The following is a 576716-nucleotide window of genomic DNA, read 5'->3' on the forward strand; positions in this document are numbered from 1 at the left end:
AGCCGCCCGGGGCAGACATAAACTGCTGATAAATAAATGGTTGAATCATTTATGGAGGGGCTCTCTGCCGCTTCCCTCGCACAATATGTCGTATGACATGTGCCTGTCTCTCTTCTGTTCAGCCCGTGGAGATTTTAAATGCTAAATGTATGTGCATATTTTCCTCATCGCCGGTCGTATTAGAATTGCAAGCCCCGATCCCTGACGGAACATGAAAGGATCGCTGGTGCATAATGCCGGCAGAAATTATAAAATCCCACGATGGCCTGCTGCTATCAGGACGGCGGTAATGAGTGCGCTTAAGCGCTTTGTGCATCGCTGGCTTCCTTCTTTTCTCCTTCCTAATTTCCCGTTTTTGGGGTCTCTCTCTGTCTGTTCGGTCATCGCTAATGACTGCGTCTCTGTTATTGGGAGAGACAGACTTGTTAGAGGACAATAAGACAGACGAATACATTTTGTCACTTGCCAGAATAAGAGCGAGAGGGTGAAAGCCCATGGTTTACACTCCGACCAGTAACAGACATGAGACAGCAAGAGAGGAGAAGCCGTGCGGATACATGACGTTTTTGTTTGATTTCTTTAGCAAATGACCGCTCAAACACACGACGAGACTGAGGAACAGGAGGACTGTTTCTCCTTCAGTTCTGTCACCGGATGCTGGATCCTGTCAGAAGTTGTAACTGTATATTTCCCATAGTGCCGCTGTCCGTATTGATCTCAGGCAATCAGTGCAGAATGGATTGATCCGGAAACTCTAGAGCTCTTTGTGATGGACCCTTGGGGGTCTAATTCAGCCCTGTGTGTACCAAAGGGATCAGAGCCTCTGAACCGCTGTCAAACCTAATATAAACCAACCCAAGATATTCATTTGACCCCAGCAGAGGACTAAGATAGATAGATAGACAAAGAGATAAAGACAGACGAAGAAATACACAGACATAGATAGACAGACAGACAGACAGACAGAGACTGTAGATAGATAGATAGATAGATAGATAGATAGATAGATAGATAGATAGATAGATAGATAGATAGATAGATAGATAGATAGATAGATAGATAACAAGTCTTCAGAAATCATACTAATAGGCTGATTTTATTGTAAAGTATTAATTTCTTTAAAAAAAAAAAAATCTTACTGAAGAAACAGTTTTGAATGGTAGTGTACATGGATTTCTACAGTATGAGAGCTAATACCTCTAACATGCACGTTCAGTGGTTCTCCCTTTTCACCATCAGAGGGCGTCATGATATTACACTTTGATTATTCTTATAATAGTCTCCATAAGATCAACATTCTCAGTCTCAGAACAAAGGCATTACAGTTCGAACTATGTACAATGATATAAACTGCATGTGCTACTGTAAACTTCACTACTTAATACTAGTATACTACATAGGCTACTATTTCGTGCAAGCGACAATTTCTGCTCTTCATGTGTCATTTTATGAGTATTCTCAGACTCGTGAGATTCTGGCAGAGAACGCTGCTTGTCTTCACTCTCCCGTCACTGATCTGTGTGTATCACTCACTATCACCTGTCTTTAGCTGAAATTCATCACCATGATAATCTGTGAGGTTATCAGATATAACTGCTAGTGCATCGGACACTCACACAACGCACAACCCATTCATCAGTCCCAACATCAAGCGTGCGCACCACTGTTATGACAAATAGTCCACGTTTACGTAGATATATTACTCTGGAATATCTACAAGACGCTCCTCTGCATAAATAACATAAAGTTCTGTCCTTATTGTGACGCATTATAGCTGTGCAGACCTGGATGTACAATATAATGCCGTTTTGGGCCTCAGCCAGCAGAATCGGTTTTCCACAAGAGTCTTGTTTCTGCTGATACCATCCGGCTGGCTTTCCAGGTCTTCTGGGAATCTTGAGAGACTTTTCGTATAAACAGACCTAGAATCAGCTGTTGAGTGGGTGTATGGAGAAACGGAAAGCATGCGCCAGAGGATTTTCACTACGTGACCCCGAGACTAACCCTGACACTGGTATCGTCTGGGATTTCCCTGGCTCAAATGATTTTCCCTGGGCTCGGAGAGGGAAAACGCTCACTCAGCATTAAAGTCTCATTCCGGACAACTTACTCTCAGTGGCAGTGATGTATGGGAAATCTTGTTTGCATTGTGAAGTGAACATTTATTGCACAGCTAGAGTATGTGGAAACTGAACGCTATGAGAAATTGCTGTTGGCAAAGGATCCACCTTGACCTGGATTCTCTCCGGTGTCGATTTCACCTATTATGAGTTCTGCAGTGACTTCTGGGTTAGGATCTATCCATCTCCCTTTTGTCACAAAATCAGTCCATATTTCCTACACGAAACACCGTCGTGTCAGACACACTTGTCCAAATTCCTTGTGAGAGATTGCATTCAGCGTATTGTTTGCAAATTAATACCCACGATGTACTCTGATTTAGAGCGTACAAATATTAGACTTTACTATTGCATATAATGCGATTTCAAGCTGGGCAGAAAAATATCAGTAAACTGTTTATGTGTGCAATACATCCATTTGTGCAGCCACAAATCTATTCTTTACACCAATCCATCAAACTGTGCAGCATAAAGCAATCTTTCACTTGCTAGGTTTTTTGCTATGCGGTTTCTTTGGTGTTAGGTAGTTGCTAGGAGTGAGTAAAAGAAAAAAGTGATGGCAAATCTGACTTTTCAGTAGCCATTACTCCAGTTTTCAGAGTCCCATGATCCTTCAAAAATCTTTATTATATGTTGGTTTGCTGGATAAGAAACATTTCTTATTATTCTCAATGTTAAAAACAGATATGCTGATTCATATTTAATTTTATAACCCGGTGCCATGTGAGCAGTCCAAACCACTGCTTAACCTAGGGTTAAAGGAGGCCACAGTCCACAGTTAAAAAGACATTTATGCGGGGTTACATCCAATTTTAAAACTGTTTAATGTAGAATATAAACCAGAGGTTGAGAGGGTGACGTCCACAACTGAAAACCATGGAAGCTGTTCTCATGTAATTGAGGAGATCTTTGGGTGGCACCCCTCGATTTTTTTTATGTCATAATGGAGTTTCTCACGGGTTTACCGCCCAACCCCTCAAGTTATCGGTCTCTAGAGCGGCTGGCTGTGTGCTTTTCTCTTTGGAATAGTCTAATCATAGAGACATCAGGGAATCATTGATAGCTTTTTTCTGTTTGAGGGTAGCTAGGCGTGGGGACGATTAAAGCTGGCATGGTATGAAGGGGTGTGTGAGAACGAGAAAGAGTGTTTCCACGTATCCCTGCACCGTTCCGTCTTCTGCAATCGGATTCCGAGCAGCTGCTGCAGTCAGGATCTCATGATCTATGTGGATTACCACAGGCAGCTCCTGTCTCAAACCCACAGAGATGACTTCTGACCCTGCCGCAAACATTCAGATTATCTTCAGAGGGTTCAGAACAATGATGCTTAATCTGGATATGTCAACATGGGTGTTTCTTTGCTCAATACTTTAATCTGCACATGAAGAGCTGTCGGCCCACAGAGACAAACTGATATTTTCACACAGAAATAATGTTCAGAGCAAACATTTTCCTTTGAGGGTGTCTATATTGATCTTCATACCTAGTTCTGGCATTGATCTTCATACCTAGTTCTGGCATGAAACTCTTGATGGCGCTGGCTGATAGGTCCTTAACTCATTTGTTAGCGATCGCATCGTCATCTACATAGCACAGGTTATTGGTTGCTGTTACATCAGTGGCCAATGCAACACACTGCACTTCTTTATCAGGGTTTTCAAGGAAAATGCTTAATGTACAACTTCATCTGCTTGCCTGTATATAGAATTCATCATCAATAAGTTGTATTCTGAATTTGGTCTTTTATTATTACTGGCTTATTACATTAGCACTTAGTGCAAACCTGGTAAAAAAAAAAAAAAAAAAAAAGATCTCCAGTGATCAGTGAAGGAAAGACTCAGGTGTGCCGTGCCATAAACTTTAAACATGGCAGAGAAGAGAATGATTGCAGCTGTGAATTGTATTCTGTATTAGTTTTTCCACAACAGCTACATCGCCTTGTCTTAGCGTTAAAGTAGTGCATACTTACATATATGAATAACCATTTGAAGCATATTGTATGTTTTATACACAGTGAAAATATAATAAAATATATTTATTATATAATTGCTAATAATATAATATAATAACAAATTTAACAACCCAGCTGTCAAGGGGTTGTGTGGTGCAAGACAAGTGCACAAAGATGAAGTAAAACAGGCTTTAATAATCCACAAGGAAAGTTCCAACACAGCTTGGCAGTCTAACACAACTTGCACACTGACGAGATCCGACAAAGAAACTTAAACAGAAGTGAACTTACGTAGTGGAGATAACCACACACACACACACACACACACACACACACACACACACATACCTGAACATAATGATGAAATCAAATGAATAACCATGACAACTAAGGCAGGAACGGTGCAAAACACAAACAGAGTCCATGCGGTGTGACATAACTCCCCCTCCCGGAAGCCGCATCCTTGCGCCGTAGAGAGAAGGCGAGGAGGATGAGTAGAGGGCTGGTGAAAGGTTTTCAAAATAGGTAGAGGATACAGGAGGTGGCTCTAGAGGTGGAAGGCTGACTGGGAAGAGGCGGATGGTGGAAACCCAGGCCATAGCCAGAACTGCGCTCCATGGTGGCATGAGTCCTGACGTCACCATGGGGACGGCCAGAGGCGATGACGATGGAGTTGGAGCCCACCGCGTAGCCGAAGGGCCGAGGCGATGAAGCGACATTGATGACCCAGGCGGCCGCGACGGAGCCACAGAGACGACATCCTGAGATGAAAGTATGGATCCTGAGGCCAGGGGGCGAGATGGAGTGACCGAGAGTGGAGGGGGAGCCTGAGGGCGGGCTGAGCGGGCCATAGTCGAAAGGATGGAGGGCCGAAGAGCAGTGGAAGGTCTGACCCAGGTGGAGTTGACTGACCGAGGAAACCCGGCGAGGCCGAATGGCCAATGGTCGATGCTGAAATCGAGGGCGGGAGGAGCGTAGGCGCAGGAGCCAGGGCGACCGGCCGAGGAGGAGAGAAGTCCACTGAGGCAGTAGGCAAAGGCACTGGGTTGGGAGCGGGGCTGGTGACATCATCCATGGTTAATGCATATCCATATCCTTTTAGGACTTCAGTCATGGGTTGTGTGGTGCAAGATAAACGCACGATGAAGTTAAACAAGCTTTAATAATCCACAAGGCAAGTTCCAACACAGCTTGGCAATCCAACACATCGTACACACTGAGGAGACCCCACAAAGAAACTCAAACAGAACTGAACTTTAGTAGTGAAGAGTAGTAATCAATTTAAAAGAAATAAACTAAAGAAGTTACTGTCAGAAAAAATGCCTGAAATAATAGCTTAAAATATTGAAATAGTACCTTCATAATGATTTATTATAATCTCTATTAGTTGTTAAGTTAGTTATTTTTATTTATTTATTTGCACAGTTTTATGTCGAAATAAATTAGCATGTAAAAATAAGAGCTTCTGATTGGCAGATTCTATTTTTAAGTATCACTGAGCTGCAGTCTTTATCTCAAATGAGAAATTCATCATTCCCAAATTGTAACTGAACGCCACACTGGGTGGGATCGTTACTGTTCTGTTGTTTCCAATGTGAAAGGTCTCATTTTTCCCCCCATTCTTGCATTGCTGAGTCTGCAGGGGCCTTTTGTTTGGAGCTCCAGTGAGCTTTAATGCCACTGAGTAATTCTCTGCCATTTCAGATAATGGGGTTTTAGTTGCTGCAGTCCTTTCCACAGTGTGTCAGTGGCATGGGGCTGCCCACACAAGAATGCCTTTCACTTAGATAGGCTGCAACAGGCCACAGAAGAATACAAGATGCTGGATAAACATGCAACATATTGTAGTTAGAATTGCACTTACTGTATGCAAACCAGTTCACATTTAAACAATTATACAATCCACAAAATGTGTGCTGCATTCATTTACAGTCCGTTCTGAGACTCGCACTTTAACACTTCACACTGAACCATAATGAGATCAACACTCATCCGACAAAAGCTTCTGAGTGGAATTTAGTAAGTAATGTCCTCATTAGTATTCTCAAGCAGTGTGTGAGAGTGCTCCCTTTTTTTGCGTCGGGCTTGTGTAGGTTTTGTGTAGAACAACCCGGCAGAAAACAAGATGAATGCACAGACCGTTCTGACCAATGAGCGACGAGGATAGCATGATGTCATAGCAGAAAACATTCCTCCTGATACAATAAGGGAGAGTATTATCTCTGAGAATGAAGCATTATGTGAGGAGGAAGATGATCCTCAAGATATGAAATTATCTAAATGTGGGATACTTATGGGGCAATGTGAAAACACTTCACTGAAAATACTGAAAATAGTTTCTTGAAGATCATTCAATTAATTGTCTGGACTCACACTACCTATTACTGTCGCGTTGAAAAATAATCGTTAGATCCACACACAAAAGCTCCCTCTCAACAGCCTTCCTGCAGTGATGTGAGTACTGACCTGGAAGTAGAACCTCTCTTTGGTTGCCACTGGGAAAAGGTCATGTTTGTTTAGCTTGCCACCTTCTGGCATGTGAGACTGGCTGCAGTGCCACAATAGCAGGGCGGTGGAGAGGAGAACCTGCCTGAAAACAAAAGAAGACTTCTGACATTAACCTGTCAACATTAACAGGCTTATTCTGTTCAGTAGTCGCCAATTCAGGGTGAACATACCGAGTCATTCTGATGAGTAGTTTATTGAAATTACTTTCCTTATTTATCTATGAGTAGGCTACTAGTGTGTTTATTGGCATGGAGTCTAACATTATTTATTGTTATTAATAAAGAGTCGTCAGCAAGCCACCACTAGTCAATTAGGAAGACATTAAATATGTATTGATCGTCAAATGTTTAATTTTATTAACAAAATTGTCATACCCTAGTAAGTTTACAGATAAAAAGTGGATGTGCAAACAAATCAAAACAAGTTACCATACTGTATTAAATAGTGGGCGGGACAAAGTGTAAATCTGCCGACAACAGTGTTAGCATACAAATGGGGCAGAAAAACTTTAGGTTAATGTTATGTCAAATAAAACAGCACAATGTAAGGTTAGTGGGAGAACTTTTAACGTTATGTACAATTATTATTAGGCCTAGTACTTGCAGACAGTGATACAAAAATATAGACCAAGTCTATATCTGTTGTGTGCCGGAGAAAGCATGCGGAAGCAAGGATCTATTAGCAGGGTTTTAATGAAGAAACACGTAGTACAAATAATAAAGAACACGAAGGACAAAGAAACAAAACCACAAGAAGGACCGAACTAGAAGCACCCATACATGTACAACAACTGACAAAGTAACAAGTGAAACACAAGGGCTATAAATACACAGGGACCAACAAGCTAAACAAGATAACAAGGGGGTGTGGCTAATTAGAAACACCTGGGGATACTAATAAACTAGAAAAACTACAAAGGACTACAAGACATGACACAGAACAGGAAATAACTAAAGTCCACACAAGACGAGGGAAACACAAGACAGGAATCATTACAATATCCAGTCTAGTCTAAGTCCAAAAAACAATACTGAAATTCATTATTAGTAACTTACTTTTTGCGCCATCACTCAATCTTGTTGTTCTCATCTCATTTTTGGTCAGTAGTTACCCATTAATAATTGAGTTGTTAACTGGAAAACAAAGTATAGCTGTCCAATTCGCAAATTAATATTTTCAACAGGGTCATCGAAAAGAATCTGTTCAAAAAGTGATTTGATCAAATCGCGTTTTGGAGCGATTTTGTATTCTTCAGTTCAAAATAACGAGGAACAATGTTAAATGTAGTGGATTAAAAAGTAAGATATAAAGGGGGAAAAAGTACTTAAATGCTGCTCACAACTGTATCATTTACATTTTGCATAAATGTATTAATTAGGACTGAGCATATGAAGAAAAATACATACTAGATAAACTGTAAAAACACAAAAAAGCAAAACTGACAAAAATTTCGCTAACAAAATCATACTGAGAATTTATTTTTGGCTATGTGGATCTCACTGTTTGTAGAGCTTAGAATTCTCAGCTATTTGGATTTATGTAGGCCTATTTATTCAATTAAAGTTCATGTCTTTGCTGTCTGCATTCGCACAAGTACAGTTGCATTGTAGATGAAGGGTTAAATCCACATGAATAATGATAGGCTACTATAATGCAAACATGTTAAAGGTGCTTAAAGCACAGTGAGTTCCCTTTTGATAACAGTTCACTCAACATTGCTTCATTTAGCTGATGCTATGGGGAAATCCCTTTCTCTGAAAATACTGAAGCCTGACTGAATTGCTCTGCAACTGCACAGACCAATGGCATCTCAGCGCATCCAAATGGACCGGCCCATTTGCCTATATAAGCCGCCGCTGAGTGCCATTTTATCAGAATCTTTCTCCTTCAGCGTGAAGATCATTTCTTTGCTGACTTCAGAAGAAGAGCAACGAAAACAAAGACAAGCTTACCTGTTTGCCATTTGAAGAAGCCCAGCAGCGGATTTGGCAGCACTTGCAGCGATCTCGACACCTCTCCTCTGTGGCTATCCAGCGAGTTATCAAGCAAGTTAACTCGCACTTCAAAGATCAAGTTCCTGCAACATTTTTTACAAATTGTCACGGCATAAATGTGGTAATTCCTTCTCTCTCAAGAGTAGGAGAGAGAAGTTCCTCTCCACACACAAAGACCAGTGCCCATCACCAGGTGCGAGCGGCCTAGTCTTGTTTGGCGGGTCCGAAGAAGATGACTAGGATGAAACTCGTGTGCTTTCGAGTTTCGAGGAGGCCACACCAAAAGGCTGCCGGTGACGAAGCAAAGACTGTCCCATTGGATAGTGAATGCAATTGCGCTGGCCTACACATCGTTAGGCCTACGATGTCCTATTGAAGTGAAGACCCACTGCACCAGGGGAATGGCCTCTTCCTGGGCCTGGTCGAGTGGGGTGTGTATTAATGACATCTGTGCAGCGGCCGGCTGGTCGTCACCCTCAATGTTTGCCATGTTCTATAACGTGCTCTGACTTCATGCACGGATCCTGTCTGTTTGAGGGCTAGACTATGGTGTGCTGGACACCACCAAGTCTGTTTATGACCATCACACCCCCCTGATCGGTGGTGCTTATCTATGTCAGTTTTGGCTTCTGTTGGCCCGAACCAAGATTTCCGGGCTGCTTCCCTTGAGGTTAAATGACGCAATGTTGAGTGAACCATTATCGAAAGGGAGCGTTTTTGTTACTCAAGACATTGCATAAGCTTGCTGTGTTATTATCCTTGCACTGTTAGCAGTCCCTTGCCCGATTACTCAGTCGAAAGATTATGATAAAATGGCACTCAGTAGCAGCTTATATAGGCAAATAGCCTGTCCATTTGGGCGTGCTGGGACGCCATTGGTCAGTACAGTTGAACATGCACAACTCAATCAGGCTTCAGTATTTTCGGAGAAAGGGATTTCTAGGGCTGCACCGATTATGCCGATGAGCGTGACAACTTCTCTTGTTTTTTCAGTCTTCATCTCTCCTTGTATTTAATTTTAACACAGTTTGTATTGATTAGGCAAGCTAAGGAACTCGAGTATATTTGTATATCCCCATATTTCACACACTAAATTGTCTTGGAAATGTCCAAGTATCGTACCACAAACTCAAAATGATCGGATTTGGAAGGAAATTACAGAATACAGCTACAGTATTTATCTAGACCAAAACGTTTTTGACACGACCTGCAAATTACTTTATTGCTAAACTATTGACCTCAGCTTGGAAACAACTGCGCCGTGGCAGGAGCGTACCTTTTTTTTTCTTTTTTTTCTAGCAGAACATTCAGAGATGACATGTCATGTTTATGATATACAACTTTGTATACAATATACAAAAGGAACTTTAACTTGTGCTCATAAGAGAGTCATTCTCCACGATGATTGGCCGAGAAGACGTAACGTGAGATGAGATGGAAGACATACGTAACACCACGTTCACGTTCCCCTCACAATCATGATGGTAGATGTAGGATCCACAGCTAGATCAGTGAGTATAGAAGCCCTATGATTACAACGACCATCATTTGAAGTGTCACAAAAGTTCAGAAATTATCGTACATTATGGGATTTGTTTCATTATTGATCGTACATCGTACAGAGGTCAAAATTATCGTACAAATACGATAAATATCGTACGTCTGGCAACACTGAGCGTGATCTCCGATCTTTTTGTGCGCGTGTGTGTGTACTTTGCATGAACGGTATATTAATGAATGGTGCATTCTTATTGATATTGAATGATAAGCATATCTGGATTGGATGATTGGCCCATACCACCGCATTGGCAATAAATCGGCCTAGGGATTTCCCCACAGCGTCAGCTAAATAACGCAATGTCTCTGACTTGTCTATTTCAGGAAGACAACCAAAGTTAGAAACCGAAATGTTTCTCTCCTTTCACATCCACATCAAGCACAGCACCTGAACACAGATGAAAAGTGTGTTCTGATGGGACCATTTGACAAACGCTCAACAGAAACATTTCAGAAACACCATGAAATGAGATGCACCTGCTGAACATGCTGAAGCTGACAGTCATGCCCTGCATTATATCTCTGGCCCAGTGGTGACTTTGATTTCCAGTCATACATGTCCCCTTTTTATCTTTGTCTGAGAAACTGGCTGGAAACTCCAAGTGAAAAGCCTGGAGCATCAGATTTAATGCTGATCAGAATCATGACTGCAATATATGATGTTTAAGAGCTTTTAAATAAGAGAGGATGGCATGATAATCAGACAGAGGCGGCAGATATGGGGGATGTGTACGATAAAACCAGGAAATGAGTCATAGTCGACTGAGAGTATGATGACTGGGAGAGAAATAAAAAGTTAGGAAAGGGATGGGGGAAAAAAGAGGAATAATTTCAAAAAAAATGTAAGATATGAAGCAGCACAACTGTTTTCAACACTGATAATAATAAGAAATGTTTCTTGAGCAGCAAATCATCATATTAGAATGATTTTTTAGGATCATGTGACACTGAACACTGGAGTAATGATGCTGAAAATTCTGCTTTGCCATTACAGGAATAAATAATATGTTAAAATATATTCAGACAGAAAGCATTTATTTAAATTGTAATAATATTTCACAATTACTGATTTTACTGTATTTTTTATCAAATACTGTAAAACCATGAGGGCATGAGAGACTTCTTTCAAAAACAAAAAGTCTTACCAACCCGAAACCTTTGAACGGTATTTACTGTATATCATGTAAACATATATAAATAGTCATAGGAACATATTATATATTTTTCTGAAGGTACTGTGCAGTCTTGACACACACTGTTGATTGACTGACATCAATAACATTAAACTTCACTGGTTCATGTGTATCTTTGTGACTTAGCATCATGACACAGATACCAATGGTGTTACTATGTTACTGACACATTGCCATATTTGAGATTTGAGAGTGAATAACCATTTCGATTTTCCTCTTCTCATCATACAAAGTGATCAAATGTCTTCAGAAGATCACTGGAATTGTATGGATCACTTTTACATTACCGTTATATCCTTTTTTGGAGCTAGAAACTTTTGGATACCATTGACCCTCATTGAATGGACAAATTCTACTATATCTTCTATTCTTTGAAAGAACTCAAAACAGATTTGTTTTTTACATTTCCATGTCTGTTGTTACTGTAAGTGTCTTTAATTTTGGGAGGAAGCAGTTGTCTGAAGAGGATTATGTTAGTGTTGGTCACTGTGAGTGCGTTAAGTTATTACCGATGTTACATTTATGGAGCGTTAAAATGATTCCTGCTCTCAGCTACGAGTGTGAGAAAGTATGCAGATATCATGGAGAAGATGAGCTCACTTCAGCGTGACATGTTAGGTCAGAAACAAGAGATTTGACCTCAAACATAGAGCAAGCGGCCTCCACCTGTTGAGCATCTATAATCTTACACCCAAAAAACGTACAACCACTGCAGCATTCTGCACCTTGTGTAACAGGAGATTGGATGGATGTGTTATGGTTATGTGTATTTCTTCAGCAACTATTAATCTCCCTCCTTCATGCTTCACATTCACCTTTCATAGAAGAACTATTGTCCACGTCTAGCAGGTCAGTTTACTGTCAGGTTGAATGTTCAATTACACGCAGCATGTCACTGCCTCTAGCAGCAGGGTTACCTGTTCATTATGAGCTCTCACTTACATTCTTACTGTATGAATTCAAAGAAAGTAGGTCAAGAATATTCACTGCCACATTGATGGATGTCATGTCTCTGTGGTCAAATGAATCAAAATATATGTAAGAAAAGCAAAGAACGTGAATAATTGGATAATTGTGACAATTTGCTGCACATTCTTATCGGGTAATTTATTAAAATTCCTGTTAGACAAAACAATTGTTCAATGTCATATTTTACGTTTCCCCTTCATAGTAATATGAGTGCACCATCTTTGTATATCTAAAGATTTTAGGTGTGTTCGCAGCAGCTCTGCGCAGGCCGGTTTGTGTATGACATTCAAGTACCTCGTACCTAATGTACATCTCAACATCCAATCAAAATCTAATGCATAGAACCAAGACCTGTCCTACATTTTTGCTTTTTGATAATCCGTTACACACGGATGTACATCACAATTTGGAAAGATTTGTCACTACTTCCATATCATTGCAAATTTAAAGGTTGATTCCTGTAATAACAACTTAACCCATAAAGTGTGACAACATGACCCACTATAAAAGTATTATATGCCTGTTAAAGGTAGGGTAGGCAATTTTCAGAGAGGCTAGCAATAGCGAGCTAGCTTTAAAAGCATAAGATCCCACCCTCCTTTCAGAGTGTCTCTAAAGCTGCGCCTCCTTCACAACACATGAATGCGTACAGCAGGGAGCAAACAAAAGCATTAAGAGAGACACCAGTAAACTACTTCATGTCTCAAAGCACATAACATTACAATAATAATGAACATAAACAACTTATAGAGCACTGACCTGTGCCATCTGACTGCTGCAGATTCATTTCACCATTGATAGTGTTGCCATTGAAACGCATAAATTCGTGTCATGAACTGTTCCGAGTATAACGTCTCTGGTATCCATCTCTTCCAAATTATGGTAGTTATGGCGTGAACGCATCATAAGCTCGATGTTTTGGTTCAGGAGAAATTGTAAAAGGTGGCTGCGGTTGCGGTTGCGGGGTGCGGAGGTATGGAAATACATAAGTTGACAGGCAGGTAGGACATTGTTTAATTCGGACCGAATTCAATAATTAGACTAACATTTTATTGTCTTACACCTTCCACAGACGATTTAGACATATAAATACATTTAGACCCCTTAACTTAGTGATTGCTATGAGGATGTGAAGAAACTTTCAACCTGCATCACAAAAAAAGTTTCTGGAACAAATCACCTACCCCGCTTTTAAATGAACTGCATCTTTTTTTCTTTTTCTTTTTTTTTTCTGGGCAATAATGATTAAACTGCAATAAACTCAAAGTGATACTTAAAGGGGAAACTCATTATTTCCACAATACTGTAAAAAATTATTATAATAATTCCTGCACATGCATTAGATTAAAATGTTTGGCCACTGCATCTTGCAAATATATTTTTTTGAAGGTGATCATGGTTTGGCTTGTCTGGGTGGTCTCTCCAAGCTTGTCTGCAATGTTCACTTTCACTCCTAAGGGAGTCTGAGATGAGACTAGACAGCCCAACTTCTCTCTGCCTTTTTTTTCTATAAATGTGCTGGTCAGTTTGCTCTGGCTCTCCATACTGTGGCTGGGGTGCAGATGCAGCAATCTACAAGTGGAGAAAACGGGAGTTTTTCCTGTGGAAAAGGATGACTGTCAAAGGGTCTTTCATTCAGTGCTGTACACCAGGCCCTGGCCCACAAACTATGAGGCCACTATCCTTTATTCTGTGGGCCAGACACACTCCAAATGTCACGGCTTTACTGATAAGTTGCTCTGACTGACTGTGATTGACTCTATCACAGTCAGTCAGAGACTCTGTCTTTCACTGTGCATCTGTGACTTTCAGTGCATTTAACTCTAAATGCAACATATATACGGTAACACCCCTAGTGATGAAGTACACTTTAGCATATTTTTAAAAAGAGTACTTATTATGATAAGTGTACTTAAGTGTGTAAAGAAACAAGTTTAAGTACACATAAGGGTAACACTTTACACTGTAAAGTGTTACCAATATATTTTTAAGATCTGAAGTACACAAGTGCACATTCAATAGAATCAATACAAATCCCTTCTTTTTCACAAGGGACTGACAATGCAGATGTAAACTAGCTAGTACTCTATAAGTAGCATTTCTGCAGACACATAAGTGCATGAAAATGGACCATAAATTGAGTTTTAGAAGTTTTTTTCATGTTGTATCTCTGTTCTAAGCAGCCACTCACCTCCGCAGAGAAAGATAAAGGCTGTTATTCTAAGCAGTCTGTGGACACAATACGAGGGTGAAGACCTTTTCACAGAAACGGCACCCCTACGGTGTGTCATAAGACTGGACACATCACGTTCTCCACTGTATCCGCTCTGCTAGAGTGCTCCTTCTGCCCTAATGAGCAGACAAACATGAAAGGCAATCATTAGAACAATTCCTCCTGCACACATTTAGCAAAAGACTAAACCATCCTCTATATGTCTCACTCTCTCTCTCCTCGAGAGAAGTCAGTTGATGCGGCCGTCCTCTGGCCGATAGTGTCTGCTGGATACCTAGAGGAAAATTACCGGTGAGGTCAGAGTGGTTCAGATGGCCCAGCGCCATGGCTGAGTATAAGGGCGAGTTTTTGTTGGGCCAGTGAATTAAACTCCCCACGGATACGTGTGTGTGTGTGTGTGTGTGTGTGTGTGTGTGTGTGTGTAAGCTTGACTCTGTGGAAGAACTTTTGCAGCAGCAAAATAGAAAACTGTTGCATACATTAAAATTACATTTTGGTCATGCTGATCATTAGTTTTTCATGTTTGCAAGGCAAGAACCACTACTGATTGTTGTTGGTCATATTATGGTTTGTGATCTAACAAATCCATAAGTAATTAACTTAAAGGGGCTACATGTAGAATTTACAAACATTATCTATAGCGACACCAGTGGCTATCATGTGAATTCCAGCCAGCAACTTATTGCTCAAGCACACGTAACATGATTCAATATCCCTTTATACTCATGGCAAAGTTCTTTCTTTTTTTTTCTTTTTTTTTTTGCTTAGAAGTAATAAAAGTTGGAAATACCTTTGCAGTGATATACTGTTAACAAACATCCAGACACTGTCCATGCTACTGAGAGAGACGTTTAGAAGATACTGTATGTGCTGCACACTTTCCTCTCAATAACAAAATAAACACTCAACAAAAAAAGACAGTGGTGAGAAAACATCAGTTAAGAAAGCATATGATCATAGCGGTTTGGATATATTTGCACCAGCTCTGCAATTCACCAGCATCATGTTGAAGGATGAGGTGCAATTAAAATTACACTGACCTTCACATAAAAGTCAGTCTACAGGCTTTCAGACAAGCTACTGTATGAAATTGGGGAAGGTCTCGTTTTTAAGTTTTGTTACAAGCTGTTCAAACATTGGCAATAAAAAAGTGATTAATACATGAAAATTAATACATACAGCCCTTTATAAAAGCATAATTTGAGCAGCTTATCCATACTAAAGACATTAATGATACATCAAGGAGATGAGTTTTCAATCAGATTTGACTGACTGACCATAGGTGAAACTTGGGCCAGTAAGGAACCACCTACCAAGAGTCCATCATTTTTTTATAAATTTTTTTCCCAAACATCCAGCTGTGCCATTGCAACCATTTACACCCAATTTTTAATTCAATCAGATACTCTAGACGGCCGCCCTCTTCGTTGGGAGTCGAGAATATTCTGGAGCTCCTCATTAGCGACATCCAGAGGTGGAGTTACCTCGTCAACACCTGATTCTGGGGAAGAAGAGAGCAGTGGGTCAGAGTAGGGTTTGAGGACTGATGTGTGAAAGGATTGTGAAATATGGTACTGAGAGGGCCTGTAAGTGGCCTTGTTGATTTGCCCCTGCACCTTGAATGGGCCTATGTAGCGGGGACTCATCTTATGGCAGGGCAGGCAAAGACAGATGTCCTTGGTCGAGAGCCAGACCATCTGTCCTGGATAATATTGAGGAATCGCAGATCGTCGTGAGTCGGCCTGGATCTTGTGTCTTCGCACTGCTTGCTGGAGATGCACATGTGCTGAATCCCAGACCCTCTCACTCTATTCGAACCAGTGGTAAACAGCTGGAACTTCCGATGGTCCTCCGGACCAGGGTGGTAACCGAGCATGCACTGCAGTGGTGTTAATCCAGTGGTGGTTTGACGAAGGGAGTTCTGGGCATACTCAGCCCAGGGAAAGAAACTGCTCCAGCTGTTATGGTGTTGGTGGCAGTAGGAACGCAGGGATCTCCCTATCTACTGGATTGTACGCTCAGTCTGGCCATTGGTTTGAGGGTGGTACCCTGACAAAAAGCTTACCGAAACTTCCAACAATCTGAAGAAGGATCGCCAGACTTGAGATATGAACTGCGGTCCTCTATCCAATACTATGTCCTCGAGGAGTCCAAAGTGACGGAACACGTGGCGAAATAATAGTTCAGCGGCTTCTAGAGCCGTGGGTAAACCTTTCAAGTTAATGAGTTTACATGGTATGATCTACGGCCACGAAGACACAGGTGTTGGATTCTGTCATGAAGTTGATCCCTATGTGGGACCAGGGACGCTGAGGTATCGGTAGAGGCACCAATTTCCCTTCTGGGAGCCTTCATGGGGTGTTGGTGATGGCACAGACTGAGCAGCTCTTCACGTATCGGGAGACATCCTGGTTCATTGTGGGCCAATAGTAGCGATTGCGAAGGAGCGAGAGGGTTCGCTGGCTGCCTGGGTGTCCAGAGCCGGAGAGGTGTGTGCTGAGTCCATGAGGGACAGGCACAAGGCATATGGTACATAGATCTGTCCCTCAGGACCTCCCGGTGCAGCTGGTTTAGAGCGTGTGGCTTTTGGTGATGCGATCATCGATGGACCATTGAATGGGACTCACGATCATGGCTGGAGGGAGAACTGGCTCAAGAGGAGATGAATCTGGTTCCAGTTGACACAGACAGGAGAAAGAGCATCGGCTTTGAGGTTCTTATGGCTAGGATGATAGGTAACAATGAAATACAGAGGGTGAGTTGGACAGTCCATACAGCATCACAAGATATTCGTAGTGGCCTGAAGGTGTTACAAAGGCAGTCTTCCATTTGTCACCCTCACGTATGTGAATGAGATTGTATGCGCTCCGCAGGTCCAGTTTTATGAAGATGCGAGCTCCACAGAGTTGCTCCAAGGCGGCTGGGAACAGAGGAAGAGGATAGCTGTACTTCACCGTTTGAGTGTTGAGGGCTCGATAGTCGATGCATGGCTGCAAGCCTCTGTCCTTTTTTGCCACAAAGAAGAAGCTGGAAGTGGCAGGGGATGTAGATGGTTGGATGAATTTTTGACAAAGTGCTTCCTCGATGTAGTCCTCCATGGCCTTCTCCTCCAGGATGAACAGGTGATATACTCGACCCTTGGGTGGTGTAGCCCCAGGCTGCAGGTCAATAGCACAGTCCCGTGGCTGGTGAGGTGGTAATTGGATTGCCAGTTTTTTACTGGAGACATCCTGGAACACCTGGTAATCAGAAGGGATTTCGGCCTTGCACTCGGTCTCAGGACTTTCGATGGACGTGGAATTCAAAGAGAGACGATGCTGAAAGGCTCTGATTGGTGGACTGATGGTCAATTGAGAACTCGTGAAATGCAATCATGGCATGATTCACCCCATAGAAGAATCTCTTCTGAATTCCAGTTGACTCGAGGTGTATGTTGTGACATCCACGGGCATCCCAGGATGATATCCACGATGTAACCTTCCAGCACCACGAACGAGATCTGTTCATGATGGAGACTTCCAATACGGAGCATCACAGTGGGGGAGTAATGACGGATGCGACCACGGCCCAGCGTTTTTTCGAGGATAGTGTTCACCTTTAATTCCTGGAAGCTGAGCTTTCTCCTGACGTTGAGGTTTGGAGTAGTTGGTGAGAGATGAAGTTCCCTGCGGAACCCAAGTCGATGAGGGCTTGCGCTGAAACGGAGAGTTTAGGGGTTATTATTAGCACTGACATGAGTGAGAGGTGCAATCATGGGCGGAAGTTGAATACTACTTATCAATGGTACAGTTGGCAATCAGTTCTCCTCTGACACTCCGCGTGAGTCAGGTGGTATGAGGCGACAGGTGGTGAGGTGAACGGAGGAATCGGAGTGGGTTGGTCCAAACAGGCGCTGAGAGATGCGAACGGCTCGTTGAATGAAATTTCCCAGCCCAATGACATCATCGTAGATGACGCACTTCAGTATTCAATCCTTGATGGAACGATGTGATCAGTGCAGTCTCTTCCAGCCGCTGGAGGCTGCCAGGGTATGAAATATGAATGCATAATTGCTGACAGAAGTGTAGCCCTGGTGTAATCAAAAGAGTTGATCGTGCACTGAAATTGCAGATGCAGTTTGTCTGAAGACTTCCTTGAAGTGACTGATGAAAGCTGCTAACGTGGTGGTAGCTGGTCAACTGGTATTTCAAATTGACTGTGCCCACTGCAAAGCTCGACCAGAGAGTAATGTGATCATGTAGGCTTTCTAGGCGCGATCTGTGGTGAACAGCTGAGGTTCCATCTCAAAATAGAGTGAGCACTGTAGAAGAAACCCGCTGCAATCCTCCGCCTCACCTGTATGTTGCTGGATGGGCCATGGGACCGGCAGAGGCAGACAGTGAAGGAGAGGATATTGTGGGAAACAGTGACTGACGAACAGTCTGTACGAGTTTGGCGAACGAATCGGGATCCCTGCTAGCTTCAGAGGTACACTGCATGGTGGTCTGATCTTCTGTCTTAATACAGAAGGAGACAACATAGGTAAGTAGCGGAACAAAGATGTTTTATTTGCAGGAACCGGAAGCGTAAGCAGGAGAGTGACAAGAGTGAGTATAACTGCAGTCAGATAGTTTGTAGGTAACTTAGCTGTATGATAACAGGACTCTTAATGTGTTCACAGATGGCTGAACTGGACTCAGACAAGCTGAAGGAGTGTGGCCGAAGACAGTTGACTGGTACTGGAGACTGGAATTGGACGATAGCGAACGCAGGTAAGTATAACAGGTAAGGAGTCAGGTAAGTGTATATAGTTCAGATCAGATCAGACAATGGGAGTGAGGATGGTGACTGCAGATATAGTGCAAGTTAGGATTGGATGCAGGTGCATCGGGTGATGGTGGGCAGAGCTGGGTGATCTGGTGTTGACGGTGTGGCTGTATGTGTAGCTGATCCTGTGACAGTATATATAAATATGTAAATGTATTTTTTTTTTATGAAAATCTGCTTGTATATGCAACCCACTATATGCTATATATGAAATAAGTATATTTTGAAGGAAATCAGCAAATAGCATACAATAGTTTTTGGGACTCACACAATGTAAAAAAAAATTTTTTTGAATGCACATTATGGTTTTCACTAGGTGCATGTCCTCAGAATGTCTTCTATACTTATTTTTCTCCCTCTGTCAGACTAAAACTATATCCATCCATCATAAAATAACATTGTCCTGCCACTATGTATCAGTAACATATGCATATATAACCAATCTGAGAAATATTACCTTACTTCTATAGTGTGATCATCAGTGTTCCATTTACTGTATGTATTTGATAAACTTTCTGTTCATTACATTGTTTTTATGACAACCAAGGCATGTTTCTTCATGTCGGAAAATGCATGCAGCGTAGCATATAGAAAACACACATTATATATGGCCATTGACTATTTGTAAGAAAAAGAATGCAACCTTAGTATTTCACAGCAATCTCAGACTCAAGACACAGATTGTTTACTGCCTGCAGTGGCCATTATTCTACAGGACATGAACAGCGTCAAGAAATCATAGTGTGCTGAGGAAACTTTTGAAACACAAGGAGCAGTTTCAGAACCAAGTGTATTTTTTTTCTCTCTTTTTTATTATGTGAGACAGTGAGATATGGCAAAACAAAATGGCTGTAAAGTGTGCTGTCTGCATTTGGGAGGTCTTACTGTATAGGAAAATATATTCTGTTTCTGACTGTGTTATATTGCATGCAGCAGCCTGGCATCATGGGAATATAATTGATTGTCATCCACATGCTGTAGTGGCTGAGCTAAGTATCTATAAAGTGCCTATTTTCTACAGGATATTAATTAATTTCTAGATATCTGTAATATCTATTTGTCTAAATCTATAGTGTAAAAATTTTTTAAACATTAATGTTTCCGTTATCTCTACATGTGCCCTAATTATACATTAAGCTGAATGTCAATCAAAAATGAATCCGGTTAAAAACCCAACTTGTATGGACTTTAAATAAACATGCACTAATATGCTTTGATTTCATGAGGAATCAAATTTTCCCTGAGTTCATGTTATAAAACTATCGTGTTTTTCAGAACTCAAAACGTCCTAGGTGAAAATTAACAATTTAAGGAAGCATGAAAAATTACAGCAGGGTCAGACTGAGATCAATCAATGCCCAATCATCACCACCACCCACAGAGCATAATCCAGCAGAATACATAAACATATTCTGCACATAAGCATATTACACACTTTTGAAGGCTATATCTTTATCTAATTGAAATGCTGGATTTTCATTGTACCTTGATGTAGGCTATCTGAAATACTGTAAACGTTTTTACATCGAAATGACAGCACAAATAAATTAAAAGTTGCTCAGTAGATGCTTTCTTTACAGGAGTTTTCTCACCACTATAATTTTTGTTGTTTATTTTTATTGAGGGGAAGTGTGCAGCATGTATTTATATTCATCTGAACATCACTCTTAGCAGTGTGGACGGCGTCTGCATTTCCACTAACAGTATATCGCTGCAAGTATTTCCAAATTCTTCTTACTTGCGAAGAGCGAAAAAGAACTGCCATGTCAGGGCATTGAATCATAGTCTTGTACGTGTGCACGAGTTAGACATGTGCCGGTATTCGGTAATGCGATAAATCGCGGTAATGAATATGCACGATATTGTTATCGCGGGCACTTCAAAATACCGTGAAAAATAATAAATCAGAATTTATATTTATAGAACGCGCATTAGCTTATTTTCCATCAACCGCTTAACAAACACTGCTTATATGCTGCGTGAAACACGTGCGCACTCTGATGTAAACAATCCCCACATGTATTAGCGCTGTGTGCATGCGGCGCCGTGCGCACTCTAGTCTAATGTAAACAATCCTCACATGGAGAAGAAGCATGGCGGAAGGAGGAACGCTGCCGACGATTTATCCCCCTTCTAAAAGCAGGGCTGCCAACTCCACGCATTCAGCGTGAGACTCACGCAATCGACACTTTTCACACGCTCTCGCGCCACACATCCATTTTCTCACGCAGAGAAAAATCACGGAGCAAAGAGGACACTGACACCGACAGACTAGACAGAGCAGGTTACTTTTGATATGAAAACAATTCTCAGCTCTCAGGTTCTGTCCATTTTATTACGAAATTCAGACAATAAATACCGTTTTGGCGCTTGTAAATGTGACGTGTAATATCGCTGTAGCCTCAGTTCAAGCAAACCGATCATCTGTTATTTTTTATTTAAAGATACAGTACAACTTACCGAAAGGTATTTATGCCGAGTCATACATAATATCGATCAGTGTTTTTCAACCACGGAAAGAGGTCAATAAAAACTGCAGGTGAACAATTATGTCACAGAACGTTACATTTACCTCAGGAAAGCCATTTAATTACCAGACCAGCACGTTAGTTGACAAGAAAAAATAGCTAACTTATAGAGAGAAGTATTTTGCTAAATATGTGCACTATATTACATTTGTATTATATTTTTACTTGTGTCATAATTGTTATTATAATGAAAACCAAATTATATTTTAATTTAATTTGTTAATTTTTAACCTTTAATAATACCAGCTGACAGGGCTCTCTGTATGTTTACAGCATTATGCGAGATATATTTTTCCTTGAGAAAAATTAACATGTAGGCTATCTACTGTAGGCAGCCTACCTAATATTTATCCAAAGAGTCAATATTGAAATCAAATCCCAAGAATTAAATTGAAATCGTGAAAATGGTGTAAAATTCTGTTTAGTTACCAAATGTTTTGACAATCACAATTACACCTATTGTGATGCAATTTGTTTGTTTTTTCTACATCCCCCCAATCCATCCGTTTCTCTTGAGCAATTAAAATACCGTGATAATACCGTATACCGTGATAAAAGCTCAATCAATTAAAGGACAAGTTCGGTATTTTACACTTAAAGCCCTGTTTACAGATCGTATCTGATGAAATAGAACGGTTAAGATTAAAATTTGGACACATGCTCCTGTCCCGAGAATTTTAGGTTTATTTCGCTTTTGTGGACCTATTGCCAAACGCGTCACACCCGTGATTCTTCCGTTGAGAGCTTGAATAATAGACACTCCAGCCCAGTTGGTGGCGATAATGCACCTTTGCCAATTGCAAGCAAACCACGGGCATTTCATTGAATACACAGAAGAAGCAGAAGAAGAAGCGGCGGAGTAATACCGTAAAGGTGCTGCGGTCTCACAGCACGTCCTATTAAGTCAATGGAGTTGGACAAAAACTACGATAAAACCTGTTGGAATGCATCTTTTTCAGCGATTTTTGAGGGAACATATCAGTGAACACCCCTGACCACTCGGTGAGTTTCACGTCTTTGTAAACGAAAGTTTAATGTGTTTTTAGGACGGAATCTTCCAGTGCATATAGACAACCATTGTGGGGGTGGGGGGGGAAGCGAAATAAACCTAAAATTCTCGGGACAGGAGCATGTGTCCAAATTTTTATCTTAACCGTTCTATTTCATCAGATACGATCTGTAAACAGGGCTTTAAGTGTAAAATACCGAACTCGTCCTTTAATCGCAGCATGAAAATTTGATACCGGCACATGCCTAGCACGAGTGCAAGCATGAGCAATAAGTTGTTGGCTGCAGTTCACTTAAATGCCACCGGTGTCGCTAATAACAAGCGTTTCTGAATTCTACATATTACATATGGAACTTTGTTAAAGGAGAACTCGGTAACTCTAGCGAACTCTAGTCACTTCTTCGCTGATTTTCCCTTTTGTTGTCGCATGTTTTCCCCACGAGCTCCCCCTACAGCTGTGGGGGGGGCGTATATTTCACAACACAGTTGTAAAAAACTCATTTGCGGCGGCCTCCTCCCCCTCTCTACCGCTGCTCATGTGCGTTTGTTTTGATCGGAGCAAGCCAACTGTATCGCGTGGAGCTATGTCTACCGAGGTGGGTAATCTGGTGATACATCATACATGCGTGTGTGTTTATGTCAAATTGCCACAAAGCAATTTGTGTTTCGCGCTCGTTCTCGTTCTAGTTCTCGCTTCTCACAAGACTTCCAATTTCTAACTTGCCGGGACGGTAGTGTTGCAAGTTGCAAGGTTGGTTTTCCGCCTGGGAACGCTGGGGGGAGTGGGGAAGGTCACCAATATCACCAGAACAGGTTGTTTAACCATCCAAATGATTTCTAGACAGTTTTATTAAGTTAAAAAAGTTACCAAGTTCTCCTTTAATGCACAAAAGGTAAAAAGTTATATATATATATATATATATATATATATATTAATTTTTAAATGTTTTAAATGTCATTAAAATGTTCTTCACACCAAGGAAAAAATGGTTCTTTTAAAAATTGTTTACTGAAAGGTTCTTTGGGGAACTAAAAATGGTTCTCTAATATGGCATCACTGAAAAAAACTTTTGGAATCTTTATTTTTAAGTGTGTATGTAGCCTATTTGACTCCGACAGTAATCTTAGAATGATAAATACAAATAATAAACATTGGCGCTAGATATGTATCTGATCATCAGAAAAGTGTCATTATGGAAGTTGCAATAGTCTTTGATAGCCTGTCATATAGCATATAGCCCTGAAATGGCTTCTGGAACTAGATAAAAATGTAGGATGAGATTTGATTTTGTCCATGGGGAATTGATTGAATGGTTTTGGTTTGCTATTGGTTGATTTCATGTGAGTGACAGGTTGTCCTGCCCTCATGCCAGTAAACGGGTCATAAGAGAATAGATTGTGTTGCAAGTGGGAGGGGGAGATTGGCTACTTTGGTTAAAGATTGTAAAAGAAAAACATGAACTTTTAAATAATAATTATTCTGATAATGTGCACGGATAAATCCTAATAAATCCTGAAATATTACATAAAAAAATAAGAATATCCCATTTTGAATTAATAGTGTCTGCAAGCTTTACACCACCTTTAATTTGAATAAAAATGTAGGGCAGAAATTACTTTTAGTGGGTTTACTTTTTTACAGTGTAGATGTTTCGACCCTCCTCTCATCAGGGACCAGCGGCTCTTGCGCACAGGTGCGAGCTGCGATTGGCTGTTTGGAAGCGCGTGTGAATCACACCGGCGTTCGAGCCGCTCCAGACATTCACGCAAAGCGCACTGAGCGGAGAACATCTGCATTAAGAATGGCACACTTATCCTCAATTATACGCCACTAATGCGCAGGAAGAAAATAAAATCTCTCCAAAATGCTGTTGGATCTGGAAAGACACTGGCAGGATACAGATCATGGATTCGGGATCGCGTTTGATTCGAAGGAACTTCACTGATGCTGTATGAGTAGATTTTAAGTGCACAAGAGCGTGCAGTGTTTCAGCGGAGAGCGCGCATTTGGAGAGGCGCAGAGGCTGTTCGCTGCAGATTTTGGCTAAGAGTCTGCAGGAGACATGGCTTGCCTGCGCCCTGTGCCATCAGTGAGGAATTATACCGCATTAATCTGCTCTGTGCTCTTCTTTCTGTTTTTCATACTCGGATGCCACCAGGTGAGCAAACACGCGCCTGTTTCTTCAAAGTGATTGCGTTTAATTGCAATGCAAATGATGCATGTTCACTGTTTATCATCCATGTAGAGAACTTCCTGTGCATCTGCAACCCTTCATGCTGGTTCTCGTGTAAAGCATAAACATCTGCTGGAAACACTGCGTTTACCTTACAACACAGGTGAGAGCAAACCTGTCCGATGTGATTGACAGCTGTCGGTCCCATAATTATTATTGTTTAATTTCATGGGGCGTGTGAGCAATTTATTAATATTACATCATTAATTTAGACTTTTATGAGACTTTCGTTTAAAATTAAAAGAAAGAAACATGGTTTTGAAGGAAAATGACTAGATGGGATGTCGTCGCCAGGGGGCGCTAGATATCCTAATTGATCTGAAACAAATGCACTCTATAATAAAAGTAATAAACTGGTGTGTTGAGATGATAAGGTTTTAAAAAAAATGTATATAATACAAGAATAATGTACTGTATAGGCGATGCCAGGTCTGAATGTTCTTGTGGTGACATTTGGCGTAGACAGAACCTGACCCACATGCACATACATTTAATTAGTTTTGTAATTAAGGATATACTAAAAACAATAGCACAATAGCAGTTTTTATATAATAAGCCTCTTGAATTGAAAATAAAAGCATGTTTATTTCATATATAAATAAATAAAAATTCCAAACAAGGGTGTCCCCAGATGTCCCCGAAAGTGAGTTTTGTGTGTCGATTCTGTGGACAATTTAGTGCGTGCACACACACACACACACAGAAAGTGGGGGTGTGTGGCATAAAGATTGGCATGCACTGGGACTTAGTGAACAATGAACAAAGACAGACACTTGAAGAAGCTCTCCATCAATCAGCCAAGCTTTACAAACAGTCTCTGTGTGCACTTACTGCCTTTATCCTGTGAAGAGTCTCTGCACTGTTTGGCATGAGCTTAGAGACTGGAGTAGCCAGATATAATAGTGTGTGTGTGTGTGTGTGTGTGTGTGTGCGTGTGTGTGTGTGTGCGCAAGTTTGTGTGAGAGAAAGAGAATGAGAGACGATGAGTGCGTGTGTCTCCATATCACAGCGGAGCGTTAGGAGTGTGTGTCATCAGTGTGTGTCTCTATGGTCAGAGATCATAAATCTGTCTGCTCATGTCTGTAAAAGCATTTATAACTCGAGCCACCAGACCACCGCGAGGATGAGAGGAGCGTGAGTGTGTGTAGAGGTCAGAATCACACAACATTAAAACACGACTTCTGACCTTCGCCCCATGAGCAGCATCTTGACGTGTTCTTCCTATAAATCACATTTGCTTGCATTTGTATAGATACAATCATTTTACAATAATCTTTTTTTTTTTTCTGATGTGAATCATTAAATGATAAATGGCTTTTAAATGTTCTTAGTCCTTTCTAAGAGCTGTATTTGGACTATAGAAACTGCAGCCAGACATGGCAAACCAAAATTTTATGTCTTAAAATTAGACTTAAAAATGGTGTTTGTTTTATTTTTGTATTTTTCTTTATTAAATAGTTTTGTCCTTCCCAACTTAAGCAGCATTGACTCGTTTGCACAAAGGATTTACAAGAAAATACTTCAGTCTTTGTTCAATTCAATGCGTTACTTGCCGTTTCTTTGGAACAGTTTGTGAAATTGACTTGCAGTTTGTGAACATTGTTTCTACTACACCATTTTTTTCAGTGTAATATGTGAATTTGCAGCATTATTGAAAGTTTTAAAAAAGATGAGACACTACATGGATGTCATTCTTCTAGTTTTCTTTTGTTCAGAAAAGAAAAAGAAATACCATCACCCACTTAGCACTTCAAAGTCATTATGCACTGGGGAAAAAAATGGAGTAGAAAAAATGTTCACTCAGAAATTGCTAGTAAATTGGACAATTATTTTCAAAGAAATGGCAAGTAACACATTGAATTAATCGTACAATGTATAGTGTGGGTTGTAGGCCTACTCTTTCAAAATAAACATAATGCATAATAAAACTAGTGATGCAGTATTTGCATTTAACATCACATATAAATATGCTTCTATTCAGCATCAAAACAAAAATTACAACAGAGTGTCTGTTTGCTGAACAATGAAAGACAAAAAGTGTTCAGGAAACTAGTGGTGTATAAATGACACTTTTGCAGATATTTCAGATTAATCTTTTTCATGCCTGAACATAAATAATGCATTGAACTCTAGCATGTAATAACCTAACTTCCTTCCTATGTAGAATATGAGATTGTGGCCCCATATGCGGTGGACCATCAAGGACGTTACATTTCCCATGCCGTCGCCCACCAGCACCGAAGGAAACGCTCCACAGATGGTCAAGGTCACGACCCCACTGTTCACTTTAGGTTCCATGGATTAGGGCAGGACTTCCACCTGGACCTGCAGCCGTCACATGACCTTATGGCACCCAGCTTCACTGTACAAACCCTGGGCAGGAGCGGCACCAAGAGCCTGCAGACTTTTCCACAAGACGACCTCTGCTTCTACCAGGGGGTGCTGAGGTCAAAGGTCAACTCATATGTGGCTCTGTCTACATGCGCGGGGATGGTGAGTGGGTTATCCTGTTTCAGAGCTGATTGATTATATAATGGTGGAGTCATTTTCAGATAGCAAATCAAGTCTTAAGAATTTATCTTTGCATAAAAAAAAACGATATTAGGGTTTCTCTATTCTATTCCCTCTGAAATGTGGAAAATGAATACTAACCCCAACTGATTTATGATATGCCGTTCAAATAGTTGATAATGATGGTGATGAAAATAGACCAGAAAGAATTTATTTTCTCCTTGGAGAGAATAAGACCCAAAACCTCAAACATTTTTGGCATGAACAGTAGAGCGATGACTGTGTCATCATCAATGCATTGAATCATGTTGGCCTTTGAGTGCAAAACTGCTGTATTCATCAGACTAGTCTACCCATCATCCCATCTGCTTGTTTTCTCCGTGGATTAATGTTTGGTGTGCAGAGAAACCTCAAAGTGCTTTTGTTATTTTGGCTCCCAGGCCGCACGAGATTCGGCTCCCAGTAGATGCCGGAAGAGCAAAGTGACTGTGCCGCGGTTCTCATGACTTTACCCTGACTGGACTGACATAGAGTGCCCTGTCCCATCAATAGAGCCCATCTTAAATCACAGTATTCAAATCCCCTAAAACCAGTGACTCAATAACACATAAATTTGGGTCAGGGGAGGTTTTACTAGAGAACAGAGTCTCCTTTTATTAGTCATTTTGAGGATCTATACTCGTCCTCAGTGGAAACAAACACATATTGTTGTCACATAAGCATTAATACATGGGGATGTTTTATTTGTACATAGTTTGTTTTGCCAAGGAGGTCCACAGCAACACTGAACAATTACAATGAGCTCTTCAAGAATCCACAAATACTCAGTTTTCCATTCAGTTGCATTGATGTTTTAACAAAACACACAATACGTCCGTATCTGAATGTCGTTAAATTATTCATTTTGAATTAAATTTGAGAAATTGGATCAGTTGTAGTAACGTTTTTCGGCAACAAGCCACCTCTTGATATTTCAGCCAAACAAATTTTACATATTGCTACTCCTGCATAATATTTGGTCACGGTGAAGTGCATCCACACAGCTGACGTGTTTATCTGTTATCAACGTGCAACTATAATGGCCAAAACTTGGCCGAAACAAATATTTTCAGTTGCCCAAATTTCGGTGTATCACTGCGTTACAGTACATGAACACACATTGTTGTGTTCATATTCCTATCAAACCACACCAGAGTTTGTTTGAAAGCAAACCAAGACCCGTCTTTTCAGTGGGTCTCGGTCCGCTTGTTTGGTGTGTGACAGGGTTCGGATGGCAGCGTTCACACTTATTCAAATTAACCATACTAACAGAGCAATCGGACCAGGGATCGTTTTAATTGAAACAAAAGAACAAATTGAAACATGGCAAGTGTTCGAACACACCATAAATCTATATTCATTTACTACAAACCTTGCATCAATCATTTTCATTGATTTTCACTAAGCGCTGGCTGTCTGGATGGGTTAAAGCCAAGGATGTCTATCAATTTGCTATCTAGTTGCTATATTTGCTCAAGTTGATCTTTTCACGAATTGCCTGAGCCATTGCTGCCAGCATTATGGTGTGGGACTAATAAAAAAAAAAAACCTTGATCCCATGGTTCGCACTGGCCCAAGTCACAACATTATGTCAAATAGAGATTCATAGCATTAACAGTACTACATCACGACTGGTGTGAATGATTTAAATCTAAGTACAACAATTATTGCAAAAAAAAGTTTTAACAAGCGGTGAATGATGAAACTACTTGCTCTGAGTATGATCTGTATCTGATTTTTCACTCTGAGATAATCTCTGTTAGTTCATTTCCTTATGACTTTTAACCTCTGTGTGATCGTCAGCCTTTAAATGGAGGCAGATCAAATCTTACTGTCATTGAAAATGAACTAGGTCTACTGTTGAAATATGTTTTGGCAGTGTAATGGTGTAGACTATCACACTGTCCCCAGCTGGATGTGATTAGCAGTGGTGCAGAGTCATTAGTTAACTCTGCCTCTCCTTACTTGTCCTCTAAAGCCCATGTATAAATTCCCTTTGAGTAGCTGAGACCAGGTTGGCAGATCACCACAAGAGGTTGAAAGGGCTTTGATGACAGTCTGAGTTTGTCATAAAATGTCCTAACTGTAAGTTTAAAGGCTTGAGGACTAGGCGAATAGGCCTCAATGATTTCAAGCTGACGGCTTTATACAAAAGGGTACAATAGTTGACTTTAATGGTGGCACATGGGATGCCAATTAGGAGGGTCATTGGAAATGGCAGTCTGGGTTGAGACGAGTGCCGTGCCTTGGAAACTCCACACTGAAAGTCTTTCTGAAGTGTCGCCAGTCTACAATAACAGGCTAATTGTGAGTGATGTCAGCCATAAACTGAAGCCATAAATCTACATTTGGACACCCAACCCCAACGCTGTACTGTGGATAACACAGAATTTAAATTGATTAACATTATTACTTACTTGAGAGAAATAAAAAAAAATTATTAAAGTCTACATCAAAACAAAATTTACTGTAGGCCTACATGTTCCTGGTCTTGTTAAAGGAACCCACACATTATGTCATAATTTACCCATCCTCATGTTGTTCAAAACTCTTTCTGCTTTCTTGTGGAGAACTCAAAACTTTCAAGCACAAAAAACAGACATGAAAGTTGTGTAAAAGTAATCCATCCAACTCAATCTGGGTATGGAATTTCCACTTTTCCAGTCAGTTTCTAATGAGAAAAATCCCTCCTTACTGTATATTCATTTTATGTTACATTATGTAATTTAAGTCTTCCCCCGATGGAATTTTCCAACATTTATGAGACAACACTTCCCTGCCATTGACGGAAATTTCCGGCTTTCCGTGTTTTCAGTGTTATACGGTAGGGGGCGCTATGACACATCTTGTGAAAGAGTACTGAATCTCCTGATCAAAAGACATGTGAAGAAGAAGCAGAAACATGCGATATAGGTAATATGTATAATAATGTAAAATATGTAAAATAATGTAATCAACATTAAATAGCATATAAATCAAAACTGCTTATAACGTTACTGAATGAAATGTCGACCCAGGACGAGGTATAGGATTGTGCAAGCTTTGGGGGTGTTGATGGACTCTATCTACTCCATCTATGTTTTGATCATCGTTCTGAATCTGATCCAGACCTAGTCTTTGACAAAAAACTTGATTTTCTCAGCTTTTTTCTCAAACTGTTCCTTTTTTTTTACTCACCCACATTCAAATGTTAAAAAAGAATGCATAAAGCTCTGTTCTTTCTTTTGATATATTGCATGTTCAGATATTTATACAACAAAATATTCTGCGGCCATGAAACTTTTATGAAAATGATAAAAAATTGCAACCTTTTTCAAAAATGCTGGTGGGGAAAGAGTTAAATATGTTGTGAATGCATTTTAATGTTTAAGGCTTTAAAGAGGACATACTTAAAGATATGAAATCTAAGGGTTGTGTCACAGGCACATTAACGGTACGTTTACACAACAACGATGTACTAAAAATGGAAAAGATATTCCTTTGCATTATTTGCTAACAGACGACAGCATTTTCAAAACAATACCGGTCCCACAGGGATCCGCGAAAACTATTAAAACCGCTGTATTATTCATGCCTGGCCAGTAGTTGGCCACTGCTAGAAAAACGACACACCTATAGACTAAACGCATAATGCACATGACCTCACAAGCCGCGTTTCCATTACCCTTCAAATTGCGCAAATTGAAATTGCGAATTGAAATTATGCCCAATGGAAAAAACTCCTGTTTATCGCAAAAAAGTTTTTACGCTCGCATGAGGTGGTTTTTCAGGCAATTCGAAAAAGAAATATTTCGCAAAACTGCAATGGAAACAGTTCAATGCGCATTTACAGGTCACCTGACGTAGATGACGCGGTATGTTTGGACAGAATACGAGACAGAGTTATTTATTAAATTCATATAAGACAAAAGAATTACAGGAATAATGGATTCTAAACCTCAAATAAATGCCACAATCAAGACCTCGAAGCAGATATGAGGCAGAAACTCCCTGAAACACCTCATGTGCCGCTCACAAGTATAATAAGGGTCGTTCCTTACCATCAATGCTTGGAAAACACCTTCGATTAATAATAATGGCTAGTGCAGTGGCTGGGATATACATAAACCTACCCACATCCGTCGCCATGGTTTTTGGAATGATTTTACTTATCGCGAGAGGAAAAAATAAAGTTTTAGTTGCATTACATCGGTTAATGGAAACGCCGTCATTTCGCAATAGTTTTTTGCTGAAATTTAGAAAAAATTCCAAAAGTTTTGCACAAATCTGTAATGGAAATGCGCCTACAGTTTTTACAAATTCGCGTTTTTGTAGTTTGTGCTTTCAGGCCCCCAAAACGCATACAAAGTTTGCCATTTTAAGTTGAAAGCGGTATCGTGTAAACGGCCCCTAAGACACTGACAGTCCGACACTGGTCTAAACTGAGAGTTTGTAGCATGTCACAGCTGCTTTTGTTGGTATGGTTCCTTTTATATTGAACTGATTTTGTGCACTCTTAATTACAAACAAGAACAAACATTCAATCCCAAAGAAATTGTTTGATTTCTGATCCCAAGCTGTTTCGAAGCAGGACCTGATGCATAGGTTCATTCTCTTTCACCTAATTTCCCAAAATGCTTATGATTTAGCATTCATCATTTGGCTAAATCAAACCATGCAACCCCCAGCAACTCTTCAGATCTCTTGTCCAAAATATATACATTTTTATCCCTCATAAAACAATCCCAAGTTTCACTCTCCAGGCTTTCAATGTAGCTTTGATGGACTGACAGAATTAAAGACTAACATATTTATTTATAATGAACAGAAATGGAGCGTAGCATAATTTGCCCTGTACAGAGCAGAAAGAGGCGCCATGGATGACTAATTGTTGGCGGGAGGTTGTTGGCAATGTGCAAGGATACATGCTATCCTGCTGGATATGGTGTTTCTGAGGAGCTCAAGTTGATTCTGCTAGATATATATAGTCAGCATTCATGCAATGAAATGTCAAGGAAGGGGTTAAGACTCTGAATCTGCCTCTTCACAACAAGAACAGCAACAGTTAGTCACTGAGATGATGTAAGAGAATTTAAAAAACGAATCATCGACACCCTTCCCAAATAGTTTCAGCTGGCATATAAACTCTTATAGCAGCTCTGAAGAGGTCCGGTTTCAGCTTCTAAAATCAGCAAGGCAAGTACAAGCCTCTCTCTCATGGAAATAGGAACAGCGTCAGGTGCATCGCTCATTTCCGCTCAGCTCCTTTGATTAGAGTTCCTGTAGGGTCGTGCCTGGATCTGCCCATTTCCCTGAGTGCGGGAGTGCAGCTGTTATTTTTCTCCCAGGTAGCGTCTCAGCCCGTCTTCTGGAGCTTTATGACTGCTATTTGCACCTTGTAGCTCTCAGTGTGTAATTTCATGAGAGGTATTTAAGGAGGCAGCGCAGACATTTGTTTTTAGTTAAGCTTGTCTTGGACCAGGGAGACTGAGGCTCAGATTTGTGGCAGATGATTCTTACGTGTTACTTATGCAGGAATGTCAGCAGCACCACTCCCGATTGACAGCATGGATTTCCACTGTTTACTTATGCTAAACTGTGTGCTTGAGCGCAGAAATGGAAAGGTACAGATTTCCCTGGATATATCAACAAATTTATGGTTTCCTTCATGACTCCCCTATTTCCTCTTTGGCAGTTGCTTTAGACCAAATTTGATATAAATTTAACAGAAATTTGATTTGTTTATCCATTACATCACCCAGCATTTCTCGAACAACATAATTCAAGCTCTTACGACATCAGCGATTTTCATTTTTGCAGTGCAAATCTTCGTTGACACATCTTCCAGCTTTCAGAATGGCAGAATTAATTTATTCTCCCAGGAGAGAATGGCAGAAAGAACAGCTCCCAGGGGAATTGTATTGCTTATGAGTTGCTCATTTATAGATGTTTCTCTTAAAATTCCTTAGCAAAAAATAAATAAAAATAGAAATGAATATATCTCATTTGCGATTTTCTCTTCTCTGGATTAAAATTCAATTTCAAAGAAATGTCACTTGCCAGATTTGTTTGCTTTGTCAGATGGCAGACCTCTCTAGGTGATGGTGAAGAATATGTAAATATATGTTGCCTTTATTTAATCTGATCACTAAAACTCTGAATACAGGTTAGCAGTTTCTCTGTCATAGTGGCTCTGGAAACAATTTCCAGTGAGTCTTTAAAACAAAGGTCATCAGCAAATTAAAGTTCTGCGATAGTCTGAGGTAAAAACTGGAAGTGATGTCACAGAGGATGAACATTAAGTGTAGTGCGTAATATTTGAAAGACACCATGTGCATTTAATCACATGGAAAAACACGACACAGGTCACAGCAAGGTCGCTCTCTGTCTGTCTGAATTATATCAATGAGATCCCGAACTGTCTTCCTCAACTAACCAGAAGCCATAATTGCAATCCTGCGGGATTCTATTGACTAAACTTTGGATGAATAGGAATGACCGACTGGAAGACATGCAGTGGAAGACAAGCGTGTAGACACCATGAAAGCGCAATCGCCATAAATCGAGTCAACTTTGGGAATTAGTCTTGACAACTGCTAAAACTCTCAACATGAGAACAGCAGGCCGGAGTCATGCGGAGTGACCAGTCATGCCTGAACTTCATCCTACATCTAGCCTGAAAGCTTTGGCACTGGCAGAGGTTGCTTCTGTTGACTAAACCCTGTGATCTGGTGACAGAAGACGAGCGTATCTCATGAGGATTGCTGCCTTGACACCAAAACAACTGGGTAATTTTGCTCTTTGAAGTCCTCAGCGTCCAATAAAGGATCAAATGCTTGACTGTAGGACCTTTGGTCCTGGGGTGAGATTAAGTCCCAGGTGTTGTTCTCCTAATGGAGTCTTGAATCACTGCTCTGGAAGCGCCTGGATTAATCTGTTTACAGCTGCTAATGATATCAGCTATCCTAACAAACTAAAATCTGATCCACAGCCAGTGGTTATTGACTTGTGACTTTCTTCCCACACTGAAATCTAGCAGCGTTTCTTCTGATTGGTTATTTTTAGACACATTCTGTTGACTATAATTAACGTTGCACCTACATGTCTACTAACTCTCATTAGAGTGTTAGTAGAGTATTAGTAAACTGGTAGGGTTAGGGTTAGAATAAGTTGACATATACTTGTAAAGTTACTTATAGTCAGTAGAATGTCTGTTGGAGGATCATCACAATAAAGAGTTAGCAGATAGTAAGCAGTCAGTCAACTAATAATCTGATGAGAGTTAGTTGACATGTAGTTGCAAAGTTACTTATATTCAACAGAATGGTCAAAAGGGACCATCAAAATAAAGTGTTACAGGATATTTTTTACAATCATCCACACTGTAAAAAGTTTTAACCTGCAACTGTTCTCTTAAAGAGCCAGTTGTGTCTTTCATTTTAATACTTTGTTGTAAATGGACAGTATGTGTGATGTGGTAATTAAAATGTCTAATTATCATTGCACGTCATGGCCAGTTCCAGAATCACTCAAGTGTTGTTTGAAAAGGCGCGTGTTAAAATCTATCAGCAGTTACCTCCCATACAGGCGTTAATTACGTGATGAGATGTGTATCCTCTACACACACTGTGATCTTGGATCGGGGTTGTTTAGTCTGGCGAGACCTGTATGGCTTTGCTCGTTGATTACTTAAGCGTGGAGTGAGGTAGCGTTCCTTGAGCCAGCGAGACCAGATCTCTGCTCAACTGTGTAGGCTAACAAAAGTGGGGGAAAAATAGCATCAAAACAGCAGTTACCAGCATAAACCAGTCTTTTCAGCAGGGTAGATCAATTTGAACCTTTGTAAACAGGACATGCACTCTTCAAAGTTACATTCCCACATTGATGACGATTGTGATGTTTCAAGATCGATACATATGCAGAATTTCTTATCAATGCATCGAGAAAACGAGTGAATTTTTACACCCCTACTTCTGCTCAATTCACATAAATGGCTCTCTCAGTTATGGGCCATCATAATTTACCTCACAAACCCATTAGAAACCTCAGTCCTTTAATGTACTTGTGTCCTCCAGACTTGTGCCTTCATGCACAAATCCTGAAATCCGCTTCGTCTTCTCTTTCCAGAGTTCAACATGTTTTACAGCCTATTGTCTGTACGATTGCCTTGCAATGAGCTTAAGTGTTTTTGGCAATGACGAATGATAATCAGATGCACATTGGGTTCAAACAGGTTCTCAGAAGGGCTTTTCTGTTTGTTTGGAGAGGAGCTTATCCTCTGAGCCCAATTGAAGGTAATTATCAGACCGCGCTAAAGCGCCTGCACAAATGAGTTCTCGCTCTGACCTGACGTGACATTTGGATGAGGGTTTGAAGAGTCCTTGGGATCTCCAGATTGCGAGGGACGTGAAGCTTGTTAGTGTTAATGACAGCACAGCTTTCCAAAGAAGTGTAATTTGGGCGTCTGTGTCATAAACGAGTCGGCTTGACATGCACGTTCTGCACCTCATATGTGATCGGTACTTATTCTTGAACAGTTTGGAAATCAGACTCAAAATAAATCTTCAATACATATGGTTTTTGCTTTTGAGAACATTAGCAAAGGGTCTGTTTTATGTTCATAATGACAGTGCTTGCAAAATTTCCTCATTCATTTTCTTCATGGTTAATTCATCCTTAATGTGTAAACTGCATTCAGATTTGTAGATTATTTATTTTAAATATATATATTTTAGATAGTATTTAATAAAACATTTTATTTTATAGTGCAGTGGTAAAATTACAATACAAATATTTACATATTAATATCTACATTTTCAAATGTTAAACCATCAAGCTTTTATTTTGGCGGTTTTAGAGTGAAGATTACTGTGTTTGTTTTACACATGTGCAACTCATGATATAATGTTTCAGCGTCTCAGCTGCTCGTTTCACAGTAAATGAACCAAGATGCTGAAACACTGTATCTCTGAAACCTGCAGTGCACATATATGTATTCGATTTAATTGCAGCCTTCGTGATTTGACATTAAGCCATATAACAATATTGACTTAATTTGAATATATTGTGCCACTCTAGATTTAATTTCTCTGGATTAGCTGGCATTCCTGACTTCCTTTTGCTGCCTTGCAAGCACTGTTGTTTCCTTCAGTAAATGGACATCTAGTGTTAAGCACCTATTGTGCTTTTTACATTTTCTACTTTCTTTAGTGTGTAATGTTGCTGTTTGAGCATGAAACAAGTCTGCAAAGTTAAAAAGCACAAAGTCACTCCAAAGGGAGTTATTCTCTATATCAGTGTCATTGTTTCTGAACTCCCTGAAACGCCTCCATTGTAGTCTTGAGTTTTCTTTACGGAACGTACAAGTCACAATATTCCTGTAATGCGGAGTCAACAGAGTTGGGATCCATGTGCAGCAAAAAAAACTAAACAAAATGGTCAGGTCTGGTTGAGTTGCGTAAGCAATGTGTTGTCGCGATGATCAAGAGACGCTGTTTTTTTTTTTTTTTTTTTTTGCATAAGTCGTGCTTGCAAAGGTGGTTCGGATTGATTAGCTTGTTCTTCTTGACTGAACCAATATGGAAAAACTGACTCCATAGTTATCGTAGTTACAGTAGTGTTTACAGCTCTGGCGGGCCAGAACATAGTCAAAGGATAAGTTCAGAAATTATTTGATGAAAAATGCAACTAGAATTGCCTGTGAGTGTGACAGACTGTTACTGTGTCTTTTGTAACTGGTAGTGAGCTGTTACTCTGTGTTAAATCCTGTAGTAGGAGAGTCATGAACAAAAGTCCGGGTTTTATACTGGATAAATTAATAAAGCAGTAGTGACACGTAACCTGGCAAGTATCTTAATTTACCAACTTGCAACACAGACCGCCTTGCTAAAACACACATATGTGGGAGATGCGGAACTCAAAAAATAAAAGAGGACTTGAATAAGTCATGCTCTTAATGAACTATGTTTTATTTCCTCTTTCCATATTGTGAATAATAAATGTGTATCATTTTAATTTGCTTGTTACATAATGGAGCCTAACTTATTGTAATAATTATTTGATGTAGCCTACCTTTACACTCAGAATTATTCATTGGCATCCTCACATACTAAACTGGATTATTTTATTTTTTTTATTGTTTGCGTGCTGGAGGTATGCTATTTCGTCGTGTGCAGAGTGATGTTAACATTTAAGCTAGCTGGTGAGAAAAATGGCACTATCAAAGAGCCTAAAAAGGAAGGTAGACAGCGAAAATAGGGCATAGCCTACAAAGAAGAATGGAAAGACAACTGTGTGTTCATCCTATAGTTTTGTGAATGCAAAGCTGGTGTGTCTTATCTGCAACGAAGCTATCCACAGACTCTTTTGAATGTCTTTCAGAACTTTTCAAATTAAAAGCTCTCAATTCATCTCAAAATAAAACATTGCTGCAAAAACGTTAACGTACTTTTATTTTGAAGGCAAAATGTGAGTATGACGGCATAATGTTTTGAAGACAAAGTGATTGTGAGTAACTGTTGCTGTCATGACAGATCTATTTCAGAACCAACCGCTAAAAAAATAATCTGGCTGTGGGCATGGGCCAGGCATTACCGCCTGTTCCCAACTCCTGCTCTTAGCGGTAGAGCAATCGCAACAGAGTGGGGCCAGCTGACCAATCAGAGCAGACTGCTCTTTTTAGAAGGCAGGTTTTAAAGAAACCAAAACTAAAACAGTGTTCAGATAGAGGTTGAAAACAGGTGCTGCAACAATGTAAATAAAAGTAAATTTTTATTACATTATGTAAACGTATTCTAGTAGACCCTAAACAAAATTATGAACTTGTAAATGAGCATACAGTAATAGAACCCCTTTAATGTTGTGGATATGAAGACTGCGAGACATTGACCAGTGTGTTTTCCCTCTAGTCAGGTTTGATTAGAACTCAGGATATGGATTACTTCCTGAAGCCACTGCATCCACATCAGGCACTTCTGGAGAACTTCTCAGCACCATCTGACCACCATCCCCACATCCTCTACAAGAGATTCATGCCACCACAGACAAGCAAAGGCAGAACCAGGAGGTCTTCTGAGCTAAAGGCGGTCAGCAGAAAAGATTCAGCAGTCCCATATCTGTGGAGAACCAGCAGACAAGATGAGAGAACCACACACACACAGACGGATCCAGAGGAGACCCAGCGTACCCCACACAGTCATGACAACTTCAACTACACTACACGGCAGAGACAGCACTTCTGTGGACGACGGAAGAAATGTATGTAAGGACATTCTCTCTCCAACCGCACCTTCAAACAGAGTTGCTTTCCATTACATGGTTCAGGTCTAGTAGCTGGACTGTCAAAGACGATCATTAGGAGAGGAGGGGGTGTATTTTAGACAACAGTCGTATGTAAAAAGGTCACAGCTGTTCAAGGGTCAGCTTGAACATGTTTTCATGACATCATCTTGTATTGTGTTTGGTCTGGGATGAATTATCTTCACCTACTCTAAACAAACACCACATCCTCACACTGCATTTGAACCCTGAGTAATATTTTACAAACCGAGTAACCAAATCTTATGTGGGATGTGAGGTAACAGCTAATACATTTTGACACACATGGCGTGCATTAATGTCTCGTATGGGCCTGAGCTTTCCAGAGATTCAGCTTTTTTCCTGAACTAGTAATGCATTTTCTTTGGGGAACCAGCATTGACTCTGTGACCTAGTGTTGATATTGTCTTGGTCCTGTGTTTCAGATATGCCTAAACCTCCTGAGGAAGATATCTATATTTTCCCGGATGAATATAAGTTAATGCCCAGAGGGAAGCGAGCCATTACGTTTAAACCTCATCCACGCCAGAGGCTGAATGTGGAGACGCTGGTGGTGGTCGACCGCAACATGATGGACAATCATGGCCATGAGAATATAACCACATATGTCCTTACTGTTCTTAACATGGTAAGATGCATAATGAATCCGGGCATCTATCTGTCCATCTGTCAATTTATCCATCCATGCATGCATCCATCTATCCATCTGTTTTCTATCCATGCATCTATCCATCCATCCATTAATTACATGCATCCATTCATCCATTCATCCATTCATCCATTCATCCATTCATCCATTCATCCATTCATCCATTCATCCATACATCCATCCATCCATGCATCCATCCATCCATCCATTAATCCATCCATCTGTCCATCCATCCATCCATCCATACATCCACCCATTTATTGCACGCATGCATGCATCCATCCATCATCCAAGTATCCATCAATCCATCCCTCCATTCATCCATCCCTCCATGCATCCGTCCCTCCATGCATACATCCCATGCATACATCCATCCCTCCTTCTATGCATCCATTTATGCATACATGTATCCACCCACTCACCCATCCATCCATACATCCATTAATCCATCTATCCATTACATTGATCCATGCATCAATGCATCCATCCATCCAGTTCCCAGTTTTCTGTGTTCATGTATGTTTTGATTGCATGGAAAATTATGTCTAGTTGAGGTCAAAGCATCTGGTTGACCAAACGGACTAGTTAATGATTGCTAAAAGTCAAAGTGAGTCTCTTTGGGGTGAGCACACTGAAAAAAACTTGAGCACACATGAAAACATTATTGTTGAGTAATCAAAATAGGATCATGTTACATGCTGTGAACATCAAACTCAGGCTTTTTGAAGGTGTGTTAAAAGTGTTTTACAAAGGATCAGTGAAATACTGACACATGAAACCAAACTGGACGCCTCTTGTGTTGGTGTCAACGAAAAGAAAGACAAAACAGCAGAACTGAAAGGCCTTGTATTGGGAACTAAGTGCTTGTATTTATGTTCCCTGAGCACTTTAAACCATCTCAGGGACTTTGTCTTCAGTTCTGTTTCAAAGGCCAGTGAAATGTGGGATTAGGGATTCCCATAAGTACATGTGGTATGCCTCCAGAGACATGACACTTTGAAGAACGCTTCTCATTTTTCCAAACAGAAGCTTCTTACTGCTCTATTCAAGAAAGTCAAACTGAGTTTAGATGCCTCCACGTCTATGCACAATCCTGTAGCCTAATGCTGATTTTTCTACATTGTTTCTCATCTCCAAAAAGGTCTCAACGCTTTTCAAAGATGGCACGATTGGAGGTGACATCAATGTTGTAATTGTTGGACTAATACTGCTGGATGAAGACCAGGTGAGTTTAAGGTGCTATTAATTTTATTGCAATGGAGATTTTTGAAAACAGAGTAAAAGATCTTGGCTCTATGGCATTGATAATGTGTGTTCAAAATGAATATCTTACACCAACACCAAGTGCATATTTGTAAAATGAATGAGAGTTAAAGCCCTCTGGAGGCGATTGACGTCATGGACCATGAGAGGTTTAGATAACACAGAGCTTTGAAGCCGAATGAAACATTGCTTCAAAAGGTGGATTTTATTGTCCTTGAGAGGCTTGTCTCTTTCACTCTTTTTGAGACGCTCCATCTGAACAGGTCTCGTTTTTATGATGACAGTTTAATTGGATACACAGCATTCCGTTGGATTCCAGCCAGACGAGGGACATGTCTGTGGGAAAGCGGGCCAGCATACGGCTGAAGGGCTCTGTTACTGATACACCTGTGCTAATGTTAATGAAGTTCACGTTAGCCACCAGTCGAGGAATGCAGAAAATTACCCTCATCCCCCTTTTGATTGGAGTAATTAGCAACAGTCACTCAGGATCAGTGATGAGGGGCTAATTACCCACAGTATAGACTCATTTACTGAGGTGGGGTCAGCAGAGGCAGCCGGTAATTGTTCTGCCCAGAGCTTGATAAGCAGTTTGAGTTAGGCTACATATACACTAATCTGGGTACATTTGAAAACACATATTTTTCTCTTTATTTTGGCCTTCTGTCCACATTGAGACATTGCTTTTTGAAAACAGATATTTTTGTAGATGTTTTCCCAAGTGGCTAAATTTGAAAATGCTGTTTTCGCGATGTATAGTAGGCCTAGACTGCTAATTTTGTAATTTTACAAATTACAAATTTACAGAAAATGACACATTCATACAGCACGACTTTAAATATAAGAATATATATGTATAAGAATAATAAATATAAGACTATAAATACACTTTCACTCACCTAGCCTATCACTTGATTCAAAATCCACCCTTTTATCCTTGTCCGTGTTAAAAGAGCATGTTCGGCCGTTTAGTGAAGTTGATTGCTGTAGCCCATTTCTTAGCTTAGCCTATAGGCGTGGGATCTTCCTTAATTTTTTTATTTGTAGCTGTTGCAATCAAAAATTCACTATTTTCTACTCTCCATACATAGTTGGTACATCAGCAGTAGAAGTACAATCACGTAATTTACGTCCTTTTGATGATTGGTTGAGGCTAGCCTCCTCTGTCATGTTATTTTTCACAACACTCCTAATCGCTGAAAGTGAAATACTCGATGGTGATTGGCTAATTATTTTTACCAATGGAGGCACAATTCTCCGGCTATGGATTTGCCTCCCCGTCTCTATCCGCTCAGACTCGCGTTTCGCAGATTCGGCTTTGGGTAGGCTTTGGGTAGGCTAGCCTTGCCTTGCCTCCCCTGACAAGCTGCCACTGCTTTCACAGTATTGCTAAAGATAAGTGTTACTTATTTTACTCGCAATGTCCTGTGACAAAAGACGAGGGCAATTGTGTTTTAGACCATAAACGTAGAATAGCGATTGAGTGCGACCTAGTAAGTGGTGAGTTATTTTGCTAATAAAATGATCATGCCAGAAGAATAGCATGAAAACTTTATTATGTCTAGTCTATCTGTATCATCTTGTGTGCTTTTATGATATTGCCTATTACGCATGCGCGGCAAGATGATTTTAGCGTTTCAGTGTGGACGAGAAATTTTTGGAAAATACTTGAAAACGTGTGGATGGAGACCATTTTTAAATGCATCTGGATTAATTTAGATGTAGTCTTAATCTCCCAACACTAGTCACAGCTAGAGTTAAGTATGTTACTAATAATATCTTCAACAGTGTAATTAGATTACTGAACTAATTACTCTCTCTAAAATGTATTGCATTACTATCCTCGAACAGTTAACAATCCAAGGATAGCCATGAAACTGCTCTTTTAATTCTTTCAAATAAATAATATAAAATTGCATGAATTATATTTATCCCTATTTAAAGGAAGAAGGTTACCTTAAAAACATACATTTTATCAGTAGACGTTATATTTTGATGTTAAATCCACTATTGATTTATATAGAATTATTCTAGTCAGTATTTAATGCAATTACATCTACTCTTAACTCTTTACTTCCTCAGGATGGACTAGTGATTAACCATCATGCTGACCACACTCTGAACAGTTTCTGCCAGTGGCAGTCAGGTTTAGCCGGGCGAGGAGGTCGCCGTCATGATCATGCCATCCTGCTAACCGGTCTGGATATCTGCTCCTGGAAGAATGAACCATGTGACACTCTGGGTAAGGACGACATCTGCTGATTTGACATGCTTGAAGGACGTCTTTGACAGCCATGTCTTTTGTTTTTAAGACCCCATGTTAAAAGAAGTTCAAGTTTTAAACGCGTCTTGAGATACATGTTCTAAGTGTTCACCTTTGTAAAATTTGTCAGTTCCTTCTTAAAGGATTAGTTCACTTCAAAATAATTTTTTTAATCATTTGCACCCTCAAGTTGTTTCAAACCTGTATACATTTATTTTTTTCTGCTGAACACAAAAGAAGATATTTTGAAGAATGTTGATAACCAAACAGTTGATGGACCCCATTGACTTCCATAGTATTTTTTTTCCTACTATGGAAGTCAATGGGGTTACCCACATTCTTCAAAATATCTTCCTTTGTGTACAGCAGAAGAAAGAAATTTACAAAGGTTTGAAACAACTTGAGGGTGAGTAAATGATGACAACATTTTCATTTTGAAGTCAACCATTCCTTTAACGTATTGTAAACAGATATAATAGAACAAAACATAATATGTTAAAACATAGCGTTCCTGTAGTTCAAATGGTAGTGCATGGTACTAGCAACACCAGGGTCATGGGTTCGATTCCCAGGGAACGCAGGGTGATATGTATATCTTGAATGCACTGTAAGTTGTGCCAAATGCTTAAATATAAATGTAAAATGTTAGTCTGAAAGTCAGTGTAAATGCAACTCAAAGAGACTTGCACTGTTTATGATGCCATTAGGCTACTAATAATCAAACTGCATTAATGTTGAGAAATAAAGAAACGCTGCTCACTGCTCATGTCTGACAAACTTTAGTAGCTTTAAAGCCCTCTGCAGTTACACGTTGAAAGCACTCTTTGTTTTATTGCTTGTAATGTTTCTTAAGATTAGCTGAAAAATAGTTGACTACACATCATTGTTTTAATTTCTTTACATTTTTTTGTAGTTTTAACAGTACTACTGTATTATAATGTTTTTTAATTTTTAATTTTTTTATATCTTGGACATTGAGAACCACAATGTGTAAAATGCTAAATGCATTAAAAAAAAAAAACATATTGAATTAGCATCTAAATATTGTTATAATATTGAACTGGGAGGTCAATGGTAACTCCCAGCCCTAACCAATACTAGTCTTGTATGTAACTGGCCTATTATTGGACACTTTTGCCTTTGAATTAATAATGGCTGATAGTGAATATCGCATTTATACATTAGGCATAAGTTACTGAAAGCCTTCACTTATGCTTTATTTACACCACTATGTGACAGTACAAAACAAAAACAAAAACTTTTATGCTGATGTCAGGTTTTATTGTAAACCTGTACAAAAGAGTAAGAAAACATAGGTGTGGTGTGACATTTAAGATTAATGACCTAAAAATATACTGTTTGTCTGGTGATGACTGCGCTTAGTCATCACTTAAGCTACTGCTAAATTGCCAAATTATTAGAGGTACAGTAACAACCTTTTTCTCTAATAACCTGTTTCCTATGAGAGCTCGAGCTGTGTTCTCCACCCTGTGCCACATAAAAGAATCTCTCCCTGCTAACCCCTAACCCCATTAGCAAAGCTAGCCATGCCCCTCAAATGCAAGGCCGCAGTTCAAAGGGTGCTGAGAACACAACATTTGTGGAGTGTCAATGATTAACACTTGAGCGCAGACTGCAGCTCGCACAGCTCACGCTTGGAGGTGAAGGGGTCAGGGGGTCATGGGAGATTTCACGTCCCTCACAGGTCATGGACTGGATGATTAAAGAGCTACGCCGAACCTTTGATACAACCGTACACTCTTTACCGTACCGCTAGTCTGAGAAAACCACTGAATACAACATGAATTACCCTCATGCATCATTTCTGCATATGACAGTTTCTTGAGAGTAAGAAATATTGAAAGATATAACATTACATATGATAAATAAAAAATTTTTTGGACCTTTTAGAAATAAATCAATTGTAATGGGCCCTGAAAGACATTTTTAGTAAAGTATGTGATTTTTTATTTTTTTTATTTTTAAATACGATTTTCAATAAGGCTGGAAGACAAATAAATCACAACATAATCTGGTACAACACATTTGTGCAATACATGCAAGTATTTTATCACTTGGTGCGTATGTGTCAAAAAACAGCACATATTTTAAGCGATTAAATCTAAGGAAAATAAATCAGACTCCTTTGGTCCTTTTGGGGTTTGACTTTGTTCCAACGTACACTGGGCTTCATCTCCATAGGTTTTGTATTAAAGAGTAAGAAAGTCCGAATTTGTCATAAAATACAGTTCTCTTAGATCTCAGACCAGTATTGCAACACATATAGAATTGTTCAAAGCATTTTGTGAGGTTGCCTTTCTATTATTTTTTATGCCTTCTACAGTTAATATACTACTCCTAGTTGTAGAAGGCATAGCATATAATGTGTTTCAGATTCATACTGGTTGAAGTAACTCATATATCTGTTCAGATTTCCTGCGACTGACTCAAAACAACTGGATTTGATCTTTATCTTGAACTGGCAGTTGTGAAACAAATACTCTCGAAATCTTGATCTGATTACATCAGTCCACCACTTTTTTTTATCTCACACTCTTATGTTTATTGCCGTCTCACTTAATTCGATTATGGACACTACTGTTCAAAAGTTTGCAGTTAGCAATCTTATGAAAATCACATTAAAGATATTCATAAAGTTTAAAAAGATTTCTATTTCAGATAAGTGCTGTTCTATTCAAATTAATATTCATCAAAGAACGTTGATATAATAATAATAAGCAAATCAGCATATTAGAGTGATTTCTGAAGGATCATGTGTCCAAGACTGGAGTAATTATGCTGAAAATTCAGTTTTGCTATCACAGGAATAAATTACATTTTAAAATATATTCACATAGAAACCAGTTATTTTAAATTGTAATAATATTTCACAATATTACTGTTTTACTGTATTTTTGTCAAATAAATGCAGCCTTGGTGAGCATAAGAGACTTAAGAAACATTAAACAATCTTACCGACCCCAAACTTTTGAACTGCGGTACACAGTTCGACGATATGAGATGATCAGGTATATATTTATTTTTGCAGGCTCTTTGGCCCCTTATACAAGTTGTTGGCTTGACTTATATAGCCATCATCATTCATTCATTCATTCATAAATTCATTCATCCTTCCATTCATTGTTTCAATTTCAGGTTTTGCTCCAATCAGTGGAATGTGCAGTAAGTACCGCAGCTGCACGATCAATGAAGACACGGGACTAGGTCTGGCCTTCACAATTGCCCATGAATCTGGCCACAAGTAAGAGTCAAATTTATAATGAACCTCTATTAGATTCCCTCATATCCAGTTGCCTGTATTGGATCAATGAAAGCCTTGTTTTCCACAGCTTTGGAATGGTCCACGATGGCGAAGGCAATGTGTGTAAGAAGTCGGTTGGAAACATTATGTCTCCCACCTTGGCTGGACATAATGGTTTATTCTCATGGTCATCCTGTAGTCGACAATATCTAAACAGATTTCTAAGGTGAGTAAAGACTTGTTTTGACATCTAGGAACTGTTTCCCAAATAACACTTTCGAAAAGGCAGTATCATGAACTTTTCAATGCATCAATACAATTACAGTGTTGTGGAAACTGTAATAAACTTTCAGTCACGTGGAGAGACTATGCCAAAATCAAATGCTTTACCCATTGGCAGCACAAAGTGGCATTAGAAAAACAGTCCAAAGATTAACAACATGCCCTTTACTGAGCATCTCCTGTCCATTAGTCATCCATGCAGAATCACCCAGCGTGAGCCCAGTGAGAGTCTAGACACCAACCTCATCTTTTAAAAGTAGTATTTGTAGTGCTGTTTTGGTTGTGATATGTAAAACCAAGCAGCTCCAACAGGTTTTAAATGTCACTTTCTGTCTGAGAGCCACGTCTGTGCTTGTGAAAGTGGATCAGCTTGACCTTTTGCCCTTAAATTAACCAAGGTGTCAAATGAACCGGCCTCGTGCTCGGTTATCATGATGAGCTCATCTGGGCGAAGCTCCTTGGCAGCGAGCTGGAATCAGTAGTTCTAGGCCTCAGCAGGAGAGAGTAGGGGTTTCCTTGCCAGGCATTGTGATTGTAGGTAAACCGCTTGTAACAGCTGGTCTGATGTTGTATGCACCAGTACACTTGTTGCTTCATTATGTTGTATGCACCAATATGCCCGCTTCATTATTAACACTCCCTGTGATATATTATTCCCGCGTCGGCTCGACCATGTTTAGGGCGGTGCTGAAGGCGCCAGCGAAGTTTTGGCACTCTGCCAGCTAGATGCATGAGTGTTTCAACCAGGTCCGGTACCCGAACTGGGTGAGGCGGGGCTTAAGTGCTTTTCTGTCACCTCTGCATATCCTTCGCGATCGATTTTGCACGTTTGCAGATGGAGCGTGTTCAGACCATAACGTTCTGACCGCGTTTGTGCAGGACAAAGCTCTGGGGACATCAAGTTACAGGGACTGATGGAAGCTGTACAAAGTACATAGGCTACACCGTAGCATAATTTCAATGAATTTTAATGGACAGTGAAACAAAGGCAGAACACCGTACAATTTAATAGGTATCATTATTTGACAGAACACCGGCACAGTAACTTCATATTGACGTGCAGCTAAACAAAGGCAGAGTACCGTAACTCAATTTGAGCGTTCCAAAACAAAGCCAAAGAGCGGTAACTGGTGTTACGGTGTTCTACCTTGGTTTCTTATGGGCTTTTGGAAGTTACTGTTAAGACAACCCATTATTTTCTCGAAAAAACTACGGAATTGACTCAAGATACTTATCCACATGATAAAGGAGGTCTTGAATGTGCCAAAAATCTCAATAACTCATTTTCGACCAAAAGCGAAGTTACGGTCTTTTGCCTTTGCACGGCAGAGTTGCAGTTGGATTCCTGTCAGTCTTGAGATTTAGTAAATGTAAAAAAAAAAAACTTTCCATAAAGTATGCTTTCTGTAGCTCAAACCATAGAACTATTGGTGCTAGCAATGTCAACATCGTGGGTTAGATTCCTAGGGAATGTATGAACTGATCAAATGTATACCTTGAATGCAAAGCGTCTGACAAATGCATAAATGTAAATGTAAAGTGCTCAAGTTCAGTAGAGCATTCTCGGATGTCATTGCATGTTCTGAGTTCATGGAACTCGCAAACTCAGTAAAGGCCGCTAGCTTGTGCGGGAGCTGCAGTTGGACAAGGTCCATTTTCAGCTGAACTTTTGGAGAGACCTCCATTAGATTGCAAAGGCAAAAAATAAGCACTCTGCCATAGAGTGCTGCAGGGATGACGCATTTTTATAGGCCAAACCATGTAAACGAGTTTTAGCACTTACAGTTCCATTATCCTGAAGTCAATGTTTTTTTTTTGTTGTTGTTTTTTTTTATGGGCTTTTGGTCAAATGCCTAAAAAAGGTCTGTGGTTAAAAGAAGCTCAAGATATTTTCAAATTCCAAAACAAAATCAAATTTGTTTTGGAAATTAGCGACAAAGCAAACCTCAAAGACTACATCCTTAAGAATCATACACTTAATAGTGTGTGTCAATGGGGGGAAAAAATCCTATTGGGTTTTTGTCAGGGGAACCAGAGTGATGCTAACTTCCGGGTTGGCCTACAAAAATACAACATCACTGCAGCACTCTATTTCCCCAATAACATACGCTGACTGATACTCTGACTCTCTTGACGACACATTACCTGGCAGGAAACTGATCATATGATCTCCACTGACTTCACTCGCATTGGTAGTTGCCCTTTATTTCCATAATATTAAAACTTTTCTCAACTTTCTCAAATTGGACATGCCTACATCTGGTCAAAAATGGTCACTGTCTGCAGACCTCATAGAGCAGTCGTGGCCTAATGGATAGAGAGTCAGACTAAAAACCCAAAGATCACAGGTTTGATTCTCAATACTGGCAGGAAATGACTGAGGTGTCCTTTCCCCAATTGCTCCCTGGGCACCGCAGCAAAAATGGGGTTGCTCCAGGTGTGCGTGTCCACGCTTTGCAGTGTGTGTGTGTTCACTACTCACTGCTCCTAATGTGTGTGCACTAATTTGGTTGGGTTAAAGGACAAGGACAAATTCTGAGTATGGGTTACCATACTTGGCCTTTACGTCGTGTTAGTTAGTCAGTTCAGTTCTCCATTAAAAATGAATGGGACCATGATGCTTTATTGCTGACTCCCCAAAGTTTGTGGTTTGAGTTTCTCCATCTCATTTAGTTCCTCATTTAGCATCCTGAAGCCGTAAGTGTTGCAACTTGACGTAATGAACCAACCAATCAATCCAATCAGACTGCATGGTTAATCAAATTCATATGTACCAAAACCTGTAGTGTGACAGTGGCATTAGTGTCACCAGAGTCTGCCTGTGAGCCCACAGCTTTTCCACGGCATCTGAAGGCGACAAACTGCAGAATGATCCTCCCTTATTTCTCTTTCCACACCCAAGACACCCCAGTGTGCTGCCGACAAATACGGCAATGCTCTCTCCGTCAGCTGTCCTCCCATCTGTTTCTCATTCCTCATGAGCAGCCTCACCTACGTCACCATGTGCCTATCGACACACAGCCTACAGATCACAAGACCTTCAAGTAGCTAAAGCCTGATCTGCTTTCAGACCCTCTCTCATTCCTCTTCACAGCCTTCCGCTTTTATCACTCCCCTCACTAATAAAACAGAGCTTGAAAGGGAGTCTGGCCGGGTCTGGTTCGAGCAGGTCTGTCTTATAGCTGCCGGTCGCCTTAATCTGGGGGGAAACTTAAAGAGGTGACACTGGGAAAACTGAGTGGTGATGAGGAACTGAATCAGATTCATCTGACTCTGACATTCCTGCCTCTGTGGGCCAGATGCTGCTTCATTGATCCTTCTCCAGATAATTGGAAGCAGGAGCGGAAAAGGACAGGGTTTCCCTTCACAGTATCCACTGAAACACAGAGGGATTCTGGGATAGCTGGATGTTCTTCAACTTTATATTGCACTGTTCTGTAACAACAGCATCTGTATGTACAGATACAAACTGTTCAGTTGACTACTCATCTTTACTAGTCAACTAGTCATTCAGAAAAGTAAAAACTTCCCCCAATTCATGCATCCCTAAACTCAAGTATTGTATGGGAGCAGCAGTGTGCCAACTTTCTGTCCAATCAGTGCTGCTTTAAAGCAATCAGTATTGTAAAAAGCGCTATATTAATAAAGGTGACTTGACTTGACTTGACTTTGACTTTCATTATTTTGGTTGATCACCTCTATTAGTATGTTTTTACAGGATGTGCTTGTTATATAGTATAGAACTAATAGACTAGTTGATGTGACCCCCATTACAAATATACATCCCACACACTCTCACATACTGACACACTCTCGTCATTGTGCGGGCGAGTGGCCCGGAGCGTCTGCTAAACTACTCAGAGCTCATTCAGGGTTTCACTGTATGTCTGATTGTGTAAAACACACGGTATTAAACAATGTAAAATACTTTCTCATGATCCTTGATATCGTTTACAAGCGGAGCCTCTCTGTCGGCCTGTACAATAACGGCAGCGTTGAATAACATACGTCATGATAAAGTCTAAATGTAGAAATCTCTAAATGTAGCCAGGGGAACTACTGTTGTTATGTTGTCATGGTGTCCATCTCTACTGTACAAGAGTCAAGCTGTTTTACAGTTGTGTTTCTGTCTCAGTACCGCCCAGGCCACCTGTCTATCTGATGAGCCCAACGCCATACAGGAGTACAAATACCCCGAGAAACTTCCTGGAGAGCTGTACGATGCCGACACGCAGTGCAAGTGGCAGTTTGGAGAGAAAGCCAAACTGTGCACTCTGGACTTCAAGAAGGCAAGGCCATTAATATCAATATTTCATATTGTTTTATCAATGAAATCACTTCTGAAAAAAGTAATGTCAGAAATTTCATATTCATGAGTTGAGTGCACATGAATGGCACCACATGACACATTCTTGCTAAATTTTGTGTAAATACCATTGTGTAAATATTGTAAAATAAGCTATTTAATCTTGACAGGAAACACTGCTTATTTAGCCTGTTAATGATGCGAATATTTATGCTACGAAACTACTACACGTGAATGATAAAATATGTATGAAATTGCCCGGCATATGCATTTTACTTTGACCAAAATCAGAGGAACAGCCGTTATTACCTCCGATTTGGACGTTTCTATGAGCACTTGAGTTTCCATGCTGATACATGCTTAACTAGGTTAGTGCTGGTTTAGTGTTGGTCTGCTTAGACATACTGTTCTCCAACAAAACTTTCTGCTCAAGCAAGCTTGCTCTTGTGAAGCTAGTTGGTCAAGGAATTCTTGTTGATTAAGCTAGTTAAGAACACTGGTTGTAACTAGTGCACCAACTTCCAAACATACACTACTGTTCAAAAGTTATTTGATCAAAAATAATAATAATATTAATATAAATATTATTACAATTTCAAATAACTGTGTTCAATGTGAATATTTTCTAAAATGTAATTTATTCCTGTGATGCAAAGCTGAATTTTCAGCATCATTACTCCAGTCTTCATCATTCTAGTATGCTGGTTTGCTGCTTACGAAACATTTCTGATTATGATCAATTTTGAAAATAGTTGTGCTGATTAACATTTTTGTGGGAACCAAGATTTTTCAGGATTCTTTGATGAATAGAACGTTTGAAAGAAGAAGATATTTATTATTATTTATAATGTTGAAAACATTATAAGTCCCTTTAGTGCCACTTTTGATCAATTTAATACATCCTTGCTGAATAAAAATATTAATTTATTTCAAAAGAAAAAAATCTTACTGACCACAAATTTTTTATCTGGTAGGCCTAGCCCTAGTGAAAAAATAACTATGGAAACATTTATTTAAAAAACATTTATTTTATATTAGGTATACTATACATATGTACATTTGCATTCATATAGCTTTAGACGTACTGATATACATTTAAATGTATTAATTATTACTCATTTATTATTAAACGTATTTGTAGTATACGTAGCATAAAATTGGTATTTATTTTTCACTAGGGTTAAGTCTTGTTTTCCGAAATCTGTATCAAAATGAAGTGAGTTTGAGCTCAAAACAACAATTTTAGTATATCTATTTTTCACTAGGGTACGTATGCAGCTTCAAATGTCTTCTCAACGGGAACATTAGACTGATATATTTGATCCAGCCTGAGCTGCGTTACGGTTAAAGTTATTTCAAACTGATAAGAATCCATTTGTGTGGTTCTTATCATGGAGTTATGGTCATCATTTGGAAAGAGGAAGCTGATCCAGGTTCACAAGGAGAGCAGGGATCAAGCGTGACAGTGTGATTGAGAGGAATGCCTCACCTGAGACAGAAACTAGTGCTCGCGGTCACTTCACTGAGGCCTGGAGAGATCTGTCACGCTGCACCACAGCACACATGTGCCACATTTTCTATATAATCATGGTTTTTTTTTAGGATATGGCCCTGACAACACACATGCATGGCTGTTCAGCAAGCTCCACTGTTCATAATTTAGAATGTACAATGGCTAAAAAGTCTACAAAAATATATATTTGTTTGTTACATTGTTGGTTTCAACATCACATTGAATTTGAAAAAGATCTGACATGATTTGTCTTGGATTCATATCTCTAACCTGCCATTTTTTATAGACTTTTTATAGTCATTGTATGCAGGGTTTGAAATTAACACCCGCCAACCGGCCAAATAGGGGTGAAAATCCACAGTGGCGGGTAACCCATATCAACACGCTAGCCAATTTGGCGGGTTATGGCATCATTATCAAAGCCCTTCCCTTAAAAAGATCCTCAAACATTACCAAAACAAAGAATAAAGAGGGTCGCGCACTGAGAAAAACGCCGCGCAGTGCCACGTCTTTAAAATTTGAACACCTTGTTCTCTTACGAGAGGTCTCTCGTACTGCGTAAGATATCTTACGCTAGGGGAAAATCCTTTTTCCGCGAGATATTGAAGCCAAAAATTATCCTTAATTTTGTAATAATGCAAAACGCGTTGCAGCAGCAATGCAGACATAGGCGAGACAGCTCGCGCGCCTATTGGCTGCTCTGCGGCAACTGCAGCAGCCTATCGAGCGAGGCCTGGCGTGACGTCAGACCCAATCAGGGCACTTCGCGCCCGCTGCGTCACGTCCCGCCGAAATGGGCGTGGTCTAGGCCTATAAATATCGCTCGCAGGCAGCTATTATCTGATTTTTCATCCTTCAAGCGAAGCACACGCATCGCTGGAGCTGGATTAGGAGCCGCGCCGTCGAGAGAGAGCACCTTCAGCGGGACGAGTCACTGAAGTCGCTGGCCGCGCCGCCTTCCTGCCTTCCTGCTGCGCTTTCCGGCGCTTATATCCTTCTCTTTATTACACTGTATTTCTGTGTGTGTGTGTCGCCGCTGCGACACACATTTCTAAAAGAGCTAGCGTCTTTTTAAAGATGCCTTCCTGCGGCTCGTGCAGAGCCACACTCAGCGACGGGGACCGCCACGTGATCTGCGTTTCCTGCCTGGGTGAGGAACATGCAGCTCTCGCGCTCGCTGACGGCGGATGCCCTCACTGCGAGCTGATGGCAATGGCGACTCTGAGGACTCGCCTAGCCGTCTTCACCGAGACTGCTCCCCCGCCCGCCGCGGCGTCGCGCCGTAAAAAGCGCCGTGCCCAGCGGGCCCCGGAACCCTCCCTCAGCCGCCAAAGCTCGCCGGTTCGCCCGCTTGCTTCCCCGGCTTCTTCTGTTTCGCTTCCTGACGGACAGCGGCCGCCGTCTGCCGCCGCTTCCGTTGATATCGCGGATGAGGAAGCCCTGCTGGGAGAGGATGATTCCTGCTCTATCCTGGCGTCAGGCAGTGAGGATTGGGCGGGCTCTGAGGACCCCGCGCCCCCTGCCCGCACTTCGTCAGGCAAGAGAGCTTCCATAGAGACGGAACTCATGCGAGTACTCGCACAGGCCGCGGCGAGCCTCGGCCTCGAGTGGTCTTCGCCTGAGCAGCCCGCTCACAACCGGCTGGATGGATTTTTCCTGCCTGGGGAGCGCGCTTCACCTGTGTCCAGACCGGCGCCCTTTCTTCCTGAGTTACACGAAGAAGTCGCCAAGTCCTGGAGCGCCCCCTATTCTGCTAGAGTGCGTCCTGCTGTTTCTTTGGCATTCTCCGCCGTTGACGATGCCAAGAACAAAGGATACCTCTCGCTGCCGCCGGTTGAAGAGGCGATAGCGGCCCACTTATGCCCGCCCTCCGCTGGACGGCGCGCTAAGCCGGCCCTACCCTCTAAAGCTTGCCGCACGACGTCGAGCTTGCTCCACCGCGCTTTCTCCGCCGCCGGGCAAGCTGCGTCAGCGTTGCATACCATGGCAACGCTCCAGATCTTCCAGGCCGATCTCCTCCGTAAGCTGGATGAGGAAGGACCTGACGCGATCTGCGTGCCGGACTTAAGGAGTGCCACGGACCTCGCCCTTCGTGCTACTAAGTCCGCAGCGCAAGCCATTGGACGGACTATGGCTTCTCTCACCGTGTCTGAGAGACATCTATGGCTGACGCTCTCGGAAATGGCCGAGTCTGAGCGCACCGCGTTCCTCGACGCCCCGCTTTCCGCCGCAGGCCACTTCGGATCCTCCGTCAAAGATTTCGCGGAGAGATTCGCAGAGGTACAGAAAGCGTCTCAGGCTATGAAGCACTTCCTCCCGAAGCGCTCCAGCTCTGCAGCAGGCCGTGCGAAACCGTCTGCTCAGAGCTCACAGCCACAGCCACCGTCCACTGCCTCCACTTCACAGCGCCGCCAGGCCAGAAGCGCGAGACCGCGCTCCCGCTCATCCGGTCGCCGCCCCGCAGGACGCGGCCCGCGACCTAAGGTTACGGTGAAGCCCGAGGCCCCGAAGTCGTCCTAGCACAGCTAGGAAAACGACGGTGTTCCAGTCCCGCTGCGGCCGGACTCACACCAAAGCTATTCGCTCGTCCAGTTCCAGAAAATGTGACTGTTCCAGTGTTTTCTGCAGCCAACAAGTCGGTTCTGTCACCCGCTTGCCTGCACACAAATGCCGTTTTCACGTCTACCCAGATAAATCCCCAAAAGAGCGTATTTTCTGGTGTCCCGGCCACGGCCGATGGTGTTTCGTGTGTAGTAAGAATGCCCACTGCCCAGTGCCCATCCCTACACATAAGCACAGCCTGTCACACAGGGCTCGCGCACATAAAACCGACTCAGGTCGGTTGCGCTTCAAACATGGTGAATGTGCCCACTACCCAGTGCCCACTAACACCACGTTACGCATGTCTCACGGTTTCTGTAAAAACGAAACCAACGTGCACTCGCTTCACGCAAGCGAACGATGTTTTCGGTGTGATAAATGTGCCCGCTGTCCCGCGCCCACATCCACACATAGACATGACAGTTCCCACGGGAACCGCCCAGCCCTCCCCCTCGCGGTTAACCACCGTAGAGGAGTCGAGCGCGGGCAATCTGCCCGCTGTCATCAGCGCGCCCCATGCCTCAAATGTCACGAGCGACACGCTTGTGTTACAGCACACAGAAGCTTCTCCATCGCTGAGCGAGCGGAGCGCGCTTCGTATTCGACCCCTAGCTATCCATGCAGACGCATGGGCAAAGCTGCCCGGGATTTCGAAGTGGGTGCTGAACATTATAAAAAGAGGCTATTCGCTGCAGTTTCGCCGACGCCCTCGCCGCTATGTGGCGCGCGTCGAGACCACGGTAAAAACAGAAGTAGCACATCTACTTCGAGCCGAAGTGACGAAACTATTGAGAAAAGGGGCCATAGAACCCCTCTCTCAAGATCAGAGCGAAGGAGGGCTATACAGCAGATACTTCCTGGTACCGAAAAAAGACGGGGGTCTCAGACCCATACTAGATCTAAGGCAACTGAACAAAGTGCTTGTGAAGCGACAGTTCAGGATGCTCACGACCAGGCAAATCCTTGTGCAGATTCGCCAAGGAGATTGGTTTGTGTCAATAGATCTGAAAGACGCGTATTTTCAAATACAGATAGCGTCACGTCACAGGCGATTTTTGAGATTCGCCTTCGAGGGCCAGGCATATCAGTACACAGTCCTGCCGTTCGGCTTGTCCCTAGCACCCCGTACATTTACGAAGTGCATGGACGCGGCGCTCGCACCCCTCAGAATGAGAGGCATGCGAGTGCTGAATTATTTGGACGATTGGCTGATTCTAGCGCAATCTCGCGCAGTGCTCATAGAACACACGACCATTTTACTCGATCACCTCGAGGATTTGGGTCTGAGTGTCAATTGGGCGAAGAGCTCCCTGTCACCCAGTCAGAAAATATCTTTCCTGGGCACAGAACTGGACTCACTATCCATGATAGCGCGACTATCACAACGGCGCGCGGTAGACATTCGACGCACAGCGAACTCTTTTCGCTGCGGCGCGTCTGTCCCGCTCAAAAGATTTCAGAAGATGCTAGGTCTCATGGCCTCAGCATCGTCAGTACTCCAGCTGGGTCTGCTCCGCATGCGCCCGCTGCAGTTTTGGCTGAAAGCGCGAGTCCCACGCAAAGCGTGGGCACCCGGTTTGCTTCGCCTCAGGGTCAATCAGAAATGCGTTACAGCGCTGAAACCCTGGAAAGCGAACGACTGGTACCAATCAGGTGTAAGCCTGGGGACTTCCTCGAGGGTGAAAGTGGTGTCCACGGACGCGTCCACCTCGGGATGGGGAGCGCTGCTCGAGGGCAGACCGTTCTTCGGCCAGTGGTCAGAACGGGAGAAGCTCCTGCACATAAACTGCCTCGAAATGCTGGCAGTAGACAACGCGCTGACGCGTTTTTGTCCCCAAATAAAAGGTCACCACGTCTTGGTCCGCTCGGACAACATGTCTGTGGTATCCTACATAAATCGCCAGGGCGGCATCAGATCCGAGAAACTGTACAGGCTGGCAGAACGCCTCCTGGTATGGGCTCAGTGCAACCTGCGCTCGCTCAGAGCAGCGCACGTGCCAGGGATCATGAATATAGGACCAGACAGACTGTCCAGGAACAACGTTCCGGCAGGCGAATGGTCCCTACACCCACAGACAGTCCAACTGCTGTGGAAGAAATTCGGCAGAGCGGAAGTGGACCTGTTTGCGTCTCAAGAAAACGCTCACTGTCAAGAATTTTTCTCCAAGAGCAGGAGCGCGCTGGCCCATGTGTGGCCCCGCCGCCCGCTCTATGCTTTTCCCCCCGTCTCTCTCCTGCCTCAGGTGATAGAACGGATCAGGGAAGAAGGATGCTCAGTACTGCTGGTAGCACCGTTCTGGAAAAACCAACCTTGGTTCCCAGCCGTGATGCAGTTAGCAAGTACTGCCCCGTGGCCAGTACCAGTGAGGAGAGATCTCCTCTCACAGGCCCGCGGCTCGATCTGGCATCCTCACCCGGATCTATGGTCCCTTCATGTCTGGGCCATCAACGGGTACATGTTGGACTCCCTAAAGGAGTATTAAACACGATCACGCAGGCTAGAGCTCCGTCTACAAGACGACTCTATTCTTCGAAATGGTCAGTGTTTTCGGGCTGGTGCACAGCCCGTGGTGTGTCACCCACAAATTGTGATGTGACGGAGGTGCTTTCCTTCCTACAAGAGCTGTTGGATGGGGGCAGGGCCCCCTCCACGCTCAAAGTTTATGTGGCGGCTATAGCAGCGTTCTCAGAAACAACGCTTGGTCAGTCAATAGGAAGGAACGATTTAGTCATCCGCTTCCTTAAAGGAGCTAGGAGACTGAATCCTCCCAGACCTCCCTCAGTCCCCGTATGGGACCTTTCTACGGTTCTGGAAGCCATGAAAGGTGCGCCATTTGAGCCTTTACAGTCGATCGATTTGAAACACCTGTTTTTCAAAACGGTGTTTTTGCTGGCTCTCGCTTCGGTGAAGCGCATAGGGGATCTGCACGCGCTCTCTGTGAGCGCGGCGTGCATGGAGTTTGGGCCCAATGACTCAAAAGTTATACTCAAACCTAAGCACGGTTATGTTCCAAAATCCCTCAACACACCGTTTAGGGCGCAGATTATCTCTCTGTCAGCCCTACCGGTCCCTGATGAGGAAAGAGACGCGAGCCTCCTTTGCCCAGTCAGGGCATTACGAGCTTATGTGTCTCGCTCGTCTGTTTTCAGACAGACGGAACAGCTCTTTGTTTCGTTTAGCGGACGTTCTAAGGGACTAGCCGCGTCGAAACAGAGCCTATCCAGATGGATAGTTGATGCTATAGCGCTGGCATACGCCTCCAAGGGCATGCAGTGCCCTTTGGGTGTCAGAGCGCATTCCACAAGAGGCATGGCCTCTTCGTGGGCTTGGTCGAGTGGGATTGCCTTGCAAGATATTTGTATGGCGGCAGGCTGGGCCTCCCCGTCTACATTTATAAGGTTCTATAACCTAGAGGTTCCCGCCCTGCAGGCCAGGCTGCTGTCGGTCTAGACTACCAGTATTATCTGACCTGATGCGTTCAGCTCAGAATGCTGCGTTTACTGAGCACAGCTCAATTTTCGACAGTTTAAAGCTGGGCAAACTGTGTAAGACCCACATTTTTTTCCATCAGTTCAGGCCGTACCCCGCCCTGTCTGTATGATGAAATTTGCGTCCCTTCGACGCTACTTTATGTGGAAAGTGAGGCTGCACCCCTCCTTCTCCCGGACTCTCTGTGAGTTCACTGAGTGATTGTGCACTATATGTACCCCGGGCTTTCGCCCTTGGGTCTTTGGTGTCAGATCTCAGCACGCACGGCGTTTTACACTGGGTCCCCTAGCGTAAGATATCTTACGCAGTACGAGAGACCTCTCGTAAGAGAACGTACTCGGTTACTAACGTAACCTCGGTTCTCTCTAGAAGAGGGACCGAGTACTGCGTATCTTGCCGTGCATGCACACGCTCTGGTTGCTTCGATGATGAAAAACCAGATAATAGCTGCCTGCGAGCGATATTTATAGGCCTAGACCACGCCCATTTCGGCGGGACGTGACGCAGCGGGCGCGAAGTGCCCTGATTGGGTCTGACGTCACGCCAGGCCTCGCTCGATAGGCTGCTGCAGTTGCCGCAGAGCAGCCAATAGGCGCGCGAGCTGTCTCGCCTATGTCTGCATTGCTGCTGCAACGCGTTTTGCATTATTACAAAATTAAGGATAATTTTTGGCTTCAATATCTCGCGGAAAAAGGATTTTCCCCTAGCGTAAGATATCTTACGCAGTACTCGGTCCCTCTTCTAGAGAGAACCGAGGTTACGTTAGTAACCGAGTACGTTTTCTACAATATATATATGGTATCATACCATACCATACGCATAGCGGCGGCACCACTCGGCGTCTATCGAGATGTCTGAGGCACAGTGCTTCCAGTCTGGTTCCAGTCTTCCCTAGGAGACAATTAAGAGGCCACTTTTTCCAACCTGTTCTAATAAATGCCACATGTACAAGACTTTTGGGGAAAAGATACCTAGCGTCTTTATTGCTACGTGCAGGTAAAATCAAGACAGTTATAAGAGAATCACAGAGAATTTTGTTTTTATTTCTATTATGAATGGTACCCTTAAACAGTGATTGACTGTCGTAAAGCTGAAAACAATACAATGATTCAGAATCAGATTTAAATCTAAGCTGTGACATTGATACTCTGGTATAGTAGAAGTTTTGAATGGTCGATAACTTCAAAATTTAGCAGCCAAATTTGCTGGTGAGTGAAAAAGTTAATTTCAAACCCTGACTATGTGAATAAATAAGTATGTCAGATGTTTGGATACAAATGTGATGCTTAAAATGGAATGCATCTTTTTCTTCTTCTTTTTTTTAATAACACATTTACAACACAAGACATAACAACATACAAACTTTGCAATGCACACTCATACATACATGACATACACCCAAAAAGAAAGCAGGATTAAAGGTGCTGTATGACATTTTTTGACTGTACTAAAGCTTAAAAATACCATAATATGTTTGCAGATATTTAGGAAACATTTTAAGTTCACACATTTTCACCGAAAAACAATGTTACAGCCAGTTATTTTACTTTAAAATGTGCGTTCTGTGTTGGAATGTCTGTTTTTGTTTTGGTCAGTGCAATACCGCACGTTGACAATTTACCCAACAGTATTTCAACACCCCGGGTTGCCAGTTTTGCAGAAAACACAGAGTATTGCAGTCATGGAAGCCAGCAAACGAACTGGGTCAGAGATCAAAGAGTCTACTCGACCTAAAAAGCTTCAGCATCCATCTAAAAATCTCAAAAGAACAGGAGCATATTAAAACGTGGATAAATCACTCATCAGCTTACAGTGTAAGGCTCGTCACCTGCCTATGTCAATTGCGCTCAGTCCTGTTGTGAGTCCTCAATCTGGCAACCCGCATGACTCTTAAATATTTTGAATTGGGATTGCAGTAACCATTTCAACCGCTAGCTGTCAATACTACATTCTGCACCTTTAAAATGGACTAGACTGGAAAAAGTACTGGTGTAAAGTTTTCCCTAACCCTAACAAAAGACAATAGCCCCTTTCACACAGCAATCCCGGTAAATTACTGTAAAATTATGACTTTTGCGGTAAAAAAACACAACTTTTTACCAGTAAGATACCATTCCCACACCAGTACCAAAATACCGTACCAGTACCATAAACTCAGTGATGCTAGTCATCAGAAATTACCTAAGAAGTACTGAGCCGTTTTGTTCATCCACCTGGATAAGAAGAAGCGCTTTACTTTCACTATCTGTCCAATTTGACTATTACTTCTGAGAGACAGGCATAAGAGGATGATCTCACAGAATGTGGTTTTGGTCTTTAAAACACAAGGCGCATAATAGTAACTATGGTATTACAGTTACTATAGTACACAACCACTGCAGACCCGCAACGCTGATAAATGGAAAAGAAGGTGAACACGAGATGCAACACTTAGTTTAGATGTCTGTCTAACACATGTTTACAGCAGAAACAGGTCCAACAGAGCTTTATGATTGTCCCAAAGCAGACTTCTTCCATCAGCACGTTCTGACCTTCTACAGTACGTACTCGTACCAGTAATCCAGTTCTTTGTTCACACACAGCATCATACCAGTAATTTACTGGTAACAACTTATACTAGGAAATAGCCAAATCTGATTTACCTATATTTTTGAAAAGGTCTTGTTCACACATAATCTCTTAACAGTAATTTCCTGGTAATTTACCAGTAAAGACTGGATGTGTGAAAGGGCTTAAAGCAGACTTGTGTGCTTTCTGTGAACATTTGACCTGTGATCACATTTGACCTGCATTCTTTAGTCCAGGGATTCTGATGCCCGGGTAGCTCAGACGTTTCAAAACATCACTGCATGTTCAAAACTGAGAGGAGAGCACTTTCTCTATTTTTCTATTGCTGAAATCTGTAAATCTGTTGTAACGCCAGGAATTCAGGTCGTCTGAACTCAATAGAGATTTGTTAAAATAATTTTTCCACTGTAGTCTAGTCTATACATCTAAAATTGGACCTCCCCGTAGAGAAATCGGATAGAGTGCAGCTCCGGCAGACTTCGCTCCAGGCCTGCACGGTCTCGTGAAGCAAAGGCAGAGCTAAATATACTTTGGAGGGACGCCAGTGGGAAGCTCTGTTTGCTGGGCTCCTATTGTCCTGATCTCACCTAACAAAGTTTTTTTTGTGTGTGTTTTGTTTTACCTACTGTGGGAGTCAATGACTACCATCAACTGTCTGGTTACCAACATTCTTCAAAATATCTTTTTTTTTTTTTTTTTTTTTCAGAAGAAAAACTCATACAAGTTTCTTATTTTGTGTTTATAAACAGAATGTAAATATAGCCATACCAACAAAAAAAGATGTATTGTTGGATAGTAAAGTGAACCAACAACCCAGAATCTGAAGCTTCAAATGGAAATGGAACATGAATTTACATTGGACTATAAAAACAAAGCACAAAGAGGGGCATGCTCATTTCATGTCACTGAACGGGATAGAAATTGTTCTGTAGATGATCTTCAAGCAAAGCTGTTCTGTCATCCTGAGCTCTCATTGCTTTCACCATGAATTAGCATCTTCATATTCTCTGGCAGTCAGAGCTGTGATAGGACTGAGATGTTCAAGCTCAGCAGGAACAACAGGGACGGATTTGAGGAGGTCTCGCTTTAACACACAGCTGCAGAACTTGTGCTGGGATTTCTGTGATCACTCTGGCAAACTGCCTTCTATTCCTCCCATCTGTGCTCCCATTGTCAAAATATGATTCAATAATCCAGATGTGAATAATATACGGACATATAAAACGTGCAGCCATTTCTTGCTCTTCTTGCTCTTGTTTCATAGATAGAAAGTGAATGAGAGGAAGACGTAGATATCTGGGACAGTAAAAAAATATTTAGGCCCTGTTTGCACCTGGTATAAGGTGTGTTTTGGTCAATCGGATCACAAGACGAGGGAAACACATTCCCATTTAAACCTGGTGTTTTAATGCGTCTCTTTTGTCCACTTTCAACCACTTCTGTCCTGATTTTTTCGAGGGGAGGGTCTATGGTTGGATAAATGTATGTGTTATTTAGATCTGATCTAATGGACAAAAATAAAGTCACGCAATTTACATATGAATGCACCCGGAGACGACGGAAAAACATACGGAGAGCAGCAGCTTTTGTTTCTTCTCTGACAGCTGCAAGATCACGCCGAACGCTGTGAGTGTGTGTTAGAAATCAGAATGGTGAGAAAACATTGTGCTTGGTAAGTTTTCTTCTTCAAACCAAACTTGGGTCTTAATGACAAATTTTAAATCATGTCAGCTCTTCCCATAATGTTTATGCATCAGGTCAGTAGGTGGAGAGTAGACGGTCTTTTGTGTCTGTTTGAACACATTCGACCACATGAGCTTCTACTCTACGAAAGCAATCCGGTCGAATGCGTTTTATACCTCTGGAAGTGGTCGAAAGTGGACAAACTCAAAACGTTTTAGACCTCGTTTACACCTGTATATAGTATCGTCCACTTGTGATCCGATCGACCAAAATGCATCTTAATATAAGGTGTAAACAGGGCCTTAGGGTGTCTGATGATTTCATAAATTATTCTTCAGTGAGGGACATTTTTGATTACTTGAAATATTGTTCATACAATACTGCATTTATTTTTAAACATTTATGACATTTGCTTGAATAAATGTCTGATAATGTCTGGTAAAAAACAGTTGTTTCTGAATCATCATTTTCCAATACTCCCCAGTTTAATAAACATACTCTCATATCATGGTGTAAAATAAAAACATTTCTGTTTGCAGAGTTCTGTTCAACATCTGGCAGAAATGTGATCGCCTGTCACTTCTCATTTCTATGATAATAACCAAGAGTAAACTCAATTGTTCTCTAAATGTTTGGTGTGTTGGTAATAACAGCAGGATTGAGAACAGCAATATTTGTTTTAAAAACATTACAAAATTGTAATGAAAATTGAAATGTATTAAATATTATTATGTTAAAAGTTAAAGGGAAGTAAAAATGTTGTAAGTCAACTTATTCTACTAACCCTTACCAGTCTACTAATACTCTAATGATAGTTAGTCGACAAAAAGTTGCAAAGTCAAAAGTGGGCTATCGAAATAAAGTGTAACCTAAAAAAAGTTCAGTTAGTTGCAGAATCACCAACATACAGAGTTTGGCATATGATGCTGAAGCTAAAACAAACCAGACAGGTCATTATTATATCCAGAGACCATAAACAGTGTGTCATTATTCTGTACAACTGCCTTTTGGACTCATACAGCTTGTGAAGAACATCTATCCATTGCGTAATGTGTTATAATACTTAATTTGTTCAGTATAAATATCGCTCAGACTTCTGTCAAAATGACAGGTTCTTTAATGCATTCATATCAACACGTTTGTCTGATGTGTGTCATACAGGACATCTGCAAAGCCCTGTGGTGCCATCGGGTCGGAAGAAAATGTGAGACCAAGTTCATGCCAGCCGCCGAGGGCTCTTCTTGCGGTCCAGAGATGGTGAGTCACAACCACAGATGTGTTCAGAAGCGTCTCACCTTAAAAAGAAGTCAAGTTATACCCGTCCCTTTCAGCTCAAGTGGCACAAAGGAAAAAGCCAAATGGTCTGTTTCTTGTCATTGAAAGAGTTTAATCATTTACATCCTCTCATGGTTATTCAGCCTGTGACATTAACCCGGCGGGGAGAAAGCATTCTGGGGGGTTTTTGTTGTTCTTTCAGATGGGTTTTTAACAGATGTCTAGTGTCTTAAATGAGTGTTTCCAGGGAGGCCGAGCAGAGAGAGGCTGGTGTAAATGCCAGCGGATATAATGAGTGAACAATTCGTGTTGAGAGTCACGAAAACAGAATAGTGACAGTGATGTTCACAAGACAAGCAGAGAACTCAGCGTACTAGAAAAGGTTCAGTTCGACAGTGGAAACCCTTGCGAAAAAGAAGTGCACTTCATTGTATTGAATGTGCACTCGTACTTGAACGGACGAAAAGTCGGACAAAACGAAAGTTCCGATAGTCTTTTCTTCCCTATTGTGATGTATATCCAAGTGAAATGGCTTCTGGAAGAAGAAAAGAAACTTAGGACGGGACTTGATTTTGTCCAGTTTGCAGTCAGTTGTGGAGGATATTTAGTCCCACCCTCTGCGAAGACATACTGTACGTCATGAAGAGAACAGATGTCGTTTCGAGGGCGAAAGGAGTTTAATGTTTTTGATTTAACCGGTAGTTCACACACAAATTAAAATGTTGTCATCATTTACTCACCATCATATTGTTACAAACCTGTATGAGTTTCTTTATTCTGTTGAACACAACAGAAGATATTTGAAAGAATGTTGGTAACCAGACAGTTGACAGTAGACATTGACTTCCATAGTATATATATTTTTTTTTTCTATTATGGAAGTCAATGGCTACCGTCAACTGTTTGATTACCAACATTCTTTAAAATAACTTCTTCTTTTTTCAACAGAGGTTTTTTTTTGTTTTTTTTGGTGTGTGAGGGTAAATCATTTATAAGCACTGCAACATTCTGTAATAAAATGTAAGTGCACTTAAAGAGAGTACACTTTCATGACTACGTTTACTTAAAAGGTTACTTTAAAGTGTATTCTAAATTCTTGTTATAATAATTTTATTCATGCTTTAAAGAAGTACACTTATTTTGATGTGTTGATTAACATACTAAAACAGTACTTGATTATAATTTGACAGCAATAAATATTACGTTAATATATTTTAAATGTACTAAATTATAACCATCATTATAAGTGTGTCATTAGTATAGTATAGCATAGTATATCTTTATTACAAATATGTTCACATACATTACAGACAAGTTTCAATAGAAATAACATTAAAGTATATTTTAGTTTACCATAAATGCTTGTCAGTACACTTTAACCATATTTCAAAGACAATAGAAGTAATTATGAAATTACTGTACATCCAAAGTTTAAGTCAGAAAGCACTCTAAAGCTCATCTAATTGCATTTTATATACATTTTTAACTATTATACATGTTCGACTGATTTCAGTTACATGCAATTAAGTGCCCGAAAACATTACATGTAGTTCCCACTTAAGTATATTCTTTGAAGGTGTATTATTTCCGTAGTAAGTACTCTTTTATAAAAGTATGCTAATGTGCACTTCTTTTTTTACATGAAACATGAGCTCAAATGAATGAATCTATGCAGTTGCAGGCAGTTTGACACCGCATCAGCATAGGTGTTTTTTATTCCTTAGGGTCTGTCCGTCATCTCAGGTCATCTTAACTCATCAAAACGCTATAATCGGATTTCAAGCTAAAGACGTGTGTGGTGTGGATCAGGTTTTACAATGGAACTTTTGTAGCCTGACTACGTCAGACTTCGTACTTCCGCTCAATTTCATTTCGCTTCTGTACTCAGTCTGAGACAGCGTCATAGCTTTCCGTTTTCCTCCGGCCTGAAAACAGCCGGGCCAATCAACGAACAGAGGGCGGGCTGAGAGCCGTGACGTAGACGCTGATTGTACCGTGGATGCATAGATTTACTTCACATAATCTGCAGAAGTCGTTCACAGCCATGTTCACTCCGGTGTTTCGCTCGATGGTTTTTGTTTTCGCATCATATGTGTGTTTACAGTGGAAGTTAGATGCGGCTGAGCATGCGCATAACACACGCCATAACCAAACATTATGTGATTGGCTTACGGGTAACCAATGATTTTAAACTTCAGACAAGCGCCCCCCCGCGAGAGAGAAAACACTTCTCTATTATGCCATTCCAGACTCTGTCTACGAAGCAAAGCGAAGTAGCAGAGTTTGGTATTACCAGGCTAGAACTTTTGCTGTTCAGGCTACAAAAAAGTATCAGATACACCAACCACACAAATAGACAGCCAGACAGATCACTGCTGTGTTCATCAGTGTTAGCTGTTACAGTACTCGTCATTGCTCTCCTCCCTTTCTCTTCGTCCCTTAGGATGCCTTTCCACTGATTCAGGCCCTTCACAGCAGATTGGGTTTAATGAGCTCATTCTGGCCGGGGCTGACCTCCTGGGCCGTTTCTTTAGTAACTCACGTTACTGAAGTATGTTTGGGGCATTAGGGTAATTGCAGACCCATCCTGAGGTGCAGGAACAAGAGCACTTCTCTTACAAACACACTCTCCTGTTCCAGCGCGTGTCATCTCTGGCTGATACGGAGGCGAGTGCTGGTGGTCTGAGATGTCTTTCACATGTGTTCTTCGAGGCACTTGGAGGTGTTCGGTTTGTGATATATTAAATACGACAGTTTAATCTGAGAGAGAACCAGTGACGGTACGCAGCACTAATGATGACAGTCTCCTCTAGGAATCTTGACAATCCGCTTTCAGGAAATATCAGCCCCATCCCATGAGTTTCAGTTACACGGAGGGTGTGAAGAGCACTGGACTGGGACTATCATTCATTCAGTCCTTAACCTCTCATACAGAGTTGAATTAGATGGAATGGTGTCTGATGGGAATTAAAAATGAATCTGTGAAGTTGGGCCATTCAAACAATAATTAGTTTTTCTGATAAAAATTTGATTTTACAATGCAATAAAACAAATCCAGGTTTACTGTTCTTGTTTGCAAGCATGCACAGTTTGTCCAAAAATATTGTGATTATTTATCAGTATTGCAACCAATGAATGAATGCATGAAATAAATTATTAAATGAAAAACAAAATAAGAAATATTACTTTTGTAATATTTCACTGTAAAATAAAAAATATGTATAATTAATTTCTTAATTCTCTTTTGTTGATAATCGCTACTCATTATAAGTATGTGAAGATGGTTGATGCATGTTGCATTACCAAATATATAGTAAAGCAGCCAAGAGACATGTGACACCAATAGGACACTACAATGTAGTTGTAGTCAATTATCAGTCATTAATGATTTCAATTTTAGACCATTCCTCACAATACTGTTAAATATACCGTATGTGTCATATTAACCATTTTTATGATAGTTTTACTGTGCATGTTTTGTCATTTTGAAGGTTTATATTTATTATATGGAAAAGAGCAGAAATTATATTTTTTAATAAATACCCTTTTGTGTTCATACTGTCAGAATCATATTTAGTTTTAGTGTCTTCTGTTTAATTTCAAGTCATGGTTTTCTTTGTCTCTGTCTTGTGTATAAGCTGTGATTGTTGCTGTCAGTCCCATATGGATTAATAGACTCACCGGTCCAAGTCGATTCCCTAACCTTTCCGGCCCCAATGGTTCCTTCCAACCTCCAATATCCTTCGTCGCAGCTGGTCCCGTCTAGCTCAAAGTCTTCTTCGCCGCTCAGCTCCAGGTCTCCTTAGTCGCGGATAGGTGCGCCCAGTCTCCCTCTTCCGCCTCCTCTGCTTAATCCTTCCAGTCCCTCGGCCCCGCCTCTGCTTGCTCCATTCGGTTCCTCGGCTCTTCCTCTGTTGGCTCCGCTCTGCTGCTCTGATCAGCCTTGGGTTTTCCAGTCTTGGCAAGTGTATTCCCTGGCTCCACCTTGGGCAGCCGAGCCCGTAACTCCACCTCAGCCTGTTGACCAGTTGGCTCCACCTTTGCTCATTGCCCCTTTGGCTCCACCTGGGACCGCAGTCCTCACAGCTTCACCGGGCTCCCTCGTCCCTCTGACTCTGCCTTGGTCAGTCGTCGCTCTGTCTACTCCACGGACTTCCGGTCCTTTGGCTGTGCCTCATCCCTCCTGCTCCACCTCAGTCCTCAGTCGCTCCGCCTCAGTCATCTGGCACCCTAGCTCCACCTCAGCTGCTCGTCCCCGTGGATCCACCTTGGTCTCCAGTCTCTGCAGCTTTTTGTCTGTGCCTGGGTCTCCACCTCCACTGGCTCCACCTCTGTCAGTTGTCTCCCTGGTTCTTCCTGGCCTCTACACCAAGGCTCCACCGTGGCTCCTCCCTCAATCAGCTCCACCATGGGACTTCAGCCTGCTAGAACTGTTTTGGGTCACTCCCTAGCTCCTTTCACCATCATCTCCTCCCTGGCTCCTCCCTCATCCTTGGTTGTCCTGTCTGCAGCTCTGCACCCACCTCCAGAGCCCCCACCCTACCTCCTTGGATATTGTTTCTTGTTATTGCATGAGGACACACCTTCCGGGAGGGGGGTGTAATGTCAGGATTATGTGTAGTTTCATTGTCTTCTGTATAAGTTTTAGTCATGGTTTTGTTTGTTTCTGTCTTTTACGATATGTGTGTAAGCTGTTGCATTGCTGTTTGGATTTTCTCTTGTTTGGACTACCATTTTTATTTATTGAGTTAAATTAAGTATCTTGAAGAAGCAAGCAATCTATTTCCTCACCTACTTCATCTTCCTCTGCAACTCTACGTGACACACATGTTTGGAACAGCATAAGTGTGAGAAATGATGACGGAATCTTTCTTTTTGGGTGAACTATCCCTCTAAATGTAAAGACCATTATCGCACAGACTGATGTGTGTGTTTATGTGTGTTGTTTGCAGTGGTGCCGTCGTGGTCAGTGTGTAAAGCAAGGCGATGAAGGTCCCAAGCCAGTGAACGGTCAGTGGTCATCCTGGTCTGGGTGGTCCAGCTGCTCGAGAACCTGTGAGAGTGGAGTGACCTACAGAGAGAGACACTGCAGCAGCCCCAGGTACATTCAGACCTGCAGATGTGTGAAGGATCAGCCAATAAATGTGGAGTGAGAGGGTCTCCACTAAAGGCTTGTTCATAACAATTTTGGCATGAAAAACATGCACAACAGGATTTTAAACTAAACAAAACAATGCACAATTCTTTATTTTACAGTAGCTTTGTTTCCTTCCACCTATTTTTATGCACATATTGGCATAACGTATAAAAATCTGCTTGATGGAAACCCCAAGATAGGCATAAATTCTAAAAATATGCATTAAATTGTATGCACTTTTTTGAGTTTGAGTTTTTTTAGTTATCTGATAAGAAAACATATGCATAAATTACAATGAAAACACAATTATCTAATAAATTCCTAGATTTGCATCAAGAAAAAATATGTGACTGCGCGAATGGGACAGCATAACTGAACTAACCAGTGGACCGATCTTTTTGCACAGCATCTGAAATGCTGTTTTGGTTGTTCTGAAATGCTTGATCAAAATCTTTTATCAAAGTGGTTCGGTATAATTACCTTTTTTTAAAGCTGTCTCACACGACTGCGTTCCCAAAGATTGTTCATCTGCTCGCTCTAAGACGCAAGCAATGTATTATATACTAAAATTATTGTACACAGTGGCGTCTCCTACTTTTATTTGTGATATTTAGCTCCAGTTTATCAGGAAGTGACAATTTGTTCCTTTCGACTCACTGGATGGAAACGCTGCTTTATTCGCAAATGTTTTATGCAATATTCCAATTTTAAAATAAGTTAAATTCACAACTTTGGATGGAAACATAGCTAGTGAGTCAGATGTATCTTATTGCAATGAATCAAATTTCAACACTTCTATTAAAAATTCTAAGGTCAGTAAGATTTTTGAAAATAAATTAATGTGTTTATTCAACGAGGATGCATTAAATTTATCCAAAGTGACAGTAAAGGCATTTACAGTATGATGTTACAAAACATAAATGCTGTTCTTCTGAATATTCTATTCATCAAAGAATTGTGAAAAAAATGTGACACTGAAGACTGGAAGAATGATGCTGAAACTTCAGTTTTGCCACCACAGGAATAAATAACATTTTAAAATATATTCAAATGGAAAACAACTATTTTAAATTGTAATAATATTTCACAATATATGCTGTATTTTTTATCAAATAAATACAGCCTCGGTGAGTATAAAAACTTATTTCGAAAACATTTTAAAATCTTACAGATTTGAGATTTCTGAACAGTCTAAGGCTGATTTAAAAAATGTAATTGATTAGATGTAGCAAATTTAATTTATGTATCCAGTATTTATTTATTTATTTATTTATTTATTTAAGTGTTGTAGCAAGAGTTTTGCAACAACAAAAAAATTATGTTTTCAGACTTGGTTTGAAACAAGGAACTCTGTAATTCTCATGGCAACCGCAGAACTCTTCAGAATTACCAGCTTTAATTTCTCTCATCTTTCACCTGAGCCTTAGATTTCATGAAACTCAGAAACTCAGAGTTTCAACAGAATCGGAGACAGTGGGATACATTGGATCCATCTCTTGTGAAATAAGTTCTACATGATTTTTCATTTCCCACAAGCAGGAACATGATAAGCACTGCTGCATGGAAAATTGCTTGCACTGATAATTGTTCATCTTGTTTGTGATATGTTGCTTTATGCACTGCTGCACTTTATATACAAAAACTTTCCTCCGCAGAAATGTAATTTTAAGCGTCAAGAAAACTGATTCCTTGTCAATGTAGAATGACATCTTAATTTTATTGGCAATGCATCGCATTACTACAACAAACATTACAGCCACTTGGCAACCATGAGTGATGAAGTTGCTGTCAGCTCTAACAACCCATCATGTAAATCATGATGTGTCTCATCCTAGTTCTGTCTCATGATCAGTTTTCTTCCCTGTCTTTTCTTCTCTCTCAGGCCAATGTATGGCGGCAGGTTTTGCGAGGGCTCGTCTCGCTCTTATAAACTGTGTAACACTGCTGACTGTCCTCAGAACGCCATCGACTTCAGAGCTGCTCAGTGTGCCGAGTTCAATAGCAAGCCCTTCCGCGGATGGTACTACAAGTGGAAACCCTACACACGTGTGGACGGTTGGTCTAAACATGTATTTTTATTTTTGGTTGAGGGGATACTAGTACAAAATAAATATTTTAAAATGTATTTGAAATACATTTATTTTATGCTAAGTATACTACAAATACATTTACAGATTTATGTACTTAATATAAATACTCTGCAATTGTACATTTAGTATGTAATATTGGTATAATTAAAGTCTGCCAAATTGGAACAACTAATTTTGTACGTAATGCACTTGAAGTATCCAGAAGTAGTGCTGAGGTCCAACTAAAGATATTGATTGTGTTAAAGAGAAACTATTGCAAATATACTTTAGGTACACTTTAAATATCTTGCACTTAAAGAAGGATATTATACAGAGATCATACTGTAACAAGGTTAGATGTTGTGGGAAGAAGGAGGCGGGAACTGACAAACATTCAACAAACTTTAATACCAAAAATAAAACAAATACAAAACGAAAGTAAAAGACAGCAGCCCCTCACGGACGGCTGCGGTCACATCAAATAAAACATAAACATCAAATAAAATAGTCCAGGCCTGGCCTCTCTCGTTCTTCACTGTCATCGCTCCTTCCTTTAATGCTTCCGCTCCTCCGTGAGAGATACGAGACCGCGTCGCTCATTAGTAATCACGCCACCGGCCTCGCGCCGCTCTCTCACGGCCTTCTGCCTCGTCCTGCTCGCCACACATACTATCCTTATTAGTAGTGACATTAAAACACAATTCAGGCTTAATATTAAGAAATGTGCACTGTGCAATAAGGAAGTACTCCAAATAAAGTTTAATTATAATATTTATCAAAAGTCTCATGTTAATATGTTAATGGATTTGTAGTATACTTAGTATGAAATAAATGCATTTGAAATACATTTTGGTATAGGTTTTATTCACTAGGCGATGTATAAAAGAAATGAGCCGGTGCATTTGACACAATTCTGGATAAAAACATTATTTATGAAGTTAGACTGAAGTGAAGTATGTTCAGATTTTCTTATGATATTCTTTCACATTTTATTTCTGTTACTCCTCCAACATGTAACTAGATGTCTTCCTTCCACCACACAATAAATTATACACATTTACGCACCAAAAAGACCAGTGATGTCTCTGGAGTGAAAGATGTTTTCACCCCCCAAAGTCATGACGTTCTACATGGTCCTTTAGAAATTCTTACAGTCATGCATCTTCTTGCAAGAATGACTGGAATCTCTATTCTAATCTTTAGCACAAAGTATCTTGAGATGGAGAAAGTTGGCCCAGATTCTACCACCGATCAGATGTATTTCAAGCCATTTCATAGTTTTTCCATGTGCTTTGGGTCATTGTTGTTCTGAAAAGATCTTCACACTTATTGCAGATTGTTGGGTGAATGAGCAAGTTCTCATTAAGGGCCTTTATGTATTTGGCTCCATCCATGTTTTCCTTAATGGCAACAAGCTTTTCAGTTCCTCCTGAAAAGCAACCCCAATGCATGATGCTGCCGTCTAATTCCATTCTTGATGATTTTTTTTCCGCTTAGAAAATTTAGCTGGTTTTAGATAGAGAGTTAGGATTAATGTTAGAGTTTAGACTGGGAATGGGGCTTCTTATTGACCAGGTATTTCCCTCTGATTTTAAAGTAAGTTAATGGTGGGGGATTGGGTTAGTATGACAGCATTCATAGCATTCAGATTCAGAGCTTTGTCAGTCTTTCTATGATCATCTCCAGATGTTTTCCAACTTAATCTCAAAGTTCCTTGGGCTTCATTAGTTGTGAGACTCACCCGAGTCAGTGATATTTGGTGTGCTATCCGACAACTGAACACAGATGGATTTGAAACCAACTCAGTTGTAGCTGTTTAATGTACTTTGTCTGATTTTAGAGTTCAATTTCTAGTGCGATTGAATAGTTAGTCTTTTCAAACCAAGCAGGTTGAAATATTATAAATTAAGATAGATATTCTATGGGGGGGTTACTTTGAATCCACTGCCCACAGATTATAGTTTCATTGGTGGCTTTCATTGTTTGGATCACTGCATGGTTCATGACTTATGTCACAGTAAATGTTGGTGAGAGCAGAATTTTCTGAAAGGGAAGCTGATGGTGTAAATGCACATGAGATTTGCTGAGATCTCAGAGCCCCGGAATTTTTTTTCAATTACCTACTGTATGTCTTATATTCCTGTGTGTGTGTGTGTGTGTGTGTGTGTGTGTGTGTGTGTGTGTGCGTGCGTGTGCGTGCATGCTCGTGTGTGTGTGGTTGTGGACTGGTAAACCCTACATTATGGGGAGAAAATGTTTTTTAGCTTATAAATCATTCTAAGTGATGTGTTTTTTTTTTTTTAAATGTAAAATGCAGAAAGCTTACTGTGATGGGTAGGTTTAGGGGTAGGGTTAGTGTAAGGGGATAGAATATACAGTTTGTAAAGTATAAAAACCATTATTTCTATGAAACTTCTCTGTTAAGATATAAAAACAAGTGTGTTTGTGTGTGTGTGTGTGTGTGTGTGTGTGTGTGTGTGTGTGTGTGTGTGTGTGTGTGTGTGTGTGTGTGTGTGTGTGTGTGTGTGTGTGTGTGTGTGTGTGTGTGTGTGTGTGTGTGTGTGTGTGTGTGTGTGTGTGTTGTTCCAGATCAAGACGTGTGTAAGCTGTACTGCTTCGCTGAAGGTTACGACTTCTTCTTCGCCCTCTCCAGTAAAGTCAGGGATGGGACGCTCTGCACACAGGACAGCGCCGATGTCTGCATTGACGGCATTTGTGAGGTAATGTACAATATTCACAATTTTGAATTTCTGACACTGTATAACCTGAGGTCTTTAGTAATTGTCTTTGTTGATATTATAACTATAGATACTGTCTGGCCTTAATCTAGTTACTTGCAAATAACTGAGTAATGTACTGTAATAGTTGAGTAACTCTCAGCTGTGTTGAATGGAAAACATTCTTCACTCAGGCTTGTTCTATTCTCTATCCAGTGGTTTTTTCTGAGTTGTAACACATGGCTACTATAATAAAAGCATCCCTCAGTTGTGCTTTAGCTGGGGGGTTTTCTCTGGTAATGGACTACTGACACAGTTGTGCATTACCATCAGAGCCAGAGTTTTTTAAAAGGGATCATCTGTAGTGAATTCTCACAGTGCTTAGTTTTATGTTTTCTTCTGCTGTGGAAATCCCTGTTGAGGCAGATCGACCAAATGCATTTCATTCCACTTTAGTTCAGAGAACTGAAGAAAAAAAAAGGTCTTTCTGGAGAGTCTCTGCTCATGAACACACATCAGTTTCATATTTCGTGTTTGGATGTTTGCAGCGAGAGAGCCAGCTACAATTCTGTTCCATTACATTTGACTTCAGCGTCTGCATTTCACTGACAACATTTCAGATCCGTTGTTATATTAAAAGAGCAATTGTGGTAGTTTGAAATAGCGACACATTGCAGTGGACCAGAACAATTGTAGTTCAGCGGATTTAGTTTAAACAAGCAATTATGATGAATAATCTGAGTCATTTGTCATTTCATGTTTTAGATTATACATGAGTCGATGACATAAGTAGTTTGCACTGAATACATTACAGAAAGAATATTTTTACACATGAACATACAAAAGAACTATTGAGCTGAGAGCATTTAATCTCTGTGTATTTCATACATGATGAGCTCATCACCCTTTTGTGATTCTTTATATTATCTTTGCAGTTTGAAGCATCTTGTACTTCTTTCTTAATACAACATGTTTACATTTGAGCATGTGTCTGATAAACCTGTATTTACCTGATGGTCGCATGCACAGGTGCGGGTTTATTCTCACCCACTGTGTAATTATTATAAGTTCAATTTGATTTGGACATGACAGAAAGGGCTGATATCTGAATTGGTGAGTTGTTTTTTTTATAATTAATCCACACTTTTCCACCAGTTTGACCCATTCAAGGGTGTGTTTCCCGATCAACAAACTTGCTGATAAACTACCATAGTACAATGCATCCTCTGGAGAAACTAACCAACTAGTCCGAAGCCGTAGTAACATGATCGCACCTATGTCATTCAACAATAAAGGACTGTCGATAATGACATCATGCGACAGATGGAGGAAACGTAGGCCAGTAAGAGATGTGCATGTAAACCTCACTCCCCTGGGCTCAAGAGGCGTGCTAGCAACTGACTCTAGCGACTGTGGTCTTCAGCGTCCTTGTTAGCACGCCCGAGAACCCGGTTCGAAATCCCACTCGGGGCGGGTCAAGTAGGGTCAAGTTACATTTGGTGCCATGACTTGGATGGGGGAGAGGTGTAGGGGAATGAGTGTAACGGACGTAACCAGTAAGAGCTGTGTGTGTAAACCTCACTCACCTGGCCTCAAGAGGCGTGCTAGCAGCTACGGTCTTTAGCGTCCTTATTAGCGAACGCGCCTATCACTTTGGAGACATAATACCTGTTGTTGTCGAGTCACCAACTGTCGAGTCCCCAGTGTTCGAGTCCGAGTCCAAGTCCGAGTCACCAAAGAAGAGTCCGAGTCGAGTCACCATTACCTGAGTTTGAGTCCGAGTCGAGTCACCATTAATGGTAATTACCTGAGTTCGAGTCCGAGTCGAGTCTTGAACCCCCAGTATTCGAGTCCAAGTCGAGTCATCAAGGTTGAGTCTGTGTTATATTTCAAGACTGCCTACATTTCTCCACTCTGGCACCTTTAAAGAGCAGATATAATTATAAAAGAGGGTCTACATTAAACAAAAATGACACCACTGTCACGATTGCAAAGGGAGTTTGTTTACAGATTTTTTTTTGCCACAAAGCATATTTTTTGCATTGATTACATATACACTTTGCAACACAGTAATACAGCAGCGACCTAATATATTGGTATATTTCAATATCAATCCATCCAGCTTAATATTACTACAATGTGCTACGTTGACAAGTAGTTAATGCTTGTTGGGTAACATTAATGGTATATTACATTACTACAATTACATCCTCGTTCAACGCACAAAAAAGATTAACGTTAGGAAGGTTGAGGTAGGTAAGTAACGTTATAAAGTAAACAAATAAACGTTACATGTTACTAAACGTTTGAAGTTGTCCCAGTCTTTTCCTTAATTGCACGATTACACACACAACATTTAGTGCTGCTCTTTCCAGCATTGGATGTAAAATCCGTGTAGGCGAACTTCACGATCCGGGGCGCATCTCTCTGCATTTTCTAAATGTGAACATGTAGAAGGGAGCCCACGAATCATGCACTAGTGAAAGTAAGAGCGCAGCGTTAAGTGAGTGACGTCAGTGAGTGTCTTGTCAAGCAAGGAGAGCAAGCGGTAGTGGTGTCCGACTGAGAAGCGTATGTGTGGCTGAGAGGTAAAAAAGAGATCCCGGCCGGTCTTGGAACCCGAAACAGGAAAAGTGTAACATCTTGTATCAAATTTTTATAACCTATCTAGTCAGAAACTTCATCCAACGTCATTCATTTGATGAATGCTCAAGTCCGATTTAATATATCCTCGAGTCCAAGTACGAGTCATCAGTTCGCGAGTCCAAGTTAAGTCACGAGTCCAGAGAATAGAGTCTCGAGTCGGACTCGAGTCCGAGTCCAGGACTCAAGTACTCCATCACTGCCTTATGTAACCTACTGTTACCTAATAACTTCTTCAAATTAATCTATTCGAGATCTCTGAGATGCTTCTGTAATGAGCATGCCACCTGATGACTTCTTCACTGTTATTCTTCCATGTCATTTTGCTTTATTTGATGTTTGATTCATTGCGGGTTCCCTCTTACTTCATTGCCTACTCCTTACTTCCCTTATGCTTTTATGCAAATACACACTCCTCAAAAACACTGTTGATTGGTGATGCTAAAATATATAGAGAGAAACATATATATTCAAATTTAATTAACAAAATGGAATCCACTGCATGTTAGCTTGCTTATTGTGTCCAAAAGCGTGATATTTAAGTCTACAGGTCATAATAATAAGAAACTATGCTTCTAACCACAGATTGAGAGCTATAGTTCCAACCATGTAAATGTTCTATGCTTTTTGCAAATGTTCGCTGGAACTATGGTTCCCTTTCAAGGGAACTCGAGCTGCGTCAAAACTCTATGGGAATGCCTCTGCATGATTGCGTCATGAAGCATGTATGAAACCAGTCCAATGGCATCACGGAACGTGACGTCATCGACCAGGAAACTATAAGGCACACCTGAACCAAACAGCGTCAGCTTCTGTGTCTTCAGCAAACGCTCTATGTGAGTCTATGTCCCTGGTGTTTTTTGCCTGTCTTAGAATTTGCTTGGCAGGAGTTTTCACCCATAAATATATATTTAAACAACTTTATAATGGTGATCGAACAACATTTCAATTGTGTGTTCATCCCTACCCAATCTACATCACGGGTGGGGATACATTGTGTGTTGTTCATTTGGGAGCGCAGCTCGCTCAGTCAGCCCTCGAGGGGGATGAATATGAGCATTGTTGTGAGACAGCTGAGAACGCTGTGCTCCCGCCGATCGCTCTTTGAGGAGGGCGACTCGGCTCGCGTTCCTGGCAGCTCGCATCCCACTTCTGCCGAGGTAGAGTGTCGGCTCGAGTCGCGAGGTTCGCAAATGGATCTGGCAGAGGGGTTAGAGACGGGCTTCGCCCTTTCTCTGCCTTCACCTGCCAGGTCCAGTTTCTCATCTCGGGGTTCAGAAGCACGCTTTGCGGTTACATCCACCCTGATTGAGGCACCGGAACTGCAATTATCCAGTTCTGAGGAGCTAAATGTTGAAGCCACTTCATGTGAAGCAAACAGCCTTTTGAATCGTGTCCCTCCCTGCCCTCACTACATTACGAGCGGGTATACACGCGGTTAAAGTGTTTGTTTGGCCGTGGTGCATGTACGTCAGTGTGGGCTGACAGTTTCATACATCAAATTTTCCCTATGTGTAGAAAAATGCATGCACTATAAAGGAAGTTTTAGCTCCACCCCTGTTGAGTCTTAACAAACTTGGATCTGGGTCATTTTTATGGGTCAACATAAAACATCTACGGCTCGGATCTTGGGTCCGCAATATGTTTATAATGCGGAGGAAACTGATTTTAGATCTGTGCTGTAGAAAAGCTCAATAAAAAAATCAGGATGCTTACTCTGATTTGTCACGTTAGATCTAAAGGAAACATATTTCCACATATCCATCCTTCCACAACACAGGAAGTTCCTGAGGTTCGCTTTCGGGGGCGAAGCGTAGCAATATTGTGTTCTTCCTTACGTCGGCCAGCTACTGAAAAGCAGTTTCAAAAACGATTAGGTCTGATAGTTATATGTTATGTTATACCTTGCGGCCTGCTGTGCATGAGACCGTGGCAGTGGTGGCTCAGGACCCAAGGGGTTCTCCCCGAGGGGAAACCTGCTCTGCATGATCAAGGTCACGTGGCGATGCCTTTGAACTCAGAACAAATTCCCCCGATTGTTCTGCTCCCAGGAGTTCTGGAAAGGGTTTGCCAGGATGGGGTCAGTGTACTGTTAGTAGCCCCATGCTGGCCGGCCCAAGTATTGTTTGTGGACCTAGTGTCTCTCCTCAACGGCTCTCCTCTTGAGATTCCGATCAGGAGGGACCTACTCTCTCAGGTGAGTGGGTCGATCCTTCACCCCCGCCCAGAACTGTGGAAACTGTGGGCTTGGCCTCTGAAGGGGCCCAGCTCATAAGTTCTGGTCTCTCAACTGAGGTTGTTGAGACCATTTTCCACTCCAGAGCTCCATCCACAAGGAAACTGTATGCCTTGAAGTGGAGACTTTTCACTTCCTGGTGTGGAGAGCACCAGTTGGACCCAGTTAACTGCCCAGTCGGTGCAGTGCTGGAGGTCCTGCAGGAGCGCTTCTCCGCAGGGTTGTCCTCCTTCACACTGAAGGTGTACGTGGTGGCACTAGCTGCTTACCACACCCCTTTGAGTGGAGTATCTTTGGGTAGACACCCACTAATCATTTGTTTTCTTTGTGGCACTTTGAGGCTGAGGCCAGCAGTCTGCACGAGGGTGCCGACATGGGACTTGGCTGTTGTACTAGAAGGCCTCTCCCTAGCTTCATTTGAGCCCATTGAGGTCGTTTCTGATAATATCTCTCTAAAGACTGTCTTTCTCCTCGCTATTTCATCTCTCAAGAGAATTGGAGACATTCAAACACTTTCGGTATCTCCCTCGTGCATGGAATTTGCTCCTGGTATGGGAAAGGGTTTTCTTCACCCTAAGACCAGGTTACGTTCATAAGGTTCCTACTAAATCTGTAAGACCTAGAGTACTGCAGGCCTTCTGTCTTCCTCCAGACGTTAGACCTAGATAAACTTTATATGCTCTCCCCATTTAGGGCCTTAGATGCTTACGTCCACAGAACTGTGGACAAAGTCTAAACACTGTTTGCTTGCTTTGGGGTACCCATAAAGGGCTGCCCGGTATCGAAGCAGAGTATGAGCAAGTGGGTGGTCGAGGACATCTCACTTGCTTATGAGTCGTCCAGTCAGCCTTCACCTTTGGCTGTACGGGCCCACTGCTAGGAGTATGGCTGCACCAATCCAGGTGCGCAGGTGCTTTCGCCTAGATGTGCGCATTGATTTCACACAGACCGACACTTGCTCTTATGGCGGCGCGGGTATTAGAGCTAATATATTAGTATTAGCATCTCGTTCCCTCTTCAGGGAACTAGGGTTACATACGTAACCGAGACGTTTTGGGAAACACAGATTCATGAGTTCACATTTAGATATAACTAAATAGAGTAAAGGTTATGTGTGCTGTCTGAGAGGAGGGAGTTTGGCCCGAACCTAGAGTATTCCTTTCATCCCAGGTTGGGATAGGAATAGTTAGAAGTGAGGAGATGGGGTGGTGGAGGGATGCTGGAAAACTGTCATGGAACAGATGTAACCTCTTATCTCGTTAATTTAGTTGATTAACTGAATGTGCTCCTCCTGTGTTAATTATCTGAATGTGCTCCTCCCGAAATGTGTTAATAAAACATCATATTGTTGAACTATGTTGGCAACAACAGAACTTTCCACTATAACTGGCTAACAATGCTTTTGGGAAATGCACCCCAGGCTGATTTTTGGACTATTTGTGGAAATGATCATACAGTGTAAACAGCCAATCACATTGTCATGGAGGCACTTCCTCCTCTCCCGTGACTTTTCACCTCGTTACACTAAAATGTTGTAATTTAAGTGCTGTATTTCATTTTCTGTGCTTGCTGAGAGTTCATGATTTGTGTTTTATAGAGAGTGGGCTGTGACAGGGTGCTGGGATCCAATGCCGTGCCGGATTTGTGTGGCATCTGTAAGGGCAACAACTCCACCTGCAAGATTTACAAAGGACAATACACCAAACAACATTATATGAGCCGTACGTGTCTTTATTCTCTGAACGTATGTACAATCTATGTCTGTATGAACAGCATTCTAACTAGGGCTGGGAAAAATAACGTACATTTATGTGATTAATAATTGCTGTGTAATGCAAATAAAGAGGTCCGATTATGTTTTTTTACATTTTCAACTTTCTGTAGTGCGTAATGTTGCTGTTTGAGCATGAAAAAGGTCTGCAAAGTTACAAAGCACAAAGTCCACTCCAGCGGGAGTTATTCTCAATATCAGTGTCACTATTTTTGAACTCCCTGAAACGCCTCCATTAGTCTTGTGTTTTTTTTCCGGGAACGAACACATCACAACATTCCTCATTTAAATAATTCCTCCTGGTTGAGTTAGTTAGTAGTGTGTGAAACTCTCTGTTATGGTAAGGGGCGTGACATTTGTTGACCAATCACAACACACTGGTCGAGTCGACCAATCAGAGCAAATTGCGCTTTTTCGGAAGGAGGGGCTTCACAGAGACAGAAACTAAACTGAGTGTTACTGAAAGACTGGGAAGAGAGGTGTTGTGAAAAAATAAAATAAAACCAACAAAATAAAATATGTGAAAAATAAGGTGATTTTAAACATTCAAGCATGATAAGCGTCCGATCATTTACCGTTTAGGCCTGGATATTAGTTATACTGTAATGTTGAATGGTTATAATTACTTACTTTATCCCTATTAACCGAACAAAACAAAAAAACTATATATTTCCACAAACATATTTAAAATATAAAATATTTATTTATGTTTAAACATTTATATTTAAATAGTTTCTTGTTATTTTCACAATAATTTAGATATTCGTTGTGAAATAATAGCATGTATGTCATTCAAAATATAACAATAAGTAAAACATTAATTACATTTAAAAATACTGTTATAATCTAATATAATTTTATGATTTCTGCAATGTCTCTTGTGTAGAGTACTCCCGTGTGGTGACCATACCGGCTGGAGCGCGCAGTATCCGTGTGACGGAGCTCAACTCCTCCAGCTCTTATCTGGCCCTGAGGAACCTGCAGAGGAAGTATTACCTGAATGGACGCTGGACAGTGGACTGGCCCGGACAACACTCCATTGCTGGGGCTGTGTTTGACTACAAGAGACCCTACAATCGTCCAGAGAGCCTCACCTCCACCGGACCCACTAATGAGACGCTAGTGGTTGAGGTAGTAGTACTTTTTTATCTTCCATTATTTAAAAACTGGCCAATTACATTCTTTACATTGACAACACATGTTTCTTTATATTCAGTTTTATTTTTTCTCAGTAATAAGTCTGCTTCATTGGCACTCACTGTATCCAATAAGAGCGCTGGTTTGGTGTATCATACTGCTGCTTGCCAAAGTCTGTGTTAAAGTGTAAAGCATGTATCTCATCTGCACTGAATTATCTAACATAGATTTATGTTTAGTCTTGATGTATCACATGACATTGTTAGAATTGCTAAATTCTAATTTAAAGGGGTACTTCACCAAAATGGGCTTTCAGCACTTTTTATGGGTGCTACCTGACTAGAGAAAACAGAGAAAAAAGGCTGTTGTCTTTCTTTTTGCCAAATAGGTAGGAAAACTTCAACACCCATAATGATTTTATAAATCTTTTATTGTGGCCCAGCCTTAACAGAGTCAAATACCGCCTTGCTTTAGTAGGAATGACTTCTTAGCAAACTTATAGTCATGATGGTGTCAACTTGTATTGCTCCTGGGTGCAAGAATTCAAGAATACATTTTTGCGGGAGTTACTTTTGGTTTCCTTGAGGGATCCAGTGCGTTGCTAAAGTGAGCAAGATAAACCTACCCTTGGTACAACTGTTCTGTTAATAACTCTCTGTTGATCTGACTGTCCATGGATGGGGATACAAATATGCGGAAATGCAATCTGTAGTTTTCACAAAAGACCAGGAGCTGTCAAAAGATTTGCTGACAAATAAAGAGGAATCAGTAGCAGGAATAGGTCCAGGTAACACAGAGAAGGAGTAAACATTGTTCATTTACGTACATATACTACCGACATTGTAACAGCGGGTTTAAAGTCGGCGAAGTTACACTTTAAACGTTTGTTTTTTTCCTCAAAATTCCCATAAAATCAACATGAACTACCAACATAAAATATATTCCTATATATTTTTTATTTTTGTGGACTTTTAAATGTAATTGACTCCTAAATCATTCAGATGTCTTTGTTACTATACAAAATGGAATTATGGTTAAAAATGACCTGCATTTAACACATTTCTGTGAACTGTTCTGATAGCAGGAGACATTGTTCGGCGACACAGCATGTGGGAGGCGTTTTGTCGTAAAACAAAGGAGTCAGTGTACTCATTGTCCTCAAGAAATTAAAAAAGAATGCTTGTGTGATTTCCTATTGTGTTCATTAGGTCTTGTATGTTTCTCCTTGCACAGGTTCTCTTGCAGGGCTGGAACCCAGGCATTCAGTGGGAGTACACACTGACCAAAGACCATACAGAGAGACGGAGCCAGCCAAAACACAACTACACGTGGGCCATCATTCGCACGCAGTGCTCTGCCACCTGTGCAGGAGGTACTGCATCAGCCTGAACAGAACATGATCCTAGTAGATACTAATGGCCAGATGTTTAGGCCAGACCTTATACTACAGTCACATGTTAATCTGTGAAACACTTAAACCACATCAATCTTTTAGAGCTTCTGTGAGTCTGTAATTCTAGTCCAGCTCAAGCTTATGATGATGCCTTGGTTATTGCAATAAACCAAACATCCTTCATATGTGCTGATTAAATTTACACGTTCATTATAAAATGAATATACACAGAAAACAAATCTGATTTGAATCTTTATATTTATTGAAACATGAGGAATTACATTTACATTTATGCATTTTGCAGATACATTTAACTTGCATTGCATTCAAGGTAGTGCATTTTGTAGGTTCATGCATTCCATGAAAATCAAACCCATGACCTGGGCGTTGCAAACGTCTGCTCTACTATTTTAAATCATTATTCACTGAAAATCTAGACATCTGTCCTAGCTCTACTTGGCACATTCATAAGAGTTTATGACAGAAGCATGAATCCATTGATTCAGTTCACGAAAGCAATGATATTTTTTCATGAAACAGATCATGAATGAATAACATCCAGCCTGTAAAAAGTACACTTTATTGTGTTTAAAGGACAACTCCAGTGAAAAATGAACCTTGGGGTAATTAACACATGGTTACCGAGTCGATCGTTCCCTGGGGTGCGTTTTCATGAAAATCAAATGTAAAGTGTTTTATCTCTAAAAACAGATTAGCTCATAACACTAGTATATGGGGCAGAGAGTAAGTAAAAATAAATCGCTAGTTAATACCACTAACAAGGCTCAAAATAGCCTCACACTAACACGGTAGCATAATGAGGGTCCCTACATACAAAACGAAGCATTGAGAACTTTGTAAGTGTACAGACAGTTTAATAAGAAGATACTTTATAAAGCCAGTACATTACGCATTTACAGGCAGGATCCATCTTGGAAAACAGTATCGACTAGTCGAGCCACGAACGCCCTGCTACATTAGATTTCACAAACGTAATTCCAGAGCTCTGCGTAATTCCTATCGACCAGCTCACTTAGCGCGGCGTTCGTGGCTCGATTAATCGAGTCTGTTTTCCAAGATGCCCGCTGCCTGTAAACGCGTAATGTACTGTCTTTATAAAGTATCTTCTTATTAAACTGTCTGTACACTTACAAAGTTCTCAATGCTTCGGTTTGCATGTAGGGACCCTCATTATGTGTTAGTGTGAGGCTATTTTGAGCCTTGTTAGTGGTTTTAACTTGCGATTTGTTTTTACTTACACTCTGCCCCATATACTAGTGTTATGAGCTAATCTGTTTTTATAAATAAAACTCTTTACATTCGATTATCATGAAAACGCACCCCAGGGAACGATCGACTCGGTAACCATGTGTTAATTACCCCAAGGTTCATTTTTCACTGGAGTTGTCCTTTAATGTGCACTTGTAGTGTACTTCAAATCATAAAAGTATTTTTTTAAATCTGTGCTTGCAGATAAAATTATAATAATCTTAATATAATCATAATATAATGAAATAAAATGGCACTTACAGGTACTTAAAGGGACTTTCATGTTTCCTAACACACTGAAGTACACTTTTAAAAAGTGTGCTTTATAATAATGTCAAATTAAGAGATTGTTATGGAATACAGACTCGGAAACAGAGTATGTTCTTTAAAAATATATATTTTTCATTATAAAGGTATGTGTCACAGTTGGTGGTTGTAATGATTGCACGAAGACGAGGAATAAAACAAAATCAGTCTTTAATAAATCCAAACTGGAACACTCAGGAGATCACACGGAGTAATAGAAAACAACCACATTACTAAAGACAGCACGGAACAATGAACAGACAGAACTCAGGGTTTAAATACACAGTTATAATTAACAGGACAAGGAAAAGGTTTGGGTTTAATTAACAACCAAGCAAACTAACTAGGAACACAGAGCACAGGCAAATATGGAAAACCAAATGTCAATGATAATAAAACAGAACATAACCATTACAGTGTGATACAGTATACTTATTTTTAAGGGATTCTGCAAAACCTGTAGCACTTTTTCATTAAATACATATGTGAACGCATTCATAATCAGTCCAGATGATCTTGGTGAAATCTTCTGTTTCCTTTATTGAACACTTGCTCAGTTTTCCTCAAGCATACCTGATGGCCTGTGGCAGGTGTAACTTTATAGTTCCCATTATTAGTGCTGACACGGGCCGTACCCTCCTGCTCTTCCACACCACACCAGACCTGACATTAGCCTCTGGGATGGTGTGTAGAGAGCCTGAGGTGAGGGCAGCTGAAGGGTCAATAAATGCTTTAGGACGTCCTTTGACCCAGAGGTCAAACTCCCTCCGGACGACTTCTGGAAAGCTGTGTCTTCAGCTCAAATACCTTCAAATTTCCTTGAGTTCATGAATGATGTCAGAGGACAAGGTTTTATGACCATTATGTTCATATCAGCTGTGGATTCATGTTTTGGTATATATATATATATATATATATATATATATATATATATATATATTAGGGGTGTAACGGTTCACAAAATTCACGGTTCGGTTCGATACGATACACTTGTGTCACGGTTCGGTACGGTTCGGTTCGGTACGTTTTCCATAGGCTACAGCAAAAATAAATAAATGCCAGAGAAATTTCCTTGAATTACATTTTTTATTATTATTATTTTATTTAATGAAACTAACATCATAAAGTATGATTTTTTAAAAAAAAAAATTTTTTTTTTTTTTTTACTGAGCAATAATGGAGCTATACTTGACTCTTCTTATGAGCATATAAGACAAAACAGCTCCTTGGACAAAATGAAATGTAATATTGTAGTAGTAGGCTATTATAAACAAAGATTTATTTTAGTTCAGATTAACATTTGAGGGCAGCAATTGTATTCATAATGTCAAAATAAAACAGACGTAATGTTACTTGAAAGCATTATAGCCCACTATTCCTGACAAACTTCCACACTTGCAGTTAGTGTTACTACAACAAATCCATTCCACGGTGAATGTTGCTGATCTGTGGACACCGGCCAGTTCATTCATGGCACAATGTTTCTTCCTGGTTTCCACGTCAGCGCTGTTTGATCCGTTAATAACAGAGAAATGTGCATATTTCTCACTAGATCTCGCAGCGATGTTATTACTTCAGTGGCGAATTCAAAAAGCATTTGAAATTCAAATACTTTCTTTACTGGTCTGGATCTCTTAGCGATGTGTGGTGTTGCTTGATCAGGCTCGCGCATAGGGCTCGCGAGTCCCGCTTCACAGGTCAAAACTGATAAACGGTCCACACAAACACAATGAGAGTAGCTCAGTTTCGTTCCTTACATTGCATTTGCCAGTTGATGTTGTGGTCGCGCCAGCCTCTATGAGAGCGCTGGCTTGCCACCCGCGACGCGCCTTCATTTGAAATAACGAAATTTTGGTCGGCAGAAAAAATTGTCCAACGAACCGTTCGGTACGTAATGCGTACCGAAAACCGAACCGAAAGCCTCGTACCGAACGGTTCGATACGAATACGCGTATCGTTACACCCCTAAAATATATATATATATATATATATATATATATATATATATATATATATATATATATACACACTCACCTAAAGGATTATTAGGAACACCATACTAATACTGTGTTTGACCCCCTTTCGCCTTCAGAACTGCCTTAATTCTACGTGGCATTGATTCAACAAGGTGCTGAAAGCATTCTTTAGAAATGTTGGCCCATATTGATAGGATAGCATCTTGCAGTTGATGGAGATTTGTGGGATGCACATCCAGGGCACGAAGCTCCCGTTCCACCACATCCCAAAGATGCTCTATTGGGTTGAGATCTGGTGACTGTGGAGGCCATTTTAGTACAGTGAACTCATTGTCATGTTCAAGAAACCAATTTGAAATGATTCGAGCTTTGTGACATGGTGCATTATCCTGCTGGAAGTAGCCATCAGAGGATGGGTACATGGTGGTCATAAAGGGATGGACATGGTCAGAAACAATGCTCAGGTAGGCCGTGGCATTTAAACGATGCCCAATTGGCACTAAGGGGCCTAAAGTGTGCCAAGAAAACATCCCCCACACCATTACACCACCACCACCAGCCTGCACAGTGGTAACAAGGCATGATGGATCCATGTTCTCATTCTGTTTACGCCAAATTCTGACTCTACCATCTGAATGTCTCAACAGAAATCGAGACTCATCAGACCCGGCAACATTTTTCCAGTCTTCAACTGTCCAATTTTGGTGAGCTCGTGCAAATTGTAGCCTCTTTTTCCTATTTGTAGTGGAGATGAGTGGTACCCGGTGGGGTCTTCTGCTGTTGTAGCCCATCCGCCTCAAGGTTGTGCGTGTTGTGGCTTCACAAATGCTTTGCTGCATACCTCGGTTGTAACGAGTGGTTATTTCAGTCAAAGTTGCTCTTCTAACAGCTTGAATCAGTCGGCCCATTCTCCTCGGACCTCTAGCATCAACAAGGCATTTTCGCCCACAGGACTGACGCATACTGGATGTTTTTCCCTTTTCACACCATTCTTTGTAAACCCTAGAAATGGTTGTGCGTGAAAATCCCAGTAACTGAGCAGATTGTGAAATACTCAGACCGGCCCGTCTGGCACCAACAACCATGCCACGCTCAAAATTGCTTAAATCACCTTTCTTTCCCATTCTGACATTCAGTTTGGAGTTCAGGAGATTGTCTTGACCAGGACCACACCCCTAAATGCATTGAAGCAACTGCCATGTGATTGGTTGATTAGATAATTGCATTAATGAGAAATTGAATAGGTGTTCCTAATAATCCTTTAGGTGAGTGTATATGTGTGTGTATGTATACAGCGGGGGAAATAAGTATTGAACACGTCATCATTTTTCTCTGTAAATATATTTCCAAAGGTGCTATTGACATGAAATTTTCACCAGATGTTGGTAACAACCCAAGTAAGCCATACATACAAAGAAACAAACAAAAATAAGTTCAGAAATTAAGTTATGTGTAATAATGTGAAATGACACAGGGAAAAAGAATTGAACACATGAAGAAAGGGAGACGCAAAAAGGCACGGAAAGCCAAGACAACTGCTGAAAACTTACAGTAATTAACAAGCAATCCAGCCCCCTGTCAGTGGAAATTAATAACAGCTGGTTCAGTCCCAAATGATGGCCTACAAAAAGGTCTCATTGCCAAGGTGTCACACAAGACACATCTCATGATGGGTAAAAGCAAAGAGCTGTCTCAAGACCTTCGCAACCTAATTGTTGCAAAACATAATGATGGCATTGGTTATAGGTACCAGTCTAAGCTTCTGAATGGTCCAGTGAGCACTTTTGGGGCCATAATACGGAAGTGGAAAGACAATAATTTCACCATAAATTTGCCTCGACCAGTGCTCCTCGCAAGATTTCTGATAGAGGAGTGAAAAGAATAATCATAATCATGTGTTCAATACTTTTTCCCTGTGTCATTTCACATTATTACACATAACTTAATTTCTGAACTTATTTTTGTTTGTTTCTTTGTATGTATGACTTACTTGGGTTGTTACCAACATCTGGTGAAAATTTCATGTCAATAGCACCTTTGGAAATATATTTACTGAGAAAAATGATACTTATTTCCCCCGCTGTATGTATGTATAAGTCTTGTCTGTTGTATATGTTAGCACAGATTACATTTACGTGATGAATTGACATGTGTTGTTTGTGTTCACTCCTCAGGTCAGATGGTCACTAAATCAGCCTGCTACAAGGATCTGAGAGTTCAGGTGAACACGTCTTACTGTAGCTCTCGAACTCGGCCATCCACCGGTGTGGTGTCCTGTAACACACAGCCCTGCCCCGCAAGGTAACTTCACCACTGATCTCCTCTCGTCTTTTTACACACTGAGGGCTGTGATTTGAAGATGCTTCTAGAGAAAGGAACCAGTGTTATTTTAGTATTATTTAAATACTATTATATTTTGAGTTGGGTTTTGATTTTAATTTTAGTTCAAGTTGTTGTACACTTTTATTATAAGTTGGCTCAACAACAACAACAAAAAATAACGCAATTGTTTGCATAATTTTTTTTTTGAGTTATGACAACTTCAAATTAAATTGATCAACCAACAAACTATATATAAACTATTTGCTTGTGTTATCCCAGCTAAGAGGGAACGTTCTGGCAAGGTTCTTTCAAAGTTGTGTACAAACGTTCTTATTTTTAATAAAGTAACATTAATAGAACATTCATTCAAAGTTATATGGTATTTAATAATGTTTTCAAATTGTTAATATGAAAACATTTATACATTGTTCATCAAACATTTTTTCCTGAAACATTTAAGTTGGACATTTGTCTACTAATTTTTACTAATGTTACTAATAGTTTAAGAATTTTCAAAGAACATAATGTTTGAAGAATGAATGAGAAACTTGAATGTTCCCTTAACATTCACTTAACCAAGAAAAAAACATTTCTACAAATAAAATTCTCTGAACATTCAGAAATAACATTTTCATAACATCGTTAGCACGTTAGAACATATTTTTGTTAGATGGAATTTTGCTCAACAAATGCCTTTCACACCACAAACCAATCATTCAAAGTTAAAATTGCATATGTTTATTATGCTTTCTGGAAAGTTATTTTTATTCTTATGATAATTACCACATGGCTATGACTGGTTTCATGTATTTGAAACAAGACACAAATGTTGTCTGGTCATTGCAGCAGATCACAGAACAGCCTTGTGTGTGTGTGTGTGTGTGTGTGTGTGTGTGTGTGTGTGTGTGTGTGTGTGTGTGTGTGTGTGTGTGTGTGTGTGTGTGTGTGTGTGTGTGTGTGTGTGTGTGTGTGTGTGTGTGTGTGTGTGTGTGTGTGTGTGTGTGTGTGTGTGTGTGTGTGTGTGTGTGTGTGTGTGTGTGTGTGTGTGTGTGTGTGTGTGTGTGTGTTTCTCGTGTCCCTCTTCAGATGTTTTAGAAGTGTCTCCATGGCAGCGTCATGCAGAGCAAGTTTTTGTTTCGCATGCTGAGTTCGCAGGGCAGAGCGATCCACTGTGTCTCACAAATAATTCCCAATAATGTCCGAAGGCTTAGAAAGGTAGACAAACAGAATGACACTCACACCAGGTCTGCCAAAACTGCCTCCAGTTCAGAGAGCTGGTTACAGCAAAGGCATCTTTACAGTTTAGCTTTAGCGCAGTGAGTTTCTTCTGAGAGACACCTAACGACTGAGAGCTGCTCTTAAAGTATTAAAGTGTCTGAAACTCCTGTAAAACCTGTTTAATACTGAGCTGGGGTTTTTTCCCCAAGTCTAGCAGTGTTTTCTTTGGCAGTGAGATCCAGGTCTTACTCCCCCGTCTCTTATTATTGCTCATCTTCTCAGTTTCTCTCCCATTCTCCCGTATCTTCAGTGTAAGAAGCAGATCACGTACTATAATCCTGCTAAGTGCTGTTTAAACTGATGGAACACTGGTTTGCTTCTCCCGTTTATCCCATCTTATGTCCTGTGCATCTGTAAATAAAATAAAACAAAATAATAATAATACATTTTATTTATACAGCATTTAATACTTAAAAACAAGGATTTAGATTTACATTAAGGAAAAAATATATATAATTTATGTATATTATTAAAAAATAAGTTAATAAGATCTGTACATGTCTCTTATGCTCAGCAAGGCTGCATTTATTTTATCAAAAATACAGTAAAAACAGTAATATTGTGAATTATTGTTAAGGGATAGTTCACCTAAAAAAATAAATTCTGTCCCAAACCTTTATAAATGTGTTTCTTCAGTTGAACACAAAAGACGATATTTATCTCTTTAAGAACATAATTATCCTGCACTTTTGACAGTTGACAGTAGCCATTGAGTACCATAGTATTCAGAACTCAATGGCTACTGTCAACTGTCTGGTTCCCAACATTCTTCAAAATATCTTCTTATGCGTTTAGCAGAAGAAAGAAACTCATAGAGGTTTGGAACAACTTGAGGGTGAGTAAATGATGACACAATTTTCATGTTTGGGTGAACTATCCCTTTAAATTAACAGTTTTCAATGTGAATATATTTTAAAGTCCCCCTGCAGTCAGTAATTGTATCCCCTAAACAATTCTTCATGCCTTAAAATAGCTTGAATATAACTCTACAACCTTGCCTCATTTAGTATGTAGTTCTATGAATATGCAAATTAGCCCCGCCTCCAATCACTCACACCAGCTCAGAGATCCACTCGTTGATGATCATATGTTGTCGAAACACCAGCGAATTCAAACTGTGTTTTTGAAACTGTCTTTGGTTCACCGCAGTTTTAAGGAAAATATACTCAGCAATGGTGTTGACTTATGAATTTGCACATGGTTTGTCTTAAAGCATATTAAAAACAGAGACAGACATATAAACAACATTAAAAGCTTTTCACAACAGGGGGACTTCGAATGTAATTTATTCTTGTAATGCAAAGCTACATTTTCAGCATTGATGCACCGATTGCAATTTTCTTGGCCGATTCCCATTTCCGATTTTTTTGTAAGTGTGACCTGCCAATACCGATTTTTGCCATTCTGATAAAAAAACAAGTAAAAAGTCAGGAATAAAATAAGAACAAATAAACAAATTGCAAAAAAAAGAGCAAAAATGAATGCAGTAGAATAAAGAGAGAGATGAAATAAGCATGGCTTTTCAGGTGGGTCCAATACTCAGGTAAGAAATACTACAGAAATTACAGTAATCAAATGTGAAATAACACTTGATAATCTTCTTTGAATTTTTTTTTTATACAGATTAATGCATACAATTAAAGTTACAAATGTTATTTAGTCAAAAGCAGAGAGTAATTTTCTTGTTATTTGATTAACATGACAGACTGCAGCAGGAATATTAGACTGCTGTCACTTTAAGAGTTTATGTACGGATCCAATATACTGTCACACAACATGCGTTATGCGCCAAGACAGGCATTTTGACATCATTCTGTGTATTTGACCATTTAAGCACAGAAAGCCACGATTTACAAACTGTTTGAGAGGTGACTTTATGTGCACGCTTTTTTGGTGTGAGCGCGAAACCTGCAGGAATTATTAAATTCCACAAAATTATGTGCAAGACGAGTGAGTGAGAGAAAGCGGGTGTGTGTCAATTCGCTGTCGTAGAGAAGAGAGAGTGAGAACAAGCAGCTGGTATCGGTGTGGCGATATTACAGAAAAGGTGTATTGGAACCGTTTCAGATATTTCAGTATCGATTCATATCAAAATATCAATATTTTTGTCAACACTAGTGTCTAATTAGGTTTGTTGTTCAGAACTTTTTCGTGGTGGTTCCCCCACGGTTTACTTTGGCCTTGCAAGTATTACAAATTGCGAACTTTGTGTCTTCACTCACAGTGAAGAACTTCCAAGCCAACGATATGTTTGCATGCGACTGTGAGTGTGAGCGTGGCTGTTGCCTGCGCCACTGGCTTGGAATCGAACATGAGACTGACCGACCGGTCACCGGTCTGCATGCAGAAAATCACACCTATAATTAATTCAAAGACACAGAATTATTATGGATTGAATAGACAGATACTAAATCAGAAGTTAACATGTAAAGTTATCTTGAGATGCCTTTGAAGGAGCTTGTCTGATTTCCATTGGTAAAGGTTCCAGCTTTTGCAGTAATAAAGAGGGAAAACATTAGACATAAAGCTGCACTTTAACACAGTCACCTAGAGCAGACCCTGCATCCCATGAACCTACGAGTCTCTCCAGCTCTAGACTTGAGTTTAGTGATTGAAACAAACAGGTTTTCCCCAGTTCCGTGTGAGAACACACTTCATCCATCATTTGCATGAACTCAAAGTTGATTTGATGCCTGACAAAGAAAGGCATTGCCTTGTAAACATTGTTCAGATGAATTGGTCCACTGATGGGTGTCTGGCAGCTTGGGCTGGGTGTGGTAGGACGTTTGAGCCACAGGGTGAAGGGTCACATTGAACAACTGGCATGTCTGGGTTCCTGTCCAGGGTGTACCATACATTACTCAGATGTTGGCATCACCGTTCATCTATTCCTGGGACAGTGACAACGCTGACCTCATAACCCTGACCCCAATCAGGACCAAATCTAGACAATCATAGTCTAACACAAGAAGGTCATTGGATATGACAATTCATGACAGGCAGATCCAAGAAACAGCTCTGAAACAAGACTGTGATGCTGATCACCAGAGACACATGAGAGACTGTGTTGCATTCTGTAGGTTTGTTTATGTTTGTTGTTGTTGCTTCTATGGCTTTTCGTGATGTTTGATATTCAGATGTCAGAACTGTTATTATTTATTCCACATGATTGTGCAACAACTTGTTCTGACAGAATAATTTGAGCTGACACAATGCAAATTAGAAATATCCATCTCTGTCTCGACATGTACAGTAATATGGCTAATGCAATGATTTATGATGGAGGATATTGAATATGCAGTGAGCTCATAGGTCTTCAGGAGACGCTGGAGAAACACTCTCATGCTGAGGGTGACGTTCATGCTTAACCTACTGCTGAAAAACGAGGGGTTTCGAAGGATGAGAGCGCTTTCTGCAGGATTACTGTGAGGGTTTTGGTCTCCTGGGAATGATGAGAACCAGACTGGACCAGCTTTAAGCCAGTGGAAGAGTGACACATTAAAGCTCAGAGGAAACGGGCTAATGCAGGACGTGTAATCACATGTCATCCTGCGTGTTTTGAGCCCATTACATGAATAGGTGTTTTTCATCAAATAGTCAGCGAACCTTCGGAAAATGTTGATAATCAAACATTTATTTTTTACATTTTTATGAGGTTTGCCATTTTTAAAACCTTGTTATGAACCTTTTGAGCATAAAAATACTAGGGCTACACCCAAAAAACTAATATTTTGACTCAACAATAAATTAACATTTAGTTTGCATCAATCTTTTTGATGACTTAAATGAGTCACTGGGTTACAAAAGTTGTGTTTCAAAAAGGTATCCTAAATTTAATTGTACTATGCAGTCGAGGAAGGTCAAGACCTCTGAGTTTGGATCGTCTTAGATATTAAATGTGTTTAGACTAGCGACCTGTCTTGCTACGTTACACACACACAGATTGCAGATCTATATGCACTTGTCTACGACAGCTGGAGAACGGATCTGTACTGCCCATGTTTTCAGTAACTCGTTGGTGATGATGGACGCACTGCTCTACTGTCAGCAAAAGTATCGAACAACATATCAGCAAGTGTTGATGGCTTTAGAGACAGACCTCGCTCTCAGACAGCTTCTCCAATTTATGAAATCATTGACAAAGGATGAAAAGTGCAAGCTCCAGTTGGCAACCACCCTAGAATCTTCATAGCAATGCTCTAAAAACCTTAGAAACTGGCAACACCCATAAAACCCTATAGCAGGGGTAATCAACTGCCAGCCTGTCGCCATTCATTTATTATTATTTTCACTCTAAGTATTTAGAGTGACTTTATGTTTGCATCATTTAAATGCAATGGACACTCCTGATGAGGCAGAGTCCTGCACCTGGGCGAACCGTTAATATTGAATCAATTGACATGGGTTGACTGCTGAGACAATAGCTAAGACTATTTCGACTCAATTCGGTACACACGGATAGGCAGCTGCTTACAACGGTCCTGTGCATATTTGTGTTCATGCTCTGAAGATGTCAAAGCTTTCTATTTACAACATTTTGCAGCATTGAGCAATATATATAGTCACGCTGAATTTAAGTAATTGAAAGCTTCAGTGATTACTGATTTTTTTATAGGGATCGCTCTTTGCTTAGTGTCTGTATATAATCTATTCACAATTCGAATAAAAGTTTTATTTTTTGCACTGCTAAGAGGACCAACAGTCACCTAGACTGCAGAGTTTCAGGAGAGAGAGATCTACATTTTAATGCGGGTGTAGTTCGGGTCGCATACAGAAATACATTTGTTTTAATGTCGGATAATGGGTCGGATGTTCTGTTAAGTACTGCGGGTGAGGGTTTACCACACAGGGCCCATGCAGGACTCTGCTTTGCAGTGTTTAAGTGGCCCATGGTCCCCTTAGCAACATGAAAAACAAAACTTTTATTTAAATTGTGAAGAGAAATATTCAATAGCATAGCCGGAGGGACTAGGGAGCCAAGTGGAGCCGTAAGGACGATAGTCCCAGGTGGAGCCAAAGGGAGGGAGGAGCCAAGGTGAAGCTGGCATGCCTTGGATTGCTTGCTGAGTCTGGTGTAAAGTTCGTAAGGCATGCCAAATGTAAGTCTCTCGTGTGTTCCTTGTGTGTGCAGGATGGTCGGTAAAGTACATTTCTGTAAGGTCGGTTCTTCTGTCACATTTATGCTGGTTGTGCACAATGTTGGAGAAATACTCAAATAGTCTTTATTAGACGATCAAAAATCACTCAGAATACAGGAATACATTGGAGATAACACAAACCAGACTAACACGTTAACAAGAACTGACAAACAGGAACAAACAAAGGCAACTAGATGAACACAGGTGAACAGAATCTAATAATCAATGATTATGAGAGTGAATGAGTAACCAAGTGAACTAATTATGATCACAGGCAAACTGGAACAGAGCAAACAGAGTGAAAACAAAACCAAAACAGAACATAACAGTATATATGTTACATCAAGTTGTAATTTGTGACCCTTTGCATTTTATGACCTCTGAACTTGAGTACCCTGCCCTGGCAGTGCATAATCAAGCATATTTCACATTTCTTCAGTGGTGGTTCATCAGAGAGCTACGGAAGGCCTAAGAGGCCATGCATTTTTTTTCTTTTTTTTCTCGTGATATCAGCTTATTTTCTTGTGATCTTGACACAAGTGTTTATTTTCTCGTGATCTCAACATAACAAAATAGTTTTCTATATAATAAACAAAATAATTTTTATATAATAATAAAAAAAATATTTTTCATTTTGTTTTGTAAAACTTTGAATATGTTCATAAATTTTTATTTTCGACATGATTTGATGACATAAATTGCTGCTTTATTTATTCTCTTTTTGTATTTTACTTTTCATTAAATCGTTATTAATCTATAGACAAAGTACAGTGCTCCTAAGTGTCACCATTTTGTTCAGTTTTATTCAGTTCAAGGACTTTTAATTTGTATTTCTTCAGTTCATGCCTTCCTTTGTTTGATTTCCCACCACTCTTTATTTGCTATGGTCACGTCATTATTAGTTCATTTGTTCCAGCTGTGTTCTATTAATTACCTTGTTTAGTTTGCTATATAGTTGTACCCCGTGTTCAGTTTTTGTCTAGTCGTGTTCACATTTAGTGGTGTTTGTTGGCTTCTGTTGCTGAGTATATGTCCTATTAAACTTTGTTGAGAACTTTAGTAATCTGCCAACAGGGTCAGGTGTTTGTGTCTATACTCAAGATCATGATAAAACAGCTATTTATTATGTCGAGATCACAAGAAAAAAGCTTTTGTTATGTCAAGATCACAAGAAAACGAGAAAGAAAAAAATATATAATGCTTGGTGTTTCCATAGAAAGCAGTGTTGGGTGTTTGTAAGATAGCGCTTAAGCCAATTAAGTCGACTGGTCTATCTGTGGATGCATCTGATAAAACCGGTTGCCCTGCACAGAGGTGTTCTTCTAGTCAGAGCTCTAGTGTCCTCTTATGTCAGTCTTCCCAGAAAGTGCTGACTCGGTCCTGTAAATCAATCCGTCCAAACATTGAGTCTTCCTGGGCGTTTTGCCCTGAGTGAGAGAACATGAAGTGAAGACATCCAAAACCAGTATGACTGTCTAATACATTTGAATTGAAACCTGCAATTGTCACCATAAAGAGCCATTTCTACCTGATTTAACAAATTAAAATGAATTTTGTTGGTACATATTAATGATTTTAGGTGTATCAGTGATGTTAAATAATTTTTACTTGAATAAAACTAGTTAATTTAGATGTTATTTTTAGGTTACTATTTCAGTGTATAGTGACTGGTGTGAAGCTAAAAACATTTGCGCTCACATACTCTCACAGAGTAGGTTCTGGGGGTTGGGAGACACTTGGCTGTCCAAGAACACAGCACTGCCAATATTTGCTGTCTATTCCATCATGATGTCACTCTAACAGGTGTTTCAGGCAAGATTGAGCAGTACTGTTAAAATTATGTTTTACTGGGGGTCTTCTCTGTGTGTCAGTGTTTTTCTACCTCATTAACTGGCCTCTGTAAACACCATTTATTGCCTCACGTTTATCTGATGTCCTGTTTGTTTGGCTTGAACTCTTTGAGTTTACGAGAGGCCAAGGTTAAAAACCTTGCAGACTCAGCACATAATCGCTCTGTTGACATGAAGGACGCTCATACAGACTACACATTAAACACAACCTGGGGCTAGAACTGAGGCTGTCAATTTAGCCAGAGATGTAGATTACTATGCATTTAATTTATGGTGTAAAGAGCAAAACACGAGGAACAGGTAAAATGTTCAAAACAGGGAAAACTATAAACCTGGAACAGAACTGGAACACACCAAGAAACTGCCTAAACGGGATGACACTAGACCCTGAACAAACGAAACACATGGACTTAAATACAGACAGGGATAAAAGGGCAAACAAGCATGACAAAATACACCTGGGATACAATCAATGAAGCTAATAAACAGAGAAAACTACAAACTGACTACAAGCTAAACAGGAACAAAACAGAAACATGAAACAGTCTCGAGCAGGGGTTGTGACAACTTGTAAGTGTAAAACTTGATGTAAACTCGTTTAGTATTGTTTTCTATTGTTAAACTTCTTTTTTTTTTCTTTTTTTTACAAACTTTTTTTTTTTAAACAAAAAATATGGCAAATTGAGTCCCAATAATATTTAAATAGTATGCATACAAGTATGCTACTAGAACTTTGATTTTAGTATACATAACACATAAAGTATACCATATTTGAACTGCACTTAAAGGGGTGGTATAATGCCCTTTTCACAAGATGTAAAATAAGTCTTTGATGTCCCCAGAGTCTGTATGTGACGTTTTACCTCAAAATACCCCACAGATATTTTTATATAGAATGTTCAAATTGTCACTTCTTGAGGGTGAGCAAAAATGCGCTGTTTTTGTGTCTGTCCCTTTAAATGCAAATGAGCTGCTGCTCCCGGCACAGGGGATCCTTTTACCTCACACAGACATGCACTGAAAATTTCACAAACTTTTAGCCTTTTATGTTCAAAACGGATTCAGACAATGTGTTGTTTATGCTCAAATAGCAACATTATACACTAACTAAAGTTAGGAACCACCCCTTTAAGTTTAATGAACTTTTGTATCTAATAAATGACATTCCCTGATTTAAAGGGATAGTACTGTCATCATCAAACCTGTATGAATTTCTTAATTTTTTCCATACTATGGGGCCCATCAACTGTTTGGCTACCCATATTCTTCAAAATCTTCCTTTGTGTTCAACAGAGGAGAAAAAAAAAAAATCATACAGGTTTGGAACAACTTGAGGGTGAATTAATGATGACAGAATTTTCATTGTTGGGTGAACTATCCCTTTAAGCGTCCCAAAATCGATATGGTCACGTTCTTATAATCAACCAAAAATGTGAGAATATTGTGATATAAATGTTTGTCTCACTGACTTCAGATACTTACACTGCTATTACATAAGTAGTCAGTTGTATGTCATCACCTTTATGTAGACAGCATGCACAGACACACTTATGAAGTATTTTAGGGTGCTACATTATTTGATCTTATGTCCTCAGTGCCAGAAGTGTCATGGAGAAGCCATTACATCATGGAAATAGGTGGAGGTTCACATTTAGAGCCTGACATCACTCGAGGTAGAAGGTTAATGTCGTCTTCTTCCACACAGAGCATCTGTTCTTCTGTGATGTTTTGAAATAACGTTGTTCATTTTTAACATTTGTATTTACATGCAATAAAACTGATAGATATATAATGCAATAGTATAATATAATGTCCCTGTTTGGTCATATTTATGGGACAAATAACTAAAGTCTCCTTTGCCAGACGACTTCCCCCAAAGAGTGCCAACTGTACCGTGTGCATTACGGCTCAAATCGCACATGGTGAAAGCTGAACCCTGGTGAAATCATAGCTGTGTGAATGTTTAATCCAGCTCATAATTAATAAATTCACACAAGCAGGTTTATGGCAACAGAGGCACAAGACCACATATTCCCTATGATTTATTATTAAGTTCCTTTAATTACTACAACTGTCCGGCCAAGGCATTGCCAAATTTACCTTTTAAAGTAGGTCAAATGTCTGATTCCACCATATAAATATCATATGTATTTTAAAGAGCAGAAACTGAGGATGTCATACCGTGTTGAACATCTCCAGTGCTCTTTTAAGATGAAAGCAGATCGGGTCACTGCAGCAATTACATTCATCAGAGCTGTTGCAGCATTCCAGTCAGATGATGTGCTCTGCTATGAGAAATAACGTTTAGGACGGGGGATTTGAGGTTGTTTGGGGAATTCGGGGACAACTGATGAGCTGATGTTTTGACTGGTTGGTTTTGCTGAAAGTCAACAAACCATCCGCTCTTGATAATCAAGGTGTCTCAGTGTTACAACTCGCCTAACCAGAGCTGAGGCTCGTGGGAAAGGACACCGTAGCCACATTCTATGGGTACGTTCAGAATAGCAGACTACCACTCTATATTTCTCTATGCACAGAATACTGAATCCCACAACGCAATGCTCTCAACCATTTATTTTCAATGTGACGAATGAACCACAGTTTTTATCATCTCCTTTTTGGCCAGTTCTGTTATTGTGAATTAAACCTAAACTATAATTAACTATAATATAACTAGGGATACAATCTATAATTTGGGATGTGCTGGAGTAGACTTTATAGAGTGCTTGATTCTTGCATTATCACCTCTTGATGGAAATAAATGTTGTGATGTTATTTTCATCAAGAGGTGCATTCATTTTTGGTCTAGATCTTGTATTGGCAATGCAAGAGTCCAGCACTCTGTGAAGTCTCCTCCAGCACATCCCAAAGACTTTCAATCTGTAAGTTCTGGACTCAGAGGTGCCAATTCATATGTGAAAATGATTATTCATGCTCCCTCACAACCATTCTTTCACAATCTGAGCCTAATGAATCTTGACATTGTCATCCTGGAATATGGCCATGATGTGTCTTCCTACATGGTTGTTTAAGAAATGAAAGCTACACACTCCATCAATTGGGGTTAGAAGAACTGTTGAAAGCCTCTAAGTGCCATCTGAAAATTTCTTCTAGAATGGTCATTTTTATCAAGCTTGTATATTTAAGTTCAGTCATTTCACTTAATAATTAATTAATATTAATTAATAGGCAATTTTCATTGCCATTTAAGTGAAATTATTGAACTTAAATATACGAGCTTGATAAAAATGATCATTCTAGAAGAACATTTCAGATGGCACTTAGAGGCTTTTGCATCTGAACTATATATATATATATATATATATATATATATATATATATATATATATATATACATATATATATATATATATATATATATATATATATATATATATATATATATATATATATATATACATAAGAGACATAAAATGCAAGACATAAACATGTATTGCATAGCAAATATGACCCAGAATACTGTTTAAATGCTTATCATAATGTGTTTGATTTGGCATGTTATTTTTTTTAAATAGTAAACCATTTACAATATTCGGTATAACTGATCAGCATGTAGTATGCAGTACATTAGTACTTCATTGCCTTTGCCTCAGTGGCCTCTGCCTCTGGGAAAGCTTGGGTTGAACTCAACACATGTGATAAATATTAGTGATTCTTTGTATCGACAAAGAACTCTTTCTAGATGTAAAGAACTTATAAAAATATCTTGTGCGTGCTGTTGTGTACCACCAGCTGGAGTGTGGAGGACTGGGGTGTGTGCAGTCGCAGCTGTGGATCTGGAGAGCAGATCAGACAGGTGCGCTGTCTTCAGAAAACAGGCCCTGATCAGGTGGACACAGTGACTGATGACCAATGTGCACAACCACCGCCGTCTCGCAGACAGACCTGCAACACACACACCTGCCCACCGGTCTGGAGCACTGGACCCTGGTCTCAGGTTAGTGATCACTCACACTACTCTGTGGCAATCAACAATGCATCATATGTCTACATAGGCAACAACCTTCCTATGTAAAGTTACAAATGCTCTACATAACAAAAAATTGCTAAGCTAATGGTAAATATTGTGTAAAATATTGAAGAATTTTTTCAAATAAAAGCTATTATTTTCAGGGTCAGTTTGACCCGAAGACATTTTTGAGTTGTCAGAAATACTGGTTACCCTAGGATTTGTTCTTGTAGTTGTGTGACTATTTCTCATTTAGGGTCATGAGCATGCTTGCAAAGTTTCGATGCTCTGTGATGTGGAATGTGTGTACGGAGTATACAAATACGGTGTATTTATTACAGTCTCGTATTATCGTTTACGATAATCTCGATCTGCGTCACACATCATATTTGGATTTTACTATACACGCAACCCCTGACAGAACACAAGACCCAAAAGACAAGATTTATCTGTGAATATTAACATGGACATCCCCGCTGTCCACCTCCTCCTGCTGGAACAGAGGGATCACTCCCTCGAGGATTGAGGAGGACTGGATATGTTGAGTAGATGCTGGTGCAGTGTGACTCACCTTTTCCCATCAGCCTCGCTGACAAGGAAAACGTTAGACCCGTTTGCAATGGAGCCAGAGCCCACCGCTGAATTGAAGCTGAGCCCACCACGAAGATCGAGCCAGCTGTTTTCGTCCCAGAACCCGAGCCCAACACGAAGTCTGTACAGGTGTGCAAGCCGGCAACAACGTGCATCACGGAGGGAATTTTAGTGCAGTTTGAAGGGAATGAATTAGAGCCCCGCCCACACTCCCAAGACTTAGGTGCGTACACAATGCTGGGTCTCAACGGAACTGTTATTTTGTGAGCTAGATGAGGTAATCTCTGGTCTTCAGTCACAACTGTTCCCATCCAGTTCCAAGTCATCTCACTCATCGCTGGATATGGCCAGTTCCAAGTTGTCACTGGTTGAGCCCAGCTCCAAGTAATCGTTGGTTGGGCCCAGCTCCAAGTTGTCTTCTTTGTCCAACACCAAGTATTCATCGTCCGGGGCTTCTCGGTCATCAGCTCCACCTTGGCCTGTGGATCCCTCATCTCCACCTCTAGCCTCTGGGCCCCAGACTCCACCTCGGCCCTCTAGCCTGTCGGCTTCGCCTTGGTTTCGACGCTCCCCCGGCTACATCGTCTACTGCCTTCTCTCAGGCACCATCGGGCTCCCTCATCCCTCTGGCTCCACCTTGGTCTGTCACTCTGGCTCTGACTCAGACTTCCAAGTCAGCAGTTGCACCTCGACCCTCCACCTCTCTGGCTCCGGCGGGCTCCTCCTTCCCTCCAGTTCCACCATTGTCATCACTCCCACTCCCACCAAGCCCACGCCTCCACATCGGTCATGCCCACCTGCAGCTCCACCGTGGCCCTGTGTCGTCCTGGGTCTTCGGCTCTGCCTGGGTCTCCACCTTCACAGTCTCCACCTCAGTCAGTCATCTCCCTGGTTCCACCCAGCCTGTCTATCATGGCTCGACTATGGCTCCTCCCTCCATCACCAGCCAGCAGAACATAAAAAAAAAAAAACCTTTAATTCTACAGTTAAATCTTCACTGAGGAACATTGTCTTACATTATGGGTGAATCTTTTTCCCAGTGTTCTCGTAAATGTGGCAAGGGAATGATGAAGAGAGCAGTGGCGTGTGTGAGCAGTGACTCCATGGACCTTTATCCTGTCATGGCTCTGGGTCATCCTCCTGCTCCTCCTGTCTCTGCTCTTGTTTGTTCTGTCTTCGCCCTGGCTCCTCCCACCACCGTCTCCTCTCTGGCCGTCGTCTCTTTGGTGTCTTCCTCTGCCTGCTACTCATCCTCCTACAGAGCCCCCTCTCTCCCTCTTAGGCTGGATGGTTACAGCGCAAGGATGCGCTTTCTTGGGGACTCTTCTTGGTTTTTATTAGTCTCTTAGTAAAGTCTTATATTATCATTTATTCTTTGGATTTTTCTATACACACAACCCCTGACACTCTGAAGGTATAAACATTTATGCATTTTGCAGATGCTTTTATTAGAAGAAATGTTTTTTTTAAGATCATACATGTGAATTTTGCTAAGAATCGGACTCTTAGCCCCATGCTTCAAGAAGTTGTTGTTTTTCCCTCATTTTTTTTTATTTATTTTTTTACAAATGAATAAATTAACACCTTTTCAGAGTTTTAAATGAAAGACTTCAGTTCCTATCAGTAGCCTAATAAAAAACATAAAAGTGGGTTACCTCATAAGGGTCAACATGGCTTGCTGTGAATAGTGTATTTTGACAATTGCATCCGTAACTGAACACTTTAACTTTGTGCAAAGCTGCATCACCAGCCAGCAGAACATAAAAAAAAAAAAACCTTTAATTCTACAGTTAAATCTTCACTGAGGAACATTGTCTTACATTATGGGTGAATCTTTTTCCCAGTGTTCTCGTAAATGTGGCAAGGGAATGATGAAGAGAGCAGTGGCGTGTGTGAGCAGTGACTCCAGTTCTTACACCCGCGTGCTGCCGGACGCTTCATGTGCCGCTCTGCCTAAACCCAGCAGCCAAGAGACCTGCATGATCAAACGCTGCCACAAACAACGCAAGGCCCAGTGGTTCGTCTCCACCTGGCAAACGGTACAACCCTCAGCAGGAGACTTGCACTGCATTGTGATAGAGTGGGGTGATGTGGAGTAGTGATTAATCCTATATTTAAAGTAACCAAATGGTTTTGAGTTCAAACCCCAGGGGTGATGCATGAACTTTTACCATTATGAGGCAGACATTTAAAGGAATAGTTAACTCAGAGTGACATTTTCATTATTTACTCACCCTCATGTCTGGTTTTCTGATATATTAATTAATTATGACATAATACAATTTTGGAGTGAACTGTTCCTTTAACCCTGCTCTGCTCCAGATATATTGTCCTTGTAATATGAGTACTTTAAGTCCCTTTGGGTAAAAGCATCTGATAACCCTTGTGTAAAAAAATTAACTTTATAAAAAAAAAAGAAAGGTACTTATACGAAACAATATACTTTAAAGGATTATACTTAAGTGTTAACTGAATGTAATGTTTTCGGACACTTAAATGAATATTTATTGCAATCAAATTAATGTTTATTGTTGAAAATGTATATTCAATTTATATTTATTAAAGGGTAAAACTATTTTGTAACAAATTTTGTATTTATGTAACAAAACTATTTGTCTTTGTTACACATCACATGTACTTAGTAATTTGACTAACCTTAAACCAAACCCTAACCCTATAATCAGTACACGGTAAAAAAAAAAGAAGAAGATTTTAGTAAACAAAAATGTATTTACTGTTTTTATCAAATTGATTTGTCCAATGTATATGAAATGACAAAAAATCTCAAAAACTCAAAAAGCCTGTGAAAAAAAATTAACTAAATATTGATTTGAGATGTTACATGTACATGTTAATTGATATTACTCAGTACATAAATGTATAATCACACTGTAACTAAGGCACCTTCTCTGCTACAGTGTAATTATACATTTAAGTACTGAGTAATATTAATTAACTGCATGTACTTACTATCGGGTTAGGGTAGGATTAGGGTTTGGTTTAGGTTTAGTTGCATGTAATTATGCCTAATTTATAGTTATTACTATAGTAAATAAATGCAACGTGTTACAAGGACACATTAAAATAAAGTGTTACCAAAAGATTATTTAAACATGATTTAAAATGTACTTTAAAGTAAAACTGTACTTAAGTGTGTTGAGAAAATTTTTTTCATAAAAGTATGCACTCTTTAAGTTCATTTGGCCTTATATTTTTCATTAATATTATATTATATATTTTTTATATATATACAGTATATATTTGTAAGATTTGAAAGTACACTACAAGTGCACATGCAGTACAATTAAGCACATGTGTTTGGGTTGAATTAGGTCTGTGATATTCTCTCTTTCTCTCTGCAGTGTTCGGTGTCATGTGGAAAGGGGCTTCAGCTGCGTGTTGTGAAGTGCGCAGAGAAGGATGTGGCAGGAAAATATAGAGAACTGTCACCCAAAAAGTGTCAGAATGTCCCCAAACCCTCCACGGAGCTCCAGAGAACCTGCGTCCTGCCAGACTGTCCCGTCCTCTCTCCTCACAGCAGACCAGACTGGTACTCCTCACCGTGGTCCCAGGCAGGTCTTCCACCACACATCATGAGCTCAGCAGGAAGAGTTGGATGCTTGATTTTGATCTTGTCTTGCCGTGTTTTGTGTTTGTCTGCAGTGTACGGTGTCGTGTGGTGGAGGGGTTCAGGTGCGCTCAGTGCAGTGTCTTGTTCATGGGCGTCCCTCCTCTGGGTGTGTCTTGCAGATGAAGCCAGTGATGTCCCAGGCCTGTAACACTGCATTCTGCCCCCAGCCAGAGAAGAAAGGTCTGTCTATGATATTATTTGAGTTATGCAATAAAATTATTTTGAGGAAAAAGTTTATTATTATGCATAATATTATTATGCATGTCAGTAAATTATAATAATAATTGATTAATATCAGGATATTTTTTGTAGTTAATGTGATTAAAATGTTTAATTTACTGATTATATATGAAGACTTCAGATGCAAAAGCCTCTAAGTGCCATCTGAAATTTTCTTCTAAAATTTGTATTTTTATCAAGCTTGCATATTTAATTTCAGTAATTTCACTTTAATGACAATTAATAGGTCATTTTCTTTGCCATTAAAGTGAAATAACTGAACATAAAAATTATCATTCTAGAAGGAAACTTCAAATGGCACTTAGAGGCTTTTGCATCTGAACTCTTCATATGTATATATATATGTACTATTTAAGTACTCAAATTTCTAAAACTAGAATTAAAATAAATTAAATCTAAAAAAACGATTACGAACATACATAAAATTACTAAACTTAAAAATAAAAATAAACAAATAAAAGCTGATTTACAATATTAGTTTATAGTATGTATATAAATGACACATTTGCACATATTTGTTGTCTTATTTGTTGACAAATTAATTATATTAATTAAGGAATATAATAGTGTCCAAAACCCTTTATTCTGGGTTTGTGTACATTTTGACCATTTTATTTCCTATTTGGAAAGAAAGAACGTGAAAGAAAAAGACAACTTGTAGTAACTAACTCTATAGTACTGTAAGTATACAGTATGTAGTTAATAAATATTACTCAGTTACATTGTAGCCTACTTAATCAAATTAGTACTGTCACCATAAAATAAAGGGTTACACTTTATTTTACGGTGTCATTGTTACAGTGTAATTATATATTTAAGTACTGAGTAATATTAATTAAGTGCATGTACTTATTATAGAGTTAGGGTAGGATTAGGGTTTGGTTGAGGGTTAGTTGCATGTAATTATGCATAATTAACTGTTAATACTATTGTAAGTACATGTTACATGTGTAACAAGGACACTGTAAAATAAAGTGTTACCAAATAAAGTGTAACCCAACTTTTTTTCTGTCGCTTTGTTTAGTTTACCCAAAAATGAAAGTCAAGCACCCTCATGTCGTTATAAGACTTTCGCCACTTTTCATCTTCGAAGCACTAATGAAGATCTTTTTGGTGAAATCTGAGAGCTTTCTGTCCCTCCATTGACAGCTACGCAACTACCACTTTGACGCTTTAAAAAAACTAATCCATATGAATTGAGCAGTTTAGTCCAAATCTTCTGAAGAGACACGATCACTTTATATGCTGAACAGATTTAATTTAGGCTTTTATTCACATATAAACATTCATCAATGCACAGATTAAATATGATAAACTAAGGCTCAAGCATGTTCGCTTGACGTTCAAGAACCAATGAGGTTCATTCTCACGTGTTACGCATCACGTTTGAGCTTCCGCAAGAATGTTTATGGTCACTTATTAATGTTTATATGTGAATAAAAGCCTAAATTAAATATTTTCATATAAAGTGAACGAGTCTCTTCACAAAATTTGGATTTAACTGCTCTGGACTAAAGTCTTAAGGGTTTGAAACAACATGAGGGTGGGTAATTGATGACAATTTTTGGGTGAACTCACCCTTTAACAAAGTTTGGCTCGATATCTCCTTTTTACACATGTGGGCGGCCCCTTTCATCCGATTGGTCGTAACGTCTTTTCCTTTCTCGTTATTCCTTTTCAAATAGAAAATGAAATACTCAAAATGTACAGAAACCTTGCTGGAATTGGCTATTCTGTTTTTTTATTTTTTTTATTAGGCTGAATAAGACATTTATCTTGCTACATTGTAACATCAATGTCTCCCTGTGCAGATGTGATCTGTAAAGATCATTTCAACTGGTGTTATCTGGTGCCTCAGCACGGCGTTTGCAACCACAAGTTCTATGGGAAGCAATGCTGCAAGTCCTGCTCACACACAAAACCGTGAGAACTTCTGCTCTAGATGTTTGACCGTGACCTTCTGAGCCCTCGCAGGAGCAGAGTGATGCCCGCTCTAGTGCTGTGTTGAACATGTACTGAACAAAGACATTATTAAGGACTCAAAGTGGCTTGTTTGTCTGGGACTTCAGTGGAGAATGACACGGCCTGCTGATGACGGCGAGACTGCAAGCGTGTCTGCAGGAAATGACATCATCGACAAAGCCCTATGGAGGGGATACCGTGTCAGTGAGGGTGTGAGGACCCCTTTCATTGTGTTTCTCACAACTTCAAATGATCAGGAACAAAAAATATCAGAATGCTTTGCGTCCAGATATAGACTAGACTGATTCCATGTGGTAAAATACATTCATAATCTCATGTGAAACACATAAACTGGCTTAATGCGTTTTATGGTGGCAGCAGAAAGAATATGGCGTCATGTAGTAGAGCTACATTCATTTTTGGTGCTATATGTTGATATTAATGGCAGCCGAGCAGCTGATACATAACAGAGGTTATAAATTAACATGAAAATGAATTAGTGCTTTTGTATGATTGATATTAATTTTCTTATTTATTAACAGTACTGAAATATACCAGAATGATATTCTGCTGTAATATTGTCGTATATTGCTTTTATTTTCCTGTTTAACTTTGGGTATAGTTGCACAATTGGTATTTTTGTATGTTTTATCGTGCTTTCACAGTACTGTTTCGTATTTGGGGTTTATTATTTTCGAGGAAAACAAAATGCAAATTAAACTAATGGGCATGAATTTAATGAACTGTAAGAAGTGTTGCATTTAAAGAAGTCAGCTCTCCTCGTGGGATGTTTTTAGCAACCACACGACTGCCAAGAACTCTAAATCTGTCCTTGGTCTGATGAAGAGAAATGCACATGAAAGGCTCCGGCATTTCACATATGGGTTTTTGCATCGCACAAATTACTTCCATCATTTACAATATTTGCATTTGTTGTACAACAGCAGTAGATGAATGTAATCGCTCATCCACAATGAATGTTATTCTGAAGAGTGGACGGAGGATTTGTTATAAATGGCAGTCCTTATTAAACGTGGCACGTGTCATATTGCCATCACATTAGAGGCTGTGTTGTCTTTCTCTCTTGGCCGTAGGAAGCAGATATGTAGATCGCTCGTGATCCGGCTTTGCTAGCGCTGAGTCAGAGCTTTTTCTTGTTCTTCATATGCACTATTGTTTCCAGATGGAGTCAGACGAGGCCACTGGAGCGCATTCAGGAACTAATATGACTTGTGAGCTTTTCACCGACTTTTAACGCACAGCTCTGTGAAGACTTTAGCAGAAAACACATACATCACTTCATGTTATTAATGTCTCAAGACATTCGGTAAGACTTAAACCATGTTTTAGTCTTTTGAAAGTTTAGATGAATGTTCAGAATATGGAGCTGCTGAGGCAAGAACAACTGCTGCTATCACTCAAGAGCAGGGTTAGTGATCGGCACAAACCATTAACACTACCTATCGGACCTATAAAACCACACCGTTTGTGCTACAGACATGAGGTGTGCTGTTACTTTTTAAAGCATTCTGAATTATTAAAGTGTTGATGATGGAAAATGATCTCAGTTTACTTAAAGTGTTGTTAAATAAGTACAATTTAACCACAAGGAACAACTTTCATGATTCCTGTTCTGTGTAGCAGGAGAGCATGCTCATTTCCAGAAATCAAGCACTCAAAACCCCCTATCTCAGTGGTTAGGGGGTCTTAATTCTTGACAGGATCACAAAAAAAAAAAATAATAATAAAAAAATCAGTTCTTAAAACTTGTGGCATCTTTAAATGAAATTATTGTATGTTTGATTATAATTGTTTTCCATTTAATAATAATAATAATACATTTTATTTATATTGCGCTTTTCTTGTACCCAAAGCGCTACGAGTATAGTACAAAAATGCATTAAAAATACATTAAAAAAAATGCAACAAGAGGTATAATACAATATGCATCCAGTGTCAGCAATTAAGACACAAACACCATCTTAAAAAGATGGGTTTTTAACTGTTTCTTAAAACTTGTTAATGTTGGGGCATTCCTAACAGTTAAAGAAAGTGCATTCCACAACCTGGGGGCTGCCACAGAGAAAGCTCTTACAGAAACTGGGAGTGTCATACCACATAGCAACATGTTAAACACACTATAGCAACAGCATAGCAACACCCTATCATTGTGGTGGCAGGTTCTGTATGCGCAATCATGTTCACAGTTTCTTCTGTGAATTTAAAATGTAGTTATTGTTTATTATTATCACAAAGAAGAAAAGAACACATCAAAACAAATTTCAATGGAGTATGGGGTCACCCGGTGGGTATTTTTGGTACAGTACTTATCTGACTGTCATCAATTTGTAGCAGTAAATGAGTAAAAGAGGTATATCGATCACAATGGAGTACCACAAGGCTCAGAACAAGGCTGTTGCCTTTCCTCCTGTACTTGCTACCCTTGGGAGATATCATTAGGAAACATTGTGTTAGTTTCCCCTGTTATGCTGATGATACTCAGCTCAAGATTTCTTTGCGGTCTGATGAAACATACCAATTCACAAAACTAACGGAATGCATTTATTGATGTAAAAATTTGATGACTAGTAATTTACTACTTCTAAATTCTGACAAACAAGGTTTTAATTATTGGAACAAAAACGTCTGCATGTAATAACCTAGTATACTGTCCTTAACTTTTGATGGCTGCTCTTTCAAGTGTTCGTCGTCAGTGAGGAGGGTGTGATCTTTGATAGCAGTCTTTCATTTGAAATAATTTCTAACAATTGGAAAGTCACATTTTTCCATCTTACAAATATATCTAAATTATGACATGTGCTTTCATTGACATATGCGGAACAGTTTGCTAATGCGTTCATGACCGCAAGGCTTATTTAAAAGCTCTACTGGGTGGTTGCCCTGCACACTTAATAAACAAACTCCAGCTGGTCCAAAACACAGCAGCTAGAGTTCTTACTAGAACCAGGAAGTATGACCATATTAGCCCGAATCTGTCAACACTGCATTGGCTCCCTGTTAATCATTTTACATGCATACATTTTAAAATCTTAATAATTACTTATAAAGCCCTGAATGGTTTAGCTCCTCAGCACTTATAGCATTATAGTCCTTCACGCCCACCGTGATTTAAAAAATCTGGCCGGTTGATAATACCTACAATTTCAAAATCGACTGTGGGCATTAGATCCTCTTCCTATTTAGCCCACAAACTCTGGAACAGTCTTCCTAGTGTTGTATGGGAGGCAGACACACTCTGTCAGTTTAATCTAGATTTACAACCCATCTCCTTCACCTGGCATACACAACACACTTTTACATTTCAATAATTTCAAATCCCTTAAAGGATTGTTATGCTGCATAAATTAGGTCAATAGGAACCAGGAACACTTCCCATTACATTTGATGTACTTGTTACATCGTAAGAGGAATGACATCAACGCTAACATTAGTCTGTCTGTGTCATTCTTATCCTGAGGTTACCGCAGTCAGACGGATCCGGTCCGTATCCAGACCAGATGGTGAATGTGCACCCAGAGACAACCACAGCAGCCCTGAATGTCAGCGGAGACCATGACAACTAGATGACCCTTAGAGACAAATCGTCTGTGAAGACCTTGTCAACTAGAAATCATGAGAAGTCCTCTGACCCTATGGCTAGCTTCAACTTCTCCTCCCTCCATATGCCCGCGTGATGTAACACAATCCTCAACCATAAGGAACTGGATGAAATATTCGGAATGATATCAATACACAATCTGACTTGTGATGCAGCCTGGAATTAAACCACACCATGCTCGTTCGTGTGGCCAGAGGAGAAGTGGCCCACCGACTATAGCCTGATTTCTCCCAAGGTTTTTGTCTCCTTTTTTTTTTTGTCATACGATGGAGTTTGGGTTACTTGCCACTATAACCTTTTGGCTTTCTTAGTTGTGGACACTTAATATTCAGCAATATTATTGACTTAAACACACTGTTGCATAACTGTTGCGAAAACGATGTTTTCTCCAGAGCTGCTTTAGGCCTATAGATTAATTTTATTCCATAATTTACTTTACACAGTTATTGAACTGAACTAAATCAACACTGAACTGATTCCAGCTGAATAATTCTTTTTTACAATTGTCTTTTTATAGCTGCTTTACAGAAGAATTGAATTCTATCAGTGTATCATTGTTTCTGCAAAGCTGCTTTGAAACTATCTGTATTGACTTGTGAAAGTAAAACCAACAGGAGGTGGGGGCAAGTCACTTGCTGCATCCCAATTCACCTACTTATACTATACCCTAAAAGTATGTACTGTTTTTGTGAAGAAAAAGTACATAGTTTGAGTGTGTAGCAGAAAAGTAGGCAAGCTTTGGAACATACTTTGTCATAATTGTGTCTTTAACAAACTGCTTTGTTGCTTAGTTATGTGTATCCTGTCACTATTTAAACTGCCCTTTCAATCATCTGTCACAGTTAAAATCCCCCACATTCAATTGAATTTAATTTCCTACTGTTTCAGAGAGAAATGTAGTCGCACGTTGATCTGCCAGTCGAGGGTCTTTCATGCGGAAACTCTCTTCATGTGTTTGCAATTTGCATAATGATGCATTTAAAAGTTAATGACCAAACACATCTTTACAAAAGTTCACAATGCTGTTGTGGATGTGGATAACATTTAAAAAATATATATTTTCATCAGGTTAGATACGAATTATTAATCACTCATCCCCTTATTTAACGATTGGACTCGCACATCCGCTATGTTTGTAGTTTTTTCGAATTAATCGAATCCTCGTCCAACGCGCAATGGATTGTGGGTAATATTAGCTGTTAGAGTGTGCTCGGATCTGCACTTCAGATTCTAACCAGAAAAAGTAGACCATCCGGGTATCTTTGGAATACTTAATTCAACATACTATGATTTGGGACACACTAATTCTAATTTCGAATACTATTTAGGACGGATAGTATGCTAATTGGGACGCACCAATGAGTGAGACATTGAGTCATTCATTTAAATGATTCATTCAAACGTCAGATTTAGTCAGGAAGGAATCAAGCAACAGTCTTTATGGATCAGTCATTGAATCATTGACTCACCCAATTCGTTAAAAAACGCAGTGTTGATCAGAAATGCAACGGTTCTGCTGTGACTCTGTTTAGAACTATTTTCGGTGGTGGAATAGAGCAAAAACAGTCGATATTGACAACATTGTGTCTAAAATATATTAGCCTATTTTTTTATTTATTAATTTATCTATTAATTATGTTCCATGGGATAAAGTATAAAATAGTGATGATCTTCAAAGGAGGACAATTGAGCTCAAGGCTGCACCGGTAGGCAGATATGGCTAATTTGAACCGCACTGTCCGACCTAAAATGCATACCATATATGCTCTTACTCGAGAGAAATTAGAGCACAGATAACAGTTCATCCATGAGAATCAGATCCAGAAGTAGAAATGAACATGGTTACATGACAATCTCACAAACAACACAGCAGTTCAGCGAGAGTGACATAGTAGGAAGTGAATGAGAAACAGAGAGCTGATTTATGGCTGGTCAGCTGTGGCAGTGTGATGTACTCATTTGGTTCTGCATGTGTTCTTCGTCTTGGTGAAGATGATCTCACCAACCTTTTTGAATCCCTCATCAGACACGGACAATGTCAAATTAGTTCAATCCTGTGGATGTGTTTCCACCATGCATACGTTAGCATGGAACTAAACAACAACATATGGATTGGCAAGAACATTCGGTCCCACTTTATATTAAGTGGCCTTAATACCTGTGAACTTACATGGTAACTAGATGTGTACATAGTATGTAACTACAGTGTAAGTACACATTGGTACATAGTATCTACAGCTGTAATATTTGTGTAACTACACATATGTAACAACCCACGGAATGGTATGTGTAAGTACAAATGTGTAACAGGATATTGGTAACAACACTTTTTTCACTTCAGTAAGTACACATTTGTAACAGGAATTATGTAATTACATTTTGTAACAATATGTATTTACACAAGTTCCCTATGTGTATGCCATGTATTTACCACTGGCAGGACTAATGTTAAATTACAACTACAGTTTTACCTTGTGATACTAGTGTACTTACATGGTAACTCCTCGAGAACTGTCCATTCCGTGGGTTGTTACATACTGTTTGTGTAGTTACACAAATATTACAGCTGTAGATATTATGTACCAATGTGTAATTACACATGTAGTTACATACAATGTACACACTAGTTACCATGTACTGTAAGTTCACAGGTATTAGGGCCACTTAATATAAAGTGGGACCGAACATTCCTTTTAGACAAACATAGTGGCTATCCCTAACCGTTATCCTCAGGCGGCACTAACCAGTTCTGATATTTGGTTTTGCCATACAGGTGAAATATCATATCAAAAGTGTATCAGTATCCTTTGTCTGTCTAGGAACAACATTTGTATCAATTAGATTGTAAGGTTAAGGTTCACGTTGAAGCTTGAATAAAGTTCTTATCAACCTGTCATTTCCCTGTGATTTTATGGTTAGTTAGTGGTTAGGGTCAGGGTTAGTTCACCCAGCCTCTCTGCTTCCCACCGTCCACCACCATTCAGACACATACTAACACACAAATTGGCATCTTGGCAACCAAAACTGATAGGATATTAAATAGTTAACCCTAATAAAACTCTCGTCATTTACTTACTGGTTGGGAACCGTGAACAGCTTCTTATTAAAGCAACACTAAGGAAAAAATGTTACCTAAAAATAATGTTTCCAAATCATATCAGTGGTTCATCAAGTCGTAACAGGGTGAAAGGCACTTCTGGATTCGCTTTGCGGCCCTATATCTGCTATAACCACACTATACAAGTTTGCCAAACCGGGTTGCGTTTCTGTACAGGGTTTGACTACAAATTTGACTTACTTTACGTCAAGCGTTACAATAGTCATTATTTCGTTTTTCTTCGTTTCTGATGTCGCAATACATCATACTTTCATGAAATCATGCAACATATACTCTACCTTGTCTGTGGACATCGTTCATTCCAAAGCCGGTGCTGGATAAACAGTGAGTGTGCGTGGGACAGCTGCGGGCGGCGAACAGCGGTAATGGACAATTCCGCTTCCAACCTGTAGGGCGACCGAAGAGGAAAAGTTCCTTAGTGTTGCTTTAAAGGAGCCGTATGTAAGATTGTGGCCAAAATTGGTACTGCAATCACTTTCAAATGACTGTAGAGCGGTGTATTCCCCCCCCCCCCCCCCCCCCCCCCCCCCCCGACTCGAGGTTGCCAGATAGGCTGCAGGATCCAGCAGGAACGTAGGCTGCTACGTAGCTGTGGTAACTAGAGCAGAGCTGGCAACCCCGATGCCGAAACACTACTGACTTCGTGATTGGTAGATAGGTGGAGGGTGGCGCTTCAGGCCAAAACACAAGATGACAACATCAACATCAACATCAGTTGAGGGCTGCAACTTCACTTTTTAAATGACAATATCCTGTTCTCAGTGATATAAGTATTTGAAATGAACATGATTTCTTAATGTCTAGTGACATATCAGGGCCATTTTATGATTAATTGAAATACATTTCTTACATACAGTTCCTTTAAGAAAATAACACATCCATGAATTCCCTGAATACACTATACTACTCAGTACTCAATGTGTTATTGAGCCGTTGCTCTCTATCAACTAACTAGCATTATACTATTTAAAAAAAAAGTAAGGTTATACTTTACAATAAGATCTCATTTGTTAACATTAGTTTATGTAATAACTAACATGAACTAACAATGAGGAATGTATTTTACAGCGTTTATTAACCTTTGTAAATGTTAGTTAATAAAAACGTTCATGTTCATGTTAGTTCACAGTGCATTAATAATAACAGATACACTGTTTGATCTTAAAAATGTTTTGTAAATGCTGAGATTAACATTAACTAAGATTAATAAATGCTGTAGAAGTATTATTCATTGATAGGTCATGTTAACTAATGAAACCTAATGGTATAATGTTACCCTTTTTATATAAAGGCAATTTCTAAAGCCCATTTTTTTATGCAATTTTGGTTGGTGAAAAAGATTTACTTTAAAGCTACACTGTGTAGGATTTTCTCCCATCTAGCGGTGAAATTACCTACTGAATATTACTTTCTAACCCTTCCCATTCCGAGGGCGTTTTAACTCCTACGGTGGCCGTATTATTTCAAATCCAGTGGCGTAACTTTGTTTTAAAAAGTGGGTGGGACAGGTGGGGTGGGGGTTGCTAATAAAATGCTAAATCAGATATATGTACAATAACATTACTGTCACGATTCATGTCTGTGTTCCCCTGTCTCATTCTGTGTTTAGCAGTTCCCCGTTATGTTGATTAGTTTTCCCAGGTGTTTTTCATTAGCCACGCCCCCTTGTTATCTTGTTTAGCTGGTCTGTCTGTGTATTTAAGCCCTGTGTCTTGTTTCAGTCTTTGTGAGTTCTTAATGTTGTATGTTCCTGTTCCTGAGTCTCTGTCTGAGTTTATTATCTTTTGAGTTTGTTTAATAAAACCTGCTGCAATTGGATCCTGCTTCTGCATCTGCTTCAGCCGTTAGCGTAACAGAAGAACTCACCATTTATGGATCCAGCAGTACGCATCCTGCAAGATGTATTGGGATCGGCTCACGGCGATAGTGAGGGAAAGCCACGATTTGTTAGAGCTTACTGAGAAAATTTGTGAGCTAGCTACAAACTGTGATCTGAGTGATGAAACTTTAAAAACAGGTTATATAATCGGAGCCGGATGCGTCGATCCTCGACCACTCCCCGATTTCTCGGGGCTGGACTGGAGAGAAGCAGTTGCCATCTGCTGGGAGAGTTTTACTCCCAAGTATGCCCTACATTCACCCAGCCCAGCCAAACCTGCTCACACTGTCAGCCCAGGCAAACCCACATTACCACTCCCTGCTGAGCCCAGAGCACGAAAACTTATTTCAGACAGTGCTGATCTGGCGTCTAAAGTGTTTGACCCCGCTTGGATATCCGTCCGGGGAGCTCGCAGGTCTGCTCCACGTTCCACCAAAACCACCGAACCAGTCATTTGCCCAGACGAGAGCCTGCACTTCACGCCAGTCCAACCGAGCCTGCACTTCACGTCAGTCCTGCCGAGCCAGAGCTTCACGTCAGTCCTGCCGAGCCAGAGCTTCACGTCAGTCCTGTCGAGCTTCACGTCAGTCCTGCCGAGCCAGAGCTTCACGTCAGTCCTGCCGAGCCAGAGCGTCACGTCAGTCCTGCCGAGCCAGAGCGTCACGTCAGTCCTGCCGAGCCAGAGCGTCACGTCAGTCCTGCCGAGCCAGAGCGTCTGAATTTACTTGTGCAGAGTCACACACACAGTTAATTAAATATTCATTAATTGTTTGGATAGTGACAGTATGAACAACAACAGTGACACTGTGTTGAGTGCAGTGCTTGGAGGGAGTGTAATAAAGTAAACTGCAACAGAATAGTCTGGAAGGAAGGATTACAATCGATTTTTATTGAGAAACAGAATTATTTCAAGTGTGTTGGGGTAACACACTTATTTAAAAAATGCCAGTGCCAGCTGGTATAAATGAGGATACTGATGCTTCTGTTGAGCCCAGACAGGGGAGGATTCCCTCTTTCTTGCTGTCTCCATTACCAGGAAAAAGGAAGAGTCACAAAAAGCAAACAAATCCAAAAGGACAATCCAAATAAAAAAATCCAGAGCAATCCAAATAATCTTATCCAGTTAACATAACAAGACTATAATATAGCTAAGCCTACTATAATTAATAATAACAATATACTATAACTATTCTAACCTGATAATGTAATAATATACAGCCCTAACACATATATGACACAATAACAACAATGACAATGATAGTTATTTAACTCTCTGACTCTTTAACACTACTACATCTGCTTTTTACTAGTGCTGACAACACACACAAGGTGGCGCGAGTTTCGAACCGCCTTTTATCCAGAAGTGACACTCAGACCGAACCGATGACGTATCCACACAAACCGAGGCCTCGTTTGTCATCAGTCACGTGATTTTCACGTTAACAACACAAGCCTCGAATCACGGCTTCATCTGGCACGCCCATTTTTTCTCGACACAAGCTCCGACGCCTCGGTTCAAATGTCACATCACTAGCAGTAGGTCCCGCGATGAGACCATGGAGGCCGCACCGCCATGGTCTCCTGAACTACCGGCTCCGCCCTGGCCGCCCCGAAGGGTCGTCTCCTCCCTGGCCGCCCGAAGGGTCGTCTCCTCCCTGGCCGCCTCAAGGGTCCTCTCCTCCCTGGCCGCCTGAAGGGTCGTCTCCTCCCTGGCCGCCTGAAGGGTCCTCTCCTCCCTGGCCGCCTGAAGGGTCGCCTGCGCAGCCTGCGCAGCCCTGGTCCCCTGCGCTGCCTGATCCGCCCTGGTCGCCTGAGCTGCCTGCTCCACCCTGGTCGCCTGCGCTGCCTGCTCCGCCCTGGTCGCCTGCGCTGCCTGCTCCGCCCTGGTCGCCTGCACTGCCCGCTCCGCCCTGGTTGCCTGCACAGCCTGATCTGCCCTGGCCTCCTGTCCTGCCGCAGTCTCCAGGCCCTCTGCCGCTCCACGGGCCTGGCCCTCCATCCCGCCCCCGGGTCCGCCTCCTTTCCACCACCCTCCTGAACTATTGTTTTGTTTTGAGGGGCGTCAGAAGCCGCCCATAGAGGGGGGGCTATGTCACGATTCATGTCTGTGTTCCCCTGTCTCATTCTATGTTTAGCAGTTCCCCGTTATGTTGATTAGTTTTCACAGGTGTTTTTCATTAGCCACGCCCCCTTGTTATCTTGTTTAGCTGGTCTGTCTGTGTATTTAAGCCCTGTACCTTAAGCCTTTCAGTCTTTGTGAGTTCTTAATGTTGTATGTTCCTGTTCCTGAGTCTCTGTCTGAGTTTATTATCTTTTGAGTTTGTTTAATAAAACCTTCTGCAATTGGATCCTGCTTCTGCATCTGCTTCAGCCGTTAGCGTAACAATTACGATGTCCAGCCATCGATTTAAATAGTAGGCTACATGGGATTTAATTTGTCGTTTAATGAGATGTATCCTATGTTGTTAGTGCTGAGAATTTTCGTGTCAATAATTACATAGATCTGCCTCTTTTACTAACGTATACCTTAATGGTCCAGTGGTAGAACTTTTGCAAACCGTGTCAGAGGTTTTGGGTTCTAATCCACGCTCGTATAGTTTTTTTTTTTTTTCTCTTATATATATATTTTTTCCTCATCAAAACCAATTATGTTCATCAGTGGTTGTATATCAAGCAGGGACACGTTTGTGTGCATTATGTTTTGTGATTTCACCAGAACTAATAGAGAGTATCCGCAACGGACTGAAGCGTGCGTCCGAGTGAAGACAGTGCAGCGTGTGCGCGTGCCACAAGAGAAAACACTGTATCCGCACTACTGATCGCAGCGGCAACGAGCACTTTGATCACTTGATTTAAAAAACACATTTCAGCGCTAGATCGTCTCTTATTTAAAAAACGAACTAAATGAATGCTCTGCCAGTTAACTGGAGATGTTTTATTTATTTGTAGAATTGGTACATTCGTGCCGCGAGATGTTTTAAAAAGTGGTGGGAACAATATCGACCCTGGCAAAAAGTGGTGGGGACATGTCCCACCCGTCCCACCTGCAAATTACGCCTATGTTCAAATCTGCCGGCAGTCATGACTCGCTCGTATGTATTCAAAATTGCAAATTATACACTTACGAGAATACTTAATTAGTTGGTTGAAATGATTACACATTAATGAGAATGTATAATTTTGAAAGAACAAAGTGTTTTTTCCTAAAAATCTACTCAAAATATTACACAGTGTAGCTTTAACAACTAAAACTAATTGGCACATCTTCTTCCTTCATCTGTGATGGAAAGACTATCCCTATTGATCAACCTTATTATGTTATGCATGTTCTATTTTTTATTTTACACTTTTAATTAACATTAACACCTTTCCATTTCGGTTTTGATTGTGGTGTGATTCTCTATCACAACACAGTGAATTTAATTTTGTCCTAATGTTGAGTTTGCATGTTTTATGGAGAAATTCAATTGACATAATAGTTTTTGTACTGTACAAATTGTAATTCTAACCCTACCCTGCACAGAAAACTTTCTGCATTACATTTTCAAAAAACATCACTTAGTATGACTTCAAATATTGCCATTTTTGTGGGGACATTTTGTCCCATAACTTACCTAAATCCCAGACACACACTTAGCTTACTTACACACAGAGACACTCGTTACATATGGAAAGATTTATTCAGGTAATGCACGCTCAGAGAGCTGAAAGGCCTGCCATTGGAGGTTAACATGTGCACATGCTCTGTGAAGATGATATTAATATTAATCAAACACATACTAACAACAAAGAGAGGAAACCACTCACAGCTGTTCATTTATTTCTTTGATTCAGGCTGTACATGAATAATTACATGAAAGAAAAAAAACTATAATGAAGACTACTTTTTAAAATAAAGTATTGTGTCCAATATCTCCTTTTTTTTTTTGAGAATCATGGCACATCATTGGTATTGTATTTGTATTTACTACTGAAATGTTGGTAAGGTTAGAATACTAACTGAGTCATGGCTTGCATTAGTTTAAACATGTAAAAACATGCAGGTAACAATTTTATACACAGAATTATGACAGAATTCTGGGTGCCAGTACAGACCAATGATATTTTTGTAAGACCTTGAGAACTGCTTGTTTGTTTCACTGATAGCACAAGACGTCTGCTGCCCTCATGTGACTGTCAGAGGAAAGCACAGTATACGTACTACTGGTCAGGTCAATCTCTAAAAAATTGCAATATACTGTATATATTGCAATTTTTTAGAGATTGACCTGACCAGTAGTACGTATGCTGCGTTTTCCTATGATGCGGTCTGTGTAGATAGATAGATAGATAGATAGATAGATAGATAGATAGATAGATAGATAGATAGATAGATAGATAGATAGATAGATAGATAGATAGATAGATAGATAGATAGATAGATAGATAGATAGATAGATAGATAGATAGATAGATAGATAGATAGATAGATAGACAGACAGATTTCCAATATAAATGCATTTAAAGCATTTTAATTCTTTGAAGAAAACCTCAAAATGATCCATTACTGGTCTTACAAGTTCCTTTGTTTGTCAGGGGATTCTTAAAGACATGATAGCTTTTGTTAAAAAAAAAAAAAATTATACTTGGCGGTATATTATGTACTAGATTTGTACAGTCTAGTGTTAAACTGAAGGGAAGGGGAAGACAGTAATTGCAATAGGATATAATTAATACATAAGACATTAAGGAATAATTTATATAAAGTTTTATTTACTCTCCACTGGGGGGGGAAAAATCAATAGGTCAGCTTATCTCCAGATGGCTCATTTTACCCACTTATCGTGGCCAAATTACCCCTACCCTGGGGCAAGTTGAGCCAAAAATTACAAAAATATAAATTAAAGCCTCCTCAGAGACCGGTGCCATTTTTCCCCGAGCTGAATGAGGAGTCTAGCATGGTGCTTCCCTCATTCAACCCAAGCCCATGCCTTGGGAACTCACCTCCCGTGGTCGACGGGGCAGATGAATGTGGGTATACCTAATCACATCCCGTTGCAAAGTCCATCGTGGCCCACCATTGCGTGGATAGAAATCCAATCTGTCCCTGCCCTCAAAGCCTTGTTGCACTACAGCCCATGGCGGAGAAAGAGTACATGGCGGTAGGACTCGCTGTGTCGGCCCTGCACACTCTCACCGTCGTGCAGGTGTTCCAGACCGAACTGCTGAATTCCCTGAACTAGGAGGGCCTGGACTTGGAGTCCTTGTGTAAGCTGCATCTGGTGGCAGACTTCGTCCTTCTCGCCGCTAAGAAGGTCGCACAAGGAGTTGGGCAGAGCATGGGCAGTCTAGTGGTGCTATACATCTTCATCTTTGGTTCAACTTGACTGACATACGTGACGCTGACAAGTCGCTGCAGCCTGACGCCCCCGTAAGCCCTGAAGGCCTTTTTGGAGATGGTCCCGGCTCAGCTTCTCCTACCTGAGCGACCACCCCCCTTCCCCGCTCCCCTTTCTTCCGCACATAAATACAATATAAATATATAAATTCCACAACATAAATACCCCAATAATACACTGAAATCTGGCCAATCTGGCCCCAAAATTAGCGGATGTGGTGAGACCAGATATGATGAATGAAGAACCGGAGTCAGAATTATAATAAATTAAAGAAAAGATTTAGTGAAGATAGTTTGCAGTTTCATCAGCAGAAGTCAGCTTCAAGACTCACACAGGAGTTCGTAGGCCTCCCCCCTTTACAGTTACAAAGATCACAGCAATTATACCCTACACCAAGGTCTAAGCAAATTTTCACACATGGATAGATAGGAGAGGATGTCGCCATTAGTCAAGATAGTTGTCTCTGTTGTCTCGGAGGTCAGAGAAAGGCATCTTCGGGTCTGCATGCCGAAGTGTCCCATAGCTCCTATAAAAGACCTGCACAGAACATCCAACGCACACACAAAGGCACTAGGGAATCCCAGTTTCTCCAAGGTTGAAGAGGGCCTGAGCTAACTATCTTCAGGACAAACAACCAAAACATACTGATAATACATTCCCTCCTCAGGAAGAAGTACAGATACTATTCACTTTAGTTTCTAGAGAAATACACATCGGAGAGGTACAATTTTGTAAATCAGGTGAAGTCACGTATAGTTGGACCCCTGTAACCTTAACTCGTCAGCTAGAACAGATATATAGACAACACATGTTGAGGGTCACATCAGAATGTACCTAAAAGCAGCTGGTTAACACTCACAGCAAACATATGATTAAAAGTATATTTTAATCACTCAAAGAATATAGAAGATTTATGTAGAAATGCTTATCCTTGATTATTAATCACTCATTACATATACAATGAAGCAGCAGTGGATTCCAATCCACCCCCTTCACAAGTAAGTGTCTAGCATCAACCATGAACTCTTATTAGTATTTTTAATGTTAAAAGGTATGCTAACGAATATACAAAAAAAGAAATAACAGGTAAATCGTCATTTGTTCATTCAGCCCATGCTCATTTAACAGCCACCAATCAGTGTGTATGTTTTGCCTAGAGTGCGTAAAGCCATTTAAGTACTATTTCAATTATCCCCGTTGTGTAAATTATAAAATGCGCTGAAATATGAAGAAACATAGGCCAATGGGGTTTATAAGTAAGTAGACCAGGGACACTAATCCAACAAATGAAAACTCTGCTAACCCTTCGACTTCTGATGATGCAGTTCATCTGGATGCCACATCTAGCCCAGTTGATCTCCCTCAGCTGTCTCCCAGTCTATCGTCTATTCCTACAACCAGCACAGCCGAAATCCACTGTTCAAGTGAGTGCTGCAGGGATCTTACCAGATCTAAGCAATCTATGAATCCTGCTGTACTGTGTCAAACTACAAAGACACAGGGAACCGGCTCCTCACAAAAAACAAAACAAAAAAAAGTCAGTTCAACCACAATGGTTCAAAGATTTCCCCTGGCTAACCTTATGTGAAACGCGGGGGAAACTTTACTGCATGCAGTGTCGCTTTTGCGCAATCAATGGACTGGCACTAAATAATACAATTTAACCTGCATTTGCCGTGCAAGGTTTCCATAACTGGAAACATGCTTTAATGTTATTCAGGCAACATACAAAAAAGCAAAAATCAAAGAGAATGTCTGGCTCAGTTTCAGGGTTTTGTCTCACAGCAACCTAGTGTGGCAGTACAAACTCCCGGTTAAAAGCAAAGCAGAAAGATGCTATGAAACAACTAACCTCTCCCAGCTTTCTGATGGGCCAAGACATGGCTATAGATGGTCAGAAAACTGATAACCTTTACAAGTTAATGTTGCTAAGGTCTGATGACTGCTCAGATATTAAACGCTGGCTCAGTGAGAAGAATACAGTACATGTCCCATGACAATCAATGAGATGATGAATATAATTTTACTCTATGTACTACGAACGGTTTTGTCTCCCATTCGTGAAGGCTTTAATGCAATACTCGCAGATGAAACTAAAGACATTTCCAACAAACTTGTGACTTTGCTTTGCTGGGTGGACGACATACAAAATTCAAGAGGATTTCATAGGACTTTTTGATTTGCCAAAAACCGATGCTCACACAATTTTCAGTGCAATAAATGACATTTTGATCCGCTGCAATATAATGTGTGATTTGTGCAGAAGACAGGAATACGACAGCGCAGCGAACATGTCCGGTCACTTGGCAGGCGTCGTTGCATGTTTTAAAGAGCACAATCCCACGGCTGTCAATGTACACTGTTTAGCACATTGCTTGAACTTATGCCTTCAAGATGCTGGGAAAAAATGTAAGCTGATACGAGATGCATTGGATACTGTGCAAGAAGTGACTCAAAAACGAAACCATGCATTCGAAGCATTAAAAATTAAATGAGACCCAACACTTAAAACCTAAGAACCCTCTGTCCAACGCGATGGACTGTATGCACTGCTGCAGTGAAATCAATCATCGACAACTATTCTGTTCTGGTAACCCTAATGACAGAAATCACAGAAGAATCCCATGATGAATGCGGTAGGAAAGCTGCGGGCGTTTTGGTCAACTTACAAAGATTTACCACATATTTCGGTCTGTGTCTTGGTTACATGATTTTCTCTCCAACCGAACAGTTATCCAAGACATTACAAACAACTGACATGACACTACAAGATGCTTAAACTGCAGTTGCGATCACACAAAGTTTTATTCAATGGCAAAGGTCTCATGATGCATTTCAAGCTTTTTACGTCAGTAACAGAGGCCTCCAAGGATTTGACAGATGCTCCAAGGTTGCAAAGGCAACAGAAACTTAATGAAAGACTTAATGAATTGCGAACTTGGTCGTCATTTTGACCAGAAAGACTTTAAGGTAGTGGTGGACCTGGAGAAACTCATTTTCACAGTTGCCTCTGGAGAAGAGGTGAATCTCCAGCCTTCTATAATGTCTTTGTATGCGGCAGATTCTGACTTTGAGAATTTATGTGCACAGTTGAGCATCTTGCCAGACATTATCAAGGTGTCCAGCATTCAAGATTAGAATTTCAGTAAGGGTCATCAGTGAGGCTGCATGCTGTCGCTGGTTCAAAAACATTACTATCAGAAGTGCACAAACTACTGAAACTGTTTTTCACAGTTCCTGTCACAACAGCATCAGTCTGAAAGATGATTCTCAACACTAAGACATATTAAAACATATCTACGCTCGACTATGACATAGAGGAGGCTTACTGCCTCCTCTCCTCAAACTGATGGTTGCAATCCACTGTCATTATCAAGCTCGGAAGCGTCAGGGTATATTAATATAACTTAGATTGTATTCGTCTGAAAGAAGAAAGTCAAATACACCTAGGATGGCTTAAGAATGAGTAAATCATGGGATAATTTTCATTTTGAAGTGAACTACTCCTTTAATGACTTACACACATACAGAGTTCTTGGCAAAAGTGGACATGATTGCCGTTGCAGAAGAATTCATCCAGCGTAACGAGCGACGCATACTATTTTTCGGGAAGTTTGAGGAGTGCTAAGAAAGTGAGTCTTAATATGTTTTGTTACATTTCACAAGTATTGCTTTTGTTGTTTTGCTGCTATGCATGTATAATGCAATGTGCACTGGGTTCAAATTAGGCCCACCCTTTCTTCTGATACGTTCCGCGAACCATGTCGGCTACGTTTTATACGTTGCCCAATGTGTCAGCTATCGGCGTAATATCGAGAGGCTGATCTTGAAAGGGAACGTCTCGGGTTACTCAAGAAACCATGGTTCCCTGAGAGGAGAGAACGAGACATTGTGTAGGCTGCAGTGTAAAAACCTTCCAATTGTTTGTTGTATGCTATCCACAGCTCATGTTGTCTTGAGATTTGATTGTCCACTGAAATTTCTTGGAAAGATATTTTTGCAGTGTTTCATCAACAGAATAATCCAAAAATACGTTAAATAACAGTACAACCCACTAAAAAGATTAACTGTATGTCTATCCCTTACCACATCGCTTTCTTTTGTGTTAAAATTCCGTGAATAAGGTCTGTTGCAGGACCGTGCACTTTGGCAAAAAAAAAGATAAAAAATTATAAGGAAGCAATATTTAGCTTACCCAATCTTTCCTAAGGCCAAAGACATTTAAAATCTTAAATTAAATGTATCCATCAAATTTCTTTTTACATGAGAGATTTCATTGGGAAAACAATTCATATGGATTTTATGAGAAATAAATTGAAACGGTAGAACATGTTTTTATCCGAAGCGAATTTGTACATGAATTTTGGCTTCATTTCAGAGTTGGATACAATTCTAAAGATATTGCTACACCCTTTGAATGTGATCTCAATTAAAGTTGTAGGCTAATGTAAAAAAAAAGTTGAGTAAATGATAAGAACATAGAATTTGTGATAGTAAACAATCTGATTGTTTTAGGTAAACACTTTATCCACAGATGTAAATACTTATAGATAAAACCCCATTTCAAGGGAGGGAAGAATGATTTGAAGCTCTCCAAAATCTCTTCAATGTATGGCAGAGAGAAATGCCATGAAACTTCTTTCTGCTGGACTTGTTTATGTTAGAATAAGACTCTCATCCCCTCTGTTTTTTTTATTTATTTATTTATTTTATTCTTTCTTTTAAATGCTGTATCAACACGGAAACATGAGCATGATTATTGAAGTATGCCATAAATGTTAGTAGCTACTTGAGTTCTGTTCAAGAAAACAGAATTTAAAATATAATGCTATTTAACAATGTTGCCCCCTGCTGGTGGTTTGTAAATGTGCAGCAGCGCCCTCTGCTGGTACAGCGGGATAAATCGTGATTAAATCCTCCATGCGGCTCTGCTTGCACTGGCAGTGAAGGGAAGATGGCGGCTGGACCCGGAGCGGCCAGTACTGGTCACAGCGGTGGCCGCGGCTCGTCTGGCGCGTTAGAGTCATCGCTGGACCGGCGATTTCAAGGAGTCAGCAATACGATGGAGTCCATCCAGGGATTGTCCTCGTGGTGCATCGAGAATAAGAAACACCACAGCCTCGTCGTGCGCTGCTGGATGAAGTGGCTGAAGAGATGTGAGTTGCTAATGTTGCTAATGAACTCACACAAGCACAACACTATCGGGATCTGAATGCAAACCTTGTTCCGATGACATTGCAATTTGTGTTTCGATGCACAGCGTTTGAGAAATGTCAGGTTGATGTGAACGCGCTGGTGTGTCTCGCGTGCACGCTGAGATGAATGTTGATTTTACATTAAAGCTCAGTGCATGGTCGCTCTGCAGGCCTGGACATTTGAAACAGAAAGTTGGACACACTTCAGCAGGTTTTAAGAGACTTTAGAAGCATTGTGCATGAACATATGTGGTGCAAACTCAATAGAGTAAGAGATGCGTGAGCCCCACACAGATAAACAAGCGCTGGTCAGTGTGCAGTTCAGATAGGCAATCAAGATGGCAGTTTGTTTTGGGTTTGAAATAGTAAAGGGAGTGTGAATATCTAGTGACTGGTCGTATCAACTTCCCTTGTATGGAACTTCAAAGCTGACAAAATAATGAATAAGTAAATAGACGACGAAATGTAAAATAAATAAATATACAAAGAAAAAAGCAAGAAAACAAATAGTATTTAAACCTTTATTTATGTATAGTATAACATGTATATCATTAGTATACAGACAAATAACTGTTGATATTAATAAATGAAGACAAATACATACACAAATAAATGTAAATAATGTGGAAAAAAGTAAATTATATATAAATAAGGAAGTAAAGGTAGTAATACTCATTTATTTTTTATGTTGATTTTACATTTCTTTGTATATTTATTTAGCCTATGTATTTATTTTAAAAAAATTTGCATGTCTTCCTTTATTTATTTTCATTTTGTCCGCTTAGGTTTTCCATACCCTTGCGATTCTTCCTATTGTTGCATGCTTGTCATTGACTCATCTGAAGGTTGCAACCTTTTTCAAATAACAAGATGTCATATTTGATTTGAATCGCCAGCTAGGCCTATAGTTCACTGTCCTGCAGTCAGTGTTTGCACAGAACTTCAGTTTAAATAATCCTGAAGTTATATTTTATAAGTTGACCCAGAGCACTCCAAAATGTTATGCTTTCGAAGTCAGATTATGATTTTGTGATTCCAAACGCTTTATAACAAGGTTGCATGCATTATTTGCACATTTAACATGCACTAGCCTACATTACACTACATTCTGTATCGTGACTTTATGAATATCTTTTTTCACACATTTGTTCTTCTTGGTTAATGTTAACTTAAATAAACATACCTTTATCCATTGTTGTTAGATCATGTTAGTTTGTTCTTAATGGAGTTATACCACTTTATTTCATTATAATAATGAATTGGTATATGTAGAAATTAGAGGTTGACCGATAGTGTGTTTGTTTTTTATATTTTTTTATTGTTTTCTTTACGATAATGATAGCTAGGATAGCCCACTCTTGGCCGATACGTTTTTAAGATAGATACTGAATGAAAACAAACATAACATAAAATGGTGCTGAACTTTATTTGCAAAAATGTAATAACAGTACTGAACTATGAAAATGTACTGTAGGCCTTTAAAAAAAAAAATATATATATATATATATATATATATATATATGAATCTACTAATTATATCTTGGTCATTCATGTTAGTTCATAGTGTATTAACTAACGTTAAGAGACACAACTTTAAAATGTAAAAATGTATTAGTAAACAATACTTTTGTTAACCTTAGTTAATGTTACAAATGGAATCTTATTGTAAAGTGTAACCATTTCAAATAAATCCAAACAGTCATGCTTAAAGATGGCCATATTTAAATATTTACACAAAGGCCATTGAAATTAGACACATGTAGCCTATGTTGTATGTATAGGCCTACTCTCACACTTTATTTGCTTCTATTTCAGAACACATGATTAGGCTATCCAATCAAAATAACAAAATATGTATTACTGTGACGATAAAAAAATGACTGAAAGCGAAAACATTTCTGAAATTTATTTTCTGTTGACTGCATGACGATACAGTTTGCTTTCTCATGACACTAGCTTTAAATGTGCAACTTCGCTGCATAACGAATGCATAAAAGCAACCAGCTGGACATAAACTAATGCAAATAGATGGTAACAATCGTGACAGTAAACATTTGGGTCTGTCTTTTTTGTATTTTTGTCACATTTGTTTATTTTTACCGCTTGAGGTACTACTAATGTTAGCAAACTTACTGCTGTTCTTCGATATTGCAGCATCTAGTCAACAAATGTATTACTTTGTAATGATAATAAAAAACACGTACGGTAGTGTACTTTATAACATAGGCTACCATTTTGTTGTCTAATGTCCACATCTGAAGCGTCCCGCTCTATGCAGTGCACAGCCTCATGTCAAAACAAACACTGTGATCGTTTTTTATTTGGCCTCTAGAGGCTGCTCTCGTACTGTATAATTCCAGCAGACCCGTCTCCGCGCTCTCGTACTGTATAATTCCAGCAGACCCGTCTCCGCGCTCTCGTACTGTATAATTCCAGCAGACCCGTCTCCGCGCTCTCGTGCTGTATAATTCCAGCGCTCTCGTACTGTATAATTCCAGCAGAACCGTCTCCGCGCTCTCGTACTGTATAATTCCAGCAGACCCGTCTCCGCGCTCTCGCACTGTATAATTCCAGCGCTCTCGTACTGTATAATTCCAGCAGAACCGTCTCCGCGCTCTCGTACTGTATAATTCCAGCAGAACCGTCTCCGCGCTCTCGTACTGTATAATTCCAGCGCTCTCGTACTGTATAATTCCAGCAGACCCGTCTCCGCGCTCTCGTACTGTATAATTCCAGCAGACCCGTCTCCGCGCTCTCGTACTGTATAATTCCAGCAGACCCGTCTCCGCGCTCTCGTACTGTATAATTCCAGCAGACCCGTCTCCGCGCTCTCCTACTGTATAATTCCAGCAGACCCGTCTCCGCCCTCTCCTACTGTATAATTCCAGCAGACCCGTCTCCGCGCTCTCCTACTGTATAATTCCAGCAGACCCGTCTCCGCGCTCTCGTACTGTATAATTCCAGCGCTCTCGTACTGTATAATTCCAGCAGACCCGTCTCCGCGCTCTCGTACTGTATAATTCCAGCAGACCCGTCTCCGCGCTCTCGTACTGTATAATTCCAGCAGACCCGTCTCCGCGCTCTCCTACTGTATAATTCCAGCAGACCCGTCTCCGCGCTCTCCTACTGTATAATTCCAGCAGACCCGTCTCCGCGCTCTCGTACTGTATAATTCCAGCAGACCCGTCTCCGCGCTCTCCTACTGTATAATTCCAGCAGACCCGTCTCCGCGCTCTCGTACTGTATAATTCCAGCAGACCCGTCTCCGCGCTCTCCTACTGTATAATTCCAGCAGACCTGTCTCCGCGCTCTCGTACTGTATAATTCCAGCAGACCCGTCTCCGCGCTCTCGTACTGTATAATTCCAGCAGACCCGTCTCCGCGCTCTCCTACTGTATAATTCCAGCAGACCCGTCTCCGCGCTCTCCTACTGTATAATTCCAGCAGACCCGTCTCCGCGCTCTCCTACTGTATAATTCCAGCAGACCCGTCTCCGCGCTCTCGTACTGTATAATTCCAGCAGACCCGTCTCCGCGCTCTCCTACTGTATAATTCCAGCAGACCCGTCTCCGCGCTCTCGTACTGTATAATTCCAGCAGACCCGTCTCCGCGCTCTCCTACTGTATAATTCCAGCAGACCCGTCTCCGCGCTCTCCTACTGTATAATTCCAGCAGACCCGTCTCCGCGCTCTCGTACTGTATAATTCCAGCAGACCCGTCTCCGCGCTCTCCTACTGTATAATTCCAGCAGACCCGTCTCCGCGCTCTCGTACTGTATAATTCCAGCAGAACCGTCTCCGCGCTCTCGTACTGTATAATTCCAGCAGAACCGTCTCAGCGCTCTCGTACTGTATAATTCCAGCAGACCCGTCTCCGCGCTCTCGTACTGTATAATTCCAGCAGACCCGTCTCCGCGCTCTCGTACTGTATAATTCCAGCAGAACCGTCTCCGCGCTCTCGTACTGTATAATTCCAGCAGAACCGTCTCCGCGCTCTCGTACTGTATAATTCCAGCAGAACCGTCTCAGCGCTCTCGTACTGTATAATTCCAGCAGACCCGTCTCCGCGCTCTCGTACTGTATAATTCCAGCAGAACCGTCTCAGCGCTCTCGTACTGTATAATTCCAGCAGACCCGTCTCCGCGCTCTCGTACTGTATAATTCCAGCAGACCCGTCTCCGCGCTCTCGTACTGTATAATTCCAGCAGAACCGTCTCAGCGCTCTCGTACTGTATAATTCCAGCAGAACCGTCTCAGCGCTCTCGTACTGTATAATTCCAGCAGACCCGTCTCCGCGCTCTCGTACTGTATAATTCCAGCAGAACCGTCTCAGCGCTCTCGTACTGTATAATTCCAGCAGACCCGTCTCCGCGCTCTCGTACTGTATAATTCCAGCAGAACCGTCTCCGCGCTCTCGTACTGTATAATTCCAGCAGACCCGTCTCAGCGCTCTCGTACTGTATAATTCCAGCAGAACCGTCTCCGCGCTCTCGTACTGTATAATTCCAGCAGACCCGTCTCCGCGCTCTCGTACTGTATAATTCCAGCAGAACCGTCTCAGCGCTCTTGTACTGTATAATTCCACCAGAACCGTCTCAGCGCTCTCGTACTGTATAATTCCACCAGAACCGTCTCAGCGCTCTCGTACTGTATAATTCCAGCAGACCCGTCTCAGCGCTCTCGTACTGTATAATTCCAGCAGAACCATCTCAGCGCTCTCGTACTGTGTAATGAGAGTGCATCCTCCTCAGCACTGGAAAAACTATCGGTATGGATTTTTGCAGATTACCGAGTGTTCCAGCAATTGGTTATTGGTGCCGATTAATCAGGTGACCTCTAGTAGAAATTCACATAACCCAGTTGTTCTGAAAGTGTGGGGCACGGGAGATCAGCTAAAAAAAAGCCGTAGCAAGCGTTCAACTGCGTGAATGGCGGTTGGCGCCCTGCCTTTATAAAGCGGCACTAAACTGGTCATTGCAAAATAGCAAAACAATACATTTATAGTTTGTAAAATACACAGTGGTGTCTATGGAATCAGCAATAACAATCAATTCAAATATGTTTTATTCATATCAGATTCACAGTGTAAGTAACTATAAAGTTTACTCTATTCGGCTCAACATCGTGATGTCTGTCAGCCATCGCGATGGACGATGACATCGTCTATCGGCCCAACCCTAATGAATATCCTTGTTGAACATTCCAATCAACCAATCGGATTAGATGGATAGGTTTACAGTTAATGCCAAGTTTAAGCTTACAACAAAGGTTACACATTCATATTCACCTATAATTTCCCTCTGATTTCAGGGATAAGTTATGGATAGGTATAGGTTTAGTAGTAGGGATAGTGTTAGGACTGTTTTTGGACAGGAATATTGTTCCAGGATCAACAAAAAAGATGTTAATCCAGGAACATATCTGTCTTGGCAAAATTACGATAACCGTCTTTATATATATATTATATATAGTTATCGTTCTTGGTCTGAATGGACCTTTTTGCTGTAATGAACTAGTGCTGGGTGGTATACCGTTTCATACCGAATACCGGTGTTTATTTTTGTTATGATATGAATTTTTTATATACCGCAATACCGGTGTATGTCCCTTTAACAACGATCGAGGCGTGACACTGTTTGAGAGGGTCTCTTTTCACTGTTGCACTGTGGTGATGCACAGCTGTATGTGTTACTAAGTGTGACGGTGAAGATGGATAGGGTAAACTATAATTGATAGCTGTCAAATTATTGTACAGTGTTTCCCATTATGGGATGGAAATTAGCACCCGCCACCAGCCAAATGCGGGTGATGATTTTGTGTTGTGGCGGGTAAACTTGCTTCACCTACCGGCCACCGTGGCGGGTAAATAAAAATAGCATACTGTTTCACATGGACGGCAGACACTTTTAGAGGAGGCACACCTTCAAAAAAATGTGGCGTTACATCGAAGGTCAAAAAACGTTTTTTTAAAGAACGACGGAGAAAAGCAGACAGTGGGGAGTCCCGAGATTGGTTAGTTTACGACGAGACAAGGTGGGCCTTAAATTGAAAACGTTAAATTAAAACCGTTATTCAATCACTGTTTAACCTAATAAAAATGACTGATAAAATAACAGATTAAAATATAGAATAAAATATAGATTTTAATAGCTTGATGCTCTTTAAATATTTTGTTGCATTGTAAAAAGTGTCGGTGCATAGGACGGACCTATCCGCGATCGCTCTCCATGGTTCTGACCAAAGAAGAGCGCTTTGGAATCTCCATTATGCATCATAACGTTGTCTCTTAGTGCGCTACGAAGACTCTTGAGGTATAACTTAACTAAAGGTACCTATACTACCACTAAAGGTATACCATTGCTAGGTGTCTTCAGGGCTATCATCCACTCGCGAGGCAGAGGCGCTGGCGCCCTCCCAGCAACGGCGCTGTTCGCCGAAAAAGATATGATACATCATGAGATGCGCAAATCTGGAGACATGACATGTAAGACATGATTTTGACCACTTCATTGAGTTTTGTTTTGTAGAAAGGCTCTTTTTAAAAGATTTTCGTTTTGTATAAATTGTATCTTAATTTTGATCAATGTTTTATCAACGAATTGCCGGTATTTAATAAATAAGAAGAAAATATATAGCAGACAATGTAATAAGGTGCCGGCATGATCACTTGCATTGCATGTGAACTGGAGGGCGCTGAAACTCAGCTTGTGCCTCACAGATTTGAGAAATATAGGCTATATATTACAGAAAGCTTGAAATGTCTACTTTTAAACGAAAATATTCAAAACCAAAAGAAATAGGCTTTCTGATTGTGAAATCCATATGAAATGTGCATTTCTCTCTGGCGTTCATGGCGAATCCGCAAAACACCAGTTTATAATTAAATGTCTCCTTGCTATTTTAGACACATTCATTTTCATTACTTTTACCGGTTCTTTGTGGCAAGCTTTATGCGTGCGGTCGTGCGCTTGAGTGCGGCTATATTACGTAAACGCGCATTATCCTGTAGGCTATAGCCTATTTAAGCATAATTAAAATAATATACAGGGGCGATTTATCCACGAATGGCTTAAATGAACAATAACTAGTCGACTAGATTTTTTTTTAAGTCGGAGGCAGCCCTATTCCACTTATTTTCGAACCAGGATCAGGCCATTCTGGGTTGAGCGAGCGACCTTGCGGAATGAGCGAGCGGAGCGGAATATTCAGAAATGCGCTCTCCACTCACGAGCTCTGATCGGAACAAACCCGTCTGCTGAATTTGCGCAGAAACATCAAGATAGACATAACCAGCTTTTACATTTTTTTTAAACTAAACATTTAGACTATTTTAGCACAAATTATGATCTTATTGACGATTTTTTATAGTTCTTGACAAAATTAGAATATATTAAACTTTTTTTTTTTTGTTTTTTTTTTGAAGACAAGTTTTGGGTGGGCCTGTTGAAAAGTGAAGTGGGTGGGCCTACTAACGCACCCATAATGCCTTGCCTGGTGTGTGTATAAGAACGAAAGAGAAAATGTCAGTATTTAATTGAGACTTGAGATTAAATAAACTGCTTAAGTATTGTAGATCTTGTAGTATTAAATTTCACATGCAGTTACACATTGTAGGTTAAAAACAAGAAAGTGGCTGGTAAAAACATTGAGTGGCTGGTAGATTTTTAAATCCACCAGCCACAGTGGCCTGTGGACAAAAAAGTTAATTTCCATCCCTGTTCCCATACATTGGTTCACAATATCAACACAGCCTTTTGGAAAATCTATTTGTGGTTGGCATTGTCATCATTGAATGAATGATGACAACCAGCACGTGTCAAAGTCAAAACGCGACGGGGTTATTTTTATATGAACGTACCTGAAGTGAACTGACTGTCTTTAGAAAAGTGTCGATGTTATTTCGATTGAATCTTTCCTGATAAAGCAGCGTTTATGAGCTCTGCTTTGTGTACAGCCGTTACCGGGGAAACCGCTGTTTCTGCATATAAAAAATAATAATACCGTCATATACCGTGAAACCGGTATAATTTTGAGAGATACTGTGATATGAATTTTTGGTCATAGTGCCCAGCACTAAAAGGACCTTTCATGTGCATCTGATTGACAGATAAACTGCACACTTATGTTGTTAATGGTGTGGTTATTTCAGGAAAAAAAATGGCTTCATTCAGTTTAACATTAAGTTAAAGAGGGCAAACTTCATAATTTAACTGAACTGTGTGCATGCATTTTAGACTCTTACTTAGTATTGCTTTGTCCATGCCATAAATGAACATTTTTGAATGAGCAGCGTTTTCTATTTGCTGCATCACTGTTCCAGGATGCTATTAATATGCTGTTACATTACTGACGTTTTTGGCGAAACTTCATGGGCAAAAAAGGTCCACTGTCAAATAGTGATGCATGAAAGTCCCTTTCAAACCTAGCTTCTTCTTTTTTTTGGATCACATGCGAATTTGCGAGACCAACTTGAACATGGGCGAAATCTGCATGGGGAACTTTGAGTAAAAGGACATTGAGTCTTTTAAGTGAAATGCTATGCAAGGACATGATTAAATTATGCAGATGTACTGTATTTCCATTAGTTCCACTGATGATGGATATATAAAGCTGAGCTGACTTCTGAATAAATATGTTGTTAATAGAATTGTGACAAGTGAACATTGTAACAATCCTATGATTCATGTAATCTTCAGTCAAAATGGCATAACTTTCAAGAATATTAGGGATGCACAATATATTATCGGAATGTCATCGGCATTAGCCCAATAAAGGCTTAAAATACTCCATTGGCATCAGCTCGATATAAAATATTATGCTGATATCCCTTGCTGATAAGATGATGTGTTGAGTTGATTATGCTCCTGCGATAACTCACGTGTGCAAGGAGTGCTAGCGATAAGATCACGTCAGCAGTGTGGTCATTCTTGAACTTTTGCATGTATGGTGATTAATTCACTATTTTGGATTTGCGCCTTTGCTTAAACTTGTGAATGCGAGGACAGAAGGATGTGTCTGGTTTGCTATACCCATCAACAGTCATATGAAACGCATAAACGTGTATTTGACGCACAAACAATGCATTTCGATGTTTTGTTTAAGTGTTAAAATACACATATATTCGAACTACCTGGCGTTCCATATAATTACTCTGTAGCACTTAGTCTTCAACCCTGCTCCCGGACACCCACTGTCCCGCAGAGTTTAGTTCAAACCCTAATCAAACACACCTAAACCAGCTAAACCAGCTGATCAAGCTCTTCAGTATCTCTTGAAAAGAGAGGGCTCTGTCTACATCCCGCATTACTACAAACCTGCAAGTTACGCCTAGTACAAGTTATGCCTCCTGGGAAAAAACAAGTGTAAATATCAATAACTAAAACAATATTTTGAAGTAAATTTTGTTATGTATGAAACCATCAATTAAACCGATGTCAGCATGGTTGTGTGACATGCTCTCATTCTCAAAAAACTGGACTACATTTGACTAAATTTGGCTTAATGTGTTTTGTGAATTATGATAAAACAAAACATTACATTTATGTTTGTTTTAAATAAATGTTTGTTGACTTCTGTATGTTCATGTCAACAAATGAAAGTTTATTGTAAACTGTTACCAAATTAACAAACTAATGGTTTTTCTGAGGTAAATGTAACAACAGGCTTACGTGACATTTATTATAGCGTAAACCTGGCTAAAGGTAGGAGTCACTTCTCCACTTTCTGAACTTTTGCCTGAAGGTTGTGTGAACTCTCCTCTGCCGTTTGGTGGATTAATTTCTATCTATAAGAAGAATTTTCAATGTTCAACTGTTTCGAATTGAAGCTATAAACCCTGTTGCAGTTGCTTTATTGAATCAGCCCCCTGAAACCAAACAAAGAGGACCAGGACTTTTCTGATCTTTTAAGTGAAATGTCTACAAAATATGAATGCTTTGTACTTTTTGGTTATTATAATATCGTGCCATTTGCTGTGGTAATGTAAAAATATTTTTTTTAACTCGTTTGATTTAAAACAATGGTTAAGGTTGAACGGCCTACCCATAAACTGGGCCACATGTTTTAACTCATAATCTACAAATTGATGATACAAAAGTTTGAGACACATTTTTCTGACCACATACCTATAATTTTTAAGACTTCTACTTCCATCCACCCTGTACTTGTATGTGACTCCATTTGCTGGTCAAGGAGTCTTAAGTGCTGTGACCAATGTTGAATTTTCTGCGGCGTTTAAAACAATTTGTGATTATTTGATGTTGGAAATGTCTTTGCATCTTTGTGCATCTCGCGTTGAACTCAAGTAATTGACAGTTTCACTGATTATAATGACAGCAATCTTTGCTCACTTTCTGTTCCTAGTATTTTCATGCTGCTAACTTCACATTGCAAAGTTTCTGGATTGACAACCGTATTCAAATATGCAAATGACTTCGATTGGACGGAACAAAACAATATGATATTGTATGTCAAATGATCTGTGCATTAAGTCTTGGAGTGTAAATGTAAAATAATAGACCTGCCACTTTTTCTATGTAATGTTACTTTTTGTTATTACTAACTTTCAATTTACGGATTTTTCTAAGTTACACTTTTTTTATGATCTGTCCTAACAGTGAATTTAAAGGTAATATTACAAACTGTTTCTTGCATTTATTTTGGATTTATTGTCAGAAATGGGCTTGCAGGGCTCTAGAGTGCGACCAAATTTTGTAAGGGTGCGACTAACATTTTTCCTAGGTCGCACCGGTGCACCTAACGTCCTCGCATCCGCTGCCTCTCCACGAACTAATCGTTTGTTCTCCTTTGACGGAACTCACACTCATGGGAAGTTGGGAACTCACACTCTTCTCTCACGCTTAATGAGTGATGACGGAGGACAGAATTAAACATTCAAACGTAGCCTAAGCCTGGTTACACTTAAGGTCTGTGATATTAGTCTGATTTTATTTTAGATTTCGGCTTCCAAAGATTATAAAAAATAATATATTGAGGTAAAACCATTAAAAACTATAGCCGCATTCTATCTAGTGCAACTTCTTCCCTTCGCAGCATTACACTGTCATTTCTCCCTAAAACTCAAACCTAACGACAGAATCAGCACGATCGGTGATTGTTGTAAAATGCAGTCTAGTTACTGTTGCTAACTTGCGGGACGCGTTAAATAATTAAAAGAGCTATTAAAAGCACAAAAATCTGCATAAGAGATGCATGTTCGCAAGGCGGCGCGCGCTCCGAAACCGAGACCAAGACAAGCAAATTATAGCCTACTTTGGGTTTAATGTGCGTGTCTAAACGATCAAATGTACACAAAAGTATGTCAAAATGACCGGCTTGGAGATTCACTAAAAACAGTTTATGTCTTAAATGGACGTAGTTATCGAAATAGTTGGGAGAATATGGTGCATCAGACGTAGCAGATCTGCACTCGGTCTTAAAGGGGCCGCAGTCTAGTAAACATGCGGACGATTACGCCATTGCTGCGAATCAAACAACAAGAGAAAAATTACTACAAAGCTCTTGAAAGAATAACTTCAGCTTTATTAAGCATTAATTTATTTATGAAAAATTACGCAGTGTTATTTTTCATTTGATTACTTTATTAGATTTATTTTTAGGCCATATCTGAAGAGTAATATTAGTAGACCTTACTGAAATTAAAGCACTGTGTAGGCCTATATAATGTGTATCTTTGTTTAATTGTTTATCTTTTTTTTATCTATTGTTTATCTTTGTTTAATATATATATATATATATATATATATATATATATATATATATATAATATATATATATATATATATATATAGCCTATATATATATATATATATATATATATATATATATATATATATATAAAACAAAAAGAACCGATAAGAATACAGTTAAAGTACCGGATCGATAAGCAGTATCGGTAAGAGTAGGAATACCGTTAAAACCCTTTACTCCCCGGTCAATGCTCCGACAACAGCCCAGATTCTCCCCAGTCCCTGGTAAGATGCCAAGCCCTGGTCCTTCGTCGGAGATGGCATCCGACTCAGAGACGGAGGTAGAGCCTACCGCGTCTGAGCTAGAGACTCAAAATAGTTTGTTTGGCAGCTCAGTGAAACACTTTAAACTTTTTTTATTTAAAAAAAAAGATTTTTATTTTTATATAGGCTACAGTAAAATTGTGCTTCAAATAAAAAAAGTATTTACCTACACCTTATTCTTGTTTAAAATCATTTACATAATATGAATGTATATAGAGCGTGATAAAAATGTGACCTTGAATTTGTGGCGTTAAAGGTGACGCAAGCTGAGGAAAAATTTGGGTGCACCCAAATTTTGTGCTGGTGCACCTAAATAAAAAAGTTAGGCGCACCAGTGCAACCAAGGCAAAAAGTTAGTCTGGAGCCCTGGCTTGCAGTTCACATGCTGTCACAACTTTGTACTGTGTGTTGATGACCGTGTTTGTCCGCCACAACCAAAGACCCAGGAAAAACCCTGCTTTAAGTGAAAAGTAATATTTATATAATTATTTATAAGTAAGGAATAATTGACGACAGGCCGTTGAATTATTAGAAAAATAATGCACACCCGAGGTGGTAATGCGGTCACGACGCGAAGCGGAGTGGCCGTTACACCTCGGGTGTGCATTATTTTTCTAATAATTCAACGGCCTGAAGTCAATTATTCCGCTTATACTACAGTTACCACACCTCGAAACATTGTTCAGATTATGTATTTCAAGACGTTTGTAAAGTTTTTGTCATTAAAACGCTCTTGTATGTAGGACTAATTTCTTACGCATCTAATCCCATGCCTCCGTTGCTAATTCCAAAACGTCATTTCAGAGTTAATAGCCTAACGGAGGTTTGAGCCGCTGATAGCAGACTAATGCTGGGGACACACGACTAGCTGACACATTCTCTGACTGTTTTCATCGACTGCAGCAGATTTTAAACACCGACTTTGAACACAGACTGAACGCGCTGAACACGCTTTTGGGCATGATCAGTCATAAGTATCAAATTACATTCATAACCGGCCTTAAAGTGTGTTCCCGGCTTTATGCAGTTATTAATGCAGTTATTAGAGATGTTGCAATAATGAGACAGAAAAGCATGTGCGTCAATATTATTATTTATTAATTAATTCAATTCGTTTTAATTAATTCGTTAATTCTTTTTTTTTTTTCTATTATTGACAGATGACAATAGACTAGCCAAATAAATGAAACCCAAAGCCCTTTTAACAAGTAGGCCTATCAATAATTATTTATTTGTTAAATTATCTGCAATAAAAATCCGTGCTGCAGGACTATCCATTTATTTAGCCTATATTCAGGTTAATTTTCTATTGATTATAGATAGGACTTTATAGTTTATTTATTCAAATTAAACTGCATGTTTCTATTGATTGTGAAGCTAGACATTGAAAATTGCAGATCAAGCGCATGGGGCGAAATGCTTTTTCTTGTTATGAATTGTATCCTATTTTCCGTTATTACAGTTGACTACGCGAAGTGATATGGAACTGTAATGCGGTCAAGACCTGCCTGGAACTACTTTAGCCGTGCGTTTCCCTGAAAATAATGCACACCTTAGAACGTTCGTCAACCAATCAGATTCAAGCATTCAACGGCCCTGTAGTATAATATAATATAATTTTATTTCAGTGCAATACAGTACGGTCTGATTAAACCCACAAACCTTCATTTTGGATGAAGGGAGACCTTTGACTATTTTTGTGTGCTTCAGAAAAGTACTTAGAAATTATCTGGAAGTAAAGAATATAAATAGCCTGACTCTCTCCACACCAGACAAGGAGACATGACACTCATTTGCTGGCATTTATTTAAGTGCTTAAATTTCTCATATTTGGATGGAAAGATGTGATGGAAATTTAAACTGCACAGTTCTTTTCTCACAGTTAAATAATAAACCTGATAATCAAATATATAAGCACAAAAATAGAGTCCAACAAGTAGGCGTAGACAAAATCTGTATAAATGATACTTTTTTTTTAGCAAGTAAAAGGTATTTTAGTATCATTGTAAGAACATCCCCCTTCAGGTTGTGGTTTACGTGTCTTTTTGATGTGAAATCTTTACTGATTTTTATAAAGTAAATCTAAGAATAACTTTTATATTGTTAGTAATATTGAACACTGAAGCAAAAAAATAATAATTTGTTGATTATCCATACATCATTTTTTGAAAAAAACAATGTTGAAATGTGACCATCAAATATAATCCATCAGCCTTCTGTGGAACATTTATTTATTCATCTCTCAATCATCATTGTAAGCAATTAAATGACATCTTACTAAGACATATTATTGGGAGATATAGAGTGACAGCTGATATTTATATGGGATGAGTCACGATTTTCGAATATTCGATTAGTTAATTTAATTATAGAATATCGAATGGGTAGTGTGATTATTGTCTAAAGAGAGAAAATCCCCATGTTTTTGGTGGTGATGCGTCCATGTTACCAGAGAGGGACAATGCCAATAACGCACCTAAAAGCTATCAATAAACAGAAGAAGAACATATTTTCTCACACCAGGGCGTGTGAGCGGAGTGGTAATATTTCCTCTAGAGCGGAGAGCGTCTTTCTGAAGATTCCGCTTCGCTCGCTCAACCCAGAATGCCCTTTGTGACACACTAGTTCAAAAATACATGAAATAAGGGGCTGCCCTCGACTAAAGTTTTTTTCTGGTCAACTAGTAGTTGTTCATTTAAGCCATTAGTCAACTTATCACATATTTATATTAATTTAATTACTTAAATATATTTTGGAGAGAATACTAAATAATGAGCGGTTATTTTATATATATATATATATATATATATATATATATATAAGGACACGTTTTAATTGTTTATTAAAAAACGAAATGTTTTCTGTGTCAGTTCCGGCTGCAAAGATGAAGTTGACGATGCTGCTGACTCACCATCTTCGCAGTAGTGAACGCGCCTATAGAGAGAAATGCACATTTCATACGGATTACATAAGCAGAGACTTGTCTGTTTCTTTTCGTTTTGAGTTGTTTTGTTGAAAAGTAGAAATTTCAAGCTTTTTATGTATAAATATTTCTCATGTCTGTGAAAAGTCTAGCTACAGTCTGACGCAGCGCGCAATGTTGGGGTTTTTTTTATTCAAGAAGGAATGGCGGAAGGCAGTGACTGTGCTCGGGATATTTTTCAGCCTTTTAAGAGGACCGAATCTCAGGTGTGGTCATATTTTGGCTTTTACAAAAGTCGTGAGTGAAACTTAATCTAGGATGGTCATTACAATAGGGGGGAAACATTCAGATCTGCCGAGTCGTCTTGTGTGACCATCACCCACTGTTTATAGCGAACGCAAGGCAAGTTAACTTTGACCTCAATACCAAAACTACATCTGGGAAATAATTGGGCACAAAATGTAGTTTTGAGCTGAAATATTTGATCCCACTCACTTGAAATAAATGTGAAGCTTCCGCGAAGAAAAGTTCGCAGCAAGTGGCTTTGAGCCAAAGACGAACGAACAAGTTCAAACACTATTAAGAGTGACATTTAAGGGATAATAATGTATATCATTGTAGGGCTGTCGCGGTGAAGGATTTTCCCTTGCGGTAATTTTGAGTGGCTCAATAGCGCGATATGCGGTTTTACCGCATTTATTAATTTATTTTGATTTATTTGTTGCTATATAAATAAGTGTTACGATGTGGTCAGCATGCACAAAAACGAGTACATTTTCAGTAACCAGTAAACCGAAACTAAACAGCGTCTCTGCGCATTGAAAGCCTGTCACTCAGCGCGCAGTTGTTACGGCAACGGACTGTCTTTGAGTCATTAAACCATTCATTCAACAACACGTTCAAAAACGCTGATTGATTCATTAAAAGATAGTAATGAAACAAGGTTAATTATTTTAAATTTTGAGCTCCACTTTTCAAGGCTCAGCTGACCAGCAATGCCGTCGCATGGGTAACGCTGAAGCTTCACTTAATAGAGACAAATGGCATTGATTCAATGCGTGACTCAATGAGTTTTGTTTCCCGCGACCGCGAGTTCCTCGCTCTGTGGATGCTGACCAGCGCTGTCGCTGATGCCATTCATGGTAAATACCCTTTATTTTAAACGTTAAAAGGATGACAGGACAAATATTTAACTTTCCTTGGACACGGCAACCTTTTCACAAATATGACTTGACCTCAAAGACAGACGCAGGTAATCGCACGCGCTCAGTCGATCTCTCTCATTCACTGTCTGTTTAGGCTTAAGTGCAAATTAGAGATGCACCGATTACAATTTTCTGGGCCGATTCCGATTTTTCATTAAATTTGACCTGCCGATACCGATTTTAGCCGATTCCGATTTCATTTTTTCTAACCACTTTACAGCACACACAAATATTTCTTTTATATCTTTTCTGTAATAGAACATTTTACAATTTGCATAGTACATATTTTTTTGAACAGATAAATGCTATAAAATAGAACTATATAAATTACTCCAGGACAGGTGTGGGTAATTCAAACACATCTAAAGTGTAGTGTTATGCAAGAACCATTTCCTTTCCTTTTCACATTCAATATCCAATAATTTTTTTATACATGTATTTAGCAAACTAAACGTCTGTATGAAAACAGGGAATGGCGATAAAATAATATATAAATAAATTAAATAAATATAGCCTTGCAGTATAAAGATATTTCTCAAAGCACACACACACAGGCCTATTGCAATCACTTGTACAAACTGAATAATAAAACAAGTTTAAATGGGTACATTTTCTATAAATATTAGTCTTCGTTTTCTTTTCTGACATAGCCTACTCCAATTCTTGTTAAAACACGCAAATTCTGTGCATTTTGGGCACTTTTTTGTGAAACCCTATTTAGGCTATTTTGTCCATCAAAAGTGTGCTTTCCCTTTAATTGAGCGCGAGCAGTGCAGCAAATAGACTCGGCGCCGAAACACGCGCTTCACTGCTCGCGACGCTCCTGCTTGACGCTCACGCGCTGCCCCTGCTCCCGTTGTGAATGCACTCATTGATTAACATGCACGCCGAAAAAAAATACGAATCGAAACTGTTTTCAGTGTGAGCATCAGTTCTTTTTGAACACTTTCATCTCGTTTTAACAAAACCGTGATAATATTGATTATCGTGATGATTTTGGTCACTATAATCGTGATATGAAATTTTCATACCGTCCCATCCCTACCTTTGAATATGCTTTCATCACGGCCGGAGGATCTCAGACAAATCTCAGGGAGAATCCCACCATCAAAAAGAATAAAACGTTTTTTATAGAAGAGGAGCATGGCAAAAATGACATGATACATTACATCATTTCCCTACAATTTGATTGGTTCTTCATATGCAAACCCTTCTGTTACTAGTGGCGCTTTTCCACTGCATGGTACGGTATGGCTCGGTTCAGTATGGCTCGATTCGGCGCGGAACGGTTCGGCTCGCTTCGCTTTTCCACTGCATGGTACGGCTCGGCTGGTTTAGTACGGCTCGATTCGGCGTGGAACGGTTCGGCTCGCTTCACTTTTCCACTGCGTGGTATAGGGCTGTCAACGAATATTCTAAATTCGAATATATATTCGAATAGTTTTAAAAAACAGAAATTCGAACGTGAAAATAAATATTTGAATGTGAATTTAGAATATGGTAAAACACGTCCGCGGAAGCAGAGGCGCGGCTGTCTGCTTTGCGAGTGGGCGCGCGCGCTGCCTGAGGGACAGGTCACACGAGTCGCACTGTCTAGCACAGCGTCACTGCTGAAAGTTGACAGTGCACTAAAAGACAATGGAATAAATTGCAGTCAGTTTTTCCTTTTTTTAATACAAGCACCAATAATGTAAGTAGCCTTTTTCTTTTTTAATAGCACTTTATTTTTGATGAACCTCAGGGTAAAAGTTCTTTGTTGTCACATTTCTCTGAATTGTGTGCCTCATTTTATTTAACGTTAAACAGAAAAGTTCCATGTTTACCACAGCACAGCTCGCTCGGAGCTTTCAATGTCGGTTCTATACTGTAAAACTTCAATTAATGTTAATAAATTTGTTTCAATCACTGAATGAAGCCTGCTATATTTGGGACAAGAGTCGCGACCTTAAATTGCTTGCACAAAACTCTTGATCAGCACTCAACATGTGCTTATTGTTGTTCATTTAAACCGTTATGCGCAGAGAGAGCGTGAGCGCGAGGGCGCGCGAGAGAGAGAGTGCCTGCGAGTGGGCGAGAGTGAGGTCTGCGGTCTTGGCCATTAGTTTATTTACTTGGTTTTGTGTTGGTAATACATTGTCAAATATCTCTACTGCCATGACATCATCATATTAAATGCGAATTTTTCATTCCGTGTTTTCCCATCCGCTCCTCAGCAACCAACGAGAGGAACGTCTGCACCTCGTCCACTGACCACGATTCAGCCATTTCTTTTTTTTAAGTTTATACTTTTTTATTATTTTTTTTATTTTTTTTTAAGCAAATACTTTTAAAACAGGCGCTACAGCGTTGGCTGTTGTCTTCTGGCTATTTAAATCTAGCGGGTTTAGTGTCTCGTGTTGTAAATACAATGACGCTGGTAGTGATGATTCTGTCTGACCAATCAGTGATCTGCAGTGTTTTCACGTCACATTTTAGTATCGGTACGGTACGCTTGGAACCTCAACAGAGGTGGTACCATTTAAAGCGAGCCGAACCGTACCGTACCATGCAGTGGAAATGCGTCATAAGTGAGCCGTACTGAACCGAGCCGTACCGTACCATGCAGTGGAAAAGCGCCAAAGCGTGCCGTACCGAACCGAGCCGTACCATACCATGCAGTGGAAAAGCGCCATAAGTAGCTTGAAGCAACTTGGATCTCAAATCATAAAAAAAAAAAAAAAACTTTGGAAACGGTTAGAGGTTCAGTTGATTACTCGATATGTGATGAGACTATTCTAGACTGTTATATGTTTGATATTGTCTAGCCAGCATCTCAGAATTGTCCACTGGTTTCGACACAATCTTCAGAGTACATTTTGTTCAAGTGTTAGAATGTTAGGCCTAAAGGAGAAGAAAGGTTAATGTTTAATAAATCCAGCACACTATCATTAACCGTTAATATGACAAGATTGTTAAATTACATTTAAATTAGAATGGATAAGTGTCTGAGACCCATAAAAAATAAAAAATAAATTGTTTTCCAGGGGTTAAGTTTTACATGTGGAAATAGCAGCATAATTCACACATCATCACATCACACACCTGCAGTGTTTCTGTGAAGGAAAAACTGTATACAGTCAAACCAAAATTTATTCAGACACCTTCAACATGTCTCACATTTTCAGTTTATTCGCTATAGTTTAGAAAATAGTAATAAAATATGACAAGAACTCAAATCAATTGAAATTTCACTGGTTTTGGCCATCCTTCTGTTAGACTGTCTCACAAATGAATTAGGTTGAATATCTGTCAGCTGTTAAATTTAAATACACAATTAGATAATACCAATTTAGGTCATCCAATTACCAAGCAATGCTTAATTTTGTTCAGTCTGTGGTGTAAAAAGGTTGCACTGCTCAATTTAAATAGTCAATAGTAAAATCTGTGGCGTTCAGCGTGGTGTTGTGCCAAACACATTTTTACGCATGTGAAGTGATAAGTGAAGGATCCAGTGATTTCATCTCCCACATTATTGTGATGTCTGTAACTTAACTTATTTTCATATACATTTTTCTCAGCCAATATTGACATGCTTTATTGCACTGAATTAATCGGCTTAACATGTAATTCAATTACATTTGTAATAGTGGTGCAATCAATATCTTCGGTTCGGCACACACTTGATCCGCGGATTGATTTATGAAAACATTTTTTAAAAGTTGTGCGCATATTCAGTCCACACACAGCGTGGTCATTGAACGTGGAGGAGCTTGAAAGCCCGTGTCATTTAAATCCCCTGTATGGGAGCATTTTGGCTTCCCTGTCAAATATAATGATGAAGGAAAGAGGTTAGTGGATAAAACTGTGACGGTGTGTAGGCACTCTGGCACAAGAAAGCCATATTACAGTGGAAACTAGGAATCTGTAGCCCCGCCTTAGCTCTGAACACGCGTCTATTTCGCTTCAAACACTCGCTTTATCATTATACGCGCGCGGCGCGTCCTATTCGCTTTGGACGCGCGAATGGATTCAAACTGTTCAAGCATCGAACTAGACGCGATAGACGCGAATTTGACGCTCTATTCGCGTTTGGTGTGAACGCAGAAAAATGAACAGGCAGCGATGTCAAGATTGCAATGCTGGAATGTGTGTGTGTGTGTATCAGAGAAAGAGAGAGAGGTACTTGTTCTCCATTTGAGTGAGATGTTTTTATGTGGCTAATTGAGCAAAGTGCTTCCATATATTTCATTATTAGTAGTATTAGTTCAAGAATAAAATAAAAATATCGGTATCGGCAAATAGCCAAAGCTGCGGCATCGGTTATCATATCGGAAGTGAAAACGTGGTATCGGGACATCCCTAGTGCTTTAAATAGGCTACATGCTTTAAGTGCTTGAGCCACGTTACGATATCCTGTCAAGCACCCACTGTTGATTTTATATATTTTAATTTAATGATTTAAAAGTGTTAATAAACAAAAAGACAAAACTTATTGTCTTTTTTTTTCTTTTCTTTTTTGCTGATCCGAAAAATGATCCGATCCGTGACTCTGATCCGAGAAACGATCCGAACCGTGAGTTTTTTGATCCGTTGCACCCCTAATTTGTAATAGAAATTTGATTGACAGTAGTAGTAAAAACATCTTTAAAGGCCCATTCACAATTAATGATATGTACATTAGCATCCACATCAACGCACAATATCGTTATGTTTAATATAAGTGTGATCAGCAGTTTTGTCGTCTGCTGCGTTAAATGCTCGAACTCTATCAGCAGGATTGAGTCTGATTGGCTTTTGGTTTTATCGTTCATTAACAGGAAATAATCATTTTGAAATTGATTCCAACAATATTGTTCACTCTGTCATTATCGTTATAGTTATGATGTGTGGACTTTGCTATTCTTCTGAATTTAATTATTATAATTTTTTTACTATTTCTTTATCATTATCATAGTAATCGTTCTTGGTAGTTACATTAAATAAGACTGATATACCTTCCAGTACATTTGTGATGCTGCACATATGTTAATTTGAGAGTAATGTATTGTGGGATACCGTACTCATGTATTCCTGTTACCCTGGTTTTATTTTTGTCCTTGATTCAGTTTTTTTGAAACCGGTTATTTTCTGTCCACAATTATTTGAGTCATATCTGTTTATTAGAGTGAAATCCACTTGTGTCTTTAAAGTGCGTTGATATTAGCACTGGCCAGGTGGTATAGTTTGACACAGTGTTGTTATAGTGTCTATCTCTCTTCTGTAGATTTCCAGGCAGAAACCCTCCATAACTTTCAGACATAGACTAGGTCCATTTAGGATAATGTGCCTAAAGCCCAAAGTATACCTTACTTTTTAGTCCATGTACAAATGTTTCATGCTGCTAAGTACACTGCAAAGTTTCTGGATTAACAACAGTATTTCAATGCACGATTGAATCTGAAACTGCAATGATTGACAGTGATAACCAATGGATGAGACAAAACATAAAAAATTTTTAGAAAACTTTATTCAACAGTTTTTGCTCTTGTACCGAAATCGGTACAGAGAACTGCAAAACATTACTGGAATTTATGTCAAAATTGCACATTAGTCACTCAGAAATAAATTACCGTTACCGTTAGGTCTATTTCACAAAAGAAAGAGGACACACTTACTACTTCAGTCGCGTCTGTTTTTGTTTATCTGGTAGTTACAGGACATATTTACATCACATTTAGAAAGAATGATAATTTCTACAAATATATGCCACCAAAAATACGACCTGAGGAGCTTTAGCAGCACTCTCTCGATTAGGGTTGGGCATCGAGAACCGGTTCCAACTGAGAACCGTTTAAAAAATAACGATGCCATTGGAATCGTTTAGAAAATTTGTTTTCGATTCCGATCATCGGTTCCAAACGCGCAAGTTTTGGTTTCCATAGTGGCCACTGGATTTCCGGAAGTGCTTGCCGCGCCCGCTTGTTCTGTTGCAGGCATGGAGCACGGTAAGCGGCGCTCAAAAGTGTGGCTTTATTTCACCTTAAAAAAGCCTGGGTCGGCAGAGTGCAACACATGTGACAAACTTATTTCTTGCACGGGCGGATGCACTACAAATATGACTAAACACCTAACGTTACGCCTGCATGGTGTACAAAATTTACAAGGAGTGTAGCGTGTTCGACATATGTCCACTGTCTCTGAGCGCTGGTCCACTGTCTCGTCCTCCTCAGGCAACCCTGCGCGACCAACGTTAGTAACGTTGCCAGGATCGAGTGCAAAATAATTAATCTGTAATGTTTTTTATTTTGAATAGAAATCATCACTCATAAAGCGTCATTCACGTCTTCTCCGGTTTATTTGTGTTCACATACATGCAATAAACAGCATCCGCCAGGGCTCTTAATCCAATGGTGCGCATATTTGGAGAAATAATGATTTATCATCACATGTTTGTAAAATGATTCGCGTCAGTTTATGATATCAGCGCTCTCTCATTCGCTGTACAGCTGTCAATCATCTCACGTGGACCAACGTGATATGAGGTATTTTTTTTTAAATGAATAGAGAATGTTTATAGTATACGTGCTAAGCAAGGTAGCTATTAGCTGCATATAAAATGCTAAATATAACATATTTCAACATCTTTTTTTTTTACTTAAAACCATTTTAAACCGCGACCGGAATATGATACAAATCAATGGTGTTTTAAAGTGAGCTTTTATACATTGAGTTAGTTATGTCCAGAGAGTCCAGACCAGGGTGCAAGTTCTGCATAAATCTGTTTTTTGGTCTGGTGCAGAGGCATTCCTAATTTTCTCCCACGTGGGCTGCAGCTCCCAAAACTAAAACTAAATCAAAATAAAATGTTCCTCTGTGAAATGAGCCTGTGACAGGTTTTGACTCCACCCCTCAAAGAATCGGAATCGAGAATCGAAAAGAACCGAAATCGAAATGAAGAATCGGAATCGGAATCAGAATCGTTCAAATCAAAACGATGCCCAACCCTACTCTCGACTCCCATACAGAAATTTTCAGTCAGAGAAACAGAGGAAGCTCCCGAAAAAAAAGTTGCTTTATTTTATGATAGTCCGGTATAAAGAGACGAGACGTAGGCTACTGACAGATAAAATAAAAACATGACTGTGTGATCGCCTTAATTACTGGTCGGATTTCTTCAAGCGTTCACTATGTTTTTTACTATGCGTATCTTCAAGCGTTTACTATGTTTACTATGGTAATGGTTAGCGCGCATAGTCTTTTGCATCACAAACAGAAGGCATTCAAACATGAACACGAGTTAAATTATTTTAAAAGTCTTTAATGCTGACAGAATCATCCGGCGCTGCCGTCTCCTCTATGCTCCCGACTCGGGTGAACTCCGCCTCTGTTCGTAACCTCTCCTCTAGCTCGAGCTGGCCCGCTTTGGCCCAAGGTATTCGACGGCCAGAAATCCTGGCCGTTGGCCCCGAGTAGGCCCGTGTACAAGCCCCGGTCCAGCCCCAGAAGTGACAGTGGAAACGCGACTGGCCCTGGCACGCACTAGCACGGCCCGGCCCGGCCCTGGCACGACAGTGGAAACGCGGCTATTGATGTCAGCAGTCTTCCTTATAGAGTGCCCTCTGGAGGACAAACTATGCAGTGCCAACACTCGTAACATGGTTGCAGGGTGTTTCGTCCGGTTTTATTTTATTTTTTAAATATTCATTTATCGGCCGTTATAAAAGCCGATACCGATAGTTTGAAAAATACCTAATATCGGGCGATAATATCGGCCCGCCGATATATCGGTCGGGCTCTAATAAAAACTACTAGCCTAATTAATGTAAATTTAAAACATTATTAAAGACAAGTAAGCAGTCAATAAGAAAATAAAGTGTTTTGGGTTTTTTCAGATAGGTCTAAGTTATTCAGTCAAGAGCAGTGAGTGATTTTATTTGTCCTTTGTTTGATTAACATTAAAACACAGCAGCATATTTATTAGGCTGCTGGCCCTTTAAGACCAAATGCACGGATCCCATAAGAATTTACTGTCTACGTTCACTTGAGATAATAATAATAATAATAATTTGTTACATTTATATAGCGCTTTTTCTGAGACCTCAAAGCGCTTTACATAGAAGTGGGGAATCTCCTCAACCACCACCGAGATAACCGACTATGTTTACTGGGAGACTCACCAAGGCGACGTTTTTACATAATTTTGTGTGAATTAGTCCATTTAAGTGCAAGACATGATAGAAAATTAAAGACAGTATCCGCTCGCTGTCTGAGACATTAGCAAACACTGAGACGCCCTTTTCGGGGCTTGCGCTTCGGATGTTTGCGTTCTTGACCTGTAATAATGCAGGGAACCACTCATTATGTAAATCATGTAACAGTTCATGTTTTACTTGCATATACTATTTAGTTTTAATCCAGATGACATATTTGCTGAGTGAACGATCAGCAACCAAGAGCATACAACAGAAGTGCGCTCTCTCTCTCTCTTTACCGTCAGTTACCGTTAAAGCTGCAGTCCGTAACTTTTTTTGGCTAAACATTACCCAAAATAAATTGAGCAAGTAACTTCAAAACTATCTGCTTGCCGTAGCTCGATTCAAAACGGTAAGCTTGTAATAATGTTTTTAATTCCAGTGGTACTGGTGGATTTCCGCGGGAAATTCGAGCATGTCTTTGCGTCATTACGTCACATCTGTACACATAAAGAAGGTATCGCCGCATCCCTATTGGAATACTTTGTTTAGTTGCCTGGGTTGTAGCACATCAGTTTACTGCTGTTCATTCATTCAAAACTAATCTTCCCTTCAAGTGAAGTAAAAAAATATGGCCCAGAACTATAGTGATACCTCAACCAGTGAGCACAAGCTCCTCAGACAGTGGGCCTATTTTACAGGAGGACATTTTAGGAATCAGATTACACACAGCATGAGTTATAAAATAGAATGTCTTTGACTGAAGGCTTCATTAATGTCAGATGACTTCACCCTTCACAACTAACTGTTTGTCCTTTATCATAAAGTGTAAGACTTTTCTAATGAGTGTTAAGCTCAGTTTTCCACAAATAGCATGGGCTTCTGCAGTGCCAGACTCTCAGGACAGAGCTAGAACACTGACTCTTTGTAAAGTTTATCTGCATTTTGTTTCTTCCCATAATGGTTGATAAATAAAAAAATAAAAAAATGCTACTTTGAGTATTAAGGCCCCGATATACTCACAGCAAAGTTCTTTTTCGTTCTTCGATTGGGGGTAAAAAGAAGTTTGAACTCCAGTCAAGTCACATCGTATTTATGTATAAGAGTCAAAATCTGCTACGGGGTAATTAAATGTAACAAATCATGTCTTTTATTGGAAAATCAAACATTTTATCATACTTTGATAATTTTCCTAATCTCTTAGTAGTGTGGGTTTTCTACTTCTCGTAAATGCTATGGTGCAATTGCGCACGTTATTTGATCTAGGCCTAATGCACAGATCCACTGGACACATTCGATTTATTTCCCTACTGTTTATATTCAGTATATCCAGTTCCTACTGGGTATTTTGACAATTATGTGTATTTGACTGTTTAGGCGCGAAACCGAAGCCATAGCCACAGGTTTTGTGACATAATGTTCTGGCATTTGGCACTATCCATGATTACTTCTATCTTCACTACTGTCCTTTAGCCCAGACACATGAAGAATACAGGATAATTTTGTCACATGCAGCAAGTAACCAGTACTTGCCAGATATTTTGGCAGCTCCTTTAATGTTGCTGTAAGTCTCTTGGCATCCTCTCTGATAATTTTTTTTAAATGTTTTTTGTTACATTAATTCTTGACTGGTGCCTTGTTCTGTGTATTGTCATTGTGATGCCTCATTGTCTCGTTGTTGGCCTTCATGGTTTTACTTGGCAGTTTTAGAAATACTTTTGTACCCTTCTCCTGATTAGTACCTCTTCAAAATAAGATTACGCATCCTTGATCACATCTTATAGCTGAAGCCATGGCCAACAAAGATCTTACAAAGAACATCCTATAGAAACAGCTGACTTTTATTCAGGGTAAATCAGCATAATTTATTTTAAATGGTGACCAGAGGAATATAATTACTTTTCAGTAGGGGTTTGAATGCGATTAGATATTTCCAAACAGATTACCATGACTTGTTATAAAAGGGTGTGCACATTTATGCAACCAGGTAATTCTTTTTTTCTTTTTTTTCTTAAAAGTCTGTTACATAAATTTTGTTGGTTTCAGTATACATTAGGGATGTCAACGATTAATCGACGATCGATTAATTGTCGATAATACATTTAATCGATACAACTTATCGATCATCGATTAAGCAGGTCTTCATGCGCGTGCGCGCTGCTCAACCGCGAAACATGTAAAGCGAGCGCGCCGGAGTTACGTTTGGGACCATTTTACACCTTCATCATGACTATGTTTGCGTGTGCATTCGCAGCCTTTTGTTTTGTGCAAATGTAAGTTGTAATACTGTTTATTTTCTGTAGGCCTATCTATATCTGATTTATCTCATATTGGATGCATTTGGTTAAGAATGAACTCTGTAGTGAAGCGTCAGCGCGCGCAGCTCAAACGGCAGTGCACGACTAATAATGACTATTGGGACTGTAATATTACATAACATTATAAAGAGAACAATATTGTAATAAAACATTGTGAATTATTTGGGTTTAGTTGCCGTGTCGCGTTGCTCCAGGAAGACCGCGTCCACAACATAGTTCTGAATGAATGGCACGTAACTTAGTTCAAGTTCGATTGTGCATGAATTTGCGTAATTTTGTGCAGATATAATTTGTAATATTATGTTTATTTTGAATATATCTGATTAATCTCATATAGGATGCGTTTCTTTTAGATAAATAACGTGCTAGCAAAGTGCTCCAGTTTAACGGTAGCAGATTCATTCAGCGCGAGCAGTTGTTCCAGGAAGAGCACGTCCACAACAGTCACATTCTAAGCACATATGAGGCGGCGTTGGTGACACGTTGTATTAGTAGTTATATTTGATTATTAAATAATTAATTTAATTATCAAATAATTAATTTAATTATCAATCACTTCGAAACATTTTACAATCCTACTCTCCCTTTATTTATATTTAAAACCATTCTCATTGATTTGGTGAGGAACATAGCGTTTTGAGCAGCATTTGCAGACCCTGTCATGCTGTCATAGCCACTGCAGTAGACGCATATCGCAGTATTAAGGCTAACGATTAATCGATTAATTGATCGTTAATTTAAACGACGATCGATCATGGGAATTTGTGAAAATTGACATCCCTAGTATACATGATTTTCTTTATTTTAACATCTCAGAAAGTTGTAAAAGTGGTGTAGACATTTTATTCCCACTGTATTTATATTGTTGTTGTGAAAATTGAATTTTGTGTTGGATTAACTGCTAGTTTTTATTTTCATGAACAATTAGGGCTGCACGATATATCGTTTTAGCATTTAACAGGATGTGCGATGTCAATTATAGGGATCGTAGTTGTTCCGTGATCCGTACTGGCCAGCTGCCAGTATTATGCCTGCTATATTTAATTTATACAGTGAAGACAGTTTTATTTTATTTTTGATTATTCAATGTCTGTACCTGAATACAGTTAAATTTACCTGAAAAACAAAGCAGGAATAATTATTGCGCTTAATTCTTTTTGACATCAAGCAAGTCACACGTAAGGATCAGTCGCATGCCCAGTCCTTTCTCTGCTATATGCGTCAACCTAAAACTTAGACTATTCAAAGCTTTTGGAAATATCACATTAAAATCATTCAGATATTGCAAGCCTTTGCGATATGCAGCCTTAAACAACAACATACAAAGTGTGACAATGATAATCTCAGGTACTGATTATGCAAAAAATGCTGATAATGCTAAATTAATTTAATTTGTGTTTGAATATCATGTTAAGTGACCTGAATCATAATGAAAGCGACAATGGATTATTCACCTCAGATCTTGAAAATAAATTAAAGGAAACGAGAGCTTTCAAACTGTGAACAAACAAGTGTATTCTATGACAGCAATTGTATTTTGTCATAGAATTGGCTGTAATTTTTGATTGTTTTTGTCACATCTCATCGTTGTTGCGTCAGGTGTGGACATACAAATTGTCATTGGTATCGTATCACATTGTGTCTGGTTAGGAGGCGATGTTGGCCTAGGTAGATTGTAGATGCACTTTAGTTCAAAATGAAATGCTCAAAATTATTACATCAAAAGATTTCAGCTAGGCCCTCAGGCCATTTCCAGTGTGAGTCTTTTATCTTTTGTTAATAACTTTTTGTTTTAGTCATCGTAGAATTATTCTGTAAATTTAATAAATATATCGTGTCTGATTAATTTAGTCAATTTTTCTCAGACTTAAAATGACATCTAATTTTACTCAATGAAAATGTTTTGTTAAAGTGAAAAAAGCCACCTTTATATATTAAATGTATCAATTTAATAACGTAAAAAAGTACTTGTTAAAAATAAACTGGTCTCTTAAAATTATGACAATACCCTGTTATACGCCCAGCTAATACAGTATTGTGACATTCTGTATTCTTCAGTTATTCACTGTCTAGTGTTATGGAAAGAGCATCACAACATGACTTTCTTACATTCTGAATAGCATGTAACTTAGGTCAGGTTAACGTGTAATTTTTGCGCAGATGTTATGTTTATGTTGTGTATTGGTGATTAATCTCATATGTATATGCTTTTGGTTGAACAAAGCATGTTATTTTACTGTGGTTTACTGGTTCATTCACTGCTCAGTTTCTGTTCATGTAGCTGAAGTGGTTCAGTTCTGACTAACTATTTTAGATTGACTATGATTATATGAAACAATCATTATTTCTAAAGTTTCTTCTTCATAAAGCATTTAGTTCAGGGGTGCCCAACCCTGCTCATGCCGATCGACTGTCCTGCACAGTTCATCTCCAACCCTAATCAAACACACCTGCCTTTAATTTTCAAGCATCCTAAAGACGTTAATTGGTTGCTTCAGGTGTGTTTGATTAGGGTTGGAGATAAACTGTGCAGGGATGCGTTTCCCGAAAGCATCGTTAGCCAACTATGGTCGCAAGTTCAGTCGTTATCAGCATAGTTCAACGAGTCGGTGTCTCCCGAAACCATCGTTCCAACAAACATTCGCAAACAGCATCGCAAAGTTGTGTGGTTGGAACGACAGCTCTCCACCTGTGGTTAGAAGCATAGTTTCTAGATTGCATGACATGTGGACTTAATAAATCCTAATATTGAGCAAAATAAGCAAGCTGACATTCAGTACAACCTGTCTTTAGAATACATACAAATGTAATTTACGTCTTTGAGTTTGTCAAGAGATTTAAATCACCGTCTTTGAAGACTGCGCATGTGCGAACGTGCTCTACTAAGTACACTACGAGCCAATGAACAAATCTGGAAATAAAACAAATTAACTGAGAAAAATGAGAAATAGTCCTCAGATGTCATGTCTGTAATTTATAGCAAAATATCTAGCATTAATTCGATCTCAAACAGATTCATTAAAATAAGTTATTACTTCACTACGTGCGTGACGTCATAAACCAACGTTGTTGAACGACCACTTTGCGACAATATGGTTTCGGGAAACAGTCGTTACTGGCTAGTTGATTTCTTCAACGATGCATGGTACTATGGTAATGATGCATCGAGTTACGTCGTTGTACGGGAAACGCACCCCAGGACAGTCGATCGGCAGGAGCAGGGTTGGGCACCCCTGATTTAGTTCATTTATAATATCATGCAGTGTTGTTTTTTTTAAAGCATATTTTTGTCAATTGTGGATTGTGTAACTTATCCAGTTACCAAAACCCATATGTCTAATTTGATGGTGCATAAAATGCGAGACTACTTCAACATCGCCTGTCATCTTCATTACTGAATGGATTCTCTTCACTTGTGAAACTATGAAACTTATTGTTTAACAGTCACGAAGACTCACGATATGCAACTCCATATAAAACAGATGAATTGCTAAATTGTGAATCTATTTGGATCCAGGCATACGACATAGTTACTTAGAGTAGCAGTGTTCTTTGAGAGAGCAGCTCGGGCGCAGTGTGACACTCTGATGCACTTGTCTTATTCAGGGCAGTTTCACTTCAGCTGCTCTCTTTCAGTTCCATATACAGAAACAGGATAAATGTGGCTGTAGTGATCCCTTTGTTAAAATTTTGGTGGCACTTTGTAAAAAGCATACAGTAACAAAGTACTTGCAAATAATTTGCAAACTATTAGTTTATAGTTAAGTCTCATCAGAAAATTGACTAAACTGCTCAATTCATATGGATTCGTTTTACGATCTAAAGTGTTTACACTTCAGTGGCTGTTGGGTAGCTGTCAACGGAGGGACAGAAAGCTCAGATTTCATTAAAAAAGATTTTCATTTTACTAGAAACGAAAGTCTTACTGGTTTGGAACGTCATAAAGGTTGAGTAATTAATTAAAGAGTTTTCAATTTCAGGCTATAACATTTTAACAACATCATAACAATTTCTTTAACAAAGCATAAAACATTATCTAACTCTTTACATATGAGCTAATTAAACAATAATAATTTTGTTAATTACAGCGACAATGAATGAAGAACTCACTATTTGTTATAGCCTATAAATATATTAACAGTGTAGAGTAAACTATTAATTTACTATAAACTAATAATTTGCAAATGATTTATGAGTATTTCATTACTGATAAAGTGTTACCAATTTTTGTTTTGTTCATTTCTTACGTATGCTCCTCCTTTCTCTTTCTATTATGTTAGTGTTGCAGACTAATAACAAATCTTTTCCCCATTTTCCTTTTGTTCTTTATGCAGCGGATGCCAGTCACAGGCTAAATCTCTTCTACGTGGCTAATGATGTCATTCAGAACTGCAAAAGGAAGAACGCTATCATTTACCGAACCTCCTTCGCTGACGTGCTGCCAGACGCTGCCCTGCTGGTCAAGTTAGTAAATCGTGTGTGTGTGTGTTTGAGTGTGATTTGTACTAGGGATGTCCCGATACCACTTTTTGCAGAACGAGTCCGATACCGATACTGTAATTTTTGGTACTCGCCGATACCGTAACCGATACCTGAATTTTCACTGCATTTGTAATTTTTAAATGTATTAGTAGATAAACCAAAAGATTATAAATCATATTAGTTGGCTTAATTTGTTCATCAAATATATATATTTCTTTCAGTTATTTTCATGCTTAATTAAGCCTGCTAAAATGCATTGTATGAGCTTCTGTAAGCCTACTGTCACTGTTCATTCTATTGCTCTATCATATTTTATCTTTCATTTAATAGCACAGCACATATTTAGAGCTGCTTCAGCAGGGCTCAGTGCTGAGGACTGGGTCAGCGGTTCAAATGTTTGTCAAAACCAGTGAAATATCAATTATTTAATCCAATTTTGATACTACAACAAAAACTAGCAGCCTAATTAATGTGAATTTAAAACAAGTAAGCAGTCAGTAACAAAATAAAAACAAACAATCGAATTACAAATAGGACAAATATATACAATATAGAACAAAAAAGGCTACTAATGAAATAAACAGTGTTTTTAGAGTTTTTCGGGTATCTAACAGTACAGAAATTTGAATAAAGTAATCAAATGTGAAAAAAGCATATTCATTACTGTATGAATTATATATAGATGGATATTTTCTAAAGTTGAAAAGGGTAGCCTATTTAGTCAAGAGCAGTGAGTATTTATTTCTCCTTTGTTTGATTAGCATTAAAACACAGAAGCAGGTTTATCAAACTGCTGCCCCTTTAAGACCGAACGCACAGACCGCACTTGAACATGCTACGTTCATTTGAGATATAACCGACTTTGTTTACTATAGGATACTCACCAAGACGGGCGTTATTACATTGTGTGTGAATTCGTCCGTACAAGCGCAAGACGTGAAAGACAATTTAATTCAGTATTCGCGCTGAGACGCTGGTTTGTGGGGCGCGCGCTTCGGATGTTTGCGTTCATGAAACTTCTTAACCTGCACACGTCCTGTAATAACGTAGGGAACCACTCGTTATACTTCAGTCAGGTAACAGTTCATGTTTTACTTTACTTAGGCTACATATACGATTTAGTTTTGTGCTGAGTGAACGATCAGCAATCAAGAGCATTCAACAGAAGTGCGCTCGCTCTCTCGCTCTCTCTCTGTCTCTCTCTCTCTCGTCAGTTAACGTTAATAATAAGCTAAAGCTACATGCCTCGTTTAATTTCGTTGCCATTGACATCCGACTGAACAAACTTTCCACTGATGTCTCGTCTGTTTAAACTAAGGCATGTGCTCGACCAGCTCGCGCGTCTATGCCTCAGTTCACCTCGACAAAGCACTCGCGGCGGCCAGTTTCGTTTCGCAAAATGGACGTGGTATCGGTGCGTGGTATCGGCGAATTTTTATGAGTACGAGTATTTGAGGACAGTATCGGCCCGATCCCCGATGCCAGTATCGGTATCGGGCCATCCCTAATTTGTACAGAAGCACGTTCTCTGATGACTCTCTGTGTGCTTGTAGGGATGCTAAAGTGTGTAAGTCAGTGGACAGGATCTTCACTATTTGGCAAGAGAGGAACGTTTATCCTGAGGAGCTGATCACTGAGCTGAAAGCCAGTCTGCAGAAGAAAGAGAAAGAAAAGGAAAAGGAAAAAGAGAAAGAAAAGGAAAAAGAGAAAGAGAAAGTGAAAGAGCAACCCCCTCCTCCTGGTAAGTTTTTGGCAGTTACTTGCGCTAATGTAAAGGTAGACAGCATCAAGTTACACATACTGTAACGCGAGTGTTGTACATTTCTTTGTTATTTGGATAACCGTTTTCCTGTTGGTTATATGGCCGCTCTGTGTTGTATGGGAATGTCCTGCGCACGTGATGACGTTCAGAACAGCGCGCGTTCACAGCAGTGCAGTGTCTGACAGGATTATTCTCTCCAATAAATGCATCATAGAAAAAAAAAAACTTCTCACAAAAAAAGCCCATTTAAATTTTGTTTTATCATATAAATGTATTTACTAACATTAACGAACAATGAATGAGCAATATATTTGTTAGTATTTATAAATCTTTTTTTAGTTGTTAGTTAAAAAATAAAACTATTTAAGCTCTGGTCCATTAATATTAACAAATACTTCTATAAATTTAACAAAGGTTATTTGCAAAAGTCAATTTTAAAAAGATTAAAAAAATCAAATAAATTGTTCAGTTAATATATTCATTGCTGCCATTAAAAGAAACAAATGAACACCATGACTCCTTTAAGTGTTTGTCTGTGTCAATTTTCCCCAACCAACCATGTTCCCCAACCCCCCAAAAGCTGTAAACCTAGGGGAAACACTGTGTGTGTATATATTAGGGGTGTAACGATACACAAAACTGACGGTTCGGTACGTCCCACGGTTTTGACGTCTCGGTTCGGTTCGGTTCGGTTCATTTAGGTGGAGTGGGGGGTTTAGAAAGCTAAAATTGTTTTTGTTTTTAAACAGATAATTTAATTAACAAATTGTGTCCTTGTCTTTAAATTAATTCAATTACAAGTAAACGTTTTGCAAGGATAAAACTAATTATCTGCTAATGCTGTAAACTATATAGGAGCCCTTACTTGCACATTACTATAACATTAAAGCTTAACAACAGAGCCAAGACTTTTAGCCTAAATTCAGTTGCTATTTATTTTTAGATATAATAATAATCAACACTCAAGTAACAAATTGTATGAAAACATGTAAACTGCACATAAGGCAGTTTTTACATTAACATATGTTTTTACTCTATTTTATTATTGAAATATAATAATTTACACAGTTGCTGTCATTTTCATGACAGATATTTTAAACATACATAAAATAATCAAGATGTCATTAACAGGTTAAGTAAAATATAATATATAGGCTAATATAGTGCATTTATTTAGTGAAAGAGTTCATTTCCTTAGCAAACCAACAAGCTGTGGACACTGAATGACTTGCCTGAGGTAAATAAAGCTATGTGAAAAAAGAAGCGTTTTATTGACATATTTCCGCTGTTGAAACACTGACTGAGCGATTACACGAGTTATGATGCCTTTCAGTAAGTATACTGTATCTTTCAACATACCTTCAGGTGTCCATTCATGTTTATTCTGTAACTGAGGAAGAGAATCGCGTTTACTCGCGCTCCGCGCTGCCGCTTGAAATGAGGAGCCTAGTAGCCTACGGTGATCTGTCACGCCACATCAAAGAGCGCCAAAACGACATTTAATGTTTGAATTTCGTCATCAAATAGACAGAATTTGAAAGATTACACCTTGCTTATTATCGAATGTAACAAAACACTGAGCTTATTGCGATTAAATGTGGTTAATGGGGGTTAGGCAACGCTGTATTCGTTGTGTACACATAAGACATGAGGTCCAATGAGCCGGGACAGCAGGGGGCGGGGCAGCAGGGGGCGGGGCGGGCGTGTTCGGTACGCCATGAGAGTATCGCGATTCGTATCGTGGGTGGTGTATCGCGGTTTTTCGGTTCGGTTCGAATATCGTTACACCCCTAGTATATATATATATATATACTTAATATTTTTATTTGTGTGGCCTTTAGAGTGAGTTGGAAAGTCAACATATTGCTGGAGACCAAAACTGTCCAGACAAGAAATTAAATCTCTTCTAAATGGGTTACTGGCATTGTCCACATGAATGTTAAAGTAACCCAGTAGAATAATATTAGATGATAGTGTACACAGAGAGGTTAAGAATGCTCAAAATGAATCTAAAAAGGTACTGCAGTATTTCTGTGGCCAATAAATAACAGCTAATACTGTAGGTGTTGGAAAGCTGAGAAGTAAAGCAGCCGATTCAAAAGAAGCATACGCTGGTACAGTCAGCGGAGAAGCTTTATAGATCGAGTTGTGAAGTATCGCGTGAACTCCCTCTCGTCTGGAGATACGAGGTTGCGAAACATAACCAAACCCAGGAGGACATGCATGATTTAACTCTAAAAATGATCAAATAAAATATTTACAATTATAAAATGGGTATTTAACAGGAAATAAAAGTTAAAAACACCGGAGAGCAGCGGCAGCCAGGCATGCCAGCGTTCACCCAACCGGTGTGAGGTACTACTTTTGAATTTGAACTTACTACATGACCGTTAAAAAAGGTATGTTCTATATAGTATGAATAGGGGGTAGTATGAATGGAGTCCAGATGTTCTTGTTGTCGTCCATGCGCCATGTCATTATCATGTGACCTACCAGCATCAGTTGCGTTGCTTCACTTCCATTCATAAATTCTCTCCTGTGGCCTCATGGGATAGTAAAGTGTCCATCGAATGCGCACTTCAGAATCTCGCTAGTTAGTAGGTCATCCGGGAACATTTCGCCTACTGTGTTTCGAATACTATGTATTCAGACATACTACTCTGTTGGCGTACTGTTTTTCGCCTACTATACTTTAGGGAAGTATATGTATATATTCTTCTAAGATCAGCTAACTTCTAAGATCAGCTAACTGCATTATGTTAATGACGCAATTTCACCTGCTTCAATAATTTATTAGCATTAAATAATTTAACGCATTAAGGAATATTAATAAATCGCATGCGTTAACACTAACGTTGACAGCCTTCTATATAAAATGTTTTTGAAATTTCTGTCTTGTATTAAGTTGAATTTTCTTGTATAGTTCTGTAAATGGTATATCTTGTATTGTTTACCTTGTGTTTGCCATTATTAAAGACTTTTTGCTTGCTTGACTTTAAAGTCAATAAACAATCAAATAATAAAACATTATTTATAAAATAAATAAATAAATTTAATAATTGGTCTGTGTTTGTCATTGTACCGAATCCATAAATTACTAAAATTACCTTCAGTATTTGACATTTAATTTTTTTTTTCATTAATTTAACAAATGTACTTACTGCCATATTCTCCGACACTGATTGTAATATGTTTGTGGAGAAAACTTTGTGGCTGAATATAAATGAAGAGTGCATACACTAACAAATGGCTATCCAATGCTTCACAATGAAAAGTATTAAAAAACTTTTTATATTTTTTTAAATAACTTGACCATGTGTTTTCCCCCCCTTTCTGCAGCCCCAGTCAACCCCAAAAGTGCTCTGAAATCTAAAATTGTTGCAGAGTTTGTAGTAAGTCATGATCTGTCTTTTAGGTTTAGTAGAACTTTTTCCTGCCTCTTTATTTCTGTTTAATTATTAGAACTAATAATTAATGTATATTTCTCTTTGTCAGCCGCATGATTTTGTAGAGCGGTTAATGTCATACAAGCAATCTCTGGATGAGAGTGATTTGAGAGAGAAGCAGTTAACTGCTCTCAGAGTGGAAGTCTGCAGCACTGAGGCCCTCAAGAGGTTAAAAGGTAATGAAATACTTCCCAAAAACTGCACTATATAACTGGAAAAATAGGCTTTTCAAATTCTCTCTCTCCTTACATCCACAGATAAAGCAGGAGGGAATAAATTCTCAAAGGACTTAGAGGAGGGAGGTACAAAGCTGCAGGAATTTGTGACATTCTTGGAGGGCCAGATGAAGGCAGGACCCCCGCTGCTGGAGGCTCTGGGAAACGCAGACATTTTTTATGAGATGCAGTACAAAGAGGTCAAAATTGTTGCCAATGTGAGTCAACAACTCTGTATTAGATTTGTTTACATTCTTGTGAACACGCTTGCTTTGGCAAACACCACTTATTACTAGGGTTGGGAATCGTAATAATTTTTCCGGTTCCAATTCTATTCGAATTATTAAACAAGTATAGTTAGTGGTGCACGATATATCAGCCGCCGATGTCATTTTTTTACACATCGGTATCGTTCTGATGTCAAAATAGGGTCGATGTGAACAGGCCGATAATCATTCCTGTGTATTTGAAGTGTGAAGTTGAAGATGAAGTTGACAATGCTGACTCGCGATCTTCGCAGTAGTGAATGCGACTGAGAGAAATGCACATTTCATACGGATGACATAAGCAGAGAACAGTCTGTTTTCTTTCGTTTTGAATTGTTCTGTTTAAAAGTACACATTTCAAGCTTTCTATATATGTCTCAGGTCTGTGAGGCAAGTACGCTACCTTATACGCTGAGTTTCGGTTCATTTATGAGACGAGCTCCAGTTCACGCGCCGGCGCCTCCATGTCGTGATTAAATATTTTCTACTATATGTACTTCTTATTTATTAAATCCAGGCAATTGGTTGATGAAACATTGATTAAAATTAAGATACAATTAATACAAAACGAAATTAAATTTAAAGGCAGGCTTTGTGATTTCTGTTTGAGGTCTCTGTGAAAGTTTTAAAGCAGTCTTTTAGTGCCGCTTTCAGAGCGCTCACGTCCATAACGAAGAACGGTCCCATCCGTAAAGGTTTTTTTATGTGTGAAATACATTTCTAAATAAATGCGACTTATAGTCCAGTGCGACTTGTATGGTTTTTTCCTCTTCATGACGCATTTTTTGACTGATCGTTTTTTGACTCGTAGATATTCTAATATATTCGAATACATAGCTTGATATTTGATACTAGGGGTGTGACGAGATCTCGTGTTACGAGATCTCGCGAGATTAAAACACGACGAGATTTCTCGTCGAGGTGAAACTTTGTCTCGTGAGTTGTTGTGATGTCAGTGATGGAGCGTGAGGGTGAAATTAGTATTGAAGATGCCCCTGCCACTTTTAAATCATTTGTGTGCCGGGCCAATCACACACACACTCCGCGCACACACACACACTGTCCCTCGCTCACTCACTCACGCACGCACACACACGCGCGCTCACTCGCGCACGCACACTCTCGCTCGCACTCAACCCGTTGTGGAGGACCGTTAAAATTAAACATGCTAGTCTTTCTGTCGTGATGTCCTGAAGCATCGCAGACGCGTATGTTATCGCCCACTATGACACACTATACGAAATGAAACGATTGAATCTTGCGTCCCGACGCCCGTTGTCCGAATCTCCACGAAACGGGTCGTGCCAAAATCGTGCTAAAATAGTGTAATCTGAACCAGGCAGGTACTAAACATTTGACCTATCACGCAAAGAACCTATTAAAGCACTAAGACATGGGAACAGTATAGCTAACATTCACATATCACAAGTCATATCGACATCGCAATATTAAACAATGTAATCGCACATCGCAGCTTTTCCTCATATCGTGCAGCCCTGCCCAAAGGTCTCAACTGCTGCCAGAAATCATCGACATGCTTATATTCTTGTAAAAGACCATGACCATAATCTTAGGCTGTTCTGTGTAGTTAATTTATCTCTTATTCATGCTTGAAGAAAAAATTTGTTTCTGTTTGAACTTGTAGTTTTGAGAGAGCAGTACTTTGATTATGGATACACACTTACTGTTTGCATTTAAAGTGTTATTTCAGTTATTTATATTTATTTTATTTATACTGTTTTATTTTTTATGTTCGATTTGTGGAAAGGAGTTAGATTTCTCATGTGAAATCGTACAGGGGAGAAGCCAGACGGTAGAGTTTATAGAAAAACATTTTGCAGTGTTTGCATGTCCTTTACTTTATAGAATTAATTAAAATAGAAGTAAAATAACATTCATTACAAGTTGATTTCAAAATGCACCTAAATTGTTTTGCATTTTGTGATTTTCAGTTGAATAAAAGACTATTTTCCATTCATATATTTCATCATTGAGGATTTTTTTTAAATTGTGTAAAAATCTCGTCTTGTCTCGTTCTCGTGAACCCAATCTCGTGTCTCGTCTCGTGGAGTAAGCGTCTCGTCACACCCCTATTTGATACCCATTTGAATTTGATTTTTCTCAAAAGTGACAGCCCTAGTATCAGGCAGAAAGTAGTTATATGGTCGTAATAGGAATTGCAAAGAACAGCAGTCGTCTTGCCAAACAGTCCAGTTTGGCTCAATCCATATATTTGGCGACATAGTAGAAATTAAGCTAACGTCCTTCGGGCTGTGCACGTACACTTCCAGGCCGGGTCAGTAGCCTATACAGTATCGATCGGCTGCAGCTTGCTTTTACTCTAAAGTCTTAATGTATTGTCACCCTAGTAAAAAAACAGCCTATGTGGAGGTGGAAAAATATCTTCCTTGAGTAATAAGAAGAGTTTCGTTTCACCATTGAATGGATGAAAAGCATGCTAACAATTAAAATATCCACTGTAGCTGCAGCCCAACTTTATTCTAGCACGTACACGTAGCAAGTCAGCGTGTGTTGACGTGAACCATGGACATAATTGAAAGTTTATGCACTGGGATTTTGTTGGGATTCACTTAATATATCAGAGATTGCTGAGGGGTGTTTATAAATATCTGGGAAATATCTGGATGTTTCTTAAGGACAGAGGTTAGGTACAGAGCAGCCTACACAATCGTTGAACTAGGCTGGAGGCGTAAATTCAACAGCACAGTTTTCAGCACTTGTCAGTCTCACCATTTAACCCAATGAGCATGTTACACAAAACTCTCAGACATTGACATTGCCTATTCATTGCCTTTTCATCCTTATTCATAGTGTGAATTCAGGACACACTTGTATCCTTTCTAAAAATGTATTTTTATATAAATATTATTTTTTTCTTCTGAAAATCTGATGACATATTTTGCACACAGGTAAAAGTGCCCAATATCAGTAATAAAAATTTTTTTTTTTAAAAAGTGTTTTGGAAAATAGCTCTTGATTTGATTATCATAAAAATGTGTTTTCTATACAGAGATATCAACATCGGTAAATACCGGTATCGGCCATAACAGCAATATTAATATCGGTTATCGGTATCGGCCACAATTTTCACATAGGTGCATCACTAAGTATGGTAATAGTAGTAAGGAAAAAATACACAATACTCAACAATCCTTTTTGTATTTATTTCTTATACTTGTCAAATGAGTTTAACAGACTTGTAATGTGAACAAATTCAACATATTATTCAGCAATTTGTGCAAAAATAGTCATTTTTTCTGAAGGAAAAATCAACATTTCTGAATTCACTAGGAGAATTTGACAGGAGGCCTTATTGTATCTCCAGCAGTGGAGAACCCACAGAAATATTGATACTTTGTGGTTGAAAGGACTCTGAAAGTGAAGCTGTTTCATACCTATATTGACAACTGCTCTCTGGGTCAGCTACAGCGCAAACAGATTTTAATATTCTGGTGTGATTGTTTTCAAAGGAATTTATTTATTTAGGAATAAGATCACGTTGGTGTTTGAATCGAGATCGATATTTTTTAAAGATGAATCGTGCAGCTCTACTGTCTTATACTCTCTCTTTGCATTGATATCTGACACAAAGCGTATATGAGTAGCGCCAGGGCTTTTCAGTGCACAAATCGCACCAGAACCGTTTTCGGAAACCGAAACGTAGTAATTTCGCACGGTTCCGGTATTTCTCAAAAACACTACCGGTTCTAGATAAGAACCGATTCTTGGTTCCCAACCCTACTTATTACCCAAATATATTTGAGAAGAATTGAATGTACTCTCTGAGGTTAGACTTCTGTTCATCAACCAAGGGTGCACGGTTAGTGCCTGATGCCAGTGACAAAATGCCAAATATTGGCCTATTGATGTACCAACAATCACTTTATATCATGTATCCTCATATTATGCTTCTCTCAAACCCCTCACCACTTCTTATAGGCTTATAAAGCTTTTGCCAATCGCGTGTGTAGCCTGAAGCGGAAGCTGGATGCTCTGAAGGCCACACTGCCCAGTCTGGATGACTCTCCCATCCCGTCCCCCTCTGAGGATGCCCCGTCCCCCACTGGCTCAGAGTCGCCCTTCCATGGCTTGAGTTCCAGGAAGAATATGGGCACTGGGGATGGAAATGGGGGGAGAGGATTGGAGCAACAGAAGGACAACAGAGATATTGAGGACATGGACATGTCTGAGGAAGAGGAAACAACCGCACATTCTGGAATTGTTGGTGAGAGAAAGCAGAGATGAGGGGAACACAGTAATGTTAGTATGCTATGTAACATCACAAATGTACTGTTTAACTGACATAGTTGTCCTTTGTCCTCTAGTTGATGAGAGGAAAGAAAAGTCAAGTCTTCCATCTGTGTCCAAGATGGCAAATGCCTCGACAACAAAAGGCTCCCAGATCACTACTTCTAAACCATCCCAGATATTAGCAACTCCCACAAAGACAGTGTCTGGGTCATCAACCAATCAAACACCTCCTGCAAACACCTCACCCTTGACCACCACACCTGTAGCAGCCCCTATCGTTAGCCCCTCCCCCCTGCCGGTGAACTTGGCAAATGTGGATCTGGGCAAGATCAGCTCCATTCTGAGCTCTCTCTCTAATGCAATGAAAACCACTGGTGAGTTTTCCTTTTGCAGGACAGGCTCAAGAAGTAAAAATTAATAAAACTGAAAGAGTTTGAGAACTTTGTTCATTATAGCTCATTTCATGACAGTGTTTTCCTCTTTCTCAACACCCAGGTGTCAGTCCTGTGTCCCGTCCTTCCCCTGGCACACCTACCACACCATCCAGCCATGCCTCCTCCTCCAAAGCCCCTCCTTTAACCCCTGGCAGCATTCCCTCATCCAATCCTCTGGCCAACATCCTGTCCAAAGTAGATTTCTCCCCTGAGAGCATCCTGAATGTACTCACCAAAACACAGACTCACAGCCCCAACCTGCAGGGTAGGACACATTACACCTTTGATTTCTAATCTTTTTGTCAGTGGAAGACAGTTTGGGAAACCTGTTTGAACCAGTAACTATTTTGATATTTATTAAATCTCTATCTTGCAGGTTTGTCATCTCTCCTTTCATCAGCTCGTTCGGGCACTCTCACGACTCCAGACCCTGGTCCATCTTCATCTGCCTCTACATCCTCTTCAGCTGTCACCAAAGCTGCAGCGACCTCCACCACAACCACCCCAACAACACCGAAGACCCTAAAGCCCACAGGCAACAGTTTCAAGCAAGAGTCCGAGCAAGAGAAAGGGAAAGAGTGGGAGAAGGTGAAGGAAAGGGAAAAAGAAAAAGAAAAAGAAAGGGAACGAGAAAGAAAGGAGAAAGAGGCAGAAAGTGAAAGCGAGGCTGTGGCAGTGCCCAGCTTGGAGTCTAAGATCAACAGTTTCCTTCAAGGGAATCCTGGTTTCAGCGCTCTCGGACTTGGCCTGGACGACGTGGGCAGCAATAGCCCTCTTCTAGTTGTTGGGGAAAACCTGGATGGCACCCCTGTCCGAGATGAAAGCGGTAGCACACCCACTCAAGACGAAATCATGGACTCACCCCATGTCCTCAATGACTCCCAGAGTGCAGGTATGTCTGGAGGGCATAACCTTTCACCTACAGCCTATCATAGTGACCCCTGGGATGCAGTGATCACTCCACGAGAGGCTCTGGGAGAAAATGAGCGGAAAGACCGGGATTACCGCACCCCACCACCCTCGAGGCTTGCTGCCTTTAGCCCGAGTACGACTAAATCGGTCAAGGCTATGACCAAAACCAATGAAGAAGGGCTGAAGAGAAAAGGAGTGGGGCTGAACGTTCCATCAGCGGCCATGCTGCAGGACCAGAGAATAAAATCAAAGATGGACGGAGAGATAAAGAAAAGTGCAGCCTCTCGCAAGTCAAGTGGAGGATCTGAAGATGGGATGAAAGACAAGGAGAGGAAAGCTTCGGCCGACAATGGAGACCACTACCATCGCATTGAGACTCTTGTTTCTTCATCCTCCAATGAGGGAGTTGCAATCGAAACCCTCGATTACGGCAACCGCATTCAGACGGTGGAAAGCATCCGCTTGGTTGGAAGAGGCCCAAGAAGGGGAAGCAATGCTAGTTCTAGAGTTGGTGGGGCCTGGTATGAAGAGGAGGAGTTTATGGAATCCCCACCCCCACATCGCCCTCGTAGTCACGGCCATGAGAATTCTGAAGAATTGGGATTGGTCCCTTCTCTTCCTCCTCCTCTCCCTGCTCATCCTCCGCCGCCTTTGCAGTACCCACCTCCACCCTACTCAAATGAGGACCATACACGGCCCTCTCATGGCATTCCTCAGCACCATCATCCCCCTCCTTTTTTTCCCTCTTCTATTCCCCGTGTCCCACCACCACTTCCACCCATGCCTCAAACCCCACCCCCTCCTAGAGACCACCTTTCCCCAACCTCCTCTGTTATGGTTGGTGGTGTCCTTGTATCCATAGATCGAGTCCTACCCTACCCACCTGTCAATCTCCGTCCCGATGGAACGGGACTTGGAGGTAGCGGTGGTAGTGCCCCTCCAAGAGGCGGCAAACCCCAACTCCCTTCCTTGTTAGGTGAACCCCCACGGCCAGGCACTGTGAAAGAGCAGTTTGCTATGCGCCACGCCCCACCTCTTCATCGCCCTGGCACCCCTGGAGTTCCCCCACCCCTCCTGGGCAGAATTCGAGAGGGCCCTAGTCCCACACCACCATCACCCTCTACCCCAACCACACCTCCATCCCCAGTAGGTGAACCTCGTACTCACATGTCCATCCCCAACCGCCTACCCTTCAACTCCCCAAATAAGAGACCCCGCCGCCCATCCTCCCCTCTGTCCCTCCTCCACTTACCAAATCAGCATCATGCGCTCCGTTCTCCACAGTTTCCCAGAGGTTCCCTGCCCCCCTCCCTTAACCGTGAGCCCCTCCTGCCTGGGACAAAACGTCCCGCTGGCAGTTTCAGCAGTGGGCCTTTCAACCAACCCAAAAGACCATTCTTGCCCCCTCGATATTAGCATCTTAGAATGAGTACTAAAGGCTCTGCACAACCTGAAATAGGCACTGTAGCAAGCTAGCATCACCTGTGAATCGCAGTGTGAGACTTATACTGCATGTAAATACACATGCACTGACACGACCCTGCCCCAGAGCAGCCATGTTACAGCACTACTCTTCATAGAGGAAGAGAAGTTTTCAGATGAGGAGAATGTGGAGATCCAGAAACATCCATATGAAGGAATGCAAAAGGTGGTTATCCTGTTCAGTTTGTGTAATGTAAGAGAGTGCTTGTGGAGAGTGTATGAGTGTGTATTATGGATGACTAGTGGATACGCTGACTATCTCTTTCCTTCAGTTAACTTCCTTCACTTTCCCACCCTATAACACTTGTTTTTCTATTGTTTCTCATGTAAAATACTTGTTTCTGCTGTTTACAGGTTACAGAGAACTGTTTTCTGTCTGTTAACCTCTGTTACTCTCTCACTTCGAGCATAGAGCCAGTGGATTTCAACTTTGCTTTATTTCTGAGTGATTAAATTATTGTCATAGACATAATGCTGGGCAACCATGATTGCTTGTAGTGGTCTTTAAGCTTCATAATGCTAAAATACAGCCACTTTATCAACCTTCACCAAGATGTGAAGATTTTGGCTCACACTACATACAGTATAAGCTAACCAAGTGTTCAAGGCATAACTACTCTGTAGTTTTTGAGTGTTTTTCAAGAGTTCCCTTGCAATTTTTTTTTTTTTGCTTTTTTTTTGCTTTTTTCCCCCCTTCAGTTTCAATAGATCTTACATGTATTCTGCTAAATAAAAGCATTGTGATGAGAAATATTATTGAAAGGAAGGAGACTTTTCTTTACAGGTGGTCTCATACTTTGTTCAAGAACAAATGTACATGGATTATTTTCTGCCTTTTTATTTTTTACTTAACAGCAATTCTGTTCTCCTGTAAGTCTTATAATGTAATGTAATGTCCAACATGTTTTCAGAAATGTGCAGAGATAAAATACACAGCTCTGAACATTAGGTTCAAATGAAAGTTGACGAAATAACTAGTTTGGTTTAATTATCTCCAATTTCCCATTGTATCTGAAATGTCAGTTCTTTGTCTCTAGAATTTAAAGATTATGACACTTAGTTTAACCCTTTATTATGTACACATGACTGAAATCTGTTTGTCTGTGTTCATTACGAACCACACTTCCATGCATTGCATTTTCAAAATGTCTCACATGTTCGTAAAACTAAAGCAAAATAGAACATCGTTTCACAACAATGTTGATACACTGCTTTTCAACAAAATGATGTTTGACAACTTAAATGTGAATGTAACCTGTACATTGTTGGAGTTTTCATCCATTGTGTTAGAAAAAAAGTTGTAATCTTCTTTTTTCTTTTTTTAAGTGCTGAAAAGTTGATTATTTGAGGGGCATGTTTTAGTGTCGTCTTTTGGCCAACATTTGAATTCAGTGTAGAGTGTTTTCTACGAGGAGCATTTCAGAGAACCCACAGACTTATTTAAAAATATTTGTAATAGCAGCTTTGTTGCACATCGGCATGCTATGTACAAACAGAATGAAATTTATTAAGAATCTGCCAGATGCTTTAATGTAATGAGTCTTCAGTTGTGGGTGAAATGCGAGTCATTCCTTCAGTTGAAGCCACATCTATAAATTTTGTACCAGCTGCACCACAGGTTTACTGCTCAATTCTGTCAAAGACTAAAATGTGGATCCTTTCAGTCATGTCAAATGTACAGATAGCTGTCTGTACTAGTTAATTCAACTGATATGCAGTACTGTTACCAGAAAACAACAGCAAAACCTGCATCATTGTTCTGCAACTATCTAAACGCCCAACGTCATCATGACTCCTCGTGATTTAAATCAAATTTTGTTTGCAATACTATTTGTTATATTGGAAACTGCAGACTTGAATTTTGTCGCCTTGCAGTAATGACACTGATGACTGATGGTAAGCAGTGTTAAGACACTGAACAAACAGCAAATTTAAACAACCATTAACATCCCAAGTTCTACTTTTTATTATTTTTTTATATTTTTTTTTTGCATTTATATTCATGACACATACTTACAGAGATTTGGGACAACAGAATAGACTACTAATATCTTCACACCATTTGAACCATGAATTGTGGTGGTTATTGTGGATTCTTATTTAAAGGGAATGTGTCAGACACAAAAACAACATCTGCACACATATATCCAACTAAACATCTTTGATCTTGATGTGAAGTGTCAATTAGAGCACACCCCCATTTCTCACATTGACAATCCTAATGGTCACTGATCTTGTGCAACCAAACATTGTCACCATATGATGAAAGAAAATCAGTGATTACTTGATGGCATTCTTCATATCTGAAACATTGTGCACTTGTAAACTTGTTGAATTTGGTTTAGTTTTGTAAACTTGCCAATCATTTTGCAATAAGGGATGACACATTTTCCCTTTCATGTTACTCTTCTCAGTGACCAATAGATCATGCAAATAAACACTCACAGTACCTTGAAGTTTATACTGTGTTTGCTCTGAACTTCAGTACTCGAAAGCTAATGGTGAGGGAGTGTGGTTAAATTTACTGCAATCAGACCAGGCAGAATCAGATTTACACATTGCTTACTTGAAACTAAGATGGAGCTGTGTCTGAAACGCATTCATAATGTTCTTTATATAGGCAGATTCGTTAAAATTTGCAGTAATCTGCTTTTCTTTTTTCTTTTTTACTTGACTGTAAAGCTGTAGTAACAAGTCTGATTGCTTATCTATAGGTAATGCTTATATAAACGCTGTGGAACAATGTCCTTACATAGGCTCCCTAAGAAGACAGCTGCACTCACTAGTAAAGTGCACCAGTTTGTTGACATTGTAAGACATTTATAAATGGTTGCTTAAATCTTATGATTTTGGATTTAGTCTCTAGGATCCTGTAGAAATAACGGTGTTTTGAGTGCATGTGGATTTTTTTTACCCCGTATAATGTAAGATCAGGCTATAGGAGGCAGAAGTGATGGAGCATTAACTTGAGCTTGTTTCTCTAAATATATTGTCTTGCTTTGGTTCGATATAATTTTAGTGTTCAGTTCATAAACCTTCACTGTTGTCTCTTCAGTCCTCCGTAAAATCCGTTTATTTGAATGTGTTGTGTTTATATGCAGGAGAATCCGGAGCGTTTAGCTGTCAGTGATTGTGTTTACTTGCGCACTGAGTGGACGCTCATGACGCACCTCTGGCTTCGCTTCTCATTGGTTGTTTCTCACACAGAGCCCGCCCTCATTCGATTGTTCTCGGCGAATCGGGTGTCTTGCTCTGTGACGATGTAGTAGTTCCTGTAAAATGGCGGCCCGCTGAGAGAGGGCAACATTTGATGTTTATAGGGGAAATGATGGAGCCGTAGCTTTGAGTTTTGAGTGTAAAATGCTTGTGGCCGTGTTCTCGAGGTGGCCCGTCTGTCAGGCGGCAGTGAGAGCAGCGGTTCGGAGCAGCAGATACTACGGGAAGGTGTGCAGGATTCTGTGTGATGTGACTGATGAGGATCTGACAGACATGTCATATAGTGACACATTGTTCTTAGTAGACCTATTTAAAGTGGAACTAGAATAACGCGTGTGTGTGTGTTTTTGTATAAAGTAATAATGAAAGGTTTGGATTCAGACACGTTTTAAATGTGCTACATTTTATTTATGCACTTTTAAATATATTAATTTATTAAAATTAACGTTCAGTTAAAACTACTAATATGAAAAGGTATGTATAAATGAAGATTACTGTAACCTAACATAGATAGCAGTGGGGACCAAAAGTATGAGACCACACTAAAATTGCTTTATTTAATAAATATGTTAGGGGGAAAAAACTACTTAATATAAATGTTATGATGAAAAATAAAATATTCAGCTTTTTCTTAAATAAAGGTAACATTGGTCATGTGAATTTTTGTACAGATTATCAGAATTCTTCAGTTGGTGCTCTTTAGATCATCTCAAATCATGCTGAAGAATATCATCAGGTTTAGGTCATGTTGTTCCTGTCATTAAAGCAAAAGATACACCAAATACTGAGAGATTCTCACATTCATTAAGTATTTTTAATTAAACTTTTCATTTAAATTCTAATGCTCATAGGTAATTTGTAATGGAAAAAATACACATTTTCATCAGTGGTCACTGGTCTCAGAATTTTGGGCCTCATTGTTATAAATGTTATGTAATGACTTTATATATATATGGTTAGACTGATATAATTACGGTATGTCCTTGATTCCAAGTAATTCACTCCGACGACCTTGAAGTTTTACTGTAATGCAGATTTTTCCGTTTTTTTTATTTTTTATATTGGTTTTGTTCTTTAATTTCATCTTCAAATGCCACTCTCTCATGTTTACTTCTGATATTAAACCTTCCCCATAGTGTAATTTACTGATAGTCTCTGTTATTTTTGCACAGTGACTGATGTGTCATCTCTGTATAGCGGACTCACACACTCTTCTCTGTTTCAGCTTCAGCCGTCTGCCAGTCAGGCCGAGCGCTTGCGGATATTTGAGTCTCTGCGTGATCGGCATGTCCAGGTGACTGGAGATGCATCAGGACAAAATCTGACCATCCGATTGGCCGATGGCAGAACACTGAACGGTTCTGCTGGTGTGACCGCACCGTTACAGATCGCCCAGAATGAACGGTAAATATATGCCACAGACTGTGTCATGTCGTCTAAATGTTTACCATGATTGAGATGCAAGTTACTAAACACTGCTGATATATATCTGTGAAGCACTGTCTTCTTCATATCCAGTGACCTTCACTAATTATTGATCTGGACAAAATATTTAAAACCTGGAAAACTTTGAATGTGTAATGTCATTGCTATTTTCATGTCCATATGAGCAATATCTCACTAATAGCCGTGCGATATCACTCTGGCCGTGTGCTTATGGCCGAATCACAGCACATACACATACAACGGTTCGACGGCACAAGTATGTAAATAAGAAACAACAACAGAGTGTCTTTAAAATCCCTCTTTTGTGCGGAACTACTACCATCTGCCACGGATTCAAATCTCAAGCTGATAGTTTAGGCTAACAGTTGAGCCCAAGCCTACATTACTAATTACTTTAGAACTAGCAACGAAGGAACGTTGAGTCTTCATCCATCTGATATTGGAAATATGACCTAGTATCTCTACCCTTCCTGAAGCCAGCTTGGACAGCTCCTGATCAATGATCTGCTGTAGCCGCTGTTGGAAAACCTTCAATAGGATCTGACTGGCATGAGTAATCCGTGCTATTGTGCCATAATTGGAACAATCTTGGGCATCCCCGTTTTTTGGTAATGGGATAAACACAGGTCTTGTCCAGGCCATTTAGGCCACACCTCTTGGCACAGAGCTTTGATGACACGGATTGGCACTGGTTTTAAAAGTTCTGCAGGTATCCCATTGATTCCTGGGGCTTTCTCATTTGGCAGTTCTCAAAGCCCATGCAGTTTCTTCTTCCAAAATGTTGGGTTACCCGTCTATCTGGCCATTTTCATGTTCTTCTTGGTTTTCAGTCTGACTGGCGTACAGCTCTTCTGTATATTCTCTCCACCTGCTCTTGATCTCCCTTTGGCCACTCAGTTCATTTCCATCCCTAACCATTCCTTTTCTGGCAGAAAAACTAGATTGCATCATCTTCATTGCAGCAAACATGGATGAGGTGTAACCCTTCCTATTTGCCTCTTCCAGATGTTGACATTGTTCGTCCAACTGTCTTTCCTTGTTCTTCCTAGCTTTGCATTGGAGCTCTGCACTCAGCTTTTTAACCTTGTCCTTATTGCCCCTATATTTTGCCACTCTTCGCTGATCTACTATATTAATGGTGTTGACGGATAGCCGCCTACTTGTTGTCTTAGGCTTTTGGTATGAAGCATGTTTCTCAGCAATTTAGATGATAGTATCTCGGATCTCTCGCCATTGCTCATCTGGAACTTTCCCTTCTAGACTGTGTAGGTCTAACCGGTTTCTTTACTTCCACAGAATACATTGTTGGTATGTTATCAATGTTGAAAGTGAATGTTATTTTAAAAATGTACAAAAACAATGTTTTTTAGTGCTCTGTTTAGGGGATAGAATGTAAAGTCTGTACAGCATAAAACTAGTCTATGGAGACTCCTCATAAAATGCAGAAATCCTGTGTGGGTGTGTGTGTGTGTGTGTGTGTGTGTGTGTGTGGACAGTTTTAAAGGTGCAGTGGTGAGCAGAGTAAATGGGGATTTATGGGATCTACGTCGCCCTCTTGTGGAGGACTGTGAACTGCAGCTTCTGGGTTTTGACTCAGTGGAGGGGAAACAGGTATTCAAGCTTTTGTGTATTCAAGACGTTTGTCTTAAATGGTGAAACTAAAAAAAAAAAACTGTCAGAAACATGTTTGTGTAATACAATTTACCTTAAAATCAAAAGAATAAAATATATTTTAATTCTCGTACTACCTTTAATTGATGCTGATTTTGAATTGTATAATTGTTATTTTTTTATATATATTTTATTTATTTATTTTATAGAAACTGAAATGGGGGAACAAATGAACAAATGGAAAAAAAATATTTATTAAGGATCAAAAACAATTTTTTTAATTTTTTTTTATTATGTATTTAAATGTATTTTTATGTTAAATATGATTTATTCTTTGTATTAATAATAATATATTAATTTGAATCACTTTAAGTCACAAAATTAGCAATATTTTTGTATAATATTTATTGAGGGTCAAAATCAAAGAAATATGATTTCTTTGTATTATGTATTTTAATAATGTAATTTAAAAATGAGTTTTCTCTGCTGTAGGTGGTGTGGCGCACAGGAGCGTGTGTGTTAGGGAGTGTGATGGAGAATCACTTCAGTGCTCTTGTGTGTCGAGAGGGAGTGTCTGACACGGGCCTGTACTGCGATTATCAGCTACAAAACAAGTAAGCACTGTTCTCTTTCCAGCTCCTGATATAAGGGGGTTTTTTTAAGCATTGAATTAAACTAAAAGTTAAAATGTAACTAAGTTGAGGTGCTGGTTGTGTTTGTCGTAGCTCGCTCTCTCTGCTGGAGGTGGAGCAGAGGTGTAAGCAGACGGCAGCTGGGAAGATGCCCATCATCAAGCTTGAGATCACTGTACAGGAACTGAAAGAGCTCTTCCAGGTCAGCATCACCTCTTGAGCTTTACACTGTTCTTGTGCCTATGGATGGATGTTTTCCTTAAGTTTACTCTTACTCGTTTAGATGTGAAAATGTTTTGACAAACTCACTGGGTCTCATTCTTTAATAATTTGTGTGTAAAACGGGCCTTCCTAAAAAATCTCCTGTGGATTTTATCACATCAGATTTGTAAATAACAATTTGCTTTTGTGTTGTTATTACTAAACAAAAAATCTAAATGACTACATAAAAACAAAATAAATAGTGCTGTTGTAATGTTTCACTGTAAAATAAAATGAGTATTTGAGGAAGATGTATTTTTTTATTACAACTGTAAAAGTTCAAAACTAATATTTATGGCTCTTAATTGCTTATTTTTATGGAAAAACACAGTAAGCCCTCAACTCTTCAGTGAAATGACACTTAATGAAATGAAGAAGACTAAACTACATAGTTTACGGACGTGGTCTTCAAACAGATGCTGAAGCTGTACATGGAGGATTTCTAGAAGTGAACAGTTTAAAAAACAGAAATTGTCATTTAAATTTGTGGTCAATTTGATAAATCCTAGGTTAATAAAAATGTACATTTCAATCAAAATGAGTAATTCACAGTGATTCATCAGGTGACGTGTGTGTGTGTGTGTGTGTGTGTGTACTTGTGAGGGCAGATCAGATCAATAATATTGTGAAATATGACAACTGACTGGTGAGTTGACTGTTTTACTAGTCCTCACTAGTCATATCTATGGAATGTCTACATAAAACATGAAAACCCGATGTGTTTGTGTAGGATGATGCTGTCAGACTGCAGCTGGCTGAAGAGCAGATAATGGGGGAAACAGTCAGCGTCTACAGGTCTGAAGTCACTCTCACTGTCCTGCGGGAGCAGATTGTGTGTGTGTGGCGTCTGATGTCTTTGTGTCTCTTTGTCAGGTGTGGAGACAGTGTGGGTGTGTGTTCAGGTGTTCTTCTGCCACACACAGGCTTCCTGAAGGCCTTCAAGATGCTCCAGGTAACTCAGTTTATCCTGACAGTCCTCCTCTGTTAGTGTGTTTGACTGAATGTGTTTGTTGTGATGTTGCTACTTGAGTGGCTGTTGTCATAGTGTTTACATTGTTGTTGTATGGTTAACTTCCTGTTTATTGCATTAATATCTGTGGCACTTCCTGTTTCACAGTCTCCCTTCCCTTTTCCCAGGCTGTCGTTCTCTCTTTAGGGTCATGGCATGGCACTTAGTTCAGTTTCATTAATGGAACATTTTGTTTTTCTTCCACATTTTTGGGTTTGTTTAAATGAGACTTTAGCCCAGTCTTGATGTTGATGCATTCATACATTAATGTGATTTAAAATTTACATCATGCTTTTGATAAACAATGGCACTCTTAATTTAGTTTGTAAACTAGAATGAAGAATCTTCATGCAGCTTCTTTTTATATAATGACATTGTGCTGTGACTTCGACTCTCACGCTCCAAAATGGACAAAAAAAAACCCCATAAATGTATAAAAAATACACAAAAATACAAAATATAAAAGTTCAAAAGTTTGAGTTTTTGTTTTGTTTTGGAAAGTCTCTTCGGCTCGATGGGGATGCATTTATTAGATAAAAAAAATGCAGTAAACACTGAAATATTGTAAAATATTATTTTACATTTAAAATAATTGTTTTCTATTGTAATATACTTTTAAAAGTAATTTATTCCTGTGATGTCGAGCTGAATTTTTTGCATTATTATTCCAGTCTTCAGTGTCACATGATCCTTCAGACATTTGATCTATTATGCTGATTTCCTGCTCAAGAAACATTTCTGATTATTATCAATGTTAAGAACAGTTGTGCTGCTTCATATTTTTATGGAAAATTATAGATTTTTCAGGATTCTTTGATGAATACAAAGTTCAAAAGAACAGCATTTGAAATTGAAATCTTTTGAAACATTATAAATGTATATACTGTCTCTTTATATCAGTTTATTGCATTCTTGCTGAATGCAAATAAAGTCTGACCCAAAAATGTTTTAATAGTAGTGTAAGTAGTGTTATGAAGACATGTAATAGTCTCTTCATCTACTGAAGCTCAGATTGTGTCCACATCACATTTAAAAATATGCCTTTAGACTCTTCATTTTATTACTCATACTTCTTGCCCTCTCAGGTGTCACCTGTAACTTTGTCCGGTTCAACGGAGGCTTCAGGTATCCTCAGGATGATTGGAGTTGCTTTTCCAGGAGAAAGAGAACGAGAGGAATGGGAGAGAGAACAGGAGGAGGCCAGAAAGAGAGACCACAGGAGAATCGGGAAGGTGAGTGTTGTTAGCAAGGCGCCTAACAATGAAACATGGCATATGTGATGACTGCTACAGTAGTAACTCTGAATGATTCCTTATTCTGGTCTGTAGAGGCTCACAACAGCTTCATTAGGATGATTATATGGAATCAAAATAGTCTTGATTTATAAACAGTAGGGCTGGGTTGGAAATATTTATTTCTCAGTTTTAATCAATTCTCATTTTGATGAACTGATAGCGATTCTTAAATTCCAAGAATTGATCTTTTATGCCGGGTTCAGACTACATGATATCAGCCAGATTTTGGCACAATCTGTTTGACAGGGTGTCGTGGTGATTCGTGAACAAAAATCATTCATTTTATCTTTTATATAGTGTGTCTTAGTGGACGACAACACCCCAAAGTCTTACAAATTTAAAAGCTTCCAAATCTTTTCATTTTTAAGAAATTCAAACAATAAATGGGTCAGTTACATGGCATGCATATTTTTGTGTCCAACTGCATTATTTCCTTTTAAAATAATTTGATAAATTCGTGACATATATCACTTTAATCAATAAAACCTATTTAGTTTGAATTCATTTTAGTACATTTAAATAATACATATTATTTTATGTTTTGTTATCTTAAACCTCCAAATGTCTGGTGGTGCAACTGTCCGAACAAATTAACAGAAACTATATAAAATGCTACTACTTAATAATAATAAAAAAATAATTAAATACTGTGGCTTCATTTTAGGTTTGAAACCTTTCATATAAACAAATATTATAAATATCAGTAGATTTTAAGCTGTTGACATAGTTGAAAAACTTTTGTACAGCAATTTATGTTAGTGTGGCACAACCGCAAACACGGCTATTTTATTATGAACTGACAAGATAAATACTGTAAACATGATAATGTATCATCCAGAGGATCCCATCTTATCCTTCTGGCAGTGTTAAAGTGTTTGTAGATTAAGTAAATTAAGTATGGGTAGGTTTGTACACTTTTCATGTCAGGTGGTACAACTACAGTGCATGCAACTATTTGGTTGTACCACCTGACATAAAAACAGTCCAAAAAAAAAATGTTTTAACACTTTAAACAGAACAGAATTTAACACTTTGAAATGTTATTTAACAACTGAAACTTTTTTTTTTAAACGCATTATTAATGACTCAAAAATATGCATTACATCAATCTTGAAAAGATTTTCTTTGAAAAGAAAAAACTGAAGCTTTATTTCTCAATGACTCAAATACCATTTTGTGGCTCTTGTTATAGATCCCTGTAGCATTTCAGTTCATGCAGCATGTGAACCGATCATCTCTTCATCTTTACTGCTAGTTATAGCATGAAATAAACATTAATGAACTTCATAAGTATGTTGTTTCAACTGCGGAAAGATGTTTATACACCATTTTTCAAGTTAAAGTCCACCGACGTTAATACTGTCTGGTTTGTTTTTCGGACAAAATGGTTATGATTGGTCAGATCTCCTGTCAGTCAGCTAGAAAAAATAACACTAGAGAGGAGCAATTTGTTTAATATATGCACTATATTACATATTCATTATATTTTTTCTTTGCCTGTTATTTAATATATGTTTGAATAAATCTGTCATGAAAAAAAGTTTTTGACCGCTGCTGCTTAAATTTTAGTCTAAATAAAAAAATTGGAGTAGAAACATAACTGTCATTGAAAACTTATTATAACAATATTGTTATAAAAAACTGCCTTATGTGCAATTTAAATGTTTGCCTACAAATCAGTTAATTTTTACTTTTAATGTGAAGGTAATGTTTTAAGTACCAACTGACAGGGTTCCCTATATAGTTTACAGCATTAATTTACAGATTTATTTATTTTTTCTTTAGAAAAATGAACACATTCTGTACCCTATGTCCAAATTAATTGATATCGAATTGTGAAATTTGTGTCTCAGCCCAGCCCTAAGAAACAAGTGTGTTTTTTTTTTTTTTTTTTGCTGTGTATGTATTATTTGGTGAATCTGTATTTGTGAATGATTGAAATTCCAAGTCATGACTGCTAGTAGAGCATTTCTACAATGTCGTACCATTCAAGCCTTTGCTTCTGCATGAAGCTTTGTTCGTGTCGCTAGGTGTCAGAATAAGCCCGAGACGAGTGGAATATCAGCCAGAGCAATGTAAACTCGAACAATGTTTTGTTTATTTGTAAGTTTTCCAGCTGGCTCTGATGTTCTGTTTTTGACGTGTCACAGGCACAGGAGTTGTTCTTCTTTCATGATGTCAGTCCTGGCAGCTGTTTCTTCATGCCTAAAGGAGCTCATATATACAATACGCTCACTGACTTTATAAAGGTACAAACTCTTTGGCTTTTGAAGAAAGTTTATTTGTTCATCTCTCAATCATTATTGTATTGCATTGCATTATATGTTTTGAAACTACAGAGCTTTAATCATAAAACTAAGTATTGAAATATCATCTTACTAAGACATTATTGGGAGATAAAGAGTGACAACTGATATTTATATGATTGTAAGTATTTGCTATACTGTTCTAAAGATCTCGTTGATTTACATTACAAGCTATCAGAATTTCATCTTACTTTTTGGCCATATAAATATCAGCATCTGCAACGAATTTCATAATTTTATGAACTGAGCAAAGATGAGGTGTTTGTTTTTCCTCCTCGAGTATGAGCTCCATGTCCTCACTATATCATACAAGCCTGATGTATCAAATATGATACTCAACAAAAAACATATACAAACTTTTTTCTTTTATATTTTGTCTAAAGGTTCAATAAACTGTTCCAATAATAAAAATTCAGATTATTATTTCATATGTCAGGCTTACAGGATTAAAAATCCTTTGATTTCAAGGCTTCTGCATACATATTATTACAAAGATTTGAGATTTTTTTTCAATTTGATATTTACTTGAACCCTTCACCTTCATGTATCACCTCCTTCGCAGAGTCCTTCAAGGCCACAAAAAAAATGTGGACACTGCTTCTCATGGCATATGTAATGCTAATGTAACTAGTTCCTCTTCCTGTCAGAGTGAGTACAGGAGGCGGGGCTTCAGTGAGGTCGTGACTCCAACCCTGTACAGCACGTCTCTGTGGGAGCGATCAGGTCACTGGGAGCATTACAGTGAGAACATGTTCACAGTGACCTGTGAGCCGCACACCTTCGCTCTCAAACCCATGAACTGCCCCGCTCACTGGTGAGTCCGCCACCGTTGAAATCTGAGTCTTCAGTTTTTGGCGACTAAACTATTCACGCCGTTGACAAATTTCATAATTCTTTTTAAAAAAACATCCAAGCGATACATTTCTTTGAAAACGTGCATGTTTTTGATCATGGTATGAATAGTTTTACTCATCTAATATATTCATACACTACCGGTCAAAAGGTTGTTTTTGTTTTTAAGAAATGAACATTTTAAGTCAGCAAGGATACATTAAATTGATCAAAAATGACAGTAAAGACATTTATAATGTTACAAAAGATTACTTTTTCAAATTAATTCTGTTCTTAGAATGATTTCTGAAGGATCATTTGACACTGAAGACTGGAGTAAGGATGCTGAAAATCACTTTGCATCACAGAAATAAATTACATTTAAAAATAGACAGTTATTTTAAATTGAAATATTTCACTAATATATCACTTTTTTTTATCAAATAAAGACAGCTTTGGTGAGCAGAAGAGACTTCTTTCATAAACCAATAAAAAAAAATCTTACCAACCCCCAGACTTTTGAACGATAGTGTATGTTAGAAAGTATGTCATTTTAATTTACATGAATTTTTTCAAATCATAAGAAAGATTCTGCATTATTTCATCTCTCTTTGAATTGAATGAAGAATCCTCCACCCGTTGAGTCCAGTAACTGTGTCCTCCGTGCAGTTTGATGTACGAGCAGAGGGTGCGTTCTTGGCGTGAGCTTCCCATCCGCTGGGCAGATTTTGGAGCGTTGCACCGTAATGAACACTCAGGGGCGCTGGGGGGTTTGACCAGAGTCCGACGCTTCTGCCAGGACGACGCGCACATCTTCTGCACCCCAGAACAGGTACAGTTTCAATGTATGTTATTTATTGTTGCAAAATCATCAATTATATAAAAAAAGTGGGTCCCAGACAAGGGGTGTAGCAACTATTATAAGAGGATGTGTGTCTCTCCAAGTTTGTCCCGAATGTTTTGAGAGATAATCATTATACACTATATTGGCAAAAGTATTGGGACACCCCTCCAAATCATTGAATTCAGGTGTTCCAATCACTTCAATGCACCTAGGCATGCAGACTGCTTCTACAAACATTTGTGAAAGAATGGGTCGCTCTCAGGAGCTCAGTGAATTCAAGTGTGGTACTGTAGTAGGTTGCCACCTGTGCAATAAGTCCACTCCTGAAATTTCCTTACTACTAAATATTCCACAGTCAACTGTTAGTGGTATTATAACAAAGTGGAAGCGATTGAGAACAACAGCAACTCCTCCACGAAGTGCTAGAGCGGGATCAGCGCATGCTGAGGCGCACAGTGCACAGAAGTCACCAACTTTCTGCAGAGTCAACAACTACAGACCTCCAAACTTCGTGTGGCCTTCTGATTAGCTGAAGAACAGTGCCTAGAGAGCTTCATGGAATGGGTTTTCATGGCCGAGCAGCTTCATCCAAACCGTACGTCACCAAGTGCAATGCAAAGCGTTGGATGCAGTGGTGTAGAGCTAATCCGATGGACGAGTATGGGTTTGGCGGTTGCCAGGAGAACGGTACTTTCCTGACTGCATTGTGCAAGTGTAAAGTTTGGTGGAGTGGGGATTATGGTGTGGGGTTGTTTTTCAGGGGTTGGGCTTAGTTCCAGTGAAAGGAACTCTTAATGCTTCAGCATACCATGACATTTTGGACAATTTCATGCTCCCAGCTTTGTGGGAACAGTTAGGAAATGGCCCCTTCATGTTCTAACTGCGCACCAGTGAACAAAGCAAGATCCATAAAGACATGGATGAGCGAGTTTGGTGTGAAGGAACTTGACTGGCCCGCACAGAGTCCTGACCTCAACCCGATAGAACAGCTTTGGGATGAATTAGAGCGGAGACTGCGACCCAAGCCTTCTCATCCAATATCAGTGCCTGACCTCACAAATGCGCTTCTAGAAGAATGGTAAAAAATTCCCGTTAACACACTCCTAAACCTTGTGGAAAGCCTTCCCAGAAGAGTTGAAGCTGTTATAGCTGCAAAGAGTGGGCCAACTCCATATTAAGAATGGGATGTCATTAAAGTTCATGTGCATGTGTAAAACTTTTGGCAATATAGTACTTTTTTAGGAGTTCTTCTTTTATAATTTTTACATGTATATAAATTGTAGCTGCCTGCCTGTAGAGGACTTTTAGACCAAGCAGAAGCATCTGTCAAGCAGATTCAGCCGTGGACTGCTCAAAAGAGGTGGCAGTACACTACACAGAGGCTCAATGTCTTACCAGTTTTTGCAAATTAGTTTCAAATTAGTCATTTCGAACGAACACGGTGTGATTATGATTCAGGCGCATCACAAGTCAGAACTTAGATTGTGGATCGATAGCATTCAAAAATTCATCCAGTTCCTTTTGCTTGAAGATTGCATTAGAGTAGATAGCCAGTAGAGAGACAAAGCTGGTCATAGGTCAACGGAAAGTAGTTGTTCTTGTTGTTTTTCTGAAAGAGGTTTCTTCATCTGAACAATCGGTATGTTGTCAAACAACAGTACAATCCATTGAATGCACTATCTGCGTTTTCACTCCTGCCAAAAATGAAATATGGTGCTACCCTGATTAAAGTCTATAATTGGCTTCCTTACGGTTGAAGTTTTTATAGTTAGCTAAACTTAATTACCACATGGTGCTTTTTAAGGAGTTTTAAGATAATGAATGCTTCAAATCACAGATCGCCAGTGACCCCATATAAATGGTCTTCTAAACAAAAGCTGTGTGTCTTAATCCATTAACAAAACCTTATTTTTTTACCCTATTTATTTGACTTTCCTTGTTTTCCATCTGTATTTCTGAAAGTAGAGCATTTCATTTTCTCTCTCTTGAGGAAGCCCAACAGTTATGTTATGTAGCACTTTATTCGTCATATAATAGTGTTTTTGTGTCTGTATGTTTGTGCAGCTCTTGCTTTGGTCTTCTGTGTAAGGAATGTGTTTCACTCGTTTGTATTTGGACTGACGTATGATTTATCTTTTATAATGTCAGTGTTTATACTGTCTCTCATACACACCCTTCACTTGTTTATTCGTTGCTGTGTCTCTCTTCTCTTTTCAGCTGGAGGAGGAGATCACGGCATGTTTGGACTTTGTGAGGAGCGTATATCGCGTCTTCGGTTTCTCCTTTCACTGTCTCCTCTCCACACGACCCACTCCCTGTCTGGGAGAGCCCGCCCTCTGGGACTGTGCTGAACAGGTACGCCTGTCAATCACTCCCTCACCTGTTGAGCGCCACCCACCACAGTGTTATTTTAGTATTATTCATATACTATTATAGTACTTCTTAAAGGGATACTACACTTTTTTTGGAAATATGCTCATTTTACAACTCCCCCAGAGTTAAACAGTTGAGTTTTACCGTTTTAGAATCCATTCAGCCGAACTCCGGGTCTGACGGTACCACTTTTAGCATAGCTTAGCATAGATCATTGATTTCGACGAGTCCAGTAGCATTTCTTTCAAAATGACCAAAGAGTTTCAATATTTTTCCTATTTAAAACTTGACTCTTCTGTAGTTAAACCGTGTACTAAGATCACCGGAAAATGAAAAGTTGCGATTTTCTAGGCTGATATGGCTAGGAACTATACTCTCATTCCTGCGTAATAATCAAGAAACTTTGCTGCCGTACCATGAGTCCAGCAGGCGTAATGATATGACGCAGCGCCTGAAAATAGGTCTAATAGGTTTAGACAAACTTAGTCCTGGTCACGTTGGAAGTTACCGAGCTGGGGACTATTTTCAGGCGCTGCGTCATATCATTACGCCTGCTGGACTCATGGTATGGCAGCAAAGTTTCTTGATTACTACGCAGGAATGAGAGTATAGTTCCTAGCCATATCAGCCTAGAAAATCGCAACTTTTCATTTTCCGGTGATCTTAGTACACGGTTTAACTACAGAAGAGTCAAGTTTTAAATAGGAAAAATATTGAAACTCTTTGGTCATTTTGAAAGAAATGCTACTGCACTCGTCAGAATCAATGATCTATGCTAAGCTATGCTAAAAGTGGTACCGTCAGACCCGGAGTTCGGCTGAATGGATTTGAAAACGGTAAAACTCAACTGTTTAACTCTGGGGGAGTTGTAAAATGAGCATATTTCCAAAAAAAAGTGGAGTATCCATTTAATATTTTGAATGAGCTTATTTTTATATTTTCCCCTTTAATTTTAAGTTTTAATTATTTAGTGATGTGCTTTTTGTCTTTTTTTTTTTTAGGTTTCTATTTAGTATTAAATTATTTGTTTTAGTAATTTTAGTACTTCAACTTTGTTGCTAAGGCAACATTCCTAATTTAAAATAATCTAATATTTATATTTTATTTCAATATTATATTTACTTTTAATTCAAGTTTTAGTAATTTGTGCATTTTTCATTTTTATTAGTATTTTATATATATTTCTATTTAGTGTTAGTTTATTTAACAACTACTAAAACGACTTTACTACAATCAACTTTACTAAAACGTAAAATGAAATTTTATTTCAGTTTTCGTAATTTTAGTACTTCAACTTTTTTTATTTCTGTTAGTTACTAAGGCATATTTTTAATTTAAAATAATCTACGATTTATATTGCTAAGGCATCATTTTTAATAAAGAACATCTAATTTATATTGATAAGGCATCATTTTTAATGTGAAATAATCTAATCTAATATTTCATTTTATTTCAACTTTCAACTTCATTAAGTTTTAGTAATTATTTGAGCTTTTATCAACGTTATTTTACTTTTATTTTAACATTGTTTACTTTTAATTAAGGTTTTTAGTAATTTTGTCATGTGCTTTTGTCATTTTTAGTAATTTTAATAAATTATTCATTAATTTATTTTTATTTCAGTTTTAGTAATAATAGTACTTCAGCTTAATCAAGGTAACATTTCTTATTTAAAATCTAATATTTATATCTCATTTTATTTCAATTTGATTTTCACTTTTTATTTTAAGTAAATATTCCTGTTTTGCATTCATTTATAAATGTATTTTAGTTTGTCATTTTAGTACTTCAAGTGTTTCTGTTAGTTACCAAGGCATCATTTATAATATAAAATAATCAAATATTTGTAGTTTATGTGCTTTTGTCATTTTATATTTCTATTTGTCATTAATTTATAATTTTATTTCAGTTTTAGTCATTTTAGTACTTCAGCTTAATCATATCTATTTAGTCATATAATATCAGGTAGTTGCCTAGGCAGTGTTTCTCATTTAAAATCATTTAATATTTAGATTTCATTTCAACTTTTTTTTCAATTGCTGAGCAATTTTTAGTAGTTTTAGTTAACAACACTGGTGCGTGACGCAGAAGGCTGTTTGTGTTCCAGCATCTGGTGTCAGGATTATAAGATCCTGTCTGTACATGTACCAACATATGCGGTGAGACAATATAGGAAACATGCGGAGTAAGTGTAGGGCAGGTCCAAACAGACGGGACACGTGACAGGGATTCATTAATGTTGATCTTCAGGGTCCCAGTGTGGCATGAGGCGAGTAGGTCATGAGTGTCAGAGGAGGGAAACATACAGCCAATGTGTGAAGAGAATCAGTGAGCCAATCAGAGCTGAGTATGCCGTATATAAGGTGTTATATTGTTAAGCGCACTGCTCAAGGCATTTGCTTTTATAAGAATGGATGTGGTTTCCAGGCAGGGTACAAGGAAACTAATATCTCTCCTAGCGCTCTCTTCCTCAAACTAATGCTGTTTTCAGCTCTGCGTGTTTTGGGATTATTGAATTAGATGTTTACAGACGGTTCTTTTATTAGTGCTTCCAGGGCCAAACTTGTACACTGACACGTTCCAGATTTCCCTCTGAAATGACTCTCTCTCTCTTGTATTTGTCCCGGAGCAGCAGTTGGAGAGCAGTCTCAAGCAGTTTGAGGAGCACTGGGAGTTAAACCCCGGAGATGGGGCGTTTTATGGACCCAAGGTGAGGCTGGCAGAAAGAGAGACACTGTGCCGGACATGACAAAAAAAGTACCAGTGAAACAAAATGGTGAAAAAGGGATATTCACTTTCCCTCACACATTTTTAACCTTGATGTTGATAAAATCACATTATGCATCAGTTACACATATACACAAAACATATCTTACTAACCCCCAAATTTTATGTTTTTGAGGTATTTAAGGCTGTATTTATTTGATCAAAATACAGTAAAAACGGTAATATTGTTAAATATTATTACAATTTAAAATGACTGTTTTCTATTGTATCTTAATGTAATTTATTCCTGTGATCAAAGCTGAATTTTCAGCATCATTACTCCAGTCTTCAGTCACGTGATCCTTCAGAAATCATTTTAATATTCTGATTTGAGTTCAATAAATATGACTTATTATTATCAGTGTTGAAAACAGTGATGCTGCTTCATATTTTTAAATCAGTTCAAAAGAACAGCATTTATTTGAAATAGAAAACTTTTGTAACCTTATAAATGTGTTGGCTGTCAATTTTGATCAGTTTAATGTATCCTTGCTGCATAAAAGTATTCATTTCTTAACTTTTAGATACGCAGAACTGAGTTTTTCCAGAGTTTTCCTGGCTGGAGGGTCGATTGTTTTTAAACGCACATCAGATTCATTCGCTCTGCTGCAGCTCTTATATATAAATGTTCTTCTTGACTTCATCTGTCATCAGTTTCTGAGCAGTAAAGCTTTTAGCTCAGTAGTTCATCCCTTGTTAGACGCTAAAGCGAAATTTGGTGTTCAGCTTGGCAATTAATTTTGTTCTTTTACAATCTGTTCAGATCGACATCCAGATACGGGATGCCCTGGGCCGACAGCACCAGTGTGCCACAATTCAGCTGGACTTCCAGCTGCCCATCAGATTTAACCTGCAGTATATCGGGTACGATATCTCCTGACTGATACGGTCACACATAGATGTTTAGGTCACTTTTTACCCTAAATCTAAATAAAATATGAACAATTATGTGAAATTATATTTTGCATGAAGAACATGAAGCCTGTTTTAAGACCATAAGATTTTCTACAATGTGAAATTATTTTCATAAACATTTAGCACATTTCCCCACAATTCTCATTATGTGCATCGTGGCGTTTTACTTGTAATTCCCACAGTTTTAATTTTAATTTTAAAGTTTTAGTAATTTTTGTTATTTTTTAGTTATTGTTTGTTTTTAAATGTCTATGTGTTTTATTCATTTCATTTATATTTGTTTTAGTTTGCTATTTAAGTGCCACAAGTTCATTTTGAATTCTAAAGTTTAGTAATTTTGTTTTTTATCATTTAATTTTTTTAAATGTTTATATAGTCTTTATTTATTTATTTTTGTTTTAGTTTGCTATTTTAGTGTATCAAGTTATTTGATTATTTTACATTTTATAGTACTTTTGTTGTTTTTATCATTTTTATTAGTCATTGTTGTTTTTTAGTTTTTTTTTAGTTTGCTATTTTAGTGCATCATGCTAAACTACATGAAAATGAGATGTTGCTTTGGCAACTAGATGAAATAAGTTTGTTGGGTAAATCTTTTTTTCCTTGTTACACATTACATGTAGTAACTATAGTAATAACTATAAATGATGCATAATTACAACCAATTAACCCTAAACCCAACCCTAACCTTATAGTGAGTACATGTAGTTAATTAATATTACTCAGTACTTAAATGTATAATTACACTGTAACTAAGAAACCTTAAAATAAAGTGTAACTTTTTTTTTTTTGGTTAACTTTTATTTCAAGTATGTTGTGCTCACGTACCGCTCTCATTCGGCATGAATCCAAATGTGTGCACTTTGTGTGCTTCACATTAATTGCATTATATGAGTTGCATTAGATTGTATGTCACAGCATATTTCAGATGATAAAAAATGTGGCTTATATTCTGAAAAATATGGAAAATCAAAGGCAGTACAATAAATAGTCTGAATATCACGTTAAATGGTTATAATACTTAGAATATGTTAAACACCTTGTTCTCCATATTCTGTTTCAGAGTCTGTAAGTTGATGTCATGTGATTGTGTTTTCAGGGCTGATGGACAGATGCACAGGCCGATCATGATACACCGGGCAGTGCTGGGGTCCTTGGAGAGGATGATCGCTATCCTGGCCGAAAACTTTGGAGGGAAATGGTGTGTGTGCATGTTTGTGTGTGAGTTCAGTGATGTTTGGAATTGGTAAAGTTCTCATTTTTCTTTCTTTCTCAGGCCTTTCTGGCTGTCTCCAGCACAGGTGATGGTTGTCCCAGTAGGGGGTGACAGTGAGACATATGGGCGAGAGGTCAGAAGAAACAACTCTCTGGACAAACTTAATTTATATAAACATGTTATGTATTGTAATGGGTGTTTGATGCATTGTGCTCTGGGTTTAAGGTGGTCTGCAGACTGAGGGAAGCTGGATTCATGGCTGATATTGATGATGATCGTGGCAACACCTTAAATAAGAAAATCCGCTCTGCGCAGCTCGCACAGTACAATTATATATTCGGTAAGGATTTATTCTGGGATGTTGCCATATTTTAAGTCAAGTCACCTTTATTTCTATAGAGCTTTATACAACACAGATTCAAAGAATCACAAGTCAATTAATCAAACTTCATTAAAAATATAAGACAAATTCTGCTGTAAACAGCTCTAAAAAGACTATTCAGCTTAATTTAGTTCAGAGTTGGTTCAATAGCAGTGTTGATGTTGCAAAAGTTCATTAATTCAGTAATATTACTGTATATTAAGTTATTTTTTTAACCCTGATCGAAACACAGAAATGCTTTCTCTTATCCCACAAATGATTTCTGCAGTTCTGTGTAGTGCAGAAATGACACGCTTCAGCTTTAAGTGTTTTAATGGTTTAATTGTTCCCATCCAGAAAACACATGTGTAAAGAATGAGTGTTCTGGGGCCTATTAAGAAAAGGTCAGATAAAAGCAAACCTTGCTCTGTTTGTCACGCAGTGGTCGGAGAGAAAGAGCGTGAAAGCGGGAGCGTGAGCGTGCGGACGAGAGGAGGGAAGCAGCTCGGGCAGAAACCACTGGAGGATGTGATGAGGTCACTGACTGAACTCGGACAGAGACGCAGCGGTCAGGAGGAGCTTTAAATGTGAGCGAGAGATACGACAGAAGCAGAGCCCTGCATGCAGTCTAACAGAACAGACCAGACGCTGGGAGACTATTAGATTCATCAGAGACGCACATTCATTTCACCAGTGGCTCTCTCTTTTTTTATTTTGTTTTTTATTTATAATAAGATAATAAATTACTTTTAATATTCAGTCTCTGTTTCTTAATTAAGATTTAATTCATATTTATGTTGCGTAGGACATTTTCATAAAATAAGGAACACTAATAACTTTCATTTAGTCATAAATGCTTAACAGATCAGTAATTCATAAACGCATATGAAAGTGCATAAATCAGGGATTTTCAAACGGTGGTCTGGGGTTTGTTGGAAATTTCATAGTAAAAAGTTTTAAGTGCTTTGACCTAAATATGTATTGTGAAAAATTATTTTGGATAATTTTTTTTAATTTATAATAATCTTAATGTATTTTGGTTTTAGTATGATAATAACATAAATGCCAGTCAGTTAATCAGATAAAACAAATGGGAGAATTCCAAATTTAGCCCTACACACATTGTTTACATCCGTGCTAGTAATGCATGCAATGCAGTCACAGTGTCATAAGTTTCAGTATAGGAATGTTTAGCTAATGTAGAGTAATGTAAAGTAGTCCGCAATAGGATTTATGCTTTTCTGATGCCAGGATAGGCTTGCACATCATTTTCTTTTATGGTCTATGGACCCCCTAAAGTAGCCCTGGCTAAAACTCTAGTTCCGTCACTGCAACTATAACAAAGTTTTCGAACAGTTTTCCATTTGTGTCCATGTATAAATAGCATCTGCATCATCAGTGTATGAAAAGGACTGATTTGTTTCAAGCAGGAGAGTTGGACTAAAATAGGAATTCATAGAAAGGGGTGTGTTGATGATGAAACAGGATAAAGCAGCACAGGTCAGGGACGACCGAGACCCGCGTGTGTTTTTGCCTTATTAGAAGAAAGGCGTCAGAATGGAGGGGACGTTGACTCATGTGGGCGGAGGTCATGGCTGAAACACACACACGCACCAACAAAAATGTATACCGGATCCAGAAAGGGCACCAAAAAAGACTTCAGACATTTTATCTGATCCACGTATGAAAGAGTGTGACATGCGCAGGGGGTTATGGGACTTTTGCTCCCAGCAGACTGAAACCAAGCGAGAGAGAAAGACACGTAAAGACGTGAAAAGGGTGGGACAGGTTCATGGCTTGGTTCTGCTTGAGGACTCAAAGTGGTGCTCATGGGAACTCTTACCACAGCGTTTAAACTTCCACTGGACCTGAGAGAAGACATACACTACTGTTCAAAAGTTTGGGGTCAATAAGATTTGTTAATGTAAAAAATATATATATATATATATATATATATATGTTTTATGCTCACCAATTCTTCTGAATATATTTTAAAATATAATTTTATGCAAATCAGAATTTTCAGCATCATTACTCCAGTCTTCAGTGTCACATGATCCTTCAGAAATAATTCTAATTTGCTGGTTGGCTGCTCAAGAAACATTTATTATCATCAATGTTGAAAACAGTTGTGCTGCTTCAAATGTGTGTGGAAACTATACATTTCTTTTAAGATTCTTTGATGATTAGAAAGTTCAGCATTTATTTAAATTATTTTACATTTATAAATGTCTCTACTGTCACTTTCAACCAATTTAATGTGTCCTTGCTCAACAAAAGTATTAATTTCGTTCAAGAAAAAAAAAAACATGCTGACCCCATACATTTGAACGCAAGTTTATGATTAAGAACTGTTACACAGAAGTGTAGCTTAATTGCAAAATCTCCTTTCTTGCATACAAATGTCTAATTTCTTTAAAATAATTTTCTTCCTGTTTGAGTCTGAGAGAAAAAAAAAAACCGTATTATGATGCAACAAAGTAATATGCCATCTCTAGCCTAATTTACATGTAGATTTATAGATTAAAAAAAGGAATTTTATTAATGTACATCATGCTAGAGATGTCAAATGTTCCTCTGTTGTCCCACACCCAAACACTGCTGGACAAGGTCATTCTTCATTCAGTGGGCAGCGTCGCAGGAGTTATTTTAGGCCTGCAGTGCTATAGGAGCGTTTATAGCTCTGTGTGCATGAGCCGGCCCGTGTTTGATCGTATATGAGTACGAGTACGAGCACAGGTTTGATAGTGTCAGGGCTGCATATAGATGTGTAAAACCCTCCTTTGAAAGTGCGGTGACACTGACATGAACGGAGGGAAACGGGAGGCTTTCCTGCGCTGTTCTGAGAAGTTGTTCTATCAGTGGGTATATGTCAAGCAGGAATGATTAAGGGACATGCTAAAAATAACCAATCGTGAGCTCTGCTCCCTCCCTCTGATGAAAATAAACCTGTACAGTTCATGGCCACTGAAACAAAAACAGGAGGTAATTTCCTAATTTGTCATTCACGATTCAACGTGACTTACAGGACACTTGCAACAAGTTCCATCCTCCTACAGTAACCTTACGATAAGTTTCCCGATCACATGATTCATGGATCATACCTCGGTTTGAACCTACATCCTTTTGGTTAACCCTTGTGCATTGTTCAAATTTACTACCCTTTCGTTATGTTCGTGGCTGAAAACAGCCACTACTTTAAACTGCTGTAAAAATGTATCAGATAAATATTTTTTTCAATTTTTTTTGCATAAATCTATTAATCAACCTCAGTCCTGCTCAAAAATACTAAATGTTTAAAAAAAAATCTGGATTTTAACTCTTTAATTGCCAAATTCGTAAATGATGTCACTGATTTGGGGAAAAAAACACACAAAATGACTCATTTTCAATATAAAATGTGATTGTGGACTGGATTTTTTTTTACCTTTTATCACAGTCTTGGACATGTCAAAGATTAGAAACAACATTGGTTTTGATGCATTGTTAGTTTTTGTGCAGCATCAGATTTGAACTTTTTCTCCCTCATTTACTGTTCGTGGCTGTTTTTGCCCCATTGACTTCCATTATAACCACATTTTTTGATTGCAAAGCCATGACACCATATAATCATGCATTTTTTATTGTTGGTGGTTTTCCCTGTTGGGAAGAGGTAAAATTTGTAATTTTTACTGTTGATAACCAGGTGGAACCATTAACCCTTTAGATAGGCCTGTGCAAAAAAAAAGCTTAGTTTCTGGCTTTTACATGGAGTTATATGGAGTTTATAAGGAGTATAATAGCATGAAAAAGTATGTGTGTGTGTGTGTGTGTGTGTGTGTGTGTGTGTGTGTGTGTGTGTGTGTGTGTGTGTGTGTGTGTGTGTGTGTGTGTGTGTGTGTGTGTGTGTGTGTGTGTGTGTGTGTGTGTGTGTGTGTGTGTGTGTGTGTGTGTGTGTGTGTGTGTGTGTGAACTCACCTTGATGCATCTGAGAAAATCAAAATATGCACCTCAGCTCTCAGATCTACATGGAGTAAACAAAAACAAAGTAAGTGTATTTATGCATCTGCTCCCTTTTGATGGTGAGAAATGCAGACTAAACAAAAACAAAGCAAGTGGATTTAAACGCGTACATGCAAGCCTGCTGGTCATTTGATGGTGAGAAGAGCAGCAAGCAACATGAGAAAGGGCTTGACTTGTAGTGAAGTTTTAGAGATGATTATGCTGCCTGACCCCTCCAGCGAGCTGCAGGATGTATCGTCTTCTCCCTCTGACACCACAGACTCAGGAGAGTCAGATCCTGATTTGGATGTGGCACCCTCATCATCCTCTCTAGCTTCCACTGAAGGCGAGGAGGATTCGGAGGATCCTGGATCTGGCTGGATTGGGAGAAACGGCGAAGTGTGGTTTTCCACCAACGCGGAGACAACTCCCTTTCTTCAGCCTGCCAGAGGCGTGACTCCAGGGCCGACGCGCTATGCCATCACAAGGCATAGTCATACATGTTTGTATGACTGTACAAACATGTATGTGTTGACGCAAGTCATGCTGACAATGAGGTCAATCATCTCCTCCGTAAAAAACAGATTGAACACGGAATCCATGTTCTGGACCCTTGCGAAGGCATAGCGCGTCGGCCCTGGAGTCACGCCTCTGGCAGGCTGAAGAAAGGGAGTTGTCTCCGCGTTGGTGGAAAACCACACTTCGCCGTTTCTCCCAATCCACCCAGATTCAGGATCCTCCGAATCCTCCTCGCCTTCAGTGGAAGCTAGAGAGGATGATGAGGGTGCCACATCCAAATCAGGATCTGACTCTCCTGAGTCTGTGGTGTCAGAGGGAGATGACGATACATCCTGCAGCTCGCTGGAAGGGTCAGGCTGCATAATCATCTCTAAAACTTCACTACAAGTCAAGCCCTCTCTCATGTTGCTGGCTGCTCTTCTCACCATCAAATGACTAGCAGGCTTGCATGCACGCGTTTAAATCCACTTGCTTTGTTTTTGTTTAGTCTGCATTTCTCACCATCAAAAGGGAGCAGATGCATAAATACACTTACTTTATTTTTGTTTACTCCATGTAGATCTGAGAGCTGAGGTGTATATTTTGATTTTCTCAGATGCATCAAGGTGAGTTCACACACACACACACACACACACACACACACACACACACACACACTTTATTATGCTATTATACTCCTTATAAACTCCATATAACTCCATGTAAAAGCCAGAAACTAAGCTTTTTTTTGCACAGGCCTATCTAAAGGGTTAATGGTTCCACCTGGTTATCAACAGTAAAAATTACAAATTTTACCTCTTCCCAACAGGGAAAACCACCAACAATCAAAAATGCATGATTATATGGTGTCATGGCTTTGCAATCAAAAAATGTGGTTATAATGGAAGTCAATGGGGCAAAAACAGCCACGAACAGTAAATGAGGGAGAAAAAGTTAAAATCTGATGCTGCACAAAAACTAACAATGCATCAAAACCAATGTTGTTTCTAATCTTTGACATGTCCAAGACTGTGATAAAAGGTAAAAAAAAATCCAGTCCACAATCACATTTTATATTGAAAATGAGTCATTTTGTGTGTTTTTTTTCCCAAATCAGTGACATCATTTACGAATTTGGCAATTAAAGAGTTAAAATCCTGAATTTTTTTTAAACATTTAGTATTTTTGAGCAGGACTGAGATTGATTAACAGATTCATGCAAAAAAATGTGAAAAAAAAATTTATCTGATACATTTTTACAGCAGTTTAAAGTAGTGGCTGTTTTCAGCCACGAACATAACGAAAGGGTAGTAAATTTGCCCACAGTGTACTGTTGAGTTTTTGAAAAATTTCACAGCATTTTCCCAAAATATGTGTCAAAATAAGATTTGTCACCAAAAATCATTCCATTTGCTGAAACACAGAAAAAGTTATGGCCAAATTTAGACTCAAAAATACCCCATAGTGGATGAAAACATCCCCAACAGCACATAAGGGTTAACAGCCCAGAGCTTTAACCTCTAGACCACTACACCCTAGGAGGTTGAGATCAGTAGGACGTGTTCTTGAATCAACATCCTTTTGTCTGATTGATAGTTCAGAATTTTCTAGCAAGTAAAAGGCCTTTTAGTACAATTGTGAAAGTCGTGGTTCACTTGTCCTTTTGCTGTGAAATCTTTACTGATTTTTAAGAATAGATTTTATATTGTTAGTAATATTTTAAGATGAACACTTACTGGACTGAAGCAACTTAGCTTTACTTGATTATCCTTACAGGTTTTTAGAAAAATCATGTTAAAATGTGATTATTAAATATGATCCATCAGGCTTTTGAGGAATATTTATTTGTTCATCTCTTAATCATCATTGTATTGCATTGCATTATATGTTTTGAAACTACAGAGCTTTGATCATAAAACTAAGCATTTACATTTAATCATTTAGCCGATGCTTTTATCCAAAGCGACTTACAAATGAGAACAATAGAAGCAATCAAACCAACAATAGGGCAACAATTTGCAAATGCTGTGATTAGTCCCAGTTAGTCTAGCACAGTTCAGAATTTATTTAAATTGTTTATAGACATATAGAATAGTAAGTGTTAGTATTAAAGGGTCAAGTGTTGATGAAAAAGATGCATCTTCAGCCATTGCTTGAAAATGGCTAAAGACTCAGCAGCTCAGGTTGAGTTAGGCAGGTCATTCCACCATCAGGGAACGGTCCAGGTAAAGGTCTGTGAAAGTGATTTTGTACCTCTTTAGGATGGCACTACAAGGCGCCGTTCACTTGCAGCTTCTGGAGGGCATGTAGGTCTGTAGTGAGTTAGGTATAGGGGTGCAGAGCCAGTGTTTGTTCTATAGGCAAACATCAGTGCCTTGAATTTGATGCTGGAAGGCCTGCCAAGAGAATATTACAATAGTCCAGTCTGGATAGAACAAGAGCTTGGACAAGGAGATGTGTAACATGCTCCAATAGGAAGGGCTGGATTCTCCTAATGTTGTATAAGGCAAATCTGCAGGACCAGGCAGTTCTAGCAATGTGGTCTGATCATTAATCACAACTCCAAGGTTCCTGGATCGAGTTATGGTTGACAAATCTAGCTGAATGGAGAAGTTGTAATGAAGTGTTGGGTTGGCTGAGACCACAAGCAGTTCTGTCTTCGCTGGTTGAGTTGAAGGTGATGGTCCTTCATCCAGCAAGAAATGTCTGTTAGACAGGCTCAGATGCGAGCAGCTACCATCGGATCATATGGCTGGAATGAAGGGTAGAGTTGTGTGTCGTCAGTGTAGCAGTGATAGGAAAAACAATGTTTATGAATGACAGATCCTAGTAATGACATGTTGATGGAGAAGAGAAGTGGTCCAAGTACTGAGCCCTGATGCACCGAAGTAGCCAGATGTTGCTACTTAGATACCTCACCCTCCACGACACCCTGAAGACCTACCTGAGAGATAAGACTTAAACCATTAGAGAGTGCTAATATTATTGGGAGATACAGAGTGCTGGTTGATATGTGTATGTATTATATGTAAGTAGTCTGTTATACTGTTATACAAATCTTATTGATTTACATGACAAGCTATCAGAATTTCATCATACATTTACATTTTGTCATGTAAATATGATCTGCAGCGAAAAAAATTCTAAGTTTGAGCCTCTAAATAAAATTGATGGGTTTTTTTCTCAAGTATGAGCTCCATATTCTCACTATATCAAATATGAGCCAAAAAGCCTGATGTATCACATCACATCAACACACCATATTGTTCTGTTTATTATAAACACATGCTGCAGTGTTGTCCTCTGTTGCTTTAAATTCCTCTGTCATTATCATTATAGTTGAAGTGTGGACTCACATTTTTAAAACTATATCTTTACCATTATAGTTATTGTCCTTGGTGAGGCATTTGTTTAAAAAAAAAAGGCCAGGGGCATCAAGTTTAGCTCCAATCCTAGTCAAACACACCTGAGTCAGCTAAGGTCTTCAGGATCACTGGATCTGAAGCTTCCAGGCAGGTGTGTTGGGGCAAGTTGGAGCTAAACTCTGCAGGACATTGACCCAAGACTGGACACCCTTGGAATAGGCTGTGGACCAGATTTTATGTTTGTAGTCTGACAACTTTGAAGCCTTTTTAAGACTGGCTTATGACCCAAAAAAAACTAAAACTTGTATTTTTAGAGAGAGGTGAAAACATGTAGTATATTTCTCTGGAATACGCTCTGACGTGTTTGGGTAGCATCCCCATACTCCACAGCTTAGAAGACTGTTTTCTCAGCCTCAGGCTCAATAAAGTTCATTCATGTTGATGTAGAGGAAGGAGAGATAAACAGTAATAAAGAGACCAGGCAGGAATCAGCTTAATCGCTTGGCTTGTAAGTGCCAGTAGACTCAACATCCTCTTTTACCTAGAACTTTCCATTTGAACCGCATTCAGAGCCTCCTCGGAGAGTCCCTGTCATTTTCAGGATATATTTGCAGGACAATTACAGCTCTTGCCCGGACGACATCGATGCTGACCCTTCAGTGCTCCGTAATGCATAACAGGCCCTAACAGAGTGGCTCAGTTCAGCTCCTGGCGGTCGTCCACTGTAAACCATTCATGCAACTCCGCTCACATAAGATGACCTCAATCCAAACCATTTTCATTTCTACACAGTCGAGGCTGGCACTGCATCGTTTATGTTTCATCACAGAGAGACTTCCAGACAAATATTAACTCCGCATGAACAGGTACAAACACAGACCGTCAAACATTGGGAAAACGCTGAGCTTTCATTTCTTGCCAATCAAAAGATGCTGAGACAGTTTAATGTTCTCTCCCGACAGATGAGAAATACTAAGATAGAAAACACTCACTATACCCTATTTGAGGTGTCAGTTTTCAAATTTCATACTGTCCTAGTAAACACTTTTGTTTTAGTTTCTTAACACTGGCAGTGCACTGATTCACATTCACAGCCATATCACCCTGTAGTCCAAGACTGGTTGTCCACTGAAGCTAAGCAGGGTTGAGCCTGGTTAGTATCTGGATGGGAGACCTCCTGGGAAAGCTAGGTTGCTGCTGGAGGAGGTGTTAGTGAGGCCAGCAGGGCCCCTATGTGTGGGTCCTTACGCCCCAGTATAGTGACGGGGACACCGCCTGGATCCTGACTCTATGTGGTCATTAACAATCCCAGGCTCTGTTTACACCTGGTATCAAGATGCATTTTGGTCGATCGGATCACAAGTAGACGAGGGAGACGCATACCTGTTTAATCCGTTTCTTTTGTCCACTTTCAACCACTTCTGTCCTGATTTCTTCGAGGGGAGGGTCTATGGGTGGGTAAATGTAGTTTTTTTTTTATATCCTTCGATCTAATGGACAAAATAAGCTCTCGCAATTTACATATGAATGCGCCCGTAGACGACGGAAAAACATACAGAGCCGCAAGATCACGCCGAATGCTGAGTGTGTGTAAAAAATCACTAATGGTGAGAGAACATTGTGCTTGGCATGTTTTTCATCTTCAGACCAAACATGGGGCTTCAGCCGACAAGATTGTCATGAGCGTTTACACTAGGAAAGCAATCCGGTCAAATGCGTTTTTGACAACCCTTGGAAGTGGTCGAAAGTGGACAATTTCAAAACATTTTAGACCCCGTTTACACCTGTATTTAGTGTCGTCCACTTGTGATGCGATCGACCAAAAACCATTTTAATACCAGGTGTAAACAGGGCTCCATGGTACTTCTCGTAAAGAGTAGGGGTGTAACCAAACGGGGTGTTCTGGCCAAATTCCCACCATTGGCCCTTTAAATCATGGCCTTCTAATAATCCCCATCCATTGAATTGGCTCTATATCTCTCTCTCTCCTCTCCACCTATAGCTGGTTTGTGGTGAACATGAGCGCATTGGCTCCGTTGTACTGTGGCTGCCATCATTCAGGTGGATCCTGTACTCAGGTGCTCGTTGAGGAAGAGAGAACCTGACATGGTTGTAAAGCACTTTGGGTGTACAGTGGGACATAAGAAAAGCTAGAAAATATCAGCAAAACTTCTAAGTTACAAATCAAAACAACAAACCTATAAAACATATAAAGTTTTACATATATCTATCAGCTCAAGCATAATACTAATAGTTTCCATGGATGTTGCAAGGTGGTTGGTATGGTATTCTACTGGACTGCTGAGTGGTTTCTTCCTGTCTGACTGAAAAGTGTCTTGCACTCTCAGGTAGTGCTTGAAGTGGGGAAAAAGTGACGGTACCCCTGGTTGGTAGGTTGGGGAGTGTATGTGTTAGGGTTGGATGTGATGCGTGTGTGTCCGTTGGTTGAAATCACGCCTGTATATTAAAAGTTCTGCCCACTTCAAACACTGCCCTCAGTGATCTGGTCTCTAGACATGGCTCAAGTCCCGCCTTCAATGTGTCTTTGGGATTTTTCATCTGTTTTATGGTCCAGTTTATGAACACGCACAGACTGAACTTTAACAGTGTTAAGAGATTCAAAAGATTTAAAAGTATGTGCTCATAAACTGTTGATAGTACGTTTAACTGTTTATAAGTGCATTAAACACACCAAACAATTATGAACTACAGAGTTTGTTGTATCACCATAACATCCTTGATGTCATGAAAATGGTACAATTATTTATATTTAGCGCAAAACAGATAGTCTTTGTTTAGATCCTGTTAAGTACTGACGTAGTTAAGCGATAACTAAAAAACGTGTGTATGATGGAAAAGAAATGTTTATGGGTTTGAGAGTTTCTTCTGCTTCAGGCTCATCTTAGAGTATTTAAATCATTTCTAGGTTATTTTAAAAAGCAGGGGAGCGACATGAATGTTTTGCTCAGAAATAGCTTCTTACTGTTTCAAAAAGTTCACAGACCTCCTGCTGTTGGTCTTACGGTCCATGTTTATAACAGTGCCATGCTCTGATTCCACAGCACTGGAAGAGAAAACACGTTTCTAGTGCTGGATTACTTCATCTCTGTGTGCTCGAGGAATAGGCCTAAAGCCACGAGTGCTGTCATGGAATCATCTCCCAATTACAATCAGTAGAGCAGAATATTTGACTGCCATGTGTACAGTAGAGCTCAGTTGTACCATGTTCATATTCTTACCCGTGAGAAAGTTCTTCACACAAGCAATACTTAGTCACTGCAAATGACCGCTCTTGACCCATCGTATTAAGGTCTGTATGATCACAATTAGATACAGCTACGCTGAAGGCTTCAGTAAAAAGCGTGATGGCGCAGCTATCGCATCGATTGTGATCGCAGTTTCTGAAACTGTCATGCAAAGTCTTAGAAGAGCTCCCAGAGATCAGACGCTGCCCTCCCCCTCATGTGAGCGCAGTCTCACTCAGAACGTACGGGATTCGGCAGAGAGCGTTGTGAGGTGATGAGGAACAGCTGTAGGATTAAGACAGTGAGATTAACAGTTGGCTCATTCTGAAGCCAAAAATGTTTGATATGTGATGCAGCCCGTGTCTGTAAAATGACACAGATATTCATCATTCAGCTGACGCTTTTTGTACAGATCCAGGATGGTCCCTCTGGTGCACTTTATGTGCTTTACTCAGAGAACCCTCTGGCTACGTTTAGATTAGCCACTTCCATAGTCCTCATATACTGTACTACTTCTGCTGTAGGCTATGTGTAGTACAGCTAATTTGAAATGCAATTTGCTGAACTGTACTAAATTATATTTATGCATTAGTTATCCATTTATTCACTTCTTTGAGCATAGACCTAAAAAAATTATTTCCAACTTAAAAGGTGATAAATCTTTCATTCTTTGGAGGTCAAACTTAAGTTTGTTTAAGTGAACTTAAAAAAGTTATGAAGTAAAAAAAAAAAAAAAAAATGTACCATGTAAAAATTAAAATAAAAAAAAATAATTTAATCAGAAGAAGCAGTCGAACAACAGAGGAGAACATCAGTCTGTGAGTGTTTACTTTTCCCAGTAGATTTTAGCGTGGCTCTTTGTTGCTAGGAAACTTTGTTTTATTTACTGTGTTTTTACTCTGGTAAAACGCGCGCCCGCGTGGCTCCAGGGTGTTGTGACTTTGAGTGAGTTTCGCTTGGCTAAATAGTAGGGCGTGGCCTGCTGTATTCAATAACGAGGTATTCGGTTGTTAAGTCGTGACGTAACCAATACTCTTTCCGGGTCCAAAGTCCAGGTCCTCTCTACCTACCTACCGCTTTCGCTGGTGTTTTGGTTATTATTGAGTGTTTTTACAATGCCGCAGTGCTGTGTCCCGTGTCCCGAGCTAACTCACTTCAACCTCGTAAATCTTCTTTTTCATTGATGCCTGGGCTCTACCCTTAATTATGCCACCTGAGTGATGAGCTACACTAACCACTCTGTTGGTGTTAAAGGAATTTAAACCCTTTTTGACCGCCAAGGGTGCCTCACTAAGAAGGACGTGATCGTAAATAAATTTACAGGTTCCACCGTTGTTATTTCTGGACGAGAGGAGCGCTTGGACCCAAAATGTCACGCGTGACGTCAGACTTAACAATCGGATTAGGCGTGTATAAAATAGGTTAGTGCACCGCGGCAGCGGTCGCGGCAGCCATCGTGTGAAGACCGAAGAGTGTAAAGACCAACGACTCTACCTGTGCGACCGAAGAGTGTAAAGACCAACGACTCTACCTGTGCAACCGAAGAGTGTAAAGACCAACGACTCTACCTGTGCGACTCCACCAAGCAAGGACACCGACAAGGCACTTGAGTATTAATTTCTTGTTGTTTATTCAATATTCTTGTTGTTTCCTTTCTCTTCTACACAACTTTTCATCTGATCTTTCTGTTTGTGACCCCTCACACTGTCTTTTCAAATCCTTACTTTTACTAACATGCGTAAATCAAATGTCACACATCGGAAGCAGTCAGCCTACTGGCCCTGACTGAGACCTGGATCCGACCAGAGGACACTGCCACACCGGCTGCTCTCTCCACTAACTTCACTTTCTCACACACCCCTCGCCTGACTGGCAGGGGTGGAGGTACTGGTCTGCTCATCTCAAATGATTGGAAATTTGATCATTTACCACCTCTGTGTGACAACAGCTCATTTGAATCACATTCAATTACCATCACTAGCCCTATTAAAATCCATTTTGTAGTTGTATATCGTCCCCCAGGTCAGCTTGGAGGAGCTTGATGTACTACTCTCATCCTTCCCTGAGGATGATACTCCTCTCATAGTTCTTGGAGACTTCAACATCTATCTAGAAAAACCTCAGGCTGCTGATTTTTATGAAAAAACTCAAAGTAAAGACCACTCTCCTCTCACTGAATTAAGAATGGAAATATCATGAGGTCATGTGATAACAATGTAGCCTATTTGAAATCTTGTTGCAGGGTAATATTTCACATAGGCATAGCTACTGTTTATTTATTTTTAAATAGAAGGCATAATGCATTAAGCAATATGTTAATATTCCATTCCGAACGTAGCCTGACTGTTTTCAATTTAGTTTTTTGGCCATTTCATTCATAGTCTAGACTAGAGGACAGGAAGTGATGGTGGAAATGATCGGGAAATGTAAGCAATATTTGAGCTTGCATCGTCCACATGTGCTCCATGGCTCAATGTGTTGGATCATGTGCATTAACCCCTAGGCCACAGCTCTAAATGTGCATTACTTCACATTAAAAGAAAAGAATCTGCAAAATGACAAATAACCAGAATTTCAATGGCATTAAGCTGTCATGGGTGATGGAGCGCTTTCTGACTTACAATTATGCACTGAAGCTCTTATGAGGTCTTTATTGCCATTTCAATTGCTGTTAGTTTCCGTCTTAAACCTTTTCCCAGAAATATTTTGGTGTATGGATGTGTACTAAGCATTTCCTGTTGCAGACCCAATCGCCGTCAGGATGAATGAAGACTCTGAGCATCCTGTTAAACCCATTACACCAGCATGAGGCATTTGGACTGGCAGTATAAAACCATCTGTCATGAACTAACGTGACCCGCCTTGATGAGTGTCATGTTTGCGCACACTGTTGAGCACTGTCACACTTCACTGTTGTTTCCACAGCACAAAGCATGTATCAGTGTTTTAAGACCAAGAGATTAAGATCAATAGAGGTACTGTATGAAATAATGGATCTGGAAATGTGCCATATCTGTTGAGTCCATGTGAAGTCCATAAGACCGTTTTAAGGTGCTCTCTAAAAAAAATGTTGGGTTGTTTTAACCCAACTTTTGGTCAAATATGGACAAACCCAAACGTTGGGTTAAAAATGTAATTAAAAACATTAACCCAACGGCTGGGTTTGTCCATGTTTGGCCCAAAGTTAGAGTTTGGCCCATTTTTTAGAGTGTGACTACACACTATTACAATGGGGCATGTAAAAAGAATGTTGAAGGAAAAAGCAAAGGTTTCTGAAAATACAAACTAAAGTTAAGGATATTTCACCCCTGACCCTTGTGAAAAAGAAGTATGTTGTAGCACTCTTTTAAAAAGAGTAGCCTACTTATTATGGGAATAATATACTTATGGTCTAAATATAAGTGTGAATTAAATGTAATGATTTCAGAAACTTAATTGAACGCTGATTGCAACTGAATGAAAATGTATTATAGTTTCGAGTATTAACATTAAATGCAGTTATCTGAACTTTAGAGAGCTTTTTTTGGCCCAGCAGGGTAAACTTTAATTGCATTTCTATTGAAACATGTATGTCATATATTTAAATATATTTGTAATGATGAAGTTGCAATTTAGAACATTTGAAAGATATGAACTTTAAGTAATATTGAATAACACAGTAGGCTACATCAAAATAAGTGCACTTATTTAAAGCATAAAAAATACAAGGATTTAAAATGTACTTTAAAGTAAAACTTTTAATTTGGCATTACAAAGGGCAGATTTGCACTTAAGTGGACTAAATTGTATTAAGAAACGGTCATACTGTATATGTGTGTGACATAAGTGGTCTTTTATTTATTTCATTATTTTTATATTATCTGCAAGCACATTTTGTTTTTAAATATATACTAAAGATTTGAGTTCCAGCTTGTAGATTCTTTGCTCCGTCAGAGAGTTCAGTAGTCTTTCAAGCAAAATACTGGCATCAGATGAAGAAAGAAAAGCCAAAAGCTCTTAGAGATTTCAGAATGACACTCACATGCTAACTCAATTATGGGACTCAGCTCTGAATGAGTTTCAATGGTCAACGGCAGAATCAGGTCTTTGCTCTAGATTTGATCTGCTTTATGCTGTGTGGTCAGACATGTTCTGTCCCGTCTGTTTGTTGTTATAATGTGTCCATGTGCAGCTGAATAGCAGACGGTGACCCTCTTTTTGTGCTGATAATTGGAATAACATCACTGGACGTCTTTGTCAGCCAATTAACATCCATTCCAAGTCGCCCATTCCTCCTGGCCTCAGTGACCGCCGGTCCCGGTGGGTGTCCCCTTAACAGGCCCCTTGTGCATCTTGTCTCCTTGCTTCAAGGATGAAAATTAGTGGACTGGCTGTTTCCTTCTTTCTTTCTCTCTTTTTACAAGAGCACACAGTCTTTTCTTTGATCTCCAAGGCCATAATATCACTGGAATGAGGCAAATATTGACTCCATCTGACCCAAACCAATCATTCCTGTCTCAGTCTCTCCCTCTCGCTTACTTTTTCTGTTTGCTGAATGTAGATTATTTTTACTGCAAAGATTTTCTTAGCTTCTGAAAGTGTTTTTCTTAGTAGGCATGTGTCTTTTCTTCTCTCTCTTTACCTTCTTTCCTCCCTTGAGTCTTTTTTAGCCAGTGTCCCAAACCAAACACATTTTATCCCCTCTGCTTATCAGTGGTTTAGAGCTATTATTATTATTATTAAGCTATTAGTATTAGGAACAGCATGCTTAGTGTTAGAGATGTGAATCACATAACTCAGGTATGACATATCAATGTGGTTGCCCTTCTTTTTTTAAATAGTGCATAATTAACTGAATGTGCACTTGTAGTGTACTTTCTTAAACTTTTCTTAAAAGTATATTTAAATAAAAAACTGCAGATAATATAATCTTAATTAAATAAAAGGCCACATTTGACTATTTTTTATAACACTTACAGTATATTAAACGGATCAAAACGCACACAATTCTTTTAATAAAATTTGAACTATAATATGTTTTCATTAAACGTTTTCACGTTTTCAATATTCATTAACATGTATTTCAGTGCCCGAAAACCTACCCTTGGTTCACACTTAAAGTCCCCATGAAATCAAAAGCGAAGTTTTTTTGGATTTTAGAATGAATATTTTAGTCTTATTGTTAAAAGCTAGTGTGTATCTAAAACAATGCCAAAATTCACATCTAGAAGACATAAGCATTCAAATCTTCCACCAATATGGATCAATGATTTTGATGACATCACTCTGAACTTCAGCTTCTCATCAGATTTTCTGTCCAATCAAATGCTCTCTAGAATCTGAAGCTACATTATAAACGCTGAAGCTGCGGCAGAAATCGGTCACTTGTTCACACATTTAATATTTTCTACATGGTTAATGGCACATAGTGCACTATATAGGGGAAAGGGAACGATTCAGGCAGTGTAAATGCTTTCCATTGGGGCGAATTAAGTTTAGTTTCATGTTAGTGTCACACGAACTGCCTGAGTCGTGTGCAGAGTCGGAGTATACAAGAAAAAGTATTTTTAAGTGATATGGAGATTAATAGGAGAAATTAATTCAAGTCAAGTCAAGTCATCTCCATTTATATAGCGCTTTTAACAATGTAGATTCCAAAGCAGCTTTACATTGATAATAGGAAATGAAAGTAACAGAGATCGTTTTGATTTATAGCAGCTCTAGAATAAAGTTATTGTCCAGCTAAAGTTGGACAAAAAAAGTTTGTAAAAAGTTCACAAACCTTTTGTCTCGTTAGGCTGCAGGGACACAAGATATTCTGTGAAATAAACTGAATTTAATAATATAACAATGGAGAATAATATGCAGGAGAACACCATAAAACCATAAAACTTCGACGAGACTGAACAAAGAACTGAGGAAACTATAAAGGCTTAAAAACACAGGGAATAAGGGAAGAAATGACCGACAGGCGAATGTTATTAGTAACTAAGGGAACACAGGCAGGCTACAAACAGGGAAATCCAAACACCATGACAATGAAACAATACATACACGTCACACCTAGTTCATTTTGGATAACACTTTAATTCTGATCTCATGGGCTTTTAAAAAGCAAATATTTCAAATGTTTTGTCTGCTGTAACATGAGATGGGGTTAATGTCAGTAGTTAAACCCTCTGGAGGATGGGATGGGTCATTTAGAACATGGTGTCGGGTCTCGCTGTGCTATGGTGAGATAACACTAATTTAAGATTAAGTTACAGATACTAACACACAAGTATGCATGTTCGTCAATAATGCATGTTGAAACATAACAGCCCACAGCATTAAAGTCAATACATTTGTCTATTAAGGCTCTCAATCACACACAAAAACATTATTTCTTTATAAGTACATTACTGTTTTTTCTTTTTCTTTCTCTTTTTAAATTATTATTTTTTATTCAGAAAGGATGCATTAAATTGATCCAAAGTGACAATAAAAGCATGTATAATGTTAAAAAAGATTTAAAATGCTGTTCTTTTGAACTTTGTATTCATTAAAGAATCCTGGGAAAAAATTATCACCGTTTCTGTAAAAATATGAAGCAGCACAACTGTTTTTATTAAGATGAATAATAATAATACGATTTTTTTATTGAGCAGCAAATCTTCATATTAGAATGATATCCGAAGGATCATGTGACAATGCAGATTGGAGTAATGATGTTGAAAATTCAGCTTTTATCACATGAATAAATTACATTTGAACATAAATCAAATTTAATTCAAATAATTCAGTTGATGTTATTTTAAATGGTAATAATAATATTTCATACTTTTACTGTTTTTTCTGTATTTTGATCAAATTAATGCAACCTTGGTGAGCAGAAGAGATTCAAAAACATTTAAAAAATCCTCAAACCTTTTGCCGGTAGGGTATATAAGAGTTTTAAGATCCTTTCAGCTTTTATTCTTAATCCTTTTGTGCCTTATACTTTCCTCTCTGCTTTCCTCAGATTTGCCATTATATCTCGAGGATATGATTTAATCTTAGGTCAGAATACACCCACAGAAACAGACATGAACTTTATCCCGTGTACAAGCACTGAAGCGCAGCGGTCACCAAACATTTCTCTCATCGTGATTACCGTATGCTATCTTGTTTGTTAGATACACAAGTTATCTTTGCTATATTGGTATAATTACAAGCTTTGAAGTTTCCTTTCGCCTCTCACAACACTTTGTTGACGCTGTACGTCCTCACAGACTGGATCATTCCATACAGTAGCTCTTTATTCCGTGATTTATAAACATCTATAGTTTTCCTCTGATCTCATGTGGCACTCGTGCATGACATGCTTGACTGGCCCTGTTCTCAGTGTTCTAGAATCTATCCACCCCTCCCTTAACAATAAACAAACACTGTCAGTTTCACGCCACCAAGATTTGTATCCCCTTCTAAAGACTTCTGTGCAGCTGAGACCACTCAGACTGGCCAAAGTCTTTTTTCTTACAACTTTCATTCTCATTGGAATTACACTGATAAATATCTGATCATTTTGAGGTCTAAATAAAAATATCCAGTAATTAGGAATCATTATGTTGATCTCTCTTGAGCTTTATTAAGAGTGTTGTTTTATGCATTCATTGAAATTAGTATAGATTTGATTTGCAGTCTTAAAATATTAATGTGGTCTCATACTATAAAGTAGGGTGAAAAGTATGAAACCACACAGAAAATCTGGATATAAAGATTTAGCAAATATTAAAACAATTATTGTGGAATGTTTCCACACCACTGTCTCTTTCCCTATTTATAGACAAGAACACTTTTAATAATGCAAATATGTTAAAATCCACTATATTTCAGTCATGAAACAGGCCGATATAGGTCCTTTACATGGCAGAAGCTGATTGGCCTCTGAGATTGCTTGCTCAGCGTAGTCTGGTTCAGTGTTTGCTGTAAGCTAGTCCTCCAGCACACTATATCAGAGTTCCTCTGGACTCCTCCACCTCCCCCAGCTCCACCTGCCTAGATCTGCTATGGGATTTATGTATATCTATTTATGCAGCATATCATGCTCACTCACACCAGCGTGTCTGTTTATCTATTAGCATTAGAAAGTCCATACTTGCTTTGCAGCAGAAGCAATAATGGAAAGCAGCAGCAGCGTTTAAACTATTACAATATCATCATCGTTTAGTAATAACAGTTATAAACAGTGCGGCCAGGGGAAGTTGTTACAATGGAGCCTGCCATTAAAAAGTCTATTATAGAATTTTCGGCTAAATTTAAATAGTAAAACAATTCTAAATCAATTCAAAAATATTATGTTAATTAACGTATAAAATATATATTTTTGTTTATTTGATCATAATTGTTTTATATTGTTTATTAATTATTTCATATTTCACTAGTTTCATGAATTAACATTACTTCAAATATAAATATTTTGTCCTATTATTATTTTACTCTTTAAATGTTTCCATTATGTCTCCACTATTCCATCATATGGAGTGACAGCATGCCCCATTATTGGTCAAAAGGTCAGAGTGTGTACAAAAATTGATTTTCAGTAATAAACCCAGCCTGAGAAATAGGGTAAAAAAAGAGCAACATCTAGTATCCGCTATGTGGTGATATTAAAAGTATGATACCGATGTGAAAAGTGATGAAACGTACAGGTGTGTCGGAGTGAACAAATGAAATAAAGAGAAACCAGTGAAAGGAATGGAGGTCTATGAGAGGGAAAGAGAAAAACAGATGGAGAGAGAGAGAGAGAGAGAGAGAGAGAGAGAGGGAGGCATATTGTCAGTGTGGCCCCTACAGGCCCCCGAGCTGTCCAGCGTCACACCAGCTTTACACAAGGACAAAAAAAAAGTTGTAGGGTGAACGACAGAAAGAAAAAGAAAAAACTACACCCCTCCCTCTCTTACCCGAGGGGAGTGTGTGAGAGAGTGTGTAACAGAATAGAGATCGAGTCTGAAGAAACGAGGCAAAGTTCGCCAAGCAACTCCGTGGATCTTGTGTTTATCCCTCTCGCCCTTTCTCAAACTTGACGCAGAACGGATCAGTACGCGCGACGGACGCCAGTGTGAGGAGTTCACGCGCAGGAGGAGAGCATGAGGACTGGATCTGTGAACAGGTAGGCTAACACACACACACACACACACACACACACACACACACACACATGCACTCAACATCACGCGGAATGACAGCACGCCACACTGACGCGCGAGTTTGGGACTTTAGTATCAGATGGAGATACAGTAAGTGTCCACTGGCTCCGGGCGCAAGGGGACGGGGGAGGAATTCTGTCCCGGGTTCGAGTCGGGCTCGATCACAACCGCAAGAATCACGACTGTTCTTGACCAGATCAGACGACTGGACTGGGCGGCACTGTAACCTATATAAATGTAATAGTATGCTGCATGGACGGCGGTTCATAAATACAAATAAATAACTGAATCGTTTCGCAGCGATGCTATAAAAGAACATTTTTTGTTTCCCAAAGAATCTTTCAGTTAACAGTTCTTAACAGAACCATTTATCTTAGTGTGAGGAACATTTAAAAAATCGAATGAACTTTTTGTTTCACTATAAAGAACATTTTGTGGAATGGATGTTGAAGGTTCTTTATGGAACCAGATGTCAATAAAGAACCTTTTTAAAGAATGGAATAGATCCTAATGGGCTTAAAGAAGAATCAATTAAACCCTTTCAGTTTTAAAGGGATGCAGTCTGATCCACAAACATTCCTTGAGGATTATTTGGCGCGTTTAAAGATCTAGTTGAAGCAGAGCACTTGTGTAGTTCTTCTAAGTACGCAGGCATTGTGGCGGGGTTCTCCTATAGACTCCAGCGGTGTGGTGAGAAACGTGGCCGGAGGCGGGGGGTCGTTACTGCGGCTTGAGTGACCCTGTTCCGCGCGCTGGGTCTCTGTAGTTCTGGCCCGATGGTCCCTGAGGTTTCCGTGGTGCGCCGCTTTAACCCACATCTATGATTACGGGTCTGCGGCTGCACTCAAGATGTCATGCATCATTTTACACTGTTCTGAAATACTAATAGTAAACCTCAGATTATGTGGAAATTTATTAAGCAGATAAACATTATTGGTACAAAAACAACCCTCATTTTCTCTTGAGACAAATTGCCAAGTGATTTGTGTCCCGGACGTTTTGCTGTACTGTATGTTCTAAAAAAAATGCTGGGTTGTTTGAACCCATGTTTGGGTCAAATATGGACAAACTCAATCAGAGCTTGGGTTTAAAAATTGAATCCAATGGTTAAAAATTGAATCCAATGGTTGGGTTTGTCCGTATTTGACCCAAACATGGGTTGAAACAACCCAACATTTTTTAGAGTGTAATAGCTGGAATTCTTGAAATTAACCTATTACCTTCACTTCGAGTAGCCTAAACAATTTTCCTCCTATTTAATAGCCTATACAGGCAGATAGCTATAGCTTTAAGCTTTTAGCACAAAGTTCTCATGCACTTTCAGACTTGATTGCTATTAAGAGAGTGACATGGTTTCTGGGTTGATTTCATCACAAGAAAAATACAAACACACTTGATATTTTGTATTTAAATATTCTGACTGTGTACCTAAATGTCAAAGTTGCTATAATCAGATTGAACCAATATTCTGATTTCTGAAAATCTTAATAAAACCGCTGAAATATGTAGCTAAGCAGTACTGTATATCCATAAGTGAACATTCATTTATATCTGCACATGTCCATTGTCCAATCAAAAGTTTAAACAGAATAATTGGAAAATGATGTGCATTTAAAAAAGGCCATTAACTGCTTGTCCAATGTCATCACATTAATCCCATAATAAATAACACTGTCTTGTCATAAACCATGATCAATGCGTTTGCTGTCACTGGTCGAGCATCCCTTGTATGTTGATCCTATCCACTGACGGGTATTTATAATTAGTATTCTTGCAAGAGCTCGCTGTAACATACTGACACCGCATTGTTTCACACTGTATATCTTTGGCACCACAATTCAGGGTTACCACTGCTTCACCTTGCTTCATTAACCAGGGTTAAAAGCTGCACTTTTAGTGTGAAAAGTGGTCCTTACCCCAAGTCAAGTAGCCTAAAGTTACTAGAATATACAACATGAAATCTTGAAACCTACTCAGGAGTAATTGCTAATACAGGGCAAAGAAGATAATCTACTGGGTTTAACCCTGGGTTATCGTCATTCAAACCCCCTCTTTTAACCCCAGGTAAAGGAACGTTTTGTCTTGTAATTTAGAAGGAGGGTTAGCACTGCTTTTTACCCAGGGTTATGGAAGCAGGCTCAGCACTGCTTTTGCTGTGTTAACCCCATAGTGTGGTGCAAACATGTGCAGTGTGAAACAAAGCGGTGTTAGAATGTTACGGCTGAATGCTTAGCAACCGACAGCCAATCGCATGCTTCATATTCGTGTGCTTGTACAGTCACGGAAACACTGCATGCTGTATAAACATTTGTTTCAGCGTTTGAGAGGAAAAACGTCAAATGGTGTCTCACAATGCAACAAATGGAGTGAAAAAGAGGCCATTTCATTCTTACCTTTATAGTCCGAAAAGTCCATTCAGGATAAAATTGATAGTACAGTCTGCAGTGTATAATATGAGGATGCGTAATGTTAACAGGTCATGTGCTGCATTCATCCAATCAGACACTGACACCGCAAATATGCAACTATGGACGTTAACCCAGTCTAGGAATTTTGGAATGTGCAGTGTGAAACGGCATCTTATGAATACCCAGGATTAATTGTTAACCCTTGTAAATTATGAGCAATGCGAAACGTTAAGCAAGATTACCCAGGATTCCATTTACAGGGTTTCAAGTGTGAAAAACCCTTACGATTACTTTTGCCCACAGGGTTAAATACACTTATAACAGGGGTCTCGAAAAGAAGTAATCTATAATTTTCAGTAATCATTTTTCTTGAAGGACATTCGAAACAGCCATTGTTATTGTTTAAACCACTTGCAATTTTGTTTATAATCAGTTTTCATAAAATTAGTAAAATAAATACTGTCAAGTTTTTGGTATCAAAGTATTTTAACCAGAACCTCAACCAGAACCTTTTGCATGTGGGCTGAAGGCGTTTTGTTATGAAACGGCAGCATGAATGTGGTTGATATGAGAATGTTTTGAGGATAAGTAATATCCAGAGGAGACTGCCAATAGGAGCCAGGCAGGGTGGAGAATTGTCTGTCAGAAGGAATTCTGGTAAAGTCTTTGAGAAGTATTGGAACTCATCGGCTTGTTTACACATTTTCTAATTGTCCAGAGATTAATCAAATCAGCTTCTTGATAACCCTAAAAACTATCATAAACTGTGCTAAACATGTGTTATTATAGTGTCTTATCACAATATCATTTAACATCACAACATGAATTAAGTGAAATTTTATTACTCTTCTACTTCTAAATACTCATTTTCATATGTGTAACATTTCTCCTCTTCCTCACAGATTGTGTGCGTTTTGGTGTTGTGTATTGACTCTGCTGACCTCAACAACAGCTGATGAAGCAGAAAAGCCGGTGAGTGATGAAGATGATGATGATTTTATATTGGACAGGAGAACTGAGAGAACATGTCTAAAGAAACATTGCATCATTTGCATGCTTGGCTTTTACAGAGTGGTTGACAAGGTGTTGCTATACAGTTGTTAAGGTGTTACTAGGGTTTTCTGAGTCCAGTTTTATTATGGTGTCCTTCAGTGCAAGTCTGTTTTTTTTTTTGTTTTTTTTTCGTTGGTAGAAAGATTTGCACAATATGTTTGTGGAGGTCTCTCATCTCACCAGCTGAAGCTGAATGAGTCTTCTGTGGCTCTGAGAGAAGCGCAGATAAATTCTATCTGCCCCTGCGGTCAGTGCTGCATCTGACCATTAAATTATGAGATGATCTTTCCATTGTTTGGTCATCTGGCCTCTGATGTGGGATTGTCCTTTGGGAGCATGTGAGTTGGGCGTTGGTGTGACAAAATCACAGTCACATGTAAACAAGTGAGCATTAATGCATGTGTTCATGTACACACACACACACACACACACACACACACACACACACACACACACACACACACACACACACACACACACACACACAGGATAAGGCCAACCAGAGTTACAGCAGTGATGCAGTGGCAGACTCCCGCTGGGAGTTGATGTGTGTGTGTGTAGTTTGTACAGCACACTGTATGCTCTATTTCAGTTAGAACAACAACGGTTTATTGTAGAAAGACAAATGCCATAGAAAACTAGAAATGAGTTTGTTGTTTTTCCTTGCATTTCAAACAGCGCTGCATGCTAGATGTTATAACAGGCAGGAAATCACACACACACACAGATTACACTGGCTACTGCAGAGAAATACAGCTCCAAAAACAATCTATCTATCTATCTATCTATCTATCTATCTATCTATCTATCTATCTATCTATCTATCTATCTATCTATCTATCTATCTATCTATCTATCTATCTATCTATCTATCTATCTATCTATCTACATGTTTGTCTGTTAGTTAATCTATCTATCTATACACACACACACACACACACACACACACACAAATGCAGACACAGGCTTGGCGTTGTGTGCCCTTGATTGCAGTTTGAACAGGATCAGAGGTGCATTACAGGCCTTGTTCGCTTGTTTTCCCCCCTATTTTTGTGAACTCAATGGATTCTTTTGTTTGTTGGACTCTTCCCTTCTACCTCTGCCTGCCCTGCAGACGCTCAAATTCTTCGTTCCTGATTGATGAAACAAGGTTATGTAAGTAACTGGAATTAGATCGAATCTGCGTCCAGCATTGTAAAGAATGTCACTGCACTGGGCTGAACTCCAGAGTCCAGCCTCTTTCTTCATGCAGCACACGCCATTAGTTTAATTATGCCTCTTTTCTTAGTCATAATGTCATGACAGAGTGCTATGGAACAGGACATATGCTTCAACTTGCTTTTTGTTTGGGTGTGGTTTGTGGGAATTATTATGTCTTTTTCAAAAGCAAGTGTTCATGCCTTTCTTGTTAAATCTTGTGATTTGAATTGAATTACACTATGTAATTTGATATTGATCAGACTCCTTAAATAATTCTAATTATAGCTGGTTATTAGATTTCAGTTTTAGCTCCCAGGGTGTAATGTAATGTGTGTGTGTGTGTATATACGTATGTGCACAAATAGGGTCTGATACCACACATGAAAATATTTTTTAAAAATTATTTTATTGTAATGACAGCAGCACTGGAGCTACATTAACAAAACCTGATGATCATGTTTTTCAGCATGATTTGAGAGAGAATCTCCAAAAAGCTTCAAATGAAATGAGATTTTGCATTCAGTGGGCCCTATTTTAACAATCTAAGCGCATGGTCTAAAGTGCACGGCGCAAGTGCACTCAGGGTGTGTCCGAATCCATTTTTGCTAGTTTAACAATGAGAAAAATGGTCGGTGCGCCCGGCGCATGGTCTAAAAGGGTCGTCCCTATTCTCTTAATGAGTAATGGGTGTGTTTTGGGCGTAACTTGCAATAAACCAATTAGAGTCTCATCTCCCATTCCCTTTAAAAGCCAGTTGCGCAAGCACCATGGCGGATTCGCTATTTACATGGTGGAATGGGTGCACAGATGGGCGCGAATGCATTTGCTATAGTATTTAAACAACATGGCGCAGGACGTGATAATGATAACTGCGTCAGGCTGAAACTAGCAAAAAACACTTGTGTGGCGCCGCATTGCGCCAGGTGTATGATAGGGCCCAGTGTGGTTTCAGACATTTGTACCCTACTGTATATTTTGCATATCCTGCATGTTGCATATTTTGCACAGATCAACAACTTATATTATTATGAGTCCTTCCTTTGACAGGGGCCAGGACGACAGTCTCGTCAGGCAGAGGAGGAGGGGCTTGAAGGGGTGTGGGGTCCATGGAGTAAGTGGGAGGAGTGTTCTCAGAGCTGTGGAGTGGGCGTGTCTGAGAGGAGGAGACAGTGCATGCCGCCGCCCCAAACCCCGCCTCTTGTGTGGAACAGACCAGCTTATCTTCCACCGGGTGTCCCGAATAACACTCCTGTGATCTCTGCAGTCAGACCCTACTACAACTCATTGTATCCCATCAACGAGCCGCCTCCATATGGAGCAGGGGGTGCTGAGAGGCCTCCGTTCTTTTCCCCACCTCTCCCAGCCAATCAGAATCCTGGGATACCGCTTTACCGAAATGAAGCCGGCGGCGCTGGGCCAGTGCAGTTCGGCCCTCCCAATCAGGAGCCAGTTTCAGTCTATCGATCACCTTCCTCATCCTCTTCTCTTCCCTACGGGAGAGTTCCCGGACGGTCATCCAGTCACGGAAGAGCTGTAGGCAGTGGGAGCAGGAGGTCAGTTTCCACCAATAGGGATCCAGCGTCTGTAAGAAGGTGAGCAGGTTTGGTCGTCGTTAGTGGGGACCTTTCTGTTTACATGAGCATAGCTCATTACTAGATAATAATGAAACAATGAAAGGCTCCACAATGAAAATAAAATCAAAATTGCAATGTGACCAACAAAAGGTTGTGGTTTAAATAAAAAATATAGGGCTAGATTTACTAACAGCTTGTGCCAGCACAAACTCTATTTTGGCGTAAAAAAATAATACTGTCAGTATTTACTAAAGAAACGCAGTGAAAAAATTGCATTAAAAAGTCGTGGGCACAGTTATTTTTGCGGCTGACATTATTGCACGAGCATTTTTAGGAGTTTCGCTTTCAGATGCAAAATTTATGAGAGAAATTTATTTAAATGAATCTTGCAAGGTGATTTACTAAGGTTTGCGCTAGTCAGTTAACTGGCACGTCGTCAGTAGATCAAGCACAGAACTTTCCACTCCCGTTTGCACTTTTCTGGATTTTACGCTCTCACGCTAATTTGATAAATCTGGCCCATAGTCTGAATCTGCTGCATGCTTTTGAGTCAAGGAATGGGCGAAGCTTTGTCGTTTACTACACCTATTTAAGTGCATGTGAAGCTCATGATACAGGGCTTTCAGTGGCCAGTTTAGGGTTATATTGTACATTATGAATGAAGATATTTACTTCTTTCACATTCACACAATTCCAAACATTTCTAACTGCTACAATAGTATATATATAGTTATTATATAGTTATTATATAACTATATATATAAAATATATATATAGTTATTATATAGTACATCTTATAAAAGAAAATCTTCAGTATATAATATTATTAATACTGCTCTTCTAAAGTTTGGGTTTGGTAAGATTTAATGTTTTTGAAAGAAGACTCTTATGCACACCAAGTCTGCATTTATTTGCTCAAAAATTCAGTAAAAACAGTAATATTGGGAAATATTAGTACAATTTAAAATAACTGTTTACTATTAGAAATTTTATAGAAATAAAATAATAAATAATAAAAATGTATTCCTGTTATACAAAGCTGAATTTTCAGCATTGTTTCTCCAGTCTTCAGTGTCACATGACATTTTATTCTTTTAGCTTTGATCTCTTTATGTCTAACATGTTTTTTTTAGCTCAGTTAAAACCCCTAATGCTATATTTGTCATGCAGTCCTGTTTCTATCATACTCACGGCATGTTTTGTCTGTCCCTGTCACACCAGGTCTAGTTCTTCAATTCGCCCTGGACAGTTTGGGTACGGCAGAGTGCCATTCTCTCTTCCTCTACACAGACAAAATCGGCATGCGCGCCACACGCATCACCACAACACCACCACCGCAGAAAGTTTCGATGCTCTCGGTGTGAACTCCAGCTCACATGTGGACAAAACACAGGGAGAAGTAGAAAAAGCTATTACAGATGTGGCCAATGTTAACAGAGAACGAAAAGAGAAAGACCAGGCTGAAACGAAGACAGAGGCGGTTTCCACAACAGTAGAAGTGGAGAGTGAAGCTGCAGCCGATGGAGAGCCGCACAGACGAGCCGAGAGAGTGCGGGAACGCGATCGAATCGCACATTCACGGCCCCCGTCCCAGAGGCACGCGGCCCGTGACAGACGCATCGATGGCCGCGCTTCTCGCCAAGTCCCACACTCCTACACACACACTATCCACCGAGCACACACTCCCAGAGACCCTCCTCCCTACGGCGTCCAGACACCCGCAAACCCAAACCCTAACCCTGAGCCCTGGGTCCTGCAGAACGCTGCCCAGCCCTCCAGAAACGAAGCCGAGAGGGACTGGAGGCCTCCAGCATCGGCCCACAACTACAGATGCTCTGGCGGGGACAGAGAGTATCGCAGGTGCAGTCTGCAGGTGAGACCGCCACAAACTGGACATATGTAATACATGGGATTTTGATTTCTGTTGTTGGTGCTTCTTTTATAACATCAAGATTTAGATTTAAAACTTTAAAGGGACCAGATTATGGAAAATGTTCTCTTTTGAACACTTGTGAAAAAGAAGTACACTTTAGCATACTTTTAAAAAGAGTACTTATTACTTAAATATTAAGATTAAGAAATATTAAATATTTAATATTTAACAGGTGAGCGATATGACTAATCAAACGAACTGAGAAACTAGGTCAAGACTACAAACTCCATATGTCCATAAACATGACAGATATATGTACATTATTTAATACTTAGACTCTTATTATTGATTTCTATCAAGATGTGAAAAGAGTTTCAACCAGTATATTGCCTAGTACCCTACCTTTAAATGCAATTAACTGAAAGTTAAGGTGATTGTTTTGAGTAGGACTTAAGTACATCTTTACTTGTAATTTCATGATTAATTCTATTGTCTTTGAAATATGGTTAAAGTGTCCTGCGAATACTGACAAGCATTTATTTTTTTTTTTACTAAAATGAACTTTATTACCATTTCTCTTGAAACTTTTGATTACACAGTTGTAATGAAGTTGCAATATTAACTTTATATTAACTTTACATGTAATATCGAATTACACACTACAGTTAAAAATCTTTTTTTAAAATCTTCTTTAAAACACTACAGATGATTATAAAAACATGATTTCAACTTTTCAACTGTATGTGTATACACACTACAAGTGAACCATCATTATAATTAAGTGCACTTCTTTTCCATAAGGGTAATAAAACTGTTTGATGTAAAAAAAAATATATATATATATAATATATACAAATAAAAAAAATCTAACCCTAACTTTCAGAACTCAAAGCTCCCACAAACTCTGTTGAAACTATAAGCTACAAAAATGGCTCATTAAGAAATCATTATGATTGCAATGTCTTGATTAACATATGACATAATTACATATAAGTGTCTATTCAGTATTTATTTATGTGCTTGGCTCTCTTGGCTGATGTTGGAACTTTATTGGGACACGGATGTTAGCCAGTCATAAGAGCGGTCATTTGTCAAATGCAGCAAAAACAGCATGATAAATTTTATGGGTCAGAAAGAGCTTGGGAAGTTCTCGAATTTAAAAATAAATAAATAAAGTGTGCCTGTTTTGGTGCAGGAAACTCCAAATAATATTGTTAATGGTAAAAATGAACTGCTACAAAAGTATGGGTCCTTTAACTGGCTTTATAAATGGGCTAATCTGAGTTTAATCTGGTTCAGGCTTCCTAATACCAAATATTTACCATTCATATAATGACTTCAACTGCTGAAATGGAGTTTGCGTGTTTATGTGTTTATGAATGATGTCAGACTATCCACTCAGCCAGCAATGTTGGCTCAACCAGTGGTGTTATATTGGAGCAAGGCTAACTGACCAGTGGTAGATGAGGAGACTCTTGATTTTTGCTGTTCTGTTTGGTTATATAACAGCTTTAAATATGCTGGTGGGTCTAGTGTGACACTGTTTCACTTGCACTAATGTGCAATTAAAATGTTTCCCATTGGAAAGTCCCATGTTATCACTCAAAACGCTGTTTTGCTCGACATCAACCTCCCTGATTTAACCACAGTTTGGTGAAAGTTCGTCATCTGACATAAATGAAGCCAGTAGTAATTACCACTGTTTTTCTGAAAGATTTCATCAAACACTTTTAGCCCAAAGTGCGTTCATCACGTCAAAGTGTTGGATTTCCCCTCTTCCAGGAGCCGCTTCTCCATCTATCTCTTCATCTCTCAGAACCTTTTTCTTCAACTTTCCTTCCAGATTGACCTGGTTCATTTGAGCTGAGTCTCGTTCTCACTCCCCTGTTGAACACTCACTAGAGCCAGATTCTTTTGCAAATCATAAATCACCCAGTTCCCTTTAATCCAACTTTCCAGGATCAGCCTGGGTGGTGGTTATATTATACATCTCTGAGCCATTCCAGCGGCCCAGGGCAGCATGTCAGCTCTCAAAACCAGAGTTAGTCATTTTTGAACTGTAGTCAAGTTAATGTGGTAAAGCAGTTTCCTGCTGTTGGTGGCGTGATACACACACCGAACATGAGTGACACACTTTTAGGAGGATTACTTCAGATACATCCAAACAATGTTTGTGTTACCAGGACACGTCTCTCTCTCTTTTGGGCCGTGAACAAGTGCTAAAAATCTGAACAAGATCTCCGGGAGCAGGTTTGCTTCAGCTGCATTGTTTTCCATGTTTGTCTAGTCCGGTTGTATGAAAATGAAGGAAGAATTCACCCAAATATGACATCTTTGTCGTCATTTACTCAACCTCTTGTCAGCCACTATTATTTTTATATGCACATAAGTCATACGAGCTGCTTTATTTGGTGCTTTTTGGAGCTTGGCAGTATAAATTACTATTCCTCACTTTCACTGTATGGAAAAGAGCAGCTCTGACATTCTGCTCAGCATCTTCTTTTGTGTTTCATGGAGGAAAGACAGACTGGAGGAAAGAAAATGTCATTTCTTAATTGTTTTTAACGTGCACTTTTAGTGTACTTCAAATCTTAAAAGTATATTGTTAAAAAACGGAACTTTCAGATAATATAATATTATTGAAATAAAAGCACATTTAAGTGAACTTAAAGAGAGTACACTTCCATGAGTGTTTCTTAACACATTTAAGTGTCCTTTTTTAAAAATGTAAAAGTAAAAAAATATATACTTTAAAGTACATTTTAAATCAATATGTTTCAACAATCATTTGTCGTGCTTCAAAGAAGTACTCTTTTTTTGATGTACATAAGTCCTACTTAAGGTGGTCAAAATAGCACTCTAAAGTTCACCTAATTGCATTTAATATAAATTATAGGATATTTTCTTTTAACTGCAATCAATTGCAATCAACATGCATTTAATTTCACAAGGGATTCGTGTCTTTAAGTAGTTGGACGTGAGGGCCTAAAATCCCTGAGGCAAGGGATTCCTACATTACAAGACATTACAACATCTTATCTATTGCACTTACCTAAGCGTTTATGCTAAATATTTCACAATAGTTTCTGTCACAGCACAGAATTAGATATTTGTTATTGTAATAGTTACAACATCTCCCACTCCTTGTGTTCACTGCAAGTGAGATGTACAATGCAACTCAACAAAACTAGATTTGAACTGTTGTGCCTGCAGGTTAAGGGTTTAGGTAGCTAGGTTTTTTTGTTTTTTTTTGCCAGCATAAATCACAAGTGATCAGTCATAACTATCTACAGTAATGCTCAGTCAGCCATTTCCTTAGAATTGTACTAATTCCTTTAAAGGTACAATATGTAAGAATTTTGCATTAAAATATCCCAAAATCTCAAGGCCAGTGTTATATATTTTGTTAAGTTGATTACTTACAATATCCCAAATGTTTCCAACTATTTTTAAATCGTGAGAAAATTGCGATTTTATCCAAGGAAACGGGGCGTTAGAACAGGGGGGAGCTGGGAGTCGCCAGTCAATTGCGTCATATCCGCGTCACCCTCGGTTTCCGCTCGTACTGCGTGGAGTCCTGGACAAATGCGGAAGTTGTAGTTGTAGCGTCTATCAAGCAACAAACGTTAGCTTGTTTCGTGCTGTCGTTATGGTACACAATTATTCTTTACCGATTGCTGCTGGTTCTGTCGACAAAGCATGCTTAATTTTATATTTTCCAAATGTAGCATTCGGTAATAGTTATGTTTATGTTAGGAAAGTATTATTGCTTTAGATTTGTGTTTAGTTTATTGACATTGTTTATCACGTCTGGTGTTTATGGCCATGTAAATAAACATAGCATGTGTTATACATAAAGATTAATCAGTATTTTGGCAAATGATGTGGGCATGTTCGAATGTACTTTTACAACAATTGTTTAGAACACGTAAAACTGCGCAGCGTTATCACAACAATGAATTCAACAAATACAGTAACATCTATGATAACCAATTTAGTATTAAACCTTACTTTTCATGCGGTTAATTCATTTTAATGAAATAAAAGTGTGATGAGGTTTAAGAGTCAGGAAGGAAGAAGACAGGGGTTGGCGTGACTGGGACTCGTAGGCTACTTTATTAAAATAAAGCAAAACAAACAAAAGCCGCGCACAACGCGCATTCACCGTGGCAACCGCGACGGCTCAAAACAGTTCAAAAATGAGAGCTCGGATCCACCGGTTCTCTTTCTCTGCGTCCAATTTTCTCTCCAGTCTCTCTCTCGTTCCAGCGCGGCTTATAAGCTCTCCACGCCAATAATACTTTGCACTTGATCTACTTGCTCGTCTCTTCTCTCTCCCGTTACAGACCGCGCTGAACCACGCCCCCCTCGCCACAAAAAGCATGTCATTAAACGCAACATTTATAAAAATAGAACTTAGCCTCATCCATGAACATGATTTTTCGATTCCCGTCTGACTGATTTACATCCACGGTGGAGTTTAAAACGACAGTTCCCATCATTCCACGCTCCTTCACATCGTCATCAAGCTACGCCGTTGTTGTTGTTTGGAATGTAGCGCCCTCTAGCGGCAAAAATTCTTGCATATTGTACCTTTAAGTGTAACTTCACAGATTTTTAACCTGCTTTGTATTACAATGTCGGTAGTAAATGTTAACGAACAATGTTTACTCTTTCTTTCTGTTATCTTGACAGAGAAATTCACATTTATTTGTCGGCAAAAGTCTTTTGACAGCTCCAAGGCTTTCATGAAAACTACAGATTACTTCCTCATTTTATATTTCCGCCCACAGACAGTCAGATCGACAGAGGGTTATTAACAAAATGTATTATTCCAAGAGTATGTTTATCTCTGAAAACTGTATCGTACTTTGTCTGCTCATTAAACAGCTTTATGGTAAAAATGGAACACTATGGCAACAGCTTTCTTTCCTGTTCGCGAGGGCGTTTTGCTTCGGGGAGTTTGGCGGAACTGACGGACCGGCACTTTCTTTCCATTTTTTCCCCTCAGTTCGTTGTCATCCAGTTCTAAAAGTTGACTACAAACAAGGAGGTTTTTCAGATTTAAAGTTGTGGTGATCTCTCCATATTTACGATTCTTTGCGGCCTTTAGCTACTGCCTACAACACGTTGTCAGGGTTCTGTCACTTCGCTCTAGTTTGTTCTTGTTTGGTGACAGCACAGTCTTGTCATTGTGAGCGTGCGGTTTCGAATTCGCTCGGGCCGTACGCTCTTTTGTCTGCGTGATACGTTTGCAGTGTTGCCAAGTCTGCATTTTTTCTGAAGAATTGGGCTAGTTTTACACTGTTTCCGTGTGTTGTTAAAGCGAACACTGCCCCCTGCCCTGGCACTCGACTTTTGACCCCCAGAACGAGATTGTTACTGGGTAACCCCCGGAACACGACTGGGCTAGTTTTGGCAATTGCAATTGGGCTGGTTTTGTTACACAAACCTGGCAACCCTTGTTGTTGTATGTGCAGAGTGTGCTGTTCGGATGCCATGGACGGCAACATGCCCAGTGCATTATGGGTGTTGAAGTTTTCTACTTATTAAGACAACAGCCTTTTTTCTCTGTTTTCTCTAGTCAGGTAGCACCGATTTCAAAAAAAGTTTTCGCCTTTCTACTGCATAGGCAGCCAAGTTCCATTGAAAGGCCATTCTGTCAGCAGTTAGGCCTCTTAATTTTTTTTCAGTGAAATGGTTGCTAAGAACTTTTTAACAACTGAACACTTTGGTTGTAACTGGGCACTGAAACTCCACATGGAGGTGGAACCCAGGAAAAGTTCTCTATTGGCCGCTCTGAGGGCTGTTTGGCTATACATAGCAGTGTATGTGTGTGTGTGTGTGTGTGTGTGTTTATCTCAGTCTGGAGTGTGTGTTGAGGGAACTGTGAGATTACTGGTCATAGAAAGACAAACTCGCATGTTTTGACTGGATGTGGAGCTTCTGTACACTTGAGAGAACTTGATGACCATCTGTGCTTGATCTCTCTCTCTCTCTCTCACTGTTGTTTTACTTTCCTTAATATTAGATTAAATACATATTTAAGTTATGTCCTGAAAGAAGGAATAGGTTTGTTTTAAAAATACAAACCTCTATTATCTGGTTTGACAGCTGTGTTTTTGTCATCACAGTCTGATATTTATGAAAAAAATATTAAAATCATGCCAAATTAAAGTCAGTCTTCATCCTGAAGGTTTTTCCATGCTATGTAAAAAAAACTATTTGGTGTTCAATCATTTAGTTGTTATAGTTGTTGTTTAGGTTATTTCACTTATATTTTATGTAATAACTATGATATTGTAACACTGTCGTACAAAATCTAAAGATATTGTTTAAGGTTTTTTGGTAAGTTCCCTCAAGTTGGTATTTTAGTAGCTACAGAGCAATACCAGAAAAGCTAAATGCATGTGTACAAAACATTAATATTTTGTCAACCTCAAGATTTTCTTCTATATAAGGTCAGTTTGGCTCCATCCTGAATGCTGAATTCCTTTATTAATCAAATGTGAATGATATATTAGCCAATATTTATATTTCAGTATCTGAATCTGAATCTGAAATTGCAAACATTCCTGAAAACCTCTGAACATGATAAACCGATTCATCCAAAATTAATCCATAAATCGTACATAAACTTTGATTTTGGCTGTTTTCTTCTTCGTAATTAGTGCTACATTGTGCAATAGCTTGTTCTCTCTCTCTCTCTCTCTCTCTCTCTCTCTCTCTCTCTCTCTCTCTCTCTCTCTCTCTCTCTCTCTGTGTGTGTGTGTGTGTGTGTGTGTGTGTGTGTGTGTGTGTGTGTGTGTGTGTGTGTGTGTGTGTGTGTGTGTGTGTGTGTGTGTGTGTGTGTGTGTGTGTGTGTGTGTGTGTGTTTTTTTATTATGGGTTAGATATCTCAGGAATGTTATTGGGTGTACAACATTCTATTTGGAGGAATACTAAATTATAATTATATGTACTTTATCATCCGTGTCTGTGTGTACTTTGTGTGAGTGAGCAGTGGGGAACTGAGAGTAGAGGAGGAGAGGAAGTGAAATAGAGGAGTGGAGCGAAGGGGCTTTTGGGGTGTGTGACACAGTTACGCTGTAACGCAGTGAAAGACGGCACTGTTTAAAACACACACACACACACTCTCCAGAAATAGAGTGGGCAGAAAAACAGATAGAGGCAAAGAGAGGGAAAGAGTGAAGCAGAAATGAAGAAAAAAGATGAGAGTTTTTCTGAAAGAGGGAATGGAAAGAAAAAGAGAAAAGAGGAATGGAATGTAAAAGAGAAAGAAGATGTAAAGAAAGAAAGAGAAAGGTCTTTCTGTGTGAAGTCACTGAGCTAAGGGTGGGCTCAGCACTTGCTAAATAAACATTTACATTGCTGTGTCAAAGGCTAAATCTCTTCACAATGGCCTTTCAGAAACAAAAGAGGAAACTCATCTCAAATTTACCATATGATTCAAATGCTGACTGAGAAAACTCAGGGATTTGAACACGTGATCTGAAAATATGTGACGGTTATCCTGCAAAAACAAAAACTCTGACATATCAATGTCATTATTCCGATGTTAAACTAAGGCAATAGTTTGCCCAAAAATGCTAATTCTGTCACGTTTACTCACCATTTATTCATTTCAATGGATACTGGCTGTAATGCTCTACAAATGATCCACTGAAAAGCATCATAACAGTAGTCCATTCAACTTGTGCACTATATTCATTGTGTAAGGGGAGAAAAAAAAATCTACTTTCCCAAATAAATTAACTGGAAAAGAGCAACATCAACATTCTGTTAAAAGTCTCTTTAATACAGGTTTGAAGTGACATGAGGATGAGCTGAGGATGAGTAAATGATGACAGAATTCGCATTTTTGGGAGAACTAGTCCTTTAACAACGTTTTGAATATGACCAGAGGGTCCATTTTATCAAATGCACATCATGTGACGTGTCCCTGTCCAATCATTGTCCTCATGCTGAAGGGATGTTTTCCAATTTAAATACATTACAGATGCTGCTGAATTCCTGTGCTTTAAAGAGTTGGAGAGAGTTTCCTTTGTGGGGATTTAAAGAATTTAGACCATAATGCTGATATGGGACAATATATCAGGAATTTGTCAGGAAATGAGCTCAAATCTCAGCTGGGACTTGTTCAGACAGCTGTCCATCACCTGTGCAAACGACCCGTCGTCGCAAATGACTCAGTTCCCATGTGGGGTTTTGTAATCTTTTGTTTGCATTGTATTTCACAAACAGTTTATCCAATTTATTTACTTTAATGTTAAATTAGCTAAACTTGTGTTTCAGAATAAGTTTATTTAGTTTCCCTTTGATATTCTCTTGCTCCTTCTGCCTTTTTCTTCAGTTGTCCTCGTGGGAGGCCTAAAACGTTCATGTTTATTCTCTTCAGGTTGGGTTTGTAAAGGCCCACTGTTTTACAGCTGTTCTCCTCCCCTGACCTTCCCGCATCTTCTCTTTTCTTTTTCTGATTCTTCTCTCTTTTTGTACACTACAAAAAAAGTTTTTGTCTTGTTTTCCAGTAAAAATATCAAAATATCCTTTAATCAAGAAACACTTACGTACTTAATAAGGTCCTAGTATGCTTTTATACATGTTCATCTTTCTTTAGTGTGTAATGTTGCTGTTTGAGCATGAAGCTCTCCAAAAAGAGTTATTCTCTATTTCAGTGTCACTGTTTCTGAACTCCCTGAAACGCCTCCATTGTAGTCTTGAGTTTACTTCTGGGAACGAACACGTCACAATATTCCTCATTTGAATAATTCCTCCCCAAGGCATACGCAAATTAAAGGGGCGTGGCCTGGCTGAGTTAGTTAGTAGTGTGTGAAACCCCCTGGTAAGGGGCGTGACATTTCCCAAACACCCTCGAAGCGGTTGACCAATCACAACGCACTGGTCCAGTCGACCAATCAGAGCACATTGTGCTTCATGGAAGAGTTACTGACAAACTGGGAAGAGAGGTGCTGCAACAATATGAAATATGTGAAAAATAGCATTCAAGCATGAAAACCTATTTTACTAGACGTCAACAAAATACAAAATGGGAAAAAAGACTTAATTATTCATGCTTAAAACAAGATAAATCTGCCATTGGGTTAAGAAAAGTAAACTTATTTCAAAGGGAAAACAAGTTTATTGTTTGCACCCCACTGGCAGATATTTTTTGTAATAAGTGAAAAGTTTTGACACATTTTTCAGAAAACAGGACTTTTTATATTATAGATATTTGTACTGGAAATCAAGACTAAAATACAGAGGAAGCACAAAATCATTTTTGCACTTTTTGGGACTAACCTTGTTTAACACATACATATCCGTGCTGGATTTACTCTGCATTACTTTTAAACAAACAGACACAAACTTACAGACGTATGTCATTACCCACATATTAAAAACACGTGTATGTTACTTCATCACACACATACATACACACACACACACGTGGACACAAAGAAAGAAGTGTATAGCCAACATTCTTTATGTGCCGCACAAATGAGCCCCACATGTTCACACACTCTCACATACAATGAGAGCTTCTGTGTAATCTAGTTAGTGGCGTTTGCTTAGTCAAGCATCACTATTACTATTTATATTACTCTTATTTCTACTCTCGCTCAAGGCTCTTGCTCTAAGAATTCAACTTTGTTGAGTAACTCATCCTGCTCCGTTTGTACATCAAATTTAGTGGGTGGATTCTTTTGACTTGGGCCAGTAAGTAACCATTGAGCAATCACTCAGAACACCTCAGCAACCACACAGAAACGTCCTGGCAACCACAACGCCACATCATTAAAAACAAATACTCTGGCCATCACTTTTGGCCATCAGTCTGCTATACTGTTAAAAAGATCTCATTGATTTACATTACAAGCTACCAGAATTTAATCTTACTTTCTGACCACATACATATCAGCATCTGCGATATCAGCAAGTTTGGCACATAGAATATGTGCACATGGAACAGCACATAGAAACATCATTTCATTTGTGTCTATTCAGGTGTTTTTAGTTTCTTGTTTTCTTGAAGTGTGTTTGTGCATGTTTCAGCATGCTGCTTTGTTAAGTGTGTTTACACTGACCAACTGCTTTTGTCAGCTGGACACTGAGAAAAACAAAAGAATGAGGTATTCAGGGACAAAGAGGAAAGATGTGTGTGGAGAAAGTGTGTGTGTGAGTGAGTGACAGCTGTTGTGTCATTAGTGTTCACAACTTGTGTGAGAAAAATCTTGAGCTCCCACCACATTTATCCGCCATGGATGCATCTGAGCCAGCCATACATTCATTGTGTGTGTGTGTGTGTGTGTGTGTGTGTGTGTGTGTGTGTGTGTGTGTGTGTGTGTGTGTGTGTGTGTGTGTGTGTGTGTGTGTGTGTGTGTGTGTGTGTGTGTGTGTGTGTGTGTGTGAACGCTACACCATGATTTCCCACTGAGCTTGTAAGCGCTTGGCTTCCCCTGGTAATAAGATCCGATTGAGCTGCTATTTTGTGTGTGTGTGTGTGTGTGTGTGTGTGTGTGTGTGTGTGTGTGTGTGTGTGTGTGTGTGTGTGTGTGTGTGTGTGTGTGCGCGCGCAGATGCAGTCTGACCTGTGTGTGCCCCTGTTTGACAGTGGCCCTATTAACGAGGAAGTGAATGTGGCCTAAGGAAAGGCAGTAAAGCATTAGCGCTCTCTCTCTCTCTCTCTCTCTCTCTCTCTCTCTCTCTCTCTCTCTCTCTCTCTCTCTCTCTCTCTCTCTCTCTCAGCTTGAGTTCTAGTTTTGCTTCATTACAGGAGCTCCTCTGAACTCTCTGGCTGGTAAATATCCACTATATATCAGCTCTGTCTGTGTCGTCCTTCTGCACTCTTAGCAAGTAAACGTGTCCTTAGGGTCGGTTCTCACAAATGCTTTGCCTGTTTTCATTTGGTATGCTTAGCTTTGTGTTTTCTTGTATAATTCTTTCAAAGGATAAAACCACTGGTCACACTTTAGTTTGAACACATATTCTCTATTAACTACGACGTTTGTCTCAATAAACTCCTAATTTACTGCTCATTAATAGTTAGTAAGGTAGGTATTGGGTGGGATTAAGGGATGTAGAATATGGTCATGCAGAATAAGGCATTAATATGTGCTTTATAAGTACTAATAAACAGCCAATATCCCAGTAATATTAATACCCGCGTGCAAGCAGATCATCTACGGGACAAGCCGGATTCACCATATCTTTATGTACACAATAATAATCTTTTACATTGTAATCCTTTTATTTTTAATATTTTAAAATGTTTGTGTGCTGCTGTGCGTCCCTGTGTGTGTAATGAGAAGAGTGTACGTGCGTTGTGAACCGGCCTTTTGGTGCACATTACTAATGCACTCTTTAAATAACAAAATAAAATATTGCACCATTGATTTTAGACCAGGTTTCAGTTGGTCAATGGCTCAGTCTATTTCAGTTGCCTCTAAATAGCAACGCACCAACAATGTGCCAGAACACACCTCGTTCTCAGACCAGCAGCCCATGGGCGCACAGATGGGTGCAAATGTATTTGCTATTTAAACAATGTGGCGCAGGACATGAAAATGATAACTTACTACATAAAGCATACTTCAAAAATATACTTTAACTTATTTCACCCCAAAATTTCCTGATTATTTACTCACCCCTAAGCCGTATATATGACTTTCTTTCCTCAGCAGAATAGAAATTAAGCTTTTGGAGGAAAAACTTTCGCTAGGGAAGACCCTTATCCGTCGACTGGGGTTGTGTGGATTAGGAAACTGAACAGGTGTGTGGAATTAGGAACCATGGAACTTATTTAATAAACCAAGGAGATTAACTAGGAAACTAAGGAAAACAGGAAAGTTGGGTTTAGAGCAAAATTAATTTTTATTGTTTGTCATTTTATATCTTTATTCATAACAATCATATGTTCTGGGGTTTCAAACCTTACCCAATATTCTGAATGTTTATAAATATTCGTCAGCATTGATGTAGCCTATGAGCACTAAACCCCTTGAATAAACGGAGCTCGAGTTTTCCCGAGCAAACACACTCAGACGTTGCAGACGTGTTGTAAATATTTAGGGAAGGTTTGTGGATAGCCACAGTGTGTTTGGTGTGCATTAATGGGACAGTGTTTGGTCATTAATGGCCATGTCTGCTGTGGTCTGACACCTCAGTGACCCTGCGACTGCTTAATTTCACCCTCGTTTCGGTGCGCAGCTGCCTCTGCCTGTCCCGCCTCCTGCTTTAGTGTCCTGCAACATCCCTCCTCTTAATCTCTCCCACTGTGGGTGGTTCCTGTCGTGTTCAAGAGGGACAGGGAAAGACAGGAAGAGGAAAAAGGCAACAGAAAATAAGCTGTGTTTCCTGATGTCATTGGCATCGTGAACGAACACGTGGATCTTGAGAGGAGCATCTGGTTCAAACCAGAGCTGTGCTCTAGCACTCTCAATGCTGATATAGGCTTGATTTATGATGCCATATGTTTTTATCCTGATGGTTGTGGTTTGGGAATTGCAAGGAATTTATCGATTCTGGTTCAGTTTCCACTTAACAATTGTAGTTCTTTAACCATGTAAATTGTACAAAAAAATTTTTGGGAAAAAATCATTTTTGAAATGGAACGCTTTATTAATCCTTTAGGATTTTTTATTTTTTTTTACCATATTTGATACATCAGGCTTTTATGGCTCAAATAGTTTGATATAGGGCCCTATCATACACCCGGTGCAATGCAACATCAGGCGCGATGCAAGTTTTTTGCTAGTTTCAGCCTGACGCAGTTTTCATTTTCACGCCCTGCACCACGTTGTTTAAATAGCAAATACATTTGCGCCCATCTGTTCGCCCGGCTGCTGGTCTGAAAACAAGGTGTGTTCAGGCGCATTGTTGGCACGTTGCTATTTTGAGGGAACGGAAATAGACTGTACAGTATATATATTTTTTGTTATTTAAAGAGCGCGTTAGTAATATGCGCCTATAGGCGGGTCCACAACGCGCGTACACTTTGTCCCGTAGATGGTGTGCTTGCGCTTTAACCTCGCGCACCAGCTGATCCGTTTCCTCACTAGAGAAGCGTTCAGTTTTTTCGCTTGCAAATTCCGTCATGTAAATAGCGAATCCGCCATGGCGCGAGCGCAACTGGCTTTTAAAGGGAATGGGACATGAGACTCTGATTGGTTTATTGCACATTACGCCCAAAACACACCCATTACTCATTAAGAGAATAGGGACGACCCTTTTAGAACATTCGCCGGAAGCGCCAACCATTTTTCCCGTCGTTAAACTAGACCATGTGCTTAGATCGTTAAAACAGGGCCTATAGTGTTAATATATGACTCTCATAGTCAAGGAGGAAAAAACACCAAAATTTTGTCCGAAGCAAAATATACAGTTTGTTGCAGATGCTGATAATTATGTGACCAAAAAAGTAAGATGATAATATTTAATAAAAAAAAAACAATTTTAAGAACAAATTTTAACATGATTTTTTCTCAAATAAAATAAAAATATTTATGAATAATCAAGTAAACCTAAGTTACTTAAGGTTATTCTTATGTTTACTTTATAAAATCAGTAAAGATTTCACAGCAAAAATCACGACCTGAAGGTGGACGTTTTTACAATTATACAAAAAAGCCTTTTACGTGCAAATAAAGTTAACTATCAAACTATCAATCGGACGACAGAAGGCATGTAGTAGATTGTGTGCAACAGGTTTTTCAGCAAGTTTTGATCATGTTGATGATTTAGAGACCTTAGAAATTAGTGTATCAAATATGATACAGTGGGCTTTATAGGGTTAATGGTTCTGTTAATAATTTGGAAGAATGGAATTCAGTGCTTATTTTTAATCTTTCAAACAAAGTTTTTAATTCTTGTTTTGACAAACTTTATTTTTCAAAAAGGTTTTTTTAATTCTCAAGCGTTTTGTCAGTTTTTCATTCCTTAAAATGTGTGTCATTTCGCGTTGTCTTCTTCAGGGCTCTTGGCTTTCTCTGACTCCATAAACATTGGCCTCCGTCTGTCTCTCCCTCTCTAGAGATTTATGGGAGTGTTTCCAGGTTCACCATTATTTCCATATGGTAGCCAATGTATCACTCTCTGTCACAGTTTTACCCAAAGCTTGCACACACACACACACACACACACACACACACACACACACACACACACACACACACATTGTCATGCTTGTCGAAGTGAGACACTATAACTTTAGTCTCTCTCTCTCTCTCCCTCCAGGCATGTCCAGGTGCTCCAGTAAACTCCAGGGCTGAGCAGTGTGCAGCGTTCAACAGTCAAGAGTTTATGGGACGCGTGTATGACTGGGAGCCTTTCACAGAAGGTTAGAAACGGAAATTGAAGGGGTATAAAGGGAAAAAAGAAGCAATAACAGAGGTGTGGTGGAATATTACCCTGCTTCTTACCTTGTGGAGCATTTGGAGTTTATTGTTTAATTATCAAGTTTACTGGACATCTACTCACACCACATTTTCCATTTACCTCACTATCATGTTCTTTTGCTGTTAAGTTGTGAGGTACAAATGTGACCCTGGACCATAAAACCAGTCTCAAGTTGCATGGGTATATTTGTGGCAATAGCCAAAAAACATTGTATGGGTCAAAATGATCGATTTTTCTTTTATGCCAAAAATCATTAGGATATTAACTAAAGATTATGATCCATGAAGATATTTTGTAAATTTCCTACCTTAAATATATCAAAAATTGATTTTTTGTGAGTGAATGCAGCAAAATCGCCAACAGAAATGGACAACTTTAAAGGCGATTTTCTCAATATTTAGATTTTTTTGCACCCTCAGATTCCAGATTTTCAAATAGTTGTATCTCTGCCAAATATTGTCCTATCCTAACAAACCATACATCAATTGAAAGCTTATTTATTCAGCTTAGGGTCACAAATGAGCTCTGTTCCAAAACCTAGTGTGCTGGCTACCTAGAAAAGATTTTAAGGAACTACCGTTCAAAAGTTTGGGGTCGTTAAGTTTTGTGTTTTTTTATGCCAAAAAAGTGTCATATGTTCACCAAGGCTGCATTTATTTAATTCAAAATATTATTGCAATTTTATTATAAAACTCTTTTCTATTTGAACATATTTTAAAATGTAATTTATACCTGTGATTAAAGCTGTATTTTCAGCATCATTACTCCGGTCTTCAGTGTCACTTCAGAAATCATAATAATACGCTGATTTACTGCTCAAGAAACTTTATTATCAATGTTGATAATCAGGATGAATAGAAAGTTCAAAAGAACAGCATTTATTTGAAATAGAAATATTGGTAACTCTTTATAATAAGTTTACGGTAACAAAGCACTTATAAATCATGTCCAATAAAGTTTGGTTTAAAGCACTTAATTAATGGCATTTTTCCCATTTTCCGTGGCCTAATCTAAAGTGAAAAATATTTACGTTAATAAGTTGTTAACAAAGCATTATCTAACTCTTTATGAGCTAATTAAACAATACTAATTTGTTAATTACAGCAACAATGAATGAACCGAATGAACTCTCTCAATGAAAGAACTCACTGTTTGTATATAGTCTATTAATGTATTAACTACAGTTTATAAACTATTAATTAAATAGTTTGCAAATTATTTGTATATACTTTATTAATGTATACTTATTATGAAGTGTTACTGACATCTTTTGTAACATTATAAATGACTTTAATGTTAAAATAAATTACAAAAAAAGAAAAAAGAAAAATTTGGTTTTTGATTATACAACTATTTTATCTACCAAATCAACATGGTGGAGTATTTTCGGTTCTGTTCAACAAGTTTTGCCATTTCTAAACTAATTCTGCCGATTTTTCTTCACAATCAGCGTAGAAAATGTGAAAAATGTGCACAGATTCAGTTTAGACTGGCCTGGCCTTAAACAGTCAGTGATTCTCAGAAAGCTCAGAACTAGCAGATAAGCAAGAATAAAGGCGTTTTTGAGAGGCTGTAAATGACCTGAGCCTTAAGAAGACAAAGTAGATGTAGAATGAATGAAGGAAGGAGGAGGGGGGTGACCACAGGGGTCATGGGTATTACTGTACAAGCAAAGCGTCTTTGTGAGAGAGAAGGATAGAGAAAGAGAAGTTAAAGAGAAACACAGAGTTAAAAACAGAGGAATGTGTGACGGACCCTTATAAAAGTCACAGAGACAGAATGCATGTACCGGACCACGACTATAAATCAACAATACAGAAAGAGGAGAGAAAGAAAAAGAGGGACTTATAGTGCGGAAATCGGATGAGGGAGGAGGAGTCAGAGAGGACAGAGGTTAGGGAGTCATAGCAACCGAATGAAAAATGCTGCTGTTCGGGATGGATGGATGGATGGGATGAAAGGGTCTGTGAATGAGAGGAGAAAGACCTGAATGGAGAAAGAAAGGCCTGAATAGTAAGTGAGAGGCTTGAAAAAGGGGGAAGTGAGGACAGACATTACTGAAGTGACATTCAATCTACTGCTGAGGAGAGAGAGCCGTCTGGCCCACTATGGTGTGCGAGACGCCCTCTCTGACAGATGACCACAAATATTTAGGACTGAACCTTAAATCTTCAGTTTAGATCCTTGCAGTCTTAAATATTGAGTATAGAATCTTGATTCTTGAGTTTAGAACCCTGAATCTTTAGTTTAGAATCTATTATCTTGAGTTTAGAATCTTGAATCTTTAGTGTAGAACCTTGAAATTGAATTTAGAATCATACATACTGAGTTTAAGCTAAGGATCCTTAATCTTGAGTTTAGAATCTTCAGATAGAATCTCGAGTCTTGAGTTTATAACTTTGAAACTTGAGTTTGCAATCTTGAGTGTAGACACTAGAATTTTGAATTACAATCTTGAATTTAGAATCTTCCATTTTGAAAACAGAGTGTAGAAAACTAAATCTTGAGTTTAGAATCTTGATTCTTGAGTTTAGAACCTTAAATCTTGAGTGTAGAACCTTGAATTTAGAATCTTAAATACTGAATATAGAATATTTAATAATGAGTTTAGAACTCTGAATATTGTTTAGAATCTTGAATTTATACGTTTGAGCTTAGAATCTTGGGCAACACTTTAGATTGGGGTCCGATTCAAACTATTAGCTAGTTGCTTATTAGCATGCATATTACATATTGCATATTACTAGGATATTGGCTGTTTATAAAGTACTTATAAAGCACATATTAATGTCTTATTCTTTATGACCATATTCTACATCCCTCAAGCCCACCCAAAACCAAACTTAACAACCCTACTAACTATTAATAAGCAGCCATTTGGAGTGTATTGTGGCAAAAGCATAGTTAATAGTGAAAATTGGACCCTAAACTAAAGTGTGGCCAAACCTTCAGTTAGAATCTTTCGTTTATTACCTGCAAACTTGAGTTTAGAACCTCAAGAACCTTGAATTTAGAATTGTGAATACTGAGTTTAGACACTTCTATCTTGTATTTGCAATCTTGAGTTAAAGTATTGAATCTTGAGTTTAGAACGTTAAATCTTGAGATAAGAACCCTTAATTTTGTGTTTCGGGTAGATTCTTCTGTTGGAAACTTGAGTCTTGTATTTGGATCATTGAACATTGAAGTTATTTTTTGATGAGGTGCTGCTAATGAATTGTTGCAGCTGCTGTTTTGTTTGTATCTGTGAATCTTTTATAACTGAGCTTTTTCTCATCGTGATTCGGAGAGTCTTTATCTCGCAGCTGCTTCCAGTCATATTCAGTAAATCATTTATAGATGAGGAAAAGCTTGTGTGACATTAAAGGAATAGTTTTATACAAAGAGAAAGGAGATTACATGATATTTACTCCAAACCTAAGTAGGGCGCCAGCTTTAATCCTATTACAATACATAATCAACTAATTGAAATCATATACAATACAATGCAGATATGTTTGGCACATTTTATTTTTGGGTAGATTGCTGTAGATTGTTTGCTTTGAACTACAGATCAATTCAGTCTAATGTTTGTTTAAGGGTAATTCAACTGATATTGATGTATTCGTCTAGCAAATGCTTTTATCCAAAGTGACTTATAAAAGGATTGCCTCAGAACAAGTGATTCATCCCGAGGAGATTATGTAACATGAATTGGGCCAATACACACTTCCTAAATGACTTGGAAAAGTACAAGCTAGAACAGAGATGTAGGTGTGACACTGTAAAATAGTGCTTTGTGGTTTAAGGGTAAGGGTGAGTCAAATGCATTTCTTGAATGCTACATTAATCTGGATGCATTTCAAAAATGCTCTTCCTCCACATTAGCATTTTCACAAACGCACATTTTCCAGAAGTTTCTTGTCCACACTGAAACATCAGTAAAACACTAAAATCATGTGCAAGTGTAAAATGTAATAAAGGCTCATGATGATACTCAGAGACTAGAGCGGAGCTAACTGGTAAATTAGACTCTTGCCGTATCCGGTCGGCAAAACAGCAAAAACGTTCTTGCAAAGGAAGGATTCGAGCGCCGTCTTCTGTTGCTCTTTTAGATAAAAAGCCAAGTCTAACTTGGTCATTGTAACGGCCAAAGCCGTTTCAAACAACTGGTGTTCATCCATAGCCATCTTGCAATGTTTACTAATGACTTCGACGTCACAGCGCTGTCGTCATCTGTTTAGCTTGCCTCTGGCCCGCCTATATCAGATAACCCGATGTGATTGGTGCAGCTCGGATACAAGGGCATATTTAATGAGCATCATTACTCAACGCCAGACTAACTCGCTGAGCAAATTCAATTTGTGCTCTCGCGAGAACTCTGGATTTCCAGGGTACGTTTACACGACAACGATGTCCTAAAAACAGAAAAGTTTTTCCTTTCGCTTACAGGCACCAATGTTGTCAAAACGATCCCCGTTCAAACAGATCTGCCAAAATGATTAAAAAACTCTGTATTCTGCTGCCAGACCAGTAGTTGGCAAAGTCACTTTAAAGTGCACCTGTAGTCAATAATTGTATCCCTTAAAACTCATCTTTGATCACTAAAATGACATATTTAAACTTTTTGTCCTGTGAATTTTTTTTTAATACATGCCTTAAAATAGCTTGAATTTTAACTCTACACCCCTTCCTCATTTAGTATACGTGGATCCATGATTATGCTGTTACGGCCACAGCCATGACATAAAAGAGGGACATTAACAAAACTCGTTTCAATAGAGGAATTTATTATCAAAAGAACATAAATATAATTGTGGGAGGAAAAACAATCGGGGATAACAAAACATCAACAAAAGAGAGCAGGACCGCCACCGAAATCCCGCCGCCCAGACATGGCAATGAGGCTTCTTATATCCCTCACTCACACGGTTCACATGTGCAGGAAATCAGTTCCTAATAAAACAAGAACACACATAACAAGAACACTTCCACCCCCTAGAGGACAGACAAATCATTACACAAATAAAACAAATCAATCAAAAATACATGCTAATTAGCCCCGCCTCCACTCACTCACACCAGCTCAGAGATCCACTTTACAGCCTCAGACACATAACGGTAATTAATATGATTAGCCTTTTCTTGACTACATTATCAAACAGCTAATAATGTGTTGCTAATGTTACACAAACCTTGTTCCCGTTCGCCATCTCAGAGTCAGGCAGCTGCCTTCTAACAATCATCAGTGGAGAAAGGCATATAGTTCATCATAACATCGTAATATACATCATAGGCTACACCCGCCCGCTATATTGCTAAATCTACCCGATTTTCATATCAACAGAAATATATACCGGGATAACCTGGCTTCTCTCGAGACACCCCTTCTAGTTCGCTGTTAATGATCTGGGCTGGATTTTCCGATAACATTGTCTCTCACCGCACTACGACGACTCCAGAGGTTTAACTTAACTAAAGGTATATCATTTCTAGGCATGTTCTCCGAACTATACCTTAGGAAGTTTAGCTTAGGATATACCTTCTTGCGTGCGACGTTACCAGGTGCTGTCCGGGGCGATGGTGCTGAATCTGTTGATATCGATGGCTCGAGAATACATTTTTCACTCATGCAGGGGCAGCTTCACTGTGTTTTGTGAGAAAGCGATGTTACTTATAAAATAATCACTTCAGAAATAGTGGAAATTGCATTTGTTAGGATGGTGGGATATTATAAAAAATATTCCAAACTATAATAGCCTAGCCTATTTTACAATTGTATCATATATTGCTGCCACAATACCGGCCCATTACAACTGATTATGTTATTTCTTCTTTTTGGTGGAGCTGTGATGAATTTTGTTCTTGTAAAAACTTTCCAGCATTTCAGTAATAAAAGTGTACATCTTTAAAATGCATGCAAATTACAGTGAAGCACAACAGTTATGGTAGCCTACGTACGGTGCTCGGCAGTGATCAAAAAAGATTTAAACAGTGAAGTTTGAAGTGATCTCTTCCTGTACACTTAGAGATGTGGATTGGGGCGACAATTAAATTACACGACCTTGGTGTTTGTCAAAAAACAGTAGGCCATTTGGACTGGGGATTTTTACGCGGGTGTTGGAAGAAAAACACTGACATTCTGGATTCTGACGGCAATAAAATCAAAGAGTAACCTAAATGTTGAAAATACCGTACGACCCTATGAGAAACAATTACCGTCCGAATAGGGCTTTCACTGGCCTTTGAAAGGGGTCCGCGGATGGCGCCGTCTTTTAGCACAACTATTCGCTGTGTATCGCTGCTATAGTTTGAGCAAACTACCACCTAAATCTTGAAGTAGAAAACCCTACCACCAAACTACCCACCACAATCATTCCCTTTAAATAGACTCCTAAGCCTTTACTGCCTAATGGTTTGCTAGCTGATTACCTTTGGATAATATAATGAAAAAGCTAACAGCAATCAGTGTAATGACAATTTTATTCTTTGCATGAAAACACTTGAATTAGTGTAATTGAGCACTGGGTGTATTACAACTTCAGAATAATATTAGTATAGAGGGTCAACAGTGATAAGGTAAAGCTAAGAGTGGTCCAGACAAACCTTCCGAAGGCATGACTTACAGAAGGTATACTTAACTAAGAACGTTTCGGGAAACACGTATTAACGATAAGGCACAGCTTAAGGTATAACTTAAAAATGACGTAGCGTTAAGAAGGTTTCGGGAAATCTAGCCCTTCTAAAGTCTGCCGTCATGTTGACCTCATTGGTTACAAGGTAGTTTGTGACGTCAGAAACACCAGCGATTTCAAACCGCATTTTTTGAGACTGTCTTTGGTTCACTGACGGTTTAAGGAGAAAATTCTTATCAATGGTGTTGACTTATGTCTTAAAGCATATTAAAAACACCACATAGACATATAAACAACATTAAAAACTTGATTTTAAACACAGGGGGACTTTAAGAAAAACTATGCACCTATTGACTGCGCATTACGTCACCATTTTCATAAATTCACGTTTTGTAGTTTACACAGAGACTTTCAAAAGTTTGCATAGTTGAAAACAATGTCTTGGAAACAGCCCACAAGCAACTACAGCAATTGCAAATTACAGAGCAAAAACATTGTCTCAGTGTGGATGGAAGACCAAAACATAGAGAAAAGGATGCGTTTGCAAATGTATCTGGCTTAGTGTAGACATAGCCGAAGATAGAGCTGAAAGCTTAAAATTGAAAAATGTGGCAGCACAGAGCAGACGTAGGACGTATGGATGGAATTCAGTATCAGATGTAGTTCACTTTTCTACATTTACTTTTACATTTATTCATTTTGCAGACGCTTTTATCCAAGGCGACTTACAAATGAGGAATACAGCAAGCGATTAATCGTGAAGAGGCAAAAAACCACAAGTGCTTAAAATACAAGGTTTCAGACATTGCTTAGAGTATCATAATCTAGAATAGGGAGGGATTAAAGTTAGGTGAAATCACAGATTTAAATTTTTATGATGAAGAGATTTCTACAAAATCTTTATCAGACAGAGTTCAGTATTGTAGAAAGTTCACTATTGAACAGGGTCCAGCATCAGACACAGTTCAGTATGGGACAAAGCTAAGCAGCATGCAGAGCTCAGCATCAGACAAAGTTGAGTCCAGTTGAGACAGTGCTGATTATCCCACAGGGTTCGGTATCAGGAAGAGTTCCGTGTAAGAATTCAGTTACACTGAAATGACAGAGACATCCACCCCTCTGTTTATAATGTGTTCTGAAACTGCTTTTATGTAGAAATGAAATCAAAACAAACGCACTCAGGGGTATTCAGGCCATGAGCTGTTGTGAAAGAGGCGACACTGGGACTGTGTGTGTGTGTATGTGTGCTGTGGGTTAGGAGGTACAAGAATGTGCTCCGATTTATTAGAAGTAAAACTCTTGTAGGTTCCAGCAGTTATGTGAGCTATTGTTGGACAGGACATTGGGGGTTTGGCTGTATGGTGTGTGTGTGTGTGCGTGCACATGCTTTTGTTTTGTTGTCCCTTGGAGATCATTTTTTTGGCCAGCTCAACTCTAAAGATCATTATGTGATTGTGATTTGTGTGTGTGTGTGTGTGTGTGTGTGTGTGTGTGTGTGTGTGTGTGTGTGTGTGTGTGTGTGTGTGTGTGTGTGTGTGTGTGTGTGTGTGTGCAGTAATTGTTACTGCATGGTGCTGCTGTTCAGTTCTGCGTATGATTTGGCTTGTTCTCAGTGTGCCCAGGGTTTTTAAGGGACATTCTTAAGAAAAATATTCATTGAAAAATGTAATTCTGTCATTACAAAAAGTAATTTACTTAAAATATTGCCACCCATTCTAGTTTTCCTTGGTGCATTCATGAGAGAAACAGCAATGTCCCATACAGGAAAATACATAGTTGGATATTTTCTATTAATCAGTTCACAAATCCATTTTAAATTATTCTTTTGACAAATCAGACTGATCTGCTTCACTGGAGGGGAAGATTTTTAGTGAATAATTACTTGCGTTTTGGTTTGTTCCTCACAAAAATCATGCAAATTACAACTGTTTATGCTACAGACTTATTGGGCCTCATTCATGAAACACGAACAGAACAAATGTTAATCGTTCATAAAGCCGTGTGATGTAAATTTTTGGATTCATGAAAGTCTTCGTATTTTCACGAACCCTGTTCCCATTCCACACGTAAATGGTGCATAAGACCTCTTAAAGTTTTGTGTTCTTTTAGGCAAACTGATGACTGCATTTTGATAACACTATGCAACATAATAATATTTCATGAGTTTGTTTGTCCATATACCTAGGCGATCTTAAACTATTGAGGTTGCATGTCATAAGACCTATTTATGAATGATTGGAATTCATTAACATACACGTTTAACTAACAAATCTGATTTTTACAAAGCATTTGTGAATCCGAGGGAGAGTTTTCGGGAAGGTCCCTTTTACTTGCAAATTACTTTACTTACTCAGAATACTCAGAATACAAATTACTGATATATTTACAGAAGTTTCATGAATGAGAGTGACTTTCTGAAATGTCTCGGTTATGTATGGTAACCCTCGTTCCCTGAAGGAGGGAATGGAGATGTACGTCGTGACCGACAAATAGGAATCTCGCTAGAGAGGCCAATCTACTTCGAGTGAAACTAAACGAGCCAATGCACATTGGTGTGCAATGATTTGCATCAGCTGTTCAGCCACGCAGCGTGGGTATATAATGAGCAGAAGGTGCGATTGCACTTCAGTTTTTTGCTGAGGAGCCGAGCCAATGAGCTGGCTGCCCTGGTGGGTCGCAGCAGATAATAATAATAATTATAATTCGTTACATTTATATAGCGCTTTTCTGGGTCCTCAAAGCGCTTCACATATGGAAGGGGGGAATCTCCTCAACCACCACCAATGTGCAGCATCCACTTGGATGATGCGACAGCAGCATTATTGCACCAGAACGCCCACCACACACCAGCTTATTGGTAGAGGGGAGACAGTGATGAAGCCAATCAGTATATGGGGATGATTAGGAGCCCATGATGGACAGGGGCCAATGGGCAAATTTGGCCAGGATGCCAGGGTTACACCCTTACTCTTTTTCGAAGGACATCCTGGGATTTTTAATGACCACAGAGAGTCAGGACCTTGGTTTAACGTCTCATCCGAAGGACGGTGCTCTTTGACATTATAGTGTCCACGTCACTACACTGGGGCGTTAGAACCCACACAGACCACAGGGTGAGCACCCCCTGCTGGCCTCACTAACACCTCTTCCAGCAGCAACCTGATTTTTCTCAGGAGATCTCCCATCCAGGTACTAACCAGGCTCAGCCCTGCTTAGCTTCAGTGGCCAACCAGTCTTGGGCTACAGCGTGATATGGCTGCTGGCAGATGTGGCGACGGGACGTACGTCTCCGTTCCCTCCTTCAGGGAACGAGGGTTACCATAAGTAACTGAGACGTTCCCTATCAAAGCACGGGGGTAAGGCGACGTGCGACGGCAGCGTAGACCACCTTGTCGGTTGATGTACGCAATGGTCGCAGTGTTGTCCGTACGGACCAGCATGTCCCTTCCCTGTAGCGCCCTTTTTAAGCGGCTCAGAGCGAGACGTACTGCTAGCAACTCGAGGCAGTTAATGTGCCAATGCAGTTGGGGACCCGTCCACACCCCTGACACTGCATGCCCGTTGTACGTGGCACCCCAGCCGGCATCTGTGAACACCACAGCATGCCTGGACACCTGTTCCAAGGGCACTCCTGCCCGCAGGAATGAGGGGTCTGACCACGGGCTGAAGGTCTGGCGGCACGGCGGTGTGATTGTCACCCAACAAGTGCCGTAATGCCACGCCAATCGCAGGACTCAGCCGTGAAGCCAGTGCTGAAGCGGTCTCATATGTAGCAGCCCGAGCGGAGTTACCGCTGCTGCCATATGCCCCAGGAGCCTCTGAAAATATTTCAGCCTTTGAACATGTTCAAGCAGTTCAGCACTGACTGAGCATGTTCCTCTGTGAGGCGCGCTGTCTGTGCGACCGAATCCAACTCCATACCGAGAAAAGAGACCCTCTGCACGGGGGAGAGTTTGCTCTTTTCCCAGTTGACATGCAGACCCAACTGGCTGAGGTGCCTGAGCACAAGGTCCCTGTGTTCGCATAACTGATCTTGAGAGTGTGAGCCAGTAATGAGCTAGTCGTCGAGATAGTTGAGGATGCGAACGCCCTGTTCTCTCATGGGAACAAGGGCCCCCTCCATGACTTTCGTGAAGACAAGGGGAGACAGGTACAGCCCAAAGGGCACTTACCTGGTTCCACGGGGCAGGAGGTGCAGGAGGTGGCTTGGATGGGTTCTCGAACTGCACGCTGCTGCCCGCTGGCGATAGAAGAGGCGGATGAGAGTGGTGAAGATTCTCTCCTCCCACTGCTCTCCGGGCCCTCTTCGGACCCAGAGATGGAAGAAACTGCTCTTTTATTGAGAATTTGGGTACCGCTGATTTTAAGGCCAGTGGCAGAACACAAATAAAAGGGAACAAAATATTTTCCACCTGGCCCTCTTCTGGGGGAGGGAGCGGTGCGGTCACCATCTCCTGGAGAGCAGTCCCATCCATCTCCGGGTCGCCCGTCCTTGGCCCGACCCACCGACTGCGCGGTTCTTGGAGAAATTGGGGATCATGACCACCCTTGTGCAGGTTCTTCAGTGCCTTCAATGCCATGGCGTGTATGGCAGAGGCCTTCTCCACAGGCCTTGTAAGCCTTGCCGGTTAAGTCTGACGAGTACTTACAGGCCCGGGAAGGGAGACACGGGTTCTCCGCGCCAAGTGGAGTTAGGGCACAGTTGCATAGCAACGGCCCGCTCCACTGGTGGGATACGCATGTAACCCTTAGCCGCCCCGCCATCGAGGGTGGTGAGGGAGAAGGAGCCACTGGGACGATTTCTGGCAGTAAAAGGTGCCGTCCACGCTCCAGTAAGCTCCTCATGCACCTCCGGGAAGAAAGGCACCAGGGTGGGTTTCTGAGAACCAGCGTGTGCCACCCCGAGATACCAATCGTCCAGCCTCGAGGGCTCGGGACACGGTGGAGGGTTCCACACAAGCCCGATCCTGTTGGCGGCCCGGGAAAGCATGGCCATCATCTCCGGGTCCGACTCGTGCACCACTGTCACTCCCAAAGGGGGTGCCCTTTGGGGCATCCAGAAACACACAGGTAGAGTGACATCTTTAAAAAGACGCGCTCTTCCCGTGTAAGCTCTTTTAGGGACTGCTCTCCTTGGTGCTGAAGCACGCAGGGGAACGGTCACAGCGCACACAGACAGGAATGTGCACCTGTCATGTGCTGTCTCTCTCACTGGCGATCTTACCAGCCGAAAGAACAGCCTTTCAGCGCTCTCACGGTGCACCTTACCAGCTGTAAAAACAGCTTTTTTGTTTTGCTCAAATTTGAAAACAAAAAAAGACAGAAAGAGAGAGAGAGAGAGATCGCCCACACTGCCGCGCTGTATCGCCCGCACCAGACCGGAGAGGTCCTGTTGAAAGCTTGCTCGTAATATTCTTACTAGAGAAAACAGCATCGTGTTCGGCTCCGACGCAAAAAGCAGAAGTGCAATCGCACCTTCTACTCATTATATACCCGTGCTGCATCGCTGAACAGCTGATGCAAATGATTGCACGCCAATGTGCATTGGCTCATTTAGTTTCACTCGAAGTAGATTGGCCTCTCTAGTGAGGTTCCTATTCGTCGGTCATGACGTACGTAGAGAGTGACTGACTATTATTACTGACTGAACTTCTAATTATTCATTATTTAATTTATCCCTGTAAAGCCTGACAAGGGCAAAAAAGGGCAAAAAAAAGACAAAATATTTATAATACAATATTGGTTCATATATAGTATAATATAGTGAGAATATGGAGCTCATACTCAAGAAAGAAAAAAACATACATTTTATTAATTTTATTAATTTTATTATAAAATATGCAATTTGTTGCAGATGCTGATATTTATATGGCCAAAAAGTAAGATGAAATTCTGATATATTGTAATGTAAATCAATGAAATCTTTATAACAGTATAGCAGATACAGTACTTAGATAAAACCATACAAATACCAATCGTCGTCACTCTATATCTCCCAATAATGCGTATGTCTTAGTAAGATGTTATTTAAATGCTTAGTTTTATGATAAAAACTCTGCCGTTTTAAAACATTTAATGCAATGCAATACAATGATGATTGAGATATGAACAAATAAACATTCCTCAAAAGGCTGATGGATCATATTTGATACTCACATTTTATATGATTTTACTAAAAATGATCAAGCAAACCTAAGTTGTTTCAGTCCATTAAGTCTTCATTTTGAAATATTACTAAGAATATAAAAGGTATTCTTACGTTCACAGTAAAAAGTCACGTGAACCACGACCTGAAGTTGGACGTTTTTACAATTATACTAAAATACTTTTTATTTGCCAAAAAAAGTATAAAATATCAATCAGATTTGTTATATAATGTGGGGTTATAATGTCACCAGGTAAAAAAATGACCAGTAAAAGTCTTCAGAATTTCTTCTTTTTTGTTCTATGAAAGAAAAAAAGTGATGTGGGTTTGGAAGAATTGAAGGTGAAAATGTTGGATGACCTATTCCTGTAAGAGCTTGAAGGAGAGATGGAGGAAGATCCAAGTGAACGAGGAGAAAGAGAGCGTGCATGAAACCAAACTCTCTCGTTCTCTCGCTCGTTTAGTTCTCACTAAACATTCCCTCCTTTCGTTTTCCTTGCGTTGTTCCAAATCCCTCACTGTCTTATTCGTCCGCTGCCAAAATCTCTCCACCCAGCTCAGAGATTATTAGAGAGCTGGATGTGTTGAATAAACGAGGTTTACTGAGAAGTGAGAACTGTGTGATGGGGACAGGGGGTGGGGACACGGAGAGAAAACTGTAAACAAGGTTTTAGGGGAGTTGAGAAGGACAGCCATTTGACTGGCCAGAGAGAGAGAGAGCGAGGGAGGGATGGCAGAGATGGAGATGGCGAAACAGCTGTGTTAGTGAGAGAGACATGTGGGCTATGATCAGAATAACATACTAACACGCTCTTTGTGGTTAAATTCTCTGCGACCACACTTACACCTGAAGGTCCTCCTACACTCACTACTTTTTACAGCACATAGTTTATATACTATGCACATTATATGCAAATGTCTGTATGCACACAATAACATAAAACATGTGCAGTAGATGCTTGCCAGGAATATAGTGCACTTTTGTGTCCCATTAGTTTTCTTTTTCTGTATTTGGAGGCACAGATCCCTTGTTGGATTAACATATTATGAAAAACAGATTGTTTTAAGCACAGCAAATAATGTGTTAGTGCTTTACTCTTTTTTAGTGTGCCGAAGTGTGTTTCTTTTTCACAAGCGAATACTACTGTTTGAAAAGTTTGCAAATGTCTATGGATTCAATTAGTGCTTTGTCAATTTTCTGTAAGTAGTAAGCTAGTATTTCATTCTGTACTGCACTGGAGTGTGCCATCTATCTGAAATCTTAATGCTGACTCTGTGAGTCTTCCTTCTGTAAAGAGCACACAACCTTTAATAGCTGCGTACCGCAAGAAGTCTGTGTAGGATGAGGAGTGTGTGTTTTTGATCAAATCGCCTTTGATCAGTAAATCTGGGCTCGTCTTTGTATAACCTCTGCCCACTCTGTCGGCTTTTACATCCAAAATGTCTGAAAATGTGTCTCTTTTGGTTTTTCAGTAAGGAATAGGCCAGGTTTCATTGTATAACACACACCACCAACTCTTGCTTAGCCAATCGCAGCACATTCTTACATTTACTTTATTTTAATTTACCTTTATTCAAGAAAAAACAAGCTTGCAAAATATTAGAAAGACATTTTACATGAATATGCCCAAACACAGTTAACATACTCTGACTGTCTAAACATGAGCAGTTGTTGGTAAAATATCTGTATTTACAACATAATACTTGTACAGAGATTTATACAATCTCAGAATTGATACAGTACAAATTGTCATACTTTAAGTGAAAAGTAAATAAATTGTTAAATGTTTATTAGGACTTCTGAGCATTGCACTTCTTAGTTTTACATCTATAATTCATTCACAACCACAACATTGTGTAACCACTCCGTTCTACTCATAATGCTCCGACCGGAAGCAAAGTTTCCGGCATGGGAGACGGGTGCGCTAACAATGCCACTGAAGACCACAGACTCTAGCGTACCTCTTGAGGCCAGGGAAGTCAGGTTTACTCGCACAGCTCTTACTAGCTGGCCTCCATTACACTCACCTCCCTAAACCTCACTCCCATCCGGGTCACTGCACCAACGTAACCCCTTCGGTTCTACTTACACTGCTCCGAGCAGGATTCAAACTAGCGTTTCTGACATGGGAAGCGGGTACGCTAACAAGGACGCTGAAGACCCCTGCCTCTAGCGTCAGTGCGTCTCTTGAGGCCAGGGGAGTGAGGTTTACTCGCACACCTCTTACTAGCTGGCCTCCGTTACAATTGCACAATACGTTTTTTTCTTCAATTTTAATGTAGCATTTTATTGTTTTGGTAACACTATGGGCCCTATTTTAACGATCTAAGTGCATGGCCTAAAGTGCACGGCGCAAGTGCACTTAGGGCATGTCTGAATACACTTTTGCTAGTTTAACGACGGGAAAGATGGTCGGCGCTCCTGGTGCATGTTCTAAAAGGGTTGTCCCTATTCTCTTAATGAGTAATGGGTGTGTTTTGGGCGTAACGTGCAATAAACCAATCAGAGTCTCATCTCCCTTTCCCCTTAAAAGCCAGTTGTGTCGCGCCATGGGGGATTCGCTATTTACATGACGGAATTTGCAAGCAGAAAAACTGAACGCTTCTCTAGCGAGGAAACAGATCTGCTCGTGTGCGAGGTTAAAGCGCAAGCAGACCATCTACGGGACAAAGTGTACGCGCGTTGTGGACCCGCCTATAGGCGCATTTTACTAACACCCTCTTTAAATAACAAAAAAAATATTGCACCATTGACTTTAGACCAGGTTTTTTTTGTTCAATGGCTCAGTCTATTTCAGTTGCCTCAAAATAGCAACAATCCTCCTGAACACATCTCGTTTTCAGACCAGCAGCCCATGGGCGAACAAAAGGGGAGAAAACGCATTTGCATTGCACCGCATTGTGCCGGGTGTATGACAGGGCCCTTTATTTCGATTGTCCACTTTAGACATTCTATTAACTATAAGTAATTTTGTAATTACGTCAACTACCAGTAATAGAGTATTAGTAGACTCATACTTAATATCTGCTAACTCTTTATTTAGATGCTCCACAACAGACATTTTTCTTCTTTTTCAACAGACAGTTCTGACTATCAGTAACTTCGCAAGTACAATTAAATGTATTCTACTAACCTGAATCCTACCCTACTCTAAGTGAAGTGAAGGCCAAGCATGGCAACCCATACTCAGAATTTGTCCTCTGCATTTAAGTTAGTTCACACACATTAGGAGCAGTGAGTAGTGAACACTCACACACACACACACACACACACACACACACACACACACACACACACACACACACACTACAAGCCGTGGACACACAGACCCAGAGCAGCCATTAACTGCGGCGCCCGGGGAGTGATTGGGGGATTAGGTGCATTGCTCAATGGCACCTCAGTCGTTTCCTGCTGGTGTTGAGAATCGAACCCGTTACCTTTGGGTTATAAGTCCGACTCTGTAACCATTAGGCCACCACTGCCCCAGATGAGAGTTGAGAGTTCATTGACATGTAGTTGCAAATGAATCAGAGTTAGTTGACGTAAAGTTACTGGACTATTGAAATAAAGTGTAACCATTGTTTTATCATTTCAAACTGAACAAATTGGTAACCTGCAAAGCCATTTCTACCTGATTTAAGCCAATAAAATTCATTTTGTTTGCATAAATTAATGTATTTAGGTTAATTCTGTGATGTTAAATAATATTTTTGACTTGAATAAAGCTTGTTAATTTAGATGTTACTATTTTTTTCAGTGTGAGTGAGGCTTAAATGTCCTGTTTTCAGGGTCACTGTGTCTCGCGCACACACTCTTCTTCTGGCATTCCATTTCTTTCTTTTGGTCTTTCTGTATATCCCTCTTTCCCTGAACAGATTCCTCTCTCATCCTGTGCTGTTCTTTCTTTCTCTTGTCTTCCTGTCTCGTGCACTGGTTCTCTCTCTGAGTTTGTTTAGAGACAGAGATAGTGGGGAAGTATATTTAGTCTGAATAGACTCCACTGTCTGCACACCAGAGAGAGAGAGAGAGAGAGAGAGCAACAGAGCAAGAAAAAGAGTGCGATGAAGATAAATCTTCTACACTTTAGCTTTTGCCGCTCTTTAAAATTGACCTTTTTGTCCACTTTTTATAGCTTTTTTTAACTTTTATTTCTTGTGCATTTTTCTCTCTGTCTGTCTCTGTTTCTCTCTCTCTCCCATTGTCTCCACCATAATCTCTCAAAGATAACTGTGACGGAATGGGAAAAGACGGGCTTGGAATCTCTCGCTCTTTTGTCAGTGTCAGCTGATTCAGATAGACAGACAGACAGCGAGAGTCTCACGTAACCCGACCTTTGACTATCAGCATAGAGTCTGGTCCACATTCCAGTCTTTTATGGAAGAACCTCCCACTTAGACTGGAAGAGGACTAATCTGGACATGTAAAGGAACCAACCACAGTTTGTTTTGTGTTTACGTGCTGTTTAGAGGCGGGGTTATCTGAAATCAAATCATGGCACAATAATAGACATTAATAGACAACATTTATCTGGTATAAATGTATTTAAATAATGTCACATCTTTATGAGCAGAAAATGTGTAACGACCAAAAATAACTTCCTCAGAGAAAATGCCGTGAAATATATGATTCTGCTTGTGAAGATCTAGTTTACTTGCATGCAAAATGCTATCGTAGATTTGGAGCCAGATACAAACAAGGCAAATTAGCGTGAGAGTGGGAGAGAAGCTGTAATATTTCCTCTGGAGACACTTATTCTAGATGTTATTACAAACAGAAAGATACATTTCATGTTGGAGTGGGATTTGAGCGACTTCGTTTTACCAGTGAGTGTGAGCGCTACATGAGTGGAGCGTTCGCTTGGGCAGTTAGCGACTGATTCATAAAAGTGCAGATGGAAAGTTCTGCAGGTGCTCTATTGACAATGGGCAAATTAAATAACAGACGCAGCCAGATGATTCCCATTATGACCTAAACAGTCTACCAAGAGCAACTTGTCTTCCTGTAAATCCTGACAGTAGTTCACTTTCGAGGGAACTTGCGCTGCATCTGAAGTAGTGACGCTATGTCAGGGCAACGTAGCGTCTCGTTCCCTTCTCAGGGAACAATAGTTACAGTCGCAACCTGAGATGGTTTTTAATGGCAAAAAAGGGTTTGTAGTGGGGCAAGCTTTTAGTTAATCTGGCACTTGATTTAAATAATCTTTGTCAAATCCAGTGATAGTTATTCACTGAATCAACTCCAGCCAAGTAAACACATCTTTGTTATAGGAAAAGTCTGTGTTAATACGGAGGAATTTTCCATATACATTTTTCACAGGTGTTTTCCCCTATATTTTGAATGACACATTGAATTGTATTGTGTTTTAGGTTAAAAGTTGCAATATTCTTTTTTTTTTCTATTGTGACGTATATCTGAGTAAAACGGCTGTTCTGGTATAAATGTAGGGCGGGACTTGATTTTGTTTAACGAATAATTTCCTGACAGAATATTTCTAGTACATTTTTCTTTTACTGATTTTCTTTATTTATTTATCTTTATTATGGTGCAGATTGACAAAAACCCTGTGTTATTACTGGCAAACATCAGCCAATCTGATTTGATTTAGCCAGATAATGAAAGTACTCTTTGTGTGCATCAAGTGAACGGACCGTCAGCCAGCTGAGACGGAAAATAGAAAAAGAGATTTGAGGGCAAAAAACAGATCAATGACCTTTAAGGGTGGACTGATAAGCTTGTGCCTGTTTTGTTCAGCTGATGCTGAAGTTGCAGTTTCTAACTATGCTTGCATGTACTGGCGTTTTACTTGGTGGTTACTGGTCCAAATCAATGGAGCTAAAGTCTGTATGATATTCACAGGGTTCCCACAGTCACAAAGCCAGGAGGTATCAAGAAATGTTATAATTGTGATAAACAGATAAAATCCTTAATTGGCAAGTTTCAAGTGTGTGTTATATTTGTGTTAGTAAACACCAGTAATAATGACTGTTTCCTGTGTTTGTGATGGAGGTTTTGATCATGGCATTGATTGGCTGTAATTAATAGTTCAGGACTGCGTTGTGTTTGTGAAAGAGAGAGACTGAAGCATCTTGCATCCGCACCCGAGGGATTTAACTAGGTTCATAAAGAGGACACATACAACGGAAAAAAACAAGCAGTTTTCAGAAAGAGTTTCATTCATGAGGGCAGAAGGATCCATGATGATTAAGCATTTATGAAAGTAGCCATATTGTACTTTTTCATGGAACTGTTTATTAACTGTTTACGTCCATCAGCGTTATTTTTATATCATTTATATGATTATAGTCGGTTATTCATATTTTGAAATAGCAGTTATGTGCTTTTCTCACTTTTTAAAAAAATATTTCTGTTTAGTTTACATTTAGTAAACAACTATTACATTTAGTAATTTTAGGACTTCAACATATGCAACATTTCTAATTTCTGTTGAAGTTTGTTAATCGAATATTTGTTTTTTGTTTTATTTCAGCTTTATTTCAATTAAAGAATTAACCATTTTTAATAGTTTAATTAACAATAACAACACTGACGTCCACTCATGTGACCCATAAACTCACCAAATGACCATTTTTCACTGTATCTCTGACCCTTAATATCAGGAAGGGTGTACTACACCTTTAATACTTCTGTTTGAAGATGATGTTTGTTATAATTAGCTAACCTATTTGCAAATGAAGTGCCCCCAGCAAAGCTGGTAAATACTGTGTTTCTAAAAAAAATTATAACACTATATGTTATACATAATTATGTACGCATTCATATGTAAATAAGCTTGTGGTTGTGGCATCAATACTGTGGCTGAATGGCTTATTTTTGCAGCTTATGTTCAATAAATTGGATTGGCTTGGGAGCTGTGAGTTATTAATGTCATAAATATTAATGTCCTAAACATCATCGTCTTATACAAAGACTGACACCTAATAAAGTACAATAGCTATGTGAAGTATAGGGAAAACTGTTATAACGTAATCAATCTAATGTGACGTAACGTTTTTGTCTGTGTTTTCCTCTGTAGTGGGTCTCGAGCAGCAGTGCGAGTTGACCTGTCGGCCGGTCGGGTACCGCTTCTACGTGCGGCAGGCGGAGAGGGTACGAGATGGAACGCCGTGTGCAAACAACACACCCAATGATGTGTGTGTGGGAGGACGCTGTCTGGTGAGAAAACATGCACAAAAATGATAGTAACATCATCACCGGAAAGAGGTCTCCTCAGAGATTCAGTTCAAAGTCTAAATCTGCCAAATGTTTTTTTTTTTGTGTGAATTGAGATATGTAGATCTAACCTTGTGAAAAAGAATTACACTTTATAGTAGAATTACACATAGTTTTAAAAAGAAAGGTTTTATGTTAAAAAGAAAGAGAGGTATGTTAGTAAATAAAGTATGTTGAATGTAATATTTTCGGAAACTTAATTGCATGTAATTTACAATTAAATGAAAATGTATTATAGCTTACATTTATATTAAGTTTATCTAAATAAACTTAAGAGTGCTTTTTTTGACCCACTTAAAGGAACCGTATGTAAGAAATGTATTTCAATTAATCATAAAATGGCCCTGATATGTCAACAGACATTAAGAAATCATGTTCATTTCAAATACTTATATCACTGACAACAGTAGTCCGGCCAGGATATCGTCATTTAAAAGTGAAGTTGCAGCCCTCAACTGATGCTGATGTTGTCATCTTGTGTTTTGGCCTGATGCTCCACCCTCCACCTATCTACCAATCACGAAGTCAGTAGTGTTTCAGCATCCGGGTTGCCAGCTCTGCTCTAGTTACCACAGCTGCAGCTACAAACGTGTCGGATAAAAAATGTCTTACGTAACTTACGTTGGAAGCTCCTTGTAGCAGCCTACGTTCCTGCTGGATCCTGCAGCCTATCTGGCAACCTGGAGTCAGGGGGGAGGGGGGAGGGGGAGGGGATACACCGCTCTACAGTAATTTGAAAGTGATTGCAGTTCCAGTTTTGGCCACAATCTTACATACGGTTCCTTTAAGTACACTTTATGTTAAATCATAATTATTTTGAAATATGGTTAACGTGTACTGCTGAATACACTGACAAGCATTTATGATAAACGAAAATACAGTTTGTCATTTCTATTGAAACTTGTATTTCATGTATTTAAACATATTTGTAATTACACATTTATAATGGTGAAGTTATAATAATTATCTGTAATTACAGTTTTTTTAAAAACTATATTTTTAAGTTTTGAAGGACAATACAAGTGCACATTCAGTACAATTAAACGCATCCTTAATTCTATCCTTCTTTTTAGCAAGGATAAAATCTGATGTTGTCTGATCTTGTCATCCTCATGCATTCATATCTTACGTTATTATTAATGAAAAGCCTCTTTCCTCTGTCAGAGTGAGGGCTGTGACGGTGTGTTGGGCTCAGGCTTGGTTCGGGATCGCTGTGGTGTGTGTGGCGGTGGAGACGGCACCTGCGAGAGAATCACAGGAAGTTTCCTGAACACGAGCTTTCCTCTGGGTTACCACAAAATCCTGGACATCCCTCCCGGAGCCACAGCTATCAACATCACGGAGAGACGAGCCAGTCCAAACTATCTGGGTACGAACTATCTAACTCTGTGTGTGGGTCAAGTTTGGACCAAATATCTGCTCTAAGGACAGTAAAACCTAAAATCAGCTAAACTGTGGGAAACCGACCCTGAAAAATCCTTACTTTTATGCTTTTTTATATTTTCAGCTTTCTTTAGTGTGTAATGTTGCTGTTTGAGTATGAAGCACTCCAAAGGGTGATTTTCTCTATATCAGTGTCACTGTTTCTGAACTCCCTGAAACGCCTCCATTGTAGTCTTGAGTTTACTTCTGGGAACGAACACGTCACAATATTCCTCATTTAAGGCATACAAAAAAATTGGGCCGGGCCTGGTTGAGTTGAGTTAGTAGTGTGTGACACTCGTGATTATGATAAGGGGCGGTACATATCCCAAACATGCTCTGAGTGGTTGACCAATCACAACACACTGGTCCAGCCGACCAATCACATTGGCCTGTTTTGAAGGAGGGGCTTCATAGAGACAGGAACTAAACAGAGTGTTACTGGCAGACTGGGAAGAGAGGTGCTGCAACAATGTCAAATACGTGAAAAATAATGTATAATAGTTTGAACATTCAAGCCTATCCTAAAACCTATTCTAGTAGAGCCCAAAAACAAAATCAAGTCTTTGTAAATGGGCATAATAGGTCCCCTTTGATGAAACATAAATGTAAAACTACATAAAGCATTGTGTGAGGGTTCAGGTTTATGGGTCAGAAAATGTCATTAGCTTCTTATAAAATGGAAAGTCCCTACCATAATAGAAATACAAGCGTGTGTGTGTGTGTGTGTGTGTGTGTGTGTGGTCATTTATATTCTGTTTGTCTTTCCTTATGGTGACCGAATGACCCTACAGCTGGAAAACAGCTACATAAAGGAAATAACTTGTTATGAAATATTCCCCTACAAAGAAAAATGCAGCAACTGATTTTAAAGAGTGTGGACTGATTTGATTTGAATTTCAGAATCCATTCTGAGTAGAGCTAAACCAAACGCATGTGTCATGATTGGTAGTTACTGCATTTTGCATTTGCAGGGCAGAGTAGTTCACCCAGAATGCTTTTCTTACCTAAAAATAATCTTAATTCAAACCGAAACAAGAGTATTTTTCTTACCCCATTGGCAGATAATTTTGCATGTTTTATTTTTTTTAAGACAAGACAGAATATCTTCTGCCATTTTACTACTTAAGTAAATGCATCTTGATTTAAGATTTTTTTATATATATCTGGACTGGAAACAAGACAAAAATACTAAGTAAGAAATGCATTTTTTGCAGTATGATGGGAGTTCGTCCTGACATAAAACATCACATTCATGAGCGTGTGCAGTGTGTGTGACTGTGAATGCATGTGTTTGCTTACACATAACATGTCAGTGTATGTTTCCACCTGCTGGTGTGAGATTAGTGTGAATTGGTCATTGTTCCTTGGTTTAGTGACCCAAGCTAAGCTCAGACCTCCAGCCAAACGTTCGGCTTCAGATCATTAGCAGAGAGATACAGCTGCAGTTGATCACTTTAGAGATCTAGACTAGAGCGTGTAAGTCTAAATTCAGTGTCTGTAGATGATAATGTCCCATTGTTTCAGCACGTGGTGCGTTTCGGGGCAGAAATGAGTCATTGTCCTGAGAGGGATGCTGATATGCTGTTCATCTTAATATTAGCCTGGACAGGACTCAGGAATGCCTGGATTCATAGATTATGTTTTTTTTTAATGTGCAGGATCTCTCTGGGATGTGTTAGGTAATACAGGCATGTTTTCTTAAAAGAATTTGACCCTGAGTCACAGTCATGGACATGTCTGTGTTTGTTTGGCTTCTGTGATTGTGCCCTGAAGGCAGACTTCTGTAGTAGACAAAACACTTACAGGGTTACGTGAGAAAGAAAGAAAGAAAGAAATCATCTTTTTTTTCTCTCGCTGACATCCTTTTTTTGGCTTTTGCTGTTATTTCTCCTCTGTCTGTCTGTGATTCCGTCTGCCCCAGTTTTATTGTTTAGAGGTTGCTCTTTCATAGCTCAGGAGGTGTTAACTATCACTGTTATTATTGTTTATATTTCCTCTAACACTGTGTATTAAAGTTCAGTGTGTGGGTTGTCCTATAGTGTTTGTGATCCAGACATGTGTTCAGCAATGCCCTGGAAACCACCTCCAACTCTCCAGCATCACTGCAGAGACTTGTTTAGGTGTCAGTAGTTTTGTCAGACTACTTTCGTTCTGAGTGTTTGTCTGGTTTATTTTAACCAGTTAGACTACTTTAAGTTTCACTATTTGTCGAGTTTTGGTGTCAGTAGTTTAATGAAACTAGTTTAAGCATAAGTATTGGAGTGGTTTAGAGGCTGTAGTCTGGTTTAATTTTCAGTATAAGTAGTGAAAATTGTTTATTAAGTATCGGTATTGGTCTAGTTTAGGTGTCATTAGTTTTGAGCCATAGTTTAAGTATCAGCATTTGTCTAGTTTAGCTATCTCTAGTTTAATGATCCTAGTTTAAGTATCAATATTGGTCTAGTTTAGGTGTCAATAGTTTTGGTATTCATAACGCTTTAGTTATCATTGCTAATCTGGTATAATTATCAGTATTTTAACTAGTGTTACTAGTTTTAGGATCAGTATTGGTCAAGTTTAGAGTGGTTTGAGTAGTCATACTAGTTTAAGTATCACTATTGGTCTAGTTTTGGTGTCAGTAGTTTTGGTAGTCATAATGCTTTAATTATCAGTATTTTAACTGGTGATACTAGTTTAAGGATCAGTATTGGTCAAGTTCAGAGTGGTTTGAGTAGTCATACTACATTAAGTATCAGTATTTGTCTAGTTTAGGTGTCAGTATTTTAGGTCTTACTACTTTAGTTGTTAGTGTTTGTCTGGTTAGTATTTTAAGAAGTGGTTTGGGTAGTCATACTAGTTTAAGTATCGGTATCAGTCTTGTTCAGGTGTCCATAGGAGTCAATTGTTGACACACAGTAACAGTGTATCATGGATAGCACAGCTCTGATTATTTGGTCTTGAAAGATTTTGATGAATAATGAGGAGTTTATGTGATTGCCATCGGCAGTGTCTTGGCAATATTGTGCACATTTTGAGACTTTTTGAGATCTGTGTTTACTCTCAAAGCAATGTGAGGAGAAACACTTAAGACATGAAAGATAACTCATTATTAGATATATGTCTATGGGTGCCATACACATTTGCTTAGTAATTTTAGTTTTCTGATATCTGTACATCCTCTCCTTTTCATTCCTCTGTCTTTGACACTTTTGCTATGAACTTCTCATGGAGGAGAATTCCTAGTTGCATGTGATGTGTGATTATGGTAGGAAACTCATAAAACGATCATCACAAGCAGAACTGAGATCTGTAATTACAGACCGCTAAAAACAGACTTCCACACGCTTCACAAACAAATAATGACTGTCAGATGAATCTTTAAAAAAAACTTCCAAGAACATGTACAAAAACAAAATTGAAAAGAAAATGAAGCAGCACTCAAAATAAAATAGCTTGTTGGTCTAACTTAATACAATTATGACACCTATTTCCACACAGTTGAACTAATTTATTTGAACTTAAACTAGGTTAATTGCACTGATGAGTAAAATTCATCCTAAGTGAATGAGATCACACCAATTTCATTTGACCTATTCTGTGAATGTTTCGTGAACATAATTCACTCTTGTTGAGCCAACCAGTGCTGTTGCTGTTCAGACTGGTGCCCTTGTGTAGCCTGGAAATCCAGACCTAAATCTGAAAGATTAATGATCTGGCATCGAGTAATGAAAATCGCCCAGCTCGAGGGGCGGCACCAAGCATGCATTTGAAAATCTCACTGCACGCAATTGGATAACACTACGACCAATCGCAACAATATAGCCCCATACGCTTAGCTACCAGCGGAGCTAACTGGTAGATTAGACTCTTGCCGTATCCGGTCGGCAAAACAGCAAAAACGTCCTTCTTGCAAAGGAAGGATTCGAGTGCCGTCTTCTGTTCCTCTTTTAGATAAAAAGCCAAGTCTAACTCGTTCATTGTAGCGGCCAAAGCCGTTTCAAACAACTGGTGTTCATCCATAGCCATCTTGCAATGTTTACTAATGACTTTGACGTCACAGCGCTGTCGTCATCTGTTTAGCTCGCCTCTGGCCCGCCTATATCAGATAACCCGATGTGATTGGTGCAGTTTGTAGGACATGAAATAATATAAAAAATGTTACCATTGTGGTGAAGAGGTGAGCTTAGGTTGTGAGTAGCTGTAGTGCACACATACATGTTCATGATTGTTTAATAGAGAGCGGTAGAACTGATGACCACAAGCCTGTGTAAATGTACATTTATTTCTATAAAAACTAAAAGCCAAAGCAACTCTTGTTCAAATGCTAAGTGTGACTTTTGTAACATGCAAGTTATGATCAAGTAAAACGTTTCTCATCACTGGCATTGGCACAGTTACAGCAGCTCACTGAGAACAACATTGCTTTATGCAAAATGCAAAAAGCAAAATGGTAACCTCAAAAATCGAAATAACATCAACTCTTTTAAATTTCAAATATAACTGAACATCAAACTTTAACAAGTCTTTCACTTTACTAAAAAACACATTAAACAGCACTTAATTTCAACATTTACTCCCTATCTATCCCTATGCAAAGCATGCTGGGAACTAGAAATTCACTGTCCAGTTTCAGTCAATGCAACACAAATGATTCATGTAGTCCCAACACAAATGGTTTAAGTTAACTTAACATTTTACAAATTTCATTTCATTTAACGTAATAAAATTTTGTGCAAATGACAATTTAGTAAAAACCTAAAGATTTGTGTTGTTTCAGCTTATTTTATTTAAATAAACTGAGCAAACAGCTAGAATAATTTTTTTGAGTGAATGCGAGTACCTCATTCATCATTACTACATGTGTAAATGTGTGACCACAGCTTGTGTCCTGCTGTGTTTGTGTGTGCAGCCCTGCGCAGTGGAACAGGTCAGTCTGTGGTGAACGGACGCTGGGCGGTCGACCCGCCGGGAGAGTATCAGACAGGAGGAACCACCTTCCTCTACAGCCGACCCAAAGCTGGGCCACACGAGCAGGGAGAGGAGAGAGGAGAGACCCTCACAGCGCCTGGACCCACGACTGCCCAGCTGCAGCTATACGTAATGCACACACACGTGTTCATGTACTATATTATAGTAATGTGGAAAGAGGTAGACAGGTCTGGCTGGAGTGTGATGGAGCACAAACTCGAATCTGGGAGGTTTTGCTGCAGGAGTGGATGGAAGGAATGAGCTGGCGCTCTGTTAATACGTGCCTATTGTGTTTATTAATGATGATATTAAATGAGCATAACACTTCTGAACTCATGTTAGGAGCTCTATTGTTCTCCTCAAAGGGCTCAGGAAACAGGATTTTTCTTGCTCTAGGGTTGTTATAATTACAACTAGTCACTAAAAAATATATTTGCTATTAAAAACAAGCCTTCATTTAGCCAAAAATGAAAATGCTGTCATCATTTACTCCCTCTCATGTCTCAAGTTTTTTTTTTTTTTTTCACAGAGTCACAGGAGAATATGTATTATATATTCTCTGCATATTAGACTGGCATACAATTTTAAAATGATAAAAATACACACAATATCCGTATTTAAGTACTGATACTAGTTTAAGTACCAGTATTGGTCTAGTTTCAGTGTCAGTAGTTTGGATAGTCATAAGAGTTTAGGGATCTGTAGTTGTCTAGATTGAGTATCACTAGTTTAATGATACTAGTTTAAGAATCAGTATTGGAGTATAGTTGTCAGTAGTTCTGGTAGTCATACTATAGTTATCATTGTTTGACTAGTTTAATTATCAGTATCTAAATTGTGATATTGGTTTAAGTATCAGTATTTGTCTAGTTTGGGTGTCAGTAGTTTAGGTAGTCTAAATCTTTGGGTGGTTAAGTTATCAGTGTTCATTTAGTTATAAATATCAGTATTGAACTAGTTTATTACTAGTTTAATATCTCTAGGTTAAGTATCAGTATTGGTCTAGCTTAGGTGTCAGTAATTTCGGTAGTCACACTATACTATGTTTGTCTAATACAAATGCATTTAAATTTATGTACTTAATATAAATACCCTGCAATTTTACTTTTAGTATACAAAATTGTGATACTTTAAGTCTGATTAATTGGAACAACTAATTCTGTACTTAATGCACTATAGTTAGCCAGAAGTAGTGCTGAGGTCCAACTAAAGATATACTTGAGTATACTTGATTGTGTTAAAGAGGAACTATTGCATAATTACTAGTAGTGATATTAAAACACTTTTTTAGGTTAAATAATACATGTGCATTAATTGTGCAATAAAGAAGTACTCCAAATTAAGTTTAATCATAATATTTATATCAGTAAGTCTCAAGCGATATGCCATGTTAATGGATTTGTAGGATACTTAATATAAAATAAATTTATTTTAAATAGGCTACATTTTGGTGTAGTTGTTTAGGGTATTAGTGTTTTAGTGATCAGTATTTAAGTTGTGATACTAGTATATGTGTCAGTATTGGTCTAGTTTAGGTATGAGTAGTTTAATTATACTAGTTCAAGTATTAGTATTAGTTTTGGTCCCAGACAGCAGATTTGGCCCAGATCCGGTCCACATCTCGTATGAGTGGAATCCACATGTACCAGATGTGGCCCGGATCTGGGCCGACACTATGTTGCTGTCTGGGGTTGCACACTACTTTAATTATCTGTATTTTAAGAAGTGATACTAGTTTAAGTATCAGTATTGGTTTAGTTAAGTAAGAGTCTCTTGTTGACATACAGTAACAGTGTATCATGAATAGCACAGCTCTGATCATTTGGTCTTGGAAGAATGTAATGAATAATAGTTCATAATCATATGCTTTAGCTTTAAGTTCATTTAGATGTTCAGAGAAAGAGCGTCCACATAGTTCGGAGTGTGTAGGAGTGTGTTTGAGTGTTTTCATCAGTGATATACGGCCGATACTAACTGGAATGCGGTCATGGAGTGAGACGTTACCATATGCTGGAGTTTATTAACCTGTTTTTACTTTCTCTCTCTCTCTCTCACTGTAGATTATTTTCCACAGGCAGAATCCAGGCATAGACTATGAATATTACATCCCAGTGGAGAAACAGAGGGACGGAGAGAGAGAAGTACACAGAGAGAGGGAGCGAGGACGGGCAGCACTCCGAGAAATCAGTGAGTTTTCCTACAGTCTTCTTGTCACACAGAGTCTCTCTCTCTCTCTCTCTCTCTCTCTCTCTCTCTCTCTCCATCTCAGTTTCTATTTTTCTCTCCTGATGATCTGCTATGTCACTCTAAATTTATAGTGTTTATATGTCTGTGCCACACGGATATATTTCACTTGAGTAGTCTTCTCTTATTTCTCTCATCACTTATTGGCCACCGTTGAAACCTTTTAAGGTCATTATAGGAGAATGGGCCTATGATTGTGTGTGTGTAACATCAGGTGATGTTAAACAGAGTTTTTATGAGAATGGGGTCACTGTGAGAGTGTGTGACATGAACCAAAAAGCATGAATCAGGCTTTAGTTCTGTGCCAACACTCTGCTAAAATCTATTTTGGCAACTTGGGAACAGACTAGACCATTTAAATCAGCTTAAACCAGCTAATACCAGCACACCACAGGCTGATTTAAGCTGGTCTTTTCAGCTGGGAATTAAAACCTAGTGAGCTGCCTTGCTGTCTACTCCCTATATAGGCAGTTATCTTCTGAGACGGCTTCCTGACTGGTTTAACTCTACCCACAATTTGAGCAGTCTGGCGTTGCATGCTGCTAAGCTAACAACAGAATATTCTAAAGGATGATCACACATGCAGCAACTTGCAGCCAGACCTTTAATAAGAGTTTGATGATTTCTGTTAGCAAGAGAAACAGCAACTGTTGCAAAGCAAATGAACAGGTGTAGAGCAAATACTGTACTTAAAGGTATAGCGGAGGATCTTTCCAAATTTTAGATAAGACCCGCCCTCTCCACTTTTTGAAAAGTTTGATTGATTCACCAGAATGATTGACAATTAGGAGGACCAATAGTATAGGTTACCCACCAGGAAGTAAAACATCCTCCGGTATACCTTTAACTACCTTTTCAAATTTGTACAGATACCTTTTCAAATACTTGTTCAGTTAGTTGCAACTTTCAAAAGAAGTGTGCTTAAAGGGATACTCCACCGAAAAAAGAAAATTCTGTCATCATATACTCACCCTCATGTTGTTTCAAACCTGTATGAATTTCTTTCTTCTGCTGAACAGAAAGGAAGATATCTAGAAGAATGTGAGTAACCAGACAGTTTTAGATACCATTGACTTCCATAGTAGGAAAAAAATATACTATGGAAGTCAATGGTATCTAAAACTGTCTGGTTACTCACATTCTTCTAGATATCTTCCTTTCTGTTCAGCAGAAGAAAGAAATTCATACAGGTTTGAAACAACATGAGGGTGAGTATATGATGACAGAATTTTCATTTTTCGGTGGAGTATCCCTTTAATTGTATTGAATGTGCAGTAGTTTACTTCAAATCCTAAAAGTATATTTTTAAAAACTCTACTTGCAGATAATATTAATGAAGTAAAAAATAAATTAAGTGTTCAAAAACATTGCAGTCAGTCACACTTTGGGCCCTATTTTAACGATCTAAGCGCATGGTCTAAAGCGCACGGGGTAAGTGCACTGAGGGCGTGTCCGAATCCACTTTTGCTAGTTTAACGACGGGAAAAATGGTCTGCGCTCCCGGCGCATGGTCTAAAAGGGTTGTCCCTATTCTCTTAATGAGTAATGGGTGTGTTTTGGGCGTAACGTGAAATAAACCAATCAGAGTCTCATCTCCTATTCCCTTTAAAAGACAGTTGCGCTCGCGCCGTGGCGGATTCGATATTTATATGGAAGAATTTGCCAGCGGAAAAACTGAACGCTTCTCTAGTGAGGAAACAGATCTGCTCGTGCGTGAGGTTAAAGCGTAAGCAGACCATCTACGGGACAAGCCGGATTCCACCAAATCTTTATGTACACAATAATAATATTTTACATTGTAATCCTTTAATTGTAAATATTTGGCATGTTTGTGTGCTGCTGTGCATCCCTGTGTGCTTAATAAGCAGAGTGTACGTGTGTTGTGGACCCGTCTATAGGCACATATTACTAATGCGCCCTTTAAATAACAAAAAAAATATTGCGCCATTGACTTTAGACCAGGTTTCAGTTGGTCAATGTCACAGTCTATTTCAGTTCCCTCAAAATAGCAACACGCCAACAATGTGCCTGAACACTCCTCGTTTTCAGACCAGCACGCCCATGGGCGAACAAATGGGTGCAAATGCATTTGCTATTTAAGGACATGATAATGATAACTGCGTCAGGCTGAAACTAGGAAAAACACTTGTGTCGCGCCTGGCGCTGGATTGCACCATATATAATATTGTTTATTATTTCCTTAATAAGTACTCTTTTTAAAAGCAAGCATAAGTGTACTTCTTTTTCACAAGGGTTTTACTGTTGCATCACTATATTTTTTCAGCCAATCTTATTTGTTTAGTGTTTAGCTCTAGGTAGGCAGCACACTAGGACTCATCATGCTTATCTCTGTGTTTCAGGTTCTGTCTCAGTGGCAGTCGAGAACCCTATTGCTCCTCCTCCTGTTTTGTCTTCTGCCTCCTCGCCTCCATTTTCCTTCCCTTCCTCCTCATCTTCCTCTGCATCTGATCGATGGTCACCAGAGAGGCCTCGCCCACAGGGCTTAGGACCCAATCGTAATGCTCGGATCCCTCCAAGAACGGACCTCCCACTGGACAATAAGCCTGCATTCATGTGGCAAAGAGGCGCGCTGACACAATGCACTGCTACCTGCGGCAAAGGTCAGAGGTCACCATAGCTATGTATATGAGTTGTAATCAAGGGGTCAATGTTTGGCCGGTATGCATTTTCTGGTAGATGCCATAATTACACCTTTATGCAATGAAAAGACATTTTTCTCAATGGACGACCATTCAAAAGTAACTATTCAGACTAAATAAATGCAGCATATGAATTAGGGCTGGACGATAAAACGATAACTACTGCGATATAATTTTCCTCAATAGAAAGTTATAACAGAAGTTCGATAAGTGTTCAATATAATGTTTATGCATTATGCAAATTATGCTGCACATGTCTGTTGCAGACACACTGGTGCCAATGACTGATAAGCGCTGCTATTTCTGGTGCCTATGAGAAACATTAAACAGCAAACTGGCCAAAAGCGGAACGAGACAGAGCTGCTCGTTTGAACCACACACTACACATTTATCAGCTCGGCTCAAAACACAGCAGCACAGCGAGAGCTTAGAGCGGAGGTGTTGCTCTAAGCATTGTTGACCGTCTTGATCACGTGACCACTAAATATCAGAGATTCAGTGAAATGCTTCAGAGTTTGGTGCAGAGTTCTCCCATACGAAACACAAATCAAACGCTTACTGAAACCATCGGATTGTGGCAGAATCGAATTTTATTAAATTATTCATGCAGATTTGTGCAAGGAGTAATGGAATATAATTACAGTATTTTTTGTTAAGCTATAGCATTTTTTCTGCATTTATATTATACTAAATGTCTTTAGGCAAAAAACAAAACAAAAAAAAACCTTGTTTATTTTTTTACCATAGTAGTGAAGTGCAATGCATGGTTGTACTTATGGTTAACATGATTCAAATACTATTTACCCTATAAAAATGAGGTTGTTACAATTTCTCAATGTTACAATGTTTTTTTTATGAACATACATTTACATCTATATCCCAACTCAGGCTTCTGTCAAATATATATATAAAAAAAAAAATATTCCTTTCATGCAAAGCTAAATTTTCAGCATCATTACTCCACTCTTCAGTGTCACATGATGTCACTATTTCTTCTTATTATCAATGTTTAAAACAGTTGTGCTGCTTCATATTTTTTGATGAATAGACCATTCAAAACAACAGCATTTGTTTTAAATGGAAATCTTTTTTAACATTATAAAGGTATTTACTGTCACTTTTAATCAATTTAATGCATCCTGTAAAAAAGCATTAATTTATATAAAAAAAATACTATTTTACTGACCCCACATTTTTTAACAGTAGTGTTTGCCTATGCCTATATTTTCCCCATCTGCTACAAGCAGTTCTGCTATTGAGTGATCAGTCACATGACATTTACATGAATCTCCTCTTACGACTTTGCACCGGTTGACACCACACACTATTGCTTTGAGTGGCTCTTCTATAACCTGTGATCCAGAGTGGACGCGGTGGATTAATGTTGTTTATTTGTAAAAGGCGAGCTGGAAACACTCAGAGAACATGAACCCACTGCCTACTGACATATGAAGAAAGCCAAGCATTGTGGAACAGAACGTACATGTGCCAAACTGTTAGGGAGTTTCTCTATAGGGCTGTTAGTGTGTTCGAGGGGGTTTCTCAGCTCGCTTGCCACTGTTTTTTATTAAGCTGATTTACCCAGTGTTAGTTTGCTATCTGCTGCCTCCTTCTGGTATGTTTAAAGAGCTAGGGGCGTTTGCAAGCAAACATCACTCACTATTACTATTCCACAGATTTAGTGATTGTAAACAGAAAAGAACCAAAGCAATATCTAGAGAGCAGAATATCACAGAGATTTGAGGGTGTAAACAACCACCCAGAACACCTTGCCATTAATTTTTACACCACTCACCACTAAAAAATGATGTGTTATGTGTGTATGTTTGTTTTTTGACTTGTATGTATGTGTTTGTGTATATTCAGGCTCTCAGTACAGAGAGATTGTGTGTGTGAATAGACACACAGAACAGGAAGTCCATGAGAGGAGGTGCGACTCTGCAACCAAACCCGTGGCAGAGGAGGAACCCTGTAATGTTCATCCTTGTCCACCATTGTGAGTAACTGTGCATGTACAGTACACACAATACTGTTCAAAAATGTGGGTTCAGTAAGAAATTCAATTTTTAATGAGCAAGGATGCTTTAGATTGATCAAAGTGATGGTAAAGACATATATAATGTTACAAAATATTTCTATTTTGAACTTTCTATTTTCAGGGAGCGCAGTGATAAATCCCCTTAGGGTAAACAGAACAGAACCAACATAAATGTATTGCAGATATCATTAATGTTCTTAATGACTGTAATTTAATGTGACTCCATGAATCAAGATCAATGCCAGTCTGATGACCTACTTCTACTGACTAGCCAATAAAAGTGCAACATGAAATGGCACTAAAACATAAAACTACTCACCCTGAGCTCCATTTGCAAGATTTGCATGCCAAGTTGGCCTCTTTTCCCAAGCCATGACCGCGTCCATATTCTCCTCTTTCGCTTACTTTTCAGCACACATAAAAAACACAATTGCCAAAGGTCGATTCATCTTGCTCTATATGTTCACCACTAACGCATGCTGATGACGTTTTATTCTTCTATACTAACTTGGTCGTAGCCTACGATTCAATAGGTGTCATCATCGTACAGTCTACAGTACAGTCCATCATACAGTTCAGAGAAGACCCAACATGTAGACCCAAGTTTATTAGATCCATATTGTACAGTGTTATTTTGCACTGATCTTATATGATTGCTGAAATTGCACAGACTGTGGCAGGCATTACATTAAATGAATATAGATTGTTGTTTTGGGTTAATATGTATATCTCAGTTAACTTGTGTGTGTGTGTGTGTGTGTGTGTGTGTGTGTGTGTAGCTGGGATACAGGCGTGTGGTCGGAGTGCAGTGTTTCCTGCGGTTGGGGTGTGCAGCAGCGTCACATACAGTGCAGGCAGAGTTTTGGGAACCGTTCAACGATGGTTCACCCTCAGCGCTGCTCCAGTCTCTCGCGCCCCAATGCCACTCAGCCCTGCCACCCGCGCGTGTGCTCCCACTGGGAGATCAGCACCAACTGGAGCACGGTAAGACACGTGTGCGTCAGATGGACTTGCTTACTTTTTTATTAGTGCTGGGCAAAGATTAATCGCGATTAATCGCATCCAAAATAAAAGTTTGTGTTTGCACAATATATGTGTGTGTACTGTGTATAATTATTTTGTATATATAAATACACACATATGCATGTATTTATTTAAGAAATATTTGCATGTATATACTGTATATGTATTTATACATAATTTATATTATATATAAATATAAATAATTTATATATAAATAAAAAAATCTTAAATATATACATGTTTATGTGTGTATTTATATATACAAAATAATTATACACAGTACACACACATATATTATGCAAACACAAACTTTTATTTTGGATGCGATTAATCGCGATTAATCTTTGCCCAGCACTATTTTTTATATCATTTTCTTTTAGTATTATTCTGTATATTTTGTAAATATTATGTGTAGTAATGTTTTTGTATATTTTGAGCACCTGTGTTTTTTCTGTTCTTGTTGCATCTTTAAAGGGGACCTATTATGCAAAATTCTCTTTTATAAGGTGTTTGAACACAGATGTGTGTAAACAACTAGCCTATAATGGTAAAAATCCACCCACTCCTTTTTTAGAATCCCCATAAATCATAAACAGTGTCTCCAAACGAGCGGCTCCATATTTCCCCCTACTCTTATGTAAGCCCCACCTATGATTGGTGACGATCGGCCTTATTAGCATAGATCCCGCCCTGAGTGACCTCGCCATTACTGTTTCCTCACTGTAGCAGCTGGAGATATGTAATGTCTGTGCCAAAAAACATTACAAATGTTCTGTTATTGGATGTACCAACGAACATAAGAGTATCCATAGACTCCCAGCATCTGAGCCACTAAGGACACCTTGGTTGAATTTCATTTATGAAGGAAATGTGCAGAATAAAGTCGTTAAAGTGTTATATATCCTTTTATGCTGGACTGCTTTACAAACAAGGGTCAGTTCAACGCTGGATTTGCACAAAAGTTGTTTCTGAAAGATTTTTAGATTAACATGATGGTACATACTCCGCTGTTGCCGGAGTATCTGAAGCACTAGCTGTAAAGGCTCCGCCCTCTTCTGGAAAGGGGCAGCAGCTCATTTGCATTTAAAGGGACACACACAAAAATGGCTTGTTTTTACTCAAACTCAAATAGGGGCAAATTTTTACAAATTATAGGCTAATAAATGATATGACTCTTCACATACATATACTAGAGACTAATATTACATCTTACAAAGGGACATATAATAGGTCCCTTTAAATTCCTTTCCTTTAAGCCTCCAGTGCAGCTACACATATGCAGATGGTTATTTTTGGTCACTGCATCTCGCTGTTTTTTGTCCCACCACAAGCATTGCATTTTTAAGATGCTGCATCAAGTTGAAAATAGTCTTTTAAATTTGTGTCTTGTGAATTGAGACCCCTGTATTGTTCCATATTGCTTTCTGTCTAGCTGTTTTTTATAGGCAAAAATGTGTCTTTCTTGTGCTAATGAAACATGTTCTTGCTACAGTAGTTGTTCAGGCAACCAACTGACTAGTTGATTTGGAAAATCTGTTGTTTTGCTCTAGTCTTCTGTGTTTATCTCCAGACACACATAGACGTGTTTGAGCTGTCTGCATGTATGATGATGCATCTTTTTCCCCCCAGTGTTCAGTGGATTGTGGAGTGGGAAAGAGAACCAGGAGTGTACGCTGTGTCAGTAACCATGGTAGCACTATGAGTGACAGGGAGTGCAATGACAGGCTCCGCCCACAGCGCACCGAGGACTGTCACATGGGTCCTTGTGTCACTAATTGGTACTTCACGGATTGGACAAACACTGTGAGTATTGACCCGTGAGACTCATGCTTGCACTTGATTTGCAAAAAAGGTCATTTTGTAAATGCATATATTCATATAGAGATATTTAATCAAATGGGGTATTGTTTCTCTCTCTTTCTCTCTCAGTGTTCTGCGACGTGCGGGCCGGGTGTCCAGCGGAGAGAGGTGGTGTGTTTGACCGGTGGAGGCAGGAGAGAAGGAGACGGTGGAGTGGAATGTGTGGCAGAGAAACCGGCTGATATGAAGGCCTGTAACGGGGGTCCCTGTACATCCACCCACCTGTGGTACACTGGACCCTGGGGACAGGTGAGGCCCGTGTGTCTACCGCAAAAATCTAGCAATTATGTTCCAATGTCAAGGTCTATGTAAGAATAGAATAGAAATATATTATAGAATATAGAATAGAAGAACACGTCAATGAATTAAGTGGAATAATAGAAAAGAATAAAATAGAAATATGAATAAAAGAACAACATCAAAGAAAATTTAATAAATTGTAATAAAATGAAACAGAACAAAATATAGTAGAACAATGTAGAATAGAAGAACAATGAATAGAACAGAATACATTTGAATAGAATAAAGTTAAAAACAATGTGGAATGGAATAACTGACTTGTACAGAAAAATTAGAAGCCAATTAGAATAAAGATTAGAATAAATAGAAATAGAATAGAATGTAGAATAGAACAACATCAAAGAAAAGCCAATACAATTAAATTGAACAAAATAAAATATTATAGAATAGAATAACAATAACGTTAAAATAATTCAATTAGATCATTTAAAAAAAGAACAGAATGACATCAAATAAACCTAATAGAAGGAAATAGAACAAAATAAAATAGAGTGGAATATTGTTCATTAGAGCAGAATAAAGTTGCATAGAATAAAGATGGATAGAATAGAACAAAGTTAAATGTAGAATAGAACTAGCCAATAAGAATAGTTAAAATAATTATAATTAGAACATTCTAAAATAGAATAAAATAATGTAGAATAGAATAACACTAAAGAAACTTAAGAAAATGAAATGGAACAAAATAAAATCTTATAGAACCATGAAGAATAGAACAGAATGAAATTGCACAGAATAAAGTTGGAAAAATATAATAAATGTAGAACAATGAATAATACAATTCAATTAGAATAAAGTTAAAATAAATCAATTAGAGCATTCTAAAAATGTAAAAGAATAATGTAGAATGACATCAAAGAAACCTCATTAAATTACAAATTAAAAACTAAAATAGAATAAAACCATGTAGAATAGAATAAAGTTGCATAGAATAAAGATGAAAGGAGTAGAACAAAGTTAAATGTAGAACTGTAGAATAGAACAACATTAAACAGAATAGAATAGAATAGAATAGAACAGAACAGAACAGTGAACTGTCTTTGAGTGTGTGTTCACTCTCTGTCAACAGTGTAACGCAGTGTGTGGGAACGGCACCCAGCGCAGGGACGTCATCTGTGTGAAGAAGACAGGAAGTGACTTCACCGTGAGCGGCACCAGTGAGTGCTCCCACCTGGAGAAACCGTTCCCAGTGCAGTCGTGTGAACTGGAGCCCTGCAAACCACAGTGGTTCACCACCGAATGGAGCACGGTGAGGATGACATCATCTCTCAATCAGTCTGTCCTTCAGGGTCTTCCCTTATTCTGCTGTTATTAAGTGTTCCTCTGTTCCGGTGTAGTGCTCTCGCTCCTGTGGCGAAGGGGTGCAGACGCGGGAGGTCCGGTGTCTCACAGCAGACAAACAGTACAGTGCAGTCTGCCATCTCGACACCAAACCTGCGCATGAGCAGGCCTGTAACACCATTCCCTGCAGTCCCTTTGAAGGTGTGTGTCAGTGTGTTCATGTATCGTGCCAGGATTTTCAAACTGGGGTCCGGGAAAAGTTTAGAGAAAAGCAGCGATATATACATTTGATTAAAATAAAACGTTATTTAAATAAATAAATAATAAATGTATAGATTAGACAAAAAAATTATTTTTGTAAATAAATAAACTTTGTTTAAATAAAATAAAATAAATAAATAACATTTTTATTTAAATAAAAAATAAATAGGTACATAAATAAAAACATTTGATTAAAATGTAAATATAATTTGATTAAAATTATACATTTAATAAAACTAAATAAACAAATAAAACTTGATTTAAATAAAAAGAGTGTAAATATGTAAAAGAAAATTAAACTAGCTAAATAAATAAATAAATTTGATTAACATGAAAACAATTATAATTTGTATTTAAATAAATATATAATAAATTAACACATTAGATAAAAATAAATATATCAAAATAAATAAACAAAAATTTGTTTATAAATAAATAAAAACATTTGATTAATATACATTAATACACTTTGATTAAAAATATATAATACTTTTTTTTTTAATGAAAATAATTTGATTAAAAAAAAAATCAAATATATCTAACTTACAAAACACAGTATATTGATTAGAAAAAAACGCTATGATGTAATGTAATAGAAACTAAATATTTTAAACACTTATAATAGAAATTTGTCACAGTATTAATTGGATCTTTTTCTTTCTTTGCCTTTAAATTATAGGATGGGGGTCCCTCGTATGAGGATGATCATATTTGGGGGTCCATGGCATCTAACAGATTGAAAAGCCCTGGTTTAGATTATAATCCCTCTCTCTTCCTATCTCTCTCTTTGTAGATGAGAACTGTAAAGACAGACGACATAACTGTGTAATGGTGGTCCAGGCTCGACTCTGCGTCTACTCCTATTACAAGACCGCCTGCTGTGCGTCCTGTACCCAGAGTGCTCAGCGGGCCAAGAGACATTAACCCTAGACAAGTCACAGAGATTCACTACGAGCCAACCAGAGCCAAAACTCAGCCAATCAGTGATCGCATTATAGTTCTATCACCGGAGACAGCCAATCAGAGGCCAGACACGTTCAAATTCCACCTTGAACTGAGCTGAGATCAGGATCCCTATAAAAAGAAAAAAGTTTTAAAATGTTATCACATATGGGCTCAAATGATTGACAGTAGCCCTTTCCTTATTGTTGAAGAGTCAGCGGCAGTGCTAGGACTGTTCAGTACACTATACTGTCAAATACTTAACCATTCCTTAAACAAGTGCACTGATGTCACAAGTCCTCGTTATGGACATATATATGAAGATATTGTTAAGTGAGAACAATTCTAGAAGTTGCTTTTGTGCTTTTGTCACACATGAAGTGTTTCATAGCTGTTTCTTTTAATTGCAAGTCAATCAGAATATCCGGAATCAGAATCACTAGTATTTGAACTAGTATTCCGTCTCATTTAGCCGCTTTATGAGGCGACAGAGTTGTGTGACCAAACTATGACAAAACACAGATAAAACATCAGTTACACACATAATGTGCATCCTTCACTCCTCATTGAGGTTTTGGTAAGAAAGTGAAAAGGAGAGAAAGAATGCATCCATTTGTTTTCATGTGAATGCACATGATTGCATACCTGTAATTATTGCCTACAAATTACAGAAGCAGCAATAGATTATTATACAAGCATCAATTCTCCCCTCTGGCTTTGTGTCAGTCCCCTAAATTGTAAGATAGTAGAACGGAATTGATTGCAGTGTGAACAGAAATCTACCATGAATCTAGTCCACATACATCACTTCTGGGATATAAATAGAAGATGAGCGGTATTTGATTTAGTCTTCATTCTTTAGGTCGGTTTTGTCTGAATGTATATCAGTCGTTCAGTGTTCCATGTTTTAGTGATTTTATTTTTTTGTGAAATGTTTTTGCTTTTTATTTGTTTGTTTGTTTGTTTATGTCTGGTTGTTTTTATTGGTTGCCCACAATATAAATTAAAATATGGCCATCACAGAGTCAACATACATTTCAGAAGCACTACCTGTTTTAATATCATAATTATAAAGCACAAAGCATTTTTGTGCTTTTCATTTTGTGTAAAATAAGGCCTCTGATAAATGGTTTCTATAGATATGTGCACATGCAGAATACATTTAGGACAGCATCGCTTGTGCGGTTTATTCATTGCATAAGTATTAAATATGCAAATAATATAGTCATTTAGCCAAAGCGATGTACAATGTAAGACCATTGCCCTGTGGTTCAAATACTCAAGGGTTTCTAGTATCAGCGGTCAAATGTGAACTTTCTGTTACCAGCCCATAGCTATAACTACAAGGGTGACATAACCACACTGATTGCAAATAATCCCTCTAATTTAGTGTAAAAATACAGTGAGTGAGTGAGTCTGAGTGAGTGAGTCTGAGTAAGTGAGCGAGTGTGTGAGTGAGTCTCAGTGAGTGAGCGAGTGTGAGTGTGAGTGTGAGTGAGTCTGAGTAAGTGAGCGAGTGTGTGAGTGAGTCTGACTGAGTGAGCGAGTGTGAGTGTGAGTGAGTGAGTGAGTCTGAGTAAGTGAGCGAGTGTGAGTGTGAGTGAGTGAGTCTGAGTGAGTGAGTGAGTGAGTGAGTGAGCGAGTGAGCGAGTCTGTGAGCGAGTGAGTCTGAGTGTGAGCGAGCGAGTAGGCGTGTGAGTGAGTGAGTCTGAGTAAGTGAGCGAGTGTGTGAGTGAGTCTGAGTGAGTGTGAGTGAGTCTGAGTAAGTGAGCGAGTGTGTGAGTGAGTGAGTCTGAGTGAGTGAGTGAGTGAGTCTGTGAGCGAGTGAGTCTGAGTGTGAGCGAGCGAGTAGGCGAGTCTGAGTGAGTGAGAGAGTGAGTGAGTAATTGAGTGAGTGAGTGAGCGAGCGAGTTTGAGTAAGTGAGTGAGTGAGCGAGCGAGTGAGTCTGAGTGAGTGAGTCTGAGTGAGCGAGTCTGAGTGTGTGAGCGAGCGAGTAATTGAGTGAGTGAGCGAGCGAGTTTGAGTGAGTGAGCGAGCGAGTCTGAGTGAGTGAGCGAGCGAGTCTGTGTGAGTGAGTAGGTTTAGGGGTAGAGTTAGTCTAAGGGGAGAGAATATACAGTTTGTACAGTATAAAAATCATTATGTCTATGGAAAGTCCCCATAAAACATGGAAACCCATCGTGTGTGTGCATGTGTGTGTGTGTGTGTGAGTTTATGTACATATTTTGTATGTATATTATCACATGCGTTTAGACTGGTAGCAGAGACTCTTTAGATGAATAAAAATATGCTTTTATATACGAAACAGGAGACATAGTTATTTATCTATGATAAAATACATATAATTTATTTTTTTCTTAAATGGATCACTTACTGTCTTTGGAAATTCAAGATCAACTTGTCATTGTTATACATTTATGTTGCTTTGATATGGAATAAACAGTGTGTGCAGATTTTACCAATTATTATTCATAATAAACAAACCTAAAACCGTACTGCTGTTTTCTCATCAGTGCTGAAACTATGCTGATCTCATATAAATAAATGTTAATATAAATATTGTAATTACATACGGGTTGCACAATAAGTAAAGTTACTCCTGAGGAAAAAGTCAAGCATAATTTCTTTGCCGATGATGTGGTTTGATATATTGTGTCTAATGCAGTGACAATCACACATCAAATACCTTTTGTGGTCTCTTGTATGTGAAAAATATATATATATATATGAATAAAACGTTCATGTAGATTAACTAATAGAATGCTATATGGTGATGTAATGTAAATCAATGTTATTGAAAGTTATTACTTATAGAGCCCATTAGACAAAAACCTTTTCATGTGTATTTTTATAGTCACGTCTTTTAAGAACTGTTTACTGAATGGTTCATTGGGAACCAAAATGGTTCTTCAATGGCATCACTGTGGAAAACCCCTTTTGGAACCTTAATTTTTTTAAGAGTGTGAAGAACATTTTAAAGAAATCTATAAGGAACCTTTTGTGCAATGGAAAGATTATATGAAGGTTCTTCATGGAAACAGATCCCAATTAAAATTAAGTTTTTAATGTTGTTTATATGTCTGTGTTGTGTTTTTAATATACAGTACTTTAAAGTCACCATGAAATCAATTTTTACAATTCGTATTTTTATATGTAATATTGTAGTGTTTATTATAAATGATTTATAAATTTTTTTTTATTAATGTGCCCTTATATTCTTTAATCAAATATGTTATCCTTCCCTCCCCCCTCGAAACGACTTCTCTTCTCTTCCTGTCATGTGCTATGGCGCGAGGGCGTGGCAACTCCCCTCAAACCGTTAGTCTGCTATGAGCGAGAGATGGAGAGGAGGAGCGCTAAAGTAAAACCCTGCCCTCCATTCAATATTCCGTTTCACTTGGAAATACGTCACAACACTGGAGAAAAGTCGTTTGTAACTTCCGGTTTATGGCGACTTTAAGACAAACCATGTGCAAATTCATAAGTCGACACCATTGCTGAGTATTTTAAAAACACGGTTTGAAATCGCTGGTGTTTCTGATGTCACAAACTACCTTGTAACCAATCAGATCAACGTGTGATCGTCAACGAGTGGGTGAGTGGAGGCGGGGCTCATTTGCATATTCATAGAACCGCGTATACTAAAGGGTCTAGAGTTACATTCCAGCTATTTTAAGGTATGAAGAAAGGTTTTTTTCAAGGATTTTTTATTTTTAAATATGTCATTTTGGTGATTAAAGATGAGTTTAAAGGGATACAATTATTGACCAGGGGGACTTTAAGATCCTTTATACTCGACAGCAATGATCCAGTCTCACCAGCAGGGTTCAGTGATGCCGCTCTCTGCTCGTACATGTGAGCAACAACAACTTATCAAGTATTATCAAAGGTAGACCTTTCCCAAGACCATCTAAATCACAGTCCTGTCTGAGATAATGTAGGCTTTATGCCGATACAGCATGTGTGAAGAGGAGGGGTCGGGGATCTGGATCTGGGGGCACTAGAGGCAGATGGTGACCTTTTCACAGTAAATCACTCTGAAACCTGTCTCATCCCACCAAGCACATTTAGGTCACGGGGCTCCAAGCGAGACTCAAGGGTTAAAATGTCTTGTTTCTGCAGCAAAAGCAATGTGAAAAACTAATTGATATTACATTGTTTGATTTGTTATTAATAATATTAAGAACAAACAATTCATCCACCTTAAAGGGATAGTTCACCGAAAAATGAAAATGATCCCATGATTTACTCACCCTCAAGGTATATGACTTTCTTCTTTCAGCTAAACATAGTCTGAGTAACATATATATTTTTAAATCCTTCTCTTCCAAGCTTTATAATGGGAGTGAACAATGAGATTTTGAGGCCCAAAAAAAGCACATCCATCTATCATAAAAGTAATCCATACGGCTCCAGAGGGTTAATAAAGGCCTTCTGAAGCGACTTGCAGTATTGATACTGAGTAAAGATTTTCCAAGTATCTAGTAAAAAATATACTTGAGTGAAAGTAAAAGGTACAATTTTAAATTGGACTTAAGTATTAAAAAACAAAGTAATTTAGCAAAAATAAAAATGACAGTGAAGTTTCTTGTTTGTGCATTTTGAATAATTTTCTCTATGCAAATTGTATGGATTGATGAGGAAGGAATGTAAATACATTTGTATGTACAACAATTAAAAAAGCATCACATTGGAACACAAAAACACTTTTAAACTGTGAGATCTGATGCAGTGATCTGATCTGATACAAATACATGTATTCCAGACAGAATACAGAATGTGTGTTGAGTTAACAAGCCCTAAATCTACCTCTGAAAGACTGTAAGCTAAATTGCTTAAAATGGATTGATGACGACTGAGGCTTATGACAAGTGATATGAATAGAATTAACATACAATACTGACTTCTAAAGCCACCACTTAAAAAAAAAAATTCTATCCAGTTCTTCTGTCTGGAACAATAATACACTGTCTTTGTACAAGAAGCATTTTGCGTTTTTTCTCTATATGCGATTTAATTACGTTATTCGGCATATCATGAGCTCTAGCCGTGGTGCTGAAGGCTAAATCAAATTGTAAAGATTTTTTTGTGTGTGTGTTTTACAAGGGTTTCAAACGCTGCTCGTCCATTTAGATAGCCCGGACTGTTTTATAAATCCTCCTCTAACATTAAATTCCAATATGATGTGCTTTATACATTAGTTAATGGCGCGTAACGTTCCAGGGATGACAGCAGTTGTAAAGCGCGCGCACGAAGCCTTCAGCACCACGGTCAGAGCTCAAGGCTAGAACAATAGGAGGTTCAGGGACTGTCAACCAATAGCATGATCTCATCAAAAACAGAAGCTAATGTTTACACCAAAACCAGTGCAAGATTTTTGGTGCTTGGGTTTTCCCTAAAAGTAGGAAATCACCATGAAATCAAAATTGATGATTCTTATTTATTTGTAAGGATAATTGCAGTGTTTATTATGATTTATCTGTGCACATCATCATTATTATTTTTTAAATCCATGTGCAATCTTTAATCAAAATAACTTCTCTTTGATGATGTGTTTACTGGCATGAGGGCGGGGAAACCTGTCACTCACATCAGATCAACCAATCGCAACCCACAACCATCCAATCAATTCCCGATGGACAAAATCAAGTCCGGCCCTACATTTGTTCTTGTTCAAAAAGCCATTTCACTCAATATAGGCTACGTCACAATAGGGAAGAAAAAGACTATATGTTTCATGCAGACTTGATCTGTAAAGTAGGCCTATGTAGCTATTATTTTAATGTATACTGTACGTAGCCTATAATGTTACATAATTTTCAGGCAATGTTTCAGTAAAAACTGAACAAAAACTACAAGCCAAAAACTACAAATCATAGTGTAGGCTAGCCTACTAAATGTGCTAAAATCCTCACTCGTTTCCGGTTTTGGCCTACAAAAATACATCATAGAAGGATCGGCTGTTTATGTGAGACTTTATCTTAAACAATATCTTTTCAAATAGTATTGATTGAAATAGTATCCTCTGGTTTGTTTGTTTTTGCTAACAGAAGTGTAAGTTGCAGACGATCCCTGCCTGCTTCATCACGAACTTGTCAACAGCTCGTGAGAGGGAGACACCGGCGTGTGACGTCACATCTTAATTAGAGATGTGGAAACGAGAACAAACACATAGTAAACCGCGCAGATGAGATACGGGGAACAACAGACGTGCTTTGGATGAATCTTTCAATTGCTTTATTTTATAGCTTACACAATATTAATAACAGCACATTATAGCAGAGATAGGCTACTGACCGAAACTGTGATTTACAAATGAAATAGTGTGTGAGTGACAGCGAGCGTGAGCAACAGTCACGCGCGGATCTCTGGAGATACAGAACGACAAGCGCGGGGATTTACAGAGGTTTTGATAATAAACCATTCTAGGTGAGCTGTTTTTAGTTTTTATCAGTGTGTGTATGTGTGTGTTTCCTCTTGTGTAAATACGGTCTGTTACCGGTTAACGGTGACGGACAAAGAGCCTCACAGCCCCCGCAGCCTAAACAAAGGATGCGCTCGTGCACACTATATCTGTATCGCTGTCTGTGGAAATTAAAGAGCAGATGATCTGCCATCATTCTGGGAATCTTTTATTAATTACGTTAAGATTCCATAATTGTTTCTGTATAATCACTGTATTGACAAGCGAAAGAGCTCTCGTTATTTTTTTAGCATTTAAAACTATTCGAACGTATGATTTGTTCTTTTTTGTTAATTTATTCATGAAATACTCGGTTGACTTTCTATTTGAATGCCTCTATTTTAGCTATACATAAAGCAGGTAGGCTAATAAACAACAGCTATAGTAATGAATTAAGATGAGCTGCCTGGTAACCTAAAATTGGCATTATCAAACAGGCTATATTATTTAAAATGACTGAATCAACCTTGCTACATTAGGTCACACCGATGAGGCCATTTTAAACGATCATATTTTTTAGGCATTTACCACTTACTTTTTACAATCAGTATTGGTAACTCTTTACAATAAGGTTGTAGGCTTATATGTTAACAATTAGTTACAATGGTAAACATGATTTAACAATAAACCCTACAGCATTTATTATTCTTGGTTAATGTTCATTTTTAGCATATCCAAAAACAGATATCAATAGTGTATTTATAAATAAGCATTGATGATTATTTTGATAAAAAGTATTGTTTTTGTACGCTCATAATACCGAATACATTTACATATAACATATATTACATATATTTTAAAGTATTACTCTATAACATAATGAAGCTAAAGTGATGCTTAAAGTGTGGATCCATTCATCCATTCATTGTGTTTTGATCACACCCCGCCTCCACAGGCACCATCCACACCTCCATACTCTCTCTCTCTCTCTCTCTCTCTCTCTCTCTCTCTCTCTCTCTCTCTCTCTCTCTCTCTGTCTGTCGCTCACTCTCTGCACGTTCATCTCGCGTCCTGACCCAGGCAGTGCCTCTGACTTTCTCCGCATCATCGACCCAATGAAGGAGGCCGACGCCATCAAACTCTTCATCGGGCAAATCCCACGCAATCTGGAGGAGAAGGACCTGAAGCCCATCTTTGAGCAGTTCGGCAAGATCTACGAGCTGACTGTGATCAAGGACAAGTACACGGGCATGCACAAAGGTAAGGAGACGGGCACGAGTTTCAGGCTCCAGCACTGTGTGGAGGGGACGGGGGCTGAACGTACCCAGTCACGACTCACACGTGTGGTGTGTATTTAAATAAACAGTGTTATTTAACCCTCTCTTTACAGTATTGCTCATGTGCATGCTCATTTGACTCGAGCTTCTGAAGTGTTTGTAATAAAATCATCACCTGCAAACAGGGGGGCATGAGAGGGCAACAAACAGGGCATTTTATTGTACAATATACTTGTCTGTATATCAGTGATTTGCCTTTGTTTACGTCATTGGCTGGTGTGATGGTAGGGACAGGAGCAGCACGCGCCTGCAGGAGCTTCAAGCGTGACAGTGCACAGCACAGCATGAGTTCTGTATTACTATAAAAAGGGACAGTATACCAGGAAAGCTCTCTCACCATCTCTCTGTTGTCATCTTTATGAACCTGTTTTCTGTGCCTTGCGGTTGAATATTAGGTTTCCACTCTGCTGTTTAACTCTGTTCTGGGTGTTTGCTTACACTCATGTCTTCCAGGGTTGAATGAACCCATATTTGGGGGCTTGACCGGGATTTAATCATGTGGATTTCTCAGTGGTTTAAGCCGCTGAGGTGATAAACAAAGAAATACCTTAAAGGGATAGTTCACCCAAACATGAAAAATGTGTCATCATTTACTCAAACCTACATAATTTATTTTTCTCCTTGGAACACAAAAGGTGATTTATTTTCTAATTAGTGCCATTAAAGCAGCAGTAGGACAAAAAGTGATAATCATTCATAACTCATGCACTATACACTCTCAGAAAAAAAGGTACAAAAGCTGTCACTGGGACAGTACCCTTCAAAAGGGTTCTAATATGTACCATTTAGGTACTAATATGTACACGTTTGGTACCAATATGTACCTTTGAGGGACTTATATGCACTCTTTAGGTACAAAGGTGTACCTTTTGAAAAGGTACCGCCACAGAGACAGCTTTTGTACCTTTTTTTCTGAGAGTGTAGTCCAAGTCCTTAAGTAATATGATGATTTAAGTAGTTAATTGAAATTATTTGCTTCTGCTGTAGCTCACATGTGGTGGCATTAGATGTGTTGCAATAGGTTTGATGTTAGTGATCTGGTCGCAAAGCACATAAAAAAATAAAAAAATAAAAAGTATTCAAATGACATTCGGACATTTTTTTTTAATAATGACTTTAAAAGAAATAGTTAATTCTTTCCTCATTTCATCATTCCAAACCTATGACTTTTTTTCTTCTGTGAAACATAAAATAAGATATTCTGAAGAATATTGGTAACCAAACCCAAAAAAAAAAAAAAAACTCTCAAAATATCTTCTTTTATGCTTCAGTGAAGAGAAATGTCATATAGATTTAAGTCTGTTCTTCACACATCATATGACTTAACATGAAATATAGCGCTCAAGTCAAATGGACTACTGATGCCGTATTTACAAAACATTTTATCTTACCACTAAGAGTTCTTCTCAATGGCAGTAAAAGATTGTAGTTATGAGTTTTCTCTTAAAACCTATTCCCAAAGCTGCTGATACCAACTTTTACTAAGTAATAGAGAGAAGTCTTAAGCTAAGAGTAAGGCGGGGGTTGACCCTGTTGCTATGGATGATGTCAACACGCTTACTAACTATGCTCACAGCAGTGATTGGGGAGGAGTCTCTGTTAGTGATATAAATATTGTAGAACGAGGTATCTTGTTGCCATATTCAAATTAAGATTATGAAATAAATAAATTGCCATATTCAAATAAAGGTTTTAAAATGTAGGCTAAGTGTCACTTATTAGTATATGTTCAGCTAATTGTGAGCCTCTTACATGTCTGCATCTCTCAAGAGATTGCAGAATTCAAGTGACAAATGATGTTTTATAAACAGAGTTCGGGAGGAGCACATTCAAACGGTCTATCTAATCAGCTCGAGAGGAGGTATACACAGCCGAGAGCCGACTCACCTAGTTCCCTCGACAGTTTTCTGCATCCCTCCGCCACCCCGCCCTCTTGACTCATAATGTTTCACAGATTTAAGAGCTAGTTTTGGTGCTAAAATGCTTTGTGAAAAACTCTTAGAGGTATACTCTTAGACTCCTAAAAAAATTTAGGAGTCCTAAAATTAGTGACTGACATCATTATTTTTAAGAGTTTCTCCTAAATCCATAAGTTAGGAACTACTTTTAGCCTTAAGATGTTTTTATGAATACGGCCACTGATTTCTTGTTTAGCATTTTGGAGCTTAAACACCCTATAGTCCCCATTCAATTTCATTAGCCTATATGGAAGCTGAGCTGAGGTATTCTTTAAAAATTCTACTTTTGCGTTTAATGGAAAATGCAAAGTCACGGGGGGGCTTACGTAGGAACAGCCCTTCCGATTATAACCAGTTTAAAAGTCCAATCAGAATGAAAATGCTCCATGTCAACACCTCAATCGGAATAAAAATGCTCAAACCGATTGAAATTTCAGTCGGATTGAAGGGGGTGGAATAAACCTTTTCATGAACCGATCAAATGAAAGATTACACCATGTAAACGAGCTGATCCGATTACTTTGAGTGTAGCTGCTACGTCTTTCTGCGCATGCCTGGTTTTGCGCCAGATAATTCTGTCAGCTAACATAATGCCTTCTTTTTGTGATCCAATGTGGATTCTGATCACCGTATAAGGTAGGAATATTTATACCATACCATAGTAAACATGGTAAATATGAACGCTTGAAGAAATCAGACAAATCATATAGGTTATCATAATCCTTATTTTATCTGTCAGCTTCGTCTCTTTATACCGGATATCCTCTTTTTCTCTGACTGAAAATATAACTATCTTTCTGGGAGAGAGTGCTAAAGCTCCTCAGGTCATATTTTTGGTGGCATATTTGTAGAAATGACCATTCTTTCTAAATGTGATGTATGTCCTGTAACTAGCCTACCAAATAAACAGAAACAGACGCGACTGACTGAATAAGTTGTGTGTCCTCTTTTTTTTTTTTAAATAGACGTTCACAAACGTCATAAACGGTAAACCACTTTATTTCTGTGTGACTAATGTGCAATTTTAACACAAAATAATTCATTATGATCAATCAATGTATCGCTTTTTATTGTAAACCTGTGGTAAAACATCGATTCTTGGGTTTTAAATATTCAATTAAACAACAAAAATGCCAGCAAACGGTTGCTCTTGTTTTGCGATCACGTTGTTTCCTGTGATTTCTTTCTGATTAGTTTTCTGATAAAACTTACATTTTGTTGGTGAAATGATGGGTTTGTGTGACGTTGTTCCATTACGGGCGTGTTTTAAGTGAAGCGCTGTTGAGCTTCTGCCCGACAGTGGAAACGCAGCAGATTTTGGGCACGGTGCTACTGGCCCGAGGCTATTAGCCTGGCACAGCCCGTTTAAAGCCCTGGCTCGCACTGGCTCGACAGTGGAAACGCGGCTAATGCCTACTAACGCGACGATTAAGTGATGCACCATATTGACAGGATTGAAAATGTGGGAAATAATGAGCTTCCAGATGCGGCAGACTAGCTGTGTGCGCATGTCACAAAATGATTTCGATTGAAAGCGTCAGCACATGTAAACACCAGATCGGTTTAGATAACATCCCATGTAAACAGTCAACCGGAATCCGTCAATCAGAACGATCTCAATCAGAATAGCAAACAAGTGTGCATGTAAACGGGGCTAGTGAGGCATATGACTATCTTTGATACATTCAGTAATAAACACAATGTTCAGCTGAGATTTAACCTCTGATCTCTCGGAGCAGGTGTGGGAGGGATTGAAGCAGAGGCGGTCATGTTGGGTCAACCCATCAGAATGGTATATATATATTATTAGGGTTGTAACGATATTCACACCGAACTGAAAAAACACAATATACCGCCCATGGTACGTATCGCGATACTCTCATGGCGCACTGAACGCGCCTAGCCCTAACCCATAGTTGAGGTTGACCTCTCTTTAACTTATGTCACAAAACAAATTTTTCCTACTTGACATTTGATTAAATAGTAGCCCAGTGGTGTAACCGCGAATTCTCGTTGTCTTATGTGAGACGAATACAGCGTTGTAGCTACCATTAACCACCATTACCATTTACCCCAAATAATCGCAATAGGCTCCACGTTTTGCTACTTTCTATAAGAAACAGTGTCATTTTTCAAATTATGTCCATTTTATCACGAAATTCAAACAATGCCGGTTTGACGCTCTTTAAAAGCTACAATGTGTAATTTCTTTCGCCGCTAGGGGTCGCTAACCTCTTAAAATAACAAAGGCGTAGGTTGATGACGAGCAAATAACAGATATCAGTGCCACACGCGACTCCCGCGGATATAAAGGAATGAGGACATTTCATTCTACCGAACTACCAGCAGGTGCTCACACAGGTTCGTTTATTTGACGAATTAAACTTGTGAGGTAACGCAGCGCTGTTTCACTTGGTCTACACTATCATACTAAACAGCATTTGAGTGTGTTGAAAGTTATAATGTTATTCTATGTGTTAGTTGGTTGGCTACATGAGACAAGCTGTAAGTTAGTATGAGTAAGCTAGATCAACATTAGAAAATAACATACAGATCATATTCTAACATTTCATCATGTTGAGCTATATAACATTGATTCGTTTTATGTTCATTTGCTCAACTGTCTAATAAAGTAATGTACAAGAGCGGCGTCCCTGTCAAGTCGAAGTTAGTCGCGGACGTGGAGCTCTCGGCATCTCGAAAACGCCACGCTGATATTGATCCTTGTTTTATTTCAAATTTTGTCCCAAAGTCTGCTGGCCATGGTCCATAATGTTTGAACGAAACAACAACAGTGTGAGCTGTTAGTGCTAGATGTAACACAGTTGTCCACGTCTGTCACCATGGTTACTATGGCAGTACTAGCGGAAACCAGGGATAGACAGAGCGCAACACACCATAAATCTGAAGACCACGCCCACCGGGGGGGGGGAACAATCCAACCGTCTCCATTGACTTTGCATTGCAAGAGGCTGCCTCCTTGTCATTTATGACTTATAACAAAAGACAGAAAAATGCCTAAAAGCTGCTGTGTGACAAGGTGTACAGCAAACAAGCTAAAAAACCCAGAAATAAGTTTTTATAATCTGTCGACCCCTAAAAACGAGCGTTTAAGGACACAAAAGTGGGTGCAGGCTGGAACGAATGGGTAAATTGGGAACCTGACACTCGGTATGCACTAAAAAATGCATTAAACATTTTGTCACTGGTAAGTCACATATCCAAATGTCAGTTTTATATATAATATATTTTTGTAAGCTAAGCTATACTGTCGCCGATTACGTTCCCTGCTCCAGTGGACGTAGTTCTCAGAGTAATATGACACCTTGCGCTCTGTTTCAATTGCCTGTATCCACTTTTGTGTCCTTGGCTTAAATGCTTGTTTTTTGGGGTCGACAGATTATAAAAACTTATTTCTGGGTTTTTTAGCTTGTTTGCTGTAGACCTTGTCACATAGCAGCTTTTCGACATTGTTTTGTTTTTTGTTATAAGTCAGAAATGACAAGGAGGCAGCCTCTCGCAATGCAAAGTCAATCGAGACGATTGGATTGTTTTCCCCCCGGTGTGGGCGTGGCCAAAATACGCTCTGTCTCTATAACGTGGATATTACGTCATTGACAGGCGACAATGACCAGGGATGAGCCATTATTTAAAATTTGAATTTCTCTGAAATTAAAAATCTTTGGGAACTTTTGGGATATTGTAAGTACACAACTGCAGAAAATATATCACACTGTGCAAGCGATTTTTGGATATTTTATTACAAAAATCTTACATATTGTCCCTTTAATGTGGCGTCATCAATGTGACGGATCACTATGGCACCTCAGTTTAAGCAGCAGCGCGCGCAGAGAACTGAAGATATTTTGAAAGATACAGTAACTACTGAAACGTATTATAACTCGTGTAATCGCTCAATCAGTGTTTAACGGCGGAAAGACATCAGTAAAACAGCTTGTAAACAATGTCACATTTACCTCAGGCAAGTCATTCAGTGTCCACAGCTTAGTCAGCTAATGAAATGAACTCTTTCGCTAAGCACTATATTAGCCTACATATTCTTTATATTTTACTTAACATGTTAGTGATGTCTTGATTATTTAGTATGTTTAAAATATCTGTCATGAAAATGATTATATTTCAACAACGATTTGGAGTAAAAACATAATTTTACAATTACATTTAGAAGTTAATGCAATAACTGTGCAGTTTACAGTTTGTTATTTGAGTTGATTATTATATCTAAAAAATAAATAGCAACTGAATTTAGGCTAATAGTTATTCTATTAAAGGCTCTGTTGTTAACCTTTAATATTACAGTAATGTGCAAGTAAGGGCCCCCTATATAGATTGAAGATATTTTAGATCTGCTGTACAGCAGAAACTAACTTAGTTGCATTATTTTCACTGTAAAGCTGCTTTGAAACAATCTGTATTGTAAAAAGCACTTTATAAATAAAGGTGACATGACTTGACTTGACATGACTTGACAAGAGAAATTTTTTTTATCCTTAAGAAACTAATTAATTTAAGGACAGAGACACAATTTGTTCATTAAACCACTTTAAAAAAAAAAAAAAGCAAATTTATTTCTAGTTTTCTCCCGCCTGCTGTACCGAACCATGACGTCAAAATCCGAGGTACGTACCGAACCCTCAGTTTTGTACCGTTACATTTAATTTAAGATGAAGTACTAAAATAAAATTAAAAACAAACATTTAATAAAAAGACATTTATAAAAAACAGAAAGTAATAAAAATTTCAAAAACGCATGAAAAACTCATTAAAACTCATTAAAATACATCACATGTCCCCACAGAGACAAGGATTTCGGATACTGTGTAATGTAGGGTTCACCAGGATACATTACTCACACACACAGTTCTATAGAGGTGTTTGTTGCGCTGCTCATGTTTGCATGCGCTCATATACTCTACTACTCTACTCTATACGTCAGGTTTTCAATCAGAGAAATGGAGGCATAAGCTGCTGCTGCCTGCTTACTTTGTAGCTGTGTGTGTGTGTGTGTGTGTGTGTGTGTGTGTGTGTGTGTGTGTGTGTGTGTGTGTGTGTGTGTGTGTGTGTGTGTGTGTGTGTGTGTGTGTGTGTGTGTGTGTGTGTGTGTGTGTGTGTGTGTGTGTGTGTGTGTGTGTGTGTGTGTGGTAAGCTATCCCAGAAGGCTCACTGGGAAAATGTAATGAGTGTGAAATTACATTTCTGTCACTCCTCATGTGTAATGATGCTGAATATTTATGATTCTATAAAAAGTACAGAATGAAATAAAAAGTTGATTCGAAACTGAATTTCAATTTAAAATGAAGGTCATTGCTTAAAATAAGTTAATATAATGAATAATATATTAATATAATTGATAACAACTACAACAACAACAATAATAATATTATTATTATTATTATATAATATATTTCAAAATATAATAATTTCATGAATGAAAATGATGTTTATTTATATTTATTTTTAAAAAAACATTGCGAATATAAAATGTCAATAAATAGTAACAGTCTGTCCTTCTGTTTTAGGATGTGCCTTTCTGACGTATTGTGCACGGGAGTCAGCCGTTAAAGCACAAAGTGCTCTTCATGAACAGAAAACCCTGCCAGGGGTAAGTCCTTTCTCTCTCTCTCTCTCTCTCTCTCTCTCTCTCTCTCTCTCTCTCTCTCTCTCTCTCTCTCTCTCTGTGTGTGTGTAGAGGGCATGACAGGGGTCTTGCAGTGTTTTATCCCCTTTCATGATCTGCCATCTCTGAGTATGTGTGTGTGTCCTGGACACACAGCAAGACTCGTCTCATCTCAGAGAGTGTGTGTGTGTGTGCCATCTGGATTATGACGAGCTGTATGTAGCCATGGAGATTATTTGGATTAATCCCCACACCTTTTCAAGCTGCAGACTCTCAGAAATATAGCAATAAAATGTAAACATGGTGCAGAGCAGAGCCTGAGGGTGGCTGTTTGTCACAGAACGGGATTGGAAGAGTAATCACAATGGGATGGAGGGTTGGTGGGGTGCAAATGCAGTAATTAATCCTATTACCAGCGTGACACAAGGCTGACCTTTCGTTGAAGATCACTCCAACAATCTTCTCTATCCCGTTCTCCGCCCCCTTCTGCTGTCAGTCCTTCCATCTGACAGTCTTTGTATGGATAGTTACATACTTTCTTCTTTTTCTTTGGTCTCTTCCCCCTGTTGTTACCGTTCTAGTCATTTCTCAAACTCTGTCCCTGTCCCCCTATTCTTTTTTTGTTTTTTTTTCCTTTTGAATTTGCATGTTTTTGTCTTCATCTCTGTCCTATTATGCACACCAACTCAAAATATATGTGATATTAAATTATATATGTGATATTGGTCCTATAGTTTATCAGATTTTATATTGGAATATAGGCTATCTCTGCCGTATTGATGGCTGGGGGTGACAGATGGCCCTTTCTGTGCATCACTGAAGCACAAACACTGGTTTAATTTCAGCTGAGAAAGAAAAGACAATGGGCAATAACTGAGGGTAGCCTAAGACAGACGTTATACAACTTGCATCTTTTCCTTTCATCCTTGCTTTTTCCTGTCCATCCCCTTTAGCCCCTTTCACACAGAGATTCCGGAAAATACATGGATAATGTGTCCTGGGATTTGTCCTGGGATTGTTTGATTTTAGTTCATTCACACTGCCAGTGATTTTCCGGAATCTGTCAGTGCGCCCACACACATAAAGATCCCGTAAAGACACGTGATGTCAGGATGTGATAACTCCTGTCAGATGTCAGTTCTGCTGGTAACTCCTCTTCGTCATCTCTACACGAAGACGAGTTCATACTCCCCAGTAGCGCCACTGGATTTGCCGAGTGGCTCGTTCCCCAAATGCTGTTGCATAGGTTGTAGAAAGGCCTGTGCGATGACACGTGCGTCATCACTACGACACACCCCTTCCGGCATTGGTCCTGGCTTTTGTTCACACAGGGCGCGTTCCGGGACTGATCCCGGCAATGTTACTAGGTACCCATCCCGGCATCGATCCCGGCATCAGTCCGGGACGTGTTTGTGTTCACACTGGATCAACGCACTGTGTGAAAAGGGGCTTTTGTCTCTGTCTCTTCATTCCCCTCTATCTTTTGTGCAAATGTTGAAGCATCATATTAGTGAGGAGTGTGTTTGTGTTTATGTGTGTGTCGTGGCCTCGCTCTCCTCTGGGAAGTGCTATTATGAGCAGTTCACTTTGTAATGCTTCTGTGGTGTAACTCAGAGAATATGTGTGTGTGTGTTTGTGTGTGGGTTTTCTCCACAACAGTACATTTGCGGTGTGTTTAGTAGTTCACTTTGGTCAGCAGTACTGATGATAACAATCTCTCTGGATGCAGTTCTGGGTGTATATATATATCACTGGTACATTACATGCTCTGTGTGTATGTTTTAAGAGTAAAGGCCAATTCATACAAAGAACAATATCTATAAAGATAACTATAGCGTCCACATCAACGTATAATAACTGTAACAATAACTATGACGATGACTAAATGAATGTCCACACCAATGGACAATTACTGTAACAATGACTATACCAATAACTATAACGATAACTGTAATTATAGCTATAATGATAACTATTGTACCATCCACACCAATAGATGATAACTATTATTATACCTATAAAGATAACTATAGCGATAACTATTAGCATCCACACCAACAAACGATAACGTTATGTTTATTATAAGCATGCGCTGCCACTTACAATGTTCAATCTCTTTAAAGTTGAATGGATTCTGATTGGCTGTCAATGTTTTTTATCATTCATCAGCTTGAAATATTGTTCTGATATCATTCCTCAGTACCGTTATCATTATAGCTGTGGTGTGGACTTCGCTGTTCTCATAGAATTAGAGTGATAATAAACTTATGTATAGTTATACATTTACTATTTAACTCACTTTTAAACATTTGATTTAAAACTGCTTATAAATTATAATAAATTATGTTTTTTGAAAATGTAAAAATGCAGAAAGTTTCCTTTCTAGGGAACTCAACGCTGCTTCATGGGGTTGACGCAATGGGAACGTATCCAGGCCTGACCGGTTGTGTTTTACTTGCTCAATATATTATAGTGCTTTTATATATATTGGAGTTTTAATTGGTGTACATGTTGTCTTAGCCATCTTTTTTTGTGTGTGTATGTCTTTAAATGACCATGGGTACAGGGGCGTGTCTAGAAGGGGGGCACGGGGTGGCACCTGCCCCCCCTGTAATATGATTGCCCCCCCCTGGTGCCCCCCCAACATCATTGGGCTAGATTTACTGTCAACATGACAATGCCCAACGCCATTGGATCAGAGCGCTGTCAATCACTGATTGATTTGCGATTCGCAAAGCTGAATCACTGGTCCGCATTTTTCAAACAGGAGAGAGAGACACCTCTGACATGTCACTGTTTATGGTATACACACTCAATTACAGTATATATTTTGAAATATCGCACCGTATGTTAGTGTGCAAGGACCTTAACGTTAGATTAGCTAACGTAACTTCGTCAGACTAACGTTACTGAATAGAGAGGACTTGTCAGTGTTATTCAGCGGCAGCGCACTCCATCACATAAATATAAAAGAGATATACTACTTTATGTTGTTTTAAAGACTAAAGGCACAATAATATTTGTCCAAAAAAAGCCATGGCATGGTTTTTGTTTTTTATTTATTAGAAAATAATTTTGTGGTCCAATAAATGAAGTGCCACATTTAATACCATCTATATTAGGGCACAGGGCATTGCAAATATTCTGAAATCGTGCTTAATGTTTTCTAAACAAGTATTTATTTCCAGTTGAATTTTCTGATTTCCCATGGGCCCCCACTCACTGGTTCTTGGTCCCCCCTGTGCCCCCCATTTATAAAATCCTGGAATCGCCCCTGCATGGGTATATAAATGATAGGATGTGGACAGCATAAAGGAGGCAGCATGTCAAACAAACGGGTTCGCTAACCCAACAACCAAATGGTGATCACCAAAAAGCTGGATTGAAGAGTTACTTTTAAAGACTTAACTTTCCAGCAAACCACATAACTCTTTATTGGATTATCACTACATTTGGATTGCATATACACCGGTGGACACTTACACATTGGGACTGGCAATACTCTTGGCTGCATGGTTTCTTATGGACTGTTTTATGGTGTGGTGAAAACGGACTCTACTTTTAACAACTTAAGTTATTCTAGTATTATACTACAGGGCCGTTGAATGCTTGTATCTGATTGGTTGACGAATGTTCTAAGGTGTGCAATTGTTTTCAGGGAAACGCACGGCTAAAGTAGTTCCAGGCAGGTCTTGACCGCATTACAGTTCCATATCACTTCGCGTAGTTAACTGTAATAACGGAAAATTCATAACAAGAAAAAAAATTACAGACAATTTAGATTTTCCGGAAGTAAATTTGAATATTTATGGTGAACATGAACATTTTAACAACTGGGCGACGGCAGTATTGGATAACCCAGATGAAAAAAACAAATAAACGGAAGAGGACATCAAAAGCAGCAGGCAACAACAAAATACATAAAACAATCAGCGAAGAACAGCTAGACAGACTCGAGGGCGAAAAACATGAAGAAAACACCAAAAAAACAACAGCTTGGGCTGTCAATGTGTTTAACGAATGACTTAAAGGTCCAATATGTAACAGTTTTGTAATAAAATTTCCGGAAATAACTTGCACAGTGTGATATATTTCCTCCAGTTGTGTACTTACAATATCTCAAAAGTCTCCAAAGATTTTTTATTTCAGAGAAATTCCGATTTTAAATAACTGTCCGTCCCGGAAAAGAAATGTCGCCTCTCAGTGACGCAATGTCCGCGCTATCCTTTTTTTCCGGTGTGGACCATGTGATATTCCACCACTTTTTGGAAAAACGAGTCCAAAAAGACGTATAATAGGTGGATCTGGCAACACGGAGGCTGCACCCGCGCCCTCACTCACAACACGCTCTCAAGCCCCGTTCACTGTTCTAGCTTCTGGCAGCGACATGAATCTTTCTGTCTTTCTTTAACTGTGCTTATTAACAACTTATAAAATCGTCCATCATATGGAGTTGCACAGGCGGAAATCGCGAGGGGGTCGGTAAAAATATCATTAAAAGCATGTGTAAAATTAATTACATAATATATACTTTATATAGGCCTAAATGTTTGTGAAAGTACTAGTAAAACAATACAAATGCAAAATATGATTAGAAACATTTTGAGTCCCCCTCCGTTGCCTCACAGTGGTTTTGTCCTGGCTCGTGATTATAGCTGTTATGGATCACGATTACTCTTTGGCGAGTATTGAAGTGCCAACAAAACGAAAGCGTCCATATTCGGATACACGCAGACTGTGTGACAAACGGAGGAATAAAACCCGGATAAATATCGGCCAGGCGTTTTCGAGATGGAGAGAGCTGCGCGACAATCTTGGACTTGACAGAGACTCTGCTCTCGCGAGTGTATTGATAGCAGGGCTGGACTGGCCATTGGGCATACCGGGCATATGCCCGGTGGGCCGACGTGCTTTTTGGGCCGATACATCTCATACTCATACATATTTTTTCTTTTTTTTCTTTTTTTTTTCTTTTTTTTTAACGGCCCATAAAATGTGTACATCGGCGGCCCATTCGTTTTGTTTTGTTTTGCTTAAAGGGATAGTTCACTTTGAAATTAAATTTTGGTATGTTTTAGCTTACCTCAAGGGCATCCAAGATGTAGGTGTCTTTTTTTCCGCAGTAGTTTCAATTTTGATATTTTTAGGTCAAACCGTTCTTGTCTGTCAGTCATATAATGCAGGTCTATGGTCACCACCTCAAAGAGCATGCACAGAGTCCAAATTAAAACAATTCCCCGTCGTCCAAATTAAACAATTCCCCATCGTAAGTACACATTGATGGCCTAAGACACGAAACGAGCGGTTTGTGTGAGAAAACGAACAGTATTTATATCATTTTTACCTCTTGTACACAGCCACGTCCAAGTGATCTGAGAGCGCGGGCGGGTATAGATATATACAATAGAAGTCGCCTTGGCTACGGCAGTTAATTGGAACGAAACCGTAGCCAAGGCGACTTCTATTGTATATATCTACACCCACCACATGCCTGTAATAATATAGCATAACATTTCCCGTTCCTTGCAGTTCATTAATTATGATGACATAAAATAATACGATCAGACATACAGGTAATACAAAAACGAATAAATTACCTCATCCGTGATCATGATTCATTAATTCCATTTAGATACATCGCTAGATAGTGAAAACACATTAAAAACGACATCTCCCATCGTCACCTCCTTCATAGCGTCATCAAGCTTCGCCTTTGTTATTGTTGGAAACTGCGCCCTCTTGTGGTAAAAAAAATATTACATATTGGAGCTTTAAACCCATTGCTCTCATGTTGGCTTAGGAAGCCTGCTCTGTGGCCACTGTGGTCAACCTGGCTCAGAGCATATTATGTGGCATGTCTAGTTCTGAGGAATTAGATTTGCACCGGGTTGAAGAGTTGCTTGTGAGCTACGTCTCCCCTGGCACTGCATCCTCTTTGAAGGCTCCCTCCTTGCCTATGGGAATGGAGCTAGTCCGTTCGGCTCTCAAGGCAGCAAAATCCACTGTGATGAAGGAGCTCCACTCTCGCTTGTCTCTTTTCTTGAGAGATGAGAGTGAAATATCTGCACCTCATGGTTCAGGCCCTGTGCTGATGAGGCAGTGTGGCGGCTTCAATCGAGGGATTGCACATGGACCTCCCTGCTAAGGTAGGGAACGAGTAGTTGTGGTGAGATGATGTGACCCCTTAATTTTTGGTTGCTCTCCTAATTTTTGCATTTTTTGGTTGGTTTCTGGAGGTTTATTAGTAAATTGCTGAGGAAGAAGCTTACTAAATTAGTGGTCGCAGTGAGATGATGTGACCCCTTCACTCTTTAGCTGTTCTGCTGTGAAACAACCACTTTTCAGATGGAGTGGTCTTTGTGAGATGATGCGACCCCTTTATTTGTGGTTGACTGGAGGCATTAATCAGTTGGCCTTGCAGTAAACATAGCAACTGTTGATGGGATGGCTGTGATGGAGATCTGAGCAGGGCTATCACTAGAATCAGGTGACCGCTCTCTCTACCACCTGTAGGCCTATAGCGCATCTGTAAGCTGTGCATGACAGTCAGAAATATATGTCAGTTTCAGCATGCTCTTCATAATGTAGTGGAGCAGAGAGTAATAAAAAAGGCACGCCAGGACACTTACATCTCAATAATAAAGGTATTGAGTATCTTTATTCTTTCCCTGGATACAGAGCAGACGAATGTAGGGTTTGAGCAGGGTTATGCTCCCTTATGTTATGGTTGCTTTCTGTAACGAGTTTACAAGTAATAGAGTGAGCTCTGTAGAGTTTGTACTCCGGATTCCTCTGCTGTTTAGTCTATGAATAAGCATATTACTGGGACATAGTGGTGACTATGTTGGTGGATTGCCTTAGACAGCTCTGCTCCTGAGCTATAGCAGGTGCCTGTCCTCCTCTCTGGACTTGGTCTACCTGTGTCTAATTCTGGGCTTGGCCGTAGAGTTGTTATACCCTTTGTTGTTATGCCCGTTAATACGCACAGGTGCTCCATGTGACGTCATACTATTGCCGTCAGCCAATCAAGATCGGCGTATTCTACATGTGCTTCAGACACCAGTCACGCCTGGATGCGTTTCCATAGCATCAACAACACCGTGACACAGCGTCTTGTTTCCTTCTCAGAGAACCGGGGTTTACATTATTTAACCCCTAAGGCATTTTCTGTGATGGGAAGATTTATGGGTAGGGTAAGGGTTTGGGGAAGAATATACAGTTTGTACAATTTAAAAATCATTATGTCTGTGGAAAGTCCCCATAAAACATGAAAACCCAACATGTGTACAGGATTGGCTATACTTGTGAGGGCCAAATGTCCTAATTTATATAGTAAAATATTATGACAACCGACTAGTGAGGACATTTTACTGTGGGTTATAAGGCTTAGTCTTTATACATGTTTTTGCACATGTTTTTTTGCAACTAACAGTTGGGTTAGGCCATAGAAGATATCATTAATCTAATTTAAAATCAATGGAAGTCTAAGCAATGTCCTCACTTATGTATTGAAACAAACGTGTGTGTGTGTGTGTGTGTGTGTGTGTGTGTGTGTGTGTGTGTGTGTGTGTGTGTGTGTGTGTGTGTGTGTGTGTGTGTGTGTGTGTGTGTGTGGTGGAGCATGTTTATGTTTTTATGAAGGCATATATCACTTGCTAATTAGACTTTGGGTGTGTGTGTAGTGGTAAGGACATAAATCACAAACACATTAGACTAAATGTAATTAGTGGCCATTTAAGCACACACACACACACACACACACACACACACACACACACACACACACACACACACATTGGGTTTCCATGTTTTATGGGGATTTCCATAGATATAATGATTTTCATACTGTATATTTTCCCCTACCCCTAAACTTAGAAACCCATCACAGAAAATGTTTTGCATTTTCATAAAAAATAAAATGAAATAAATAAATCTCTTAGCATGATTTATATGCTGTTTTCCTCATGTGGACCAAATATGTCCCTGCCTACAAGGACAAGGATTTTGAATATTACCATCATTGTGGGGACATTTTTGTCCTATAACTTAGGACATACCCGAACCACACACACACTCACTGCTTATAGAAAACAACTTGTATGCACTATTAAATCCTCAAATTAGTAATATTCTTGGCAGACACTTTCTTCCTGAAGTGACTAAGGCGGTGTCTCTTCGAGTGGAAAGATGAGGAGACTCATATCACTGCTCGCAGTGACTGTACTGGGACATATACAGTCTGATAATGGACTGTAATGGATTGTGGGTAGCGAGGGGGTGGGGCAGAGGCTGTGCTGTAACAGAACACAGAAACAGTGACATGAATTCAAAGGCAGCAGCTGCTGGCAGCTAATGTAGAGTCCAGAGCAAAGCCAAGAGGATTTCTAGAGGTCATGCAGCTGAGTTTGGGATGGGTTATGTAGTGAATTCTGATTGAGCAATGATATAGTTATCTAGTACTGTTATACAATCTAGAGCTTGGCATAAAAAGGCAGATTACTAGCTGTCAGTTTAGTCTTTTAAGTTTGTGTTGTTAATTCTTTAAAAAACGTAAGAAAAGTTTAACACATTTAGGACTAATCATGCTCCCTAATTAGAGGTCTGCACAGGCTTTAAACTGAAGCCCAAACCTGAACACGAAATCCGTCACTGTTGAGATGTACTACCTATATTCTTGCTACCATAAGCCAAGACAGCTTTATAAGACCTAGGCTACACGGCACGCAACCGCTGAGCTTTTTATTGGTTGAAACGAGAAGATCATCTCGTAGAAGGTTTGGTGCTCTTCGCGTGGCAGTCAAAATTTACCAATTTTTTTTTATTTCAATGAAATAAATGTATTATATTTTAGTTTGATAATGTATTTTATTGAATATTTTGTATTTTTAGTGGATTTTATGGTACTATGTTATATTTATGCTTTAGTTATAATCCATTTATTCACTTTTTAAGCATAGGCCTGAAAATTTAATTTCCAACTTAAACTATAAATCTTGAATAATTTAGAGGACAGTCTTAAGTTTGATCTCTTTTTAAAGACGACACTTGGCAAATTATTGCTGAAGTGAAATAAGTGGGAAAAAGTGAACTTAAAAAAAGTGATAGAATTTTATGTTTATTGTTATGAAAAATGCACAAAAATACTATTTAAAAATTTTATTTAAAATTATATTTAAAAAATCACGTTTTATTCTAAATCTAAACAAGTTGTGTTCCAAATTTGAGCTTGATATCTCATAAAATGATATTTTGTTTGGCCGCAATACCAAATATTTTCACTGGATAAATTTCGTCTCCCATTCATTTCCAATGCACTCATTTTTGACCACGAGGAGCACAAGTGTGACTATTTTTTTCAGAACCACTTAACCTTTTTGAATCATGTCCCCGATTTTTGTGTGTGTGTGTGTGTTCACATAGCAAGTGGCAAAAACTTTTTCCAAGCTCCGTACCATTCCGATTAAGTAAAAAGAAAAAAGAAAATAAAACTTGTTTGATCAAAAATTACCAAAGAGCACCAGAGGGTGAAATAGACACATCAAGTGGGAAAAAATGTGCATGATTCAGAGAGACACACAGAGGCAGCAACAAGGCTATTTGACTTGCTATCGTGCTTCAATTAATTAATAAAGTTTGCACTCATTCATTTATTATATCTTACAATGTTTTAAACATTTCAATACACATAAAAAATAGATATCCTTGAAGATACTGTTCACTATAGACCTTATGCGCCAGAGAAACGAGGGCGCCGCCCTCTTTAGAATATTGTCTTTGAACTTCTGTTTTTGCGGTCGCTCTGCATATTTCTATGGCATTGCTGTCCAGGAGTAATTCGCTTTTGAAGTGGATTTACTTAATGTAAAGTTAACGAAAGCTATCATGAGGACTGTAATGTTTAAAGCAGATGTCTTAAGAAATGTCAGTCGACCGGGAAGATTTTAAAACGAGCCGTTCATTAATAAACACGCAAAATCGCTGTGAAAATACAGACCGGAAGTCAAAAGACAACGAGCGCAGCGCTGAAAAGGGGCGGGGCTATTAGCAAATCAAAAAAATATATTTTTTTCATACCTCCTGGAGAACTACTAAGAACTACTACAGGTTCATAATTAATGTGAATCATGCATATAATGTATAATTATTCTTAAGTTAAAGGTACAATATGTAAGAATTTTGCATTAAAATATCCCAAAATCTCAAGGCCAGTGTTATATATTTTGTTAAGTTGATTACTTACAATATCCCAAATGTTTCCAACTATTTTTAAATAATGAGAAAATTGCGATTTTAACCAAGGAAACGGGGCGTTAGAGCAAGGGTGAGCTGGGAGTCGCCAGTCAATTGCGTCATATCCGCGTTACCCTCGGTTTCTGCTCGTACTGCGTGGAGTCCTGGACAAATGCGGAAGTTGTTGTTGTAGCGTCTATCAAGCAACAAACGTTAGCTTGTTTCGTGCAGTCGTTATGGGACACAATTATTATTTACTGATTGCAGCTGGTTCTGTCGACAAAGCATGCTTTCTTTTATATTTTCCAAATGTAGCATTCGGTAATAGTTATGTTTATGCAAGGAAAGTATTATTGCTTTAGGTTTGTGTTTAGTTTATTGACATTGTTTATCACGTCTGGTGTTTATGGCCAAAGATTAATCAGTATTTTGGCAAATGATGTGGGTATGTTCGAATGTACTTTTACAACAATTGTTTAGAACACGTAAAACTGCGCAGCGTTATCACAACAATGAATTCGACATACAGTAACATCTATGATAACCAATTTAGTATTAAACCTTACTTTTCTTGCTGTTAATTCATTTTAATGAAATAAAAGTGTGATGAGGTTCAAGAGTCAGGAAGAAGACGGGTTGGCGTGACTGGGGCTCGTACTTTATTAAAATAAAACAAAACAAACAAAAGTCGCGCACAACGCGCATTCACCGTGGCGACGGCACAAAACAGTTAAAAAATGAGAGCTCGGATCCACCGGTTTTCTTTCTCTGCGTCCAATTTTCTCTCCAGTCTCTGATTCCAGCACGGTCTCTCCACGCCAATAATACTGCAATAAGACACAGGTGTTCGTCATTTGCACTTGACCTACTTAGTCCCACTCGTCTTGTATCTTTCTATCTCTCCCGTTACAGACCGCGCTGAACCACGCCCAGAGCCGGATTAACGCAAAGGCAAACTAGGCACGTGCCTAGGGCCCGATTGGCGGGATGGGGCCCAGACAGAGGGACAAAAAAAAAAAAAAAATGTCCAATGTCCTATCTACAATTTATTTCAATATTTATTAATTAACTAAAAATAGTTACGATGTTTATCTTAACCATAGACTGTTACATTACTGCAGTTAAACCAATGAATGTGTCCGTTACAAAGCGGGTGCCGGCTTCTGAAAGTATATGTAACGAACGCATCCATCAGGTGCTGCGAGGCAAAAGCCTAATAAGCACACAAAGAAGCACAGCTCATAATGCAGGTGTGTGAGTTGTCGTCATCTATTTTGGAGTGATTGCAATGTATTCTAAATATAAACTTGTACTGTAGATCAGCGTCATTTCTGGAAAAATCATTCACCGCTTTATTACGAGTTTAAAAGAGCGCGAGCGTCATTAACGTGCCCAGACGCGACGCTTTGAATTTGCGCGTACAATGAATAACATCGCGTCGGGAGCTGACTAGTAAAAAAGCTACAAAATTAAAAGACAAGACGTCTGTATTACGTCAAGCCAACACACTACAACATTTTTAAATGTTTCAAATAAAGGATCTCATATCTATGGGTCTATCTTCTAAATTCTGCTGATGATTAGATTATACCCTGACATTACGCCAATAATATCAGTTTATATATTTTTTTCTGCTCAGTAGCGATCGTGTCTTTCTCTTCCACTTGATTTGTGTATAGCATATTTAAGGTAGCAATGCAATATAAAAGCACTTATGCTCATCTACTGAAGTGGGATTCTGGAACTGTGAATAAATTGAATAAAACAGCAAAATAACAACAACAACAATAACATCTTCATTAAACAAAAAAGAGATTACCTTAGATAAAGTTTGATTACATACAGTACCGGTAAAAGTCTGGACCCATTACTATTTTTAATGTTTTTGAAAGAAGTTTATTATTATGCTCTACAAGCCTGCATTTATTTGATCAAAAATACAGAAAAAAAACAGGAATATTCAGCAAGGATGTGTTAAATATATAAAAAGAGATAGTGAAGACTTTTTTAAAACAACTTTTTAATAACCAAAAATCCTGAAAAAAAGTATCACAGGTTATAAAATAAATATTAAAGGAGAAGTTCACTTTTAAAATGAAAATTCTGTCATCATTTACTCACCCTCATGTTGTTTCAAACCTGTATAAATTTCTTTCTTCTGCTGAACACAAAGGAAGATATTTAGAAGAATGTCAGTAACCAGACAGTTTTTGGGTCCCATTGACTTCCATAGTATATTTTTTTCCTACTATGGAAGTCAATGGGACCCAAAAACTGTCTGGTTACTGACATTCTTCTAAATATCTTCCTTTGTGTTCAGCAGAAGAAAGAAATTTATACAGGTTTGAAACAACATGAGGGTGAGTATATGATGACAGAATTTTAAAAGTGAACTTCTCCTTTAAGCACCATTTCTAACATTTGATAATAAATCTGAATATTATAAAGTTTTCTGAAGGATCATGTGACACTAAATTCAGCTTTGCATCACAGAAATATAAAGTATAGTAAAATAGAAAACCATTATTTTAAATTTTAATAATATTTCACTATATTATTTTTCTGTATTTTTGATCAAATAAATCCAGGCTTAATGAGCATAAGAGACTTCTTTCAAAAACATTAAAAATAGTAATGTGTCCAAACTTATGTACTGTGTAAGTAAAAATATACTGCTTTTAAAATTAAATGTTGTATAAATAAAAAGGTTAGGAATCATATTTGTTTCAAGTGTTTTTTTATTGGGGGTGGGGGGCCTCCAACATGAATTTTGCCTAGGGCCTCCTAATGTCTAGAACCGGCCCTGACCACGCCCCCCCTCGCCACAAAAAGCATGTCATTAAACACAACATTTATAAAAATAGAACATCCATGAACATGATTTTTCGATTCCCGTCTGACTGATTTACATCCACGGTGGAGTTGAAAACAACAGTTCCCATCATTCTACGCTCCTTTACATTGTCATCAAGCTACGCCGTTGTTGTTGTTTGGAATGTAGCGCCCTCTAGCGGCAGAAAATGTTGCATATTGTACCTTTAAGATCATGGTAACCCACTATAACTCAAGTATTACCAAATACTTTAGAAGGAATTACTAACTATTTGGATCAGTATTCTAAAGTGAAAAGCATGATAACTACCTAATATTGACTCAAGTCATTGTAAGCTTTTGAGGTTTTTGTAAGGTTTTGGATGGTAATGGCTCAAGTGTTACTACATCCCTCTAAAGGAATTAATGATTTGGATCAGTATTCTAAAGTGAAGCTCATGGATGGTAACCCTCTAGTAATGACTGAAATGTTACTAAATCTATCAGAAGGAATTTCTACCCAAAACTTACAAAAAGCTCAAAATCTTATAATGACTTCAATAATTACTAGAGAGTTATTCATGTTTAGAATACTGATCCAAATAATTAGTAATTCCTTCTGAAGGATCTAGTAATACTTAAGTCATTACTAGTGGGTTACCACAATATTTACTTTGGAATGAATTATACATTATGCATTATTCATGTTAATTATGAACCTGTAGGCTTATATAGTAGTAGTTAGTAGTCCTCTGGGAGATATGAAAAAAATAGTAGTTATTGATTAGCTAATAGTGAACTACCACATTCGACTAAGCCCGGGAAAAAAAATTGAAAAAACAATCTTCATCACAATAAGTGTATTGAGATTGTCAATTTGGTAACTACACAGAATTGTATTAAGTTTAGTGACAACATGTTACAGTGTTTACATGGTATAATGACTGGTAGGATACTGTTTTTGTTATTGCTTGACACAAATTTCACGATTTCAAGTCAATTCAATTTGTGTGATTTGATTCCGATCTTGATTCAATATCGATTAATTTGGATAAATATTAGGTATAGTAGATTCATGTAAATTTTTCTCAAGAAAAAAATCTCTCACCTAATGCTGTAACCATACAAAGAGCCCTGTCAGCTGGTATTATTATTAAAGGTTAAAAATAACCATTCAACTTAAATATAATGCGGTTTATATTATAACGTTATTATATTGTAATATAGGGCACATATTTAGCAAAATAGCCTACACCTGTCTATAGCTAATGTTACAAGCCGAATAACGTGCTATTTTCATCAATGGCTTTTCTGAGGTAAATGTAACGTTATGTGACTCCAGTTCTCCAGCTGTTTTATTGACCTCTTTCCACGGTTGAAAAAAACACTGATTGATCGATATTATTTATGAGGCATAAACATTTCGGTAAGTTGTTCTGTATCTTTCAACAAACCTATTGTTCATTCGTGTTTATTTACTATTAACTAGTAAAGAGTAATAAAATTGACAATCTCAGAGCTGAGAATTTGTTTCATATCAAAAGTAACCTGCGTTCTCTTCTGTCAGTGTCAGTGTCCTCTTTGCTTCGCGATTTTTCTCTGCGTGAGAAAATGGATGTGTGTGAGAGCGTGTGAAAAGTGTCAACTGCGTGAGTCTCACGCTGAGCGCCTGAGAGTTGGCAGCCCTGTTCAAGACCCCAACATTTATTTGAAATCCTCAATCCTTTTAAATTGCAGTCAGATTGATGTTTATAATGTTTTCTAATTCCTAATTGATAATCTCATTTTCTCTGCTCTCTGGTCATCATCTGAAGGATAAAGGGATTGGGTCAGTGAGGAGAGGAGAGATGAGATGAGATGAGATGAGATGAGATGAGATGAGATGAGATGAGATGAGATGAGATGAAGGAGAGTGAAGAGATGAATAGGGCCGGGCTGTGGGAGGATGGGAAACGAGGGATCAGAAATAAATCTTCGCCGTAATGAGAGAAATACAGCTGTCAATACACTGAAGCATCTGACAGGGTTAAACTGGCGTGACCCACAGAGCAAAGTTCTTTCAGAGGAGCTACACAACGGCTTTCTGTATCCCTTTTTTTGTCAGCTTTTGTTCCTGATGATCTGAACAACAGCTGCGTTTCTGAACGTGCAGCGATTATAATACACTCACCTTGTCACGGAGCCTTGATACAGAGGAAAATCATTAGTGCTGCTTGCTGACACTCATAAAGTATCAAATCATGACGCTGGTAGTAAAGTTGTGCTGTTAAGTTTCTATTGTACTCATACCGTACATTTAAGGATATCTAAAGACCAGAATGTCACAGTGTTATTTTAGTATTATTTATACACTATTATGTATTTTCAGTTTTAATTTTAGTTTAAGTTTTAGGAATTCTGTAGTGTGCTTTTGTCATTTTATTTATTATTTCTATTTAGCTTTAATTTCTTTCTTTATTTCAGTTTTATCATTTTTTTTGTAACTTTAACATTTTCAATTTAGTTGCCATGGTGACATTTTTCCATCAAATATTTGTATACATTTTATTCTAGCTTTATTTCAATTACCGATATTGATTTTTAATAGGTTTCGTTAACAATAAGAACACTGCAAAGACTTGAAGATGGACCCTTTTGACTTAAACCAGTAAGCAGCCTCCTAGCAACAACTCAGAACACCCTAGCAACCACCTACACATAGCAACGCCCTGGCAACCACCCACAAAACCCTAGCACTGTGATGGTGAGTTTTGCAGCAGCAAGTACCGCTCACAGCATTTGCATTTGTTTCATATATATATTTGTTTCAGATGTAAAACTGTAGAGATGATAGGAATATTAATATGACAGGCAGATATTTTGCCAAACAGACACACAGTCACAAGCTAGGAGAGAAACCATCGGGAGGGGGGGAGATCATTGCTAAGATACGGTTGACTAGGAGATGACAGGTTGCTAGGTAACATGAATGATGCAACAAGTGACTAATATGGAATGGAAATGTTTGGGAGAAAAATGTGCTGCAAATGCCCCATGAGTGTTTGTGTGTCTGTGCGTGCGTGTGCGTGTGTGTGTGTCTGTGTGTCTGTGTGTCTGTGTGTCTGTGTGTCTGTGTGTCTGTGTGTGTGTGTGTGTGTGTGTCTGTGTGCATGCGTGTGGTTCAAGTAAACCCTGCATAATGGGGACAAAATGTCCCTACAAAGATGGCAATATCCAAAATCCTTGTAGGGATATGTTTTGGTCCTCGTGAGGAAAACAGCTTATAAATCATATGTGATGCTTTTTGAAAATGTAAAAATGCAGAAATTTTTCTATGATGGGTAGGGTCAGGGTTAGGGGAGAGAATATACAGTTTGTACAGTATAAAAAACATTATGTCAATGGAAAGTCCCCATGAAACATGGAAACCCAACGTGTGTGTGTGTGTGTGTGTGTGTGTGTGTGTGTGTGTGTGTGTGTGTGTGTGTGTGTGTGTGTGTGTGTGTGTGTGTGTGTGTGTGTGTGTGTGTGTGTGTGTGTGTGTGTGTGTGTGTGTGTGTGTGTGTGTGTGTGCGTGCGTGCGTGTGTGCGTGCGTGTGTGTAGTTTTTATTGTAGTCCAATGTAAAAAAACAAAATAGCAAATCAGCGGCACACATAAACTCCCCCCAGTGAGATGCTTTGGTCCGATGACTTCATGTTTGCTGGGGATGGAGGGTAAAATGCAATTTGTTTGAATAATCCTTGGATTTAATACTCCATAATCCATGAAAAATCCTTTCAGAATTACTGCAGGGGTTGAGATTTACCGAGTGTGTGCATCCTGCTGTGTGTGTTTTGTAAACTGTACAGGAGGTGTGTATGCATGTGAGAGTGAGAGACTGCATAAAAATCTATTTATGTGTGAGTGAGAGAGACTTAATATAAAGCCTGCAGATGTGTTTAAATGAAACCCTCATCTAGCAGGATTATGATGAGGTGCTGACAGTTTCCCTGCCTGAGGATCTGCATGCGTGTGTGTGTAGATATGCTTCATTTAATAAGTCTGTTACAGGAATATGACTCAAGGGAATATTTAACCTAGTGTTTTAGAAGCTTTTTTCAGTACATCATTTTTTTCCTTGTCAAGGACATTTTAATCATACAGCGAAGATAAACCCCTCCACCATTACCACTACCATCATTACCGGTCTAGTGATGTATGTTAATGATAATAAAATAATGGTTTGTATTTTTAAAAACATTTATCGTGTATCATCATGTGTAGTTGGCTCACGCGAGTTAAGTTTCGCGCTTCACAACTTAGGGAACATAGTGAGCATCGATGCTCCTGGGTTTTCACGGTGCATTGTGGGACTTTTTAGGGAGCGAATGTTTCAGTGCCAGGGAAGGATTTTGCAATTGAGAAATGTCTGACTCCCTGATCAGTGCCTTGACTACTGAACTAGGGAGTTGATTGAGACGCACCTACAGTCTTAAAGTCCCCCTGTGTTGAAAATCAAGCTTTTAATGCTGTTTATATGTCTATGTGGTGTTTTTAATATGCTTTAAGACAAACCATGTGCAAATTCATAAGTCGACACCATTACTGAGTATTTTCTCCTTAAAATAACAAAAACACAGTTTGAAATCGCTGGTGTTTCTGACGTCACAAACTACCTTGTAACCAATCAGATCAACGTGTGATCGTCAACGAGTGGATCTCTGAGCTGCTGTGAGTGAGTGGAGGCGGGGCTCATTAGCATATTCATAGAACCTCGTATACTAAATGAGGCAAGGGTGTAGAGTTACGTTCAAGCTTTTTTAAGACATGAAGAAAAATAATTAAGTAATTTTGGTCATCAAAGAGGATTTTAAGGGATACAATTATTGACTACAGTCAGCCAGACAAAACATGAGCTATTTATTTCAACTGTAAATGTTTAGTTTATGCATGGGGTTTTGTGTATGTTTAGAGGTGCAATGCACTAATATTGAGTAGTGTCTAAGTTGTAACATTTGTGGCGATTCATGCAACATCTAGTATATGTTGTAATAGTGGTGCGAGTGGACCTTGGGCTGGCAACTAAAAGGTTGTAATAGCAAACTAACGTTTTTAAAGATTATTTCTTATTTTTTTTTATTTGATTTGATGTATCTTTAGTGAATGTTGAATGTTGTAGATCAGTATTTCTCAATCATGGTCCTCAACGTATTGTATCTATGTATTTCTTTCTCACTCCTCATAGTTTGCTTTTCTCTCTCGCCCTTATTTCTCATTCATGTCTTCATTGTGTTGTCTATCTGAAATTTGTCCTTCACAGTTGCACAGTCCTCTCCCCTATTCTTGTATTCTCCGTATCACTATCTCTCTCCATGACTAAGCACATCACTGTGCTCGTGACATTTTACAAATGAGCTTCACGACTCTCCAGGAAACTAGAGCGTGTCTGTTCTCTCTTTCTTTCACTCCGACACTGTTAAAAAGGTTTGTAATTTCAGCAAAAAAAAATAATGTCTAATACTACTTTTTAAACCAGTTAACTGTAAGTTACCTTGCCGTATATATTATATAAAAAAAGTTATATTAGGTTTATGAGGACTGTAAATTTTTAATTTAAGGTCAAAATCTATATTATATTCATAAAACAATGCATGCAGTTTTAAAAAGTGGAGAAACTGTGCCGTTTCCCATCATATTTCAGGAGTGTATTTTATTTAAATAGTTATTTTTCATATATTCATTATCAATTATATTTGTTGGTGTATGAGTTACATTTTGTATTTTCACATCTGTGTCATTATGGTGGTTATCAGTGTATTTTAAGCAGATTTTAGGAGGCTAATGTGTAAATCAATTATGAATGATTCATTACGATCTCAACACTTGCCATTCGCCAGTAAATGAACAGGACAAATCACATGGAGAGCATCAATGGACTGTTACCAATGCAAACAAAACATATATGCAAGTTATGCACACACAATGTCAACCAATACAATACAACAGTTAATTTGATACTTTGGTTGATTTTAAATACATTTTAAGGGTGCTTGGCCTCCTCTGCATGACGAACAGCACTGTGTTTACTTTCATCTATTACACTTTGTTCATGTCAGGATACAAACAGGTTCCTGTGTTCTCTCTCTCTCTCTCTCTCTCTCTCTCTCTCTCTCTCTCTCTCTCTCTCTCTCTCTCTCTCTCTCTCTCTCTCTCTCTCTCTCTCTCTCTCTCTCTCTCTCTCTCTCTCTCTCTCTCTCTCTCTCTCTCTCTCTCTCTCTCTCTCTCTCTCCCTGAAACCAGGTTTATTAGTGGGATCAGTCCTGGTGGTTTCGTCTTGAGCCATTAAGCGACATCACTGAACACCATAGCACACCACACCATGGCAACGCATTTTAAACCACTCAGCAACACTGATTCCAAACATCTCACCGGATTTCACACATTCTCTTTCACACACACACGCTCTTCAGTGTAATCCAGCGTGTCTCTGTAATCCTGATCAGATGGCCATCATTCTAAAGCTGATCTCTCTACAATCCTGTGCACATTAGTTTAAGTGCAGAGACAGCAGTGTCAAAAGGTTATTGATACAGTATATATATATATACACACATGTATTGAAGAGAGCATATGGAAATCAGCATAAAGTCTGCTTCATGCCGATCCTGATGACGTGTAAAGTGACCAGCCACAGATCGCATGTTCTGTGTTGTCTTAAAACAGTGATACCCAAATAAACTGGCATGGGGGGGAAATGGTGCAGCAGTCATCAAGGTTATCTTAAAAACGTGTAACGTGAGTCAATGGAGCAGCTTATGCTGAATAAACTGCTTTTAGAAAATGAGGAAACAGCTTGTATGATTTGATTTGCAGGTGTGAGGGTCATTATATGATTGGCTTACAGGACACACATGATCCAGTAACTCTGCAGTAAAACCCTCAGTATTTTCGTAATAGTACTTTTTTTTCCAATCAGTATTATATTCTTCTCCAGCTTGTTTGCATTGTCATCCACCTCATAGTGTAGTGTGACAACATGCCCCATAATAGGGTCAACATATAAGTGAACTCTGTCCTTTGGACAATAATGGTGTTTAATAACGGTTCAATAGCTTTTTTTATGCAACCGAATGTAAGTTCCGTTCCTGGAATCTGATTGGTCGAGCAGCATTCCAAGTGCTGATATGACAGACCAAAAGCAATGTGGCTTTTCACTGTTTGTAATACTCCAGTTGTCTGTGTTTGTTCCAGACAGACTGCCAGTCTTTATGTTAGTGACTCTTTCTGCAAAGTGAATTGATACACAAGCGACAAATGACTGTGTTTATGAGTGAGTCTGCAGGTACTCATAGCCTGTCTTATTTCTTAATTGTAACCACAACATTAAGGTTTGTCTCTGTACAGAAATTCACTTTCAAAACCAAAGCCACTCTGAGCAAAACACTGCTATAAAATGCTCTGTATGTGAAGTATTAATCCATTGGTAGAATTGTCAGGTATGTTGCATGTATAGAATATGGTAATATGTCATTTTAATTATTTAGACGTTTTATCCATTAACTTTTGATTGTTTTTTTGTTGTTGTTTTTTTCCAGATGAATCGGCCCATTCAAGTGAAGCCTGCAGACAGTGAGGGGAAAGGAGGTAAATCATCTGTTTTTCACATGTTTATTTGGCTTATTTGAAGTGTGGGGTCGGTAAGACTTTATTTTATTTTAATTTGCAATTTTTTTAAATTATTTAAAAAAGGCTCTTCTGCGCAACAATGCTGCATTTCTTTGATTGAAAATACACTATAAACAGTAATATTGTGAAATATTATTACAGTTTAAAATAACTTTTTTCTATTGTAATTTATTTTAAAATGTAATTTATTCCTGGGATCTGAATTTTCAGCATCCTTACTCCAGTCTTCAGTGTCACATGATCCTTCAGAAATCATTCTAATATGCGGATTTTCTGCTCCAGAAACATTTTTATTATTATCAATGTAAAAAAAAAAAAAAACTGTGTGTGTGTGTGTAAACAATATCATTTGCTCAATATAAAATATATTTTATTGATGGGCAACAGGAATTTTGTAAGGGATAATGTACATCCAGCCGCCGGTGGTTCTCTCAAAATAAGCCCCGACAGGATGATGAGGATCCCGACACGAAGCGGAGGCTGGATGTTCATTATCCCGCTTATTACACGGCTACTTGCCACATAAGTAAATAATTAGACACGAAATATTGATCTGAGTTGAAATATTTTATTAGCTATTTAAACGTAAAGCTTCCACGGAGAGAGCAGTTGCAGGAAAGTTCAAGCTAGATGGACATTTAAGAGATACGGTAGTCATTCATATCACTTATTACACAGCATTTCACCACATAAATAATTATGTGGATAAGATATATTGATTTCAGATTAAACTGTTTTAAAATCGTACATGTTTGCATCTCATACTAATCCAACAGTGTACAAAACAATAGTCACAAAATGGCAGCAGCTGCGTTTGTATGAAACAAGAGAGAGCGAGTCCACGGTACTGGATGGCATAATTAAATAACTGTACACAAAATATTGATTTGACTGAGTTTTAATATTTTATTAGCTCACCAAACGCAAAACTTCCATGAAGAAAAACCGTTCCTAGCAGACGTATGGCACTGCTGACTTCAGTGACCCGGATGAGCCTGTGTTAACTGTTTTGAGCGGTTATCTGGGAATAATTTACCGCTGGATGGCGCTATTGACCAATCAGAATCAAGTATTCCACAGAGCTGTGTGTAATAAGTCATTTTATATACTGGTTCTAAAGTAACACTGGACAAAAATAAAGCTAAACACCTTAAACACTGGTCTTAAAATATAGTTAAAAGAAAATAAATGGTAAACTGTAAACATTACAAAGATTGTCTTCCTTCCAAAACACGTAATAAATTAACATTAGAAAGGCTAAAAAGCTCACAGGAAAAAGGGAAATAAATATACTTTTGATCTGAAAGTAGGCCTGTCACGATTATGAAATTTGGCTGACGATTAATTGTCTAAAAAATAATTGCGGTTATGCTGATTGTCAGTTTTAGGGCTTTGACGATTAATTGTCTAAAAAATAATTGCGGTTATGCTGATTGTCAGTTTTTAGGGCTTAGTGATTGTATAAATCAGGAGCAAAAAGTAATTCTTAAAAAAATCTTTTATAAAACCTAAACATGTTTAAAACAAATTACAATTAGTACTCTTATAAAATTCATTAATGTATTCATACATTTAACAATATACATATATACAATATACAATAACAATACATATATACACTACACACAAAAAATATCAAATTAAAAGATGCTTATTTTAAATGTATTGTTTAGCTTTTTAATGGGGCAACAATAAATGATAGATACGACAGAACAAGATTTCAGTGCGCAAAAGCATGATAATATGAAGCGCTTCAAAAAAGAGCGTCACAAAGCGCGTAAGTCAAGTCACCTTCATTTATATAGCGCTTTTAACAATATGAATTGTTTCAAAGCAGCTTGACAGTGATAATAGGAAATTACAGTAACAGATTGTTTTGGCTTTACAGCAGCTCTAGAAGAAAGTTATTGTCCAGCTCATTATCATCTTTATTATTAAAGATCATTATTTATTAACTTAGGGGCCGCTAACACGACACCGTTCTAACAGGAAAACCCTCAACGTGCTCCGGCTGCCCATCCGCACAACACAGTGCCTGGTGGCTCGAGAACGTACTCCCGGAAATAGGTCCCAGGGTGCACACGATTATCAGTTATTTCTGCGCAAACCTACGCTGCGCACATGCGCATCACATGTTCAGTCCATAGGTATGCGCGTTTGAATATATATGTGTGCAGGTGTGTAGTCCTTCTTTACAAATCAACCCTCAACAAACTACTTGTCTGGCCTTAAAAATGTATAATACATAATTATTTATTGCATCCGCGTAGCCACGTGGGGACTCTGTACAGATAAAACGACAACGTTTCACGTTTAAGCGCGCATGTAGTCACAGTGCGCGGCGCTGCGCAAGTGCGCATTTAAAAGTTCACGGCACAAAGTGAAGAAATGTCGAGTGTACAAATCCTAGAGTATATCTTTCCAACAGTTTATTGATCATTTGTTTCTTCACAATTTAAAATTTCAGTTATTGTGCGTTTGATGCTAATTTATGGTCCTTGTGTTGTGTCATGATGGAAATATACTTCTGTCCCTTTAAGCTATGAAATGGCTTCAGATGACTTTGAATATATTGCTGGAAAACTTAATTAGTGCTTGTCTATTTCTTTTGGTCCATGACTCCCCCTTGTGCTGTAAGCATATAAAAGAGCGCAATAATAGATCAGAAAACCTTGATCAGACGGTTATTTAATTATCGCGACAGGCCTATTTGAAAGTCTCCTTTTTTCTCACCAAAAGAAAAAAAAAACATCATTATGGCAGAACAATGAACTAGAACAAACAGGCCTGGTGTCATGTATCTTTACAGGCCTCGTTCTGCCAGATTAAAAAGGCTTGGTGCTGGAATGCTTATTTTTTGTGGTGTCGCTCTCCTGAACAGCAAGACTGACCAATGGCTGACTGTCATTTTTGGGTGATGTGTTACCCAACAAGACGTTTTCGTCACTCTTAGGCACAGGATCAGTGGCTTCAGCTGATGTGGATTGACAATTCAATTTAGGTTTCTTAATGACTAACACAAGGATTATTGAGATAATGACAGTTGACAAACCAAAAACTATGGCGAGACACATATAAATAATGAGAGATTGTGCTTCATTGCAGTTGGAGTCTGTTTGGTCTCCTGGACTGGAGCCTTTCTCTGTGTGAATCAAAGAGCAGATTGCTTTCTTAGAGTGAAAACAAGGCTTGTTATTATGCCAAAGTTGACAAGTAAAATATGTAATGTCTGACCATATGATGCAAGTTAAAAATTAGATTTGAATCGCCTTTCCCAGTCTTACCGTTCACATGTGACAGATCATAGGCGTGTGGGTATCCTTTAGTCGTTCCATCATCCACGAAGCAACGGTATATCCCGGCATCTGTCTTGCGAACTCCAGTGATAGTCAAAGAGAAATCGCCGGTTTTGAAGCAGTTCTTCTCCAGAGATACTCTTCCCTCGTAGCCTTTGCCAGGGTTTATGGATCCATCTTTCTTATTGTGCATAACTCTTTCACTGTTATGCAGCCAGGTCACATCATTGGCACTGTCTGCGTGACAGTGGAGGGTGATGTTGTCCATCTCTGCCGCATTCACATTTATTGCATCTATAAGGGAATATTTTAAATCAAAATCAGTCGCTGATCATGTGCCGCTCACACATGACTCAAGTAACTTTTATAGGAATCAGATACAGTGAATACTTACACAAAACATCCAGTTTGAGTGAATGTTTAACCCCATCACAGACAAACTCATAGCGCCCACGGTCAGTGAATTTGGCTGAGTTGAGAATCAGGTGCTTTTCTTTCCATGTGAATTCTTCTTGAAAACCTTTTTCCATCCGGAAGATCTGGTCTTGATATGTGGCGATAGTTGCTTTTGTGGGGGAAGTTTTACTCCATTCAGCTCTCGCACAGATGCTGGCGTTACCGGGGAATGTATATTGTGTTTTTAGTAACACGAAATCAGATTTAAGACCCTGGGAGAATGCTTCTGAAACAATGAACATAGAAGAGACAGTTTGAATGATCTGTGTGTGTGTGTGTGTGTGTGTGTGTGTGTGTGTGTGTGTGTGTGTGTGTGTGTGTGTGTGTGTGTGTGTGTGTGTGTGTGTGTGTGTGTGTGTGTGTGTGTGTGTGTGTGTGTGTGTGTGTGTGTGTGTGCGTGCATGGGTGGGTGTGTGTGTGACGACTGGTACATTCAGTCCTCCTGGGAAGTTTGTATTTACGAGGTGGAAAGTCGTGTTTACGACGGCATGTGCGTTCAAGTCACTTTCGTCTGAGTAAGATGGCGGTGTACTTTCTCATAATTAAATAACTTACACAAAAATACAGCAAGGTTCTTAAACTCTAGTTCTAGAAAATGTAATAGTCGATCCCGAGCTTCCCACTCGCATTTACGACATTGTGGTGGCGTTCATGTGTGTTCAACTTGTAAATACGATCTTTACAAGATGACTTGAATGCACCAACATACCATTTAACTGTCCAACCAAACTTGTAAGTATGACAGCCAGTTGCAGCATATACATCATCGTGGCAATCCGCTGAAACAGGTTCTCCAACCAGACTGAGTTGTGGCGTGTAGCCAAGAGCAGTTTTTTTAAACAACAACTATAGAGAAGGAGCAGACGGCATGAAATAAAAAACAAGGAAACAGAAAACGAAAGTCAGTTACGTCAGTTACGTCAGTAACAGAAAACGATTAAGAATAAACTTCAAAATAAAAGACATTAATTTCAAAACATAACATGAACAAAACTTAAACATGACATCACATAAGCAAGTATTGTTATGTGTCAGTCATGCTGCTCAGCTTCAAAAACTATCAAAATACTGTACAATGATGTATATCACACATATGATGATCACATTTGTGGGCTGATAATTAAGGTTAACCACAGATTTATAAAATCCATCACTGATTCTACTAAATCTACTGTTTTTAATTAAAAAGATTACATACTTGGTACCTGCATTTTTATTTATTTTTTTGCATGATGATCTGACGTTGATGAAGTTAAAACAACCATAACTGGCAGAAGACCGAGAGTTCGGTTCATCAGCTCTGCGCAAAACACACACAAGCAACAAAGAAAGTTTGTAGCGCTGAATGGATTCTTTTTTCCATCAGAATAAATGTATAAAAAATGCAAAGCTATTTTTTGATGCACATCCATGTTAGTGGCTCCACACTTCTGTATTTCACTCTCTGACAGGAACTGATGGGCAGATTGAACTTGGTATTAAAATTCAGACATTGAGCTTTCCTTTTGAAGATCGATCTTTTGATAGTAGTATCAATAATAAGTGCTCTCTTTATCCAGCAATTTTTATTGTCTTTATATCATTAAAGATAATGCCTATGTAAGAGTAGAGAATAACATAGTGATGTTGAGAAAATCCAGCTGTTAGGCACACATCCAAAGAGAGGAAGGCCCTATCCCATCAGAAAGCTATGGCAAGCCATTTAAACATTTATTGTTTGACACTTACCTGACTTTTTTTTTTTTATCGGACTGATATAATCCTTAATTTTGATGCAAATCACCCTGATGGATTCAAGCCTCATGATTACGTATTTATTTATCATTTTCTAAAATTACAATTCAGTCCAAATGATGTAGTGCTGATATAGCGCTTTCGTCTGCGAGTTGAGTCCTGGCTGGAAAAACACACACAGGCTAAGTCCTCCTCGAGGGAACGATCCCCCTGTGAGAGGAGGAGGATCTGAACCGCTGCTGGAAACACTTTAGAAATCAGAATACAAACACGCAGCAAAAGAACAACCATTAAACAACGACGAAAACGGACAAAGAACTCTTCAAGCTCAGGGCTAAGGATAATCAAAGGGAGGACAACAAGAATCAGGTGTGGCAGATAAATCCAACAATAAATAACCACAGAAACTAATGCAAATGTGAAAACCAAGGAAACAAAGGGAAAAATCAGGCCACAATGACAAACCAACTAAAGCCTTGTTCAGACTGTCAGTCCAAATCCAATTTTGTGCATATCCGATTGAAATCCGATCAGATTTAGCAAGTGTGAACGGCAACAATAAAAAAATCACATGAAATACAAATCCATTTAGAGCTACATTAATATGTGGTTTGAAATTCTATTCAAATCACATTTCTGGAAATACGTTTCAGTCTGAGCGCTATGATCGGATTTCGCGTGGTTTATGTGACTTTCTCACGCCACGTTAAACATAAATGTCAGACGTTGTTATAGGAAGCATTGAATATCGCTACAGAAACAAGGTTGTGTTGTTGCAAAGTGCCGGACGAGCAGAAAATGACAATATAAATGAGACAAGCCTCCTACGGTTCTGCCGCTGCCTCAGAAGACACAGTAGTCCAGCGCAGAGGCTACACATTTGCATGTTGTAAATAAGACAACATCTCTATTGCAAACCCCTCCATGTTGCGGTATGCACATATTCTGGAAAACAAAAGAGCGGCACAGGACACACAAAAACAGATCTGAACAGTTGCGATACACTGTGTTGACAGTTAATAATTCTAGATCAGATTCCAATCGAATACACTAATAATCAGATTTGGATTGACAGTGTGAACGTAAGCTAAGAGGCCAACTCAAACTAAATTAAAAACAATTAGACTACAGTTACTTTTTTAACATGTTATTTTCACATTGGCTGTAAATTAGTCATAATTCATTGATAAATTGCCATTCTAGAAAGCATTGAGTTATTCATATTCTAGTTGATGCAGTATTTTTCAGTTTTGTGCGATGGAAAGTTTCCATGGCTGTTACAGGATCTTCAGGGAACCTTTTATTTTGAAGAGTGTAGAGCAGATGTAGGCCTACATGTTGAATGTGTAATTGCTAAATTTGGAATAAAATAGACTACATTGAATATCACCAACAATCTAAAAGGATGTTTCAGCAGTGAAAAAGATATGTTAAACTGACCCTATCAATGCTTTTAAAATGTAAATGCAGCAAAACACAACACACCCACACTCACACACAGAGTTCACATTATAGTCGGCTCATCCGGCCCTCTGCTGGAGGCTGACGGGACTGTGGCTTTGTTGACTAAACTGATGCACTTAAACACATAAACCTGGAGTTATTAAACTTAGGTCCATGATGTTGAATTACTGATCATGACCATTTCTCCTTCTCTCCCTCTTTTCAGAGGACCGGAAGCTGTTTGTGGGGATGTTGGGAAAGCAACAGTCTGATGAGGACGTGAAGAAGATGTTTGAACCGTTCGGCAGCATCGATGAGTGCACAGTGCTGAGAGGACCTGACGGCACCAGCAAAGGTCTGTTAACAAACACGTACACGTGCGTGGGAGACTGTGTGTTAACAAACACAGACTCAATCTGATGTTTATGTTGTTTTCACAGGTTGTGCGTTTGTGAAGTACCAGAGTCACACTGAGGCCCAGTCTGCCATTAACAGTCTTCACGGGAGCCGGACTCTGCCTGTGAGTGTCTCTCCTCTCTCCTCTCATTCCCTGCGTCTCAGTGTCCATACTATCCATCCTAAACAGTATGTGAGATTAAAATAAGTGTGTCCCAAAGCGTAGTATGTTGAAAAGAGTATGCCAGAAGTCCCCGGATGTTCTACTATTTCCGGTAGATTTTCGAAGTGTGGATTCTTGCTCACTATAATATTGCCCACAAACCCATTGCGCTTTGGAGGAGGATCCAGTTCAGAACTACAAAACATGGTGGATGTGCGCGACTGACGGTTAAGTAGAGAGGTTTCGAAAAAGGGGTTTGAGTGACTAATAATCAACATGTAAGGTGATAAAATATATTTATGTAATGTTATCCGTGTTATATTTCATCTGCAACAACAACGTGAACTTTTCTAAAGATCTATTTGGCCATTAACTTTTAAATGCATTGTTATGCATCAATATGAGGAGAATCTTTGCATGAAAGACCCGTGGCTGGCAGATCAGTGTGTTGCTGCATTTCTATCTGATACAGTAGCAAATTAAATTAAATTAAATGTGGAGGATTTTATCTTTGACTAGATGATTGACAGGTCAGTTTACATGACAGGATGCGAGAGAAACCGTTTAAGACGCTATTTTATGACGTGATAGTATGTCCCAAAGCTTGTCTACTCTTCTGCTACACACTCAAAAGTATGTACTTTTTCTTCACAAAAAGAGTACATACTTTTAGGGCATAGTAGAAGTATAGGCGAATTGAGATGCAGCATGCGTCTCCTCCTGCTCTCCTGTCAGCGGTTAACTCTGTCTGTCTGTCTGTCTGTCTGTCCACCTGTCTGTCTATCCGCCTGTCTGTCTGTCTGCCTGCCTGTCTGTAGGGTGCCTCCTCCAGTCTGGTGGTGAAGTTTGCAGACACAGAGAAGGAGCGAGGTGTTCGGCGTATGCAGCAGGTCGCCTCACAGCTCGGCGTCTTCAGTCCAGTGACGCTCAACTTTAATGCATATAATGCCTACACACAAGCAGTGAGTAAACACACACACACACACACACACACAGTAGAGAATTTTTATTTATTAAAATATTTTTTAAATTCCATGTTTATGGTTAATAAATATTTTCCTTCACTAGGTGTGCCTGTGACATACATTTTAAAGTAGAAATATTTCATGTAGTCTCTCCATGTAGCAAGATAAGCACATAAAAGCTGAATTCTTAATTATAATAAATATGATGTTATTGCATTTATTCATAATTATTATTTAGCCAAGACACATTAAATTGATCCAAAGAGACAGTAAAGTAATTTATAATGTTACAAAAGATTTCAATTTTAAATAAATGCTTTTCATTTGAGCTCTCCATTAATCAAAAGAATCCTGGAAAATAAAATGTATCACTGTTTCCACAAAAATAGCAGCTAAACTGTTTTCAACATTGATTATTATAATAAATGTTTATTGAGCAGCAAATCAGCATATTAGAATGATTTCTGAAGGATCATGTAACACTGAAGACTGGAGTAATGATGCTGAAAATTCAGCTTTGATCACAGGAATACATTTTCACAATATATTTTAAACCGTAGTAATATTAAAAAATATTACTGTTCATATTGTATTTTTGATCATATAAATGCAGCTGTAGTGAGCATATAATAGACATATTTCAAAAACATTACAAAATCTTACCAACCCGAATTTTTGAAAGGTATATATGCTTTTCCTTTATAACCACAATAATAATAATAATTTTACACAGTAATTATTGAAATGGTTTATGTTTATTCCCCTGTTTGTATGTACAGTTGTATGTACGGTATATACAGACATTGTTATAAACTAATATTGAGAGTGTTTTTTAAAATACTTTTTTTCCACTGTGTCAAAAGTGCTTTTACATTTACATTTATTCATTTAGCTGACGCTTTTATCCAGAGCGACTTACAATTGCTATATATGTCAGAGGTCGCACGCCTCTGGAGCAACTAGGGGTTAAGTGTCTTGCTCAGGGACACATTGGTGTCTCACAGTGGATTCGAACCCGGGTCTCTCACACCAAAGGCATGTGTCTTATCCATTGCGCCACCACCGTTTAAACACCCAAGTATTCAAGTGTTTTGTTTATTTTAGTCTTTGGAGTATTATTTTTTACAAATATCAGTAATTCTATTTTTTTTTTTTTATGGTGAATTTTCATAGCTTAAGCCCTTTATCCAATATTTCACGTATGTTTTACTCAATCCCTGCACAGAATACTGTACTCCGTTATACTGTTGTTTGCATGTCCTTTCCATTACTAATGACAGTCATTGTGGATTTAGCTTGCAAGTGAACTGAAGACTCAACCACATGCTGAAGTTGTCCAGCGTTAACTCTCTCCTCTGTCTGTCGCAGCTGGTTCAGCAACAGGCGCTGGCGGCCCAGTCCGCCTACTTGTCACCCGTTGCAACAGTTGCAGGGTTGCAGATGCAGCACATGGCGGCACTCAATGCTAACGGCATCCTCACCCCTCTCACACCCTCTTCTGGTAATTACCACCATTACCATACTGGCAGCATTACAGAAGAACTACAGAAGAATGGTACTTTACAATATTAACAATTAAATAATGTATTATAGTTTAAATTGATATAAAATGCAATTAGCTTAACTTTAGAGTGCTTTTCACCCAATGATTAAGGACTTAAGTACAGCTTTTGTGTAATTTCAAAATTACTTCTATCAATTGAAATATGGTGTACTGCCGAATACTGACAAGCATTTATGGTAAACTAAAATATACTTAAATGTCATTTATATTGAAACTTGTAGATCATTTGTAACTAGCCCACACATTTGCAATGATGATAACATATAATTGTAACAGTGGCTGTTTCAGTAATGACAGGGCATTGGATCCAGGTGCAGTTTGACATTTATTATTAATAAAACAGTCAGAAAGTAAATCCAGGCAGAGCATTACAAGAAACCAGGCAAAGAACTAAATCCAAATAATCCAAACACAGGAAAATCCAGACACTGAAACGAAACATCCAACAAAGGACAACACCAGACAAAGAACATGAGAAACACTTGAGTATTTATACACTCAAGGGGAGATTGGCAAACAAGACACACCGGGGAACAATCAGGAACTAATCAACAAGAAAAACTACAAAGGACTACAAAACATGGCACAGAACAGGAAAATAACAAAAGTCCACACAAGGGAATCATGACAATAATAACTTTAAATGAAATATCGAATAACACATTACAGTTAAAATGATAAAGTAATTGACACGTCTTTTGATATGCTAGTCATCACATCGATATTAGTGTACTTCTATAAAGCAGGACAAAAGATTATTAAAACTTAGTGATTTAAAACCTACTTTAGTGTGTTAAGAAAAATAGTCATGAATGTGTACTCTCTTTAAATGCACTTAAGTGGTCTTTTATTTCATTAGTATTATATTATCTGCAAGAACAGTTTTTAAAATGATACTTTTAGGATTTGAAGTACACTACAAGTGCACATTCAGCACAATGGTCTTTATGCAAAGAGCTCAGTGGCCAAATGGCACTCTTCATATTCACTTGCTGTCTTGAGGACTTACAATGGTCCACAAGACCGCAGGTTGTCTAGTTTGTCATTTTAGGTTTCAGAAGAGTGCCTAAATTGGTGTCCCTTCAGCAACTGATATGCGCCCTTAGTGCGCACTGAGGCGAGCTCTGCTGCAAACTTCTATCAGACTTAAAGTTTCATTTGGGACAGGGCCAGTGTTTAACGCTCTTGTCAGTCTAAACTCCTCGCTGCTCTGTGATTGGCTACAGGTGCAAACACTCCTCCCACTATTGCGGCAACACCTTTGTCGGCTCTGCCTCCACCAATTGGAATGAACGGCTATAGTCACGTCCCGGCAACCAACAATGGACAGCCAGCATTGGAAATCTACACCAATGGTGTTCATCCATATCAAGGTGAGAATCCCTGATGCTTTGGGAAGGCTTGAATTAACAACAACTAGCCAGAACACTCTAGCAACTGCATATCAACCACCCACAATCCTCTTAGATCTTGGTGGTGAGTTTTGCATACACAGGAACCAGTCGCATGTATTCAGAATATGCTAAATGCTTTGTCCTCATGGTCTCTCCAGCCCAGAGTCCAGCTCTTCAGTTAGATCCGCTCCAGCAGGCGTACGCAGGCATGCAGCATTACACAGGTGACTGAGCAGCTGCATCTCTCATGCACAGGCTTTTGTGTCAGATCAGCCTTTGTCTTTCTGATTCAGCATGTGTCAAACTCTGTGTTTCACAGCAGCCTATCCGACTGCATATGGATTGGTCAGCCAGCCGTTTCTACAGCAACCCACCCTGGTTGCCCAGCAACAAACCCAGCAACAGAGAGAAGGTGATTTCATTTCCTGTAAAAAAAAAAAAAAGGACATATTCACTGCGTCCAAAATCGCATACTTTATAGTCCATTGTTTTGATTTAAAAACATACTTCGCAGAATGTTACAAAATACGTTCTATATAGTATGAATGTGTGTAGTTTGAATGACATTCGGGCGTACTACATCCGCCATGTTGTCATTATTATGTGACTCACGGCGTCAGTTGCGTCGCTTCACCACCATCCACAAATCCTCTCCCGGTGCCTCATGGGATAGTAAAGTGCCCATCGAATCTCGGTGGAAATAGTAGGTCATCCGGGTACTTTTCGCTTACTGTTCTGACATACAATACATATGTATTCTGACATACTACTCTGTTGCCGAACTGTTCTTTGCATATTATGGGCCAGATTTACCAAACAGGGCAAATTAGTGTGAAAGAGCAATTCCAGAAAAGCGCTGGATCATTTACATAATGACCAACACAATCTACCAAGAGCAGCGCAAATTAGCGTCTGGTTTAAGACAGGCTTTTTTTGTGCGGTAAATAATGGCACAAATACCAGTAAATTGAAGAGTGCAAACCTTAGTAAATCACCTTGCGTGATTCATTTAAATACTCTCCTCCCATAAAGTTTAGTCTGAAATGGAAACTCCAACAAATGCATGTATAAAAATGTCCATGTCCAGCCTTTTCACTGCGTGTCTTTAGTAAATCCTGAAAGTAGTTTTTTAACACCAAAAGAGGGTTTGCGCTGGAGCTGTTAGTAAATCTGGCCCTATATAGCAGAAAAGTATTCAATTTCAGACACAATGTTTTTGTATGTACTCAGAAGTTAGACTGTACCCTGTAAAGAAGTACACTTTACCATACTTTTAAGTACTTATTATGGAAATATACTTTAAAACAACATACTTGAGCGTGAACTGAATGTATTGTTTTCGGACACTGAAATGCCTGTTAATTGCAATTAAATAAAAATGTTTCACAGTTTCAGTTTATATTAAATGCAATTACCTGGACTTTAGAGTGCTTGACCCACTGAAGTAATTAAGTACATATTTAAATGTAATTTCATAATTTCTTCTATTGATTGAAATATGGTTAAAGTGTACTCCAGAATACAGACAAGCATTTATGGTAAACTAAAATATACTTAAATGCCTTTTCTACTGAAACTTGTATGCCTTGTATTTAAATATATTTGTACTAATGAAGTTGTAATTTAGAACATTTATAATATATATTAACTTTAAGTGAAATATCGATTAACACACTACAGTTAAAATTATAATCAAGTACTTTACATGTCCTTTCCTATGTTAGTCAACACATCAAAATAAGTGTACTTCTTTAAAGCACGACCAAACATAATGATTCAAAATGTACTTCAAAGTAAAACTTTTAATTTGATATTATTACAAAGTGCACATGTTAAAAGTGCACTTAAGTGGGTTAAGAAACATCTGGTGCGTTCCATTCGACAGGGTCCCTACGCAGTGTTCACTGCTCCCTACACCCTGAACACGGTATATCCGTTGAAGTGAACTATGTATAAATGTGTTCTTAATCTATGGTCTTAATAACTGCAGACATCCCAACCTGCAAAAAATCATTTCAGGGAGCTACCCCACTATCAATATGCGGGAGACTCCCGGAACTACCGGGAGACTTGGGATGTCTGTAACTGTAGCGGTCTAATCTAGCGCTTTCTTTCCGCCGTACAGCTGCATAAACACTCCTGAGGTAAATGAAGTCAAATAAAAAAAATACAACGCCTCAGCTGCTTCTCAACACTTTAAATTGGTTTACATATTCATACGATAGACTATGAAAATGTAACATTCATCACCGTAACCATTCATAAATACTCTAGTTTGTATAGTAACAATATTTACGAATACTCAAATGTATATGTAAACTCCTCCCATCGCAAAGCTGTTTAAAAATCTCTTCCAACGGCTCTGCTCTACGGTTAGTTCAGACTGGTGCACAATGACACTTGGGTGATTTTTGCTTTCCACTTCGTGTGAAGTGATGTATCGATGTTCCCTTATTCCCTACGCCGTTTGCAGTGCCCTTCGAACTGAACATGTTCGCTCCCTTCGGATTGTGATCTCTCTTAAGATGGTGGATTTGTCTGAGAAGTCCACTTACGGTCGAATGGAACGCACTTATAGTCATGAAAGTGTCTCTCTTTAAGTGCACTTAAGTGGCCTTTTATTTATTTTATATTATATTATCTGCAAGTACAGTTCATATACGTTCAAGATTTGAAGTACACATTCAATACAATTAAGTGCACTTCTTTTACTCAGGGGTATGGAGGCAAATAATTGTTTTTTTTTTTCAAGATAAATATATTTTTATAAATCACTGCATGTGAGCTGTTTATCATTATGATTATATCTGTCTATAAAGCTTACATTGAGTCTAATGTGTGTGATGCAGGTCCTGAGGGGTGTAACATCTTCATTTACCATTTACCTCAAGAGTTCACTGACTCTGAAATGCTCCAGATGTTTCTACCATTCGGTAACGTCATTTCTGCAAAAGTTTTTGTCGATCGAGCCACCAATCAAAGCAAATGCTTCGGTAAGAATGAGAAAACGTATGTGTTCGTAATACTAACCTTCAAACTCTGGTGCACAATAGAACTATTATCGATTTGACTGTACTATCGGATGAGAAACAAACCTGAACTCAACTGAGATGAATAATGGCACTATTGCCTTCGGTAGAGCTGCTTTACAGCGGCATAAGATTTGTGTATTAATAATTGATGAACTTTGCAACATTGACAGTTATTGGTTACACTTTATTTTACAGTCAAGTCAAGTCAAGTCAAGTTTATTTGTATAGCGCTTTTCACAATACAGATTGCATCAAAGCAGCTTCACAGTATTAAATTAAAATAATACAACAAAGTTTGTTTCAAGAGGAATTTATTGATTGATAAAATTAAATTAAATATCCCCAAAATATCCCCAACTGAGCAAGCCAAAGGCAACAGTGGCAAGGAACCGAAAAACTCCATCAAGTGACCTAATGGTGTCCTAAAACTCCATCAGGTGCCTTAATGGAGAAAAAAAAAAACCTTGGGAGAACCCAGGCTCAGTCGGGGGCCAGTTCTCCTCTGGCATTGGATAGAGGCCGGATTGTAGTTTGAACTGTAGGATTATATGAATGCCTGGCTGAAGAGATGCGACTTTAATCTAGTTTTAAACTGGGAGAGCGAGTCTGAGCAACGAACAGTATCAGGAAGACTATTCCAGAGTTTTGGAGCCAAATGTGAAAATGCTCTCCCTCCTTTGGTGGTTCTGGATATCCTAGGTATGACCAAAAGCCTTGAATTTAGTGATCTCAAAGAGCGCGATGGATTATAGGGCGATAGAAGATCCGTTAAATAGACTGGAGCTAAGCCGTTTAGGGCTTTATAAGTCAGTAGCAATACCTTGTAATTAATACGGAACTTTATAGGTAACCAATGCAGTGATGATAAAATCGGTGTTATATGATCATATTTTCTTGATCTCGTAAGAACTCTAGCGGCGGCATTTTGGACTAACTGTAGCTTGTTTATTGAGGATGCAGGACAACCAGCTAATAAAGCATTACAGTAATCCAGTCTCGAGGTCATGAATGCATGAACTAACTTTTCTGCATCAGAAACTGATAGCATATTACGTAGCTTAGCAATGTTTCTAAGGTGGAAAAAGGCTGTTTTTGTAACATAAGAAATATGATTTTCAAAAGACAGGTTGCAATCGAGTATAACACCCAGGTCTTTTACTGTAGAGGATAAAGTAACAGGACATCCTATGATGTTAAAGTTGTATTGTGCGAGGTTTTGTGGGCGGTTTTTTGAACCGATAAGTATTACCTCTGTCTTGTCTGGATTTAATAAAAGAAAATTACGCGTCATCCAATCTTTTATATCTTTAACACACTCTGTCAATTTGGAAAATGTAGCGTTTTCATCCGGCCGTGATGAAATATATATTTGAGTGTCATCAGCATAACAATGGAAACTAATTCCATGTTTCCTTATAATATTTCCAAGTGGCATCATATATATTGAAAATAACAGGGGGCCTAATACAGATCCCTGCGGCACTCCATAGTTTACTGGAGTTATGATCGATTTTTCTCCATTTAAATAGACAAAATGGTAGCGGTCAGATAGGTATGATTTGAACCAGCTTAGTGCTTGTCCTTGAACACCAGTATAATTTTGTAGTCGATCTAAGAGTATTGTGTGATCTATAGTATCGAACGCAGCACTAAGATCAAGTAAAACTAGTATTGAGATACAGCCTTGGTCAGAAGCTAAAAGTAAATCATTTGTGATTTTAACGAGCGCAGTTTCAGTGCTATGATGCGGTCTGAATCCAGACTGAAACTTTTCATAGATATCATTTTGTTGCAAGAAAGAGCCCAGTTGAGCGGACACCACTTTTTCTAATATTTTAGACATAAATGGAAGATTTGAAATGGGTCTATAATTTGCTAGATTATTATGATCTAATTGTGGTTTCTTAATGAGAGGTTTTATAACTGCCAGTTTAAATGTTCTTGGAACATGGCCTAAAGATAAAGACGAGTTAATAATATTGAGGAGAGGCTCTTCCACTACAGATAACACTTCTTTCAGTAGTTTAGTTGGTATAGGATCTAATAAACATGTTGTTGTTTTAGATGAAGTGATAAGTTTATTTAACTCTTTTTGTTCTATAGTTGTAAAGCACTGTAATTGTTCTTTCGGGGTGATAATTGAAGCTGAATTGTAAGGCGCGATTGAAGATTGAACGTTTATAATTGTGGTTCTGATGCTTTCTATTTTCTCAGTGAAGTAGTTCATGAAATCATTACTACTGAACTGTAACGGGATATTTTGTTCGGGTGACGTCTGTTTATTTGTTAGTCTAGCCACGGTGTTAAATAGAAACCTTGGATTGTTTTGGTTGTTTTCTATTAGTTTGCGGAGGTGCTCAGCCCTGGCAGCTTTTAGGGCCTTTTTATAACGTGACATACTGTCTTTCCACGCGATTCTAAAGACCTCTAAATTAGTTTGTTTCCATTTACGCTCTAAAATACGGGTTTCTCTCTTTAAAACATGCGTAGTATTGTTATACCATGGTGCTTTATTTTTCTCTCTGACCTTTTTTAATTTAATAGGTGCAACCACATCCAATGTTCTAGAGAGAATGGTGCTCATAGTGCTAGTTAGTTCTTCTAGTTCATCTGTTTGTTTGGGTTCAGGCAGCAGCTGAGACAGATTAGATAAGCAATTTGAGAAATTATCTATGGTGGATGGGAGGATTGTTCTGCCTGGTTGATAACGCGACGCCGCATGACATATTACAGCAGTACGTAATATGCAAGTTACCATGTAGTGATCAGTGACTTCATCACTTTGTGGAATGATATCTATATCGGTTGGATCGGTTCCGTGTGATATAATTAAATCGAGTGTATGATTAAGACGATGAGTTGGTCCGGTGACGTTTTGCTTGACCCCAAATGAATTTAATAAATCTGTAAACGCAGCTCCTAACGCATCATTTGGATTATCTACGTGTATGTTAAAATCTCCAACAATTAATGCTTTATCGACATTGACTAATAGGTCTGAGAGAAAATCTGCAAACTCTTTTAGGAAATCAGCGTAAGGCCCTGGCGGTCTATATACGGTAGCCAAGGCTAGAGATAATAGGGATGTTTTTCTAACATCTAAGAGCGTAACATTTAGTACAAGTACTTCAAATGAAATAAACTTATAACCCGTTTTCTGAGTAACATTTAGAATATCTTTATAAATGGTTGCAACACCTCCGCCACGGCCAATCAGACGGGGCTCATGCTTATAACAGTATCCAGGAGGAGTAGACTCATTAATACCGAAATAATCATTTGGTTTAAGCCAGGTTTCAGTAAGGCAAAGTACATCGAAGCTATTATCTGTGACTATTTCATTTACAATAACTGCCTTAGGTGTGAGTGATCTAATGTTTAGAAGACCTAGCTTTAGAAATAGTTTTTGTTTACTAATAGCAACATTTTCTGTTTTAATAACAATTAGATTTTTCCTAGATCCTGCATTAGATTTATTATTTGATCTCACTAAACGAGGAATAGACACGGTTTCTATGCAATGTTCTACACTAGTATTTATATCAGTTGAATTGGTGCAGCAGAGACTATGATTTGGACTTTTGGTTACTAGTCAAAGGGTATTTAACATTTTGGAGATGTTACAGTGTCCATGTTACAGTGCAATTATGCATTTAAGTACAGAGAAGTATTAATTAACTTCATGTACTTGTAGGTTTAGGGTTTATGGTTAGTTGCATGTACAGTAATTATGCACAATTTATAGTAATTACTAGCTACATGTAACGTGTAAAAAGGACCCTGTAAAATAAAGTGTTACCTAGTTATTTTCCTGTTTATTAATGTGAAGCTGCTTTGAAACAATCTGTATTGTTTAAAGCACTATATTAATAAATGTGACTTGACTTGACTACCACATTCAAGCAGCTGCATGGCATTGCACTCTAACAACCAATCAGAGCACCTTAGCAACTGTATAGCAACACTCTTGCGAACACCCACAGCACTCTTGCATCACAATGGTGAGTTTTACATGGACACTGAACATTTTTCTTTGTCTTTGCTCTCTCTCTCTCTCAGGCTTTGTGAGCTTTGATAACCCAGCGAGTGCTCAGACGGCCATCCAGGCCATGAACGGATTTCAGATCGGCATGAAAAGACTCAAAGTGCAGCTGAAACGGCCAAAAGATGCCAACAGACCCTACTGAGACAGAGACTGGTAAGAGAGGACGGACTTTCTAAAACCTTTAGAAAGAGAGAGATCTACTGTTTATTTAAAAGTGAACATGCAAAAGGAGAATATAATAAAAAAACTGAGAAGATGAAAATGAAAGAGAAAAAAAGGAGTGGATATGAGTTTAGAGTTCTGCAGGGGTTTGTGTGTATAAGGATGCTAAACACATACTTATAAAGGTGAATAGGAATAAAATGGTTAGTTATCCCTTGTGAAAAAGTAGCCTTGAGCACACATTTAAAAAAACACTTTTTAGGGAAATAATACACATCACATTCAGTTTGCACTTAAAGGGTTAGTTCACCCAAAATGACAATTCTGTCATAATTTCCTCGCCCTCAAGTTGTTCCACACTTGTATACATTTCTTTGTTCTTTCTGTGTAACACAAAGGATGATATTTTGAAGAATGTTGGTAACCAAACAGTTGTGGGGCACCATTGACTCCCATAGTATATATTTTTTTTCATACAATGGAATGTTGTCAAGGTCAATGTCTAATTTGTTAACATTAGTTAATGCATTAAATAACATGATCTAACAATGAGCAATACATTTATTACAGTATTTATTAATCGTTGTTAATGTTTGTTAATAAAAATACTGTCATTCATAGTTTGTTCATGTTAGTTCACAGTACATTAATAATTTTTTTAATAATGCTTTAGTAAATGCTAATATTAATAAATGCTTTTGAAGTATTGTTCATTCTTAGTTCATGTTTAATAAAGTAGTTAACTAATGTTAACTAATGAAAACTTATTGTAAAGTGTTACCAAATATATTATCTTCAAATGAAATATTGAATAAAACACTAGTTAAAATTATAATAAAATATTTTACATGTTGTATTATGTTAGTCAATACATCAAAATAAGTGTAAATCACGACAAATTATCATTAAAACAAAATGATTTAAGTAGTAAAACTTTTAATTTGACTGTTAATTACAAAGTGCAGTTTTTAAAAGTGTACTTAAGTATATTAAGAAATATAGTCAGAGTACATAGACTTTAAGTGCACTTATTTCATTAATATCAAATTATCTGCAAGTACAGTTTTAAAAAATATATACTTAAGATTTGAAGTACACTATGAGTGCACATTCAGTCCAATTATGCACACGTCTTTTTCACAAGGGTTGTCTTGAGCCATAGATGAGGCTTTAAAAGCATAATTAAAGCATAAGTGTGTCTCAGGTAATCAGTAATCATTGATAAATGAGAGATAAAAAGTCATAACACCTAACTAAAGCTGTATATTTTTTTTGTATAATTTGTCAAAATTATATAAAACATTATGCATGTGACATTTAGGAAAAAAATAGTAGGCTAAATTGTGCGCACGGTTTATAAATCGAGGGAACAAATTAATAAATCGTGCACACAATTGAATCTGCTTCGAAATATCTGCTTGTTTGATCATCACGACCAGTCTGAGTTTGGGGCCGACTATCTGTTTGTCTGAACAATGGTAGACATGGTATTCTCTCTTTGTATTCTCTCTATGAAAATCACAAACCACACAACAAGGTCCAAACGGCCAATCATAAATGATGGGAGACCCTGGCTATGGTTACCTAGCAACCATAATCCACTACCTCTGAAGTTGTAGTAAGTTGATTGGCCTGTCTGGTTGCCGTTGGCAATTGCCTATGTTTGGATTGCCCTAGCAACATTGTTTGTTTTTGTGCCCTTCCCCCCGGCGACTGGCCATGAGGTGGGCTGCATGCCGTTCTGCCGTGGCCACTATGGACTGTTTGATGCATTTGTGACTTTGATTTCTCTGATAAATTACTAATTTTTCAGTTTGTTTGGAAATTAACTACATGCTTCGCAACCCTCTCATTCTTTCTATGATGATTCCTGCAGTGAACGTTGTGACTGCAGTTTGTTATTGATCCGTTTTTTAAACTGTTCCTATTGTGTGCTATAAATAGTGTACTTATAATGTAATTATTAGTGTGCTTTTCATCTGAGTGTTAGACATGAAGATGAATGATGTAAAATATTCAGAATGTATATCATATAACATAATAAGAGCATAACTGGTAAATTCAGATGTGATTTAAAGGGATAGTTCAGCCTAAAATGATTAATTTGTCATCATTTACTCACCCTCATGTTGATCCAAACCTGTATGACCTTATTTCTTCTTTGGAACACAAAAGAAGATATTTGGAGGAATGTTCATGCTGCTCTTTCTCATAAAATAACCTTCACCTTTATCTCTGTAGCGCTTTATACGTTACAAGTTGTTTAAAAAGCAGCTTCTAATAAACAGGAATACAAAATTCTACATTAAACTCAGCTGTAAAGCAGCTCTACAGAAGACAGTCGTTATTCAGTCGGTTCAATGTATTTTTAGTTCAGTTCAATAACTGTGTAAAGTTCATTAGTATCTTTATTCAGTTCGAGTCGATTCAATGTTGATTCAATTCAGTTTAATAACTGTGTAAAGATCATTAGTATCTTTATTCAGCTCGAGTCGGTTCAGTGTTGATTCAGTTCAGTTCTATAACTGTGTAAAGTTCCATAAAAGTAAAAAGTACCAAAAAGTACCATAAAAGTAAAACATTTGACTTCTGCACTATATTTACGTCGTCTGAAGCCAAAGTTGACATGTCATGAAAGAGCATACAGATTTAGAAAAACATGAGGATTAATAAAAGAAATTCTCTTTTTGGGTGAAGTGTAATCTTCTTCATCGTGGGTCTGCCTGAGCTTCTGACATTGAGGGTTACAGGAAGTGCAGTGACTGGTGCTGAATGGAGGAAACACGAGCAATACGGGAATTCTGGGGAAGATGCTATAAATATCACAAATCAGTGAACCTCATTTTTATAGCCATTGTGTTTGTACTCCAAAAGAGGTGTTCAGTTCTTCAGCAAGTTCCCAGAATTCCTGTTTCCAGTTGCTGTGAGTGATGCATGTTGGCTGCAATGAGAAGCACTCATAAGTCAATCTAATCGCACACACACATTCAAACACATGTGCACATAAATGTGCAATATATAGACATGATCTCCAGAGCACACATGCAGCAGGCTTGAGCTTCACTGTGACTTGCATGGACTGTGTGTGTGTGTGTGTGTGTGTGTGTGTGTGTGTGTGTGTGTGTGTGTGTGTGTGTGTGTGTGTGTGTGTGTGTGTGTGTGTGTGTGTGTGTGTGTGTGTGTGTGTGTGTGTGTGTGTGTGTGTGTGTGTGTGTGTGTTTGCGTGTGTAAAAGCACATTTGATATGCCGTATCTGAGATGTTTGACGGCTGGTCTTCTGAGGTTGTGAGTACATTTCTTTAGGTTTTAGGTCAGGTTTGGCCCTTTCACCACCTCAATGCTGAAGTGTGTAATTTTATCCCTCTCAAAATACTTTCTCATTTCTCAGATTAATATGGAGAGATATTTGTATATTGAACACCATGTCTCTGTAAAACATTGATCTGATTGTTTGAGCATCGTGACCAGCCCGACACAGCAACAATGACTCAGCAACAATCTTTTTGATTCATTATAAGAACCATCGCACGAGTCACTTGACTGGAAAGAGTGAGAGTACTTTGGAAGTTCATCTAACATGGCAGAGAAGCTGTGGGTGATGATTTGAGGATGCTGTAATTCTTATTTATGGTACCTGATGAAACAGCGATTCACCCTGAAAGCTGAGTCACTGTCTGCTCCTTGTCCAAGGTGGTTTTTGCCTGTGATCCAGCAAGCAGACAGACAGCAAAGTGGAACATTTTACAAATACTAACATCAGTGTAATGCAATTAATCTCTCTCTCTCTCTCTCTCTCTCTCTCTCTCTCTCATAGGATGGAGATTATTGAAGCATTCACGTAGCAGACAGACGCCAGGTGTTGAGCTGCACAGGTTAAATTGCTAACGTGAGATGTTTGTTATCTTGCACACACAGACACACATGTGTGAATATGCAAAGGACAAATAAAAAATCATGTACATAAATTACACACGCATTCAAACACACAAGCACACACAGTTACGGAAAGATGTCAAGAGTATTAACACAAAAAACACGCTACTTCCTATGGACCTTCTTAGCTCTACAAATAAAAAAGTATCATTTTTCATACAAAACAAAAAAATATATATGTTGAAAATAAAAGAGAGAAGACCAGCCACAGTAAATGACCATAATCAGGTTTAAATAATTAAGCTTAAAATAATCTATTTAAAAAAAAAAAAAAGAATAGTTTGCATTAAAGCAATGATGATAGTTACAGTATTATTATTATTATTATTGTTAGAAAAAAACATCGTAAGATTTCTACTTTTTCATTATAAATGGGACATAAGGGGACTCAGAAACTTCTGGGCAAGTTTTAATATTTTATCTTTTTATTTATCAATTTATTCATATTTGAAAAACATGGTTTGGGGTGAGGTCTTTTGGTTTTCCTGTTTTTTAAAGAAATACATTAAAACAATTGTAAAACTTTGTAACTTATTGAAATGTGAATTACAATGATGTTATTTATGTCAACTTTTTTGATCAAACTTTTGTTTCTAATTTAAATAAAATAAAGGTATTAAAATAATGATGTGTCACATTTGTATGTGTTATAGACTGAGATCTGTGTGTTACAGTGAGAAAGCGTGTGGCGATACTACATTTCGCTGCAGATACTGAGATTCTTATATTTGATGTCAATGAACCAGGTACTTTGCCTGCAGACTCTTCAAAGTGGAAATGACACAAAGCTGCACCACTAGAGGGATCCACTGTCATCACCTGACAGTCTGACACACGTTCGCAACAAACGCATTGCATGTAATCACAGACTAACACACACATTTTGAGAATAAGTTTACTCTCTTAATCCAGTGTAAAGCATGGTAGGAACTAAAATCCACTGCCTATCAGTTAATGCAGCAAAAATTATTCAAACAGTCCCAACACAAATGGATTAAGTACTAGTGGACTGAATACAATAAAATGAAGTAGTGAGAAAATATTTGCTGAAACCTGATCTGATGTTCCTGGATTTTTTAAATGTATCTGTGTAGTCTATTTGTCTGTGCCAGTGCTTATAACGTCATGCACATGCAAACAATTCCAAACTCAAGCCAGTTCTGCACTTATATTCATATTAAAATCAATATTTATACTAAGACTATATATTACATAAATCTTCTTTTTGGTGTGTTCACACTTGGCAGGTTTGGTTTGAATACAACAAATTCTGGTGCAATTGCTCTGTTAGAGCGGTTCATTGGAACAAGTGTGAACGCTGCCATCCAAACCCTAGTGCACATCAAACAGGCAGACCGAGACTTACCTTTTCAGGGGCTTTCGGTCCACTTCCAAATGAGCTCTGGTGCGGTTCAACTGAAATATGAACACACCAGGACCAAATACATCTAAACAAACCAAAAACAGGAAGTGATGTCACAAGTTGCGACCCTAAAAAAGGACAGAATTCTCAAGCTACCTGTTTTTTCTCATCTATGTTGCCCATTACAGTTCAGTACAGGCGTCAGAACCGCACAGAAACCAAAAGTTAATCATTTTTGCTTAAGTAAGTCACTGTAGTTGGAGAAACCATAACGTGTGCCTAGTAAACCGGGATCAAACTGGATCACGCGTGCCTCGTAAACCAATCACATTATAGCCTTGATGTCACTGAATCGCTTTGTATGAGTCAGATACCATATAAACACATGATCAGTGCCATAAACAGAATTCTACCTTTTGCAAAATGTTTCTTCTACAATAAAACAGTAATGTTTTTTAATGTAAACTCTGCAAACATAACTCACACTGAATGTTTAATAGCAAACTTGTTGAAGATTCGCAGACAGGATGTCAATTCTTTAAGTGCTAAGCTGTTTCCTCACAAGTAGCCAGAGGTTATTAAGCCTATTCTCACTGACATCCACTCAAAAAAGGCCTCTTATCTCCTCACCGGTATATTGCAGCGTTGCACTTTTTTTGCTTCCTCTGAGGCTCCCCCTGTTGAAATCCCCAAAAAATCCAGGTTTGTTCATTGGCCAACATTTGGGGGGCGGGCCAATGAGAAAACCTGTAGGCAGCTCTTCCTAATCTCAACCAGAGCCAACCAGTGAGTTTGAGATGGGGTTAAACATTTGTGCAACCACTTCAGTGCATTCCAATTTGTGTACTCATGCACTATTCTAATGCATTTGTAGTATAAACAGTTCTAGTAGTTTGTTACAAAAAGTGCACTTCAAATACATGGATGATGCACTTATTTAACCCAGTGTGGAATGTCAGACACTCAACTTTTGCAGCTTTACTTCCTTAGCCAAAAGGGAAGGGCTGCATCCGAAATCGCATCGTTCCCTACTATACAGTGAAAAACTGTGTGTGACAAAAGATGTATGTCCAAATTCACAGTCCTCATAAAAGAGTAGGCAGAAAGTACCCAGATGACTTACTTCTTCGGGTGAGATTCTGAACTGTGCATATGGACTTTACTATCCCATGAGGCCACGGGAGAGGATTTATGAATGGCAGTGAAGCGACGTTGGTCACATGATAATGACAACATGGGGAATGTGGTATGTCCGGATTACATTCATACTACACACACTCATACTACAGTCAACAACGTTAATGAACTTTTTTGATCCACTTCAAATGTTGACTACTGTATAGAACACACTTTTTAGCGGTCTTGAAGTATTTACTTTTATTCAAAATAAGTAGCTACTCAATAGTATGTGATTTTGGACACAGCCCAGGGATGTCAGACTACGATGTTGGATGAAAACATTACACTTTTAAACTTCATACACTACACTATAGACAGTTGAGTAGCCTACAGTGCGTATAATGCATTTGTCATTTGGGACACAACAACAATCATTTAGTAGGCTATGTATGATATCAGTTAATTATTTAAGTCGTTGTTATCAGTTCATTGTTTATGACATGGTCATAAAGTGTGGGGAACATTGATAATACATTTTAAGGACAGGCTATCTGGCAGAAGATGTTTTAAAAAAGTAGGCTATGTCATTTCTACCTAACAGTTGGCTAACGTTCTGGCAAAGTTATTCCAGTAACGTTCCTTCAAAGTTATCTGGTCTTTAATAATGTTCTTAAAAAGTTAGTAGGCCTACAAAAACAACTTTTTTTCTGAAATGTGTTAAATATTGAACTAACATTTTGTAAATGTTAAAAAAAAAGTGCGAATGTTCAGAGAACATCGCTTTTCGAATCCGGAAGAGTGTGATGAGTCTCTCTCTCTCTCTCTCTCTCTCTCTCTCTCTCTCTCTCTCTCTCTCTCTCTCTCTCTCTCTCTCTCTCTCTCTCTCGTTTGAGCGTCATGATTTTTAAGTCCCGCCCGTTCCGTTATTCGTCTCTCTGTACCGACGCCTGTCCCACTCCCGTGCGCTCGCGCTCATCCTCGGAGCCAAGCGGAAGAAACTCTCTGAAACGGCTTTGAAATCCCACAATCAGGAAATACCATTCAAACTCGCCACATCTGGTGCTTTGTTGAGCACTTTCTCCGTTAAACCGATTCTTACCAAGTTAAAAACTTTTTACTCTTGAGAGAAGAGATGTGGGTGGTAAACAGTCTGGCCGAACCGCAAACCCACTAACGGAGCCGAAAAACCAGCAGAGAGAAACCAGCTTCTGGAGTGACGAACATCATCACGGTCCGCTGTGTCTGTTGACCGACTGAAGTGAGTCTCTCGCCTGTTGTTATTACAGGGTGTGACATTTATTACAGCAATTACTTTGTGTGTGTGTGTGTGTGTGTGTGTGTGTGTGTGTGTGTGTGTGTGTGTGTGTGTGGGGGGGGAGCCTACCTGGTAACGTTACTCCCTATAACAGTTACTTTACGGGGACCAAATGTTTTTTGCTCTCCGTGTGGAAAACAGCTTATCAATCATAATTATGAAATAAAGTATTCTGAAAATTTAAAAATGCAGAAAGTTTTCTGTGAGATGGGTAATTTTAGGGTCAGGGTAGGGGATTGAATATAGGCCTACCGTTTGTACAGTGTGTGTGTGTGTATACTTAACCATATTTTGGGGAGAAATTTGTATTCAGAAGTGAGCTAAACCTAACGTTACCTGACAAGACATTTTTTTTACTACGTCCTTAAATACTAGCTGTAGGCTATATAAAAACAATACAAGTCTATGGAATGTCCCCATTTAGAAAGCTATTAATTGTAAGTAAATGTGAACTAGACGTGAAATAACTGGTACAGTTTTTGAATTTCTGCCTTGTGTAAGGTTTCTTGCCATAAATTGCCATAAACATCAGCCCAACACATGATACATTTCTTTAATACTGAATATATTCTATCCATATGAACAGGAACACATGTAACACATGTAGGCTAATTGAGGTAAAATAAGTCCAAAAGTCATTGAAAAGTGTAAACTAGTAAAAAAAAGAATAAGAAAAAAAGGTTTCAGGTCTAAAATTACTTTTAAAAAAAGTACACTGACCTAAAAACCCACTGGCTCATTTCCTTCTCTTTTTTTTTTTTGGTGAGTGGTGACATTTGAATGAAAGGTTTGGTGGCCCCATTACCCATAAATTGACAAACAAACATTTAACCTGCACAAACCTTTGTTGGAATCATGAATATGATGAATTAATGCAACAAAATAAACAAATGTTTTACTATTATGTTTCTATTTTCAGAGTTAGGTGCAACCTAAACCACATTTTTGTGGTTGATTAGGGGTTGCACAATTGAAATGGTTGGGAAACACCAATTTAGAGCAGAGCATACACAATGGTTCTCTTTTGTAAGGTTAATCATTTTCTTCATTAGCTAAGCCTTTGAGCACTGTCCCAATCACCCAAAATCATGCTGTCCTATCTGTGTTTTGGTGGATGGGACAAAATAAAAACAACCTAATTCTGAAAATAGAAAAATGAAATTAATACATTTTTACTGATTTTGTTGCAGTAGTGCATCATATTAATGTTTCCATCAAAGGTTTGTGTAAAATAGTAGCTATGACAATTTTATGACCTTATTATGAAAACTGGCAAAAGCTTAGGCCTACGTCATTTTCCTCACTTCATGCATTTCAGGGTCAACTTCCTGTTTGATCCATGCCCCGCTCACCTACCTACATGATGTCATACCAACGAGGGCATCCAATTTAGATCATGTGGTTTCACAGCTAGGACTTTTTTTTTCACTCATTAGGCGAGAAAAACGATCCTCCTTCACAGTGATCCATGAAAACAACTAAAAATGCTGTGTTCTGCTGTCAGGCCAGTAGTTGGCGATGTCACTTTGTAAAGAAACACGTGTGCCTATAGGCTGAACACGTAATAGGCATGACTTCACTGTTTTCACAAATTCAAATCACGTTTTTGTAGTTTACATGGAGACGATAACAGTATCGTTTTCAAAAACATGCACTTTGAATCCCGTTTTCAAAAGTTAGCTACTTTATATTAATATACTATATTATATTAATGTATTTAATGCTCTTATTGTGCACATACATGTTTTACATTGTATTTATAATAAATAAATAAAATAAAAACACCTGCATGTAATCACAGCTGTATTTAATGTCTGTAATTACATCTATAATTGCACTGTTGACCTTTTCCTTAACCCGTGGGTTAAGTGTTAAGGGAAAGGTCAACAGTGTAATTATAGATGTAATTTAAACCTTAAACCTTACCCATACCACCAAACCCGTTCCTAACCTTACCCATATCCCTCCCAACGTGAATATATATATATATATATATACCGGTATATATATTATTATTCTTTTTTAAGTACATAGTTAATGATATAATCATTGACCAAATGTTCTCTTTATTTAATCACTTTTGGCATTGCATCATATCTCTGTGATGGTGTTTGTTGCTATTTAGTGGGAAAATAAAAAAAGGGGGAGTTGTTTACTACAGGAGGACTTTAGAGGGGCTTTCGCACTGGATAGTTCTAGGAACTTAGTTCTAGGAACGAGCCACCCGAGTGGTTCATCGAGAACTAATGGCTCCCCTAGGAACGTATTCCTGGTTGCATTGAAAAGGACATCAAAAGAGATGTTGCTGCAAGAGGGAGTAGTTATTTTGATTAAGATTACGAGAGGACATGAAGGACAATGAGCCAGTAGGAACTCTGAAGTGACGTAAGCCGCGCTTGTTGTGACTTTTATTTTGACGGCGCTGAGAACGCCAGAGCCTGATCTCCTCCGCGTAAAGGTTAAGAGGCCCATCTATCACTGTTTCTCATGTTCGTAGAGTTAGGCTAGTTTCTGGAGTAAATATATAGGCTATAATCTGTGCGTTTACACAGCTTTTTAAAAATGGCGGGTGCTGGTGTCTTGCGGAACTTGATTTTGTCCGTGGGGAATTCATTGGATGGTTGTGGTTTCCTATTGGTGGATCTCATGTGAGTGACAGGTTGCCCCGCCCTCGTGCCAGTAAACATGTCATTAGAGAAGACAAGAGATGTCGCTGCAAGAGGAAGAAGTTATTTTGATTAAGATTACGAGAGGACATGAATTTTGATAAACATTTACTGCAATATTCCATAAAAATATTCGAATTGTCTATTTTGATTTCATGGTGACTTTAATGGGAATCCCCATTTAGACAGCCAGATAGACACATGCAAGTGTGTGTGTGCATTCATGTCCACTGAGCTGGATTGTATGATGGACCACAGTTCAAGAGTCCATGTGTTTTCCTTTCGTCAGCTCTTTCTGTCCATCTGCTATGAAACATTTACCCAACACTCACTTCATGAGGCTGCAGCACACGGAGATTTCATCTTACATTGGAACTTTCTCAAATTAAATAGACATGTGACTAATTATGTGACTAATAAACCATCAGCTAAAGGCCAGCATGACACATCACATCTTTAAACATCTGCTCTTATACCTTTGACCTGATTAGAAGTGACAAATACAGAAAGAGGAGATCCGTTGTCACACTTTTCCCCAGAGAATAATTCTCATGCTAGGTTCATTTTTAAAAAGTCAAACGTCCCTCAATAGCTGGGCATGTTGGCACACAATGGGATCTTGCCTTTAAACAGGCTAAACAGCAAAAGTCTTCATTAAGTCTCATCATTCCCAAGCTCTCAATATGACAAAAAGCCGTGGGTTACACTTTACAATAAGGTTCCATTAGTTAACATGAGAACTTTTCAACATTTACTAATACATTATTAAAATCAAAAGTTAATGGACCTGAGCTGCATGAACTAACAATGAACAGTGTTTTTATTAACAACGTTAACAAAGAGACGATAAATACTGTAATGTATTTTTTGTTAATGCATTAACTAATGTTAATAATTTGGACCTTATTGTAAAGTGTCACCAACACTTGTCTAGGTGTTATTACTAATAACCCATCATTATGAAGATGCAGTGGGAATCTCAGTGCCAGAGCTGTTCAACTTCAGCTCTGAATGAAAACGCCTGCCATTATTTGGCTTGAATGTTTTCCATTTTAAAAGCACAACGTGAGCTATAAAAGATTTGTGAAGCACTAAAATGAATTCAAAGTCACATTGAAATGAGTCTGATTTTAATACTCAAATGAGCAATGCAAAATCACTCCCTCAATGTTCCATCTTCATGTGAGAACATCTGCTGTTAGATGTTCAGATGTGTTTAACACACTTTTTCCTACAGCCAGTGATGCTGTTTTAAACTTTCCATTCATCATCTCTGGTTTGATGGTTTGCTGTATGAAGTTAAGGGTTGCTCCCATCAGGATTGTTTGGGCTGATCACTGACAACTGAAAGCAGTATCAGTCGTGACTATTTAAAGCCTTCTGTTTAGTATTACTTATTATTATGATTTATTTATTTAGCTATTCTTAACAACAATGCATGTTAAGTATTAAAACTAAGAGATGAGAAAGTACATGCTGGTGATCAGCAATGCTGGATTTTTGACCATACTTTGGTTGTCCCGTCTTGTTATTTCAGAGTTTTAATAACTATTGGTAACACTTTATTTCACTTTGGGGCAGTCGTGGCCTAATGGTAAGAGATTCAGACTGGTAACCCGAAGGTCGCAGGTTTGATTCTCAATACTGGTTGGAAATGACTGAAGTGGCCCTGTGCAAAACACCAAACCCCCAATCGCTCCCTGGGTGTCGCAGCAAAAAATGGTTGCCCCCTGCTCCTGGTGTGTGTGTGTGTGTGTCCTCACTACTCACTGCTCCTAATGTGTGTGGATGGGTTAAATGAAGAGGACAAGTTCTGAGTATGGGTTACCATACTTGGCCTTCACGTCATGTCAGTCACTATTTTACAGTATCCTTGTTACACGTTAGGCCTACATACTATAGTAATAACAGTAAATTATGCATATGCACCCAAACCCTAATCCTAACCTCATAGTAAGTACATGTAGTTAATTAATATTACTGAGTACTTTAAGGGGTGGTTGATTATGATTTCACTTTTCTAACTTTAGTTAGTGTGTAATGTTGCTGTTTGAGCATAAACAACATCTGCAAAATTACAACGCTCAAAGTTAAAAGCAAAGGGAGAGATTTTCTTTTAAAAAAATTGTTGAAAGGACGACAACAAACAGTAGGGACTACACGACATTCCTCTCGGGTTAGTGACATCACAAACCCTAAAATTTACATAAATCCCGCCCCCGGAACGCGATTTATAGATTATCAAGACAGAATATGCTAATCAATGACTAGAAGATACTACACATAAGCTAAATAAATTCATCAACTAACCATTCAGAAATGTCCTGTTGCATTCTACATGAGTCTCTCCATCATTGTCTGACTCTGGTTTGAACATAAAAGGCTAAAAGTTTTTGACATTTTTAGTGTGTGTCTGTGTTAGGTAAAAGGACACGAGCTCTTGAAGCTCCGCCCCCTGTGCCGGGAGCAGCAGCTCATTTGCATTTAAAGGAACAGACACAAAACGGTGCGTTTTTGCTTACCCTCAAAAAGTGACAATTTTAACATGCTGTATAAAAATATCTGTGGGGTATTTTGAGCTAAAACTTCACATACAGACTCTGGGGACATCAAAGACTTATTTTACATCTTGTGAAAAGGGCTTTATACCACCCCTTTAAAGGTATAATTACGCCTTAAAACAAAGTGTAACCAAACTCTTTTTATTATAAAGCACGTCCCGCGGTTTAGCAGCAGTATACTTCATTTTACAACTATCTCTGATTTAGCTGATTTGGACGTTAAGTTTGGGCTTTTAGGGAGGAACAAAAGCGCAAACTGTGAAGGAAAGAAATGTCCGCTAGACGGATTGTGTCACAATAATCTTTTCTCCTCGGTTATCATATTTTCATAATCGTTAGATGCCAAAATCGAAAATAGAATTCAATTAATCTCAGCCCTAGTTTCTTGCTGTCATTGCAATGTCTTTGTTACCGACAGTTGAATTTCTAAATGGCCCCGTTCTCTTTCTGTCAGACAGTCTTAGTACTTTAAAAACCGCTCATATTCTTTTATATGAAAAAGCCTTCAAAGGTCTGACGAGGTTGGTGGTGTTAAAATGTTTTTTGTGCTTTCTGCCCCGTGGGATTTCCTTAGCACACACATTGCAAAGTGATTGTCTGGTAGAACTGTCAGATCGGTGAATTTAGTGAAGTCATTTTAGCTGCACGTAGAAAAGTTTAGTGTCTTCTCATCAGCCTTTATAGGGACCACCGATGAAACTGACAATGAGAGGACTGACAATGTCTGATTCAATTACAGGAGTATTCAGAGTTTAAAAAGGCCATGTTCAGACTGCAGGCAAAAGAGGCCCAAAACCACAGATTTTCCCCCACTCATATGTGACTCAGATAAACACTGATTTCAGTGTCCTCCATGTTTATGTCTGTATGATAGCATTCTGCGCTCCATCTCGTTATTGATCTTTTGTGCATCTTGTGTGTCAGTTTCGAGACCATGATCAGTTCAAACTCTGATCTGATATTAGCCACATTGAAAAAAAATTATGTAAACAGCCAAACAAAATCTGAGCAATAAATCATACTTGAGTACTGAGGTTTGCAATGTGAATGAAGCCAAAGATATCTGTGCAGTGTTATTATTCTAAAGTAGTTCTACTAGTTTAGTCTTTGAGCTCACAAAATTTCCTCAGAGGTCTTCACGGCAACCCAGCAAAATAAAAGTTTGGTTCAACTTGAAGAAATTGTGACAGAAATATATTACTGTTGTACAGTAGAATTTTGCTATAATCCTAACACTAATAATAATAATAATAATATAAATTATTGTTAAAACTATTTTTTAAGGAATAATAAATTTTTCTACCATGTTTTAATGTTAACAGTAAAGCTCTGTTGTGCAGCACTTTGACAAAAAAGTTTTTTTTTTATTCATATGATTAAAAGATAAATTAAATTAATGTTTTATGCCTTCATTTGACTGCCAGAAAAACACACTTAATAGAAATGAATAAAATAAAATAAAAAGGAAATGTAATAATTTGATGTTTTTATGAATTCAATTAATTAGACATGCTTTTGTGATTATTAAAATTGAATTAAACCATTAAAATGGAATCTGAAAAACTTAAAACAGAAAACAGAGAATTTGGTAAAAAAAAAATAAAAGCAGAATTTGAAGAAGAAGAAAAAACGGAATTTGGGACAAAATAAAATGGATTTCATTGGGCCCTACTTCAGAACAGGAGCAAGAACTCTTTGACACGGGATCCTTGTGGACTAGAATTAGAAACCGATGATTTAGTTGATTGACAGTGGGCATGCTATTATACAGACACACTGGTGTTGGTTCAGCTGCCTGAACAGACATATCATCAGCAGAAATCACCCCGCTATACAGCCTCACCAGGCAAAGTAATTACTACACACAACAAACGCGTTTACACAAGACCAGTGATAGACATTTGACTCCCAAATATTTATTGCTCTCTTTACAAACACTGACCAGGCTGCACATACTGCTGTTGATTAATTTACTCGGGTTCAGTTCTTGGCTCATCATTGACCGGCATGAATGACAAACAAACCACCTCAGCATTACTAAGCAAAACCTCAACAGGTGGAAATTTGACAGCTCCTCCACCTGGTCTCGTCCGTCACTCGAGTTTGTTGAAACAGCTGTGATTCCATGGATTACAGTGATGTTAATGAGCCAGGAATATAATTATGCAAATTCTCCTTGCAATAGTAATTGTTTTTGTTTTGCTGAAGCAAATGATGTGGTGCTGGTCTGTGCAAAACCCAGGGCCTCGATGGAAAGGTGTTGTTGTGAGTGGTTTCCAGTGCTGCGTCCCAATTCGCCTATACTTCTACTATGCCCTATAAGTACATACTGTTTTTGTGACGAAAAATACATACTTTTGAGTGTGTAGCAGAAGAGTATGCAAGCTTTGGGACATACAGTACTACTTGGTCATAATTGCGTCTTTAACACTTAGTTACATTCATCCTGCCAATGTTTAAACTAGGGATGCACGATATATCGGCCACCATATCGGCATCGGCCGATATAAGTTCATTTTTAATGTTTATCGGTTTATAAGAAAATGTGGCCGATATATTAAAGCCGATAAATAATGGGTTATTTCCTACAGCTGATACAGTTCAGATGTGCACTAGTGTTTGCCATGATAGTTTTAAATTGCTTGAAATATGATTGGAATCACTTTGAAAAGGAAAATGCAGTTAAGTGCAACAAGTCTGTCATATAGGCTACATAAAAGTATAATGAGAACATCATAATAATTGTGTGAATGGGACATGAGACTTTTGTTTTTGTATTCAGGCTCTCAAAAATTATAGAAAAATTAGAATTTAGATTTATAGACCAACATATCGGTTATCGGCTTTCAAATATAAAGAATTATCGGTTATCGGTATCGGCCAAAATGTTCATAACAGTGCATCCCTAGTTCTGTCAGGGTTTGGGTTGGTGAAAGTAGCGAGGATTCAAGTGCAGAACAATGGGTATTTATTAAGTATAAAATAAAACAAAAACTATCCTGTGGGGGAAAACAAGACAGGAATCATGAACACAAAACAAGAGGTGACAATAGACAAGGTTAGACAACGAACCAGCACAGGACTGAAAACACAAGGAGAATAATTAGAGAGAGCAAACAAAGCAGGCAACCAGGGAGGACAGGTGGGGCAAATTAATCAATAATCAGGTAACAAGATGGGAGCAATTGTTATTAGGTAACAAAAATTTAATTTCCTACCATATCGGAGAGAAATGCAGTAGCACGTTGATCTGCCAGTCGTGGGTCTTTCATGTGGAGACTCTCCTCATGTGTTTGCATAATGATGCATTTAAAAGTGAATGAATGTAAACGTATCTTTGCAAAAGTTCACAACGCTGTTGCAGATGAAATATAATGTCATTGAATAAATATCTTTTCGTCAGGTTATAAACGGATTATTAATCAATCACTCAAACCCCTTTATCTAAACCTCTCTACTTATCAGACTCGCACATCCGCCATGTTTGTAGTTTTTTGTAGTTACTAAAAGAGTAGTAATCGAATCGTCATCCAATTGATTACCCCAATGGGTTGTGGGAAATATTAGCCTTTAGAGTGTGCACGGATCTGCACTTCGTATCTAACCGGAAAAAGTAGACCATCCAGTATCTTTTGGAATACTTATTTCAACTTACAATGATTCGGGACACACTAATTGTAATTTTGAATGCTATTTAGGACGGATAGTATGCGAATTGGGATGCAGCACATGGCATTGCTATGTGGTTGCTATGATGTTCTGAGTGGTTGTTGACATGTTGCTATGGAGTTGCTAGGTGTTTTTTTACTGTCTGAAACAGTCCACCCTCAAGTCTTCCGGTCTCTATGACTCAGCTCCCTCTTTCAGTGGAAATCTGGGGGATTTTTTTTTTAAAACCTTTTTTATTCCTTTGCCACACAAAATCATGAGTATAATCGCTTAGAAAAGTATATTTACAAGAGTCGTGAGATTTAATGAGTAGTCTTAAAATTGAAGATATTTAATTTATCTTTTACAGATTAATACTTCTTATTGATTTGGTTGAATGTATGCCCTGTGAGTGTTTCTTAGCGAGAGGAACAGAGTTCTTCTGATTCTTCATCTATAGATCAACTGATAATCTAATCAACGCTCAATGCTCATCTTAATCTTGTTCAGTCAGTTAGTGTAAATTCAGAGGACGGCCAGTGTCAGAGCATTTGACCTTATTGAATAAATCATTTATAACATATTTGACCTAGTCTTATCTATTGTCTGATGAGTCAAACGCGTGGCATAGGCATCTTTAGTGCTCTATATATAGACTAAGGAGTCTTTGCTGGATAACTCAATGGACAGCTCTGTTAAGGTTTTAAAAACCTCTGAGAATCATCACACACACACACAGACACACACAATGTATCATTCACACACACACACACACACACACACACACACACTCCGCCGATGTCTGCGTGAGTTTCCAGAACTCAACAAAACCATGTTCCACACAAAATGCTTTACATACTTCCTCATGCTCTTACTAGACAGACACACACACACACACACACACAATGCACTGATAGGTTCAGCAGAGAATGGCCAGAGTGGAGTCACATGACCTGAGCAGCCAATGAGAGTTCAGGAGCAGAGCTGTCGTGAGCGGGACGGGGCGTCTGACCCTCACATCTGTGTCTGACTGTGCTGAAAAGGAATGCTTGCATTAACACAAGTTCTGAATCAACACAGCAAGAGCGTTAAACTGAACGTTATCTGATCAAACACGTGGCATGTCCGCAGTATTGATGCATTTCACTTCTAAAAACACCTTGGTGAAAAATAGTGTACTTTTAAGTGGAGTACTTATTACGGAAATAATATACTTGATCTGAATGTAATGCTTTCGGACACATGTTAATTGCAATTAAATGTTTTATAGTTTAAATAGTTTAAATTCATTTTAAATGCAATTAGCTGAACTTTAGAGTGCTTTTTTTTATCCACTTAAGTAAGACTTTAGAATATCTTTATATGTATTTTTACAATTACATCTAATGTCTTTGAAATATGGATAAAGTGTACTGCTGAATACTGACAATAATTTATTTGCTTATGTCATTTATTTAATTAAAGCTGCAGTCTGTAGCTTTTTTTGGGTTAAAATGTATCCAAAATAAATTTTTGAGCAAGTACATAACCAGCCAGTGTTCAAAACTATCTGCTTGATTCAAAATGTTAAGCTTGTAATAATGTTTTAATTCCAGTGCTACTGGTGGATTTCCGCAGGAAATTTGAACATGTCTTTGCATCATTACGTCACATCTGATCACATAAAGAAGAGTCTCGGCTAGTAGGCTATGAGTGTGAGGATGTTGGAGGTGGAGATTTATAGCCTTTTCTCACAGCACTTGATATAATTAAACTTATCAATTTGATGGCGGATCCAGAAAGGTTCAAACGACAATCACCAGTGAAAACTGGAGATTCAACCGTTGTAAAACGCGAAAGACTTCGGACTTCGGAGAAAAAAAGAGACTGCAAGTCTTATCTATACTTCCAAAAAGTAGTATCTGTGATTGTGAATGACAGTATCCACACCGGCGCGGTGACTGACAGCCACACATTCTCATCAAAACATTGGATTCATCCGCGCTGTGCCGTGCCGAGGCACAACCCACGTAAAGTTGATAATTCCGCGAATAACTGCAATTGCAGATTTCGAACAGAGATGGCGACAAAGAGGAAAAACTGCGGACTGCAGCTTTAAATTTCCAAGATTTGTAATTATGAATTTAGTATATTTAAAGTCCCCCTGTGGTGAAAATCAAGTTTATATTTCTATGTGGTGTTTTTAATATGCTTTAAGACAAACCATGTGCAAATTCATAAGTCAACACCATTGCTGAGTATTTTCTCCATGCAGTGAACCAAAGACAGTCTCAAAAACACAGTTTGAAATCGCTGGTGTTTCTGACGTCACAAACTACCTTGTAACCAATCAGATCAACGTCAACGAGTGGATCTCTGAGCTGGAGTGAGTGAGTGGAGGCGGGGCTATTATGAATATTCATAGAACCGCGTATACTAAATGAGGCAAGGGTGTAGAGTTACATTCAAGCTATTTTAAGGCATGAATATTTTTTTTTTTCAAGGAAAACACTTTTAATTATGCCATTTTGGTGATCAAAGACAAGTTTTAAGGGAAACAATTATTGACTACAGGGGGACTTTAAAATATATTAACTTTACATGTAGTATTGAATAGCACACTACAGTAGATATTATAATCAAGTACTTTACATGTGCTTTATATCTTAGTCAACACATTTACTTCTTTAAAGAACAACAAAAGATTACGAAAACTTGATTTAAAATGTACTGTAAGGGTGGGTTTCCTACAGTGGTTCAGGCTGCAGGACTGTCGAATGACTAAAGAAACGTAACTTATCAGCAAAATGGTAGAAAACTGTACCTTTCTTGTTTATTACCACCCCCTGCAACTTATACCAGCGACGGAAATAAGCGCAGTTACAATCGCAAAATATGTTTGAGAGCGTTGCTATAGTGTGATGATATTGTATTGCAATAGGTAGCACATCAAAGTTAAAGGGATACTTCAGGATTTAGCATTAAGCTTTGTATTTAATAAAAAACCTGTAGTATTTTAGAATTACCGTGCTTTCTACCCTCATATCCCCCTGAGACGAGAGATGTATTTTTGTCTGGAAAAAATCCTCAGATGACGCAAAAATCATCATTTTGCGTCATCGGAGGATTTTTTGGCCAGAGGCTAAAGACTACAGCCAGTAGGAGGAGCTGTCCCGCATGTTTTCAACCTGCCCATAGAGGGTGGGATTCACAGAATGTACACACAGTGTCAGCCATCTTTTATTGGAAGCTAAGCTAGCAGGCTCTTGTTCTGTGGAGAAAGCTGAGTAGTAGGAGAAACCTGAGTAGTAGGGGTTACCATCCTCTTTTTCCCGGACATGTCCGGCCATCGAGATCGTCCAAAATGTCCGGGATTCGGCTATTGCTTTCTGCAGTCGCCATTCATTGTTTACATGCACACCTTTTGTTTCAATCTAACTGAATTCATTCCGATTGGTGAATCTGAATGTAGTGTTTACATGAACGCTAAACAAGTGATCGGTTGATGTGCGTTTTAACATTGCTAAGAAAATTCCCGCTCCTCCGTGAAAGATACGAGACCGGTGGGTCTCGCTCATCAGTAATCACTCCCCCGACCTCGCGCCGTTCTCCCACGGCCCTCAGCCTCGTCCTCATCGCCACAGTAAACATGATGAATGGCGACTGTAGAACGCAAAAGCCGAATCCCGGACATTTTGGGCGATCTCGAAATAACTCGTCACGGAGACTCACTAGTTGCCTAGCCTTGTTGTTTTCAACTGCGCTCTCTTGCCGGTAGGCGTGGCTTGGGAGTGAGAAGCAAGTGCATTCTGGGAGTTGTTGTCTTTCATCCACATAAGCCAAAAATAAATTTTCTGGCTTTTCTCAGTCTAGAAAGCTCCAAATTCAAAAATAATTTCACATTTCTTCTACATAAATTACCTATTTTAAATACACATTCATCTCTCCAGAGGTGAAGTATCCCTTTAATACTGAATCAAAAGCTTTTGGGTTTAATGACAATATGGTTATGGTTACACTTAAAATACTTACAAAATAGATGAGATGATAAAAACGTATACCATGAATTGTACCCAGCATATGTTTAATGTTACCTGAGAGATGGGAAGGGACAGAGAGAAAGAGAGAGAGAAAGAGACAAAGAAAAAAGAAGGCAAAGAAAGAGTGACCCAAGAAAGGGACCCAGAGGAAAAGAAGAGACCAGAGACAAGAAGAGCCAGCGAAAAAGAAGAGACAGAGCAACAGTTGCAATATTATTTTATCCCTTCCTTGAGCATGTGACTGTAACCCAACTGTGAGACATTCAAACTCACCAATCAGAAAATGACAACTTCCCCCACTGTACTAAAGTTGACCCCTGATCTAGGTGGCCTTGCTCACTATCAGCACCTCTGTGTCTTTAGGAATTACAAATGGCCCTTGGGGTAAGAAAGAGAGGGTTGAAAACTAAAGCAAATGTCTTTGTTCATTTTCAAATATCTTTGATTATTTTCAACCCTACAGTACTTTAAAGTAAAACTTTTAATTTGAAATTATTTCAAAGTGCACTTTTAAAAATGTACTTAAGTGTGTTAAACAGTCATGAAAGTGTACTCTCTTTAAAGCTGCAGTCGGCAAGTCTGGCAGATTGAGGGGATTTAGCCAAAATGTTGAATGTTTACAACTCTCATGCCCCTCCCCCACTACCAGCGAGCACCCTCCCATCGAGTTCGTGCTCGTCAGTGCGCGCACCAGATTTTCGACAGGTGTTTTCTTTTCCTTGGTTGTTTTGGACCTCCTAGCTCTGGTTGTTAACCGAGGAATTGGAAGCTTGTTAGTAGATTTTCTCTCCGCCATCACGCTTCGTAATCCAACACACCTGCGAACTTCAGGCGTGTGCATGTGATGTTGTAATGTGCGCGAAGGGGGGATCTGTGGCGTGTGCACGACCTGTGATTGACAGTCAGATCTCACACAGCCCTGCGCTGATTGGACCAGAAGAACCGGGAGCAGTGGATTTTTGCTAAACAAATAACAGGCTCTAGGTCAGGGGTGGGCAACTCCGGTCCTGGAGGGCCACTGTCCTACAGAGTTTAGCTTCAACCCTAATCAAACACACCTGAACAAGCTAATCAAGGTCCTCAGGATTACTAGAAAATTACAGGCAGGTGATTTTTTCAGGGTTGGAGCTAAACTCTGTAGGACAGTGGCCCTCCAGGACCGAAGTTGCCCACCCCTGCTCTAGGTGGAGGTAGAAGTGCAGGTTTTTTTCTAAAACCGGCTGATTTATGTTGTTCTGTCGGAGCATAGTGTCGGTTTCAGTGAATATGATCCAAAAAATCTTGCCCACTGCAGCTTTAAGTACACTCAGGGCTTGACATGATTTTTTTTTTGCTCAACAGCCACTGTGGCTAGTGGTTTTCCAAAGTTACTAGCCACGCATCATTTTCACTGGCCACAATTTTGACATCGATATCATGGGGAAAAACGGCCATATAGATATTTTTTTATATTATCTCATAATTTGGCAGCAGGTTTATTAGGCTGCTGTCCCTTTAAGAGCTAATGCACGGATCCACTATACTGTTACACATGCGTTTTCTATCTCAACCCTTTATGTTCACTTAAAACTGACTGTGTTTATGTGAATACTTGCCAAGACCAGCATTTTAACATTATTTTGTGTGTGTTTGACTTTAAGAAGCAAAAAAGAAATCAGTTTAGACTGGTAGGCGGCTTTATGTGCACACACTATGGGTGTAAGCAGAGAATCTGCGGGAATGAGTAAAATTATTCACAATACGCACAATCCCTTGTCGAAATTCAAACCCTGTAACAGCAACAATATTAATCTGTGGGCAAATGAAACGAGTGAGTCAGGGGAGGCGGGTTTGTGTGTCAAATCGCTGTCGGAGAGATCAGAGAGCGAGAAAGCGCAACTGGTATTGTGGAAAATGAGAATTGAAAGCGTGCCAGATATTTTCTGTATTGATATGTAGGGTACAACGGGGCTAAATGCACACAAAAAAAGAAGAAAAAAAGAAAATGTTTAACTATCTCTTTAAGTGGCCTTTAATTTATTGAATATATCATCTGTAAGTACAGTGTTATTAAAAAAAAAAAAGTACTTTTAAGATTTGATGTTGTTATGAACTGCTCCGAGACTCGAAGGAGAAGATCCAAATGCAGCTTTATTACAGAGTAGTCGTACAGGCAGGGTCAACAACAGCAAACAGATCAATGGAGGAAACACAGAGAACATCCGAAAAACAGGCAGAGGTCAGGGCAGGCAGCAATTATCAGAGTCCAATAAACAATCCAAGTCAGGCCAGGCAGAGAAACAATCAGGAAACGGTGAAACAGTCCAAGGTCAGCAATACAAGAATCAAACACGGGTAAATAACGCTCAGAAATGCAGTAACAGTACAACAAGACTTCGCACTGAGTGAATGTGAAAACCAGGTATTTATGGTGTGAGTGAAACAAGGTGATAAGACACAGGTGAATGAGATGAGTGCTGATGAGTCCGGGCAGTGAGTTATGGGAAATGTAGTTTGTGAGGAAGTGATCATAGTCTATTGTGGAGCGCCCTCTGGTGGCTCTCGAGGGCACTCCAGCTGGTGATCGTTACAGATGTACACTACAAGTGCACATTAAATACAATTAAGCACACTTATTTTTCACAAGGGCACTCTCTGCTACACATTACTGGTATAATTTGAAGTGAGGCACAGTAAATTTAATTACAGTGTTCTGTTCTTAAATAGCCTAGAGATGATGAGAGAGATTGAATGTGTCAGGATTTTTATCAGTGTTGGCCATAAACAGCACTTAAACTTTAAAACAGAAGTGTGTTACAATGTCACTGATTCAACTTCTGTTTTGTAAAACTGTCATCTGTTAAATGTAAATCATGGGATTTAAAGGAACAGTTCACCCAAGTGAAAACTCTGTACATTTATTCACTCTAATATCATTCCAAACTTGTATGTTGTTATTTTCTGTTGTGGAACACAAAAGTGAGAAGTTTTGAAAAACCTATGAACACGCAAAATTCATTGTGACTTATGAACCTACAATCTCCAAAAAGCACCTTTAAAAGTATTTGGAGTAGTCAAAGTAGTTTTATGTGAAGAACAGATCACAAGTGGACGAATCTATATATAGGTGTAAAATGTTTTGAGCTTGTCCACTTTCGACCACTTCCAGAGGTAGAAAATGCATTTGACCGGATTGCTTTCGTAGAGAAGAAGCTCATGTGGTCAAATGTGTTCAAATAGCCGCAAAAGACCGTCTACTCTCCGCCTACTGACCTGATGCGTGAACATTATGGGAAGAGCTCTAGCCAGACGGGATTTAAACTTTGTTGGCTGAAGACCCAAGTTTGGTTTGAAGATGAAAAACATACCAAGCACAGCGTTGCGGCTGTCAGAGCAGAAACAAAAGCTGCTGCTCTCCGTTTGTTTTTCCGTCGTCTCCGGGCGTGTTCAATTGCATGAATTTATTTTGTCCATTAGATCGAAAGATCTGAAAAAGTCCATACATTTACCCCCCAATAGACCCTCCCCTATCAGGACAGAAGTGATCGGAAGAGGACATAACAGATTAAAAAAACACCAGGTGTAAACGGAAATGTGTCTCCGTCGTCTACTTGTGATCCGATCGACCAAAAACGCATCTTAATACCATGTGTAAACAGAGCCTTAGACATACTACCGGCTGGACTCGAGTTAAATGAGCAGTTGCCCTATACTCACCTAATCTGAGGGGATTCTTCGACAAGCTTTTTTCCTTTATGTGTCTGTTCTAGCAGTTTGACCAAACATTTGGAAACTCATTAACAATTCAAGACTAATTTTCTTAAATTAATTATGTTTAATCCCATCACGTTTGTCTGAATTCATTCCTCATCTCCTGAGTGGTGTCGTGTTATTTTTCTGTGATGGATTGTGTGAGTGGAGAATAACAATGAAGGCCACATCTGGTTGAGCTTGTCCTCTCAGAGGGGTCAGCGAGAGGAAACACTCTCAGTGAAACACAGATCAGTGTCTCTGTGCACTTCAGCTGTACGGTACATGGAGCTCTAGTATAGAGTGATCAGTCACATGTCGTTTACTGCTCTGGTGATTGATAATGTCCATTAGAAATAGACAATGCTTAACCTCCTTGATTGATTCCATTGGTTGGTGATTGGTTTTTGGAATGTGGGAGTGGCACTCAAAAACGAATAAGAGCTTGCGGTCGATTGTAAGAAAGTGACAGGTTTAAGTGCGAACTTGAGTGAGTAAAAAAGAAAAAGAAAATCACACTTAAGTTAGTCTTTATCCACTGGTTTCACAGACAAAGCTTAAGTCTAGTCCCAGACCAAAATGCATGTTTGAGCTGTTTTAACTGAAAGCAACTTGCACTGGCATATCTTAAAATATGTTTTAAATATCCTAAGGTACTTTTATTAAAGCTATTTAAATATCCTAACTGAACTGATGTCTAATCCTGAAACCAGGCTTATATGTACTTAAATGATATCGATGGATAAAATACTTAAATCTTCTTTGAAATATGGTACTGCCAAATGTACTGGCAAGCATTTGTGGTAAACTAAAATATACTCTTGGTCTGGTTAAAACCTGTGGACCCCAAATTTCAGAAGTTGCCAGCCGATGCTTTTCAGTGTATTTGTGCAATAGATGGTCAGATTCTCAGATTTCATCAATCTATCAGACGGCGCCAACTCCTGCGAGGACTTCAGATGACGCAAACTCTGAATCAACATGCACCGATGCTACAATTTTCTTTATGACATAATCATTTATGTTAACAAACAAGTATTCATTACTTCAGTGTGCTCATTGCTTCTGCCTTAAATTATTACATTGTTTAAATTAGTACAGCTAACTGTGATTTGTATATGTACATTTCTGAAATACATAGTTACCTCTGATGATAGATCACTCTAAATTGTAATGTGGACTCATGCATTTTCTGTAAAGCTGCTTTGAAACAATGTGTATTGTGAAAAGCACTATACAAATAAATGTGAATTGAATTGAATTGAATTGAACATCAGGAAGAAACCAGGCTGCTATATTGAGCATTTCTGAGGAAGAACTAATTCGTGTGATTGCCATGAGACGTCATCAAGTACTACGTTTGCTGCTGAGTTATTTCCTCATTCGGACTACAAATGCACATTTCCCAATCATTTCTTTGCTGTCGACTGTGTAATCCTTCCCATAAACTGCTGCACTATTACATCATGTATGTGTGAGATAGGTTGTTTTTTAATGCATTGGTCCATGCATTTTCCTGACTGAGTGGTCTGTTACTATGACACTTCAAACCTGCAAAGTTTTGTGTTTTCAGAAACAACTAATCCTCCCATGCTACGTCTTTTACAATCTTCCAGTGCTTCAGTCAGTTGCATCAGTGACCACATCCTTCCACTCTGCGTTCTCCATCTTAGTTCTCTGTGTTGTAAAGCCATTGAGTGCAGATTCAGGCCTAGCCCTGGAATACGTAAAACATTAAATGCACAGTCACCATGTAGTTTCAGTTTTAGTTTTTAATTTGACTATGGCCAGGAAGTAGGCCTTAGTTCAATTAACACATTTTAGTAGACAAAACAATGACACTGACATGTTTTAAGTTATGCTAGTGCAAGTTGCTTTCAGTTAAAACACCTCAAACATGCATTTTAGTCTGAGACTTAAGCCTTGTCTGTGAAACCGGGGGTATGCGTGTTAACATAGTCTGTGGTTGAAGCTCAGACTGTAGCCGTTTGATGTGAGGATTGTTCATGTCTGGAGCACAAACGCTGCAGGATGACGCACACACTGAACTTTAAAACTTTCTATTTGAGCTTGTGAAAAATTATTAACCCTTAATATGAGTAATAGCCAGAAGCATCATGTTCATTCAGAAGCACAGGTGGATTTTAAATGTAACTTTGAAAATTAAGCCACATGCTTATTGTAAAAACAAAAGCAGTGGCAGAAATCACACATTCACATGTTGAATAGAGTTTTCCCCCTTTGGTCATGTTTCCAGCTAGCGCTAGTAATAATTAGTCCACCAGTCACCACCACATCACACAAACCTCAGGTACATCTGGGCAGATCACACACATCACATCACATCTGCCTCAGTCTGATTTCAAGACCCCTGCCCTGTAATGCCATACAGAACACATGCTCTTCCTATTTAAAATGACAAAAATAACCATTCTAACTCAGCATTTAGGTTATAGATCAACTGTGGTCTCTTCTGAGGTTGTAACTTAACCAGTCACTCCACCCACTTGAGGCCTGTGATCTGTCATTATCTGATGATCTGTGTAAGGCGAGTGTAAATCCATCAGTATAGTTGTCTAGGAGCCAAAAACATTAAAAGATGTTTTAAAACAGCATTGTATGAACATATGTCATATGTCACTGTTTAACATGGTCCAGTACATGTACCTATATCAGATTTTATAACACAGTTGTGTTTGCAAAGGCAACACTGCTATTTTTGCTCAAACTGAGGGTTAGAGGTTTAGAACAAACAATGTTCAATGTGTTTGCCATCCTGCAGTGTTTCTGCTCCAGACACAAATGCTCTATTTTCACTTGCTGTAGCAAAAAATGGGTGAAAAAGGTCCCACTGAGACCTGAGCCATATCTAGAGCTGGGGTTCTCAACCTTTTTGACACTAGGCCCCACTTTTTCCAAGGCCGTTTTGAATGGATGATGGATGGATGGATGGATGGATGGATGGATGGATGGATGGATGGATGGATGGATGGATGGATGGATGGATAATTGGATGGATTGACAGACAGACAGACGTACAGATAGACTCATCATCATCATATTTGTGTCTTTGTGTTCAGCAGTATGTTGCAGTGGTTGAGTGAAGTATTCTGGCAGGAGCATCTGTGGTTCCCAGAGGGTTTGGGATGGGCTGACCTGGAGGACCGTGATGGGCGGGTCTATGCGAAGGCACGGGATTTGTGGGTGGCATTGCCAATCGCCATCCTGTTTATGGCTATACGACAGGTCTATGAGAGGTGGGTCCAAAGCTACATCACTACACTCATCTTTCTTTTCCTCTCTGTTTTCTCAGTTTTTCTCAGTTATTGAATAAGCTTTGTCTTTTTCTCTCTCTCGGCCTCTGTCTGGCATGCTTATAAATAGGTCTTCGGTTCTATTTCTGTCGACATGCTTTTTCTTTAATGTCTTCTCTCCCTGCGTCACTCCCTTCATTTTACTCTCCCACCCCTCTCTCTCTCTCTCTCTCTCAAAGCTGTTTTTTCTTTCATCTCGTTTTCTTTCTCATTTATCCTGTAATTCTTTTTTATTACCGTGAGTATCAAAGATAAGGAATAAGAGGCTGAATAAGAATCAATGCACTAAAATGCACAGAAATATATAATCTGCGAAGCAGCTCTCTAAAATTCTAACTAATAATCAAATAAGGGTCCAAAGGGTCAAATTTACCAATTCGTTTCAAAAAAGCAATGTCATTTAAAATACAGTCACAAAAAAACAAGAAGACAGGAGCAACAGAAAACAGTGCATGAAATAAATAAAACAGGCCTGTAAAAGAAAGTACAATAAATGGAATACATACAACAATGATCCATAGATGATAAATATGGATAATAAAATGTTCTATACGCAGATACTACTCTACCAGTCAAAGGTTTAGAGTGGGTACGATTATTTTATGTTTTGAAAGATGCTCACCATGGCTGCATTTATTTGATGAAAATACAGCAAAAACAGGAATATCTTACAAAATTATTACAATTTAAATGGTTGTCCCCTGGAAAGGTATGTGGAGGAATTTTTGGAGGAGACACATACTCAAAGCATGTTTTAGGGAAAGGCTGGATAACCATCTGTATGTCTTCCTATCGCCGGGAAATGATAGCACATCAGTAGCCCAGTACACCAATTATATTCTCTGGCTGGATGGTTCTGATTTTGTTGTGGAGGAAATGGGCGAGGAATGTGCTCGACTATCCAGCCCCTTTCCCGATTGCATTTGTCTATTCCAGTCCTCCCCAGGCCATAACCCAAATCCTCCACGGACCTAGAGCCAGAGCCCACTACAGACCTGGAGCTTTAGCCCGCCACAAAGCCCATGCCTGAGCCCATCCTCGTCCTGGAGACCGAGTTCAACAAAAAAGTCTGACAAGGTGTGTGAGCCGGCATCAATTTCTGACCCAGAGAGTGTGTTAGTGTAGTTTATGGGCATGATGTGGAGCCCCACCTATATTCCCGCCACTGAGGGTGAGCTGTGTGAAGAATTGGAGTTTTTTCCAAGGTCTCCTGCTCTGTCTACGCCACGGACTTCCGGGTCTTTGGTTGCGCCTCGTCCCTCCACCCCTCCGGCTCTGTTTGGCTCCACCTTAAAGGTCCCATGACATGAAATTTCCACTTTCTGAGGTTTTTTAACATTAATATGAGTTCCCCTAGCCTGTATATGGTCCCCAAGTTTCTAAAAAATTTTAATCGGTGTAAATCGAGCTTTTGCTATTTTTCTCTGCCTTTGAGAAAATGGAAGCTCAACCGGGCTGATCTTGAATCTCCTCCTTATGACGTCATAAGGAGAAATGTTACCTCCCCTTTCTCTGCTTTGCCCGCCCAGAGAATATTTCTCACCCATGAGAAAATGATAACGATTTTAGTTTGTCCACGAGAGATATCATGGCTTTTGAGCGAGCGTAGCATAATAATTGCTCAATAATTGGATGTACAAATGAACATCGAATGGTCAATACAGAGCTGGGCTTGCTGAACGTCGGACAAGTAAGTCAACAAATTATATATAAGTATGTTGCTTTACTGTTTATGGTTACCTAGCTTCTTACACGAATGTGGCTGTCACATTAGCTATGCAGTTATGCAGTTACTTGCGCTAATGTAAAGGTATATAGCATCAAGTTACACATACTGTAACGCGAGTGTTGTACATTTCTTTGTTATTTGGATAACCGTTTTCCTGTTGGTTATATGGCGCGCGCGATATCCACATTTCAAGATCGCAGAGCTTGATGTAATTGTAATAAGATAAATTACAGACGTTACAGATCTCTCATGAAAAGGCAACAGTAGGTTCGCGTTAGCTACATGATGATAACTGTAAACCATCCGAATAAAGTACCGTATCCAGACATAATATTTTAAACTAACCATTCGGAAACGTCCTGCTGGAGCCGCTGAGTTGCAACTTCTTCATCCGTTGCTTCTCCATCTGGATCAGATTCTGGGTCAAACTGAAATGCTTGAACGACTGCGTGTCTTCGTGCCATTGCAATATATCCAACATAAACAAATATGCATGGTACCGTTGCGCAAGATGGTCAAGGCCACACCCACCCTCCACCTTGCGCCGCCTTTCTCCTCCTCATTAGTATTTAAAGCTACTGACACCGAAACGGCCCGTCTGAAGGAAGCTCATTCTGGGACTGGCTTGTAGTGGCTATAATTCTGCACCGAGGCTGAATTTTTGGAAAGAGATTTCAGATACAGTACTATTAAGGACCACTAAGGCCTATATTAAAGCCTACAAAAAGTAGCATGTCATGGGACCTTTAAGGTCCTTGCACACTGAGTCCGAAATTTTCGTATGCGTTTTTTCATATTCGTCATTCAGTGGCTTTGAATTGTCAAAACACCTCTCAAAATGCTTTGCTACAGTTGCGAAAAACGCTAAAAATCTAACCCAATCCGATTTTTTTTTATGGCCGTCGAAAGTTTCCAAGGTAGTGTGTAAACGTGATTGACACAACGTGAGGTCGTATTTATTATATGCGAATATAATATTTATATTCTTTTAGTCTGCAAGGACCTTTAGTCCTCCAGCACCCTGGCTTCGCCTCGGCCTCCAGGACCTATGATGTCGCCCGGTCTCTGTGTCTCCTCGGCTCCACCCAGGTTTCCAACTCTTCTGGCTTCACCGCTGGTGGTCGGATTTCTGACTCCACCTTGGCTCCTCACACCATCAGTTCTGCCGTGGGCCTTCATCTAGGCTATGCTATATGTTCCCTCCTGCCTTCATCCCCTTCCTGGCTCCTCCCTCCATCATCCTTTTGTATCAATTTAATGCATCCTTGCAGAATAAACGTATTAATTTCTTTTCAAAAAATGTCCCTGTATGTTCAGATATGTTGCTACACCAGTAGCCTCTCTGTTGGGCATTAAGGAAATGGTCAGAAGGCGAGTTACACACAACCTAACACTGGAGTCCTACTTTTGCAACACAACTAAAAACCCCCCACAGGTGCGTACACTTCTAACTGCACTTAGATAAATTATTCACAAATTGCCCCACACTACTACAACAGTTATCATTTGTTTTTTACCATCCAGAGTTCAGTTGAGAAACTGTGCAAGCAGACGGGATGGACAGAGCGACAGGTCCAGTGCTGGTTCAGGCGGCGCAGGAATCAAGACAGACCCAACCTTCTCAAGAAGTTTTGTGAGGCCAGGTAAAAACACACCAACACATGCACTTTCTATAGTCCTGTTAACATGGACCATTTACAATAAGATGAGCTTTAGCTGCTAATGTGTGAGATTACAGGCAGGTTTATTAAAAGTAATTTCTGTAAGTGAACTGCCCGTGTGTAAGCTTGAGTCAATTCTGTATAAAAGGCGACTCTCTTCTGAGGTGTTCCCGCTAGTGTTTGGCACTTATTCAATTATTCATATGTTTAGTAAAACTTTTAAAGGCTCTTTCACATGCAGTGGTTTTCAGTCCTGGTCCCGGAGGCCCACAGCACTGCGCATTTTTTTGACACACCCATCTCAGGTTTTAAAGCCTAATGTATTGAATTCTATGGCTAGAAACTATGAATTCAGGATGTGCATAGTAACTAAGGGGGTTCTCTTTGTGTAGCATTTCCATTCATCTCTATAGTGCGGGACCACCCTGAATAATGTCACTGATCAAATAGTGGTGAAAAAATAGAATTAGTGGATTTTATTTTTACAGAAACACTGAAACTGAAGTTTTCACGTCTACTTTGACCCGCCCCCAAACACTGTAGTTTTAGCTGAGGCCCGGAAGAGTTTGATTCGCGTTGTCGACATGTCGAGAATATGCTGTTGCACTTTGATGTACTCCGCAAGGATGAGGACTCGAGCTGGAATTGATACTGAAAAACCGACATCATCTTTACTGTTCGCATCACTGTGTATCAAGCTCTGAGGAAGCTGAAATTCAAATATGGTAATAGGCGTTTAGTTTCTGAAATTCGCTGTAAGCGGTAGACCAATCACAACAGAATGGGAGAATGAATAGTTCAAACTAAAAGTTTTCAGACTCTTTGAGAAATGAGGTGATGTTTTTTGACCTTGGATGCATGTAAACCTGATGTAGGAGCCCTCCAAAACAAAATTAGGAACCTTTAAAGTAACATAATAGGGTCACTTTAGATCTCATATAAGGCGGTTTTTATATAAACTTTTTAATGATATAATTATGTTTCTCCTCCAATTCGTTGTTAATCATTTGAATGGTGGCTATAATAACTCCATGATGGAGTTTTTCAAAAATCAAGACAACAGGTTGTCAAAATATAATAAATATGTAATATAATGCTTATATTTATCAAACTGCTGCTCTCTAGGGTTAATTATTGAGCTTCTGGAAATTGGTCATAGTGATTGTAAAAAACTGTAAACGTCATCATTTCAGTGAATGATTTCGGCCCTCCAAAACAGTTTTTTCTGAAACCAAGAATTAATTTTCAGCCAAATACTTTCAGTTATCAATTTCGGTGCATCACTAACTTGTAATATAATGAAATATTTGTCTTTTTATGTTACAGTACTTGAAGAACATTTATATACACAGCTTTTCTTCAGAATGACCATAAATGGAAAAAAGACCCCATAATGGTGCTGTTACAGCATCTACCAGCAGCGAATAACTGGACCGTACTAACTAAACTAAACCTTGACCCTTTTGTTCTTTCATAGCTGGAGATTTGCCTTTTATCTTCTCGCCTTCATTGGTGGTCTTGTTGCACTGATAGATGTAAGTAATTTGCTGTTTCAGCCTGTTTTAACTCTCTGATTTTATTTCCTCTGCTGATTTATTGCATAACACAATCCTTCCTCTCTGTCTCTTTCTCTAGAAACCCTGGTTGTACGATCTAAAGGAGATGTGGAAAGGGTTCCCCACTCTGGTGAGTTATATCTCCTTTATAAACATGACACACCAAAGACAGACATCATGTAGAGCTGCTCATTTTTTAAAGGGCATCTTGTCATTTCCAGCAAATGGAATATATTAGACAACCTACAACAATTAGAAACAAACTTAACATACTGCATACATGGTGAATAAGAACCAAGCATTTACATAGCTTTGAATAGGAGCTTTTTTATCTTTTTGTTAGCACCAATAAAGAGAGAAATAAAGAGAGAAACCCTTGTGAAAAAAAGTTTGCTTTGGAATACTGGAAATAATATATTTTAAAAGAACATACTTAAGTGTGAACAATGTAATGTTGTACATTTAAAATATATGTAATATTGAATAACACACTGCAGTTAAAATTCTAAAGTACTTTACATGTGCTTTTGTATGTTAGTAAACACATCAAATAAGTGTACTTTAACGACAAAAGATTATTAAAGCATATTTAAAATGTACTTTATAGTAAACCTTTTAATTTCACATTATTGCACTTTGTAAAAATGCATTTAAGTCTGTTAAGAAACAGTCATGTAAGTGTACTGTCTTAAACTGCACTTAAGTGGCCTTATATTTCATTAATATTATATGATCTGCAAGTACAGTTTTTTTTTTAAATATAGTTGAAGTAAAATGATAAATGATACCATAAAAGTGATAGAACTTCCTTGATAAAGGTTTTGGTCATACCACCCACTTCTACTCAAGTAATATGATTTGCATCTTAACTGAATTTGCAGCCAAGTAATAACAATTAGATTAGGATAATTTACATATTATTTGTAAAGCTCATGTCATCAAATGTCAGAATGCTGAAAGTTCTGAGTCAGTGAACCGTATCTCTCTCATTCAGACCCTCCTGCCGTCTCAGTACTGGTACTACATGCTGGAACTGGGTTTCTACACCTCGCTTCTTTTCAGTGTGGCATCCGATGTCAAACGTAAAGTAAGTCTGCCATAAGTCATACCGTCATCATCACACTGCAAACCTCATCTTTGCATCTCAATTAATCGTTTTATTCAAACACCTAGTTATTGTTATTTGAGCAGAACAATATTCAAAGCAGCAGTTTATGGGAATCATTGCAGGCTGTTTTGTTTTTGCGGCAAGGTTGATGACAGATGTTTAGAATATGTTTCCATGTGCTACTTTTTGTAAAAAAATTCTTCTGCAACTCTCTGACATTAGAAAAAGGAAAACCTTTATACACATTAACATTTTAACCTGAATTTGTGGAAGTAAATTTATAACGCAAAAAAAAGTGAACCGAAAATTGCCTGTTGAATATTGTAGTAGTAATTTTAATTAAATATTTTTAAATGATTGTGAATATTTATTGTTGTATTTTTGAAAATGCTATTGTGTGTTAAAATGTTTCCTGTTGAATATTTACAGATTAGATATGCAACCATGTTGAATTGCACCCCCCAAAAATGCAACCCCAAGAAAATACAATGCATAAAAAAATGCAAGCACTGTTAATGCAATGCATTATTTTGTCAGTTGCAACTCAGTGCAAGACAACATGCTTTTTCAAAGACATTTGTCATTATTTTTCTTCCATATGGAAGTTAAAAACTGTGATGTGGACTTTTAGACCACCACCTTAGCTTTTAAGGGTTAATTTATAGTGTCAAGTCACCTTTATTTATATAGCGCTTTATACAATACAGATTGTTTCAAAGCCGCTTTACAGAGATAACAAGAAAATGCGTTTCTGCTGTTGTTCAGCTGTCAGTTGAGTGTTGATTAAGATCCTTTACAAAGGTCATCAATTATTAAATTAGTTCATTTAATCTATAAAGCACTTCTGCAAAAAAATTATGTCACCGTTCACATACAACAGCGTCAGTACAGTCATATCAATTATATTGTTGAATATTAAGGGCCCTATCATACACCCAGCGCAATGCAGCGGCAAGTGCGACAAGTGTTTTCTGCTAGTTTCAGCCCGACGCAGTTATCATTTTCACGTCCTGCGCCACGTTGTTTAAATAGCAAATGCATTTACGCCTATTTATGCACCCATGGGCCGCTGGTCTGAAAACGAGGTGTGTTCAGGCGCATTGTTGGCATGTTGCTATTTTGAGGGAACTGAAATAGACTGCACCATTGACCAACACATTTTTTTTGTCATTTAAAGAGCGCTTTAATATTGCGCTTTAATATTGCGCTTTAATATTGTGGACCAGCCTATAGGCTGGTCCACAACACACGTATTACACACACAGGGCACACAGCACACAAACTAGCCAAATATTAAAAATAAAAGGATTACAATGTAAAAGATTAATATTGTGTACATAAAGATATGGTGTAATCGGGCTTGTCCGTGCTTTAACCTCGCGCACGAGCAGATCCGTTTGCGCTCTGGAGACATGTTAAATTTTTCCACTTGCAAATTCCGGCATGTAAATAGAAATCTTTAAAAACAAAATAGCAAAGGGAATGGGAGATGAGACTCTAGTTGGTTTTTTGCATGTTACGCCCAAAACACACCCATTACTCATTAAGAGAATAGGGGCAACCCTTTTAGACCATGCGCCGGGCGCACCGACAATTTTTCCCGTCTTTAAACTAGCAAAAGTGGATTCGGACACGCCCTCAGTGCAATTGCACCCTGTTAGAAATGACTCTTGTGGTCTCTGCTGAGGATCAGTGCCCATGGCTGTTGTGTCAACGATGCCTTCACAGGGGATTGTCTAGTAGACACGGTCTTTGCTGACATTCAGGGCTGCGTTGTGGTCGTGTCTTGGCGCTGGTCTGATCTGGATACGATCCGGATCTGACTACGGTAACTGCGGGATAAGGATGAGACAGACTAATATTAGCGTAGATGCCATTCTTCTTACGATGTAATGAGTACATTGGGTGTTATAGGAAGTGTTCCCGGTTCCGTTTGATGTAATTTATGCAGCCTAACAATCCGTTAAGGGATTTGAATAATAGAAATTGATAATGTGCCTTGGAAGACTGTTCCAGAGTTTGGGTGCTAAATAGGAAAATCTCCTATTTAGGAGGATCTACCTCCTGCAGTTGATATTCTGGCCAGAATTTTGAAATTGCAATAGAAGTGAAGGACTTTAATTCGTTAAGAGCTTGCTCAAGTACTGAGGAACTAAACCATTTAGTGCTTTGTAAGTAATTAGTAAGATTTTAACATGCATGTGATGTTTAATAGGGAGCCAATGCAGTGTTGACAGAACGGGGCTAATATGGTCATGCGTCCTGGTTCTAGTAAGAACTCTAGCTGCTGTATTTTGGAACAGCTGGAGTCTGTTTTTATTAAAGGGTTAGTTCACCCAAAAATGAAAATTCTGTCATTCGTGTGCACAACGCGCATACACTTTGCTTCTCATATCTAAACATAGACGCATCAGTTGCCATTTTTGCAAACCATACATAATTACAAGAAAAAATATTCCACACGAGGGAAATCATTGTAGTGTTCATGAAGATGTGAAAAATAGGCATAAATCTAGCTTACACATTTACCAAAATGATTATAGGCCTACGCCTGTTTAACCAAAGCTTATTTGGGTGTGTTTCTCCCATCCCCATACAATGTCACTTCTCTGTCTTTTACGGCTCTGACGAGAAAGTCGGTCTCCTCGGCTGTGAACCGCTCCTGGCGCGCGCCTGGCAAATCCGCCGTTATAGTAGCAACCCGCCATGGAACAAGTGCACCTGCTCTTAAAGGGAATGTGAAATTATGCTCTTATTGGTTTATTTCACGTTATGCCCAAACCACACCTATGAGTAATGTTGCTACTTCAGGCCAACCCATTTTAGATTTGCGTGGGAAGCAAGAGTCATTTATCCCGCCAGTATAATAGCAACAGCGCCCGAGATCCGCCCACAAAGTTACTTGTGTTTCGCGTTTGGTACTTGCGTTTCAGATCGTTAAAATAGGGCCCTATAACTGGACCTCATGGGAAAGGAAAAAAATTATAAACAACTGAAATGACTGTTCAAACACATGAAATGTATTAGCTGTGTGTAATTTAAACTAGTGAGTCAGGGAACATGATTGATTTCCTTTTTATTGCACTGTTTTCTTTATAGTGAATCACATTAAAATGAGAGGCGTAGTATGAACATCTCATAATGGTATAATGATATCAGCGTTATCTTACGCTTTCTTCCAGGACTTCAAAGAGCAGATCATTCATCATGTGGCCACCATCATGCTGATCAGTTTCTCCTGGTGTGTTAATTACATCAGAGCGGGAACGCTCATCATGTTCATGCATGATTCAGCTGACTATCTACTAGAGGTGAGTAGAACAACCAGAGACAGAGACCCAATGGGACGTCAATGTGATATTGTCAAGAGAGTGGACTAGGATAGATGTTGTGTATATTAGTGGTTAAAGATCTGGGCATATTAGTTGTGCAGATCAATATATTAGAATGATTTCTGAAGGATCATGTGGCACTGAAGACTGGAGTGATGATGCTGAAAATTCAGCTTTGCATCACAGAAGTAAATTACCCTTTACAAAATAGATTTTATTTAGGAAACAGCTTTTTAAAATTACAATAATGTTTTCAAATATTTTGCTTTTACTGTATTTTTGATCAAATGAATTCAGCCTTGGTAAGCATAAGAGACTTTCAGAAACATTACAAAAATCTTATAGACCCCAAACGTTTGATTTTGGATAAAGAACTCATGACATGTACACTACCGTTCAAAAGTTTGGGGTCAATAAGATTTCTTTATGTTTTTAAAAGAAGTATCTTATGCTCACCAAGGCTGCATTTATTTGATAAAAAACTATTTAAAAAAAAACAGTAATATTGTGAAATATTATGACAATTTTAAACTGTAATTTATTCCTGTGATCAAAGCTGAATTTTCAGCATCATTACTCCAGTCTTCAGTGTCACATGATCCTTCAGAAATCATTCTAATATGATGATTTGCTGCTCAAGAAACATTCATTATTATTATCAATGTTGAAAACAGTTGTGTACACATTTTTTTTCAAAATTCTTTGATGAATAGAAAGTTCAAAAGAACAGCATTTATTTAAAATATAATATTTTCTAACATTATAAATGTCTTTACTGTAACTTTTGATCAGTTTAACTCATCCTTGGTGAATAAAAGTATTGATTTCTTTTATTTATTTCCCCCCAAAATAAAATTTTAATTCTTACTGACCCCAAACTTTTGAACGGTAGTGTTTAATGTTACAAAAGCTTTAGATTTCAGATAAATGCTGTTCTTTTGAACTTTCTATTCCTCATAGCATCATGAAATAAAAATGTAAATAACTGTTTGCAACATTGATAATAATCATAAATGTTTCTTGAGCATCAAATCATCATATTAGAAGGATTTCTGAAGGATCATGTGACACTGAAGACTGGAGTAATGATGCTGAAAATTCAGCTTTGATCACAGGAATAAATTACACTTTACTGTATATTCACATAGAAAACAGCTGTTTTAAATTGGAATAATATTTCACAATATTACTGTTTTTGTTTGTATTTTTAATCAAATAAATGCAGCCTTGATCTTGCAGAAGATACTTTTAAAAACATAAAAAATCTTACTGACCCCAAACTTTTGAACGGTAGTGTATATCAGTAGAAAAACCATTTCTGTCTCCCTCTATCTCTTCTATACACATCAGTTTCCCTCCCTCATATCATCTCTCTCTCTCTCTCAGTCAGCTAAGATGTTTAACTACGCGAGATGGAAGAACGCATGCAACTACATCTTCATCCTGTTTGCTGCGATCTTCATCGTCACACGCCTCTTCATCTTCCCTTTCCGGTACACATCTCATCTGTCTCTCTCTCTATTTCTCCACACACACATGTTGTCATCACCAGTTTCAATTATGATACAGTTGTTCTGTGGATATAAGCTAGATTATACTTTATAAGTAAAGCCAGGTGTTAAATTGTTTGATTGAGAACAAAGACAAAGAAGTAAGTGTGTGTAATACTTTAAAACATTGCAAATTAGTATGATTTCTTAGAAGGCAGCTGCCTATGTAGGCAGTAGACAGCAAGGCAGCTCACTAGGTTTTGCAACAGAGCTAATGGCAGGAGAATAGTTCTTACTCGTCATAAAGTGAAAAAGTATGACTTTAATCAAAAACAAAACCACAAAATACAAACAAAAAAAAGATGACAAATCCTTATGCACTGTATACGTTTTACTTGTGTTGTCTTATACACCTTAAACACAAGTTTAATCCTAAAGTCCGACCGAAAGAAGTCTAAACCGGTCTCAACATGTATATTCAAATAGGTAGGAGCGGCTCATTTAAATAATCCCCACCCACAGAATATGCCAAAAAAGGGGGCGTGGCCTGGTTGAGCTGCATTAGAGAAGACAGTAGCACTTTTCACACATACAGTCTTTACTGGTAAATTACCAGTAACAGATCATGTGTGAACAGGACCTTTTCAAATATACGGGAAGTTGTAACATTACCAGTTAATTACCGGTATATGCACTGTGTGAACACGGAATGAAGATTACCGGTATTTTGCACGTACGAGGTCAGAACGCGCTGATGTAAGAAGTTATATGGGCCAATCAGAAGCCGTTGAAAGAGCAGCTCTGGGCCATTCATAAAATTATGACGCGTTTACTCAGCACTGTTTACAATTGTCTTCAAATTGGAGTGATACTGAAACTAAAGCGTTTCTCCTCGTCTGGGCGGATAAAGAGATTTGGCAACAAAAGTTAGAGATACTGTCACGTATGATAAAAAACTAGCCTTCTCCTGGAACAACGCATTAACTTCCAGTTAAATGATATCATCACAGAGTTTACCAGTATTTTGGAACTGATGTGTGAATGGTCTGTTACCTGTAAAAAAACCAGAACGCTGTTGCTTGTGTGAACAGCACATTTTAAAATTTACCGGTAAATTCGTTCTGCCAATTTTACGGTAATTTTCCGGGATTGCTGTGTGAAAGGGGCCAGTGTTGTCGCTTTTAAAGAGACGCTTTTGTAAGATGGTTCACCACTCCTTAGTTTTTACTGTTACTGTTTGTGTTACCATAGTTTCCCCACAAGTATCGTGATTAAATGGTGGATACGGGTGGTCACCCTACTCCCGGTTATGGTAAGGGGCGTGACATTTCCCGAACACGCACTTAGTGGTGCCAATCTGGACAACACTGAGCCAGCTAACCAATCACAAAACATTTCAGAAGGAGGGGCTTCATCTAAACCGAAACTAAGCGGCGTGTACAGGCCAGACTGGGGAGAGAGGTGCTGTAATAATGTAAAATATGTGAAAAATTATGTTTTTTGAACAATCAAACATGAAAGCATATTCTAGTATACTACCCCAAAAACAATATCAACACTTAACAAAAGGGCATAATAGGACCCCTTTAAAGGCTATGGTTTATTGGTCTATTTTTACTACCACACAAAAAATATTATCCAGTTACTTGATTAATCGTCAAAATAATCGACTGATTACTCAATGACCAAAATAATCATTAATGGCAGCCCTAGATTAGTTAAAACATTTCAAAATGCACCCGTATTGTTTTGCATTTTGTAACATTCAGTGGAATAAAATACAATTTTTCCAGTCATATATCGTCATTGAAGATTTCTTAAAAATAGCATTAAAATATTGTCTCGTCTTGTTCTCATGTATCATCTCATCTCGTGAGCTAAGTGTATCGTCACACCCCTAATAAAAGGCAATTTCCCAACAGCGAAGTTGTGGCCAGTGAAAATGCTGAGTGGTTACTGAGAAAAAAACGTATTGTCAAGCCCTGCATATACAGTAACTCATGTGTTTCTGTCTTTCTCACAGGATCATGTACTGTACATGGGTGTATCCCGTGACCCTGTACCCTCCTTTCTTTGGATATTACTTCTTTAACGGGCTGCTGATGGTTCTGCTGTGTCTGCACATCTTCTGGGCCGCTCTGATCATACGCCTGGCCTTCCGCTTCTTGAGCAGTAATGTACGTCTGTGTGAATTCAGTTTTATCAGTAACAGATAAACAGTGTTTCCATTTATCTCATGAAAATAGTGAAAGGTTGTACACATGGGAGACCGATGCTGACTAAACACACATTTGAGAAAGGCAAATTCTCTGTAAAGTACGACTAACACATTTTCAGTTACCAGTTTGGTCCTTAGTTTATCATGTGCTGCTATTTCAGGATCAGCAGATCTTAAAGAGAGATTCTTACATTTGTATTCCCACAGCATAAAATAAATAATAAAAATAACACTCAAATAAATACACAAATGCATGTGAATTTAAATATATCTATTAAAAAATGTATATAATTTAGATTGGGGTTTTGCATCACAACTGTTACTATATTTGGCACAGATGAAACACTGGATTGACCAAACAGCATCCATGACTGAAACTCTCCTTATTTTTATTATTATCTTTATTATAATTTAAATAATTATATTGTAGGATCATTTGTCTGTGACTTATGAAGAAAAATTCTTATGTGGGGATTTTATTTATTTAGTTTTCTCACCCTGTAGTTCAGAGTGAGAAAGAAAATTAAACAAAGATAGTTCAATAATGTATTATAATTCTCTTTTAAAGTAAAAATAGTAAATATACTTTTAAAGTACATACTTAAGTGAGAACTGAATGTAATGCTTTTAATTCCATTTTAATTCCAATTAAATTAAAATATATTATAGTTGAAATTTATATTAAATGCAATTAGCTGAATTTTTTGGGACTGACTTAAGTAGGACGTACATATTTTATATGTTATTTCATAACTTATATTGTCTTTAAAATATGGTTAAAATGTTCTTCTGAATGTACTGCCATTTATGGTAAACTAATATATACTTTAATGTCATTTCTATTGAAACTAGTCAAATTTTTTGAAGGTTACACTTCATTTTAAGGTGCCTTTGTTACACTGTAATAATACATTTAAATACTGAGTAATATCAAGTAACTACATGTACTTACTATAGGGTTAGGATTTGGATTTGTTTTGGTTGAGGGTTAGTTGCATGTAATTATGCATAATTTACTCTTATTACTATGGTAAGTACATGTAAAATATGTAACAAGGACACTGTCAAATAAAGTGTTACCGAAAAGTGCCACGTTTTTAAATATATTTGTAATTACACATTTGTAATGATGTAGTTTGAATTTAGTATGTTTAAAATATATTAACTTTAAATGTAATTTTGAATAACACACTACAGTTAAAATTATACTCTCAAGCACTTAATAATAAGTGTACTTCTTTAAACAGAGACACTTTCATGACAATTTTTCTTAAAAAGTGCACTTTAATAATATCAGAATAAAGGTTTTCTTTAAAGTACATTTTATATAATTTTGTTTTAATAACATTTTGTTGTTTAATTAATATTGTATTATCTGCCAGTAGTTTAAAAAAAATTCAGATTTGAAGTACACTACAAGTGCACATTCAATACATTCTTAAAGGGATATTTCACCGATTAGCATTAAGCTTTGTATCAGTAGAAACCCGGTAGTATTTTCGAATGACCGTGCTTCCCTTCCTCATGTCCCCCTGAGACGAGAGATTTCTGTATTGTGTGTCTGGAAAAAAACCTCAGATGACGCAAAAATCATCATTTAGCGTCATCGGAGGCTTTTTTGTCCAGAGGCGAGAGACTACAGCCAGTAGGAGGAGCTCGTTCTGCATGTGTTCAACCCGCCCATAGGGGGATCTCACGATAAAACAGCGTCTTTTCAGTTTCGAGTCGACTAGTAGCCTAGTTGTATCATTTCTTCCGATACTGCCCTCTGTAACCGGTAGGCGTGGCTTGGGAGTGGCCTCGTAGGGCAGCGGAGCAAGTGCATTCTGGGAGTTGTTGTCTTTCATCCACATGAGCCAAAAATACATTTTCTGGCTTTTCTCAGTCTAGAAGGCACCAACTTCTAAAATAATTTCACATTTCTGCTACATAAATGACACAATTTAAATACACATTCATCTTTCCAGCGGTGAAATATCCCTTTAAGCACACTTCTTTTTCACAATGGATTGAGTCACTGTTTCATGAGTCATTATCACATTTATGCTTTATGCACATTAATAATTTTTTGAATATCTCACGTTTTGTTCCCTGGGAGATAGACAGTCATACAGGTGACAGAAGTTTCTATCCCTTTAAATCGGCTGTCTTTCTGTATTTGTGATTCTCTCCTGTTCTTACTCAACAGTCGTCGGTTGAAGACGAGAGGTCCGATAGAGACGAGACGGAGTCGGAGTCGGAAGAGGAGATGAAAAATGGAGAGATAAAGAAAAACGGACCAGCTCAGAATGGTCACGCTACATATAACAACAACCACTCTAAAACAGAGTGACGTCCTGAGAGGACAGGAGAAATGCTCAAAAACACAAACTCTCCTGAAGCAGAACCAAGAGGAGTGAAGAACAGAGGAACAATCCCAGTTTTACCAACAGATAATCGCTTTGTACACTACAGAGTACAGACAAACACGCACACACACACACACACACACACACTTACAGTAACAGTCATCACATGAACACAGGCACATCGATCCCAAGTGCCAAACAGAGAGCAAAGCTGCCTTACAGGAGCAGATCACCTAAAAATCAATATCATTTACTGATGTTGTTCCAAACCTCTATGACTTTGTTGGAGTTATTTATAGCAGAAGGTCCAAACTGCTCTTGCCTATAGAATGAAAGTCAATGGTGACCACAGTAGTCAAGCAAGATATTCAGTCTCGAAGCTTTTGTACGACTTGAAATGAAGCGCTCATGTCGTGCGGACTTCTTTTATGGTGCATTTTTGTGCATTCTAGAGTTAATTTTATTGTATGGAAGAGAGCAACTCAGACATTATGCTAAACTTTAGTTTTTTATGTCCTAAATAAAAAAAGCCATGTGGGTTGTGGACAACATGACAACAGAACACTTATTTTAGGTGAGCTGTCCCTTTAAATAGTGCCTTCCTTTGCCATCGTTTGCTCTTTTTCATGCCTTGCTTTTCTTGTGGGTTTCTGCAATCTCTTTCCTATGGAATAAAAAAAAGTTCATTGCGACTTTTTGTCTCACAATTCTGACTTTTTTCTCACAATTGTGAGTTTATTTCTTGCAATTTGGACTTTATGACTCGCAACTGTGAGTTTACATTTGACAATTCTGAGGAAAACGAGAAAAACTCAGAATTGCGTGAAATAAAGTCAGAATTGTGAGAAACTCAGAATTATGAGAAATAAAGTCAGCATTGTACGAAATAAACTCGCAATTGCTAGAAAAAAGTTTATATTTCACGATCTTTTTTTTTCTTTTTCTTATCACTCGCAGTTGCAAGTTATAAAGTTTTCTCAGAATAGCGGCGCTGGTTCCGGGAGTATTTTTTCCATCAATTCCCATAGGAATTTTTAAAAAGTCTTTGTTAAAGCGTTATAAGCCATGAACCAAGCCAGCCAGCTACGAGGTGAATTACAAACTTTGACTTTAAGCACAAAAGTATCTGAAAACTTCACAGCTTGTTTATTGCAAATATATACAAATATTTTAGTATTTTTAGAGCGTAGGGAGATTCGATTACATCATTGGCAGTGCTTTGTGAGAGTGGGCGGAGCTAAAGAGATCTATTGGTGTGTTTTGCTTTGATTAGTGGCATTTTCTGTACAGCATAACAGGCAATGTAGTTTTCCACCACAAATTCCATTGTTAAACACTATTATTTTGATATAATGTAGACTGATGGCTTCAACAGAATCAAATACCATCGATTAACAACCTCGTAGCTCACAGAAGGTCTGTCTTTAAAGGTTTATAAGTTCTCCCTATGGAGAAAATGAATGGAGTTTTTACTTCCGGAACCCGACTGCATCACTCTTTTATGAAATATGAACTATATATATATATATATATTCAGTCACAACTGAAGTACATTTGAATAATAAGCGGTTTAGTCTTAAGGTGCTTTCACACTAGCTAAATTTTGCTGGCAAAAAAATATCTCCATTGTCTATTGTCAATAGCGTAGCGATGTATGAACAGCTCACACAGAAGTCACTTAAATCAAGCAGATTTCTGTTTGTCAACGCGGCAAATCCATGTTCAATATGCGTTGTTCAAAGACTCTCACCCTCATGCGAAATTCCTATTGAAATGACTGGATTTCGCCCACACAAATTTGCCAAACAACTATACAGTGGGATTTTTTTTACTTCTATAAATACAGTACTTCCATCCATGTTTTATGTCATTTAAAAGTGCACTCAGTGTGTTTTCCTCACTGCATTGCACTAAAGTGTCAGTATAAACCCAAGACGACTGCCATATCAGCCAGCGCATTATACACAAGAAATGACTGAGTGCACCTTTAAATATCGCTATTGTGCCAAACTTTCTGACACAGACAGTGTGTAAACCAAAGGAAAACCATGCGTTACACTGACATAATGTAGTTTACATGGCAACACAAGATATTTTTTGACAGGCTAACCACTACCATAAAGTGATTCCACAATTTATAATATTAAACCCATATTTATTATTTTTCCTAACACTGAGCAAACACATAATGGATAAAGTTGTGGCATGTTCATTGTCACACAGATTCTGAATATTCACAAGCCGCAAACCAAAGAAAGAAACAATCTCACTCAAAGCGGCCAGTACTCTTTACATTTCCGTACAGATTCAATCATGGACTCTTGACTAACCTGCCTTATTTTAAACATCTCGTTCACACTGTCCTTCTCTGATTTCATCATTCCTCCCTTTGTCCTCTGTACGTTGTTTCAAATGCTGCCGAGTCAGATTACAGTGTTATCTTTATTTTGTATTTTTCCTGTGTTTTGTAATATGGTGATATTATTATGGAGAATGTTAACAATAAAATACTGAATGCGAGTCACACCTGATGTGTTTGTCTGATTTCTCTGACATACTAAAGCTCATGTAAAGTTTTTGATTATAATTGTAACTCTGTTAGTGTTATTGCAAATAATTAATGTACATATATTTTAAATGCACTACATTGCAATTTCATCAATTACATGTATATATAAATAGCTACATGGCATACAAGTTTCAGTAGAAGTGAAACTACATTTCAGTTTAGCATTATGAAATGACATAAAGGCCCGGTTTCACAGACAGGGTTTAGCCTAAACCAGGATTAGTCCATAGTTCAATTAGGACATTTAAATAATTTTCATAAACATGCTTAGAAAAAAAACATTACTGGTGTTCATCTTGAGACAAAACAAAGGCACTGATATATTTTAAGATCAGTCAGTGCAAGTTTATTTCAGTTGGAACAGCTCAGACTTACATTTTAGTCTAGGACTAGGCTTTAAAATTGTTTGTGAAACCGGGGGATAGAGTTGTACTTAAGTCCAACTAAAATTCAGCTAATTCAAATGAATTCATTTGTATTTAATTCCAATAACATTGCAATTAAAGTGATAGTTCACCCAAAACGGAAAATTCTATCATCAAATTCTGTAGAACACAAAAGAAGATATTTTGAAGAATGTCGATAACCAAACAGTTGATGCTTTCAATAGTATTTATTTATTTTTCTACTATGGAAGTCAATGGCTGTCAACTATACCAACATAATTCAAATTGTCTTATTTTGTGTTCAGCAGAAGAAAGAAATTAATTCAGGTTTGAAACAACGTGAGGGTGAGTAAATGACAGATTTTTCATTTATGGGTGAACAATCCCTTTAAGTGCTCAAAAACATTACATGGTTCACAGTTTCTGTAGTAAGCTACTCTTTTTCTAAGTATGCTAAAGTGTCATTATTTTTCACAACGGTCATAATTCGCGAAATCTGTCGTCTATCTGTATTTAGCGTTGTAGGACATTTTAAATGTCAAGTGAACCACTGAAAACTGTCAAAGTCAAGTGAACTTGAAGAGCCTCTGAATCGGAATGCGGCCCAAGAATTGCACGCGAAGAAATTTTCAATGAATGGAGGAAATGCCACTCGAGAGTCTCTTCCGTGTGGAGTCACGTGGCATCCAGAGGCTACTGCGATTGGTTACATTGTTTTATAAGTACTGTCACACTTACTTTGAAGTCAACGTTGAAAGCCGACTGATAATATTTGCTTTCTTAATGCACGTTCCTGTTTTATTTTGCATGATTCGTCAGTGCACGTTAATCAAATAATAATAAAAACAATAATAAAAATAATACTTAAATCTTGATCTGTTATCAAAATGTAAAAATCGTTTAACACTTTTCAGCAGACGTCATCAGTCTTCTCTAATTATTTAACCCCTTCCCTCCAACGAACTGTCATAAGTCTGATTTTCATTCAGGGTACATCTATATCATAACGTAACATATTTATAAGAAAAAGAAAAATAGCACATATAATGACTCCAATAATAAAATTCAAATCTCCACATGCATCAAGCTTAAACATAAAATACTATAGGTCAGGTTGAATGTTATATGCTGTTGTGTATGTTGTATTTTTTATATTTGGGATATGTTTTTGTATGTTTTACTACTACTACTACTACTACTACTTTTAGTCTGTAATTTCCTTTTTTTATTTTAGCATACTTCATTTGATATTTTATTGAAATAATTGTTTTACAAACAATATTGGCAGAGCAATAAAGTGTCAGTAATAACAATAAAAAGAACAACATTCAATTAAATAAAATATAATAAGATACTTTGAACAAGAAATGTCACCCTTTAGTATGGAAGCCCATTTCTCCCACATAAGAAAAAAAAAGAGATAATGTAGGTCATAATCATGACATAAAAAGTCGCAATTTTGACTTGAAATCCATAATTATGACTTAGTATGTCAAAAAATTCGGCTTTTAATGTTATGATCGAGATTTACTAAAGCATATTCTTCTGGTGAAATGGGTTCGAAACGCCGCACGCTGGTGACGCCTCCTGGTCAGTACAGTGTAAATGCAACAACAACAGGACAAACAAGCATAAAAAAACCTTTTACAAACACATTGAAGATGTTTTATTGAAAGTAAAATCTATCAAATGCAATTATCTAATCATATAATTAGATTAAATATCAAGTGGCTGTGTTATTTCATCAATTTTCATGGCTTGTTTTGTTTGTTCCATGGATGGCTCAGCTAAACAAGCCAATAAGAGACTATTAACTACTATTATTCTTTTTAATTTTACTAATGTCTAATTAAAACGTTTGCAAATACAAATGTATCAAACTGACCAGAGATTGAAATTACGAAACAGTTATGACGCAACGAAGCCTCGTTTACTGAAATCACGTGACGTTGCCAGTTTGATACACGGTCCGAACCACTGATTGGAAACAAAAGATTTGTAAAGGTTTCGAAGTTTCATGAAACAGTGTTTCGAAATTCGCCCATTATCACTACCTCTAAGCTCGTGTGTTTCAGTCTTTTTCTTGTTTAGTCAATGGTTTTCACTCAGCAAAGGCTGCTTTGGACGCAGAGTGGCGCGTCTAGCTTGTGCAGAGTCTCTAGTTTCCTCTTCTGACGCGTTTCTGCTGCTTACTGGAAGATCACAGGCGCCATCTTGGATCAGGGGAGGTTTTTATACTGGAAAAAGTCAAAGAGCAGAAAAGAAAACCAACTATTATACGTCTGCAAACCCGTCCGTTCGGGCCTGCGGTGAGGATGACACTCGGTTTAAATTCATGACATCGGTTTTAAAGTACTTTTAAAAGACTCGAACGGAAGTAAAACCGCACTGGAAAAAGAAACAAACATTGGACAGGGAGATTTTTCTCTGCAGCTGGGAAAGTTGTTTTGTATTTGTTCGCTCGCAAGAGAACACATTTACCTCTAAGATATGACATCAGCTAATCCAGGTAATGTATAAAACACATTTTTACACGATTATGCTGTTAAATGTCTGAGTTGTGCTCGTTTTGACCATTATATGCAGTTGGGCTGGTTAGCTCGAGCAGCTGTTAGCTCGACTGTTGTGATGTAACGTTAGCTAATAACACAAGCTCATGCAGTTAATACTGGAATAACATGTGCCGTTCGGGTGATTTGCTATGAGAAAAGTAGCAAAGAGCAACGAGATTCAGTAGCAAAGAGCAACAAGATCGGTGACAGTTTGTTCTGACACTTGTAGCAGTATGTGTGTGTGTTTATGTATGTGTGCTCGCGCTTCAGCTGTCATTCACACACAGGCCCAAAACAACATTCCCATGCTCATGATGGACTGAAGTACAGGGATATTTGTGTTGATCTTTATTCAGGTCAGCTTTACTTATTAAGAGCTGTATTGATTTGTTCTACACAACAGCATCAGAGTGTTTTCAAAAATGTGGGACGGTTAATTATGTTTTTGATAATTAAATGACGTTATTACTAATTATTAGAACGTTCAAAAGAACAGCATTTATTAATAGATAAATAGAAATCTTTTGTAAAAGCATAAATCTTGTCATAAATTTAATGTATCCTGAATAAAATAATTTATTTAAAAGATCTGACTTATATTTAATTGATCTGTCCTGCAGGTACAAGGGTTGGACAATGAAACTAATGCCTTGTTTCGACCTAGGCACTTTTTTGACAGTACAGTTCAGTACGGTACGCAATTTTTAGCCGTTTTCATCAAGCGTGCCCAGGGGGGCAGTCATTCGGAAAAAACTGAAGCTTCCCCGGGGGCCGCCATTGATTAGCAGACCATCACCTGCTGTTAGCCATCCATTGACTCCCATTCATTTTGGCGTCACTTTGACAGTGAATAACTTTACATCTGAGGCATTTAAAGACTCCATTTGTCCATTATTTATCCAAAATGTATAAAAGGCTCCATTACCTTGTATCTTGTCAACTTGTCAGTTGGGGCAGTCATGGCCTAGTGGTTAGGGAGTTGGACTGGTAACCCAAAGGTTGCTGGTTTGATTCCAGAGCCGGTGGGAAATGACTGAGGTGCCCTTGAGCAAGGCACCTAACCCCTAATCGCTCCCCGGGCGCCACACAAAGGCTGCCCGCTGCTCTGGGTGTGTGTATCCACGTTTGCAGTGTGTGTGTGTTAACTACTCACTACTCTGCTCCTAATGTGTGTGCATTAACTTGGATGGGTTAAATGCAGAGGTCAAATTCCAAGTATGGGTTTACCATACTTGGCCGTCACGTGTCACTTTCACTTTCACTTTCACTTACGTTATGGCCCCGTTGAAGCAGTTTTTGTAAAAATAGGCTAACGATTGCGTCATAACCACGCGACTCTCTGTCGCACAGTAGAGAGATTACCGTATGGACAGGAGGAGAAGCTCGCGGGCAATTGGGGGGACGTGGAGGCAAAATGACAAAATAATTAATCAGAATACTTAGCAAAAGTTGCTCCTGCTCCTAGCTCATGGACACCTCCTACTCACACTCTCCGTCTCTGCAAGTTTCGGAAGGGAATGATTCTGATTTCTCTTGGCACAGCTACTTGAAGACAGACGGGTTGCTCACGTCACATCTACGTCGTCAAGCTCAGTTTGAATCTGTCCAGTACGCTCAGCCATCAGGAAGTGAGTGCTTCTAATTGACTTCACTTTTCTCCGTTGAATCCAATGGGGTCGCTGTGTCCATTTCTTTTACTGTCTATGAGCGTGCCGCACAAGCCCTGAAAAGTGAAGCCAAAGCGTCTCAATCACCCCCCCTGGTCCTAGTATAAGTCATAAGCCCCGCCTCCCCGTGTTATTCAGCGGGACGTAAGACCAACTAAACAATTAAATTACATTTCAAATATCTTTTTTCCAACGGTGGTTTCTTTCATTTGCTGTCGTTTTTGTCACGCTGATGTAAGTTCAAGTGTCTGTTTCAAAAATAAGTTGGTTTTTAGTTAGTTATGTGATGCTATAAAAACGGTGGTGTAACGCTGTGATTGACAGGTTCTCTGAGCGAAGTAGTCACTGAAGCACCAACGGACATTTTTTTTCGGGATCTTCGGAGGACTGAGGAGATTGTATTTACTTTATTTTAACAAGCCTCTTGTCGTACTGCAATCAATTTTTAAAAAAGTGCACTCAGGGAGAGTGCATTCTGCGAGAGTGAGGGCGGAGCGTTGATTTCGCGGCTTTACTTCCTGCTCACTACTGCGCAGATCTGGTCCCGAGATCGCTACGGTGCACAGTGCGCAGACTCAAGTTCCAAGATGTCAGCGCCATATCGGTACACTGGCGGCTTCAGTTCTCACCAATGAAAGAGAGCGAAGGGGCGTCGTCCATCTTTTTTTACAGTCTATGGTTTTGATTGTCAGAAGTTGTGAATGGTACCCTAATTCCGAACCGTACCGTACCACTTTTTTGGGACCCTTCCTTTGGGGTATCTGACACAGTAGTCCTGTAGGCTACTAAAGGGTGGAGCTAGACTCACTGCAGAACTAGGTAATTTTTCCGGCGGCGATAATTCGATTTGCATGCTTGTTTGTTTTCCTCGAGTGTCTCTCTCTCTCTCTCTACCAAAGAGACTTGATGACCACTCTCGGTTCCTTAGCGTATAGGAGGAGTGAACCCTCTTGTCAGTTGCATGGTGTTTGTGTCGGGAGGCGGCGCCGCGGCGCTTGTCAGTCACATGGTCTTTGTATGGGAAAGCGCCGGCGGGACTGCTTGCGGCGACTGCCGGGAGAGAGAAAAGACGCTAGTTGTGAGTTGGAGGGAAAAAAAAGAAAAAGATGTAATTGGTTTCAAAGCCAAACGCGATCCAGCGAGCCCGATCTCATGAAAATGCGTATCTAGGCTATACCATTTCAATATTGATTTATACGCCAAAAATAGTTTTTGCGTGCATATGATACGCACTTTATGGCGTGTAATACGCACGCACTCCTCACCCCTAATCCTAACCAAGTATTTTCAGTGCGTAGCATATACACGCAATAAAGTGTGTCTCCGTCTTCCCGACAGTAAGTTACACAATCACTCGGGCGTTTAGTCGACAAACTAAGGCTTTTTAAAATTTGTTTACAAATGTCCTAAACGGCAGTTTTGCCTGTTATGGAATGTATCACTATTTATGTCTGAGCCTAATGTTTAATAATTTTTGAAGTGCAATTTTGTTTACATCTATTTATTTATTGTTTTTGGTATTTATTCAAGTGAATTTTTTTGTTAACAGACACTGAGAGTCCATTGCTTTTATTGTTTTTGGTTGTTTTGTTCATTTTTTGTGGACATTTAAAATGTTTTCCGTTTTCAATGTTTAATATTCTTAAGAAATAAAAGTTTATAGATCTTTGAAAAGGTGTACCTGCATTATTATGCCATTATCATTATATTAGATGAAAATGGTCTCGAATGACAATATTATCGTTTATCGCAATAATTTCTTGGACAATTTATCGTCCAGTAAAATTTGTTATCGTGACAGGCCTATGCAGAACTGTGATTGGTTGACAGAGTATCGTCACTTGTGCGGGCTACAAGGGGATTGACAACACAAAAGGTGCCATTTTTTTAACACAGTTAACACAATACCCTTTCTTCTTGTGACAGACAGCCACATGCCGAGAGGCAAGAACAAGATCTGCTGTATGTTCTCCATTGTTATTTACTGTGTTGCTTTCTTCTTCTTCGCGCGAGAATGACATCGATTGCTACTTTCCGCCATACACCACGCCTATAAGGGTACTGTTGGCGTTGGAAACACAAGCCAGATCAGAGTTTACCGTCCCAAATCGTACTGAACTGTACTGGGGCCGATTGCTGGAAGCTGTATCACTCGATACCGATCACCGATTATAGTATATTTGAAGCCTTCTATTTATCATGTAGCATTATTTATTAAACTATATTTAACAACAATGAACATTTAAATATTACAATTAAGAGAAGACAACGTAGCATGAATTGACAACTGTGTATTTATTTGCAAGCAACATGTCCAACATATTAACTTAGCAGTCTGTGCTTGATTATTGGGAACAGCTTAAGGGCTTGACAAATACAACAAACTAACAATAAATACAAATAACTAACAACTTCCACATCTGTATCTATCTATAACTTTAACTCACTTCTCAGGGCAGGCCTAACTAGCCAGGCCCATTGCAAGTTCACATCTCTTGGGATGTCAAGAAGAAATGCAGTTGACACTAACAGAACCACAGCTGGCTTTCGCATCATGAGTCAATTATACATTCTGGAGTAGTTGCTTTTTTCTGGGATGCTCAGTCAGATTTTGTGGGCATTTTTAGACATGGGACATGTCACTTGTGAAACTAATTGATGTTATGTTGTCCTTCATAAGGCTGTCGACACATACACTGTGTGGTATAACTGCGGCAGGCACACATCAGGGAAATATTTACGCCCTGGCAGAGTGTAACGTGAATCTAAATAGGACATGAGTCGCCGGAACCCTTCGTCTTCCACAATAGACTGTGGCTGGTTATCTAGGCAAATGAATTCCATTATTTTTGTCTGATATTTCTTTATGCTTCTTACTGTCCCTGCTGTAGGGTTGCTGTCTTTGAAACGAGTGAGTGGCGCTTGAGTTGCTGAACTGTCTCGCTCTCTCTTAACGCTAGCTAACTTTGAAAACTGCTCATATTCCTTTACGTGACTAACCTTCAAATGTCTGATGAGGTTGGTGGTGTTAAAATGTTTTGCGTGCTTTCTGCCTCGTTGGATTTGCTTGGTACACACGTTGCAGATTGCTAATGTATTGTCTTTTTCACACACCTTATAGAATTGCCAGACCGGTGAAGCCATTTTAGCAGCGCAAGCTTTGCGTCATCTGATCGGCTCTTCTGGATCGGCCTTTATAGAGACCGATTGTGATTGGTGACCGATCAATCAGAGCACCCTCAGTACTCTATTGTACCGTACCGCTCGGTGGAAACGAGGCATAAGGGTGTTCACACTTGGCATGTTTGGTTCGATTAAAACGAACCCTGGTGCGATTGCTCTGTTAGGGTGTTTTCACCCCTGAGAGTTAGTTTCGGAACCTGGTGCGTTTTGGTACATTTGGTACACATTTTGGTACGCTTTGAAAGGTTGCCTTGTGAAAGCGAACCGAATCAAGAAAAAAATGCAACAATGCTCACATTCAAACCCTGGTGTCACCAAACAAGTGGACCAAGACCCCTGAAAAGATGGATCTCCCAAACCATCACTGATCCACCCTGCGCTCCACTCTGGGCAGCAACAGTCTGTGTGTTGAGCCACTTTGGGGCTTATCCACACTGTGACTCCCATGGGTGTGGGAAAAACAATGAAGATGGACTGGTCAAGTCACATTTATTTATATAGCGCTTTTTACAATACAGATTGTTTCAAAGCAACTTTACAGAGAGAGATAACAGGAAAATAATGCAAAAAAGTTTGTTTCCAGAAGAAAGAAAATAGTGTCATAGTCCAGCTTAAGTAAGTTCAGTGATATTTCGTTTTTGTTTTAAAAAAGTTATTAATTTAGTTCATTTTTTTATATATATATATATATATATATAGCTAGCCGCAATGGAGTAAACCGTAAACCGCAGTCCTCCTCTGGCCAATGAACGAATAGTGTATGATTATGATTCACAATAGATCAGAGAACAAAACATGTTTCACATGTTTCCCAAGATTTAAATTGTCGGCACCATCGAAACTGATATTTGGCATTGGCATGAGTGACCAAATGTTTGGCTTTAGCTAATTTAGCTATTGATCCGCTAATTCAACCTTCACACTCTGCTCTTACTGATGGAATGTAAATTCAGTGAAGATTGGCCACCAGGCCGCATATATATAGATGTGAAACCTCCCCAAAAAAATTATGTATAGATATACAGTGTTTTTTTTTCTTGGAAATACATCTGAAAAAAAGGGTCATCTTATATTTAGGGTGTAGACTTTAACATGTCAATAATACACCTGCAACAGTAGGGAGCGCCAAATGAGTGTAAAACGAGTGTTTCCGCCCAGGACTGATAAACGCAGCGGAGTCATTAAACAACTCTCATTAAGCAGCCAAGAAATACGATGTGTCAGCGGGTAATGTTAGAAGATGACGAGCCCAAAAATGCTAACAGTCAAAGAAAAGCTTACCATGGTCCTAAAAGCGGCTGCTTTGGGGAGGTTGATGGGCTGTTGTGTCAGTACGTGGCCATAACCCAGGGTTTCTCAAACTCGGTCCTGGAGGGCCACTGTCTTGCACAGTTTAGCTCCAACCCTGATCAAACACACCTAGCTGTGAGTTTCTAGTGATCCTGAAGACATTGATTAGCTTGCTCAGGTGTGTTTGATCAGGGTTGGAGCTAAACTGTGCAAGACAGTGGCCCTCCAGGACCGAGTTTGAGAAACCCTGCCATAACCAGACCCATTATCCAGCCGAAGGCACTGGATAAAGCCAAAGAGCTGAACATACCCACCAGCAAGGCTCATCATTTCTTGTTTTGGCTGTGCGCTTGCCTGTAAGTTTCTTAGAATTAGACGCCTTGAACAAGCCTTGTTCTGGGCTTTCCCTCCGATTACAGGGAGAAACTGCTGTCTTTTCAGCACTAGCCTATGTGATTGGCCTAAGGAAAAAGCATTAATATCCCTTGGATCAGATAGGTAATGTGGATCAAACACCTGCGTTTTTTGACATGCCAACATCTTCACTACATAAAAAGTTGAGAAATCAGTCATTGTCAAATCTAGTGGAAATGAGAACTACTGGTTATTTTTATGGTATGCCATAAAGTGTTTATTTTTAAATGTGATTGTTGGTATATTTTACCAGTATTTACCATTTCCTTCAATATAAAAATGTAATATGAAAAATATACAATATGAAAATTATTTTCAAATAAAATAATTGTATATAAAAAAAAAAGACAAGATTTGGCCCTCAAAAAGACTTTTCGCAAAAGGTAACATCTTGAAAAAATTTGGAACAATACAGGTGTCTTCGACTTGAAGTGTTGTGCAGACTGATCGTGACATCAAAGTACCGCGAAAGTGATTCGAAATCTTTTTTGAAAGATTGAAAGATTTAAAAGTCTGCTCTCTAATCGCTCTCACAGTACTTTGATGTAATCGGTCTGTGCAGCACCGCTTCAAGTCAAACACACCTTATGTACAGTATATGTACCTACCGTGTGTTAGGCCTAATATATATTAAACCATATAGGCCGATTCCACAAAAACATCATGGGATACCAAATTACCCTATATATATATATATAAAAAAAAATTTTGCCTGGTAGATTTAAAAAGTGACACTTATTAACTAGATCTGGAGATGAAGGCACATACAACTTTATTTTATCTTTACCCTCTTTATATACAGTATATATATATATATATATAATTGATAGTTATCAGTCCTGCTCTGTGTGTGCTGTATTTTAGATATGGCTGAGGTCTCTTCACTGGCCATGGCCACACCAGCTGTGTCGAAGGCCAACAACAAGCGACAAGCCAGGTAAGTCTGACTGAGCCGTCTCTTTAAAAGATATAAAAGTACTAATCATAATTAAATTAGTGCTTAAATATTTCTGCTCATGTTCAGTTGATCTCCGCTGTCAAAAGGATCATTCTGTTGCCATTTTCAGATTTCTTTCTTTGGAGCTCAGAAGGAAATAACTTGTTGAGTGTGCAAACAAGCTTTTTTCCATATAGTGGAATTTAATGGGCATTGAAACCTTCAAGTTCCAAAAAGGAGAGAAAACACCATATACACCTGTACGCCAGTGTCCTGACCGCATTAGGAAGAATGATCATTTTATGGTGCTTTGTCATGCTTTTTTTCGTCTTTGGAGCTTGACAGTGTACAGACACTTTGTAATTCCTTTGATTGATTAAGAGAACCTTGAACATTCCTCTTACCATGTTCTTTAAGGGTTTCACTGTGGAAAGAATGTCATAGGGGTTTGGATGATTACTGCCCCTTAATATGCTTCATATGTGAACGTAACCGAGGCAAATTCACAGGAATGACATTTTGGTTTTGGCCAACAACAGTGTGCTTGTTTATTCAGTGTCTGTGGTCAATGATTCAGTCGTCAGTGTGTTTTGTTCTGGCCGTTGATCCGTCTGTCAAGTAGGCGGAGAGATATGGGAATGTTTGAAAGCCTTTGCAGTTGTGCAATATTACTGACTAATGTGAATTTCCCTGTTTTCCAGCTCTGACTTTGAAGATGATGAGGGAAGTAAATTGTTCAGGTTAGTCATGATATGTGACTCAGGGGTTTTACTTAGCTGGAACTTTGAGCCGTGTGTCTTGTGACTGTGTTTAACAATTTGTCTTTTCTTTCGTTCTGGCTTCTCTTTCTTCAGGTGTGATGATGACGGAGGTGGATCGAATGACAAGGAGAGATTTGCCAGGTATTGATTGATTGAAATCAGAGTGCATGAAGTACAAATATGGTAATCTGATCCTCCGTAGATTCTCAAGAATCTCTTTAGGCTAATCTCTGTTATTGCTCAAAGTTGACTGGAATTGCCTAGATATGCTGGTCAAGTTTCTAAACACTCTTCCCGTCATCTATTTTTTGGCCAGTCAGATAGTCCTGACCCAAACTCGTGCCTTTGAATGAGCCTTCATTGCTGTATCAGCCAGTTTTTAAACTTATTTTAAATGTTAAGTCTTCACTTATTATTTAATTGGACTGTCAAAGTTAAGGACAATGTACACAAAATGTAATGCATAATAACTTTTTATTTGCAAGATGATGAACTGGATGCCACTCCCTGAATTAAACATGCAATATAATGAGACAATATATGACATGTGAAAGCATACTGCTGTTTGACACATTTAAGGCAAGACACTACAGGCAAAATCATAGTTTATTTCATGCACTGGTCAATTTTTTGATTTTGGGCTATTTTGCTTTTAATTTGTCTTCTTTCAGACTAGTGGAAAGATAACATCCAGATGCACATTTAAAGGGGCTTTCGCACCGGAGGAGCCTTTTCATAGTTCCTAGAACTATTGGCGGAAGTACCCGTTTTTTGTTCGCACCGCAGGAACTAGCAACTATTTTAGTTCTAGGATCTCTTTTAGGAACTAATGTTGCTCCTACTTCAGAGTCGGGTCTAAACCAGCACTTATAGGAACTACCAGTGACGTTAGTGATGCTGATTGGCCGAACGCACGCGAAACACCAGCACCCGCCATTTTTTAAAAAGCTGTGTAAACACACAGATTATAGCCTATATATTTACTCCAGAAACTAACTCTACGAACATGGGAAACAGTGATAGATGGACCTCTTAACCTTTAAGCTAAGGAGAAAATCCAACGCAACTTTGAGGGGACCAAGAGAAACATGATTATGTATTTCTGCTCAGCAACACTGGACATCAACCACACGGCATACGCTAATACCTTTTCATATACTGTCTTTCTATGTATGTCTGTCTATTCTACTGATGGTGCGAATGAAACCAGGAAAAGTTCCTAAGAGAACCATAAGTTCTCGGTTCCTAGAACTACCCGGTGCGAAAGCCCCTATTGTGTTTATTTTATTACACTTTATCCATTTGTGTCGGTTGATTTCAGTTAAAGGTGTTTTTTTCACATTGTACACATTTAGCACTGCAGTGCGGGGTTAAAATTGCAAAAGAGATGCTAACCCGGGGTTTCATAAAAGCAGTGCTAACCCTGCTTATAAATGACAAGTGTGGAATGGTCCTTTACCCAGGGTTAAAAGCGGGGTTTAGAACGACGATAACCTTGAAATCTACAGACACAAACAGATAAAGTGTAATAGAATAAACACAAATGTGTATTTTAATGTTTTCTTTCCACTAGTCTGAAAGAAGACAAATTAAAAGCAAAATAGCCCAAAATAGCAACTGACAACCAATCGTGTGGCTCATTTACATGTGCTTTGGACAGTCACGGAAACATTGTATAAACAGTAGTTTCAGCGTTTGAGGGGGGGGAAATGTGACAATTGGAGTGAAGAGGAGATTTTCATTTACCTTTATAGCCTGAAAAGTCCATTCAGGATAAACTTGATTGATAGTACAGTTGGCAATATATAAAATGAGGATGCGCAATGCTAGAGCCTTTATGTAAACTGGTTGCGTGCTGCATTAGCCCAAACAATGACACTGACACCGCAAATATGCAAATAAGGTTATTAACCCAGGGTTTGGGAATGCACCGCAGGAACTAGGAACGATTTTAGTTCTAGGAACTCCTTTTGGAGGAACTAATGTAGCTCCTACTTCAGAGTCGGGTCTAAACCAGCACTTATAGGAACTACCAGTGACGTTAGTGACGCTGATTGGCTGAACACACGCGAGACACCAGCACCAGCCATTTCTAAAAAGCTGTGTAAACGCACAGATTATAGCCTATATATTTACTCCAGAAACTAACTCTACGAACATGGGAAACAGTGATAGATGGGCCTCTTAACCTTTATGCCAAGGAGAAAATCCAACGCAACTTTGAGGGGACCAAGAGAAACACGATTATGAATTTCTCGATTATGCATTAGTCCAAACATTGACACCGCAAATAAGGATATTAACCCAGGGTTTGGGAATGTGCAGTGTGAAAAGTCATTTTATGAATACCCTGGATTAATTGTTAACCCTGGGTAAATTATGACCAGTGTGAAACGTAAAGAAAGGTTACCCAGGATTCGGTTTAGATTGACCCAGGGTTAACTATTTCAAGTTTGAAAAGCCCTAATGAGTTTGTTCTCTTGCACAGAGTCAGAAATCTCCACTTTAGTAGGACTTACATACACCAAACTTTGTTATATTCCAATCTATATTCTGAGAGTTTTTATTATAGTTTGTTCATATAACATTCGTCTGATTTGTTAAATACTTTAAAATATGGTAAAAATGTTTTTATTTCTGCCTGTTGAATGTATTTTCTGACAAAAAGGTAATGTACTATGAATACTCAACTAGGGAAAGTATGGTGATATCTAATTAGTTGTTACACTATTCACATGTAGTGTCTTGCCTTAAAAGATTTGTTCACCTCAAAATGAAAATTTCCTGATAATTTACTCACCCCAATGCCATCCAAGATGTTCATGTCTTTCTTCAGTGGAAAATAAATGAAGTTTTTTGAGGAAAACATTTCAGGATTTTTCTCCACATAATTGGCTTCAACGGCAACCAGAAGGTTGAAGTTCAAATCAATGCCGTTTCAAAGGGCTCTGAAGTGCTTCAAAGGGCTCTGCACGATCCCAGCTGAGGAATGGGGTCTTATCAAGCGAAACGATCGGTCATAAAAAAAAAAAAAAAAAATGTATATACTTTTTAACCACCATTGTTCGTCTTGTGCTGGTCTGCGACGCGCCATGCATTGCGTCATCACGTTGGAAAGGTCACGCGTCACGTCATCTATACAAGTTATTTGTCTGTGTACTTCGGTTCAAAAAGGTGGGGAAGGGTGAAAAGTTCCATCTCATTTTCTCTTCCAACTTCAAAATCGTCCGACATCTTTGTTTTAATTTATTATTATTATTTTCTTCTTTTTTTTTCGTGACCTTTCCAACGTGATAACGTAATACGTGGCGCGTCGCAGACCAGCACATGACGAACAATTGTGGTTAAAAAGTATATACATTTAAAAAAAATTTTAGACGATGACTGATCGTTTGCTAGATAAGACCCCATTCCTCAGCTGGGATCGTGCAGAGCCCTTTGAAGCACTTCAGAGCCCTTTGAAGCACTTCAGAGCCCTTTGAAACGGCATTGATTTGAACTTCAACATTCTGGTTGCCGTTGAAGCCAATTGTGTGGAGAAAAATCCTGAAATATTTTCCTCAAAAAACTTAATTTATTTTCCACTGAAGAAAGAAAGACATTAACATCTTGGATGGCATTTGGGTGAGTAAATTATCAGGAAATGTTCATTTTGAGGTGAACTAATCCTTTTAAAGCCCTGATATATTTTAAGTGAAATCAAAGAACAAACATGTGTGATGTTATTTTGAACAAAATCTGGCCAAACTGAAAGTATTTTGAAGTTTGTTTCGCTGGGTTACTTTAAACAGCTCTCCAGCATGAACTTTCCACCTTTGAACTGCAACTGGTCCATGATGATTGACCTTCGACCTTCCTTTTACCCCAGATCTTTGCAGAGTATATTTGGACTGCATACTGTTTTACTCAGTATACAGTATACACTGTGTAGTATGCAGTAAGTTGTAATCTAGTATTTAATTTTGAACGCAGCCCATGAGTCTGTCAGTGTCTTACACTTTATTTCAGGTGTTTCTTCTGTCCCTCTCTTCTTTTCTCAGGCCGTTTGAAGAGGCTTTTTCTTTCAGCTTTCATGAGATCGTTCATACACATTTGTTTATCATGGAGATGCGAGTGTCGTCTCATTTGAGGAGCACATTGATGCAGTCTTTATTTGGTTATTCATCCATCTCTCTTTCTCTTTCTCCTCCTTGTTTGCTTGTTGTTGCTTTCTCTCGACCTTTCTCTGTTCCTGCTCTCTTCTCCCCACGCTTCCATGCACTGCCCATCTCTCATGCTCCTGCTCTGACCTCCTGACCCCAGGGAGAATCACAGCGAGATTGAGCGGAGGCGGAGAAATAAGATGACCGCTTACATCACAGAGCTGTCAGACATGGTGCCCACCTGCAGCGCACTGGCACGCAAACCAGACAAGCTCACCATCCTGCGCATGGCTGTGTCACACATGAAGTCTCTCAGAGGGAGCGGCAACACCAGCACCGATGGAGCCTATAAACCATCCTTTCTCACAGACCAGGTCCGATATGATCAATGTAGATTACTCATTGTATATACAAATAAGAACCAGGCGTCGGATTCACGAAACATTTTTAAGCACAACTGCTATTTTTCTTGAAGAGACTTTCAACCAGTATAACAAAAAGTGTTAGATGCCTACCCTTCCTTTAAAGGGGTGGTATAATGCCTTTTTCACAAGATGTAAAATAAGTCTTTGATGTCCCCAGAGTGTGTATGTGAAGTTTTAGCTCAAAATTCCCCACAGATAATTTTATGTAGCATGTTAAAATTGTCACTTTTTGAGGGTGAGCAAAAACGCACCGTTTTTGTGTCTGTCCCTTTAAATGCAAATGAGCTGCTGCTCCTGCCACAGAGGGCGGAGCTTCAAGACCTTGTGTCCTTTTACCTCACACAGTCACACACTGAAAATGTCAAAAACTTTTAGCCTTTTATGTTCAAACCAGAGTCAGACAATGATGGAGAGACTCAAGAAAAAGTCTGACAATATGTAGAAGCAACAGGACATTTCTGAATGGTTAGTTGATGAATTTATTTAGCTTATGTGTAGTATCTTCTAGTCATTAGCATATTCTGTCATGATAATCTATAAATCGCATTCCGAGGGGAGGGGTTTATGTAAATTTTAAGGTTTGTGATGTCACTAACCCGGGAGGAATGTTGTGTAGTCTCTACCAGCCGTTTGTTGTAGTCCTTAAAAAGCAATTTCTTTAAAAGAAAATATCTCTCTTTGCTTTGAACTTTGAGCGTTGTAACTTTGCAGATGTTGTTTTTGCTCAAACAGCAACATTACACACTAACTAAAGTTAGAAAAGTGAAATCATAATCAACTACCCCTTTAAAAGAAGTATCAGAAGAAGTATCTTTTTTCATACGCATTCTGTGTGAATGCCCTCTTAAGAATGTTCTTATCTTTTTCTTTTACTTAAGACATAAGAGAAATTCAAATTCTTGAAAAGAATCATCTTAAACATCATTGTAAATAACCTCTTAAAGCTAGGATAACCTCAAACTTGTCTTTAATTCCCTATGCAGCCCCTAATGCAGGGTTGTCCGCTCCTGCTCCTGGAGGGCCACTGTCCTACAGAGTTTAGCTCCAACCCCATTTATACACACCTGAACCAGCTAATCAAGGTCTCACTAAGCATACTATACTATAAACTTCCAGGTAGGCGTGTTGAGACAAGCTGTAGCTAAACTCTGCAGGACAGTGGCCTTTCAGGACTGACTTTGGACACCTCTGCCTTAAATGGACACGGTGAAGGAAGAAATATGTCAATGCTTTTGCGTTCTCTCGCAAATGTTTTGCATTCCCCGAGAACTTTGCATTCACTCGCAAAAAAACTAAGTTTTGCGAGAGAACTTGGTTTCTTGGGGGAACAAGTTTTGTTAGAGAATGCAAAGATTTGGGACCTTGCAAAACTTTTTTGTTCCCCAGAGAAAGTTTTGAAATGCATGTTTTCCTCCCATCTCATATTTTTCCACCACCATGTCTCTTTAAGGTCTCTGTAAATTCCTATAGGTACGATGTTTAATGAATTTAAGGGGTTGTTTCAAATATTAAGCATTACATTCTAAATTCTGTTAAGGGTTTCTCTGCCACCAAATATTTATGTAGCTTTCTTACTGCAGGAGCTGAAGCACCTGATTTTAGAGGCAGCTGATGGTTTCCTGTTTGTTGTGTCATGTGAGACCGGACGCGTCGTTTATGTTTCGGACTCCGTCACACCCGTTCTGAACCAGTCACAAAAGGATTGGCTTGGTTCATCACTGTACGACCAGCTTCATCCAGACGACACAGAGAAATTCCGAGAGCAGCTTTCCACCAGTGAGAACAACAACAGCGGTAAGAAACGGCTCGACTTCTTTCATCTTTTCTCTTGTCAGTCTTTTCCTGTTTAAATGGTCCTCCTCTTTTCTGACTTTAGGTCGAATGTTGGACATGAAAACAGGCACGGTGAAGAAAGAGGGTGGTCAGACATCTGTGAGGATGAGTATGGGTGCACGCCGCTCCTTCATCTGCAGGATGAGGTGATGCATAGGGAGAACAGACAGACCTCTTTTAACCCTATAAAGCCTGCTGTAATATATTTGATACACAAATTTCTAAGCCCTCTAATTTATAAACATGATCAAAATTTTGCTGAAAAACCTGTTGCACACAATCTACAACATGCCTTCTGTCATCAGATTGAAGGTTTATACTTTTTAAGCAAGTAAAAGGCCTTTTAGTATAATTGTAACATGAACACTTTCTGGAGTGAAGCAACTTTACTTGATTATACATGCATCATTTTTTTGAAGGATGTTAAAATGTGAGTATCAAATATGATCCATCAGGCTTTTGAGGAGTTTATTTGTTCGTCTCTCAATCATCACTGTATTGCATTGCATTATATGTTTTAAAACTAAGCATTCAAAAATCATCTCACTTGGACATATTATTGGGCGATATAGAGTGACGACTGATATTGGTATCTGCTATAATGATTTACAGTTAAAGCTATCAGAATTTCATCTTACTTTTTAGCCATATAAATATCAACATCTAGAAGAAATTGCAGAGTTTGGGCCTCTGAATAAAATTGAAGTGTTTTTTTCTCCTGATATATGAGCTCCATATTCTAACTGTATCATACTATACGAGCCATAAAAGCCTGATTTATCAGATATGTCACAAAACATATTACACATATGCAAACATTTAAAAAATATTTTTTTTTTGTTCCATTTAAAAAAAAAGAAATATCTTCCTGACTATTTCATATGTCAGGCTTTAGATGGTTATGGACACAAAAGTATAAAATATTAGCAAACAAATTTTTGCTCCACATATTCAATTCCTATGTAGACATTAGTACTACACAACTCAACTAGAATGTCAAGTTATATATTGTTTGCATGCACGAGAAATAAGTATATTTTTTGGAAGAAGTATTAAATCTTAATATCAAAATTTCTCAAATGCTACATTGATTGTAATGTGTGTGTTCAGATGTGGAGTGTGTCCAGTAGAGCCAGTATCCATGAACAGACTCCACTTCCTGAGAAGCAGAAACAGGTAAAGCATCTCTCTGTCTGTAGATCTCAGTCCACAAACAGACATAGATAAAGATCATCTCTTCTTCTGCAGGAATGGATTGGGTCCTCCTAAGGACGGTGAACCGCAGTATGTGGTTGTACACTGCACAGGCTTCATCAAATCCTGGCCTCCTGCAGGTGACACAATACACGGCACAATACACAGGAAGACCCTATTGTTCACTGATATTACAGTCAGAAAACAGCTGGAACTGATATCGTCCTTTTAACTCTCTCTTTCTTTCAGGAGTGACTCTCGCTGAAGAGGAGGCTGATAATAATCAGGGAAATCGTTATTGTTTAGTCGCCATTGGAAGGCTACAGGTGCTCTTTCCCTTCCATTTTATTTAAATTTCCAATGAATTAGTTTAGTCACATTTGAAGGAATAATTCTGTCATAATTTACTCTCAACTTACCTCATATTATGGAGAAGTTTAGCAGACTGTTCATGCTGCTTTCTCTTCACTTTATCTGTAAAAGAGTAACATCAACATTCTACTAAACATCTACCTTTGTGTTCAAAAGACGGTCATATGGGTTTGGATCAAAATAGGGTGAATAAATGATGACCGTGTTTACTTTTAGATGAACCATTTATTAAATGTCTCATTAATGACCAACACCTCAAAAAAGACTAGCTCATCTAAAAATGAAAATTCTGTAATTTTTGTATTCACCCTTGTGTCGTTCCAAGCCCGTAGACTTTTGTTCATCTTTAAAACACATGAAACAAATTAAATTGAACTAAATTCAATGAAACCTGAGAGATTTCTCTCTCAATTGAAAGTCCATTCCACCAAAACTTGGGCTTTTATTCACATAAACATTGATCAAAGCACATACATAGAGCTCATCAAATATGGAAAATCTAAGCTCAAATAAGCTTTCTTGACGAGTGAGAATCAATGCGGTTTGTTCTTGCGTTTGAGCTTCCATTACCATATTTGATGGGCTCTATGTGAGTTGATCAATGTTTGAATGTGAATAAAAGCCAATAATCTGTTCAACATCTGAACAGACGCGGTCGCTTTATAAGACTTGGTTTAGACCAACTGATTCATATTTTACAGTGTTTTTTATGAACGTTTTAAATCGTCAAGTTTCGTTTGTGTGGACTTACAATGTTGGGACAGATTTTATCTATTGTTCGATCCTATTATGCTTTTCCACTTTTCAACTTTAGTTAGTGTGTAATGTTGCTGTTTGAGCATAAAAAGATCTGCAAGATTACAAAGCTCAAAGTCCACTCCAAAGGGAGATATTTTATTTAACAGATTCCACTTTCCATGAACTACAACAAACGACTAGTTTGGACTACAACGCAATATTTCCAGATCTTATGATGTCACAGTGTTCCTCATTTAAATAATCCCCGCCCACGGAATACGCAGAAAGTGGACGAGGCCTGGTTGAGCTGCTGCTATGTCAAAGAGAGACATAGCACATGTCGTTTTTTCCACAACGTTTTCAAAATTCATTTGTTTGACCTTCCTAAGGCTAATGAACTTAGAGTGGTTAATTTATTTTAGACACTGTTCCTGAACATCTCCCCAGACTGGGGAGAGAGGTGCTGTAATAATGTAAAATATGTGAAAACATAGTCTAGTACACCCCAAAAACAAAATCAAGACTTCATAAAAGGGCATAACAGGACCCCTGTAATATGTGTTTCAAAGATGAATGAAAGTCTTATGGGTTTGGAATGAAATGAAGGTGAGTAAATAATGACAGAATAAAAAAAATGTGTGAACTATCCCTTGTAGTTCCTCTCTGACCTCTGTTTTTCATGCAGGTCACCTGTTGCCCAGGCGACAAAAACATAAATAACATCAGTGTTCCAGTGGAATTTATTTCCCGCCACAACTGCCAGGGCATGTACACCTTTGTGGATCACCGCTGTGTAGCAACAGTGGGCTACCAACCTCAGGTGAGCCTCAAAAGCCTGAGTCAGGCTGGACCTCATGGCCAAAGGAAGTCATTTCTGAAGAGCAGGGTGTTAAGATGCCTCTGCATTTCTTGAGTATAGCTGATCAGCTTCAGGTTTTCATTGTATGAACATATTAAAATATCTATAAAATTGTTTTGGAGGGCCGAACTCATTGACTGAAACTGTGACGTTTAATTAGCGCTTCTCCAATGCCGAGTTTTGACGGTGTCAGTGTCTATTTCATGCATGCAACGTGGATTTACTGTAACAAGTAAACATGCCAGCCGTGTGGACGCCAGGGCTGGGTTGACAAGAACGATTTCTAGTTTTTTTATTTTGATGAACTGAGCTCTTTTAGTCTATTCTGTTTTCTGCCATCTAATAATATATGCACTATATTGCATATTCATTGTATTTTTAATTAACATGTCTTCATTATTTAATGAAGCAAGTTACAGCCACCTTTTAAATGGTTACATTTCATGACATGGAAAAGAAAGTTAATTATATAATTGAAAAGTTGATATAAAAACTTCTTTATGTAAATTTTAAATGTTTACATGTACAGTTTTTATTTGGGTGTTGATTATTAAATAAATTGGATGAATTCATTGATTACTAAATAAACCTTATTTTCGGTTTCAGCTAAATGAAAGCTATAATTTTGGTTTGGTGTTTCAGTAAACTATTAATTTCATTCACTAGTGTTTTGTGTTGTTATGTGACACAGGAGTTACTGGGGAAGAACGTTCTGGATTTTGCACACCCAGAAGACCATGGCTTAGTGCGAGACAGCCTTCAGCAGGTGTGTGGGTTTGCGTGGGACATCACGCTGAAATATTCAACACGTTACAACACTGTAGAAAATTGTATGATCGTTAAGTTATGACAACGTGAAACAAGCAATTTCAACTTTTTTTATTATTCATACAAGATTCAACTAATTTAAATTTTAGTCAGTTTAATGTAATTTAAGTTGAAATGACTTAAACATCCAATTTGATTTAAAAATTTAAGGCAGTTTTTTTTTTTTTTTTTTTACAGTGAAGTTATTCTAATTCAGATATTGTATTTTATGTGCATGGCTAGACATTTTTGCTTTTATAAAATGGCAGCTATAGCATACGCCAATGTTCAATACATAATTAAATGTATTATTAATTACAATCAACACAATATGGCATATGCCATGTAAATTGGCAAATTTCAGTTAATGTGCAATTAAAGATGTGCATGTATTGGCCATTAGATCTGAACATATTCTTTTCATAACACACTGTAGCTTTAAGGCCGGTCACACTAAGGATGATAGCTGTAACGATAAAGATAGTTCTGAAAATCACTTTCAGAACGATTTATTTCCAGCTGATGAATGATGAAAACTTTAGTTGAAAAAATACTGACAGCCAGTCAGAATCCACCCTTACTTTAAAGAGCCTGAGCATTTAAAGCCGCAGACGACAAAACTGCAGCGCACACTTACGACTGGTGTGGTGGACGCTAATATAGTTATTGTTATCTTTATAGTTATAGATCTTGATTTTCATGGGCCTTAATGCTGGTCCTTAATCCTTTGTGTACGTTGATAATCCTTTGACCCTCGATGTAGGTGGTGAAACTGCGAGGTCAGGTGCTTTCGGTGATGTTCCGGTTCCAGTCTAAATCCCGTGAGTGGATCTGGATGAGAACGAGCTCATTTACCTTCCAGAATCCTTTCTCTGAAGAGATCGAGTACATCATCTCCACCAACGCCAATGTCAAGTTAGTATTGAAATGCATCACGAAAACACAAGACCAGATACACACACACAACAGCACCACACACACTTGAAGGTGATTAATTACACTTGTGTGAACTGACTTTATTAAAAAAAGTTGTTTGCTGATATTATGTGCTATGATGATGCTGTGTACATTGTGACCTACGTTTTGAAAGGTTTTTGGGGCCACTGTTTAAGTGCCGTGACATGCCAAGCCAACAGCAAATCTGTCGGGTCAGTGTTTGCCACCCGTCGGCTGTAGTCGGGCTCACACCTGTGGTGGCAACTCAGCCGATTCAGCGTGTTTTATCTGCATTGGTGAGAGATATCACTCTAAATTGGCTGTTCAGTTTAGCAAAAGAATCAGTGCAAAAGCGAGCAAGTCAAGATGACTGGTCTGGTTTTACTTCGTCTTCCCTGAGCATCCCGATATGCACATATTTTCTTAACAGCCGCCTGTAATGAAGAAAGTGATGAGCGCAATTGATATTCAAAATGGTAAGAAAGTGCTGCTTTGTTTAAATCCCTGTTTCGTTTTTCCTTTGTGAAGGACAAATATAGACTATTGATGCCTGCTGATATAGACAGGTATGTCCTCACACACATGCTAGTGGACAGTCGCCCGACGTGGAAACAACAGTCGTCTTTTGTAGCCGTTAGTTCTTTTGACGCCGGCTCGGCTTGATGTGTCACGGTCTTAACACTTTCAGATTGTTTTAGCCTCATGTTATTCAGTGTTGTCTAATGTAGAGAATGACTTCATACAATGTATAAAAGTGTTTTTAAGATCCAAGGTTAATTCCTGTTGAGGTAATCAAATGTAAATGTATCAGTTTGTTTGAAGGCATGTGTTTATGTCTGGGTCTCATTTCACCCCAAAATAATAAAAAAGACATATAGATAATAGAATTTTTCTATATAAGAAACTATGTAGATAAAGACAAAGAATATAAAGAAAACTGTGCTTCTTTTATGTATTATGATATAGTGAAATGTGACATTTCGTGACAATTAAGCATATTTACCTCATTCCCAATTCTCCTTAATGTAATGCAGAAATATATTTGTTATTTCAGTTATTAACACTACCATGGAAATATTTGGAGTCGGTATGTTTTTTTAAAGTCTTTTAGGCTCACCAAGGCTGCATTTGTTTGATTTTAAAAAACAGGAAAATTGTAAAATATTATTACAATTAAAGAACTCTTTTCTATGAGAATAATGTAATTTTACAGTGCAGACTGTAATTTAAAATGTAAATTATTCCTGTGATTAAAGCTGAATTTTCAGCATCATTACTTCAGTCTTCAGAGTCACATGATCCTTCAGAAATAATAATAATGATGATTTGACGCTCAACAAATATTTCTTAATATTATCAATGTTGTGGTGCTTCATATTTTTGTGGAAACCATAATACTTTTTTTCAAGAAAATTCAAGAGAACAGCACTTATTTAAAATAGAACTCTTTTGTAACATTATATGTCTTTTACTGTCAATTTTGGTTAATTAACTTACTGAATAAATAAAAAAAGGCTTACCCCAAACCTTTAAATGTTAGTTAGTCTTATTTATGCTGATTTAAATAGTCATTACAGTAATAAGAAGTTCCATTGTGAGTTACAAACAAAAATGTACATATAAATTGTTTATTAAAGGGGCCATATGATGTGATTTCTTCTTTTCCTTTTTCTTTAGTGTGTTATGTCGCTGTTAGTGCAAGTATAAGATCCACATATTTACAAAGCTCGAAGTCTCAAACCCAAAGAGATATTCTTTATAAAAGTTAAGGCTCAGCCACGAAATAATGTTCTTTTTAGGACCATCATATGACCCATTAAAACTAAACACCTGGACACAATTCACAAAGAGAATTTTAGGAAAATGTGCTTAATTTTAAAACACACATTTTTTATGCAAAACATTTTCACATTTGTTTTTGTTTTTCGGGGTGAACCATGATTCAGACATGCTTTGCCTAGATTGAGCCGTATGTGTCTGAGAGCGAGCGTGTTAATTCAGCTCCACTCTCTGTCTTCCACCAATCCCTCTGGTTTTACGTGACAGTAGAGGTCCGAATCAGGATTCCCTGTCCCCCCTTTCCTCCCCGGGGGGGTCACTGCCCCCTTCACTGGGGCAGAGCAGTCCTAACTGCCCCTCCACACCCAGCCCAGGTCAAGGCACAGCCAGGTGAGAGCAGTGGGACTCTCTCTCTCTCTCTCCGTGTGTCTCGGGTGACCCTGTCGGTGGTAGATTAACCAGCATGCTCTCTCTCTGGTGTTGGCCGGTGGTGGGTTTGATGGTCATGGCGGTAGGACTGCACTGACATCAGTGTTGTTTCTCTTCTTCAGGCAGTTGCAGCAGCAGCAGGAGTTAGACGGAGGGATCGGCAGAGATGCAGCCTATGAAACCAATCAGGTGTCTCTTCCTCAGGTGAACACACTCTCCTTCTACACCAGTGGTTCTCCAACTCGGCTCTGTGTTGTCAGAATGTGTGTTGTTTCATGAAAGCACCAGTCGACTGATTATTCAATTCACAAGTAAAAAAAAAAAAGGTCACACCTTAGTTGTTCGTAGGCATTTTTGTCGTTGGTAACACATTTTTATTAGTTTTTAACTACTGTGTACTTGCATTAAAATACTATTGTTAGATACAATGTACTTATTGTGTTGATGTTGTATTGCAAACACTTGTTCTGCTATTGAGGTGGATGCGGTTACCCGGTTAGAGACCGGTTTGATGGTATGGGTAGGTTTAGGGTTTACACTTTATTTGAAGGTGTCATTGTTATGGTGTAATTATATATTTAAATACTGAGTAATATTAAGCAACTACATGTACTTACTATAGGGTTAGGGTAGGATTAGGATTTGGTTAAGGGTTAGTTGCATGTAATTATGCATAATTTACTGTTATTAATATGGTAAGTACATGTAAAATGTAACAAGGACACTGTAAAATAAAGTGTTACCGAGAACGGTCAACAGTGTAATAAGACATTAATTACAGCTGTGATTACATACAGGTATTTTTTCAATATAAGTACAATGTAAAAACATGTATGTATGTACACAATAAGTGCATTGTATCAAATGATTAATTTAAATGTTAGTACATAGTAGTTAGATGCTTAATATAAAGTGGGATGTTGTTTAAAGAAATGTTATAACACTAACTTCCTTGAGGTTGTAACAATAAAATTATGCACTCGTGAGAATTTGTGAAATGGTTCAGAAATGACCGAACAGCCTAAGAGGGTGAAGTAATTACAAAACATTAATTTATGATGTGAACCGTTTGTGCTCTCACTTCAATAACAGAACTCCACTTAAAATGTTAGTCAGTTTCTTCACTAAAAAATTATATTACTTTTTCATGATCATCATCCTCTCATAATTTCCACTCTCTCTCTAACCCTAAAATGAAACAGGCCTTGTTTTTGTTACAGTACCTTTAAGATTGTATGTAAATGGTGAGCACTATCATATTTGCTAACCTGTTCACATAGTGAGGCGAGTTAACAACACAACATAATGACTGTCTTTCTCCACCTGTGTTTCTCTCAGGTTCCAGTGCAGACTGTAGGAGTAGTCAGTGCTGATCACAGTAAGACCACACACACACACACACACACACACACACACTCACAAAACTGGGGCCCGTTCTTCGTACCTCGCTTAATACATCTGAGATGATTTGACAGATGCTAGATCTTCTAACCTTGATAACTGATCTCTGGCTAATTTGGTTCTGCAAACGAATGTGCAGATTTGATTAAAATATCTGGATTAAGTCTGAGATTACTGCCCGTTCTTGTGTTCATTGGAAAGGGTGGATATATTGATACTCAAAAACATGATCAGCAGTGCAGCGATTGCCTGACGGCAAGACAGCAACGTAATGACATCATATTATAAAAGAACATCACACACCTGACAGAAAACTTGATGAATTTCAAAAACTGACTGTGCTTATATTATGATAGACTACACAACATTATAATATATATATAATAAAAAAAAAATAAAAAAAATACCTTTCCCTTCGAAACACCACTTATCAGGCTTATGCTACTCTGAATAATACCTGAACTTCGTATTTTGAGCACTTCCTGCGTTGTTGTTGCTCTTGCCTCTTTATGATGACTCGCTGAATTTAGTCCTAATTTGTAAGTCGCCTTGGATAAAGGCGTCTGCTAAATGACTAAATGTAAATGTAAATAATATCATTATTATTATTTTAAATTATTATCGTCCCTGGTTCATTAGCTACTCTTGTAAGAAAGTTGCAGTGGCTGGGACAGACTTTTAAGTATAAACTCCGCTTAAAAAGATGCAATCTGGTCCAGTTTACATAAAATAAGATTTGAGTTTACAATACAAAAACAGGTTTGAGTTGATGGACCTGTTGCCATGACAGCAACTCCGGGATGAGCTTCGAAGAACCTAACAATCAAACGTCAACCGTAAAATCCAGATAACGGGAGTAATCCATGTATGAAGAACAGACACATTCAGAATCAATGGATTCTTTTTACTTTGCCCCATAAAATACATTAAAATAATAAAATTAGATAAATAAATGTATGATATTGTATTATATTACTTTGAGATGTTAATTTCACCTCAAAATATATATGTATGTCATAATTACTTTGTTAAACAACTTTTACTTTTGGCAGTTAAAGATCTGATCTGCTGTTTAGTGGCTATGTTCAGACCGCAGGCAAAAGTGGCCCAATTCTTTTCTATTTGCGACTCGGATCCCTTTTGTGAACAGCACAAACCTCATGAAATCTGATTCTGATTTGGGTCACTTCCATATGCGGTACTAAATCAGATACAGGTCTGATGTTTTACAAACTTTGGTTTCGATTGGGTTAGAAATAGAAAAATAAAAAACAGTGTCTCAATTCAGCGTCAGTGATTTAACACGTCTCTGTCTCTCTCAGACTCTAAGGCCGTGTCATCCAGTGCCTCCAGTGGACAGCAGGTTTACCCACCAGCAGCGTCTTTCCCCAGTACTGCACGTCCCAGCGAGCCCTTCAGGTAACACACACACACGTCATCATTATCCTGCTGTTGGCATGGTCTTGCTCACGCTCCTCTGACTGTGCTCTTCTCTGTTCTCAGGTCAGCAGCGATGACCCAGCAGATGGTGCCGGTGTCTCATTCAGCGGGTCAGATGCTGGCACAGATGTCCCGTCAGAGCACGCCCTCTGGAGTCCCCGTCAGCAACAACAGCCCCATTCAGGCCCCGGCGGGACCCTCAGCGCCCCCGGGAGTATGGTCTGCCACACGACCTTCCTTCAACACACAGGTAGACATTTCATGCCTATGGGTGGGACAAGAATACTGCAGGGGGGCGCAAGAGATCAGCAGAAAAAAAGTCGTTGCAACGGCGTTCAAATGTGTGAATAGCGGTTAGCGCTCTTCCTTTTTTATATATTGGTGATTTTTATATAAGCATCGTGTAATTAAAAGTTCTGATCTACTATTTTCTCTTAATGCTATATCAATGACATTACAAAGTGAAACTACTGCAGGTGCTTCATTGCACGTTTTTACATTTAAAAAAAATCTTTGTTTTTATTGGCAGCATATTTTTTTAAGGTTTAAAGGGAGGGCGTGACCAAAAGAGTTTGAAAACCACTGCTGTAGGGAGGAGCGTGTTTTTTTTTTTGTCCGTTTACTGTATTTTTGACTGTTTACTGTGTTTTATGCTTGGTCAAAAACCATAAAAAAAAATTATTATTCCAAACTTTTGACTGGTAATGTATATAATTGATTCCTTCACTGTACGTAGGGTGTTAATGCCCATTTTGTTGTAAATGCTCTTTGTCCAGCAGGTGGCAGGTCAAGTTGGGAAAAGTCCGTCATCTCAGTTTAACATGGGTGGTTTCAGCTCTGCCCCAACATCTTCCACTTCCTCTTCCTTTGGCCAGATGGGCGGAGCTTCTGCTTCAATGGCAAACGCATCAAGTTACCAACAAATAAACAATCACACAAACCCCTCAACTAATGGATATGGTAAATATTTTGCAGCATATTTATAAAAATAAACCGCTGTCCCTGTTCCAGCTCTCAGTTTTGCTCTTGCTCTTTCGTTTAGGTGACGTTAGTCAGATGGCAGCGCAGTTCAGCTCCAGGCCAGCAGAGGGAGTTACAGGGTGGCAGCAGTGGCAAAACCAGCCACACACGCAAGGGACTGCAGACTCACACCTGCAGTCTCAAAACAACCAGCCAGAGATGTTTCCAGTGAGTGAGGAACACACCCAAGTTTGATAATTTACTGTATGCTTTACCTGTACGCCACAGCTCTCAAATCACATTCACACTTGGACATATTCAAACAGGTTTGATGTCAGAAACAGAAAAAACACTGAAGCAAGGGTTGAAGTCAAGGCTGTCACATGACTTAAGCCAGGGTTCCCACATGTCTTAAAATCAGGTTTATAAAATGGAAGGTCACAAAAAGACTTAATGTTCATAATTAAACATTATTTATGCAGCATTATGCATAAAATCTTTTTTCAGAATTTTTTTTCAGAATCTTTGTGCCATTTTCATTGTATGTGTAAGAGCAGCATGAACATTCTGCTAAACATCGTCTGTGTTCCACTGACAAAATAAAATCCTACATGTTTGGACTACGAGTAAATGATGACGGGATGGTCATTCTGCACGGTTTATTCCTTTAACATCCCTCTCTCTTTCTCTTCTTCAGGATGTTCTCTCCATATTGGATCAGACCGGCAGCTTCGGGAACGATGACTTCGGAGAGATGCCCATGTTTCCTCCTTTCCCCGAGTGATCCCTGTTTTCTCTGTCAGTTCCTTCACTCACTGTTACTCTCTTATGTGCCATTTCTTACTCTTTTAACCAAATGGACTGCAGGGTCGGACAGAATGGAGGCACAGGGGGATCTAGAGAAAGAGACGGATGTGTTGTGAGAATGGAAGTTGTAAGCCATAATGTGAGGATACAGGAGGGAGACAGAGACAGCGTAGCGCACAGACAGACAGGCGTTGTTGAAATGTGTTCACTTTGAAACCACGCACACTTGCACACTTCTAGCACAAGCGGTCCCAACACTGTCTCTGCCGTACACGCACATACTTTGATTTTTTGCTGGCGAGGAGGAGGGTTAGTTTGCCCTATAAACACACACACACACACACACGCACACAAAGGCAGTCTCGTCTGTCTGTCTCTGACTGTGATTGTGTACTGATTGCACTGCCTCTTTTCTAATGCCATGTGACATTTTGATCCCGATGATAAAATGTGTCAGTAAGTCGTTCAGAAATACGTCCAGATCAGATGTGTTGGTCGGGTTCGTTGTTGTCTGTAAAGCAGAAGCTGAGGCATGTTTTTTTTTTTATTAAATTTTTTTTTAAGAGCTGCTTTTTTTGAAGAACAGGCTCACTTTCAGTTGATGACTTGGAATTTGAATTGAATTGGCCTGACAGGATGTTGAATCGGAAAGACAGGAAGATTAAATAAATTTTTACTGAATTGGAATTTTGCACATTAAAGGCTGGCATTTACTCACCTTTAAGAGTGTCTTTCTTCTGCTGAAGATAGTTTGAAGAACGTCGGTAACCAGACAGTTGATGGACCCCATTGACATGTATAGGCAAGTCATTTGAGACCAGAAACTGTTTGGTTATGAACACTCTTCAAAATATCTTCAACAAATACAGGTTTGGAACTACATGAGGGTGAGTAAATCCCATCCCTTTAAATCCAAATCTCTATAAACATTGATTTTTAATTAATATCAACAAATGTTTCTGGAAATACTTTGAGTATGATGTTTATAGGTAATACATCCTGCAAAATGAAATATGTACAACTACTTGAAATTGTATTGCATTTTAAATGTTACTTCTCTAAATGTACCTTGCTATTCTGCATCCTGTTTGCTACCTCAATTCAGATGGAGCATTTAAAGTCATGTTGGTGCAGTATAACAGACGCTGATGCAGTAAGACTCCTCAGATGTTCTGCAGCTTTAAGTGGACAGACGCACTTCTGTCCGACCGCGTGTTTGGCCTGTGCCGACGAGCTTTCACTCAGGCCTGTTTTTGTAAATGCAATGAAAAAGATATAAATCAAGCAATAATCTGTCTCGTCCTAAGCCATCTTTATTGCTATCCTAAGTATTGTTATCATAATGTCGTGTTTTAATATGGAAAAGAAGAAACCTATCATGCTTAATCTGGACTCTCCATGTTTTGCTGTTGGGATCCATTTGGAAGTCGCTATTCCGAATTGGTTTGGTAGAAATATTCCATAACTTCTATTGGCAGGTTTGATATTGAATTGTTCATTTTCTTTTGATCTTTTTAATTACATGTTTGCTCTTGAATGTGGGTGTCTTTTTCAGTACTTTTGTGCATCAAAATCAGAAAACTGATCCCCCTCCCCCGAGTTATGAAAGGGTCATGCGTTAGAAATCGCTTTTATTTTCATCCAGATTTTCACAAAGTTGTGTACAACATATAGAAAAATAAATATATAATGTATGTATATGAAATATTAAAGAGAACTGTTTGGGTTTTTGTATTAAAATGCTATTATCAAAAAATCATTTGTTGGTGCCTTCATTTTAACTCATTGGTCACTTTTTTTCATAGACCTTTTAAAACGAATAAGCACAGGACTCAGTTCATCTCTCCGTTCATCTCTCGCTGAATTGAGCAGACCTAACAGTCTACTAATTATGTTGTTGTGTATTTCATTAAGAATAATAATGAACCCACCAATCAAGCAAATGCTGCCTGCGAATTGGCGCAAAAGTAAAATTAGAAGAAGGTCTAAAGTGGACCATCGAAATAAAGTGTAACCCTTTTAAGAACTGATCACTGAAAGGTTCTTTAGGGAACCCAAAATTGTTCTTCTATGGCATCACTGCGAAGAAAAAAAACAAAACCTTTATAATATAAAGGATTGATCCATGAACTACACTATATGAAGGTAAATATAGTTTAGTTCATGGATCAATCCAATTGTCCTGACGCAGTGTGTCATTTCCTGCGGTCTGAAATCGGTCAGTGTCCAGTTCTTCATCATCACCTGTTGCCGGAAACACGTGGAGTGGAATCTAGTGTTTCTGACGTTTTAATGCCATATAAGGCCTGATCGTTACCAAACTCCTGTTTAACTATTCATCGAGGACACAGGTGCCAAGTGTTGGTGTGTATGTCTCTCAGACCAAAGGAAGACATGCTAATACCGGAGATAAGAGAACACGTATCCCTGACCAACGACTGCGGGGTGAGCCACCGACACGATCAACCATCACCACCCATCAAGGTATTTCTTTTAAATGTGTTCGTGTTGCATTGGTCGCGTATAAAATTTCAAGATTGAATGCAATTCAGCAGCTTGATTTACTTTCAAACGTGTTGTTATGAAAAGTCCCCCAAATGGATGAAGAAAAGACTGTTGTGTGCTGGAATGTGAGACGCATCTGATACAGAACTGACTAGCAACTGTTCGACACCAACAGAAGCACAACACGACCGACTAGGGTTGCTTTTCACAAGAACAAGAGGGAATTTATGTGGACGGTATTTCAAAGGCATGACCAAATCAGCCTCATGTCTTGGGAGTTTGTGCTTTTCACTCTGACTTACTAATAGAGTCGATTCCTCAATCATGGACCTTCCTCCTCCGATGTCTGGGCTGGACATTGATGTGGATTTGGGCTTCGCTCTCTTCTTCTTGGTCCTGCTGTGTGTGTTTCTGCTGGTTACAATGGTGCGTTGTGCTCAGATGGTTCTGGATCCGTACAGCTCCATCTCTGCGTCAACCTATCAGGAAGAGATGGAAGAGGAGGGATGAAGGTTCAATCAATGGATGCATTAAACTTGTGATGGAGGACAATTGGATTGTAGCAAAGCTGTACACAGACAATCTAACCCTCAGACTCTTGGATTTCTCTTGGAGCTCAGCCTGGAAAAGGGATCGGAGTTGCATTCTGCCAATCATCGAGCACAACTAAATAAATAAAACTGATGTGGCGGGCTGACAGGGGAAACATGCAGTGGCTCACTGAATATTATTTTATTTTTGGTTCAGTGAGTCTTAACTGTGTGAACTGTTGTGCCGTGAAACTCAAAACCACACGGATGGATCTTGTTACACTTTTCCAGGTGATCACATGGCAATAATGAAACTGTGAGCTTTCCTCACATAACTAAATTTGAAACATTTGATATACTTTGAATAGAGTTTGAATAAGAGGGAATTAGTTAATGTGCTACATGCAACATGCGTTTATTTATGCATGTTGAAAGGCAGCAAAATAATAAAAATGTTTTATTTAAAAAAAAAGGTGTTATTCAGTATTTTTAAGGTGAGGTATTACAATGAATACAGTCTTTTCCTTTTCTTTAATCAAAATTAAACTACCATATATTATGATGCACATAAAATATGATCAATAAACAAAAATTATATATATATATATATATATATAGTTAATTGTTCACAAATATTTAAAAGGAAAATATGTAAGATTTTTTTATTTGTTATATATTTTGTTGATTTGTGTACGTACTTTATCCCAAATGTTTCCACCAATGTTTAAATCCAGAGAAATCAGCTACTTTAACCCGTGTCATTGCGTCGCCAGTCAATGAATGACTGTAGCTCAGTGGTAAGAGCATTGCGTTAACAACGCAAGGTTGTGGGTTCGATCCCAGGGGATTGCACATGCACATACCTATGTATAAATGTATAGGATAATGCAATGTAAGTCGCTTTGGATAAAAGCGTCTGCCAAATGCATAAATGTAAATATAAATTAGGTGAGCAACTGTTTGGACACCTTTATCGACAGAAAACAAATAATTGTCATATAGCTCAACACTGTTTTGTCTTATTGTTTGAATCTCTTGTTTTCTTGATTTACAACGAGGAACATGTTTGTACCTAAGTAAATCAGACAGCACTTTTTGTCAAGTGGCTCACAGCATAACCAGAAAGAGCTTTTTTACACCATAAAATGGTTTAAAATTAATTGCATGCTATTTAGCAACAGAAGTCATCTAGCTTTTATTAATATGATATTATAATTAGTGGTCGAAGATATTGGATTTTTGATGGCCGATATCTTAGAGAGCAGGGTGGCCGATATAAAGCAGATATATGTGTATGTATTTATGTAAAAATGAACGTGTTTACACACGCGATTAATTTCAGTTTAACGCTTTAAAAATATTTTGCGCAATCAACGCAGTATCCGTTTTTTTTTCCGTTATCCTTTGGCTAGCATTAATATATGATCACGTTCTTTTTCAAGCAAATAAATGAAGTGAAGTCTTAAATGTACGTAAAGATTTGTGAGAAAATAGGATGTGCGTCAGGTCTTAAAGTGACCTAATTAAACCCGCAGCTGTAATGTGTCATTATGGATAACCAAGAACAAAAGACAGCAAATCACTCACTGCTCTTGCCTGAATAACGTTTGTAGCTTTAAGGAGGATTAATCTATATTTAAATGATCATTTATGCAGTGCAGACTGTACATTTTTTGATAACTTTATTTAATTTCTGTATATATCCTGCAAATATTATGAGATCTAAACATCATTGGTTCTAGTGTGTCAAACACTGTAACCTTGTGTTATTTAAATGATATGATCTTATGTATGTGCGTTGATCAGTGTTAAGAAAATAAATGTCTAAATTGGATCGTTTGAAGGATGCACTCACCTGTCCATCTCTTAATGGCTTTTACAAGTCAGGATGGGCAAGTGACAGATGCTTGGCAAGGTTTGATGGTTCTTCATCAGTTTTATAAGCAAAATAATTCCAAATTTCACTTCTACTGCCCTCTTTACTGCCCATAGTTTTGGTCGTGTTGAGTGAGATTCAAACTCCTTTATCTATTTTGTTCCTCTACGGTTTCGCGTCAGTTTGGGTAGAGCACTTCGGAACAGCAGCATACACCGAAATGAGCAAAATCATATCATCGTATCGTCTGAAATAAAAGATATACTGGTATGTTCCCAGTTCTGGTACACCACACAACCGGAATGAGAAGTGCGCTAGCCAGACGGGATTTAAACTAGGGATGCACCGATACCGGTATCGGGCCCGATAATGAATTAAAACACTACGATAACTGGGTTGGGTATCGTTTAGGGCTGTGCTGGTAAACTTGTGGCTGAGTAGCAACGGCGGTAGTCCACCAAAACCAAATTTTTTGTACGTGAATGATGTTTTACGTGAATATTATGACACAAGTGAAGCACAAAGCTTTGTTTACAAAATAAATAATAGATAGGTTAGTAATTAAATGTTACATTGCAGCCATGGAAACATTTGGATTCATGCCGAATGAGAGGTGCGTCACATGAGCCCATACATTTACGCTTTCTCAGTTTTGTATTATGTTTTGCGATCTGTTCACCAGATTATCAGCGAATTTAACAATATTCCATTGGACATGGAATATCTTGTTTCTTTTCCCAAATCTTCACTCACGTCTCGACCATTTTCGCAGGGGATTATAAATGTTTTTGCTTGTTATTATGGTACGGCGCGTCAAGTTTATTTGTATAGCGCATTTCACACACGCTTGGGATTTTAGCTTCGCTTTCTCAGGCAGCACAAAATCAAACATAGCCTAAATGTCTTGACACTGCGGAAGATAAAATACGCTCTTCAGACCTTTTACAACGAGTGTCAGTTGCTTGAAACATCAGAAGAAGACATGAAGATATTAGAAACCACTGGGCTAGATGACGCATCTTTGTCGGGAAATATAAAGTGAATGTTTTTTTTAAATAACATGTAACTTTCTTATATTATTTAGGTTACCAATATTTACTGATATTTATTTCAATGTTTTACATGCTGTAGTGTGGTGTTTCACTAACCGAAGTGCTAAAATAAACACGTCTGTTACAAAATGGAGGTTTAGCCTCGTTTATTTAATTTTTTATATTTACAGAAAATCTCTCACTGCTCTCCAAATATTCACTGTGCTGTTAAACTAAAGATAAAATATGATAGAGCAATATTATGAACAGTGAAAGTAACAGTAGCTCCTACAGTACATTATAACAGGCATAAAATTAGGCATGAAAATAACTGAAGGAACTGTCAATTTGCTAAGTCAACTAATTTGATTAATATTATTTTGGTTTCAATGCACAATATTTAAAAAGATTAAAAATTAAATGAAAATACAAGTATCAATACTCTGTATCGGCAAGTAAAAATAAAAGTATCGGTATCACTCGTTCTGAAAAAAGTGGTATCGGTGCATCCTTAATTTAAACTTTGTCGGCTGGAGACCCAAGTTTGGTTTGAAGAGGAAAAACGTACCAAGCACAATACACTCTCACCATTCCTGATATCTAACACACACTCACAGCGTTCGGCTGATCTTGCGGCTGTCAGAGCAGAAACGAAAGCTGATGCTCTCCGTATGTTTTTCCATTGTCTTCGGTCGTGTTCATAATGTAAATTGCGTGAGCTTATTTTGTCCTTTAGATCAAAAGATCTGAAAAACACATACGTTTACCCGCCCATAGACCCTCCCCTCGGAGAAATCAGGACAGAAGTGATCGGAAGTGGACGGATTAAAACACCAGGTGTAAATGGTTATGTGTCTCTCTCATCTACTTGTGATCCGATCGACCAAAACGCATCTTAACACCAGGTGTAAACAGGGCCTCAGATGCCCTGACATTTTTCAACATCTCTGAAGTTTTAGTGATAACCTGTTTACATCTAAGTAAAACTAATCGCTACCAAATATAGACTTACTTTTCTCTGTCCTCTTGAGTGATATCAGGCTCATAGGTGTCATCTGACGATTATTTTGAGGTTCATGTTGAGCTGTCACTGAACGCGCTGTCTTCCATGCGTGCCCTTTTAATTGGTGTTGATGTGAGACGTGGAGGTTCGACACTTGTGCCAACATTATCGGCGGAACAAGCGATGCCAATAGAGTGGCTTAAAGGCTTCACTTGAATCGCTGAAATTTTCAACACACACATTTGACAATCAAACCCATGAAACAACACAAGAATACTATTCCCAGCTAATGCAATGAAGATAAACATAGCTAGAAGCCTGTAACTTTACCTTTACTCCGTCTTTTCAGCTTCTGTGTTACTGTTTGGATCGAGGCACTCTTCTTCAAAGATGGTGCGTCACATTGACAGGCCACATCTCTGGTTAGGGGCTGTATAACAGGAATGGTATTACAGTATGATATGGGTACAATGCCACAAATAGATGATGTGCATGACTGCCAACTTTTGAGTTCAACTTGGAAGTGAGAATTATTCCTAAGTGGTGGGGTTTACCGTTTTTAGAAACAGATTTTACGATTCGATTCATAAGCTTACGATTCGATTTCAAACTTGATTCAATGATCGATTAATTTGTATACAGTACATATTAAGTTTTTTCAAAGAAATAAATCTCTCAACTATTTTTTTAAAACTATACAGGGAACTCTGTTGGTACATTATTAAAGGTCAACATTAACAACTGATGTGTGTGTGTGTGTGTGTGTGTGTGTGTGTGTGTGTGTGTGTGTGTGTGTGTGTGTGTGTGTGTGTGTGTGTGTGTGTGTGTGTGTATTAAATTGTAGGCCCCTTTTTTATAATAACATCATAATAGTAACATTTTAATGAGTAAAACATAATATGTAATATAATGCACATAATTAACAAAATACTCATCTTTACATTGTTCTCGATAACTATTGAGTTTATGATTGATTGATTGATTGATTTTATTTATGGATCAAACCGGTACAAAACGAAGAAACAGTAATCCAAAAGGATAACATGCAAAAGTAAAAATACTTATTTCCAGCATGGTCCTTGGTGTTACACACAGTTAAACAATAAACAGAAAACACAGTAGACAAGAGGAGGGTAAAAAAAAAAAAAAAACATCACATAAAAATAAATAAATAAATAACACTGTAAAGACTCTGCAAATTATCAATAACTAATTTACCCTGTCCCATAAATGTTTTTTGACCTGTGATTTAAAAATTCCTCTTGATGATAGGAGTTTTGTAACAGTAGGCAAACTATTCCATGCCATGATACCAGTATAAAAAAAAAGAATTTTTAATTGCATTTGTAGCTCTAGGAACTATGCAAGAGCGGATGCTGGCCCTAGTATTATAGCCATGCTGCGTATGGACCATGTTTACATTAGAGCATAAATATTTGGGGGCATGACCATTAACAATGTTAAACATATGATTTAACTTAAGTTGTTCTACTCTTAGATGTACAGGTAGTAGACCAGCTCTTGTAAACTCCTCCCTACCTATATGAGTACGGGAGGGTACTTTTATAGGTACCGAATAACATTGTTTTGTAGCACTTGGAATTTGTTTTTAAATTTCGCAGTTAACTCAGAAAACCATGCAGAGCAAGCAAAATCTACCTGGCATTGAATCAGTGTTGATGCCAATAATTTCTTTACAGAGGAATCAAAAAGCTGTGTCTTACGATATAAAAACTTTAACTTACAGGCACATTTGGCTAAAACCTTTGCTGCAATGGCTTCACCTTTAAGTGATTGATCCAATGTTAGACCCAAATATGTAACACTTGATTTGGATACAATTTCAAACCCATTACACATCACCTTTAAATTATTTGATTTCATATGGTAATGAAATGGCTTGGTTGTTGTGTAGTTTCACTTACCACCGTCGAACTTTGTGGGGAACCAATTGTGTAGACTGATGGGACAGCCGTGTCTGTTAATGACAGATATCTCACAAACCCCATTTCGTGTTCGGTCCAATTCTTGAAGCATTCGCGCGTGAAGTGCTTCGAGCACAGCCGCGACCTCTCTGATATCGCTCCTTCCCCGAAATGCAAAAAATCTAGCCATCGGGACCGCAACCAGGGGATTTTAGGGATTGGGAAAAGTGTTTCGGGAGAGCCACCACAACCAAAAACGCACCTCCTCGACATCTCCGCTTGTCGTCATGCTTCGTTTTTCGCGCGCTCGCCAGTCAAACTGACTGACGTCATCAGAGCACCAGAGGGGAAGTGCATTTTCAGCTTTTGATTAAAGATTACGAAAACAAACAAAATGTCGGTTGACTTGCATGGATGATTTGTTTACTACAAAACTAGGCTGCGTTCCAGTCCAAATTGTCATGCCCTTCACTCGCTAACTCCCCCCCGTCTCGTTCACTCGGATGTACGTCATTGCTTAAGTTGCACGAGTGCCCACTACTGGCGGGAACTGCAGGGACGTCCTGATCATAGACTGTAAAAAAAGATGGACGACGCCCATTCGCTCTCTTCCATTGGTCCTGACCGTCCTGACCTAAGCCCTTGATCACTTGGAATCAGCCATGGAGTTAATTTATTATAAAAAAAAAAAAAAAAATCCATTTAAGAATTTGTTTAATGCAGTATCATTATTACACTTAAAAGAACTGCATACAATTTAGTTAGGCATGGACAAGATTTGCCCGATGCAGAATCCCTCTTTTACCATTTGAAACATTCAGGTCCAGTGGTTCGACTGTTTTATGTTGGAGAAGAGGATGTTGATGCCTGGGTACAAATGATGGACTTGCAAGAAGTGCAAACACACCATAAAGGGAACGATGAAAATTCATCAAGTGGTGAGCGCTGAACCCAGCTGTCTAAAATACAGAGACAGAGACAAGTTGTTTCTGCCAGACTGAAAAGGGTGTGTATGATTGTCCATGTTATGCACTCCAAGAGGAATCTCTTTGCATGAAAAAAAATGAAAATCTTGCAACAACTGAACAATTGTCATATGATTGTTCACTTCGTCCAGGGGTCATAGAGAGTAAACACATTGGACAGTGTGTTCTTAATTACAATGAACAGCCATACCCTGGTATCATTCAGGAAGTGGAGAACCACAACATCAAAATCAAATGTATGCACAGGAATGGCATAAACACGTTTTTTTTGGCCAAGCCCCAGAGATGACATAAATTGGTACAGTGATGATCAGGTGATTTGTTTCGTCCCAGTGCTGCTACCGGTCAACAAAAGGTCTGTCAGATCAACCATGACATTTGGGAATACCTTCAAGAACACTGAAATCTAAAACAAAAAAAATGGTGATACTGATAACAACCAAACCACCTTTAGGCACACTGCAACAAACAGGCCCAGCCCTTGAGCTGTTATGAATGTTTTGTGTTAAATACGGTTGTGGATACATGATTTATTCACTGAAGATGTTGTGCATTTGTTTTTGTTTTTGTTTTTTGTGTTAAATAAGTCAGTGGACATGTTTTATTCAAGAATTTCAGATTTTTTTATTCTCTATTGAAACAGATCACACACTGTGATTGCAAGCACAATCCATTGTGCAGACAATTTTTGAGAAAGTGAGAAACAGGTTGCAGGTTGTTTTAATTATATTTTTTAATTCAGTTTTTCTCTAAATGTTCTTTTATCAGAGTAGATACTTCTTGTAATCTTACTCAAGATGAATTTCATTATTTTGCTCAATAAACTTTTAATTGTTAAACCTTTTATGCAATATTACGTCTGTGGTGTTACGTCAAAACGTATCTGGAATTTCTTTCCTTCAGTGCCATTTAATCTTAAATTTTATGTTTTTTAGACTGTAAAGTGGTTTTAATATTTTAGAATAAAGACTATCAAGGTAGCACAGACCATTTTTCCTGCCTTTTTTAGACACATAAAAAAAAAAACAATGAAACTGAGTCCCTAAAGTAATTTATGTATTTAGTAATTATTACCTAAAGTTGCATATCCCTGCTCATTTTAGAACATACCAAAATTTGACTTCAAATATTGGTAACACCATCGACATAAGTGGTTGTTTCACCAGTGTTTGATTCAAATTATTTAAAAATCTAAATGTTATTAAGCTTCCATTTTAATGGAGATAGAATATTAAACTAATTTTAAATGCATAGCAATACATTTTATTAAAAGAAAACAAACAAGCATTTTTACATTTTCTGCCTCTCATTTGCCACCCCAATTGAAGAATGACCATGTTTAATGTTTAATACAGACCATGTTAATGTTCAAACACTTGCTAGTGGAGGTTGAAAAATATTATAGAAAGTCGAATTTACATACAATCAAACTCATTACTTACGTCTGTGGTGATTATCATAAACAAGAACAATCATAAACAACAACAAAAATATTCTTCATTAAAAAATTGACTTTTATTATGAAAGACGTTAAATGGCTGCTGTGGTAGTGCGTACACATGGATAACACACCAGCATCGCTAGATTTACCTGGAGGATTTCCGAAGTTTTAAAGTATTTAGCAGCATCCAACTGTGGTTTGAAACACTTTCTAACTTCCAACGCGGATTCTCTGAAGGTAAAGCGCGTTTAAAGACAGATTGAGTTGAGCACGCGACAGGATCTAATGTCACTGTGCTCGCGACTGAAGGTCATGATTAGAAGAGCTTCAGGAACACATTTATCACACTATCATTGATGTAGATGTAATGCTTGAGAGTAAATCTGCGTTGTAAATGGTTTTGCAGCATGTCTGTGTTTGGAGGACTGTTGAGTCGCGCGGGGACTTTCTGCGCGAGACACTTCAGCACAGGTAGGTGTGTGTGTGTGTGTGTGTGTGTGTGTGTGTGTGTATTCTCCATTCATTATTAAATCTGATTGATTGTGCATATTGTCCTCCTGTTTAATATGAGTAACATGATGCATGTCCTGTATCACACAGGCACTTGTGCTAGAATACGAATGCACGCCATTCCCAAACTGAAAGAGGTGGATCGATGGACGGAGAAGAGAAGCATGTTTGGAGTTTATGACAACATTGGGATATTGGGTGAGTGACTTATTTACACAGTGATACTGTGTGTTAACCCTTAATTTATTGCTGTTTGTGAAATGGTGTTCGTCTTTGTATTTCTATAAGAAATGGTCCTTCGTAAAGTTCAGTCCTTTTAAAAATGGTTTTATAAATCCTCATCCAGTATTCATGAACTACTGTAAAAATGTGGTGTAGGAACACTAGAACTCACTTTCACCATTTTGCCAATATTCAGTGTGCATCTTAAAATGTTAATATTTGCTCTCAAATTGACTAGATTTCAAACTTGTAATACAATTAAAAAGAACACATTTTTATTATATGCATGCACCAAAATAACAATGTACAGCAAAAAAAAATATTTACAGGTGATTTATTTACAATTATTTTATATGTACCCACTTAATAAGAGCTTAAAATGCCCCACAGGAAGTTCCGTAAACTTGGAATGATGCAAATAAATCATTTGTATTCTGACCTGATTAAATTTGACTCCTAAACATGAATGGCTCTTCCGAGCTCTAATGGGTCTCATTTAGCTATCAAGGTTTAAATATGAAACGCGATTAAAATATTTGTCATCTTTTGTGAAAAGGATTGAACCCAAAACTGGGCAACCAGGATGGAAAACATAACACATGGACAAATATTGCATTAAAATCATCACAATGATTTAACCATTTTCTAATTATTCTATGTAAATAGAACTTAAAACATCCTCCTTATTATAAACAAACCTTTTATTTAATCAAGCTTCAAAAACAACTCGTTTTGATATTGGGGGATCTGTGTATTTGCATATGAAATCCTCCAGATCAAGACATTGAGGAGTAGTTATACATCATCACACCATAGGCCCCGCCCACTGGCGTTCAGTCACTTAAAGGGATAGTTCACCCAAAAATGAAAATTATCACATAATTTACTCACGTTCAAGCCATCCTAGGTGTATATGACTTTCTTCTTTCAGCCAAACACAATCGGAGTTATATTAAAACATGTCCTGCTCTTCCAAGCTTTATAATGGGAGTGAATCGAGTGAATGGAGTTTTTGAAGCTCCAAAAATCGCATCAATCCATCATAAAAGTAATACATACGACTTAAAGGCCTTCTGAAGCGAAGCGATGCATTTTTGTAAGAAAAATATGGCTTCCAGTAAAAGCCGTACGTGAGTCTAGTTCCGGCGGAAGAGTGACCTCTGACCCGACGCATGCTTTGTCTCTAAATGGTTTTATATGGATAATGTTTTCAAAACACTTACTCCTGTGTCATCATGGGTCAGAATGAATGTTGGAAATATTTTTTTGCACAAAAAAAAAAACAATATACGGAAAAACTATTATTAACATTATAAGTGAACATATTAAAATAATTGGTAACACTTTACGACACGGTTCATTAGTTAATGTATTAATTAACAGGAACTAACAATGAGCATTACATTTGTTACAGCATTTATTAATCTTTGTTAAAGTTAATAGAAATACAGCTGTTAATGTTAGTTCACAGTGCATTAACTAATGTTAACAAATACAATCTTTGATTTTAATAACGTATTAGTAAATGTTGAAATTAATATGAACTAAGGTTAATAAATGCTGTAGTCGTATTGTTCATTCTTAGTTCTTTAACTAAGGTAGCTAACTAATGAAACTTATAGTAAAGTGTTACCAAATAATTTAAAAGATGTCAGGACCCCTTTAATCTCATTTTACACTATTTGTCTTTCTACTTTTGGACCAGCATTTGTATAGGGAACTGCTCTATTGTTTCCACAGACAGTGGTGTAACGCTGTGCTGACTGTGTTTGACTGCAGGTGATTTTAAAGCCCACCCTAAAGACCTGATCAAAGGGCCGGTGTGGCTCCGAGGCTTCAGGGGAATAGAGCTTCAGCGTCTCATCAGGAAGAAGCGGATGGTCGGAGACCGGATGATGACGGAGGACAAGCACATCCTGGACAAGAGGATCAGCTTCTTGTACCGCCGGTTCAACAGATACGGCAAACACAGATAGACTGAGCGACAGCTGGTGTGTGTGTGTCTCCTTCATTTGTATCCATGTGAAGTTCATTTTGTGTCAAAAGCTGCAGCTCTGTTTATTAAACCGTAAAAAAAACCACATCTTTGTCACAATGTCTTCATTACAAAAGATCAATGTCAAGGATTGAGATCAAATGTATGGAAGCTTGTTTCTGGGTAATCTCAGAAGATCTCAGTTTAGACTTTGACTCACAATTCCAATTTTGTATCTCACAATTCTGAGGGAAAAAAAGTTTGGATTGTGAGAGATTTTTTTTTTTCTTCTCAGAATTGTGAGTTATAAATGTGGAACTGTGAGCACAAAAAAAATCTGAATTAGGAGATTAAAAGGTTGCAATTACCTTTATATTTGTAAGTTTATAGATCACAGTTATGACTTTTGTTCCTTGCATAATCTCACAATTTATGACTTGCAATTCCAAGTTTGTATCTCACAATTCAAAAAAAAATAAGAATTGTAGGAAATAAACTCTGAATTCCACTCAGAATTGCTAGGAAAAAAGTTGCAATTATATTTCTTTTAATCCTGTGGCAGAAACAAGCTTACCTAAAAATGCTCTAGTCTACACTAATTTACTTATAAAAAAAATAAAAAAATTCTCATTCAGCTCCCCCCCCCCAAAAAAAAACCAGTTGAGTGATTTCCTGTAAGTGTGTGGAGGTTCTGCTCTGGGATCAGTGAGAGAGGGAACTGGGACTGGGGAATCCGGTGAACGGACCCTCTGTAATGACCGGAGTCTCCGACTCCATCTGTGGGGGAAAAACACAACAACACGCATCTTAATATTGTCACTATAATGGTGTTTGCTAAGGCAAGCTGATCATAGTTGAGGTCGTGGTTCTGCAGCATTTGTTCAAGTGACTCCTCAAATCACGTGTCTTCAGGAAGGTGTGATGTTTTAAAATGGAAGAGTTATTGGAGATGTACGTCCCCTTTCTAAAGTGTCCCCTCTAGAGTGTAATATTACCTGCAGACACTACCATTGAAATATTTGTGATCAGTATGATGATTTAAAAAAAAAAAAAAATTCTCAGAAAGGATGCAATAAATTGATCAAAAGTGACAGTAAAGACATTTATAATGTTACAAAAAAATTCCATTTCATATCAATGTTCTTTTGAACTTCATATTCATTAAAGAATTGGTGAAACATTAAATGAATCATGGTTTCCACAAAAAGAATATGAAACACAACAAACAACTGTTTTCAAAATTAATAATAAGAATTAGAATGATTTCTGAAGGATCATGTGACACTGAAGACTGGAGTAATTATGCTGAAAATTCAGCTTTGATCACAGAAATTAATTACATTTTAAAATATATTCACATTGAAAACAGCTGTTTTAAATAGTAATAATATTTCACAATATTGCTGTTTTTACTGTATTTTTTAATAAAATAAATGCAGCCTTGGTGAGCAGAAGAGACTTCTTTCTTACCGACTCAAACTGTAATCTGTCCCAGGATTATATTCTTTAAAAAGATCTTGGCCTGGTGTTTTATACCTGTGCGTCTCTCTCTCTGTCCTTGGGAACGCGATGCCTCTTTCTCTTGGGTCCACCTGCGGACTGAAGAGCAAACGCTGGAGAAGAGCCGTCTTCATCACCGGCGAGAGCGGCATCTAAAGCCTTTCCTTCATCCTGTTTCAACACATCAAGTGTGTTTAGTGTAGTTACAACAAATAGAGTTGAATTACTTTCAAATAAATCCGATTTAAAAGCCGAATCCGAATCAGGTGTGAACACAGCTTTACGTTAAAGCAGTTTTGGTTCCTCACCTCTAGTGGGATGGTGAGCTGTGCCGTCCTGTAATCATCTCCATACGAGTCCAGAGTCTTCATCAGAAACCTGAGCACACGTGAGCAGATGTTACGTTGTGTTAATATGAATATGTTATATTGTAATATTAAGACACTACCAAGTGACAGGGTTCTCTTTACAGCATTCGTTAGGAGAGATTTTTTTCCTTAAGAAAAATACCTGAAATATAACAGAACAGGTCCTATTAAGCCCTTTTATGAAGTCTTGATTTTGTTTTTGGGGTGTACTAGACTATATTTTCATGCTTGATTGTTCAAAAAACACATTATATTTCACATTATTTCAGCACCTCTCTCCCCAGTCTGGCTCGAACATTGATTTCGATGAAGCCCCGCCTTCCGAAATATAAAATGTGCTGTGATTGGTCAGCTGGCCCAGTGTGTTGTGATTGACAGCGCCCTCCATAACTGAGAGCTCTTCTCTAGTGTAAATTGTAACGATGTCATCAATTTCAAATCAATTAGAGCTCGATTCAGACAATGATAACGAACATTTCACGTTTTCACGGGACGTTTCCGAGTGGGATGATTGTTTTAGGTAATTTTCTTATAGGCCTACATTATAGATATGATGTTATCCATCATTTAATTGTGATATTTGTTGAAAAAACTAAAGTTCGTCAGCCTCGGGAAGGTCAAACAAATGAGTTTTGGAAAAGGAGTGGAAAAAACTGTCTCTCTTTGACATAGCAGCAGCTCAACCAGGCCTCGTCCACTTTCTGCAGATTCCGTGAGCGGGGAATGGGATTATTTAAATGAGGAACACTGTGACATAAGATCTGGAAAAAACGCGTTGCTCAAACAGCAACATTGCACACTAACGGTGAAAAAGTGAAAAAGCATATTAGGACCCCTTTAAATAAATAATACATACATTTGCGGATATAATCAGCACTAGCCATTGTTGGGCTGAATTTATATTGGACTCATGGACATTTAGTGATAAATGCCTTTTAATTCTTGCCACTTTATTTTTTATGTTGGGAATTTTGTATTTGTGAAGAATTTTCACGAAGAAATGTTTTTAATAAAAAATCAATAAAAAAGACAGAATCATTAGATTAATTGAAAAAAAAAAAAAAAGATCATTAGTAGCAACCTTAGTTATTATTATTATTCCATTTAGTAATATGCACTGGTGTTTTTATTTTTTTGTAAAGAAAAGGGTTAGGTGACAGGAAAATTGACATCTTCATCCTTTATTCAAATATTAAGATTTTATAAGCATATTGTAGTCGATTGTTTTATTTGTGATAACGCAATGAAACATGCCAAATTGTGCAACATCATTTTGGGCCAGCCAGGCTGTCATACAAAGAAATTATGAACATGCAAAAACGAGAGAACAAACCAAATATTTTAAACTGATTATGATTATTTAAATTCATAATTTGATGTTTTAATTGAACGTGTAGGGTAATTAAAAACAAATATCCCCTCCGGACTCACTCTTAGCCACTGCTTTTATTTATCCTTCAATACCATACTCATGGCAAACTCAGGAGTGATAACGTTTAAAATAACCATCACTAGTGTTTCTTTCTAAAACAAAGTGCATGTACCTTCTTTCTTTCCTCAGTCTGCGAGTCAGTCTTTGGACCTGGTGAAGGCGTCCCAAAATCTTCTCATTTACCTGAGAACGTGTTCATAGGACTTTTAGTCAAGAAGAATTTCACTTAAATGTATAGATCAGCCCAAAATTAGAAATCAATTACCATTTACACACATTCACATCGTTCCAAATCTGTGACACATTTTTTTTTTTTCCATGGAACACAAAAGGTGAATTTCTAAAGAATATCCTGAGCACAATTTAAAAAAATTCCACTCAAAACTTACCTTTTGTGTTCCCCAGAAAAAAAGAAAGTCATATACTTGGGTTTTTAATCTTTTATATGCCACGGACCCCCAAATATGATCATCCCTGTGTGAGGGACCCCATCCTGAAACATCACAGGCATCTAGCTATTATAAACACCCTATTTAGACATTGATTGTACTGTTACATGTATTATGTATTTATATATTTTTGTTTACTTTTTGATTAAAAGAAAACTACTATTTTTATTTTAATCACTTTTTTTAAAACTTATTTTAATATAATTTATTTATTTACTTATTTTAAACTTATTCTTTATTAGAATATTTGGAGAGATTGTATTTCCTTAAGCAAAATATGAATATAAATATTAAATATATAGAAATATTAAATACATAATAAATAAAAGGCATCTATTATCAAAAAAATATTAAAAATCGAAAATTATTTTCTATTAAGTTACATAACTATATACAGTATATACACATACTCCCTATAGTAATGTTCAGTTCAATGTATTATTTATTTTAATACATTTTTGTTTATTTGTATTAAGATAAATAAATAAACATTTTGATTAATCTAATTTAATCTATACTACAATTTTTATTTTAATCACATATTTTACATTTATTTTAATCAAATTTATTTACTTATTTTAATCTTATTATTATTATTGGAGAGATTTTATTTCCGTAAGAAAAATACCCAAAATATTAAATAAATAAAACAAAAAAAATTAAAAGGTTTTTAGTTTCAATTAAGTTACATTGCATCATATATATATATATATATATATATATATATTCTACGCACTGTACTGTAAAATGTATTTTATTTATTTATTTTTGTAATTTATTCTACTCAATAAATAAAATCACCAACTTTTTATAAATGTTTTTCAAAATTCATTTTTATTCATTCATTTATTTGAATCTAATTTATTTATTTACAGTTTTTCTCGTCTTTTCCCCGGACCCCAGTTTGAAGCCCCTGCTCTACACCACCGTTTAGGGCAAATGCAAAAGCGGTTCACCTGTTCAATCTCTTTGCACCTCTTGCTGAGAGCTTGATACTTGCTTTTGTCCAGCTCTCTCCTCTCGTCTTCCCCGTCCTGTGCGGGGCCGGCAGGGGCCCCATCATCCTCCAGGAGCTCACTGCCGCTGGGGCCCAGCTCCACTCCACCCGTCTCCAGCTCCGCTTCCAGAATGTGACCCCCAAACAGTGGAGGTAAAGCCAGACCTGAGAAATCCTCCATCATCTGAAGCACATGAACAAACACAACGGTTATTTGTCTTACATACACAAGAAGTGATGTTCAACAGATGCACAGTGCATTCATCATGAGTGCACCTTCTCACTCAATATTTAGTTTGTACAATAATATTACAGACCAAGCATAAACTGCATGCTTTTCTAAGACCTATACCCACATGTTCAGCAGTGAATAACAGTTCAGCTTGTGAATAAGCTAATGTAATTTACATTATTAAAAACTGTTAGTTTTAGCAGTTTTACTGATTGGGTTAGATTCAGCTCTGTACTCACCTTTAGTTAGAGCTGTTATAAAGAGCCGCACATGATGTCCGTTTCTTGTAAATACTGAAGGTATCTTTTGTACTCCGTTCCGTCTACATATAATTTAATCGATTCATCCAACCAAAGCATGTATTAGCCTATGTTATATAATAAAATAAAACTAAAAACCTTCATTTTTAGCTACATTACAGCTCTCAAAACAACGCCATATCTAACATAAGACGCGTTTTAAACACGTAATTGACCATTGAGCCAATCCAGAGCGAATGCGTCACAAATGTTTTTTTTATTAAACTACATTTCCCATGATGCCTGAAGCACAGGAGGACTACAGAAGCAAACATGGCGGGCAGTAAGTACATTTTGCGTGTTAGCCGCTTGAAACATGACATGTTTTACTGTAGTTCAGTTCGATCGTGTTGTACAATAACAGAATCAATAGGGAGTTGAGGAGAGGTATATAAAATATTCGTGTAGTAAAAAACAATTAATGTATAATGTGCGAACACGAGAATGACCTTGGTCTCATACTAGCTGTGGTTTTCCTTGCTGTGTTTTAAACATGAATTTATCGATTTATATCAATATGAGAACTTATATTTGTTGTGCACCTATGACTCCTTTAGAAATATGACAAAATGTTTATTTTTTTGTTTGTTTTCGATACCACGGTATTCTCTAAATATATTGCCATAATTCAGCACTACTGTCTGTTGTATTTACACTACTGGTACACTACTAATAATTCATTTTTTTTATAGGTCTAACAATCATTTTTTAATGTTTTTGAAAGAAGTCTCTCCAAGGCTGCATTTATTTGATAATGCAATAATAATAATACTGTATAATACTGTGAAATATTACAATTTAACAGCTGTGCTGCTTCATATTTTTGCGGAAACCGTGATACATTTTATTTTTCAGGATTCTTTAAGGAATAGAAAGTTAGAAAATAGAATAGAAAATAGAAGTGCAGCAGTTATTTAAAAAAATTAATCTTTTGTGGCATTAATGTGTTTACTGTCACATTTGATCTATTTAATGCGTCCTTGACTCCTGCTGAATAAAAGTATCAATTGCCTTTAAAAAAAACAACTTTTGAATGGTGGTGTATCACAGTTTCTAACAGTCCTTTAAACATTGTAATGCACAATATTACTGTTTTTGATCAAATACTGCAGCCTTGATGACCAGAAGAGACTTCTTTCAACAACAAAAAACTTTAAAAAAGCATAATTATTCCAAGTGTTTAACCTGTAATCAAGTACCACAGTATTTTCATATAATGTCATTACTGTACCATGTCAAGTCAAGCACTGTAATCAAATGACATTAAACAGCACAACCAAATAAGCACGCCGCTTGGCCCGGTTGTGTCTGCTATGGCAGATCTGTGCATTTACTCTTTCTTTCTTTAGTTGGCAGGTTTTTGAAGAATGCTTGGAATAAAGAGCCTGTGATTACAGTTTCCTGTGGACTCGGACTGCTGGGTGAGTGTGAGATTAATGCACATGATCGCATTATCAGTGTTCGTCTTCCTGCTTTATGAATCTAACATATATATTTATTTATTTATTTTTCACTCAGCTTGTATTCTGCCGGCTGTGAGCCCTTTAACAAAGTACACAGGAATGATGAACAAAGCTGTTCCGTTTAATTATCCAGGTATGTTATTCTTATACACAGTGTCTATATAGTTCAGGGCAGTTCTATGTGGGTGTTTCTTCAATTAGAGAAATGTTTTAATATATTTCAGATATTGTAAACAACAAAGTAATGTTGTTATTTGGTTATTATCAAAGAAATGAGAAGAAGAGGACTTCTCTTCCACTTCTTTAGGAATCCCCATTTATTTAGCAATAACATTTGCTGTATGTTAAATATATATTGTAGATGATTCTCAGTCATCTGTGTTGAAACGCTTAAGCTCATGCATATGCAGTTAGCTTAGTTTAACATGTCATCATCTGCCTGTTAGTTTGATCTTTTTAATCATGTTTGACTCTCTTCAGTCCCGGTTCGAGATGATGGGAACATGCCAGACGTCCCAGCGCACCCTTGTGACCCACAGGGGAGAAGCCTGGATTGGCTAAAAAACCTGTGAAAAACCCTTCAGAATCCTGTACAATCCTGAATCCAAACCCTTCTTTACTTCTGTCTCACTAGATGAATAAAAGCTCTTTATTTAATTATCTTGTTGTTGTTTTTTATTGATATTTTAGCCTTTACAAAATAGACTTGCCATATCTGGGGCCTGTACCATGAAGGTAGCTGAACAAACTTAGGGTTACAGGATTGGTTTTGAGTTGACAAAACCAAACCGATGCAATCAGGCTTTATTGGTACCATGATGCAGCTCATCAACTCTCTCTGTCAACTCAGGCTTTGATCCTAAAGCTATGATTACTCCACGCGCGCGTGCACATAAAAGAGTGACGTCGACACTGAACAACCAATCGTGGGTAGAGCGAGAGCGATATATTTTTCCGCGGAGGAGAAAGAGATAATCATTCAGAATTACGATGAATTTAAATATGTATTCAAGCTCAAACCAATACGGTCTCTGCTGCCAAAGCAAGAGAAGACTGTTGGAGAAAGATTGCTGATTGTTAATGTGTAAGTTAAACAAATACGTTCTATATTTATGTAAAATTATGTATATATATATGTGTAGCCTATATGTGTAATATAGCCTATAGCCTATTTTTATAATATATATAAAAAAATTGCATATATGTAAGAAAGATTAATATTCATTGATTTTTAGATGCAACCCCAAATCCAAATGTTATTGGCAGCAGATAAAGACAAATTATAAAAATATAATTCAAAGTGGTGATATTTACAACAACCTTTTATTACTTTTGTGAACATTTAATCACAAACACTTGTTTGCAGCAAACAGAAATAAAGAGTTAAATTCAGTAAACCAGAATACACTGTGGCGGAGGAGTTGGCTCTGAGTAGGTAATAAGGGACGGCTGATTATGGATGTGATTACATGTGCTGTACTATCTGACCCTGGTGCTGGCTCCTCTAAGCAAGTAAGTATGTGCAATACATTACTACTTTTTAAAAGTTAAAAGCAGTAGAGGGAAATACAGTGTCCCTGTTGAAGCCAGCACACATACACACAGTCTATTATTTATTAGGGTGGAGGAAATGATGAAGACACTCTGTCTGTGTGTTCTCAGACAGTTGCTGGTGTGAATGCACTGGGCTTTTTATTATGGCAAACATTTGAATGTGTGGCATAAAAAAGGGACTGGCCCTTACACATCTCTTTTATTGTAGGATTTTTCACAACCTGCCCCAGAAACTGAGGCCTCTACCTCAATGTGCTTCAGAAGAAATGTGTAAGGATTTAAAACACTTGACATAAATTACAGTCAGTCCTGTGTTTGTAGGAAGTCAAGGAACTTTTTGTGATTTGATGAGCCTCCAGAAAACTTGTATTGATCATGTTTGTGGTGGAATTATGTTTCAGGTGGAAACAGACTCAGTCAGGGCCCTGTACAAAAGGAGTCTTGAACTAGACTGCACACTAAAGGAGACTTGAACTAGACTGTTCACTAAAGGAGCTGGACTGTGAGCTGAGGAGGCTCCAAAAAAAAAAATTAAAAAAAAATTGGAGATCAAACAGCTGGATAAAACTGATCTCAGTATGTGAACTTATTTAACCAAGTAACACTTTAGTATGAATATTTATTAATGCAACTTTGTCTTGCTCTCTTTCTCCCTCCCATTCCACAAAACCAATAAAACAGTTTGAGACCTATCTGCAGTTTCAATGTGCTTTTTATTAAGTGTAATATTGTATGGTGATTGCATCTACATCTGCACCAGCTGGGTGGGCTGCTCTGGTGACTCTGAAGCGCCGAACAGTTGAAATGTGTCTTTAGGATGTCAAAGGTCATCTCTATCTTCACTCTGGTTTTACTGAGGGCCACATTGAAGCTGTGCTGTGGCCCTGTCTGAGGGTCATGATAGGGGGTTATTGTGTAGGTTTTTCTATCTCAGTTCAAATTAAGTGTTTTGTACTGTACCAAATTTAACTTGCTTTCCTCAAAGCGCTGACACAACAAAGACTCACGGAAAATTGAGTCAAGCACTGGAGCCAGGCCATTGGCATCCAAACTTGTGATCATACGTTCATGACCACCACAAGTCGTCTGCAGATGAAATGTTTAGTAGATCATTGTTAAATCTGTTATGTTACTATTAATTTAAAGATTCATATCACAGAAAATAATCATCTCACATATTCACATCATCTCTACCTGAACAGTAAGGCTGTGATAGGACTTCCTATTAACATAATCTGCCTCATGTTCCCCTAGAGCAGTGGAGATTGGAGCAATAGACTGCATACATGTTGCAATGACTCTAGGGAATCCTATCATAAGATTAACAGAATAATAATAAAAAAAGATTTAAAATAATTCTTAATATACATATTACTTAATACATATAATTTTGTGTTGTATACAATACATGTATTGTATAGTACATTTGTGAAATTTGCTTTTTGAAAGAAAAAAAGAATGTGTTCATGTGATGTCACAGTTTAATTATGCAAATTAGGCATTATCTCATTAAATATATGTACGATTTTGCATATATTTTCGGTAGATGCAAAATTATTTTTTCATTTTGTTTACACACAAGATGAAAATAAAAACTCTTTTTTTGATTAAAATGTCACATAAATCAGGCCAGGAATGATTTATTAACAAATCCCTCTGAAAATATCTTCAGAATACTGCTAAGTGTATAACTGGAAAGTTTGGTGTACATAGGTGCTACATAGGCTGAGATGTTTCTACTGGAGAATGACAAAAAACTCATTTTGAGAAAACGGCAGTTAAAGATTTAAATAGCTCTAAATGAGATTTCGTCGTTAGCTTTAAATCCCCCTTTGGACATTCACAATTGGTTACTGATAGAAAGGAAATGCCCATATTTGGGTTACATAGTGTTGTGCAGGAGACTCAGAGCTTCACAACGGCCCCCGGACCTCCCTAGAGGTACCAAGCTCCACCAACAGAATGAATTGTGGAAAACACATTAGGCTATATGATGATCTACAAAAAAATACACATTTTTCTTATCTTATTATTAAAATACATTATTATGATTTTACCACCTGAGCCACATTTTAAGGCAGGAAAACCCTGAAATAGGCAATAGGCTTCTTGTAAAGGTATTACTATTTGCACTTGGCGATCACGGTGGGGATTGATATTGTAGTGGACCATGATGGTCATAGAAGAAGTGAAGGAGCAGTACAGTACCCCCCAATTATGGTGGGGTAATTCGCACTCTGCCTCAGAGAACATAACATCAACCAGTTTTATGATGTGTGGCACATCGAAAAAGGTTTTATTCAATAACATAGATTTATAAGTGGGTATAATATGAAAATTAAGAAATTGTGACAGTTTATAGGCATATCACAAATATTTAGTAGTCAAGTCAAGTCAAGTTAAGTTTATTTGTATAGCGCTTTTCACAATACAGATTGCATCAAAGCAGCTTCACAGTATTAAATTAAAATAATACAACAAAGTTTGTTTCAAGGGGAATTTATTGATTGATAAAATTAAATTAAATATCCCCAACTGAGCAAGCCAAAGGCAACAGTGGCAAGGAACCGAAAAACTCCATCAAGTGACCTAATGGTGTCCTAAAACTCCATCAGGTGCCTTAATGGAGAAAAAAAACCTTGGGAGAACCCAGGCTCAGTCGGGGGCCAGTTCTCCTCTGGCATTGGATAGAGGCCGGATTGTAGTTTGAACTGTAGGATTATATAAATGCCTGGCTGAAGAGATGCGACTTTAATCTAGTTTTAAACTGGGAGAGCGAGTCTGAGCAACGAACAGTATCAGGAAGACTATTCCAGAGTTTTGGAGCCAAATGTGAAAATCCTCTCCCTCCTTTGGTGGTTCTGGATATCCTAGGTATGACCAAAAGCCTTGAATTTAGTGATCTTAAAGAGCGCGATGGATTATAGGGCGATAGAAGATCCGTTAAATAGACTGGAGCTAAGCCGTTTAGGGCTTTATAAGTCAGTAGCAATACCTTGTAATTAATACGGAACTTTATAGGTAACCAATGCAGTGATGATAAAATCGGTGTTATATGATCATATTTTCTTGATCTCGTAAGAACTCTAGCGGCGGCATTTTGGACTAACTGTAGCTTGTTTATTGAGGATGCAGGACAACCAGCTAATAAAGCATTACAGTAATCCAGTCTCGAGGTCATGAATGCATGAACTAACCTTTCTGCATCAGAAACTGATAGCATATTACGTAGCTTAGCAATGTTTCTAAGGTGGAAAAAGGCTGTTTTTGTAACATATGAAATATGATTTTCAAAAGACAGGTTGCAATCGAGTATAACACCCAGGTCTTTTACTGTAGAGGATAAAGTAACAGGACATCCTATGATGTTAAAGTTGTATTGTGCGAGGTTTTGTGGGCGGTTTTTTGAACCGATAAGTATTACCTCTGTCTTGTCTGGATTTAATAAAAGAAAATTACGCGTCATCCAATCTTTTATATCTTTAACACACTCTGTCAATTTGGAAAATTTAGCGTTTTCATCCGGCCTTGATGAAATATATATTTGAGTGTCATCAGCATAACAATGGAAACTAATTCCATGTTTCCTTATAATATTTCCAAGTGGCATCATATATATTGAGAATAACAGAGGGCCTAACACAGATCCCTGCGGCACTCCATAGTTTACTGGAGTTATGATCGATTTTTCTCCATTTAAATAGACAAAATGGTAGCGGTCAGATAGGTATGATTTGAACCAGCTTAGTGCTTGTCCTTGAACACCAGTATAATTTTGTAGTCGATCTAAGAGTATTGTGTGATCTATAGTATCGAACGCAGCACTAAGATCAAGTAAAACTAGTATTGAGATACAGCCTTGGTCAGAAGCTAAAAGTAAATCATTTGTGATTTTAACGAGCGCAGTTTCAGTGCTATGATGCGGTCTGAATCCAGACTGAAACTTTTCATAGATATCATTTTGTTGCAAGAAAGACCCCAGTTGAGCGGACACCACTTTTTCTAATATTTTAGACATAAATGGAAGATTTGAAATGGGTCTATAATTTGCTAGATTATTATGATCTAATTGTGGTTTCTTAATGAGAGGTTTTATAACTGCCAGTTTAAATGTTCTTGGAACATGACCTAAAGATAAAGACGAGTTAATAATATTGAGGAGAGGCTCTTCCACTACAGGTAACACTTCTTTCAGTAGTTTAGTTGGTATAGGATCTAATAAACATGTTGTTGTTTTAGATGAAGTGATAAGTTTATTTAACTCTTTTTGTTCTATAGTTGTAAAGCACTGTAATTGTTCTTTCGGGGTGATAATTGAAGCTGAATTATAAGGCGCGATTGAAGATTGAACGTTTATAATTGTGGTTCTGATGCTTTCTATTTTCTCAGTGAAGAAGTTCATGAAATCATTACTACTGAACTGTAACGGGATATTTTGTTCGGGTGACGTCTGTTTATTTGTTAGTCTAGCCACGGTGTTAAATAGAAACCTTGGATTGTTTTGGTTGTTTTCTATTAGTTTGCGGAGGTGCTCAGCCCTGGCAGCTTTTAGGGCCTTTTTATAACGTGACATACTGTCTTTCCACGCGATTCTAAAGACCTCTAAATTAGTTTGTTTCCATTTACGCTCTAAAATACGGGTTTCTCTCTTTAAAACATGCGTAGTATTGTTATACCATGGTGCTTTATTTTTCTCTCTGACCTTTTTTAATTTAATAGGTGCAACCACATCCAATGTTCTAGAGAGAATGGTGCTCATAGTGCTAGTTAGTTTTTCTAGTTCATCTGTTTGTTTGGGTTCAGGCAGCAGCTGAGACAGATTAGATAAGCAATTTGAGAAATTATCTATGGTGGATGGGAGGATTGTTCTGCCTGGTTGATAACGCGACGCCGCATGACATATTACAGCAGTACGTAATATGCAAGTTACCATGTAGTGATCAGTGACTTCATCACTTTGTGGAATGATATCTTTATCGGTTGGATCGGTTCCATGTGATATAATTAAATCGAGTGTATGATTAAGACGATGAGTTGGTCCGGTGACGTTTTGCTTGACCCCAAATGAATTTAATAAATCTGTAAACGCAGCTCCTAACGCATCATTTGGATTATCTACGTGTATGTTAAAATCTCCAACAATTAATGCTTTATCGACATTGACTAATAGGTCTGAGAGAAAATCTGCAAACTCTTTTAGGAAATCAGCGTAAGGCCCTGGCGGTCTATATACGGTAGCCAAGGCTAGAGATAATAGGGATGTTTTTCTAACATCTAAGAGCGTAACATTTAGTACAAGTACTTCAAATGAAATAAACTTATAACCCGTTTTCTGAGTAACATTTAGAATATCTCTATAAATGGTTGCAACACCTCCGCCACGGCCAATCAGACGGGGCTCATGCTTATAACAGTCTCCAGGAGGAGTAGACTCATTAATACCGAAATAATCATTTGGTTTAAGCCAGGTTTCAGTAAGGCAAAGTACATCGAAGCTATTATCTGTGACTATTTCATTTACAATAACTGCCTTAGGTGTGAGTGATCTAATGTTTAGAAGACCTAGCTTTAGAAATAGTTTTTGTTTACTAATAGCAACATTTTCTGTTTTAATAACAATTAGATTTTTCCTAGATCCTGCATTAGATTTATTATTTGATCTCACTAAACGAGGAATAGACACGGTTTCTATGTAATGTTCTACACTAGTATTTATATCAGTTGAATTGGTGCAGCAGAGACTATGATTTGGACTTTTGGTTACTAGTCAAAGGGTATTTAACATTTTGGAGATGTTATCTGACAGAAGATCCGCTCCGAATCTGCTTGGGTTTAAGCCATCAGCACGGAAAAGCCTAGGACGCTCCCAAAACAGATTCCAATTATTTACAAAGAGCAGTTTCTGCTCATTGCACCATGACATTAACCATTCATTTAGCGCAAATAATCTGCTGAACTTTTCATGCCCTAGTCGGTACGTGGGAAGCGGTCCTGACACAATGATCGTTGTTTCAGGCGATGTGCTGCGTACCGTATCGATTAGATTCCTGAAGTCTTTCTTCAGAATCTCCGTCTGGCGCAGCCTGATGTCGTTCACTCCCGCGTGCAGGACCACAGTTCCCACGCGCTCGTCACCGTTCAGGATCTCGGGAACGCGAGCAGCGATTTCAGAAACACGAGCACCAGGGAAGCAGTGACTTTGCACCTTACTTTTACTAGTAGTGGCAAACTGTGAACATCACTGTTTTTATTCTCAGCAGTAAAATGCTTGTCTATATTTTTATTTACAGGGATTGTGAGGAAACTTGAAAACATTTCCAAGATGAAAGACTTGTGAAAAATTACGGAAATGGCAGAGAAGCATTAAAAACCACATTTACTGGACTGCATCATCTTCAACCACTGGACCAGAAAGAGTGGCAAAATGGAAATCGATTCTGAACCATGTCAGGAACGTACACAGAGGATCCAAACTTTCCTGCTCGTCTACATCATCTAAAGGGAAGCAGAGATAGAAACAAGTGGCTTGTTGCCAGTATGATACTGTAAACAAATATTATTTTTATGCAACACGACATGTAAAAAAATTTTTTTAAAAAGGGACTGTTAGTCGAAGTGTAAATAACCTCAAATTAAAGTTATTAGTTGTAATTAATGCAATTTTTTTATCATTTCTCATAGGAACTCAGGCATTCTACAAGCTGGAGAAAGTGATGACAAACACGCGGATTTTGAGGGACATCACCAAACTAAGTCCACATCACCAGACTTCATCTTTGGAGTCATTTCATAGTGACATTCTACAGTTTTCCCCCAAAAATGTGGTGTTCCCATTTCTTGGAATGTTGTGCAGGTAATTTAACTGCTGTTAAAATAACTTTACATCACTATAGGCTATTTTCCTGAATTGTGTCTGTGCACTTGCAGACTAAACCTGGCTGCATTTCATTACAATGAAAATGCTGGTCGTGCACAAGCAACATCATCAACAGGATATACATTTATAAATACATTTTGTTTTATTGCACAGAGTACCTAGATGACCTGCAGGACCTAATATTTGAGCATGTTTTTGTGGACCCTGCTCCATACATGGATGAGGTACTTAAGATACCCATACTATCAGACCTTTGTGCGGAGTATGAGTGGCCAGACAAGGAGGAGGTCATCTCCACCATGGTGTCCAGATTCAATCATCAGCTGGTAGGAAACCAACATATCTGCCCTGATCATCTGGAAACTCACGGCGAACCCTCATCACCACCCAGCCAGGAATCACGACACGTACCCGACGGCCAAGGAAACCCCAGCACCAGCTCACAAAGGAGCGATATGCCAGAAACCTGTAAGGACTAAAACACAGGCACATGTACAGATAGTACTTTATTTTTCAGCAATGTCTTTGTTTTGTTATAGCACAGCCTATGCTTCATTTTGTGCTTTCTTATAATTCTATGAAGACTCCTGAAGTTATTTCTTACTATTGTATATAAAATGTCAAATATTCACTAGTTTGTTTACAGTATGTATTGGTTTTGTAGAATCGGCAATGTTTATTTAATTACAAGAATAAAGTAAGATCCATCCACTAATTATTTATACAAATTGTGAAATAATTTTCTTGTATTTGCAGAGTGTATTGTGATATTAATAAATATTAAGTTTGTTCTGCCATATGTGTTGTCAATTTCATGGTTGCAATTCAGAATATAGCTAAGTTTTTACTTTTGTGCAGTCAGTATGTGTAGGTTGATTGTAGATGTAAATATATTATTATATAGCCCTGCATTAAAATTTTCAAACTTTAATAAAATATAAAAACTTGACATAACATTTAAAAACACTATCGACACTTACTGTACAATTCCACGTAGACGCAAGGTTCCATTAGCCTGGAAATCCAGACCTAAATCTAACTCGCTGAGCAAATTCAACTTGTGCTCTCGCGAGAACTCTGGAATACCAGGGTAAGGTTCCATAGTCGGCTCGATAAATGTATGCATTCTGAAGAGAATACACGTTTAAACAAACAGGATCCAATCCAGGATGCTCAGTCATATATATATATATATATATATAAAGATATTGGGAAGAATGTTGATAAAGCAAACCGGTTTGGTTACCATTGACTTCTACTACATGAAGGGGAAAAAACGGATTAATTTCTCATTATTATTTTATTTGTATTTTTTTGTGTTTGACAGAATAAAGAAAGTAATTGAGGTCTGGAACAACATGAGTGTTTGAGTGAATGATGATGAACTATCTCTTCAAGAGGGAAAAACTTTTTGTTTGCCTTGTCAGTTTATTTATTTGTATTTCAACCCTTAAAGAAATAAGCTACACATGTCAACAACAGCAATAGGAATAAAAATGATCAATAAATTATTTTTATTAATAATATTCAAAAAGAATAATTCCACCAAGTAATATTTCATGATGTAACTGTAGACTGTTTGCTGTTGCCAGCAATTAAGCCACTATCAGTATAAACAGGCTTTTTTAATAAAGTGATCGACACTAAATTAATAAAACATCTGAGAGATTATGATAAAGTACAATTAAGACTATAGTTTATGGACTTACATGAAAAGCATTTGAACTATATCTCATGACTTCACTGTCACCTTGTGTTCAGATTTGATGGAAGTATAATGTTTGGGGTTTCTTGACAGACTTTGCCATCAAGTGGACATGTGCAGGTACTGCAGGTTTCACTGGACTCTCAGAAATGAGTCTTGTATCATAGTTTCTACTTCATCTGTGAGCTTGTTATAGTCAGCCTGACATACTTTATGTGGATGATGTCCACTGTTTCCCATGCACTTCAGCAGAGCGTCATGCATCTGCTCTCGGCCTCCAATGCTGCAGAGTTTATCCAACTGCTCAACAGGATCCGGTGGGATATCTTGACACTGAAGGGCTTTTAAGACAGCCGGAGCAAACTTCCCGTGGTGTGCAGTGGAGCATATCACAAGGTGCAGTGGAGCATATCGCAGGTTTTGTCATGTATACGATCGGCGACTACTTTCCCAACCGCTGTGTGAGTGTCCATTATGAAGCCTGTTGTAGTGTGCATCTCCTGTATGGCCCTCAAACAGTCTTCTTCAGAGCACCAACCAGCTTGAAGTTCCAGATTTATCTTCTGCCGTAAAGTCTCCGACACTTTAAAGATGCGCTCTCTTTCTAGATTCAAAAACAGATCTCTGACAAGACTTCCATCCCCACCGGAAGCGTGATGGATGAACCTCTCAAGGTTGGAAGACTTCAGGATATCAATGGCAGGAGAGTTTGAAACCTGCAGCTTCCGGTTGCGGAGATCATACTTGCCACTAGCGATGAAGTCGGATATGATGCAGTTATGATTGGATGCACAGATCACCTTCCGTATGGGTATTCCCATTTGTTTGGCATACAGGGCTGACATGGCATTGCCAAAGTTTCCGGTAGGGATGCACACGTCAATGGGGTCTCCGAAAGTCAGCGTGCGATTTCTAAGCAGGTCCATGTACGCCGAGCAGTGATAGACCACCTGAGGGAGCAGTCGGGCCCAGTTTATCGAGTTTGCGGTGCTGAGAACCGTGGCATATTCCACAGCTAAATGTCCGATCAAGCTCGAGTCCCCAAACATTCGTTTAATGCTCCTCTGGCAGAAGTCAAAATTGGACAGGACGCTGATGGACATTGCCCTCCTGAAATCCTGTCATCTGTAGCTTCTGAATCTCACTCACTCCGTTCTCAGGGAAAACCACAAGCGATCCTCTCCCGGTCACTGTCTTTAAGATTTCTGAAGCCGTTCAGCACCGCGCTTCCGGTATCTCCAGATGTGGCCACTAGAATCAGGTAGTTGCACATCTGTGGCAGGCAGTGGGCAAACAGCTGAGGCATCAACTGCAGTGCCAGGTCTTTAAACGAGGCAGTTGGGCCGTGAAAGAGTTCTAGAAGATACTGATGATCAGTGAGGTGCTTTAGAGGCACAACCGACTGATCGGCGAAGTTCTGGCCGTAAGCACGACACACCATTGTGCTCAATTCTACAGGGGACACATCCATAGGATGGATACAGTTTTCCAGTATGGCCACAGCTCTCGTGGCATGGCTGGATATTCTCAACCATTCTGAAGGTTCCAGTTTGGGGAAACCTTTTTTTGGTACGTAAAGCCCTCCATCTGGTGCAAGACCCTCTATGACGACATCACTGAAGAACTTGGGGTCACTTGACATTTGGCTCCTCGTTGAAGCAAACACCTCTGATTCTGAATCCTCATATCTGAGCAGAGTCCTCAGGACTTTATCAGCCACGTCCTCCACGGAGTCTCCCGTCCCACAAAGGACTCTCGCATCTAGCCATTTCTCATAAAACTGCTCCCTGTAATGTAATATCTCTCTCATAGAAACACCAGCATCCTGACCCACAATCCTGTTCACCTTCATTCGAGAGAGTCTCTGCATGATATCTTCTGTGTCCACATCCAGGTACACGGCCAGTCCAGAGCGCTTCAGGTGCCGCATGGCGTCCGAATGCAGGGGATTGGAGCCGGTCAGAGAGATGACACTTCCTGTGGCTGCAAACCTGCACACTGCTTTACCTTCTTCTTCAATAAAACCATCACCACCAATTTCAGAGAGCTTGTCTGCCACACTCATTCCCCACGTCCTTTCGAGAACATCGTCATCTATATCAATAACAGGCCATCACAGGTTTGGTCTTAAATTTAATTCAAAGTGGCATTAAAAAGGTCTTAAAAAGTCTTAAATTGAACTTGTTATCTGTAGACACCCTGTATTAACTGGCCGGAATTTTGAGATCGCAATAGACGTGAAGGACTATAATGCGTTAAGAGCTCGCTCAAGTACTGCGGAGCTAAACCATTTAGTGCTTTGTAAGTAATCAGCAGTATTTTAAAATGTATACGATGTTTAATAGGGAGCCAATGCAGTGTTGACAGAACCGGGCTAATATGGTCATACTTCCTGGTTCTGGTAAGAACTCGAGCTGCTGCGTTTTGAACTAGCTGTAATTTGTTTATTAAGCGTGCAGGGCAACCACCCAGTAGAGCATTACAATAATCTAGCCTTGATGTCATGAACGCATGAACTAATTGTTCCGCATTTGTCATTGAGAGCATATGACGTAATTTAGATATATTTTTAAGATGGAAAAATGCGGTTTTACAGATACTAGACACGTGACTTTCAAATGAAAGATTGGTATCAAAGAGCACACCCAGGTTCCTAACCGACGACGAAGACTTGACCGAGCAGCCATCAAGTGTTAGACAGTATTCCAGGTTATTACGTGAGGGAGTTTTTTGTCCAATAATTAGAATCTCTGTTTTTTCAGAATTAAGTAGTAGGAAATTACTAGTCATCCAATTTTTTATATCAGGTATGCATTCCGTTAATTTTGTGAATTGGTAAGTTTCGTCTGGGCGTGAAGAAAGTCCTACTATTATTCCTTTCAATAATTTGTTACATTAAGATATCACAATGCAGAAGAAAAGATCTGTCTATACTTCCGTTTCATTGTGACTTTTAAGGCCCTGTTCTAAACGGCACACTTCATGTGCATCTGTGGTGTTCCACAAGACTGCAGGGTGTCCCATTTGTCATTTTAGGTTTCAGAAGGAAGCAGACTTACACCCGACAGACAAAGCAGCGTTATGTCATGAAAGCGTGGAACTGGAGAAAGACGTCGAAGGCCTAGGGTTCCATTGGGACGGGCTGTAGTCTGTGTCCCACAATCCACCCTACACAGGTCTTCCCTGCTCCAGGAGGACCCATCAGGAGAATGTTTCTTTCATGCGGTTTAGAGTTTTGATTTGATAGCCGTGCTGTAGTGAAGTATGAAGGAGCAAATAGCAGGTGGGTCCTTAGCTTGCTCACTTTAGCCAACAGCTGGCCGAAACTTGCAGGGATCATCTTGGAAAAAAGATCAAATAATCTAGGAAGCAGAAATATGTTTCAGAATTAAAATCATGTCAGTAGATTACAGATAATTTGCTAAAATACAAAATGTAATGTTTAGGCCTGGTTTCACAGACAGGGCTTAGAGTAAGCCAGGATTAGGCCTTAGTTAAATTAGAGCATTTGAGTAGCTTTAATAAACGTGTCTTAGAAAAAACATGACTGGTGTGCATCTTGAAACAAAACAATGGCACTGACATATTTTAAGATATGTCAGTGCAAGATGCTTTTAGTTAAAACAGCTCAAACATACATTTTAGTCTGGGACTATCTTAAGACTTGTCTGTGAAACTGAGGGATATTGTATAGGCCTTTATCACAACACATTAGAACGCTGGAAGTAGCCGCGAAGCAGTGTACGGCGTCTTCCGGTTATTGCACTGGACTACTTAGCTCTCGCATCTGCCAAAAGTTTCTTTTTTTGTTTTGTTTTCTTGATTCCATTTTAATGGTTTGATCAAATTGTTATAACCAATTATTTAAAATGTAATGATTTAAGCCAAACTTTCTTCAAAGGTTAAACCAAACTTTTATTTTGACGGGTTGCCTTGTACACCTTTGAGTCTCTCTGTGTTTTATGATATGATCGTTTTTTCTCAAATGAAGCTAAAATGCTGCTGAAGTGACTCTCAGAGCAGCTGTGTTGATAAAGTGCATTAATGTTAAGACGTTAGGCTGAAAACATCATGCGTGCCTCAGTGTGTGTGTGGTAAATGAAACCATTCATTCACAGAGATACACAGAACATGCATGATTCCTATTTAAATGGTCTTTATGTGGTTTAATATTGACAGACACTGGTCTATATCGCGATTTTATTTAAGTTTACTGACCAACTTTTCATCTAAAGGTGTAACTACTTAACAACCGGAAGTGCGAGTACACTGCTTGGTGATTTCGAACGTTCCAAAACCAGGAAATGAGATAAAGGCCTATTGGTTTAATCTATGTAAAGATTTGTTTTAATAAAGACACAGCCCGTCCCAATGGAACCCTAGGCCTTCGACGTCTTTCTCCAGTTCCACGCTTTCATGACATAACGCTGCTTTGTCTGTCGGGTGTAAGTCTGCTTCCTTCTGAAACCTAAAATGACAAATGGGACACCCTGCAGTCTTGTGGAACACCACAGATGCACATGAAGTGTGCCGTTTAGAACAGGGCCTTAAAAGTCACAATGAAACGGAAGTATAGACAGATCTTTTCTTCTGCATTGTGATATCTTAATGTAACAAATTATTGAAAGGAATAATAGTAGGACTTTCTTCACGCCCAGACGAAACTTACCAATTCACAAAATTAACGGAATGCATACCTGATATAAAAAATTGGATGACTAGTAATTTCCTACTACTTAATTCTGAAAAAACAGAGATTCTAATTATTGGACAAAAAACTCCCTCACGTAATAACCTGGAATACTGTCTAACACTTGATGGCTGCTCGGTCAAGTCTTCGTCGTCGGTTAGGAACCTGGGTGTGCTCTTTGATACCAATCTTTCATTTGAAAGTCACGTGTCTAGTATCTGTAAAACCGCATTTTTCCATCTTAAAAATATATCTAAATTACGTCATATGCTCTCAATGACAAATGCGGAACAATTAGTTCATGCGTTCATGACATCAAGGCTAGATTATTGTAATGCTCTACTGGGTGGTTGCCCTGCACGCTTAATAAACAAATTACAGCTAGTTCAAAACGCAGCAGCTCGAGTTCTTACCAGAACCAGGAAGTATGACCATATTAGCCCGGTTCTGTCAACACTGCATTGGCTCCCTATTAAACATCGTATACATTTTAAAATACTGCTGATTACTTACAAAGCACTAAATGGTTTAGCTCCGCAGTACTTGAGCGAGCTCTTAACGCATTATAGTCCTTCACGTCTATTGCGATCTCAAAATTCCGGCCAGTTAATACAGGGTGTCTACAGATAACAAGTTAAATTTAAGACTTTTTAAGACCTTTTTAATGCCACTTTGAATTAAATTTAAGACCAAACCTGTGATGGAAATACACATTATATTGCATATGTATATGTAATATTTAACCGAAGTAATTGAAATAATTTAATATTAACTACTTGTTTATTGAACTAAAATCAATGTAACATTTGCAATCGTGAAAATATTCAGCAAAATAGCTCCCGTCATGTTATGTTACTTAACTATATCACATGTTATAAATTTTTTTTAAAAATCAACATTTAGAAATTTTACCTCAGTATGTTTCTTCTGTGAGTTTTTTTATGTGTGCCGTTATGCTCATTTGTTTTGATTTCTTACTATAAAATCTATCACAGAGACAAGCAGAGCGAGCCTCAACAGCGTTACCAGAAAAAGCCTACATTATCATTATCAATAGCTGTTTAAGTAATCAAATCTGAATCATTCTCGCGATTCGATGCTTCACTGGTTATTTGACGGACATTAGGTCCGTCAGACTGGAGAAATTTTAGCGGTAATGTGACCAGAAATATTTAAGACCTATCGAATCTGAATTTAAAACATTTTAATACTTTTTAAGGCCTTTTATTAGGAACATTTTATTTAGGACTTTTTAAGGACCCGCGGCCACCCTGAATAACCAAAATACAATAAAATATATCTAATAAAATATATATTTTAAAGTTAAATAACCAAAATACTATGTTTGATAGTTATACTTATAATTTTGTTTCTATTACATGCAGTTCTAACTTGAGCTCTTAGCTCTCCGGTTAGAATATTGGCTTCTTACTGACCCTTTAAAGGGATACTCCACCGAAAAATGAAAATTCTGTCATCATTGACTTCCATAGTATATATTTTTTTCCTACTATGGAAGTCAATGGTATCTAAAACTGTCTGGTTACTCACATTCTTCTAGATATCTTCCTTTCTGTTCAGCAAAAGAAAGAAATTCATACAGGTTTGAAACAACATGAGGGTGAGTATATAATGACAGAATTTTCATTTTTCGGTGGAGTATCCCTTTAAGAAACACAGAACTCACTCTTGCACTCACACTTACAATCTCACACACACACACACACACACACACACACACACACACACACACACACACACACACACACACACACACACACTCTCAGATATGTGGTTTATGAGGACTCTCCATAGGCGTAATGGTTTTTCTAATGTACAAACTGTATAATCCCCCTACACTAACCCTACCCCTAAACCTACCAATCACAGATTTAGTATGTTTTTTAAGCCGTTTGGTTTAGAAGGACACATATGTCCTCATAAACCATGTTTACGTTGTAATACCCATGTCATTATACACATGTGTCCTCATAAACCATATACAAGAACACACACACACACACACACACACACACACACACACACACACACACACACACACACACACACACACACACACACACACACACACACACACACACACACACACACACAATAACAATATGCTCTGACAGGAGGAGTAAAGGTACACAGCCCCGGGTCTAGCCGGACAGCCTGTGTGGGTGTGGGTGTGGATTGAAAATGTGTTCAGATATATATTCTTCACAGAAAATGAGCCAAGGCCAATGAGTCTGAGTTTGAAAAAATAATTAATCGTATAATTTTTCTCTTGATAAAAATGAAACCGGGTCCTACAGACCCGAACACCATACAAGGGTTAAAACGACACTAACGAGACGCTTAACAACACAGCGTACAAAACAAACATTTTATATAGATATCATATTCTAATTAAATGAATACTTACAATCACAGAAATAATGTCCTTGGCGATGGTCAATTTGCTGCCGCCGCAGCTGCTGCTCGTGTCCGAAAGCTGAATCATACGTGTAACAGCTGTTCTAAATAAGCTACATCTGATTGGTTAATAATAATCCTATTTCAGTATCTTGCCGGACTATTGGCTCGACTGATATAGTAGGCAACCGCGTTTGCCTGCATATTTACGGGTCGTGCAATATAATTTCGGGGGAACATGTGCAATAAATGGGAGTGGCAACACTTTTCATATCGTTGAGAATAAAACAACCGTCCCAACTTTACAAATCCAGGTTCTCCCTCCATGGGGATTATCCATTTCGAAAAGTAAAGCAGATACGGAACCTCGGCCCACGCGAGATGCAATGCGATTGGTTGCTGGACCAGCCAATGGAATTAATATGTGTAATATTAATATTTAAAATTGCCTAGTCATTAGATTTGTGAATTCTTTTTCTGAAAAACAAAATTATATCATTAATCTTTTAATTATTTTGGCGAAGTTTTATTATTTAACTAAAAAGAAACCCTCCTATATTACCTTTTATAACACTGATCTCACAATATACTTAGAATATCTTTTAAACATGAGATCACAAAACAAAAAGCTTATAAAAACAATACAAATTTTAAAGCTTTTCAAATACATATAACTGCCCTGATATTATAAACTTTAATTTCTGTATTTATTATTAATTTTTTATTTTATTATTATTATGTACATTTATACTTTAGTTGTTGTTGTTATTCTTTGGTTTATACATTTTGAATTGTATTTACAGTGCCTTGCATTCATTTAGTTTTTTGTTGCATTGTAGGCTACTTGAAATGTTTGTAATTTAAATAAATAAATAAAAAGCACAATATGTTATGTATACCATACGTAAAAAGATGTATTTCTAAAATCAATACTTTCAATATTATAATATTATATATTATATGACGTTACTGTCACAAAAATAGCTTTAATGGTTCTGTTTTTTTTTTTTTTTTAAGCAAGTCTGGAGGCTAATGAAATGAAACAGATGAGAATCATTTTCCCATCTAAATACAGTTGATTTTATTGTAATGTGATGTGATGATTCTGATGAATCAGAAAAATAAACAAATATAACATTCGCTTAGGCTGTTTTTTAAATGGACCAAAACAAAGTGAAACCAACGTAACAATTTGAAGTGACCAGACCACTGACATTGATAATAAATATTATTAAAAAATATATATAAGATGGCACCACAAGACGACGTTCACTTGCAGAGCAAATTTAGCACGTTTATAGTTAACTCAACTGGGTAGCAATTGTGAACAATTTTAATAGAGGATTCAAAAATAATTTGGATTTCTTCACCACTACTACTAACCGGTTGGATGGTGTATTAGTGATATTGAAAGCTGATTGGCCTTGATATATATGCGGAAAAGGGCCAATTTAATTATTAATTTATATGATGTCCGATTTATTCTCTCTTGTGCCTTTTTGCGCGCATTTTCCACGGGTTTTAATAATAAAACTTGTCTGAAAGAATGAAAATCATATTAAAGAAAACGTCAACATTAAAGTTGCAATTATTTAATAAATCAGAGTCGATGTGCGCGTGCATGTGTGGTTCGAATTTTAGTTGCTATGTAGGTTATGAATTCTGACTGCAAATACACTCGAACCGGTCGCTGTCTGGGCGTGCGTGCATGTTATGATTCGAATGTTAGTTGCTATGGCGACGCGTTTTATGAATTCTGCGATCTGCATGTATCTCTCTGCTCAACGATCGACCGCTGTCTGTTGGTTGAGAGACGAGGCGAATTAACAGACTGACTTTTGCGGAGAATTTTCTGGCCGAAACTTGCTACTTTGAAGCTTTTCTGGATTGCTGAGAGGACACTTATATTCTTGAAGGACATCGGAGGATATATACTTTTTGAAAAAGGATATATAATTTAATTATATTATATAATTCATATAATTTCTGATAATACTTTTGTTTGATATTTTTTTTTCAGGGGAGTAACGTTATTTCTGAGGAGATTTCTATTGTATTGTATTGTATTGTCTTGTATTTTGTTTGTACCGATTTTATTGCAGTTTGGAGGAGGTTGGCGATGGCTCGTAATTTCATGATGGGCGAAAGAGGAAGTGAGTGCTTTAATTTTTAATTTATTTGTTATGGTGTGTTGTACAATGACTGACTGATCCCATTTGATCCCATTTATTTGATTCATTGCATGTGAAATAAACTTGAATTGAATTTGAGTAACTTAACTGAAGTAAAAATCTGTAATTGACCACAGACATTGATTATTGATTATGATTAAACTAACGTTATGTGATATGTGAAATATTCCATCCTTAGAGCACTCCAGATCCAGGAGAGCTGCTTTCTGGCAGACGGCTGGTCGGGAGGTTTGGAGGCCCGATTCTGATGACCGTGATCAGGATCCGCTGCCCAGAGATGGACAAAGTAAGTTACACAATTTCCTTACTTGAGTGAAAGTAAGTTACAGATACTTCTGGTGAAATATTACTCAGTTACAAGTAAAAGTTGAAAAGACTGATTTTTACTTGAGTAAAAGTACAGTAGTACTTGTTTTTAAAAGTACTTAAGTATGAAAAGTAAAAAGTAAATGTCAATGCATTGTTTTATTATTGTTTGTAATACTTACAGTACCTTATGCCTCTGAATCTATGCCTGCCTACCTACCCACCCTCATATCAATATATAATTTATTTCTAGAACACAGAGATTGAATAAGTGCTCTCAATAACGTCCACAATAGTTTCGGGTTGTTCCCTCAAATAGTGCCCTATTTAAAGATTTTTGGCTTTTAGGATGAATATGTCAGCCACTGTTATAAGCTAGTGTGCTCCAAAACAATGACAAAATGAGCATTTAAAAGACCAAACCCAACATTGAAAATGAAAGTCAGATTGATGTCAGAATCCAACTTCTTTCTACTCAAGGACCTTGACAGAAATGTAACGTTAGTGGAGTAAAAAGTATGATACTTGTCTTTCAAATGTAGTGAAGTTAAAGTAAAATGTTTCCAGAAAAAATAGTACTCAAGTAAAGTACAGATACTCAAAAAGTGTACTTAAGTACAGTACTCAAATAAATGTACTTTGTTACTGTCCACCTCTGCCGCTGCCAGACCCGACCCAGAGCCAGGATCGTCCTGGATATTTACCATCTCTGTCTTCTGAGTTTTCTGTTTCTGTGTCCACAGGTCAGGCTCACGGGACGAGGGCGAAGCAGAACCCAGATGTTGGACGTCCGTCCACTTCATCTAACCACTCTCGCAGAGGTCAGAATAGGCTTTTAATAAAGATGTAATGGCTTAGTTTCTATTTCTATTTTCAATGGCTGATTTGTCAACTAAACCAACTAAAGTAACGATAACACTTTATTTTGATGGTCCCTTTTGAACATTCTGTCGACTATACGTAACTTTGCAACTACATGTCGACTAACTCTCATTAGAGCATCAGTAGACTCTCTCCTTAATATCTGCAAACTCTTTATTGTAATGCTCCACCAACAGACACTTGTACTGACAACAAGTAACTTTTCAACTACATGTCAACTTATTTTAACCCTACCAGTCTACTAATACTCTACTAAATACTCTAATGAGAGTTAGTAGACATGTAGGTGCAATTTTACTTGTAGACAACTGAATGTCTGTTGGGAGGAGCATTTTACTATTAAGATTTGAATAGTAAAATGTAAGTTATATCATTATGTCATTGCTTAATTTGATGTCAGAGATGGGTCTAATAGTTGTTTTCATTAGTTTTTTCTTCATTTCAGAAAAAGCTCCAGAACGTCTTTGGCTCAGGATCTGGAAGGCTACGAAGGGACTTTTCAGCTGCTGTTCCGGTAGTGCTGTGACTGTTGTGGAGCGTTTTATTCCTGAACCATCATCGTCACCTTCTCCAGATCACTCCGGCGTCAAGCCAAATAATGGTAAATCATTATTTCTCCAACATTATTTTAAACATTATTATCTTGTTTTCCACTCAAAATAAGGCTTGTTTTTACAGAATATAAAAATTATTTCCCCCATTATAATATTATTTTCTCGACCAGCGCTGACATTTTTTAAATAAAACAATGGATCTAGCAACAGACACTCTACTGATTATAAGTAACTTTTCAACTACATGTCAACTTATTCTAACCCTAACGGTCAACTAATACTCTACTAATACTCTAATGAGAGTTAGTAGACATGTGCAGTGTTACTTATAGACCAATTATAGGTTTGTAAACATCCGGGATGTGTGCGCATCGTGGTTGCAGAAAGACCCGTTTAACAGCTGATCCTTACACGGATAAGAATAATACTAATAGCTCGATTTAAAACATTTTATATTTAATTTTCGTAATGTTCTCCGCATATTTTTTTGACCACTTTTGGTCCCGACATGCGCAGTAGAACCTGCGTGACGCCGTGTGACGTAGGGTGATAATTCCCCTATAGACTTATAGAATGTCTTAAAGGGACCAAAATAAAGTGAAACCAATTTTTTCCAACATTCATCTGACATTTTCGGAACATTCCGAGAACATTCAAAAGTAACGTTCCCATAATGAAAAATTATAAAATAGAATGTTAGATAAAACATTTTTGAAACGTTGAAAAAACTGGACGTTTTGAACGTTCAAGGAACATTTAGAAATAATGTTTTCTTAATTGAATGGGAATGTTAGCAAAACGTTCTCAATAAGGCATGAGCTCGATGGCTGTCTGACACACACCAGAAACACACGCAGAGAAAGCCGCTTCACAGACTGCATACGATCCAGAAAAGAATTCAATTTCACCACTTATTTCTCTTGAATTGTCAAAAACATGCAAAATTGTCAAAATGGCTGTCGTGCCGAGTATTACAGAGTCGGTTATGTCATAAATAAGACATTGCTATGCATTTAATAAATGTGTTTAATAAAATATATCTATATTTAGATATGGCCCATATGATCTTTACTATTACAAGAACTGAGCCACATGTGCCAGAGTTGGCCAAATGAAGCCTGGAAATGTATGTTTTCTTTTTAATTAAAGGTCAGATAAAATAAGAAAAATAACTTTAGCGTTGAATCGGAATCACCTCGTAATCGTGATAATAGTGAAATAAAATTACTATTAATATTGTGAAATAATATGTTGGGACATTTATGCAGGCATTAAGCAGAAGTCAGGTGGATAGCGTGAACAATTCCCATTACTTTAGATTTGTAACTTTACAGATAAGATTTGAATAGTAAAATGTAAGTTATATCATTATGTCATTGCTTAATTTGACGTCAGAGATGGGTTTAATAGTTGTTTTCATTCGTTTTTTCTTCATTTCAGAAAAAGCTCCAGAACGTATGAAGAAACCTGGTCGTTTCCGTAAGCGCTGGAAGGGTTTTTTCAGCAGCTCAAGAAATGTTGTGGAGCCTTTTATTCCTCCAGCAGATCCTGTTCCTGAACCATCATCGTCACCTGCTTCAGATCACTCCGGCGTCAAGCCAAATAATGGTAAATCATTAATTCTCCATCATTATTTTAAACAGTATTATCTTGTTTTCCACTCAAAATAAGGCTTGTTTTTACAGAATATTAAAATTATTTCCCCCATTATAAAATTATTTTCTCGACCAGCGCTTACATTTTTTAAATAAAACAATGGATCTAGCAACAGACACTCTACTGACTATAAGTAACTTTTCAACTACATGTCAACTTATTCTAACCCTCTACTAATACTCTACTAATACTCTAATGAGAGTTAGTCGACATGTAGGTGCAATGTTACTGATAGAAACTGAATGTCTGTTGGAGGAGCATCACAATAAAGAGTTTGCAGATATTAAGCAGAGACTTTGTTACACTATTAAGATTTGAATAGTAAAATGTAAGTTATATCATTATGTCATTGCTTAATTTGACGTCAGAGATAGGTCTAATAGTTGTTTTCATTTGTTTTTTCTTCATTTCAGAAAAAGCTCCAGAATGTGTGAAGAAACCTGGTCGTTCTCTCAAGTTCTTGGAGGATACGAAGGGTGTTTTCAGCAGCTCTTCCAGTGATGCTGTGACTGTTGTGGAGCCTTTTATTCCTCCAGCAGATCCTGTTCCTGAACCATCATCGTCACCTGCTTCAGATCACTCCGGCGTCAAGCCAAATAATGGTAAATCATTATTTCTCCATCATTATTTTAAACAGTATTATCTTGTTTTCCACTCAAAATAAGGCTTGTTTTTACAGAATATTAAAATTATTTCCCCCATTATAAAATTATATTCTCGACCAGCGCTGACATTTTTTAAATAAAACAATGGATCTAGCAACAGACACTCTACTGACTATAAGTCTACTAATACTCTACTAATACTCTAATGAGAGTTAGTAGACATGTAGGTGCAATGTTACTGATAGACTTATAGAATGTCTTAAAGGGACCAAAATAAAGTGAAACCAAAGTAACAATTTGATGTGACCACTGACATTGATAATTAATATAATAAAAAAATAATAATAGGCTCGGACAGCGTCGAGGGGAGCTGGAGTAGCGATGGATTGGAGAGCCCAAGCGAAAAGGGTTTGTCCAGGTCCAACAGCTTCGAAGGGTTTCTGTGTCCTCCGCTGCCGGGTCAAGTTCCTGTCGAGCCAACAGAGACATCAACTGGCCGAACTGCTCGGCGTGCCGTGAGGGCTTCTCCTGTGAACGAGAGCTTAACAGGTGAGACTGAAATAAGGCTGGGCAGTGCAAAGTCTACAGATAGAGATTTAGCTATTTCATGCATAACTGAGTCAAGTTTTTAACACGTCCGATCACATTTACTGTTGCTCGACCAGCACTGATATTTTTTAAATAAAACAATGGATCTAGCAAGCTAATAATTGTCTCATATTTTTCTGTTTGTTTTTCAGAGTCCTTTGAGTCTCTCTATAACGTGGAAAAGTTAATTGGATCCGGAGTATTTGGCAGGGTTTTCCTGGGAACACGCAAATTTGATGGCAAAAAGGTAAATCTTACTGAATTGTACAAACATTTTGCTCTTGCATGCATCAAAACACATTTAAAACAATTTACAGATGGTTTAATACTTAATACAAGGCCAGGTGCTTGACAACTGTTACTGTTATTGAAACTGTTTTTTTTTTTTTTTTTTTTCAGGTTGCCATCAAGCGGATACGCAAGATTGACAATGATCGTTATCTTTATATTGTAAGTTGGCCAAAACTTGAATGTGTATGGAGTTGTTTAAGTGCAGATTACTGTAGTTAATACACCCGTAGGAAGCATTAGGTATAAATGTGATCAACAAATAAGCCTAGAGGCACCAAATAACTTTGAGCTGAAAAGGCTCTTTTGAACGCATCTAAAAAGATCAAAGAATAGTACATTTCAAAATGATGTTTTCTTCAGATTTTTACCCAGCTAACCTTCTGTCTGCTTCTTCTCTCTAGCCTGGGAATCCCGAACCTCTCGTTACAGAAGTGGCGCTGCTGATGATGATGAGGCGAGAACCCATAAGCCCCTTCGTCATACAACCGTACGAGTGGTTTGAACATCCTAAAGAATTCACTCTGGTTATGGAGTATCCGGAGGCCTACGAGACCTTGTATGACATAATCACTCGTCAACCTTGGAGTGACTGGTTCTCACGGGTCGTCATGAGACAGGCTGTGCGGGCAGTGCTACACTGCATCCATCATGGTGTTTTCCATAATGACATTCATTTGGAGAATTTCCTGTTTGAGAAAGACACGCTAGATCTCAAGCTGATAGACTTTGGCTGCGGTCAGCTATTTAGTAGTGAAGGCTACGAGAGCAACATATACAGGGGTGAGCATTTTGGGAGTGTGGAAACCTGAAGCTAGTGACTTACAAATGTTTTGATGATGCTTTAAAAAAAAAGCTCAACAATGTGCAAATGTCTTCCTTACAGGATTTCGGGAATACTGCCCACCTGAAGTCATTACAGAACCTCGATTCCACGCCGTCCCAGCAAATGTCTGGTCTCTAGGAGTGTTGCTGTACGAGTTGTCGAACTTTTGTCTTCCTTTTCGTAATAGAACGGAAATCACACAAGCCGAAGTTACATTTCAGAACCCCAACTTATCCAAACGTGAGTGAATAATGATGATAACATTGATAAACACACATAAAGCAAACGAGTTGTACAGAAAGTTAAAGGTTGTAGTGTGTCAGAATTTTTATATATACTGTAGCTCAACGTACACCGAGAGCATCGCTGTTTTCAAAAATGCCAGGTCACATGATCATGACTAACCAGCTCTCTCCTTATTAAAATGTGTACAGACTGCAGGGATTTGATTGGACAGTGTCTAGCTCGGGATCCAGCTGAACGCCCCAGCTTAGAGCAGATGTTACAACATCCATGGTTTGTTCGTACACTACGCTAGATTGGAGAAGCTGAGGAGATTCACTCGATCAGTTTAAGGTGTGTGGAAGTGTAACAAGCAGAGTAGGATTATTATCTTTTGTCTTAAATTCTGGATTATTAGTAGTGAGATTTTCAAATTTGTGTTCATTGTAATGTTCTTGTTATAGTCAAATCACCTTCATTTATATAGCGCTTGATACTATATAATAATGGTAAATCATTATTTCTCCAACATTATTTTAAAAAGTATTATCTTGTTTTCCACTAAAAAATAAGGCTTGTTTTTACAGAATATTAAAATTATTTCCCCCATTATAATATTATTTTCTCGACCAGCGCTGACATTTTTTAAATAAAACAATGGATCTAGCAACAGACACTCTACTGACTTAAAGGGACCAAAATAAAGTGAAACCAAAGTAACAATTTGATGTGACCACTGACATTGATAATTAATATTATAAAAAAATAAATAAAACAAAAACAGTTTTTGATATCTGAAATGTTCCATCCTCAGGCTGCTCCAGATCCTGGAAAACTGCTTCCACAGATTTTTCTCCGGGCATCACATCCGCCATCGCTGCACTGACGAGAATGTCTCCCAAGCGTTGGTCTGGATGTAATAATCCACATAGCCTCTCTCTATTTACTCCCGAAATCTGAACCGCTGAAGACGAGGTGGATTAAGTTTGTTTTTGAAGAAAATGCTCCCTCAACTCTACCAAAATTCGTTTATGTCTGCTCGAATCATTTTACACCGGACAGCTTTTTGAATGAGGCTCAGTATAAAGCAGGTTTTGCAAAAAAATGGCTCCTGAAGGATGTAGCAGTGCCAACTGTTCGTGATCCAGCTACACATCTAGAAGTATGTATTACGCGTTGGTTTTCCAAATTGCCTTTGAATTTGTCAAGTTCATAATAACATGTTAGACTTATAAAGTTTGTGATAGCATGTGATAGCACCGTGAGTCCAGCTATGTTGTTATTTGTTTATCGCGCTGATAGTGGAATCTTTATTTGTTAAGGACAGCACATCAGAACAGAGCAGCCAAACCAGAGATGTTGCTTGCCAGACAGACGCAAAACCGCTGACCAAGTCTGTTGGTACTCAGTCATCAATGAAGACGTTTCATGTTCGCTACAGGAGTTCAGGTATGTTTATGTATTACATGATACTGCTTATACAGAGGACCTATAACTAGTCTTGTTACACAATAAGTGTCACATAACAGTAACACACAACTACTTTGTATATTACAGGTGTCCAGACGACAGATACAGTTTCGGACATTGACAGTTTGTCACCAGCAGCTGGTTTAATATTTAGGACCTCTACACCTATAAAGTGGCCATCAAAGAGACCTCGTGTGGAACTGGAGGAAGAGGATGACGAAGAAACCCTAATGGACACATCATCTGTAGTAGCACCTGAAGAGCAAGATTATACATTTGATCCAGCAGAGACGGACACAACTTTAACGGAGACAGCAGACATGTCGTAAGTTTCAAAACTGTGCATTTGTTTTAGAACTGGGGTGTCAAACTGAGTTCCTTGTTGGCCACAGCACTGCAGAGTTTACCTCTAATCATTATTAAACACACCTGAGGCAGCTAATCAACTCTCTAAGGCTACGTTTACACGTGGATGGCTATTTTCATAAACGGACATTTCTCCCCTCTTCGTTTTCAAAAATAACATCGTGCACACGAACCTGTGTATATGCTGTCAAGAGCATGCCAAACCTGTAGGTGGCAGTGTAACGAGAAGCTCAAGCCCACCTTAGCCAATCAGAATCCCGAAAATGGTCACATTCTGTGACGTCGCTGCCTAAAACTCAGTTTTTCTCAGTTTACATGCAAACGTGCAAACGAAGATTTTCAAAATCTCCACTCTGGCCGGAGTTTTTAGAAAGAATCGGTTTCATTGGCGAATCCTCCGTTTGCGTGTAAACGAAGGGTGCAAACGAAGGGAAATGTCTCCGTTTTTCAAAATAACCATGTACGTGTAAACGGGGCCTTAGGCTCATTAAAAAAGTTCAAGTATGCCTGTTGATCCTTCTGGAACTGAGTTTAACACCCCTGGTTCAGAATTGTATTATTTTTATTATTATTATATTTTGTTACTTTTGTATTTAATATTTGTTAACCAGTACGAGTTTTTGTTTCTTAGTGCTCAAGCAAAATGGCAAAATGAGACGCTAGATCGCCTGAGTGAAAGGGAAAGGGTCATCGTTGGAGGTGACATGAGGGCTGACTCACCAGGTACATAGTTGTAAATAAGAAGGATGCATGGATGCTCGGGTATTTTCCGGATCATGAAGCATAACATGCATAGGTAGTATCTAACTGAATTCAATGCACTCGTGGTAATAATGCTTTGTGTAATATTACTTTCAAAGGCCACTCTGCAAAGTTTGGAAGCTATACATTGATGGACCTTCAGACCAACACCGTTGTGGACACACCAGAGCTGGTTCAGGTGGGAGAGAAGAAATATCAGTATTTAAAAAAATTACAGTTTGAGAAGTTTAAAACTTCTGGTTTGTCTAAGATGATTGTTTCGTTCCCTATTCTTGTCTATTTCAGAGTAACGAAGTGGGAGGAAGCTACCACATGGAAAAAGGATTACAGAGGAGCTTTGCCCTGTTGGAAGCTCGTGGTGTTACTCTGGAGTGTATTGTAACTGACCGCCACCCACAAATACAAAAGTACCTCAGAGCATAGTTCGAATTACAGGGGGTACTGGGGGGTACTATACCCCCCAATGGAGACCCAGTAGGGGACAGAAATATCAGTTTCGGGGGGGTCAGATAATTTTTCTGATATTGTGAAAAAATATAATTACAGTTACAATACAAGTCAACTCCTATTTTCACTGTAGGAACATTTTAATGTAAAGCGATTTCAGACACCCCTATTGTGGGCCGTACCATTTTTAACCACCGTGGCTAGAAGCAACGGAGATAGAGAACGACTTCAACTTCTCAAGCAAGTGTCAACGTTGAATGACAAAACGCTAGTTTCATAAAGTATCATTCTTTTCAACATTCCTTATTTGTATATTCAAAAATATTTAAAATAATCTAATTTAATAGTTATAATTTTTCAATGTAAATGATTTAATTTTATTGGTAACAGCCTAGTTGTTACGGCATCCAGTCTCCGTGATTCTCCCTGTACTCAATCTCGAGCGCCCTCTCCAGAATACTAAGAGCATTGCATACTTCTCCTAGTATGGATTTTATGATGAGTTTATGAGTTTATGATTACGCTGCACCTGTTCTGAATGATCACTGATTACTCATACTATATCTTACTCACTCACTCAGCGTCCTGTGCGAAGTATTGTTTCACCCTGTGTTGCATGTCTGAGCGTTTTCCTGAATTATCCTTGCCTTACTTGTTTCCTCGATTGTCTGCAGCCTGACTTCTGACCCAAGCCTGTTCCCCGGACTCTGATTCTCGCTGCCTGCCCTGAACTTCTTCCCGTCTCTTCATTCCGTCGTCTGCCGCCTGCCCCGACCCCTGCCCGTTCCTGGATTACGAGTTCACGCCGTTATTCTGGCCATTCGGCTTATTCGTTTTGCCTGGCTTAACTGGTCAATAAACATTGTTGCATATGGATCTGTCTCTGCCTCCTGAACTAGTGTCTAATTATTTTAATTGAATATATTTATCAAATTTAAGAATTTGAAATGAAAGATGGAGCATACATTTAATAAAATTAGGGGAAAATGCCCTTTATAAAGGTACAAAAAATGATTCTGAGTGTTTTCAAACAGTGATGTAAGGAAACATTGACAATTTAAGCTTGAAGGGAGTAAAGCCTCTGTTTAGGCTATTAAGGAAATGTAATTTTGCCAAAAGAAGAACTTTTATTTTAAATAAATGTTCATTTTAAATCAGCCTACTTCAGTGTGATGTTACCATATTATCATGCTTAACACTAAGAATTTGAATAATTGTAATGTGATGATCAGATGCAGATATCTAAATCAAAGAATATAGGCGGTTTGCGGGTGGATCTTTTATTTTTAAGGCGAGACACTACAGGTGAATAGGGTAAAATGTTTAAATAATAGATATCACCATGAAACTTCCTCAGTTGATTACTTACACAAGTATATAAAAACAAATGTATTACAAGTTTTAGAAATGTATATGTTTAATCAGGGGCGTTTCTAGGTTTTAAAAACACCAGGGGCTGAGCCCAAAACATCAGGGGCTGGGTAACAAGATAACATGATTCGATACAGAGAATAATGTATATTTTGGGCCTATATGCAGGGGGGCAGACTGGTTAAAAAATGCAGTCCTGGCACTGCAGCCACACCATGGCATACTACCACACAGACACACACATTAAAATGTGAGGTAGTTAGGGGGGTTGGGGGGCATGCTCCCCAGAGAAAATTTGGATTTCTCAGACCTACATATGTGCATTTTAAGGTGTTTGAACTTTGAAGGCCAACATTTTTTGATAACAATAGCTTTAAAAGCATGTCATTGGGCAGTAGCATAAATTATTTGTCAAGCAGATAACAGATTCTTAAACATGAGAATGAGGATAAATGTTGAAATTAATGATCCACACTATAAAATGGAAATGCAAAATGTTTCTGCTTATTGTTGACAATACACAACCACATATTCCAAACATGAATGGCCTTAAATGAGAAATCTTTCAAGGATTATTTTGCATAGATGTAAACTTTTTAGCATTAAAGATTGGTTTCAGCAACTTGTTTCTTTCTTGAGTTAATCAATGTTTTTGGCACTATTAAATCAGTTCAATTAAATTTCAATTGTTCACTCATAAAGACAGTCACTTGTCACCATTACTGGCCTAATGATGCAAGTTGTGCAAACACAGACAAGCGGAGTGATAGAAACTGTGAAAAGGCTGATGCTGGTGAAATATTCGAACACATTCGAGGACCTTATATATAGGCTACATATCAGAGTTAAATAGGAATACATTGTAATCATGTTAATCAAGCAGACTAAATCACACGACTGCGCAGCAATATTTAAGCACATTATACAAAGGAAATAATACAGATCTAGACAAATTGGGTTGCTTATAGTTAAAAGAATGTCATGAACGATCATTTAGGCTAGATGTAGGCCTTTTTTCACATTTTTGGTCACAAAATATTTAGTAAGTTTTGATGACTTTGCAATATTGATAAAATATTAGAATATTAATAATGAAAATTGAGTAGGGCTACGCCAAAAAGTGTATGTAGCCTACAAAGGAATACAAAAGCCCCGACATAGAGTTTTGACGCAGCTTTAATCTCCCTTTTGGTTATTTCAATACTTAATTGACGACAGAACAAGACGTTACATGCTAGTTTATTTTGCATGATACAGGGCACGCCGCATTTGCGCGTGATTGAAGAGTGCGCGCCGCGAGCAAACGGCTGGCACGACGTAAGTAAGTTAGTTTTTCTGAGTTTTACTGACATATAGCCTGACAACATCTGGTGTGACTGAAGACTGTGCGGCGGTGCTGACTGCGTTTTTTTTTTTTTAAACCGGTGCGGCGCGCGCGCCCCCGAAGTTCATCCGTGAGAAACTTGAAACCGGTGCTTGAACTTGAATTCAGGTGACTCATTAACTCTCGCGCTACTGTCCACGCCCTGCTCTCACGGCTCGTGGACTTGTGCTGCTTGCCACTTTGCCTAATAATAATGATCAATAAATTAATTTTTTTGAGATCCGGGGCTATACAAAAAACATCCGGGGCTTAACGACGCGCCTGATGTCACCCTATCAATATATCTTACCGGCAATTGTATAAAAGCCCTCTTTTATGGACATGGTCGATAAATGTCCGGGGAACACTATTAATGAAACTATTCATGTACTCCTGCAGAGCGACCTTGCGAATGGTTCGACAAACCGTGTTTTCCTCGAGCTTCTGTGCGTCACCCACCGTGCAAGAATGTACCACTTGCAAAAAGAAAAACGCAACGCAATATTTGCGGTACAGTAAGTGCATGAATTCGACGTGTTAAATTCTTTATGTGCGGCTCAAGAAGTTCGCCAAGATAAGACATTGCTTCCGCGGAAAATCTGTATCTTTCATACAAATAGGCCTAACTATCAGGAAAGGCAAGGGGATTTTGTCATGCTAAAAACTCTTTCTCTACGAAGTGCTCGTCTAACAATTATTTGCGCTGAGATGTCACAGGATTTGGAAGAAAAGATGAAGTCATTGCAACAGACACTGGGAATAAGTTACGTCACCTATATGTTTCTTTGCTCTCAGCTGATTGGTCAAACTTCAGTATGAGAACTTGAATCCAGAACATAACCTGCCCCGGAGCAGGTTAGCCGTGCAGCGTAAGATACCATGGCAACGAACACCGATTAAATCCAAGCTACTTTCATAGTACCTAAAACCCAGGGTTGGCGGAAACTAAACTGAAACATAGCTGGCTAGCCACCTAAACCGGCTTCATGGTACAGGCCCCTGGTATAATGTTTCAGTTTTGAAATGCTTATTGGCTTTTTAGCATCATTGTTAGTAGTATATAGAGATTTCTTGATCACTTGCATTGTAAGACTTTATAGAAGAAATATCAAGTTCAGTAGATAACAAAATGCATACTATTGGAATATTTATTGATCTACAGAAGGCGTTTGATACCATCAATCATGAAATTTTGTTAGGAAAATTAGAGCGATATGGGATCCGAGGAAAGGTATTAGACTGGATAAAAAGTTATATTACTCAGCGAAAGCAGTTTGTGAAAACTGGGAGATTATTTTTCTGAATGGCTGGAAATTTATTGTGGAGTCCCACAGGGGGCAGTGTTAGGCCCGAAATTGTTTCTTATTTACATGAATGATTTATGCCAAGTGTCAGAAGTATTGAAATTAGTGTTGTTTGCTGATGACACTAATATTTTTTGTTCAGGCAGTGATCTTCAGTTGCTAGTGCAGGAGACGAATAAGGAATTAGAGAAGATTAAATTATGGTTTGATACAAACAAATTATCACTAAATTTAAAGAAAACAAAATGAATGATGTTTGGTAATGGTTGAAATAATTTGCAAATTGAAATTAAGCTGGATGGAGTGAACATTGACAAGGTTAATGAAATAAAAATTTTAGGAGGCATAATTGACAATAAAGCGCACTGGAAACCTCACATTAGTCATGTTAGGAGTAAGGTTTCAAGGAGTAGGCTATAGCAATAATTGGTAGAGCAAGGCAAGTTTTAAATCAGAAGTCTTTACGTATGCTCTATAGTTCATTAGTTTTGCCATATTTCACGTATTGTGTAGAAATGTGGGGAAACAATTACACAACAACAGTTCAGCCACTTGTCATTTTACAGAAGAGAGCTTTAAGGATCATTCATGGGGCGGGTTATAGGGAACATACCAATATATTTTTTATGGAGTCCAAATTACAAAAATTTTAAGATTTGGTGGATTTACAGACTGTGCAAATTCCATATAGGGCAAAGTGTAATGATTTACCTCAAAATGTACAAAAGTTATTTACTCGGAGAGAAGGAGGGTATGTGTTGAGAGGAAAACTAAATTTCATATTACCAATGGTACACAGTAGGAAGAAAAGTTTTTGTGTTTCCATACAAGGGGTGAAACTGTGGAACAACTTAAATGAGAAGCTTAAGGAATGTCCAAATATAAAACAATTCAGGAAACGTTCATTTTTGAACGTTATAAAAATGAAGGAAAATGAGTTGGTTAAGCCAGAAATTTTGTTACTAACATATTGTACAAATGTATGAAGATATATGTGCTTGGGTTTTGTAAAAAAGTGGATAATACCAAAGGAAGTAAACTAATGAAAGAGGGGGTGGGAATTAACAAGTGTTAAACTTCATCCCACTCCTTTTCAAGCAGCGGTGAATTTGATTTGTTTGATCATCAGTGTTCTTTCGATTATTGTCTTATGTTGTACATATTGTATACTTTTTCATTGTATGCTTAAAAAAAAAAAAAAAGATTGACACCTAAAACAACAGAGATTAACTTTGTTTATTGAAGTACATTTAAAAAACAAAAGTCTATAGAGTTATCATGATGTTAAAACATTCAATAGTCCAAAATATATGACTGATCCATAGAGACTGAATCCTGAGCCAAAAACATCTAGGGCAAGTAGTCATGTGTCTGTCAGGTGACTTCATAACACATACGCATAAAATAATAATCAAAATAGTACAGCAAAGCATCCAGACTGACTTGTACAGTAAAGTCCTGCTTTAAATGCCAGTGTTCAGTCGCAGGAGTCTCTGGGATATTTAATAAAAGTACAATGTCAGCAGGGATCAAACCTGCTCAGCCGCGATTACATCAGTTCGGAAATTAAAATGACAAACTAATACAGGCTAACATGCAGTGGAGTCCAAAAGTCTGAGCAGTGTCTGGGATTACACATTACAGGTAACTTACTAGTAAAGTAATGCGTTACTTTTTCCAAATAAGTAACTCAAGTAATGGACATTTCCTTGAGCCTGAAGCTTCAGGTCACTTTTGGTGTGAAAGGGCCTTTACATTTGCCAAAAATATAACTTTTATTTATTAAAAAACAAGCAAGCCCAGTCCAGGTGTGAAAAGTAATGCAAAAGTACCTTTACTTTTACTTTACTGTAACACATTACTTTTAAAAGTAACTTTCCCCAACACCGAGTCTGAGATGCTTTTCATTTCAACTCAGAAATACGTCCTAGGATTTCAATGAATGAGAAATCAACATGGCATTCCAGATTGTGCACTATTTGTAGATCTCGCGTAAACATTGATCATGTGACTCAGACGGTCAGCTCTTCTTCTATTGAAGCTCAAGGTGCTCTTTGGATTGTCTCAAATCATGCAGAGACGCATCAAATATTAAAACTATGATCATTTTTCAATTAATCTAACTGAAATTGTTATGCTGATGCATTAAGAAAACATTCGTATTACATATTTCAATATTCTCAGACTTTTGGACCTCACTGAATCAAACAGTAGACAGTTATATTTACATATATAAGGTTGGAGATTAACCCTTTTTTTGCATTATTCAATTTAAGATATCCTTATAATAGAAAAAGTTAATAAAATAAGGGAACAGAACAAACTGACCCTGGAGTGGAGAAAAAAAAAAAGATAATGTTTATGAACAAAGTTAGCATCAGTTATATTGGTTTCAGTGTACGATCTTTTAAGACAACAGACCTTAGTCAGGTTAGATGCCGTATTGAATTTAACGCGGATGAAAACGAGGCTGTGAGGGATAGACGTACAGTCTTTACAATGGCACAAATAAACGCCCTAGATCATGTAATTTCCACAACTCACATTTAAAGTTTTTGTCTTCAGTTTTTGTCTTCAGTAAGACGTTTTATCAGCTGAACAATGTATGCTGTTAAACAACAGTACAATCCATTCAACACACTGTAATTTTGCAGCCTCGCTTTCATTCCTGTCAAAAATGTAATGTGGCGCTACCCTGACCGACATCTGTTCAGAAACAATTTACTTAAAACACAAATTCACAAGTAACTGAATCATATATTTTTAGGTTCATTTTAAGCCAATGGACATAGACATCTCCTCTGTCCCAAAATTATGGCAAAAACATGGGGAAGAAAGAGTTTGGTAACACTTTATTTAAAGGTGACGTAGTTACACATGACTTACAATAGTAACAGTAAATTATGCATAATCACAAGTAACTAACCATAAACCAAACCCTAACCATAACTCTATAGGAAGTACATGTAAGTTAATTAATATTACTCAGTACTTATATGAGTAATTACAATGTCACTACGTCACCTTAAAAAATGTAACAGAGAGTATTTCATGTCTTTTATTTTTTAATTCAACAGCACTTGACCACAGTCACATCCTCCAACACGTCTACACTTTCCAGACCTTTCTTTCACATCTTCAGATCTTCTCTCTGCACACAGCCTTCACATCCCTCACCTAGAATCTGCTGCAACTCATGACTACAAGCTTTAGTTTGGGAGATTTGGGGTTTAAAATAATACTTGAGACAGATGAGTGTTTGTCAAGAGACGAGAGCTGAGAACATCTTCACAGCAGACTTTCACAAACACAACGCTCTTCCAAAATCCTTTCCAACTCTTTCAAAGCCCTTCTGTATTTATACTCCATTTTCCATTCAATTTATTCCTTTCTTTTGACACCAACAGCCTGCATACCTACTTCTCCCAGAAAGTTCCAGGATGCCTTGTCTTTATTTAATGAAAACTTCAAAAGTTAAAAATGTTTTCTTTCTGAGAAAGTATCTTATATCATGTGTGTATCAGTATTGTACAGAAAAGAGTAAACATTCTCATTGTAAAAAAAAATTCTTCAGTGCTCAACAGAAGAAAAAAAATACAGCATATGTGGAATGACATGGCAGTGAGTAACCAATGACAGAATTTACATTTAGATTAACTATTCCTTTATATATATTAAGGGTTGCACAGACTAGTCGACTTTGATGCTCTGCCATGACGCTTTAAAGCAATAGTTGACTTAAGAATGAAAATTCTGTCACAAGTTATTTCAAACCTGTATGAATTTCTTCTGCTGAACACAAAAGAAGATATTTTGAAGAATGTGGGTAACCAGACAGTTGATGGACCCCATTGACCTCCATAGTATTTTTTTCCTACTATGTAAGTCAATGTGGTCCATTAACTGTTTGATTACCCACATTCTTCAAAATATCTTCCTTTGTGTTCAGCAGAAAAAAGAAATTCATACAGGTTTGAAATAACGTGAGGGTGAGTAAATGACAGAATTTTCATTCTTAAGTCAACTAAGCTTGATCATGGCCTATAGAGGGGGCAACAGGATAATACATCTTTGAAGTCTACTTTTACGCTCAGTTTCTAACAGTTAAAATGACTAAAAATAAATGCATACTCTGAGAGCACTCCACAAGATATGTCTGATAACAGAGCATCTAGATGCTCAAAATTGATCGAGTGAATGCAGGTTTTAAACAGCTTATTGTAAACGTAAGTTAATCACTGTTCTAAACTAATGTGCTGCCGCACTGTAACGCACACATATAAAAAGACATGTAGGAGCAATAGCCTTGCTTTTAAAACACTGTCCTCCATAATATGAATTCAAATGTTATAGGTCAGATTTCCCCCTCTCTATTCCATATGCACTCATGCGAAATACAAAAAAAAACCTTGAAATATTTCATTATCTGATAATGTAATACATATATAACATACATTTGATGTACTGAATGCTAATTTATCATTTATCTGCGCTTTAATCCTATTGGTTACTGTCTAAATGTGTTTCTGTTGGCAAAAGTGTAAATCAAATTTTGCATATCAAAGGTTCAAAGCATTAGTGCATTCGGCATTAAGCATTAGTGACCTTATTCCAGTCAGCATCTGTGGTTGTCAATCAAAGGCTCTACTCTATTACTGGGGCAGAGCGATCATTGGTCACCGTCTTCCTGAGTCGAATATGGGCGAAGGGATTGATCCTGTGAAGAGGTAAAGTTTAAATCAACTAACCCATCAGACATGGAGCGTCTTAACATGCTCTTCGAAACAGAGGTGACTAGCTGTACCTGGTGGGTGATGGAGGTGGAGAGGTGAAATCAGTGGACATCTGAGGAACATGAAAACTGTGTCAGTGAAATATATGCCAATATACTCTAAATCCTAGCATGATTTGGTAAGACAGAACATCTACATCTACAATAACAAAATTGATAATAATCTTAATATAGTGTATAGTGTATACTGTGTTGAAAAAAAACAGTTTTAATGTTGTTTATAATATGTCTGTGTGGTGTTTTTAATGTGCTTTAAGACAAACCATGTGCAAATTCATAAGTCGACACCATTGCTGAGTATTTTCTCCTTAAAACGGCAGTGAACCAAAGACAGTCTCAAAAACACGGTTTGAAATCGCTGGTGTTTCTGACGTCACAAACTACCTTGTAACCAATCAGATCAACGTGTGATCGTCAATGAGTGGATCTCTGAGCTGGAGTGAGTGGAGGCGGGGCTTATTTGCATATTCACAGAACTGCATACTAAATGAGGCAAGGGTGTAGAGTTACATTCAACTTTGGTGATCAAAGATGAGTTTTAAGGAATAGAGACGACTCGACGCTGGCGATATGTTATGCCCTAAATTAATACATGATTAACTAACTGTATTTTTCTATGTACATTTCTGAAATGCACTTTCTGTAAAGCTGCTTTGAAACAATATGTATTGTGAAAAGCACTATACAAATAAATTTGAATTGAATTGAATACAGTTATTAACTACAGGGGGACTTTAAGGCAAGACACTACAAGCAAAACCCTTGTTTTTCATGCACTGGTCAATTTTGAGATTTTGGGGATATTTTGCTTCCATAACTTGTCTTCTTTGAGACTTCTGGAAAGAAAACATCCATATTAACATTTAAAATTACACTAAGTAACTTTTTTTTTTTCAAAATGAATTTACAAATTTAAATAATGAGTCAAGACATCATTAATCCTTCTTCCAAAACGTGTTTTTTTTTTCTTACCCTGATTCACTATGGTGAGCCTGTTTATATTTGTTTATATTTTAGAGCTGACGGGATGCTTTTCATAGGGAAAATGCGTACATGCGCCACTCGCCCGTGTGTCTCATCATATCCGGAAATAAAGAAAAGTTGCTCCGGCTACTTTGACATTTGTCTGGTGTGGGAGTGGCAGAGGTTAGTTCTCACAACAAGTGAGAAAGGTTGACATGGAGTAGCTAAATCTCAAACCAACGGGGACCAGAGGAGAGTCTGCGAGAAGGACCTGGCTGCAGCCAGAATGCGACAGAGCTCGTAGTAAAACAAGAATCAAAATGGGCTTGGCTTTTCAGAGATGCATGTATTTAAATAGGTAATGCGACATTTGCATATATGTGACCCTGGACCACAAAACCAGTGTTATGGGTATTTTATTGAGATGTATACACCATCTGAAAGCTGAATAAATACGCTTTCCATTTATGTATTGTTTGTTAGGATAAGACAATATTTGGCAGAGATACAACTATTTGAACATCTGGAATCTGAGGGTGCAAAAAAAGCAAAATATTGAGATTTTTTTTAACATATTTCGCTGCATCCACTCACAAAAATACATTTTTGATATATTTAAGGTAGGACATTTACGAAATATCTTCATGTATCATTATCTTTACTTAACATCCTAATGATTTTTGGCATAAAATATAATGTTTTGTTGGCTATTGCCACAAATATACTTCTGCGACTTATGGCTGGTTTTGTGGTCCAGGGTCACATATAAGCATAACATTTCAGAAAGCTGGTAATATGAAAAAAGTGTCTTAATGTCCTGTGATTAGTGTATGGTGATAACTATTACTAATAATGTTTTACCCTATTCGCATGCAGTGTCTTGCCTTATGTAGTAATACAGTCAGAAGAGACAGTCATGATGATGGTGTGTTTTCTGACCCTGTCCTTCAGGCGCAGTCGTGGGCTCATCCTGCTGGTTTCGGGGTTCATCATGCTGTAGGGTCGTGGCCTGAAGGTGCTGACCCGCTGAGATAAGACACTCCTCTCGTCCTCTGAATCAGGAGAGACCTGCTGTAGCTGACCAGCAGGAGGAAGCCTGTCCAGCTGCCCCATGCTGGTGCTGTTCACCTTCGACAGGGGAGGAGGGCTGGAGGAAGGAAAGAGAAAAACAGAGAATGAGTATGGGAATGCATCAACAACATTTTATTTAAATCGGCTGATTATTTTAACATGTTTGGGGTTTTGTTTTCCATACTGACCTGACATCTTGTCCGGGGGTGTTTGGATAAGTCTGTGTGTAGGAGACGGGAAACCAGCCTTTTCTATGAAGGAGAGTTTAGATCATTAGCATACGTAACAATGAGCATCTGAATATCTTGAGACTTATGAGCTGGATTCGTTCAGGCATAACTATACAGTAGCTCTCATAAGCTTGTTTTTAACCCTTTCCCGCCATTGAAGGCAATTTCCGCCATTTATGAGATAACGCTTCCCTGCCATTGACGAAAATTTCTGGCTTTCCCCGTTTTCACTGTTATACAGTAGGGGGCGCTATTACACATCTTCTGAAAGAGTACAGAATCTCCAGATCAAAAAGCATGTGAAGAAGAAGCAGAAACAAGTGATAGCATATGTAAGCAGATGCATATGTAAAATAACACGATCATCAACATTAAACAGCATATAAATCAAAACTGCCTAATGTTACTGAATGGGATGTCGACCCAGGACGAGCTAGAGGACTGTGAAGCTTCAGGGGTGTTGATGGACTCGATCTACTCCATCTGTGTTTCGATCATCGTTCTGAATCTAATCTGGATGTAGTCTTTGACATGAAAAACATGATTTTCTCAGCTTTTTGCTCAAAATGCTGCTTTTTTATGAAACTTACCCACATTCAAGTGTTGATAAAAAAAGAATGTATGAAGCTAGAATAAAACAGGTTTTTTGTTTAAAAGCAGAGGCTCTGTTCTTTATTTTGATATATTGCATGTTCAGATATTCATAAACAAAATATTATGGGGGCCATGAAAAATTTGAGAAAATGATAAAAAAAATGCTGGCGGTGGCTGGCAACTTTTAAATAAATAAAAAACCGCTTGCGGGGAAAGAGTTAAAGGCCTGTTTGTACTAAATGAAAAGGAAAGACTACACATTATTGCTGAATAAGGAAAATTATGTTCACTTCACACCAACTGAAATGAAATGCACTTAAGTTTTTCTTGGTTTATACCAAGTCATCATTATAAAGCGACCATACAAGCCATGTTTTAAGAACAGGCCAACAGCAGTGAATGACAAACATAAATAGTTATTTAGTCCTGCACCATGAATAAGCACGCACACATAGCTAATGTTTTATTGCCCTTGTTTTGTTAACTGATGATTGATGGTCAGATACCGTCCAGTTCGCTCGTTCTGGCCGTAGTGCCAGCCGTCTCTGGGTTCACTGATCAGCAGGGAAAGAGTGTCTCCGGGCAGGAAGGACAGCAGACATGAAGCTCCTCCCTTCTCTCCCTCTGAGGAGTCTGTGGAGTGAGGGAACAGAGCCTCCACACGGGTCGGCCCACAGAGAGGCAGCACACGGGGAAGAGTGGAGCCTGGAGAACCACAACCATTGGAAGAGGATGCGTTTAATACAATTGTGAGATTGTGATAGAAAGGATTGTTCTAAATTAAACTAGATTAAAAGGATCATCAAGACAAACTTGTTGGCTTGAGAAAGCAGTTTATCAAGTAGTTTTAAAAGCTTTGAAGTTTTTAAATCTCAGATTCCTGGAAATTCTGGGTGGTAGCCAGGGTGTTGCTATGCAGTTAGGAGGATGTTCTGGCTGGTTGCAAGGGTGTTGCTAGGCGGATGCTAGGGTGTTCTGGGTGGTTACTATGGTGTTCTTTAATGGTTGCTAAGTGGGTGCTTGGGTGTTACTGGCAGCTGTTAGGATGTTCTGGATGGTTGTTAGGTTGTTGCTAGGCGGATGCTAGGGTGTTCTGGGTGGTTACTATGGTCTTCTGAATGGTTGCTAAGTGGGTGCATGGATATTACTGGGCAACTGCAGCATGGATATGTTCTGAGTGTTCTGGATGGTTGTTAGGTGGCTGCTGGACAGTTTCTAGGGTGTTCTGTATGGTTGCTAAGGTGTTGCTGGGCAGTTACTAGAGTGCTCTGAATGGTTGCTAGGGTGCTTTTTAAAAATAAACTGCTTAAATGAAACAAATCAGAATTAAGAACAGAAAGACATTATTATGATGCTGTAAACAAAAATGTGGACATTTTAAACATTTCTGACTATAATAATGTCAAGAAAACTGTCAAAAAAAATTCCATAATATTTTATCTAAAAATAAAATTATATTTTACAAAATCAAGAAAATCAAGCCTACTTTTTTATACCTTCTTTTTGGATTTTTAAACAATTAAATTATTTTTCCTGTAATGCAATAAAAATATTTTTATATTAATTAAATTGAAAAGTACATCTGTAAAGAATCATTATGCCACTTTTTGCTGTAGTTATTTATCATTTTTAAATTATTAAAAATATCCTGATTATTTATATTACCGTTCATGTTACAGTAACCAGGAGGGGGTAGGTGTCAAGAAAATATTTGAATGCTCCTCAAACAGATTTCATTCCCTAAAGTAAAAATATAGCTTCTTATTTTTATCTTTTAATTTTTTGGCTGAAATATGCCACTCAAAAATGGCAAAAACAAAATCAGACGCACCCAAAAATCCCATCCGAGCGTCGCTCGTCTGTCTCCTCGGCAGTGGCAGTGTGGATGTGGCGTAGAGCTCTGGACCCTTCAGCACATTAAGAGCAGTGGGAGAGCTGGACACTGCGTGATGGGCTGTGGACAGGACAGGTGTGAGTGCGCGGGACATAGGGGCGCTGTGGGGGAGCGGAGGGCTGTGGGGGGCCGTTAGGGGTGGAGTCAGGCCCTGCAGGGAACCGTGGGAGGATGTGGCGGTGTGGCTAACCGAGAGAGAAGACTGTAACCCGGCCACGCTCACTGCTGGCTGGGAGTGGGTAAGGCTAGTGGAAGAACTGGAGTGTGCATTTCCATTCTGCTGAGACGTGTTGCTGGGTGAAAGGCCAATGAGAGACTGGGAGAGAATGTCAGACTGGGACGACCGCTGCTGTTGCTGAGAACGGCTGCTGCTGTCCCCGTTCAACAGAGGTGGGACTTCCTGAATAGACAGCCTCTGAGAGAGGAGAGGGACATGAAGCATCATTAGTACTATATCTTGATTAATTACAGGGGAATTCAGTGGATTGATGATTTGTGTGGGAATATTTATATTGAAAATGCTGATGTTTTAAATCACCAATGTAGCAATAAGGTTCAAATAAATGCTCTTTGTTCTGTTCTTTTTCTTGCATGATTTATTTATTTATTTATTTAGTAATATCTGTAAGAAAGCATGGGAAATTCTAAACAAATTTAGTTTAAAGAAAAAAATAATAGGAGTGTCCTAAAAATACTACATAGGATTTTTCCAATTAAAGCATGTTTTGTAAATGTAATATACCTGTGAACTTTGCGGACTGGAAAAAGATACAATGTTGCATTTGTTTAATCATTATATTTACTCAAGATTATTTTGGAAGGATTTATAAACTTATATTAGGGTATTATGGTATGATGTATGATAGAAATCAGTGTATTAGATTTGATTATTTTCAGAATTACATTTTGAAAAGTAAAGAACAATATATTATACAATTATTTATTGTATTAGGAAAATACCATATACATAAAAATAAGTGGGCACTCTGCAAACAAATTTTTTACATTTGATAAATGAGATTAAATTATACATAAACCATTTGGAACAAAAAAAAAAAAAAATCCTTAATTTTTTTTCCTGCCAGCTAATGTTATTTAAAATGTGACTTTATAATACGCTGGTTACTGGCATAATCGTGGTTCTTTGAATAGTTGAAGACCACCAGACACTGTCAGTACATGGTGGAAGGAATTGTGTCCCGCTCATCACATCAAGAATCTCGTATTAATTCAGTTACACGTGACTTTAACCAATGACAGCGATATCAGTCCAAACGTCATGGTCGATCTCCTAGTCATTTTCAATCCAAGTGACCAGAGTGACCAATTCGTGGCCAGAGCATCCTGGCCTAGCGAACCTTTTTCTTCTTGCACCGAGAACCACAACGGGCAAAGAGGCTGCTGTTCCATAAATCCTTCGGCCCCGTATGGTTAAGATAGTCCACACTGTTGCAGCAACTTGGAATGTGTGCTCTGACTAACAGGAAGTGTTTGTTTGCCCACAATAGAAGCACTTTTGTCAAATGGATACAGGGTAGGGACCTCGTGCCTAACTGGTGGTTATTTAAAAATACCACTGTGGTTTTGTCTATCCTTACCAGAATCTGTCCCCCTGAGAGTTCCTGCCTGAAATGTCTCAGGGTGAAGAGTACTGCCCACAGCACCAGGAGGTTGATATGACCTCCCAACTGTGGGTCCCAACTGCCCCATATACCTTGGTGTTGCCAAAGTCCTACTGGGGGAAGTGTCAGTGGTTACTACCTCCCTGCGTGCTGGAGGCGGCTCAATTGGTACACCTCTTTGAAGAAATGTATCCCCCCTCCAGAGTCTCAGAGAGGCAACACATCTGGTCATGACCCGAACCAGTGTGCGATGATTGTGAATCAGTGAAAGACGTCTGGCTATCAACCAGTGTTGGAACAGACTGGCTGGATAACTGATGAGGCCGCTGTGAGAAGACCTGCCAGTCGTAGGAAGCTAATAACAGGCAGCTTGCAATGAACCTGGAACCGTGCTAAGGTCCTCTGCAATACCTCCATTCTGCAATCTGTGAGGGGTGGAATAGAGTCAAAACTCTATCCAACTGGGAGCAATGGATTCCTTCAACAGAGAAGAAGGTCTTTGAGAGCAGAGTAAAGCAGTTAAAAGTACAAAATAATAGACTTGTTTCAAGAAACAGTTTGTTTATTACTGAACATAATGCTGAAAGAAATTCCTACTCCTACTCCTACTTCCTACTCCAGTGTGCATGGTATGGAACAGCAGTCAGAAATGTAAAGGAGTGAGTATGAATGATCTTCTTCTGAAGGGCCCAGATGTTCTTAATCTGATCAGAGCTGTCCTTCTAAGGTTTAGGAGAGGAGTTTATGCTGTCCTAGGAGATATCAGGAAGATGTATAACTCTGTAAGTCTAGAGGAGAGAGAAATGCATCTACATAGGTTTCTGTGGAGAGACGATCAGAGTGAATAGGAGAATATGCAATCACCAGAGTTAACATCGGGTGCATTGCACAGTTAGCGGGAAACTGCAAAACTGACAAAGTTCCTTCATCTTCTTGAGGAGTGTAAAGTTATTGGAGAGGATAGATACGTAGATGATATTCTAACTTTCCACAATAATCAGAAAAATCTGGAAAAAATAACCAAAGGTGTTAAGGAGATCCTAAGCTGAAGGGTTTTTCTTGAAGCACTGGGATCGGTCAGAAAAAAGTTGGAAGCCTGGTGATGGTGAGCCAGTAGAGTCAACAGTAGAAGACAGAATCCTGAAACTTCCAAACCATTTGAGGGATAAAGACAACAAGGCTCTTAGAGTTGGGTAACTGGTGGAAGAGGATAAACTTTACATCATGACATCAATAATTTTTCAAAGTGGAAAAAGAAAATGAGAGTGGGACAAAACCTTCTTAAAGAGGTCATGGCTGAAATGTGTGGTGCAGTTTATGCAGCCAGGCTTAGAAAATACATTGACCAATTGACCAATGGTTTCATCTGGTGGACAGACAAACTTGTTGGGAGCTATTCAGCAGGCTAGCTATGGCTACCAGTCCTTCTTTGCAAATAGAATTAGAGAAATCCAGAGAATTACGCATGTTAAAGACTGTGGTGGATCCCACATAACTTGAAACATTGTGGATATTATCACAAGGGGAGGTAGTCCAGAAGGCCTAAAAGAAGATTCTGTATGGCAGAGATGGCCAGTGTTCTTGAAGTGGTCAATGGAGGATTGGCCAATACAGTCAGCTGCTGAGCTTGCAACATCTGCAAGAGAAAGTATTAACGAACTCCAGAGGAAAGCATTCTCTGTAGTACTAACTAGAGGTTTGGCTAAGAAAAAGCAAGACTCAGTCCTCAGAAGAAACTTAAAAGTGAGAGTTCATGAGGATGGAGGAAGTCCAAACTCTCTAATGGGATGTACTGGAAAAAGAGGGGATCAAGAAAGTTTTGAGTTTGAAGGCTATCCATAAAAAATTAAAATAAAGTATAATCCAGGAAGAAGTCAACAAGTTCTGGAGAAGATGGTTTCAGCAGGCTGTTTGTGAGAAACCAACCTGTATATCTAGCCCTCATGCTCCCAATGTCTCCTGTCTAGCTTTGTTCAGGTAACATGCTGTTGGTAAAGTGTTGTCAGGTCTATGTCAAGTCTGCTCAAGTCAAGTTTAAATTTTTGGTTTTGTTTATTTGTATTTGATTTCTAAACTGCACATGGGTTCTCAACATCGGCTGAGATTTTGTATCATCTATCACAGGATAAATCCTCAAAATATGACATTATGATACTATATTCAAAAATGTATAAACACTTAATATTTCTTTTTTTTCATCAGAGAGAATATCAGAAAAATCGATTAATGTCAATGTTATTTCACCTAAAATCAAAAGGTAGTAAAACATTTTTTTACATAAAGTAAATTAATCCTGTTTTTAAGACCATTACGTTTAAAAAAAAATGTAATCATTGTGACATTTTTATGACAATTAAGCCCTGTAATGTGGGAGTATTTGTCCCTCACTTGTTCTCCAGGTTGAGAGATTCCCAGTTTCGCATTCCGCAGGACCTCCGCTAGTCCAGCTCCTCCAGAGCTCTGGGGGGCAGTGTGACGCAACAGGTTCAGGGCTCGTTCTGGTAGTTTGGTTGGCTGAGCACATGACTGTTGCCATGATGCCAGCTTCTGAGACAACAGCTCTCTCACCTATCAAACAACAATTCGTGTTAAATGCTATATACTAAACTCTTGTTTCTTGTTTTAAATTTAAGATAAAAACACATTTGCTAAAGCAATTATGACTTTTTAGTTTGGTTCTTTTTTTTATATTGTTTAATGGGACTTTGCATCACAAGTGCACTGCTGTATCAGGTGAGTAAGTTTACTATGACTGAAAAGCCAAACATATGCAAACATCAAATTGCATTAGTTTTGAGGTCATAAAATAGTAATGTGTAAGGAACCGCACAAAAATAAGATAACCTGCCTCATTATCATTATTTGTATGAAAAGACATTAAAGTTGTTGGTGTTTTACTGACTCTAGTGTTCATTTTAGCAGGAAACTAAACTAAACGGGAAGTGAATTACATGTATAGATTTTTAGATTGTTTATTTTTATTATGTTTTTGGAGTAAAAAACTAAAATTAGGTAGAGACTTGTTTTTCCAGTGAATTTGTTATGTTTGCTAGTCCTCTACAGCCTGAGTTAGTTGGTTAAAGCTTCATTGTTAGCTCATATCTGTAGTGTTACCTTGCAGTGGTAGTTGACGAGGATCTTGGTGACTGAACATTGACGGTCCACCAGAAAGCAATAGCGCCGCCTTTCTTCTGTCAGAGCAGAGCGGTAACCAACGGCAACTAAAGAGTCCAACTCTCCCTGCCGGCGACTCATCAGCTCCACATACTGTTACAGAGAGAGACTTTTAATTAATTAATCTTAACATAGAATATGACAAATGTACACCAAGACTGGCATTTAAGGCAAACAACTAAAGTTCAGAATCCTTAAAGCAAAGATTTACATTGATGAACATCTTTGATTTTAATGAGAAGAAAAAAACTATACGAGGATGGACTAGAACCTAGAGCCTCTGACATGCTCAACAAAGTCTACCACCAAACCATAAGGGCACACAAGAAGTTAAAGCAGATTTATGTATTTATTAATTGACGTGAAGAATCTATCACGTTAAACATGACTTATATGTGGATAAATTAAACTCAATGTACTATTGAAATTGAACATTAATTATTGTACATGATAACTTTGATATAAAGCATTGTATTTAACACCCCCCCCCCACCCCCACCCCCACACACAAACACAAACACACTCCTGTCCCATCCACCTATATAATTAAATATTTGCTTTCATCAACCCCCGTTTGGAAAACCCTGTCTTAAAGGACCAGTTCACCCAAAAATAAAACCGCTGTCACCATCATGTTGTTCTGAACGTTCTTTTAAGTGACATGTTCATTTTAATAATATCTCTGAATTTTCCTTTCCTTTCCTCATCTTTCAAACTGTGGTCCTGTTTTACTTCATCATTTCCCCTCTCTCGTTCCTTTGTTTTTTCTCTGTCCCATTGGGTTTTTTTTTTTGGCCCCAAATCAGTTGTTCCGGATATCTGCTTAATCTTAAACTAAATGACTGGTTCTTCTTTCTGACCCAAAATCAAGCTTAGAGTAATGCTTCTGATAGCATAGCTTAGGCCTACACAAACAAAGATAGACTCACCCCTGAAAAAACACGTGCTGAAGGATACACATGCTCAAATAAACAAACACTTGTTCACACACGGATAAAAAGTCACAAATCAGCTTTAATATGTAGGACACTGGCTCGCACAAACGGCCCTCACTGAGCTCAATTGGTCATTATGAGTCACACAAACTACAAATGACTGGCAGTACATGACATTCTACACTAAGCCTTCAGTAATGAACACAGCAAGTCAAAGAACTGGCAAGCAACACAATTACTCAGTTCTTTAGCAGGCGCTTTAATCAAAAGTGACTTACTGTTCATTTATTGTAGTGCCAATCACTCTGAAGTGAATATGGCTTAAGAGCTTCGCTGGAAGGTGATTGTGATCAAGTGGGATCAAATTAACTGCTTTAAAGTTGAGGCACATTACAAAATATTATTACTATTTAAAAAAACATTTTGCATGCCAAATCAAATATCAGGGTGTTACAAACAACTTGCAGAATATGCATTTTGTTGTCATGTGACAAGAAAACCATAAAACAGAAACTTGCTTATACTACACCCTAAAATTATGTAGGCCTACTGTTTTTGTGAAGGAAAAGTAAATACTTTTGGGTGTATAGCACAAGAGGCAAACTTTGGGACAACCTACCACATCATAATTACGCTCTGTTGCATAGTTATGTCTGTCACCATAAACCGGCCTGTCAATCTTTCTGTCACAGTTAGAATCCTCACATAAACGCTCTATAATTAATTCAGTTTATACTACTAAAACAATTCTTCCCACAGTATTGGAGAGAAAACAAGTATGCAGAGAACTATGATAATGTTATTTAAAGTCCCCCTGCAGTCAATAATTTTATCCCATAAAACTCATCTTTGATCACCAAAATTACATATTTAAACGTTTTTCTTTGAAAAAAAAATTATTCATGTCTTAAAATAGCTTGAATGTAACTCTACACCCTTGCCTCATTTAGTATACGTGGTTCTATGAATATGCAAATGATCCCCGCCTCCACTCACTCCAGCTGAGAGATCCACTCGTTGACGATCACACGTTGATCTGATTGGTTACAAGGTAGTTTGTGACGTCAGAAACACCAACGATTTCAAACCGTGTTTTTGAGACTGTCTTTGGTTCACTGCAGTTTTAAGGAGAAAATACTGAGCAATGGTGTCGACTTATGAATTTACACATGGTTTGTCTAAAAGCATATTAAAAACACCACATAGAAATAAACAACATTAAAAACTTGATTTTCACCACAGGGGGACTTTAAATTATGATGCATTTAATAGTAGCCAAACGTATCTGTTTTTTAATCTGTTTTTGTTATACTGACTGGCTAATACGTTTCTTATTAAAGTTCACAATGTTGTTGCAGATGTATTATAACACTGATAACATTAAATACATATTTTTTCATCAGGCTAGATATTGATTATGAATAAATCAAACCACTTTCAGGGCTTTTATCGTTGGTCTCACACACATCCACCATTTTTGTAGTTCTAATGTAAATAAATGTAAATCAATGAGGTCTTTTTTTGAACAGTATATCAAATACTTACATAAAATGCTAAAAAATATTAGTTGTCACTCTATATCTCCCAATAATGTCTTAGTAAGATGATATTTTAATGCTTAGTTTTACGATCAAAGCTCTGCAGTTTTAAACATATAATGCAATGCAATACAATGATGATTGAGAGATGAACAAATAAACATTCCTCAAAAGCCTGATGGATCATATTTGATACTCACATTTTAACATGATTTTTCTAAATATATATATATATATTCAAGTAAACCTAAGCTGCTTCAGTCCAGTAAGTGTACATTTTGAAATATTACTAACAATATAAAAGTTATTCATATATTTACTTCAATCAAAAATCAGTAAAGATTTCACAGCAAAAAGACACGTGAACCATGAGCTGAAGGTGGATGTTTTTACAATTACAATAAAGGCTTGTAGTAGATGTAGTAGATTGTGTGCAACAGCGTTTTCAGCAGTTTTGATAACATTGATCACTTAGAGGCCTTAGAAATGTGCAAATCATATATGATACCTTTCATCATCATCATTCATTGGACCTAATTTATCCTTATTGGTCGCTGACTCATTAACACACTCTTGCTACAACCATTACTCCAACAAACACAGTCCAGCTAATAAACATTCAATGAGTTGGTTTCAGTTCAATTATGTTTAGCTTGGGCTCAATGCATACTGATTAAAGTCTCAAGATTGTCATATGTTGTGCTATACATGTAAAAACAGTGAATTATATGCAAGGTACCTGCATCTCTCTGTCTCCATACTTGTTGGGATGGCGACTAGCTTGACTCTTCCTCCGCAGTTTCTTGAGCTGTGATTGGCAGCGCTCAATGGACTCCACCTTTGACTTCCTCTCACTCTGGTACTTCTTCAGTGTTGACTAGAAAAAGTTTTCATACAGTATATTATGTTTCTGGGTTCAATGAAGGCACAATAGCGACAGTTCAGGAGGAGGAGTTAATTTCCATATAAATCTTTTCCATCCCTCCTCAAAGGCAGCAAAAGCATATGCAATACAACATGAACACAGTAAGTACTTTTTGCTTAACTTTTTTATGTAAGTACATACAGTATTAGATAAAGACACCTACTATAAAGTGTGCCTGACAAACCCTGTGTTGATTTGTTTGAGCTCCCTAATTTAGTCATTTTAGTATGTTGTTTAGTTAAATAGTCATTTACACTCACGGTGAGATATTTGATGTCTAACTCCAGTTTCTGCTCCAGTTGAGACAGCAGCTCTGAATGAAACAGCTTCAGCTGCAGACAGACAGAAAATGTAGCATTCAGTCAAATACAGTGATTATGGAAGCGCACTGGTCTTAGATTAACAGTGTCTACAAAGACTATGGATACTGAAAGACGGTTCATTCCTATAACTTAAGAATGGGAGAAACTGCAACACGCAATATGGCGGAATACTCCCTTTTCCCATCACAAATCAAATCGGAAAGGCATTTATTTTCAATAAAAATGAAAAAAAATAATAGAAAAGGGGAAATAAAGTGTCTAACGTGTTTAATAATAAAGTGTTTATTGGTTAGGGGTACGTGTAGGACGGGCTTTATTGTCCCAATAAGGCGGAATCCATTTAACAATTGTAATAAATATAATCATTTACGCTCTGTTATTATTGCATACCGTTATATTTACCCACTATTTACTATATCACTATATACTATGCTGTATAAATGGCATCTAACTACTATTTACACTTATTGCAAAGAAAATACTGCTATTTTTACATAGTATAAATAGAATCTATTGCTATTTGCACTTAGTGCCAAGATTATTCACTGCAGCCTCTAAAAATTGCACTTAACTAAAATGGAGGCATCTACAGTAGGTTTTAGGAATGTGTTCCTATTGGCACTTTAAAATGCTCTCTTATTTCTCAAATTTGTTCTGTATGACTATCATTCCTTTTCACACTCTGATGTTTTATCTCACGATCTTAAAACTAAAGGTTCTTTATTAAAGGTTGAACCTTTAGCATCTATGTAATATTTCCATTGAACAAAAGGTTCTTTATAGTGGAAGAGGGTGCTTCAAATGTTCATCACACAAAGAAAAACATGGTTCTTTAAAGAACTGTTCTCTGAAAGTTTCTTTAGGGCAGTGTTTCTCAACTGGTAGGTCGTGGAGAGTATGAAGTCACGACAACAAAAAATGTTAGTTAAAAATGTTTTTCTGATGCGCAAGACTTTTCTTTTGAAAGACATGCATGAAAGCTGTTGACCCTTCCGCAAAGACTTTGCTCTTCTGTCATACAGAACTCGCTTTCCCATTCCACTGCTCTACTTTTCTTTTGTTTCTGTGGTGAACAGCACATTCCAGGGCCCAGTTTATGGCCGGGCCCCTCTCTTACTGCAACAGTGGAGAAAGGTTTGCAACATTTTGATTGGATCTTGGTGGACTAACACAAACAAATGTCCAACACCATTAGATAAGGATGCTAGCACAACTGACAGACACCTTAAGCACGGGAAGGACAGGACTTCTCATTGGTCCACAGGCAGTTTCTGCCCTAATCCCTAAGGTTTAAGACAACCACCATAAAAAGTCTTTAGGATTTTTTGGATGCAAGAGCAGTGGCTGCAACAAAAGGAGACCACAATGATCCACCCAAATCCATTCATTACTATGTTTGGGAACCTTAAAACTGGTGAAAACTACACACATCCATTTCATACTTATTCAGAGAAATAAATACGTTTTCTCGGTGACAGCTATTTGTAATGCAACATCTTACACAAATTCAGCTGTTTATATTCAAATGAACGCATGCATGACAGTTCAATGTTTTCCCATCTTGTTTGGACTCTATTTGTTTAGAATATTGCCAAAAGTATTCTGGTGGTGGTTATGGAAAGTGAGAAATGCATCAGTAAAAGAAACTTTAAAGGGTTCTAACTGTGTGCTTTATGCAAATGAGTTCCATAGGGAAAATAAAGGTGTTTCACTGTGTCAGCAGCCAATCACAGCACTAAAGTGGAGAAGCACCAAACTGCAATCTCCTCATTGGAAAGGGATAAAGGTGTCCTTTCAACAGACACTCCTAGTTCTGAGTCTCCCATCGGGCGAGACATAACAGATATACCCTTCTGAGTCTGTCCTGTAAGGGGAGAGACAGAAACAGATCAACAAAGTTCTGAGTTTCCCATCAGGAGAGACATAACAGATACGCCGTCCTGGGTCTCCAGCCTGCAAAGTTGAGACAGAACTTTCTGTGAGGAAAGTCGAGTCAAGTCAAAGTTTATTTATAAAGCACTTTTTAAAAACAGCAAGTGTTTATCAAAGTGCTGTACACACATATGATATCACATATCAATGAAAGAGACATTAGCAACATTATGTTCAGAGTCCTCGTCCAGAACAGCAACGACTACAGCACGTTCCAAGTCTCCATGCCAGAGAGACAAAAGCGGATTGACCAAGTCTCTGGCCCAAAGAAGCAGAAGACAAACAGATATTTGCACCAAGGTTAAGCTCAGGAGAGCAAACCTTCACTTCAAGGTACGTTCCTCTGCGTGTTCCAGATTAAGGGCCTTCTGCACCTACTTCAGGGCCTCATCTGCATGTTCCAGAGTTTAGGACCCTTTGGTGCTCCAGAAGATCAGCATCCCACAGAGCTTCGTGTTCAAGGCTGTTGAAACGGATTCTGACTCCTTTCCCCACTGCGTCACCGCCATCGGACTACACACTCAGTCATGAGGAACGTAAATATCACTTTACCAAACCTCTTTCCAGAGACCTTGGCATTATCAGTATATGTGACATATGAGATGTCCTGAATCACAAAACCACTCGAACGGGTAAATTTGTGGAAATAGCCAACAATACAGGGCATGGGTCGAAATTTTCTATTTTTCTTTTATGCCAAAAATCATTAGGATATTAAGTAAAGATCATGTTCCATTAAGATATTTTGTAAATTTCCTACCGTAAATATATAAAACATTTATTTTTGTGAGTGAATGCAGCAATTTTTTTGCACCCTCAGATTCCAGATTTTCAAATAGTTGTATCTCGGCCAAATATTGTCCTATCCTAACAATACATACATAAATGGAAAGCTTATTTATTCAGCATGTGTTCATGTATAAATAAATAAAAAATAAAAAATTATAATTATAATTGAAATAATATTTCATTTATTTGTTTGATGCATAATAAGGTTCTTCACCTTATTAGTTTCAGAGAAGATAAACAACAGTTTATCTTTCCATAAGATAATAACACTCTTCCATATAGCCACACTCAACTTAATCACTTGTTATTTTATGAGAGCACCCGCCGTGGTGATGTTTGGCTTGTTGTAGGCTGTCTGTCAGCATCCGCCGTGGTGCTTTTTTCAATTTGAGAGTTGGCCTGTTTGCACAGTTAGGTGAATGTGCTTTTGTATGTGTTCAATGATGAATCATTCTGATCGTATTTGCTGTAGATGGATGGTTAAATAATGTCACACGATCTGCCATACTGCAGGCTCTCATTTGCAAGTGCACTGATTGCGTGCCAGTCTCCGATAGGCTATACCTGGCATTTATTCATTTGATTGCTCTTGTAAGTGCGCCAGATTGGTGCCAATTATTGTCATGTCTGCATTGTAATGCACAACTTTCCCTCTCCTTGTTATAAAACAACGTGCATCCAAACAACTTTAGCCAATGCAAACTCTTGTCAGTGTTGCTTTACGAATACTATAGCATATCGGATTATAAAAAATGAAGTGTGTGCGTGTTGTCATGTAGGCTATAGACTGATTGTCTTGGCTTGCATCCATGAAATATTGTGTTTTTATAGGCCTACTACATATTGAGAAAATTTAGATCTGTATTGCGCAACAATCGGGAGATGGAGACCCCCATGAATATTGATGGGTATTTTGCACACTGGCGATGCCACTTTGTTAAGAAACACTACGCGTCTATACACTGAACACATAACATGCATGTTCATGACGTCACTGTTTTCCCAAATTTGCGTTTTTTTGTAGTTTACATGGAGAAACCGTAGTTTGCGTTTTCAGACCCCTAAAACGCCATTGTCATGTAAATGAATAGTCAAAACGCATACGTTTTTTTGTTGAAAACAGTCATGAAATTAAGTAACAACAAATTACGTAACTAGTATGTAGCTTTGAGGGATTCACATGCAGGTATGATGTTCATTCTATTCATCAGGATCAGTGTCCATATGTTTTATTAACAGTTCATGTTAGTATTGTGTATTTACCATCGTAACTGTAGTTCCCGTAACCTTTAGCATTACCTGCTACAGGATTTAATACTTGTCATACTACATATTAAATGTCACTTTGGTATGTATGAAAGAATGTTCAAGAAAAACTGAACTTTTTTGCAGCAGACCACCACGTTTTTCTCTACTTACCACATCCTCTAGTTGGACCTGGATCTGCCGATGAACCTCTGCCATCTGGAATAATGTGTCACCTGAATCAGTAGGAAATAATGAGAAGACGTGTCAAAGACTTTGTGCACAATCAGAAAAACTCAAAGCACGAGATCTATATCAAAAGTATTATCAATCATACACAACCTGATAATGATATCTAATATTCATCTCACTCACATCGAACCTGACTACGTTAAGGTCACATTTGCTCATTTTAAGGATTTTAGAGGGATAGTTCACCCAAAAATAAATTCTGTCATTTACTCACCCTCAAGTTGTTATTAACCTGTATGAGTTTCATTGATCTGTGGAACTTAGAAGACATTTTGAAGAATGTGGGAGACCAAACAGTTTCTGGTCCCCATTTACTTTTACTTCCATAGTTTTTTTTTTTAAGTAAGTCAATGGGTTCCAGCAACTGTTTGGTTACCCACATCTAAGTTCAGCAGAAGAAAGAAATTCATACAGGTTTGGAGGGTGAGTAAATGATGACAGAATGTTCATGTTTGGGTGAACGATCCCTTTAATGTAATGTAACAACTTCATGCTATTGGATGAGAAGAAACCTTGAACTAAATTGCACTGAATGACGACACTATTGCCTTGTGTAGAGATGCTTATAGCTGAATTAAGTTTGTTTCATAATTTGATCAACTTGATCAAACTAAACTGAATGAACCCTGAACGGCCTTGAACTCAATAATGATCTTGTGTAGAGCGGCTGTATCGTTGAATTGAGTTCACTTTAGAACTTTGCAACTTTGACACAATCAATTAACTAAATTTAATCAACATTGAACTAAACTGAGCTGAATAATGACACTATTGTCTTTATAGGTCTGCTTTACAGCTGAAATTGAAGAACTCTGCTAAATTAATAGTTAATTACTGTGAAGCTGCTTTGAAACAATCTGTATTGTACAAAGCGCTTTACTATTAAATGTGACTTGCCTCTCTGACCTATTCAGTAAACAGATGCTGTAAATGCACCATTATGCAGGTAAATAGCCTGTTTCTCCTTTGACAGCCATTCAAATGCAGGCATGCACATTTTTTACAGAGATTTTATCATATTATAGCAGATGTGTTCATCACCGGTGCCTGATTTAAACAGCATGTTTTTTCTTTTTCTTTTCAGGGGGAAAGCTCTCGGAAACCTAACAGACTGCTTTCTCCAGCTATACTGGACCAGCTTGACCTGTCAAAACATCTTCATATGTTGGAATGATCTTGAAATTCCATAAACTATAGAATCATAAAAAATAAAAAATAAAGTTCTTTATTGGCATCAACCATGAAGAAACTTTAACATCTACAGAACTTTTCCATTCCACAAAAGGTTCTTCATAGTGGAAAAACGTTATTTAGCTTATTAAAATGTTCTTCACACTAAAACATTGTTCTTTTAAGAACTGTTGACTTAAAGGTTCTTTGGGGAACCAAATATGGTTTATCTATGGCATCGCCCCTTTTGAAACCTATATCTTTAAGAAAACATTTGTCAGAAAAGAATTGAAGAGATTAATTTCTTCCTTTAGAGGATGTGATACTCGTGGCAATGTCTGTCCATTCTTAAGTTTCATTGAAGGTGAAAATTTGTGTCGTGTTTTGTTGTTGGTTCCAGTGGGCCGAGCTGTGGATGTTGGCCTTCTTTATCCCCTACTGAGCAACTGTGTGTGTGAAACTTGGCATCTCTCTTTTGCTGCCTCCCTCCCTCCCTCTCATCCACCCCCGCTGTGTTCAGCAGTACAATGAGATCATGTGGTGTTGTTAATCTTTCAACAAAGGCCCCTCTCTCTCTCTTTTGCCCCTCTCTCGCTTTCTCTTAGTTTCTTCATCTCCATTTTATTGTACAGGCTTGCCTCTTCATTTTCTTTTGCTGCAGTCATTTGTTTCCACGCTTTCGTTTCCTGTAAACTCTGATGTACCGTGAACTTAAAACAATGTAGTTATATTTACTTACATATTCACAATCAGTTCTCACCACTGACTTTACTCTGCCGGACATGTCCCTTCAGAAACAGATCTGAATAGCCCTGATCTAAAAAGGGTTACTAAAGTTAACTAAAAACTATAACTATAAAAAAAATAAAAATAAATGTTAATTGAAAGAAAACAAAATATTAAAATATATAATATAAAACTATATAGAAATATTTAGAGGAAACCAAAAACTACTAAAACTGACTAAAAACAACAAAATGATCAAAACCTATCTAAATCTAAATCATGGGGACTGGTGTAATTTAGAATCAATTGCTCTATGTATTTTTTAGGCAATTATTAATGATGTAGTGATGCAACTAGTTCACAGAAGAACAGACTTTGTTATTATAAAATTAGATTTAGGTCATATAACATAATAATCCTATAACTTAATATATTTCAACACTATTTGCTCTTTTAACAGTCTTAATGGCAGCTTGTTTCTGATTACAAACTCTGCTCCTGAAGGCCACAGTCTTACAGATTTTAGCTCCAGAACACCTGCCTGGACGTTCCTAGTGATCCTGAAGACTTGGGCTGTGTCCGAAATCGCCCTTTATATCCTTATTTGAGGGGACATTTGTAGTGGTGTCTGAAACCATAGTGGACATTATCTTGTGCACTCATTCAATCCCACAAGACACCGCAATAGCAAGTGTACAACTGATGAATGGCTAGAGAATACCCATAATGCACTGTGATGGTCGTGCCGAATGAAATCCCGCGTCTCACCAAAAGATTCCGGCCGCAGCTGAATCATCCATCCATCTATTTTCCAAACCGCTGGTCCAGTGTGGATACAGCGTAATATCATACAAGTATAAATTCCATTTGAATTGATTATTAAATTGTTTAATTAAGGTTTATACATGCCATAGAGTTCAAGATAAATCTTTTCATTACTACTAGAGCTGCCAGTTTGCTAAGTCTCACAAGCTATGCAAAAGCGACAGCAGCTTCTTGTGCACTCAGTGTCAATTCACTCACTCGTTTTCATTCACTCCTTCAAGTGGACTATATTAGTATATTAGACTAGTATATTAGACTATATTATGCAGTAATGTAGGGAAAAGCTATTTTGGACACAGCCCTTGATTCAGGTGTGTTAAATTAGTGATGGAGCAAATCTCCACAGGACAGCGGCCCTCCAGGAACTGAGTTTGACACCCCTGGACCACAGACTCCAATCATCACCACCTCAAAAAATCCCTCGTAACTGTCACTAAAAGCTCTCTCTCTCTCTCTTATCTCTCTTATCTTTCTCAAAAACACATAAAATAACAGTTCAAATTCTAACATAAACTCTTGCCATCCAGTCACACACAAAACATGCTGTGAGCTGAAAATACACTGTCTAATCTTGATTTCACATTATTAAAGGGATACTTCACCGATTAGCATTAAGCTTTGTATCAGTAGAAACCCGGTAGTATTTTTGAATGACCGTGCTTCCCTCATCAAAAATCATCATTTAGCGTCATCGGAGGCTTTTTTGTCCAGAGGCGAGAGACTACAGCCAGTAGGAGGAGCTCGTTCTGCATGTGTTCAACCCGCCCATAGGGGGATCTCACGATAAAACTGCGTCTGTTCAGTTTCGAGTCGACTAGTAGCCTAGTTGTATCATTTCTTCCGATACTGCCCTCTGTAACCGGTAGGCGTGGCTTGGGAGTGGCCTCGTAGAGCGAAGCAAGTGCATTCTGGGAGTTGTTGTCTTTCATCCACATGAGCCAAAAATACATTTTCTGGCTTTTCTCAGTCTAGAACAGGGGTTTTCAACCGGTGGTCCGCGGCCCCCTGGTGGTCCGCGGCGGCATTGCATGTGGTCCGTGACATGCATTCCAGCCTACGTAATTTCACTATTAAAATCACTTTTTTCCATAAAAAAAAAAGTTTGTCTTAAAAAAAAGGCAAGTCAGTCAGTAGCCTAATAAATACATTGGCATTCAGTAAAGTGTCGAACCCATAAAAAGTAGAACCATTGTCCGCTTTACATAAAACAAATCACAACATGACCTTGTGTGAGTGAGTGAGTGGCGTTCACACCAAACGCGAATAGAGCGTCTGGCGCAAGTGATTTTCATGTCAAGTCAATGTAAAGATGCGTTTACGCGCATCTGGAGGTCCTGCAGCGCGAATGAGGCGTTTAGCGCGGCGCGGTCGCGCGAATGAGGCAAATTGAGCGTCTGGCGCGATACGCGCGAGTGATTTGAGGGTGAGAGAGAGAGAATTCTGATTAGTCGAGAGGATGTATCGCGTTTAGGCTAAAAATAGGTTTGGCGCTTATCGCGATTGGGAAAGAAACTGCATCTTGCAGTAGCCTACATTTTAAACAAGGAAATATAGCGATTTGGCATGAAATGTTGATGGAGCCGTGAATAGGTTCAGTACACAGCAAAATGACATGACAAACTCATAAAAAAAAAAAAAAGCCATTTCCTCAATTCGACGTCTGACTGTGCTATCTGACAAAGGAATCCACACACTATATGTTGGGGACATTTTGGGGATATTTAATTTAATTTTATCAATCAATAAATTCTACTAGAAACAAACCTTGTTGTAGGCTATTATTTTAATTTAATACTGTGAAGCTGCTTTGATACAATCTGTATTGTGAAAAGCGCTATACAAATATACTTGACTTGACTTGACACTACACATACAATAGTGGGCCGCCGATTACTTGTTAGTCAGAATGGTGGTCACTGGCACAGAACCAGTTGAAAACCCCTGGTCTAGAAGGCACCAACTTCTAAAATAATTTCACATTTCTACTACATAAATGACCCAATTTAAATACACATTCATCTTTCCAGCGGTGAAATATCCCTTTAAGTGGAAATACTTTAATTGTAAATGTACTGTAAATATACTGCTCTTGCATTGACTTACCCAGTTCTTTTGAGCCCTGGCTGTCACTGGCCAGCTCTCCTAGTTTGACCAGAGCATCAAAGTATCCTTTAGCTGCGACTGTGACGCCTGTAGAGCAGTCAGAGAGACAGAGACAGAGAGTCAGGGATTTCAGTCCGTGACACTGATTTCCTGTGGACTTTAGCCCACAAAAAAGTTAACTATTGAAGTGTCTGACCCGTCAGAGCCTTTTCATAGTGTTTCCCCATCGTGACAAAATTCTTCAGACTGGGGTTGAACTGGTCCAGAATGCCCTGAACACAGAATCAGCAATAACTGACATTAGGACACAACTGTACACATTTTGATCTGTAATTAATTATATTACTGAAACAGAAGGATACAAGAAACGGATAAATACCCATTTTGGCTGCACTGAAAAAATGGTAGCCAAAAATATTTGCTTCATGTGTTAACATCTAAATTAATTGATTTTATTCAAAAGAAAATTATTTAACATAACTGAATCAAACTAAATATAATAGGTTACACCAATAAAACCAAATTTAAGGGATTTCATTACAACTAATGTAATTTAAAGAAATGTTGTAGTGTCATAACAGGATAAAGTAATACATGAAGAGGGATATTGAAAAACCATCTGTGTAAATGTTGTGAAGCGAATATTTTGTTCAAAGATAGTTTATTTAAAATTTTCATATAAAAATACAATTCATACAGACAAAGACTGGAATATGCATTTAGAATTAATGTTTTGTGGCATTTAAAGGTAAAACTGTCTACCCAGCTAACAAAATATGTTTTAAGAATATTTTAGAAACGTTCCTGTGAAAACGTTATTTCTGAAAGTAATTTTTTTTTTAAATGTCTTGGTTATGTGAACATTAGAGAAAACATAAAAGTTTTCTCTATTTTATTATTTTGCTAATATTATGGGAATGCTACTTTTGCATGTTCTCTGAACCATCTGAAAAAAGCAGTAAGTAGTAATGTTTAAAAAACATTGTGTTTCCAAAAAAAGTGTCCCATGAATGATATATAAATAACATTTATGTGCTAATGTTTTAATAACGTTATTAAAGACTATAACTGAGTTTTATTAATGTAACTGGAAGAACCTTTGTTCTTGGCACGTGTTTAACACTATATTTTTTATAGATATCTCCTTTTATAGTCTTCAATAGTCTTTTCATTGTCTCCTTTAGTCTTACCTTGTAGACATTTTCTGTCATCTTGTTGACCTCATCTGAGCGTGACATTGTGCTTCTCTCTCCAGCTTCAGTTCACCTTTCGTTTACACGTAAATCACAGCACAACTGGCTACATGGAGAGAAGGAGAGCAAGAAAGTGAGATGAATCAGGATCATTTTATTCGATTTTTTATTTGCAGAGATCTGCCTTAAATTTGGGATGGTATGAGCCCATCAAAAGGGAACATCATAATGATTTCAACCACAGTTTAAACTATTCATCAATAATAACTGGTAACAAATTCTAATGGAAAATTAAGCAATTGTAACTAGAATATTTAGATGTTCTAAAACACTGTAATTATTGTGAAGTTGAGATAACAACCCAGACGTCTGAGGAATGCGTCTGAGGAACATTGCTGAAGGGATTTGCTTCTATTCAATCACAAGAGCATTAGAGAGGTCAGGCATTGTGTGATTGTGTGTTTAGTCCAGGCTCGCATGCAGTCACTGCCCCAGTTTGGACTCGGTCAAGATCCTGCAAACCTGTCTTGACAAACCGTTTTGGCATGGATGTGCATGGAGATATTGACGTTCAAAAACAGGAAACCAGTGACACAATCTTGGAAGAAAAGAATCGTCTAAAATATCACTGTGTCACCAAAAGACCCAACCCATATAAAAGCCCCAGATATTTAAACCAAACCATCAACAGGAAGGAAATTTTATGCAGGAATATGACTGTCATGTTTAAGCAAAAATGCATTAGGTGTGCAGAAGCATAAAAGGGCAAAATTGCTTTTATCAAGTCGAATCTATTTGTATTTATAGCACTTTTCACAATACACATTGTTTCAAAGCAGCTTTACGTAAAACAGAATATCTTCATGCCTTATGGTTACATTTAACAGATTAGAGCTGTGCAATATTATAGTTTACATTTTGAGACGATACAAATGTACATGTATCGCTCTACGCATGTATACTGATAAAGTTGGACATACTTACTGTATGTATTCAACTTTATACAAAGAGCTGCGCGATAATATAGTTCAGTTCAGTTGAGATTTTCTGTAGGCTATATATGGCTTCATGTGAGTGTACTGTTTGTTTGCAGGTAAAATAGGATGTCCTTTATATACATTTTTTAATATATATCGCTTTTTTTTAAACCGTCACTACATATTAACCCTTTAACTGTCAACTACCAGGACACTTGGTGCTCTCTTTTTTATTGTCTTTGTTTTTTCCATCACATATTTTGAGACTCAAGGTTCCGTATTTGGCGATAGAAGTGATATTGTGAAAGAAAATGATTCATTTGTCACAGTAAAACACTGGAAAATCAATGGAATGTGTGTGTCACCCGGTGCCTATTTATGGCATTATGCCTAAACAAACCTCAATTTTTGTGACATCAACTTCAAATTTGGAACACAACTTGATTAGACATACAGTATATCTTTTATAGCAGTATGATACAGTATGATTTTATAGCAATTTTATAGTAAAAATGATATCAAATCAAAAATGTTTAGTACGGTAAAAAAAATGTACCGTAAACTTAAACTTCTATAACCTTTTTACACTTTCATTTTTTGATCAAATGAATGAAACTGCATCCTTCTGCAAGAAGATCTAATCTGTGATATACAGAACATGCCCCCAAAAATGCTTTGCTGTCTGTAACCTGAAGTAGTCCGGTTGACTTAAGTCATAATATTTCTACCTGAATAATTATGTTAGATGGCACCACATGACGCATGTTTTTGACATCTCATGGAACTGTTACCTTGTAAGTATTTTTTATTTTGTAATTTTCAAAATAAAGACCACCCCTGTCAGTGAACCTCAAGAGATTTCATTGTCTGAGTCTGGCCAGAGCCACCCTAAGACACTGTTATTGCATGTCTTAAGTTCATGAAATTGAGTCTGATATGCCATAGTGCCCTGGAGGAGAGCAATTCTTCCCCAGTCCAAGTGCAAGAGTCACGCCGCTGAACAAACACTGCGCTTTCCCTTTCTGGAAAGATCCCGAATAAAAGATTCCAGTCAGGATTACCCATCACATAAAGCTTCAGCTCTGAAGGCCAGTGTTTACACCAGGTCAGCGCTCTCATGCGTGTTATTAGAGAAAGATTAGGAGGAAGAATTTGACCTAAATGATCAAGTGAGACAAAAAATAACATTCTCATCATATGACACTTCCATTTCCCATCATTCTCGTTTTTCTTTGATTCACACTAGCTCTGTTTCCATCCGAAGTTGCTAATTATTTTGCGCAAAATTGGAATATCACATAAAACATTTGCCAATAAAGCACCTTTTCCATTCCATGTGTTCAAGAGAACAAAATCGTAACTTCCTGGGAAATTGGTGCACAATATCTGATGTAATAAAAATGGAAGTTTGCTGCAGTCGGGGAAGCCAACGTGTTTCTTTTTTACTACATCCAAAATTCCCATAAAAATAGCTTGAGGGAAACAAAGCTAATGAGAGCAGATGAAAGTGATTCACCCACAATTCACAGCATCCATGTTGTACTTTTATGCCTGCTACAGACTGTGATTTCAGAAATCCTATAAGATCATTACAATCTAATAAACTTGGGTACGTCATGTATGTAGACTGTATGATGATGACACTTATTGAATCATAGTCTACGACGCAGGTTAGTATAAAACATCATCAGCATGCGCTAGTGGTGAACAAATACAGCAAGATGAATCAACCTTTGACAATTGTGTTTTTTTTTTGTGTGTGCGCTGAAAAAGAGAGGAGAATATGGACATGGTCATGGCTTGGGAAAAGAGGCCAACTTGGCATGCAAATCTTGCAAATGGAGCTCAGGGTAAGAAGTTTTAAGTTTTAGCGCCATGTCACATTGATCAATACACCATTTCATGTTGAATTTTGATTGGCTAGTCAGTAGACGTGGGTCGTAGCAGCAAACACACTGTGAGATGATCATGCTAAAGTTCTGACACTGTCAGAAAATGATCGCAGGCTATCTTTGGGTCGTCTTTGAACCTCTCTCACTGTACGACGTAGGACCACCGTTTAGGAGCCACGACTACAGAAATCGCCACGATTCTTTCATCTTTCGTCTGGGACAGCCCAAAATTTTACAATGTGTACTGGCCATAAGGGGTACAACAGCTCGTCATAGGGCAGTTCCCTTAAAGGGACACCTTTGTGCCTTATATTTACTCAAAAAAGTACATTAGAGTAGTAATATGTACTACTCATAAACATGCGTCATGTGGTGCCATCTAACATAATTATTCAGGTAGAAATATTATGACTTAAGTCAACCGGACTACTTCAGGTTACAGACAGCAAATCATTACTATAAGGCATTACTATAAACCTTTTAGGGTAAATGAGATACAGAGATGTCATTTTGAGGGTTCTGCCCCAGTGACAAACTGCTAAAGAGTAAAGGGCTCATCCCTTTTTGTAAAGAGTCAATAAGTTTTAGTTTACATTGCAGCCATGAACCATGATTTGCTATTTGAAATTCAGTTAAAAGCAAGTGGTTTTGGGGGAGGGACATTCTTGCATTTGAATGGACAAAAATGTGTAAGCAGCCTGAGTGCAACAAGAGTCATCCGTATTTCTGTCCATTTCCCTTTAAGAGAAAGACTGTACATTTTAAGTGAATTCATATGCTCAAAGTAAATTTTCTCAGTATTTAGGAGAACATTAGCAGATAACTTCAAAACTAACACATAGATTTCGGAAAATGAATCTTTAGGACTAACACCACACAAAAACAGATTGTATTTCTACTTAATCAAACTTTAGTCTTCACTGAAGATATAGCCTAATTGTCACTGCATATTTCTGTATAGTGCCACATTCCATGATTTCATAAATATATAGCATACATTTTTATATCGAAATTTTTTATGTAGCCTACATAAAAATTGTTGTCTATTTCATATAGGCTACTTCTCTCATTATTGACACCTGTTCCCTAATAGGGCTTGTGTTAAAGTGATGTAATCGCGATGCGATATTATATTGAGATTAAATATATGAGGTAAAAATGACGAGTAGATTCTGCTAATTTAACACACAGTGAAAGGCATAATGAAAACTTGTGTGAGCTGATATGAAAGTGACATTTTAGTAGAGCATTGCTGCTTAAATGCAATAATTCACAGGGCTGAAAAAATGATTCAAAGTTAAAAGAAAAAAAGCAATGCAACTTTATCAGCTCGTTGCCATTTACAATGCTAATCACGTTGACTATACATTCGCATTTTTAATATTTGTTCAAATGGCACTTGTTGCACTGAGAGTCATTTAGCAGATTGTTCGTTTAATTAATTGAAAGAACTACAGTGATAGTGGCAATTCAGAGGTTTTGTATCATATAGTAGGCTAGCCTAATTTTCCTACCTTTTCAGTGTTCATCGTTTCCTCACCGCTTTGTCTGGTGTTTTTTTCTTCTCGTCACTTTTCCTTCTATGACTTTCCGTTCAGTGGTGGGGGTAGTTTAGTTAGTTTGACCCAGTAAATCCCTCTTCCACCCCTCACCCCTCACCCTGTCTCTCCCAAACTCCTCACTGAATCCAGGTCAGAACACATTCAGTGCTCATTGTTCTTCAGATCACATGCGCTCATGCTCACATCAAACTTTAATCTTCATTCCGCCTAAAATGTCCATTTGCTGTCGGTATGTAGATCTCGAGCGGCTCGTTCGTCGCTGTCTCTGTCTCTGTCCCGGACAATGTCGGTCTTCTTACTCTCTGCCAGTCTCTCTCACTTGGACTGAATGTCAATGAGGTAACGGGACTGAGCTGTGAATAGAGCCTCCGCTCATTACAGGACCAACACACACACACACACACACACACACACGCACAGACAGAGAGAGAAATCCCACTCTCATTCATAAACCCGTTCTGTGTCCACGAACACTTTTAATTCCATAAGTACAATATTAAAAGTGGAATGTGCAAAAATGTGGTTAAATGTGGTTAAAATTAGGCCTACATGGGGCAGAATAGGCTTCAAGAAACATCATAATTCTTAGCCTAAATGTAATTAGCATTTAACCTACTTTAAACTTATCAACAGAATTTTGGTTTATCAAAGCGTTGCTAAGCCAATAAGCCAATTAAATGGTCTGACATCCCCTATTTTGACTATTTGATCAGCTTAACGCAATATCTTAACTATACTCAACAGGTCATTCTGAGGAATCATGACAAGTTGCATGGAATTCATAGGGAACGCTATATCTAAAAATTTGTCACAAGTTATTCCCCAGATGGCAACATAGTGTCCCAGATAAGGCCCACATCTGGCACGCGTGGAATCCACATGTATGTGGCCCGGATCTGGGATCCTATGTTGCTGTCTGGGTCAGCCGCTAATAAACTGCATTGTGAATGACTGATTGTTATACTTTGTCGAATAAATCACTCTTTCTGTAAAGCCTTAAACAAGTTCAGGCAGTTAGACACCAATTGCAAATCTCATGCACTCTTTTTGCTAATCTCTAAACACATTCTCACTCACTAAAACACATTTCGCACTGTGATGCACTTGTTTCAAAACGCTAAACAGGCAGGCAAAAGTTAAACACAACTACAACACAGTTGTCATCATTTACACACAATGACTCAAAATTGTTATTTCTTACAGTTTTTTTTTTTCAAATTGCTTGCACACTAAAGTGGAACTTGAGGCTCAGTCAGTGAAACCATTCACTCATGTAGCCTACCTAATCTTCAGATCAACTCTGTAAAACTGCAAGCACATTATACGCTTTACACTCAGTTTGAAATTGGAAAATAAACTTTTTGAACACAGTTCTCTACATGCCACACTCATTTACTGATGACCTACACCCAATGATCATGTGTGAAAACACTTATACATAAATTGATCACATATAAATCTATCTCAGTTTTGAGAAAGACATTTTAAAAAAAATACCCCCTTGAATTTCTGTTTATAGTGTAAATATATATGTATATATATTTACATATAGGCCTATGTACACTGAAGGGGGTGGATTGGAATCCACTGCTGCTTCAATGTATATGTAATGAGTGATTACAATTAAGGTATTAATCAATATTTTTCCTTCTAAATATCAAATGAGTTGAATGACTTCTCTGGAGATTTTACTTTGTTATAATATAAGTTACCAGTGTGATTACTGAAATGTTCTTTTCATGTATTCTTTAATGTCAGTGTTTGATATCTGAATGCAGTTACAGTGCTTGCTTATTTAGCCCGGCTTCCAGAAATGAAATAGGGAAATATGTTTTGTGTTTGAGAAAGGTCTTCAACGTCTATAGTCTATAACCGTCTATAAGGGACCATTTCTCAGTTAAAGCCTATATTTTCCATTTAGACTAAAGTGTCCTATATCCTTGAGAAAAAGAACGTGTTGTCTTGATGTTTTGAGACGAGACTCCTGTTTATAGTTAGAGCCTGGCCAAATCCAACCTTGGAAAAGCTGTGTGTCGGTGTGTGTGTTAGTCTTCTTGGTTACAGGTTAAGGAACAACGGCATTATTGGAGATTGACTGAATTGTTGCTCTGGACATGCTGGCACCCAGCAACCCAAATCTGCGACCTGGAAGGTCACGACATGCCTAACTTCAGGGTCCGAGTGTCAGCCGCATAATCGATGGAGATATGCTTCAGTCTATCTGTATATGTGTGGAAAATTACTATATTTATCTATTTCTTAGCCAATGAAGAATCATTCAACCTGTAAGCAATGACGTAGCTTAGACCTTGGTGTAGGGTATAACTGCTGTGGTCTTTGTAACTGTAAGCGGGGCGGCCTATGAACTCTTGTGTGAGTCTTGAAGCTGACTTCTGCTGATGAAACTGCAAACTATCTTTAGTAAAACTTTTCTTCAATTTATTATAATTCTGACTCCGGGTCTTCTTTCAAACATCTGGTCCTTGGGTCCTAAACTGTTAACCCCTAACAACAGTATGTATGTATGTATGTATGTATATATATGTTATATATATCTTTGTGTGTAGAGTTTCTACGCAAAAACACAATTTTTGGAAGAGTTAAAATAGTTTTGAAGGATGTGTTTGCTTTTGCAAGAGATGTCTGTTTTGCATGTTGTGTGCATGTTTTGTGGTTTTGTGTGTAGAGTTTCAAGAAATTGAGCCATAGTTTCAGAAATTGTGTGTAAGCAATTTGAAATAACTGTATTTCTAATGATGTGATCAAACCAACTGTACAATGGGTGAATGATGATACCAACAATAGATGGAACGATCTGAGAAGAAGAGGAGGAAGAGTACGTGTAAGAGGTGGTAGACGAGGAGGAAGAGGATGAAGACGAGAAAAAAGCAAGGTGTGGACAGTGTTGTCAAGGCCAGAGGGTTTTTTCCTTTGCCTGGCAAGAGACAACATTGCCTGTGATGTGGACAGAGTCCTCAGGCTGGACCAACATGAAGACGTGACCCTGAGGCAGAATCAATCTCTTGTTGACCTTGATTTTGCAGTTGCACAACTTACAGTATTTGAGTGTAACATGCTTTTTATTTAGAGTGTTTATTTATTTATTTTTTGGCTTTTGCAATTGGGTTACTGTTTTTTTTACAGTATATTTAAGTGCTGAATATACAGACATTCAATAGGCCTACTATACAATATTCAGTACAATACTACTTGCAGTACAGTGTACAATTTATTTACCTTACTACTGTAAATTGGAATTACTATAATTTGGTGTAAGCATGCTTTGGATGCTGTGTTCTCCATTTTTTGATGTAGTGTCTATGATCTGTAATCTTTATAATATTGACTCATGTGTGTCTGATGTGAAAGCATTGTTTGAGCACAGATAAAATGGTTTTGAGGCAAATGTTTGATTTTGCCAGAAAAGTCAGGTGTTCTCTGAATGTTGTCTGAAGATTTGGTTTTGTGTTTAAGGTTTTGAGAAAGTGAGTGATGGTTTTGAGAAATGTGTTTTAGCAATTCAGAAAAACTGTAAATTCATTTAGGCTACATTTTTGCTAGTAAATCTGGAATCATTCATGATAACTACTTCAGTTCGGTCTATCTATCTTTCTATGTCTGAAACATAGATTTTGGAGATAAAATTTTATTTATTTTTATTTATTTTTTGCAAAAACTATAAGTGTACCTTGGTTTTAAAAACGAATATATGCATTTGTTACTGTACATGTGAAGCTATTGAACCATTTACACTGATGCCAAACCATAAGATCTATACAAACTTGAGAAAAGTAGGCTCTATAGGATCTATCTATCTATCTATCTATCTATCTATCTATCTATCTATCTATCTATCTATCTATCTATCTATCTATCTATCTATCTATCTATCTATCTATCTATCTATCTATCTATCTATCTATCTATCTATCTATCTATCTATCTATCTATCTATCATTTTGAGAGGCTACTCTTTACAAAAAGTCAATCAATGAACATTCATTTAATCGTTAAATTACAGATGGATATTTTGGTATCTCAGATATTCTAGGACCTGGTCCATAATGACGACTTATTTATTGTAAATACGTCCGAACTTCGCCAAAAAAAAAAGAAAAAGAAAAAAAAAAAGTGCACATGACTCGAATAACAGGACAATCTGAGGAAACATTCAAAAAGTTATAAATGAATGATGCTGGCGGATTACGTGTATGATCAGCCGTTTATATCAGTGTAGCCTAAATGACAGAAGAAAGCTGTAATACGTGTTCACTTGTAATACTAGGGCCACTAGACACAGGATAAGAAATACAGACCCTTTCCAAAGAATTAGAATATCATGGAAAAGTTTATTTATTTCCATAATTCCATTCAAAACATTAAAATTCCATAGATTATAGATTCAGGGCCCCCAATTTAAACGATTTCAAGTATTTAGTTGTTTATTTGTACATAATTTGGGCTTCCAGCTCATAAAACCCACGAAAACAGGATTTCAAAAAATTTGAATATTACATGAAATCACACAGTAATTACACAATAATACCATGGTCATTGAGCCAGGTTTTGGTTCTTTTGGCAGTGTGGGCAGGTGCAAATCCTGCTGTAAAATGAAGGAAGCATGAAGTGCTCTGAAAATGTCCAGGTAGACGGCTGCGTTGACTCTGGATTTAATAAAGCACAGTGGACCGTTTTGAATGGAATTATGGAAATAAATAAACTTTTCCGTGATATTCAAATTTTTTGGAAAGGGTCTGTAGGCCTACTTTTCTCATACAAGTTTTTAGATCTTATGGTTTGGCATCAGTGTAAATGGTTCAATAGCTTCACATGTACAGTAACAAATGCATATATTCATTTTAAAAACCAAGGTAGCCTACACTTATAGTTTTTGCACACACACACACACATTTTTTTTTTTTTAAATGCTTATTGATCCATAAATATAAAAATTTGTATAATCTTTATGATATTAAATACATATTTATCAGTTGCCAGACAAGACCTTTGTTTGGACGCTGATGATGGCTGTTTGTGGCTATATTTTTTGTTGTTGTTGAAGTGGTGTTAATAGTATTTAAAAAGCAATTTTGTTGACAGAGCTGACAGAAAAAACAATGCTCTGCTGCCCTCTTGCGTTTGGAAACAAACTTTCAGCCTAAATATTTTTAATGCGATTAGCTTGGAAGTTGGCCAAGTTGAAAGTTGACGTGAAAAATTACAGAACAGAAACCGTAGATGCTCACTGTTTTACCTGTGCTGTAAATATGTAAATACATAAAATAACCACTAACTTATGTTGAAATTAATTTGACTAATATATATATATATATGTATATAAACTTTAATATTGATCTTCTCTGTTCTTTGTTGTGCATGACTCTTCCAGTGGCGCAAACAAATTGAATTATTAATGCAGGACTGGATGTAGGCTAATTGTTAAATAACCACTTAACAGTGATAATAATGTATAATTAAAATGCAAAATTCATGGAAAATTCAGCATTTAAAGCATGCCATAAGGTAGGGTTGGGCAATAGCCAATTGGCAAAGAAATCAGAATTTTGGGGCTAAATGGCGATGAATGGTATAATCTCAGTATTACAATTTTTTATAAAAAATAAATAAATAAAAAAGTATTTAATTAGATTTTTTTTATTTCATATCTTGATCAATATTTTCCTACAAACAATGTTCATATTGAAGGCTATGAAAACAAAAAAAATGTCTCTACAACGTTCTCGTTGGGATAAACTAGCGACGTCTTCTAAAAACAAAGCAAAAATGTCATGGTGAGAGCATTTGAGGCCGCCGCTCATTCATATGAATTATGTTATCAGCGGAGAGTTAAGTGGCAGAACGTCATTCTAGAAAGAAGAATGGGAATGTTTATGCTACCACTTGTTTTTTTCTACACACATCTGTGTTAGCCCTCGGGCTATTAGCCACCTCAGGGTAGAGTAGTTGGTCTGTCTCTCTCTTTCTCTCTCAAAAAAAAAGAAGGTTTTTTTGTTTTCGAGTATAGACTGACGCTGGAGCTTCAGATCTTATGATAGATCTTATGTCCGGCCCACAGGACCGTCTGACATTTTTTGGTCCTGACTACATCGCCCCCTTGAGCTCTGTTTGCGTTTTCAGTAGGCTGAGCCGTTCTGCAGCCCCCCGTATGACATTTAAAAAATTTTTAATTATTGTAAGGCTGTGGCTCCTCCGAGCCCTCAGGTAGATCTATGCTTACAGGCTGGCCCTCACCAGTGCCCTCTGTATCTGGCCTAGGCTATGCTAGGGATAGTGAAGGTGTTCTGCTGAAGCATTTCTGCCTCTGACCCTTCATTTTGTGAATGTAGGTTTTTAGCATCCCTATATGACAGCCTCCTCCCATGGGAGTCGTTAGGCCAAGGCCCGCCCCCTTTCTGCGTTCTGGGGCGAGAAGAGTAATGTAGCTTAGTGCAGAGGCATGATTTATAAAGACCCTGGGTTAGGCCTCAATCAGGCCTCCCGGTACAATGGGTCTTTCTTGAGCAGGGTTAGGACGTCTTTTGCCTCACAAAGAGACTGGGTTTTGTCTGCCTGATCCCGCCGTGCAGAACTAGTGCGTACAGATGGTAGGCCCCTGACTCTGGGGCCTCCGTTGAGGCAAAGTGGTGTATGTTGTACTCCCCTTGCTTAAAGGGTGCTGTGTTTTTACTGAGTACACTGCCATGGGCAATGTGATTAGGTACCAGGATGCTGTAGGCGCTATGTAAACAGCTTATCTGCCAACGAAGGCTGCGCTGTTAAATAGTAGGCCTCAGCAGGCCTCCTTGACTGGGCATCCCCCAAGAGGGCGCCGTAGGCCAGCTTGCCTCAGGTTAAACAGGCCTCCTCGGAAGGGAGTACTAACGTTGTGGGACATACATTATAGCTGCGACCAGGTAGCTAGCCTTATTAGGCCTCCTGTAGGGGGCCTCAATATTTGTGTTGGTGTAGTATGGTTCCCAACTGTATATGCTTGTAGCAGAACAGACTCCCTGATGGCGAGTCCCTGGCAGTAAGAATTTGGCTGACAGTACTGACTTGCTTCAGGCGTAGTAAGCCTCTCAAATCTTCTAGGTGAGTCTTGAGTGACGGGGTATACAAACAGTGGTGTTGATGGTCAGGCGTTGACCTTAGCAAGGCCTCCCTGACCCTGGGCCTCATCATTGGGTGCTCGACTGTTAATTCGCTGGCCAATCAGACAATTGGCTTCAATGGGCCTCTCTTGAGGCGAGCCCCGATTATGATCAGCCGAATAGGATTGACCACTGTCAGGCGGTTGGCCTTATCAGGCCACCATGTAGCTCAGTCCCCAACCTTACTGGCCGTGGCAGTCAGTTTCTTACCTAAAGAAAACTTTCAGGCGACCGGCTTTAACTTGCCGCTCAGAGACTGCGCCCCAAGACTGGCAGGCTCTGGGACTGACACAGGGAATCAGGGTTCATAGCAATAACCAGTTTTTAGCTAGCTATCAGGTAGTAGGCCTCTCCAGGCCTCCCTAAAGGCAGGTAGTAGGCCCATCAGTACTCTCTGAAGGCGAAGTCCCAAGAATGGGCAACTGCACAGCTAGCTTTACTGGCTGCCAGCTAGTAGCCCTCACTATTCCTCCCTAAAGGCGAGTTCCCAAATACGGGCACTAAGTAGCCAGCCCTCTGGTTATCAGGTAGTAGGCCTCACCAGGGCTCCTTGTAAGTGGTTTCCCAGTGACGCTGGGTTCTGGCAGCTAGTGGCCACTTGCTATCAGTTCAGCTGGCCTTAGCAGGCAGCTTCTGAAGAAGAGCTTGCGCCCTAGCATAACTGATGGTCATTTTCTGCTACTGGTTCCCTCTCCGAAACCTCTTTTATCCAGCCTACAGCCTGGTTTGCCTACCAGGCAGACCATGTGCTCCCCTCAGTTAGGGACACTATGAGTACTCGGCCTCCTGAGTCTGGTTGGACGGTCGTAGGCCTCTCGTGAGGCCTCCCAGTTAGATCAGCCCTTAGGCCTTTTCAGGCCTCCTCAGTGTTTTGAAACACAAACGCTGGGTAGATACGTGGATCAAGCAGAGAAACTCCCCTCGCTAGCAAGAGTTGTGAGCACTATGCTGAGTCATGCTCTCCGGGATACCCCGTCTCTGAGTTCTGGGCCGAGTGGTTCACTGTCAGCTTTGCAGTCCCTTGGGTTGGATGCCTTACCTAAAGGCAAGTGTCCAGAGGCTCTGTCTTCGGACAGACAGGAAGTTGGCCAGGCTGAAGTGTCCAATGTAAGTGACGCCAGGTCAGGCCTTCCTGGTGGCATTTCAGGTGAGTACTGTATGTTCCCCTGAATAGTGATTGGCTGGGGTTCCTTCGGGTTCCCTAGCCACATTCCCTAGAAGGGACCCCTTCTAAATTTGAAGCTGTGGTCCTAGGCCCTTGAGCAGGCCCAGGTAGGCCTTTCATTAAACAAAGTTTATGGAGGTTTTTCTGTGGAACGTATAGCTGTCACTGACAGCTAAGCTAAGTGACAGTGTGGCCTGAGGGTGAGTGGTTCTGGCATTTCATTTGAATTTGCTGGTTTTAACACTTGTCACTGCCAATGGGTATGTACTCCCCTTAGCATGGTGGCGTTGGTATATCATTCCCCTTAGCGTCAATCGACGCAGTGCGAGTTCCCTTTTGAAATGCTTAGGATTACCGTGATTTGATTGTGATTTCAGACACCTGTCACGTCTGAGTTGTTCCCCTTAGCGTCAATCGACGCAGTGTCTCGTTCCCTGTTCTCAGGGAACAGAGGTTACAGTCGTAACCTAGACGTTTCTGTGCATGACTCTCTCCATCTACATGCCACTGTTTGAGCCACAAAGGTAAATGTGAAAGAAAAGTCATGTGACAGCACTGAAATAAAAGGTAATGGACCCTTTTGACATTTCCGGGGTTCTCGTAAGCAGAAGTCATCAGAGTTGAGTAAACTTCTAAAGTGGTGAAGAAAATACAACAAATTATAGCTATATTTTGTGTTCCCATTTGCTTCAAGAGACAAAAATAAAAGCATTTGACTTTCCAAAAGAGACAAAGATGTCAAATTTGCCATCAGTCATAGTAACACTTATAATAGTAACACTTTCGTAGCAACGTTGACTAGTTTTCTCTAATTTAATTTTCTGTAATTTAATAAGTTAGGAGAACACAAAGTATAGTCTTATGTACTACTACATTTAGTGCTTGACCACAGCCGTTTTGTAGTCTTTGAATTATGTGTGCAACTAGGACACACAGGGTATCTTTCTTTCTATGTTGGAAAATATCTTTAAAAATACACATACATAAAAAATTACTTACTCATGGTGAAATATCATAAAATCATTATTTAAAAAAAAATCACTCTAACACTGGCCATGATGTGACTCTTTTCATCTACATGTCAGTGTTTGAGACGCCACAATGGTAAATGTAAGTCATCATGTGACAATATTAAATTAACATGATAAGTTCAGTCACCTCCATTTTTAAAAACTAAAATCAGAATGTGTTTCATTTGAATACATTAGAAAATCACTTTATTTCTGATACTGGTCTTCTGTTTCTTTCCATGCTTGACTCTCTTCATAAAACATGCCACTGTCTGAGGAAATGGCAAGGAGAGTCATGTGACAACGTTCAATTGACAAGGTATCCCAACTTCTTTTACATTTTAAGTCACATGCACTTTTCAACAATATAGACCTCAGTCTTGTCCAAACCATGCATATATTATGCCATTTAGTGGAACAACTGTACAAGTTCATCTTACATTTTTTTTAATTAAATTAATTTCATTTTTATGAGGAAATACAGATTCTTTGTGTGTGATGTTAAAATCACAAAAAATGGACAAACAATGATAATGTAATAATGTAGTGAATGTAGGGGTTCAATAGGTTTCACAGGTTCAGTGTGTGTTTGCTCCAGTGGTCCGTCAATCAGTGTCTGTGTATTTAAATGTAAGCTTGTTGTGCGTGTTTTTATTTTGGGCCCTCTGCTTCCGTTCACCTCACTGACGCACAGAGATAAAGCGATACAGGAGCTCCAGGCCTGGCCCAGTAACCGGATGACTCACCCGTCTCTCTCTCTCTCTCTCTCTCTCTCTCTCTCTCTCTCTCTCTCTCTCTCTCTCTCTCTCTCTCTCTCTCTCTCTCCTGTATTAGACTTCATCTTTCTCAGAACTCAGCAGAACTGAGCTCCTGAATGTCTGCACTGCTGTCGCTCTAGTTGGCGTCCTGCCTGAGATTAAACGTTTTTTTCCTAAACATCCCTAAACATTCCTAAACAACTAATTTAGTCTCACCTACAACATCACAGCTGAAAAGACTGCTTTAAATGTACAGTAAATTTACCAACCTACCAAACAGACACACACACAAACAGGGATCAAGCAGTCACCTCACATGTAGGTTACAATAATGACCATCACACACACTGACACACATTCACACAGACTCACAGTGTGTGTGTGTGTGTGTGTGTGTGTGTGTGTGTGTGTGTGTGTGTGTGTGTGTGTGTGTGTGTGTGTGTGTGTGTGTGTGTGTGTGTGTGTGTGTGTGTGTGTGTGTGTGTGTGTGTGTGTTGAACAGTTGTGCTGCTTCGAATTTGTTTTGGAAACCATGATACATTTTTTTCCAGGGTTCTTTGATGAATAGAAGGTTTAAAAGAACAGCATTTATTTGAAATATAAATTGTGTAACATTATAAATATCTTTACTGTCACTATTGATGGATTTAATGTGTCCTTGCTGAATAAAGGTATTAATTTCTAATTTATTAATTTTCTTCATTAACCCAAACGTTTGAATGGTATCACAGTTTCCACAAGAATATGAAGCAGCACAACTGTTTTCAACATTGATCATAATCAGAAATGTTTATTGAGCAGCAAATCATCATATTAGAATGATTTCTGAAAGATCATGCGACACTGAAGACTGGAGTAATGATGCTGAAAATTCAGCTTTAATCACAGGAATAAATTACATTTTAAAATATATTACAACAGAAAACAGTTATTTTAGGTAACACTTTATAATAACTGCACGCTATTAATCATTAGTTAAGCATTAGTAAGCAGTTAATTCATCATTTATAAAGCATTAATAGACATTAATATGCAGTTTATAAATACAGCTATAAATGCTTTGTTCTTGATGTATAAGCATATCTATAATTTGATTAATAATTGTATTTTGATACTTTATTAATGATCAGTTTATCATTTCTAAATGAAATACTGCATTATTTACAAACCAGTTATTTAGGAGTTGTCAGTGGTTAAATAATGCTATAATTTAGAAATTATAAATTGATCATTAATAAATACAATTATTACACATAGATATGCTTATAAATTAAGAATAAAGCATTTATAGCTGTATTTATAAATAGCTTATTAATGTCTATTAATGCTTTATAAATGATGAATTAACTGTTTATTAATGCTTAACTAATGAATAATAGCGTGCAGTTATTATAGTGTTACCGAGACTTCTTTAAAAAAACATCATATCAACTGCAAAATGAATATATATATATATATATATATATATATTTTTTATATATATATATATATATTTTTTTTTTTTGATACTTAATACATTTATACACTGCGCAAATGTTACATTTATGGTAAAACCTGTGTTTGTCATCATCAAAAGATCCTTAAATGATAAAATTATCAAATGAAATGTTAATTTACCAAATTACTTGAACTGCACAAATCTGTGTAATACCTTAAAATACATGGACAACCACCAGAATAATACAATAACTCAAATAAAATGTCACAGTGTTAATAATAATAATAAAATAACATATACAGCTATTTACAGTAAAAATGTGTATGGTCTTGCTACTTCTAAAATAAGTTGAGTAAGGTAACTTGTAGTTAACAAAGTTAAATATGATGTAAATATTAATATGAAAGTTAAATATTAAATAACTTTGTTTTTGTGTTTGTTTTCTCCAACTACAAATATTACAGATGTTTTGGCTGAGAATTCAGAAAGCTTTAAAAGAATTCCACTGAAAAAAGTAAACTGTTTAACTAATGGAGTGTCCCTTTCAATGAATACTTATGAATTAAATGAAATAAATACAAGTTGTTGGTTACACTTTATTTTACAGTACGTGTACTAACAGTGTACTTGTAGTGTACGTACCCAAGAAAGTACTGTATTATACTTGTAATATAATATTTGTTCTACATGGGTTAAGTTTAGGTTTAGGAGGAGATTCACGGTTAGTATTAGTTATTACCCAGTTATTGCGATTACTGTCATAAGTACATAGTATGCATGGTGAACAGGACTGTAAAATAAAGTGCTGCTAAGTTGTTTTCTTTAAGTATGACGCAAACTCTGAATCAACATGCACCAATATTTTCTAAATGTCATAATCATTTGTTATCTAACAAGTATTCATTAGTTCAATGAGCTCATTGTATCTGCATTAAATTATTACATTCTTTAAATTAATACATTTTTAGCTAACTGTGACTTTGTATATATTTCTGAAATACTTAGACATTTAGCTCTGATAACAGATCACTCTAAATTGTAATGTGGACTCATGCACTTTCTGTAAAGAAATTATGTGTATTCTGAAAAGCGCTATACAAATAAACGTGAATTGAATCGAATTGAAAGTATCTCTTGGACAGGTGAGCTGACCTTTGACCTCTGGCTGTGTGCCGAGCAGATTTCTTTATTCCTGGAAACTGTGGAGCTGACACACATACAGCAACAGACACGTGAACTGACCTGGATGTAGAACTATCTGGTGACGATACTTATCTTATGTCATAATTTCATGTTATTCGAATGTACATTTTGTCTACTGGGGTAGCTACTCTGTTTCTGAGAGTTTTCAGTTGCTAATATTAGGTCACACTTTATTTTGATAGTCTTCAATGGGCTTGCTAATTATAAGTAACTTTGCGTATAAGGTTGACATGAAACAGAAGTAGCGATAGTCTTTTCTTCCCTATTGTGATGTATATCCAAGTGAAACGGCATCTCAAACAAGAACAAATGTAGGTGATTGGATGGTTGTGGATTGCTATTGGTGGATCTCATGTGAGTGACAGGTTGCCCCGCCCTCATCATCAGAGAAGAGATGAGATGTCGCTACAACAGGGAGGGGAAGTTATTTTGATTAAAATCAGATTAATAATAAAAAAAAAAAGAGGTGCACAGATAAATGATTTACAATACTGCAATATTCCACTAAAAAGAACATCCATTTTGTTTTCATGGTGACTTTATATAATTGATGAAGTGATTTCCACATTGCTGTGCTAGTTTCATATCTCTCGTATCATCCTTTCTTCGCAGATAATTAGACAACACTCAAATCAATATCTCATGGTTCTAATTCTTTTCTTTCTCTTTCTTTCTTGTTTTGTTCAGTCAGTTACATTTCTGTTCTTTTAAATAGACAGACAAATAGGCATCATATTTTTATCAAACTTTGTAAAGTAAACCAGTTTTTATCCTTCAACAGTTAATATCCTTAGTATAGACACAGAATGAAGGAGGTGATTATGATTGATCACAGGACAGTGTGCATTGCCATATTTTATTTAATGCTCAATGATCTTTCTGTTACATTGTCAGACCGATGGTAATTAATGAGTCGCTACTTTAAGCCAAAGTCCGAGCCAATCACCTTTCTCTCAGTCTTTCTGCTTTGTGCATAAGCATAACCTATTCCCCTGACCTCAATACGTGTCCATCTGTCTCTGTGGCTGCTGTGCTGGATTTCTGCTCAGACTTTAATCAGGCTGGTTATCTTGTTAAGACCTATGACAGCTTGTGGCTCAACATGGCCTCCTATTGTCACAGTCTGAGGAGTTTCCTGCGCGTACACATGCAAATGAACAAAGAGAAGTAAACACTATCAAAACTTTGCTGAAAAACCTGTTGCACACAATCTACTACCTTCCTTCTGTCATCTGACTGATATTTATAGCCGACTTTTTTTAGCAAGTTAAAAGCCTTTTAGTATAATTGTAAAAATGTTCCCCTTCAGCTCATGGTTCACGTGTGTTTTTGCTGTGAAATCTTTACTGATTTTTAACTGAAGAATAACTTGTATATTGTTAATATTTCAAGAGCAAAACTTACTGGACTGAAACAACCTAATTTGTTTATCCATACATCATTTAAAAAAGAAAAAGAAAAATCCTGTTAAAATGTGAGTGTCAAATTTGATCCATCAGGCTTTTGAGGAACGTTTATTTGTTCATCTCTCAATCAATATTTTACAGCATTATGTTTCGAAACTACAGAGATTTTATCATAAAACTTACTAAGACATATTATTGTAACGATGCATGTAGGGAAGCTGAAGACTCAGGTTCTCACAAAACACTAATACGTTTAATTCTTACTCAAAAAAGCAAGCAAACAGGCAGTGCAAACACATCTAAACATAACAGAGGCTGGACCAAGAGTGAAGGCAAGGGTGAGGCTTAAATGACAAACTGAAACGAGCTAATAAATGACACACAGCTGAAACCAATGAACTAATAATGACGGTAACCATGGAAACTGAACAAAGGCGGGAAACTGTACAAAGGAACAGGTGAAACTCAGGAATGAACAAAACAGGGAAACAGATCAAAAACAAACATAACCCTGACAATAATTATTAATTATTACAATTATTGGGCGATATACTGTAATTGCAAATTGCATATTTTTTTATTTTGAATAATGCTGAGTTGTTTTTCCTCCTCGAGTAGGAGCTCCATATTCTTACTGTGTCACTATATGAGCCATAAAAGCCTGATGTATCAAATATGACACTCAATAAAATAACACATATACAAACTTTTTTTGCCTAAAGGTTCAATACACTGGTAATGTAATTCAATTAAATGTAATTAACAATCTAATTCCTGACTATTATTTAATATGTCAGGATTTACAGGGTTAAAGCAAAATATTTTTTTAAACTCATGTCAATTTTGCAATTAAACTCTTCACTGAAATTGTCATGATGATAATGTAATTTTGTTATGGAAAAAAAAAAGGAGAGAGATTCTGCTGTATATATCAGATAGAAACCGTCAACAAGACAACCACACTTGTAAAATCTAAAGGTCTTGGTAGCACATCCCAAACATTTCACTGAAACTGTCATGAATTGCTAACTGCAGGTTCTTGAGGCCTTTAGGTTGTTAATGAGGACCAGAAGAAAGGAAGTGGAGGTGGAAGAAAAGAGGAGGAGGGGAGAAACGGAGGGGAGGCGGGGGTTAAAGAGACTCTTCAGGATTAAGTCCCTTACAAGCTGTTTGGTGACTGAGTTTGACTAGTGACAGGACGAACAGACAGAGACCTGCAGGAGTCCACAACATCCATACAAATGAGCTGACAGCATCTGTACCGTTACGGTAAGTCTCCGTTTGTTGGTTGTTTATGGATATCATAAATCTAGATAGCTCAGGTAATGAGATGGAGATTACATGATGTTTTACTGAGAACTTAATGTGTTTTACTTGAGTGTGAATGACATTGATGTACATGTTCGAGTTCTCTGTGTGTCTGTTTATAGTATACTCTATATTTCATGAGCAGTGTCTGTGTAGGATTGCTATAAGGCTGGCATTATTTATGGCATTATTGATCACATTATTTATCACATCCATTTCTTTGAGAACTTCAATCTGCCCTTTTCTTCTTTGCAGATTTGATTGTTTGGCTGCTTATTTTCAGCGAGTTCATGATTCATTAATTTGATAAACAGATGTTTTGTGTGTTAAAACTCTTCAGCTGTTTTCTATATGAATTGTGCTTTTGTGCAGCTGTATAGGTTGAGGTTATGATTGAGGAGTTAATGATTACAAACATTTGGGTTACTGACACGTACATAAATATTTTGCCCATATAAGCATTTGCCATGGTAGTCATAACTGTAATACTGGCTTTTGTTGGTAATGTTAATATGGGATCTCCTTCAAACAGCTTCCAGGATCATTCTGTATTTTTAAGTTTCTATTTTTTTGACAGTGGTTGACAACAAGTAACCACAGTTTTGTTAGTGGATATTGAGATTAACACTGTGTTTAAGGACTGGAATACCCTTGTGAAAAAGAAGTTCGCTTCATTGTACTGAATGTGCACTTGTGTACTTCAAATCTTAAAAGTATATATATATTTTTAAAGTTGTACTTAAAAAAACTGCAGATAAAATAAAATGAATGAAATAAAAGGCCACTTAAGTGCACTACTCAGAACTTAAATGTATATTTACACTGTAATAAAGACACATTAAAATAAAGTGTAAACATACATTTTCATCTTATTGTAATTAACATGTAATTAAGAATCCGAAAACATTACATTCAGTTTGGACTTTATATTGTTTTAAAGTATATTATTTGTGGAATAAATGCTCTTTTTAAACCTAAGCTAAAGTGTACTTCTTTTTCAAAGGGATGATTGTCTTTTTGCCATAATTCTGAATGAATCGTAGCATTGTATATGCTTTGAAATATCTGAGCAATACTTCAGTGATATTTAAATGAAAGATTACATATTTCACAGTAGATATGGCATTTTTAAATGTTGTTTTACTAAATGACTAAAACGGTCACTGTTTTGCTCAGCCAGTTGTTCTGAATGAAGATCCAGATGGTTCTTTACTAGACTAGAGGTGGTTGTTTAATACTATTTCATGGATTCAGCAGACGGCACATTCAATTTGAATGGTGTCTCTCTGACTTAAAGTTCTGCCTTCCTTCGAAACTGACAATCAGGCTAATCAAGTGGATTTAGACTGGAAGATAAACCGAGATGAAGTGAGGATTGAGAGAGACTGGGGGAAACGGCTTCACGCTGTTCTCAACTGCTGCCATCTGTCTTGCTTTCTAAGCTTATGACACGCATGATCTTACCGCACACATGTTCATGCAAGCACACGACCTGTGTGAGAGGGGTCTAAAACTCAATGTCATTTAAAGGCACACTATGCAAGATTTGTACCTTAATGTAACAGCTTCGAAATCATTTCGATGGTAAACGAAACGTAGGGCGAATCATCCCGATAGCAAAGCAGGGGGGGACACCGCTGGCAAAACCAGCAATGCAGGTTTGAGAGGTGGCGCCCCGACAAATCTCGCGAGAATCACGACTTGCTTTACGGCACGACATCACAACATATGAAGCAGCCTCTATGGAAGACACTAGCATGCATTTCAGACGTGAATCATGGCAGAGTCGACGAAGAAAACGAAGAAAGCGCGGTGGGAAGAGTGCAGAGACGGCTCTGCGTGAGTGGTATTTACGACAGTAACGACTCTAGGGGTCGCTGTTTGAGAAAAACGGAAACTGCAAACTGTGCCTTTAATTAGTAAGATATCCTTGCTGTATATGGGTGGGTAAAGCCGTATGAACAGTTATTATTTATAATGTTTAGTATTGAGGTCAAAGGCACTTTGGTTTCTTGCTGGTTTCATCAAGGTTGTCTGTCTGACAGCAAAATCCAACACAAACCCATTTGCACATGAAGCAACAGACGTACTGACCCGACAGACTCCCCTCTCAGGAAAAAACACTGCTGCTCTAGTCAAACCACAGGCAAAATCCACAAAAGCTTTAAGCGAGGTGTCTGGTAACTGGAAAGATGTGCATCCTGGTTAGCAGTGAAAATGATGGTATCTGCTGATTGGACAAAATGCACTGTAGACTGTGGGGATGGACAGTCCAGTTGTATTGTTTGATACAAAATATATATGTCATTCAGGGTTCAAAATTCATAACTGAAGAATTGGTTCCCTTTTACATTTTCAAGAAGGAATTGATTTGATTTTAATTGGCCACACTCAGCATGATGTTGAATTGGATTAGGAATTGGAATGACAGTAAGACGAATTTACTCAATTGCAATTCAAAGACTTGCAAGACTAATGGTAATATAAATTAGATACAACAGTTTAAAACATTGATTATTAATATAATATGATGTTTCTAGAATTTCCCCATGTGTTTTGTATATAGTAACATATATTTAGGGCCAGATTTACTAACAGCTTGCGCTAGCGCAAACCCTCTTTTTGAATAAAAAACTACTGTCAGGATTTACTAAAGGCACTCAGAGACAAATTAGCAGTGAAAAGGCATGGACAGGGATATTTTTGCAGCTGACCTTATTGCACATGTATTTGTAGGAGTTTCCCTTTCAGACACAACATTTATGGGAGGAGAGTATTTTTGAAACATGCAAGGTGATTTACTAAGGTTTGCACTCGTCAATTTACTGGTATATGTGCCATTATTTACCACCCAAGAAAAGCATGTCTTTAAACAGATGCTAATTTGTGATGCTTTTGGTAGATTCTGTTGGTCATTATGGAAATTATCCAGCTCGATAAAAAAAAAAGGCTCTCTCAGTTTGATTTTAAGTTGGATATATGCACTGAACATTGCGTTAAATTCATTAGTGAAGCTCAAGCTCCCTTCAAGGTGTGTTCTTCTTGAAGTTCTGGATGGTATGAGACTCAGTCCAGCCTCCTTTCTGCCAGCTATCCGCCCAAGCACTTAATCCAATTAATGGCAAAGTTCAGCAAGTAGAAGAGACAGTACACGGAGACTCTCTCAATTTACAGACACGATCACATGCTAATCCTCTGTAGACCCTTGATGACGAATCTTTTCTTAACTTATCTTCATTATGAGGGATTCTGACGCACAGACATCCACTTGTGTGGGCGGAAATGTTTGTCCTGTATTAATTCAGTAGCTTCAAACAACTTAAACTGATCATCCCAAACATCCCAAACGAAACATTCTTCAGTGGTTACTGGCAGCACTCAAATGGAACAACCTTGAAACTTTCTTTGGAGATTATAAAAGCTCTTGATGTTACATTACAGGGTCTTCTAATCATTCTATAAGTTTCTGGGGTTCTTTGAAGCTCCAGTATGGTGATATATATATATTTTTTTGACGAATTAGTGAATAAAAAGTTCTTTGAGGATCTGGATTTCTTGTGGCATCAGGCTGTCAAACCCCTTCAGTTACACAGTAGTTGGTGCCTTTATTTTTATGATGAAAATAGTAGTCGGGCTGGACGGTTAAATGGTATATACTGTGCCATGGTAGGAAATGTTGCTGTGCCATTTATAACATTGTTCCTTGTAGTTATCAAAACAGTAAATTGTGTTATTTGCAATTGCAGTTATGTCATAGGTCATAAAGGTCATAACCCTTGTGAAAAAATGCACTTAATTGTATTAAAGTGTATTGCACTTGAAGTGTCCTTCAAATCTTAAAAGTATAAAAACTGTACTTGCAGATAATAATAATGAAATAAAAGGCGACTTAAATGTGCTTAAAGACAGTACACTTTAATGTTTCTTAACACACTTAAGTACAATTTAAAAAAATGCACTGTAATAATACTAAATTAAAGTTTTTCTAATGTTTTGATAATCTTCTGTCATGCTTTAAAGTACACTTGTTTTGATGTGTTGACAAACATATTAAAGCACATGTAAAGTACATTTACATTTCAAGTTAATATATTTTAAATGTCCTAAATGCAGCTTAATCATTGCAAATCTGTAATTACAAATATTTAAACACATACAAGTGACATACAAGACATATAAGTTTCAATAAAAATGACATTTAAGTGTATTTTAGTGTATTCTATTAATGTATTGAACTGCAGACAAAGTCATACATTTTTCTTTTTTTAAAGGATGGCTTATCAGTTCCGTAGAACAGAAAATTAGATTTTAGATTTCAAGGTTAAAAGAAAAAAGAAAAAAGATCCCGTCTTCCGAAAACTTAGATTCATCAGGAATAACAAGAGTTTTCTTTGTTTTCTTTCCCCAGGCTTTAGATGAGCTGCTCTGAAGAGACAAGAGAAGGATCATTGGGCGGATTACTTGTAAATACACATGGTCTCTGAACGGCTGATGACCTTGGAGAGGAAGAGGCTTGAAAAGACACAGTAAGCAGCAAGAGACAGTTTTACAGGATTTAGACGACGAGGACGGATACAAGTGCAATCCTGTTAAGGATAAAGACTTTATTTTAATTGTACTGCTGTGCAAAACAACATAATTTTGTTGGTATCCCACATTCTTAAACATTTCATTCAACAAATATGCATCCAACAAGCTCCACAGTACGACTCAGGATGGGTGAACGTATTTCCCTGTTCTTCTTCTTCTATGCCATCTGTCTTTCCGTATGCGCTGGGACTGGAATGCCAGGTTCGGACTACAACCCTCATCCTCGTTTCATTTGTACCCCCATTCCCGCTGACGCCGATCCTGGGTGTTTCCCCACAACGGGTGGCCCAGGTGGCCCCAGTCCCGGACACCACAGCGGACCAAACGGGAACAGCAACAGCTGGTGGGGAATGTCCGAGGAGGCAAAAGCGACAATCCTGCACCTGCGGGAGAGTTTGGTGCAGCAGAAAGAAACCATCCTGGACCAGAGGGAGACTATCCGAGAGCTCACCGCCAAACTGAACCTGTGTGAGGGCTTCAACCGCGGCATGGGCAGCCATGACGACCACCCGCACCACAAACCTACACACCTGGCTCACCACGCCCACCACGCCTACCCGACAGCACCCGACACAGCACACCTTGGGTGGGCGCCGCCCGATAGTCACCACAGCAGTCATGGAATGGAGCTGGGTCACTATGGGGACGGGGTCGGAGGACATCATCGTGGGAAAGCCTCACTAAGCGAGAAGCATGTCACAGGGGAGATTCCTTCACCCTCGTCTACGCCGGAGCAGATGAGCAGGATGCTTCAGTCCCTAAAGGAGCGGCTAGAGAACCTGCAGGTAGAGTCACATTTATTCATACAGTGCTTAATCAATACAGATTGTTTCAAAACAGCCTCACAGTAATAAACAGCAAAATAGCATAAAATGTATCAATTATGAAACAAAGAAAATTTCAGCTGTAAAGCAACTCTACAGAAGATCAGGTAGAAGTGTCATTATTCATATTAAATTAGTTCAATGTTTCAATTAATCAATAGATGTTGGAAAGGGTATCAGTTATAAAACATATTAAATTCAGCTATACATCAGCTTTACAGCAGACAATAATTCAGCTCAATTTTGCTTTGTCTCATCCAATAGTGCCAGCGCAGTCAAATCAATAATGTTTTTTGAATATTTATCATGAATATATAATTAATTATTAATATATATATACTGCAGGGCTGTTGAATGCTTGATTCTGTTAGTTCATTTTGAGAAATGGAGCAACCTTGAAACCTTTGGAGATTATAAATGGTCTTGGTGTTACATTACAGGCTCTTCAGATCAGTCTATGGGTTTCTAGGGTTCTTTGAATCTTCAGTATGGTGATTTTTGTGTAATTTTTTTTTAGAAGAATTAGAGAATAAAAAGTTCTTTGAGGATCTTTTAAGGTATTTCCTGAGGTATCAGGTTCGTTTGGAGAACTGATCCCCGACTGAGCCTGGTTTCTGCCAAGGTTTTTTTTCTCCATTTCACATTTGATGATCTTTTCACAGTTATTGAATGGAACTGAATCAACACTGAACTGACCTCAGCTGAACCATGACACTATTTTCCTTTAAGAGAAAATAGTGTCATTGCTCATCTGCTGCAGCGTGGATGAGGGAGAAGGAATCTCCCCCGTGACTTGGTCCTCGCTCAGCTTTCCCACGATGATGTCCTCTGATGATGTTTTAAACTTTGAAAAATAATAGTTGGATAATATCTAAGTATCCAAATGTAAAACTTTTAAACATAAAATCAAGAATTTTTACGCTTCAGACTGGTAGGTTTATGTTTGCATTTTCTGGTTTTCTGTGTGCCTTTGTTCCCTATTTTTCTGCTTTCCACTTGTTTTATGGTTACTCATTAGTTGATTGATTAGTCCACACCTGTGCCTTGTTTTCCACCTCAGTTACCCTGTATATTTATAGAACTCAGTTTTAGTTGTTCTTTGTCCATTCTCCAGACAAAAATATGGATCTAGCTGCAGTCCCTAACCCCAAATCCTTCTCCTCTACCTTGCTCAAGATGGCCATCCCCTAGGAGACTATTTGGAGGAGTTCAGCTCAGCCATCTAGTGTCCTTGAGCGACCTTGAAGAGAACTTTCTAGAGTGGGCTGGATGACCATCTTTTCCAGCTGCTGCCAGCGAGAGCTACCACCTTAGCCACAGCCTACCCAGCCCACTTCCATCATCCAGTCACCACCTATCCTTGTTCCAGTGAGCCCACCTGCCTCAGAATTCCTCCCTAGTCCTTCCCTTCTCCTCACGCCTGACACACAAACCCAGAGCCACTACCAATGTCACTACCAAGGACCTAAAGCCTGAGCCTAACACAGACCCAAAAAGTAAGCCAAGTCTGACCAGGTGTGTAAGCCAGCCCCAATGTTCATCCAGGAGCCTAGCCACTGTTCATTCCGGAGCCCGAACCAGCACTCTCGACCTTCAGCGAACCAGAGCCCACTGCAGACCCAGAGCCTGAGACTGTCAAGTCTGACCAGGTGTGTGAGCTGGTATCCATGTTCATCTCTGAGGGAGTGCTGGTTGAGATGGATATTGTGAAGGGTTCCATTAATCATCCTCCCAGCCCTAAAGTCTGCACCTTCTCATGTGAACCCCTGGATTCCCTGATCCCAGCCAACTTTCAAGCCCAGTCTCTGCTGCTGGTCCCACCCAGCTCCAAATCTCCTTCATCATCCAGCCTCAAGTCTCCTTTGTCGCTGCTGCTCCCTCCCAGCCTCAAGTCTCTTTGTCGCCGCTGGTCCCGCCCAGCCTCCCACTGCCTCTTCCTCTGACAACTCCATCCAGTTCCTTGGCCCCACCTCCACTAACTCCCTTCAGCCCCTCTGCTGCTCCGTCGGTGGGACCACCCAGCTACTTGGATCCACTTTTGGCTCCCTGGTCTTCAGCTTCACCTCAGTGTAAGGATCTCTTAGCTCCACCTCAGGCCTCCGAGCCCTGGACTCCACCTCGGCCTGTCGACCCATTGGCTTCACCTTGACTCCACGTTCCCTCGGCTCCACCGTGGTCCAGCATTCCCCAAGCTCTGCCGGGCTTCCTCATCCTCCAGCTCTGCCTTGGCTAGTCATCACCCTTGTTGTACCACAGACTTCTAGGCCTCTGGCTATGCCTCGTTCCTCCACCCCTTCAGCTCCACTGGGCTCTTTTCCTTCCCTCCGGCTCCACCATTGTCCTCACTCCCATCAGGTCTGCCCCGGTCTGCCGAGCCCCTGTATCCTCCATGGTTCTGCAATCCTGTGTTCTGCCTCGGCCCTCCAGTCCGTTGGTGACACCCTGGGTCTTTCGCTCCTTGGCTTCACCTGGGTCTCTTCCTCTCCCGGCTCCACCTCAGTTGGCCAAGCTCCTGGCTCCTCTCTCCATCTTTTTTTCTGTGTGCTTTTGTTCCCTATGTTCCCACTTTGAATTTGTTGTCATGGTTACTCATTAGTTGATTGATTAGTCCCCACCTCTGTCTTGTTTTCCTCCTCAGTTACCCTGTGTATTTATAGCCCTCTTTGTTCTTTGTCTGTTCTCCTAGGTAATATTATGGTTTGCTTCAACTCCTGCATTTCCTGTTTCTCTTGCCTATTTTTGATTTATTGTTATTAAAAGATGCTGTACCTAGATCCTGCCTCTACTAATCCTTGCTTTAACCCTTGTTGATGCAGACATCTACTGGCCATTATTATCATAACATGATTTTTATGGTAAAATTAAGAAATGTACATGCAAATAAGATCCAAATAACCTACATCTTAAAATAAGTATTTAACTTTCTTGTTACTACTTTAAATTAGCGTAATATTTCATTAAAAAAGAAAATGCTACACCTTCAATAGTCTCGCGTAGCCCTACCTTCAGACTGACGGCAGAAGGTCTGGACTCCATCGCAGATTTCATTGGCCAAGGACCGCCCAAGAGGATGTTTGACTGACATGTAACGCAACCAATCACAGTTAGTTTTGTTCCGTGTCATGTTTAGGGGCGTGAAAATAGCAAAACACTCTTACTGTTCCCAGTCAAAAATGACAGCAAACAATCAATGTGTGACCATTTTTAACTGCATGTCAAAGTGAAATGAAACTGATGGGACACTGTTTGTCTCGCTTTTAAACATTGCTGTGGGAGCGTGTTACATTAGGGTAATGAAAGTCATCCTATCAATTTAAATATGATATGAGGTGAGGTGTTTTGAGCAGTTACCAACATCAGCAGCATATAGTACAGCACTGCCTTTGCTTAGACTGCTGTGATTGTGTTTGCAGACAAGAAACACTTCCACCAGCTACGCAAGTTCACTGAAAGATCTCCTGCAGAGGAAGATCAACGCTCTAGAACAACAGATGCAACACCATTCTGCATCACTTACCAGTGCCAGTCACAGTGACCATGAGGGTGATGATGATGACGGTCACCATGTCGACGATCACGACCACAGCCATCATGAGAACAGCCATGACGACAGAGACCATGACAGCCACGACGATCACGATGGTCCTCACGATGAGAGCCACCACAGTGATCACCATGATGACAACAGCCATGACAATGGCCACCAAGACAACGGTCACCATGACAATGAGGTTTCTGAACATGGCTTCGAGAGGTTGTCTTATAACCTACAAGGTCACAGAGAAGCACAGGTTGGAGTGCACAGCAAGCTGGACACAGTTCTGAGTCAACTGCAGCACAGGCTTACTGACACTGGTAAGAGCGCGGTAAAAGAATGCTCTAGTTACTTCATATCTTTGACCATTTAGATTACCCTGCTGGAGAATCCAGCTAAATGCAACTTAAGCTTGGCCAGTTTTGGTCCTTAGCTGTTCTAGATTGTTCATCAGCTGGATGATGGACCTGAAAAAACACCTTGATCAAGATGATTAGGATTGGTAGACCACCTTTGATGGCCAACAAGTCAGTTACCATGTTCTAAGCTGAAATGACCTGTTTTTACCTCTAATCAGGGTGCGAAAAAAATCAGATGGGGAATATTTGAATGTCATTATTTAAAATTTTATGTAGATATTTAGACAATGTAGAAGTAGTGTAATTCATTTAAAATGAACGTTACAAACACCAAAAAATAGTTGCTCAAAATGAATTAACTAAATTGCATTTGTTACAATTAAATTATTGACTATAAATGTATTTCTACAGTTTACAGGCCCCATGAGGTAATAAGATAAAATGTCAAACATTTTGAACACATTTAAATATTTAAATATATCCTGACAAATTTGTTTTATTTTTATTCCATCTTAATCCATTGGCCAGTTGCATAAACTGGTTAGACAATTAAGCCTTAAAAGTTGTCACCTAATTTTTTCTTCAAGAGTGGTTGTAACTTTTTTAAATTAGCTACATAAAAAGTTATCTTAAGATAATTTAAATCTGAAAAGTAAGACTTGACTAACTACTACTTTGTCAAACCGATGATACAAATGGGATTACAAGAGAATCCTCTAAGATTCAAATAAGATCCTACTGGATAAACTGAAATTCCAATCTTTTAAGTTGTAGTGTCCCGCATGTTTTACTAGGCTGCTTGCAACGTTGAAAATAAAATCTGTAAAACAAGATACAATTAAAATCTGTTTTGGTCTCAGTGACTGCATTGCACTGACTATGGTCTATGAGTCCGACAGCTTAGGCGAATGAAGGTCCCTCACGAAACAGACTTCTCAGGCAGTGTAACGGTTTAATGATCTACAACAAAATAGAGAAGGCTTTGGTGATAAGAGAACAGTAGTTTCTCACTAGAAATGACATCAAAAGTGCAACAACACACATTTACACACTAACTGATCACCAACCGCAACTTTCAGACACCATCTTTATTTAGCACATCTTTCACAGAATGGAAAGCACAGGATTGTGGGATATTAAATGGCAGTGAAGGATACATCTATGCTGCCTTCAAAAATCGATCAGATGAAAGTATCTCAGGATATAGGAAGTGAAGCTAACATTGGATTCGGACGTGTCTTGATGCCTTCCTACCTTGGAATCCTCATATGGCAGCATTTTTCAGTTTTCGGTTGCAATGTCGAGGACAACAATAGCTAGTAAAACTGTTGACCTGCAATTATAAACATTAGACTTAAAATCATAACAGTATCAATCCAATTACAAGCAGTTTAGTTTTAGCAGTTTAGCATCTACTGTCGGAAATTGAAAATGCATCCCGTCTGACCAGAAGAGGGGATTAAAAAAAAAAACCCTGACAAATCAATCACACTCTGCCTCAATGCAAAACTTGACACTGATTATCAATTCCACAGGTTCTAGAAAGAACAGCAAATCCACTGAAGCTTTCCAGGTCGGCTTCCCCATGCGAACTAACTACATGTACGGTCGTGTGAAGCGCACTCTGCTGCACGAGATCTTCTCCTTCACGCTGTGTTTGTGGATGAAGGCTGGAATCATGCCTGGACTCGGAACGCCCTTCTCCTACTCTGTTCCAGGCCAGGCCAACGAGCTGGTGCTCATTGAGTGGGGCAACAACCCGATGGAGCTGCTCATCGATGACAAAGTGAGTGAAAGAGAGCGAGACGAGAATGAGATGAAGGAGATCTGAAGGAATGTGCACATAATTCCATCATTCCCTTATGCTCACCAATGCTGCATTTATTTGATCAAAAATACAGTAAAAACAGTAATATTGTGATTATATATAATTACTATTAAAATAGCTGTTTTCTATTTGAATTTATTGTAAAATGTAATTTATTCCTGTGATCAAAGCTGAATTTTCAGCATCATTACTCCAGTCTTTAGTGTCACATGATCCTTCAGAAATCATTCTAATATGATGATTTGCTGCTCAAAAAACATTTCAGATTATTATCAGTTGAGAACAGTTTTTTTTTTTGGAAACGGTGACATTTTCAGAATTCTTTGATGAACAGAAAGTTCAAAAGAACAGCATTTATTAGAAATAGAAATATTTTGTAACATTATAAATGTCTTTACTGACACCTTTGAACAAAATCTAAATTGAAGCTAATTTAAATTTAATTTAACCACATAAAATTTGTGAGCTCACTGCTTTAAACAAGAAACATGGATACTGAAAGTTCAACCTGTTTGGTGAAGCTGTGCTTATTTAAAATGAAGTATTAGTGACCAAAAAAAAGTATTATTATCTTGCAACAGTTAGTTAAAGGGATAGTTCACCCAAAAATGAAAATTGTGTCATCATTTACTCGCCCTCAAGTTGTTCCAAATCCAAATTTCTTTCTTCTGTTGAACACAAAAGAAGATATTTTGAAGAATGTGGGTAACCAAACAGTTGATGGACCCCACTGACTTTCATAGCATTTTTTTTTCTTTCGTACTATGAAAGTCAATGCGGTCCATCATCTGTTTGGTTACTCACATTCTTCAAAATATCTTCTTTTGTGTTCAACAGAAGAAAGAAATTTGGATTTGGAACAACTTTAGGGCGAGTAAATTATTAAAATTTTTAGGTGATCTATCGATTTAACAACTAGTTTTGTCAGTACTGGAGTTAATTCAGTTGTCAAATGTGGTTGTAATTCTGTGTGCTCAGAAGAGGAGTGACAGCCGTGTTTAGCTGCATTGGGATGTGAATATAGTTGCAAATATGACTATAGTGTGATGACCAAACAAATTTAAAGAAAATATTTTGGGGTTTTAAAATTCCTTCAGCTCTCCTGTGATTTCCATTAACTGTCCAGTTAGACGGCTCAGTTAAATATTATTCTATAATATCTAGGTATTAAATAAGAATCAGAAAATCCTGTAGGAATTTCAGTTTATCCAGTAGGATCTTATTTGAATCTTAGAGGATTCTCTTGTAATCCCATTTTTATCATTGGGGCTTAATTATGAAATAAATTCCAAAAGGGACCCCATTTCACATTTATTAAGGATTTTTAAAATAGACAAATGAAGGACATATGGTGAAATCAGTAGTGGCCTTTGCTATGTTTCACTTGAAACGGGCCTCGCAACAGAAGGGGCCTCGGCTTGCACTCGGAAAAGAGCCTCGCCATCATGGAAATTAACGGGGGCTTGGGGCAAAAAGGCCACCAAAATGAATAAAAATGCCCCCAAAATTCAAGATATTTGGGGCAAAAATGTACTTGTATGATTCTTGTTTTTAATATTTATGACAGCTGTTTTCCCGAATATCAGCACGATTGCAAATGTGATAGTCCATTGATTTCATAACAGCTCAATAAACAAGAAGTTAATCTTAGGTGATTTTCATTTTAGACTTAGAACATTGTCTTTTTGAAACGGGCCTACGAATTGCAAAGGCTCTGGGTGAAATAGAGGAGCACAACAGAAAATAAAGTGTTTATTAAGAGAATTCTGTGTTTAATAGAGGACATTATCTTGCCTCGGGTTCACAGGCTGTTACTTTACCCCTCTCGCTGAGTGATGGTAAATGGCACCATGTGTGTGTGACGTGGTCAACACGAGACGGCCTGTGGGAGGCCTATCAGGATGGAGTGAAGAGAGGGTCAGGAGAAAACCTCTCCCCCTGGCATCCCATCAAACCTGGCGGGGTCTTCATACTGGGGCAGGAACAGGTAACATGATACAAGCACAACATACAATCAGCTAAACTCATATTTCTCCTTTGACTTGAGCCATAGACAAACACCAGGACCACATTAGCAACTGCATAGCAACACCCTGGCAACCATCCACAACACTGTAGCACTGTGGCAAAATAATTGATACTTAATTAAACTCCTGTGAGAAAAAGTGCACTTAATTGTATTGAAAGCACACTTAAAGTATGCTTAAAATCTTGGTATATTTTTAAAAACTTAAACTTGCAGATAATATGATGAGAATTAAATAAAAGGCCACTTAAGTACACTTAAAGAGAGAACACTTTTAGGACTATGCTTCTTAGCACACTAAAAAGTGCACTTTGTAATAATGTCAAATTAATAGTCAGGCTACACTTCATTTTACAGTGTCGTTGTTACTGTGTAATAATAAAAGTACCTACATTTAAGTACTGAATAATATTGATTAAGTACATGTACTTACTACATAATTTGGGTTAGGGTTTGGTGTATAGGGTTAGTTGCTTTGTTAAACTCTTTATTTTACAGTGTCTTTGTTACATGTGTTACATGTACTTACCATAGTAATAACAGTAAACGATGCCTAATTACATGCAGCTAACCATCAACCAAACCTCAATCCTAACCCTTTAGTAAATACATGTAGTTAATTATTATTACTCAGTACTTAAATGTATAATTACACTGTAACAATAACACCTCAAAATAAAGTGTATCCGTTGCTATTGTGTGCTTATTTTTCTGTTATTACTATATAGTAAATACATAGAAAGTATATATATATATATATATATATATATATACTATATGACATGTATATGACAGTTTCATTAAAATATACACTTTAAATACACTTTATATTAGAAGTAATTGTGAAATTACATATAAAGATGTACTTAAGTCCTACTTAATTGGGTCAAAAATGCACTCTAAAGTTAAGCTAATTGCATTTAATATAAATTTACATAATACATTTTCATTAAGTTGCTATTAAAATGCAATTAAGTGTCCGAAACATTACATTCAGTTCATACTTGAGTATATTCTGTAAAATGTATTATTACTCATTTTAAAGTTATGCTAAAGTGGACTTATTTTTCACAAGTAAAGTCATATATGAGACTTCATGCTAATGAATAAGCCAATGAAGTTGTATTCATGAAGTTGACTTTACAAATAAAGAGCTAAGAAGTCGAAGTAAGATGAAGCATCTGTTTAGTGTTGCTAATATAAAATCACCAAATCTTCCATCCATGTTTTCCCAGGACACACTGGGTGGTCGCTTTGATGCGACGCAGGCGTTTGTTGGAGAAATCTCAGACGTGCAGATGTGGTCTCATGTTCTCACGCCACATGACGTCTACAGCATGGCTTCATGTGGTGGTCATATGACCGGTGACATCATCGCCTGGTCAGAGTCAGTGGTGGAGCTGCATGGTGGGGTCACCAAATACCCCTTTGACCCCTGTCATTGAAGCGCATCACCGGGCAAAAGGACTATCCATTTACAAATCTCAGAGTGCAAAATGTTTGAAATACCGGTTTGAAGCATTCTATGATTTGTCACCTGGGTGCAATGCAAAATTCATCCATTATCACTTTATCACACAAAAACATTGCCTTCTGTTTACATAAGAAAATTGGATGACCTCCAGGATTTCGACAGGGACCCGTTTTTTGTATTTATAATGTTTTCTTACTGAACTTTTTTCATTTGTATTGTATAAATGGCACTTCAGTGTCATTCAATGTTTGATGCAAGTATATGACATATTGTCATAACTTGGATAGAAATCCATAGAGGACACTAAAAATGTAGATGTTCGTGCAAAAAATAGAAAAGCAGCTCAACCTGAGCAGTGAGTTGAAGTTGAAAGATTCATTTTCTTGTACTGTAAGAAGAATCTAAAGATACAGCGATACCAAAGAGAAGAGATACACACCGCTGCAGAGACAGCATTTGATCAGGCTATGTGCACTGTTGTTGTGTTTGTAAATTGTTTTTACTGTACTTGTCCATATTCTACTGTACTTTACCGTACTGTACTTGTCCAGACGTTTGGTGTTTTGAGCTTCACATTAAGTGTAGTAGTTTGTTTTAGTTTATTTATTAATCTACTGTAAATGTGTTATTGATTCAAAAGAATATACTTTTCCACTGTATTGTTTGTGCATCTGAATTTTTTATGCATTTACAGTTTGTTTAGGCCTCACTTGTTTTCATTTGTTTAGAGATTTGGAAGCTGAAATGCAATAAAAGGGACTGATTTTTTGGATTTTTCTTTAATAGCAAATTTCATGGCTTCTGACTAATATAATTCTAAACTTTTTATAGGATTTTAAATGAAGTTGATTTTCATTGCATTTCCAAACTGAATTCTTTAGGCTATTAGTCAGTCCTGCAGTATTGATCAGCACAAGTCTCTCAGTGAAATAGCAGACCTATCTTATGTCGGTCTTCATTGCTATTATTAGAAACTAGGCACGAAGTGTTCGATAAGGCCCTGCAGAAAATACTCTTGTATTAGACTGTAGTGTATAGATTCACAACAAGCTATCATCACTTACAGCATCTATACCAAAAATTGAGGTCTGGTTTGGACCCCCTTTTGCCTTCAGAACTGCCTTAATTCTTAATGGCACAGATTCAACAATGTGCTGGAATCATTCCTCAGAGACTTTGGTCCATATTGTCATGATAGCATCACACAGTTGCTGCAGATTTGTCAGCTGCACATCCATGATGTGAATCTCCTGTTCCAGCAAATCCTAAAGCTGCTCTACTGGATTGAGATTTGGAGACTGTGGAGGCCGTTTGAGTTTAGAGAACTCACCGTCATGTTCAAGAAACCAGTTTGAGATGATTTAAGCTTTTGTGACCTGCATTATCCTGCTGGAAGAAGCCATCAGAAGATGGCTCACTGTGGTCGTAAAGGAATGGACGTGGTCAGCAACAATACTCAGATGTGCTGTGGCGTTTAAACGATGCTCAGTGGGTACTCAGTTGGCCCAAAGTGTGCCAAGAAAATATCCTCTACACCATTAGCAATAGATTTCTTAACCATTTTGTCTTGAAGTGAGCAAGACTTGATGTGGTGAGGCTGAAATACATCTGTTCACGTATGGTACTGTGGCATTATGGGAAGACTCGGGCCTGAGTAGCTGTGGTTTGCTGAGGCACAAAATAAGATTAAGCAGCACTAATCGTTCTAGTTATCAGTCAGGAAATGAGCTAACAAGCTAAAGCAGTGTAGGATGGAAAAACAACACACTTAGAGAAGTATTTCCACCACCGGAAGACTGATATTTAGACTGCGTTGAGGCATTTGTGTTAATCAAAACTAGATTTTTACTTTTTTAATATTATTTTTTTATATATATTCTGGGTATGCGTCTCCCTCTGCAAAATCAGCTGCCATGATCCTCATCACATTGAGGTGGTGATGCAAGTCGAAGTCAGGCTCATTTTACACCTAATATTAAGAAGATGCATTTTGGTCGATCGGATCTCAAGTAGACGAGGGAGACACATACCCCTTTACACCTGGTGTTTTAATCTTTTTTGTCCACTTTTAAACACTTCTGTCCTTCAAGGGGAGGGTCTATGGGCGGGTAAATGTAGATTTTATTCGAAAATAAGCTCACGCAATTTGCGTGACCGGAGATGATGGAAAAACATACGGAGAGCATCAGCTTTTGTTTCTGCTCTGACAGCCGGAAGATCAGCCGAACGCTGTGAGTGTGTGTTAGAAATCAGGAATGGTGAGATAGGGTTCAGTAGACGTAGAGTAGACGGTCTTTTGCGGCTGTTTGAACACATTCGACCACATGAGCGTTTTTCGACCTCTGAAAGTGGACAAGCTCAAAGCGTTTTACATCCAGTTTACACCTGTATTTAGTGTCGTCCACTTGTGATCCGATCGACCAAAACGCATAATACCAGGTGTAAACAGAGCCTCTGTGGAGTCATCTTTAACCCTATAAAGCCCACTATATCATATATGATCAAATCATTTTTAAGAGCTCTAAAATGATCAACATAAAAAAAAAAAAGAAAAAAAGTTTTGACTTTTTAGCAAGTTAAAAGCCTTTTAGTAGATTTGTAAAACCATCCCCGTTTAGCTCATGGTTCATGTCTTTTTGCTGTGAAATCTTTACTGATTTTTACAAAGTAAATGGAAGAATAACTTAGAGCAACTTAGGTTTATCCACACATTTTTTTTTTTTTTTTGGTAAAATCATATAAAATGTGAGTATCTAATATGATCCATCAGGCTTTTGAGGAAGGTTTATTGGTTCATCTCTTAATCATCACTGTATTGCATTGCATTATGTGTTTTAAAACTACAGAGATTTGATCATAAAACTAAGCATTTAAATATCTTACTTAGACATATTATTGGCAGATATAGAATGACAACCACTGACATTATTATGCATTTTATGTAATTAGTCTGCTGTAAAGATCTCAAAGCCATCAAAATTTCATTTTTACTTTAAAAGGTACTTAATGCATTTTTGTAAATAACATGTTCATGCAAATACTTGTTGCCAGCCCTTATATTGCAACAGCCTCATGACAACTCATAATTATTTTGGCAAATTTATATGAATTTGTTAATGCTTACTTTTTTCCTATGAATCCCACTATGAATTTGTACAAAATATGTGAGATAGAGGTTTTGTAGGTTTAACGAGACAAATATTTCCAAGTACACCTTGTTGAGAACAGTATGATTCACCAGATATTAATAAACACACACACACAATGTGAATGTCTTTTTTCAATCTTTTTGTTTATTAGAGTTGATTGGCACCAGTGTACCATAACTGAGTTTTCATTTTGCTACATGAATTTCTCAACAATCTGTGGCCAATCAGAAACAGGGAGGGGGGAAAAAAAAAGAAAGAGGAGGAGGAAACGCTTTCATTTGTCCTATCGTATTCACAGACTAGCTGAAAGGTTTTGGCACCTTCGCACTTCTCATCAAGAATGCCCAGATTTAGAGTCTCCAAAACGTATTCAAGTCATCAGAGTCGTTCTACAGTCTTCGTCAGACCACGTCATGCCCAAACTATTCGTTTAAACACATAGCTTATATCAAGGAATGTACTGTTGCAGTCAGCAGTTTAATGCCATTTAACACTTGGAGTCTCTTGAGATCTCTCGCAGTCATATATACGTATGGCCTGTGGGTTAACATACAATACAATGTGAAGCAGGTTCACCTCAAATGATTTGATGTGGATGCTGTATACTGGCATCCGTTATGTGTGCAGCAAGGCTTAAACCAGTTAAGAACTGCAGTGTAATTACATAATCATAGAGGGCACTAGAGAGTAAATCAGGCTGTCGTTTAGTCGAAACTGTGCTGAACTCTATTAAAGTGCCATAAACATGGATTCTAACTCCAAACTATTAAATATGTCTTAAAGTCAAAGACATCGATTACTATAGCCAAGCTTTATATTAATCGGGAAAAAAATAAAATAATAATTCACAAAAGTCAAGCAAAATGCACTGCTAAACAATTCTCAGTATTAACCATTTCATAATTAGCATATTTAAATAGTGTGGTTATTATTATTTTAAACTCCAGACGCTATTAGTGTTCCGTATAAATCGGCTTTAAAAATATTGATAGAACATTCCTTATCGCTTTGTTTTGATCAAGTACACGTTTTAATAGTTACTAGATGCTTTTTGAACTGCAATGCCAAATTTGCAGACTTGCTCGCTCACGTGAGCTTTAGAAATACAGAACGCTAATAGTCGCCGTAGACGTGTCCAAAAACACAGGCATCAGATTCACCCTTTACAAAAGATGCTTCGATTCAGTACAACATGCAACCCCATGATCCTTGTTTCTCAAAAAAGAAAGATTTGGAAAAACAATAAATAAAAATGCTAGCAATGTGTGTAGTAAACAAAGATAACAACATGTATTTACAAACAGAAAAAGGCAAAATATAATGTACATTGGAAAAAAGCTGCCATGGACTCCTTCAAACTGAACAGCACTGAGTAAGAGGGAGTAACTAGTGTTTCACACAAATAACAATACAAGTATGTCTGGCACATATTTTAGGATCAGGAATTATATTAAACCATCTTTTTCATGCATTAAGCAGCAGACACAGCAGTCTCTCTCTGCTTTGGCAAACACACATTCTGAAAGGCCAATCGAGACGGTTTGCTTGTAATGACAGCGAATCTCACCTAACCTGTCAAGATCATGTCAAATTTCATCCCAAATTCTAAAGAAATCAGGGTAACACTTTACAATAAGGTCTCATTTGTTATTAACACTAATTAACAGTGAACAATGAGCATTTATTAATCTTAGTTCATATTTATTGACATTATTTAATGCTCTGTGAACCAACACAAACTACTGTATTAACTAATTTAAAATAAAATAAACAAATGCTGTAAAAATACGTTGTTCATTGTTAGTTCATATTAATGCACTAATTAATGCTAACAAAAAGGCTTAGTTTAGCCAAAAATTAAATAAAAAATTAAAATAAAATCATTATTTACTCTCCCTCGTGTCGTTCCAAACCCGTAAAAACTTTCGTTCGGCTTCAGAACACAAATGAAGATCTTATTGATGAAATCAGAGATATTTCTGTCCCTCCATTGACAGCTACACAACTACCACTTCACGCTTCAAAAAGTTCATAAAGACATTGTAAAACTAATCCATATGAATTGAGTGGTTTAGTCCAAATTTTCTGAAGAGACTCGATCACTTTGTGATGAACAGAAGCTCAACCGTACATAATTAACACGCAAAAATTAACCTCATTAGTTCTTGCACATAAAGCAAACATAATTGAGTTGTGAGTTGATCAGTGTTAATGTGAATAAAAAGACTAAATTCAATCTGTTCATCATATAAAGTGATTATGTATCTTCAGAAAATTTGAACCGCTCAATTCATATGGATTCGTTTTACAATCTCTTTATGAACTTTTTGAAGCGTCAGAGTTTCAGGTGCGTAGCTGTCAGTGGCAGGAACGAAATCTCTCAGATTTCATCAAAAATATCTTCATTTGTGTTCAGAAGATGAACGAAAGTCTTACGGGTTTGGAACGACACGAGCGTGAGTAAATAACTACATAATTTTCATTTTTGGGTGAACAACAAAACCCTTAACAATATAACTCTTTAACAAAAGTGACCCAATTGTAAAATGTTACCAAAATTAGATTTAATTCCGCCAAACCTCTGGATGCATTTGGAGGGAAATGTGCTTAGTTAAGGGCAAATAAATTAAATTAAAAAAAACAATCTTGAAAATTAGTTAATTTCTTTTTGCAAAATCTATTTTTCTTCTTAGTGTACAATATAATCTGGAGATATTTTCATGAGATTCCCCCAAGAACAGTTTTGCAGCACCAGTGGTTGAGTTATCAGTTTAAACCCAGTTGGTTTAGTTGAAACACTAGTAAGAACATTCAGAAACAGGGCTGTGGGGACTTTTAAGGCTCTTTTCTCAAAGGTGGAGGAGCTTATTTAAGGACTCGCATACAATGAGATGTGTTTCTACAGATGCTTTGATGGGTCAGTGAAGTTCAATATAGTTGTGCACTGGAAATGACATCACCGGCAGGTTTATCACGTGGCCTATACCATTATTATTCTACCAATATTAGTCTAAAAATAACTGATTGGATATGCTTGACTCAGTCTTGATATGTAGTGTGAACAGCAATGACCTTCATTTACATCTTCATTTATAACATGTAAATAAACTCAAATGAGTAAGAGATAAATAGTGTCAGTTTAGATAAATTAACTAAGACAGGTAGCAGATAGACCCAGTAAACCAATAACAAAAGCCTTCAGTGAGAACGAAACGTCCTGCTCATTTCTGCTAAAGGCTCGGTTGAATCTGTCCCTGATGATGGAGGTGATGATGAATACATCAGGCTGGTTGGTCATCTACCCTGTATGTGTAAGAACTTCACAGTAAAATGCTGGAAATAGCAGTAATGGTGGTCAGAAGCCACCGAATGTGAGAGCGCTGTCAGTGATGAGGTGAGGATGGAGAATTATGCAGATTTATGAGTGTTATGTTCGTCGGTGAAGGTCTATGGAATGTCAGCGTAATATAGTGTGGGACTACAAACTAGCATGATAGTGAATAACACTGTGTAGTGTACAAGTGTAGTGGAAGTTATAACATAAGAGATGGGTAATTGTGCAGTCCAGACCACCTAAATCCAAACCAAAGATGATGACGTTCAGGTTTCCCCAACGACATCCATCTCTCCATAAAACCAGCATTATGGATTCTTCTGATGAGAGGACAAGAGCTACCTTAATGAAGTATCATTGGTTTCTCAGAGAATGGATGGAGTGTTTGGAAGGATGGAGGAGAAATGGAGGATTTCTAAGGTTGCTCCTCCTTCTTCTTTAGGGAAATGCGTTTCTTCCTGGCTGCAAGCATCTCGTAGAAGGGGTCGACGCTCACAGCAGATCTGCAACAAAAACAGAAGATCGGGTCATGTTACATGCTCTTATTTGCAGAGTTAGCATAGATTTCCTATTTGTCCCTATAATGCCTACTCTATCATTTTATACACATTTCAAAGGTCTCTAAATGATCAACAAAAAAACCCTGTTGCACACAATCTACTGCATGTCTTCTGTCGTCTGAGTGATAGTTTATACTTTATAAAAATCAATAAAGATTTCACAGGACAAAGTATAGCTTTTATATTGTTAGTGATATTTCAAGATGAACACTTACTGGACTGAAACAACTTAGGTTTACTTGAGTATCCATACATCATTTTTTATAAAACTCATATTAAATTGTGAGTATCAAATATGATCCATCAGGATTTTGAGGAACGTTTATTTGTTCATCTCTCAATCATCATTGTACTGCATTGCATTATGTGTTTTTAAACTACAGAGCTTTGATCATAAAACTAAGTATTTAAAAATCATCTTACCACCAAGACATATTATTGGGAGATATAGAGTGAAAACTGATATTTATATGATTTTATGTAAGTATCTGCTATACTGTTATAAAGATCTCATTGATTTACAGTACAAGCTATCAGAATTTCATCTTAACCATAAAAATATCTGCATCTGCAACAGATTTCACATTTTTGGGCCTCTGAATAAAACTGAGCTGTTTTTCCTCCTCTAGTGTGAGCTCCATTATTCTCACTAAATCAAACTATATGAGCCATAAAAGCCTGACGCATTATGATACTCAGCAAAGACTTTTTTATTTATTTTATTTTTTAGATCTTGTCTAAAGGTTCAATAAACTCTTCTTTTTCTGACTATTGTTTCATGTAAGACAGGCTAAACATGTTGGGGAGGGACATATTGGAAGGCTTAGGAGCGCAAAATTTACATTTCAAATATTTGTATCTGTTATTTTTGTGCCCTGAGGAGTATACTAGCATATACACTGCTATTCCCATCAGGAAATGCAAATATACTTCAGATAAGTTAAGCAAATATTTGTCAAGAGGCTGATAAAAACTTGCACTGCCATCAGTGTGAATATTTTTACAGCATTTGAGCCCCTTTGTCAGGTCGCTCTTGGTGTAAATAGTTCTTTACTCTTTCGAATGCCTTGTCCTCTGAGATCTTCATTCAGCCGATTACTCACTTGATGCTGTGTATCCATTCGTCCTTTTCCTCTGGGGTGGGAGCTGAGATCCGGTACACCATGTGGTTTCCCTCCACCACACGTCCATCAGCCTCGGTCTTGCACGCTTTAATCAGCTGCCCGCGGTTATTAGGGATGTACAGCTCAAAACAGTTCTGCACACAAAAAACACCACCATGAACAAACAGCACATAAACCCTTTTTGATATACTGCCCAGCCCTAATGGCAAATAAAATAATCTGTGGTTGATATATGAAAATTATCATGGAAATTGTTCTATTTGATTAGGTGCATTTGGCTTACTGGCTTTCTGGGATCTTCGACCTCTCGAATGCTCAGGTTCTCCAATGGTATGATGCCTCTGGGCTCCTTGTCCTGAAGACACACACACACTCAGTAAATCAGTCAGAACTTCCTATCAGGGGTCAATTCAATCAAAGCTGAATTTTCAGCATCATTCCTCCAGTCTTCATTGTCACATGGTCCTTCAGAAATCATTCTAATATGCTGATTTGTGGCTAAAGAAACATTTCTGATTATTATCAATGTTGAAACAGTTGTGCTGCTTTATATTTCTGTGGAAACTGTGATGCATTTTTCAAAATTCTTTCATAAATAGAAAGTTCAAAATGTTATTTATTTGAAATATAAATCTTTTGTTACTATCACTTTTGATCAATTTAATGCTAATAATATGCAGTACAAACAATTATTACATGGCTCTCTAGAATATTTGATTCTGAATGGTCAACTGCAGCATTCTCGGGTCAAATTATTTTGTACAAAGAACTATAATTGACTGTTCAATTCATTATCCTGCTTAATAAGATATATACTTGTACTTGTTATATACAGCCATTATACAAAATTATTTTATACAAAGTATTACAAAGAGCTGTGTAATAAGATGAAATATTGCTATTTTTGATTGACTTACTGTTGTGTACTCGAAGTAATAGAGGCAGTTATCTGTCAGAATGAACCACCGTCTCTTCCACGTTTTCACACGACCTCCTGAGAATGATCATTACACTGGATTAGAGATGTAAGACAGGCTTTGTAAACATCAAATTTCCTCTGTGTCAGCCTGCGAATGAAACTGCACAGACACAGCAAGAAATCTCTACACATTACATTATTAGTAGAGTGAAACCCTTGAAAAACCCAACTAAATTCCTACTAAACTAATTTTACAAGATTTTTACATTTTCTGCAGATTGGTAAGTGATGTTTGCTAGTGCAAAATCAAGATGCCAGTGGTTGCCTGAGTATAATTACACTTCTTTTGTGTTCTGGTTGGTTGCTAGGTGGTTGTGTAGAGGTAAAAGTCAAAAGAGCTCACAGCCTCAAACCTCTATGAGAATATACACTATAATCTATCTGGAGTTTTGGGACACCTGACCATTACACCAACAGGGACTATAATGACACTGCATTCTAAATTCTAAAAAGATTTGGTCCTCCCTTTGCAGTTATAACAGTTTCCACTCTTCTGGGAAGGCTTTCCAGAAGATTTTTGAGTGTTTCTGTGGGAATGTTTTGCCCATTCATCCAGTAGAGCATGTGTGAGGTCAGGCACTGATGTTGGACGAGAGGACCTGGCTTGCCATCTCCGTTCCAGTTCATCCCAAAGGTGTTCGATTGGGTTGAGGTCAGGGCTCTGTGTGGGTCAGTCAAGTTCCTCCACAACAAACTCATCCAACCATGCCTTTATGAACCTTGCTTTGTGCAGTGGTGCATAGAACTGAACTATTCATGATTCATGAACTGGAATAGAAAAGGGCCTTCCCTGAACTCTTCCCACAAAGTTGGAAGCATAGCATTGTCTAAAATGCCTTGGTATGCTGAAGCATTATGTTTCCCCTTCACTGGAAGTAAGTGGCTTAACCCAATCACTGAAAAACAGCCTCATACCATTATCCCTCATCCACCAAACATTACAGCTGACACATTTCAGTCAGGCAGGTATCCGCCAAACCCAGACTCGCCCATCATACTTCCAAACAGAGAAGTGTGATTTGTCACTCCAGAGAACATGTTTCCACTGCTCCAGAGTCTAGATGCGGTGTGCTTTACACCACTGCATACGACACTTGGCATTGTACTTGGTAATGTGAGGCTTGCATGAAGCTGCTCGGCCATGGAAACTCAGAAGAGAAGAGCCGACTCCCATTCGGGGAGAGCCGAATCTTCAGCCGCAGGCAGGGGCGGGACTTTTCTTTGGATGGGCACACCATGTGGCCAATCACATGGGCGGACAGACTAGGATCATTCCATTATGTGAAAGGAAGGGGGACACACGCTCAGAAGATAGCGAGTGTAGTGGTACAGGCCAGGTCCATAGAGTAACAGAGAGAGGCGGGGGAGCCGGATTTAAATGCAAGCGTGTAGGGAGAAAGTGAAGAAATGAGCAAAAATCGAAAAAGCAGCAGCATCTGAGCTCAATGATATTGGAGACTTCTCAAAAACAGGACAAATAAATCAGAGAGGAGAAAATATTTTTTTGTAACGAAAAAATGCATAGAAATAAGGCTTCTATGAAACCACAGATTAAAAAATTGCTTACCAACACACAAATCATTCACAATTGCTAAATTAGGCTAAAATATAAGGCTCCAAGTGATACTAAATGAATAGCCATTTGGGAGCCGTAAGAGCCGGCTCTTCTAAGGGAGCCGAGCCAAAAGAGCCAAATCTTTGAAAAGAGCTGGACTTCCCATCACTAGTTGACCGTGGAATATCAAGCAGGGATGACATTTCATGAACTGACTAATTGCAAAGGTGTCATTCTATCACAGTACCACGCTTGAATTCACTGAGCTCTTTAGAACGACAGTTTTCCATAAATGATTGTAAATGCAGTAAATGTGGCAATGGGTCTGACTGAAGCACCTGAATTCATTAATTAAGAAGTGTGTCCCAATACATTTGTCCATATAGTGTATGTGAGAGGTTTTTCCCCTTTATTTTATGGTCTGGTCATTAGTGATTTTTTTTGCTTTGCAAAATAATTCAGTTTTGAATCGCCCACATGCGGATGACTCCTGATGGTCAGAATTGTGTAAATGCACGTTAACAAACCCAAACATGCATGCACTTTTTACAAACCAACTGCAAATGTTCTATTGAAAGTAATCCATTAAATGCTATTAACAATTTATCTAATACCAAGAAATATATGTTATTTTATGAATTTGTAGTGTGTTTTGTTTGTTTTATGGAGAGCTTGGTTAATCAATAAGAAACTACAACTCTTCCTTTTTTATTATAAACTATGCCACTGAAAATTTCTACAAAACTATAACACCGACTGATCAGAGATGAGGTAAAAACTATATAGGTTCTCAGAGATCGACCCTAGTGGCGAACCATTGGAATTTCATACAATACCTTGTTTACTGAAATCACGTCACTTTGCCAGTTTGATACATGCTCCGAATCACTGGTTTGAAACAAATGATTCGCAATGTTTCGAAGCTTCATGAAGCAGTGCTTCGAAATTACCCATCACACTACTGGCGCCAGTTGCATAAACTTAGCCACTATGTTAAGACTGTCTCTTAAAGGGATATTTCACCGCTGGATGAATGTGTATTTATTTTAAATTGGGTCATTTATGTAGTAGAAAAATGTATTTTTGGCTCATGTGGATGAAAGACAACAACTCCCAGAATGCACTTGCTCCGCTGCCCTACGAGGCCACTCCCAAGCCACGCCTACCGGTTACAGAGGGCAGTATCGGAAGAAATTATACAACTAGGCTACTAGTCGACTCGAAACTGAAAAGACGCCGTTTTATCGTGAGATCCCCCTATGGGCGGGTTGAACACATGCAGAACGAGCTCCTCCTACTGGCTGTAGTCTCTCGCCTCTGGACAAAAAAAGCCTCCGATGACACAAAATGAAAATTTTTACGACATCAGAGGTTTTTTTCCAGACACACAATACAGAAATCTCTCGTCTCAGGGGGACATGAGGGAGGGAAGCACGGTCATTTGAAAATGCTACCGGGTTTCTACTGATACAAAGCTTAATGCTAATCGATGAAGTATCCCTTTAAGAACTAATTTGGCCAAATAGAAATTAGTCAAGGGTTACTTTTCTGATTCAAATTAGACCGATCTACCCTTTTATGTAACTGACTTTAAAAAGTTAGCACCAGTCTTGAAGAAAAAAAATTAGATGACTAACTTTTAAGACTAGTCTAAGCAGTTTATGCACCATGATCACATAGTAAAGTAACAGCTCCCCTCTCTGCAACAACACACATAATTTGAGGAATCAGTCATGTCTGAAGCACAATCACTACAATAATAATAATGCTTTGCAAACATGACTAATAAGATCATTGTGTCCTAATCTAAGTGGTCCTTCTCTACAAGTTGTTCTAGTAAGGCTGTACGTACCTCCTGAAGGGTGAACAGCCCCAGCATCGGCAGAGAAATCACAGGTCAAGCAGAGCAGGAGCCAGAAGAGATCGGAAAAAGGGAACGGGGAGACGGATCACAGGAAACAGAAAGACAGAGGAGAGGGAGACACAGGGAGAAGGAAAAAGATTCAAAAGCCTTTAGTGCTTGAGAGATCACAGAGCTCGCCATGCAGAAAGAAAGTAAATCTTCGAAATCAGAAGTGATGTTTCGCTTGGGTTTTTTTTAAAGAGAAAACAAAAGTGCAAAGCGCTGCAATGAAATAGAATATCATGCAATGGCAATGATAGAGACCCTTCCGACTTTGGTTAAACAGAAACTCTCCTGGCGCACATCAGGAGGGACTCACCCAGCTTGAGGAGCCAGCCTTCTCTGTCAGGGTTGAAGAAAGTATGCGTCAGGTCATTCCCATCATCCTCTGGGATCTTAAAAGGCTCGTTCTTAATGCTGTCATACAGATTCTGAAGAGAACACTCACATTGTTTATAAAAGCATTCCATGTGAATAGTTATTATTAAAAAGGCCTTGAATCACTCAAGGGTCGTTCACACTGACAGCAATTTTGAGCAACATAGTAGCAACCGGAAATAGAGCCCTACGAAATGGTTGATTAAAAATAGTCATTTTTTGTAATAAAAAAAACAGGTCTAATTTATTGAGCTCGTGAAACCTACATGATTTAACAATTTATTAAAAGATTAAAAAAACATAACATTCTTGGGGCCCTATGAAAGCCATTTTATTTCACCCCCAAATTCTGTTTTCTTATTTCTAAATTCTGTTTTCCGTTTTAACTTAATTTTTTTTATGGCTTGAATAAATTAATAAATCAAAAAGCATGTCTAAACAATTGAATAAATAAAACTTTAACATTTAATAACATTTTTACAATAATGTGCCCCATTTTTCAGGAAACCTGTGTCGCCTATATAAATTAAGCTCTATTTATGAAAAATGTATAAAAAACAGTGGTAATCAAATGAAAGCATAAAGCATTAATGAATCTTTTAAAAAGTAATCAATAGAAAATGAACAATTTCTTCTTTTTTTTGACAAATAAAATGCTGCACAAAAGAGGCTGTTAACATTGTGTGATATTCCATACAATAAAGTTTTAATAATTTTAATAATACTATTAGGGCTGGGCAATATGGCTGAAAACTGTATCACGATATAAGTGTTTCATATCGGTCGATATCGATAATTATTGATATTTTTTATGACCTATTTAAAATAAGGAACAGGAGACAAATATATTACTTTTTTTTTATTATTATTTCAAATTTAACCTTCCTCTGATTATAATCCCCTCAGTTATAAAGGCAGAAAATGTCAACACAACCATGGAAAACACTCAAATAATTAAAATGTTAACATAAGTTTAAAATCACAATGAACACTCAACAATTATCTCTTAACATTAAGGTGCAAAATTAAAGAATACGTAAGAAATGCTTAATAAAATAGTGCAAAGTGTTAAATATAAACATAGAGAAACCGACGACGGTCTTGCATAATTTGCAGACGATATTGGTCTGACTACGCTCAGACTTATAAAATCCAAAAAACTGCCATACTGGCGATCTGACTTTTCCTGTTTTATCAACACTCATTTTCCACTTATCACTCACGCCGGTTCTGTTACTGAAGAATCCAGCAAAACGAGACAACAATATGGCGCAACCATACTGTTACATGACCGGCTGTTAGCGTGTCACTCCCTACGTTGCTAGGTCACCAGAGAGTGAGTGCCTTTGTTCGTGCAACCAAACTTGCTTCGCAACCTCTGGTTTCTTCCGACAAAGAAAAAAATATAATTATCGAACGTTTTATCGAACGCATTTTTTATTGATATTGATTACGTGTCTATCGCGATACATATCGCTATCGCCCAGCCCTAAATACTATTATTATTATTACTTTGAGAAGTACATTCACACAGTCACACAGAGACCCATAGAACATGCAGACTTCAATAGCAGTCTTTTTGCAGTTTAATATTCACACACTGGTCTGTATCAAGATTTAAATAACTGTTGAATAGGGGTGCACCGATCCGATATTAGGATCGGATATCGGCCGCGATACTGACAAAATAGCTGGATCGGGGATTGGAAAAAATAACAGATCCACGGGCCGATCCAGGTTTTTTTTTTTTTTTTTTTTTTTTGTCGTCGCAGCAGAACCTACGTCATTCGTTAGCTTCACGTGTGTCGCATGCTAGAAGCAACATGGAGCGAGCCAGAGGCCGTTTCTCAATACCAAGTACGCAAACTTCGGACTTGCGTCCTTGGTAGTTCGGACTTGACAAGTTTGACTCAGGAGAACGAACTCCCGAGGACGAGAGGCGGCAAGTCCGGTTATTCTGCAAATGGAACAGCAGCGTTCTTGATCGCGTCACTCAGCTCGCTCTGGCTACTCCGGTCATCTCTTTATGTATGTATTAGCCAACAATAAAACGAAATATGTTATAAAACACCACTCTGCCTCTTTTCATTTAAAAAAATCTTAAACATATTAATGGCCACATAAATGTGGTTCAGGCAAACGCGTACATTGATCATCTTTACTGCATATATTTATAACAACACGAAATATAAAACAACCCTGCTTCTTTTTGTTTTCATTTTTTAAAATATGAAACATATTGATCATTAAAACTGACATTTAAATTTGCCATTGCTGATTAAGTGAGCATTCACAGGTCATGTTTGTGATGGTGGTGTGACACTGCACTACATGTTCAATGTTTGGTTATTATTATGTGTGATCAAGTTGTTGTTGTTCGACCAACTTTTTATTTGTTTATTCTCAGGTTCAGCTGCTATGTTGCATTTTAAATTCCTGTTTGCAGGACTTTGCACTTTATATTTTTTACATGTTTACAATGTTTGGTTACTGTTTGATTACTATTGTATGTTCAACCAATGCACTGTTTTGTTTCTTGTGGCTACATTTTATTTATTTTAATTTAAGAGTTTGATTACATTATATTTTAGATTTGAATGCACAATTGTTTTTTAAATAGGCCTAAATAAGAATTCAACATTACATACATCTTTTATTTTGTCTTAGTTATGTTTAGTTAGTAAAGTCTGGTGCCTTTAGTCTCTTCAAGGAAGGTATAAGGTGGAAGGTATACAGTTTATTATTAATTCAACAATAGTATCGGATCGGTATCGGGTATCGACAGATACACAAATCCCAGGCATCGGTATCGGTATCGGGACTGAAAAAGTCGGATCGGTGCACCCCTACTGTTGAATAACTTATGCAATTCATCAAAAAGTCAACAATATTTGTAATATAAAATACTAGGCTTATTTGACAACTACACTAGAAAGAAAGCTAGAGAAGAGAAATGCATAGAAGACTTTTGATTTATTATTCTAATTTGTCAAATTCCACAAAATGACATTTTGTGTTACTTCCATTAAATTCTATTTTTATGACTGGATTCCATAGGACTCTGCTGAAGTCATTCGTTTTTTATTATTTTATAGCAAAAAAATGTTGATGTATTTATGTAACAGCATTTTTATTACAATATACTAATCAGCCAAGTCATAATGACATGTTCACACTCACTCTGAGCAGATCCTCAGGTAAATCTCCCCCGTCATTGATGCCTCTGTTCATGCTGATGAAGCGCTCCACTGTGGGCTTGTCCCGCACATTGGGGTTGTGCAGACTGGTGTTCAACATGATGATGGAAAACGACAGCACGTAGCAGGTGTCTGCGGGGACAAGACAGAGTTTAAGTGGTGTTCTCGATTCTCAGCGTGTGGATGTTTTTCACTGCAAGACGAAGACGTTTGTTTGTTCGGGTTCGGCGTCTCGTGTCGCAAATCCAATGACGGTGGGTAGTGACGATTCTCTCTGACCAATCAGTGATCTGCAGTGTTTACACGTCACATTTCAGTATCGGTTCGGCTCGCTTGGAACATCAACAGAGGTCGTACTATTTAAGTGAGCCGTACCGAGCCGTACCATGCACTGGAAAAGAGCCATAACCAAAACCAGACACACTTACTCAATTATGACTATTCTGAGAATCTTAGAATCAAAATGATGAAATAACACAAATGTGACCCATTATATGTTGCGATCAAAAGAACAGCTAGTGTATATGTTGATGAAAGCCTCAGGAGCTGTGTGTGTGTGTGTGTGTGTGTGTGTGTGTGTGTGTGTGAGACCTGTGCTCTGGAAGACTCCAGGATTGCAGTGACAGTATCTCTGTGCAAAGGCCTCCATCATCCTGTCGATTTTCTGAGCCTCGCCTGGCAAGCGGAAACTCCACAGAAACTGCCTGCATTGAGCACAAATAGACAGATGCACCATGAAGACAAGCACAACACGATAACATGTGAATACTTCTAACTGTTTTGCATACAAAAAGCCCCAATACAAAATGAACAAGATGTTCCTAGATCAGTCAGGGTTATATTCGTGAACTAAAAATGTTCATTGAAATGGAAATATTAGTTAAATTGTTATTAGAAATGTTGTCTTGGCAATAAACTGAAATAAGTTTAAGTGTAGTTAAGTACTAAAATGATTAACTGGAAATAAATTAAAATAAAACTAACTGAAATGAAAATAAATTAAACCGAAAACAAATGGAAAAAAATAAACGTCAAAAGTACATAATGAAACTACAGAAAAATAAAATTAACATGAAAAATAAAAATAAAAGCGAATTCAAAATATTAATAAAACAAACAAACAAAACTAAAATAACACTGAGGAAAGTCACAAAGGTTAAAGTTGCTGATTTACCGAAGAGCTTGTACCAAGTTCAGATCTGTGAATTCGTGAAGATCAACAAAAGCCTGCAATACTTTAATATTGAAGTCATCTCTGAAAGAGAGAGAGAGAGAGAGAGAGAGAGAGATGTATTAACAACATTAACAAAATCTCTGTTTAAATCACTGATCTATCATATATTATTATAAATCTATCATAATAATATTATTATTATATGCTCTATTATAATGATATTATAAATCAGTAGTTTAAATATGCTTGTTGCTTTAGCCGTTAGAGACCGTTTGCAAAGTTAAACGGTTAGTTCACCCAAAAATTAAAATGACCCCATGATTTACTCACCCTCAAGCCACCATAGGTGTATATGACTCCATGAGTAAACCATGGGCTAATTTTAATTTTTGCGTGAACTATCCCTTTAAACCCTCTCAGAAAAGCTTCTTTAAATTCATCTCAAATGCAACTCTGCTTTGAAACTGATTTGAAACAAAAATTTAATTTTGCACATGCTTAGCTTATATGTTATTGTACTTCTTTTTCTAACAGTCACAAATAAATAAATAAATAAATAAATAACTGATGTAATGCAGTTGAAGTGCAAAGTACCTTTCACCCAAATAGTCTCCTATTGCAGTTTTATTGAGTCCTTCTCCTTTGTACAGAAACTGAGCAATGTCCTCTGAAGTGTGTCTCAGAAGCTCATTCTCCACTAGGAATACAATGCCCTGCGAAAGAGGAAAATATGTGGAAAAATGAAGAAAAGATTCAAATGTTGCCACGTATATGTCCTTAAAATATTTTAGCAACATATTTATGTGTCAGAAAAACCTAACGTAAAACGTTAAGTCTGCTTTTAAATATATGGAAACGAAATGAATACTTTTATTCAGCAAGGCTGTATTAAATTGATCAAAAGAGACAGTAAAGACTTCCAGTTTCTATTTCAAATAAATGCTGTTCTTTTAAACATTCTATTCATCAAAAAATCCAGTTTTTTTTTTTTTTTTTGCAGTTTCCACAAGAATATGAAGCACCACAAAGTTTTCAACATTGATAATAATAAAAAATGTTTCTTAAGCAGCAAATCATCATATTAGAATGATTTCTGAAGGATCATGTGACACGGAATACTGGGAGTATTTAAGCTTTGAATTCACAGGAACAAATTGCATTTTTAAAGTATATTTCAATGAAAAACAGTTCTTATAAATTGTAGTAATATTTCATGATATTACTGTACCTCTGATCAGATAAATAAATGCAGTCTTTTGTAAGCATAAGAGACTTCTTTCAAAGAATTTGAATGACCATACAAAAAAACGTTACTGTGATAATAATGCTGGAAAACAGTGGCAACACGAAACACGTGCATTTCTTCTTTCTGTTCTCTTGAGCTGTATTACTTTATAACTTCACTTTTAGGATGGCTTACCTTTTTCGGGTCCATGTTGAATTTTTTCCTGCCCATGGCCACATGTCGACTCTTCTGTAATGTTTTGCTATAAAATAAAAGACAGGAGATCAATATTGTTTTGTGAAATACAACACCTCACTGTAGAGTGTTTAATGAACCTACTGAACACACAGCATGAAGAGAGTTCAAGTTCATGTCAATGACTGCACTGTTCACACAGAGATAACGTGTGTGTGAGTGTGTGCTTTTATTGAGTGTTATCTATCCGAGAAGGCAAATTGGAGAAAGAAAAAATGCATGAATTCCCAACAATATAACCTGAGACTAAACCTGCATCTTTTTTTCGCCAACACTTGAGCCATTAATACTAACACTTTGTCTTCTATTCTATTATATATCTATTTATACATGTACTGCGTTAGATTAAACTGGGAAGGGTCATAGCACTTGCATATTGATGTCCTATTGTTAGTTTAACTGCTTCTACTGTTCTCATTTGTGGATAAAAGCGTCTGCTAAAGGAAATGCATGTAAATGTAAGACTAACCTGCCCTCTGTGCTGGTCTCCAGCCCCTCTACCTCTATAATGGCTTCTCTCAGCTCCTCTTTCAGTCTCTGGATCTCCAGAATCAGCGCTCCTTTCCTGCGCCGGATCTCCTCCAGCTCGGAGCGCTCCTCTGGGCTCAGGTCCGCTGGGACTGTGAAGAGAAAGAAAGAAAGGAGGGCGAAATGAGGTCACAGGGACTTGGATAGGAAAGGAACTGAAAAGACGGTACACTCCACCCAGGAGTCTTTAACACGAACGCCCCGTTTCTCTGGCCTGTGTCTAATATCATTCACTTTATGATGCGAGATGGAAACGTGATCAGGATTCGGGACACTGCGCTGCACGGGAGAGGTTTACGTTCAGGTTCTCTGTGGACTAACTGACGACTCTTGCGACACCGGTGGGTGTTTGGAAGCTTTAGAGAGAGCAAGCCAGGACAAACCTGAGCCAAACCCGCAGAAGCTCAGAAAGCAACGCCTGCAGGCAGAGACACATACTCATTTTCACAATCGTCAGCTCCAAACCCTCAAATGAATCACTTAAAAAAACACTATTAGCTTCTGCTTCACAATAGGGTCTAAAAGCTACTATTGTAACACATTTTTCCAAAACAAACGGACTTTATCAGCATGACAATTTGATGTTAGATTTGAACATGAATTTTAAAATATCAACCTCATCAAACCTTTTACCCAACTCAACCCCATTTCAAGTATTTTAATGAAATGTTTAAAAATTACTATTATTTTTAAATAGCTTCTTTTTTTTCTAAAACAGCGGTAAGAAAAATTCTAAAAGGCTAACGATTAAAAAGCAATATTTATGCAAAATTCAGATTAGGCCCTACATCAGTTTTTCATCTGCCATTTGTACCTAATATATATTTTTTTTATTTGCAAATCCTACATTTGTTCACAGATACATCCAAAAAATCATTTAAAAAAAAGAAAGAAAGTTGATTAAATAACATGAATCTGAGAAGGTCTAAATACTTGGGGTGTGTCTCTTATTGCAATGACAGCAGGACTGGATCTACATGAACTAAAGCTGATGATCATTTTCTCCAGCATGATCTGAGATGATCTAAAGAGCATCTTGAGCTTTAACAGAAGAGCATAAGTCTGACTCTCTGCAAAGAGTCACATGACCGTGACCATCTCCATACCGATGTGATGACTCCGATCATCAACCAGACGGAACTGGATTGAATATTTTGAATGTTCAGATTGCAATCTGACTTCTGACCTATAATGCTGCCTGAATCATAATCATACGGTGTTCGCTCGTTGGCCAGAGGAGAACTGGCCCCGACTGAGCCTGGTTTCTCCTGGTTTTTCTTCTTCTCCATTCTGTCACTGATGGAGTTTGGGTTCCTTGCCACTGTTGCCTACGGCTTGCTTGGTTGGGGACATTTAATATTCATGTATATTATGGATCTGCCCGCACTGACACCATTATATGAGAACTGAACTGAGCTGGACAATGACATCACTGGTTTTTTTTTGTCCAGAGCAACTATAGATAAATGAACTAAATTAAGAACTAGTAATGATTTCTACAATGGAAATGAATCAACACTGAACTTAAACTGGACAATGACTTTCTTCTAATGATGCTGTACAGCCAAAACAATCTTTGTTGCATTATTTTCCTGTTATCACTATAAAGCTGCTTTGAAAAAATCTGTATTGTAAAAAAGCGCTATATACATTTAGATGACTTGTCTTGACATCCATTTACTTACTAAAACAAATATCCTCCCTTTACATCACTTTTGGCCACTACTGAACATCTGGTTAGTTACACAGAATTTATGGTTTCATCATAACATTTCTTTGTTGTTTAAATATTATATATTAAATATTTCAATGTGGTCTCAGACTTTTCTGTCTAACTGTACATAGGCCTCCAGCACATCTTCCAGTGAAGAATTAAATGTGCAACAGACTGATGATGACAGATCACAAGCATTTCACTCTGTGTGCCTACATTAAGTTTATAATTGACAAAAAATTAAGTTATGACAAATATGTTTGTGCTTAAGAATGACTCCTTAAAACCAGCAGACAGAAACACTGTTAAAATCCAATAACGCCACCCAAAAGATGTATGATGATGACTTTATGTATGTATGTATTTTCTGTATGAATTTATTCAGCCTCCGATAAAAGCAAAGAGACACGATACAGATGTAAACAACTGAAGGAGGCCGAACATGAATGAATCCAGAACAATGACTGGAGATGGGCAGATTAATGATGTACTAAAGCTGCAGAGATGCTAGATGTGACTACAAAATAATGACATTTGGTTTAAACCCTTTAAAATAGCAAAAACATCCTTCTACGTGAAGCATTTCTCAAGCTCATATAAAACAGTACGTGATGCGGCACTAAACACAACGCTAAACCAGCTTTACTTACTGTAGTCCAGGTCATCCATTTTGGGGGCTTTGCTTTTAGGCATATATGTGTCGGAATCGAATGTCATTCAATAACCGAGAGATAAGGATATATAAAAATATACCCCACAAACGAAAATGAAATAAATAAATAACTAGGCGGAGGACCGATCGGGCTCAGACAAAGGAGGAGTTGAGAGCGGAAGTTGCGACAGTGTCAGACAGCCAGTGAAATTTACGACCCGGAAATGCGGCCATCTTGGTAAGGGCAGGTTCTGTTTGGCTCGTGAACAAAAAAATGTGTTTCTATAAGTATAGACTTATTATTAGATACTAGTAGTCAAGTACGTAATAGTAAGCGATAACTTTTAGTTTTAACACATGATGATGTTACAAACAACCGAGGTAACAGTAGGGTCTTTGTAATGCCAACAGTAAACATGACAATCAATTTAAAGCTGCAGTCCGTAACTTTTTTGTGTTAAAAATTATCCAAAATAATAATAATAATAAAAACATAACCAGCCAGTGTTCAAAACTATCTGCTTGCCGTAGCTCGATTCAAATCGGTTAGCTTTCAATAATGATTTTAATTCCAGTGGTACTGGTGGATTTCAGCGGGAAATTCGAGCATGTCTTTGCATCATTACGTCACATCTGTACACATAAAGAAGGAGTGCCGGCTAGAAGGCTATATTGCGTGTGAGGATGTTGGAGATGGAGATTTATAACCTTTTCTCACAGCACTTGAAATAATTAAACTTATAGCGGATCCAGAATGTTTCAAACGACAATCACCAGTGACAACTGGAGATTCACCAGTTGTAAAACCCAAAATACTTCGGAGAGGCTACAGAAAAAAGAGACTGCAACCGGGCCATGCGAAAACTAGGATAAACATCGGCAGGGCTTTTGAAAGATGGCGTGAACTCAGTGTTTTAAAGGGGTTCAAAATGGACGCAGAGCCTCAAAAATCCTCCTCCGTTGTCAAGTATTGGATCTGAATCAGATCGGTAAAGTGAAAATTTTCCTGACGTAATATGTTTATATTATGTTATATTAGAACACGTTTATGCATAACAGGGATTCTGTTCATACACCGTTTATTTCATAGCACTATGATTGTTATTTGTTTGTACAAAATAACTGCTCTTCTATGATTTGCACGGTTAGACATGATATGATAAGCGTATCGGTAGATTTAATCAGCGCGATTTACTGCAATGCTTTTTTCCCCCATAGTTGATCAGAACAAAAGTGGATGTTACTTACTTGTTCAGACGTCATTTTCCGTTGAAAATTCTAATATTGGTCATACTTCCAAAAAGTAGAATCTGTGATTGCGAATGACAGTATCCACACCGGCGCGGTGATTGACAGCCGCACACTCTCCTCAAAACATTGGATTCATCCGCACTGTTTCATGCCGATGTACAACCCACGTAAAGTTGATAATTCCGCAAATAACTGCAATTGCAGATTTCGAACAGAGATGGCGACAAAGAGGAAAAGCTACGGACTGCAGCTTTAAAGGGGTCATATAATGCCATTTTTGTACAAGCTAATATGATTCTTTAGGGTCTAAATTAAAAGTTTGTAATATACTTTAATAAAAAATTCTCATGTATTGTAAGAAAACACTAATTTTACCTGGTCAAAAACAGCTCTGTTTTCAGTACGCCGTTTAAGTGCATGTGTCTTTAAATGATAATGAGCTTTGCTCACCCCGCCCCTCTGTTCTGTGCACACACGTTTCTAACACAATAACACAATAACCATGACGCGTTTTTCATTATAAACGTGGGATTGAATTATATCGAGAACGTCGTACATAGAAAACATGCCGTAATATACCGAGTGTAAACAGCCACATTCATCGTGACGCGTGCAAGCGATTTGCAAAGATTAATATAAATGTTAATATAAAGGTTAATAAAATGTTACACTCACTTCTTTTTCTGGAGGTGCAGCACGAACACGAATAGTTGGTACAGATCCTTTTTTCAGGAGCAGCTTCTTTAGAAAAAACAGCTTTACTGACCCTCGAGCAGTCTGGTGTGTGAAATGATTCGCGCAAACATGAAAGCATTGACGTTGATCGTGGGGAATATTCCCTTCGAAAACAAACTCAGCCACTGCGTCTTCAGCGGTTCGTCAAAATGACTGCTATGTTCCTTATTACACCCAATAACAGAACACCACAATCGCTTAGACGCCATTCTGCTCATAGACAGTGCCAGTATCAACAATGACGCGCGGAGTATGATGACAGACAGGCAGCTCGCTCACGAGCGAGGGCGGGTCTGTGTTGAAACGCTCCTGTCAATCAACAATCGCGGGAGGGGCATCCGACCGTGTGACGTCACTAGGTCGAACGGCTTGATTTGAGGAGAGGAGGAGGAGGAGGAGGAGGAGGGGGGAGGGGGGGCATATAAAGAGATAAAAAAAAAAACACTGGATGGATTTTTATCATTTTATGATGGTTGTGTACAGGCACTGCCAACACACATTTCAGTACAATCAATTTGTAAAAGTGCATTATATGACCCCTTTAAATTAATAATCAATAACCACCATCAACTCCTTCTTCTACTCCACCTCATGTCAAGTATTTTAATTCAAAGAGGTACAAAACTGAAAACACCACCTCAAAATAGGATAGCCTTATTATTAATTTATGTCTAGTCTAGTTATTTCATAAAATAAGGCATAAAAAACAAAAAAAAAACTAGATGTTCTCATGTAACATCTAATGTGCGCTAAAATAGTAGTTCTAAAGAAGAAAACATTTAGGCCCTAATGAAAACTCAATAACAGGTTTTCTATTACAAGCGTGATCAGACATATTGCATCAGTAGTTCAGAAAATAGGATCAAGTGGCGTTCTTTTCTTTTTCTTACAAATTATCATACAGTATAATTAATTAATTATAATAACATAACGTATAGTAAACATATACATTTCTAAAACTTGTAATACATTTGTTTTTATATACTTGTGTAAGTAATCAACTGAGGAAGTTTCATGGTGATATCTATTATTTAAACATTTTACCCTATTCACCTGTAGTGTCTCGCCTTAAAAATAAAAGATCCACCCGCAAACCGCCTATATTCTTTGATTTAGATATCTGCATCTGATCATCACATTACAATTATTCAAATTCTTAGTGTTAAGCATGATAATATGGTAACATCACACTGAAGTAGGCTGATTTAAAATGAACATTTATTTAAAATAAAAGTTCTTCTTTTGGCAAAATTACATTTCCTTAATAGCCTAAACAGAGGCTTTACTCCCTTCAAGCTTAAATTGTCAATGTTTCATTACATCACTGTTTGAAAACACTCAGAATCATTTTTTGTACCTTTATAAAGGACATTTTTCCCTAATTTTATTAAATGTATGCTCCATCTTTCATTTCAAATTCTTAAATTTGATAAATATATTCAATTAAAATAATTAGACACTAGTGTTGCGATTCAGGAGGCAGAGACAGATCCATATGCAACAATGTTTATTGACCAGTTAAGCCAGGCAAAACGAATAAGCCGAATGGCCAGAATAACGGCGTGAACTCGTAATCCAGGAACGGGCAGGGGTCGGGGCAGGCGGCAGACGACGGAATGAAGAGACGGGCAGAAGTTCAGGGCAGGCAGCGAGAATCAGAGTCCGGGGAACAGGCTTGGGTCAGAAGTCAGGCTGCAGACAATCGAGGAAACAAGTAAGGCAAGGATAATTCAGGAAAACGCTCAGACATGCAACACAGGGTGAAACAATACTTCACACAGGACGCTGAGTGAGTGAGTAAGATATAGTATGAGTAATCAGTGATCATTCAGAACAGGTGCAGCGTAATCATAAATGATCCATACTAGGAGAAGTATGCAATGCTCTTAGTATTCTGGAGAGGGCGCTCGAGATTGAGTACAGGGAGAATCACGGAGACTGGATGCCGTAACAACTAGGCTGTTACCAATAAAATTAAATCATTTACATTGAAAAATTATAACTATTAAATTAGATTATTTTAAATATTTTTGAATATACAAATAAGGAATGTTGAAAAGAATGATACTTTATGAAACTAGCGTTTTGTCATTCAACGTTGACACTTGCTTGAGAAGTTGAAGTCGTTCTCTATCTCCGTTGCTTCTAGCCACGGTGGTTAAAAATGGTACGGTCCACAATAGGGGTGTCTGAAATCGCTTTACATTAAAATGTTCCTACAGTGAAAATAGGAGTTGACTTGTATTGTAACTGTAATTATATTTTTTCACAATATCAGAAAAATTATCTGACCCCCCCGAAACTGATATTTCTGTCCCCTACTGGGTCTTCATTGGGGGGTATAGTACCCCCCAGTACCCCCTGTAATTCGAACTATGCTCTGAGGTACTTTTGTATTTGTGGGTGGCGGTCAGTTACAATACATTCCAGAGTAACACCACGAGCTTCCAACAGGGCAAAGCTCCTCTGTAATCCTTTTTCCATGTGGTAGCTTCCTCCCACTTCGTTACTCTGAAATAGACAAGAATAGGGAACGAAACAATCATCTTAGACAAACCAGAAGTTTTAAACTTCTCAAAATGTAATTTTTTTAAATACTGATATTTCTTCTCTCCCACCTGAACCAGCTCTGGTGTGTCCACAACGGTGTTGGTCTGAAGGTCCATCAATGTATAGCTTCCAAACTTTGCAGAGTGGCCTTTGAAAGTAATATTACACAAAGCATTATTACCACGAGTGCATTGAATTCAGTTAGATACTACCTATGCATGTTATGCTTCATGATCCGGAAAATACCCGAGCATCCATGCATCCTTCTTATTTACAACTATGTACCTGGTGAGTCAGCCCTCATGTCACCTCCAACGATGACCCTTTCCCTTTCACTCAGGCGATCTAGCGTCTCATTTTGCCATTTTGCTTGAGCACTAAGAAACAAAAACTCGTACTGGTTAACAAATATTAAATACAAAAGTAACAAAATATAATAATAATAAAAATAATACAATTCTGAACCAGGGGTGTTAAACTCAGTTCCAGAAGGATCAACAGGCATACTTGAACTTTTTTAATGAGCCTTAGAGAGTTGATTAGCTGCCTCAGGTGTGTTTAATAATGATTAGAGGTAAACTCTGCAGTGCTGTGGCCAACAAGGAACTCAGTTTGACACCCCAGTTCTAAAACAAATGCACAGTTTTGAAACTTACGACATGTCTGCTGTCTCCGTTAAAGTTGTGTCCGTCTCTGCTGGATCAAATGTATAATCTTGCTCTTCAGGTGCTACTACAGATGATGTGTCCATTAGGGTTTCTTCGTCATCCTCTTCCTCCAGTTCCACACGAGGTCTCTTTGATGGCCACTTTATAGGTGTAGAGGTCCTAAATATTAAACCAGCTGCTGGTGACAAACTGTCAATGTCCGAAACTGTATCTGTCGTCTGGACACCTGTAATATACAAAGTAGTTGTGTGTTACTGTTATGTGACACTTATTGTGTAACAAGACTAGTTATAGGTCCTCTGTATAAGCAGTATCATGTAATACATAAACATACCTGAACTCCTGTAGCGAACATGAAACGTCTTCATTGATGACTGAGTACCAACAGACTTGGTCAGCGGTTTTGCGTCTGTCTGGCAAGCAACATCTCTGGTTTGGCTGCTCTGTTCTGATGTGCTGTCCTTAACAAATAAAGATTCCACTATCAGCGCGATAAAAAAATAACAACATAGCTGGACTCATGGTGCTATCACATGCTATCACAAACTTTATAAGTCTAACATGTTATTATGAACTTGACAAATTCAAAGGCAATTTGGAAAACCAACGCGTAATACATACTTCTAGATGTGTAGCTGGATCACGAACAGTTGGCACTGCTACATCCTTCAGGAGCCATTTTTTTGCAAAACCTGCTTTATACTGAGCCTCATTCAAAAAGCTGTCCGGTGTAAAATGATTCGAGCAGACATAAACGAATTTTGGTAGAGTTGAGGGAGCATTTTCTTCAAAAACAAACTTAATCCACCTCGTCTTCAGCGGTTCAGATTTCGGGAGTAAATAGAGAGAGGCTATGTGGATTATTACATCCAGCCCAACGCTTGGGAGACATTCTCGTCAGTGCAGCGATGGCGGATGTGATGCCCGGAGAAAAATCTGTGGAAGCAGTTTTCCAGGATCTGGAGTGGCCTGAGGATGGAACATTTCAGATATCAAAAACTGTTTTTGTTTTATTTATTTTTTTATAATATTAATGATCAATGTCAGTGGTCACATCAAATTGTTACTTTGGTTTCACTTTATTTTGGTCCCTTTAAGTCAGTAGAGTGTCTGTTGCTAGATCCATTGTTTTATTTAAAAAATGTCAGCGCTGGTCGAGAAAATAATATTATAATGGGGGAAATAATTTTAATATTCTGTAAAAACAAGCCTTATTTTTTAGTGGAAAACAAGATAATACTTTTTAAAATAATGTTGGAGAAATAATGATTTACCATGATTATATAGTATCAAGCGCTATATAAATGAAGGTGATTTGACTATAACAAGAACATTACAATGAACACAAATTTGAAAATCTCACTACAAATAATCCAGAATTTAAGACAAAAGATAATAATCCTACTCTGCTTGTTACACTTCCACACACCTGAAACTGATCGAGTGAATCTCCTCAGCTTCTCCAATCTAGCGTAGTGTACGAACAAACCATGGATGTTGTAACATCTGCTCTAAGCTGGGGCGTTCAGCTGGATCCCGAGCTAGACACTGTCCAATCAAATCCCTGCAGTCTGTACACATTTTAATAAGGAGAGAGCTGGTTAGTCATGACCATGTGACCTGGCATTTTTGAAAACAGCGATGCTCTCGGTGTACGTTGAGCTACAGTATATATAAAAATTCTGACACACTACAACCTTTAACTTTCTGTACAACTCGTTTGCTTTATGTGTGTTTATCAATGTTATCATCATTATTCACTCACGTTTGGATAAGTTGGGGTTCTGAAATGTAACTTCGGCTTGTGTGATTTCCGTTCTATTACGAAAAGGAAGACAAAAGTTCGACAACTCGTACAGCAACACTCCTAGAGACCAGACATTTGCTGGGACGGCGTGGAATCGAGGTTCTGTAATGACTTCAGGTGGGCAGTATTCCCGAAATCCTGTAAGGAAGACATTTGCACATTGTTGAGCTTTTTTTTAAAGCATCATCAAAAAATGTGTAAGTCACTAGCTTCAGGTTTCCACACTCCCAAAATGCTCACCCCTGTATATGTTGCTCTCGTAGCCTTCACTACTAAATAGCTGACCGCAGCCAAAGTCTATCAGCTTGAGATCTAGCGTGTCTTTCTCAAACAGGAAATTCTCCAAATGAATGTCATTATGGAAAACACCATGATGGATGCAGTGTAGCACTGCCCGCACAGCCTGTCTCATGACGACCCGTGAGAACCAGTCACTCCAAGGTTGACGAGTGATTATGTCATACAAGGTCTCGTAGGCCTCCGGATACTCCATAACCAGAGTGAATTCTTTAGGATGTTCAAACCACTCGTACGGTTGTATGACGAAGGGGCTTATGGGTTCTCGCCTCATCATCATCAGCAGCGCCACTTCTGTAACGAGAGGTTCGGGATTCCCAGGCTAGAGAGAAGAAGCAGACAGAAGGTTAGCTGGGTAAAAATCTGAAGAAAACATCATTTTGAAATGTACTATTCTTTGATCTTTTTAGATGCGTTCAAAAGAGCCTTTTCAGCTCAAAGTTATTTGGTGCCTCTAGGCTTATTTGTTGATCACATTTATACCTAATGCTTCCTACGGGTGTATTAACTACAGTAATCTGCACTTAAACAACTCCATACACATTCAGGTTTTGGCCAACTTACAATATAAAGATAACGATCATTGTCAATCTTGCGTATCCGCTTGATGGCAACCTGCACAAAAAAAAACAAAAAAACAGTTTCAATAACAGTAACAGTTGTCAAGCACCTGGCCTTGTATTAAGTATTAAACCATCTGTAAATTGTTTTAAATGTGTTTTGATGCATGCAAGAGCAAAATGTTTGTACAATTCAGTAAGATTTACCTTTTTGCCATCAAATTTGCGTGTTCCCAGGAAAACCCTGCCAAATACTCCGGATCCAATTAACTTTTCCACGTTATAGAGAGACTCAAAGGACTCTGAAAAACAAACAGAAAAATATGAGACAATTATTAGCTTGCTAGATCCATTGTTTTATTTTAAAAATATCAGTGCTGGTCGAGCAACAGTAAATGTGATCGGACGTGTTAAAAACTTGACTCAGTTATGCATGAAATAGCTAAATCTCTATCTGTAGACTTTGCACTGCCCAGCCTTATTTCAGTCTCACCTGTTAAGCTCTCGTTCACAGGAGAAGCCCTCACGGCACGCCGAGCAGTTCGGCCAGTTGATGTCTCTGTTGGCTCGACAGGAACTTGACCCGGCAGCGGAGGACACAGAAACCCTTCGAAGCTGTTGGACCTGGACAAACCCTTTTCACTTGGGCTCTCCAATCCATCGCTACTCCAGCTCCCCTCGACGCTGTCCGAGCCTATTATTATTTTTTTATTATATTAATTATCAATGTCAGTGGTCACATCAAATTGTTACTTTGGTTTCACTTTATTTTGGTCCCTTTAAGACATTCTATAAGTCTATCAGTAACATTGCACCTACATGTCTACTAACTCTCATTAGAGTATTAGTAGAGTATTAGTAGACTTATAGTCAGTAGAGTGTCTGTTGCTAGATCCATTGTTTTATTTTAAAAATGTCAGCGCTGGTCGAGAATATAATTTTATAATGGGGGAAATAATTTTAATATTCTGTAAAAACAAGCCTTATTTTGAGTGGAAAACAAGATAATACTGTTTAAAATAATGATGGAGAAATAATGATTTACCATTATTTGGCTTGACGCCGGAGTGATCTGAATCAGGTGACGATGATGGTTCAGGAACAGGATCTGCTGGAGGAATAAAAGGCTCCACAACAGTCACAGCATCACTGGAAGAGCTGCTGAAAACACCCTTCGTATCCTCCAAGAACTTGAGAGAACGACCAGGTTTCTTCACACATTCTGGAGCTTTTTCTGAAATGAAGAAAAAACAAATGAAAACAACTATTAGACCCATCTCTGACGTCAAATTAAGCAATGACATAATGATATAACTTACATTTTACTATTCAAATCTTAATAGTGTAACAAAGTCTCTGCTTAATATCTGCAAACTCTTTATTGTGATGCTCCTCCAACAGACATTCAGTTTCTATCAGTAACATTGCACCTACATGTCGACTAACTCTCATTAGAGTATTAGTAGAGTATTAGTAGAGGGTTAGAATAAGTTGACATGTAGTTGAAAAGTTACTTATAGTCAGTAGAGTGTCTGTTGCTAGATCCATTGTTTTATTTAAAAAATGTAAGCGCTGGTCGAGAAAATAATTTTATAATGGGGGAAATAATTTTAATATTCTGTAAAAACAAGCCTTATTTTGAGTGGAAAACAAGATAATACTGTTTAAAATAATGATGGAGAATTAATGATTTACCATTATTTGGCTTGACGCCGGAGTGATCTGAAGCAGGTGACGATGATGGTTCAGGAACAGGATCTGCTGGAGGAATAAAAGGCTCCACAACATTTCTTGAGCTGCTGAAAAAACCCTTCCAGCGCTTACGGAAACGACCAGGTTTCTTCATACGTTCTGGAGCTTTTTCTGAAATGAAGAAAAAACGAATGAAAACAACTATTAAACCCATCTCTGACGTCAAATTAAGCAATGACATAATGATATAACTTACATTTTACTATTCAAATCTTATCTGTAAAGTTACAAATCTAAAGTAATGGGAATTGTTCACGCTATCCACCTGACTTCTGCTTAATGCCTGCATAAATGTCCCAACATATTATTTCACAATATTAATAGTAATTTTATTTCACTATTATCACGATTACGAGGTGATTCCGATTCAACGCTAAAGTTATTTTTCTTATTTTATCTGACCTTTAATTAAAAAGAAAACATACATTTCCAGGCTTCATTTGGCCAACTCTGGCACATGTGGCTCAGTTCTTGTAATGGTAAAGATCATATGGGCCATATCTAAATATAGATATATTTTATTAAACACATTTATTAAATGCATAGCAATGTCTTATTTATGACATAACCGACTCTGTAATACTCGGCACGACAGCCATTTTGACAATTTTGCATGTTTTTGACAATTCAAGAGAAATAAGTGGTGAAATTGAATTCTTTTCTGGATCGTATGCAGTCTGTGAAGCGGCTTTCTCTGCGTGTGTTTCTGGTGTGTGTCAGACAGCCATCGAGCTCATGCCTTATTGAGAACGTTTTGCTAACATTCCCATTCAATTAAGAAAACATTATTTCTAAATGTTCCTTGAACGTTCAAAACGTCCAGTTTTTTCAACGTTTCAAAAATGTTTTATCTAACATTCTATTTTATAATTTTTCATTATGGGAACGTTACTTTTGAATGTTCTCGGAATGTTCCGAAAATGTCAGATGAATGTTGGAAAAAATTGGTTTCACTTTATTTTGGTCCCTTTAAGACATTCTATAAGTCTATAGGGGAATTATCACCCTACGTCACACGGCGTCACGCAGGTTCTACTGCGCATGTCGGGACCAAAAGTGGTCAAAAAAATATGCGGAGAACATTACGAAAATTAAATATAAAATGTTTTAAATCGAGCTATTAGTATTATTCTTATCCGTGTAAGGATCAGCTGTTAAACGGGTCTTTCTGCAACCACGATGCGCACACATCCCGGATGTTTACAAACCTATAATTGGTCTATAAGTAACACTGCACATGTCTACTAACTCTCATTAGAGTATTAGTAGAGTATTAGTTGACCGTTAGGGTTAGAATAAGTTGACATGTAGTTGAAAAGTTACTTATAGTCAGTAGAGTGTCTGTTGCTAGATCCATTGTTTTATTTTAAAAATGTCAGCGCTGGTCGAGAAAATAATATTATAATGGGGGAAATAATTTTTATATTCTGTAAAAACAAGCCTTATTTTGAGTGGAAAACAAGATAATACTGTTTAAAATAATGTTGGAGAAATAATGATTTACCATTATTTGGCTTGACGCCGGAGTGATCTGGAGAAGGTGACGATGATGGTTCAGGAATAAAACGCTCCACAACAGTCACAGCACTACCGGAACAGCAGCTGAAAAGTCCCTTCGTAGCCTTCCAGATCCTGAGCCAAAGACGTTCTGGAGCTTTTTCTGAAATGAAGAAAAAACTAATGAAAACAACTATTAGACCCATCTCTGACATCAAATTAAGCAATGACATAATGATATAACTTACATTTTACTATTCAAATCTTAATAGTAAAATGCTCCTCCCAACAGACATTCAGTTGTCTACAAGTAAAATTGCACCTACATGTCTACTAACTCTCATTAGAGTATTACAGGGTACCTGCACAATTTTTAAAGTCAAATTTAAGGCTTTTTAAGACCTTTTTAAGACCTGAAGAAATCAAAATGAATACCGTACATTAGGGGTGCGCAATATTGACAAAAATATGTCTCGATATTTTCAACGTTTTGTCGATAATAATTAGATGATATTTTTTAATTATTTAATGATTTACTGTACAGTTTTTTAATGTTTTAATTAAAGAATACTTTAAATATGAAACTAAAACCACCAGTAGGTGGCGGCAAGTCACTGTCTTAATAAGCGAGTTGTTGGAGTCATTTATTCAACCGATTTGTTCAAACCATAGATATTATATAGAGACTAGATGCCCTAATGGCCGCTGGGCACTGAGAAATGCGGCCGCCATCTTAAACCGGTCGTGTTCCTAGTTTCGTTGCGTGGCAGCAGTGAAGATGCTAGAGCACTGTGGAGTATTTTCCTGTTCTAATCGACGGACCATCGCAAATAGGGCCCGGGGGATTACTTTTAACATTACCGTACTATTGGTTGTATTTTGTGAATAGAATATTACCAGATAATTGAGAAGGAGCAAGGATCTTTGATATTACTGTACTGATATCGTAGCCAGCTAACGTTAGCTAGGCAATGTTTACTGCACCAGCCGGTGTTCACCTGACATGGAGAGGTGGGGTAAAGTAATAATTACAAGAGCTTCTCGGTTATTTTAGTCCCGTCCGAATGTGCCATCTCAGTAATCATTTCGGACAATGTCAGTAAAGATTACAGCGACTTTTACCTTCTGTAAAAAGGTCTAGGAAAATTACCTCAGGTAACGTTAACGTTTATAAACGTGCGAATAGACCCTCTGTAAATCAAGTAATTTCGTGTTTAAAAGTAGTTTCCTGTGGTTTTTCAAGTATTGAGACGCTTGAAAAGGCATTCAGTTGCGTGTTTTCTCCCTCCGTCAACTCAAGTGTTTTCCACATACCATTCAGATCAGAAAGAAGTTCGAAAGCACTTGTAAGAGGCACGAAACTTACTTTTACCGCAATCCAATCTTAAGTTAATTCATACATTGTTCGACCGGACATAACTGTTTGATATATATATAAATATAGGTTATTTGTGTTTGCGCACGTGATATCAGGAAGCAATGTAAATGTAAAACACACACGTTTCTTCAACTTATTAAAATATCTTACTTTACTGCAACTATCTGTTTCTGCTTCTTTATCATATTTATAGTGTGTGATTTATAAAATAGCTTATATCCTACATCACATATTTTGATTTTGGACGTCTGGTCACTTTATATCTTATATCAGAATATTATATTACTGTTAAGCCAACTATGAATATTAAAATACGCCGAACCATGTGTCCTGTATAATAGCTACATGAATGACCTTTGCAGCAAACAAACCCGCGTGAAAATCAGTTCGGTATTCAGTGAGGTATGATTAATTAAATGCGCTGACAGCTCATTGCACCTGCCATACAGATTACACTGAGTGGAGCGGGTGACCGGTCTAAGATGGCAGCCCCACGGCTCATCCGCGCCAGTAGGCAGTAGCGGTCGATAGAGCGTCTATCTATATGAAGTCTATGGTTCAAACGGCTGATTCATTCAGAAAACAAGTGATTGTTCATTGAATCGTTAAAATGATTCGTTCAAAACGCGGATTTCAGTAAAAAACAAATCTGTCTGTTGGACTACGGCTTCATTATGAAATTCTCGTCGGCGATATAAAGTGAAAATTGACAATATTGTGTCCAAGAAGTAACTCACAATGTTAACTTTATTGTTAATTTAACTGTTGTATAAAATAAATAGCACATTTGCAATTGTGCAAAGGAAAACGGCACTCTTGATCATGTGATATTCTAATATAACAACATAATATGATATAAATATAAGACAAAAACTAATTTGGGGACATCTATAACTGCACTGACACATCACGCAGTGAAAGCAAGCATGAGAGACAAACGCGATGTCAGCTCGCACTCGCAGTGCCTCGTACATAGTTAAAACAATGATTAAAATATCATCATAGTTCATAGACAATATTGCACACTCCTAAGCACATAAAGAATGAACTTACAATCGAACTGACATTTACTCGTTTTCTTCTCTCCTCTCGCGTGCAGGAGACAGACGCAGGCTGATATACTGCCGTAAGTGACGCGAATTGTCACGTGAACAAGCAAATCCACAAAGTAAAAATAATAATACGTAGGCCTACGCTAATTAGATAGTTTTAATTTCGAAAGCATTTAGATAAGTCTAAGTCAAAGTGTCATCTAAAATTTAAGACCTTTCATAAGTAAAAATAAGACTTTTTAAGACTTTTTATGGCCTTAAATTAAAAAAATCGAATTTAAGACCTTTTAAGACTGTTTAAGGATCCGCGGGGACCCTGTATTAGTAGAGTATTAGTAGACTGGTAGGGTTAAAATAAGTTGACATGTAGTTGAAAAGTTACTTGTTGTCAGTACAAGTGTCTGTTGGTGGAGCATTACAATAAAGAGTTTGCAGATATTAAGGAGAGAGTCTACTGATGCTCTAATGAGAGTTAGTCGACATGTAGTTGCAAAGTTACGTATAGTCGACAGAATGTTCAAAAGGGACCATCAAAATAAAGTGTTATCGTTACTTTAGTTGGTTTAGTTGACAAATCAGCCATTGAAAATAGAAATAGAAACTAAGCCATTACATCTTTATTAAAAGCCTATTCTGACCTCTGCGAGAGTGGTTAGATGAAGTGGACGGACGTCCAACATCTGGGTTCTGCTTCGCCCTCGTCCCGTGAGCCTGACCTGTGGACACAGAAACAGAAAACTCAGAAGACAGAGATGGTAAATATCCAGGACGATCCTGGCTCTGGGTCGGGTCTGGCAGCGGCAGAGGTGGACAGTAACAAAGTACATTTATTTGAGTACTGTACTTAAGTACACTTTTTGAGTATCTGTACTTTACTTGAGTACAATTTTTTCTGGAAACATTTTACTTTAACTTCACTACATTTGAAAGACAAGTATCATACTTTTTACTACACTAACGTTACATTTCTGTCAAGGTCCTTGAGTAGAAAGTAGTTGGATTCTGACATCAATCTGACTTTCATTTTCAATGTTGGGTTTGGTCTTTTAAATGCTCATTTTGTCATTGTTTTGGAGCACACTAGCTTATAACAGTGGCTGACATATTCATCCTAAAAGCCAAAAATCTTTAAATAGGGCACTATTTGAGGGAACAACCCGAAACTATTGTGGACGTTATTGAGAGCACTTATTCAATCTCACATTCAATCCCACTACAGAAACTGTGTTCTAGAAATAAATTATATATTGATATGAGGGTGGGTAGGTAGGCAGGCATAGATTCAGAGGCATAAGGTACTGTAAGTATTACAAACAATAATAAAACAATGCATTGACATTTACTTTTTACTTTTCATACTTAAGTACTTTTAAAAACAAGTACTTCTGTACTTTTACTCAAATAAAAATCAGTCTTTTCAACTTTTACTTGTAACTGAGTAATATTTCACCAGAAGTATCTGTAACTTACTTTCACTCAAGTAAGGAAATTGTGTAACTTACTTTGTCCATCTCTGGGCAGCGGATCCTGATCACCGTCATCAGAATCGGGCCTCCAAACCTCCCGACCAGCCGTCTGACCGAAAGCAGCTCTCCTGGATCTGGAGTGCTCTAAGGATGGAATATTTCACATATCACATAACGTTAGTTTAATCATAATCAATAATCAATGTCTGTGGTCAATTACAGATTTTTACTTCAGTTAAGTTACTCAAATTCAATTCAAGTTTATTTCACATGCAATGAATCAAATAAATGGGATCAAATGGGATCAGTCAGTCATTGTACAACACACCATAATAACAAATAAATAAAAAATTAAAGCACTCACTTCCTCTTTCGCCCATCATGAAATTACGAGCCATCGCCAACCTCCTCCAAACTGCAATAAAATCGGTACAAACAAAATACAAGACAATACAATACAATACAATAGAAATCTCCTCAGAAATAACGTTACTCCCCTGAAAAAAAATATCAAACAAAAGTATTATCAGAAATTATATGAATTATATAATATAATTAAATTATATATCCTTTTTCAAAAAGTATATATCCTCCGATGTCCTTCAAGAATATAAGTGTCCTCTCAGCAATCCAGAAAAGCTTCAAAGTAGCAAGTTTCGGCCAGAAAATTCTCCGCAAAAGTCAGTCTGTTAATTCGCCTCGTCTCTCAACCAACAGACAGCGGCCGATCGTTGAGCAGAGAGATACATGCAGATCGCAGAATTCATAAAACGCGTCGCCATAGCAACTAACATTCGAATCATAACATGCACGCACGCCCAGACAGCGACCGGTTCGAGTGTATTTGCAGTCAGAATTCATAACCTACATAGCAACTAAAATTCGAACCACGCATGCACGCGCACATCGACTCTGATTTATTAAATAATTGCAACTTTAATGTTGACGTTTTCTTTAATATGATTTTCATTCTTTCAGACCAGTTTTATTATTAAAACCCGTGGAAAATGCGCGCAAAAAGGCACAAGAGAGAATAAATCGGACATCATATAAATTAATAATTAAATTGGCCCTTTTCCGCATATATATCAAGGCCAATCAGCTTTCAATATCACTAATACACCATCCAACCGGTTAGTAGTAGTGGTGAAGAAATCCAAATTATTTTTGAATCCTCTATTAAAATTGTTCACAATTGCTACCCAGTTGAGTTAACTATAAACGTGCTAAATTTGCTCTGCAAGTGAACGTCGTCTTGTGGTGCCATCTTATATATATTTTTTAATAATATTTATTATCAATGTCAGTGGTCTGGTCACTTCAAATTGTTACGTTGGTTTCACTTTGTTTTGGTCCATTTAAAAAACAGCCTAAGCGAATGTTATATTTGTTTATTTTTCTGATTCATCAGAATCATCACATTACAATAAAATCAACTGTATTTAGATGGGAAAATGATTCTCATCTGTTTCATTTCATTAGCCTCCAGACTTGCTTAAAAAAAACAAAAAAACAGAACCATTAAAGCTATTTTTGTGACAGTAACGTCATATAATATATAATATTATAATATTGAAAGTATTGATTTTAGAAATACATCTTTTTACGTATGGTATACATAACATATTGTGCTTTTTATTTATTTATTTAAATTACAAACATTTCAAGTAGCCTACAATGCAACAAAAAACTAAATGAATGCAAGGCACTGTAAATACAATTCAAAATGTATAAACCAAAGAATAACAACAACAACTAAAGTATAAATGTACATAATAATAATAAAATAAAAAATTAATAATAAATACAGAAATTAAAGTTTATAATATCAGGGCAGTTATATGTATTTGAAAAGCTTTAAAATTTGTATTGTTTTTATAAGCTTTTTGTTTTGTGATCTCATGTTTAAAAGATATTCTAAGTATATTGTGAGATCAGTGTTATAAAAGGTAATATAGGAGGGTTTCTTTTTAGTTATTTTTGTCTTATGGATATAAAACTTCGCCAAAATAATTAAAAGATTAATGATATAATTTTGTTTTTCAGAAAAAGAATTCACAAATCTAATAACTAGGCAATTTTAAATATTAATATTACACATATTAATTCCATTGGCTGGTCCAGCAACCAATCGCATTGCATCTCGCGTGGGCCGAGGTTCCGTATCTGCTTTACTTTTCGAAATGGATAATCCCCATGGAGGGAGAACCTGGATTTGTAAAGTTGGGACGGTTGTTTTATTCTCAACGATATGAAAAGTGTTGCCACTCCCATTTATTGCACATGTTCCCCCGAAATTATATTGCACGACCCGTAAATATGCAGGCAAACGCGGTTGCCTACTATATCAGTCGAGCCAATAGTGCGGCAAGATACTGAAATAGGATTATTATTAACCAATCAGATGTAGCTTATTTAGAACAGCTGTTACACGTATGATTCAGCTTTCGGACACGAGCAGCAGTTGCGGCGGCAGCAAATTGACCATCGCCAAGGACATTATTTCTGTGATTGTAAGTATTCATTTAATTAGAATATGATATCTATATAAAATGTTTGTTTTGTACGCTGTGTTGTTAAGCGTCTCGTTAGTGTCGTTTTAACCCTTGAATGGTGTTCGGGTCTGTAGGACCCGGTTTCATTTTTATCAAGAGAAAAATTATACGATTAATTATTTTTTCAAACTCAGACTCATTGGCCTTGGCTCATTTTCTGTGAAGAATATATATCTGAACACATTTTCAATGACCACACCACACACACACACACACACACACACCCACACCCACACAGGCTGTCCGGCTAGACCCGGGGCTGTGTACCTTTACTCCTCCTGTCAGAGCATATTGTTTGTGTGTGTGTGTGTGTGTGTGTGTGTGTGTGTTCTTGTATATGGTTTATGAGGACACATGTGTATAATGACATGGGTATTACAACGTAAACATGGTTTATGAGGACATATGTGTCCTTCTAAACCAAACGGCTTAAAAAACATACTAAATCTGTGATTGGTAGGTTTAGGGGTAGGGTTAGTGTAGGGGGATAGATTAATAATAATAATAATAATTTGTTACATTTATATAGCGCTTTTTCTGAGACCTCAAAGCGCTTTACATAGATGGGGGAATCTCCTCAACCACCACCAATTGTACCAGATTATACCACCACCAGATTATACCACCACCAGATTATACAGTTTGTACATTAGAAAAACCATTACGCCTATTGAGAGTCCTCATAAACCACATATCTGAGAGTGTGTGTGTGTGTGTGTGAGATTGTAAGTGTGAGTGCAAGAGTGAGTTCTGTGTTTCTTAAAGGGATACTCCACCGAAAAATGAAAATTCTGTCATTATATACTCACCCTCATGTTGTTTCAAACCTGTATGAATTTCTTTCTTTTGCTGAACAGAAAGGAAGATATCTAGAAGAATGTGAGTAACCAGACAGTTTTAGATACCATTGACTTCCATAGTAGGAAAAAAATATATACTATGGAAGTCAATGGTATCTAAAACTGTCTGGTTACTGACATTCTTCTAGATATCTTCCTTTCTGTTCAGCAAAAGAAAGAAATTCATACAGGTTTGAAACAACATGAGGGTGAGTATATGATGACAGAATTTAAATTTTTCGGTGGAGTATCCCTTTAAAGGGTCAGTAAGAAGCCAATATTCTAACCGGAGAGCTAAGAGCTCAAGTTAGAACTGCATGTAATAGAAACAAAATTATAAGTATAACTATCAAACATAGTATTTTGGTTATTTAACTTTAAAATATATATTTTATTAGATATATTTTATTGTATTTTGGTTATTCAGGGTGGCCGCGGGTCCTTAAAAAGTCTTAAATAAAATGTTCCTAATAAAAGGCCTTAAAAAGTATTAAAATGTTTTAAATTCAGATTCGATAGGTCTTAAATATTTCTGGTCACATTACCGCTAAAATTTCTCCAGTCTGACGGACCTAATGTCCGTCAAATAACCAGTGAAGCATCGAATCGCGAGAATGATTCAGATTTGATTACTTAAACAGCTATTGATAATGATAATGTAGGCTTTTTCTGGTAACGCTGTTGAGGCTCGCTCTGCTTGTCTCTGTGATAGATTTTATAGTAAGAAATCAAAACAAATGAGCATAACGGCACACATAAAAAAACTCACAGAAGAAACATACTGAGGTAAAAATTCTAAATGTTGATTTTTTTTTAAATTTATAACATGTGATATAGTTAAGTAACATAACATGACGGGAGCTATTTTGCTGAATATTTTCACGATTGCAAATGTTACATTGATTTTAGTTCAATAAACAAGTAGTTAATATTAAATTATTTCAATTACTTCGGTTAAATATTACATATACATATGCAATATAATGTGTATTTCCATCACAGGTTTGGTCTTAAATTTAATTCAAAGTGGCATTAAAAAGGTCTTAAAAAGTCTTAAATTTAACTTGTTATCTGTAGACACCCTGTATTAACTGGCCGGAATTTTGAGATCGCAATAGACGTGAAGGACTATAATGCGTTAAGAGCTCGCTCAAGTACTGCGGAGCTAAACCATTTAGTGCTTTGTAAGTAATCAGCAGTATTTTAAAATGTATACGATGTTTAATAGGGAGCCAATGCAGTGTTATTCTCAGCCTTAGACGTCACGCCCACGGAACGTTGGCTAAACGTCTGATGCATATGGTACACTTAACTGGAAACACTTCAGGAATGTCGAAGTCGTCATCTGATTGGTTGAATTTTATTGGATTTCCGGGGGGCGCGAGTGTCGCGTTTATTTTCGGTCCGCCGGGAAACAAATGTCATGACGCCAAAACCCCTCGTGGAAGAAGAAAGCCGTTGTTTTTACAACTGAGACAATGAGCGCTTACCACGATCAACTAAACGCTGTATTTTCAAAAGTATGTGAAGTTCGCGGCTCCATTGATGCAGTAAACTTGCACAAGGTTCTTGAATGAATAATTTATTAGATGCACGCCGGTCTGTTATTGTAGGGACATCAACATTATATTGTCATGCCCCTAAATATGACGCGGTACAAAACAAACTGTGATTGGTTGTGTTACATGTCAGTCAAACGTCCTCTTGGGCGGTCCTTGGCCAAGAAATGCTGCGATAGAGTCCAGACCTTCTGCCGTCAGTCTGAAGGTCTGGCTATGCGAGACTAATGCAGTGTTGACAGAACCGGGCTAATATGGTCATACTTCCTGGTTCTGGTAAGAACTCGAGCTGCTGCGTTTTGAACTAGCTGTAATTTGTTTATTAAGCGTGCAGGGCAACCACCCAGTAGAGCATTACAATAATCTAGCCTTGATGTCATGAACGCATGAACTAATTGTTCCGCATTTGTCATTGAGAGCATATGACGTAATTTAGATATATTTTTAAGATGGAAAAATGCGGTTTTACAGATACTAGACACGTGACTTTCAAATGAAAGATTGGTATCAAAGAGCACACCCAGGTTCCTAACCGACGACGAAGACTTGACCGAGCAGCCATCAAGTGTTAGACAGTATTCCAGGTTATTACGTGAGGGAGTTTTTTGTCCAATAATTAGAATCTCTGTTTTTTCAGAAATTAAGTAGTAGGAAATTACTAGTCATCCAATTTTTTATATCAGGTATGCATTCCGTTAATTTTGTGAATTGGTAAGTTTCGTCTGGGCGTGAAGAAAGTCCTACTATTATTCCTTTCAATAATTTGTTACATTAAGATATCACAATGCAGAAGAAAAGATCTGTCTATACTTCTGTTTCATTGTGACTTTTAAGGCCCTGTTCTAAACGGCACACTTCATGTGCATCTGTGGTGTTCCACAAGACTGCAGGGTGTCCCATTTGTCATTTTAGGTTTCAGAAGGAAGCAGACTTACACCCGACAGACAAAGCAGCGTTATGTCATGAAAGCGTGGAACTGGAGAAAGACGTCGAAGGCCTAGGGTTCCATTGGGACGGGCTGTGTCTTTATTAAAACAAATCTTTACATGGATTAAACCAATAGGCCTTTATCTCATTTCCTGGTTTTGGAACGTTCGAAATCACCAAGCAGTGTACTCGCACTTCCGGTTGTTAAGTAGTTACACCTTTAGATGAAAAGTTGGTCAGTAAACTTAAATAAAATCGCGATATAGACCAGTGTCTGTCAATATTAAACCACATAAAGACCATTTAAATAGGAATCATGCATGTTCTGTGTATCTCTGTGAATGAATGGTTTCATTTACCACACACACACTGAGGCACGCATGATGTTTTCAGCCTAACGTCTTAACATTAAAGGTGCATTAAGCAACTTTTCATGTTAAAAATACCCGTTTTTCTAACCCATACATGCTTAAACAATTGCCTGATGGGCTGAATGAGCCCTTCTCTGATCACTGAGATTGTCTCTATAATCCTGTAAAGTAAAATAAATAAGAGGGATTCGGGACGGAATCGACTGGGCGTGACGTCATGCGCGTTCACGCTCACCTGGCTATGTCTGGCAGGTTTGTGTATTCGCCGCCATTATCCGCATCAGCGAAGACAACTCAAGCGACTTTTGCAAAAGTAGAAGATGGATTCAAAGAGACCGGCTTCTAGTTCATCCCAAACCCCAACGCAAACTCCACGTAACCGCGTGCACAACTCTGGTTGCAGTTTCGTGTGTCGCCAGAAGGGGGCATAGTTCTGCAAAAACTCAGAGACTTGCTTAATGCACCTTTAATGCACTTTATCAACACAGCTGCTCTGAGAGTCACTTCAGCAGCAACTTCAGCAGCCGTACACTGCTTCGCGGCTACTTCCAGCGTTCTAATGTGTTGTGATAAAGGCCTATACAATATCCCTCAGTTTCACAGACAAGTCTTAAGATAGTCCCAGACTAAAATGTATGTTTGAGCTGTTTTAACTAAAAGCATCTTGCACTGACATATCTTAAAATATGTCAGTGCCATTGTTTTGTTTCAAGATGCACACCAGTCATGTTTTTTCTAAGACACGTTTATTAAAGCTACTCAAATGCTCTAATTTAACTAAGGCCTAATCCTGGCTTACTCTAAGCCCTGTCTGTGAAACCAGGCCTAAACATTACATTTTGTATTTTAGCAAATTATCTGTAATCTACTGACATGATTTTAATTCTGAAACATATTTCTGCTTCCTAGATTATTTGATCTTTTTTCCAAGATGATCCCTGCAAGTTTCGGCCAGCTGTTGGCTAAAGTGAGCAAGCTAAGGACCCACCTGCTATTTGCTCCTTCATACTTCACTACAGCACGGCTATCAAATCAAAACTCTAAACCGCATGAAAGAAACATTTTCCTGATGGGTCCTCCTGGAGCAGGGAAGACCTGTGTAGGGCGGATTGTGGGACACAGACTAGGTATGCCTGTTATTGATATAGATGACGATGTTCTCGAAAGGACGTGGGGAATGAGTAGGGCTGGGTATCGATTCAGATGTTACAATTCGATTCGATTTCGATTCTCGATTCGATTTTCGATTTCGATTCTCGATTCGATTTTTCCAATTTCGATTCTAAATTAATTTCGATTCGACTCACTCAATGAATATTAAATACAAATCCTATATTTATTAAAAAAAGAAAAAGAAAAGAAAAAAAAGTGAACAAGTTTTCAAGTGTTTAATTAATAAAAAGAAATTAAGAGCTACAAACCTGTATATTAAACTCTTTTTATTTTAGGTACACTTGGGTACATTAAAACAGAACCCAACTCTATATTTCAAATGCATACAATGAATAGACAGGATTTTGATGCAAGATGAAAAATTGATGCTGAAAATTGGACAAGTCAGAACAGTCGCATGTCTTGATCAAACAGGTTAACAATCCTCACATAAACCCACATATAAAAACGTTGCATATAATATAATATGTGCCCTTCCTGTCTAACAGCTAGGCCATACAGAAATTGAATAAAATGATCAAACAGTCTGTGTTGCATTAATTATAAATTATATATTGACTAATCAAAGTTACAAAAGTTCTTTATTCAAGAGCAGTGAGTGTTTTTCTCTGTTCTGTTCTCTTTGTTCTTTGATTAACTTAAATGACAGAGATAATTAGTGGCTACAGTGTACTGTCCCTTTAAGACCAGCCGCTGTTGACAGAGACGCGGAACTCACACGCGGACTCATTCTCTCACGAGGCACAACTCTTCACGTTCGTCATAAGACTGCTCTTATGTTATAAAGATACTCGACAAAAATACATTTTGGCATAATTGTGTGTGTTCTTCGTTCAAGCGCGAAAGATAATTCTATTCTGTGCTGTCTTGTGCACACGCACGATATCATCGCAAGTTTTTCTGTCACAGTCACGACAGCATTTTGGCAGCATTTTGGTCATATAGCCTAATTGCGTATAGGCTTGTCATAGCGATTGCGATATGATTAAACGTGCAGCACTAATTGAGGTTATTTTATGATTTAGATAAAACTACCATAAAATCTCACAGCATTAGCTATAAAATTGAGTTTGCAAGCCTATGAACAGTGGAGGAAAACTAATACATAAAGATGGAAAAAAATCGATTCTTGGCGTTTGAGAATCGATTTTGAATCGACCACATTTTAAAAAACGATTAATCGAAAAATCGATTTTTTTGCCCAGCCCTAGGAATGAGTGTGGCAGACAAGCTCTCTGAAATTGGTGGTGATGGTTTTATTGAAGAAGAAGGTAAAGCAGTGTGCAGGTTTGCAGCCACAGGAAGTGTCATCTCTCTGACCGGCTCCAATCCCCTGCATTCGGACGCCATGCGGCACCTGAAGCGCTCTGGACTGGCCGTGTACCTGGATGTGGACACAGAAGATATCATGCAGAGACTCTCTCGAATGAAGGTGAACAGGATTGTGGGTCAGGATGCTGGTGTTTCTATGAGAGAGATATTACATTACAGGGAGCAGTTTTATGAGAAATGGCTAGATGCGAGAGTCCTTTGTGGGACGGGAGACTCCGTGGAGGACGTGGCTGATAAAGTCCTGAGGACTCTGCTCAGATATGAGGATTCAGAATCAGAGGTGTTTGTTTCAACGAGGAGCCAAATGTCAAGTGACCCCAAGTTCTTCAGTGATGTCGTCATAGAGGGTCTTGCACCAGATGGAGGGCTTTACGTACCAAAAAAAGGTTTCCCCAAACTGGAACCTTCAGAATGGTTGAGAATATCCAGCCATGCCAGCCACTCCTGAGAACGGAGTGAGTGAGATTCAGAAGCTACAGATGACAGGATTTCAGGAGGGCAATGTCAAGTCCATCAGCGTCCTGTCCAATTTTGACTTCTGCCAGAGGAGCATTAAACGAATGTTTGGGGACTCGAGCTTGATCGGACATTTAGCTGTGGAATATGCCACGGTTCTCAGCACCGCAAACTCGATAAACTGGGCCCGACTGCTCCCTCAGGTGGTCTATCACTGCTCGGCGTACATGGACCTGCTTAGAAATCGCACGCTGACTTTCGGAGACCCCATTGACGTGTGCATCCCTACCGGAAACTTTGGCAATGCCATGTCAGCCCTGTATGCCAAACAAATGGGAATACCTATACGGAAGGTGATCTGTGCATCCAATCATAACTGCATCATATCCGACTTCATCGCTAGTGGCAAGTATGATCTCCGCAACCGGAAGCTGCAGGTTTCAAACTCTCCTGCCATTGATATCCTGAAGTCTTCCAACCTTGAGAGGTTCATCCATCACGCTTCCGGTGGGGATGGAAGTCTTGTCAGAGATCTGTTTTTGAATCTAGAAAGAGAGCGCATCTTTAAAGTGTCGGAGACTTTACGGCAGAAGATAAATCTGGAACTTCAAGCTGGTTGGTGCTCTGAAGAAGACTGTTTGAGGGCCATACAGGAGATGCACACTACAACAGGCTTCATAATGGACACTCACACAGCGGTTGGGAAAGTATTCGCCGATCGTATACATGACAAAACCTGCGATATGCTCCACTGCACCTTGTGATATGCTCCACTGCACACCACGGGAAGTTTGCTCCGGCTGTCTTAAAAGCCCTTCAGTGTCAAGATATCCCACCGGATCCTGTTGAGCAGTTGGATAAACTCTGCAGCATTGGAGGCCGAGAGCAGATGCATGACGCTCTGCTGAAGTGCATGGGAAACAGTGGACATCATCCACATAAAGTATGTCAGGCTGACTATAACAAGCTCACAGATGAAGTAGAAACTATGATACAAGACTCATTTCTGAGAGTCCAGTGAAACCTGCAGTACCTGCACATGTCCACTTGATGGCAAAGTCTGTCAAGAAACCCCAAACATTATACTTCCATCAAATCTGAACACAAGGTGACAGTGAAGTCATGAGATATAGTTCAAATGCTTTTCATGTAAGTCCATAAACTATAGTCTTAATTGTACTTTATCATAATCTCTCAGATGTTTTTATTAATTTAGTGTTGATAACTTTATTAAAAAAGCCTGTTTATACTGATAGTGGCTTAATTGCTGGCAACAGCAAACAGTCTACAGTTACATAATGAAATATTACTTGGTGGAATTATTCTTTTTGAATATTATTAATAAAAATAATTTATTGATCATTTTTATTCCTATTGCTGTTGTTGACATGTGTAGCTTATTTCTTTAAGGGTTGAAATACAAATAAATAAACTGACAAGGCAAACAAAAAGTTTTTCCCTCTTGAAGAGATAGTTCATCATCATTCACTCAAACACTCATGTTGTTCCAGACCTCAATTACTTTCTTTATTCTGTCAAACACAAAAAAATACAAATAAAATAATAATGAGAAATTAATCCGTTTTTTCCCCTTCATGTAGTAGAAGTCAATGGTAACCAAACCGGTTTGCTTTATCAACATTCTTCCCAATATCTTTATATATATATATATATATAATGACTGAGCATCCTGGATTGGATCCTGTTTGTTTAAACGTGTATTCTCTTCAGAATGCATACATTTATCGAGCCGACTATGGAACCTTACCCTGGTATTCCAGAGTTCTCGCGAGAGCACAAGTTGAATTTGCTCAGCGAGTTAGATTTAGGTCTGGATTTCCAGGCTAATGGAACCTTGCGTCTACGTGGAATTGTACAGTAAGTGTCGATAGTGTTTTTAAATGTTATGTCAAGTTTTTATATTTTATTAAAGTTTGAAAATTTTAATGCAGGGCTATATAATAATATATTTACATCTACAATCAACCTACACATACTGACTGCACAAAAGTAAAAACTTAGCTATATTCTGAATTGCAACCATGAAATTGACAACACATATGGCAGAACAAACTTAATATTTATTAATATCACAATACACTCTGCAAATACAAGAAAATTATTTCACAATTTGTATAGATAATTAGTGGATGGATCTTACTTTATTCTTGTAATTAAATAAACATTGCCGATTCTACAAAACCAATACATACTGTAAACAAACTAGTGAATATTTGACATTTTATATACAATAGTAAGAAATAACTTCAGGAGTCTTCATAGAATTATAAGAAAGCACAAAATGAAGCATAGGCTGTGCTATAGCAAAACAAAGACATTGCTGAAAAATAAAGTACTATCTGTACATGTGCCTGTGTTTTAGTCGTTACAGGTTTCTGGCATATCGCTCCTTTGTGAGCTGGTGCTGGGGTTTCCTTGGCCGTCGGGTACGTGTCGTGATTCCTGGCTGGGTGGTGATGAGGGTTCGCCGTGAGTTTCCAGATGATCAGGGCAGATATGTTGGTTTCCTACCAGCTGATGATTGAATCTGGACACCATGGTGGAGATGACCTCCTCCTTGTCTGGCCACTCATACTCCGCACAAAGGTCTGATAGTATGGGTATCTTAAGTACCTCATCCATGTATGGAGCAGGGTCCACAAAAACATGCTCAAATATTAGGTCCTGCAGGTCATCTAGGTACTCTGTGCAATAAAACAAAATGTATTTATAAATGTATATCCTGTTGATGATGTTGCTTGTGCACGACCAGCATTTTCATTGTAATGAAATGCAGCCAGGTTTAGTCTGCAAGTGCACAGACACAATTCAGGAAAATAGCCTATAGTGATGTAAAGTTATTTTAACAGCAGTTAAATTACCTGCACAACATTCCAAGAAATGGGAACACCACATTTTTTGGGGAAAACTGTAGAATGTCACTATGAAATGACTCCAAAGATGAAGTCTGGTGATGTGGACTTAGTTTGGTGATGTCCCTCAAAATCCGCGTGTTTGTCATCACTTTCTCCAGCTTGTAGAATGCCTGAGTTCCTATGAGAAATGATACAAAAATTGCATTAATTACAACTAATAACTTTAATTTGAGGTTATTTACACTTCGACTAACAGTCCCTTTTTAAAAAAATTTTTTTACATGTCGTGTTGCATAAAAATAATATTTGTTTACAGTATCATACTGGCAACAAGCCACTTGTTTCTATCTCTGCTTCCCTTTAGATGATGTAGACGAGCAGGAAAGTTTGGATCCTCTGTGTACGTTCCTGACATGGTTCAGAATCGATTTCCATTTTGCCACTCTTTCTGGTCCAGTGGTTGAAGATGATGCAGTCCAGTAAATGTGGTTTTTAATGCTCCTCTGCCATTTCCGTAATTTTTCACAAGTCTTTCATCTTGGAAATGTTTTCAAGTTTCCTCACAATCCCTGTAAATAAAAATATAGACAAGCATTTTACTGCTGAGAATAAAAACAGTGATGTTCACAGTTTGCCACTACTAAATATTTGTGATATGCCTATTAACTGTCACAATTTCTTAATTTTCATATTATACCCACTTATAAATCTATGTTATTGAATAAAACCTTTTTCGATGTGCCACACATCATAAAACTGGTTGATGTTATGTTCTCTGAGGCAGAGTGCGAATTACCCCACCATAATTGGGGGGTACTGCTCCTTCACTTCTTCTATGACCATCATGGTCCACTACCATATCAATCCCCACCGTGATCGCCAAGTGCAAATAGTAATACCTTTACAAGAAGCCTATTGCCTATTTCAGGGTTTTCCTGCGTTAAAATGTGGCGCAGGTGGTAAAATCATAATAATGTATTTTAATAATAAGATAATAAAAATGTGTATTTTTTTGTAGATCATCATATAGCCTAATGTGTTTTCCACAAATCATTCTGTTGGTGGAGCTTGGTACCTCTAGGGAGGTCCGGGGGCATGCCCCCCTGGAAGATTTTTTTTTACATTTTAAAGATAAATTCATTAATCTGGTGCACTTTGAGTCACCCGAATCCACTATTAAGGCGAGACACGGCAGGCAAAAACAACGATTTTTCATGCTGTGGTCAGTTTTGAGATTTTGGGCTAGTTTACTCCTTCAATATGTGTTCTTTCAAGCTGCTATAAAGAAAACGTTGAAAATATACATTAAGATGTTTATTTGATTACATTTTGTTTATTTGCGGCAACAAGTTTCTCCCGAATTTACCAAGAAGTTAGCATTCCAACGCGACACGCCGAGATCCGTCTGTTTACTGAAGTCTGTCATGACCGGGATCGTTGTGAAGCTCTGAGTCTCCTGCACAACACTATGTAACCCAAATATGGGCATTTCCTTTCTATCAGTAACCAATCGTGAATGTCCAAAGGGGGATTTAAAGCTAACGACGAAATCTCATTTAGAGCTATTTAAATCTTTAACTGCCGTTTTCTCAAAATGAGTTTTTTGTCATTCTCCAGTAGTAACATCTCAGCCTATGTAGCACCTATGTACACCAAACTTTCCAGTTATACACTTAGCAGTATTCTGAAGATATTTTCAGAGGGATTTGTTAATAAATCATTCCTGGCCTGATTTATGTGACATTTTAATCAAAAAAATATGGTGAAAATCGATTTTTTAAGGCTATGGACAGTATATTTTAATTTCCTAGGTAATGAAAGCATATATCCTGAAATCCCTCTGAGTTTTTATTTTCATCTTGTGTGTAAACAAAATGAAAAAATAATTTTGCATCTATCTACCGAAAATATATGCAAAATTGTACATATTTAATGAGATAATGCCTAATTTGCATATAGCCTATAAATAATAAAATAACATATATAGCCAGCTGTTTTTTGTTTGTGAGTGTTTTTGTCCAAAATTTAACTAATGCATGTTGTCAGAGAAGGAAGGCTAAGATTTAAACTATCTTGCTCTTTACAACTTTGGGAGTGTTTATGGGCCATTATCACTATTGGCTTGTTCACTTGGGTTTTCTAGTCTATATAAAGCTTCTTTTGGAGAAAATGTAATATAATAAGAGCTATATCAAGAGATGATTTATGGAAATGGAAATTCATGTCACATTTGCTGATATGGTATGGTATATGTATTTAGGCTCACTTTTCCTTAATAATAATATTTTCATACATGCCTATCAAAATTTCACATACTCTGAGGTTTACCAGTTTGAGAACCTCTGTACTGAAATATACCAGATAAGTTGATAACATGATGGTTTTCTATGATTTAAGTTTTAATAATGTGACAGACTTATATCAGTTAAACAAATATAAAATATTTCACAGAAATAACCACAACACAATTTACATAATTCTTAGAGAACAAAGATTTATTTTTTTCCTAAACTAAAGTCTTGTAAAAAAAGAAAGAAAAAAGGATTGTCAAGGCCTTACATGTCTTAAAATCATAAATATTCTCCAATTCTTCAGAAAACATGACCTCAGACTTCAATGAGATATTAAAAATACCACATATCAAGTATAACATTTAAATATAACAAAAATGCAGTAACTGAGTTAAACTGTAACTGTAAGCGAGTGCCAGATATTACAGCAGATTATAAAGCTTGTTTTGTCATGATGATGTAACAGTACTATGAACTAAATGACAACTAAAAGGAAAGATAGTTGTCGGGACAATACAGTAGCTGGGATTTGTAAATGTAAAACAAATAGACAATAGGGTATAGCCTAATGGAAAAATGTGTGTGGCCAAACATTTGTGTATTATTCAGCCTTGTGTGGAATTGATTCACTTTACTCTGAATCCATCAGAATAATGCTTGCTTTTATTGAGGACACTTGGTATTACAGGGATCTCCTGACTGGAAAAGTCCATAAACACTAACCAAAGGGAACATTGTCAGGGCACCTAACATAGAGCCCAGCTGCACCACAGCTCCACACCACACGAGGGCGCTGTGGCCTTCATCTCGAAGGATCACTCCAATAATCACCTTCACATAGGACAGAGTGAGGACAAATATGACCCAGGTTATGACCTAAAGATCAAGGGAGAAAGAGAAAATAGAGATTATGTGATGCTGTTGCCCTCACATTACATTTGTGCTGAAATATGTAGTACTGTGCACTGTAGTGATGCATTTCTAACAAATGTTGTAAGAGTTCTAACATACAATTAGATGCCCTTTTGATCTCCTTTAAACAAGGCAAGTGCCAGTAAATTTACTTTACAGTCAAATTTACAGGTCTAAATGAAGGCTTGCAAAACATGGAACAACTACCACCAATGGTGTGCATGTGTGTGTGAGAACCTTACAATGAGCGCTGCTCCGAGGTCATGATCGATCAGCAGAGGGCATGGGCTTAGTGCTGCCATGGCCATTATATACGCTCCAAACCCTGTGCCCGTCACTGTCAGAACCGCCATCAGCACCAGAGACCTTGGACATAGTTACGTACTTGGATGAATTTGTATAATAAAAGCATGTCAGCCAGTCAAACATTTCTTGGAAATAGAAGAGTTTAATTTTAGGGCTGCACGATCAATCGCAATTAACGTGAAATCTCTTATTGCGATTATTGTTTTTATGCGCAGTTTATGAGTGATGTACAGATCTATGATCAGTAGTAAATGCTGCTCCATCTGAAAGCACTGCGAGTTCGAGTCGCTTACAACATGCATTTGAAAAAGCAATAGGCCTACATGTCAAACATCTTTCCAAACATGAGAAGCATTTATGAACCTCTTGTCCAACAAAAGAAAACATTTAATGAATCAAAGTGTTTCAATATTCTGTTTATTCAGCTACATCGATAGTATGATGCCCATAGGGATTTCCTGGATTGACGCGAGTTATCTACTTCTGCGGGGCATATTTGGGCTGTGTTCTACTTCACTTTTAGACCCGCATTTGCAAACTTCCCTAAGCACTTCCCCTCTGGGAATCCCTGCCGCCATTTTGAAGGGCTTTCCACATCTTGAAGTGGGCGAGGGAAGTTTATATGGACAGACAGTCTACTACTCCGATGTACACTTCAAGGAGCTCTATATTGATTGGGATGTCACAGCAGATTGCACTTAATATTAATTATTTTGATAATTAATCTCATAAAATTATTGTATCATATTAATTATGTTGAGATTTAATCACATAATACTTTTGATGTACTGATTTTTTTTCGTTTGTGTAATTACATTTTTCTCCAACAGCTTATACACCTAATTTTATATAATTTTCTCTAACAACTTATATGCATGTAGAATGGTGCATAAAACACATTCATAAGTAAAAAAGGGGTTTAAATAATAAATCAGCTTCATAGTGAATTCCAAGTGATCAAGGGCTTAGTGCGTCTCATTTCAACGTTATGCACGAGTTCCAGCAGTAGTGGGCACTTGTGCTACGTAAGCAATGACGCACATCCGAGTCTACGAGACGGAGGGAAGTTAAGGCTGATTTATACTTTTGCGTCGGACCTACGCCGTATCCTTTATGCGTCGGTTTTCATTTATACGTCTGCGTCGTTAATGTGCAATTACACAAGCAGAGTTAGCATGTGAAACCCGAAAGAATTGACGCGTTGTTACATTTTTGGAGAGGTGCACGTCAGGGTACGCCGTAGGCTATGTAGGCTGTACAATACAGTTTTTGCACAAAATATACCCTTTTGGAAAGTATATATATATATATCCTACAAAAACGCAAATTTGTGAAAACGGTGACGTCATGCGCATGCATATTATTTGTTCAGTCCATAGGCAAATCGTTTTTCTTTACAAAGTGACATCGCCAACTACTGGCCTGGCAGCATAACGCAGCATTTTTTGTCGTTTTTGCGTACCCGTGTGTTTTTCCGTATTTAGTACATCATAGTCGTGCAAACATACCCTTTACCATAGAGCAATTTTTAGGGCTGGGCAAAATGACGATATATATAACAATGATGCAAGTGATCCTCCAGACCTCCAGACTGTGTTTATAATGTTGTCTAGCATATAAATCAGTACATCAGTGACTCATCAGCGTTCAAAGGCAATTAATAGATTTAAATACTGGTTGGTATTATATTAATAGATTTAAATACTGGTTGGTTTTATATTAATAGATTTAAATACTGGTTGGTTTTATATAAAGAGATTTAAATATTGGTCGGTTTCGTTCAAAGTAAGAATACATACGAGTGTGATTCTCAGAAAGTATTAATGAAAATAAGATGTCGCAGGTGAAAAGTTTGATGCTCAGGCACATGCCGGGAAGAATAAAATAAGGTTTTAGATTTTTTAGTAAGCAAGACTAAAAGTGAAAACTTACCAGTTATCAAAGAGACTCATGTGAGTTTAACAAGTCATTTAAGTGACGATGTTGAGATGGCTTCAATTTTAATTAGTAGAATCTCTAATTTCTAATTACTATAGACTAAGATTGTGTTTCTTACTGTGATGAATAATTATATTATGGTCAGGCTACACTGCATTATTGTATGTATCCCCTAGGAGTTAAACTCATGATCTTGGTGTTGCTCACACTATGCTCTACTGTTTGAGCTCCAGGAAGAGAATATTGACTTTGTAATCAAAGTTAATTATTTTTCTCACCTGATTGGGACGAACATGGCAATGAAGCATGCCACTGGATTCGCAACTGAGGACAAAGTGGTTGCAAGATGATAGGCTTGATTTCCATACGGCAAACATGAGTATGACTGGACTGAGGGCAGGACTGCATTGGTCAATGCATTGACCCAGGCCAGAACTACAAAAATGAATACCAGCTCTGTTCTGCTGTAGGTTCCTTTTCCAAACGAGCTGTGTCGCTTTATCACTGGGCCTTCTGGGAAATCCAGCATGGGTGTCTGTTCTGGAGTTTCACTGTTCGGGGATTGACTTATATCAATCTTCTCCACCCGCTGAGAATCATCAATATAACCTTTGCTCTTGTGTTCCCGTTCCACAGCTGGGTGGAGATTGAGTAACAGGAAAGCGCCCAGGCACACCATCATCATCGCACTGAGGAAAAGGAAGAAAACCTGAGCGGAGAAGTTGGCCGGCTGGTAGTGTGCCTCTAGTTCTCCATCGAAGCCCGAGGATGAGTTCTCCATGCTATAATTTGCATTAGCAGTTGCATTTTTACAGTGGACTACCCCTACACCTTGGATAAGAGCCACCAGCGCTGGGACCAGACCACTCAGACCTTCTCCAATGAAGTAGGTGGTGAGGTACCGAGGCTGCAGACGCATCATGAAGGGTAAAAAGGTGACGGATGAGGTGCAGTCCACAACAGACAGTAGGAAACTAAGGGACAGTAAGGCAGCACTATGTTGTCCATTTCCAATAGTAAGTGTGCGGTTCCAGAGGAAAGCCAGGAGTGAAGTGGCCACCACACCGACCGTCACAATCGTGTAGATAACGGGCCGCTCGTCCAGCACGCCCGGTCTGAAGCGGTGCATGAGCGTGATGAAGAGAGGGCCAATGTTGGCCATCTGGATAATTATTGTGAGATAGGAGGGCAGGTACCAACCCTCAGGAATGGCATAGACAATCAGAGGTAGCTCCACCCACATCCCGTTAATGGCCACCCATGATCCAATGCCAAAAAGGCACGCCAAAACATGTGTGAACAGTGACATGATGAAGGCACTGATGTCCAAAAGGCAAGGTTTTTAAAGGTTATCTGAAAGATGGGAGTACAGGTAAAGTGATTAGTTTTATAATAGCCCCATTTCAAGCACTGTTTTGATGTCAAATTGTAAAATTACACCAACTTATGCTTCACTAGGAATAACGGTCAATTTTATAATGGTTACTGAAATACCTCCAGACTTCCAGAGGACGCAGCCTTTAAAATGAGACACAGTAAGCGATTCGGAAGACCTTGATTAGCTGGTTCAGGTGTTTAACATTAATGACACAGACAGCAGCAGGAATATCAGGCTGCTGTCCCTTCAAGACTCCAATATACTGACACATGCTTTTTCTTCCTCAACTTTTTACGTTCACTTAAGATATAACCAACCGTGTTTACGAGGATGCTCACCAAGACGGCATTTTGACATTATTGTGTGTGTATTTGTCCGTTCAAGTGCAAGAAGATGCGAAAGAGTAGTCATTCATCAGCAGTCCTTATTGTCGAGCCCTGCATAGACGTAAAGGGATAGTTCACCCTAAAATGAAAATTAAGTCATCATTTACCCACCCTGGTGTTGTTCTAATGCCGTACCGTACACCCTTCTTTCTTTTATGGGCTTGATCATATAATAGCAGTGAATAGCGACCAGAATCAAGCTTTTTTTTTTTTAAAGATGCAAAAGTATCACAGAATGATCCAGTGTCATATATTCCAAGTGCCCTGGGGGTATAAGATAGGGTTTGGTGAAAAAGAAAAAGGAAATTTTATGTATTATTGTTACTTTAATGTATTATTTAACTAAATTCTTGACCTTGGCTGTTGGGCTTCTCCGTACGACGTGCACTCTCATTTAAGGGTGAACTATCCCTTTAGGTTTAACAAAAAATGCAATATTTAGTTAAATGTAACCAAATTTAGATATGAAGCTAAACTAAGTTTTCTTCCCACATTATAAGAAGAAATACAAAAATCGAATGCACATGTATATGACAAGTAATTTGGATGGCTTTTAAAGGCTAAGTATGTTAAAACATTAATTTTTATAATATGCAACAGCGGGGTCCCTTCACAGTCTCTTAATTTTTCCTAAGAGGTATTGGGCTGAAAAACAATTGATGATATCTGGTATAGATGGGGAAAAAAATGAATTCTACTTGTGTAGATCAAAAGTACCAGCACTTGGCCAATACTAAAAACAAAACAATACCAGTCTTTCTACAGTATATTAAGTTCAAAGTACTGACATTTGAACTGCTGTCTGACAGAGGTGACTGCATTGCAACAATCAGCATGTGGTCTATGGAGAGTATGTGTGGCATATGGTATGCGGCTGTGTGTGTGTGTGTGTGTGTGTGTGTGTGTGTGTGTGTGTGTGTGTGTGTGTGTGTGTGTGTGTGTGTGTGTGAACAGTCTTATGCAAATTCTCCTCTTGGTGGGATATTAATTATGGCTGGATCTAAACTGCTGGAAAGTGAGCAAGATTAGACAATAAGCATTAGTTAATAAAAATACAGCTGTTCATTGTTAGTTCATGCTAGTTCACAGCATGAACTAATGTTAACAAGATTTTAATAAATTATTAGTAAATGTTGAAATTAATATTAACAAAGATGAATAAATGCTGTATAGGTGCAGTTCATTGTTAGTTTATGTTAACTAATGTAATGAACCTTATTGTAAAGGGTTAAGGAAATCACAGTTTGCATCAGAGATGTCACATGACCTTTCCCATTCAAACTTTGTCTAAAGCCAAACAGCACCACAGATTACTTATAAACTCACTCACTAGACATAATACTACACCAACAGTTCCTGTAATCACTTCTGTATATTCACTGTGATCACCTTTCTTGTTTTATGAC

The 576716-nt window shown here is 38.4% G+C and overlaps 19 protein-coding genes, 12 long non-coding RNA genes and 2 pseudogenes across 53 annotated transcripts in view; 17 read left to right on the forward strand and 16 right to left on the reverse strand.

Moving 5' to 3' along the window:
• The first annotated feature begins 23857 nt into the window (after window positions 1–23857).
• Window positions 23858–108800, forward strand: adamts16 (ADAM metallopeptidase with thrombospondin type 1 motif, 16). Of its 2 annotated transcripts, none has more exons than XM_082150257.1 (23): window positions 23858–25027; window positions 25115–25205; window positions 27267–27595; window positions 38539–38887; window positions 39373–39575; window positions 40738–40821; window positions 42942–43101; window positions 46279–46384; window positions 46473–46610; window positions 50802–50955; window positions 63989–64084; window positions 69055–69203; window positions 71122–71294; window positions 73898–74028; window positions 80502–80625; window positions 81562–81809; window positions 83046–83184; window positions 88931–89057; window positions 101098–101302; window positions 103750–103944; window positions 105268–105477; window positions 105569–105716; window positions 107588–108800. In XM_082150257.1, exons 1-23 carry the CDS (start codon window positions 24932–24934, stop codon window positions 107701–107703), a joined length of 3771 nt encoding a protein of 1256 aa, XP_082006383.1. In that variant the 5' UTR covers window positions 23858–24931; the 3' UTR covers window positions 107704–108800. The 2 variants fall into 2 exon arrangements, with proteins under 2 accessions (XP_082006383.1, XP_082006384.1); XM_082150258.1 differs by having other exon boundaries at window positions 23859–25027; window positions 81562–81806.
• A 17641-nt stretch (window positions 108801–126441) lies between these two features.
• rprd2b (regulation of nuclear pre-mRNA domain containing 2b) lies at window positions 126442–173286 on the forward strand. Its single transcript, XM_082150259.1, has 10 exons — window positions 126442–126888; window positions 157889–158018; window positions 159590–159777; window positions 163138–163190; window positions 163294–163420; window positions 163502–163677; window positions 167686–167971; window positions 168072–168371; window positions 168493–168696; window positions 168808–173286. Exons 1-10 carry the CDS (start codon window positions 126687–126689, stop codon window positions 170757–170759), a joined length of 3618 nt encoding a protein of 1205 aa, XP_082006385.1. The 5' UTR covers window positions 126442–126686; the 3' UTR covers window positions 170760–173286.
• Window positions 144125–145787, forward strand: LOC309484273. Its single transcript, XR_014200808.1, has 2 exons — window positions 144125–144301; window positions 145753–145787. It is a non-coding gene; the product is annotated as an uncharacterized lncRNA (long non-coding RNA).
• Window positions 149646–150051, reverse strand: LOC309484294. Its single transcript, XR_014200829.1, has 2 exons — window positions 149986–150051; window positions 149646–149892 (listed from the first exon to the last, which is right to left on the reverse strand). It is a non-coding gene; the product is annotated as an uncharacterized lncRNA (long non-coding RNA).
• Window positions 170797–192666, forward strand: tars2 (threonyl-tRNA synthetase 2, mitochondrial). 3 transcript variants are annotated; one of them, XM_082150313.1, is made up of 18 exons: window positions 170797–170991; window positions 175267–175445; window positions 176984–177098; window positions 177591–177712; window positions 177824–177932; window positions 178722–178786; window positions 178865–178943; window positions 180086–180232; window positions 182446–182544; window positions 183249–183415; window positions 184102–184264; window positions 186494–186631; window positions 189282–189359; window positions 190179–190279; window positions 191430–191531; window positions 191607–191679; window positions 191772–191886; window positions 192350–192666. In XM_082150313.1, the coding sequence occupies exons 1-18, from the start codon at window positions 170983–170985 to the stop codon at window positions 192490–192492; spliced, it is 2004 nt and encodes a 667-aa protein (XP_082006439.1). In that variant the 5' UTR covers window positions 170797–170982; the 3' UTR covers window positions 192493–192666. The 3 variants fall into 3 exon arrangements, with proteins under 3 accessions (XP_082006439.1, XP_082006438.1, XP_082006440.1); XM_082150312.1 differs by lacking the exon at window positions 170797–170991 and adding an exon at window positions 174112–174269; XM_082150314.1 differs by lacking the exons at window positions 170797–170991; window positions 175267–175445 and adding an exon at window positions 175472–176465.
• Window positions 190357–191423, reverse strand: LOC309484293. The gene is made up of 2 exons (XR_014200828.1): window positions 191159–191423; window positions 190357–190886 (listed from the first exon to the last, which is right to left on the reverse strand). It is a non-coding gene; the product is annotated as an uncharacterized lncRNA (long non-coding RNA).
• A 19275-nt stretch (window positions 192667–211941) lies between the features above and the next one.
• On the forward strand, window positions 211942–276111 carry adamtsl4 (ADAMTS-like 4). 3 transcript variants are annotated; one of them, XR_014200723.1, is made up of 18 exons: window positions 211942–212105; window positions 215453–215522; window positions 217851–218395; window positions 219599–220250; window positions 234483–234585; window positions 254438–254577; window positions 255799–256003; window positions 260948–261135; window positions 263067–263193; window positions 265611–265871; window positions 267777–267906; window positions 268728–268932; window positions 270601–270774; window positions 270901–271080; window positions 272201–272380; window positions 272469–272613; window positions 273467–275617; window positions 275663–276111. XR_014200723.1 is itself a non-coding variant. In XM_082150261.1 (17 exons), the coding sequence occupies exons 1-17, from the start codon at window positions 212083–212085 to the stop codon at window positions 273595–273597; spliced, it is 3459 nt and encodes a 1152-aa protein (XP_082006387.1). In that variant the 5' UTR covers window positions 211942–212082; the 3' UTR covers window positions 273598–276111. The 3 variants fall into 3 exon arrangements, 2 of the variants coding, with proteins under 2 accessions (XP_082006387.1, XP_082006388.1); XM_082150261.1 differs by having other exon boundaries at window positions 273467–276111; XM_082150262.1 differs by having other exon boundaries at window positions 217851–218356; window positions 273467–276111.
• Window positions 216052–217844, reverse strand: LOC309484282. Its single transcript, XR_014200817.1, has 2 exons — window positions 216493–217844; window positions 216052–216452 (listed from the first exon to the last, which is right to left on the reverse strand). It is a non-coding gene; the product is annotated as an uncharacterized lncRNA (long non-coding RNA).
• Window positions 226379–230315, reverse strand: LOC309484309. The gene is made up of 2 exons (XR_014200844.1): window positions 230219–230315; window positions 226379–230172 (listed from the first exon to the last, which is right to left on the reverse strand). It is a non-coding gene; the product is annotated as an uncharacterized lncRNA (long non-coding RNA).
• On the reverse strand, window positions 235948–237407 carry LOC309484264. The gene is made up of 2 exons (XR_014200798.1): window positions 237291–237407; window positions 235948–237259 (listed from the first exon to the last, which is right to left on the reverse strand). It is a non-coding gene; the product is annotated as an uncharacterized lncRNA (long non-coding RNA).
• A 3654-nt stretch (window positions 276112–279765) lies between the features above and the next one.
• celf3b (cugbp, Elav-like family member 3b) lies at window positions 279766–332847 on the forward strand. Of its 6 annotated transcripts, none has more exons than XM_082150395.1 (14): window positions 279766–280045; window positions 280975–281279; window positions 288855–288937; window positions 309549–309597; window positions 316795–316923; window positions 317009–317088; window positions 317946–318089; window positions 319461–319647; window positions 320883–321029; window positions 321209–321274; window positions 321370–321462; window positions 323900–324043; window positions 328142–328280; window positions 332104–332847. In XM_082150395.1, the coding sequence occupies exons 2-13, from the start codon at window positions 281135–281137 to the stop codon at window positions 328267–328269; spliced, it is 1395 nt and encodes a 464-aa protein (XP_082006521.1). In that variant the 5' UTR covers window positions 279766–280045; window positions 280975–281134; the 3' UTR covers window positions 328270–328280; window positions 332104–332847. The 6 variants fall into 6 exon arrangements, with proteins under 6 accessions (XP_082006521.1, XP_082006523.1, XP_082006524.1 ...); XM_082150397.1 differs by having other exon boundaries at window positions 321373–321462; XM_082150398.1 differs by having other exon boundaries at window positions 319461–319593.
• On the forward strand, window positions 309606–311389 carry LOC309484234. Its single transcript, XR_014200759.1, has 2 exons — window positions 309606–311020; window positions 311080–311389. It is a non-coding gene; the product is annotated as an uncharacterized lncRNA (long non-coding RNA).
• LOC309484190 (uncharacterized protein) lies at window positions 312047–314285 on the reverse strand. The gene is made up of 4 exons (XM_082150466.1): window positions 314101–314285; window positions 313330–313617; window positions 312924–313229; window positions 312047–312781 (listed from the first exon to the last, which is right to left on the reverse strand). Exons 1-4 carry the CDS (start codon window positions 314156–314158, stop codon window positions 312465–312467), a joined length of 969 nt encoding a protein of 322 aa, XP_082006592.1. The 5' UTR covers window positions 314159–314285; the 3' UTR covers window positions 312047–312464.
• Window positions 332848–335628: 2781 nt separating the features above from the next.
• On the forward strand, window positions 335629–373924 carry cers2b (ceramide synthase 2b). Of its 2 annotated transcripts, none has more exons than XM_082150448.1 (11): window positions 335629–335962; window positions 355723–355899; window positions 359003–359120; window positions 359210–359328; window positions 360824–360881; window positions 360982–361032; window positions 361897–361989; window positions 365193–365321; window positions 366729–366835; window positions 368856–369009; window positions 371239–373924. In XM_082150448.1, exons 2-11 carry the CDS (start codon window positions 355727–355729, stop codon window positions 371380–371382), a joined length of 1146 nt encoding a protein of 381 aa, XP_082006574.1. In that variant the 5' UTR covers window positions 335629–335962; window positions 355723–355726; the 3' UTR covers window positions 371383–373924. The 2 variants fall into 2 exon arrangements, with proteins under 2 accessions (XP_082006574.1, XP_082006575.1); XM_082150449.1 differs by having other exon boundaries at window positions 355726–355899.
• A 2394-nt stretch (window positions 373925–376318) lies between these two features.
• arnt (aryl hydrocarbon receptor nuclear translocator) lies at window positions 376319–403824 on the forward strand. Of its 4 annotated transcripts, none has more exons than XM_082150302.1 (21): window positions 376319–376862; window positions 384324–384396; window positions 385098–385136; window positions 385251–385298; window positions 389460–389673; window positions 391305–391518; window positions 391601–391703; window positions 392668–392733; window positions 392806–392891; window positions 393001–393077; window positions 394547–394681; window positions 395412–395486; window positions 396291–396442; window positions 398510–398632; window positions 398794–398875; window positions 400010–400049; window positions 401395–401491; window positions 401576–401762; window positions 402289–402472; window positions 402555–402700; window positions 403170–403824. In XM_082150302.1, the coding sequence occupies exons 1-21, from the start codon at window positions 376844–376846 to the stop codon at window positions 403254–403256; spliced, it is 2247 nt and encodes a 748-aa protein (XP_082006428.1). In that variant the 5' UTR covers window positions 376319–376843; the 3' UTR covers window positions 403257–403824. The 4 variants fall into 4 exon arrangements, with proteins under 4 accessions (XP_082006428.1, XP_082006430.1, XP_082006429.1 ...); XM_082150304.1 differs by having other exon boundaries at window positions 402292–402472; XM_082150303.1 differs by having other exon boundaries at window positions 398513–398632.
• Window positions 382489–383872, forward strand: LOC309484244. Its single transcript, XR_014200771.1, has 3 exons — window positions 382489–382742; window positions 382781–383086; window positions 383288–383872. It is a non-coding gene; the product is annotated as an uncharacterized lncRNA (long non-coding RNA).
• Window positions 396449–397707, forward strand: LOC309484287. The gene is made up of 2 exons (XR_014200823.1): window positions 396449–397445; window positions 397498–397707. It is a non-coding gene; the product is annotated as an uncharacterized lncRNA (long non-coding RNA).
• A 2300-nt stretch (window positions 403825–406124) lies between the features above and the next one.
• On the reverse strand, window positions 406125–412664 carry LOC309484239. Its single transcript, XR_014200765.1, has 4 exons — window positions 412150–412664; window positions 410555–410654; window positions 410234–410444; window positions 406125–406263 (listed from the first exon to the last, which is right to left on the reverse strand). It is a non-coding gene; the product is annotated as an uncharacterized lncRNA (long non-coding RNA).
• A 1981-nt stretch (window positions 412665–414645) lies between these two features.
• On the forward strand, window positions 414646–417926 carry mrpl51 (mitochondrial ribosomal protein L51). The gene is made up of 4 exons (XM_082151034.1): window positions 414646–414813; window positions 414983–415047; window positions 415177–415284; window positions 417088–417926. The coding sequence occupies exons 2-4, from the start codon at window positions 414984–414986 to the stop codon at window positions 417282–417284; spliced, it is 369 nt and encodes a 122-aa protein (XP_082007160.1). The 5' UTR covers window positions 414646–414813; window position 414983; the 3' UTR covers window positions 417285–417926.
• Window positions 417883–422738, reverse strand: tfpt (TCF3 (E2A) fusion partner). Its single transcript, XM_082151033.1, has 6 exons — window positions 422501–422738; window positions 421989–422213; window positions 420696–420766; window positions 419092–419161; window positions 418820–418954; window positions 417883–418060 (listed from the first exon to the last, which is right to left on the reverse strand). Exons 2-6 carry the CDS (start codon window positions 422211–422213, stop codon window positions 417986–417988), a joined length of 576 nt encoding a protein of 191 aa, XP_082007159.1. The 5' UTR covers window positions 422501–422738; the 3' UTR covers window positions 417883–417985.
• Window positions 422739–422804: 66 nt separating this feature from the next.
• Window positions 422805–424680, forward strand: ndufa3 (NADH:ubiquinone oxidoreductase subunit A3). Its single transcript, XM_082148838.1, has 4 exons — window positions 422805–422843; window positions 423910–423981; window positions 424079–424156; window positions 424504–424680. The coding sequence occupies exons 1-4, from the start codon at window positions 422834–422836 to the stop codon at window positions 424593–424595; spliced, it is 252 nt and encodes an 83-aa protein (XP_082004964.1). The 5' UTR covers window positions 422805–422833; the 3' UTR covers window positions 424596–424680.
• A 9500-nt stretch (window positions 424681–434180) lies between these two features.
• On the reverse strand, window positions 434181–437852 carry LOC309484228 (threonine synthase-like 1; annotated as a pseudogene). The gene is made up of 2 exons: window positions 437299–437852; window positions 434181–436269 (listed from the first exon to the last, which is right to left on the reverse strand). The product of its transcript is annotated as a threonine synthase-like 1 (transcript).
• Window positions 437853–443386: 5534 nt separating this feature from the next.
• LOC309483172 (serine/threonine-protein kinase pim-2-like) lies at window positions 443387–449720 on the forward strand (the record flags this gene model as incomplete). The annotated part of the gene is made up of 11 exons (XM_082148841.1): window positions 443387–443420; window positions 444509–444586; window positions 445093–445248; window positions 446642–446809; window positions 447271–447459; window positions 447811–448011; window positions 448203–448297; window positions 448450–448500; window positions 448743–449121; window positions 449225–449404; window positions 449599–449720. The coding sequence occupies 11 exons, from the start codon at window positions 443387–443389 to the stop codon at window positions 449700–449702; spliced, it is 1635 nt and encodes a 544-aa protein (XP_082004967.1). The 3' UTR covers window positions 449703–449720.
• Window positions 449721–450347: 627 nt separating this feature from the next.
• LOC309484208 (uncharacterized protein) lies at window positions 450348–453286 on the forward strand. Its single transcript, XM_082150493.1, has 7 exons — window positions 450348–450548; window positions 450709–450835; window positions 450944–451181; window positions 451854–451945; window positions 452083–452162; window positions 452270–452391; window positions 453106–453286. Exons 2-7 carry the CDS (start codon window positions 450802–450804, stop codon window positions 453140–453142), a joined length of 603 nt encoding a protein of 200 aa, XP_082006619.1. The 5' UTR covers window positions 450348–450548; window positions 450709–450801; the 3' UTR covers window positions 453143–453286.
• Window positions 453287–457691: 4405 nt separating this feature from the next.
• On the reverse strand, window positions 457692–489533 carry LOC309484118 (BAR/IMD domain-containing adapter protein 2). 3 transcript variants are annotated; one of them, XM_082150320.1, is made up of 15 exons: window positions 489149–489532; window positions 484763–484871; window positions 483769–483844; window positions 483573–483659; window positions 478671–478732; window positions 474468–474539; window positions 474022–474159; window positions 470750–470902; window positions 470024–470203; window positions 465951–466428; window positions 464626–464824; window positions 463484–463546; window positions 463164–463371; window positions 461274–461314; window positions 457692–461186 (listed from the first exon to the last, which is right to left on the reverse strand). In XM_082150320.1, exons 2-15 carry the CDS (start codon window positions 484808–484810, stop codon window positions 461114–461116), a joined length of 1878 nt encoding a protein of 625 aa, XP_082006446.1. In that variant the 5' UTR covers window positions 484811–484871; window positions 489149–489532; the 3' UTR covers window positions 457692–461113. The 3 variants fall into 3 exon arrangements, 2 of the variants coding, with proteins under 2 accessions (XP_082006446.1, XP_082006447.1); XM_082150321.1 differs by having other exon boundaries at window positions 461092–461186; window positions 463109–463371; window positions 489149–489533; XR_014200728.1 differs by having other exon boundaries at window positions 461094–461186; window positions 463086–463371; window positions 489149–489533.
• LOC309484260 lies at window positions 482145–483420 on the reverse strand. Its single transcript, XR_014200794.1, has 3 exons — window positions 483333–483420; window positions 483012–483162; window positions 482145–482981 (listed from the first exon to the last, which is right to left on the reverse strand). It is a non-coding gene; the product is annotated as an uncharacterized lncRNA (long non-coding RNA).
• A 14962-nt stretch (window positions 489534–504495) lies between the features above and the next one.
• Window positions 504496–521534, forward strand: LOC309484126 (neuronal pentraxin-2). The gene is made up of 6 exons (XM_082150339.1): window positions 504496–504596; window positions 509044–510010; window positions 513463–513904; window positions 515479–515729; window positions 517579–517758; window positions 519033–521534. The coding sequence occupies exons 2-6, from the start codon at window positions 509318–509320 to the stop codon at window positions 519240–519242; spliced, it is 1776 nt and encodes a 591-aa protein (XP_082006465.1). The 5' UTR covers window positions 504496–504596; window positions 509044–509317; the 3' UTR covers window positions 519243–521534.
• A 1008-nt stretch (window positions 521535–522542) lies between these two features.
• On the reverse strand, window positions 522543–541183 carry cyth2 (cytohesin 2). Its single transcript, XM_082150424.1, has 12 exons — window positions 540997–541183; window positions 538574–538724; window positions 538045–538111; window positions 537219–537337; window positions 536625–536705; window positions 536042–536154; window positions 535434–535582; window positions 532195–532306; window positions 528356–528432; window positions 527722–527793; window positions 527418–527572; window positions 522543–526257 (listed from the first exon to the last, which is right to left on the reverse strand). The coding sequence occupies exons 1-12, from the start codon at window positions 541061–541063 to the stop codon at window positions 526170–526172; spliced, it is 1251 nt and encodes a 416-aa protein (XP_082006550.1). The 5' UTR covers window positions 541064–541183; the 3' UTR covers window positions 522543–526169.
• LOC309484279 lies at window positions 531053–532187 on the reverse strand. The gene is made up of 2 exons (XR_014200814.1): window positions 531337–532187; window positions 531053–531282 (listed from the first exon to the last, which is right to left on the reverse strand). It is a non-coding gene; the product is annotated as an uncharacterized lncRNA (long non-coding RNA).
• Window positions 541184–543917: 2734 nt separating the features above from the next.
• LOC309484575 (uncharacterized protein) lies at window positions 543918–546947 on the reverse strand. Its single transcript, XM_082150899.1, has 7 exons — window positions 546824–546947; window positions 546537–546663; window positions 546191–546428; window positions 545820–545911; window positions 545603–545682; window positions 545374–545495; window positions 543918–544676 (listed from the first exon to the last, which is right to left on the reverse strand). Exons 2-7 carry the CDS (start codon window positions 546568–546570, stop codon window positions 544640–544642), a joined length of 603 nt encoding a protein of 200 aa, XP_082007025.1. The 5' UTR covers window positions 546571–546663; window positions 546824–546947; the 3' UTR covers window positions 543918–544639.
• Window positions 546948–547046: 99 nt separating this feature from the next.
• LOC309484574 (serine/threonine-protein kinase pim-2-like) lies at window positions 547047–549487 on the reverse strand. The gene is made up of 7 exons (XM_082150898.1): window positions 549360–549487; window positions 549074–549168; window positions 548871–548921; window positions 548250–548628; window positions 547968–548147; window positions 547632–547773; window positions 547047–547171 (listed from the first exon to the last, which is right to left on the reverse strand). The coding sequence occupies exons 4-6, from the start codon at window positions 548584–548586 to the stop codon at window positions 547670–547672; spliced, it is 621 nt and encodes a 206-aa protein (XP_082007024.1). The 5' UTR covers window positions 548587–548628; window positions 548871–548921; window positions 549074–549168; window positions 549360–549487; the 3' UTR covers window positions 547047–547171; window positions 547632–547669.
• A 13353-nt stretch (window positions 549488–562840) lies between these two features.
• LOC309483173 (threonine synthase-like 1) lies at window positions 562841–566331 on the forward strand (annotated as a pseudogene). Its single transcript has 3 exons — window positions 562841–563443; window positions 564641–565200; window positions 565262–566331. The product of its transcript is annotated as a threonine synthase-like 1 (transcript).
• Window positions 566332–570573: 4242 nt separating this feature from the next.
• The window catches only part of slc52a3-2b (solute carrier family 52 member 3-2b), a 6601-nt gene continuing 458 nt past the window's right edge, over window positions 570574–576716 (reverse strand). For 2 of the 5 annotated variants that reach the window (XM_082151039.1, XM_082151035.1), the window contains exons 2-4: window positions 573825–574899; window positions 571545–571668; window positions 570574–571266 (exon numbers count right to left, since the gene is read on the reverse strand). In XM_082151039.1, the coding sequence (XP_082007165.1) occupies window positions 571054–571266; window positions 571545–571668; window positions 573825–574855 (1368 nt within the window). In that variant the 5' untranslated portion in view covers window positions 574856–574899 and the 3' untranslated portion in view covers window positions 570574–571053. Of the gene's footprint in view, window positions 571267–571544; window positions 571669–573824; window positions 574900–575262; window positions 575362–575421; window positions 575722–576716 lie in introns of all 5 variants that reach the window. The other 3 variants (XM_082151037.1, XM_082151038.1, XM_082151036.1) reach the window with 3 other exon arrangements.

Source organism: Leuciscus leuciscus (assembly GCF_965113295.1).
Source record: "Leuciscus leuciscus genome assembly, chromosome: 20".
NCBI lineage: Eukaryota > Metazoa > Chordata > Actinopteri > Cypriniformes > Leuciscidae > Leuciscus > Leuciscus leuciscus.

What these genes read in the sequence shown, in the direction of transcription:
- adamts16 (XM_082150257.1), top strand. Translation starts at nt 24,932, where the DNA reads ATGGCTTGCCTGCGCCCTGTGCCATCAGTGAGGAATTATACCGCATTA. An exon ending in GCCCATGAATCTGGCCACAA is followed by an intron (nt 46,385 to 46,472) that starts GTAAGAGTCAAA and finishes TGTTTTCCACAG; the next exon opens with CTTTGGAATGGTCCACGATG. An exon ending in CCCCCAGCCAGAGAAGAAAG is followed by an intron (nt 105,717 to 107,587) that starts GTCTGTCTATGA and finishes CTCCCTGTGCAG; the next exon opens with ATGTGATCTGTAAAGATCAT.
- rprd2b (XM_082150259.1), top strand. Translation starts at nt 126,687, where the DNA reads ATGGCGGCTGGACCCGGAGCGGCCAGTACTGGTCACAGCGGTGGCCGC. An exon ending in GACGCTGCCCTGCTGGTCAA is followed by an intron (nt 158,019 to 159,589) that starts GTTAGTAAATCG and finishes GTGTGCTTGTAG; the next exon opens with GGATGCTAAAGTGTGTAAGT. An exon ending in TCACAGCCCCAACCTGCAGG is followed by an intron (nt 168,697 to 168,807) that starts GTAGGACACATT and finishes TCTATCTTGCAG; the next exon opens with GTTTGTCATCTCTCCTTTCA.
- tars2 (XM_082150312.1), top strand. Translation starts at nt 174,186, where the DNA reads ATGCTTGTGGCCGTGTTCTCGAGGTGGCCCGTCTGTCAGGCGGCAGTG. An exon ending in GATTATCAGCTACAAAACAA is followed by an intron (nt 177,713 to 177,823) that starts GTAAGCACTGTT and finishes TGTTTGTCGTAG; the next exon opens with CTCGCTCTCTCTGCTGGAGG. An exon ending in GAAAACTTTGGAGGGAAATG is followed by an intron (nt 191,532 to 191,606) that starts GTGTGTGTGCAT and finishes TTTCTTTCTCAG; the next exon opens with GCCTTTCTGGCTGTCTCCAG.
- adamtsl4 (XM_082150261.1), top strand. Translation starts at nt 212,083, where the DNA reads ATGAGGACTGGATCTGTGAACAG. An exon ending in CTGATGAAGCAGAAAAGCCG is followed by an intron (nt 215,523 to 217,850) that starts GTGAGTGATGAA and finishes TTCCTTTGACAG; the next exon opens with GGGCCAGGACGACAGTCTCG. An exon ending in CTGGGAGCCTTTCACAGAAG is followed by an intron (nt 234,586 to 254,437) that starts GTTAGAAACGGA and finishes TTTCCTCTGTAG; the next exon opens with TGGGTCTCGAGCAGCAGTGC.
- celf3b (XM_082150395.1), top strand. Translation starts at nt 281,135, where the DNA reads ATGAAGGAGGCCGACGCCATCAAACTCTTCATCGGGCAAATCCCACGC. An exon ending in GTACACGGGCATGCACAAAG is followed by an intron (nt 281,280 to 288,854) that starts GTAAGGAGACGG and finishes CTTCTGTTTTAG; the next exon opens with GATGTGCCTTTCTGACGTAT. An exon ending in AGAAGAACTACAGAAGAATG is followed by an intron (nt 319,648 to 320,882) that starts GTACTTTACAAT and finishes GATTGGCTACAG; the next exon opens with GTGCAAACACTCCTCCCACT.
- LOC309484190 (XM_082150466.1), bottom strand. Translation starts at nt 314,158, where the DNA reads ATGATGTATATGCTGCAACTGGCTGTCATACTTACAAGTTTGGTTGGA. An exon ending in TTTGGTTGGACAGTTAAATG is followed by an intron (nt 313,618 to 314,100) that starts GTATGTTGGTGC and finishes TCATTGTTTCAG; the next exon opens with AAGCATTCTCCCAGGGTCTT. An exon ending in ACTCAAACTGGATGTTTTGT is followed by an intron (nt 313,230 to 313,329) that starts GTAAGTATTCAC and finishes ATTCCCTTATAG; the next exon opens with ATGCAATAAATGTGAATGCG.
- cers2b (XM_082150448.1), top strand. Translation starts at nt 355,727, where the DNA reads ATGTTGCAGTGGTTGAGTGAAGTATTCTGGCAGGAGCATCTGTGGTTC. An exon ending in CTCTTCATCTTCCCTTTCCG is followed by an intron (nt 366,836 to 368,855) that starts GTACACATCTCA and finishes TCTTTCTCACAG; the next exon opens with GATCATGTACTGTACATGGG. An exon ending in TCCGCTTCTTGAGCAGTAAT is followed by an intron (nt 369,010 to 371,238) that starts GTACGTCTGTGT and finishes CTTACTCAACAG; the next exon opens with TCGTCGGTTGAAGACGAGAG.
- arnt (XM_082150302.1), top strand. An exon ending in CCAGGTCAAGGCACAGCCAG is followed by an intron (nt 398,633 to 398,793) that starts GTGAGAGCAGTG and finishes TCTCTTCTTCAG; the next exon opens with GCAGTTGCAGCAGCAGCAGG. An exon ending in GACCTTCCTTCAACACACAG is followed by an intron (nt 401,763 to 402,288) that starts GTAGACATTTCA and finishes CTCTTTGTCCAG; the next exon opens with CAGGTGGCAGGTCAAGTTGG.
- mrpl51 (XM_082151034.1), top strand. Translation starts at nt 414,984, where the DNA reads ATGTCTGTGTTTGGAGGACTGTTGAGTCGCGCGGGGACTTTCTGCGCG. An exon ending in CGCGAGACACTTCAGCACAG is followed by an intron (nt 415,048 to 415,176) that starts GTAGGTGTGTGT and finishes TGTATCACACAG; the next exon opens with GCACTTGTGCTAGAATACGA. An exon ending in TGACAACATTGGGATATTGG is followed by an intron (nt 415,285 to 417,087) that starts GTGAGTGACTTA and finishes GTTTGACTGCAG; the next exon opens with GTGATTTTAAAGCCCACCCT.
- tfpt (XM_082151033.1), bottom strand. Translation starts at nt 422,213, where the DNA reads ATGATGGAGGATTTCTCAGGTCTGGCTTTACCTCCACTGTTTGGGGGT. An exon ending in GGTGCAAAGAGATTGAACAG is followed by an intron (nt 420,767 to 421,988) that starts GTGAACCGCTTT and finishes ACACGTTCTCAG; the next exon opens with GTAAATGAGAAGATTTTGGG. An exon ending in AGCTCACCATCCCACTAGAG is followed by an intron (nt 418,955 to 419,091) that starts GTGAGGAACCAA and finishes GTGTTGAAACAG; the next exon opens with GATGAAGGAAAGGCTTTAGA.
- ndufa3 (XM_082148838.1), top strand. An exon ending in CTGTGGACTCGGACTGCTGG is followed by an intron (nt 423,982 to 424,078) that starts GTGAGTGTGAGA and finishes TTTTTCACTCAG; the next exon opens with CTTGTATTCTGCCGGCTGTG. An exon ending in TGTTCCGTTTAATTATCCAG is followed by an intron (nt 424,157 to 424,503) that starts GTATGTTATTCT and finishes GACTCTCTTCAG; the next exon opens with TCCCGGTTCGAGATGATGGG.
- LOC309484208 (XM_082150493.1), top strand. Translation starts at nt 450,802, where the DNA reads ATGAAGACGTTTCATGTTCGCTACAGGAGTTCAG. An exon ending in ACGGAGACAGCAGACATGTC is followed by an intron (nt 451,182 to 451,853) that starts GTAAGTTTCAAA and finishes TTTGTTTCTTAG; the next exon opens with TGCTCAAGCAAAATGGCAAA. An exon ending in ACACACCAGAGCTGGTTCAG is followed by an intron (nt 452,163 to 452,269) that starts GTGGGAGAGAAG and finishes TGTCTATTTCAG; the next exon opens with AGTAACGAAGTGGGAGGAAG.
- LOC309484118 (XM_082150320.1), bottom strand. Translation starts at nt 484,810, where the DNA reads ATGTCACGCTCAGATGAGGTCAACAAGATGACAGAAAATGTCTACAAG. An exon ending in CAGAACGAGCGAACTGGACG is followed by an intron (nt 463,547 to 464,625) that starts GTATCTGACCAT and finishes TCTCCTTCATAG; the next exon opens with AAAAGGCTGGTTTCCCGTCT. An exon ending in CCACCTCCATCACCCACCAG is followed by an intron (nt 461,187 to 461,273) that starts GTACAGCTAGTC and finishes ACCTCTTCACAG; the next exon opens with GATCAATCCCTTCGCCCATA.
- LOC309484126 (XM_082150339.1), top strand. Translation starts at nt 509,318, where the DNA reads ATGCATCCAACAAGCTCCACAGTACGACTCAGGATGGGTGAACGTATT. An exon ending in GCACAGGCTTACTGACACTG is followed by an intron (nt 513,905 to 515,478) that starts GTAAGAGCGCGG and finishes TCAATTCCACAG; the next exon opens with GTTCTAGAAAGAACAGCAAA. An exon ending in AGCTGCTCATCGATGACAAA is followed by an intron (nt 515,730 to 517,578) that starts GTGAGTGAAAGA and finishes TCGGGTTCACAG; the next exon opens with GCTGTTACTTTACCCCTCTC.
- cyth2 (XM_082150424.1), bottom strand. Translation starts at nt 541,063, where the DNA reads ATGACATTCGATTCCGACACATATATGCCTAAAAGCAAAGCCCCCAAA. An exon ending in TGGAGTCTTCCAGAGCACAG is followed by an intron (nt 535,583 to 536,041) that starts GTCTCACACACA and finishes TTGTCCCCGCAG; the next exon opens with ACACCTGCTACGTGCTGTCG. An exon ending in GAATGGATACACAGCATCAA is followed by an intron (nt 526,258 to 527,417) that starts GTGAGTAATCGG and finishes TTTTTGTTGCAG; the next exon opens with ATCTGCTGTGAGCGTCGACC.
- LOC309484575 (XM_082150899.1), bottom strand. Translation starts at nt 546,570, where the DNA reads ATGAAGACGTTTCATGTTCGCTACAGGAGTTCAG. An exon ending in TGTTCGCTACAGGAGTTCAG is followed by an intron (nt 546,429 to 546,536) that starts GTATGTTTATGT and finishes TGTATATTACAG; the next exon opens with GTGTCCAGACGACAGATACA. An exon ending in CGCCACCCACAAATACAAAA is followed by an intron (nt 544,677 to 545,373) that starts GTACCTCAGAGC and finishes GATTGTCTGCAG; the next exon opens with CCTGACTTCTGACCCAAGCC.
- LOC309484574 (XM_082150898.1), bottom strand. Translation starts at nt 548,586, where the DNA reads ATGATGATGAGGCGAGAACCCATAAGCCCCTTCGTCATACAACCGTAC. An exon ending in CGAGAGCAACATATACAGGG is followed by an intron (nt 548,148 to 548,249) that starts GTGAGCATTTTG and finishes TCTTCCTTACAG; the next exon opens with GATTTCGGGAATACTGCCCA. An exon ending in GAACCCCAACTTATCCAAAC is followed by an intron (nt 547,774 to 547,967) that starts GTGAGTGAATAA and finishes AAATGTGTACAG; the next exon opens with ACTGCAGGGATTTGATTGGA.